The sequence below is a fragment of the Aquila chrysaetos genome, chromosome 10 (genome assembly GCF_900496995.4).
Source record: "Aquila chrysaetos chrysaetos chromosome 10, bAquChr1.4, whole genome shotgun sequence".
In the NCBI taxonomy this organism is placed as follows: domain Eukaryota; kingdom Metazoa; phylum Chordata; class Aves; order Accipitriformes; family Accipitridae; genus Aquila; species Aquila chrysaetos.
In genome coordinates, this window is record NC_044013.1 from 37,645,063 (window position 1) to 38,089,778 (window position 444,716).

At 52.1% G+C, this 444,716-nt stretch overlaps 30 protein-coding genes, 1 long non-coding RNA gene and 4 other non-coding genes across 60 annotated transcripts; 14 read left to right on the plus strand and 21 right to left on the minus strand.

Moving 5' to 3' along the window:
- The first annotated feature begins 2,902 nt into the window (after positions 1–2,902).
- Positions 2,903–7,916, plus strand: HIC1 (HIC ZBTB transcriptional repressor 1). The gene is made up of 2 exons (XM_030028815.1): positions 2,903–3,301; positions 4,177–7,916. The coding sequence occupies exons 1-2, from the start codon at positions 3,250–3,252 to the stop codon at positions 6,120–6,122; spliced, it is 1,998 nt and encodes a 665-aa protein (XP_029884675.1). The 5' UTR covers positions 2,903–3,249; the 3' UTR covers positions 6,123–7,916.
- Positions 7,917–8,253: 337 nt separating this feature from the next.
- On the minus strand, positions 8,254–127,657 carry SMG6 (SMG6 nonsense mediated mRNA decay factor). 5 transcript variants are annotated; one of them, XM_030028809.2, is made up of 19 exons: positions 127,463–127,657; positions 121,697–123,467; positions 119,412–119,604; positions 118,001–118,111; positions 117,154–117,260; positions 115,923–116,001; positions 114,474–114,584; positions 113,596–113,808; positions 97,841–97,902; positions 93,789–93,934; positions 68,134–68,250; positions 67,442–67,610; positions 58,462–58,663; positions 26,738–26,914; positions 23,437–23,586; positions 16,221–16,374; positions 12,558–12,769; positions 12,197–12,278; positions 8,254–10,587 (listed from the first exon to the last, which is right to left on the minus strand). In XM_030028809.2, the coding sequence occupies exons 1-19, from the start codon at positions 127,524–127,526 to the stop codon at positions 10,457–10,459; spliced, it is 4,251 nt and encodes a 1,416-aa protein (XP_029884669.1). In that variant the 5' UTR covers positions 127,527–127,657; the 3' UTR covers positions 8,254–10,456. The 5 variants fall into 5 exon arrangements, with proteins under 5 accessions (XP_029884669.1, XP_029884668.1, XP_029884667.1 ...); XM_030028808.2 differs by lacking the exon at positions 127,463–127,657 and adding an exon at positions 124,483–124,592 and having other exon boundaries at positions 23,437–23,583; XM_030028807.2 differs by lacking the exon at positions 127,463–127,657 and adding an exon at positions 124,483–124,592.
- SRR (serine racemase) lies at positions 124,685–127,017 on the plus strand. Of its 2 annotated transcripts, XM_030028828.2 has the most exons (7): positions 124,685–124,890; positions 125,150–125,285; positions 125,538–125,641; positions 125,716–125,835; positions 125,950–126,024; positions 126,232–126,441; positions 126,729–127,017. In XM_030028828.2, the coding sequence occupies exons 1-7, from the start codon at positions 124,723–124,725 to the stop codon at positions 126,924–126,926; spliced, it is 1,011 nt and encodes a 336-aa protein (XP_029884688.1). In that variant the 5' UTR covers positions 124,685–124,722; the 3' UTR covers positions 126,927–127,017. The 2 variants fall into 2 exon arrangements, with proteins under 2 accessions (XP_029884688.1, XP_029884687.1); XM_030028827.2 differs by having other exon boundaries at positions 125,716–126,024.
- Positions 127,416–136,120, minus strand: TSR1 (TSR1 ribosome maturation factor). Of its 2 annotated transcripts, none has more exons than XM_030028812.2 (15): positions 133,884–136,120; positions 133,703–133,806; positions 133,149–133,365; positions 132,935–133,069; positions 131,970–132,391; positions 131,515–131,677; positions 131,015–131,178; positions 130,512–130,714; positions 129,893–130,055; positions 129,555–129,665; positions 129,067–129,199; positions 128,527–128,643; positions 128,086–128,226; positions 127,884–127,958; positions 127,416–127,785 (listed from the first exon to the last, which is right to left on the minus strand). In XM_030028812.2, exons 1-15 carry the CDS (start codon positions 133,981–133,983, stop codon positions 127,607–127,609), a joined length of 2,427 nt encoding a protein of 808 aa, XP_029884672.1. In that variant the 5' UTR covers positions 133,984–136,120; the 3' UTR covers positions 127,416–127,606. The 2 variants fall into 2 exon arrangements, with proteins under 2 accessions (XP_029884672.1, XP_029884670.1); XM_030028810.2 differs by having other exon boundaries at positions 131,964–132,391.
- Positions 128,912–129,004, minus strand: LOC115347829. Its single transcript, XR_003925639.1, has one exon. It is a non-coding gene; the product is annotated as a small nucleolar RNA SNORD91 family (small nucleolar RNA).
- LOC115347830 lies at positions 130,350–130,442 on the minus strand. The gene has a single exon (XR_003925640.1). It is a non-coding gene; the product is annotated as a small nucleolar RNA SNORD91 family (small nucleolar RNA).
- A 230-nt stretch (positions 136,121–136,350) lies between the features above and the next one.
- POLDIP2 (DNA polymerase delta interacting protein 2) lies at positions 136,351–144,435 on the minus strand. Its single transcript, XM_030028830.2, is given in 12 exon segments — positions 136,351–136,733; positions 136,735–136,825; positions 138,404–138,483; positions 138,889–139,014; positions 139,200–139,226; positions 140,252–140,388; positions 140,622–140,729; positions 141,331–141,406; positions 141,879–141,975; positions 142,820–142,917; positions 143,613–143,694; positions 144,212–144,435. Coding segments are annotated over 12 exon segments (1,116 nt in total). The 5' UTR covers positions 144,382–144,435; the 3' UTR covers positions 136,351–136,709.
- A 60-nt stretch (positions 144,436–144,495) lies between these two features.
- Positions 144,496–147,246, plus strand: TMEM199 (transmembrane protein 199). 3 transcript variants are annotated; one of them, XM_030028834.2, is made up of 6 exons: positions 144,496–144,719; positions 144,796–144,869; positions 144,947–145,036; positions 146,206–146,289; positions 146,583–146,695; positions 146,810–147,246. In XM_030028834.2, exons 1-6 carry the CDS (start codon positions 144,548–144,550, stop codon positions 146,826–146,828), a joined length of 552 nt encoding a protein of 183 aa, XP_029884694.1. In that variant the 5' UTR covers positions 144,496–144,547; the 3' UTR covers positions 146,829–147,246. The 3 variants fall into 3 exon arrangements, with proteins under 3 accessions (XP_029884694.1, XP_029884692.1, XP_029884693.1); XM_030028833.2 differs by having other exon boundaries at positions 144,508–144,719; positions 146,206–146,242; XM_030028832.2 differs by having other exon boundaries at positions 146,206–146,242; positions 146,583–147,246.
- Positions 147,247–148,257: 1,011 nt separating this feature from the next.
- Positions 148,258–149,039, minus strand: SEBOX (SEBOX homeobox). The gene is made up of 2 exons (XM_030028836.2): positions 148,731–149,039; positions 148,258–148,565 (listed from the first exon to the last, which is right to left on the minus strand). The coding sequence occupies exons 1-2, from the start codon at positions 149,007–149,009 to the stop codon at positions 148,317–148,319; spliced, it is 528 nt and encodes a 175-aa protein (XP_029884696.1). The 5' UTR covers positions 149,010–149,039; the 3' UTR covers positions 148,258–148,316.
- A 461-nt stretch (positions 149,040–149,500) lies between these two features.
- KIF12 (kinesin family member 12) lies at positions 149,501–155,143 on the plus strand. The gene is given in 19 exon segments (XM_030028813.2): positions 149,501–149,710; positions 150,040–150,105; positions 150,241–150,319; positions 150,402–150,523; positions 150,698–150,773; positions 150,911–151,045; positions 151,134–151,269; positions 151,485–151,576; positions 151,816–151,951; positions 152,042–152,160; positions 152,285–152,389; positions 152,469–152,749; positions 152,936–153,119; positions 153,226–153,309; positions 153,387–153,523; positions 153,643–153,779; positions 153,960–154,048; positions 154,050–154,130; positions 154,132–155,143. Coding segments are annotated over 19 exon segments (2,211 nt in total). The 5' UTR covers positions 149,501–149,630; the 3' UTR covers positions 154,204–155,143.
- Positions 154,173–159,733, minus strand: VTN (vitronectin). The gene is made up of 9 exons (XM_030028824.2): positions 159,542–159,733; positions 157,578–157,727; positions 156,981–157,100; positions 156,361–156,678; positions 156,115–156,254; positions 155,686–155,842; positions 155,413–155,562; positions 154,551–154,823; positions 154,173–154,361 (listed from the first exon to the last, which is right to left on the minus strand). The coding sequence occupies exons 2-9, from the start codon at positions 157,636–157,638 to the stop codon at positions 154,243–154,245; spliced, it is 1,338 nt and encodes a 445-aa protein (XP_029884684.1). The 5' UTR covers positions 157,639–157,727; positions 159,542–159,733; the 3' UTR covers positions 154,173–154,242.
- Positions 159,734–160,300: 567 nt separating this feature from the next.
- SARM1 (sterile alpha and TIR motif containing 1) lies at positions 160,301–169,978 on the plus strand. 4 transcript variants are annotated; one of them, XR_003925484.2, is made up of 10 exons: positions 160,301–161,001; positions 163,725–164,343; positions 164,524–164,736; positions 164,862–164,953; positions 165,465–165,700; positions 165,816–165,909; positions 166,404–166,593; positions 166,697–166,818; positions 167,394–169,158; positions 169,706–169,978. XR_003925484.2 is itself a non-coding variant. In XM_030028814.2 (9 exons), the coding sequence occupies exons 1-9, from the start codon at positions 160,541–160,543 to the stop codon at positions 167,521–167,523; spliced, it is 2,157 nt and encodes a 718-aa protein (XP_029884674.1). In that variant the 5' UTR covers positions 160,301–160,540; the 3' UTR covers positions 167,524–169,978. The 4 variants fall into 4 exon arrangements, 1 of the variants encoding a protein (XP_029884674.1); XR_003925483.2 differs by having other exon boundaries at positions 167,394–168,810; positions 168,978–169,978; XR_003925485.2 differs by having other exon boundaries at positions 167,394–168,810; positions 169,015–169,978.
- Positions 169,979–170,683: 705 nt separating this feature from the next.
- Positions 170,684–176,685, minus strand: SLC46A1 (solute carrier family 46 member 1). Of its 2 annotated transcripts, none has more exons than XM_030028822.2 (5): positions 176,458–176,685; positions 174,615–175,467; positions 174,136–174,219; positions 172,929–173,085; positions 170,684–172,382 (listed from the first exon to the last, which is right to left on the minus strand). In XM_030028822.2, the coding sequence occupies exons 1-5, from the start codon at positions 176,464–176,466 to the stop codon at positions 172,307–172,309; spliced, it is 1,179 nt and encodes a 392-aa protein (XP_029884682.1). In that variant the 5' UTR covers positions 176,467–176,685; the 3' UTR covers positions 170,684–172,306. The 2 variants fall into 2 exon arrangements, with proteins under 2 accessions (XP_029884682.1, XP_029884681.1); XM_030028821.2 differs by lacking the exon at positions 176,458–176,685 and adding an exon at positions 175,581–176,371.
- Positions 176,686–178,269: 1,584 nt separating this feature from the next.
- SLC13A2 (solute carrier family 13 member 2) lies at positions 178,270–191,974 on the plus strand. Of its 2 annotated transcripts, XM_030028817.2 has the most exons (12): positions 178,270–178,380; positions 181,590–181,718; positions 182,066–182,202; positions 183,294–183,520; positions 184,419–184,599; positions 184,822–184,944; positions 185,888–186,109; positions 186,212–186,309; positions 186,898–187,019; positions 189,011–189,172; positions 190,141–190,278; positions 191,033–191,974. In XM_030028817.2, the coding sequence occupies exons 1-12, from the start codon at positions 178,279–178,281 to the stop codon at positions 191,162–191,164; spliced, it is 1,773 nt and encodes a 590-aa protein (XP_029884677.1). In that variant the 5' UTR covers positions 178,270–178,278; the 3' UTR covers positions 191,165–191,974. The 2 variants fall into 2 exon arrangements, with proteins under 2 accessions (XP_029884677.1, XP_029884679.1); XM_030028819.1 differs by lacking the exon at positions 189,011–189,172.
- On the minus strand, positions 181,119–244,394 carry LOC115347433. Its single transcript, XR_005933309.1, has 7 exons — positions 243,807–244,394; positions 239,882–239,948; positions 232,845–232,967; positions 187,039–187,183; positions 184,069–184,240; positions 183,281–183,442; positions 181,119–181,918 (listed from the first exon to the last, which is right to left on the minus strand). It is a non-coding gene; the product is annotated as an uncharacterized LOC115347433 (long non-coding RNA).
- Positions 206,656–248,837, plus strand: FOXN1 (forkhead box N1). Its single transcript, XM_030028816.2, is given in 10 exon segments — positions 206,656–206,837; positions 226,836–226,981; positions 228,766–229,269; positions 231,503–231,613; positions 237,655–237,782; positions 238,595–238,691; positions 244,738–244,945; positions 245,499–245,899; positions 245,901–246,027; positions 247,904–248,837. Coding segments are annotated over 9 exon segments (1,965 nt in total). The 5' UTR covers positions 206,656–206,837; positions 226,836–226,861; the 3' UTR covers positions 248,173–248,837.
- Positions 248,838–258,047: 9,210 nt separating this feature from the next.
- Positions 258,048–278,479, minus strand: UNC119 (unc-119 lipid binding chaperone). Its single transcript, XM_030028837.2, is given in 6 exon segments — positions 258,048–264,013; positions 264,900–265,072; positions 266,917–267,019; positions 267,946–268,059; positions 278,331–278,424; positions 278,426–278,479. Coding segments are annotated over 6 exon segments (636 nt in total). The 5' UTR covers positions 278,465–278,479; the 3' UTR covers positions 258,048–263,900.
- Positions 278,480–278,958: 479 nt separating this feature from the next.
- Positions 278,959–283,399, minus strand: PIGS (phosphatidylinositol glycan anchor biosynthesis class S). Its single transcript, XM_030028820.2, is given in 13 exon segments — positions 278,959–279,557; positions 279,697–279,907; positions 280,278–280,378; positions 280,503–280,648; positions 280,935–281,049; positions 281,152–281,294; positions 281,634–281,784; positions 281,786–281,833; positions 282,009–282,100; positions 282,263–282,352; positions 282,844–282,955; positions 283,030–283,169; positions 283,274–283,399. Coding segments are annotated over 13 exon segments (1,710 nt in total). The 5' UTR covers positions 283,359–283,399; the 3' UTR covers positions 278,959–279,281.
- Positions 283,400–283,845: 446 nt separating this feature from the next.
- Positions 283,846–287,906, minus strand: ALDOC (aldolase, fructose-bisphosphate C). Its single transcript, XM_030028838.1, has 9 exons — positions 287,781–287,906; positions 286,827–286,949; positions 286,533–286,744; positions 286,386–286,440; positions 286,154–286,314; positions 285,560–285,643; positions 285,297–285,471; positions 285,017–285,216; positions 283,846–284,377 (listed from the first exon to the last, which is right to left on the minus strand). The coding sequence occupies exons 2-9, from the start codon at positions 286,936–286,938 to the stop codon at positions 284,282–284,284; spliced, it is 1,095 nt and encodes a 364-aa protein (XP_029884698.1). The 5' UTR covers positions 286,939–286,949; positions 287,781–287,906; the 3' UTR covers positions 283,846–284,281.
- Positions 287,907–289,711: 1,805 nt separating this feature from the next.
- Positions 289,712–299,222, minus strand: SPAG5 (sperm associated antigen 5). Its single transcript, XM_030029427.1, is given in 25 exon segments — positions 289,712–289,894; positions 289,995–290,075; positions 290,182–290,256; positions 290,436–290,579; positions 290,665–290,745; positions 290,974–291,085; positions 291,361–291,484; positions 291,640–291,711; positions 292,031–292,202; positions 292,371–292,536; positions 292,845–292,978; positions 293,428–293,509; positions 293,622–293,715; positions 293,807–293,900; positions 294,048–294,182; positions 294,437–294,529; positions 294,775–294,894; positions 295,200–295,334; positions 295,451–295,543; positions 295,675–295,794; positions 296,124–296,316; positions 296,399–296,626; positions 296,628–298,222; positions 298,460–298,568; positions 298,840–299,222. Coding segments are annotated over 23 exon segments (3,795 nt in total). The 5' UTR covers positions 297,761–298,222; positions 298,460–298,568; positions 298,840–299,222; the 3' UTR covers positions 289,712–289,780.
- A 142-nt stretch (positions 299,223–299,364) lies between these two features.
- Positions 299,365–303,253, minus strand: RSKR (ribosomal protein S6 kinase related). The gene is made up of 12 exons (XM_030029428.1): positions 303,111–303,253; positions 302,817–303,014; positions 301,999–302,082; positions 301,846–301,914; positions 301,594–301,663; positions 300,713–300,820; positions 300,498–300,538; positions 300,373–300,400; positions 300,179–300,268; positions 300,021–300,109; positions 299,837–299,947; positions 299,365–299,744 (listed from the first exon to the last, which is right to left on the minus strand). The coding sequence occupies exons 1-12, from the start codon at positions 303,165–303,167 to the stop codon at positions 299,523–299,525; spliced, it is 1,167 nt and encodes a 388-aa protein (XP_029885288.1). The 5' UTR covers positions 303,168–303,253; the 3' UTR covers positions 299,365–299,522.
- A 569-nt stretch (positions 303,254–303,822) lies between these two features.
- On the minus strand, positions 303,823–318,029 carry KIAA0100 (KIAA0100 ortholog). 2 transcript variants are annotated; one of them, XM_030029424.2, is made up of 39 exons: positions 317,879–318,023; positions 316,983–317,112; positions 316,665–316,711; positions 316,219–316,381; positions 316,021–316,139; positions 315,585–315,645; positions 315,177–315,375; positions 314,890–315,013; positions 314,401–314,525; positions 314,248–314,315; positions 314,005–314,153; positions 313,633–313,751; positions 313,227–313,390; positions 312,820–313,084; positions 312,494–312,699; positions 311,233–312,328; positions 310,792–310,983; positions 310,496–310,698; positions 310,298–310,416; positions 310,004–310,224; positions 309,670–309,860; positions 309,485–309,584; positions 309,209–309,411; positions 308,567–308,861; positions 308,271–308,428; positions 307,941–308,147; positions 307,724–307,823; positions 307,350–307,532; positions 306,934–307,055; positions 306,700–306,855; positions 306,496–306,617; positions 306,231–306,411; positions 306,065–306,151; positions 305,865–305,975; positions 305,643–305,778; positions 305,276–305,400; positions 304,833–304,934; positions 304,593–304,727; positions 303,823–304,380 (listed from the first exon to the last, which is right to left on the minus strand). In XM_030029424.2, the coding sequence occupies exons 1-39, from the start codon at positions 317,947–317,949 to the stop codon at positions 304,198–304,200; spliced, it is 6,738 nt and encodes a 2,245-aa protein (XP_029885284.1). In that variant the 5' UTR covers positions 317,950–318,023; the 3' UTR covers positions 303,823–304,197. The 2 variants fall into 2 exon arrangements, 1 of the variants encoding a protein (XP_029885284.1); XR_005933294.1 differs by lacking the exons at positions 303,823–304,380; positions 304,593–304,727; positions 304,833–304,934; ... (11 more) ...; positions 308,271–308,428; positions 308,567–308,861 and having other exon boundaries at positions 309,276–309,411; positions 309,670–309,888; positions 317,879–318,029.
- Positions 318,030–318,214: 185 nt separating this feature from the next.
- Positions 318,215–320,205, minus strand: SDF2 (stromal cell derived factor 2). The gene is made up of 3 exons (XM_030029430.2): positions 319,999–320,205; positions 319,688–319,884; positions 318,215–319,166 (listed from the first exon to the last, which is right to left on the minus strand). Exons 1-3 carry the CDS (start codon positions 320,174–320,176, stop codon positions 318,879–318,881), a joined length of 663 nt encoding a protein of 220 aa, XP_029885290.1. The 5' UTR covers positions 320,177–320,205; the 3' UTR covers positions 318,215–318,878.
- A 4-nt stretch (positions 320,206–320,209) lies between these two features.
- SUPT6H (SPT6 homolog, histone chaperone and transcription elongation factor) lies at positions 320,210–350,860 on the plus strand. 2 transcript variants are annotated; one of them, XM_030029425.2, is made up of 37 exons: positions 320,210–320,300; positions 326,812–326,953; positions 327,442–327,600; positions 327,788–327,858; positions 328,525–328,720; positions 329,413–329,497; positions 329,889–330,162; positions 331,460–331,561; positions 332,066–332,182; positions 332,725–332,814; positions 333,300–333,442; positions 333,708–333,859; positions 334,344–334,442; positions 334,643–334,772; positions 334,879–335,029; positions 335,451–335,605; positions 336,195–336,390; positions 336,731–336,870; positions 336,949–337,066; positions 337,707–337,783; positions 337,960–338,095; positions 338,502–338,639; positions 338,961–339,128; positions 339,658–339,785; positions 340,889–341,096; positions 341,557–341,704; positions 341,962–342,104; positions 342,878–343,018; positions 344,107–344,302; positions 344,437–344,675; positions 344,981–345,094; positions 345,593–345,717; positions 346,211–346,323; positions 346,734–346,811; positions 346,900–347,066; positions 348,464–348,651; positions 348,833–350,860. In XM_030029425.2, the coding sequence occupies exons 2-37, from the start codon at positions 326,845–326,847 to the stop codon at positions 349,017–349,019; spliced, it is 5,181 nt and encodes a 1,726-aa protein (XP_029885285.1). In that variant the 5' UTR covers positions 320,210–320,300; positions 326,812–326,844; the 3' UTR covers positions 349,020–350,860. The 2 variants fall into 2 exon arrangements, with proteins under 2 accessions (XP_029885285.1, XP_029885286.1); XM_030029426.2 differs by lacking the exon at positions 320,210–320,300 and adding an exon at positions 321,026–321,177.
- A 1,089-nt stretch (positions 350,861–351,949) lies between these two features.
- Positions 351,950–354,300, minus strand: PROCA1 (protein interacting with cyclin A1; the record flags this gene model as incomplete). Its single annotated transcript, XM_030029226.1, has 4 exons — positions 351,950–352,542; positions 352,618–352,752; positions 352,870–353,002; positions 354,048–354,300. Coding segments are annotated over 4 exons (750 nt in total), but the record flags the coding sequence as incomplete, so codon positions are not given.
- Positions 354,301–354,335: 35 nt separating this feature from the next.
- LOC115347660 (adenine phosphoribosyltransferase-like) lies at positions 354,336–356,644 on the plus strand. The gene is given in 7 exon segments (XM_030029223.2): positions 354,336–355,137; positions 355,277–355,426; positions 355,590–355,683; positions 355,762–355,908; positions 355,994–356,089; positions 356,201–356,277; positions 356,279–356,644. Coding segments are annotated over 7 exon segments (852 nt in total). The 5' UTR covers positions 354,336–354,900; the 3' UTR covers positions 356,330–356,644.
- RAB34 (RAB34, member RAS oncogene family) lies at positions 356,576–359,787 on the minus strand. Of its 2 annotated transcripts, none has more exons than XM_030029224.1 (11): positions 359,681–359,787; positions 358,840–358,972; positions 358,650–358,741; positions 358,205–358,270; positions 357,886–357,987; positions 357,747–357,811; positions 357,621–357,672; positions 357,364–357,445; positions 357,181–357,271; positions 356,985–357,092; positions 356,576–356,894 (listed from the first exon to the last, which is right to left on the minus strand). In XM_030029224.1, the coding sequence occupies exons 2-11, from the start codon at positions 358,891–358,893 to the stop codon at positions 356,827–356,829; spliced, it is 780 nt and encodes a 259-aa protein (XP_029885084.1). In that variant the 5' UTR covers positions 358,894–358,972; positions 359,681–359,787; the 3' UTR covers positions 356,576–356,826. The 2 variants fall into 2 exon arrangements, with proteins under 2 accessions (XP_029885084.1, XP_029885085.1); XM_030029225.2 differs by having other exon boundaries at positions 359,616–359,729.
- Positions 359,788–360,052: 265 nt separating this feature from the next.
- On the plus strand, positions 360,053–362,653 carry RPL23A (ribosomal protein L23a). Its single transcript, XM_030029118.2, has 5 exons — positions 360,053–360,185; positions 360,708–360,888; positions 361,153–361,329; positions 361,738–361,807; positions 362,588–362,653. The coding sequence occupies exons 1-5, from the start codon at positions 360,161–360,163 to the stop codon at positions 362,600–362,602; spliced, it is 468 nt and encodes a 155-aa protein (XP_029884978.1). The 5' UTR covers positions 360,053–360,160; the 3' UTR covers positions 362,603–362,653.
- LOC115347818 lies at positions 361,007–361,079 on the plus strand. Its single transcript, XR_003925629.1, has one exon. It is a non-coding gene; the product is annotated as a small nucleolar RNA Z17 (small nucleolar RNA).
- Positions 361,596–361,662, plus strand: LOC115347814. Its single transcript, XR_003925625.1, has one exon. It is a non-coding gene; the product is annotated as a small nucleolar RNA SNORD42 (small nucleolar RNA).
- Positions 362,654–366,304: 3,651 nt separating the features above from the next.
- TLCD1 (TLC domain containing 1) lies at positions 366,305–368,473 on the minus strand. Its single transcript, XM_030029301.1, has 4 exons — positions 368,223–368,473; positions 367,934–368,016; positions 367,537–367,619; positions 366,305–367,068 (listed from the first exon to the last, which is right to left on the minus strand). The coding sequence occupies exons 1-4, from the start codon at positions 368,417–368,419 to the stop codon at positions 366,673–366,675; spliced, it is 759 nt and encodes a 252-aa protein (XP_029885161.1). The 5' UTR covers positions 368,420–368,473; the 3' UTR covers positions 366,305–366,672.
- Positions 368,474–369,693: 1,220 nt separating this feature from the next.
- On the plus strand, positions 369,694–389,066 carry NEK8 (NIMA related kinase 8). 3 transcript variants are annotated; one of them, XR_005933447.1, is made up of 18 exons: positions 369,694–369,923; positions 370,373–370,578; positions 371,634–371,866; positions 372,622–372,753; positions 372,951–373,159; positions 373,574–373,653; positions 374,212–374,393; positions 374,630–374,780; positions 375,810–375,886; positions 377,046–377,163; positions 377,460–377,610; positions 377,843–378,006; positions 378,235–378,393; positions 378,566–378,724; positions 380,378–380,776; positions 381,630–381,683; positions 388,609–388,660; positions 389,015–389,066. XR_005933447.1 is itself a non-coding variant. In XM_030029069.2 (15 exons), the coding sequence occupies exons 1-15, from the start codon at positions 369,877–369,879 to the stop codon at positions 380,404–380,406; spliced, it is 2,097 nt and encodes a 698-aa protein (XP_029884929.1). In that variant the 5' UTR covers positions 369,694–369,876; the 3' UTR covers positions 380,407–381,571. The 3 variants fall into 3 exon arrangements, 1 of the variants encoding a protein (XP_029884929.1); XR_005933448.1 differs by having other exon boundaries at positions 381,635–381,683; XM_030029069.2 differs by lacking the exons at positions 381,630–381,683; positions 388,609–388,660; positions 389,015–389,066 and having other exon boundaries at positions 380,378–381,571.
- On the plus strand, positions 385,717–391,620 carry TRAF4 (TNF receptor associated factor 4). The gene is made up of 7 exons (XM_030029070.1): positions 385,717–385,924; positions 388,609–388,660; positions 389,015–389,119; positions 389,206–389,367; positions 389,708–389,869; positions 389,947–390,102; positions 390,493–391,620. The coding sequence occupies exons 1-7, from the start codon at positions 385,782–385,784 to the stop codon at positions 391,123–391,125; spliced, it is 1,413 nt and encodes a 470-aa protein (XP_029884930.1). The 5' UTR covers positions 385,717–385,781; the 3' UTR covers positions 391,126–391,620.
- Positions 391,621–395,267: 3,647 nt separating this feature from the next.
- On the minus strand, positions 395,268–436,089 carry FAM222B (family with sequence similarity 222 member B). Of its 6 annotated transcripts, none has more exons than XM_030028217.2 (3): positions 435,963–436,089; positions 408,976–409,103; positions 395,268–402,098 (listed from the first exon to the last, which is right to left on the minus strand). In XM_030028217.2, the coding sequence occupies exons 2-3, from the start codon at positions 409,055–409,057 to the stop codon at positions 400,513–400,515; spliced, it is 1,668 nt and encodes a 555-aa protein (XP_029884077.1). In that variant the 5' UTR covers positions 409,058–409,103; positions 435,963–436,089; the 3' UTR covers positions 395,268–400,512. The 6 variants fall into 6 exon arrangements, with proteins under 6 accessions (XP_029884077.1, XP_029884078.1, XP_029884080.1 ...); XM_030028218.2 differs by lacking the exon at positions 435,963–436,089 and adding an exon at positions 413,465–413,607; XM_030028220.2 differs by lacking the exon at positions 435,963–436,089 and adding an exon at positions 412,687–412,800.
- Positions 436,090–436,845: 756 nt separating this feature from the next.
- On the minus strand, positions 436,846–444,287 carry ERAL1 (Era like 12S mitochondrial rRNA chaperone 1). Of its 3 annotated transcripts, none has more exons than XM_041126897.1 (11): positions 444,173–444,287; positions 442,858–443,010; positions 442,628–442,755; positions 442,462–442,539; positions 442,247–442,293; positions 441,818–441,879; positions 441,250–441,362; positions 440,342–440,734; positions 439,672–439,821; positions 439,301–439,381; positions 436,846–438,828 (listed from the first exon to the last, which is right to left on the minus strand). In XM_041126897.1, the coding sequence occupies exons 1-11, from the start codon at positions 444,195–444,197 to the stop codon at positions 438,721–438,723; spliced, it is 1,338 nt and encodes a 445-aa protein (XP_040982831.1). In that variant the 5' UTR covers positions 444,198–444,287; the 3' UTR covers positions 436,846–438,720. The 3 variants fall into 3 exon arrangements, with proteins under 3 accessions (XP_040982831.1, XP_040982830.1, XP_029884832.1); XM_041126896.1 differs by having other exon boundaries at positions 436,846–438,974; positions 444,173–444,275; XM_030028972.2 differs by lacking the exon at positions 444,173–444,287 and adding an exon at positions 443,292–443,426 and having other exon boundaries at positions 436,846–438,974.
- Positions 444,288–444,716: the final 429 nt, after the last annotated feature.

A 444,716-nucleotide genomic window follows, 5' to 3' on the forward strand; every position in this document is an offset into this window, starting at 1 on the left:
CAGCATCAACCCACAAGGAAAGGGTCCCCCACCACCACCCCAGCATCACCCCACAAGGAAGGGGTCCCCTCGCCCACCCCAGCATTGCCCCGCAGCTGGTGCACCAGCCACGGGCTGGTGGGGGACTGCGTCATACCAGGGGGCTTTACCCTTCCCACCACCCCGCAGGGGTCCTGTCATGTTGGGGGGCACCGGGCACCCCGGGAACACCCGGCAGGGTCCTGTGGCTGCCCCCAGCCTCGTTTCACAGCAGGCAGGGCTCAGCGCAGGCATCGCCACGGCCCTGCTTAACTCCAGGAGGTGGGCAGCACCGATTCGCACCCAACCCGGAGCAGCTCAGCGCTGTCATGAGTTTCACGGCCTCAGCCCACCACAGGCAGAGGGAACACGCGTCCTCCTGCAAGCGCAGGGGCCACGGCGGCGGGGCACGGGGGGGCTGCCGTACCCCAGCACCGCCGGGAAAATGAAGTGCGAGCTGCCAGCGGGGGCTGCAGGCTCCTGGCGGTGCCGGATGCGGCCCGGCTGGCCAACGCGCCGTAATCGAAGACATGTGTGTGGGCTTTGGGGAGAGGCTGCGCTGGGAAACAGGGCCCTGCGGAGACCGGGGGGCTGTATCCTGTCCAAAAGCCCAGGTCCCACATGAAGCCAGGCATGCGAACGCGATCCAAACCACAGCTGGATTTGAACTGAATCTCCCAGCATCTGGGCTAATTTGCTGCAACTTTGATTGATCGTGGGGAGGGGGCACAGGCGGGAGACGCTCCAGCTCAGACCTCCCAACAGAGCCAATGACTTAACCAGAGCTGGTTCCAATCTGCTCAGCACATTGAGGCGAAAATGCCCCTTTCCCTGAGTGCTCCCGTTCGCCGACGCTGGCTCTGCCCGCGGCCCCGCAGCCCGGCTGTCCCCGTCCCTCGGGGCTGAGCGTGTCCCGCAGGTCCCCAGGGAGTCCTGGTGGGTTTCGGGCTTTCTGGGTGAAAGATGCCGGGTCAGGCCGTTTGGGGTTGGGGCTCACCTGGGATCCCTCCAGAAGGCAGACTGGGGCGGGAGGGAGGATATTAGTGGATCTCACCCCCCTCCACCTGCCCCAAACCTCTGCGGGCACCAATCCGCGCCTCTGCTCCTGGGAGAAACTGGGAACAGGAGAGGAGCTGCAAAAAAGGGTGGAAAAGGTAAAGGATTTTCCATTCCCCCCCCCCTTCTCGGTCACTGCCCCAAGGGCTCGGCGTCACTCAGCAGGTAGCTGGGGCAGCCCGGGGTCCCGGCCGGCCCCGGGGGAGGCAGCTGTCTGGGAGCCACTCGCTGCTGTGATTTATACAGCTCAGCCCCATAAATTACCCGGACGGAGCCCGCGGGAGCCATCGCTCACAGCGACGTCCAGAGCTCGCTGCCAGAACCTGAAACACTTCCAGCCGTTAATTGAAGAGGAAAAAAAAAAAAATTAAAAAAAAAAAAATAAGGGGGTGGGGGGGAATTAGTGCCCGGGGAGTTGGGATTAAACCACGGCTCTGTAATGAGGGTCGCCCACATCCCGCTCCCAGGATCCCGATGCTTCCCGTGGGCAAGAACCCAGGACGGGGAGCAGGGAGGGGGATTTCTGAGCCGGTGCCTGGGATGTGCCTGGTACAGGGTCCCCACGGACAGCGTCCCCGTAGTGAGCTGGGATGCCCCTGGATCCGATGGGAATCTGAGGATGAGGTCGAGCCGAGTGATGCTGAGCTGGGAGGGCCGCGGCTACCACCACCATGCACCCTCCCTGCCAGCACCCGTCCTCTTTTCCCCAAATTCAGGGTAGGGCAGACCCTGTCCCGGGGGCTGGGGACAGCGGCCGGGACCCCCGCAGCGCTGTCCCGGCCACCATCCCCAGTTGCCCAGGCCCCCACGCTGGCTCCCACTCACCGGGTTATGGGGTGAAACCCTAAGAGCATCCAAGGTGACCCCAGCCGGGAGGGATGGCCAACATTTGGGGTGACCTGGTCAGGTCGGGTGGGGGGGGGGCCAGCAGGCCCCCCCAGGATTAGCGGCTAGCCCGGAGGTGCCCGTCATGATGCTTTTCTGTACAAGGAGGTTGTGCAAGAGGCTGCGGCCGTGAGAAAGGAGAAGCGAAAGTGCGAAGCGAGAGGCGGCTCCCCCTGCGCCAAGGGGGGGACCCCAAGCTACACCCCCGACCCAGCAGCCTTTACGAGGGGGGGGGGGGCAGCTGGAGGGATGAAGCGAGGGGGAAACGTGGCGCTGCCTCCCCCTCCTCCTCCTCATCCCAAACCACCACAAGCCCCCAGCCCACCCTGAGCCGCCGCCACACATCTGGGCGCCAGGGCTGCACACCCCCCCCCCCCCCCCCCCGCTTTCAGCCCTCCCCCACCAGCAACAAATTAAGGCCGGCTGCCTCCCCCCCCCAAAAAAACCCCAAAAACCCTTCCCCACATCACCTGCACCCATTAGGGCCCCCCCCCCCCCCCATATAGCGCACCCTCTCCAGCTCTCCCACCCACTGGGTGCTCCCCCCCCCCCCCCCCTCCGCGTATATCAGCACCCATCCTTTCACAAGACCCCCTTCATTTTAACCTTCCCCACCGGCCGCCCCGTCGGGTCCCCACCGCGCACCTGCGCCCGGGGAGGAGCCGCCGCCTCCGGTAACGGGCGGGGGGGGGGGGGGGGGTCACCGGGAGCCGCTAGATGGCGCCCTGCGAGCGGTACCGAGCGCCGGGGGGGGGGGCACAAAAGCTTCTGCCCGGAGTCACCGAGGGGGGCCGGGAGCCCCTCCGGGGCTCCCGGCCCCCCTCGGTGACTCCGGGCAAAGGCTGATGTCCTGAGGATGGAGCCCCCCCCCCCCTTCAAGGGGCCGGCGGGGGGGGGGGGAAAAAAAAACCCCCACGAACTCGGAGAAGGAGGAGGAGACCGGGATGAAGGGGTGGGGGGGGCCCGGCTTTGTCGGTGCCCCGCCCGGGGATGGGAGGAGGAAAACCTCCCGCCGTCCCTTTAACAGCCAGCGGCGCTGCTCGGAGTTCAGGCCGGGGTCAGGGGGAGTTCGCAGCCCGGGTTTCACCTCCGAGCTGGCGGCGTTGGGAACCCCGAGGAACCGCTGCTGCTTCTTCCAGCTCTTCTTCCTCCTTTTCCTCCTCCTCCTCCTCCTCCTCCCGTTCCGTAGGACCGGCCGGGAGAGCGGGGTATGGAGGAACAGCAGCAGCAGAGGAGGAGGAGGGTGGAGGGGAATAGCAACCGGCGGCGGCCCCCCCCCGGGGCTGAGCCATGAGAGTTCACCGAGACCTCGGCTGGTTGGCGGAGGCCACCGGGCGCCCAGGTAAAGAGGGAGCCGGGGGGGGGGGGGGGGGGGGCAACCCCCAAAAGATTTAAAAAGAGGGAAAAAAAACCACCCAAAAAAAGCAGCTCCGCGGGAGCTTGGCTTTACCCACCTGGGCGGGGGGGGGGGGACGGGGACACCGGCACCGGGGCGGAGGCGGGGAGGGGAGGTCCCGCTCCCCCCCCCCCCCCCCCGGGCTGTCCCCCCGCTTACCTCGCAGGGAGGGGGTGTGGGGAGAGGAAACGGGGGCGGGGGGGCGCCCGGGGGTTGGGGGGGGGGGGGCACGGCCGGCCGCCTCCCGGGATCGGGACGCATAAGAGCCGGGAAGGCGCCGCGGGGAGCCGGGGCAGCGGCTCTGGGCAGGTAACGGCGGGCGGCGGCCCCGGGGGGGGGGTGTGAGCGGATGGGTAGGGGGGGACACCGGCCTCGGTTCTTCCCCCCCCCCTCCCCTTTATCCTCCGGCAGGTGGGCGCGGGGGTGCCGGGGCGCTGGCGGGGCCGGGGCGCGGCGCTGGCGGCGGCGGCGGCGGGTGATGTCACTTTCTCCAAAAGCCTCCGGGGGTTTTCACCCCCCCAACCTCCCGCCCCCCCCCCCCCCCCCCCCCCCCGGCCCGCCGAGAAGCGAGCCCCCATATAAACGGTGGCACCGGCCAGGCGGCCGAGCAGAGCGGCCGGGACGCGGCGGCGTGCGGGGCTGGGGGCTGAGCCCCGAACCGGCCCCCCCCCCCCCCCAGACCCCTCCCCGCGTGGGCTGAGCCCCCCCCCCCCCCCCTCCCCGACGTGTGGGGTCGAGCCCCCCACGCGTGGGCCGAGTGCCCGGGCCCGGGGGGGGGTACGCGGGGCCGGTTGCGTCGCTGACGGGGCGGTGTGTTGCAGGGCGGCGGGCGAGGAGCGGGATGCTGGACGCCATGGAGGTGCCGAGCCACTCGCGGCAGCTGCTGCTGCAGCTGAACACGCAGCGCACCAAGGGCTTCCTGTGCGACGTGATCATCGTGGTGCAGAACGCGCTCTTCCGCGCGCACAAGAACATCCTGGCGGCCAGCAGCGCCTACCTCAAGTCGCTGGTGGTGCACGACAACCTGCTCAACCTGGACCACGAGATGGTGAGCCCCGGCATCTTTCGCCTCATCCTCGACTTCATCTACACCGGCCGCCTGGCCGAGTGCGAGCCGGGCGGCGAGCAGAGCCTGGGCGCCGTGCTGGCCGCCGCCAGCTACCTCCAGATCCCCGGCTTGGTGGCCCTTTGCAAGAAGAAGCTGAAACGCAGCGGCAAGTACTGCCACCTGCGCGGGGGCTACGCGCCCTACAAGCTGGGCCGGGGACTGCGCGCCGCCACGCCGGTCATCCAGGCCTGCTACTCGGGGACGCCGCGGCCCGTGGACTTGCCGCCCGTGGAGCCGGCGGCGCCGCTCAACACGCAGTGCGGGGAGCTCTACGCCTCGGCCGCCCAGGGCGCCCCGCTGCACCCCCACGGGCTGTGCCCGCCCGAGCGCCATTGCTCGCCGCCCTGCGGCCTCGACCTCTCCAAGAAGAGCCCCACCGGCCCCTCCGCCCAGCTCCTGCCCACCGACCGCCTGCTGCCCGGCGAGCCCCGCGAGCCCTCGCTGCCCCCGCGGCACGACAGCCCCCCCGTCAGCGCCGGCCTCTTGGCCGGCCACGCCGCCGCCTACAAGGACTCCCCGCCGGGCGGCGAGCCGGGGGGGCACCCCCACGCCCCCGACCCCTTCCGCAGCACGCCGCCCTGCGCCGAGCCCCCGCTGCCCCGCGCCGACGGGCGCGAGCTGATGTACCGCTGGATGAAGCACGAGCCCCTGGGCCCCTACCTGGACGAGGGCGAGGCGGAGAAGGAGCTGGAGCGGGAGGAAAAGGCCGAGTCGCCGCCCGCGGCGCCGCAGCCCCGCTACCCCAGCGTGGAGAGCAACGACCTGGAGCCCGATAACAGCACGAGCGAGGAGACGGGCAGCAGCGAGGGCCCCTCGCCCGGCGACGCGCTGGACCGCTACTGCAACCACCTGGGCTACGAGCCGGAGAGCCTGGGCGACAACCTGTACGTCTGCATCCCCTGCGGCAAGGGCTTCCCCAGCTCCGAGCAGCTCAACGCCCACGTGGAGGCCCACAACGAAGAGGAGCTCTATCACAAGGCGGCGGCCGAGCAGGCCGTGCCCTTCCTGGACAAGGGCGGCCCGGGGCTGGGTGACATCCTGCGGCCCTACCGCTGCTCCTCCTGCGACAAGTCCTACAAGGACCCGGCCACGCTGCGGCAGCACGAGAAGACGCACTGGCTGACGCGCCCCTACCCCTGCACCATCTGCGGCAAGAAGTTCACGCAGCGCGGCACCATGACCCGCCACATGCGCAGCCACCTCGGCCTCAAGCCCTTCGCCTGCGACGCCTGCGGGATGCGCTTCACCCGCCAGTACCGCCTGACCGAGCACATGCGCATCCACTCGGGCGAGAAGCCCTACGAGTGCCAGGTGTGCGGCGGGAAGTTCGCCCAGCAGCGCAACCTCATCAGCCACATGAAGATGCACGCGGCCGGCCCCGACGGCAAAGCCAAGCTGGACTTCCCCGACAGCGTCTACGCCATGGCCCGCCTCACCGCCGACCAGCTGGGGCTCAAGCAGGAGAAGGCGGCCGAGCTGCTCTCCCACACCTCGCACTTCCTCAGCGACCCCAAGGCCATGGAGAGCCTCTACCCGCTGGCCAAGTTCACGGCCGAGCACCTGGGGCTGAGCCAGGACAAGGCGGCCGAGGTGCTAGCGCAGGCTCCGCACCTCCACGCCGAGGCCGCCCGGACCATAGAGCGATACTCGCCCCCCTAGCGCCGGCCCGGCCGGGGGGCTGGGGGGGCCGCGGGGCTCCCCTCGCTGCCCCGCGTGGAGCTCGGGGGGGAGGCGGGGGGGCGCGACAGGCGGCGGGCGCTCGTCCCCCGGCGCTGCCGACGGTCCCGGAGAACTCGCTCGTGGCGGAAGGTCCCATGAGAGCTGCCCCGGGACGGCTGGACGGCGCGTCCCGCGACGAGCGCCCCGGCTTGCCCGGGAGAAGCCGATAATTCAGGGACTGACCTCGTGGCGTGGGCCCTCCTTGCCTTGGGGGGAGCTGCCGGGGCCCCCCCCCCCGGCACCGTGGCGGGAGCGAAGCACGAGCCGTGAGGCCGGGCTGCGCCCCGAGGCTTTGGAGGACATGAGCCAGCTCCTTACCTCAGGGCCGTTCCCCGGTGCTGCCCCCCCCCGCCCCCGGGGCGAGGGGACACCCTCGGCAGATGCCCGCATCGCCCCGGCCCCGCGGCGGGACCCCGCCACGCTCGGCTCTGCCACGATGGGACCCGGACTGTGCCGCCTCGACCGCCGCCGGCCCGTGAGTAGTTCGTCCGTCGTGGCCGGAGCGACGCCTCCGAGCAGCCGTCCTGACCGGGAGCGGCGAGCGTGGCCGTGCTGGGGCTGGGTTGGGGGGGGGGGGGGGGGGAATGCGTGTGTGTGCCGGCCAATTCCCCCCCCCCCCCCCCCGCCCCAACTGGGGCCACGCTGGGAGCTTGGGGACAGACTGACGGAGGGGGACGGTGGGGTCTGGGCAGCGGGTGCCGGGCAGGGGGACGGCGGTCGGGTCCGTGCCGAGGCCGGGGGGGGGGGGGGGGGGGCCAGGGAATGGCGATGCTCCTTGCCCAGGAGCAAGCACTGACCTCCTGGCCCGAAGCCGGTGGCTCGGCCGCTGGCCCCCGCCGTGTTTTCGGGAGGTGGGGCAGGGCCTGTCACAGACTGAGCCCCTGGGCCCTGCCCCAGCAGGAGCCTCGCCATCAGGGATGCCCGGGGGGGGGGTCCCGGGGGGCCCAGGGACCCCCGGGGATTTTGCCCTTGGGTGGCCACTGGCCTCGAATATTTTTTTTTTTTTTTTTGCCAAAGATGCCCGTCCCCAGCGCGGCCGGGCCGGGCCGGGGAGTTCATGACAAAGACAAAGCGGTCTGGTTTGTCAGCTACGGGGAGGTGGGCAGGGGCTGCGGGGAGGGGGGGGAAAGAGCCGAGGGAGGTGAGGAGCCGCCCCAGGCTGGGCTGCGGTGACCTGGGGCCAAGCTCCCCCCTTTCCCCGTTGGGGCACCCCCTGCCACCACCGTACCCCGTTTTCTGCCTTCTGCTCGGTGTGGGCAAAGCCCCCCCTCCCGCCTCGGGCCTGGACCCCCCCCCCCCGGCCCGTGCCCTGACCCCTCTGCCTGGGGTTAATGTGAAGCTTCTCCCCCCCCCCACCCCCAGCCCCCTCCTCTCCTTTGCACATGAGGCCCCGGGGTGGCCGCCAGCAGCGACTGTCCCCGACCTCACAGCCACTGTGCCTTAGCCTGAGCTGGCTGCTCCTGCCCAGGTGCCCCCCCCACCTCCTTCCCTGGGCTGCCCGGGTCGTCGTCCCCCCCCCCCGGGGCTCCCCAGGACCGGCAGCATCCCCCCAAAGCTGCCGTGGGGCAAGCGGCGGCAGCAGCAGCACCCAAAGCACAGCTGGCAGCACCCAGCGGGGCCGCCGGCCCCCTCTGTATCACGTCCGATTTGTACACGGGCTCCTCGCCCCCCCCACCCCCTTTTTTTTTTTTTTTCTATAGTCGAAACCGAATGAGCAATAAAATGACATTAATATGCGTGGCCTTGCGTCCTTCTCTGGGGGCGGGCCTGGCCGGTGCGGGGTTGGTGCTGAGAGGTGACCCCGAGGGGTGAAGGCTGCGCCGAGGGGGGGGGGAACGCGACCGGGGGTGCGGAGCTGCAGGGAGAGGAGGCGAGGGGCTTTGCTGTGCGTCTGGTTTGCCCGGAGTCCCCCCGGTTAGCAGGGGCCAGCTGCGGGGTGGGGACAGAGCCGCCGTCATCCTTGCAAGCACAGATGTGTCCCACTGCCGTCCCTCCCCGGTGCCCCCCCGCGCCCACCTCTCCCCCAACCCCGACAGCAACTTGCCCGCCAACGGCAAATGAAACAACATGCTGCACAGACAAGTGTTTAATACTAAAAATTATTAAAACCATCTTAACAAAATAGCCCGAATGCGCCTGCCTCCCCGAGAGATGGGCTCCTTGCGGGGGCTCGGGGCAGCAACTTGGTAGAGATGGCCCCACGCACGGGGCACTCAAGCCAGCGAGACCCCGCTCCGCTCGTCGTCGTGCCGGCTGGTCTGGTGGCAGCAAGACCTCTGTCCCACGGCCGAGCCTGTGGCACAGTGCGAGGGGTCGGCGTCCGGCAGAGCCGCAGGTCCCTCCGAGCTGGTACCCCGGGAAGGGCCTTGCAAAGCAGCCCTGGGGGCAGCTCTGTTAGAAAAACAAATATTTAAACACACCCGGTGTGGAGGAGAAGGCAAAGTCTACGCGCTGCTTACAGCCAGCGCGGCGCTTCACACGACTGTGGGCACCGAACCGGGCCGTGGGTGCCGTGGCCCCGGGTGGGCTCAGCCACGGTGACGGCTCCATGCACCCTCCAGCAGGCGTGGGTGCCCCAAAGTCTCTGTCGAACAGGCTCTGTCCCGCAGCACAGACCCTCCTCCGCCGGCAGCCGCTCTCGCACAGCGTCCCGAGGCTGGGGCATTTGTATGGCACAGGTTAGCGAGCGCAACCCCTGCCCGAGTCCGTCGCTGTGCCGTGCAGCCCCGCCGCAGCCGGGCGCTGCCGAAGCTCGGACCCCAGCGTTGGTCCTCGCCGTGAGGCCGGGCAGCTGGCGCGGGGGTAACATTGGGCTTCCTGATGCAGACACCGCGTCCGAGCCACCCACGCAGGAAAGGAAAATGCCGGGCTCCATCCTACCGCTTCCTCTGCCACCTTTGACGCTTCCCTCCCACGGCCGCGGTGCCCCAGCAGGGATCGGGGATAGCCTCGGGGTCACTCCCACCCTCTGCTCATGGGACTGGGACTTGACAGAGCTCCAGGGGCTCTGGTTCACGGGTTAATGCTCCCTCTTAGCTTCTGTATCTAGCGTCTAACTGGGCCGGGGATGGGACGCTCACTGATGGGGCAATGTCATGGGGCGGGGGGGGGGGGCTCAGCAACACCCCAACCCTGCACCGGCTCCCGGTGCAGTATGACCCAGTGACAAGGGGTCCCTTCATGGCTCCCTCTACGGTGAAGGGGCAACTCGAGAGGGGACCCTCCCAGCTGGGCAAGCAGTGGGGGGGGGGGGGCCGGGCGCTGCCCTGGCTCCCTCCAGCCCTGCCTGGCCCTGCAGCCACGGGCAGAAGCCGGATCCCACATGCAACAGGAGCCCGTGGCAATATGAGGACACACGGGACCTGTGGGACAGCCAGTCCTGGGGTCCTTGGGAGAATTTTGTTAGCCTCACGCTGAGTCTTAGATCAAAAACATGTCTAAAGGTAGCGGGGTGGGACTAAGGGGTTTGGGGAAGGAGGGAAGGGGCAGGTAATGGCTGGGGTGGGCAGGGGAGCAGGACAGAAAGCAGCTGTGGGGGGACTGGGGGGTGTTCAAAGCTTCCCCCCGCCCCACCCCAGCAAAGCAGGCAGGGCACACACCTGAAAACTAACTTATACTGAAGTCTGAAATGAAACTCAACAAGCAAATCCTGCACCAGGGAGAAGACGAGCGCCTCCGCAAGCAGCACCCCCGGCGTGAGATGGGCATGGGGTGGGGAAGGGGCCGGCGGCCTGGGGCTGCCTGTGCCACGCAGGACGAACAGGCTGGGGCAGGAGGGAAGCTGCCCTTGAAGTCCACAGCCTCTTCGAGGGGCACGAGCTAGACTACGCAATCCCAAAGTCTGCGCCGGCGTGTCCCCGGACTCTGCCCTACGCAGCCTACAAACCCGAAGAGCCACCGACTCGTGACTCGAGCTCTCTGCAACCAAGCAAACCAAGCAAAAGGCTGGCGATCTGGCACGGGCTCACCCAAAGCTTCCCTAGCCAAGGGGGCTCACCAGCTCCGCTCTGGCACTGCCCAAAGGCTGGTGGGACCCTCAACGGCCCAGCCTCCACGTGAACCATCCACAGCAATGACCTTCCCAGCTGGTCTGCCCTCAGGGGGGGGCCCTTCGCAGCACGGCCATTCTGGGGTGGGTTGAAGACGTGGCGTTTATTGTTCGTGGTGGGCTGGAAGGCGGTGGCGGCGCGTGGTGAGGGCTGCCGCTGAAGCCGGTCTCCCACCGTAACGGGCTGCGTGACTAGCTCAGGGGCTGTCGGCCCCGCTCGGCCCCCTCAGCCCTCCTGGGCCCACTTGAGGAAGGTGGGGATGTCCCGCACTGGCACGTTGCGGGTCAGCGCTTTGACTCGCAGGTTCCTGTCGTCCGTCAGCAAAACCACTTCCCTGAGCAAACGGATGGGATCATCTGCAGTGACAGAGAGCGAGAGAGCGGCGTGAACCTCAGACCTCCCCGCTCTGCCCCAGCCCTCGCACCCGTCCCACACTGTGCCTTCCCCATGCTGTGCCCCCCCTCCCAGCTCCCCGCTCCCCGCCAAGGCTTCCCGGCGTGGCTCGGAGACAGCACTTCATCTCGAAGGCCTCCTTCTCCCCACCCTGCGCTGGCTGGGGGATGATTTGTGATCTCTGCCCGCAGCCCTGGGGTCGGGAAGGCCGGCGAGCAGCACCAGGGCCGCAGGCTGCCCGCATGCGGTGGTGCAGCGTGCCGCAGGCAGGGAAGAGGAGGTCCCTCTGCCTGACCCCGGCCAGGAAGACGGCCCGCGACCCTGGCTCCAGCAGGAAGCTGGTGCTATTATTCTGGTGATCTCATTATAAGATCTAAAACCACCCCTTATTTTTTTTGCGAAGTTTTTTGGAGTCGCCACTGACACCGAGGCGTTTCTGGCTGGGGCTCAGACAGCCAGAGAGAGTTGAAGCCTGAGAAATAACCGAAGGGATCTTGCCCCCAGATGGATGAGCTGCCCCGCACGCAAGGCGCCGGGCTGGGATGTGGGAGCCACGCTTACGTGTGTGCGAAGCAGGGGAAGCATATGGGGTATGTGTAAGCAGCTGGGTCCTGTGACCAGAGTACTGTTCCTATGAGCACAGGAAACACAGTGCCTCCGAGCCAGGACGGGAATGGAAAAAACAGAGTTTATGGGAGCCCAACATGGGCCCAGATTGGCTGCGCGGGGAGCAGCAGGACGAGGGGAAGGGGAGGGTGGCCAGGAATGCGGGCTACGGTCACGGTGTCGGGGCTGAGGATGGCGAGGCGAGCGCCCCGGCCGGCCCGTGCCGGGTGGAAGGGGAGCAGGGGCTCGGCGGGAGGGCAGGCCCAGGGCCGAGGGCTGCCGAAAGCGGGATGGGGAGGTTTTGCGCGGACACTTTAAGAAATGTGTAACAATAAACATCCTCTGCTCCGCGCTGGTGACGCGCCTCCTTGTTACAAACCAGAGGCTGTCAGCTTGTCAGGCCCCATTCCCCATAATCCACATGATTTCAAAATTCAGCATCATTTGCACATAAACATTTGGTGACGGTTTCTCTGTGAATCTGACAAGTTAAGCTGCTAAGAATTCGCACTGACAAATGCGGGTTGATTTCTTGGGCAGCTGCTGATGTGATTTCCATCCCCACTGCCCTGGCAACAGCCTGGGGGCTGTCTGGTCCCAGCATGCGTGGCCGATACCAACTGGGCATTGGGAGGGAAAAGGGCCCTGGACAGGAGGCACCAGGGCTCGCAGGGAGAAGGCTCTTTCTGGCCCTTCCTCATCGCTGCCAGCACCACAAAATGGCTCTGTGGACATTTATGATGGGCTTCTCACAGGCTGGGGCATCCTCAAAGCACAGTGAGGTGCACATTTGGCAACGCGGTGGGAGGGCCACAGCCTGGGGCTGACCGGAGGCAGGCGGTGGCACCTTGGTGTTGAAAGAGCCAAAATGCGGGAGAGATCGGCTCCAAGGGCCGTGAAAGAGAAACAAGAAGAGTCTGTGGAATGCAACAGAGAAGGGACAAAGAGGATGTGAGGATGTTCTACCTTTGTTGGAGGGCATGAAATCCTTGGCCTTGTCATTGCAATAGTGGAGGCAGCAGGACAAAATCAGGTCGTCATTGTTTCCCTGGAAGAAAAGGGCAACGTTACCCTTGGCAGGAAAAAAACCTACAATCCCACCACCCCGACCTCTGCATTGCCTCGAGACGCAGCAGAGAGCAGGGCTGCTCCGAGCCGAAACACACAGAGCCTGCAGGAGCCTGCTCAGCCGCCTGCAAAGGTGGAGACAGAGCTACCCCCTGCCCAGAGCTCACGGACCCAGGGTCCCTGGTTTCCCCCAAGGAGTTGGGGGCAAAGAGCCTCCAGCCCTCGGCAGCACTGCCTCTGTGTCCGAGATGCCCCTTACCTGCTGGCCAGTGGTGTCTTCGCTGCGGAAGGAGATGGACTCCAGCTCGTTGCCTCGGCTGGTCAGAGCCCTCAAGCAGTTGTCCCGGCTCTCAAATCGCTCCTCCAGGAATTCGATGGACTTCCTGGCTCTCTCCTGCACTTGGCGGGCATAGCCTGCAGCCCGGTGCTCCATCTCTGGGCCCTTGGCCAGGCCATCCAGCTCGTTTATCACTTCAAACAGGAAGAGGAGGTACAGTTACTATGGGACAAGGTGCTCCCGTGACCTGCTGCTGGAGCACGCAAGTTGCCAAGGCCTCAGGGCCGGGGCACTGGGAGCTGGCTCAGGAAATCTGGGTTCAGCTGCCGCAGCGTCCCTGGGCTCCTGGACTTGGCTGCGGGTCTGGAAAAGCTTTGCTGCCTTCCACCTCCATGGGTCACCTGGCTCGGCCCCGAGAGCGCAGGCACCTCGCCCCTGCAGCGTGGGTTAACGCTCCCTAAGGGCACCTTGCTCTGCTCTGCGAAACGCTGGGAGCATCACTGTGCCCCCCCCACCCCACGCTCCTGCGTCACGACCAACAGCACTTCCGTGTGTGCCCGAGGCTGTCGGAAAACCACGGCCTCCTGCGGCCCGCTCCTCCGCCTCCGAGCACAGCGATGGCCAGCAGCACCATGCCTCCTGCTCCGCAATCGCGCCGCCTGGCTCTGCACCTCTCGGCTCCCTGTACTTACTTTCAGACACAGAAAGCCGCTGCCCTCCCGCTGCAGGGCTGGACGTGGGAAGAGGGTCACGTGCGGGAGCAGGCAGTTCCCACTCTGGCACTGTTTCCCGCACAAATCCTGGCCCCGTTTTCCCACCTGAAGCCGCTGTCCCAGGCTCCCGGCAGGGGACATGCTCTCTCCAACACCTCACCCATCTGGGTTTGCGCATCTGTCCTGACATATGCTGCTTGAGACGAGCCTCAGCCTGGGATCAGGCGGATTCCCAGCCCATTCGCTTTCACCGGAGCCCATCAAGCCTTAGAGCCTCCCGTACCGCTGCCAAGCGGCCGGGAACCCCAGCCGTTGCGGCCCCCCGAGCCCAGCAGAAGCCCGAGGGACCCCAGCAGAGCTCCAGGAGGGACCCACCCTCCGGCGCCGGGGCTGCTGGAAGAGCCGCTCCGCGGCGGCGGAGCGCGCGTGCGTGTGAGCAAGATGCCGCCGAGGCGGCTAGCGGCGAGGCCGGGCACACAAGCGTGCGGCCAGATGTGCGCACGAGCGTCCTGCCTTGCCTGCGATCGTACACAGGGGCTGCGTGTGCGCGAGGCCGGGCGCGCGAGAGAGCTGGTGTGCACGTGTGCGCGAGGGAGCCTCTGTGCGCACAGTGTGTGTTTTAGCCATGGCTTCATTTCTGAAGATTGTTTCCGAGCCTAGAGCCAAGTCCTGAGTTCAAGTGGGAACTATGCATTCCTTGGGGGTTCGGGGAGAGAGCTCGGGGTCTGAGGCCTCTCCCCAGTGCTGTGAATCACTGCCCGGGGAGCCTGCGTGATCGCTCTGTTCCATGGTGAGACTGGCACTCACTGTCTGGGTATTCAAATTAAAGCTGCATGGAGCTGCTTTGCTCTTCGCTGGCCGGCGACTCTTCTTGCTACCGACCTGATGCTGCCATTTCCACACAATGCACGGCTGGGCCCGGGGTGGGGGGAGCCGTGCAAGAACGGAACATCAAACAGGAAAAGCTGGTATTCCCTCCCGAAATCCGCCTTCCTGCTTCCAAGCTAAACAGGCTTCAAAGGGGAGGCTTGTTTGTGCTTCTGCACCAGGCCTGGCTTCTCCATGGCGGGGTCAGCCTCAAGGAGCACGGAGCAGGTTAAAGAGCAAGAGAAACAAACCCAACGCGAAGCCGCGTGCTTAACCCCTTGCTGCATCCCCAGGAAAAGCGGGGAGGAGTGCCCCGTGCTGGGGGAAGGGCACCGCGCATTATCTCTGGGCTGGTGATGGGGCACGGCATCAAGGACTCTGCTCCCAGCAGCCACAGGCCCCCGGCTTACCCCGTGGGATGGGTTCCTCCTGCCTGCACCTGGGTCTCAGCACTGACGGCTTTCCTGGGGACGATGGGGAATTTGTCCACTGTCCCGGAGTGGACAGGGAGTTGCCAGCTTTGGGGTGCTTCAGCAGCGGCAGGGAAGGCTCATGGCAGGCAGTGGGAGATGAGTTACTCTGTTCCCCGCTACGATGGGCTGTGCAGGGAGGCAGCAGGACAGGAGAGCACTGAAGGTGCTCGGTCGCTGCTGCTCCTCCTGCCTGTGGTAGGGCAGGCCAGGCCAGGCTCCTTTTGCAGGTTGAGGGCAGCAGCATCTTGGACAGGGACAGGACCAGGTTTTTCAGCTCTCCTGTAACGGCTGCCCCTGGCTGGGGTTTGGATGGAGAAACCTCACGCCAACCACAGGAGTGCACCAGGAGGCAGGGCAATGGCTCCAGGGCAGGTCCCAGCTCTCTCAGGTATTAATGCTCCACAGCCCCAAGGGCTGCCTAGGCTCTGCCGGTGCTGCAGGCTTCCTTCCCTTCGCTTCCACACAAAGCCCTGGCACTGCAGTGCCAAGCCACGGAGCTCCTTGGCAGCTTCCGTGCTGAGCTGGGCAGTTGGCCAGCCCCTGCTCCCCCCCACCCAGGGGTCCCATCCCCAACCCCAGGAATCCCTCCTGAGCCAGGCTTGTTGACCCCGCTGGGAAGGGCGGCAGCTGGATGTTGGCTCTGGGGCAGGCAGAGCTGTCTGCCGGACACCAGGGGTTGAGAAGGAAGCCCCATAACGGCTTGGAGGGCAGGCAGCCCTGTGTGCCGCAGCCCAGGAGATCGCCACGAGCGTACACCTCACTGCCTGGACGCTGGAGATGCCCACGGGGCAGAGCTGGCCCCCGGCCTCCCAGGGCTGCGGCTGGGATGGGGCAGCCTGTGGGCTCTGCGAGGCTTGGCCCCGCTCCTGCCCTGGCCTCTCCTGCTGCCCTTGGGGATCCTCTGAATGCCAGGTTGGCACTGGGACGTGCTGGGCGCCGGCGTGACACTGGCCGGAGGAACGCTACCTCTAGCCCAGAGCGCGATCAAACAATCAGAGCAAAGGCATCTAACCAAATCCTCCCGCCACCCTGGGAGACCACCCAGCAGCACAGCCGTTATCTGCCAGGGTGAGTGTTTACCAATAACGGGAACCAGCTTGCTGTTTTACTGCGAGCTTTATAAGGATAAAAAGAAGGGCTGGGCTTGAGCAGCTCTGAGACGCTGGGACACAGGCCGGCCATTTGCTCAGGCTGCCTAAGCCCCAGCTCAGCTGGGATAAGCTATCTGCTCTGATTGTTTAACAATTCCTCCTCCTCGCTCCCTCCAAAATTCCCTCCAAATCCCATTTAACACCCGCCTGCCTCTCCCAGCCCCTGGCACCCCCAAATGCACCAAGAGGACAGGAGTTAGCTGAGCAGCGCGGGCAGAAAGCTGGTAGGAAGGGAGAAGGGCGACACGGGCCGAAGGAACGCCAGCCGTGCCTGGGACGAGACAGAGCAGGACAGAGGCCAGCCCCACGGCACGAGCCAACCGGCTCCAGACCACACAGGCACTGCGGGCACGTGGGGCATGGAGAGACGGAGCCGGTATGGAGGGACAGCCCGCGCTGGCGGGGAGGGGAAGCCCCCGCCATAGCACTGGCCCGACTCACCGATCAGGGGCACCACCAGGATGAACTTCCTGCAGTCCAGCAGCGTTATCAAGCTGCCGAGGTGGTCGATGAAACCGTTGGTGTCCGGGACCAGGAAGACAGGTCTGATCTCCAGCTCCATCTGCCTCATTTGACTCTGATCTTTCAGCACGGCCTGGAGGAGAAGGACATATGATGAGTAAGTAGGACGTCAGCCCTACGACCCGTGGACCCTGAGAGCAGGAGATAAGCCTGGCTGGCACGCACGCCTCCCACAGCAAGGGCAGCGTGTGAAGGAGACTGGCAGGAGGCTGCATCCATCCCACCAGCACACCTCAAACACCAGCTCTTGCAGGTCCACGGCGCACACGTGAGTGGGATGGTGAAAGTCTCCAAGAGAGCACTCTCCTAGGAGAACAGTCCTGTCCAGGCTCTGGGGAGAACAACTGAGACCAGCCTTGAAAATGGAGGTGTTTTGGGAATTGTCCCATTTACAGGACTGGCAGTTGCCAGGACTATCTGCACTGGTGCCAAAAGACCGACCCCAATACAAAACAGAGGGGAGAAAAGGGCTGGAGGAAGCAGGTCCTGGGACTCCAGATGGAAAAAACATCAAGGTGACGACAGCCAAAAAGAACCAGTTTGGGACACGCAAGTCCTGCCAACTGCATCCTAACACAGGGACCCCAAGCAGGCAGCAGGAGGGGAGGTCTGTGGGGTGGGGATGCTTGGCTGAGTGTCTCACTCACTGTCTCACCAGTTCCAGCACATGCCTTGCCTTTTCTGACTCCATCCAGCTGGGAAACCAGGTGGGTTCCAGCCCTGGAAACCCACAGCACTGTCGCTGGCTGAGCCCTTTGCACCCACTGGAGACCAGAGGTGCTCACACATACGTGGGAAGGGTCTGCTGGGTCTTACTAGCAACACTGCAGGGTTGCACCTGGATCTCTGGACAATGCCAGTTGCCAAAATGGGGCCCAAGAGCTCACATATTACTTTCAATGCTATCGAAGGACTTGGGCTCTTTAGTAAGTCACAGGCTTAAAAAACTCAGGATGCTATTCTAGTGCTTCCTCTGCTTAAAAATAGCTTCCCTGGACTCGCTGATGTTTGTTGCCTCTAATAGGAACCGGTCACCCATGGAGCACAACAGCACTGCTGTGGAACACATCCACCATGCAAAACCTTACGACAGCGAGCTCGCACCCACAAGACGCACCCCGGGGACAGGAGGCGACCGCCGACCCTGTCCTGCCCAACGTTACGGGGAGCTCCCCCTGCCCCGGGGTGAGGATCCGAACCCTCCCACGGTCATGCCAAAGCCTCGGAGGCACCCTGGAACAACGAGCTGCACGGGCCAGCGGTGGCCATGGAAAGAAGTGGTTTTTAATCCATTTCCAAGTGTTGTCATCTGGCTTTAAATCAAGGCGACTTGACGCTGCTACCTCCCACAAGTGTCTCCAGGCAAGGCAGCAACCATAACCTCACCACGTGCCTCTCACCCTCCTTCTGGCAGCACCGGTCCCGGGGCCGCAGCTCCCATCGACCCTGAGGGGCGACGGGCAGAGGGGGGAGCGCGCCAGGTCCCCTCTGCTGCGTGGCAGCACTGAGGTGGCATGACAGCGGGAGGATTTGCCTCCCTCGTCAGGCAGGGGCAGCTACAATGGCACCAGCGTCCCAGTACAGATGCTGCCACGGCCGGCCGCATGCCAGGTGCCATCCCTGCCTGTGCTCTGCCTTCACCCAGGGAAGTGTTGGCACTCCCTGGCGGCACGGGAACCCCGTGTTGGCAACTCCGGCACGCCGCTGCCTCCTCACCGTGAGGAGGCGGCAGGTGGGGTTTCTCCCTGGGGTTTGGGGGTGCGGGAGGAGACGCTTGTCCCTGGGAGGCACCAGGCCCTGCTGAGCTCCACCTGCTATGGGGAGATGGAGAAGGGCCCCCTCGGCCAACGCAGAGACCCAGACTGAAGCGGCACGTCCCTTGTGCGGCGGCCAAAGAGGTCGATGGCCCCGAACTTGCAGGACGGCGGGGGGGGTCAAAACCACGCGGAGTCCGATGGGCGACGACTGTCCTACGCGAGCAAGGGCTGGTGGCGGGAGGGGACCCCCGCCTGCACCCCGACATGGCTCCTCGACCCCGGGACTCGCCCCGGCCCACGCAGGCAACGTTGCGAGCATGGTGCGAGCGGGGAGCTCACCTACCCGTCCGGCCAGAGGCGCGGGGGTGACAGCAGTGGGGGGCAGTACCCTCGTGTGTGGCATTTGCCCCGGCGGCTTTTGCAGGCCGTACCCGGCCGATTCCTGGCAGCCGTGAGCAACGCCTGTGCCGGCCGTCACGTCCCATTCCGCTCGCCGGGCCGCCCGGTGAGAGAAGGACACAGGATGCGCCGGGAGTGAAAGAGCGAGGTCGGCGGGGAGCGTGCCAAGTCCCCGCGCACAGCTCCGGGCCGCTCGGGGAGCCAGAGGGAAACTCGCCTTTGCAGAGTTCAGAGGCCGGCAGCGAGATTTATTTTTGTTTGTGTGAGTAAAAGGCTGCAGAAGCCTCCGGCCAAGGGGTTTCGGGGGGAGAGGAGTGGCCTGTGATTCATGCGGACGCTGGCTGGCCCTGTGCCAGAGATGAAAGGGAGCCCATGTGCGGGGAACAGGGGAGGCAAGAGCCGCATTAACCCTTCTGCTGGTCCGTGGGGCATGGTCCCGTGCGGAGGAAGGAGAGCGCGGGGATGCGGATCGGGATGCCTGCGTCTGGGGCCCAGCTTCTGTGCCGCCACCAGTGCCAGAAACGAGCCGCCGGTCCCGCTGTGCCTCAGTTTCCCCGATGCAAGGACAGGGAGACAGTGGCCCGCACGTCCTGCTGGGAGGTGGGCTTTGGAGAAGACCCTGGGGAGAGCAGCACGGTTAAAACAGCAGAGGTACAGCCTCCCCCCAGCCCAAGTGTTTTAGGACGGTCGGGTTTTAGCCTCGTCTTACTGGGGTTAAACACACTGCGCGGCTCGATGGCAGAGCGACCCCGCAGTGCTGGACGTGGCAGGGGACCTCTGAGGCTGGGGGCTCCCTGCTCCCCCTCAGGGCCAGGCAGCTCCCCTTCTCCCACCTCCTGCATCCGCACGCTGCGGCCGTCAGAGCTGCTCCCACCCGCAGCCCCCTGCCCGTCCTGCTGCTCCGGCCATGGGGGCTTCTCCCAGGAGCTGGGCCAGAGCCAGAGGTGGCTCCCCCGGCTGCCCCAGCTGGTGGCAGCACTGAGATCAGACACTCCTGCGCACACAGTCCCAAATTCCCAGCTCATCCATCAGCTGGGATCACCTGGAGGATTCCCCGGAAACCGATGTCCGGGCTGAGGGCTTCCAGTGTGGACAAGGGGACCAGTTCCCAGAGAGCCAGGCCACCAGGTGGTACTTTCTGCAGAGTGTCAGGGGGGAGACCTGAGGGTCTCCGCCACCAAGCACAGAATAGGAAGGGGCTCCACGTCGACCCCTGGGGTCCCGCAAACAGACCCCAGAGCTCCTCCGCCCGTGGTGCCGGGCTGGCGGAGAGGCCTGGAGCCGAAGCTCGGCAGAGACGGGTGCCCCGCTGCCTTCGGGACGGGTTGTACGGGGTCACGCCGCTCTGCCAGGACGGATGGGCCGTTACCATCCTGCCACCGCCTCTCCTGCCCCGACCCACTCTCCGACTGCGGGGAAACCCAGCGCCGCTGCCCCTTCCAGCCCCGCGTGCTCTGCGGGGATCGGAGGCGGATTTTCCAGGGCCGAGAACAATGCCTCTCTAGTCTCTGCTCGAGGGCTTCCTCCTCCTAAGGTTCGTCTCCAGCGTCTTCCTCAGGAGTAAACGTGCCCCGTGCCTGGTAGCAAACCGGGGCCGCCGCCGTGGCGGAGCCGCCGTGGGTGGGTGTGCGTCTTCCGCAGCCAGCAGGCACCCGCTCCCAGGCAGGTGCGTGTCGGCGCGTGTGCACCCGCGGCATTGTTCCTGCGCGCCGAGGAGAGCGTGAATGGGATACGGCTATATTTAGCCACTTACTCACACTACCGCCACAAAGGAGCGGCTGCATCTTAAGGGGGCGGCCGTTCCGTGGGCTCAGAAGGGACAGGAGAGCGGCTATTTTGGGAAGACATGTCATAATTGGCCGCCCCGGTTAAGCTGCTTCTGTAATGCTGAGCAAAACAATAGCAGCATCCAGAGGAAGAGCCTGTTATGTTTCAGGTGGGATGTTTTCAACCGGTCAGGAAACTCGACCGCTCCCAGCGCACAGCGGCGGCACAAAGGACAGGGGACGCTGAACAGCATGGACCAAGGGCCTGGCCAAGCAGCGGGGGCGGCTGGGAGCGCGCGGCAGGACCCGGAGCTGGCTGGGGACACAGCCCTGCCGGAGAACGCCGCCTGCCCCGGCAGCGCCACTGCCGCCTCCTCTTGCCCACTCGCCTGCCTGGTCTCTCACCCCTCCAAATATCTGGGCAGCGCCCAGGTATGTGCCTGGTCTTTCACCTCACCCCGACGCATCGCTGCTGTCGCCAGCCTGTGACATGGGGCTGGCTGGCAGCTCCGTCCCAGCCTGGGCAAGCGGTGAGGGCAGAGGCAGGCTGGCGGCAGAGCCAGGGAGCAGCAGCCAGTTCATAACCCAGGGCCAGGCAGCAAAGGACGGCTTCCTCGCAACCAGGGCTGCCCAGGGACGCAAGAGGCTATGACCTAACCCCGCTCTGGCCTATGTGCCCCCTCTCAGAGTGATGGTTTTGGGGTCCAAGCTCGTGTAGGAGAACAGAGCTGAGCTCTCCTGTTCCCTCTGCAGCTGGTGCTGGCCGAGGGCCACCCCTGTTTGCCATTTACCCTGCCTGGACCTGTACTTCGCCGGCAGCTCGAGCCGCCGTCCTACGAAGGAGCGCGGTGAAGCCCAAATCCCCCTCGAGGTGTAAACGTGACCCCAGCATGGATTGTGGTTGAGAGCTACAACAAGGACCTGCAGGGCTGTCCTGCCAGCTGATGCGGGGCAGGTAGAGCAGCAGCAGTGAACCTGGGGACAAGCGTCGGGTGGATGATCTCCATCAGCCGCAGACCTGGGCTGCAAGAGGCAGGGAGCATGGCAAAGATGGGGAGATAGTGGCCATGCTGAGACAGGAGCTGCATCTGCTGGACTTGGATGAATACGTGGAGCTGTGGCTTGTCCCCAGGACAGTGAAAGGGGGACTCGGAGGGCAGCCGATGCGTGAACTCCGTGGGTGAGCAGTGAACAAGAGAAATGGGCTGTAACAGGGAAGGCAGAAGATCCCCAGGTCCCAGGAAAACAAAATCTCTTGAGAAGATCAGAAAGGTCAAGGACCACAGGCCAAGAGAGGGACAGCGGAGGGGCTGGAGGCTGAGCTGGCTCCGACCTGGCCTCCCCAGGCAGCGCTTTCCACCCGAGCTCCTCTGCTCCTCCGTCTCCGGCCGCGTGGTCAGTACCAGGGCAGGGAGAGGACCAGGGCAAGCACACATGTTCTACTCCGGGCTGTTCCCAGCTAGCTATGGGCTGGATGACTTTACCGAAGCCCCAAGGACCTCTCCTCCACCCCGCGCCTTCAGACTCCAACTGCACCTCAGCTCTCAGCTGTGCAGCCCCTGAAGCTGCCCACACCCTCGTTTTGACCTCTCTCCGCCTGCAAGCATCGGCCCCAGCACGGCTGGGGAGGAAGGGAGGAGCATGCCGGGGGGAGAAAGCCCCTGACAACATCAGGCAGCCCCCACTCTCCCTGCAGAATGGGCAGCGGCCATCCCAGGGGGCCCTGCTGCAGCTGGGCTAGTCGCCGGGGCCGGGATCTGCTGTACGCTGCCCTCCCCGAACATGTGCAGTTCCTGTTTGCTGTGTCTGTACAAGGCAGTGGGAAGTGGGGAATTTACTTACACCTCCCGCTTAACAACCCTGGGAGGCTGGAAGGCTTCAGGCCGCTTTAATTTACAGCCCATCTCTCCAATCTCTCACTCGTTCGCTGCTGCTTTCTTCCTCCTTGTATTAATGTGACCCAGGTACCTGCCAACAATAATGGACTCGCTTGCGGGGGCGGCCCCTCCCTCCCGGCGCAACTTCTACCTTCGCCTTGATATGAATTGCTCCAAATTCAAATGAAAAAGAAAAAAGGCGAAATCTTAAAGGTTGGGGTGGGTTTGGAAAAGCGAAGCGCAGTGGTTCTGGGCCCGGCGCCAGTAGCCGGAGGGTACACATGTGCACGCTCTCCCAGTAGGGCCTTCAGCAGCCCTGTTTTACAACCACCTCGGCACACACTGCAGAGTTCACGCATATGGCCAGACAGATGTGTCTGGCTTACGTTCAAGGCTGGAAAATGAAGAATTATGGAAGTGAAGGGCCCTGGGCATTAGAGAGGGCGGAGGTGAGGGGGAGGGGAGCCAGGGAGAATTTTTCCTCTGCTGAGAAATCCTCATCTGGGCTGCGAGGCTGGAGGAAGAGGGGTTGCGAGCGGCGAGGCAGCCAACAGCCATGCATGTGAGACCGCTCTTAAAGCGACAGTGTGCACTGCCAGGCGTCTGCTCCCAGTCCAACCAGTTTACTTCACCAGCTCCCACTGGGAAACACGCTCAGATCAGGCCAGGGCCAGGACGGGATCACCTGTATCCCGTCTGTTTGTCCCCATAACGATGGCAACGCTTTGCAAGCGGCGCTCTGGCTGCAGCAGCCGTTCGCAGACTATTTTTCCTGCCGCTGGCTCCCACATGAACTCTGCCGTTCACGTCCCACCCTCTCCCCCCCGTCTGCCTGTGCCCCACTGCACAGAAAAGCTGCTTTCTCACCGAGCCTCGCTGCCACGGAGCCTCTGCCCCAGGCAGGGGGACAGCTCGCTGCCTGGCACACACTGCACTACAGCCATCAGCTAAAGCACTTCCCTGCCAGGGCTCCTGGGTGTGCTGGCAGCTCCATGGAGACGCTGCGTCTGGCTTCACGAGAGTCCCAGGAGTCCCCGCAACATTCATCTCAGGGCCTGGGAGGGCAGATCTTACCCTGGGTGGGGACAGCAACACCGATTTGGCCCTTCCAAAGGGCCAAAGCTAAGCTTGCTGCTGGGTTTCACAGAGGCAGCGCAAGGCACCTACGCGCGGGAAGCCCAGTGTGCTATGGGACATCCCGAGAGGCCACTGGTCCTGAAGCATGCCAGGGAAACGGCTGCGCATCACCGGCACGGTGAGGCAGGATCAGCCCATGTTCCAAAGGAAAGCAACTCCTCAGCCAGCTTGGGCGCTGCAGCCGCACAGCCCATCCTACCTGAATCTTGTCTTGACGACGCTGCTGCTCAGCTACTTTCCTGGCCAGGGCTTGCTTCTTGGCTCTGAGCTCCTTGATGTCCATCTCTCCTCCACTGCCTTCAGCCTCAGAATCATCTTCAAATGCCTCAATCCTCACATCATCTTCCTTCTTCCAGGAAATGCAGAAAGACAGAAAAACAGAGGAGAAGTCATTGTAAGGGATGCTGGTGGCAGGGGCCGTGCTCGTTCTGCTCTCCCCCTTCCAGGAGATAAATCCCTGCCAGGCACGGTCCATCACCGCTTGCTGATGGGCAACTGACTATTTCTAAACATCCAAGAGAAGCAAGCAAAATAAAAAAATAGTAAACATCCAGGAAATGACAAAGGTAATGGGGCAGGGAAGACAGCGACCAGGGAGGACAGGGGCAGCCCTGCTTAAAGCTCTGTTCTAAAATCAAATCCTCTTCCTTGCCTTGGAAAACTCTTCCCACAGCCTTGGGTGAGTCACTGATGTTTTATAGGCGTCAGTTCTGTAAAACCATGCTATTTCCCTGTCTCTCCACTTTGCCCTGCTGTTTAGGCTGCACATCCCTTGGAGCAAACGCTGCTTCTCCCCACCTGCCTGCACTGGGGCTGTACAACACTGCTCTCACACTGCTGCCTCATCTGAGCCTAGGCACGCAAGCTGATCATCTTGACAGGAAACTCAGATCCATGAACCCAGGACACCAAAGAGCCCGTTCCCCTTCTCCGTTTTGATCTCTGAATAGACCAGAGATATTCCTGCACCCACCCCAAAACTTCCAGCTGGGCTGGAACAGATGTTTTAGAAAGAGACGCTCAATCTTGATTTTAAAGCTCCGCATGATGGAGAATCCACTGCGTCTCGAGGTCAGTCATTTCAACTGTTAATTACTTCCTCTGTTAACATTTGCATCCTACTTCTAGTCTGCCTTTGCCACGCTCCTGTTGGCCAGGAACCTTGTGTTTGCTGAACTGAGGGTTCCCTGGTTCTCCAACCTCCTGCCCGCCCAGGCACTTCTGGACCATGTTGCATCTTCACCCTCTCCTAGAGGCACTTCCCTGGGTCTCCCCACCAGGAGGTCTGCAGACCCTTTCCAGTATGCCTGCCCTGCCTGAACTGGAGATCCCAGGATGAGCCATACTGTTCCTACCCCAGGTGAAGGCCACGCTGGCCTTTCCCTATGCACCCAAATCTTCGGGACACAGGAGGGAGGGAGGTGGTGGCTGGTGTCCAGCTGGGGATCAGCCACAACCCAGTTCCACTCCCAGCTTTGCTGCTCTCCCCAGTGGCTCCCTGTCCAAAGGGGAGACTGTTCCTCAACACGTGTCCCACCAGCAGCTGCCTGCACACACGTGCTGCCCAGGAACCCAGCTCTGCCGCTGCTGCTGACAGTCCCCTTGCCTCGCCCAGACCCTCTTGCTCCCCAGTGCAGCAACCACGGGCCTTCCCAAGCCTTGCCATTACCGATGTCCCCTTCTCTGCACAAAAGCCAAGGGTTGTGATGGGGCTGCGAAGAGTTCCCAGGTGGTACCCAGGCAGAAAGACCTGCTCTGAGCCCCCAGAAGGCTGCAGGAGGCGGATCCTGCACAAGAGGTATCCCCCAGAGGGATAAGAGCAGGGACAAGAGCATTGCTACACTCCCTGCCCTGTGCAGGCTGCCATGGCATGTGTCAGCAGGGGGGACTCGGGCAGAAGCTCGCAAGCCTTAATTTAGAACAACTCCAGAACCGCACAGTCGCATACTCAATCGTTTCACCCAGACTGCACACCCGCCCGGCCACAGAACCACGTACTCTTCTCTCCTTGTGACTTTTTAGCCATGGGAAGGAGGAAGATGGAGCCCTCAGGCTCAGTTCCCTCTGCCAGGACAGCCTGGACCACAAGGGATGGGGGGATGCTGCCAGAGGGACGACGTCACGCAAGGGCCTTGGGAAAAAAGCGTGTGTCAGATGCAGATCTGCTGCGGTGGGTTGGGATCTGCTGGCGACAAGGGCTGGGATCTGGTGGTCATGCTGGCGAGCTGGAAGCTCCCTTGTGAACAGAGCCCAAGGAGGAAGCCCCAGGGTTGTGCAATGAGCTCACGCGGAGGTTCCCACAGCCAAGCAGAGCTGTGGGGATGGGGCAGGAGGGAGCTATCCTCCGTACCGTGTTTGTTCATAGCAGAAATGGAGGGACTGACCCAACAAAAGGAGTGCTCCAGAGGACAGAACCGTCCCTGTCATGACACTGGGTAGAACCTGAAGATTCCCCCATATCACATGCTTTTAGTGGTGTCAGCTTGAAAACCTCCTGCACTTTCTCCAGAAGAGGACAAGGGTCCAGGTCTTCCACCTTACAGAGACATCTCTTGCTACCTGGGGTTTTGCTCTGAGACCCAGTGCAAAAAAATCACCTAAAATCTGTCCCCTGCTCAGCTGGAGCCGGCTGCTGGGACAAGGAGGGTGCCGAGCACATTCTCGCTGTGGGCTTCTCTGGCTGTCAGCTCCCTGGGGTGCACGGGGCCACGGGCCACCCAGTGCCAGCAGAGGCAAGGTGCTGTCCCCTGCACGGGGCGATATCCCCTCTGGCTCTGCAGCGCCCAGCCCTGGCGCAGGGAGGGGACCCGGAGAGAGCCTGGGCAGCGCCGGGCCACCCAGCTCCCCGCTCCCAACGCCTCTGCCCCTCTCTCCTGTTTCCCTGGCCTTTCCAACTGCAAGATTAAACAGAAGAAAAGAGTCAACCTGCAGAGCGGCTGGCAGGGCCCTTAAACACACACACGGAGCCTGGAGTGAAGCAAGGCCTACAGGAACAAGCAAGGGCAGAAAAACAAGAGTTGAATTCCTTAATCACATCAGGATGTGAGAGGCAGGGGAGGGACGGGGCGCCAATGTCAGCTCTTCCTGTACGTGTGCTGGAGGCTGGAGCTCAGGCCTCCGCCGCAACGAGCTCCACGGCTATAAACTTGATCCTGAAGCTGAACCCTGACACCCCCTCGCCCACCTCCTCTCCCGGGGCCGCGGCGCTGCACGTTATTAAAGCTCCCCCCGCTTCGGGTATGAAAAAGCAGCATCTGGAACTCATAGCAGCGTGCGAGATAGAGGCACGCGGGTTGGACTGGCAGGAAAGGGCACGAGCGAAGTACACTCGGGAGACAAGGGCTGTGCACCATTTGCCCCCCCCCCCCCCCCCGCCTCCCCCCATAAAATGCACACGCAGCTACGCCAGCTATAAATAGCGGGAGCTGCAGGGCAGGCAGAGGCTGGGCCCCACAGGGGTGATTCTTCCTTCACCGAGGCGCGCTCTTCCCGCACGGTACCTGATCTTCCAGTTGTTTTCCCTCTTGGCTTCCCATTTCCTTTCCCATGGCGTCTGGGACGGGTGCCACTGACACATATTTTCCACCCTTGAATGCCAGCAAAGGCTCTTCTTGTCCACAAAGGGCTTCCAGGAAATACTTCAGAACTGTGACCCTCTTGCAGTCGGCTGCAATAACCTACAGGGTGAGGACGAGGGGGTTGGGGAGAGGGAAAGGAAAACAAAGTCAGTGCAAAGGGGAGGCAGATGGGCAATGGCCAGGGGAAAATGTCCGGGGCTAGAAGGCCCAGTGGGATGCAGGCAGCACTGCACAGCACCGCGAGGATGTGCAGGGTGCCCCTCTTCTTCTAAACAGGGATGGAAGGGGTTTGCCCAAGTCTCATAGCCCACTGTCCCCAGGGAAAAGGAGGCAGGCGAAGTCAGGACACCCAGCACCAATCCGTGTCCTGTCCTGCGCCCCCTGTGCACCCCAGGGCCGCAGGGCTGCCAGGGGGCAGCCAGCCCCCTGCCCAGCCCCACCAAATGGGGGAAAGTCCTGCTGAAGCGTGAGAGATGAATGATGTGGCCTATCCTTACTGTTTTGTTTTGGCTCCATTGCCAGATTCCCCCTCACAAAAGCTGGGGAGGGATGCAGGTGTGAGAGCGGGCGGGTGGGGGCATTTGAGAAAAGCTGAGCCCCTCCTCGTCTCCAGCCCGACCCCGTCCCACGGGCCCATCTCACGGACCAACTGGGGAGCCCCGTCAGGGAGGCTGGGACGGATCTGGCCAGAAGGAAACTCAATAGCTTGGGTAATTATCCAATTTACGAGGCTCTCAAATGGAGTTTCCAGAGCACAGGAGCCCGGTGCCTCCACGGCCCCATCCTGCGCGGCACAGCCTCTGCCGGCGCCTCCACCATGACCAGCCTCGGCTCAGACCTCATCCCCTCACAGCGGGGCTCTGCACCTGCAGAGACCTCTCCCCTGGTGCTTCCTGCTGACCGGCATCTCCCCGGGGAGCAGCAGATTTACGGGGAGAAAGTCAGCAAACAGGGGCTAGAAGTGCTACGCGCTACGGAGACAAAGCCCACGTTGATGCCCGAGTTCCTCCTGCCCCCGCAAACCACTCTGGTTTTGCTCTGTACGGAGACCCCCATCCCAAAAGGGTTCCTGCAGGCTCCCGGGACTGGGATCCCAAAGCTGAGGAGAAGGCCAGACCCCATACAGGCGACTTAACCAGGCGCCTTGCAGCCAGAGACGCTGCCTACTCTCCCCCCCTGCATCCTTATGCCGTGCGATACCATTGCCATGCGTCCCGGCCCCAGCTTGGCGGAGACCGGCTCGTCACCCTGCCGTGCCGGCGGCGGTGCGTGCCCTGGATGGGGCCGTGCCGCGGTGAGCGGAGGGCTGGCAGCGGCACGCAGCCCCGCTGCACCAGGCTGCCGTGAGAGGAAACTTCTGCTCTTCCACAAAGCTGCCAGTTTCCTCTCTGCGGGCTAATTTTAACCACCGTGTCGCTGTAGTGCGTGTCAAAAACCTGACCCTCCTCTGACCTCCAACCTCCCACCCTGGCTACTGCCTGAGCGAGGCACCCTCATGCACCAGCAGCCCGGGCTGTCTCCGTTTGAAGCTGCCACTCTGGGACCCTGCGTCCCTCCGTACCTGCAGGGACAGGCGGAGGGGGAGGAGAAGCCCCTTCCTCCCCATGGGAGGCAGTTGCTGCTGCGGAGCGGTGGTGCCAGCAGGGTGATCGCAAGAATGTAATATTTCAGGGAGCAAGGGACCCATAACCACTGATTCTGCTCCTAAAAAACGTGTCCTACGGGACAGAGGTGAGCAAAGGACAAGGTGATGCAGGCTCAGCAGCCTCAGGAGCAGGGCAGGCTGTGGGGGACCCTCTTTCCCAGGAAAGCCCTTTGCTGCTTGGGATATCCAGCCAGGAGCAATCCCGGCAAGTGTCACTGCAGGAACATTTCCATCCTCCTGGCTCTCCTTTAGGAACCATTCCGCAGGGGAAAGTCAGAAGGAAAAAGAACAAGAGCAAAGTGGGAATGGCTGTCATGGGAAACATCCCTCCTGAGAGCTCCGGGCTGCAGTGGCCTCAGGGGAAGTGGTGGAAACCTCACCGCCTGCTTCATCCCCAGCTCGACGGGTTAACACTGCGGAGACCTGGCCTGACTCACACAGGGTGACTTCAGCCCAGGGATTTTCCAGTCCTGGTATCTGCAGTTCCCTTGTGTCCAGGCTGCTGGGTGAGTAAAGCGCCCACCACCACCGGCACAGCTGCGGGGATGTGTCTGTGGCAGCACCGGGGGTTGAGCCCTGCTGCCAGCAGCCACGTGCTGTGGGATGCCAGGATGCGGCTGACAGCAGCAGTGTTGGGGTTGGGGACGCAGGAACTGTCTGGCTAGGTGGGGAAGAGATGGGCAAGCCATCCTGACACCATTCCCGAGGGATTTGTCAAGACACCTCTAGAAATAAAAGCCATCGCATCTAGTTTAGGATCCATGAGGTTTTCATGTATGCATGGAGGGCTGGGCGCTGACACAGCTGCAGCGCAGCCATCTCTGCATAGCAAAGGCTTAAACCTTGCTGTCAGAGCCTCCTGGATTGGGAATGATCAGGTATATTGCAGAAGAGCTCCCTTGAACTGGGGCTGGGGCTGGGGACAAGGGCAGGTGGGTTCGCTCCTTCCTCCCCCGAAGAAGAAACAAGTAGGAAACACCAGATTTCCTGCCAAGCCAGCACAGCCCGATGCTTAAATTCAGCTCATCTGCTGGGGAGAAAAGAGCGCAAACTGAAGGCCCATGACATAATGCCACAGCAACTCGTCTCATGAACACATTTTTCCAGCCCACATGAATGAAAAACAGGGAAGGAGCAAATGCTCTGCACATCCCCATCACGTGCAGCCCTGCTCGGGGAAGACACGGCAGAGCCCCGGGCTGCCGGCAGCCAGGCTGGCCCCGCCACGGGGCAGCCCAGCCTCTGAGATGCTGGGAAAGAAGTGACCTGCGACTGGCACCCAGGTCTCTCTCGAACGGCGGAGCGAGACCTTGCGTGCCGCAGAGCAACCCGCTTTTGTCAGAAACTTCCTGTTTCAGAGTGGAAACGCGAGTGCCCGCGGCAGCGCCGGGATGCCCAGGGCAGCCGGGGATGGCCACGAAGGTGCTTGCCGGCAATTCCTCACTGCCGGAGTGGAGCGCGGCGAGGACGCCGGGAGCTGTGCCCAGCCTTCCCAAAGGAATGGTCAAGTACGATATAACACCGTGTCGATGTATTTGGTGATGTGGCAGCAGACGCCCCGGCCCCGGCGGGGAATACAGCCGCCCCGCGTGCCCTTCCCCCTCCGACCGTGCAGTGAGACAGCAGGAACTGAAAGCCTGGCTTCAAGTCATCGCTGGGTATTAAAATAGGCCTGACATGCACACAGCCGCTCTCAAAGGAAAACTGAAACTGAGAATTGCTGAAGTGGTCTGGTGCCCCCGTCCGTGACCCGGGCTCAGTTCCCCAGAGGTGCGAGCAACCGAGGCATCGCTGAGCCCCTCGCCACCGTGGTGCCTCTCGGGGACACGTGGCTGGGGACCAGGCGTGGGGCAGAGGTGGCTTTGACTGCAGCAGCCCCGATCGCCAGCCTGATTTCATCAGGACCGGAGACGAGAGGTTTCTAATCTCCTGCTGCATCAGACGGCTAACCACCAGCTCCCAGCATCAGCCACCCACCGGCGGGCTGGCGGCTGCTAGGGCACACTGACGAGGCTCATTAGCGCTCCGACTGCTAATTCATGGGTCATACATTAACATACTAATCATTGAGTAAGACACAGCAGGACACACATTAACACACACTAACTGCCTGTAGAGACCCACTGGGCTGCGCATTAACTGTACCAGCTGTTGTATTTTCAAAGCCACTTTGCAGTGCCAGTGCCACCAGGACCCTGCGTGTGTCATCTCCTGCCAGCGGCGAGCAGGGTCCCCACGTCTAACGAGGCGTCCCCAGATCTAACGAAGCTGATCCCCGCTATGGCCTTGGCTGTATTTTCCCCTGCAGATGACACAGGCTGAAGGGAAAAGCTTCCCCGAGTGCTGCGTGCTGCTCTTTAACAGGAGGAAGGCAGAGGACTCCCACATGGGATGGCCAGCACCTGGCCTGAAGGAGACGCAGCCCCAATGCCAGCACGTGTCCTCCAGGAGATTTAAGGGGAGGGAAGGGACTCCCTCCGAGAGCTGCGAGCGCTGTGCCCGGGCGGACACGTGCACCTGGTGCTGGTGGGGTGACACCACCAGAAACCAGCCACGGTCTCGCTTTGGGTCAGAGGCGCGCCTGGAGCTGGGGGGGCAGCCCCTCTGCCCCCCACCCCGGCCGCGCCGGCCCTTCTACTCCACACACGGCTCTCCCACAGCTAAGCAAATCTCTGTCACACCCACCGCCGCCTTCAATCAACTTTTACAACTTGTTAATTTTACGCAGCGTCCTAAAGAGCAAATAACCGGGAGGCAGGAATGCAGACTCCTTCAGCTAGTCCAAAGAGCCTCTGGCAGCCAAGCCAGCTGGCCTGGGGAGCTCCGCTCAGCCGCGGGGACCCGCCACATTCCGGGGGGGAAACTTGGCCTGGAGAGGGCTGCCCCGCACCCGTGGCAGCCCCTGGCAACGCCACGCTGCTGCCGGCAGTGTGCGGAGGGACACCGGCAGCTTCTCTCTCGGCAAAACCTTAAGACTCTGCAAGCAAACAGGAGGCAGCGGCTTTGGAGAAGGGTTTGCTTGGAGGACGGGCTGCCATTGCCGGCTCTGCATTCCTATGTGCGAGGGGGAGACACGAGCACATCCTGACAGCTGGATTCAGAAGGGGAAAAGGACATGAGAAGTTTGAGTCATAGCACGGAGAGATCCCATCCCAGATTTGGAGATGGGAATGGGATAGGACCGGGACTCAGAGCCAAGCTCCAGCACGATCCAGCGTGGGGATAACACTGTTTTTTGCCACATTGGTTTAAACATGGCTTAGCTGAAGTAGCTGAACGATGCTGAAACCAAGTGAGCCCCAAACAACCATGCAGCGTCTACATGGCCCGGCTGAAACGTTTGCACTGACCCCGCTAAAACATCCATGCAGGCCGTGGTTAAATGCCTCCCAGTGCCCTGTGCTGCCTCCTCCCATCCCCAGGGAGCCAGAGGGCAGCCCAGGCCGCTGGAGGAGGAGGGCAGAGGAAAGCGCCTGGTTTGGTCTCATCCCTTCTGGGTTTTCATCGCGCAGGCTCGCACAAAAGCTGGACTGGGTTTAACCCTGGACTTACAGCCCAGCCTCTCTGGGCTCGTTCCCCAGCCAGGATGTGGCCCGAGGAGCTCCTCGCCCTGCCCAGCCCCAAATACAGTTTGGAGGGGTTTGGCCACCTGGGTAGGGAGAACCAAAGTGTCTGTCACGGCTGGGCAGCAGCGCTTGCAGCTGGATTGCAACCCTGGTTTCTGCAGCTGAGAGCTGACTTCAGCCACAGCTTCTCTCAGAGAAACTTCTGATTTCGACTAATCCCACGAGCAGGCTCGGTGGACGTGGCTCCCACATGCCTGCAACTCTGTACGTGACCCGACAGAGCAACTGTGGATACAACTGGGCCTGGACCAAGGCACCATTGGCTCTCATGTGTCTTGCTACTGCCCTGGCTCTGTAGGACCCAGTGCCAGGATGGACAGTGCCTAGCACCAACAAGAGAACACCCATGGGGTAAGGGTCCACCACATCCATATCTGATGCTCCATCACAGCAGGGAAGTACATCAGAAAACACCCAGGGAAGACAGAGAAGCTCCGAAGAATCACTCCAGTTGCTCTTCCCCATTGCCACTGCTGGAGAACCACTTTCTCTGCAAAGCAGTGGCTCCCCAAAGAGAAAGTGTAGCCACGTCTTAGCCAAACCTCTCTCCCAGCACCCTGAGCCTTGCAGAGGCACAGCTCCAGCCTCTGCACTGGGGCACACGGTCTCAGACGAGTCATCGGAGCAGATGTGCTCTTGGCCTGGCAAACGCCTCCATCTTTCCAACCTCGGCCACGTAGCTCACCCACGACTGGCCTTTAAAACTGGAAAGCAGCACGGAAAGGGAGCCAACTGCCCACCATCACTAGGGTTTGCTGGGGTAAGACCAGCCTCGCTTGTCCCACGCAGTGATGCAGAGGAGACACACAGATGACATAAAGGTGCAAAGTGATAGATCTGAGCTGAGTCATCCAATTTTTAGTGTCAGGAGATCAGAAGAAGCGCCGAGTAGCCTGCACAGATTCCTACCATGAAGGTCCTCAAACTGCACCCAAGGCACCTGTCACCGCTGGCAGCTGTAGGACATGAGGGCGAGATCCAGCGGTGTGTGGGAAGCTGTGAGCAATTCTGGGTCTTGGAGCCTGCTCTCAGCAAGCCCTCCCCAGAGGAGTGGATCCCTGCACAGGCACGCCAAGGGAGCAGGCCTCCCCAGAGCTGTCTGTCTGCCAGGGGCCAGTTCTCTCTCCCTGACTGGCACCTAGTGGCTGTGGGGCAGGAATACAGACTGAATTTTTACTGATCTAGGTCAGAAGACACTTAAAACTCCATATGGAAACCCCACGCTGCCACAGGTCCCAGCCTACGTCCCTGAAACCCTTTGTGCGGCAGCACAGCCTGGCACTGCCCTACAAAACATCTCACAGCTCCTCCAGACTCTCAATGCAGCCAGCTCCTCTCAACTCTTCCCTTCCGTGGTGATGGCTTACCACGGGGTTGGGAAAAGCTGTTTGTCCACCCCAAAATACATCTGAGGGTGCTGCAGTAACCTTTCCTAACTTGTGAGGAAGAGCCAACACCAAAGTCAGCTGAAGCAGATGCTCTGGATGGAAAGTCATCCTCCAGACCACTCTCAAGCTCCAGCCCAGCCCAGGACCAACTGCTCCTCTGGAGCATGAGGAGCTACACAGCCCAGAGAGGAAAGTTTCTGATGGTTTCCAAACCAAGCTTTTGGCTTTTGCTGATGCTTGGAAAGACTTGCCCTGATGTCTTATTCACCTGTTAAATGTGCTAAAGAACCTTTTTGTCAGTTTGTCTCTCCAGTGAGCAGCAGTGTTTACAGCAGGGAGCAGTTGGCTCCAGGCTGCATCCGACACGTTGTAGGCAGGAGTCGGGTGGTCGGTTTAGTTAATTTTACCCCCACCAGCCCATGCCTACTGGGCAGGAGCAAAACAAGAGAAAAGCATGACTTTAGCCTGGGTGAGAAGTCCCAGAGAAGATGATGGGGTACAGGAGGTCTCCACAGAGTGATGGAGATGTTTAATCTGGTTTGTGAGTGTGGCTCCTGCCTGGTTCTCATTGTGTCCTCAGGCATCGCTGCCAACAGCTCAGCGAGAACTACGAGCTTCCCATTGCAAAACGTTGCCTCCAGTAAGACGCTGCAGGAATTTCTGCAGGAATTTCCATTGGAGAAAGCATTTGCTGCCACCCCCTGCGGCCATGTGCCCCAGCGCTGGGCAAACCGATCCCTGCAGCTGTGAAATATCTAGGGCATTTCTGCTCTCCGAGGTGAAGCCTTGAGCACAGGACCACACATTTCAATTGTTTGTCAGGAGAACAAGGGGCTAAAAAATCACAGCTTTGAAAGAGGCCTGTGAAAGAGGCAGACGACTCCAGGAGAAGCAGCGAGTCACAGCCAGCGACTCCCTGTTATAGCCATCTCGATCTCCTCCTCCCTCCCACCCCAGCTCCCAGCACATCCCCAAACTTCCTAGGGGAAAAAAGAGAAAAATTTAGGCCAGAGAGTAAAGCCAAGATAAGTCTGAAGGAGCCCGCTCTGCTCCTCCCTTGCAGATCCTACTCGAACACAGACCAGGGAAGACACTTAAGTCCCTGAAAGCCTGCCCCAAGCCCGTGGTCCCAGGCTGGGGAAGGAAGGCAAGATCCAAAGCCAATATGACACCACCATCAGCTTTCACAGGGCATGGGCTGTTCTCCCTGCTGCAAGAGTCTCCAGTCTTTTCCTTTTCAGGGACTGGGGGAATTTATTTCCTCTGCCATTTCGGAGGATGCCTGCCTTGCCAGAGATTGTTTTGCAGAGTTAAGAAAGATAAGAAAGTGGTTAGCAGGCTCTTTGGTGGAGGAAGAGAGGATTGCTTAGTAAGGGAAAGGGGACTGCTCTGTTCTCGGCAGAGGCACGTTGCCCTTCCTCTGAGGCCACCGCTCCAGGAGACGCTGGCATTGGGGACGAGGTTGGTCCATCCCTGCAGCTCTCCACCCCCGGCGTTTCTCGGGTACATCTGCTCGTGGGGCCACACTGTGCTGGTGATCAGAGAAGCTGTTCTTGTGCCAGGGCTAGGATCTGTCTCTCCTGGAATTTGGGAAATGCGGCTGATGAATGTTCAATCCAACATCTCGACTGCAAATCTCAATGTGCTTTTGCAACAGCAAGAGCCCTTTTTGCAGGGTACGTGGAAAAAAATAAGGCAGGAGCCAAGTCCAGGCTGCCCACGCCATGGGGAAAACGCTGTGGTTATCTGGCAACCTCCCCGTTTCAGAAAGCACCTCCTGAGCGGCGGCAGGAGGGAGCTGGCCTCGTCGGGGCGGTCACACGGAGGAAACCCTGAAGATGCACAGCTCCTGCTGAGCGTGTCCGTCACTGGCACTCCAACGCGTGGGGAGGTTCGGCTCAGCCCCTCTGGACCCTACACCCACCCCTCACCCAGGCACCCTCCAAGCACATAAAGACGTCGTGCACAGCAGCGGGGCAGAGCAAGCGTTTTGCTCTCGCCGATAGCATAAGCTGTTTCGCAAGGACTTCCCCATGGAGACGACTGCCCTGTGATTTGACCCACAGAGTAACTCGGTGATTCTTGTCCTATGGGACAAGACACCAGTGTCTGGGGTAGCAAGGGCTGAGACGGTGGGAATTTGGGTGGTGGAAGGGAAAGAGTTACAACATAGGAACGGGGGAGCGGGCATGAGGTTCTACCATACAAAAATAGCAAAAAACCGGTGCAAACCAAAGCTCACCCTTACAGCATCCACCTGCCCTGCCCACACCGTCCACCTCTCAACCTTCCAGCGTGACCTCTGCTACAGGCAGCGAGGAAACCATGGCATTAGCCGGTAACACCCATGGCACAGTGGACTTCCACCCCCGGAGGTGTTAACAGGCCACCGCGTCCCTTGCAAACCTGACTTCTGACCTCGGCAGCGGGAGGGAGAGGAGAGGTAAGAGCTGCAATATTCTGCGGGGTCCTGGCAGAGCCAGTTGGGAAGCTGTTTCTCTGAGTTTACACAGCTTATACGTTCTCCATGCAGTTCCTGGACGCCTTCCATCGCAGATGAGAGTTTTATGTCGAATTTTAAGTTTGACCACAAATATTTAAACTTCCTTGGACCACAAATGCTGTATCTTCTTTGTGGTTTAGTTGGCACCAAATGAGTATTTACAGATCCCTATATGTCTGTCTGTCATTTAAATATCTCGCGGAGGTGCCAAAGGCTTCAAAAGTGGAGGGGCTCCTCAGGCAGGCCCCCTGATTCCCCCTCTCTGCCCTTCATTACTCAGCACAGGCAAGGGAGAGGTGCAGACACTGGCCAAGCCCTTGCAGAGGGCACAGCTGCTGCTGGTCTGAGCATTTCATACTTGCACTCTATTTAGCTTGCTTTTCAGAGAATGTCATCTGAGATCCCACCGTAACTTCCACAGCTCCTTGCCCTGGTGGATATTTGAACTGGCATGAAAGTCTTCGGAATTTTCTCCTTGTCTTTTAGGAAACTGAGTCTACAGGAGACTGTTTTAATGAGAACCACTAAAACCTCCTAAAGCAGCACAGCTCCCACCTGGCCACCGCTCGCAGCCTCCCCATGGGCGTTTTCACTTCCTCAAACACAAGCAATTCTCAGAGGGTGACAGTCCAGACCTGCTGAACTGGGATTCCGCACTAGGGAAACTGGTTAGAGTGGTTAGTCTCAGTGGCAGAATGATACCAAATTCAGGAAAGGCCGTTCGGCCAGGAAAACGCAATCAAATAAACACCGTAAAAGGTCCCTCTTAAGCACCCCATGCCAAGGGAATTCAGCGTTGCCATTGCATGGAGCTGGATGGGGGGCAGAGAGCTGAGGGTCCCTGAGCTGACACCCAGCCGGGTGGGCGAGTTACAGGGAGCGGCAGCCCAAAATCTGAGTTAACGCACGCACGTCGGCTCAAGTCAGGTTGTGTGTGTTTCATTTCCTTCAGACTTTTTAGTCTAGGACGCAAATTGGACGTTTGCCCCACCGATTTTAGGGGAACTTTTGAACACGTAGCGGTGTAGTAGATGCTGCTCCTGCAACACTGCTTTTACCACCCCAGGGACCCAAGCCACCGGCCGGTTGTGGCAGCACTCGGGGAGCTCTCCCGCACGTCCCACCATCCCTTGGGAGCCACAGAGCAATTGCGTGCCCGGGGAAAAAGCTCCAGCAACGGCTGCCCACATCAGAGGAAACAGATACCTGAGTCAGAGCAATGCGATGAGAAACCTCCGCTCCGCAAACCAGAAGCCAGACTGAGCAATGTCAGTGCCAAGCTGCCCCACCGCTGCTTCGCACGCTTCGCCGGCCCCGGACACTGCTGGGGAGCTCGGGGCACTGCGGCTCCCCTCAACTTTGGAAGTTGAAAGAGAAGCAGCTTTGCTTTGAACTAACAAGCAGACAAAGCCCAGGTGAAAGGGCAGCTAGCGGGGCCGGGCCTGAGGCTGCCGCGTGCAGGGAGGAGTTCCTCCGACCGTCGGCTCCTCCGTCGGGGCCGCCGCTAAATTCCCTTGAAAACAGAGGGTGGGGATACAGAAGGCAATGTAGTAACACCAGAAAAATGCCACCACAGCTCAGTCGGCTGCAACACCACAGCTCCAGAGATATTAGCAATACTGGCATTTCCACCCACCGCAAGAACCACACTGGCAGCGCGCTCCCGGCGGCTCAGGGCAGGGCGGGAAGCAGCTCACACCACTTCCAGCAGCAACTTCAGGGAGGGACAAACGCTGTATTTTGCTTTACAGAGAAATGCTGCCACTTAGGGGACTCCCGATGACGTTCCTGTGCCTGAGAGCCCATGACCTCTTCGAGGAGGGGCTGCTCCGAGCAAGACACGCTCTATTAGCCTACCAGAGAGGTAACTTTATGCACTGGATGTGAGCTCCAGCCCGCGCGGATCCTGCTCTGCCTCTTAAGGCAGCAGCGAGCACAGCTCTGCTACTTATACCCAATACTCAGCTCTTTTGGCAGATGATTAATGGCCTGAGTCTTGCAGTCACTTGCTTCCAGCCGGGCCAAGAGCTGCAAACACACCTAGGGAAGGGAAGGGAAGGGAAGGAGGAATTGGAACGGCGGCTGGTCGGGGAGAGGAAAACTATTCGCTGTGTCTTTGTTTTCTGCAGAGCTCCTCCTCCCGGGAGCGGGATGCTGAGCGCAGAGCAGGGCCCCTGCCCCGAAACGGAGGAGCTGAACCAGAACAATAGGGTGGGGATTCTGGATGGGCCCCGACAAGTGGGGTGGGCTGGAGCGGGGGCACCGATCCATCCTTTTGACTTCATTCACACTTACAGCTGCATTAGTGACATTTCCTGAAAGCACAGTAGGAAGAGAGGGGTATTCACTCACTCCACCCTCCATCTAACACTGTCCTTGCGATCCAGCCATGCACCGAGAGCCAATTTTGGCCTCTGGCAGAGCTGCAGGCCAGACATTACAAGCGCTGGTGTGAGCAGCACAGGTCCCCACCCGATGAGCAGCACGCAGACTTGGAGCGGAGAGGAGGGGTGCTGCAGCCAGCAAAAAAAAAAAAAAAAAAAAAAAAAAAATTAATGTAGGGAAATGCCGAGCATTTGAGCGTGTCCAAGGTGGCCCTGAAGTTGACAAGGAGGTGTTTGACTTTGGGACAAAGAAAGGTGCAGCCACCAGCTGATGCCACGTGAAACGAGGTAGAGCTCCTCCCGCAAAAGAAAGGAGGGGAGTGACAGCCGCGTTGCACAGGGGCCTTGAGGCAGGATTTGTGCCACAATGCTCACACCCCAAGGCGACTGTACCGCCGTGTCTACAGCATGTCATCTCCCAATGATGCCATGACCTGCAACGCAGAGCAGAGGATTGAAAACAGCGCGGCGAGCCCTGTGGCTGACTCACCGGAGCCCGCTCGTCCCCGGCGCATCGTGATCCTGCATGTGGAGCCTGAAAAACAACTTTTTTTTTTTTTTTTTGTAAAAAACAAAAAACCAGCTGCCCTCCTCCAAATCTGGAGTTACTCAGCCTGACTCACACCAAGGCTCTCCTGGCTCTGCCGGCAGAGCCTGCACGTACCTGGAGCGGGCTGTGCAGGCTGCGCCGGTGATACCCGCTGCACTGCACACCTGGAGCTGCGGCACTTCCCCGAGTGCCTGCAACATGAGCTTGCTGCAGCCAAGCTAATTATTTTCAGCTTCAAACTTCAACCATTTTTGGTGAATCCCCGAATTAAAAAAAAATAAATAAATGGAGACTATAATTTTTTTTTTTTAAATGGGAAAAGTATTTCTTTCATTCTCCCATAACACAAATCCAGCAAACATGAAAAACATGAACCCAAACCAAAGCTCAGACATCACATCTGGGGAGAGACCAAGCATGGAAAATTTTAATCCAAAGGTTAATGTTTGGGAAGCTCCGAGTGTGTGAAAAAAGGGGTTAGATGGGTGCTGCTCCACGGCTCGAACAGTTGTTGCCGCCAAGTGGCGGCTTTCAAACGGTGCCTGCCTGCCCCAGCCCAGGCACTCGGGGTCAGATGCTAAAATAGAAAACAACTGAAATCATTGCAAGCAAACAGTCAGATCAGATGCTGGAAAAGCCAAGCAAGGAAGGAGCCAGCAGCATAAAATGCAGCTCGAGCCCTGTGACTGGAAACAGCCTCCTGACTTGCCCTGGGTGAATTGCACCAAACCACATGGCAGCGGCGGCCCTCACCACCCTCTCCTGCCCCCCCCCCCGAGCTCTCCTGTGCCACCTCCGCAGCTTCAAGATCACTTGACAGCCCCATGCCACTCCTGTCCCAAATGTCACCTCCATCTCCTTTGCTCGCTGCTCTGCAGGATCACACTCCAGTGGTTATCACGGCTTGGGGTTTTTTCCATGCAGCAGCCTGAAACTTCACCCTTTTCACCCAGAATAAGCATCTCCTGCCCAAGCACAGAACACCTTGCTCTTCACCTTCACGCCAGCCCCAGGTGATACACCTCCCTGTACCTGCCCAGAGCAGCGTGTCTCTGCTGCTCTCCGGCTCACTCCTGCCTTGCACCCTGAGCTGCTGGGCTCCCGTAGCCCCACTCCCACTGCAGATCTGCCCTCTGAGCTCGTCATGCCCCCGTTTTCCCCACATCCTGCCTTCAAAATGCCTTTGTCTTCATCTTCTGCATTAGATTATGCCCTTTGCAGACTGCTCCTTCCAGACACTAGAAATCTCTCTCCCCCCAGCTATAACAGAATAGCATCCTAATTGCCTTTGTTAGGGACGGGGCCATGCTTGTAAAATTGCCACGTCTGCTTGCAGGGCCATATCAGCAATAACAATAGCTTAAAAGCTACAGGAGTTATAGCGTCGAGTCCTCCCACACTTAACTAAACACAAAGAGAGGGGACCATATGTCTGCAAAGGCAGCCGTGTCAGGTGGGTCGGAGCCCGGCTCCCCAGGCTCCCCGGGGGTGGGAAGGGAAGGCACAGCACCAGCAGGCGTGAGAGCATCCGGCAGAGCAGCACTGCTCGCTGCGGCTTATTTACAGCATCCAGAGGGATGCCGGACGGGATGCTTCCTGGGATCAGCCAGGGCAGAGCTGCTCCCTAAGGTAGCAGAGACGGGCTTCAAAGAGCTGCAGCATCCCTGCCCACGGGCTGGGCTCTTCTCCCAAGCACACGCTTGCCAGGAGAAGAGCTGGGCTGCTTCTCCCCTTGCACAGCCAGCAGCCTTGCCTCGCTGCCCGCTGCGCCCTGCCTGGCCTGGAAGCAGCCCCAGCTCCCGGCCCTTGCTGCATTTGCCCACCCAGGGGTGCTCGGGAGGAGCAGAAAGCTGGAGTCTCTCCCAGACACAAGGATACAAAGCAAGCTCCGTCTTGGGCTGAGATGGACTGCTTTGCCTCAGTGGAGAGGTCCACTCACGCCAGCGTACCTGGGTCACTATGGCTGGCAGCCATCGCCACCTCCTGCAGGTCTCCAGAGTGCCACTCAGCTCCTTCCCAGACAAGTGCTTCCTGGAGCCATGGGAAGGTTTGATTTTCAGTACATTGCTGAGGGATGCAACAGAAAACGACTGTGTCCTGCTGCAGAGGGAGGAGGAGAGTGACATCTCCCTAATAGTTGGGATGTCATACGCTGCTCCCCCCCAGAATGGCGGTGCTTCTCTAACCAGAGAAGCACAATAAGGAGGAGAGTTTGGATGAGTGATGGGGTTCAGCTCCAGAAATGCCCATTTTGAATGGGCACAAAGCTGCTCACGATGTCAGACACAACAAGGCTGGGGGACACACAGACACTGGCCAGAGAAGAGGGGGAATCGTCAGTCGTTAGCAGAGAATCTCTGCAAAAAGATGGGAAAAAGATAAAATAATGCACAAAAATGTAAATGGTCCTTTCACAAATCATTGGATAACCCACTCCAGACCAGTTTTTTGTGTATAGTGCCTTGCTTGGCTGAGACAGGACCCCAAAATCCAGACACCTCTCATGTAGCTCCCCAACCACACTCCTTTCTCTGCAAGAAGAAACCTGAATCTGCTCACGACTAACTGCAGAAGCATGGATATAAAGACGAAAACAAGAAAACAGAAGTGAGATTGAGAGAAACACTAGGAATCTCTGTAGACACCGAAAATTTCTCTAAGCTTAGTCCAGAAAAAGGGCTCTACAAAGAAAACATGCAAAGCACCTCTGTCCGGGCTGGGGAGGGGGCTGCAGGGGAAGGGCCGACAGGAGCGATGATGCCTAGAGAAGACCCCGCGGAGGAGCTGAAGGAAAATCGTGGCAGGGCTCACCTGCAAATGCAGGGGAAGTGTGTGATGAGAAACACGAGCAGAACTGGCTGGCAAAGACAGGGCTCGGGACTGGGCTCCCTCAGGGTTCGTGCTCATGGAAGCGTGTGCTAGCACGCTCAGAGGAGTCCCAACAAAGGACAGGCAGGCGTGCTCCAGCTGCCCATGGACCATAGCTCCTGCTCTGCACTCTTCAGCCCTCCAGCCAAGGGGGAAAATGTAATCAGAGCAATTTCTATTAGCAAGAATATAAAGACTTGGAACCTCTGGGCTGTCTCTTGACAACTAATTAATTACCAGGTAGCATCCCCTTGAAGCTGCCAACACAGCATGCACAAGTTCCAGCACGATTTAGGGAGAGAGATGAACTTTACAATAAACTCTAGAATTTTACTTCATCTTCCGCCACCATCTGAGATCCTGGGGGAACAGGAAGGGGTGGCAAGAGGCAAACTCTGAAGCCATCTGGGATCATCATTAACTCATTCACTCGTGGCCTCTGAAACAAAACGCCGACTGCGCTGTGAGCAGCAGCTTCGAGCCAGATGAGAGCTTCTCTTGTTCTCAGTTTCTTAAATGCTCTTCTGCCAGTTTCTGCAATAGGGTGCCCATCCCCTTGCAGCCCCCTTGCCTGTTCCCCGAGGCTTTGGCCGTCAGGGCAGCCAGTCTTTGAAACTCTTAAGAGCAGAAACTATTTCAAATGGCTTTAGGTGATACATTCTTCACTAATGGCAACAAAAAGGAGTAAGTGAAGAAGTATGTCAAGAAAGCAGAGAAAAGAAAAGGAGAAGGACAAGAGGAGACAGAGTGACTGCTGCTGACATAGCTTTTATGGGAAAACACAGAAAAAAACCACAGTGGCAGAAGGTGCCATATCTTAACCCCAGGGACCAAAAGGCCTGGGCTTGAGGTTATTGACCTGGCTGGTGTGGCTGTGCCATGCCCGGCTGGTCCCTCACCTCCGACGACATCCCACTTCTCGCTGTCCTCAACAGAGCACCCCTCTCCAGTTGATCAGTTGCTAATTACTATGGGACTGGCACATCGGGGTAGTCACAGAGCTACGCAGCGTGTCCCCACACAACAACTACACTGTGCTGAAGGAAAGGAGTCTCCCTGCTTCAGGCAACCAAACACTGCTGCCATAAGCCTCTCCTCTCCCTCTCTCTCCGAGCCTGGGACTAAGGGACCAAAACCTCAGACCAGCCCAGGATCATTCCCAGAAGGAGGACACAAAGGGGCAAAGGCTATCTGGGCTGCAGAGGTCACCGAGGACAGCAGCGGACGGACAGCACCACTAACCACTGCAATGTGCCAAGCTTTGTCCGGACATCTCATACAAAAAAAAGGTAATGACAAACTACAGTTGAAGATCAGGATGTGTGACCTGTTGGAGAGCGCTGGGCTTGGGCAGCCAGACCAGAAGATTATTAAATGCAAGCCCTGTGGCAGCACTGTGAGGTCTGAACTAGGAGACAATGCATGAAATACGAGGACATTTGGGGACGGTCATCCCAACATAAGATTTTGTCAGGCTGTAGAGACGCAGGGAGATGGCAAATGCTGTTCAGCTTGGCGCACATGAACCGAACTACACAGTACACCAGGTAGCATCACTGAGGACTGGTTTTGTCTGCACTCAGGGTGGTATGAGATTAACCATCATCAGCATACTGAAGAGCATGTGGGGATGGTGCTAAGCTTTAGGACTGCCTTGAGGAGACATTTTACATGTGACAACTCTCCCACCTCACCACCCGAGACAACCCTGGGAGCCAGCCTGTCTGGGTGGGCAACTTTTGGGACCAGAAGCCTCCATCTCCCTGCTCCAGGCCACAGCTCTACCGGTGGCTGTGGATTTCTTCCTTAGACACCAGGACAGCCACAGGTCACCTTGCTCAGGTGCAAATGTTCCAGGCTAAGCCAAAACATTTCTTTTCTTTTTTAGACTTACTTGATGTAAGTCCAAAACCTGAGATGACATCAAAGACCCCATTGAGTAGATCCCCTCCAGAAAGACACAGGGACTTTACCTCGTTAGTACAAACACAGTTCCCCTGCAGACTTCCTGGGAACAGCTGAAGCAGCTTCGCACTTCAAAAACCAGCCTGCACATCACAGGGATGGGGAGGAGCTCAGTTCTGGCCCAGGATTGTTGACAACCATTTCAAAGCCCATGCAGGATCACACACAAAAATTGTCACAGCCCTGGGGGGAACAAAATTATCTTTGTCCCCAGGAGATGGGCTGTAAAGGCAATGGCAGGGCAGGAGCTGTCACATGAAGCAGTCAAGGAGGGCATGCATTCTGATTTAAAGGAGAGAAAGAGAGGAAGATTTAGATGATGGAGCGATTTAGCCCTCCTGGAACTGGTCAGTGATTGTTTCCCATGAGCTACAAAGAGGGATGTCCCTTCAGGATTTCAACCCGCGCCAAAAGAGTTCGTCTTCTTCCGAGGGATGGCAACTGCCAGCAGTTCTGTCCCTGCTGCAGTCCCCAGCTTGGGTCTGCCACTGGCTGGGGTCTGAGGTCACTTCCAGAGGGATGGAGGAGACCTGCAGGAGCCCAGGCTCAGCCATGGCATGGAGTGACAATCAGGAGATATGCTGCTTCCTGGAAGAACTGGAACTGATGTGCAAATAATGAGAGAAAAATGTGGGGCGAGGGAGGGTTAAGGAGAGATTAGTCTGGGGCACACTCTGGGAGATACACAATGTTAAGTATGAGGGCAAAGGAAATGAAAACTGGAAACTCAAACATAGTCAAGAATCCAATCCCAGCCTGGGCAGGAAGTTTACACTCTGCTTCTAAATATACATGTTTTTAAATCAACAAGCTTTCTTGTTCCTCAGCATTAGCGTACAACTACACAGGAGAACTAACCGGATAAAGGCACTGCCAAGCTCTGCCTGGCGAGGCTTACTGTCCACAAGTGACAAGGTACGGATGATGGAAAACCCTGCCATGCCCCAGCAGGAAAGCAAAGGCAGGATCCTGAAGAAGCTCTGGGAGAGCAGGATTCCCGGCTCCAAGCACCCTGCTCAGCGCGTCAGCGCCCAGTCCCTCGCAGACAGACTCTCCTGTGGTCTCCAAGTGCCATGCCTGCGGACCACGAGAAGGAGAGGAAGCGATAACCTGTGAGCATGAGTCAGATGTGGTGCCTCTTTCCTTCCTGCTCTCTGGCCACTGCATTCATGCTCAGCAGTCGGATAGTCACATATTTTTTTAATTTGATATAATTATCTCCTAGAAATTACTGTACACAGCCTCTTGGGATCTAAAGCAATTAAGTGAAGATAAATTTCTTTCATGGAGCAAGCTGTCAAAGGATGAAGCAATTTCATTCCCCATTTGAAGTGGAAGCTTTGGGTCATGCATGGTTTATTTGAAACAATGCCATCACCTAAAGCTGCTGATCTTATCTGTCTCTCTCTGTCTCTCCATTTCAAACTGCTGAAGATGTGCAGCGTGGCACTGCCTGAAGTGATGACATCTGGCATCAGGCCAGCTACAGAAACAAGCTGCTCCTCCCCGAGTCTGAGTGCAAGAGGCCAAGCATTCCTATTAAAAAGGGGGAAACCGAGGTGAAATCTGGGAAGAGCTGAAAAGTGGGAATCCTGCCCAAGGGAACAGGAGACCCATGAGCTACAGGAGGAGCGAGGTGCCTGCAGGAAGGGGCGGCACTGCCCAACACAGGATGAGAGAACACAGTGCATCTCTGAGGGGTTAACAGTCTACCAGGCTTCCTCTTCATCACGAGACTGCCCTGAAGCCATCTAAACCAGGCTTTGAGGATTTCATCATGACAAGGAACAGCCCATGCACTTCAGTCTGTATGAGGAGAGACATGGCAGGACAGAAATTATATCCCATTAGCACATACAGGCTAAGTCTCTCAGAAGTTCCAGCAAATTCTCTCCTGTCCTCACATTCCACCATGCCAAGATGTTTCATTTTAGACAAAAAACCCCACAGAAAACATTAAGTAACTCATTTAAATAAACCGTTCTCCACAGTGGTGTTTTTTATCCTGAAAAGGGGAGGATGGCCAGAGATGCTGGGGAGCAAAGAGTGGCCATGGTAAGGGCTCTGCTACCTCCACAGGTTAAGCACTGAAGATGCTGAGATCCTTCTAGGGGAGGAAGGCATGCTCCACGTCCCACAGAATACAGGCATCAGCCAAGCCAAGCTTTGTATGCTTAAGCAACCTGAAGGTGCCACCCTGCCAGCTGAACAACGTTCACCTAACTATTGGAAACAAAAAGGCAGAGGACATCAAGAAGAACAAGCATGAATGGATCCCGAAGTCCTCCTGCGCATTGCTGACAGCAAACCAGTCCCACTCGTGCCACAAAAAGCCAACACCCCTCCCGAGCATGCCATGGGCAGGGAACGCGGAGAGCAGCAGCTGCTCACACTGACTGCATTTCTGTCATCTCATCCCGATCATTCATGCAACCTTCAGAAATGCTGCCCTTGGGCGTTCAGTCTCTAAACCAGCCAAGAGCTACACAAGACTTTCACTGACACAGAATTAGGCAGGTAATGGCCTGGAAATCAGGCTCCAACTTTCCCGCAGCGATGGCCAGCTATTGCACGGGAGACGGTTCCTTGTCGCAGAGGTCAGCAGCACACCGTGACTTGCTGGTACGTTCGAAGCTGCGAGCCCCTTGCTGTCCCCAGCCAGCAATTCCACCTCTTTGCCCAGTTTTCTGTTTAGCAACTGCTCCATCTACACACTTGCAATGATACAATCAACCAATGCATCCATACAGATATTTGATCCCATTCCCACCTAGCCAAATCCATCCACACAACTCCCTTCCAGCTCTCTAGCCTACAAGGATTTATCTTTATAACCCCAGCATTTCCCATGTGATTAAGCCTCTCGTACATTTAGCAGGTACTACGTACTTCCAAAACATGAGGTGTCCCTCCATGCTGATAGCTGGACGATCACTCCTTTCCCATGTCAGGGCAGTCACTAGCGAGCAACTCCCAAGTCACAGGGAAGTAGGTGAGGATGCTCATGTCTAAAGGAGGTTGCAGCTATGGGTGTGAAAACAGCCAACTGCTGAGCAAACTCAGCGCCCATGGCCCGGACGGATTAGAGCATTTCATCCATCAGGTTTCTGCAAAGCTCAGATCAGTGTTGATCAAATCTTTGTTCATTAGGACAGACGCTGTACTAAAAAAAGTTGCTGGTCCTTGAGGGAGCTAACAATATAAGCTGGCAATGGGTACAAGTTCAAGAAGCACCTGGATGACTTAAGAGTGCAAGCATGATCTTCAAAAGTGACTTCTGCACCAGAAATGCGGTATGTCACTGGCAGCTGGTAGGTCACTGTATCAAATCCGAAAATGCACATCAGCAGGCATGTCCCTGATGCACTCTGGAAGCGCTGCTCTGTGGCTACTTCTCTATGGGAAACATGCACAGAGCAGGTATCAGGTGAACTGATATAGCATTAGAAGGACATAGCAAACTCCATCATCTTCTGTGTATAGACATAAATCTCTTTCCTTCAATAATAATGGATGCTATAATAAACATTACATCATTTATGCTTAAGATAAATATGGAACCAAAATGTAAATCTGTTCTGTTGTTCACAAACTGAGCAGACCAGGTAGGCAGTAGCTTCTCAGACCTCAGAGAACACATCTGTCTTCATGCTAAGAATTTGTGTTTATATATGCAACTACCTATCCCAAGTACAGTGAAGTTTTGGGAAAGTTTAAAAAAATAAATCAACAAAATGACTAGAAATAAATACTATTATTGTCGCTATTCATAATATATACACTTATAGACAAATATTTGTTACATATGGTGGAGAAAATGCTTTATGTGAAATGCTGGTATGCAAAATGTTATGGCAAATTTTGTTAATTTAAATAAATTATGGGTTTTACCTTGTGTTTAAGGAAATATATGCAAATATGTTATGGGGAAAATTTTGATTAAAGTATCTGGATTAAATATCCAGCATTTTTAGTGTCCCACCACAGATACAGTCAGACCAGCAGCGGTAACGTTGCTCATGCGAGGCCTATGTTTGGGAAGAATTTTAACGCTTCCCAGTGAACCTTCACTTAGTACCCCCTCATCTTCCTAAGGGACGCGGGTGGCCTGGGGCTGAGGCACTAGCCTGAAATCCTGGGTATCAGGGGTTTGTTCTCATCCTGAAGCTAAGGTTTCCTGTGGGACCTGGGTCAGTCCCTCAGCCTCGCGTACCTCTGTTGCCAATCTCTAACAAGGAAATTGCTTTTCCTTCTGTCATAGCGTGTTGTGGAGATACGTTCATTAATGCCTGGGAAGCGCTTTGACTTCAATGACGGTGAGAAAAGAAAACAATAAATAAGACCGTGGTGGTGTCTTCTCTTTCCGATTTGGGATGTGACAGCATGAGGACACCGAGGGTTACAGCTTCAGCCTGCCGCAGAAGCTGGGCTCTCCATCCTCGCCCAGACTCAGCCCAGCGCTGGCAGACGGATTTGGCATCCACAAAAACAACGCGAGGTCCGGCTGGGAGCAGAAACGTGGGGAGCAGACTCCAAGCTCAATGACAGAGGTCACCTTCCGTCTCCCGTAGAGACAGAGTAGATCCCCATCTGTTATTTGGGCTGACCACTCCCTGCATTCCACCCCGTCCACTTCTCTGGCAAGCTTCCCAGGACGTGGATCTTTCTTATTCAGGATAACAATGAGGAGTTATTAATTGGGTCTTTTTTCAGGTTTCCTGAGGTCCTTCCAATAGCTGCGTTGGTGGATACCACAGCCGTCGTCGTCTTCAGCAGGGATGTTTTAAGCATTTCACTTAGTCAAAGACAAAATAGTGCTGTGAAACAGGGTCACCCCCGAAGCTAAGCCACAGGCAGAGACGAAGAGTCAGGTCAAGGACTGAGTTTAGTACCAGTGTGCAGAGTCTGAGCGGTGGCGGCATATCCAGCTGGCAAAGCATGAGGCAAAGAGGCAAAACCGAGTCCCAGAGACCCCACACACAATCAGAAGCACCACATTAACTCTTGAGCACCACAAAGACTGTCCGAGGCAAGGCCACGCTTCATGCCCAGGGACAGGGTCGGCCAGCCAGAGCAGCCTCTCCATTTCCTCAAAGTTTCTCTGGATAGCAATAAGAGATGGCTCATTGCGAGGGGATCCAGCATTAATGGTGTTTTAATGAGGCCTTTCAATACACTTACAGACTAATCAGCAAATTCCACAAGGTCTGGACTCTAATATGTCATTCTGAGTACACTAAAGTCATGGTGAATACCTCTTTTATAGCCAGCGCCATGCACTATCTGGGCCTGATGTCCAGCCAAGACATGGCAGGTTTTGTGCCATTAGGGTGCCAGTGCAGCAGAAGCGAGGCAATTACCTGCTGAAAAACCCCAAGGGAAGCGAAAGGTGCATGCAGCATATGCCAAGGAGGTGCTGCACAGGAGACTTCATGGTTTGACTCTCCTCTCCTAGGCCACTCCACCGATGCCAACTCCGGGAACACGAGGTCAGCGAGTTTCTTGAATAGGACATTTCCTGTTTCCCAAGAGTCTGTGCTGAACCTCTGGAGGCAGCTTTTAGGACAAAAGGACTGAACGCAAATAAGTTTTCCACCTCATTACATAAACCTGGCCTGACGATGACAGAAGCAAGGATGTTTGACAACGAGCATCATCTGATCCGCACGAAAAGATCCAGCACCGCCTGAAACCAGGCATGGGACAAGGCTGATGTATCCTGTCAGTCTCTGCCTTGAGCTGATGATCACATCACACTTCCAGAAAACATTTTAAAAGAGCCTTTTGCTGACACCAGAGCCAAACTGTGCAGCGCTGGCTGAGGAACCGCACACGTGCTGGTACATGTGCACAGCTCACGCCCAGGCTGCCTGATTCACTTGGAGCCGATGCAATGGCTAAAGCGCCCTGTCCAAGGCGAGCCTGGAGGAGAGGCAGAGGTGGATCCAAGGCTGGGGGAAGGCAGTGGAGGAAGGGATGGAAACGTCACGAGCCACTTGAGCAAATCCCCCACAGCTTCCCCATGCACCGGGGTATTGCTCGCTCGCTCCACATGCCAGGAAAGAGGCATCTCAGGGGTAGGGAAGGTTGTTTCCACCAACTGCTTGCTCTTCCCTCCCCACTTCCCCTCCAAGAGATGGGGCTGCCTGGAAGGCAGCACCTCGTACTTCCCTGCAAGCCGCGTCCAGACCACAAAGCCACTCTCGTGCTCACTAACAGGAGCATTAAGAGAACATGTGTAACTGGATCTTAACACGTTGGCAGGTGGTTCCTCACCTCGTAGTGAGACTGCAGTTCTCACACACCAGCCCTCAGCTTCCGGACAGAGGCAAAGCAGCAGGACCCCAGCTCTCCAGAGGGGTGCTGGACTGGAGGTACTGTTAAATCTGCACCTCCTCACCATCATGCCTGCCTGGCCAGGGCTATGGATCTGTTAACGCTTGGCTGTGGCAAAGTAGCTGCACAGCTTTGAACCCCTGCTGCCTTCAACACTGTTTCTGCAGCTCGATGCCACGGCTGTGCGTCATCAGGCAGGTGGTTGTCCTCAGCCTGAGCACTCTGCATGGCTGGGACGAGAGGACGTGAAAAGCTAGTATGCCCCAGAGACTGCAGTGCACAGGATACGGACTGGATTAAAATCTGGTCAACGAGGTCTTAAAATGTCAGCGTAAACAGGAGGGCAGTCCTGGCGGGGCCGTGGGGAAGCTTGCTTGGGCTTATGCTACTTAACAATAGGTTCAGTGACCTGGACAAAGAAAACTTTTACCGATAAAGCCTGCAGATTAGACACTGTCTCCTACCCTCCCAATCTTAGAAGAGAGCAATTCACCAACGGACGAAAAACTCAAAATTGCTCAGTTGCCTACTCACGAGCAAACACCACGCTGTGTAATACAGCTAAATGCAAAGTTGTGCCTCTAGCAGCAAAGGCTGCAGGACGCTGGTCACGTCTGGTGGGTGTGGAGGAGAGCAGCAGAGCACAGCAGTCACCTCCTCCTTACAAGCTGGTACAGCAGCTCACAGAGCAACACACCGAGCCTGGACAGCCACAGCTCAGAAGCACCATGAGAATGGCTCCGGGGATCCAAACCATGCCCAAGAGACCGTCACGTCTCTCACTCCGTCTATTTGACTTCTCGAAAGAGGATGGGGATGGAGGGACTTGGGACACATTTATATATCGGGGTCAGGGCAGCAACAGATGGCTTCCCGACCTACAGCAAAATTCAACTAGTGGAAATCGAAACAAAACAAATTTAGTCTGGAAATAACATATGTTTTTAACAGCGATTGAAATTGGCTCCTGCGGCAATTTGCTGAAGATCCCGATGGGTTCTCAGCCTTTCAAAATCAAGGCTTGGTGCTTTCTACAAGACCTGCTCTTGTTCCCTTGGAAATTTCCCTGTAGTTTCCCAAGGGAGAAGAGACCAGAGGAGATGGCCACAGCTCCCCCACCTTGCCAGCATCCAGGGCTCTCCCAGGCTGGATTCCCCACTTCCAGAACTGACGCACACCACCGTGGGCTCCTCTTTGAAGAGGAGGTTTCTGACCCGTACATTCTTCCCAGAAGCTCCCCGATGTTCAAAGCACCTTGCTGACAGACAGGCAGGTGTGCCTGTGACAGTGGCCACCTCCCCAAACCCAGCACAGCAGGGGGAGAGCAGCCCCCCCAAACAGAGCCCTAGGCAAGGCACGGGGGAGTACTCCAAGCCCAGCTGTGACATTTCCTTTCACCTATACCTGTACAGCTGTTTCCTACAGGGCTGCAGCCTCAAGTGAGATGTGTGAGGCTTCTGTAGGTGCTTGGGAACAAGATGGAACAGAAATGCTTCACACCTGGCCCCAAAATTACAGCACGCTGGAAGGTCGCCAACATAAACTGGCAGAGTACCAGTTGCAATGGACATCAATTAAGAAGCCTGTCATCCTCAGACTGCAGGGTTTTCTTTTTGCGATCTGCATCGCTCCTTAAGCCTTCAGCAGTACCAGCACTGGAGTTTTCCAGATGGGATCATTTCCCTCAGATTCCACTCGCTAGATTTATTGCAGTATTTTTTTTTTTTTTCAAACCCACCTCCCCCTTTTAAGAGCCTGAACTATTATTCCACATTGCGGATTTCTCCAGGGCTGTATTCAGTGTCCTCGTGCAGCGCTAGTGCTTGTTTGCCATGAGTTCCCTTTACCTTCAGCTGGGGAAACGCAGTTTTAAGAATATGCTCAAAACTCTCTTAGCTTAAAGAGTGATTAAAAATTGAAACCAAATGATAAATGAAGAGAATATCTCTCTGGAAGATGCCTTGCACAGCCCTAGGAGATGCAGCAGCGGTCACTAGGACAGCACTCATGCCCATTTCTACGAAGGTACGTTTAAAGCAGCACAACAGACACCAGTGTACCCTCCCACCCACACCCGGAGACACGGACTCGGCTTGACACTTCCCACTGCTCTAATGACACCTGGCAAACGCAGAGGGAGGTTCCCGTGGTGTTCACGCAGTCCCTGGCACTTGTAGTTCAAGGAAATGCCAAGGACGGATGAGGAGTTCAAAGCAGGTGATGTTCTGCGCGCTACCTTTGTGGTGGCATAAAATCCAGCCTCTCCTCCATCACCCAATGACATCATCTTCCAACATGGCCCATAATTTAGCCTAATTGCCTTTTACAATCCAAAGGCACCACATGAAAGGGAAGGTCGAGGCTGGGATGGAGTTCAGATACTGGTCAGAAAATGTAAACATTTCTAACTCTGCCGCCTCGGGGCTGCCAGCTCCTGCCAAGTCACCGCTCCGAGCAGGGCTGCCTGTGGCAGGGATCTTTCACTGCTTGTTTGGAAACCGAGGGAGGCAGGAATGGAAGGAGTTTTTCAAGGATGACTCCTCCTTGGACTCTCCTACTTGGGGCTCCGATCTCTGCTCACAGTTTCCCTTTTCCTCTCTGGACCAAACTCCAAGCTGGAAGCTCTCGCTCTCATGGGCTGAGTGCATTTGCCTGCCAGCTGGAGGGAGATGCTCCAAGGCTATGGAATGGGAATGTGGAAAGGATGCTGAGAAAACAGTTACATTTACTCACTGGGGTTTTCTCTCTGCTTACAAAGAGTTTGTGCTCTCAGAGTTCTGGTCTTGCTACCCTTCCTCTGATGCCTTGCAAGAAGCCCTCCCAAAATCACTGTAGTGCAGCCACTCTAACGTGGATTTCATCCCTGACATCCCAGGAGTCATTAGGTCTTGGAAAGGACAAAATATCTGGTGTTTAGAGGCATGACAGAGCCTGGTCACTCCGACAGCTATTCCTCCTGCGCTTTTAAACCTGGGGCTTCCTTTCCAAGAAGCATCAGACATGACTACACATTGCCAAGAGATATCTACAAGTCTTAAGAAGACTGAAATACCATAAATAAGTAAAGTGAATAACAAGACAGGACTAATTTTAGCCCAAGCCTAAATCATAATTAGCTCCTACATAGCTAATTCAAAGGTTACTAGCTCTGCACATCTACAGTATGTTGGGGCAACTAGAGAGAGGGTCAAATTTGGACCGTCCACCTGGGCTGGACAGTAGAGAGGAAAAAGATTTCTGTTTTCTAAGGAGAACCAAGCTTGGATTTTAGGCTATCTGCACTGACAGGTGAGTAGTGCAAATAGCAGGAAGCAAGTACTTGTGAAACAAGAACGGCACCAAGTGCAGGAAGCTAACTGGCCACCCTAGAGCTGGAGGAGCCATGCAGTACCCAGTTTGTAGGTCTGGGGCAGTAAAATATTGCTAGTTATTTTTCAGAGCCTGGCATTTTAGGGCTTTCATTTGCCTGGTGAGGTGAGACAGGGTTGAGACTAGCTGAGTGGTGAGTATCTGAGACAGTCCACTCCACACATCAGCATGCACACGAGGGGAAAAAAAGTGCCTTTCTGTTTGAGAGGAGGGAACCACAGTGACTAGCCCTATAAGCATATGTATTAATCATGCACCGTCTGGTTTTAATCCACACACTGCTGATCCTGCGTCTCACTGTATTGTTATCAGGGGAAGGAGTATTTCTCCTCAATCTTATTCACCAGCCAAAAGCCTGAAAATGCAAAAAACACATTTGTGAAGTGCCTTCCCAAGGACCCTGGGCCCCGGACCTGGTGAGCTGGGGCTGCTGCCTTTTTATTGGCGTTTAAAAACCTTTTATTAACGTGTGTCAGGGCTGGGGGAGGAGAGAGAGGCTCAGGTTTCAGGACCCCCCATGCAGAGAGGTTTATTGTGGGAAGGGACATTAACACTTTCTCCTCCACGTCTCCCTGGCTGGGGCGTGTGGCAGAGTGCGTGCTGCAGGCACAGGCTTGGGTGATGCAGAGCTTGCAGGGGTGCGGGCAATCAGTGATGCCATGTGCCTGCATAGATGAGAAGGACCTCCCTGCTCTGCTCTGTGCCAGGCGATCTGCGGCCCTCTTCCAGCCTTGCCGCCAGCTCCACGGGGCCACTGAAGAGCAGGATGCTCTTGAGACAACAGGATTCAGTGAGAGCTGAGGAAACCAAGACATACCCCAGGTTCCCAGGGCTGCACAAGAACAGACCCACGCACAGCTCAGATGCACCATCACTAGGACTTGCTTTAACCTCAACACAACCCAAGTGTTTTCCATTACAAGTCCCCCACGGCAGCACCACGCACCACCTGATGAATCCCCAGTTGTTGCTTTTCTTCTTCCTGAACCTTAACTCAGCCGTGCTGCCGTTCCCTGCTCTTGCCTTGGGTACAACGCTGGGTGAGTGAGGTCCTGGCAGCGTCTCCTTCAGCTGCAAACGCTGCAGACACAGTCTGACAGCTCAGGCACCAGGCTGCATAGTTTGCTGTTGACTGGTACATTCGATGGTGTTCCATCACACAAGCTGCAATGGATATCTGCCCAACATACGCCCAGGAAAACATCACCAAGTTATGCTCACCCTGGAGCCAGCTTTTGTTGGTTACAGCTTCAATGACAGTGCAAGAGACGATGGGAAGCTCTAAGTGTCACACTGGCTCCAGCAGGAATCCGAACGCACAGCTTCATGGCAACAAACAGAGTCAGAACATTTTCACTCAAAATAAGAGCCAGGCCAAATGCTCAAAAACTTGCTGAGAAACTCTGGCTGAATACTGCACTCCATCTGCTAAATGGGACGTGGGGAACAAAAAGTGGGAAGCACAGTGTTTGTCCTATATAGCTTACAAAACAACCATCCTCTTGGTGGAGCCAATAACCTAACACCATTTTAAGCCCAATACTCTCCAGTCTTGCCTTTCAACAGATTCCTTTCCTCCGAAATTTTACAAATTCATTAAAAAACTATGGTGCAAGAGCATCGGGTAAGGATTTGGAGCATCAGCAAGCAAGGAGAGATATTATCCTTGCAGTAGAAAGCCAACTGCCTCTTCCTAGCCATGCAAGTGATAGGAAAGGTACCACAGCGAGCTTCCCAGAGCCACTTTGGCATACCAGAACCCTCCTCCTAGCCCTCAAGACATTCTCAGGGTGCCATATAAAGAACCATACATCTTCTTTGCCTCTCCAGCAAAGGACTGTCAGGAACTTGGGCTGAAAACTGGGCCAAGACTGAGAACACAAGAGAAAGAAATTGAGTGCAGAAAAATAACTCCTGCTAAAAAGCAATGAAAAGCCAGTACAGGAAAGACAGTTCTCACTGCACAGAAAAACCATTTCTCACCTGCTCGCAGCTCAGTCAATTGTCAGCCAACAAGGAGCACGCAAATGGGAAAGTTCCTGCAACGCGGCTAGATGTGGTACATGCCAGAGCTGCTCTGCTGCAGTGCCTGCTGCCATCGCCTGATTGAGGCTCAGGGACACAGATCCCTTCGTGCCACCATACTCAGCACGGACACGGCACCCTTCCACTGCAAACAGCCCAGAGATGCATCTGCTGAGGAGTCAGATTCAGCTGGGCTCTGCGCGCTAAAAGGAGGGCAGGGAGCAGATGGTGGACTGGGGACCGCACACAAGGATCCCCCGGTTAAGTCAGATTGGGGACTTCTTTGCAGGGAAGTGTCTTTTTGTATTTTGCTCACAGTCACTTGTGAAAGGCATATGGGTTCATGCCTCTCAGTTTTACCTTCCTGACTTGGTCTGCACTGCCTTCTCCAACACTCCACTTCTGGAGAGTCAAATAATTCACGTCATTAATACTGCAGGAGGAGAAGATTTGCGGAACAAGGTAGTCATTTGACTGTAATGACGCAGCTGCCACTCCAGTCCCTTTCTACAGTATTACCGAACCACAGAAAATGCAGTAGGACTGTCCAAAGAGGTCACTTTGCCTCCTTTTCCAAGGCATTCACCTCTACCCAAGTTGTACCTCAGAGAGCCACCCAGCCTGCTTTTAAAAATCTCCAAGGCTGAAGAGATTCTGCAGAATCGCTAAGGAGGCTGCTTTGAAGCGCTTAACTACCCAAAGGTATGAAGCCTTTCCTAAAGTCTAGTCTTAATCTATTTTGCTGCAATTTATGCCCATTCCTTCCTGTGCTTTTCATCATGGACCTGGAGGACAGCTTGTTCTGCTCCTCTCTGCAACAGCTTATTGCATTTTCCCCGAATTTCCTCTAGACTAAAAAGCCCCAGCTCTTCCAGTCCCTTCTTGGAAGTCAGGCTTTTGAGATTTCTGCTCTGTCTCACTGGCCTCCCCTTAACCCTCTTGAGTGTCCTCTGCAAAGTGAATATGCACACCTGCTGTTTCACCAGTCTGACCATTAACGAAAACACTGATCAATACTGGACCGAGAAGAGACCTTGCAGAAACCGTTGTTTCTGCTCAGCGCGTCCCAGGTAGTGCTGGTACCAGCAGATTCCTCTGTCTACCTCCGTGCGATGTGTTTGGTGTGTAAGGCAGAGACCAGAAGACGGCACAACACAACCAGCACACAACAGGGGCTCAGACCTGCACAAGCACAAGCGAACACGCCAGCCTGCTGGGTGGGATCACGGTTCCAAAGTCAGCTACTTTCAAACCAAACAAGACCCACAGAGGCGGAAAAAAAAAAAAAAAATCAGAAAGAAAGCGGGGAAAGACACAGCCAGGCCTGGCTCTCTCTGGGATCTGTGTTGCCTTTTCAGCAGAGCTGAGCTGGTACCACTGTGCCTGATAATCCTGGATGCTTGGGTGGCTGCTGCTGAGCTGCAAAGGGCACCAGCTCCTGCCAGTGGTGTTGTACAGTTTCTTTATAAAGCACCAGAACCAAAGGGAGCCAGGACAGTGAGAAAACTCAGCTCGGAAGCTCAGGCGTAGCTATGGGACAAAGATACGTCTCTTCTTTTACACACATGAGTGCAAGTGCCTGGCAGGGCAGGTAGATGGCACTCCGAATAAACCGGTCTGTGGTTAGCAGAGGCAGAGTTTAGGGAATACCGAGCGCGTCCCACACGTTATGGGGTACCAGACCGAGCTGCCCAGCCACCTCACCTGCCTGATGGGGGCTCTGGTTGGTGGCTGCTGGGGAAAGAGTCCCTGCGTAGAGAGTGAGGCACTGGGACTGTCCCCAGCAGAACGCCAGTGAGGCCACAACACACACTGGGCGAACGGGCTACCTTAGGGCAGCAATGCAACAGCATGCTTGTAATTTTAAGCCCTTCAGATAGAGCCTTGAAAATCCATTTTTCCACAGTGACTTCCTAGACTAAGGTGCTTCCCCAAACCGTGAGAGCTCTCAGTTTTACTGGGACCCTGTGCTCCTCTGCCATGGGCAGTACTGCGAACACAGGCTGGCCAGACAGAGAAGTGAAACAGAAATTCACACCTCTTGGGTCCCTCTCTGACAAAGGTCCTAAATTTCTCACCATCACTTCAGGAAAATGTCAAGAAGAATTGGCACATGGGAAGGCATGTTGCCACCGTCACATGCAGGCTCTCCACAGAAACCAGCCTCTGCATCTCCACTTCCCTCGTAGCACCAACCGCTCGGGGAGGCAACGCCGCAGCTTCCCAGATGAGCAGCATTTCTGGTGCTGCGATTCTGCCTCCAAGCAGGAAACTGTTGAGAGCCACTCTTATCCTGCCGTGCCTCCAAGGGCGTGCAAAACAAATGCCATTGTGCCTCTTCCATCCCCCATCAGGTTCAGACACGTTATCCAAGTGCAGCCCCCAGGTCCCTTCTGGCCAGGTGGTGGCAGAGAGCAGACCCAAAACCCCACATCAACAAGGGAACTGATTTCATTATTCTAAAAACAAACAGCCAAAGGAAAGTTCAGGCTAGAATGGGCTCCTAGAGCAAAGAAAGGAAAATAGAGAGCGGGCAGTGGGGAATGCTTCATATTCCTAAAAGCCTTTTGTACGTTAACACATGGTGTCTGCTTCTCTCTAGTCACCTATTTATCACTCTCCTCTTTAGAGAAGGAAAAAAGTCCTGGCTGCCTTCCTAAGGCAGAGTTTTGTGGCCGGGGGGAGGGGGAGGGTGCTTTAAGCATGATGCAAACCATTTGGAGTGCACTGAGAGCACTGCCAACACAAGCTGCACTATTTAAACAAGTGAGGAAATGATCGTATATACAACATGCCAGCGAGCACACACACACCAGAGGAAGTCGAGAGGGGTTTTCATGACACAGAGCTGGATGTCAGCGGCTGAAAGGTCGATATTTTCCCTTAACACCCTTCTCAATGACTTAATCGTGTTCCGTTTGCACAGAAAACTTCCCAAGAATAAAAGTCTGGAGGAATCGAGGGGGGATGTTTGGCCTACTGCTGACCTTGTCCGAGGTCCTCTCCACGTAGCAGGGCTCCTGGGGGGCGACCAGCAGGGGAACGAAGCCCGAGAGCAGCCGATCCTCTTCCAGGCTAAGCAGGGTAAGGTCGTCATCTGGGTCCTTGTACAAGGGCACCTCCGACTGATTCACTGTGGTCAGTATGTTACAGAAGTCAGCCAGCGTCGCCCACACATCTACTGAGACCCTGGGAGAACGAGGAGAGACGTGAGCAATTCGGGGCTGGAATGCGTTGGGAGTTGCCTGCAATGCTGCAGCGAATACCAGAGAGGTGAGGCGAGGCGAGGCACGCCACCACCGCTGCTAACCTACCCCACCGGGAGGGCTCCAGGCACAGCTGCGCTGGCACGGAACCCAGGAGGGCTTGTAACCCTCGCCCGCGAGCGCCGACACCAACCACCCCATCCCCCTGGATGGGGACGGCTCCCGGGATCTCGCCCTTCCCGCTGCTCTGCCCACCTCTGCCCGCTCCCAAGCTGGCACATGCGTGGGAATCAGCTTCCCCGTGCAGTGCCGGCAGCAGCCCAGCTCGTTCCAGATGGGAGAAATGATGCTTGTTACTCAATTTTAAAGCCTGCTGGGAGGACAGACCGAACACCCGCACTGCTGTCGGGGCAAAAGAGGCACCTGGGGGACTCCAGCCCAGCCCTGGGCACCCTCTCCTTCGCACAGCTGTTATCTGCTGTGACCACGTGCTGCGGCCATGCTCTAAAGCACAGAGGTTTTTTTTTAGTTAAACCCCAGCCACAGGGGGTTAAGCCGTGTTTTGCTTCTGGCCACGGTTTCAACACTTGCAAGTGACCTGCAAAGCTGCCTCTGCGGTGTCTCACCTTCCCAGAGCGACAGTGACGTGCGGGGAACCCGGTGCAAACACAAGGCCACCGGCAGCCCTGGACCGCTCTCTGTGCATCCCCATCACGGAGCACACCCTGGGGAGGACCCAGCACCCCCGATAGGGCCAGCGCGGGGGAAGCAGGCAACAAGTACAGGGGCACTGCAGCCGACCAGGCTGCCTCATACTGCATTTCTTCCTCTTGGTTCTAAAAGCACTCAGATAGGGGATTTTTAGTGCATAAACTAGAATGAAAGCAGGGGATAGGGGAAACCGGGGCTGATCTGCTTCTGGTGGCAGTAAGGAGGGCTGCTCCTCCACCCCACACCTCTGGCGCACCGAAAAGCGCAGGGAAGCCGGTATCACCAGGGGTGCAGCGGTGACCGGTGTGGCCCGAGGCAGCCCAGGGCTGGAGGGAGGCCCCCTGCTCTTTGAACTGCTCCAGGTGGACAGAGTCTGCACTCGGTTATTTACGGGAATCAATGTACCAGGAAAGCACACTGAAATGAAACATCTTGTTTTCAAGAGCGTCCTGGGAGCCAGGCAGAATGAGCAGCCATTAATCAAAGCCCGGCACGTAATCAGCACACATGTAACGCAGAGTCGCCCACGTCCCTAAGCCAGCCCCAGCCCGAACGCTGCAGAAGAAAAGAGGTCCTTCAAAGCCCTCTGGGCACAGACACCAGGAGCTGGGTTCATTCACAAAGCTCCATCGCTTGGCTCAGCCAGGTCTGGCTGTCAGAAATGTTTAAATATGGAAAAAAATAAACAGTTGCAACACGTTTTTCGGAGGGATCTGTCCGAGGCCCTTTGTGATGTAATGGGAAACGCTGCGTTTGTGCTACCAGCTGGAAAATAAACAGAGCTGCGAGGGTTAAAAGGAACTGAACTTTCCACGACCCCTATCTGCAAAAGAAGAAAATAATAAGAGGAATGATCCACTGCCCCACAGCCCTGATAGTTTATCCTCCGGCCCAGGCTGCAGAGACAAGCACCGGATGTGATAGGGCTGCTCTGGGCCACCTCCAAGGCGAGCTCTGCCCATGGGAGATGCACAGGGCTTGGGAGGCTCAGCCCTCCCCCAGTGCCCTGCTGGCAACTGGGCTCGGCTGCCTGAGTCCGGTCACATAGCACTGGTGGGGCCCTGCCAGAGCGGGCTGCGACGAGGGCTCAGCTTGGACGAAGGAGGTGCAGAAGCTGCAGGCATCAGCAGGGGAGAGGAACTGGGAGAGCGCCTGCAACCGCCGGGGAACGAGCGCGCTGGGGTGTTGGGGGCAGGTACTGATGCAGAGGACGTTCCCAGGGGGCTGAGACAACCGGGTGGATGGGGCCAGGGTGGAGGAGAAGGCAAAGAAACACACTGCAGAGACCTCGCCTGTATTCCCCAAGAAACAGATCTGCAGGCAGGGGATGGAGATGACCAGCGAGGGTGGGAGGGAGGCAAGGGGCAGCGGTAGGATGCTGGGCAGGACTGGGATCTGCAGCAGGGCAGGGGTGGCAGCGGGGTGAAGGAGCAGCACAGATGAAGTACAGGGAGCCATCTCCCTCCACGGGGCTTGGCACCCAAAGTCAGAAAAATGCCACGTGAACAGTCACCGAGCTGACGCTGCTAACACCCTTGCAGCCACCCAGCCCAGCGGTCCCCTCTCCTCTCCCGCTGTGGCTGCCTGCCCCCAGCCCGCAGCCCCTCTGGCAGCGCTGCCAGGCAGGGCAGCCCCTCACCACCCCCTGAGCGCGAGAACAGTCCCTGTCACTTTATCCCCTTCATCCTCAGCTCCCTACAGCTTCTCAGTGCCTTGCCACATCTGTCATTTGCACTGGATGTGTTAGGTTTCCACCCTGGGCTTCCTTCAGTCAAACCACAGACTGTGCTGGCTCCCCAGGTATCAAGATCTCACTGCAATGCAACCCCGAGCAGCTCTGCGGCAGTGGCCGGCAGCTGGGCAGCACCCTCTCGCACGCAGCACCTTGCAGAGCCTTCAAAAAACCAACAAAGAAGGTGGTGTTGGCGTTTCTGCTTTAGTTTTTTCCTGCAACACAGAGGTGGCACCACAGGGAGCAGGTCTGACAATTTTCTGCCTTCCCCTCGGGTGCAGTTCCTCCTCTGCAACGCATCGCCCAGCACTGGCACCACCAAGGTCATTTACCGGCTGCTACCCACCGGCAAAGCCGGCGAGGGCTAACAGCTCATGCCGACACCATACGGCCCCGTGGATCTCCTGCTGGGACACGCACTCGCCCTAGAAGGTCACACAACACTCGGGAGTCCTGTCAGGCGCCTTCTCCCCACTGCCTCTTCCCAGGACGACACCGTGGCCACCTCCAGGCGTTTCTGGCTTATGTCACCCAACATCGCTGTGGAGCCGGAGCCTCTCCGCAAAGCCGAGGCAGGCCCAGGTGCCTGGAAGTGCTGCGTATGCACAGTGCCACGGCTTCGGCATCCCTCTGCGGAGGGAGGCCCCGAATTACTGACACCGAGCCCAGGCACGCAGCTCCCAGGTACAGGGACGAGGCTCCCAGAGCTTTTAACCGAGGAAGCGAGAAGGGGGTTAGCACGAGGTCTTTCCTCAGAACGGGGGTTCATTCACTTCCCCACAGACACATTTACATTTGCTTATTCCACTAGGACAGGAAAAAAAAATAAGAGTTAATTTCTTTTTTATTGCCTCAGGATTCCAGGTTTAATGTAGCTGTCAGTGTGAGCGCAGCCCAGCTGCACGCCGACAGGACGCAGCCCGGCCAGGCAGCGGTGAAAGCGCCGCACAAGTGCGCAGCCGAGCGCTCGGGCTGGAGCACGGCCCCGGGGCAGAACGTGGCGCTTCGTGGGGACGTCTCCTTGCAAAGACGGATGCCCCTGACGGGCACGCATCACCGCAAGGCAAAAGGCACGCGCCGAAGCCCGGGAAGAGCAGAGGGTGCCGGGGCGAGCCTGACACTCGCCAAATCCCCGCCAGCCGCGGTGCTGCGCGGCGCTCTGGCGTAAGCCACCATCTTCACCGGGGGCGCGGGCTGCCTGGTGATTAATATCAAGCACAATGACCCCATGTTACAAGCCTGCGGGGGCCTGTGGAGGTGGCCATTTCCTGTGTAATACCAGCTTGTTTAAACACTAACATTCAAACTCCACAGCTGCAGAACAAACCCGGAAAGCGCGGCGCAGAAGAAGCCCTGCATTGTGTTCCCCAGCCGCCAAGAGCCGCGCTGCCGTGCAGATGGCAAACGCCTCGGGCTCACGTGCTCCCGGGGCCGGGCGACGCGCGCCCGCCGGCTCCCGGTGCAAGACGGCGCCGGTGCCCACCCCAGCTCCCGCACCGCCGTACAAAGTGCTCCGCATCCCCCTCCTGGATTTCCTCTCTCGCGGCCCGGGGAAAGCCGAACTAAAAGCAGCTCCTCTGCAAGGAACAAACGGGGTTGGCGGTGGGAGCTCTTCCCAAAAGGCGTTCACCAACGTTGCCCTGGACTCAGACACAGCTGCCCAGAGCGGGGACAAGGTGCTCACGGCCCCTCTGCCCCGTGGCACCAATGATTTCTCCCACACTGCCCTGCACATGGTCCCAGCTGGGCATCCATAAACCCATTCCTCTCCTGGGAACCTGCCTTCGGAGTTAGAGGGTCGCTCTCCTCCCTGGGAGAGGTGCAGTCTCCTCCCAGCCAGCCTCTGCTGCACCACAGCCCCCTTCTCCACGGAGACTTTTGGCTTCTGCTTCGCTCAACTTTACCTTCATTCTCAGCCAGGTTTACACTACCGAGACACCTCTGAATCCTCGCTTTGATGTCTCGATAAGGAAACTCTGGTGGCCAGCATTACTAGCTAAGGCTGAGATCTGCAAAAGGGATTTTCCATTTAGTCTCCAGCAAACTCCAGCAATGTCTTGGCACCCCTGTCCAAGACTCTGTCCATCTCTCCCAGTGGGAGCTGCCATCTCAGTGACACTTCTCCGCAAGAGCGATGTGATGAGAGCGATCTGGCAGATCTCTCTGGGAAGGTAAGCTCTAGAATGTGCTCAGAGCTTTTGGATTTAATTTAATACTTGGTTTAAATTAACCATTTTTAAATGCTTGCAGACAGTCTCCACAAACCGAGAGGCCCTTCGCTCCAGTGTGGAAGGAGCGCAGATTCACCAGGGTCAGCCCTGCGGCAGTTTGTCTGTCTAGCCAGCGGCTTCCCCATCGATTCTTGCGCTTCATTTAGCAACGGATTCATTGCAGCAAGAAAGTAGAGCAAAGAGAAGCTTTGCTCTCCCCTGCCCAGCCCTCTTCACCCTCTTCACAGCCATATGTCCCAAAAGGAGATGGATTCACTTGAACGACTGCAGCTTCCTTGGAGATCTGCCTTTTGCCCCATCTGCTGCTAATATCTCTGCCTCAGGAGATCCACCCTGCTCCTCTCTCCCCAGGACTCCCTGCTTTTACACCCTAATCTCTGCAAATTACTCCTGGGTACAGTTGGTCTGAAAGACGCTTTGCCAACCCAGTTGCATGGCAGTGCAACCGCTTTAAACGACCGTCTGCTCAGACGTCAACGCAGTGTTTGCCATGAAACATGCAGATATAAATTAATTTTAAGATACAGAAATGACTGTGGCTTGCTGCTAGAAGACCTAGGAACACCCGGTCCAGACACACAATGCCCAAGCCACAGGACACTGCTGCTCTGAAGCAGAGATGCCCGCGGTGAAGTTTAGTTCCTATTCTGGGAACACCTGAGAAAAAAGCCACAGAAAGCTCGCTGACCCCCTCCCCCAAATATGTAGAGGGGAAGGACACCCTCCATCTCTCAAATACACACAGCACCCCCAGGAGAGGGATTCAGGCAGCCTGTTGCCTCTCTATGGCCTTCTGGCCTGAAAACACATCCCAGTGCATCCCTGAGCCATGGTGACCGTGCAGGTGTGGCTAAGAGCTGGATGAGTGCAGCACACCAAGGAGGGGGTGGTTTTGTGGAAAGCTGTAGCTTCTCATTCAGGTGGAATTCGGGACCACTGAACTCCCAGCTAGGGAAAGGATGCCTGCCAGGAGCCGGGGTCCATTCCCAAGCCCCTGCCAAGAAAAGGACCCCAAAGATACAGCCCCCTCAAGCCTCCCATCCCACTTCACAGAGCCCACTCCTCCGTGGCTCGCGGCAGCGCTCACCCCTCACACCTTTCCCTCCGCCTCTGTCCAAGGGGGAAAGCAGCGAGCTGAGGAATTCGGTGTGGGGTGTTTTTTTTTTTTATTGTAAGGACTCAAATCCAGCAGTGTGATAAATGCATCCGAGCTACAATTAGGAAGATATATAGCATCAGAACGCGAAGGTCTGGGCAGCGTGGTGAAACGCGGGCTCTCCAGAGCCCCAGCTATGTTTCCCATTATGTAACCCTGGTCATGGGCAGACAGCCAGACTCCAAATGAAAAAGAGACTCTGGCTTGGCACCGTTTCTATTTTCCTATCCTCATTCGGGGTCAGCGCAGTGTCATACAGCTGCAGAGAAAGCTCCGGGGATTAAACCTGGGAAAGACTCCAAGACCAGGACCCGGGTTCAAGTACCAGCTGAAAGCAATAAACCAACTGCCACAGCTGGGCTGAGTTTAGACGTTCTCAAAGTCCCCCAGCTCTCTCCCCTACTAAGAACGAGCAATCGTGAACATGGTGAACGTAGCGTGAGCGCAGGCCTCGGGATGTATAGCCCCGGCAGCCCAGGCCCTAGGCTCTGGCAGAGTCTTGACAAGCTGCCTCGCTGGCCCCGAGCCCAGGCCGTCATTCTGGCAGCAGTGCTGGCCCTGGATGAGCTGCACTTTGATGCAAGCTCTGGGCCAGGCCTTTGCTCCTAGTGGGCTGCCAGGTGGGTACGGGGCCTGGTTTTTCCAGAAGCTTTAGCACATTCATGGCATCCTTGCAGGGTGCTTCTGTGCTTCAGGGCTTTTTTACTGTCCCTTTTCTGTGCCCACGCCACCATGAGGGGTGATGAAAGCCATAGCTGCAGAGAGCTGGGAGGCAGTTTCAGCATGTCCAGCCAGCTTCTCCACTGGCACTGTTGAGGACCTCGCAGCACGTCCCACTGCCGTGAGGCACAGAGCACGCATGAAATGGCACAGGCCCCTTACTCAGTTCTGCAACTTGGCATCTGCACTTGCTCCTCGCATGCTCTCCCTGCTCCTGAGCTCACCCTGCCCATAAACCTTGGCTTACTCCAACACGCCTGCTGCTCTGACCCATGTTTTACTTCTAGACTTCTTTGAAGCTGCTCCTGTCTAAACCCCTGGACTCGGTGACTTTACCTGGTTACTGAACAGCCCCAGGGCAGACAGCAGGCTTGTGTCAATAGAGAGCTGAAACAGTAACCCAGTGCTCCCCTTTTCCTTTCCCACCTCCAGGGAAAACGTTGCAGGTCCCAGGTCATGCCCGAGAGCGGAGCTGGCTCCCTGCTACTCGTCACTACCTGCACCTCCAGGGAAGCTCAGCTGCTGCTGTCCCAGAGTCCCGGACCACCAAAACCCAGCCACGCAACGCTGGGTCAACACAACAGGTCTGGGCTGAAAGAGCAGCCTGTCTCCTCGCCATGGGTAAGACAGATGCTCCTGGTGAGCCAAAGAGCACCAGGGTGGAGGAGCTGGGAGCCAACATGAGGAAGGCTGCCCACGCCCCAGAGTAAGGGCACGGATGGGACAAGAGGGGCTGCTCAGCCACCCTCCGTGGAGGCATCAAGGTGGGGAAGCGGTTGGGCCTCTGCTACAAGATGAAGACCCTCGTTCCATGGCTGAGCAGACCAGGAACGTGCGGAGTAGAGCCCCCCAACCCATAGCCAAAGAGCCACCCACCGCCACGCCATGGGGTGGGCTGCCATCGCTGCCTTCTCCCGCCTCGACGGGCAAGCGGGAGCCCGCACCTGCTCCGGCAGCCCGGGGGGACGCAGCCCCGCGCCCCGCAGGAGGGGGAGGCGGCTCGTCCCGGGGAAGGCGCCGAGCGCTGGCTGCGCGAACCCGATCAGAAATTCCATCTCGAGGCTGCCCGTCGCCAAGGGCTCGGCGGCTCCCTGCGCAGGCAGCGCGAGGGGAAGGGGGGATTGGTGCAGGCGGGCTCACGTGACAGATCCCAGTTTGAGTTCCTGCCCAAAGATGGGCAGCAGTTCACATGAGCAGGCAGCGGTCCCACACCGAGCAGCCGACAAACAGAAAACAGACTCCATCTCCACAAAATGAGGCCCAGAACTTCCTGTGTGAGATTTCCATTTCCTCAGCCAAATGAAAAAGAACTGGAGTAAGAGGCAATAAACTAGGAGAGCAGGACTGGACCTGACGCACGGAGCAGGGACCCATTAATGGTTAAGCCACTTTGCTGGATTACTCTTAATGCGCCTTCCCATCACCCTGGGTTCTGGCTCCTTTGGATTAACAATAAGACGTGATTTCAGGCTCTGGATCCGGAGTACCGGAGGCAGATGGAAAATCCTGCGGGAAAGCAGCTACGGAGCATGCTCAGACACTGTTTCGCATACTCCATACTTGGCCCCTTCGCTCGATTTTCTGTCCAAAAATATGCAAATTGCCTAGTCCGCATTATGGACTAATGGGCTGGAATCGGCCAGTTTAGAAAATTAACCCTTTTGGGCGTTGCAGGGGTAGAGACAAACTGTTTCTGAAGCAGAGGGGAGGTGACTTTTGGAGCTCCAGGAACAGGCAAGCTGCTCCAGGCCAGCCCAGCCTGACCAAGGTTGCCCTGATTCAGTCAAAAAAAGGCAACAAAATGTTTATGCTGGAAATGGACTTCCCTCCTGCAGAGAGGAAGGCCCTGCCTGTTCAGCTGGCTGGGCCAGCAGAGCACATGAAGGAGACGTATCCCAACAACAGCAGATGCACATCCTAAGCAGAAGGTAAAAATCCAGCTCATGGGCTGTCTTCTAACACACGGAAGCAAAGGGCACCTGTCAGGCCCCCTCAGAGACACTTCAGCCCACCCACGCATCCATGAAAAAAGTCACTGTGTCACCAAGGGCAACAAGCCCCCCCCCCAGATATCCCCTGCGCAGTGAGCCCCTCCTGGGTGCTCAGGTCAGAGTGCCACAGCCAGGAATAAGCATGAGCGAGGGGGAAAGGTGGCACAAGGAGCCCAGGGAGGGAGCAGACACCAGAAGACAGACCGGAGGATGCACGTACTGTTTGGGGAGCTCAAGAGAGGTCGGAGGAGGATTCCAGGTGTCCGGGTGGCCGAGCATCCAGTCCGACCAGACCTTCACACTGGGAAGCAGCTCCTTCAGGTCCTGGGGCAAGGCAGAGACCTTGATGTCATCCTCCTCATCCTCCTGCTCCAGCTCTTGTGGCTGAACTGCAAATACAAGATGTGAGAGCTGAGGAAGCTCACCGCAGCCAGGAGCCAGACTCAGGCAGGGACAGGGGATGCACAACACGGATCCCAACATCCCAGCCTCGGACGCACAAGGGAACAGCCACAAACCACAGCAAGTGCAAAGACAGATCTGTTCTCCCTACATCAACTGGCCTGGGGGGCATGCCGGGACATCTGTGATCCCTTTTATTGAGAGCAGTGGGGTGCCAGTGCACCAGTCAGAGATACGATCCCGAGGTTCCAGTTTAGGGAAGTTTCACAATAGCTGGCAGAAAGCATGTCCTGCGTTCATCCCTTTGTTCCGAATGTTTCTGTCTGCACACATCAGGGGCTTTCCTGCCAGGTGATCCAGCCATAACCTGGGCAGAGCTTGAGATGCTGGGGGACAATCCAAGGGCCCCAGCAGAGGGGAAGGGGTATACAAAATAGCAGGCAACAAGGGGCTGAACGCCACCAGGCTGCCTCGTGGGCAGCTGCGTGGATCCTGCCGGTAACCCCTTACCTTGCACGCATTCCCTCAGCAGGCTGGTGCACCTCCTCACCAAGAGTGCAAACATGGAGAGCCCCAGGGCCGTGGCCTGTTCCTGGATGACAGAGCGGCAGTCTTCAGAGATGCACTCTAGGAGACAGAAAGAGGGTTCAGCAGGGAGCAGGTCAGATGCTCCATCTTGCTTCGCCTTCGCAGCCTCCCTTTCTGCATCCTCCCTGGGGCAGGGATCTCTGCAGGGGTGGGCAATTCCCCAGCTCACACCTGTCCTGGACCCAATTGCTCCACGTGGTGAGTAAAAAAAAAGAAGGTGGTGAGTAGCCACTCTGGAGTGGGAAGAAGCTGCAGTCACACTGCCCACGTCATGCCCGACCCCACCTCGTGTGCTGAGCCAGCCCAGCCTGAGCCAGCACTCGAGGCTCTCAGCACAGAAGCTGCTGCTTGGAGCTGATGCCTTCCCCTGAAGGAGGGGGGTATGTTTAAGTGTTAAAAGGGTAATTAGCTGCATGTTTGATCTTTGTCCCTGCTGGAGTTTTAACCTCAGCAGCTGAGGAGGGGGCTCCTCCCATTAGTTCACCAGTCACACAACAGCTTGTCAAGAGAGCTTAATTGAAGCTGTTACTCAAGTAGATGCCACACGACCACAGCTCTTCCAAACAGAGCCGGCTCAGAGTGAGAGCAAATCCCCCCGGCACATCTACACCCAGCCAGAAACCACTTCTGAGGCTGCTGAGAGCAGTGGGGAGCTGGCTCGAGGGAACTGCCTGGAGCTGGGTGTGGGTTACATTTAGTGAGGCCGAGGGCACCATGGGGCACGCCAGGCTGCCCGCGCTCGCTCAGGCACCGCACTGCCTGCTCGCAGAAGATTTTTAAGCCTTAGGGGCAGCCTCTGCCCTCCAAATCCCCTCTGCCCCCCGTATCCCCTCTGCCCCCAAGTCATATACTCCCTTGAGATGTGGGGGGAGTGGCTGGTTGGGGGCTTGCCCGGAGGGAGACGGGGAAGCGCTGCGGTGTGTGGGAGCGGAGCTGCTGCCCAGTGGGATGAGATGCACCCGCACCACTCGGGGGTTTCCTACCAGCCTGTGCTGTTTGCTCTGTGCAGGCTGCTCCTCGCCGGCTTCTGCATCACCCGCTGCAGGACCAGGGCTTCCAGCCCTCACCCTGCAGACAGGCAGCCACCGTGAGAAAAGCTGCCGCAAGCCAGGCAAAGGATTTGCACGGTGAATGCAAACATGTAGGTAGTGACTCCAAACCGGTGCCCGTGCAAGCAAAGCCCCAGCATCGGGATGGAGAGGGAGAGCCCCCGCAGAGCCCTGGCTCCCAGGCACCTCCGCCGCAGACATGAGCATCAGCTGCGTGCGGGCAAGGGGAAGGTGTTGGAAGCTGAACTTCCCTGATGTGGCAGACGAGGGATTTTGAGCAAAGGGCAAGAGGATTAAAGCAAGACATTGAGACCCTGTTTCAGTCGAGGCTAGCAAAACGCCTGAGGTGCAGAGAACAAACATTGGGTTTTAAGTGCAAATTATTTCAGCGCAATGGGGTGGGAGGTTAAAAACAACCAGAAAAAGACTAAAACACACCTAGAAAATACAGGAAAAAATGGAAGGAAGATCTGTAGGCTTGATTTGGCCAGCTCTTACAGCTGCCAATGAGTTCAGCAGCCAGTGGGGAGACCCCTGAGGGTAACCCGGGGTGGCAGAAGAGGCGCCTGGCAGCCGAATGAGGGTGCTCTGCTCCCAGAGCCGGGGCTGAGCCAGTGCCGCAGAGCAATGGTAGGAAGTGCTGTACTGCAGGGGCTGTCAACTTTTGGAGGAAACATAAAACTAAAGATGTGACCACTCTGGGACAGTAAATCTCTTTCATGAAGCCTTTCCCACAATTAAGAGTGTTAGTCCCAGTGCTCTGGCCACAGTCCAGTTCAAGAAATCACAGTCGTCTTCCCCGTGCTCCCTCCTCCCGCACTCGGGTGAGATGCTGGACTCTTCTCTTCTTGTCTTAAACGGGCACACAACAAGACCATGGCTGTCATGCTGCTGCACCTGAGTCTGGCGAGTCCCCAGGGTGGGTGAAAAGCTCTGGGCATTTCAGCAAGCACCCCTGCACTTTGCGTGGGCAGCCCCACTGGGACTCTGGGCACTGCGCTCAAGCCAGACTCACCCCCAAACTGGGCTGGTACAAAAGTTAAGTCCTCCCCCTCCAAAAAAGGCAAAGCTTAAAGGCTTTCGTAATGCTGAGGGTCAGAAGCACTGCACAGCCCTGATGTATTTCAGAGATTGGCTCCAAGCGCTGGAGCAATGCTCTGCAGTGGCCACGGCCAGGCTTTGTACCAGGGGCTCAGCCCTTCCCACTGCCACCAGCAGCTCTTGTTGCAGGCTACCAGTTCCTCATACAACATTGAACAACCAAAAGAGAGTAAAAATGTTTCTTGCACGTGAGCTGTCACAGGTACAGCCATCTGTGACCTGCTCACTCAAGCTGAGCACTACAGCCACAGCTCCATCAAACATCTTGTATTGCTACAGACGTGAACCATGTGCCCATCGGCTCACACCCAGTTTACAGAAAGCCACGGTGCTTCGATGTACCGCAACGATGCCCAGCCTGCGAAGCTGTCCACTGTGCAGGTAAGAGCAACAGTCGTTTCCCCACAGCTCCAGCTCAGCTACCGTGGGTGTTGTCATCTCATCATTAAATTACACAAAACTCCCCTGGTCCTGAAAGTTCATTCCCCGGCCAAGTTTGTCAGCCTCATTTCAAAGAGGCTCCCCCAGCCCAACAACCTTGCAGGGAAGAACAAGCGTCCAGGTGGGTGCTTGTTCAAGACCCCTGAACATACACCAGCACTCCAGCTCCCAGCCCTGCCAGCAAGGGCTCTTAAGAGCTTAATTGTAGGACAAAAGAGGAAAGCACCATAAATCAGGAGAAACTTTCTGTCTGTGACTTTTCACCACTTTCCTCGGAAGGCAGGGAGCCTCGGCTTTTGCTGAGCTGGGAGCTTGGAGTCAGCAGTCACAACTGCGTGACACAGAGGCTGTGGGGTGGCAGACCCCAGGCTACCCCCGGCTGCCCATGTCACAGAAGACAGTCAAGGTGAGGGTACAATCAAAGGGCAGAGCGATCACGAAACGGAGGTGTCTAGATAGAAACTTGTGGAGTGTTTTGAGAGATGGGCAGTAAGGAAACTAGCTCTCTGCACCCACAGCAAGGTCTCTCACCCCCAGCACTAAGAGAAAAATACCTCGCAGAAGATACGCTGAAAGGGGGGTTGGGGCAACAAATGGAGCCCGCAGGTCGTCATTACCTCTGAGCTGAGCAATTATCTGTGCTGCTGATAATGCACGATGCATTAAGAAACAAACTCCATAGAAAGAGATGTTCTTGGAGGCTGGAGTGACGCTTAGATGATTCGTGTCCCTGCAGCTGAACAGCAGTAGTATCACCTGGGGACACCAGCTGCCACAGACCAACAAGAGCAGGCAGAGAGATCTTGACTGCCCAGGTCAGGGCAAACCCTGTAATTCCCAGATCTGTTTCCTAAGATCCACAGCAGGTGCAGGAGAAGCAGAACTACAGCATTAGGTCCACAGGCAATCCAGCATCCTATCCCCGCAGGCGGTCATCAAAAGCTTGGTGCCAGAGACATTTTCAGGTGGCATCGATGGCATCCCATCAGCTAAAGCTGCCACAAACCCACACTCCACTTCCTCCCCTGAAACCCCAAATTAGGCTGTAATCAGATAACCCTCCTGTACTCACACCCAGCCATGCCACGCAGCTGGGGCACAGCGGAGGTGGTCAGGCAGACTACAGACAGAAATCACACGAAAAAGAAGCTGCTACGAGGTCGCAGGCCCCAAGGTGGTCAGAGGTGTGGCTCCTCTGTGCCACCAGCAGCCACAACGGTGACGCTCCGCAGGAAATCATCCAGCACAAGACCAGGTTATATGCACCAACAACCACAACACATTCCCCCTCCATCTTCTTCCCCTGCAACCAGACAAACATCCCTGTTAATGCTGGCATCAGTTAAACAGCTCCTGTCACCGTGTCACCTCTCAGCTCTCGCCTGCGCAGCCACCCTGTGAACCAGATCACGCAGCTCACTGGGGTTAGAAATGTGACCTTTCAGCTGTGCCATCGCCATCAAAGGTGCTATGTGGGGGGGAGCGGAGGGTGGGTAAAGCTGGCACTGCTACCTAAATAACTGCTTGTGAAACCACAGCCTAAGGTCAGGGCTTCAGGACTCGTAGCATTTGCAGCTAAGACTGACTCAGGGTAACCCTGTAGCCTCGCTGCATGCTGCACCACCACCCGCTGTACCGACACATGGCCCATGGAGCCACGCTGCAGACACAGCAGGGAGCTGAGCCGGCCTAAAAACCCATCCTCTACGAGCTTTCTCAAGCTGGATCTGTTTCTTGGTCACTTGTAGCCCCACACCAGCTGTACCAGCAAAACTCTAAGGTACATGCAACGCTGCACAGGGCTAGAAATGAGCAGGCCTGAGTATTTTAAACCAGGAATGTCATCAAACACTTTGCAGTCTGAACCAACAGCCTGGGTAATTTGCATTACTCCACACTTCATAGGCTGAATTTGCCTCGAAGATCTGTCTTTCTGCATCCGAAAAATAAGCGAGAGCCTTGCAGCCCTCTGCAAACCCATCGCGGAGTTTAGGGCTCCAGATGCTGGACGGGCCAGCGGGACACGAGCTCTGACAGTCTTTTTTGCAGGCAGGGTTTTGAGCACCGTGTTATTAAGCCTGCCTGACACTAGCCACTCATAAGACCCTTTTTCCAGTTGGCTCAGTGTTTAACTATCGGAGCTGAAGTTTCCATGCTGGGTGCCTGTCTCAGCCCGAATTCTTCCGGAAATCTTTAGCCAAAACAGTTCGGCTACTTGTGAGAATGAGGCTAGGAAACAAGATAGTGGCTTACCCTTGTTAGAAAAAACACTTACAACCTTTTCCTTGAGCTAATCTAGCAACTGCAAATCCTGGAAAGGGGATCTGAGATTTTGCTGCAGAATAACCTTTTTAACAGAGAGTTTTCCTGTCCTACTAGAAATCTGTCCACACTTGGCCAAGCTATAAACATCTGAAATACAGCAGTTTTTCCATATTCAATAGGAATTCATTTCAGCAGCTAAAACCTTCTAAGATTTCACCTCCCTGAGCATGCTCCATCTTCCCACCTCCCTTACATCTAACCGCCCTTACACCTAACCTGCATTACCCTCAGCAGAGCAACTGCCCTGCTCCCATCCAGCACGCAGGGACCTCCAAAAAAATGTCCTTGTACTAGTCACTGGTGCTTGCGGCAAGCTGGAGATTGGACCCAGACTCCTCCAACTGGTGCCCAGGCTATCTGCTCTGAAGCAAAGCCCAAGAGCGAGAGGAGGGAGAGGGGATGGGATGGGAAAAATGGGAGCTGATAAGCATCAGACTGCAAGCACAGAGAAAAAGCAACTGGGAACCAGGGTCAGGCGGTTTTTCTGAAGATCACAAAAACGCTCTGAGCTGCAGAAGAGTCCTCCTATTTCTTCGCATGTAGGAAAGAGGGTTTTTTCCTCCAGCTGGGTACTGGTCTGCACGAAGAGTGCTGTTTTTCTACCAGGAGGCAGCTTGCTTTGCAGAGAGCCTGGGGAACGGGGCGGGTTGGCCAGCACGGCTGCCGTAGCGCCCTCTGCAAGCATCTACCTGGGCTCTCCACTGCATCCACGCAGGGGCTGTGAGCTTTGCTCCAACCCAGCTGGCAGCAGGATCCGACCCAGGCTTTCTGCAGTCATAAATCTACCTGCTTTGCAGGGGAAAGGGTGCGTGGGGAGGGGGAAGAGAGAGAGATGGAGAGAAAGGGGACGTAATTTTAACGGGGAGAAATTTGTGTTTCTCTGAGAACATTATATTCATGGAAAACATAAACCAACTGTCGTCAAAGTCGTCTGAGCTCAGGAAATGGAGCGGCCGGGAGAAGGCTGCCATGTGGCCGGATGTTATGTATTTCTAATTAGTGCTATACATCTTTCAGCAGCGAGTGTCCTTTTGCTGGGAAACACAACGCGCTGCCCTTGTTATTGTAACTGTCAGAGAGTGCTTAAACAGATAATCTCCAGGAAAAGTGATAAACACATCCCCTCTCCCACTAGGGTGTGCAAAACAGCAATGCCAAACCTCTATTAGGGCAACGCAACCAGCCACAGGAAATGGGAATGGGAAAAGAGCAAGCGATGCAAGGGACAGCCGCCTCAGAGGAGAAGGATTTGCTGGAGGAAGCTTCTTGTGGCCGCTCCAGTGCCATGTGCCGAAGGAAATCCTGCGAGGGACAATCAGGGCAGAGCGAGCGCAGGCCACGTGGCCTCGGCCAGGGAGGCACTCGCAGGGATGGAGCAGGGGGGCTGGAAGTGAGGGCTCCCAGCTGCTCCGCTCCGAGCGTGCTCTAGGCAGCGGTGGAAGCGAGTCACAGCAACCCCCGAGCTTGCAAGCAAGCAGCAGACATGCTCCTACATCCATCCCAGCTAACATAACACAAGGAGTGCTGAATCTTTCACAGTTAAAACAACACCAGCCAACAAGCGTTAGAGTCTCGAAGGAGACCTGATTCCTTTGATTCAGGCAACCGGACTGCTCTAGCCAAGGGTCGGGAAGACTCCAGCAAGACAGTTTCCATGCTGGCCTCCCCGTCCTAACCTGAGCTGTGGCTCCGGGCCGGGGAGCCTGGACCGGCGCCGGCAGCAGGTGGCCCCAGCGCAGGCAGAGAGAGCAGCAGGGATGTGCTTTGCTCCCAGGGAGCAACAGCTGAACCCACCTTCCCTGGCGACATGGTAAAGGACCATACGTGAAGGCAATCAAACGAACGAACGGGTCTCCGTACACAATCCCAAGGATGACATAATGGGCTGGCCAGGGGATGCAGGAGGTGGAGGAGCTCGGTGAGCACGGGGCTGCGGGCGAGCCGTGCCTAAGGCACCCGGCTGATGTGTCAGCAGCTCGGCGGCACAGACAACTGATTCACCAGCCGGCTGCTGCCCTGCAGGGAAGAAGACAGAGGCTGGTCACCTCCAAGCTGACACCACCTGAAGGCAATTTGTTTGCTCTCTTACTGCTCAGACACAAAAGTATTTTCCCCGTGAGTCACCCTCTGCCAGACACAGCATTGGCAGGGCTACGGGGCAGCCCAACGGGATGGGGCTGTCTGCAGGAAACGGGTACGGAGAGCCGCGCTGCCGGTCCAGGCAGCTGGTCCCACTGCTGCGGGAATATAAAGCAGCAAAGCAAGAGGGATGCTTACAGCTGCGGCGCATTTCCCCGACACCCCCTCGCAGAGGACCTGTGAGTCACGGGCACTCCCCGCTCTCCACTGGGAACCAGCGAGTCACACATGCACTCATGTGCCCCCGAAAGAGCCTGAGAACCTGGAGGCACTCGCTCAGCCCTGGCTTATACCCTGCAAAGAGCCTGGGAACGATAGGCAGCTTTCCTGGAAAGATGCTCCCTGACTCTGAATTTGCAGGCAGCAGACACGACGGCAGCCCCAGCCCTCCTGGCACAGCCCTGCGGCTGAGCCGAACGCCACCACCTGCAGCACACAGGGCTGAAACCCCCCCAAAGCGACCTTCGGATTGTAGTAATAACCTGGATGCCCCCAGTTCACCTCCTCGTACAGACCTCTCCCCACGGAGAGGCAGGAAGGCCCCGGGGGAGACGGGTCTCAGCCGCAGCACCCAGACATGCAGCAGTACCGGGGAACTCGCTGTACGTGTTCCCAAAGCAGCTGGGGCCGCCCAGGAGCCTGCAGCTCCCTCTGCTCCATGCTGAAGCCCCGTCTTGTTCGAGGGAGGGAGGGAGGGAGGCCTAGGAGGTGAGGAATGCCGGGGGCCTGGGGAGGATGGAGCAGCTCTCCCTGTGGAAGCCATTAGATATTCAACACTTCATTTGTTTCCAGCCGTTCTGGACTGCAGCGCTGGGCTCTAGGACGGGAGGCTCTTCTCTGACGTAACCAGGAAGCAGCTGCAAAATTAAGGAATCCCTCATGACATCATAAAAAGGGTCGATGGTTTACAGGGGAAGGTATAAAAATTAATGACATATTCCCACCCGAAGCAGCAAGCCTGCCCGAGAGCCACAGGGGAAGCGGTGCTCTGCCCGACACGAAGGGGCTGCCTGCCCAGGACAGCTCTGTGCTGCCAGCTCCCTCCAGCTGATCCGGGAACTCACCTCTGGCTCTGACCATCCCCAAGCCCAAGATGCATGCACAGGGCTGGATCCTTGCACCTGGGGTGCGATAACCAGCTTGGTATATCCTTCCTGACCCCGGCGAACAGAGTTTTAGGCTGGGCAAGGGAATGACTTTAGAGACAGCTTTCCTGTCTGCTCAGGACGGGCCAGGAGTCACCAACAGAGAACATCATTGTGAAGTGACTCAGGGAGATACGGTTATTCATTTCCACAGGGAAAGCAGACACATGCACAGAGTGCCCCCAACACCCCAATTTCTGCAGCTCTGGAAGACCAACAGGTCTTGCAAGAGGAGGCCAGGGCAGTGCCACACTGTCCCTCCCCACCACACAACCCAGGCTAGGACAGAAAGAATGACATTAGCCTTGAGGACAAGCACAGAGCCATTTCCACTTGAAAAGGGAAAAGGATAGTGGTTTAAAATTAACTGCAGCCTTTTCCAGGAAATATCAGTGGAAAGAAGCAGCCATTTTTAGAAATGTTATTCTCAGAAATTTCCTGAAAAGACCCATCAGTCAAAACACAGATTGAAGCCATTTCCACTTGCACTAAGCAGCACTTCGGAGCTCTCCCTCCGCGCTTGGGGTGCCTGACCCAGCTGGCAGGGTCAGGATCCTGCTCTGCATCCCTGGCCCCAGCAAGGTTGCAGGAGTCAATTTTGGATATGCAACACCCCACGCAGTGTCAGAAACACTCCTGCCCATGGAGGCACGTACGTCCCAGTTTTTACTAGCCACATTCACGCTGAGACACGCCAGTCCCAGACCGTCACAGCTGGGGCAGTCTCACCCACACTGGCAAAGGCTGGAGAACCACCAGCTAAACCATTATTTCTCAGCACTGCCTTCACCAGAGCCACTCCAAGCGGGTGAGCTGATGCTAGGACTTATGACACAGGCATAGCAAAATCTTCACTAGCCTCAAGGCTCTGCGCAATCCCTGGAGCCACTCATTCTGCTGCCAACAACTGACAGCTACACGAATTTGACCTGTCTGGCAGCTAAAAGGCTGGCAAAACCAAATGTACATAACTCCTGGCTAGCTCGTAAGAAAGTATGTCCCTCCAAGCTGGCAAGCCAGCTCATCAGCATGTATATAGCTCCAGACCAGCCTGGCACCAGCTGTCTCTTGCTGCGGAGGGAATATTTGCTGTAAGATGCACAAGCAGGATGGGACTGAAGTGGCTGCAAGGGTGAAAGGGGCCAAAGGCAAGCAGGGCTCGGTACGTGCAGAGGGCATCCGGATAAAACAGGGAATGCTGCACCAAAAGAAGAAAAAATGTGGATGGAAATGTAAAAAGGCGTTAGAGGCATGGCAGTGAGGCAAGACGATGCACCCTGATACAAGAAAACCCCTGATGGCCTATCCTCTGTCTGCACAGATCTGTCAGCCCTTCTTGAAGAAGCCGGCTGCACAGCCAGAGCCCTGAACCTCACCCTGCAAGGGCCGGGGAGGAAAGCACGCTCCTCAGCGCACTGCCATGGGAGCCCGGCTCGGTGCTACGCAGCAGGCATGGCAAGCTGCTACTAGCATCCCACCCAGGAGCTGTATGCGCCCAACCATAATTGTGTCAGATGTTATTTACAATGGGGGAGGAGGTGTGAACAGGGCTTCCCAAGAGATTTACTCCAGCCCCGAGTGAAGTTTTACCAGGACAATCGCAGCAAATAAAAGGCAGCCTTTTCCACCGCTCCCCCCTCCCGTGCTGGAGGTGGGCATGTCTTTGGCAGCAAATGCAAACAGACAGCCTGGAACATGCCTCCTCTGGTGTGAACCTTGGTGAGCGCTTCAAGCCTGGAGTAAAAGTTAATGAGAGAAAGCGCCTGCAGACAGGCGCATTCGGAGAAAGCAGCCTTTGATGGGGCAGGAACAGCAAAGTGCGGAGCTTCCGTTTCAACACATTCACTCGTTTGCTGCTCTTCTTTTTACAGCTTCCTGAGCGACGAGAGCGCCAGTGTGTCAGTTTGCAAAGCAAATGCCAAAATGTAAAGTGAAACCCATGCCCCCCCAGCTCCAGGGAGGCAGTAAATCCCAGGGTCCTCATCAGATGCCTGCAGGCCTGAACTGCCTCCTCACCTCCTGCTCCAGCCCCTGGCCACCTCCAGCGCCTGCTCAGTCCCTCCAGCCTCCCTGGCCGGTGCCAGTGGCACTCCCAGCATCAGGACATCCCTCCGAGAGGGGCACAGCCCAGCCGCTGTGCCAACAGTGAAGCTTACCTAACACTTTCCATTATGAGACCCTGGTTTTAGTTCCTAACAACTTTGCCAAACTTTAACCATTTAGGCTGCGATCCTTCATGCCAAAAGCTTTCTTCAAGCTAAATTTATTGGGAAAATTTCATCTACAAAGGTTGAGCCATTTGCCAGAATGAGGTTAGGGAAAATATATTGTTCTTCTCAAGTTAAAAATTCTTCGACCATTTCAGCGAAATCCCTAGCACCTTCACACTTTGGAGCAGGAACCAGAAGTTTGGCAGGGGACAGCAGCAGGGTCTGGGAGCGCCTTCTGCCACCTCTGTCCACTCCTGCTTTGCCAAGGTGGGGGCCTTTGGAAATCTGGGTACTCATTATCAGACAGCTCTCACGTGTCACTCCAACCGAAGCAGCAGCTTGTTCATCTGCTTGGATAGGCAAGGGAAGAAGAAACCAAGCCAGGTGAGACAGTGGAGAGGCAAAGGCAGGTAAAAAAGGGGCCCAAAGCAGCACAAGCTAGGTGATAGCATAGCAGTCTGTTCTCCAGGGCCCCACGCTGCTTTGCTGGCACCACCAGCGGCTGCTCATCCCCAGTGCCTGGTGCACAGGAAGGATAACAGCCCCGCTTCCAGCGTTCCTGCCGTGGCAGAGGCTTGTGTGGTGAATCTAGATTTACGTGCCAGCCAAGGATCCCAGATGAGGTCAGTCCCGTTCCACGGGGGAGCTCGCTTTTCTAAAAACAATGGGAATTACACATACAAAAACCGTTACGTGACCACAGAGTTGAGTGCTCAAAGGTCAGAACACCAGACTTAGAGCCGTCTATGCAACTTCAAGTCAACTCCATCACACTTACGCATTATAAGGTAGTCCTAATGACATATCGCTTTTTCTCCCCTCAGGTTACCATTTTCAGTCAACACAGAAAATTAACAGTCAGTAGAGACCCTCCTGCAGAGCTTTCTGATGTGCTGAAATGTGCACGTATTCAGTAAGGCTGAGGGCTGCAGGACACGGTAATGTTTTGGGGATTAAGATGGCTCAGCGCTATGCTGGAGAACTAGATTCTGTCTTTGCCTTGGTCATGAACTTCCAGGGGGATCCAGAAGTCACCATAACCACTCTCAACACATGTGGTCAGTATTTGCGTCTCTCTCATTTGTTGGCTGGCCATGGTGACACAGAGAGGATGAAATTTGCAGACACTGGGCAACTCTGCTTTGAATACTAATAAATGCAGCTCCTGAAGGACTCTGTTTTCAGGAGAACTCCATCTCCTGCATTTCAAGGTGAGCAGTCAAAAAACTAGAAAACCTGTTATTTTCCTTAAGCTCAGTTCCCCATCTGTACACGTTAGAGATACCATGCAGAAAAACATCCAAACCCGAGATGCTTTAAGACAGAAGCCAGTGAGTTTATGCTATCCGATTATTTGGAACCTGAACCTTCTAGCTCTTCCTATGCTCCATGCGGCACCGAGCATGATGATAACACTTAATCAGTGACTTCTCTGGAAAACTCCCATGTGAAGGGAAAGGAATTTTACAAGCAAAAGGACAACAAGAAAATTAAGACCAGGATCTCTGCCACGTCATCATCTCGTCCATCACAGGAGGCCTTATCTGCATTACACCACATCTCAAGTGCACAGAAGCGCTGATGAGGACAGGCTTCAAGGCTCGCTGTTTGGAAACAACCCCTCACAACGGTACTCACAAGGATATGGCCAGATTCACCCACCTGACCTCTCGTGGTGAATGGGGGCCGTGGTCTTCTGTGGAAATTCAGAAAAAATCTGCTCTGAGCAGTGCCATGCAAAGGGAGGTTCTCAGGTGTCAAGTGAACAATTCCCTACGGGAAGGGCTGAGACCACAGGCACAAACCCACAGCATGCAGAGAAACCATTCCAGGAAGTTTAACATCCGAGCCCCCATATTAGAAAATATGATCTCGGTGCTCCAACAACTTACATGTAGCCAGAGCCTCAGGTCCCAAACCCCTGTGCAGACTGCAGCACGCACACACTCACACCAGCTATTGAGCCCCCCCCGCCACAGGACTCAGTAACCAAAAAGCCTTAACCTTCTATGTTCATTAACAAGCATAAGACATAACGGTTTTATGCCAAATTCCTCTTTTCCCCAGTGATTTGAGATAGGATTGGCACGACTGCGAAGTTCCCCGCAGCTACCGTTGCTGCACCGCTCCCAGCAGGGCCATCCGCAGGGAAAGGCGGCACTCGAGGGTGGTGGGCTCAGCCCCGGGGTGCCCCAGCACCCCTTTCGTTTGCTGCTACGTCTCCTGCCGGGAGGGCGTGAGGGAGCTGCGGGCTCCCATACAGCCAGCGCCGCTACGTTTCCTGCAGAGATTTGAAAACCTGTTGTAGTTCCAAAGCGAGCTTCGATTTCACTGTGACCAGCAGCTCAGAGACTTATAGTTACTATACAGCCGAATAAAATATTTTTTCATAAATTTAACGCCAGCATGTCTGTGTTTGGAAACTTTGAAAATCCATGTTGTATGGTTTACTGCACTGGAAAAGGTGCCAACAGAGTTTCAAAGGAAGGGAAGTGTATAACTGTTTCCTTTCAAATGCATTTTCCAATGGGATCCATTGAGGGAAAAGGCTGGAACTAACTAAAACATTATTAAAAACTGTTATGAAAAGAGACAGAGAGATGGAAAAAGATAGACAAAAACTCCAATACACAGCCGAAAGGGAGGGAGGGAGACAGGCGGCAAGAAAGGGGATATGGGCAGAAAGACACTTTGGGTGGGGAAAATGGGGCGAGACGGGGAGTTTTAACTGGCAGTCGCCCTTCGTGGTTTCATATTGTTGCAGATCAATTGATCAGAATTTCAAGTGCTGCTGGCCCGGTGGCACAAGGCGAACCACAGAGTTGGCTGCAAGTGCAGCACTTGCGAACTGCTGACCTTCAGTTTTAAAACCAAAAATATTCTTTGGGAAACAGTTACACCAGGTTCCAGCCTGGGCTGCCAAGCAAAAAACAAGCACTACTAACCTGAAGTAACACCCCCATCCCTTACACCAAAGCAACAACCAGGACTAGTAACCTGAAGTAACTCCCTGGTCTGATTCAACCAGCAGTAACTGAGCGTGACATGTGTGCAGGGGCTTGGCTCTTCCTTACTCCCTGAGTGGAGCGGTTAATTCTCCAATCGCTGACACCAGCCGTCGTGATGAGCGTGCAGGATGCAGGCGTCGGCCGTCAGATCGCTCCCGCTCCAACGTGTTGGCCACGTTCAAGCTATTCTAACGAAGTCTATAAATACCAAAGCAATCGGGTCCGTATAGCGCGGTCACAGCCCGGGTCCAAAACCACTGCTCCAGCTCCAGGCAGAGCCCTGGGTTTGCTGCCCTGCGAGCGAAGGGGGAACCGAAAGGGGCTGAAAACATACATTTTGTCAAATACTTCAGTGCCCTGGACATCAGGAGGCTGCCAGGGTCGGGGCCCAACTGGGGACGGAGCCAAATCTCCGCTGCTCTGCCAGGCTTCAAAGAGCCAGGCTGGGGGTGGGCAGAGCTCAGCGCACGCCTGCAGAGCTCCAGGCCTGTGGTTCTGCGGGGTGTAGTAACCCTGGGCTGTAGCACACATGTCGAGGGATGAGGGGAAAAAAATAAACAGACAGACAAAAGAATGAGGATGCTCTGCCAATTCCAATTGTGCAGCTTTTATTTTAAATGCTTATCAAGCTGAGAAAGAGCAGAGTTCTTGGAAAACAAGGTTTCCTTTCTTCCCATGCCAGTGTCAAACACCCTCAAGGACGGGTACAGCACAGGCGCTCGCTGCCGGCCGCCCTCTCCGCAGCAGCCGCCGTCCCGTCCCGTTCCACCCGCCTGGGGAAGGGTTTGCGAGTAACAGCCCTGGCGTTTCTGGTAAAAAGATCTCTGTGATTTTTTTTTTTTTTTTTTTTTTTTTATTAATCTCCAATCTGGCTGGGTTCAAATTATGGCCAATTACCCACCAACACTTCTCGCTAATAAAATAAATTTTTACGGGCCCTAATTACTGCTTTCGCTGAACTGCTCTACAGGAAGCTGAAAGGCTGCAGCTCTCCAGACGGCAGCAGACAGTAAAGCGAGGCACCCGCGAGTAAAACGGCGAGTGACTCAGAGGAGACAAGCCGACGGAGGGGCGGGCGGACGGGGAACGCTCGCGCCTGGCTGGAGCGTGAGACACATCAGTTCATAAAACGCTGCGTGCCGTGCGCACGGCGCTCCGAGGCCGGCCGTCAGGTCCCCCGTCAGTCGCAGCACCCGCTACCTGTGACGCAAGGCTGTTCCCGAGGGCCAGAGCAATGGCTGCAGCGCTCCGCCGGGTATCTGCGGACGCGAACCAGCGAGCAAATTATATTTGGAAACGGCTGCATCGATCGCGCGCGGCAGAGAGACGGAGCCGCTTCCCATCGCAGCTCGGGGGACTGGCCCTCAGAGCGGGGGTCCCCCCGCGCTGGCTGCGGGGGACGGAGAGGAGGCGGCTTCTCAGCCCAGCTCCCGCCTTTGGTTCCCTCCATTACAAACACAACTAATTGAAGGAGACAGAAATAGCAGAAAGGTAGAAAATTCCTCTGAAACCGTGAAGTATCCAGCCTGCTCCCAGCTACACACACGCTCCCGCCAGCACGGCGCGGCCCCGAAGGGCTTCCCGAGCGTGAAAAAAGAGCAGGAACCCACTAGGTGACTGCAACCCACAGCCAGGCCCTCCTGGCTAGCGAGCTCGCCCTTAACCCCGCTGCTCTGCGCGGCGGCAAGGAAAGCGGAGCCGCTGCTCTCAGCCCGGCGCACGCCGGCGGCAGGGAACACCCTCCGTGGCAGGAACGCAGCGGCAAAAGCACCGGCCCACGGCGCGCTGCCGGCCCACGCGAGCCCGGGCTGCTGGAGTCTTTCAGAGCGGGGCTGCCACGCAGGTATCCAGGCTCAGCTGGGGAAACGCGGCTCTGCGAGATTGATCAATTTTTTTTTTCTTTCTTAACCAGGATTACTTTAATTTTCAAGGCCTAATGGAGTCCAGCTGCGATGGGGAGGCAACGCTGCAGTAGTACAAAGACAGACCTTTACACACTGGTGCAAACTTGTACAACATTCAGCACACACACACGCACACACACACAAAGCCCTATAAAAAGGATGCACTGCAGCGGGATATTTTTAGTCTTGACAATACAGCACTAAAAATACGACTTTGCTAATACATCACTACAGAAATATTCCCAGTGTCCATTCAGGAATGGTTTAAAACATTTATTTTTGTTTCCTTTTGCAATGGTCAGAGAGGAGGGAGAAAATAGAAACTCATTGATAAGAGGAAACGAGAGAGACATGAAAAATTGAAAACTACCTAAAAGCTCATGGAGAGGTTTATTTTATTAGTTCTTAATAAATATCTTGCAGATTTCCTCAGGAAATACACCAGATCACATGTAAAATAGTTTGGTACTGATGTCAACTGTGTCAGCATATGAAATCTATTAGGGTGAAGCCACAGCAGGGTGATCAGCGTGCTGAAAAACTGCACGGCACTGAGGCGAGGGGGGGGCGGGGGGAATCTCACGGCCCTTCCAAATTCTTCGAGAGGTAAAAAAGTCAGCCAAGACGCAGAGAGAGAGAAAAAAAGATCCCACATCCTGCTTTGCGCTGCCAGCAATGTGAAGTGCCCAGAGATTAATTCTATGTCTGGCCTGGAAATGTGACTTTAAAGCATTGGAGGGAGCGGGGAGGAGGAGGAGGAGAGAAGAACGAGAAGGCCAGGCGAACCGGGACTGGCACCGTGCCACCAACTCCCCCCCCCCCCCCAACCCCCCCTTTCCCCGCTTCCCAAGCCGTGTTTCAACGTAGACAGCAGTAAACCCCAACAGACGGCAGCTCCCGGGGCTGCCAGGGCCTCGCACCAGCTGGGGCGCGTCTCCCGCTCCCCGTGCAGCCTCGCGCAGATGTGCCCGAGAGCATCACTTCCGCTTCGCCTGCTTTTAAAGACACACGAGCCCATGTGGCAGCGTTTCGCCGCTCCCCGCCACGGCCCCCGCGCACGGTTTGGGGCCCCCCGGGTGGGACGAACCCTGCTCCCCAGCACCAGGCATGAGGTCTTGTCAGACCTTGGCTCCTCGGGCTCTGCTCTGAAGGGTTTATGCTGTTCCCAACCCGCGTTTGGCAGCTGGCGCCTCCTTCTCCGTCTCCGTGCCATTACCCGGAGAGCAGGCGCTGCTTACGCAAGACTCCCCTGCTCCGCTCCTGGGTCCGGCGGAGAAGCACCAGGAGTTCACCGAGGCAGGGTCGGGAGACCGCACGCTCCCAGGAGGGATGGGAGAAGGAGGAATGAAGAAAACCCACAGCCGAAGCTGTCCCTACTCGAAGATCCCGAAGGCATCTCCTTCCCAGCCCATGGCGACGTGCTCCTGTCTGCCTCTCGTCCCACTCCGCAGGCTGGGGGGACCTGAGAGCGCACGTCAGAGACCCGTGCCAACCTAACGGACAGACAAATCACTCGTGCCCTCTCCGTGTCGCCTATGAGCCAGCCCTACGGTCACATTAACCACAGCCATCGCAAGCCACATCAATCAGCGTTAAAAATGACCCTTCAATTAGAGAAGGGCCACGTACCTTCAGTGCTGTCACCCGGCGAGGGTTAAACTGCCCTAGTCCGTACTGGCTGTGAAGCCGGACTGAGCATCACGTTAGCCAGGGTGACCCCTGAAGGTCACCCTCAACAAGTCCTCACCTTCCTCCTGACCATCAATTAGCACAGGCAGAGCCAGTAGCATGTCGCCAAGATCCTGCTGCACAGGCACACGCAGCCTCGGGCAGACCCTAATCAGGGAAAATAAAAGGTCTCCGTATGTAAACCTGCAAGGGGTCACCTCCTAGCTGCAGATGCACTTGAGAGTAGAAACACAGCCTTAGCTATGCTGCCATTCCTGATCTCAGCATTAAGGCAAGAAGAGATCCCAACAAGCCTCTAAGTGTGCTCGCTCCCAGCTGAAGCCCCCCCAGCACCAGGCACCCGATTCACCGAGGGACTGCAGCCTGCGAATAGATGGAGGCAGAATGGAGCTGGCACGGGACGAGCCTGTGGTGCCCGTGGGGCAGCCCCCAAGAAGAAAGCTACCCTCACCGAGCTGGCAGGCTGCACCCGAACCTGCACAGGGCACGGGCACGGGGCAGGCAGCCCGCCCTGCCTACACCTGGCAGACTATAAAACAGCCCCGCAAGCTCAATCAAGAGTTTTACAACTTCACAAAGCACCATAATTAGCCTAATTATACAATGTTCTCTCAGAGAATTAAACAGAAATACAGTAATTGACTTGGTGCTGCTTAGAAGCACGAGGAAATCAAAGGCGCAACGCACATTAAAGAGTCAGAAACATCTCTTTAAAAGCAAGAGGATTTCCTGTCATGCTGCAAACATCTAAAGCTTCACCAAAGCTGCTGCACCTGGTGCAACCCCACTCCGGCTCCCTGGCACCCCTCTTTCTCCACCACCAAAGCAGGGGTGAAGCAGAGCCCTGGGAAAGCTGCCTCAGGCACCTCCTTTCTCATTTTACAGCAGGACAGATGGACACTGCGTGCCAGCGCTCCATTTCCTGCCTTTCATTTTATACAGCGACGCTGCTACTTTGCCGAAATAGTGGTTTTGTTTCAGTGTTCGCAGAGCTGGCCCATGCCTTGGTGGCACCGCAGCATGAAAGCCCCTCCAACCTGACCTCGCCTGTCACCGGCTCTGTCCTGACTTGTTGCTTGGGCTGCCGAAGCTTGGCTGTAAAGCAGACTCGAGCTTTGTGATTACAAATCATTTCCCCTCTATTTGTTGCCCTGAAATGAGATCTCAGTATCACCCTGCGTTTGATGGAACAGCTTCAAGGGCAGACGTAAGGATGTGCTCTGTGACAGGCGGACTGGGCAGAAGCCCCCAGCGAGCTCATCTGACGCTACTCAACGGGGACTTTTGCCGCACTTTGGTTGGAGGGCAGGACTGGAGAGTCTGACACACCAGCAAGCACTTGGTTTCACTGGAAACGTTTCCCTTCCTTGCCACAAAGCCCTACTCGATCTTTTGCCTCCAAAGCCAACGTCTAGATTTCAGAAACCTGAACTGCAAGTGGAAATTCCCTGCAGCGCGTTGATTATTGCATCTCCTGCTGGCACTTGTGGCAAGGGGAAAAAAAGTCACATGGCTTTCTGGACACACGTTTTGCTAAGGAGCCTTGCATCAGAGGGCAGAAGCCAGCAGCCAGGAAAATAACTCCAATTACGGTAAATAAATCCCCAAATATGTGACAATCTCCCTTTTAAACAGGAAACAGAGGGGAATAAGCAAAGGAAGACTTTGGTCTAAACATTGCTGCCACCAGCCTCAAGAGCCCGAGAGCGAGACTCTGAAGACGTGTCTGGGCCAAAAGTATTTTACCTGAACTTTGCTGATGTGTCTCAAGTCCGAGACAGCTTCCTTCCCTGAAAGGAAAGGCGCCGACAGTTCCCGGCAACTGTGCCAACCTCCAGCACTCCCAACTGCTCAGAGGAGAAACTCCGGAGGGTCAGCTGCCACCTCCGGACACGTACGTGTCCCTCAGGACGCTCAACATGAGCAAGCAGCTCAACACAGGAAGCCACACAGCTCCCAAGATGAGCAATGAGGGTATTGCCCCCTGTGCCATTCCAACCCTTCGTCCTGCTTACACGGCCAAGGTCTGGACTGTGCCTGGACACAGCGAGTAGCAGACATCACTCGACAACGGGTTAAGTATAAAAAGCCTTTGCCCAGGCAGTGACATCTCAGCACCCGCTCGCTCTAGAGCCTCTGTGCAAGCCAGGCAGCATGGGGAAGGATGGACATCAGTCCCAGCCAGCCATCCTCTGGGTTTCCTCTCCCGATTACAACTCAAACCTGAAGCGAATAAGAGCAGCAACATGAAGGGAGGGGAAGGATGAATTTAATGCCTATTTCCTCCAAACTTAAGGCCTTGGGAAGTGTTATGTCTTAACACCACCTTGCTAAAGACAGCACTACCCAGTCTCACAGAGAAACAGCACACAGTGACTGCCAGGTGCAAGCTGGTGATCTCAGTATAGACACTTCGGTCGTCATATAGCAAGTGTGGACTGAAGACCCTAGCACCCCAGATAAAGCCAGTTACGCAACTGCTCAACTCAGTCCTCCTTGTATCAAGTGAGCTGTGTTTGCGTTACAAAACCGAGTCCCCTGGGCAGGTGGAGAGACCTCTAGCTCTGCTCTCAACAGGGCACAGGACTGCAGATAATCAGCCTCCCCAAGACACAGCCCTGCAATACAACATATTCATCGACCTCCCAGGTGTTATGCCCAAAGCTGTCATAGCCCACAGAGCTGCCTGCTCGAAGGTGCCAGCTGGACGCTGGTGAAGCACATATTTACCACACAAAGAGGGGAATTAGGAGAAAAGGACTTGGTTCTGCTCCCCAGACAGGGGAAGATCAAGTTGCTGCTTCTGCTATCTACAGCCTGAGGTTTATTAAGTTTTGGTTTGTGCCTAATTTTAAAACTCCACCAAACCAAGGCAGCAGTCCACAGCACTGCTTTATTTTTAAACTCAGTCAAATGCACTGAACCCCCTTGCGTTCGACTCCCAGCACCTTTTGTCTGCTCCAATATGCAACATGTGGTTAGAGCTTCATGAGAAGCCACTGAGATGTGGCTGCAGCAGAAGAGTGGTACCTGCTTCTCTGAAGTCTTTTTTCTGATGCTGCAGTTAGCTCTTTCAGCAAAGCTGGGTCCGAGCATCAGAAACCAAGCAAGAACCGTGGAGATGGTCAGAGCTGAGGTTCTGCTGAGGGCAGACACCACCAACCTCTGCAGCATCTCTGGGGATATTTTAAGGGTTCACACTTTAGCTTTGCAAGCCAGAGCAGCTGTGGTCAGCAAAGCGAAACACGCTCCATCCAGCACAGGGCCGTGCACAGTGGCAGGATGGCAGCAGAGCAGGCTGCTGGTTACAAAAGCACAGGCTGATTTCAGGGGGTCCTTTGGGTACAATGCATGCTCTCCAGCCAAGCTGGGGTGCTGAATACACATGCAAAAGGGGAAGTCCTGTACCTGCTTAGACATTGCAGTTGATTTGCACTAACCTATGGATCCTTTGTCGTGTCTGTCAAGAAGACGTGGGCAAGATTGACATCTCAGGAAGCTGGTGCAGGCCTCCAAGGAGCAAGCAGGACTGTGCACATTAGCAAACCCTTGCAAAGGCTGTAGTTAGTGGACACTCGCTGTGTAAGAGCAGTTCTCTCTGAGCCAGGCAGAGTACCTCTACACCCAGCGGCCTGCGCAGTATTGACCTGCTCTACACTGCTCTGAGGACACTGGTGTGGCAGCACAAAGGGGACAGACGCTGCTCTGAATTTGCTGCAGGGAGTGGGATGCAAATCCTCCCTTTCTGCATGAGCCTTCAAGGTTTCCCAGCCAACTCTGTCTCGCACAGAAAACCCAACCACGTTCCACTCGAGAAGACAGATCCGGGAGGGCTGCGAACCAAAGCCCAGCCTGACCCTGCCACACTGACTGCCTTCTTGAACCCTCCTCCCACCCCACACGCGCTTTTGTTAGTGGGACCGCCGCTGAAATAGCAGGTCTTCCTCCTCATCCGTTGGCCCTGGCAGAGCAGCCACCTTACAGCCTGGTCACCCTGCCCTGCCGTAACTCTCCTCTGGTTGAAACGCAAGCCACTTTCCCAATCCTCAGCTAAAGCCGCACACTTGGCCAGAACCTCCCCGTGCCTCTGTGCCCCGACTCTGCTCAGCCCCGGGGGATGCAACTTCATTCCCTACATGTGCTGAGGATGCACATATGGCAGCCCCCTCCCCTCTCCACTTCCACCTAAGCCCGACCTCCTAACAACCTCCACACGGCACAACGCGACCGGCCCGAGAGTGCCAGAAGGCATCCAGGTGCTGCAGCCTGATGCTTCACACCCGCAGCCAGGCAAATTTGCTGGGATTTCCGGGAAGTGTCTCTAGGGTGCCCCGCGCTGCTGCACCCCCACTTTGGGGCGCGCTTGTTTGGAATGCGGGGCCATCGGGGGGGGGAGAGGGGAAGTTATTCTGGTGGTGGCCTATGAATAACATCCAGTGATTTATAGGAAGTATAATCCAATAATACAGTAAAATAAAACAGTGTGTCTGAGATGGGTTTGATTCCAGGAATTATAAAACAAATTATTAAAGAGAGAGAGAAAGAAAAAAAGCCTCAGAGAGGCCAGATCGGAGTAAATTGGGCACAGATGGGCTGGGAGGGGGTTTCTCTCTCTCTCCCCTCACCGAGATGCCCCTGCCGCAAGCACGGCTTCAATTAGTCTTTTCAGAAACCAGAGTTTTATTTCCCCAAATTACAGAATTAAAAAAAAATTAAAATTCTTGGAGTGTTTGTGGTTGGGATAAAGGGATCCAAGGTTTTCTGTAAGTTGGTTGTGCAGATGGCTACCAAACTGTTAAACAGGCCACCCCACAAAGGTCCCGCCTCAGCCGGAGCCCAGGATGGCCCAAAATGTTGGTAGTCACCTACATCCCGTGGTGGAAAGCTCCAGTAACTGCACGTCTCTGCCATGTAGAGTGCCCGCCCCTCTCTGCCTCCCTCCCCTGGGTGGGCCCTCCTTGTTCCATGCGTTTGAGGTGCGTAAGAAGCTTTTTCACACCTTGAATGCTCCTGAAAGGAGGCAGCCAGTAGGTCAGAGGCACCCTTGCTGGCTGCACGCCTCCCTGGGCAATGGGGAGAGTGGCTCACTCGGAGGAATAAGCCGTTCGATGCCGAACAGCGGGGGAAGCACTTCATGTGGGAATTCTTTGGCTTCCTCTGTCAGAGAAAACAACAGACCCAATCCATCTCCCAGGGTCTTCCCAGTGCTGCCCGGCTGCACAGGCAGCTGAGACCAGCTCCGACGCGCCTGGTGCTGCCCCTGGGGGACAAGCACAGCTCAGCTGCCCGCACCGGGCACAGACCGTGGGGCTCTCTGCCCACACCAGGCACAGACAGCAGACTCTGCCTGCACTCACCCGAGCCCTGCCTTGGGCACACGCTGCAGAGCCTGGGTAGCTGGGGGCCGCAGCAGCGACCTGCGTGGGAGGAGGCTGTGAAACGCCACGTGCCACTCACAGCTGGCTGGCTCTGAAACCAGTTTAAACACTCCACTGCACCCCAAAAAGTCAGCCTGTCAGAAGAGCACATGGTGACCTCGCACAGATTGATTTAAAAAAAGAGTGGCAGCCGCTAGGAGCCAGAGATGTGCAGGAGGACACATCACAACTGCCATATGGGGGACACACGCTGGGGCAGGGACACCCCAGAGGGACCATGGCCAACCCACACCACAGCAAAAGAAAATGAGTAAAAAGCAAAGAGCAGCAGATATAAACCATTACACACGAGTGCTGTACTGCCTGTTGCCTTACTGAAGGAATGGGAGAGACCGGGCATAATCTGCAATGAAAACAGGGGAAGCTGAGGCTTAGATGAGGCAGGATAGGTGTTTGGTGCAAGCCGGAGGAAGAGGGAGGAAAGGTGTTTATTTAAGCATTTGATTGTTAATGTTTCCTTTTGCTCAATACCTGAATCTGTGATTCAAAGTTTGTGTTTATGGGTATTAAACTGTGTAAAAATTCCCCACATCGAGACTGTTTTGCCAGTGACACTGCCCCACAACTGCTCGCACCACGGGAGCCCAGCACAAGGGATTCATTAAACACCAGACATGGGGCAAGCAAGCAATTTTACAAGTTTGTCAGGAGTAGCTGGGGCTCCAGAGACCTGGAAATACACGGCAGGGGAGGGAGGGAACAGCTATCCCCAGAGAGAACTACCCTTGGACAGCAGGGAAAAGAGGCTCTCAGACAGACCTCCCTCCCCGGCCCCAAACCCACAGATCTCCTCCTGCTACTGAGAGCTCGCAGCTGAAGGTCAGACAGGCCCATGTGATGGGAAGGACACAGACACGCTCTGATCCCAGATTTGCAGAAGGATTTCAGTAGGAGGAGATCTCTGGAGGTCGTTCGGTCCAACTGCAAAGTTAGATCCAGCTCTACAGAGCTGACGCAGCCAAGCTCTAACTACGGCAAGCCCGGCTCGCAGCTCCCCAGTAACGCTTCCTGGCAATTGGGATGCAGGCAGGGTGGGACTGTTCCCTGCGCTCCCCCAGCCTCCCACACGCCCACAGGGGCAGACCGGTCCCCGCACACCCACTCCTGCCGCTGCCCATGCTACGGCAACCCAGCGAGGTGACTCATGTGCTGGGAAATGGAAATCCGCACCTTCCCGACAGCCGTTTCTGCCGTACGCTCCAGCCAGTCCTCTGCCCACAGCAACCCACATGCCGGGGAATGAGCCAACACCCTCGCTCCGTGCTGGGCACTTGGTAATAATTCAGCAAAGACTCTTGCTTGCCTTTTAAACTGCAGGCCCTTTGCTTTTTTTGGTTTTTTTTTTTTTTTTTTTTTCCTTCTGCACCCAGCTCTTCTCAATATCACAGTGTCGGCACCGAGCCCAACCGGGGTTGTGCCAGCACTCAGCACACGAGCACTCAGAGACCACCAGGGCATTTGCGCTGACAACAGGATTTACTTTGCCAACAATATTCTCAGTGGTACTTTAGGGTCACCAGAGCAAGGAGCCCTCAGGGAAATCCCTGAAGGGTGCTAGGCATCAGATGGCAGCCACAGTGCCATCCGACCTGCGGGCATTTCATGAACACTGCCACCTGCTCTGCGCACAGCTTGCAGTCCCCAGCAGGAATGGGTTCGCTTTCTCCAGAGATCCGAAAGCTGGGAGCAGCTGGCAGCTACCCACACAGGAGGCAGAAAACTCTGAGAATACTTATTTTTCACATGAGATAAAAAGTGCTCCCTTTCTGTCACTCACACACATCCACAACTCGGCTACGGATGGAAGAGCAGAGTCCAGTGGTCTGAGAGCTGGGATCGCTTCCAGCTCTGCCACAGGGGCTTGCTGTATAGGCCAGACAAATCTCTTCCTCTCTTTACCACCCGCTCCTGTCTGCAGCACAGACACTGCTATTAATATACCTACCGGGGGGGCCGTGCAGAGGCATTTGGTCATAATTGTAAAGTACTTTGCAGCGCAAAGATAAACACACTGTCGCTGGTTGGCATCTAGCAGGCGGGAGGGCAAGGCTGCCTCGCCACAAGGACTGACAGCTCCCCCAGGGCTTCCCCCAGGACAGGAAGGTGCCTGCGAGGCTGGCTTGGCGGCTGGCTCGGCAGCAGGCACAGCGCACAGGAGCCACTTCCCAGCCCTCCGGCCGATGCCGGTTCGCTCCATCAGCTGACCTTGGCCACTAACCACCAGTCTGACAAGTGGCCAACTGGCTCACGAGGGAGAAATCTTCCAGCAGCAGCTCCTTGGGGCTTAGCCTGATCGCCCACATGGTGGCTTTAACTGAAATCCATCAGCTGGAGTCCTCCATCTTTGCGATCTAAATCCCAAGCCATCGGCATGAGAAACGCCACTTCCTCCCACTCAGGAAGCGCAGCCCCATCCCTGTTCCCAAACACGTGGCTCAGGCAGACCTGGATACCTGCCACTGCGTGCGTGTTGGGGGGCCACAGGGAAAAACACGTTCCCTGGAAACACCATTTCAAAATCAGTGGAAGAGACTCTGGTTTGGTGGCATCTCTGCTGACCAAGACATTAAACTCGGCAATGGTAGAGACTACATACAGCCTCCTGGGTGGGTGGAGGAGGATGAGTAATACTAGATCTGCTTTGTTCTCTAGGTGGCTTAATACAGGGCATAGCCTCCAGCCTGGCCTTTCAGAGAACAGCATCACATCACCCAGCCACCTGCACAGACACAAGCAGTCACAGGCACTGCCATTCTCCCAACAGCCAAGGCCGCCGAGATCCTCTGAGCCCTTCTGGTGCCAGCACAGGCACTGAGCAGGGCCCAGGCCAAGCGATGGGAAGGCAGAGCCATAAAGCAGTGCCTTCCCTCCGTGCTTGATGACTCAGGCTCCAGGGAGATGCGATGCCTCCTCACTCCTCAGACACCTCAACCAGCTCCACCGAGGCCCAGCCAAGGTCCCTTTGTTGTCCCTACGCATGCCGACAACCCCCAGGCATCCAACCACTGCTCCGCTTCCCCATCGATCTTCAGCTGGTGAGTCCCCCCCCACCTTCTCCGCATGAGCAACTTGGCCGTACAAAGAGCAGCTGATCCCCAGCCCAGTTCCCCTAAAGCAGCAGGTGGTACCTTTGGGCTGGGAGTTGTACACTGCAAACATGTTGATTGCCACAAGCTGGAGCATGCGGGTGCTTCCGATGGGAGGGGGGCTGTGCTGCAGCAGGACCTGGAACTCCCTCAGGACCTCCTCGGCCACCGCAGGGAAAGTCTCCATCCTGCAGACAGAGAGAGAGTCTGTAGAGCGCAGGCTATGCCCCGGGGTGCAGGGCGGTCAGTCGGCACAGCTCGCTCAGTGTCACGTCTCCTGGGCAAGGGGGACCCCCGGGGTGCTGTCTCCCATCCAGGAGCCGTGGGGAATGAAGGTGCAGGCTGCAACAGAGGCAGCTGAAAGCCTTCCTTAGAGAGGGTAGTGAGGGATTGCTCTGTGACCGACAGGCAGCATTCCTTTGGCAGGAAAACACGGCCTTTATGAGTCATTTCTGACCAACCATTTTTTTCTACTGACTTCTACCAATCTGGGAGGGGTGCCAAGAGGCCAGCAGCTCACTTGGACCAGGAGCAGCCCATGGGACTCCCGAGAAACCCAGGCTGCAGCAAACTGCACACACTGGTGCCACATTGCGGATGTGGCAATTCCAGTGCATTGAACGTTGGCCAGAGCGTGTTTCCTCCAGAAGAACGGTGCCTGTCCCTGGACTCCTCGCTGCAGGATCGGATCCCATGGCACCGAGCCCCGTCCCCCCAGGCTACACACTCCCCAGCACTGTGATTGAGCCCCTAAACTTCATCACTTAGAGCCCCACAGGGCAGGGACTTGCAGACTAACGACTGGCCTCATCTAGCTGCTGGAAACGTCAAAGCTGGAGCTGGTCCCTGCGGCACACAGCGCTGCTGTCACTCATCAGGACACAGCAGCCAGCGGCTGCAGTGCCACGGCCGGGGATGGGGTGTGCTTTCAACACCGCTCACAAGCGCCCACGGAAATCTGACACATTTATCCTACTCTTCATCTGGCATCTCTAAGGGAATTAGCTGAGGTTACTTATCAGAGCTGTTGGATCCTCAGCGAACTCCCAGCTGAAGCGGGGTCAAAAACTGAACTGATTGCAAAGAAGAGCACAGTCGATTCACGACAATGACTGAGACATGGTTGCCCATAACAGCCCTACCAAAGAGGGTCCTCACCTGGTATCCCGTGAAGACAATTTTATAACCAAGAAGCTGCCAAAAACCTTGGAAACTACTAGAGAGGAAGGGAAGGTCCTCCTGTTCTATTGCCTCTTATGCTGAGCTTGCTGTGTTACTTCTTGCTCCTACACTAGAAAAAGCCACAGCTAGACCCAGCAAGAATGACTATCTGTCTCGCAGCAAGTGTCCGCTCCAGTTATCAGTGACATTGTACTAGTGTGCCCACATGGGAGTGAGGGAGCCAAAATCCACAGTGGGTAAGGCATCTGGAGCCAGGGCAGGCAACCTCAGGGGCCTCCATAGCAATTTCCTCTATCTTCCCCTGAGAGATTCAGATCTTGTGATATCAGCACGCTACAGGCTGGATTAGCAAGCCACTTCTGGTAACCCACATGGGCAATTCTGCTGGGCTTCCCCAACAGACTTTCAAGACAGTAATAGGCTCTATTTTTAAAGCCAGAAATGGCTTTCTTCTTAACCATATTTCACAGATGCCTTTCAACAACCAGTTCTGCCTAGCAGCAGGGGTACCCTCTCCCCGGGCACTGTTTGCTGGAACAGTTCAAAGTCTCTATTACCTTCCCACAAACATGGGCTGTAACAAACAGACCCCTTGTACTTTATAGCTGTGTAGAACGGAGCAGCTCCGCCAATACAAAAGCACTGCTCCCCCTGGAAGAGGCAACTTCCCTGGATTTGGGGCGCAGCCAGGGAATTAGAGCAAACTAATTGCTTCTAAAGACTTCCTAATTTTGAGAAATCTCGGACCAGCAACATCCTCCTAGGGCAGATAGGACACTGGGGATGGAGGAGCCCTTTGCAGGATGCATTGTTAGTGAGGCGATGAAGATTATTGCCATGGAGTAACAAGGAGTGAGGGCTTCCTCAGCCCCACCAGCTGTGCTTTGATACCACAGCACATCTGGAACGGCATGCAGTAACCCCACTGAGCTCAGAACCAGCAGGTCAGGAGCAGAGCGGAAGCTTTTAATAAATTGCTTACCTGTGGTTTTAGGAGCAAAAGAGTCCAATTAGGGCAACATCATCTCCTCTGTACCTTTTACAGATAAATCACTGAAGATCCTGCCCAAAGAGGACTCAACTATTCCTCACCTTTTACCTATTTTAAGCGCAGAAGCTGTTTAGCAGGGCTGGATGGTTTTCTCTTCCTGTGTCATAGTATTACTTTCTAGTTCCCTTCTAAGTACTTCAGGGGGTAGTCTACCATTAAACATACTTGGGTTTTCTAAATGACTGCCCTGGGAAGCAACCGCCTCAAATACTGCATCTTAATTTCACAAAAGTCTCAGGAGCCAAATGTGCAAGAATTCTCTGCAACATCCCCATTAATCCCCCTGCTGGCATGCATCCAGCCAGAGCTCGGCCGCGAACACGGCCCCACAGAGCCGAGGACCAGCAGCTCCCCGGATGCTCTGCCCTCCGTCACAGACACGCTGCAGTTACCAAACCTTTCGTGGGCTCTTGCAGCTTTTCTCCTCTTTTTCTGTGGGCAGGAGGACAACCAGTTCTGCCTCCTCACTGCAGGCCAGCCTGCTACCCGCAAGCAGATAATCAGTGCCTTGTGACTCAAGGAGAGATCAACAGCACCGGCAGCTAGCAGATTGCTCTCCCCCTCGTCCTCAGACACTAGGATCTCCAACAAATTGGTCAGCACAGCTCCTACTTCCCATTGCTTTATGAAGGGTCCAAAGTCAAGCACGTGCCACTCCTGACTGGCCACCCCAGAAAGTGCGCTGGATGGAGCAAGCACCGAGGTTTCAGGCTGCGTGGCAGGATCAGTGCTGGGTCCTGCACTGCTATGTCCTGCACTGCTGTGCTTCCTCACTCCAGGAAGGAAAATGGACGGGCCCAGAGGCAGGGAACTGCACATCTGAGTCAAAAAAACAACAGTAGGGACAAAATGCCGCTTTGCATCCACACTACCTTTACCTAAGTGGCCTGGAAGAGGTCTCTCAGCCCTGTAACTTGTAGCCAACAGCTCCACAAGAGATTGAAGGAGCCAACAGAGCTCCTGAGACTACATCTGGTTACGAGGCACTGGCAAGCTCAAGCAGAGACCACCGTTGCCAGAGACTGTCTGGACCCACACGAAGTCCCTCCACAACAGCCGCCCCCATACAGCCGCCCCATCACTTGACAGCAAGGGCCAGGCCGGACCCGGAGCAGGGACAGCTCCATGGGAAACCCATTGGCTGCGAGTGTGAGTTCCGCTCTTTGGGTTGTAAGGGTGTCCCCCAGGCTGGAATCTCAGCCCAGACCTGAATCAGGCTTGCTTTGCTTCAGCGGTAGCTGTTCAATTACTTGAAACCAGTTTCTGACAGACATTGCCAAGGGCACTTTGTATAAACCAGTTCCCACAGCCAGGGCAGCTCTCAGCTATGAGGCTTTCACTGAAATGGCAGCGAGAAGATGAAGGGCAAGGCTTGTCTTGACATGCTCCGGACGGCGGCTTGCAGCCACCGCATGGTTCTGCCTTGATGGCTTTGTGCTCCTCACAGGCAGCAGCCACTGAGAGCCCCCCAGAGCCACCTCTCCACTGGCTGAGAGGGGGAAGGGATGGAAGAGAGGGCGTAAAACCAGAAATTAAAGAGGAGGGAGCATGGTTAGGTGACGGGAGAGAGAGAAAACAGCTTCTAGTCCCTCCTGCGTGCGTATCAGCCATCAGAGCTCAGCCTCTGCCAGAGGGTCCCAGTGCACGGGCAGGACCGGGCCTTGAGGTGGGGAAAGAAAAAGCCCAAACAATAACCAGTGTGGATCAGAGGGCGGGTAAGGAGAATAAGAACCAGGAGGCTAGGCCTGCAAGAATTCACACCCTGTGCCCTCAGCTCCAAACACAGCTTAGTTGCTAACAATATTAAATTCCAAAAAGACTTGTAATGTAGGAAAATAAAATAAACATCCTGCACACTTACCCAATCCTGGTAAACAGCTTCCCATGGGCATGGAGAAAACTGAGGATGAACCTTTTGTTCAGCTGCATGGGAAAAAAAAAAAAAAAAAAAAAAAAAAAAGAGAGAGGAGAAAACAATTAAACTCTCTCCGATTTCCTGTGAATTAAGAATGTCCCCAGTGACAGAAGAACCTGGCCTGGATGCTGGGGGTGGCACTAGAGATGGGAACCAAATGGACATGCCCGAACTCTTACAAACATCATGCACACAGGCACGGGCAAGTGCCAAACAGCTGGAGCTGGAGCGGGGAGAGGCGGTGGAGACACAGCACCCTCTGCCGGGTCCTGCGCTCCCTCGCAGGGCCACCCGCCCGCTGGGCACCGGCCCCGGGGTGCCAGCACCCCGGGGAGCCACGGCTGCCTGCACGGCAGCTCTCGGCTGGAGGACTCCTCCTCTGCGCCCCGTAAGATCGAAGCACAAGGCAGCCTAAGGGGTTATGCAAAAAGAATCCCCGAAGACAGCCTTTCCCACTAACGTTTCCCACCAATGGGAAACAAAAAAGAAAAAAAAATAAACAACCAACAGAAGCAACTTGTTCGGCGCTCCGCAACTGCAGCAGAGGCTGAGCAGCATCTGGTCAGTGCGGAGAGGGAGCGCGACGCCCTCACCAATGCTCTTCTCCGGAGAAGCCAACGCTGCGAGTTCAGCGGCAAAGCTAGCAGCGCTTGTTTGTGCCCTGCCAGGAGCAGCTTTCAGAAGCAAGAAGGCATTGGGGTGATGCTGCACCCCTTCATTTAATTCCAGCCTTAAGCAATTCCAGAGAGGGAGACAGTGTTCAGATGTATCAGAAGAGCCTCTGAAACCCTGCGCAGAGCAGCAGTGCTGCTATTGAACTACCAGGGCACCATGGAGCTAAGGGGAAACAGGGGGAGCTGGCTGTAGCACATGGCATGAAGGCAGCTTCCTGCCCTGCTTAGGTCCAGTAACACCAAAACCTGACTTGAATAATTACTTACTACTGCTCTAAGCCGCCTCTGCTAGCTCAGCAGAGCTCTGGGCTTTCCAGTCCTTATTCAAACGGCTTTGAAGAAGGCTGTGGGTGGGCAAGTAGTCACTCTGCCCGGCTCTGGAGACGGCTGTGTCACACTAGGAGTGGACTGGCCTTGCTTTTACCTTCTCCACAGCAAGAGGCTTTCCTCTCACACCCGCGCGCCTGCATAGCCTCAGTGCAGTGAAAAAAGCCAGGCTCCGAGCACCGCGCGGGGAGATGCTGACCAGGACCAACCCAGAGCACCACCGCTCTGCTCCCATTCGCGCAAGATTCTTCTATCTTGAACTCCTCTGTAGAGGTCAGTGACACCACTTCCATTTACAGTGGGAAATCAGAGGCACAGAGAGAGGATGAGATTACCAGGCAGGGCTGTGGCAATGTCCGGCCAAGAGCCAGGCACACGTGAGAGGGTGCAAGATGGGCACCGACCGGTGGCCCCCGGCAGCACCGAGCTCCCCGCCAGGCCTAGCTGCAGGGGACAATTATCACAGGCAGTCCTAGCTCTGGCGCTACCTCCCACCCTCATTTGCTGAACCCCTCGGCTCACGCCATGACTTATGCCAGCTGCTCCGCGAGGTGCGATTGCTCAGTTAGGTGTAATTAACCTGGGCTGCATTCCCAGAGGACCCATGCAGGAGAATGATGCCCTGCTGCAGAGTCGCTCCTGGGCCATGTGCGAGTTTAAACATAAAACCTGTCTCATAAAACAAGCCAGACCAATTAAACTGGCCCCCGCAGCAAGGGGTTCTTGCTTACTCACTATTTTACTGCTGCCCTAAAGAGCCCTTTCCACTGGAACTCGACTTTATTTGCCACCATTTTATTAACTCTGCAGATGAAACCCAGAAGAGACTGGGGAGTACTGAGACAGCACAGCAAAGCCCTTATTCACTCTGCCAGTGAAGCTTGGACATAGCTGCTTCTCCACCAACCTCCTCAGGACACCAAGGCAGCTCAGAGCTTGAAACCTTTAACACGTACTTTTTTCCAGACAACAGCTTGTGGAGGTAGAAAGCTGGTTTGTGACCAGCTCTGTGGCTCCGGCTGCAATCACATACCCTGACAGAGACACAGCCTAACAAGTCTGAGCCCCTAGCTCAGGTGCAATAGCCTTGGTGGGGCAGTGGACAGTGCTCTGCACACAGCAAGCCCACGTGCTGCCTGCAAGAGCTGGAGGAGGGGGTCCAGGCTCTACATTCTTTGATGGAGGGTATGGAAAAGAGCAGGAGCTCATGGCGTGACCCACCTCTACCGGAAAGCCTGTTGCAATGCTGATCGGCAGGCTGCACGTGGGGGAAAGAAGAAAATGGGGCCGAAGTTTTTCTCCAAGGCCCACATTCACCTACAGCCCTGGGAGCGCTCACCCTGCAATCCCCGCACCACTTTACTGGCAGCAGGGGAGTACCAAAACTCCCCACCTTGAATGGAAAGTGACGCCTGCGCCCAGCAGGGACGTGCCCAGAATGTTCCCACAGAGACGCCCAGCTCTGAGGGCTCACCAGGACCTCAGCTTCACCCCCATCTTCTCAGAGCAAGTTTCACACTCAGCCTTTTCACTTGCAATCCCAAGGACTAACCAGTCACGCTCCACTGGAACCAGTGCTGAACTGGGACGCAGATATGCGCATATATATGTTTTTTAAAAGGAAGCCGGTTACCTGCCTCTAGGAAAGAAGCATGTTTCATACCTCTTGCCAACTTAAGCACGAACCCAGCAAGCCCAGGCAGAGACGTGTGTGCCCCAGCACTGTGGCATCTCAAGCAGGCACCTCTCACACTTTTTTCATCACTTTTTTCTCCCACAGCCTCAAGGTTTTGATGAGCTCATCACTTAACTTTGGACCTTTCATCTCCAAGTTCACACTAAGGCCATGGGCTGCTTTGACTGGGCTTTTCTCTGAATGACTCTCTCTAGTGACTCACCTGTCCCTCAGTCTCTGAGAGCCCTCCCTGCTCCTCCCATCAAGCGCCGCTTCTCACAGAGAGAGGGAAACAGTGACTTCCACCGTCACCTGCTGTTCTGCATTCACATGGCGAAGAACACTTCCCCAAAGCCCTGCTAGCACGCTCGCTACCCTGATGGTGCTAGCATGAGACCTGCAACAACTCCTTGCCTTCATCTCACTCGCTGTGCAGTCCAAGGGTGGCCACCTCCAAAGGTTTCCTGAAAATGGTCCTTGTACCAGTGTCAGGATGCCAGGGGAAGACGGGGCTCCCTGCACGCTAACATCGCTGCCCTTTGCAGACAGCTTTGCTCCTTGGGACAGGGAAGCAAATCTGGCTGGTCCCAGTTGGTCGCTTGGGAAGAGCACACCAAGTAAGGCTTATACAACAACAAAACTATGTCGAAAAATTGATTTTGGCCCTTCTAGTTGAAAAGCGGGCATCACAGATATGGAAGTTATGAGCGTATAGTGAAGGCATTAGTTATAAAAACAAACCAGCTGTCAAGAAGAAGAAGGGGTCCCTGCACACAGTAGTGCCTGAAGCTGAAAACAGCTGTTTCGGCTGTCATGAGTCAGCATGTGCAGACAGACTAAATCCACCTGGGAAGAGGCAACCTCACCAGAGGAAGCAGCCCACTGCTGCTTGGGGAGCATTCACACACCGCACCGCCAACCAAACTGGATTTGTTACCATGGAAGAAATCAACAGTGACTAACAACTTCTCGTGGAGCAACTAAGTGCAGAGATAGCAACGGTCCTGGAACAGCCAGCTCAAATCACCGAGAGGCCATGAAGAGTACGTCCTGACAACACACAGAACAGAGGCAGTCAGACAGCTTCAGGAAAGGTTTGTCATGTCTTGAGCCAGAAAAGAATAAAGCAAGAACCAACCTCAAGAGACCATGCACTGACCAAAAAGGGTTGAAAACGGTGTCTCCCACCCCAGCACAGAAACACTGGAAATGCCACCAGGCTGCACAGGAAAAGGAGTGCCACGATCCAGGCTGGGAAGCAGAGCTGCTGCGCTCGAACCCAGTGCGGACCCATCTGGCTCACGGCAAGGAGTCCACAGAGCTTTGGCACCTGAGCATCAGTCCCAGCTGTGAAGGAGGCACCAAATAAGGGAAGGATTCTGGAGCAGTGACTCCTGGGGAAAAAGCATTTCAAGTTAAAAATTGTTACTTCAGGTTTGGAAGTAAATTTCAGGATCTGGTCTTTATCAAGTGAGGCAAACTTTCTTCAACATCAGCAAAGCATCTGTGGAGCAGAAAGTGGTGTCAGAGTCAAAATAGGCTGCAAAAGACAAGTCCATTAATCAAGAGACCAGATGCAAAACTGCCTGTAACAAATGCGCTGCCTCCACCGGAGTGGAAGGGACTGGAGCACAGCGGGACGTTCTCCTGAGTCTAGGGGTCTCCTCAGTGACAAGGGGTTGGGATACAGACCACAGAGCCACACAGCTCCGCTCCAAAACACGTACCACACTCATCCCAAATATTTTCAGGGTTTCTTGGGCAGCCAGGCTTTTCCAGGCACAGCTTCCTTGCTGAGAACTGTGTGAAATAACATCCAGGCACCCAAACCATGCCATATTCTCACTTCCAGCTCAAGGGCTAGATATACCATGTTAACTATTAAGATTATGCCTCTCCTCCGCAGGCAGCTCCTCCAGAGCTTTATACCACCCAGTCCAACAGCAGCAGTGAGCCTGCTACCTCCTCTGCAGATGGACTTACAACTATGAGCCTGAGCCTTTATCCCACACCATCCCAAAGTTGCAAGGCACAGCTTTGGCTGGTGTTTTCCATGGCGGTATCTCACTGAAATAACACCGAGCACTGATACAGAGCTTCCTGAAAAGCCCAAGATGCTGTAGCGGGCTTGACTGGCAAGATACCAGGACGAAGTTTTTACTGTTACAGGTGCTGTTGCAACAAAGTGCTGGTGGAAAGTGTTTTGTGCAAATGGCTACCTACATAAAGGAGATGAGACAAAAGGGCTATTAAGATTGTCTGGCATTTTTGCAGTATTTACAAGGTACCCACAGAGCTGTGGGCAAATTCCAGCCTGGCTAATTACCATAATCATTCCTTTTCAGATACCACCTGCAACCACAAAGGGATACAGAGCTTGCCTTGGCTTCTTCTTGCCACGTGTTCTAGTGCAGGTTTCTGTTTAGCAGGCGCAATGTCCTGCCCTGAGACGGATTAATTTCTGTAGCATTAGAAGCAACTCCAGTGAGAATCCTGATACTTAACATCAGACACTGCACAAACGTAAAATCCAATTTGCTATGACATGGAAGAAAGAGGGAACCCTGATGTATTGTGGCCTTGAGGCATACAAAATTCATTTCTAGGTAAAGAGACCTTGAGACACTCCTGCAGCTTCCTGATCTTTTGGACTGCAGCAGCTACAGCTCCAGGACACATCTCGTGGCCATAAGAGCTGCATGTCAGCAACCCAGCAAGAGAAGAGAAGGCATTTAGGAAGCCCCCGAGCAAAACCAATCAGCTTTTGATTTTTCCCTTCATCACTGCAGGGAGCAGGTGAGATGAGAAACATAAGCAAGAAAATTGTGCACTTTAGTAATGTAAAAATCAAGCAGTGGTAACTTCACTGGGTCCGAAACAAACACCTGACCTATAAATACATTTAACCTTATTTAATAACGGATTTACTAGTAGAACTTTCAATTTAAGGAAAACAGGTTGAAGAGAATATTTATATGCATGTTATTTCCTTTTCAACCAAACCTGTATCTAAGTTTGGTTTCTATAAATTAGTAATATGCAACATTCTTGAAAAAATATTACCATTAAATAGATTGAAAACTGATTAAGTAACCTCTTAAAAAGCAGTGGTCTTCAGGGACCCTTACTGAACTGGATGGAAAGAGGTTGGCAGAGACTTACTAGCAACGTTTTTAATCAATGAACTGAAAGCAAATTCTCCTGTCAAACTGCCTGTGACACAAAGGCGAATGGAGCAGTAAGTAACGACGGCTACAGCACATTCACACAAGGTTATTATAATCGCTTCAAAATCTGGGGTTTTCCAGCATCAAATGTCATGTTATGCATCTGGGATTGTGTAAAATTAAGTCTCCAGGAGACCGTGCCCAAGGCAGCTTCTCCAGAAAGGCTCTAGGGACTACAGCGGCAAAGTTCCCAATGCAGTGTCCAGTAAAAAGGGTTAACGTGTCCCTTAGATGCACAAGCAGACAGCAGGCACTGGACAGCACATCTACATCTATATATGGCACTGGCGAGGCTGACACTGAAATACTGCATCCAGGTCTAGTGCCCTTATTTTTAAAAGGATGCTGAAAAATTGGAAAGGGTCCAAAAAATGGCCATAGAAGTGATTCAAAGACTAGAAATTATATCTTGCAGTGAAAAAACTTAAGCAGCTCAATCTGTTTAGTGTATCAAAAAGACTAGGAGGTGATTTGATTGCAGGGTGCGAAGTGCCTCCGTGGTACTTAAGGGCTCTTTACACTCGCAGAATAGCAAAGCACAAGAACAAACTGGAAACATTCACTCTGGAAATCAGGTGTAAGTGTTTCAGAACCAGTGCAATTATCACTGGAACGAACTCCCCAGGAAAAGGGTGGATTCTCAAGACTGGATGTCTTTCTGGAAGTTTTGCTTTAGCCAAACACAAGTTATTTGGCTTCATATAGGAGTAGCAGGGTGAAATTTAAGGACCTGTGATATACAGGAGATCAGGCTAGATGATCTAATGGTCCCTGCTGGCCATAAACTCCATGAATCTATGCAAACATGCCAGAGTCCTCAGCTGAGATATCAAGTTAACCTTCAACACAAAACTTTTCACAAATTGGCTCTGGTGCTGCAGGTCGTTTAGGATACAAGCTCAGCTCTTCAAGGCTGCATCTGGTTAAGCACTGAAAGCAAGATGACCCAGGCAGAGCCGTTCTTTGTCCAGCAGGTAAGGGGGAGGCCACATGCTGTGCACTGAAGCAGCCCCACCCAACAAAAAGCACCTTATACTCAAACACATTCTGTTTGCCAGGAGTAAACAGCATCCCCTTCCTGCGATAGAAAACTGACACTGAGAAATGCGTGACGAGTTCTGGTCATAAGAGATCTCCTGCTAATATAGCTTAGGGTGTTGTCAGCCTTCTTCACTACTCCAGAGTAGATTATTTGTGGGGTTAAAGCATGAAGGAAGGCGATAATACGAGAAATTAAGAAGGGTGAAGACTGAAGAGATCTAACCCTGAAAGGCTTAGGATGGAGTTAGGCCAACAGAGAAGACATTTGGACAACAGGCTGAGCAGAGGCAGAGCCTTCCAGAAGGATGACAGCATTATCGCACGCAATCTTCAAGCTCCCGCTCTCCCAGCCACGCTCACCGGCAGGGATAACGGGATCTACTCACAGCCAGCCTGTACCCCAGGCTCCCACAACCTGGAGGTAGTTGTCCACCCTGCTGCATTCCTGGAGTACTTCTGGAGCCTTTGCGTCTACCTGGGCAGTGTAACACAGGGCATGAAGGCATCTCCCTCTCCACTTTGAATTACGCAGCAATGAAATCTGCTGGGAAGGAAGAGTAGAGCCAAGGACAGAGGAAATGACACAGATTCCAGCAGGTTCCACTCCCTGATCCTCCGGAAGGAAGTTTCTTTCCTAATACCCACCTCCACAGTGGATATGAAGCCTGTCTGGAAATGGCTCATTCAACACTGAAGAGAAATAAACATTCCCCATGGCAGAATTAAGAGGTTTGGCTGTGGAATATGAGGTGCCCATCCCAAAAAGTGTACAACACAGCAGAAAAAGTTGTCCTGAGCCAACTTCAGACAAAGATCAAGGTTAGACTAACAAAAAAAAAAAAAAAGCTCAAGAGAAATCACTGTCTACAGCCTTCACCCTGCTCTGGGAAATTTCCCAACCCTGCTATTAGGCATTTTACTTCCTTTATCAGTACCGCCAATTCTGGCGGTATTCTTGTCTGAAGTGCACTCTCCCTCCCAACACCACTCTGCAGTGCCTGGATCATCAAATCCGCTGCCACGAGAAAGGACTAATGTGCAGCAGCAGGAGGGGGTTTGGTTACACACAAATCCCTGGCTGATCAGCACCAGCAGGAGAGGAAATGAGGAAAGAGTGACTGACAGGGAAAGGCGGTTTCTGGATGATTGTACTTGGTTTTAGAGTATGAGAAGCTTGTTGGAACTTGAAGTCTCGCTCCCCTCACCACAGCCTCTCTGAGCACTGGGATATAGCAGAGCCCCTCACACAGGCATAACTCATTGATGTCCTTGTAGAGCTCCCACCTCTGATCCACCACGATACTTCTACACACATTAGCACCAGATGCCTGTTACCGGAAGAACAACATGTCGGTGTCTCTCCCATTCAAGTAACATTAGTCCCTGCCTTGTTCTTCACAGTTAAATAAAACCACCAACATAGTGTAAAAAGAAAAGGAAAAGGAAAGAAAAAAAAAAAAAAAAAAAAGATCAACACCAACTTCTGGAAACTCTTACCGATAGCTTAGTCTTCACTTTCTGGGTAGTGACTAAAGGTCAAGTTGCACTGGAAAGCAACATGTGGGTTCTACACGACACACACATACAGGCTAAATCGGTAACCAGGCTCTGCGAGCTCTGCCGAGCTGTGGGAGCTTTAGCGGAGCAGGACTGAGCATCCACGGAAGATCACGAGCCTGGGCAAGGTGCAACAGCGTTTCTGCTAATGCAGGAACTTCAGCCAAGAAGGTTTTTTTACCAGCATTTTGAAGTAAAAACCAGGGTTTATAAATAAAGTTAAGTGCAAGCAGGGAGGGTGCACAACTGGCGGGCAAAAAAAGCCAGTGCTAAGCTGCATGGCTGAATGTCACGTCTCAAACCCAGAGAGGCTAGGAGTGTGGTTTTCGTGTTTAACCAGTTTCAACTGCAGCCTGGCACTCTTTTACTTCCTCCGCAGAGAAGTCTTCTCACTGCTAGGGGAAAGAAACCAACCTTACCATGCGAAACAAAACGGCTAGAGTAAAAATAAAGCCCCAAAGTGGTTTGGTGACCGAGGTCATATTAGGAGGTGGAGGGGTTGCAGGCTGGGGAAAGCACTCAGAAATACTCACATTGCCAACCAAGAAAGAGATTACAGAAAATGCGGCAGGGCAGAGAATTAATGCAAGTCCAGCAGGAAAGAGGCTGAGAAGCCTCTTTCACACGCCACCAGCTCCCCCATGCTCAAAACAGTTTGTAAACTGTTTCCTAAACACAAAGGAAAAAACCCCAGACCTAGTCCTGACCTCCACAAATGAGTAACCAAACCCAACAGCTTCCTGCAAGCTTGTGTGGGTGAGGAAAGGAGGCTGCCTGGGCAGGACAGAGGGAACTCCAGGTTTCTCCCTCTCAAGTCCCGCTTTGGGCACAAAAATGAAGGATGCAACATCTCTTGCTGCTTTTTCGCGTGGGTGGTGGATAAAGGACAGAAATAAGGAAGGGCAGCCTATTAGCTGATTGCTAGTGCCTAGCATTCCCGCCCCAGAGAGCTGCTCTGCTCGTTTTTTGTGCCGCAGGGGAGGCTCAGCAGAGGCTCACAGCACTGCAGAGGTGTGGATCAAATACAGCAACAAGCAGCAGGCTGGAGGGGAAGCACTGCCTTCCCTTGACAGCGAGGGCAGACCATAATGCAACAGACCACAGACGGGATCACTCACGTCAAATACTAGAGAGCATCTAACCGTAGAGGAGACAAACTTCCTGACTTAACAGAAGCCACCCTCCTGTGACAAGGCACCAATGGCTCCCTGACCCAAGGCCTTGCTGTAAGATCTTGTGTATAACATGCTACCAGCTCCTGCACCGCGAAAAACCAAGGGGATGCTTCCTCGTGTGTCCCCTCCCTTTGGGGACACACCTACGCCACTACTCTGGTGTGGCTCAGATGTTTAACAGGTGTGAGAAATGGCTTAAGCAGAAAGCCCGCTGGGCATCTCCAGGCACTGCTGGTCTAGTGGTTTCCATTCTCTCCACTCTCTGCACAGGCATATAGCGTTAGGTAAAAAAGCCCTGAAAGCATGCAAGAGTAAGCACAGGCTTCCAGGGCATTGTGTGCAGCCTGCAGTGTTACCCTTTTGGGCAGTCTTGTCCCAGCAGCAGGGGGTGCGCAGGCATGCCTGTGCTTTCACGCTGCCCATCTAAACCAGAGGCACAGCCCCAGCCACCTGGATTTATTTTCCAGATCAGAGGCTCCTAAAAAAGGACCATTCTGAGAGCTTGGCCCACCTGATGTCATGTAGGTAGCAAATGAGGGAGCCCTGTACTTCGGTCAGCAGGGATTATTTGTAAGAGTCTGCATGGAAGAGCAAAGATCAATCTCTCACTGTCCTGAAACCCGCCCCCCCCAGCCATGCTGGCAGTGCAGAGAAACGCTCCCACCAGCCTGACAGCAGACTCAGGGGCAGACACCCCAGAAACAACAAGTTCCCCAAGAAGCCTCTTATTCATGCTTCTATACGGAAGAACAACCGTCATTATAGCAATATATCATTTCCATTTTTGCTTGTCACTTATTTCTAGTCATGTGTAATGGAAAAGAGTTACAAGGTGAGAAAGGAGCTGAGAGTTAAGGGAGCTGCTCTCAGGAAACAGGGGTGCCTCTGTGGTATATTTGCGCGAGCAAAGTTGGGCCATGCTCACAGACACCCAGCTCACACCACAACAGCCTTTTAACAAACCAGACGCTCCTATGGACCACAGGTAGTGACATCAAGGCAACCCCAACTCTGAACACAGGTCCCTACCACTCCCATGTGTGACTGGTCCAAGCAAATGACAGGCTGATGGAGCAAAATGGCCAAGAAACCCCCAACAAAACTGCTACCAGACTTACACGAGGTTTTATCCCACTGCTCCCTAGAAGCACCCCTCTCCAGATGCAGAGCCCAAGAGACAGCTCCCCTAGACAAAAAATTGCACCGACTGAAACCAGCCAGGAGAAGGAGCCAGCCCAGTCACCCGAGCAGCTGCTATCCAAGAGGAACAAGCACACAGAGCAGAAACAACAAACACTGCCAAGGAAAAACGGATGTGAAACATGCAGGAGCTGACTAGGACAGTGACCCTTTTCACTAAGGACACATGGCGTCTGTTGAGACAGTGACATGAGCAGCCCTGAGGACTCCCCAGTGGCTCCTGGATGCACAGGCATTCCCAAAAGTGTCTTCTCCAGCCTTGGACTGCAACTGGGCTGCAGAAGTGTAAGTGGACGCAGCATCATGGTGCACAGGTAAGGCAGGCAAAGTCAGAAGTAAAACTAAGCAGGCAAGAACTGAGAAAGAGAGAAGGTGAGAATCCTCAGAGATGTCTCATCTCAGAAGAACAAATCACAGTAAGTTGCAAAGATAGTTCCAATCAGGCATTGCTGGATTCCAGTTAGCTGAATCCTGACCTAGAGGGAAAAAAGCGGGACAGCTCTCACAACTTCTGCTGCTTTGAGAAGACAGTGCCCTCATCCAGCTTCAGAGGACCACTTCCCTGTGTGCTTGGCACTCATCTGATTTTCTAGGACTTGGGAGATGGAAGGAGATGAAGGGGTCCAAAAGAGACCAGCACTACTCATCTGAAAGAAAATACAAACAATCACCCAAAGATATGCACTGCTTACAGCTCCAACTTCGCCGCTGTGTCTCATGGTACTCGCACCCATTACCAGCACAGAGTGTACGTATAATAAGCTTCCAAAACAAGCACAGTAGGTAACAAAGAAGAAACACAAAAGTTAAAAACTCTCCATATTCAGCCTCTTGAGAGAACTTTGACGTCTTTTTTTTTTTTTTTTTTTTTTTTGGTAGACCTCCTGGTGGTATTTACTGCTCACTTGAGGAAACCCTGATGCACTGTCCATACTCCCTGCTGTTGAGAAGAAAGCTTACGTAAAGAAATGGAGGTTAAAACATGCTCTGAACTTCAGAGTTAATGATTCCACCACAATTTCTCTGCTACTGCAAAGGGGTTGCTCCATGGGCACCCAGCACCAGGCAAATGCAACACCGCTGTCCCTAACCAGCAGGCTGGGGGAAAATGGGAAGGTTCCTGCAGCCGACGCACAGGGCTGAGCCAGCAGATCTTGACTCTGTCCTTAGCTTTCCTAAGAGCTTTTTGGGTGGCCCTACCAAACTTTTGATGGCTCTACAAGATTGACCTCTCACAAAGAGGCTAGGAGACTTAATTCTTTAATGATGCTAAAGTATTCAGACATCTGGAGAGAAGCATTATTCAATTACTGTCTTGCCAAGGGAAAACCTCTCTTCCCTCATCTTAGCTGCAGCTATGGAGTAATCTTTATTAGTGCATGCATGCTGCGTGATAACACAAGGAAGTATCTACTGCAGAGCACAGGCAGCAGGCAATAGCAACTGTGGGAACCTTAACTCAGCATTTCCTGACAGGAGTGATTAAAATCTCAAACTCAGTGTAATATTAACACTTTCTCAAGAGACTGACAGCACGTTTGCCCTGTTTACTTTACCAATTCACAGTCTGCGCAGTAAGCTGCATACAGTACTATCAGATTTAAGATTGATACAGACCCATGGCAAATGAAACCAGTGGCAGAGAAGAAACAGCAGAGACTCTGCTCTTCAGCTCACTTTGCCCTATCCAGCTGTTTTTAAAAAAGCAACACAACTGCTCATTGGTTCTGCCTCCTTTTTTGCATTTCTTATAGGAATCCCACATGAAGCGACCTGATATTGTCAGGCAAGCAAGGCACTGGGTCAGCCTGGACTCTCCTGCCACTGCGCACCTAGAAACATGCAACATAGAGGAGACCACAGAGAACAGCCATTCACAGAATGAAACCCCAAAAGGCTGCAGGCATAACGGACAAAACCCTAAGCACAAAACAGCCAGGCTGCAACCCAAATACTTCTTCAGCTCGCTTTGATACTGTCCCATGCCCTCTGTGCCAGCAGTGCCAAATCCAGTTACTGAGGAAGGGGCCAAATGGAGATGTACGCCCCTTGGTGCGGACAGATGGTACGTTCTTCCAGTTCTGCATCTTCCTAGAAAAGATGATGTAGCAAACTGTGAAAGAAGCAGCTATGCCAAGCCTCTACCTAAACACACAGTGCCAAGGCAAATTGCCAGCTCTGCACGCCACCTTCTCTTGTCACAGCAATGGCTGCAGTGCGAGGTGGCCTTCTGCAGACTTGCCGTCACGCTTTACTAACTCCATTCAGTTGACTTCTAACCCTGAAATAAAGTAATGATGTTTGTGTCTTTGTATACAGCTGCATAAGGAAAAATAGTCAGCACTGAGAACAGACATGCAAGCATGTACTGAGCAGACTCTCTGCTTGCTGATGGGGACAGCACACACATCAGCAGGTCCTGGGAGAGTAATCGTTCAGCATCTCCCTGACAAGCGTGCCACATCACAGGACTGGCAGCTAACCGCCTGCACAATGAAGAAAGCAACCACCGAAGACAGAAAACATCCCAAATCAATTTCTTGTCACCTGTGAAACGGCCAGCATCTCCACAGTAAAAACACCGGTCACGTTTGGCTTGGGCTGGGTTTGAAGCAACGACCTCCATCCAAAGGGTGCAAGAAGCCTTTCTCCCACACTTCTGTCCAGTACTCATCCGGAGCTGTTAGGGTCTGTACTTGCAGTGTTATATCTGCTTCTGGAAGCTGAATACTCTCCCATTCTACCCTGTAAAATTCCCTTCTCTGGCCCAGAAACAGCTGCCATAAAGCCTGATGCCTGAGGAGCTACCTGCAGAGCACAGCTGTCAGTACAAACGAAAGAACACGGCTTGCCTCAGCCTTTTCAAGGGCTAAAGTTGGCAAGGAAGGGACCAAGGAGGCGATGACACATTTAGACCCATTTCCCCAAAATGACACGTAAGCACTGGCACACATCCCCTGGGAGAAGAGCTGTTCCCTTCCGCCCGGCTGGGGGATGTGGGGCAGAGGTGCTGCCAGGATGAGGGCTGCTGCCTGTCCCTGGCGCAGGCAGGGCCCTTCCAAGGCCAAACAGTGCCACACAGTGGCAACACAAGGACTGCTCTGCTCCTTTCCAGAGAAGGTGCTGCAAAAACACCGAGAGACGCAGTGAGGAAGAGGGTAAGAGGCTATCGCTTCAAGGAGCAAGGAGTCCAGAGCGTCCCAAAGAGCTGCTGTCTTTATCCAGCCCACAGCTTCACAGCTCGGAAGCTTTGGCAGCGACACAGATTTAAGGTTTCCTTTTCACCTGGTTATTTTCAATCCAGATCAGTTTGGTGACATGGCCATGGCACAGCCCCATAAGCAGTTGTGCCAACACGAGTGGAGTGCTGCACTGCAGCAGGCACAGGCAGCCTGAGTACTAATATCTTGGCTGCCAAAACCAGCAGTGCCCAGACCTGGGCCCTCAACTGCCCCTGCCCTTTTGCCATTTTATTTCTGATCGTGCAGCCTCTCCATGATCAGAAAGCTCATGCTTTCCACGAGCCAACATTTCAAACAGATGAAGAAATCAAGACTAATGGTAGTAATCAGACACACAATCTGTACAGGCATTGCCAGCAACCTGCACTTCAGAGAGCACATCCCCCCTTGAACAGACCAAGGGCAAGCTCTAGCAAACAAGGCTGCACTATAAACAAGACGACATCACTGCCCCCCGCCTTGCTAGTGGTTACACTACCTCACATGGGAGCGCTGCAAAAGAGAAACCCTTAGTGCCTCAAAACCACTCACAGCATCTTATGTCAAAGCGTCTTCATCAATGATTTATGGAGAGGCTAAAGCTTGGCACGTTCCTTTCAGTGATGCTGAGGAAGCAAAGGTCTCCAGAAGAGAAGCTGAAGAGAGGGAAAACAACCAAGGGCAGTAACGTCTTAAAAATGCTGCAGCAATGTGCCAGAGCTTATCTTTCAAAGCTCCAAGACTTCACCCCAGTTCCACCCAGCTGAAGTCACAAACTAGTTATAAAAGTGCAACTGTATCTGAGAAGCTTTGGGCCCCGCAGTATGCAGAGAAGGTCTTCCCAGTTCTGCTAAACTCACATCCTTAACAGCCATTTTAGGACAGGCAGCCCAGAGCTCCCTGGCAAGTTCTCTTGCAAGCCGCATGTGCCAAAGCAGTGCGAGGATTCCTAGAGGATGAGCTCCCAACCACCACTGCCTTCGCCTGCATTCCTGTGCCTGACAAACAGAGTTCACTCGGGCTCCTCTTGCAAGGTACACAGCTTGAACAGATTGACGAGACACACCGTTAGTCAATTATTTTTTTATCATTGCAAAAGAAAGGCACTAGTCTGGCCTCTCAGCAGCACAAGTAATGCAAATATAACACCTACACTGGAAATTAAAGCCACAGTTTTCACATTCACAGTGCAAACCTCTGATCATCTGGCACTGGGACAAGTGACCCACTTCCAGAACAAGCCTCAGAACTTACAGGATCACTGTTAACCCTGGTCTTCAGCATCTGACCTCATTTCCCACCGGCAACCTCACCCAAGATAGAGCCCTCAGCAGAGGCATTTTACAGCATCTTCTGTTTGTGCCTCTCCCATTCCGTATCAGCCACGCCAGCACATGCTGCCAAGAAATGGATGGTAACAACATGCCTTAAACATGAGAGGCACGAGGTCACCAGCTCCTCAGCCTGACCGAGGCACAGCTCCCATAGGGGAAGCCAAAACACTGGAAAATTTAGCAACAGGAAAGCAAAACAGATCCAGTGTCATTCCACTGCATTCCAAACACATGACACCGAAGCCAACTGCCGCCTCCTGCAGTACTCACGTCGCTGGGGCTGAGATTCCCAAGACCGTTGTCCTGCTCAGAATCCCTGCCGGACTCGTGGCCCTGGGAGGAGCGGGGGTGGGAGGGATGGATCCAGATCTCCAGCCGTGTGGCATCATCTCCAACTTGTCGCAATGTGGACTTCTTGCCCTTCCCCCGGCGGCTGGGGCTCAGATCCAGCACCTGATGTTTCCTCTGCTCCATCTGCTCAGCCTGGGCAGACAGGAGAGATTCAGATCACCCAGAGATCAAAGTTCAGGAAAAGTACATAATTTCATTTACATGGAGAAATTAGTCTTTCCCCCTGCTTCAGAACCACAGTAACTCATTGACAGGTTGACAGTTTGGTTTCTGACACTATAGGACAGTGCAGGTGAGAGGTTTTCAACTCCAACCTTGTCCCGGGGCAAGAGCAGCTGTGTCCAGTCCTAGGAGTGTGTGACAACCGACGTGCTGTATCTTTGACTTGGGGCTACCCTCTGGGGCACAAATGGAGTGCAGCCTCTCTTGTTCAACCCCATAGGTGTGGGGCACCCGTGGAATAAGGCAATGATCGTGCTGCATGCCAAGGCCATGCTGCAAACCACAGCAACCTACAGCCCTTGCTGAGCTTGGCTGTTTTAGTCTGTGACCCAGAAACAAGAGATTCAGCTGCCCAAACAACCCCAAAAGCAGTCTGAGGAGAGGCAGAAAGGACACCATCGTTCTGAAGGTTGCCTCTCTCATCTGACTCCCAACACGGAATTTCTCAGAAGTAGATAAGTGGTGACTCCAAGTCCAAAAGTCACCATCACCCTACACTCCGGATCACAGCACTCCAGCACAGGACAGTTAGCACAGGCAGCTGCAGCATCCTGCAGCCCAGCTCCAAGACTCACCTTGCGTTTTGTCTCTTCAAACAGACTCATGAGGCTCTCCTTGGCTGTGAGGATGGGGTTGCTGGCAGCCAGGCTGCGCATGTAATAGTAGACAGCATCCAGCTTTCTCCTCTGCAAAAACACAACCAGATTCAGAGCTGCCACTCATTCTGGGGCATTCAGAGCCAAGCTCCCACATACTTTGCCTTCCCTGTCCCTCAATACACATGCCCTGTCCCTCAATACTGTCTGGGTGGGACAGACATGCCAACAAACACTATGACAAGTAGGACCTTGAACTCTCCATCCACACTTACAGCTACCTACAACCACCAGCACAAAGCACAAGCCCTTTGCCAGGGTTAGGGAGTGCAGGTGACACTACAGCCTGCAGACTTGCTTACTCTAGCCCTGAGGCTTCTACATCAACCGAGAGGCTCACATAAAACAGTCTGTCACCAGGCATCATGGTAAAGGGCAAAAGCATAAATACTAAATTCCTGACAGTTCAGGAAATAACTCTTTTCAACATTACTACGAATATGGAAATGATTCTGCATGAGTTTTACGAAGAGCAGGAGGCCCAGGAAGACTGGAGGGTTTGCCAGACTCCTGCCAGTGGGGGGGCAGGATGCCCCCCTCATTTCAGCCTGGTGCTGGGCTAATCCCCTCACGCTCGAGCAACTTCTCAGCATCTTTTCTCCCACAGGCTGGCCAAAGGGAATATCACGAGAAGGTACCCCCCCACATCTTCATGCTAGCAAGATACACAGCCATTTAGGGTTTTGCCCATATACTGCTGGCCTTACAAACACAGAGGGCGGGACACTTTGCCACTCCGAGCCCTACACCAGGAGTCAGAAAGGTCATTCCCAGCCATGAAGGCAATGTGCTTCTGAACCCTGCAGTTCTGAACTGCTCTGCTTTAAATCAGCATCTTTCAGTATTGCGAACGGGCAGTTCCCTACCAACCCCTGTGTCCCAGCCTGATGCTTCTATTATCTGCTGTCACATCTTCCTTGAAGTAAGTTTTCCTGCATGGCTGAAGTAGCCAGCAAAACTGAAACCCAAGAAAGTCACATGTGGATGTCGCTTAGACCAGTACCCAAGTCCAATGAAGACATGGCAAAAAGAAACAGCATCCTCACAACAGCATGGCCTTGAGCACAAAAATTTCATGCAGAACTTTAAACACAACCCACTTTTAAAACATTTGCACTCTTAACAGCCCACAGAACAGTCCCCAAAACGCTGATAGCCTGAGGGAGTAGCGTGTATCTAACAAAGCTGCCTGAAGCCACAGCAGCTGGAATCCACACAGTACATCCTGCCATCAGCTTTTTTCTTTTTAAAAAAAGAAAAAACATCTGGGACCACTGCCCTAAACAATGCCTTTCTCCACCAGATGGAATCTCACAGCCATCCCAGAGGCTCTCCCTACACTTGCTACATCCTTGATGAGCATCTTACCGTGTAGATGGCCAGAAGCGCCAGCTGGTTGTATGGGCGGCCATTTTTGGGAGCAATTTGCTGAGCCTTCAGGTACCAGCTGAGGAAGGGAAGAACCAGAGAGAAAGGTTTACTGAAAGGACATAAGGTTGCTTTCCTTGCTGTTAAGGGTGCAGAATTCCCCTCGCAGCGCAGTGTTGGCAGTCCTGGAGGAAACAGACCCTTTGCACAAGTGCCCTCTGCCTGCAAGAGCGTGCACAGGCAGCGAGCCTGCACCTGGCCTGGAGAGGCAGCTGGGGCACAGGACTAGAGAGAGGGAAGATAGAGCTGCAGAAGGAAATGTTCTTGGCTCAGCCTGAAGAAGAGTATTTAGCCAGACCCAGCAAGCGCTGTCCCCCGTGCAGCCTCAGGCACAGAGAAGAGGCTATTTGGGGAACATTTCTCTCTCAGTCCCCTTTTTAGCTCCACAGCAGCTGGGACCAGACCATCCATGTTCCTTAGCTTGTTCCCCATATTTTCAAGATACTTAATCATTCCAAGAGAAGAGGCATCCGTTCAGTGGCAGTCCATCCATCCCTCCATTCTCCTCTCTATTTTCCCTCAATTGTATTATCCACTATCCAGCTTATATCATGCCACACGGATCCATCAACACTCTTCAGACATATCATGAGCCTGCTAATGTTCTCCCAAGCCTTCCTGAGATATCAGCATACTCCATGATGTCCACAGACCCCCAAATCGGCAGATCCCCCTGTCCTGTTCTCCAAACCTCCACAGTTTTCAGGACTCCATCCCCCATGCTGGGCTCACTTGCCCCCCCCCCCCCCCCCCCAAGTCTTTGCTCCAGAAGAAACATCAGAAAAACAAGAGTGACAGGAAGCAACAAGTGCCAGTAACTCCTGATGCAGTCAGAACATATGGACACATATGGGAACCTCTTCTAGCTGAAAAGCTACCAGAAAATACAACAGCCATTCTGCCAGCCTCAACAGCATAAAGCCTCCCTGCTGCAGGATCAGCACAGGTCAACTTCCACACTAGATGGCTGCAGGATGACTGGATCTGCTGGCTTGCTCTCTGGGACAGCAAAACAGCCTAGACTACATCTTTCAGCTTCACAGGACTGCAATACAATAAAGAGGTGTGGAAAGACTTCTTTGGCTAGAGGCAAGTTTAAGTGTGAAATGAGACACATCCCTTCTAGATAGAGGAAGAGCTGCGCTCAGCGCTACAGTGAAGAACACAATACCTGCGTGCCTTTCCGTAGTTTGCGGTGTCATTTGCTTGTTCTCTGTATCGGCAAATGTCCCCTTGACAAATCATACACCTCTGAGCACTGATCAGCGCGTACTTCACCTGGAAAGAAGCATTCAGTACATCATGTGGGACCTGCACAGCCCTGGCTCACCTGCAGACCCAGTGAGCACAGAGGGACTGTAGAGAGCCAAGAGGAGCTCTCTGACACACTGAAGGTCTCACAAAAGGGCAGCAGAATGAAATGACAAGGCTTCCTGGCAATGGTTCAGCATTTGTAGGGGCAAGCCAATCCCCTAAACACCTCCTCTCTTACAACAACGTCCCATCTCTCTCCAGAAGAGAGTTGTTCAGCCCATGAGCAATTTGAGGACAGCTGTTAGACAAACGCATCTCTCTGGGAATGGAGCTGGACTAAAATATCATTTCCCAGCTGTCCCTTGCACCTGCACTCACAGCTCAGGGCAACATGCTGTCAAGTGTCAGGGAAGCAGCACAACTGTTAGCTTTCCTTGTTCATTATTCTGGATTCCACAGACAGACATAAGAGATGTTCAATATCTAAGGCGAAGCCAGGTTACCTTTGGACACTTCTTTCCCTTTATTAGCCCTGGTCACAGAGCTGATACAAAAAAAATTCTTCTTTGCAAAGGAAGCTAAGAAATGTTAATGCACCAGAGTCGGTTCAACAAGTTCTCCAGCAGCTGAGAAAGATTCCCTGCAAACATACTGACATCTGTTCAGGGTACAGCTGCCTACCTCTTGGCAAGGGCAGCACATTGAGTTCAGCATGTTGCATACAGTTAACAGGATGAGGAGTCTCCAGGAGGAAGCCAACCTACCATTTTCCTCAGAGGCTTACTGCGGATGGCCATCCCATCCATATAGTCCTCTAGCTTGAACTGGTATGACACCTGCAGCTTTTGGAGTAGGCCATCAAAAAAAGAAGTGCCCTGCAAAACACACGCATGCTTGGATGTTACAATCCTTCTGACGTTGAGCACAAAATCACCACACCATCCCTGCCACATTGTCCTGGTTTTGGCTGGGATAGAGATTTTCTTTCTAGTACTGGTACAGTATTATGTTTTGGATTTAGTATGTGAATAATGTTGATAACACACTGATGTTTTCAGTTGTTGCTAAGTAGTGTTTAGACTAAGTCAAGGATTTTTCAGCTTCTCATGCCCACCCAGCAAGAAGGCTGGAGGGGCACAAGAAGCTGGGAGGGGACACAGCTGGGACGGCTGACCCAAACCGGCCAAAGGGGTATTCCATACCATGGGATGTTACGCCCAATATAAACCGGGGGGGAGTTGGCCTGGGGAGGGGATCACCACTCAGGAACTAACTGGACATCGGTCAGCAAGCGGTGAGCAATTACATTGTGCATCACTTGTTTTGTATATTTCATTCCTTCTATTATTGTCATTTTATTATTGTTGTTATTATCATTATTACTGTTTTCTTCCTTTCTGTCCTACTAAACTGTTCTTATCTCAACCCACAAGTTTTGCTTTCCCCCCCCGCCCCCTGATTCTCTCCCCCATCCCACTGGCTGGGGGGGAAGTGAGTGAGTGGCTGCGTGGCACTTAGTTGCTGGCTAGGGTTAAACCACGACACATGCAAGAAAGAAGGTCCCTCTCCCTGAGGTTTGGGCTGTTTCTCTTCAGAAAACAACAAGGAGGCTGGGGGATTTCCAGTCTCAGAGGTTTTCAAGACTGAGCTAGACAAAATCAAGACTCACCTCATCTAGTGTTTGAGGAGTCTTGCTTTGAGCAGGAGGTTGGACTAAAGCCCTCCAGCAGTCCCTTCCCACCAACTTAATTCTATAAAACACATCCTCTCAGATCTGTCACCCTACCTTCTACAAAGAGTAAGCTGAGCTGCACAGCCTAATGGAATGACTTCTAAGCAAATTTGATAAAGATGGCACAAACACCTCCAGGAATGCTTCTGTTTATTTCCACTTCAGGACATTCATTTCATTTTAGCGTAAATCAATTTCTAATTAACATAAACCACACCAAAACAGGCCCAGTTTAAATTATAACAGATGTCCACCTGGACCTACACCTGCCACACTAAACCATAATCTGTCTGAGCATTCTCCTTGCACAAGATGGCCTAAGGCACACAGAGATATGAATAGGATCAAGAAGGCTAGTTTCCCAGTTGCACCATCTCATTCTAAATACCAGCCAATCCCACCCAAAGCTTTAGTGGAGTTTGGGGATGTTTCTCTCTTCTTACCTCATCTAGAAGCTGGAGCAGTTTGTTCCGAATTTCTTGGGCATTTTCTCCCTGAGGGTCCTTGAGGAGCTGCCGGAATTTCTCAATCACCTGGTAAAACGCGTTCTTCCACAGCAGCTGGTCCACATTCTGGGTATCAGAGAACTCGATATCCATCAGGATGCACCGCTCGTACAGCTGCAGCATCTCCACCCTACAGCGAAACACAATCAGTGGTCAATACAACAGCAACTGCCCAGCCCGAGCCTGAGCTGCCAGGCAACATGTGCTGAGCCACCTGCTGCTTTTCATCCAGCAAACACGAGATGTCAGCAGTTCAGCCAGCTTGCACGCTACGGCAAATCGATGCTTCCACACTTGTCCAAGAGGGAGATGGGAGCTGTTGCAATCAAACACCCTTCCTGCTCCAAGGCGGCAAATCGGAAAGGACCACCTCCCTTGCACATATGCATCAGAACAGATCAGGGTCTGGCAAAGAGCAAGGAGCTCTGCTACAGTTCTGCCACTGGGAACAAAAAGGCACAAGCGTCTCCTGATACTAACAGGGAGAAAGTGCACACTGCCAGGCTCTGCTCCTTCTGAGCACAAAGTCTGGCTACTACGGGCCAGAAACAAACACACAAAGAACCAGACGGCAAGAGAGGTCTTGCCATTAAAATGATCCCCACCTCCCGTCCATCCAGCCAAAATACACAGCAGAAACAGAGACCCTACTTCCTCAAAAATGACTTGAGAGCCGAGAACATCACACTTGAAGGAAACAAAGCCTCGGAGTCCCAGAAATCACATTCCCCTCGCCAGCTACCTACAGCGTTGTCCGGACACTGGAGCAGAATTGTTCCCCTGAATTTAATAAAATAGTTGCAGCTCTGCAATATGTGGGACAAGTTTACGGTAAAGGGTATCCTCAGCTGTTACTGCCTTGGCAGCCTTATGCCTTGTAATGCTTTGAGCCCTACAGAAAACAGTACAACAGCATAGATGGTAAAGCCTAGAGCAAAGCCAGATGGCAATGCCTGGAAGAGCCTGGCAAAATAAGGGAAGGATGCTGGTGGGTTCCTGTGCAAAGCACAGAGCATGGTTCTGCTGCCCTGCCACACACAGTCCCCAAACCCTGCACACACACGCTTGGACAGTGCAAACACCAACCAAGAGAATTAGACATTTCTGCAGATGGACATCTGATAAGCAGCACTTGCATCCAAGAGCCCCAACACAGCTCCGCAGAGAGGCTGGCAGCACACACTCAGACACAGGCAGGAGACACACCGAGATGGAGGGACACTGCCGGCAGGAACAGGGCCAACCATGCCTATGCTCCCAGGGCAGAGTGGGCTTCATACAGGCCACAGCAGCACTGCACAGTCTTTCCTCTCCCTCCAGACAACAGCTCTGGGTGACCCTGACACCCTGAGGAAGACCTGAAACCTCCAGTACTGCTTGAAGCTCAGACGTATCCTACCCTGTAGTCTATAGGGCAAGTCCCCAAAACACAGAACAAGCCCTGAAATGAGCTCACCTGCTAGATTTTCTGCCAGTCAGCTCTGAAAAATAAGCCTCCAGAGAAGCCCTGGAGACACAGAGGTCACAAGTAAATGTGAAAGATGCCAAGTAGAAACTTGCTACAGCCATGTTAACTATGCTCCAGAGCACCAGTGTCATTTCCCTCTAACTAGCTGGCATCACCAGGCTACTCCCACTGGACCGCCATATGTCACAGCATTGAGTGGTGTCAAGAGCAAAACTACCCAGTGCTTGAAAGGCACTGTCACACAGCGTCAGGAACCCACAAAACACTTCACAAGCACAAGCTGAAAGTAGCTGCCCCTGAAGCCCACAATGCAAATCAGACAGCAGATAACCAAGGACAGGTAAGAAAGCAGAAGTCCGCCAGCAAATACTGAAAGCACTGGACTGAGAAAGATCAGCTCCAGCAAGAGCAAGAAGAACCCTAGAACCGCAGCGGGTGTTTGTCCTGCTCCTCTGTGTCCCTGCAACGCGGACAAGGCATTCTACAACCACAAGAAGCCACAGCTTAGCTCCCAGCCCAGGCAAACGATATCTTCACCCACAGTTTCCTTCCAAAACCCACACACCACTGGCACACGACAAAGAGACCCAGCACGTCAAAAGCTAGCCAGCCACTGCCCCATCTCCCAGTCTCTGAGACATTGACGTCTCCAGCGTACCAGATCCCTAAGGAGACACCATTTTCTAGATAACAGTTCTGGTAGTTCACCCTAGAAATTACTTGGTCACACATCCCTCACAGCACAACCACAAACCTCAGCTGGGCCATCTTCTCCAGCCCCTCTGGACTGATGCGGTCTCTGGAAAGCAGATTACTGAGCTGCTGCTCCTGGTTCCCAGCCTCACGGAGGAGTTTGCTGAGCTCCTGCTGCTGCATGTTCCGCATCTGCTGCTCCATCTCAGGACTCAGAGGAGTTGGGGGGAGTGGGCCACACATGTACTGTCCCGCCTGGCCAGGGTACCCGGGGTAATAGGCTCCTGGGTACACACCATTGCTTGGACCCATAGGATACTGCAGGGAGTACCCGCCATAAGGATACTGGGGGCCTTGACCGGAAGCCCGAGGGTAATAGTAGGGGTTGTCAGAGTTTTGGAACTTATAGTAGGATGTCTGGGCCTGGCGGGCTTCTCCCCAGGATGTGGGGCTCACTTCATCGTCTGTGTCTAGAAAGTGAAGCTGAGCGGTCTGGCTCTTCAGGGCGGGTTTTTGGTCCGGGTTATTTGGGTCCCACAACCTGCGAGCAGTGCCACCTCGGCCCCTGTTTCGGGGACCTTTACTGCCAGCCCCACCGAGCAGGAGCCTGGGCCCAGGGTGACTGGGTTCAGGGGAGCCCACAGCGCTGGCAGAGAGGTCTGTGTTGGCAGGCAGGAACAGAATCCCACGGCCCCTCCCTTGGGGCTCTCTGCTCTGGCTCCTTGCCTCCGAAGCCTCTGAGTCATTGCAACTAACAAACGCCTTCAGGGGCTTTTTTTTATCTGTATCTGCCAGACTGATATCCCTGTTCATAGTCTTGCTGTCAAATGTGACTCGAAAGGGTCCCTTGACTTCCCGGCCGTTGCTGCTCCATTCGCTCTCGCTCCTAGAAGCTCGACTCTGCTCTGTACGCTTCTTCTTGTCTGAATTCCTGCTGGAGACATACGTTTCTGCCTCATCGATTCTGTCGTCATCCAAGGAGTCAGTGGAGGATGCAGAGAGCTGCTTCCTAGGACGCATTCTTTCTCTGGCACGCTCCTGCCGCCTCCCCACCCCGTCCACGAGCGGGGCTCCGTCTACACTGTTGTTGCTTCCAGCTGAACTTGTGCTGCAGGTGCGGTACCGGCTCCGCCGCTTGTCAGAGCGAGAATACCGTTTGGTAGAGCCCAGCTTCCCCTGCATCACCTCGTCGCTTGTTCTCCTTATCCTGTCACTTCGCTCTATTCGTCTTCCTTTTTCTCCCCTTGAGGCTTTAATTCCTTCCCCTGCCTGGCTCCCCTCTCTGTCCTCCTTGCTTGATTTGGTTTTCCTGTTATTGTCTTTTCCAGTACCTTTCTCAATCTCTTCATCTCTCTCTACTTTCAGCTGCTCCATCTTACTGGTGACTTCCTCAGTCGCTGGCCGCAGGGATGGTTCTTTAGCAGCTGAATGCAGGCGTTTCCCAGGCTGGTAGATCTGCTGGTCCGGCTTCTTGGTTCTCCTGGTGGTCTTGGGACACCACTCATCTGGAGCAGGCTGCTTGGACAAGTTCTCTTGGCTCTGAAGACCACCTTTAGTCTCCATCTCTTCATTTTCCTGCGAAGGACCATTCTGCTTGGGGCCATCACCTTTGCCGAAATCCTCCATGACTGGAGCCCCTCCTCCCAAAGAGCCCTTATCACTGGCACTCTCCTCCTTGCCCTCCTCAGCTCTGCTCCTCTCCTTCTCTGACGTCTCATGCTTTGGTGGCACAAGTTTGCTCCTCAGTCGGGAGAGGCCAGGCTTGTAAATCTCCAGGTCTGGGCGCCTGTTGTCTTTGCGATGCCTTGGCTCCTTCACTTCCTTCATGTTTTCTGGTGAAAAATAAACAGAAGAAAGTTATTTCCACCACACACCAACCAGGAACAAAAAAAAAAAAATCATGACAAATATTCAGGGAGAAATATTAAGTAAAGGCAAGGAGCCTACCACCCTCAGGGCAGGTCCAAGAGAACAGTTCTGAAAATCCACGTCACGGTTTACAGGAAATCACAGAGTAATAGTAGAAAATGAGAAAGTATAACAAAGATGACCAAGTCCTTGGCCTGATTCACTTACAAACCACATCCCACAACAGGTTTTGCCTCAAAGCACGAACAAGCGGAAAAATGGACAGCTAAAGCACAACGCAAGATGCATGTGCAAGTACCGGGAATAAACTTTTGGCGTGACAGGTTTCAGCAGCAGTTGCCTGCCTGCTGCTGGGGCAGGAGCCCTTCTGTCTGCAGGTGCTGCCTTCTCCAACAGCCCCCCTGCTGTGCCAACGGATCGTTTTGAGTCAAAGATGCGTCCTCCCCCCCCCCACTTGCTCACAACTCGGTAACGTTTCTCTCCTCCTCTCTGCAACTGTATTCACACAAAACCCCATCAGAGAACACAGCCCGGACACCGCATAATCAAACATTTCACCAAAGCCGGGCTGTTACGCTCTGCGTTTCCTCAACTTTTTCCTCCTACCAGTAACTCGCACCAGCCCGCACCACCGAACCTCAGCCACGCCAAAGCCACCGCTACCGAGGGGCTCGGCCCCGGAGGCGGCAGAGAGGTCCCCGAGGGGGCAGGGACCGACCCGACTGCCCCCAGCGGCCCCTGTCCTCTGCGCCTCGGCGTTCGTGTGCTCTCATCCCGGCGACAACCGTGTCCGGGCCGACGCGGGCCCGGCGGGGCGGCGGCCCTGCTCCGGCCCCTACCCCAGCCCCAGCCGGGCGGTGCGGCCGAGGGGGCCCGGCCCGCCCCCGGGCAGGTGCCGCTGAGGGGAGGAGGGAAAGGCCCAAGCAACGTCTCCCGGCTCGCTTACCGCCGCCCCGCCGATCCCTGCCACCCCCTCACCTCGTCCGCCGCCGGCCGCGGCGCGGGCCTCCGCCGCCACCATGTCCCGCAGCTCGGCGGCCGAGACGCGGACGCGCTCCAGCCCCTCCGCCATCTTCCCCTCCGCCGGAGGCGGGACGGACGGCGGCCGCGCAGGGCCAAAAAAAAAAAAAAAAAAAAAAAAAGGGGGGGGGGGGGCCGCCGCGCGCATGCGCGATCGCCCCGGGGACGGGTGGTCGCGGCCCGCGCAGCGCCGAGCACATGGCCGGGCCGCCCCGCCTGGCGCTGGCCGAGGTCCGGGCGGCGGAGGAACGGCTCCGGGGCCGGCTGCACCGCACGCCGCTGCTCACCAGCGGCAGCCTGGACCGCCTGGCCGGCCGACGGCTGCTCTTCAAGTGCGAGCTCTTCCAGAGGACCGGCTCCTTCAAGGTGCGCGGGGACGGCGGCACTGAGCGTCCCTCGGCCAGCCTCGGGGCAAAGGTCGCTTCTCGCACCGGAGAAACTCGCTTTCCGCCGACACCTTCCAGCCTTCGAAGCAGACGTGGCTCCTGCCAACCCGCATGGGGGCTGAAGCGCTTCCCAGGGCACAGGGGAGGCTGCAAGGAAGGAGATTCCCCACCTGCCCGCAGAGCCCAGCACGCCGGCTCCCGGGCACGGCGGCACTGAGGGTGCTGTGCTCTCCTTCCAGATCCGCGGTGCCCTGAACGCAGTCAGGAGCCTCGTTGAGGAGAGCAAACGCGCTGGAGGGGGGCTGCCTCGGGCCGTCGTGACGCACAGCAGTGGGAATCACGGGCAGGCGCTCGCCTGTGCTGCCCAGGCAGAAGGTAATGCATATGCCGACCTCCAGCCCCAGCTCAGAGAGCAGCCGGGCAGCAGGCAGAGAGCCAGGGGTAAACGCAGAGCTGGTAAATGCAGCTCCAAGCACCCAGCTCTGACACCCCTGGAGACAGCAGCAGTATCCCTCTCCTGAACGGATGCAGGAGCTACCATAGGCAAGGCATGGCTGGCTCCTGCACCACTAACTGGCTGCTTGCAGCTTTTTGGCTGTCAGATTTGCTTCCTCTTTCATCACACAGGGATTCCCGCCTATATCGTGGTGCCCCGGACAGCCCCACACTGTAAGCAAGCTGCCATCCGCACCTATGGTGCAACACTGGTGCCATGCGAGCCCAATGACAAGGTATGTCACAGGGAAGACTGGCTCGGGACACGGCACAGCTGGACTGAGAGGCGACCATCTGCGCTTTCCCTTAGGCCAGAGCAGAGACAGCGTCTTGCGTAGTCCAGGAGACAGGAGGAGTCATGGTGCACCCCAACCAGGAGCCGGCGGTGATTGCAGGGCAAGGCACAATCGCCCTGGAGGTACTGGAGCAGGTGAGGGAAACGTACAGCCCGGACCCGGCCCGGGGCTCTGCTCCTCGTAGGCAGGGGCACAGCAAAAATGGGTACCCGAGGTGCCAGAAGCAGTTACGCTTCCTTTCTGCACAGGCACCTGAGGTAAATGCAATAGTGGCTCCCGTTGGAGGTGGAGGAATGATTGCAGGAATAGCAGTTGCCATCAAGGTAGGCAACAGCTCATCTGGGAAGTGCAGGGCTCCCAAGACAGACAGCAGCTTTTCTCTTTAGAAACGGAGACACCCTGTTATGAAAATCTCTGGGTACCCGGGGTTTGCATGGCAGCAGCATGGCCTACTCGGCCCCCTGCGCGCGCAGCAACAGCAGACAGGCACACACTAGTTTCAACTGAGCAGCTCCTCCCGCTCTCCGCAGGCTTTGAGACCAGATGTGAAAGTGTTTGCTGCTGAGCCACGCAACGCAGATGACTGTTACCAGTCCAAGGTAAGAGGGGAACTGACCCCCAACCTTCACCCGCCGGATACCATCGCAGATGCAGTTAAAACCAGCATCGGACCAAACACGTGGCCCATCATCAGGGATTTGGTTGATGATGTCCTGACAGTCTCAGAGGAAGAAATCAAGGTAAACGCTCCCGGCTCCCTTCTCACGGTAGCTGCCAGCAGACAGCTGCCTCCATCCGTGCTCTGCCCCTCCACTCTCACCCCTCCACTCTCCCAGGGCAGCACAAGCTCCTGCACACCACCGCAGCTGTTCAACACCCACATTGTCTCCAGCTGGAGAGGGCTGGCGGAAGCTCTGCTCTCCCTTCCCAGAGCGCTGCAGAGAGATGTGCACATGCAGTGCCCTCCGCAGCCCTGGAGCAGCCTGTACTTGCTGCTGGGATGACAGCTGCTTCTCTGTCCCGACAGCAAGCCACGCGGCTGGTGTGGGAAAGGATGAAGCTGCTGATTGAGCCAACAGCAGGCGTGGGAGTGGCAGCCGTGCTCTCGGAGCAGTTCCAGGCAGTCCCCCGGGATGCGGAGAACGTTTGCATCGTGCTGTGCGGGGGAAACGTGGACCTGAGCTCCCTGACCTGGCTCACAGACCTCCCTGGGAAAGTGGAATGAGAACGGAGCGGTGTCTCAAGTGACGGAAACCTCACTCTGAATTTGTACAGTCTGGTTTGTGCGCTACTAAAAAACAGATAAACAACCCCAATCATTTGAAAGTTTTTGTGGAGGGATAAGGGAAGCTGGCCTCGGTCTCTACAGCACAGAGTTGCTTGGTTCCACAGTAAAGGGTTGCTACTGGGGGGCCTGGAAACAAAGCACTGCCTGTTCTCTCCTCCTCAGCTGCCCTGCTCTGGGACAGGCTTCCAGTGAGCTGGGGTCAGTCACTCTCCCCAGCTGCTACTTCACCTTTCTTTCTCAGCGTCACAATAACTTCCAGCAAACTCCTGTCGTTGATACAGCAAAATCCCTGCACACACCACTGTGGCAGGGCACAAGGGAAAGACAACAGCCCCAGTGGGCCAAGAGGTTCACCAGACAAAGGGTGCACACAGCCTCCCCATTTGGCCGCCTCAGCTGGCCTCCACCAAGACACAGGCACTTAGATGTTTTTTAAAACATTTTCCATTAAAATAAATAGCTGTAGCTGGTACCTGAGCAGCAGCTGGTGAGACAGCCGCCCCTGTACAGACCCCAGCAGTAATACGTCCAAGACATCAGTGCTGTCCTTGATGTGCACGGGCTGAGAACAGCATCCGGGGAGCTAAGGCACAAACTGCATTAGCCATGCTGGAGACTTATTCCATTTCCACCTCCTGCACCAGCAGTGCACTCTCACTCCTCACCCACGGCACAGGCTCTGGAACATGGGGATCGTAAGTCCATTTAGGAAAAACGCGCTTGTAGAGGTTCAGCAGCACAGTATCCTGGGACTTCAGCTGTCCATCAAAGTGGCACTTCATGTGACCATGGGTACCTAAGCAGAGAGCAGAAGAGGCCATTAGCTGTCCCTCCTGCCCAGGATGACCACATCCTGCCCAGCATCACAGAGATAAATAACCAAATCAAACCTACCTAATGGCTCCTTAATGTGTCCTCTACGACCCCATTTTGTCCTCAGCTCCACTGGCTTAAACCACATCACATCCTCTGGAGATCAAAACACAAAAGGCAGGTAAGAAACAAGCTTCGCTGCACCAACACAACTGCTCCCGCAAGGGCGCGAGTTCTGCTTCCGCATCCCCTCTTCCCACCACAGAGATGAGCCGAGCCATACCTCTGTTAAAGAACATGTATCGCACGACAGCCGTCTTGGTAAAGATCTTGAAAGGATGGCCACTGAGCACCAGCCGCTTGACAACAATTCTGTCTGGGTCCACAGAAAGCAGAGAACCCGTGGCGATGAGGTCGTGCATTCCTGCAAGGCAGAGTCACTTAAAGTACCAGGGCAGCACCACAGAAGGCACCTCCATCACCTCCTCCCCCACCACAACCCCCTTCTCCAAATGGTTTCTGGCCCAGAGGTACCCCACAGCAGGGACAGACAAAGGTGCCAGTGATATTGGGGATGGAAATGCATTAATCTTCTCAAACAGCACGAAGGGGACAGCTTTTTCAAGTCATACTTTCTGGACAGATGCACTTGTAAGTGGGGTATGGGAACAGCCTCCTAACATTTGTTTCCCAGACACCACCTCCTCAGCACTTACCAACTTACCGTTACTTCTCTGTTTAAAAAGAAGCACTGAGGCAGGAGGGAAAGTGATGGGAGCGTAAACAGTCACCACCAGGGCAGCATCCGGGCGCAGGAAACGCTCCAGCTTATGCTTATCAGCTAGGACAGAACAACAACAACAATCAAGTTCAGGCCAACAGCAGTCCTCAGAGCTCCGGGAAACCCCATTGAGCCCATTCTTCCCTGGCAAACAGGCTCTGCGCTTTAGGAAAACAGGTGACAAACACCCCTCCTCTGCTGGCGCAGAGCATCTGGGAACAACGGTGATCCTCTGAGCTACCAGCTCACTGCATGGAGCCTGCCACCACCTTGCCTGGACCAGTGAGCCACCTTGCCCAAGCCCTTCCACTCCTCACTGTTTAGTGCCTCCCCTGGAAGCCTCAGAGCCTAGGAGTGAGTCTTCAGAAGAGTCCTTCAGCCAGGTTCAGACACCATGGCTAAGACATCACAGGCTTCCTGCCCTAGAAACCCCAGCCCCACCTCCTGGCATACCCGTGCCCACCCCACCGGTCCCTCACAAACCTGAGGTGTGCTGGGAGAACAGGGGGGATGCTCGGAAGCGTCTGAACCCACAGTGAAAGATCAGTTCCTCCTTTGCCCTCACTGGCTCGCTGTTGCTTGGATGCCGACGCACCAGGAAATTCAACACAGACATCTGCAAGAGGCAGCACTGTGAGGGGCTGACAGCGGGGCTGGCCAGCGATGGTAGACAGAGCAGAAAGCAACAGGACATTGCAGCAGAGCAATAACGACCTTGCTAATGGCTTCACAAAGGACTGCCAGTCACCAATGCAGACACCTCAGCTAGGCTCAGACACTCTAGCCTAAACACCTCTGGCACCTTCAGCCTGCTCTGACCAAAGGTAAGGTCCTACTTTGAAACACAAGCAATGAAGGGAGATTTCAGCCCAAACCCTCTGCAGGCAGAACCTCTCCAACCCATGCAGCCTGAGGGAATCGGACAAGGAGCTGCACACCTACAAGATATCAGCGGGGACATACTTAGTCACCTTTTGTTCATGGGGAAGTAGCGAGAACAGGATTAGGGGCTTCCCTTCTTTGAAGCTCTCCATCACTGAGACAGGGACATTGCAGACATGAAGTGTAACATACCAGCCAACCTGCCAAGAGAGGACCAGTTGTGAATACTTCTCTCAACATAAAAGTGTCAGAAGTAACACGTGCCTGAGTTAGAGAGGGAATCCAGAACACTATCATCTGAACTCATGGCTTCATGCTAAGAACCAGCTGGCTGAAAGATCACCCAGCCACCTCCCTGACAAGTCTTTCCTATTAGGAGTAAAGGAACACAGCAGGGGAAGAGATCAGCAAGAGAAAAGGGAGCTACCGAGGCTCCTTCAGTGTCCTCTTTCTCTATTTGCCGGAAGAGGTGCTTTCTGGTTCGGGAGAAGTCCTGGAACTGGAAAATCCTGGCATAATCCCTTGGGAGATTCTCTTTGGGGTCCCATGGAGAAGTCCGGAAGCTCTTCAGCCCCCTGTACTTCTGGAACCTAGAGAACAGGTAACAGAAAAGACAAAACTACTTCACCAATCGAGGTGTGTGCCCAGCACTTTCTGTGGTCTGCAAGGACTCACACCTTCAGAGAGGGCAAAGCGAACAAAGCAAATGTTAGCTCTCAGAAAAGATCTTAGTGCAGAGAGAGCTAGAAACAGCAGCCAAGTCTCCAGACAACCCACCCTTGCGTGAGGGCTCTGCCAATCCCCCTCCCTCTCCCAGGTCAGGGGCCAGCTCTCCCTGCCGCAGGGAGCTGCCCAGGCCCACCCACCACTCCCCAACTAGTGCCTCCCCTGGAAGCCTCAGAGCCTAGGAATGAGTCTTCAGAAGAGTCCTTCAGCCAGGTTCAGACACCACGGCTAAGACATCACAGGCTTCCTGCCCTATCTCGCCAAACTAGACAGAAAGGCGCCTTCCAGCTGCTCTCCCAGCAAAGCATTCTGTTTCTTACCGGACTCTGGCAGGCACATCACGTGGCGTGTCCACTTCATCTGGAAACATTTCATCCATTCTCTCCTGTTTGTATCTCTCCAGCATCTGTTCATCTTCCTCCACCTTCTCATCATACCGGTCATCCCGCAAGCACTCAGAAACAGTCATAGTCTCGCACTCCTCCTCTGCAGGTTCCTCTTCCTCCTCACTGCTTTCCCCCTCCTGACACACAGGACAGCACAGAGCCTGTGAGCACACGTGCTCTGTTGATGTCCATGCAGCACTGCAAATCCTGCGTGTACTCACACAGCGTGAATTGTGACCCAAGTTACACCACAGTCCCTCATTTCAGTATCTAACAGCCCAAAGAAGCAACATGATACACGAGAGATTTAACAATGGAAATCCAGGCAAGTCCTGGCTCTGTGTTGTGCCCTTGCATAGAGCAAGCCAGGACAGGATTGTCCTAGAATAGGCAATAATGCCCTGGAGATCACTTGCAATATCAGCTCTTGGAGGTACCTGGGAAACTGCCTCTTCCATCATATCATCATCAATATCATCCTCTTCGTCATCATCATCATCTTTCTCACTGCCTTCTTCTCCATCATCCACAATCCAGGCAGCCTGGTACTTGGATGTGCCTTTGGGGACCTTCACCAGTCTCCTGTTTGCCTTCAGAGAAGCTGTAGATTCCCACCGATGGTTAATACAGGAACAATTCTCTTTTCCCTCAGCATCATTTACACCAGGACAGCCAAGATCAGCTCTAGACCAGAATTGCTGTTTCCCAGCACAGAATTTGCCAGGGCCCAGAAAAGGCAGCTAAAATGTAACCCTGCTAAACTGCCAGGCAAACCACGCAGGCTGCTACTCAGGTAATGGGACTAGGAATGGAAGCCCTGGGCTCCCAACTAGCGTGTTTCTTCACAGCCACCCTCAGCCATCCTGGTGATGGAGGGTTTCTAAAAACTATCTTAACAGGGACAAGGAAAACATCCAGAAGTATTGCTGCTACTCACCCTCTGCTTCTTGCAGTTCTTCTTCAGTAGGCCACGTCTGCTCCCCTTCCATAGGATCAGGAACCACTTCTGACTGCAAAGATTCCTGCTTGTTTGGATCTGCCTTCATCAGGACCTTAACATCTTCCTCCATCTCATCAGTACCATTTACAGAGTCGTCATCCTGAGGGGCAAGAGCAGAGTCCCCAGCTGTGAATACATCTAACTCAAGCCAGCAATCGGTCCAAAGTGAAACTCCCTTCAGTATCACATTTATTATGTTGTAACGTAACGTTTGTTATATGCTGTGGGCAAGGAATCTCAGCTCAGTGGCAGAACACAGGCTTACTGACTCTGATGCAGCTTCCTTTCCCCCTCATTGATCACGTATACCCAGTTGTATTTTCCTGATTAAAGTTTACAAACATCGTGTTCTAATGGGCCCAGCAAAGCCCTGACCTCCCACACACCTGTACCTCCATGTCCTGACTCCTCTTCTGTCCTTTAATCACTCGGGGGTTCAAAGAGAGGGGGTCGGGGGGGGCATCCACCTGGCTCATCTGGAAGTCTCCATGCCCCACAATATGCACCAGGCTGTTCACGTCGAGGGTCTGTCCCCGGACAAAGCCAGACACCTTCAAGGTCCCAACTAGGTCACTCTCCTGACCGGGCACAAACTCAGCAGCATAGGCGAGCAGGTGAGCCCGCCTGTCCCGAAAAGCGAGATGCCGCTGCTTCTGGGTGGCAAGGTGCCTCAGCAGCAGCGAGGACTCCTGCTCCGTGTTCAGGGGGAAGAGCTTGGCCTCGGGAAAGCGCTTCTCAATCGCTTTGGCAAGTTTCTTCCTAGCATCTATCCGCTTCTTAGGTGGCAAGTCAGTGCCCCCTGGGACAGCAAGAGCTACCAAACAGTGCATAGAACAGAGTTCAGGATCAGATTGTAAACCTTGTTATACCCCTTTTACCAAGCACTGACAAACACTCAGATATCAGCATCCCAAGTAACCAAACAGATTCACACAAGATGCAAAGACAGTTTCACACATTCAAAAGAACCCTCGGGACACAAAACGTGTCTTCAGAGATAAGATTTTGAGACTAAATGAGACCATGGAGATAAGAGCCCAGGAACTGAACTTAGCAAGGAAGTGTCTGAATCCCTTTCGTTCTGCATGCCTAGATAGCCATACAGTACTGACACCAACATGCACCCAGAGGCCTAAACCTAGAAAACCCCTTTTATCTCCAGTGCTCCCGCACCAGGGTAGTAACACAACAAGGCAGCACGAGAATGGCATTCATCCGACTGATCTATGCTCAGAAACTGAGCAATCAAAGACCTATTAACATACAGAGCTTCTAATTACTGCAACAGTAAACCCCCATCAAGCACCCCCTCGACCTATATACCACTATAAGCACTTAATGTTTCTCACTTGCTCACCATAACTGGGGAGCCCCTGTGCAAAGAGGCAGGAGAGGCAGTGCTCCCCGACGCTGTCCCAGCCATCTGCAGGATCCAGGATGAACAGGAGGGAGTCAGCAACCTTTGCTAGGTCTAAGACAGCGTGAAGGTCCCCTGCACGCAAAACACCTCCATTACTGAGACTGCCAGAGGTACGGAGCCAAGAACCACACCAACAACAGCGTTTCCTCACCTGCCTGTGCTGTCACAAAATGCCAGCGCTGCTTGAGTCGGGGGCAAAGGAGTGCAAAGCCACCAGTTCTCCCCTCATCCACATGGACAACAGCCGAGTCCTGGCTCTGCAGCAAGCAGAGGGTGTCGTGGGCTGCAGCCCTGCTGTGCAGCGGCACCAGAACCACAAGGTGGGGGGGCCCATCCCTGCTGCCCAAGCTCCGCTTCTCCGCCAGCACCTGTGGGCACAACTGCAGAGCATGAACCCCAGCCCGGTTCCTATTCCACCCCCCCTAGATCAAGACTGGATCCCTCCGCAGCTCAGCCCAAAACCACTCGGTCCAGTAACGCTCCGCTTGCCCCAAACTGAACTGACTCAGGCACCCATTCCTCTGCCTAGCCCAGCTCCTCATCCACTCGCAAAAAACCCAAACTGGCTCGGTCTCCACGGACACACACCCACACCGAGACCCGCACCGGCCCCACTCCCGCTCCCCACCACCCCCTCGCAAAGACCCGACCCGTTTCCCTCTTCCACCGCATCCGGCCCGGCTCCGGTTCCCCCGCAGCCCTCACCGCCTCCTTGCGCTGCCGGCGGAGCTGCAGCGCCTGGTGCCGCCGGTCCACCCTGCTGAGATCGCGGAGCCGCCGGCGGGGCTGGGCCTTGACAGAGACGCGGCCTGCGGGGAGAGAACGGTCAGACGGGCCGCCGCTCGCAGGGCCGGCGAGGAACCCGGCCGGGCCCGCACCGCCTCACCTCCAGCGCGGCGCTGCGACGACCCGCTGTGCTTCCCGCCCTTGTGCGCCTTGTTCTGCTGCTTCAGCGGCCCGGGCCGGTGGGCGCCCGCCGCCACCATGCTGCCTCCTCGCTGCCTCCTCGGCGCTTCCGCCCGCGCCGCTCGCGTCACTTCCGGCGCCGCGGGGCACGCCGGGAGCGCGCAGCGCCTCGCCCACACGAAGATGGCGGCGTGAGGGACGGGGGTGAGGGGAGCTCCGGCCCTGCCCGCTGAGAGGGAGGAGTGGCGGACCCGGCCCCCGGGGAGAGCACCGCTGCGGGGCAGGGGCGAGCCCCAGAGCCGGTGCAGGGAGGGAGGGAGGCTGGTGCCCGTCAGCGCCGCGGCGAAGGGAGGGGTGCGGAATGAGAGGCAGGAGCGACAGCCCTTCCTTCAGCGCTTTATTGATTAGTTCTTTGTACAGGTATTTACACAAGAGGAAAGCTGCCCACCCGCAGGGAGAGGGCTTGCCCGCGCTCTGGAAACAGTCCTGTGGGAAGCAGCAGTTAAGGAAGGCCCTCCCCGAGCCCCAGGGCAGGCATGGCCCCCCCACACCCCACGCCCCGCTCTCCTCCACAAAGACTGATCGAGTGAAAACATTCCTACACTCCCCGTGCCGCTTCGTCCCAGCCCTGTTTGGTACCGGCAGCGCTGGTCACCTTGGTTCTTGGCAATCATTATCCAGCCAAGACTGTTCCCGGACCCCAGGCCTCGGCCGTACCCTGCCCCGGCAGCATGTCACACCAAACACGCCTCGCAGCTGCAACAGCCGCTCTGCCTGGTGCTGGCAGAGCCCCTGTCCCCAGGACCACACCGTCACTCAGGAATACAACATGCTGCTTGTTACTGGAAGCATTAGGTCCACAGCACCCCAGAAACACAGGCAGGTGAGCAATAGGGTTAAACATTTACAGCGGTGTTGCAATTGCCAGTAAAGCTGAAGTCGGTAACCCAAGGGAGAGGCAGGGCAGCTGCTATTCCGATCTTGATTAAGCAACTGCCTGGGAGGGAAAAAACAGGTTCCTACAGGCCCCTGCTTCCTCTGAACTTGGAGTCATCCCCCCCTTTTCCTCCTGCGAAGAAATCAGCGTGACAGCAGCAACATGGGGTTGTTAGCCATGGGCTGTTCTTTACAGATCCTTTTCTACCCCTAAAAGCAGGCTGGGTGTCTAAACCTTTCAACTCTAAAAGCAATGTAGATAGCATGTCCTACCTGATAGGAAGGAAGACACAAAATTAAGAGACCGGTGACAGAAAAACACTGTTTAAGCAGTAGTAATTAAGTCTCTCTATACAGGTATCCACTGGCTGCGGGACAGCATGCAAGTCTCTCCCGCTGTCATTTCCAAAGGCTGTTTGTCCATCAGCCGAGATGGCCCATAGCACTGCCACAGCACTGCCTTGCAGAGCCAAATGTGAAGTGGCTGCTCAGAGAGGACTCAGAGGAAGAGGGAATAACTAGGATACTTCTAAATCAAGAAAAACAAGTCCTGTGAGTTAGTTATACCTTGTCATTTAAGCAAGACCAGGGAAAGGAGCAAGGTTTGAAACTTTCTGCCTAGGGTTCCTATCACAAAGTCAACTATGTCTGCCCCCACGAGTCACCCAGAAGTCTGGAAACCCAGAGACAGCCAGAAGGGTCCCACCACGGGGGCTTGACATCTCTCCAGATCTCTGCAATCCTCAGAGCTGCCGAGAGCCGCTCTGGCTTGTAAAAAGAGCTAACACCTGATTTGCACTGCGGACCAGGCCCTTCGCATGTAAAAGCAAAATTCCCACAAATCCATACATCCTAAGCTTACAGGTATTTCGCTGACCTGTGCGGTTCTGCAGGGCCCTCCACACAGACTACCAAAAAAATCACAACCCATCAAGCTGAGCAAGCAGGAGCAGAAAGAAAGCCAAGCACCACCTCTCTGTGGCTGACAGCACTGCAGGTTAAAACAAGCTCTTCCTGCCAAAGCAGAAACTACCAGGGAAATACGGTTACAGCCGCAGCGAGCGGGGAAGTATCCTCCGGCAGTTGGGATGCAGATCTCTGTAGTAAGGCAAGCCCTTGCAGGGGGAGGGCCCCCTTCAGCTCTCCTGTACCATCACAACACGAAGCCGAGTGCTTTACACACACAAGACACCATGGCAGCCTGCTCAGCACCACCTGCCAACCCACCTTCCCCCCTCTGCGCTCTCTGAGAAAACAGGCTTCGCATCACTCCAGCACACAGCCCAGACAAGCTGTGCAATGAGGAGTGAAGCTCACTGGCTAAATCCCAGAAAGCAGCTGCATTGCAGGAAGGCTGAGCTCACATTCCTGCTCCCTAAACCAGCATCACTGCTGCCTTCTGAAGCAGCAAGAAATCCGGACTGACTCCACTTCGCATGTGGACAAGGGGGAGCACAAGCCGGGGCAGGCTGGATGCAAAGCCTAGGCCTTGGTTTATAAAGGAAGACTGGTTGCAACTGGAAGGGCCAGTTTATTAGAGAAACCTCACATTGCAGAGAATTCACAACACATTGGAAAGGGTCCAGGCCTGCTGAGGGAGCCAGTCTTCTGCAGCAGCACAGATCTACATCCCCCAGCTCCAACCCCAGCAGGTGCCACAAAGGGAAGGGTTAACTAGAACACAGCTTATGTTTACAAGCAGCCTGAGAGAGCCAGTATTAAAGTTCAAAAAAGCCTCCCCATTAGACAACAGTTAAAACAAAAATGGTTTAAGATGTTTAAAAGCTCCATGTTCTTGGCTGCAGCATAATGGGGAGGCAAAGGTCTACAACACACACAGGTCTCTGTGGGTCTCAGCACTCGGTCTGCTCTACCAGTGAAGGCCGGAGGGGGGGGGTCTTCTCATCTTTGTTGCTTTCCAGAGAAAAGGGTGGGATTCGGACATCAAAGTGGGAGCCATCAGGCCTCTCAAATCGAAAAGTACCCCTGCAAAATAATGGCAGAGATCACGCAGAGGCCAGGGACGAACACAGCTAGGAATCATCAGCTAGAAGGTAAGACACGAGCTCTTCCATATCCTGCACAGGGACTCCAGGGCTGCATTTGCAAGGCCCATCCAGCAGCAAGTACATCTGCCTGCCAAGATGACTCATTTATTGGAAGACTCCTGGGCAGTTTACATCACATCTCTAATATACATTTCCTGAATAAAGATGTCATGATGGGAGCCTCCAGGAGGTAAGCGCCCTCCACGCATCTGCGGCAGTGTTTACCTAACTCCCACCCCACAGGAGACAGAACCATCCGAGCTATTTTTACAAACCGATTACACTAAACTCAGATTCGTATTTCTTGGCAGAAGCTCCACTGGTTAAGAAGTCTACAACAACACAAAATCCCATCACAGATGTAATTTGGAATAGCTTCTGCTTTGCATTTCAGAAAGGGTATTTCGGAACTGAATCTGCCTGTCCCTGTACAAACAAATAATTTGTTTACTGCCCTGAACTACAGACAAATGTACTGCAGAACACGACACGGGCAAGAGGATCATGGAGATAAACTAACAGGTTCTCATGATGGAGACGACACAATCAAACACCAGAAGTAGAACTGAGCAGCTTCTGAGCTGCAGAACCTTTGTCTCTTTCTCTTCAGGAGGCAGACAGAAAGTGAAAAACTACTAAACGAGCTGGTTTTATTCCCCAGGACATGCATTCAGGCAATTCAAAATGCATTAACGTGGAAAACAAGGGTATGTCCTACGGGCAGAGCTGCTCTCTTGCTTTTCCCAACTCAAAGGCAGTTCCAATGCAGCTTAACTCCAAAACAGATTTACTCAAAAAATGCAAGCTAGAAAGACCTGTCATAGAGAAGGCAAGAGGTGCCTGTGCATTTCTTGTTCACACAGAGATGACAGTAAGTGTGCTAACCCATCTGAAATGCAAACAGAGGGAAACTGCTTGAACCCTGCAGCACAGCAAAACAACAACTCAGCTGAGCACTTTCCTAGCTGCAGTTATGGAAGGGGGGACTTGCAACACCAATTAGGCTGAAGGCCTTATCTGGCCTAAACTGGGAATAACCCCACGTGCCAATTCCTCGTGGAAACAGAACCGTACAGCTTCACGCAGGGATAGAATCAAAGCCCAGACCTCTCCAAAGAGAGGATACCAGTTCACGCATCCCTGCTGCCTAGGGAAACACCAGCATGAAGCCTTGCCTCTTGCACCAAGGACTGAAAGGGACAGAAACTGAGTACAGCAGAACATGACAAGAGAACCGCTTCATGTCTTTGCAAATCCAGTCTAGCATAGACCACAGAAGAAGGATAAATTAGCCTGGAACCTCTCTTGGTGCAGAGAATCAATAGATCATCTTCTCGCTCACTGCAATACTGCTATAGAGAAGCTCATAAAAATTTTAACTATCAAGTATGTCCTGTCCTGTCCAGTCCAATTCCACCCACCTTTCAGCCATAACTCCAGACTGCAAACTGCGTCCCAGCTCAGCACTGTGGGGTCCTACATCTAAATCACTACTGCAGTAATAAGTGCTTCTTACCACATGTGACCACTGGATGCCTGCAGGGAGACGTGACTGCTGTACTGAAATGCCGGCTGTTCTTTGGATAAAACTGGCTCCTGAGAAGACAAGAAGAGACCACTCTGCATCAGCAACGGATCTTAACATTCCTTACAGACAGGCGTCAACAGGAAATTCATATTTTGTATTCACATAGCAAGAAGAAAATCAGAGAAATCCACACCTGAGCATCGCTACCAATTACACAGCAAACAACTCACCCAGCAAGTAATGCCAGAATCACGTATTATTCCAGTTTTTCCATTACCAGTCATTTAGGATCATTCTCTAATACTCCGTGTGAAGTTTCAGTTCAGATGAAAAGCTTATGTGATTTTTTTCATTACCAGTTTCCTATTCCATCTACTTCTACTGCCCACTAAGCAATTTACTGGCAAATCAACCCAAGCAAGAAGACTCCAGCAAAGGGCTGCACTTCCCAAGAGAAGCTACACGATACTTACCCTCCCTACAACACCACGGCCCCTGACCGTTTCCAAGGTGCCAGACAAGCTAAATATCCTCCAGTGCCGTTCTCGGAGTTGCACCACTTCGCTGTCGAGGTTCTCCAAGCGAATACAGTAGCGCCACTGGACAGAAGAAAGACTGTTATCACAAACTGGAATCGGCTGCAAACAGTTGATAACCCATAGCCGATACTGGGAAACAGTTGCCAGGCAAGGGCTACTCTCCCTCAGAGCTTATCACACAGCAATGATGCCACAGCAAATAAACTCCTTCCCTTTAGCTGCTTCGTGAAACAAAAGGCACTTACCCAGTAGACATGGGAATTCTGGGCTTCCTGTCAAGAGAAACAAAAGACTTTAGCAGCTGCCCTTCAACGCTCAGCGCCAAAACCTCTTCAGCTGTCAGCACAGCACAAGCACAGGGGCTCTCGCTCCATGCCAGATTGACGCAGACAACTCACATGAGCACAAAGACAGCTGCTCTCCGAAGCAGTCCATCAGTTACCGCCTGGCACTGGTTCTGCTCTAGACATGTAATCATGAGGTGGGAGATTTGCAAGGATCTTGTGACTACGGAGGGTTGATCTCCATGTTAATTACGCACTTTCTACAGATCTAGAAACACCCGTTTCATTGCCTTCGGGCACCTGTTTTTCTGACAAGGTTAGGACAAGCATCAGTTGGGCTCCACAGAAGTTGCAATTCCACACCAAAACGTCCACCTGCCACGGCGCAGACTCCCCAGCAGCTGTGCTCGTCTGGACTTGGAAATCAAACTGCTGCGGTAATTCCCAGCCCTCCCACTCAGAAGTCTATCGGAGCCTCATTATTTTGGATGGTCCACATGAAGTTCTTACACTATAAAGAGCAAATCGTTATCAGCTAAATCCAGAAGGCTTTAGCCAAACCCTCTAACCCACATTAGAGCCAGGAAACAGGGGTAGATACCCACAGCACCTCATCACTGGGCAGGATAACAGACATGTCTGTTATTACAGGGCAGATGGCCTTGGTGCCCCCTTACGCACACACCCATCTGTGACTGAGGCAGTAAAGAATCAATTCACAAGCCTTCCTAAATATCTTGCTAACAGAGTTCTGCAGAACAGCAGAGGGTATTTCCCATCCTACAAACAACAAGCAAAAGCCAATGTGCAGGAGCTGTTCTGCAAAAACATATGACAAAACAGTTTCATGTTCATACCTCTGCTGGATATCGTGACAATGAAATCGCAACTGTGATTAAAAAGTCTTTTCTCCAGTAAGCAGAAAGTACCTTCAGTCAGTAAAGTGGTCTTAGAAAAACATGCAAGTTAAGCAGATCGCAGAACTAACACAACGACATGCAACACAGACCTACCCTCATGCCCATATAGAAAGGGATGACTGTGACACGGATGTTCTCTGTGGTTTCTCGGTGTACATCAGAAAGCTCTAGCCAGGGGTGGTTCTTCTCCTGCCATGCACACAGTGTATCCCTTGCTACAAAAGGTGGAACTGTGGGGAGGGAAAGATGAGAGTTTATGAGGAGACTGTATCCAGAGTGCTCTCCTCTCAAAGCAACTCCTTTCACATAGTTACAAAAATCATTTAAAGGAGGCTTTCCTGTAACAAAACCCAAACAAGACCACAATTTTTACGCCGTATCTAAGACAATGGGTTCTGGGTACTTGTTATACAGTACCTCAAGCATCTGGCTCTGAAGAGTTCCCTCTGAAGCCAGAAATTACCTTTTGTTTGGTCGTACATGAGAAACCTCTCAAAGAGCTCATGCTGGATGGGCACTTGATCAGTGGAGCTGTAGGGAAGGATATCTTCATGGCTTACATAGTCTAAACCTGAAAAAGAAACCCCAAAAGCCACTGAACTTCCCCAGTGAAGAGCAGCTCAGAAGTGTCCTGACGGAGAAATGGATCACACTACTGAGACGTCAAGAAAAGGATTTTGGCAGCAGCAGCCAAGAATGCAAGCATGGAGGAAAACAGGCCAGTTATAACCTTTGGCAGTGTTCTTCAGTGAGATTCTTCCATAGAATGATTTCTCTGATAAAGTCACACTGCCTGGGAAGTGACTGCACTGCCACAAAAGGACTTTGGGCAGGAAATGCAAAGGACAAGAAGAGATCTAGCTGTCCTGGTAATAAAGTAGAATAGCCCATATGCAACAGGGTATGCGTATGGGATCTATGTCTCAAGAGCACAAAGTAGGCATGCTTATGTCTGATCAGAGTCTGCCCAACTTCCATCCATCCAAAAGGGCTTCATGTACTTTAGTCATTCTGTTGTTTCTAGCACAGCCCTAAACCACAGACAGATCCACTACAGTAATGTCCTGTAGGAACTGCTGCTTCACTGGCAGAAGCTGACTGTTGGTGACTCTTCTGACCTCACCTCGTGACAACCCACACCTCCACAGAGGGTACAGGCGCATTTTACTCACCTGGTATGGCATAGAGGGCTCTGCTGTCATCGTGATTTGCCAGGAACGTCACTGCTTCCGTCTGTGATCTCTGGGACTGAGAAAAAGGAAGGTTTATGTTTTTCTGTGTGGATTGTTGTGGGCCAGTTTCCAGCCATATTTCAGTTTACTATTGTGGTTTCTAAAGTGTGTAACTTTTATTTTATTTAACCAATTCACTTCAGAACATCTCTCCTTTTAACTCCTCTAGACTAATTCTGCACTCAAACAAGTGAAGACCATTTTCAGTGCTGCAACCCACATTCATAAGGACCCGCGTGCAACAGAACAGGAATGCCAACAGGATAAGGAAGTGAGGTTGGAAAGGGGAAACATGATCCAGAAAATAGTCATATGACATTCCAGATTATCTTTCTCAGGGAAAATACGACTTGAAGAACAAATTTGTCCTAAAATTCTAAACAATCAAGTTAGCCATCAGAGCCATTTTCTTTCAGTGCCTGTCCATCTGAACCATTCATAGAGAAGAAGATATGTGAGCTTCAATACCAAGATTATTGGTTACTTACTATATGTGGACAATCCCGGGCATCTATTAGCACCTGATAGTAAGTGTGCGTTTTGCCCTTGACCTCTTTGGAACCATGGCCTGCCGCGTTCTCGCTTCTAAAAAGAAAAGCAGAACACTGAGCTCAAGCACAGGATGGCAGCAAACTGTTGTTACCAGGACCAAGCACATGCACAAACAATGATTTTTTTTTTCAAATACATTTCGCAGTCTGTAATCATTCAGTTCCATCCAAATTAAACTCATGTCAGCCACCCACACAACGACAGATGAGCCAAGATGACAATCAACGGTGTTTGTCACAGGCACAACAGCCCTGTTTTCAGACAACTCAGAAGTTCCTTCTGCTCAGTCCAGTCTCCCGTTTGGAGTGGGTATTTCTACTGCCCTCTGATTCTCTCTCTGCTTACTCCTCATTACTTCCCGACTCCTCATGCACACTCACCCAGCACACCTCCAACATAGGCCGGGGGAAAATGGATGGAAGAGGGGAAAGAAGTGAACAGTGACTCAGTCCACAAGAAGGATGAACTTGGCCTAGTGGGTTGAACCTGTCAGCTGCCAGCTGACAAATCCAACTCACTGGCAATCTACAGAAGCAACAGCCTGCAATTTTAACACAGGAGCCTAGACCTAACTCAAAAAGGAAAACACAAAGGTGTTTTTTTATAATTAAAAAAAAAAAAAATCATGCTGCTGGCATGTTTTTATTTCCTTCATGTACACTCTCACCCTTCATAATTCCATCCTGTCTCTAATTAACACAAAATTAATACTCGTGCAATGTCTCTTCTTTAAGCACCTCTCTTCTAGTTTACATTCAAGCAAAACAGACCCATACCATTGTCCTCCTTAAAAAGACTTGTTTACCCCAACCAGGAAACTCGATACAAAATGTAAATGTAACAGTACAACAGCATATACACCAGAATATATCCTTACTTTTCTGCAACAGGAGAAGCCACATCTCGATCATAAAGCCTGGCTTGCCAGGGAAACAGGACTATTCCTCGATAGCCAAACACACTGTGAAGAAATAGCTGAAAGGAACAAGTAATTGCATTTGAATACACAGCAAGCTTTAATCAACTTAGACACAACAGAAAACATGAAGCCAAAAGCCCTTTTCTGATAGTATTTAAAAAACCTGTGAACTGAGGTAAAACTAGAAACATTTACAAAGTGTATCAATGCATGGGATGGGAATACAGGGAGAACCACCACTGTGCAAACCCAGAGCAGAAACAAAGAGGGAACACGAACAGTCTGGGATGAGAGAAGAAATTCATGTCATCTCTACCCATAAAAGTGAATGACTAAACCAGTAATAAAGTAATAGAACAGCAGAAGTGCAGAAAGGAGACCAGCACAGGAGACACCGCTCAGGAACGCGGAAACAGATCTCCGAGGCACAAGCACAGAAATGACAACTTTTGTTCTTATTTCTCAAATTCAGTGATTGTGTCTTCTGTTCCTAGAGGGAGAAAACCCTTAAATAAGGCCAGAGGAGCAAATGCCATTGTAGGAACAGTTGTGTCATGCTGCAGATTCTTATCAACTTGCTACTGTCAGATGACTGACAAACTGCAGACACAGCAGAGACAAGGAGCACTGAACTGTGAAACTTCTGGCCCTCTACTACAATGCAGCAGCCTCCTTACGGGTAAATCACTCGGCTACCTGATCTCTGCGGAATAAGCCTGCAGGGTCAGCTCCGCTCCCCAGAACCGCTTACCTGTCCCGTCTCGTATTTGCCGTGCTGCTTCGGTGCCTCAAACACCCCCACGGTCTCCAGCACTTTGCCCTCCGGACGGTTTCTAGGAGCAGAGAGGTAGCTTGGTGAGTGTGCAGGGGCTGAACCAGCCCCCGGGCCAGGTGGCACACAGCACCCGAGCCCCAGGCGCTGGCCACGCTGGAAGCCTCGCACCTCCCTTGGATACCACGCAGCCCCCCCGGGGACCCCGCTATGCACTACGGTGCCCAGTCCCCCAAAACCTTCCCTGCCCCCCACTCCTTTGCCAATCTCCCCTTTCCCAACCGCCCTGGACACCCCCCTGCCCAGCTGCCCCTTTAGCCCAATCCCCCCCTCCCCATCCCTACCCCAGCCACCCCGACAGCCCCCCAACCCCTTCCCAGTCCCCCCCCAATGACCAACAGCCCCCCCCCACACCCACCCCAAACACCCCCTCAGAGCCCCTAACCCCACCTCCCCACCCCAAACAACCCCCTCGCAGCCCCCAACCCCCCGACAGCCCCTCCACACCCCCTTACCCCCCCCCCAACACCCCTAAACCGCCCCCCGGGCCCAGCCCCCCCCCTCCCCGCAGGCCTCACCGCGACGAGAGGTGCCGCTTCGGCGGCAGCAGCAACGGGACGGCCGCGGCTCCCCCCGCGCCCAAGGGCCGCAGCCCACGGACCGGGGACGGTTCCCAGAGCGGCAGCCCACGGGCCCGGCACCGGCTCAGGGCCGCCGCCACGTACCGCCGCGCCGCGCAGCCCGACATCCCGCGGCCGGGCCCGACCCCGCCGCCCAGCCCACAATGCACCGCGCCTTACCCTTCCGCCCAACCTCCGCTTCCCGGCGGCCCCCGCAGGGCGGGCGGCGCCGCTCTAGCCCGCCGTGGCGCTCTATGGCACTCCGCGTCGCCTAGGCGACGGCGGCCGGGCAAGATGGCGTCGGCGGTGCGGGCCGGGCGGCGGCTGCGGCAGGCGGTGGAAGGCGGCGAGCTGGCGGGGCTGCCCGCCGGTCTGCGGGCCGAGCTGGAGGCGGCGCTGGCCTCCGAAGGCGCCCTGGTGGCCTTCAGCCTGCTGCGGAGGCTGCACGCCGCGCTGCGGGAGGCAGGTAGGCCGCGCCGCCCCTGGCGCGACGGGCCGCGACCGGCCGCACCGCCGTTAACCGTCGCGTCCCCCACCCGTAGGGTCCCCGTTGTACCTACACGAGCTCCTGGAAGGCAGCGAGATCGACCTGCCCGAGGTGCCGGTGCCGCCGCGGGTAGGTGAGGGCCGGGCGTGGGCCGCGGGGGACGGTGGCGGCCGCCGGCCCTCACGGTGGCTCTGCTCTTCCCCCAGAACCCCGAGCTGGTGGCCCGGCTGGAGCGGATAAAAGCCAAGCTGGCCAACGAGGAGTACCGGCGAATGACCCGCAACATCACCGGCCAGGTGAGGGGCCTACTGCATCGCCTGCTGTCAGGATACGTTCCTCAAAAGCGCGGCCGTTAGCAAGCTGACAGATAGCAAAGGAAATTTGCCCCGTAGAGTGAGTGCAGTACAGAGGGAATGTGGGCAGGGACTTGAGGAGTGCATGCTGTAAATGCACGGGGACAACAGGTACGGTGTTGAGGGCAGAGGTAGGACAGGGCTATCAGGATGGTGAAGTAGAAGAGATGCTGACTTATAGAACAGCTCACCGTGCCAAAGATCTCGGGTTTTGATCTGGGAGACTGAGCACCTACGGTAAATGTTTTACTGGGAGTATCTGTGCTGCCTTTTTCTGAATGGCTAGATTTTCCTCATAGTTTTAAAATGAGATCATTCCTGCCAAGGTAAAAGCTGAAAAAACAGGGTAGTGTTTGGGCACTCGTTCTTTCCCAGGAATAGCTGAGATCTTTTGGCAGTGACCGTTTGAACAAGCCAGCATCCCTTCCTGCTGGCATTCCTTGTGATCCCATCCTGCTACCCCTCCCCCACACGGTATCCGGCTTCCCTGTGCACCCCTGTGCGTTTAAGACCCTGCACATATCCTCTTGTTGCGATAACTCTTGTGGGAAGATCTGCTTTTCTCTCTGTCAAGCTTAGCCACTTCATCTGTGAAACAGAGTGGTTTTAGCAGAGCTGGGTAGTGACAGCAATGCTCCTTTCAAACAGTGGAGAAGTAGAGGAGTATTCCCATATCTGTGTGCTCATCACGTTCTTCCCTGCCTCCCCCTGCCTAGTATCTGGTGTTTGAAATTGTGTAACCACGTCCGATTTGACAAAGAGCGTGCAGAGCTTTACAACGTTTAGTTCTTGCCAGCTGCCTGAACACGGATGACAAGGTGAGACCCTTTAGTGTCTCTACTAAAGACAAACCTGCAGCAGAGAACCCACATGCAAGGAAACGCTCACACGCTGGGAAGTGCTTTGATAAGAAATGATCCCCTCTCAACATCCTTGAATCAGAACACAAGCAAAAACCCGGAGAAATGCCCGCAGCCCACCCGACCGCTGCCAGGGCCCCCCCCCCAGAACTTCTGAGTCTTGGGGACAGGATAGGGCATTGGCATTGCTTTTATTATGCAGTTAATATTAAAATACAACCAATCACAAGTTGTTCTAATCCCTTCTTTTAGGAGATGAATGGGACGTTGGCTGAATTTGGGAGGCAAGGTGAGTGGCTGCCTGTCCTGCTGACACCTGGCAGTGTGTACTTACAGGTCAGTCACGGAAACTGTCGCATCACTAGCTGTTGATATCAGGCAGCCCTTCCCTCTCCAAATATCTCACTGGAAGGTTTTAATGCACAAAAGTGTTCCTCGAGTAAAGGAGCAGCCTGTTGGTCCTTCTTATAAATATTTCTGGAGGCATAAAGCATGTGAATCCTCGAATATTCCTGTAGCCCAGCTGAGGCAGCCACAGGCAGGCTCCATTAGCAGGATTACAGCTTGTCCCCAGCGCTACTCTCCAAGCCTTACCTAAAAGCACAATCATCTTTCCCCTTTCTCTCCAGTTCGCTCTGTTAAAGCCGTTGTCATCACCATATTCAACTTCATTGTCACCGTGGTGGCCGCCTTTGCCTGCACGTACCTGGGCAGCCAGTACGTCTTCGTGGAGACCGCGGCGGTGAGTGAGCCCGCAGCCTTGGAGCACACTTGTGGCACGCTCTGGGCTGGCCAGGCAGGAGCGGCAGCTCGACCGCACGCGCAGCGTCACTTATCTCTCTTTTTGTGTCCCCAGCGTGTCCTGTCAGCGGTAATTGTGGCCTCGGTGGTTGGCTTGGCCGAGCTGTATGTAATGGTGCGGACCCTTGAAGGGGACCTTGGGAAACTATAATCGCACGCGTCCCTGTGAACTGCGGCCCTCGTGCTGGAGGCTTTTGCCCTCCCGAGGAGTCATTAATTTGGGGCAGGTTTATCTTCTACCATCTGTTTGTACCTGCTCCTGCTAGCGGGAAGGCTGCTGCGTTCGTCAGGCCTTGTCCTTTGCTCCCCGCTCCTTAACGTTCCTGAAATGAATCGTGGATTAAAAATCCTGCAGCTGCAGAACAGAAGAGGGAACAGCTGTGGACTCTCACCACCCCAACACAGAGAGGGGCGTTAGCTCCCACCATTCCCGTTCTCCTGCGAAGTTGCTGTCCTTTTATTCTGGAAATAAATAACATTGTGTGTTTGCAACCTTCTTCCTTCCTGACGGGAGATGTCTGTTGCTATGCGGAATGCCGACCTGGCATCTAAAAGACACTGCCGAGAGCTGTGAATCTTCCCTCTCCCTCTGCATCCCGCATCCTGCTCCTGCCAAAACCTCCCTTTGCCTGCCCTCGCTGCTCCTGCCTGCTCCCTCACGTGCTTCTGGGAGAGTGTTATTCCCTTGTGACTCGGATGGCAGCACCCGACCCAGCTCGTGTTTGGGGGCGAGCGCTTTCCGCCTCCAGTTTAGGAAGATGATGGCATCCGGCACAGCTATGTTGCGGTTGGCACCCAGTTCGGCTTTGTCTGCAGCAGCTCAGCTCCACGTAGCTCGTACGGCGTCCTCACGCAGGGGCTGCCACATCTCCTGACCCGCAGCCCTGTGGCTGTCGGTGCCTGGGTGAGGAGCGCGAGCCGAAGCTGCCTGCCCGTGCCGTGGGATGCGGCAGGGCCCCCGCCGGCAGACGGAGCAGCGAGGGCTGCGTGGCTCTCTACCTCCCCTGCCAAAGGGTGCCCAGCTTCCCCCCCCAGGGGAGGGGAAGCACCTCAACGCAGAGCCCCGGGGGCTTCTTGGGTGCCACGGAGCAGAGCGCGGAGCCAGCTCGGTGCATCCGCGGTGGGGAGGGGATGCCGAGGCTGGCACCGTCGGGCCCTGTGGACCGGGACACCTGCCGGGTGGGCACCCTGCCAGGGCCGGACACGGTGATTAATGCTCTGATGGCAGCTAAGCCCCTCTGCAAACACGCTTTAATATCCGATACAGGGGGGATCTGCCGGCACCTGCGAACGTGCCTGCGGATTAGGGGCGGCCGCGCCACAATCATCTGCGGATACGGCCTCAGATTAAGGTATTTTTTTCCGAAAGATTAGTCGGTATTAGGGGGCTGATGGGGAGCTGGCCCCGCCACGGCCGCACCGGCATTTAGGATATTGGATGACATCCTCGGGACCTTCGGGACCGGCAGTAATTCCACACCCTAATGAAATCGTGGCGCTAAGCCGGGGGGGTCCTCGGTGCCGGGGGGGGGTCCCTGGTGCCGGGGAGGTCCCCGCCACGGCTACGGCTCGCCCAGGTTGGTGATGGCCGCGCTGTAGATGAGGTCGGAGATGGAGCCCAGCGATGTGGGGAGGCCCCGAGTGGGGCTGCGGGCTCCCGGCGGAGGCAGGGCAGGGGCCGGTCCCGGGGCGGTGCCGTCGGGGGGTGCAGCGGGGGAGCCCCGTTCCCCGGGCGGTGGCAGCGACGGTAGCGGCGGCGGCTCCGGTTTGGCGCTGCGGATCCTGCGGGCGCGACGGTTCTGGAACCAGACCTGAGCCGGGCAGGGTCGGGGAGCGGGGTGGGGACGACACGAGTGTCAGACAGACACCGGTGGCGACCAGACCGGGCAGCCCCGCGGAAGAGGTGGGGGGGGTCCCGGCCCCGGGAGGAAGGGACGGAGGAGGAGGGGGGGGGGGGATGCCCTTTCGGCGCTCACCTGGATCTTGGCCTCGGGCAGCTGGGTGAGCTCGGCCAGGCGCTCCCGGGTGGCGATGTCCGGGTAAGGGACGGCGGCGAAGGCCCGCTCCAGCTCCGACAGCTGCCCCCGGCTGAAGGTGGTCCTCCGCCTCTTCCGCGGCCCCCCCGGGCAGGGGCAGGGGCACGGCCCCGGGGCACGGACCCCCCCCACCGCCCGCCCGCCGCCCGGCCCGCCCGCCCCGTCGGGGAAGCGGAGCAACGGCTGGGGGGTGCGGGAGGTGCCCGGGGCCGCGCTCATCCTGCCCGGCTCCCCCGGTCTAGCTGCCGCAGCCCCGGCTTTTATTCCCCAGCCCCCCCCGACCTCGGCGGGCTGGGACCGCCCCGAGCGGGCGGTGCTGCCCCCCCCCCCCGTCCTTCCCCGGCGGCTCCCGGGGCCGGTCCCCGCTCCGCGACCCCCCGATGGCAGCACCCCGAAAGCCCCGGCCGCTCTGGCGACGGTCTCCCCCAGCATCCCCGGGGACCAGTAATCCCACCAGCTGCCCGTACTGGTCTCCCCCCACCCCATCCCACCCCCACCGTCGAGGCACGGTGGGCCCCGTGAGGATCCAAGGGTTCAGGAGGGGGCGCCGGGGGCCAGTGGGTCGGGGACCCCCAGCAAGTGCAGGAGCCCGGGGGTCCCTGCACCCCCTCCCCGGTTCCCAGGGCCGAGGTGTCACCGCCTGCCCCCCCCCCCCCCCGCCCCGCCTCGTCCCCCACCGTGCGGTGGCCGCTCTCCCACGGGGCTGGCACCGGTCAATGTTTAACCGGAGCGGTGGTACCTGTTGTGCGGGGCAGCCCAGGCTGGCTGGCGGTGGCTCCCGCCGGGACCGGCCGGGTGCTGCGGGCACCCTGAGCGAGGGGTGCTGGGGGGGGGGGGCGAATGGAGCCGGAGGGAGAGCAGGAGTGGGAACCCCAGTCGGGCACACGGCCTAAAACGCTCCCATGGGGCCACGAGAGACCGTAAGTCGGCGGGGAGCCGGAGGGGACGGAGGCCACCCCAGGACTGCGGCAGGCAGGGCCTCGGCAGCGACCACCCGGCCGATACAGCCGGCGGGGGGCTGGCACCCCAGAAAGGCTGGGGGGGGGCGGGGATCAGGACGGTCCCTCTGCGGGGACATGGGGGGGAAGTTGCGCTCTGTTCCCTGCCAGGCCCCAGGGCACAGCGGGGAGTGGAGGATGGCACGAGCACGGCGCGACCGTGGGCCCCTCTACCCAGCCCTTGGGGTGCCCGTGGGCAGGTCCCCCAGCTGGGGGACACCCACCACCCCACTGCCCTCTGTTCCCCAAAGGAGCCCCGGAGAGAAGCAAGAGGGCCCCGTGGTGGGCAGAGACACACGCCTGAGAGTGGTGCTGAGGTAAGGGAGGGGACGCAAAGGGCTCGGGGACGCGCTGGGGACCCTCCTGCCCCGGGCAGGGGCATAGCAGGGCTTCCCGGGGCTCCCCATGCAGCGATACCTTTGTGTCCCCATCCACTCCCCCTCCGCCATTAGGGTCCGGCCACTTACCTGCACAGAGACGCGGCGAGGAGACCGGCGGGTTGTGCACAGCCTCGGTGACGGCACCGTCCACGTGAGTGCCACCTCCCCACTGGGGGGATCGGGGTGGGGGGGGGCTGCGGCACCCCCTGAGCCACCGTCATCCCTGTTCCCAGGTGAGCGCAGCCAGGCACGATGCCACCTTCGGGTTCAGCGCCGTGTTCGACGCGGGAGCCTCGCAGGAGGCCGTGTTCGAAGGCAGCGGGATGAGGCAGCTGGTGGAGCTGGCGATAGACGGGTGAGTCCCGGCGAGACCCCCCCCGTGGACCCCAGCCCTCTGGCTCACCCCGTGCCCGCTGCGCTGCACCAGTCCAGGCCTTACTGGCAGGTCTGCATTGCCGGGGCCGTGCCGGGAGGTGGCATCCCTGTGTCACCACCTGGGGCCATGCCTGAGGCTCAGCATCTTCCCCAGCTTCTCCTGCACCGTCTTTGCCTTTGGGCAGACCGGCTCGGGAAAGACCTACACCCTGATGGGACCCCTCACCCAGGTACAAAGCCATCCCCACCGCCTGACCTGGTCCAGCTGGTGGGACAGGTTCTTCTCACCTGGTCGTGGGTGCTGGGGCGGTGGGAGGAGGTGGGTGCCAAAGCAGCGTGACTGCTCATCCTCCCTGCATCTCTGCAGAGCGAGAGCCGCCCGGCGGCCCCGGGGCTGCTGGGGCTGATGCAGAGGTCCTTCGCCTGCCTTCTGGAGCAGAGCCGGAGCCGTGGCTCTGATCTGGCTCTCAGTGCCTCCTACCTGGAGATCTACAACGAGCAGGTAAGTGCCTGCCCGGCCATGCAGCCCGACCCCGCTGGCACCCTGTGCCCCCGCTCCCCAGTGCCTCCCCTCCGCCGTACCCCCCCAGGTCCGGGACCTGCTGAGCCCTGGGCCACCACGTGCCCTGCCTCTGCGGTGGAGCAAAACCTGCGGCTTCTATGTGGAGAACCAGCTCAGCGTGGACTTCGAAAGCCTGGAGGCCATCGCTGACCTGCTCCTGCAAGGTGCTGAGCCACGGGTGCGGGGCTGGGGCCATGGAGGGGCATGTTTGGGGGGGTGCCGGACCTGGTGTGGGGCTCCGATGGCAGCCAAGAGGGGCAGCTCCCCATCCTGCCGCAGAGCCCAGGCAGGCTCGTGTCTGGCGGGGGGTGGGCAGTGGGTGCTGTGCCGGGGCACGGGCCGTCGTGCCCCCCTGCAGTTCTCGATCCTCCCTTGGCAGGATCTCAGAGACGACGGACCTCGGCACATGCCCTCAACAGGCACTCGAGCCGCAGCCACGCTCTTCTGACCATCCACGTCCGCAGCCGGGCTGTGAGCACGTGTCCTGCGCTGGGCACAGGGGGGAGGGCTTGGGGGGGGACCGGGGCTCTTCTTGGGGGTGCAGACAGCCCCAGGGTGGGGGGATCACATCCTCCTCCCCAAGAATGCGTTGGTGGGGTGAGCAGCAGGGAGCCAGATCCCAGACGGAGGGGTTGGGACACTGCGGTGGGCCACAGGGAAGGTGTGGGGGGGGGGGCCAGAGCATCACTCCCCCAATACTGGTCCCCCAGCCCAGCGCCTGCCCCAGCAAGCAGGGCACACTGTGCTTCGTGGACCTGGCTGGCAGCGAGAGGGTAAAGGAGACCGGTTCCAGTGGGGAGCTCTCCGTGGAGGCCAACAACATCAACCGCAGCCTCCTGGCACTGGGTAAGAGTCGGGGGACCCCCTCCATGGGAGCACAAGCTGCTGGTCCCCATCAGAACCCTGTTGCACCCTCTGTGGCTCATCTTCCCGCAGGACACTGCATCTCTCTTTTGGCCAAACCCCGAGGGAAGCGGATGCACATCCCTTACCGGGACAGCAAGCTCACCCGGCTGCTGGCCCGCTCCCTGGGCGGCTCAGGCATCACCCTGATGGTACGCGCATGGAGGAGGCTGGGCAGGGGTGCACGAAGCTGCAGGGGGCCAGGGTCTTGCCCCGTGGAGGGGAACGGGTGACCCCTTGGCTGGCAGCTCACCTGCGGCTCTTCCTCGTCGGCAGGTCGCCTGCATCTCCCCATCCTCACGCTGCCTCTCAGAGACGCTGAGCACCCTGCACTACGCCAGCCGTGCCCGGAGGGTCACCACCAGGCCCCTGGCCAACAGGGTATAGCAGGCAGGGGCTGCGGGCAGGGTGCTTTGCCCCGCTGCTGGGACCCCCCTGAACCACCCCCTTGCGCTCCCAGGTGTCCCGGGAGAAGCTGCTGCAAACCTTGGAGGAAGAAATCCACGCCCTGCAGCTGGAAAACCTCTCCCTGCGCCAGCAGCTGTGCCTGCCGAGGGTGCCGACAAGGAGCATGGAGGTCCCTGGGACACCCACAAGGACAGGGGCACGGCCAGGCTGGGGAGGCAGGTACGGCCCCGCAGGGCTGCATCGCTCCCCTCTTGAAGGGCAGGAGGGAGCCCCAGCCTGGCCCAGCCTCTACGGCCTCCTGCGGGACTTTGTGGTGGAGAACGAGCAGCTGAGGTATGGGGGGGGCATGCACAGGACCCATAAGCAGGGGCTCAAGGGACCGGTGCGGCAGCCAGAGCCCCCGGCCGGGCAGCACCCTGTGTCAGCCAGCCTCTCCTAGGGACTCCCTGGGGCCGGGCAGGGCTCGGAGGTTCCTCGGAGGCTGCCAGCGCCCTGCCCTGCTCCCTCGCTGCTCCCCAGGCAGCCCCGGCTGTCCCCAGACCCCAGCGGTGACATCCCAGCTGGCCCATCCTGCAGAACCACCCGCAGCTCCTGTGACAGCCAGCCCCCGCTCCGGAGTGCCCGCACCCCCCGTGTCCCCCCTGGCCGCCCTGCGAGGCTCCGGCAGCCTGACGCGACACCCGCCTCCGGCCCCCGGCTGCCGGTGAGCGTGGGGGTCCCCGGGCTCCACGGGCATCCTCATGCGAGGCTGTGCCCACGGCAGGGTGAGGATGCACAAACCACCCACCCGCTGCTATCCCTTCTTCCAGAAGCTGCCTCCAGCCTCCGGCCGCCCCAGCTGCTCGGGGTGCCCTCACTGCTGCCCTGGGCCGGCCGATGCCATCGTGTCCCAGGTATGGCCCCAGGGGTCTCTTCGGAGCGGGGTGGCACAGCGCGGCACAGCAGCCTGACTGCTCTGCTCACCCCCCAGGTGCTGCCAGGGCCCCCCGTGCCGCAACCAGTCCCCCCCGAGGGAAGCGCTGGCATCCTGCCGCCCGGCCAGGAGGACACGGTTTTTCCCAGCTCCCATCAGCTCCCCGGGCACCCGAAGCCGCACCAGGGGAAGCGGTGAGAGCCGGGGCCTGAGGCCACCCGCCCTGGGCATCAGCTGCAGCTCAGGAAGCCCCTGGGGTTACGGGGGGTGGTGGGGCAGCGGGTCGGGGTTTATTCACGTGTCCTCACGGCAGGAGCCGGGGCAGGAGCAGGAGCTCATCTCAGCGGCACCCACTCCCCCGGGAGCTGCCAGGTCCCGAGCGCCGTCCCAGCCCTGAGGGAAGGGTCATTCCTTCAGCACCGCCGTGGCCGGGATCGCCAGAGCCGAGAGGTGAGCAGGGCAGCGGGGGGGGGGGCCAGGCAGTGCCTCAGATGGGGTCCCTCGGGGACGGGCACCCAGCCGGAGCCCAACTGCTCATGCATGGGGCTGTGGACCTGATCCCGGGGACGCTGGAGACCTGACCCTGGTGGCTCCCGGCTGGCAGCCGCCGGCACCGTCCCTCTCCTCCAGTGGGAAGAGGCACCGGACTGGCTGGCGGAGCAGATCTGAGGAGCCGCAGCTGCGCCGTGAACCGGACCAGCAGCAGGGATCTGGCACAGCCCACGCACAGTTGTTATACCTGGGGGGACGACCACAGCTCTCGGGGGCACGGGGATCTCGGACTACAAGGACCGCGCAGACCGCGGGACGGATGGATGGAGGGACAGACGGGGCTCTCCAGCCTGCGCGGCACTCGCAGTTTATTTCTGTCTAGCTAGGGTCTGTGCTGCTGGGCGGCTCTGGCGGAGCCCTCTCAGGTGCTCTCCTCCCCGGGCTGCGGGCAGTCCAGCCAGTACTGGGCGATGGAGCGGGGGTAGCGGGGCTGCACCAGGTCCACACGCTTGGTGCGCAGGTTGACGCGGTAGTACTTGTCTGGGAGGAAGGGGAGATGGCTGTCAGGACTGCCCGCGGGGCAGAGCTGCGGGGAGCTGCCAGCCCTCGGCTGGGAAGGTTCCCACTGCATCCCGGAGCTCAGGGACATCACGGAACGAGAGGAGACCTCCCCCTGCCCCGGCAGCCCTGGTTCTGCATCTCTCCCGGATCCCGCTGCCCCACACTCACCTCCTACAAAGAAGTAGACGCTCTGGAGGGTCTCACACTGGGAGCCCGACAGCCAGTCGCTTTCGACACCTGCAGAGTCGGAGTCGTTTTGCAGCCAGCCCCAGAAACCCAAATTCAGTGACCGGTGGCTCTTGTACCTCTTGCGCTGGCGGCGAGACTTCCTCCTCCGCGGCTGCTGGGAGGCCACGTAGATCCTGCCGGCCATGGCAGCGTCCAGCCGGCTGGGCACCCCCCGCCAGTCTTTGCTGATGTACCGTGGGCTGCTCGCCCCGGCTGGCAAAGAGGCAGAGGGTGAGTGAGAGGGGCAGCAATGTCTGGGGGTGAGCTGAGCCCAGCCCCACAGGCAGCCCCCCCAGCACCCGCTCCGAGACCCACAGGGATGCTCCAAAGGATCCCAGCCCGGCTGGGATGCGTGACGGGGACATGGGCCAGGCAGAGCTGGGAGCAGCCCCTTGGCCGACCCGTGTCTGGGATCAGCCCTGTGCTGCTCAGGCCCCTTTTCCTCCTCTCCATCTTTCATTTCTCTTTCCTGGGGCTGGGGTTTTCCTATGGCATCTCCAGCTCCAGTGGGAATAAACGCTCCCCAGCAGCGACGCTGTGGTGCGAGGTGGCTGGTGATGGGCTCGGTAGCGCGGGGCATAAGGGCTGCAGAAGGTGGGATTTGGGATGCTGTGGGAGATGCAGCTGTGGCCTGGGGGGGTGGTTCCTGTGCAAAGCCTGGGCTCCTGCCCAGCATGGCCCATCATCCAGCCTGCCTGCACTCCCAGGCATCGCTCCCTCCTCCCTGGGTGTCTGCACCCCTCGCACCCCATCAATGTGGGCACCCGCCAGCCCTTTCCCCCGGGGCTGGCCCAGCCCTTACTCATCCTGCCGCCAAAGAGGATCTGGAAGATGTCCTCCCAGCTGTCCCGGTTCATGAAGGCATAGTGGTTGAACACGGCGGAGGGGGAGGACTTCTCGCAGTCAGCCTGCGTGGGCTGGTGGGCAAAGTCGTAGGACCAGTAGTACTTGTCTAGGAGAAGATGCGCGGGGCATTACTGGGGGACGCGTACTCGAGGGGGAGCAGTAGTTAGAGGGGTGTCGTGCCCACGGTCGCCGATGCCAGGCTCTGCCCGGGATGCGCAGCTGCCCTTACCCTTGAAGAAATAGACTCTCTCATTGCCGTGGTAGCTGTGCGCGGGGAGGGCGAAGGCCGCGTCGATGTTGTTCGGGATGCCTTCAAAGCCCTCGGAGATGTCGCGTGGGTACCCGGAGTCCAGGGCTCCGTCATCAAAGCGCCAGTACTGACTGCCCTGGGGGGGTGCAGGACAGAGGGGGGGTCAGGGGGCTGGGTGCAGCATTCTCCAGGCACGGGTCTGCCCAGGGGAGCGAGTAGATGCTGGGAAGCCCTGTGGTGAGGCTGTGGCTGCCTGGGGCCCGGGACAGCCGCGGGGATTTGGAGATATCTGGCAGCCACCGTGTGTGTGCATGCATGGAGGGTGCCAGGGTGAGGCCAGGGTGGGTTGGGGGGCTGTACCGGCCACCCCAGGAGCACCCCGAGCCCTGCAGTCAGGCTCCTGCCCACCTTGAACAGGTAAGTCTTGCCCTGGCAGTTGATGCGTGTGAAGGCTGCATCGATGGGGCCCTCGATGCCCCAGACGTCGCTGATGAGCTTGGGGTAGCCGGGCCGCACGCTTTTCTCGTCCAGCTCATAGAAGTACTTCCCTGGGGAGAGAGGGGAGGTGAGAGCAGCAGGAGGGACCGCAACCGCCGGCACAGGGTGACGGTGCGGCAGCATGTCCCATGTGCCCAGGAAAGGTCCCCGAGGTACCTCGGAAAGCATAAAGGGAACCGTTCTTCAGGTCGGTGAAGGCATCAAAAGGTTTCTTGCTGCACAGCTCCTCAGGCTCCTCCACGGGGTCGTGCTCCCCAAGCCCATCCAGCGTGGTGCTGGGCACCACCTGCACAGGCACCTCCGTCAGCGTCTCCTCGGGGTCCGGCTTGCTCTCCAGCGTGGCCTGCGCCGGCAACAGGGAGGTGGGCAGTTCTGTGGGGGCCACCTCGTTACCCGCTACAGTGCCAAAGTCGACGGTGAGGTTGTAGTCGAGGTAGTCATCCTCCGGCAAGGCAAACACGTCTCCCCGGGTCACTGTGGGAGGGAGCAGGTTGGTCCGGGGGAGCCCTGAGCGTCTCCCACGGGGTCTGGGTGCAGGAGCCGCTTGCTCCCAGGCAATACGGATTTGCACGGACCCCATGCCGCAAGCAGCAGCGAGCCAGCTGCCAAAAATCCCTGGTGCTGCAGCACCCTGAGCACCAAATCCTGGCTCTGTGGACACAGGTGGGTGCAGACCTGACCCAGCACGGACCCTTCCGAGCCCCTGCAGTGTCAGGCACCCACGGCCAGCCCGGCAGCCCCTGCCCCAGCTGGGAGGGCGGCTGCAGGACCAGTACCTTTGGCTTTGCAGACGGTGGAGTAGTCGCTGCAGCAGCTCTGGTAGTACACGCAGAGGGTGTCACACTGGCACTTACGCTGAGCGTCGAAGCCATCCTCGCAGCGGCCCGCACAGGAATCTGCAAAAGCCGCCCGCCAGCGCAGGAGGAGTAACGTGGGTGGGCAGTGGGGCCAGTGCCTCCCCCCCCAGCCCAGCTCCAGGGGTGAAAGCAAACACGGGCACGTCCCGGCTGGGGGGACCCCACCTCTCCATGGTCAACCCCATCACCAGGGGCTACAGCAGGACCTCTCCCCGCTCCCACCCAGGTCCTGCTGGGATGGGAGCCATGGACCAGGCTGTGCCGGGGTCCCAGCTCCACGCTGGCAGTCCAGCTGTAGGACGGCCAGGGATTTGCCCAGGCACCACTTATACCCCTGTGCTGCCTGTTTGCCTTCTCCCCACGCTGCAAGGTGTAGCCAATGTGGCCACAGCCACCACCTGGTCCCCTCCTCACCCTCCCCAGCCCCTCCGTTAGCCCCGGAGCCGCACTCACTCCATCCCCACCCTGGCTGCAAGCGGGAGGCAGCCAGTGCAGGGCTGGCCGGCTCCGGCTCACCTTCAGCAGCACGGGCAGCGGCGAGCAGGGCCAGCACAAGGGCAGGGAAGAGCAGCCTCATCCTGGGCGGCCGGGAGCGCAGCCCTCCTGCGACTGTGCGGGCTGGAGCGCAGCTGCGGCCGGGGCCCCGGCATCCACTGTTTGCTCAGCCTGCCCCAGCGGGAGAAAACAAACAGGCCAAGGTCAGAGCAGGGGAAAAGGGGCAGAGACGTTCTTCCACCCAGCATCCCCCGCAGTCCGTATCGAGCCGGGTGTGTTTGGGGGGGACGGGGCTCCCCACACGTGCAGGCAGCTCTGAGAGCCACTGGCTGTGCCTTTGCTACCAGAGCCTTCCCAGTCCGGGTGCAGGTTGGGCACTGGTTCAGAGAGCTGGAAGGCACAGCGGGCCAGAGCCAGGAACCAGTTTTGAGGTCCTGCCACACTTATTTCATAGCAAACCTCATGGTATTAAAGCTCCCAGCCTCCATCTCAAGGGCAGGCCCTTTCCCAGCCTGGTCTTGGCAAGACAAAAACCCTAACGAGAGGGGATGGGGGAGCGATGCTCAGAGGGCAAAGGGAAAAGCCCTGGGCTTCTGCTTGCCCAAAATGTCACCGTTTTGGAGGGCTTGTTCTTGGGATTTCGGCTTTCTCAATGTCAGCAAGGCTGGGAGCAGACCTGGGGAGCCCGAAGGCAGGGTGGCTGTGGATGGGGCAGATGCCACCTCTGTGCATGGGGGACCAGGGGCCAGAGGTGAGCAGCCGGGAGGGAAGGAGAGCAGGAGCCCTCTGCACTTTCACTGCTGTAGACAAACAACAGCCTGTGTATTTTGCTCCCATCATTCCCTTTTTGACCAATCTTTTTGGTTACTAATTAATGTTGATTCAGCTCTTTTGGCAGCTCTTGATAACTCCGGGATGTTTATTTAATGAGGGGCAAGGAGCAAACGCACACGAGGCTACAGAGCTACTGCCTCTGGCTGCCTCCACTGCCGTGGCACTGCTGGGGCAGGAAATCCATGAGGTCTGTCCCAGCCCCGGGGCAGGAGCGGCGCAGCTCTGGGCTTTAATAAGTGATGGAATAGTCAGGGAGAGAACAGGAGCAGGGTGCCCGCTTCTCCAGAGGCCTCGCCTCTGCCAGCTCGGACGCAGGCAGTTCCCGGCATTGGCCGCTCCCACCCTTGCTGGAAAGAGCTTTGATTTGGTGGTGAGAAAGGCATTTCCACTTGGAAAGCCCTGGTGAGCCGAGGGCAGCCACCAGACATGGACTGTTGGGGCAGGACTTCTCCTGCAGCCCTGTCACCCCCCTCCTTCCCCCCTGGCCTCAGCTATAGTGGGGCTGGCGGCGTCCCCGGGTGCAAGCACCAGCCCAGCGTTGCACTAAAGCTTCATCCTGTCCCTGTTGAATCAAACATGGGGGACAAGTGCCCTGAGAGGGTGCAGGCTTGTGGGGAGGCTGGGGGGAGAAGGGCTGGGCAGTGTCTGAGCCGCTTTTGCTGATCGGCTGAGACAAAGCTCCCTCCTGCTGCTCCAGGGTCCTGACCACTGGCAACCGCAGACCCACGAAGGCTCGGTGAGCCCTTCCCGGGCTGCTGTGCTCAAAGCATGGCAGGAGGAGACGCCGGGAGAGGGGCTGGTTGGGGTAACAGGGCCCTGGGGAGACCTTGCAGCCAAGGGCTGAGCAGAGCCAGCGAGGAGGAGAGCTCAGGCGATGGGGCTGATCCCCCGGGGCAAGGCTGGGAATCCCTGCCATTCCCAGAGGTCAGGCTGCTAGTGCTGGAAACCCCTCTCAAAAAGCAAAGCAAAGCAAAACTAAAAGCAAAGCGCAGCTCTCTGGGCTTGTCAGGACAAGCCTAAGGGAATGGTTTGAATCCTGCCCTCCCCAGGCAGCAGCCTCCTCCGAGGTAGCAAACCGCTCTGCTGTGCTGCACTGCTATAGCCCATATCATTACCCCTGCTTAATAATAATTTATCAGGAAAATCCTTACCGGTTCTATGCTGAGCCTCTCCTGCCGTCCTGTGCCGCTCGGGATGCCTTGTTTACTGTCCTTTGCTGTGAGCTAATGTCCCTTTCCTCTGTCTGTCCCTGCGTAGTGGATTCAGAGAGGATTAAAAGCGACTCTGTCGCATCAAAACATCAACTTGAATTTAAGTCTCAGTCTGAGCTGGCAACAACCTGGCTTTGGAGCCAAGGATTTAAGCTGCTCCTCCCAACACAGGCGAGAAGCGTCCAAAGCATTTCTGCCCTGAGCACGTCTGGCCTGGAAAAAAAGAAAATAAAAGGGGCCCAGGCTGCCTCTGCTCTTTCTTTTATCATGCAAATCCTGAGCCCACCCAGAAGAGCTGCTCTGAATTTCCCTCACACAAAGGGAGCCCTTTCCCCCCCTGCACTGATACCAAACGGGTTCAAAATGCAGTGCCAGGACGGCCACAACCTCACCGTGACCACAGCCATGGCCACCACCCATCCCAGAGGGTCCTGGGGAGACCTGCTGCAAAAGCAGCGCGGGGGTCCCTGCCTGCTGTGGAGGTGACCACAGACTCCGCGGCGGCTCGGGCAAGGAGGGGACACGGGCCATGGGGACAGCAGGACGAGCCCCAGCTGAGGCTGGGCAGGCAGAGGGCTGTGGCAGGAGGGGTCCAGGGGGATGCCAGAGCATCTGCAGCGAGGAGGGGGATGCTGCTGCCCAGACATGAGCCCCTCCTTGGAGAGGCGGCGCCTGCGCAGGGTGACATCAGCCCCTGAGGACCCGAGATGCTGAGCCTGGCTCTGGGAAGGCGGCTTGTGCCACAGCTTCCAGCTCTGCATCCCAGCAGGGTAGGGAGGGGAGAGGGAGCCAGCAGCCCAGCCCTGCGGCTGGACCCTGGGCCAGCTCCGTCCCCTCTCCTGCACCTCCCCTCTGGCCACCTTGGGTCTCGCCAAGGAGCGTGGCGGCCTTGGCTGGGTGTTCCCGGCGAGCGGGTGACCAAGGATGCTGCGCTAGGAGATGCCGATGGTGCTCACCCTGCTCGTCTCCCTCTATAAACTGTGTCGGTTCTTTGCCATGTCGACCGCGGAGAGGCTGGCGGTGCCCGAGTGCGTGAGCCAGGCGGGCAGCTGGGCAGGCGGGGGTAGCTCCAGGGAGCACCGGGAGGTTTCCCCCGGGGTGAATACGGATGTGCGGGCAGCCCTGGACCGCATTCTGCCCGCCCTGCACCGGGCCATCGCCTGCGCCAAGCAGGCGGCCGGCCCTGCGGAGCTGAGGAGGGCCATCGCCGAGGTCTTCCAGCTGGTGGAGGAAGCCTGGGGGATGCCCACGCTGGGCAGGGACGTGGCCAAAGTGCTGTGCGACGTGATCCGCCTGGAGGGGGGCCTGGACCTGCTGCTGAACCTGCTGTACACGGCGGAGCTGGAGACCAAGTGCCAGGCAGGAAAACTCCTGGAGCAGATCCTGGTGGCAGAAAACAGGTGAGTCTGCAAAGAGCCCCCCCCACACCCCCAGCCAGGCACAGCCCTCCCCTCCGCAGGCTCGCCTGCCTCCCCGAACACAGCAAGGATTTCCTCCGCCCATCCCACCCACACCCCCCAAATTTCCATGCTCCGGGTGCACCGAACCCCCTCGGCTCCACGCCACGTCCCCCCCACGCCCAGCACTTGCACAGAGGGGTCACTGACTTGCTGGTCACGCCCAGGCAATGGCATCAGCCTCCACGGCTGGAAGGAGAAGGACCAGCCCCAGCTCAGGGATGCCGGTGAGGATCGGGGTGTCCTCATGAGCCACCCGCAGCCTGGGACCACCCAGACAAGACACCTTTCGTGGCCGAGCTGGGTCGGTTTGGCTGGCCCAGAGTATCAGACCCCAAGGACGAGACACGACTCCCCCTTAGCCATAACCGCAGAAGGAGGAGGAGGAGGACAAAGCCGGTTCCCAGAGACTTTCTGCTGCTGACCAGGGCAGGAGCGAGGCCATAAGGAGGGGGGCCAGCTGGTCAGCGGCCCTCAGAGCCCCCCCCCAGCCCATGGCCCCTAGCTCAGAGGCTGGAGATGCGTGTGCTGCTCCCCAGGACAGGTGAGAGGCGTTGGGCTGGCTCTGCCAAAGCATCGGCACAGGCACGGTGGGAGCGTGGGTGTGCGTGTGGGGATATATACCAGCACGCGTATGAGGGTGCATGTGCGCACGTGGCACCCAACACATCTAAACGCACAGGAGTGCTGATGCAGCACCTGCACGCAGCTCGCCCTTCAGACACCAGGAACGCGCTCCCGCAAGGTCCCCTGACAGGCGAACTCTCCGCTCTGCCCCGTGTCTGGTTCGGCATGTCCCGACGGCACCGTCTGCGGTGTGCTGGTCCCAGAGAGGAGCCATATACCTGCCACGAGCTGGGTCAGGATCAGGCCTTTCTCTCCTGGGACCCCGCAGGCAAACACAAGGCTCCGCCAGCTCCGCTCTCCCTTGGTTCGCCCAAGCCCAGCGGGTCCCAGCCAGGGCTTTAGGCACTTGTGGAGGAAGCCTGCCCAAAGTTTACCATCTCGCTCCAGCTTCATGGGCGATGTGTTTTGCTGTGAGGTTGTGGACTTGAAGCCTGGGCCTCGCCGCATGCACTGCCAGGCAAAAAGAAGCAACAGCTAAATCAGGAAAGTCCATTAGAGTGGAATTAATCCCAGGAAACATCCCTGGCATGGTCTGAATTCAGCACTTAGCTTCCTGGCAAAAGAAAGCAGCTGCTGGAGTCGCCATCTCTGGTCCAGGAACGGTTCATGGGCCAGGGTCTTGGAGCAGCCGTGGGCCCCCAGCCCCTCGCTCCCTGCAGCCTAACCCACCGTCAACCTCCGAGCGATGGCAGGGAGGTGTAGGGTCCCCCCTGGGTCCAAGCCTCTGGCTTAGAGACCTCTCCCAGCATCTGTGTGCAGCAGCAGCGGTGCTTAGCCGGGAGCTGGACCAGTCCTGGCTCCATCCCATGGCTGCGGGGAGTCGGGAACCTGGCGGGGCTGTGTCATCCAGCTCCGTGGCCGAGTCTGGGCTTGGAGCCAGTCCCAGGCTGAGGGTATTTTTTCCAGAGCTCTCCACAGGATTTGCTGCCAAACCAACCCCAAGGTCAGCGCAAGCCATGTGGGCCATCAGACTTCCCAGAAATGCTCTTCCCGCCTGCCAGCGCAGAGAGGCTGGCGTGTCTTCACCCCCACCATCACTGGGGGCCAAACACACCGCTGCCCTCATGAGCAGCAGGACATGGAGCATCCGCACCCGTGCCTGTGCCTTGTGAACGGAGCAGCTCCATCCCAGCACCAAACGGGTCATTTCTAAGGCCAGGGATGGAGCTGCCCCCTCGCCCCAGGCAAGCTCATGGGACGTCAGCCAAAGGCCCATCATTTCCCCTTTCCTCACTCTATGCTTTTAGGGCACAGCCCCATTCAGGTGCCATTTTAAGACCATCCTCGCAGCACAGGGCTCCCAAGGCCAGCCATGGCCGAGCAGCAGCTGGTGGCCTTTGGCCACCTGCCCCCAGACTTGCTGTCCTCTTCTAGGAGAGCGCAGGATTGAGGAAATAAACGGCTTTCCTCCAAGCTGCCTCCACACTGCCATCCCAGGACAGGCAGATCCCTGTCTCTCGCACGCCCCCGCGGCCAGTTCTGCGTGGTTGCTCAGCCAGATGTGAAACCCCTGTCCGGGGCTTGGCACCGATCTGGAGAGCAGCCAGAGGACAGCATCGGTTAAGGACAAACAACTTTTCACCCCCGAACACGAAGCAGCTCACACACGCCCCGCAAAGCTGACTAAGCAGATCTATTTCTAGCCTGGCATTAGCCTACCTTGCACTGTTAATTGCTACATATGTCTTAACTGAAGCACAAGAGTCTCTGGCGTGGTGGTCCTGGGCTATGCACCCCATGTCCTGTGCCATCACAAGCTCTTCCATCAGACCCAGACAGGTTCTTCCAACACCAGCCTGTTGCATCTCGATGCATTGCAGCCTGGCAGCATATCTGGCTGCCTTCTTCCAACACCAGCCTGTCGCATCTCGATGCATTGCAGCCTGGCAGCATATCTGGCTGCCATGTCCCACAGGGAAACATCTGGCTGTCATGGGGCAAACACCACCAAAGCATGGGGGAGTTCACACACCAGTCCCTGTTCTCACTCCCTGCACGGCCGTCTGCTCCTCACCTGCCTGGGCCTCTCCTTCCTGCAGGGATCGGATCGCTCGGATTGGTCTGGGAGTGATTCTGAACTTAGCCAAGGAGCGAGATGTTCCCCAGCTGGCGCAGAGCGTGTCCGGTATCCTGGAGCATATGTTCAAACACACCGAGGAGACCTGTTTCCAGCTCATCTCTGATGGAGGCCTGGATGCTATCCTCTACTGGTGCCGCTGGACGGACCCCATCGTGCTGCGGCACTGCGCCATGGCCTTGGCCAACTGTGCCATGTACGGAGGGCAGGCCAACCAGCGCCTGATGATCGAGAAGAGGACGGCGGAATGGCTTTTCCCACTGGTATTCTCAAGGGACGATGACCTAATCCGTCTGCACGCGTGCCTGGCCATCACAGTGCTGGCCACCAACAAAGAAATCGAGAAGGAGGTGGAGCGCTCGGGGACGCTGGCGCTGGTGGAGCCGTTCATCGCCTCGCTGGATCCGGAGCAGTTCGCCTGTGAGATGTTGGGCAGCAGTGACAACAGCCAGGGGAGGACAGCGGACGACCTGCAGCGGCTGGTACCCTTGTTGGACAGCTCGCGGCTGGAAGCACAGTGCATCGCTGCCTTCTACCTCTGCACGGAGGCTGCCATCAAAACCAGGCAGAAGAAAACAAAGGTAAAGGGTAGGTTGGCCTGAAGGAAGGAGATGCAACAGGGAAGGGTTGCCACAACTGCACCTTGGTGTCTTTTGCTCCCCTATGAGCTCACCAAGTACCCTGGTCCTTGGCTCGCCCGGCACAGGTTGCGGGGAGGAGGAGGGAAAGCAAAGTGATGTCTCCTCCCTTTGTGTCCCCAGATTTTCAGTGAGATTGGGGCGACCCAGAGCCTGAAGAGGGTAGTGTGCTACTCCACCAGCAGCACCATCTCCTCCCTGGCCAAAAAGGTGCTGCGCGTGATAGGGGAGGAGGTTCCTCGGCGCATCTTGCCCACGGTTCCCAACTGGAAGCCCTGTGAGGTGCAGACGTGGCTGCAGCAGATCGGATTCAACAAATACTGCCAGAGCTTCCTGGTAGGGCTGCGTGCGGGGGGAGGGACACCTGGATGGGTCCTTTTGCCCCATCCTGCAGCAGAGGTGTGGGCATCTGACCCAACAGCTTTTCCTGGGACCTTTCCAGCCTGGATTTCTCTTGGCAGGACCACCAGGTGGACGGGGACATTCTCCTGAGGCTGACGGAGGAGGAGCTGCAGGAGGATTTGGGGATGGACTCCAGCATCACTCGGAAGAGGTAGGACCACCACCAGCGCATGCTGGCCTCTCTCATGGTCATCACTATGGTGGCAGAGCCAGGGGAAAGGTCTGGGCCTTTCCCTTCTTGCAAAGACAGGAACAGAGATCCTCAAAATGCAAGACCTGGACTGCCAGGGCTTTTCCAGCACAGTATGCAGCCCCAGAGGGTTTCCTGCAGTGGGGCCAATGCACGGGAGAAGTGTGGGATGGGAAGAGACCACCTATGGCACAGGGGAGGTGGGATCCTGCAAGTTACCCACAAAGATGGGAACTTACTCGAGCTTCTCCTCCCTCAGCTGAGCTCCTCATACCTCCATGTCCTGAGGACCAACATTCCCGCAGTTACGCAGCTGTTCTCTTTTTCTATTCCTTTAGCTCATTCTTCACCGCAGCATGTAGCTGCACTCTCTCCTGTGCAGATAAAAGATGTGGTACCAAACGTCTCCAGGTCCTGCCTTGTCCAGCAGCCTCCCCTCCCTGCTCCACGCTTTCATTTGTTTCTCTGCCAGGTTTTTCCGGGAGTTGATAGAGCTGAAGACCTTTGCAAATTATTCCACCTGCGACCGCAGCAACCTGGCCGACTGGCTGGGCAGCATCGACCCCAAGTTTCGTCAGTACACGTACAATCTGCTGACGTGTGGCATCAACCGCAACTTCTTGCACCGGGTGACGGAGCAGCAGCTGCAGGAGGACTGCCACATCAACATGGGTTTCCACCGCGTCCGCATCCTCACTGCTGCACGGGGTGCGGGTCCCGCTGCTGCTCTCTGTGCCGGATCAGGCGGGTGGGGGCGAGTATCGAGGGCTTGGGACAAGCCGTTGGGTATTTTTAACTTTTGGTTGCTGTTTGCTCTGCCTAGAAATGCTTCACTCCCCTATAACGCTGCAAACTGCGTCCGATGGGACCGATGTATTTATCAGCTACCGGAGGAGCACTGGGTCGCAGCTGGCCAGGTGAGTCCTGCAGGCAACGTTATGGTGCTGGGCTGAAGCCCAGAGCGAAGGCTGGTGATCGGTTGTGGGAAGACCGTGGAGCCAGAAGAGCTGCAGGCTGCAGCTGGAAGGAGGGAGAGGCTGCCAAAAGCTGCAGTGCAAATGGGGACAGCACGTGCCATAAGCTGCGCAGTGGACAGGCTAATTCCAGTCCTGTCACTGCCATCCTGTCCCTCTTTGATACTGACTTACCCTTTTCTCACGCTGTACTCGTAGGGCTGTAGGGGATCTCAGCAGGGAGTTAATATCCAGCTCCCTGTGTTTTCCGCGTGGGCCCAGACACCTGCAAGCAGGCTGGGCTGGCAGCTGGCATCTCAAGGACCGTGCCGTTCTCTGCGGGAGCTTGTTTGCTGCTCCTCTGTCTCACCACGTCTTGGCCGACATGGTGGGAGAGCACGTGAAAGCCAGGCGCTGGTAGTAGCTCTCCTCATGGTGCTGTCCCCTCTTGCCACCAGCCTGCTGAAGGTCCACCTGCAGCTGCACGGCTTCAGCGTCTTCATTGATGTGGAAAAGCTGGAGGCAGGGAAGTTTGAGGACAAGCTAGTCCAGAGCGTCATGAGCGCCCGCAATTTTGTGCTGGTCCTCTCGCCAAACGCGCTGGATAAATGCATGGGAGACCCCGAGTGCAAGGACTGGGTGCACAAGGTAGGAGATGCCACCAGGTGGGATCTTGGTGGATGTTGGAGCAGAAAGGGGCTGGCGACGGGCTGACACGGGCCAGAGCCTGAGCACCTGCATGTTCCTGCAGGAGATTGTGACAGCCCTGAACTCTGGAAAAAACATTGTACCTGTTACAGACCATTTTGAGTGGCCGGACCCCGAAACACTTCCCAAGGACATGAGGGCTGTCCTGAAATTTAATGGTATCAAGTAAGTAAAAGGAACCTCTGTCAAGGGGTTCCTTGAAACCTGGAGAGAACGGCTTGCATAAGCAGTAGGAAAGAGCACAAGGAAATTGGGAGAAACAGATGAGGGAGGCAGAACAGGCCAAAGGGGAGCTGAGTCACTTCAGGTACTCCAGAGCACAAAGGGAGCAAAGGTCCCCACCATAACCCTGCTGCTGGTTTTGTGCTCGGGGCTCCGCTGGGTAACAGAGCTCCCGATGGGAGGACGCCCATCCTCCTGCCCCAACCCTCCGGGCAGGAGCGATGCTGGCAGGTTTCGCAGCTCACCTGGGTTCCTCTCGCCCTCCTGCTTCCCCTTCGTGCAGCAGTGCCCCGGGCTGGCATCCCAGCCTGCTCGTAGCCCTCCCGCCTGGCAGGGCACAGGGGAAGGGGCTTTCCCTCAGCATCCAGCATTCCTCCATTTTCTGCGGGGAAAAGGGGTGCTCCTAGAGAGCTGGGGTGGAGGAAGGGCGTCTCTGGCTCCTGGCTCAAATGAACTGAGCTATCTTGTGGCATCTTGCACAACAGAAAAATTAAATCAAATTTTCCCCTCGAACACAGGTGGTCCCACGAGTACCAGGAGGCCACAATCGACAAAATCATCCGCTTTCTCCAGGGCCGTTCCTCCCGGGACTCCTCAGCTGGGTCGGAGAACGGCCTGGACTGCTTGCCGTCCCTGGGGCAGACCTAGAACTCAAGCGCAGCTGCCTCATCCCCTCCAGAGACTTCCCAGGTGACCCCTTTTTGTGTGGGGCCAAATTTCTCCCTCTAGATTTTTCCCCATCTTAGTACCCTGGCTTGAGACAAGGCCTGTGTCTCGTTAGCCCCCCCTTCACCCTCCAAACGCAAACCCCTGGAGCTAAAATGCCAGGACTTACTTATATGGTGCCTGGTGATCCAAGCCAGGGTGGACTCTGGGATGGAGCAGTTGTCTTCCACATCCTCCCTTGGGGTGGCAGGACATGCAGGCTATGCCTCCTGCAGTGCAGGGGGTCCGAGGAAGACCGACACTGTCCAGACCCTCGCAAATGGCTGCAGCTTCCCCCAGAAACACGTCCGAAGAGGAGGGATCTTCCGAGGACCGAAAACTGGGGAATCGGTGAGGGGTACATCGCAAGAGGATACATGAGAGGGAAGACCAGTTGAGAGGGAAAGGTCCAGAAGCATCGTACGGCCTCTGCTGTGTGCTGCGGGAATATCGTTGCGGTCAGAAGCTGAGAGCAGGAAAGGGCAAATAAAAGATAAGCCCTAACAAAATCCTCATGTTTGGGAAAGATAACACACAGAGGCCTTCTAAACTGCTCAGCAGAAGCTTTCTCTTTCCCAGTAATGTCCCTTTATCACATGAGCTCACTTCCTCCTTGAGGGCCTTTCACCTCCTAATGCTGCAAAACCACTCTGTGCTCTTAAATCTGGTGATGGAAGTTTGAATTTAGATCACGTGAAGTTTCCGCAGGGTCTTTGCAAAAAGTGCTTTTAAAACAACCTCGTTCCCTCCAACTGATGTCTTAGTTTTACCACTTTATCAGGGCTATACCTATAGGGCATAGGATGCTGGATTGTGACTCTAGAAAACATATATCCATGCAGATACGGAAGATGCTAATTGCTGTACTGTACTTGCGGAGTTATTATACACTGGCTGCATTTTATCCTGTTGTTGGTGCTCCACAGATCTCCCATGGTCTGTTCCTTCAAACAGGAGCTGGCGTTATCTCTTTGCTGACTACCACTCACCCCTGACAGCCCTGGCTAAGCACCTCAGGCTCAGGGTTATCCCTACTCTCTGCTGGATGCAATACCAAGTAGCATTTGTTTCTTTCTACCAACCTCTTCTCAACACCCACCAGGTCTTTTTGCAGCTACTCACCTTGAAATATCAGGAAAGAGCAAAGTCGATGCAAAGGGCAGGTGGAAGCTGCGAGGTGTGAGCAGCAGCTGGGAGCAGGACTGGCAGCACCTGCTGCTAACGCTGCAGGTGAGGAACCACAGGCACCCTGACACACGTCCCCTGAATTCTGCACTCCTGGCCTTGTCCTGCTTCTCATACCTGCTTGGAGGGTGAGCAGGCTCTCAACAACATGCCATTTTGCAATTAGGACCAGAAATTGCAGCTCCTACCTGAGTTTGTCTTTTTTGATGCAGAGCAAAGTGAATAATGCAAAAAGACCTCCTTGTTCAGAGCACACACAGGAGGAAGAGCAAGCCGTGCCCAGGGAACACCAGGTTGCTCTGACGCTCTGGAGACCAGGCTGATGCACCACCCTGCAGAAGCAGCAAGCTCTTCTGTCTGTTCCTGCTCAAGATAACTCAACTCTTTCAGGAGGTAATGAGGAGTCTCAGCTACCTTGTCCTTCTCCTGGCTCTCCCCGAAGCCTTGCTGCCTGCCTTAACCGGCAGGAACACAAACACATTTCCTTTCGGCTTAGATCCATGAACATTTGAGGGGGAAAAAAAAATAATGTTAAATTCAGGTGCTTAATCACAGCTTTATGGATAGTTCTTATCAGCTCACAGTTAATGGCATCTTTGCTCTCCAGTGAAAGGTTAATAGCTATATCTGCCCGGCATTCATCAGAAATAGAATCTATCTAATCTCCAGATTAAATACAAGGAAGCCAGCAGGTGAGCCCAAAGGTGAATCTGCCAAAGGATAAAAGCCACTTGTGAGCTGCTTCAGGGAAAAGTCTTGAGTAACTGCTTGAATGTCAAGGCCTCCGTGGCCACTGAAGGAGTCCCACACAAACAGCCCTGAGGATTTTACTCCCTACAATAACTCACAGCAAGATTATTGTGTCTTGTTTCCCAGGAGCTCTCTAGCAATTAACCTCCTCACCCGCCATTCAATGCAGAGATTTACTTGTTCTCTACAGCTGAGGTGTCTCACCTGCAATGAGATCCCACCTCATGCTCCAGCTGCCCAGACTGTGACTCCTCCTGTTTCCCCATCATTCAGTTATCTTAACCTTAATGAACTCGCCCTGCTCTTGACAAAACACCCCATACCCAGCCCTTCCAGTTGGAGCCGTCTCAAGGAAATGAATCCTTCTGTTCTCACCCTTCCTTATTCCTTTGCTATGTCATTTCAGAAAGTGTTGAAAGTTGTTCTATCAGACGTTATTAATAAATCCGGTTTATACTCTAAATCCCCACCTCTTTTCTGTTTGTGTCACATACTTCTCTTCCTGCAGCCTTCTCACACTTGCTCTCTCTTGCTGCCATGCTTTCTCATCCTCTGAAGGGGCAGCAGAACTGACATTCTCCAGGTAGCATTCTCTGTGGGGACCCACGCTTCATGCTCATCTTTGCATGGACTGATGCAGCTCACTGCACCCCCAGGGACTCTCTACCTGCTGTCCACACTCACAATGCATGGATCATGTATTTACTTCACAGTTGTAGTTCTTGGAGGACAGCCTAGAAAAACGTTATTTTAATTTTTTTAATAGAGCATAATAGTTCCTATTGAATTTCTCCTTTGCAAGCACACTGACACAAACAGGAAGGCAGAGCCAGTACACAAGTTTCACTTCACTGCACGACATTGAGCAGTCGCTAGCATTGGCGTCCACGGAGTCTGTTGGTAGAGAAGACTAACTTCGCAATCAGTTCAGCTACAAACATCTAATGCAACACTCACGGCATGCCCTGTTCCTCAGGGAGGCTAATTCTGGGCTTAGTTCCTCAATCAGACATGTAACTCCTGCCTATGTCCACTGGCGTAACTACACGGATCAAGTGGCATAACACCAAGTTCTTAAAGCCTCCCTACTTCTCCACCTCCTGCTTCTCTACTCCCCAGTTCTCCTGCTTTTATCACAAACTCCTAATGAACAGGGAACAAAGCTGCATATAAGCATTTCACATTTACTGTGTACTGAAGGACAGGTTACAGACTAGGCACTCCCACAAGCTTTACTCCGGTGTTCAGGAAAAGCAAGCTTTGGCTGCTTGCAAGTCCCAAACCTGCATTTTTTCCTGACTCAGGACTCTCACACGCTCATTCTCTACAGGGCAGATAACCTCCTGCTGCTTCTTTACTGCAGAGTCTTCAATAAAGGAAGAAACATGAAAATAACGGAGAGGAGCACAGAACGAGGCAAGGACAAATGACATCAACAGCTGTACGAGAAAAGCTATCTTTTTATGAACCATAAAAGGGAACGGTGGTTTTATACGTTCTGAAAGTAACGTGTTTGCTAAGCAATTTCAGAGTTAAGGACATTATTGCATGCATCTGAACAGTCTGTGCAATGCAATGTACACAGAACTGCTGGTTTATGGCAGTTTGAAGGAAATAGGATTGAGGCAATACAGTTAATGCTCTGAAAAGAACAATTACGAGTATCATGAACACGGGGTTTGCTTGCTGGCATCAACATATCCTGAGAAGGGCAGCAGAAGTGAGATCACTGACAAAAAATTTTGGGGCATAATTTTATCTCCAAAGACACTAGTCCTGTCCCCAACCAGCTCATCCCAACAGTGCTGTGTATTGATGACGAAGGACTGCTTCCGGCTCTGCCATAAGCACACCAGTGATTTCACATGATACTAGGGCACACATATCACAGTTGGGGCCTCAAATTTATAATGTAAGGGACTTCAGTTAGGGAGGCCCAATTTTGCCAATTTTAGCATTAACTTCATCAGTTTGGGCAACTGTCAATTAAGGCACCTACGTATTCCCACACGAGCTATTACTTCTCAAAAGTACCTTTGAAATCCTGGGCTGAGCTGCAGACAGGCAGGCGGGACGTCCCACTGGCACTCCTCACTACGAGCACTTCACGCATTAGATTCTCTCCCTCGGACACGTCTAACTTGCTAAGCTAAAGCTAGTTTAGTCAGTAAGGACGGCAATAGCGCTCCCGTGGTAAACTACCACTCATCACAAGGATTTCTGCAGGAGCCTAGTCTGGCACGTGACATTTGTATGACTTTTATTGACAACACACTGATTCGGAGCACAGATCTTTCTCCTCAGTAGCATGCTGTTGGGTACCTCTGCTTCGGTCTTGCTCTGCAGGCTTTGGTCTGGGCCTCACCCACAGCAACAACTCATTTGCTGCACACTGTAGTACTCAGAGGGGAACATGTTTGCCAATTAAACCAGAATTCAGTCCTCTCTCATCACTCAAAGCATGCTGTAGAACCTTCCCTCCCCACCAAACCCCAAACCACTAACCGGCCTTGCAAATGGCCAACAACAGCTTTCACTCTTGATTGGCTTTTCGGTCCCTTGGGTTTTCTCTGACAGATGAGCCAACACAACGGCGAGGAGGCATTCGCATCTGCAAATCAAGTTACTGCTGGTAGTCAGAGCCACAATTTCCAACTATTTGGCATTTAAAAATTAGTAAGGACAAGCAGGGTGTCCTTCCCACACTGATCTGTCCTTCAAGGGAAGAATAAAGAGCAGTCTTCAGATGGACACTGCTGAGCTGGCCAATTCCTTGTTGCTAAGTGGCTGCTCAGTCATCTGCAGGGGACAGGGAAGCATCTGAGAAGTGACTGTAGTCCCGGTTTGAGTCCCAGATTTCCATCCACCTAAGAAAGAAAGAACAGTTAGAGCCTACGAAGGCACACTAGGATGTCACTGAATGAAGTGACTTTTAAAGTTTCAAAGGAACAGAACAAAATGACCCTGCCAAGAGCTGTTGCACTTCTACTGCAAACCCCAACACATTCTCTCTCCCAAGACTTACCAGGGGATTTGTTTTCTATCATGACACAACTTCTGCTTTAACTACTAGAGAAACAGGAAGAGAGACTGCTAAAAGAGCTCCATCTCTTGCATAAAGGAGGATCTTCAACTCCAGATTTTGGATTCCACTCTGAGGGTGGAGTGAGACTTTGAAGCACTTTGAATATCAGCAGCTATGTTACTTGGGCTGCAGGTTTATCACTAGGATTCAGATGCCAGAAGAAATAGACCTGCACCTATGCTTACTGGGCACTAAACACCCTCTCATAAGCATAACTGAAAATACGCCTTAAAAAGTGTAAGCTTCTATCCTAAGCAGAGTAAATAGTATTTTTCATATTACACTTCACACATCCTATGGCAAAGTTGAGAAATCTGAAGTAAATTACCCAATAATAGCTGCTGGAATAAGAAGAATTACAGCCCCGAAGAGAAATGGGAATCCCCTCATGAAGTGCAAGCTGGCAGGGTAGAGAGAGTTGAACACTCCTGTAGCCACAAGTGAACACAGCCCTTCCACACAGGCAATAGAAGCAAAGAGAGCACCTGGAAAAGATATATAAGAGGTTAATGGTGAGACAGCCCTGCCTGCAAACGTCTTTAACACATCACCTTCAGCGGGATTCTGTGAATCTTTCTAAGGGTTTACACTTCCCATCAGAAAACTGGTGGCTGGTTATCAAGTGTGATACGCAAGAGCTGGGAGCAGAGATCAGGCACACTCTCCTGGCCTCGCAGGCCAAACCTGTGAAACTCAGCTTCTCTGGAGCCAGGACCACCTCCTTGACCCCCAGAATTTGTATCACCGGAGCTGGCTAGGGATATTACATATCAGCTGGATTGTAAATGCTTTAGACAGGGCTATACAGATCTGTTTACTGCCAAGCACATCTTATCGCTTGTTAAACATTAAGTACAGTAGAAGACTTCGCTTTACAGATTTAGCATCATAAATCTGTTATCAAGTGTGTGCCACCTTCATTCTAATATAAGAAACACGAATTGTGCAGAGTCACCTTTCAACCTTTCCCACCTCGATTCCCTCCTCCCCTCTGTCTGCCCATAGAGGCATTCCTATGCAGTGTTTAACAGCAAGTGCAAGCTCTCCAAACAAATTACTGGCAGAAAGGTAAATACGCTCCTCCTATGGATTATCCATGATCTTTCACCATGGTCAATGATACAACCCTCTAACAACACTGGGTTTCTTCCCACTGTTACTGATCTACAGAAAAAAAGTCACCGTCAGGGAAATCACTATTTTCTGCTCATTATATAATCCATTTTAACTCTTACTCCTTGTCAAAGTTTTGGAAACGAACAGATGGATGAATGAACTATTCCAGAGCTTGAATGTAATACTTTTCATCCTGCTTTTCTTCTCTTGTCCTCATCTTCAAAATATAGCAAGTCTAAACGGATGACTGACAATTATTCTGAAAAAATAAAATGTTACCCTGGGCCTGAGGATGAGTGCATGGGCACAGGAGTCCAAACGAGCCAGGGAAGCCCTAACCTCCCAAAGCAGTTTGGTTTCAATGTTCCAAGAAGACAGTGTTTCAGAACCTAGCTTAAGCGCATTGGCCAACTCCTTACCCTGTTCCATCTCACTGACCAGCTTGGAGAGCTTGGCTCTGATGACAGGAGTGGCTGCCATGGAAAGGAACAGAATCCCATAACCTGTGAGCAAGATACAGCACATTAGGGAAGCTCAGCTGAAAAATAAAGTCTCCAAAGTCAATCCCAGAAATCTGTAGCTCGAAGCAGTTTCTCCCTGCTATATTTAGACCGAATTCACCCTCCTGCATCTCATAATGCACTTTAGTCTGTGTCTGCAGTGTAATACAGCTTCTGGGAAACCTAATATTCTAGGAAATATACAGTTGCACTTTCAACTTTAGTGTTTGGCCACCTTTGCCGTTAGCAAGTCGCAGTTCTGTTGGTACATGGGGCTGAAACGGAGGCCGAACTTCCTCCACGTGCTTGAACTCCCAGAAGCACACTGCCCTCCTATGTCTACTGGCATCTCTTAAGCTAAGAGCCTGAGATAGGGGGATTTAAGAACTCAGCATCACCTGTAAACATCAGTGGTGTTGTAGTAGCAAGCGAAATCACAACCAGTCCAGAAATGTTGGAGATCAATCCTATCTCTGCCACCCAGGTGTCTTGAAGGCAGAGCTGCAGCAGCCGCAGCCCTCCCAGGCTGCTCAGGTAAGCCAGGTAACTGGCGGCTGAGCCGTACCCAATGAGGTCAGCAGACCAGCAGAGAGGGGACCCAAGCTCATACAAAACAAAGAGGTCCCTGGATCCAAAATGTACAGTGACAAGAAGAAAGAAAGCCAGGGAGTAAAGGGCAAGCTTCCTCCTGGAGCTCAGGCGTTCTGGGGCCACGTACAGCCTGTAGACAGCCTTGTAATGACTAAGCGTGAACAGCTTGGCTGGTTTCTGCTGCTTCACCGATTCCTGAAGACAGAAAGCAGCGTAGAGAGCGGCAGCAAGACTAGTAGCAAGCACGAGCCAAAATGGGTTGATGTACCCCTGAGCCTTGCGCCACTGGCCGCCGCCGATGCTGGCCAGCATGCCCGCGATGCCGAGGCACGCCTCGAGGATGGCGACGCGAAATGTGCGCGCGCGTCTGTCGCTGGTGTCGGCCACGTAGGCGAAGCAGCTGGCCAGGATCAAGTTGTAGTCTCCCATGAGGCCACTCAAAATGCGTCCGAGGAGAAAGTAGGCAACGTGCAGCTGCCGGTACATGACGAGAAGATAGATGGCCGCTTGCACGGCCATACCCACTGCCGGCAGGATGAGCGCCGGCCGGCGGCCTACGCTGTCGCTCCACGGTCCGAAGAGAGTCACGGAGAAGAGACCAACGAAGAAACCTCCCAGGTTGATACAGAGGTTCCAGTGGGAGACCAGCGCTTCCACCTCCTGCAAAGCAAAACAGGCACCTGTAGGCCCGGGACCAGCAGCACCCAACACCACCCCGGGAAGGCATCAGCACCCCCCCCAAGCCCCCCAACCCCGGCCTCCCGTTCTCCCACCTGCCGCAGGGGATCGTCGTGGGTGCTGCCGTTCCCGCAGCCGGCGGGGCTGCTGCCGTTGGGACCGCTGTAACCGCGCTCGGCCCCCAGCCTGTCCCAGAGGTACTGGGTGGCCAGGGGACCCTGCAGGCCGAGGGACAGGGTGGCCAGGAAGAGGAGAGGCTCGACGGCGGGCAGCGGCGGGCAGCGGCGGCGGGGCGGCGGGAGCGGCTGCTGCTGCTGCTGCTCCGGTACCGGCGGCGGCGGAGCGGCCATGGCGGCGGCGGAGACGGAGCGAGGGGGGGGGGCGGAGGAGCGGCGTGCCCCGCCCGGGCCAGGCTGCCCCCGCCGTCCGGCCCCGCCGCGCTCCGCCCCGGGGAACCGGCAGCAGGGAAGCGGGGAAGGGAAGGGGAAAAGGAAGAGGGGGGAGGGTTGTCCGGTTGTGGCTTTTCTTCCTGCGAAAGGAGGAAGGGATGGGCGCCGGGTTTGAGTTGCAGTAGGATCTGGGAAATGGTGGAGCGAAGCGATGCGCCGTCGCGTCTGTTAATGAGCAGCGCGTGAGAAAATACTGCTTTTTCTAAAGGACAAAGTAACTGGAACGCGCCAGAGGGTTTGGCTGTGCTGTTAGGTTTCCTGTTAGGTTTGGTCCGCCTCGAAGAGCAGATCAGTAAGCAAAGACCGAGTCATTCTTTAAATTCAAAGAACACAATTCAGAGTATTAGATTAACCCATGTATACAAACTGGAGTAGCTCCAGATGAATGTAAATTGACATCCCTCCTTTGACATCACTGAGGGAGTGTTAATGGGCTGCAGGTGAAGCTCTGACAAATCCCCCCCCCCCCCCCCCCCCCCCCCCCCGCAGGCGTAAACTGTTCACTTTGCCGTAACACACTTACAGAGCTCATTTATAGCATCCTTGAAAGTAACAGGACTCTCGTGGCAGTGGAAACAATCGCTGTGGATGTGCTGCTTCTAAAGAACAGGCACAATTCCTTAGCTGAGGCCCTTCTGCATTGTTACTTACACCCCATAGGCAAGGCTGCAGCTGGAGGCCAACCTCCGTGTTACAGAGATGTAAAAACAAGGTTTCCTTTCAGATTTTCATTGCAACCTTAGGACATAAGAGTAGGAAGTAGAAAAATTACTTTGTCGTTGGCTAATTTTGTCACTGCACCTTTTCAGACACTAATTCAACATTAAGTGGATGCAAAAATGTGGTGGAATAGAATTCATTTGAAAGCTCTTTCTCATTCTTTTTGTACCAAGGGTGAAATGCTGAAGCTCAGGATTGGCAGTTATGGACCGTGATGCTGTTTCTTGTAAGCAATATGCCTAAGTCAAGCTTGCAAAAGAGCTGTGAGTTTGCAGCTCTGGCAACCGAAACCCCGCTGTTTTTCAATCATAAGCACATTATTGAAAGAAAACAAGCCCCGGCAGAAAAGGGACGAGAGAGAGAAACAGCAGAAGCTCTTTGTGGAGCTGACATCAGATGACCTAATGTCTGTGCTTCTCTTTCTCTCTCTCTGCTTGAGTAAGCTATAAACAGAGCTGAGACAATTTATACCAATAAAATGGAAATGTTATCATCATTATCTGAAGTATGCGCTTCCATGATCTACCAAATAAGGACATCAAAGTGACATTAGCAAGACACTCCCTTTGGAATTAAAAAGTTTAGTTCCGTTCCTGCATATTTACAGAACCAAGTAATTCACTGCTTGTATTTCGGAAGTTTCTTGCAACCAGGAAAAGAATTGCTGGTAATTTCCCAGTAGCACTATTTTTTGCTCTCCCCCCAATACACCCTGCAAGCTACCAAAGCTGTGCCTATAAACCTGCAAGATCAGAAACGTGAAAAAAAATATCCCAATGTCTGCAAAGTAGCACTATAGCCAAGTCTTTCCCAATCCACTGAGATACAACAGACTATGTCAGAAAGAGTTACTAGGTTCCCTCTTTCACCCTAAGCCTTTCTTATAACATACTGGGCTGCCCTGTGGGAGGAACTGAGTTCTGACCAGACCTTAACATTTCCCCTATTGCTCTTTGAGTAGAAGAAAATGGAATCGTCATGAGGGTCATCCTTGGACCACACAGAGACAGGTGCCCCTGCTCTCAGGTGGCAAGGACTGTAAGTCCCTTTCTGTATGGGGACTTGATGTGGCATCTGGTGACAGGAGCTCTGCTCTAGTGGATTTTGCTACCCAAAGAATTTCTCAGCGAATACAATGATGTTTATGTAACATTTTGTGTAGATGTTTCTAATCTCTATATTTGAGTATTACAGATGCAGATGTGTTTTTCAGTACTCTGCATATTTTTAAAACAATTTTCAACCTATTATAGAGGGAGCAGTTTCTCTTTTTTTTATGGGGGGAATAACAGTACCCATGCACAGAAGGCATTATTAAAGACCAAAATATTAATATTCTTTTAAAAAAGCATAGGTCATCTCAGGATGCTTTTAATAAACCTACTTGGTCCACAAGGAGTTAATTCTCTCCTGGATTTACCCGTTATCAGGAAGATTGTCTTAAGAAAGTTCCTGGTCTGACACTCTTTTGCTGTCCCCTCCCTTCTTTGTTCTCTTCTTTCTCCGATTACAGTTCCAAAAACAACACCCAACCCCCTGAGGTCAATGGTTAATATTCCCGAGTGTTTATATAGTCGCCAGCAGCAGAACTCAGGCCTTTCAGCACTGGGCTAGCTCCAGCACCATGGCTGGCTTCTTGCAGATGACCCTAGCCTTCAGGAAATACCTGATCATAGTGTTTGTACCCCTTTTGTTTCTTCCTCTTCCTCTGGCTGTTCCTACCAAGGTAAGCACTTTTTAAATTGAATTTGAGAACCAAATCTCCAAATCTCTCCTTAAAGTTGTTCCTTTGAATTGACAGAGCTGAAGAGAACATACAGATTCTTTCTCAGAGGCATTTACTTCATTTATTGCTTGAGGATCTTTTTTTTTTTCTGAGCAGACCCCTTTGACTACCGATAGTAGGGGAATATAAAAGCAATAGGACATAGATGGATGAACAGAGACATCTGTGATTGCGTATCCTAGAAGAATGCTTGGTGACATGCCATTTTATAACTTTTGCTTTGCATCTAACTGATTTAGCAAAGATATTTCTATGCTGAAAGCTCGTATGTGTGAACCTAAGTTACAGTGTAAGGCTCAATTTTAATCCCCCTTCTGATTTTCTAAAAGTATCCAGTCCACATCTTGATTTAATTTTTTCCTTGCTGTCATTGCCAGATAGAAGAGGCATTTTTCTTGGTCAGGTGGACAAAGCATTCTGATACATAAGGATAAATAATATGTATTTCACTCTTCTTTTAGCGTATTTCTGTAAGAATCTTTCCAAACAATGATTTAAAATTTAAAATGTCGAGTTTTGGAAGACACCTAGCTTAGGATTCCTTCAGAAAAAGTTAACTACAAAAACCTGTAGTAGTGGGGCAGGTATCTCTGAGACATTGATCATTTAAATACAGCACTGTGAGCAGGCAGACTGCCAGTGTTCTGCTTCTTCTTCACTTTGGCTTATTTCTCCCACTCCCAATCTCTTCATGCAGACATCTAATCTCTGGTCTTCAGGTCTCTTATTAGAGTCCCAGCACCATTAAATAGCTAGTCCCAATCTACCTCTCCTGTCACTGCTCTTTGGATGTCAAGTCCTAGCTCTTCCCTCTGGTCTCTGCCTGCCTGCTTGTCTCCTGATCCCTGCTGACTCCCAGTTTCTAGTCTCCTTTGCCAAGCTTCATTCTTCGCTCCACTAGCTCTTCCTTGTCTTTTTGTGCAGCCTGTCCCAAAGTTCTTTCTTCCTCACAGCTCTTTTTCTGAGTGTTATCAGAGACTTTGGAGCTATGACCAGAGGACTGTAAGCAAGAATGATAGAGTGGCACTGGCTTGAGGTGAAATGTGGTAACTGATCAGGCGTGTCCTCCTATTCCCTTGCTATGCAAATAAAATAGCTTAAACTATCACTGAAAAGCTTACTAAGAAGAAAAACAGAAAAAGTACTTTTTTGCTAGTTAACTTTCCATAGGCAAAAGAGTTACTGAAGTTAAAAGAGATCTGGATCAGAAAAGTTCTAAGTAGCCAGAAAGAGAGAGAATTTTTTTTTTTTTTTCCTTCCCCTGAGGCCACGAGTTCAAACTTACTTGCTAGAGTCATTGTTACCATACAGTAAGCAGTAAGTCCTTGGTATTGCTTGTGAAATGATTTGGCAGTCTTGGTTCAGTTCCTCTTTGAAAATGACTCTCTCTGGTTTCTATGTATTCAGCTACAACACAAAAATTTAAAATGCCCTGGACTTTTCCCTTTGCAATCTGTAAGAAGATTTCTTGTGTTAGAATTGTGCATCGTGGTACTGCTAAGCAGGAAAAGCAGGTACCTCAGCATGCAGAGTTGCAAGTGTACAACTTACAGGATGGAATTTCACATTTTTCTGTTCTGTTGAGCTAATAACCTGTCCCATAATGACATAGCACTGGACACTAAACTATTACAAATAGAGCAGACAATGCTAAAGATTTTGTCTAAAGACAGAGGAATGTCCTTACAGGACAACTGACTTTGTGAAAAGCCTTATTTCAGCTTTTACGGAGAGCCTGTTCACAGCAGGCTGGAAGAGAATAGCACCGTGCCTATGATATGTGTTCCAAAGCCCTGCTAGGGTCTCTCAAAAGGCACCCACTGGCATCTCTTAATAACAAAATGGGAGAAAAAGGATCATCAAAATGGAAAATGGCTTTCACTGCTTGATGGGATGTGTAATTAAGGTTGTTACTGCTCTCATTCAAAAATAAGGCTCAAAAAGGCATCTTTTCACCTCTTCATGAATCTCTATCAGCTTTACTTCTCCAGCCCTGCTGCTTTGGTAATTTACCACCTAGATTGCTATCTTCTTCTTTCCTCCAGACTAATCAGCTCCCCTGTTCATCCTTTCCCTTCACCAGCTCTGTAACTTCCATGCCATGTTCAGAAGCATGTTCTAAAGCATCACAAGTTTGAACCTGCCAGCCATTTTTCCATCTCCTTGGTTTAAAATCTCTGTAATCTAGCCATTACAATTTCCATCACTTCATTGCTTCCTCAAGAAGAATACATTTTCATTCATACTGTCCAGTATATTTTAGTGGACATCCTTGATCCAAGACCACACAACCACTTTTTTCTTCCTTTTGATTTTCTGGTGCCCATTATTGTGCTAGTTCCAAAATGAGGAAGACACTGTAGCCTTCAATGTTACTTTTCCTTGCTTTCTTCAGCCCAGACATATGAAAATCTGCTGTGACATGTTATTTTGAATATTTTTAGTGTATAGGGACTGAGTTAAATATTTCTACATAAAATTTGGAGTGGTTGTCCAAAGCAGAACTAAATTAATGTTTTCTCAGAAAAAGAGTAACATGAAATAGGGGATCATACCCTCTTCAAAGAAACAAGACAAAGTCAGTGGAAGCTGAACCTGATCTGCGACCAGTTTGTCAGTGAGCCTTACAAAGTCTGTACTAAGCTAAAAATCCAATGAAAAATAGATAGAAGTACTTACAGTACAAGCAATCCAGGCTGTTGAAATTAGTTGGGGTTCACCTGGGCCATGTCCTGAAGCATAAAGGTGGAGAAACCTTGACTGGATCAGTAACTATTTCTGCAACTCAAAGACAGAAATATATAAAAAGAAAATACCATCACCAGCAAAATCAAGAAGTCTTTGCAGGGACTGCCAATCCCTTATCATGAAGGGTTCAAAGTAATCAATTTGTTTCTTTTCCTAAGTTTCTTTTTTTTTCCCCATTGGAGGCCCTCATCTTTTCCTCACAGTTCTGACAAGGTTGTTGAAGAGTTTGTCATTTGATTAGGATCTGCATAGGTAGGAGGGTAGACGGGAGAGAAAGATAGAAAATAACCTTTTCTCAAATCCTTTTATCAGGCAATGAATATAATTATGGGCTGTTGCCTTCTCAAAGTCTAAGTGAGATGTACAGTCTGTTCTGATTGCATGTACTCTTCTTCTGTCAGGAGGCCCGATGTGGTTATGTTATCATAGTGATGGCACTGTTTTGGTGCACAGAAGCCTTGCCGTTGGCTGTCACAGCTCTCTTTCCTGTCTTGCTGTTCCCACTAATGAATATCATGGATTCAACAACAGTAAGAGATCTTACTCTATCCATATTTGCCTATGTATTTATTGGTCTGCTTCTCTTATGCTGGGATTATTTCCAGGGTGATTTCTAGAGTGTGGTGCAAAGAAAAGAAAATTGTACTATTGTTGCACAGGGAATCAGCTGTCCTCCCCATGGAACAGAACTTGCATGAGCCTAGAGTGAACTCCGGGTGGGGCTGGTAATCTGAAATCAAAGCAAATTCACTGTTTAGATGCAAACCATAGTTACTGTGTGCTAATGTCTTTGGGACAAGACCGTCCCTCAGAAAGTGCCTTCTCTCTAAACATTGACTTCTTGTCACTATTTTCTCTGCCTTGTTCCATATTACAGGTCTGCCGGGAGTACTTGAAGGACACCAATATGCTTTTTATTGGGGGACTGCTGATGGCCATTGCGATTGAGAATTGGCACCTACACAAGCGTGTTGCTCTGCGCGTCTTGCTTATCACTGGTGTCAGACCAGCCCTGTGAGTAACAGTTGTGAAAACACTGTGGAATCAAGGACTTTATGGTATTAGTTCCTATCTCAGAGTTGCCTGTAGTCTCCTATGTAAATCTGTAAATCATATCCTACAAATGGTTTTCTACAGTCCAAGTGAGTTAGTGCCTGAGCAAACCTTGCAAATGGGGATCCTTTGATGTGTTACAGACCTGGTGCCTCTTTTTCGAATTCCAAATGGCTTTAGGTGGAGAAATAGCAACAAGAGAGTCAATGCTGAAAAGACAAGGGTGCTGCTAGGCTTGGCCAGAAGCACAGCTTTAGACAATCAGGAAAGAATACAGTTGAAACACAGAAAACATATACTCTCTAACTGTTATACTGATTGCAAAGAGAAGAGAAAATATGGGGATGCTTATTTTGAAAGTTTACCAGACTAGAACTTTAAGCTATGCAGAGGCTACGCGGCCCTATTTAATTTGTCTCAGATCTTAAGAAGATGGAATACTGAAGGAAATTACAAAGCAATAGAATAAAAATGCATACAAGATAAAACCCTTTTCATCTAATATATAATCTACATCTCATCTAAAGAATAATTTTGAGACAAATAACAGAGTTAATACTGAAACAAGGATTAGAATTTTATATGAGTAAGAAGAGAATCTTAAATAATAGAGGTGGAATAAAATGACAAAAAAAAGAGATCATCTTCCTTATGGCTTAAACTGATTGCCATTTGGGATCAAATTCAGCTTGCAATTCCTCTTCAAAATATATTATAATACATTAACATGTTATTGAGATGGTATGTCTTCCTCGGAAGCATGCAGAATAAGCAGGATACTGACTAGATAAACTGTTTGCTCCAAGATACTAGTTTCCGCTTTACTAGTCATAAGAATGTAAAAGCACAATTGGCTGAAACTGCAAAAAGAAAAATTTATGTTAAATCTTACCCATGTCATTCACAAAGCAGACTAGGGTAAGAAGAAGTGCTACGTGTGAATTGCTAAGCATTTTCCAAACCCAGCATTTGTAACCAAAGCTTTGTAACAAAAAAAAAGGGCATTGCAGCACTGAGTTCTGAACCGACTTTTTCAAACCTTTTCATTTCAGACTCCTCATGGGTTTCATGATTGTGACCGCCTTCCTGTCGATGTGGATCAGCAATACCGCCACCACTGCCATGATGGTGCCAATAGCACAAGCAGTGTTGGAACAGTTGCACAAGTCAGAAATGGAGTCTAGCACAGCTAGCCAAGCATCTGAAAACATCAACGAAGCCTTTGAACTGCAGGAAAAGTCAACTAAACCAGATAGCTCCAAAGAAACAGAGGAAAAAGGTGAGTGGGTTATGGGTGTCTTTGCGGTAATGGAGGATGACCTGATGCCTTCTTCACTGTCAAAGTTACTAGTAAATTCAAAAAGAAAAATGTGCCTAAAGCATCCTGACTGTATCAGACAGCATTTATGAGGCTCTTCCATGAACCAGACAAAAGCACAGTAAGATCTACTGACTTGGATGAAGTGAGAAATAGATTGAAAATATGAAACAATGATAACTAACCAATAAAACAACAAAATGTATAAATTCTCTATTAGCTGAAGCCTTTACATTTGGCTTGATATTTCCCTATATATTTATGTTAGTTCAATTATTATCTACTGTGTAGCTTATCAGATAATAGGGAATTCCCAAGTGAAAATTTCTGGCCTACTTCATGCCAGAAGCTTAGGGATTAAAATGATCTTTCTAATCCCAAAATACACAATCATTGAACAATCTCTCTTTATCAGCTGTCTTGCCCTCTTCCCACCTTTGAGACAACTCAATTGTTTCTGATTGTAAATCTCAGCACCAGCAGTCAGGTGCTGGTACAGAATGAGTTACCTTCAGTCCAACTCCTCTGACTCTGTTGTGCCTCCCTGAATTCTTGCCTCTCTGCCCTCCGTGTGCAGTTCAGACATTGCCCTAGTTCACCGAAAAGGGTCAGCAGTATGTTCGGACTTTATCACACATTTCAACTTTTCTTCTGAAAAACCACTCAGCATCAGGACAACCACTGAAAGTGGACAGAAGATAAAAGAATTAATAATGCCAGCCTTAAAATGAGGAAATTTGGCTCCTTCAGCTGTTAGTCCATTGTGTCCTAAGCTTGAAATACTGAATTACACAGGCACAAGATCTTTTCCTATCCAATCTAGCTTCTGTAACTCTTTTGTTCCTGTCTTGGGACCTAGGTAGTAGTCATGTCCTGACAGTCGAGGAAGACAGAAAGAGAAATGAAAATCTGCGAGAGGAGAAACACAAGAAATTCTGCAAGGGAATGTCTCTCTGTATTTGTTACTCCGCCAGTATTGGAGGGATTGCAACTCTGACTGGGACAACACCAAATCTGGTACTGCAAGGACAAGTTGATGAGTAAGTCTGGTTGAATTTGGGATTTCATACCCACTAAACTGCATCATTCTGCTACAGCTGACTTCCAGCCAACACAGAGAAGGAAAATATCAATTTGGTAACTTTGTCAGGAAGTTAGTTTCTCTTCCTTAGTGGGCCTCACGGTACCTCCTCTTTTCTGAATCATTAATTACAGAAGAGAGTGCAGAATTTTGGACGCTAACAGCCATCTACATTTTACAGGCTCTTTCCTAACAATGGCAATATCATCAACTTTGCCTCTTGGTTCTCCTTTGCCTTCCCCACCATGATTGTGTTACTGGTTTTGGCGTGGATTTGGCTGCAGATACTGTACTTGGGCTTTAAGTAAGTACCCTCTACACACTGTAATACAGCTGACAGGCCTGTTAGCAAGTACTCACTACATGTTGTAATGCAAGTGATATTTTCATTGATAAGCCTAGGCTTGAAAGTCAGACAGCAGGTGACAAAGTCCTCACATAAAAGAGACCAGCAGAACAGCATACTAAGTATCTGTTAAAATACTGCAACTTTTTCTCTGAAGAACCTGATCAAATCCCAGCTAAATATACTCTGTAGATGAAAATATGAAGTTATAACTGCATATAACCTGTTCTGCAGCATTGCTTTCATGTCCTGAAAGATTGTTGTGCTTCAAACCAGGAAACTGATCTGTACATACAGCTGGTCAATACCTTTGTGACGAGAGTTGCTACATGCTTAAGGGAATTAGTGTCATGCCAGTTCCCAAGGCTAATCACCCCATACAAGCGGCTTGCGTTACCTACCTGTTTAACACTTAGCCTACCACTTTTGTATTAGGCCCAACCTCCTTTCTTTTAAATGGAAAGAATTCTGTAATGCCCGCAATGGTACTTTTGTCTTCAAATTCCTCTTTTAAAATTCTCCTTTTCTGTAATTTTAAAAAGCTTGGCAACTGTTTACTTCCTGGTGATCATATAGCCTTCTCAATCACACTAACATTGTCATTATTTCCCCATGTGTCCAGATAGCATGCCTGTTTATATTTAGATCATGAGCTTTCAGAGATGATGAGCTTTCAGGGATAGGAAGCTTCTTTCTGATCGTCTTGGCAGTACACAGTACAATGACGTTACTATCAACACCTATGGCTGCTGATGCTATGACAATAATATATATATAATTTCTATATGCATATATAAATATATATATCTAAAAGACACTATGACCGAGTATAAAATTTGGATTCTTAACTCCGAGGATATCTGGCAAATGTCTCTGATATTTCTTGTCCATTTTTTTCTAGTTTTCAGAAGAATTTCGGTTGTGCTGCAAATGCCTCTGCAAAGGCTAAGGCGAAACAGGCCTATGACATTATCAAGGAAGAGAGCAAGAAATTGGGCTCAATGAAATTTGCAGAGATAGCAGTTTTGATCCTCTTCATACTACTGGTACTGCTCTGGTTTACAAGAGACCCTGGTTTCATACCAGGTTGGGCAACAGTTCTTTTCAACAAAAATGATACAAGGTATCATCACTTCTCCTCCTCACTTTGAATAAAAATTAAGTAGGCTAGATTTTATAAAAATGAAAACAGGGCTAGACTAAATATCTGACTGATCTATTGCAGCTATGTCACTGATGCTACAGTTGCCATCTTCATTTCAATTTTGTTGTTCATCATCCCTTCTGGCATTTCTAACAACGACAGAGACAAACACCAAACAGGTAAGATGACTGAAGGCATCAAAAATCAACTGTCAGAATAGGTACATGGGAAGTTCTACATTTTAGATTTACAAAGGAAATTTCAAACATTAAACAAGATTTCAAACTGCTCTTCCTGCATAGCTACAGCTGTATGCTTTAGGCTAGGCAAGTCATACATCCCATATAAGTTCTCTGTTTCTTGTAATTTAACTAAGTAGGAAACTCTTATCTCAGCAGTGTTCCAGACACTAGTATTATACATATGTAAAAGCTTCTGAAGCTGGAGCCTTCAAGAGACAATACATGACTTAACAGAAACACATACAGTTCTGCAGATACGTTGCCATACTTTTAACTCACTCTTACCTGTGTTCTACTATGCCTCTTGGAGCAGCTACAAATCATTCATTAGTATTTTTGCAAGCCGAGTTTTAAAATCTTTGTTGATGAGGGTCTCATCATTTGCTTTAGGAGACAATTCCACAGTCTCCTTGATCTTGCTGACAGAAGTGTTTCCTGATGTTCAGACTAAACTCACCTCCCACCAAGAAGTCCTCCTTTCTTTGGAGAATGTAACATGGCTTACAAAATCTTTTTGGATTTTAGGCAGCAAGTCAAAGATCCGAGCACCTCCAGCTCTCTTGAACTGGAAAGTAGTTCACCAGAAAATGCCATGGAACATTGTGCTTCTGCTGGGAGGTGGCTTTGCCTTAGCCAAAGGCAGTGAGGTAACATTCTTCTGCTTACCTGGTATTTGTGTCCTCCTGGGTGTTTTCCATCTTGTTTTTCAAGCGTGCTCTCCCAGAACGCAAGAGGGCATGCTGGTAGCACCAAACGTGCATTTCCTCAGCTAGTGGCAGTAGGACAGACTTCACCATCCGTAGGAGGAGTCCTGTGATTAGAACAAATCTTTACTGTTGCCTATGCAACTGGGATGGTACTACCAATCAAGGCAGCATGATCAACTGTGTTTCTAGAAAAGTGAGTGCTTAAGAAACTACCCCAACACATTAAAGGTCCTATTAAATAAAAGTTAAATCGATGTGGCAAGCACAAGGAGATAATGTGCCCTGGATGGGTCTCCAAATTATTTCAAACAAACTACTTATGGAAATATGATTTAAATTAAACTACTAGAAGACAAATGTAGAGCTAGCTAGAGAACTTTGAGGAGAAGTTAAAAACGTCTGGCTGTCAGACTGAAGGATGTACTGATGTACTTCTGTAGGCATCTGCCAGGAGTCCAGTGCTACAAATTATTTTTCAGTAATAACTTAGATGATGGACCAGACAATACATTTATTAAATCTATAGACAATAAGCAAATTAGAAAAGGCTTCAAGTGCCTGGAAGTACTGGTTTAGAATTCAAAGATCTGTAAAATTGTTTCTAGAAAACAAGGATGCAACTCAATATGGGAAATAGGAAGAAATAACCAAGTATCACAAATACAAGATGTGGAAATGACTGGATAAGTTTTAAAGCTGCTCATGCACCTTATTCTAGTCAATATTTTTATATTGCTACTGAGAAAAAAGCAAACAACTGGAAACATAGGTAGCACCATCATACATAAAACATGTAAATTATAATCCTTCCACTCAGGACTGGTAAGTCCTGAGCTACAGCACTGTATTCAGTTTGGGGTATCAGTCTTCAACAACATGTGGGCTATATGAAGAAAGTTTAGAGGAAGGTAGTAAGAATGATTGGATCTCTGGGAAACATGTTTGGAAAAGGAAAGATTCAAAAAATTATGCTAATTCATTCTAGAATAAGTCATCAAATACATAAAAGCTGCTGCAGAAAGAAAGATGGTATACTTTTTTATATTCTGGTGGTGCTAAAGGGCTTAAATTGCAGCAAAGGAGATTTAGGTTAAGCACTAGGAAAATGTTCCAACTGTAAAGATAGTTAAGAACTTGAAAAAATTATCTGGGGAGATTTTGGAAACTTCATTGCTAGAGATTTTTAACAAGTTTGAAAAACATCTATCAGTAACAATATAGGTAGAGCCAATCCTGCCCTAGAACAGGGAATTAGACTAGTGCTTTCAAGACAGATTCCAACCCTCCTGTGAGAAAGCACTTTTCAAGGTCAGAAGAGACAGGCTGAAGTAACCAAGATATGAAATACGGAGGACATGAAGAATGGTGGTTGCAAAACCAGTGAGAAAGCTAGGCTATAATGCATGAAGCAGCAAGACAGGCACAGTTAGGATATGTTCTCTTAAGAACAGCTGAATAATAATGATGCCTAAACTACAGCCCAGAATAATAGGGGAGATGTTGGTATTTTCTAGTGACTGAGAAGGATGAAAGGTATGAAAAGCTTCAGACAGTTGATCAAGATCTCAGACAGTGTGATGAAATTACATTAAATTGCTAGAATATCTGCTAAGATATATGAAAAATATTGGTCATGTACAACTAATGGCCTGAACAGAGAAATAATTATTTGCTGTCAATAACGTACTGTAAATGTAGTATCTTCTTCTTTTAGATACTTTGGAAGGGAAAGTGCATTTATTTTTATTTAACCTACCGAATTATCATGTCTATGAGCATTGCCTCTTACATGTTTTTCTATAGAAAGCAGTTTGTATGGGAACTCCTATAAGAAGGGAAGGTAGAATCGGTATGAGAAATGTAATTGGACTGTGGTGGGGCTATTTCTTCTCCAGCCTACTATCTTGACAGACCTCTTTCCCCTGTTACAGGAATCTGGTCTGTCTTCATGGTTAGGTAGCAAACTGACTCCTCTGCAGCACATCCCTCATCCAGCTATTGCTCTCCTGTTGTGTCTCCTTATTGCCACTTTTACTGAGTGCACCAGCAATGTAGCCACTACTACCCTCTTTCTCCCTATTCTGGCTTCAATGGTAAGTTCCAGCATTTCAAAATACTCTTATGAGAACAGCTTTCAACTCTTCTGCAAGCATACACCTGCCTAATTATAAAAACTAACTGGCTGACATAGCCAAGCACTGGTTCATGTAGCCGATCAGGAATACAGGACTTAAAATATACATATAAATATGTGCATGCATATATATTCACACACACTGTGCTCGGTTCATCCTTTCTAAAATCATTGCTGGTGAAAAGTAAAGGGATTAAATTCATTGGCATATTAGACTTTGCCTTCTGGCCTAAACAACCTCATGAGGTCACTGCCAGCTGTACTTGTTTTTTCCTATTTGTTCTGCATAGAGACAGCAACAGCAGCAGCATTTGCTTCTCTGCAACATTCCATTACTGTATTTCACTCCGACCACTAGCCTTCCAGAAGTCTCTGAAGATGATAGCATTAGTCAAGCTCTATGACCTAATTCAGACTTTTGCATTTCCACAGGAGATTCCTGTTGCTGGAGTAGACATAGTTCTGCAGCATGAAAAGCTGGTTCCAGATAGAAACTGGAATAAGCTCCACCAAAATCTTTTTGCATAGGCCACAGACTCCAGCTAACCCCTAAACTGATCCACTCGTCTTCAGAGCTTGGGCTACCCTGTTTCCTCTGATAATTTAATTTTGTTCTTAACCAGTTTGAAGCCACTCTACATTTCTGCCTGGTTTTAGAGTTGAATACAAGCATTATTACTAATTTATACTGCAGCAGTGATCAGATTCCACCATCAGGAACACAAAGCACTGACCACAAAATCAATTCTTGCATTTGCTGCATAAAGACATTGGCTAGAGTTTCTAAAGCAGAACCAAAATATGAGTGGCTGCAGTGTTTGTGAAAGAATGAGGTTTCTGACATGGATAAATTAAGTCTTCCACCAGAAGATTTCTATGCATTTTTGTATATCGAAACCATCATCTTTGCTCTCCCTTCTTGCATAGGCTGAAGCGATCTGCCTCAATCCACTCTATGTCATGCTGCCCTGTACACTTTCTGCATCATTGGCATTCATGCTCCCAGTGGCCACTCCTCCTAACGCCATTGTCTTCTCATATGGACAACTCAAGGTTATAGATATGGTGAGCAAAAGCGCATTCTTTTCAGAATTTTCATCACTAGTTTTGATCTTCCCTTTTTCTAATATTGGTTCTTCTTGGAAGAGTTCTAGAAAACTCACTGTACTCAGCTTATGTCAAATGGAAAGAAGAACATACATGTGTGAATTAATAACGGGTCACGCTGACTCTGATATATATTCAGAGCCTTATAAAGAAGCTATTGAGCTTTTAAAGAACAGCCAAGGCCTCTTGAAGATGTTCCAACAAGAGCTTGCTGTCAATGAGAAATGGCAATGTCTAACTGTTCGAAAAGCCCAAATGTAGATCGTAGGGATGTCATAGTTCTGTCATCTGGATAGTCCTTCTGCAGGGACTAGGAAAAGCCTAGCACATCTCACTAGGCTGCCCTGATGCCTCTTCTCACTATGTTAAGGAAAGACGGACAAGGATGCCATGTCTCTTGATAACTTTTCTAATTTATAATTGATCCAAGAAGAAATCCGAAATAACATTAGAGACAGATGCCAGGTCAGAAGAGAAGGTCCTACATAAGTGAATTAAAAGGATTTCAGGACTTCTAGTTTAAGAGTTTTATTTTTCCCCTAATACAAATTATATTTGTGAAGAAAACCAGCTTAAATGTAATTTGATGGAGTTCTGATGGAGTTGTAAAAAAAGGCCAAAGAGAAAATCTAACCGTACAAACAATCCTAATAAGCAAGGAAGGAAAAGAGTATGCAGTTCAACTAATAACCCTTCTCTTTTGTAATTCTAGGCCAAAGCTGGGTTTGTACTCAACATCCTGGGAGTTCTGACCATAACTCTAGCCATCAACACCTGGGCTTCATCTTTGTTCCAACTGCAAACTTTCCCATCTTGGGCAAATAAGACAGGTACATGCCCATAATATGGAGAGGCAAGGGAACCAACAACTGTTTCTGTTAGAACTGCAGTGAGAGCAAGACTATAACCCACACAAGTTTTGCCGAGGCAGTGGTTACAGGCCTGTTCTGTGGAAAAGGACAAGCCACCTACAAGGAAAATCATTCAGTTGATAACAGCAATAAAATTGCCTAACAGTGCTGTTCAGTAGGCAATTTTGTTACCCCAGCAGTAAGACGAGGTAACCTTTGGCTTTTCAACTGTTCCAGGTATCTTTAGTTTTTCTGTCTCTGCAGGGGTAGATTTGCCCTGAGTGCTAGCTACATTGCTTTTCAAGCTCCACCTGTAAAGTCTGAAATCTGCAGTGAGAAAGAAGAGAGGTGTGTATATAAAAGGAAGGAGAGAGACTCTACATTCCTGATTTCATGCATATATCTGTGTATTGTCACAACTAATATGACTATTCACCTGTATATGAGTATACAGGCCTCTGTGTATATGTTCAAAATGTACATGATTGTTATATACCCCACGGGCATTCTCAGGAAGGCATGTGTTGTATGATTGCAGACAAATCACATACTGTCAGCCCATTCTATTACTTTGAAACATATTTATTTGCAGTCCATTTGTTGTGAATGTAAAAGACCATTTTTTTCTTACAACATCTGTCCCATTGTTATTTATGTAAGACTACAGCCTGCAAGGTCGTGATAAGAATAGCAATATTCTCTTGAGAAGGGGAGAATCCCTGTGTCCTAAAATATATATGATTGAATTAAAGATTTTTTTTTTTATGTACCCCCGTGTTATGGAGATTTTTCCTGTTATATATCACTGCTTCTACTTCTGTCTTCCATGTATCAACTGCTTGCCTGTGTGCTTACTTAAAGTATCTTGAAATAATCAGAAAAGTTAGCATATTGATTTTCTCTTATCGTTAAAGTAATGATTACTTTATTACTAAGAGTCCAATCTTGGAATCTCAAAACCAAGATCTTCCTTTTCAAAAGCCCCTAATACCGTTAAATATTTAATCCCTATTCTGCTGGAACTGACTTTCAGTAGCACATAGACTCCTAATGACCAAACTGACAAAGATACTGGAATATCCAAAGATGCTTTGCCAAATTAAGCACTTAGTACCATAAATGAGGTTGGGTTCAGACAGATCAGTTATGCAATATGTGCCCCTGAACTTTGCGCTAAATTCTTTGTTCAGTTGTTGTCTGCCTAAGTTTTGCACGAAGTCTGTTGCACTTCTGAAATCCTACTTGAACCATACTGGTGCAATGAGAGTGAATGTGAGTGAATTTCACTCTAAAATAGTATGCATGCTCTTGAAAATCTTTTTTCTTTCTTTCTCTGTCCTAATTATTAGGAGACAAGGACAATGTGCAGTGTACATTTGATTTATAAAATGTTAGAATTCACTGACCTGCAGTAGTTTCTTTCCAGGTCCAACTGTCAAGAAAATTGTGGTATCTGCTGATCACTGATTCCCTTTGCCCTGATAGCTTCATTGGCCTGACAAGCACAGTTGCTCTGGAAAATCACTGTCTCAGAAAGAACAGCCTGGTATTAACCCTTCAGTGGCTTTGAAAGATAGTGTTTTGATCTGATGTGTGATAGGGATCCAATAGAATATCCACAGCACAAGAAGGAAGGACATTTATTCTCTTTTGCTAATGAGGTCCTGGGTAATTGATTTCAATCACATAATGACTTGCTCAGGTCACTGCTAAACCACCCATCTTCTTTCCATTTGCATTTACCTCTATCAAATAACATCCAAATCTGTCTAAATATTTTCATTACACTGCTCACCCCGTGTCTGAGTACCTAACAAAATGACAAACCCAAGCAGATGATTTGCTGCAAACCTCTCCCTTCTTTGCTCTTTGTCTACAGCATCAGGGCAGTGTGCATAGCTTTTGTTTGCTTTTTGTTTTCTTTGAAATACTTGCACGTAGTTTACATGTCCCTCTAAATTACTGCTTAGCTAAGCAGGAAATGTTGAATTCTTATAACATTTCCCATCAGCCTCTCCTTCCAGCCCTTTAAAACTGTGTTATGATTCTTTGAAGTCTTTTCTATTAGTCTACATTATTCAGAGGCTGTGGTGTGCATAAGTACATGCAGGAGCACAGGTGCAATCTTTATGGCAATCTCAAGAAGAAAGAAGAGAGACATCAAGTAGCACAGAGTGTCATGGGGCCAATGCAATAATGCTGGGTGTTCCATGTTCATTAGCATGTATGAGTATATAGAGACTTCCCAGAAAATGGCTGCAGTGAAAGTTACTCAAGGGTTATACAAATGCCCAGCTTCCAGAAGAATACGGGTGAAAAGCTGTAATCTGTAGACAGAGAAGAGAAGCTAACAATAATACCAGGACATAAAGAGAACGGAAAATTTCATTAATAGTTTCCACCTTGAAGTGATGGTAGTAGCAAGTACGCACTGGGCAGTTTATTGCCTTGGGTGTGTCTCAGCGCAGGACGAGTTGAGGTACAGCTAAATATAGTGTGCTTGTGCAAAAACCAGTAACACTATTAAAAACGTTCATAATTTTCTAAGCAAAGCAGGTAGAAAGTGTTTCTAAGCCCCATTATTACACAGATCACCTTTGAAGGGTGGTTCCCCATTATGTTTCCAGATATTGCCCTCAAGGAGTGGCTCTATTTCCCATTGTGTGATCAAATTTCACAATCTTCTGTGAAACTGCCAGCTCAGCACCTGTTGTAGTTAGGTGTGATTTCCAATGCAGCTCTTCATTTCAGAGTTGACACTAAGTTTGTTTTACATAAGAGTTGTAAGTGATAAATTTGTTAATGAGAAGGGGATGTCTGCCTTCTTGCCTGTCTTGTCTAAAAAGCGAGTGCTCTACAAAACCACAAAACACAGGTTTCCCACAGTATATGCCAGTGAGTAAGTGGGTGACTCGCAGTCACCTCCTCCATTTTCCCTGGAGTTATGGTGCTGTCTTGCCTTGCCTTGCCCAGACACACGCGCATACACACGCACATACACAAGTTCTACAGGCACATACATGTATGTACACCTAAGAGAATATGACGGACTTACCCTGGTAAACATACACATTTCTACAACACATGACCACACCAGAAAACCAGATGAATTTTAAGCAGGCTATTACGGCAATGAAAATAGCTTACATTGAGAAAGGCACCTCATCATAAACATCTTGACAGAAATTTGTAAAGTGGCATGTAAGTGATGCAAGGGTCACTTCGTCAAGCACTGAAATCATAAACAGACTTAACAGAACACATGACAATTTTAAAGCCAAAGAAGGATAGCGCCATGTCTTTCTAATCCTCAAGTTGGTTTGGAGAAACCAAAAATTTGCTGTCAGTCACTTGAAAGGTATTAAAATGAACTTTAAGGAAGCCTTGTTGTATAGCACTGAAACCTTGGAATATATCTAGATCCTACAATTTAATTCCTAAGCTTTCATTAAAAAAACAAAACCAAAAACAAAACCTGCTTTGAAGGAAGCTTTATCATATAATGGCCATAAAATAATTCTCAAAAAGATGAAAAATATTTTCAGAAAACAAAATACAAACCAACAGAAACATGAAGGTCCTGTGTTTTATCCAACAGTCATCAGCATGTATGTAAATATGGACCTTTCTCCAGAAGCAGTAAGAGCAGTTCCACTCTTGTCCTTGGAGGTAATTCCTCCCTCAGATAACTATGGCATGTTGGCAGTAGTGTGCACCTTAGTGCAAAACTCCAACTCTTTCCATTTGGCATATTTGTTCTAAGAATTTCTTCTTTGCTCTCAATTAGCATGTTGGTTTTAGGGTTTGCAAAGGCAGAAACAGAGTTTAAAATTTCTGCAATGATGAATGACTAAATAAAGAACAGAAAATAGAAACACAAGGACTTAGGAAATATGTAACTTTAAATCATCAAGGAATTTCACAACCCTCAATTTTTTTCCAACACGGAACCAATAAAACTATTTACAACTTGATTCACTGAACTTTATGATTTGAGTTAGTAATGACCAAGGTGCCAAAGTCTGGAAATGAAGTGGTTTGAATGTACTAATCACCTGGTGTCCAAAATAACAACTGTTTAATAGGACTTAATCACTACTGTCAATGCTATGCATTTTCTCCTATTAAAGAAACATTTAATATTATTTATCCTTTAATCATACTAACAGACGTCAAGTTGCTATTCAGGATGTGCAGATTGCCTTGCAATGTGCCATCTACTGGCTGCAGACACTCCACCAGGGCATGCCCAAGGTTCCTAAATCCAGGCCAAGCACCTAGTCTGGTGTTGATCTTCCTTGGAAAACACCCTTAAATCGCTAGGGGGAAAGTAATGGAACAAGAGGAATACTTTTCAAAGGCAGTGCATGACAGCATAGCTGCAAAATTAATAAAATTGATTCAAATTGTCAGAAAAGGAAAAAAACAAAGCATAAACTAACTTGAAAATAGAGAAGGAACAGAACGGTTAATTCAAGGGTTCAACCCTTATATATTGTTATGCATGATTTAGATGCAACTGCTTCAAGGCTCAGACCTTGTATGCCTGTGTAAGGCATCTATCTTGATAAAGCATTAGTTGTGACTACTTTTAGATGGCACTGTACTTGAAATATTAACGTTAAGTATGATCAACTAAAACATCAGAACTTAACACTGCTTCAAGTTTATACTATTCAGCCGACTTAAGATTAGTATTAAGGTGTTCTTGCCAACCTAACAGCATTACAGGAATTTCCTCATTTCCCTTGATCCCTGTCCAGTCTACGAGAAGCAGAGCAATTTCAAGTTTTCCCAATACCTGCCACTGGGACCTAGGGCCTTCCACTCTTTGGAAGGGAACGGAAAGCCCTAGGACACCAAATTTCATTAATTCTTCTGATTATAGAACTTCTCATTTCTTTCTATAAAACAAAAGGAAAAGTGGTCAGAATTGTCCGTGAAACTAATGTCCATATTAATATGGAATTGCACAATGTCAGAAAAGCAAGTTGTGTGCAAAAGCAGAAGGGGAATACAGTCTCAGTACAGTTAGCTGTTATGGTACCAGTTTTCCTGGTTGCCTATCAAGGGGATCTTAGACAGTGAGTAGTGGTTATTCTGGGGCAGTTGTAGTGACTGCAAAGGGAAAGTCACATTTTCCTTTTTGCTGTAGGACTATCCTGATGAGACTTGCCAGAAAATTCAAAAGGATCCTCTTTATTTTTAAGATGTCTGTCACCCGAAGGGAGTTTGAATTTTCCTCCTTATTCTTACCTCTGGCAATATCATTCCTGCTACATGAAACATGCAATCATAAATCATTTGTCTGCATTGCAGATAACACAGTTGTACAATGCAAGCTTCCTCACACCTGTGCTTTTTCTTTTCTCCTTAGACCTAAGCAAGTGGTGTTGTGGTATCAAGAGCTACAACCGGTACTGAAGAAATAGTAGCCTCAGAAGATACTACCTAGCCAATCTGAAATAATCTTTGTAATTCCTTTAGTGTTACATCTTTATCATCCAGGCTACACAGAAAGTAGTAACATCATCAGAATTTGTTCAGATGACTTTTAGAGACTTGCAAGCTTAGGGATGAAGACAGAACAGTTTTTCCTCTAATTAGTGGTGAAAGCCAATGACCACAGCTAGCGCTACAGTCCTTCTGGATAGTCACAACAGAAAGATCAGTGAATGGCACAGAAAAAACAAACTCTACTTTCATGCTCATACATTATCTCTTAATTTAAGATGCTCTGACATTTGATAGAAAGCATGGTGTATGGACAAGACAAAAAAAAAAATTCTGAAATATATTCAGAAAAGACTGAAGTGTAGCTGCCAGAGGGGCAGGTTCTGTCTGCAATCCTGGCTCCAGAAACAGAAGTCTTTCTCCCCAGTGTGCACAGGGTGTGTGGAAGTGCAGGAGTTCATACTGTATGTTTCTATATTTTGGCAGAGGTACTCTAAGAAAAAAACCATGCAGCTTATTAGCCTAGAAGAAAAATCTTTGGTCTGTTTACACTGTAACCACACACCTGTATCTCAGAAATATGAGACAATTGATGGGGAAAGGGGAGGGGACTGACATCTTTAGTTTCCTCTGCACCAGGTGCAGTCAAGTATGTAATATCTTTCTAGCCACTATTTTGAATCAGTGCCACTTTTGGCCTACTGTACCTGCTGAACAGCCCCTGCAGGGAATGACTCCAAAACATGCCCATGCTCTCTGCTCCAGCAAGATCAGTTTTTACCTGGAGCCCTGGCGGGTGCATACGTAAGTCAGCCAAATCCTGAAACCATTCTAGCACAGCTGCAGTTCCTCCAAGTCACAGAAAGACAAAAACACTAAATCTTGTACTAAACCATTGTATCAATTCATTTTCCTTACAGGACACACCACTTTATTTCCTGTTGCTGCCAGTTTACGTTCCATTTTTACAGGACATAAATGTGGCATTAAGGAAACTCATTGTCTTGTCAAAATGCAGCCCTATCACAAAACATCCAGGTAGGGGACAGAGACAGAGCTGGACAAGAAGACTGTCCCGTCTCCTTAGTTCCTCAAAGTAAAGTATAATACAGTAAAATCCAGTTGGATTAACTGTAACAAATCTAAGTGTCTGGTTGTCCTGAATATGATTGTTTGATATTCCTGGGCAAATAAGGAAGAAGCAAAGAGGGTTATATATAAAAAGAATAAATTGATTTTATTTTTTTTACAAGAACATCTTTCTTTGTATCATGAGAATAACAGACAAACATGCTTCATGTTTGTTGAGATAGTAACCGCATGACTAAGAACAAAGCAGCTGCTATTGCAATAGCAATTACTTGAGACCAACATACCGCTGGCCATGAAAATAGCAAATTTATTTCCTAGCTCTATTCCTTTTGAATTAATTTCTTCTCTTCAGTAATAGTGTGATGTGAAATCATTCAGTATTTACTGGAGCAGAATAAGTAACGTGAAACTGTTTGAGAAAGTATGTTTTGCCACACAATACATGACAAAGCAAAAGGCATGACATGCTTTATCAACTGTTCTGTACAGATAGAGGAGGGTGGAACTGGACTGTGCTGTTCAAAAGGGATGGTATTGCATTAGCCCATACCAAAATGCACACACGGTATTTCTATCATTTTTTTTTCCCTTGTATCTGACTACATGCAACCCTACAAACCAGACAAAGCAAAGTCTCTATGTTTAGGAACTTAGAACTGCAATGGGAAAGAATATTTAGCATTCTTAGCTGCTGATTAACGTGAACTCGAGTTAGTTTATAAATATGATGAGTCTTTAATTTACACAACAAGTAGAGTAATAAAGATTAGAGGAAAGAGCTTGAGAGGGAGGGAGAGATACCTTCGTATCTAACTTAGGCTGCTAACACACTCTAATTACAATTGGTCTCACAACAAAATCTTTCAAGAATCAGTATGTTTCAGCTTAAGATTTAAAAACAGCCAGGTGCCATATACACTATGTTAGCACAAAGAATTATCAAACACATACTACAGCAGAATGCCTGTTTTTTCTTTAAATCTTACTCAGGTTATTTTCTGTCATGAAAGAAGTACCTGCAACTTTGGCAGTTGTAAAAATATCATGCATGGCACCACCTGCTAGACTAATAACAATAATTAGAAATGTAATAAACTGTTCATTGGCAAGGTAACAAATTGTCTTATCCTTTGAAAGTCACACTGGCCTGAGGCAATTCCTCACAGACATTCGCCACTGATGTCACAAGAGCCTGAGTGAAAAGCATACTGTGCAAAAAAACAAGAGAGAAAAAAAATTAAAATAAAAAAACCACACTGGCAAAGAGACATTCAAACAATGTAGAGTAGCTGCAGTGTATTCTCATTTTACTGAGCAAACCATTAAAACTAAGGACTTACAAAGAGTTGACAGTGAAGGTGAACAAATCCTGTTGCTTCCTATGAAACCTTACAGACTGGAGCATTTGGAAAATCACATGAACTCATAATACTTGCTTGAGAAGATGAAACATTTTTAACTGAATTTAGAATGAAAACTTCATTTGCAATTACTTCTTTATATGCTCCTTAATTCTTTTCATCTTTTGTACAATGATCTTTCATAAAATAATTTGCACTGAATACTCTTTACAGTGGGTTACTCTGACTCTTTTATCTCATACATTTCATTTTAAACCTGGCAATCTGAGATCAATATTTCGTTCTCACTGAAGTTCCTCTAAGTGCTAAAGCGATCTCAATTTGTCTGCCAGATAGGAATTAATGGCCTGTTCAGGATTTTTACCTCCCATTATAACTTTCCATTCGAACAGACCACACAATTTCACATTACTTGTTTTCTAAGAGAGTGTTTAATATCATCCTCAGCAATGAAAATGTGGTTTCATATTTTCATGACCTTATAGTGTTTATGCCCCTCTTCCACGCAATATGTTTTATCTCTACAGATCCATTTTCAGTTTCTGAAATGTAAAAGCCACCCAGAAATCTGTGAACATAAAATATTTGCTTCAGTCCATGCCCTTTCTCATCCACCTTCTAGAATATATGCAGGCATTCAAGAGAACACAGCTACCGGTTCCATGCTTACAGTGAACTGAAGAGAAGAAAATCAAGCCATAAACGCTGCATAAGCACTTCTTTCTGAGGCTTCTGATGATTTCACAGTCCCAGTAAGTCATCTAGGAGGGGCCCATGCCAGGCAGCAGCCTGCTTTTGTTCTTTGCTTTGTACTAAGAAGGGAGGGACATTGCTGAGGTACAACACTTTGAGTATTTATATGATTCATTCCTTCTTTCATTGAATCATTTTCTAGTTTCTAAGATAATACCTCTGGGATGATTTCAACTGCTGTTTGCGGAAGCACAAGGTTTTATGTTTTCCACTACTGTGTGTGAAGATAAAGATGAAGGAAGGATTGCCCAAGCAAGACGTGAAAAGGTTTTGGACAGGATGGGGGAAACCTCTCTTGCACAGTTCTGATTACTGACCTAATGGCTCTAAAGTCTTGCATACAGGAGCTAGGAAGGCCAGCTCAGAACCCTACCTGACTACCAGCCAGGTATAGCTCCATACCCTTCCTGCTGAACGTGCTGTGTAACTCCCCAAATCCAAGCAATGTCCTAGACTGTGTCAAATAATTCATCCCAGGCTGTGTTTGCATGATAATTGGTTAGGAAAACCCAAGTATGGTAGTCCTTTTGAATGTCCCAGGTAAACTCTTCTCACTTTTTCTTTCTGTTTCAAATCAATACAATAATAGCTGGCAGAATTTGAGATAACACCTTGATGATATTAAGCACCTGTCGGCTTTGCCTATAGATACTGCAGATATAACTATGTTCTCTTAATGAGCTCATAAGAAACTCACGTTTCAAGAACTAAATTTGAGTTGTATTCCCAAAACAGTTTTTCTGCAATACAAGTCTACTAATCCTGTTTATACATCTGTATTTCTCACATTAATATTATCGGTGCATTTTGGGAAGCTTAGGACAAATGTCCCCCCAAAGTCTATGGAAGAGGAGAAACGCTAAAAGGGTGTGCATGTATTGGCACTAGCTGCTTATGGAGCACTGTAGTTAGGAACATGTAAGCACACTCCAAGAAAGGAAGAAGACAGACCAGTTGTACTGGTTATTAGACATGGTTAAGGGGCTAAAAAAAAAAAAAAACAACACCAAACCAACACACACACACTTCTACCAAGCCAGTTATAAGAAGATAATCATGTGCTAGCCTAAGCCTCTGGCAGGAGTAAAACACTGTTAGCTGTCTTCTAGTTAGCTAAATATTAATCATCCTGTTTAGAACCAATCATGTCACTAACTGGTTAGAAACTTGGTTAAAGGTTGTGGTACAGAGAAGGTGTACTGTTTTATCTCTAGCTTCAGTATTCCTAGACTTCTACAGAAAATATGTTGAGCAAGGCAAATACAAAAGCAATATTTCAGTTGTGAGCAAATTCGTAAGTTTTTTGAAAGGGATACAGCAGTTTCTGCAAGCGGGGAAGTACAGCAGGTTCTGAGCACACTCCACTGTTCTGAGTGCTACACGAGAGATCCTCAAACAATTCAAAACAGATTCTCTTCAGCTGCTGTAAAGGAATGGTGCAAGAATAGAATCGGTTTCATCTTGGGTTGCAGAGTAAGTACAGTAAATTGCTAACATGCTCCATCTGTACCACAAAGCAACATCGCATGTCATTCACAAACAAATGTTGTTTCTAAGCTCTGTCACAGCTCCAGAAAGGATGCTGCGTGTTCATGATAGAATGTCAGCAAGGAGGAACAGACCAGAAAATAGCCTGAGAACTAAAAGATGCACACTATTTGGGGTAGGTGTGGGTTATTCAACACCTTTGAAATCATCTTGCAGCTTAAAATAAATGGAAAATAAAAAGAGCAGGCAGCAAGCCTTAGAAGCAATAATATGAAGTAATGTATGAGTGATCATTTCATTGCTTATGCCTTAGCGCTAAGTGGCCAAACCTGCATAACTTATTCAGAATCCTGAATGTGACAGGATTGGGTTTGGAAGACTCATACAGTTCAAAGGCCTCGCTTGTAGCTCCGCATGTTCTTGAAACTCCCACAGTCCCTCAGGGCCTTAAAACCAGAATGCAATAGCATTCTTCTTTGAATCTTACGTGGTCTGACCTTTAGAAAGTTCTATTTAGATAGAGGAGTTAGAGGTGACTAAACAGAGGACCAGCCAACTGTTCTTTTCACTCCAATATCAGTACCAAAGTTTCCAGTGTCATTGTCAGGTGGCTTAATGAAACACTGCTAGGAGTCAGTCATTTGTCTTCTGACATTGGCCACACTCTTCTACATTCTTGACTTTGACAGAGAATGCATTCATCAAATTACTGTGCTCTGGAAACTGACGTAAAGTAGACTTTCTCCTTATTATTGTCATGTCACCAAAACTTCCCCAATAGCCTCGCTCTGCACAACTCTGTGATGTTAGAAAAAGCCTGGCAGCCAAAAATGAAGAAGCCATAAGACCAAACAAACAAAGACAGCCTGCCAACCTACCACTTATCCAGCAGCTTCAGGCTAGGAAAGCTTTCTCTCTTTCTGTTAACCTTGTAACAAAAAAAGGGAAGAAAATCACAAGAGACTCTTTCTGAAGTGCAATGTCAATAAAAAAGGGAAAGTTGACAGAATGTTGCCAACTCTTCACAAATTACATTCTGTGAGAAGAGAAGAAAGTTTATGATACACTACAGGACATTTTAACCTGATTCTGAAGTCTGAAACTTTACATATATACAGCAATCAGCTCCAAGGAGGAATGAGCATTCCTTCCTGAGGACAGGAAAAAGATCCAGCTGCTGTGGCACAATACAGGGTCCTGAACATGTCATATGATACTGAATAGTTATAAGGAACAAATAACTAAGCACAAGACAAAATAAACCTGTGAGCAGAACAAGAGATTATTACCCCATTAGCCCAATATCTCTGTCTTAAATTAATTATCTCACTTCTGTATTGAAAGTTGCATACTAATAGCAGTCATGTCAAAAAAGCAAAACAAAACATATTGCTAGATGACACAATGACTATAACACGTGTCTAGATCACCTACCTGAATTTCACCTAGAGCAGAAAGGCACAGAGTCAAGTCTAACACCACGTCTTGAGCTCATCCTCATTTCTAAAATAACAATAATAGCTTATAGTGGCTGTCACATTGCTACAGATGCTATGCTTTATAGGCAACACTAAATCACTGGTCAGGAAACAATATTTCATATATAATAATGGTTCTTTATATTTTAATTTAAGATTAAACAATTAACAAACAGAAAGTTCTGCAAATGCCAACAAAAGAGCATCTTATGGGCGTGCCAGATTTAGAGACTATAATTCAGATCTCCCTGGTGAATTCAGATCTCCCCAGAGAAGACGCCCCTTCAATCTTCCAACTGAACACTGCATCTCACAGCTCCTCTAAGCTATAACAACAATAGGGCAGAAGATATATTTTGTCAAAAGAAGGGGCTCGGAAGGGAATGAGAATGATACTCTTAAATACATCGAATGCTGACATTGGTAAGTTCAGTTTACCAATGCGTTTTTCTAGACACATTAAACTACCAGATAAATGCACTTGGGATTATTTCTTAGGGACAAAAATGGGCTGAAGTGTATGTAGGTTAAACCAAGGTGTGTATTCCCTAGGGATATCTCAGAAGATAAAAAGCAAGCCCTGACTACTATTTAAAGGCAGCACAGCAGACGGTTAAGTTACACCCAGGTGTGTCTTCCCTCAGGTGATCCCAAGGGAGAGATGCTAGGCCACTTTTCCTATTTAATGGTGGCAGAATAGCTGGTTAGATTACGTCTTAAGTAATTTTGTAAGCTTATCATCCAAATGTTAGGATACAAAAATTGTAAGCCTACAAAGCTATTTATGATAACAAATACTGCTGCCATCACTGCATAATAAAATATAAACAATGTATTAAAAATAAGCAATTATCCCACTACTAAATTAAATAAGAATATTTTATCAAAGGAATGAATTTATGCTCTGGTTGGGCACAAAATGAAGTAAGTTCATAGGGAGTGCTCCTCACTCACAAATTTCCAGATCAACAAGACAGTTCTTGCCAATTTTAAATAGCAAGAGGGGTTTATAATGAGGTCAACAGTGGTTTTCTGTGCAAGGGAGTCCAAGAACATTTTACGTTAACATCGATCAAACATTCTGAATTAGACACATAGTGTCATGCATGCCGTTGAGCTCAGCTTATCCATTTCCAGTGCTTTGCTTTGAAAAGCACTAGCTAGTCCAGGAAAAAATTTTGAGACAAGGATCAAACGGTAGAACATAAGAAGATAATAATATTTTTCCAGCTTCTATTACAAAATAACCTCATATACCAAGATGCCAAAATGTAACACTACAGGAAGCAGATCATGCAGGATGACTCCCCCTAAGCAAGGGAAACAAATACGGAAGCAGGCTCTTGAGCCACTCATTGTGGACATATTATAAAGACATCATGCCATGTCAGTTATGCAGACTGCCATTTCTTTTCCCTCTGCACTACTGCCTGTATGGAAGTACCAAACAGCACTGCCACTTTCATAATCTTCAATGGGAAGCTGAGCCCTCATGAAAGTAGATAGGAGCCATTTCCACCTGCTGACATTATTACTTCAAACTATAGTCTCAGTCAGACATCACTGAATTGGTTCCACTGACTCACATTTTGAATATTTATTTTGCAACTTTGATGGCTGCAATTTTTTCCCCCCCCAAAAATGAAAGATCAGACCTGGGAACAGAATTTAACAGTTTAGAACAGCTGCCAGTACACCAACTAAACACCTCAGTCTTTCAATAAAAGCTCAGACCAAGAAGAGATACAAAGCTATCTCATTACAATAGTCTAGTCTGGATCTGACAAAACTAAGTCTGTTCTGATGTAAGCCTCTTGATCTCTTCTGTTCTTTGCTTGTGCCATATGGCTTCAGCTCCTGAAGACCAAGCTGGTTTGGTTTGACAAAACTCTTCAAGTTGACTATAAGACAGCTGTGATTAAAAAAAAGAAAAAAAAAAAAAAGTACTGACCTTAAATTCTACAAAACTATTTTGCCAGTCAAAAGGAGAAATGCTACAAAGCAGTACGGCTAGATGGGCTGTGCTCTTTATGACCACAAAAGTGGATGTTGATGTAAGGCTGTGATACACATTGGTAAGAAACAGAAAAAGTCTGCAGCAAATACTGACACCCCCCTTTCCTCTAGGTATTTCCTCCTGATAGTTATCCCAGGAAAGAGGAGATAATGGTTGCCAGTCAGTGGTTCACTTTCATTCAGGATTTTATCTCTGCACTGCAATCGACCTGTGACGCCAGCTGAAGTAAACACACCCAACAAGTTAATGTTAAACTAGCTAACTTAGGTACCAGTAACTACATAGCTGCAGCAGTCTGGATTTCAAGGCAGGCTGCAAAGCTCACTACAGAGACTGGGTTAATAATCAGGCCATTAGTCTACTTTGGTTCTGGGCCATTGCAGTTAGTACCCAAGTTACTAACATCAAACTATCTCAAATTTGTCTGTCTCAGCCATCAGAGTAAGAATTGTAAATTAAGGGTAGTGCAGAATTTGGGAATATTTAAGTAAAGATGTCGAATGTAGCCCAAACCATCTCAGAATCTTCCCTGCCAGCTTTAGACATGTAACCCTGAGGAACATCAAATGTGAAAGCCCTTGGAAAGGACAAGTAATTATCCAGCACTATCTCTGAGATCTTCCAGACAGGAAAGAGCATATCCACCAACACTCCATGCCTACTATCTCTACAAGATCCAGCAGATAAATTGACAGTCTTCATTTCTGGTATCAGAAGTTCCTGATAGATCTAAGAAAATCAAACCGGCAAACTCTTGATAGGAAATAATTTATCACAGGTAAAAACATGGCTTTTCTTCCACCGGTTCTATTATTATGACATGTGGATGCCGTGGTAGATCTTTTCTATCACAAATCTGTGTGAAGTATTCTGCAACAAGAATCACAAAAACACTTCATGAATAGCATGAACTTAACATGAATATAAATATGTCCTCCAAAGCAGAGAGCATGTTTTTATCAAAGTTTCAAGACCTTATTCAGTATCTTACCATAATCGTGGGAGATAAACATGGGTGTACCTATACAATAACCTGGGGGCCGCAAAGATGTTTCTACTGTTTTGTGGAATGACGATAATTATATTTAGCACTCATTCAAGGCTTTTCATCTTCAAAGCACTTTACAAACATTAATTAATCCTCACAACACCCTATGAGGTAGGTAAGTATTATTACAGTAGGTGTGATCAGGTTTGTGTAGGGGACTGTAGAGTGTGCACAAAGCCAGGTAAGGGCAGCAGAAATACATATTCCTGCAATTGCACACTTAAACTCATATTCCTCTCTACATACCTGCACACAAAAAACAAACCTCTCCACATAAATATATATACATACATGCCCACACAAATGCATACGCTTCTCCAATGTAGTTATATTTTTATGACTGTGCTAAAGCATTCTGGTTTGGGAAAGGAATATTACCTTGAGTATACTGGTCTTGTAGTGTTCCTCTTACACTTAAATGCTGCAACATGTTTTGACATTCTATGATGGAGCCACAGTTCCTTTCCATGATGAGAGTTCAGACTGAACAAATGCAAGAAAGATGCCTATTTCTGGTAGCTGAATGCTTTCTGATAATATGGCAAAATGCATGCCAGGAAAGAGTTTTTTTAACAACCACAGGTGGATAATAGGTTTGCAAAACACAGCAACAGATGGGTATTTTAAATCAAAAGAAAAACAGAGAGGTTGAGAGGGAGCACGCTCTTTCTAGACAGTTAGAGCTCAATACCTGCCCAACTTCTCTGAAGAATTACCAAGAGAACAAGGAAAAAAAACCTGCAGCTTAGTCATATTTGTATTCTTATTAAATGCAGGACTGCCCGAGGCGAACAAGAGCTGATATCATAATTATTGGCTTGCCTAGCCAGCTGCCTTCTCTCACCTGATGTAAAATCAGATCTTTCCAGCCTTTGGAGACTCTGTACCGCTGAGCCTCCACTCTCTCTGCAGGGCTGTTTGAATGACCTAATCCTGTCCTGGAGCAGCAGCACGCCGTTTTGCTTCAGTAAAAAGGTAAGAGGAAACCTCTGACAACTTCATATAGCTTTTTAGAATTCAGCCGTGAAAGCCAAACGGAAGGGGGAGCAGAACTCTTTTGCCTTGGCTCATCTATTTAATCTGAAGTCCCTGAGGCTGACTTTGAAGAACTTCAGGCTGAGGGAAGGGGAAGGTCAGCACCTACATCCCATTCCTCAGCAACTCCTATAGGTATTTATCAGCCGCGAGTGAAGAGTAGCAAGAGAAGAAGTCAAGAAAACACCAGGTAAGTTAATAGATCCATTGGTCTAGTACTGGGAGAAATGAAGACTGTAGGTGATTTCCCAAAGCAAAAAAAAAAAAGCTCCTCTTGTCTCGGGTGTATACTAGCTTAAACTAAGCTACTATCTGTTCCATAGTTACAAAGAAAGCTGGAAGTGTTTACCATTACCTGGAAAAAAAAAGATTAAATAACAGAAAGACAAACCAGGAGAAGTATTTCTAAAAAAAAGTGGGAAGTCTCATGTCTCACAGATTCATAATAGATTTCTTTCAAATTTTTCCAATGGTGAATCAAAAAACTTGCGAAGTTATATGTTTTGAAATCCAGCTTGCTTTTACTACGGCCTCCGTTTTAAATGTTACTTTTGCCTCGTGTGTTTTGTAGTAGTAGATGAAAACTTTTTTTTAGACTTACTCCTATATTGAAATGTGACTGAAGTGACATCCAGAAGCTAGGATGTGTTAACTGCAGAAATTACTAAATCTGAGTACTGCAAATGGAAACTTGTTTCTTATTTCTTTATATGCACAGGAAGTATATCGCTTTCTTTTCACTTCTTGGTTTCAGACTGTTAGATTTCCAGCAAGAAGGGAACTGTTTGTGTTGCAAACACAATAATTATCAAACCTATAAATAACAACTAGCCATCATTCACTCTTGGCCCACCTGCAAATTTACTGGACATCAGATTAAATCTTGGGGAATTAGACTTTGTTCTATAAATGTTTCACTTTGGTTTACCTGAATCATATGTTTCTAACTTGAATACTGATATGATCTAGGTTGAACTGGATGAGTTTTAGACTGAAAATGTATGTATTTTGTTTATAACTAATTATGAGCATAGAAGAACAAAAAATATTAAATACCTACAGTGCATCTTTCTTAAGGAGTAAAGGATTGTGTAGTTTGCTTTCAGCCAGGTGATACCTTGTATTATATATGCAGCCAAGAAAATACACAACTAAAGCACATTGTTTACCCTTCATCCCGGTGAGGGGGGGAGATGAACATGGGTAATAGTATTAATATAAATGAAATAAGTGACTACGTGCTGGTAATTTGAGCATCAACACTCGCCTCAAAAGGTAAAGTATAGTGTGAGAAAGTACTACCTTGTATGTGAGCACAGATACTTGTATAATATTGCTGTGTTCCTAGATATAACTGGAGCCATGTGTCAGTTACTGAGATAGGAGTCAGTGGAGTACTTCGGGGAGTAAATGGAAATATGTGTATGCCACTGTGACAGATATAATACAGGAACCTGCCAGGAACACATGAAGACACTTGCCATTACTGCAAAACACTGAGCGGAAAGAGAAAAGCGTAGAAAGAGGGTCATCTACATGAAGTAATGTCTTTCTGATCCATTCCTTGTAATAACTGGCTTTTTCTTTTTTAGAAGAATAGCTTGCTGCTCAAATACAGTTTTTGAAGGGAATAATGAGAAAGACACATAAAATAAACCAGAAAATGCACTATGTCCTTTTAGAGCATCTGTTATGTAAAAACAGAAGTAGAAAGAAAATATAATTGTTTAGGATTTCTGGAAACTAAACATTAACCACAACAACAACAGTCAAACCTTTTTGGCTGCAAACTCCAGAAATTTAACACAAGAAGTGGTGTCATGCAGAACTACTTTCAATCATGAAATCAATCCCATAGCCTAGTTTCATAGGCTGTAAAATGACCAAGGACAGGGAGACAGTGATATGGCCTCCAAAAAATCTGAAACAGAAATTTCCAAGTCCTGCAAAAAATATTGATAATTGATTCACATTAGAACCAAAAGGAGCCTTTGATTACAGCCCAGAGTGACCACAGCTAGATCTGAAGTCAGAAGTTCTGCAGTAATCCATGCAATGAAATTTAAAAGGCATAAAGTTGAAAAACAAAACAAACAAACAAAAAAACCCACCATGTATTTAGCCTTTAAAAGGTAGGGACTCAAAGCACTGAAGAGTGCATAGTGAAACATTTTTACATGTACTACTCTGTCCTGCTTATAAACCAAACAATTACAGATGCAAAATATTCTAGCAGCTTACACCTCACTCATGCAGAAACTTTGGAAGCTGGCTCTTTCTGACTGTGTCTATTGGAAAGTAAGGAAAAGTGTTGTTTTGGATGTGGCATAAGCGAAACAGTATTTGGGAGGTCGGTGTCTACAAGCCATAGAAACAGTAAATGGAGATAACTTCCAAGTAGATAGGATTTACTGTTTGTGGCCATGTCCTCTATTGTTACTCAGAAAGCCTGAGCTTTATGATTTGGGTCAAACACACCTCTCTGCTATCCTGCACCTCACAAATCATTAGCTTGAAATACGAAGAGATTAATTATGGAGATAATGCAGACTAAGTGAGAGGTACAAGTAAAATCCTCCTCTCATACACCTGTGAGTATGGCCAGTGCCACATCTTTCCAAGGCAATTCTTCAGTTAGTTAAGATTTGAAAGCAAGGTGGCAGTTCTCAGAAGCTATGCAAGGTTGAAAGAGGCTGGAATACCCTGAGTAGGAGCCCACTAATAAATCACCACAGAATGGCATCATTCTGTCTGCCTTAGGAAGCAGAGCTGTGAGCTGCTGCTCTTTCTTCTGAGTCACTACTGAATCAATGCCCTAACATGGTGCTAACGACAGGATGCTGCTTACATTAAGGACTTGGCCGATTCTATTTATCAAAGACACTATGCCACTTTTAATAAGATTAGGGAAATAATTAACCCTTTTGCCACATTTCAAACATAAATTCAAGTCATGCCCTCATAATCGTAGCCAGCTCCTCTGCTATTTCCCTAACTGGCTCCTCACCCCATAGACAAACATCCTGGTTTTTTGTTCTTTTCTTTTAAATCAATTAAGTCCTGTACAATACAGCCCATTTTTTGCACCCCTCTTGTGCAGCTAAGTCCCCTGGTCATACATGAGATACTACCAGTGGTTTCTTCCACAATGCCGAGAAAGCTGAGACCCCTCGCTATAATCCAGCATGCCATACTTGCTAGCTTCTTGCAAACACCTTCTTCCCAAGTGTCCTATATGCCACTATTCTTCCTTCAGATCAACACTTAAAAGAGCCACGTATTCAAAAAAACTACAATAGAATATATTATTCTTGATTTTATTCAGGATGCAAGACCTTTAGAGTTGTCCACAGAACAACAATGTTACTTTCTGCATTATATAAACAAAATAATAATACATAAGATTATTATACATATTTTACCTAAATTCCCTAACATTTTCAAATGAAACCTGCATTCTTTGTGCCTTGTTAAATGTTGCCAAGTATTGAAGGGAGCTGCTAAACATGTGGTTAGTAAAGTGATCCCTGTATAGCCTTTACAAATCTCAACAGTGTCTTTTGAGGCTTAGTAAATATATGTAAAATCTTTTTAAGATGTTTGGATGAGACAGGGCTACTGCAATCCAGAGCATTATTATCTTTCTGTTGGTGAAGTGCTCAGAAATGAATGAAGCATATAGGGTGAGGTTCCATCAGTCATGTAATGAAGCTAAACATGCTGTCATTTTAACCCAATTTGTTTCCCTCTGTACTGCTGCCTCACCAGTTTGTTAGAGCCTCTCAAAGGAGCTCATCTAGTGTCAGCTTACAACTTCCACACCTAGCCCGTACTTTACTCCTGGAATGGGTAGGTATCCCTGCCCTGCAAACTCTTAACTGCTGGTTCAACAGACCTGCCAGGACAGGTCCCTGCAACATTCCCCTCTGTGGGCAAATGGTAGGATGCCAGAAATATTAGACAGGAACCTGTTCTCCCAGGAATGTAAGTAATTCATAGAAGGAAATAATTTACTATTTTCCCAGCTGGAATAATTAAACAGCTAGGCACTGTCCTCCCAAGCTGCAGAAAAGAAGAGCAAATGAGAGGGGAAAAAAGAGCCGGAATGTCCTTCAATATAATTTCTCTTCCAGACAAAACAAACTTAGTTCTGTAAATCTTTCCTCATAAGCCACACTTTCTAGGCCTCTGACCACGCACACTCCTCTCCTATGGACTCCAAACTGGAGTCCGTTGTTTCAAAATGCAGTGACCAAAACTGGACACAAAACTCCAGCTGAAACTTTACCAAGACCAAAAGGAGTTAACTTCACAAGTCTCACAGAATACACTTCTGTAAGCATCTTATACCTGCTAGCATGTCTGCCTTTTTTATTACGGCACAATGTGGCTGATATAGGTTCAGCTTGTAACCCATTAAAACCTCAAGATGTTTTTATGCAGCACTGCTACCTAGTCACTTGTTCTCATTCACTATCTGCAGGGTTTATTATTCCTGCCTAGATGTTGAACTTGGTTATTATTGAACTGCATTTTACTTTCTTCAGATCATTTTTCCTGACTCCTTTTGAATATTAATCCTGTCCTCTAAATACATATGCAAAGCCTTCCATCTTCACCCTGTCTCCAAATTTGATTAGTGTTCCTCTCTAGTCTATCACGCAAGTCATTAGTGAAAATACCAAGTAGTATTAGGCTCTTTAAGAAATCCACTCAAAATACCCTTTCATTCTAACAACAAACAGTCAGTAACTACTCTTAATGCTCTGTTCCACCCAGCTTTACCTCCTCTCTACTAGAGTTTTATCTAAAATAAATTTTCTTAGTTTGCTTAGGAGAACATCATGGGAAAGTGCATAGAAGCCTCACTAAAGTCAAGCTGTATTACCTGTACACCTTCTCCTCTTCTTGCAAGGCCAGTATACAGGGAAACTCCACTATGACAATTTATTCTTAGCAAATTCATAATGGCTTTTACTTTTGCCTTTTTTTCCTTAGTTTGGTGTTTTGGTGTACTTTTAATTTTGTACTTTTCTGAGAATTGAAGTTAAATCCGCCATCTGTAGTTCCCTCATACTTTCTAGTTTCAAGACAAGCACTATATCTACCTCCTTTCAGCCTTGTATATGGCACTCATACTCAGCAAATTCTCAGAGACAAAGACCTGCAGCTCTGCAGTAATTTCAGCTGATTCTCTAAATTCACTAGAATGAAATTAATTGGGGCCACTGAACTTGAAGACGTCAAAAAGCCTCAGCCCTGTCCTCTGGGATGTGAGAACACACGTATTCTTCAATGTATGAGATCAGAGGCAAACATCATTAATATTCCAGAATTTCTCATACTCTGACTTGGCATTGCCCCGTTAGTTTTCCATTTTGCTTTAAGGTCACTAATTAATGTATGCCCTACTTTTCCACCCAGGAATAGATTTGGGCTGGTTTTTTTTTTTTTTTTCTTTGAAATGCAGAGTGTCTAGAGAGCACCTGATCTACCATATGGGCTTGGGGTCAGCTTTGTGATACCTGAATTCTGTTTTGGCAACATGCAAGAAATACTATTGTCTAACATGTTTTATAAGAACCTTTCAAAGCACTGAAAAATTACATACTAGGACCAACATTTTCAAGATTAGCCATTAATGCAAGGTACTCTGTTTGGGATAGTCTGTACACAGTCTTCAGAGGTGTTGAGCAATAATACCACTTATTTAAACCTATGGAAATTTACTGTCCCTAAGTATATATCAGTTCAGTACACAGCATAAAATACCTGTACTCATATGGAAAAATTCTTTGCCTCACAAAATTTTCATTCACTGGTTAAGACTTACTAGAAATCTAGTAATGGCTTCTTAGATTTCTGTCCATCCTCACACAGGTGAGAGTACCCTGCAGCCTAGTGTGACATGCCTTGGCTAGCAGTAGTTTTCAGCAGACAAACTTAACAGCTAAAAAGTAAATGGGGCACAGCATAATTCAGTCACACCTGTTCTTTTTCCCTCTCTGACTCTATAAAAATACAACAGGGGACAGTTTTCAACAGGCACATTAAGACATATTTATCTATGCATCTATGTGCAAAGTGGCTCAAGAGGACTGCAAAGGGGACTGCAAAATTTGGCTAAAAGTGATGGTGTTCCTCATTGTTGAAAGCCTCCACAGAAAAAGTCATTTTTAAAAAGACATTCAACAAAAATAGGAAAAGATCAGGTATACATGAATAGAAGATTTTCCCACATATAAAGACACTGCTAAGCTAAAAGATTTGAGAAGGAATGACAAAGTAAAATTTAAGAGAGAATGAAAATGTGGAAACTAGGAATAGGCATATACTGAAACTGAAGGTAGGATGTACCGGGAGTGAACTCCTTGAATATAACAATATGGATAATCAAATCTTATCATCATGGAATTCTGAAAAATAAGCACATGATAGATCTATGATACTTGCTTATGGTTTTAGACACTGTAAGAATCAAGTTTCCACCTTTATTTCATAACTACTAATGCAAAAATATGCATTCTTGACAAAATAAAAATTGTGGTTCTTGCATACTCAACTATTCCAGCAGCACTGAGTTTCTCAAAAAATATAAGATATGCCAAGAATCACAATAAAAGTGATAACTGGCAGTATTTAACTTGGAAAGGAGAAGGAAAGGAATACTTTATGGAAAACCAAATAAAGAGAACCCATAAGAAGAATTCCTTTGCCCTAGTTTAGCGAGTCAGATTTGATGATGCGTTCGTTAGTGATGTTTAATGTTCAAACAAACATGCATGGTTTTTGTAACAGATATAGGGCCTAGATTTCCCTGACAGAAGAAACTAGGCACGTGCTTTTTATTTTTTAGCTGTTTTCTTGCTGATACTCTTCTCTCTACTTTAATCTAGCTGAGCTGGCATTGAGCAAGGTGAGTTGGACTACATGACCTGTTGGGGTCCGTTCCAGCCTCAGCTTTCCTGTGACTCTGAATCTTTCCAACGGTATTCCTGCTATACAGATCTTGTTATGAATTGGAAACAATAGCTGTGAAAACCAGGCGCCTTATAGCTCTGCCCTACAGACTCCCAGCCACGGAGAAAAATGGTCTTCAACCATAGCATGAGATCTGCCGTAGGAAGCTACCGTCACCACAAAACAGTTGACAAAGAAAGCAAAGTACAAGGTTGCTTCCAGTAGCTGGCTGGCCTCTTCAGCAGCAAACAATAACTAAAGCTGACAAAAGCTTCTCATATAGACATTCACTTCACACAGCCTCAGATAAAACTAATCCCAAACACAAATCTTCTCCTTGACTATAAAACGTGTTCCACACGTCATAACTGATAGCTACCACAATATAAAATGCTGGGTTCAACAGGAAAAAATATTAAATCAGAGGGCATAAATGTATGAATGCAAAAAAGTCTAAAATGAAACACATTCTTTAATTTCAAGACATTACTTCATGAATAAACATCTAAAAAGTCTCCAAGCAACATGCTCTTTGTTCAGGGCTCTACTTTCCCTTGCTGACATCTTTTTTTGTTCTACTGAATCTGTAACACTATGTTCTGGTTTTGCATTAGAGTCTATAGTCCCCCAAAATGCTTTAATATTACAAATTTAGTCCTATACTTGTTTAGTCAATCTGAAAAAGCTAAAACACTAGAACAAGTGAAAAACTGTATTACACATAGAGGTCTTTAAGAGGAAGTAAAAAGTTGAGCTGTTGCTGTTATGGATGCTGATATAGATCTGTGGGGGTTTTATAAAATATAAATATATTTTAATGTATCAATTCTCTTTTTTCTCCTGAAAGTACTATTCTGAGGACAGAGTTAGCAATAATATAAAACCGTACTTCTAGTCCCTTAATGAATATTCTTTATCAGCTGTGCTTTAAGCATTGGAAACAAACACCTATAAAAAATTTAATTTGCATCATTTTTTATGTATAAGAAAACAGAATGGGTTTTGTAATATGTTTAGTTTTACATCTCTTTCTTTAATGTGGTAATCCCCTTAGATTAGTTAATTATGTTTTATGTATCACTGAAATGTAATATTTTAAGAGAAGAAATGAGCATAATTTCAACGTCTTTATAGCTAGCTGCTCCCCCCAAAATGTAAGATTCCATTTCAATAAAGGAGTTAATTTTTCACACGAAGGAGAGAATGGACAAAATCCCTGTTAGAGGGGGCATGAGTCTCCCAGGAAGAATCTATTGTGCTTCATAAGCTGCATGATGTATGTGTGTGAAATGCAGCATGAGTACAGGGAAAAAGGCAGGACTTATATGATTCCTATTTAATTTCAGCCTTTTTCTTGTTTCTAATTTTCATCTCTATTAAGAGTTTTGTAACAACATCAAGGATGTGTATATAATTCAATATACTTGTTTCAATGATGCTTCCTCAATGAAACAGAGACTGTTTATTCAGACTGTTTATTGCAAAACTGTTTCTGTACACACAGTTTTTGGATGTTTGCTGTTTCTGTGAAACTCCTACCCTTTATTTCAAGGGTGTTATTGCCTCATGTTTTGTGGTGAAAGAAATCTCTATTTTCTAAAGTCATTGGGGCCTTCCTATAAGCGATAGGTGGGGAAGGCTACTCATGTAATAGAACTGAATTTCTCCTAAAAAAGCTGTGAACTTCACATTTTCTAGTTTTTGTAGTTTATTTAATCTAGTTTTAGGGTTTGGGGTTTTTTTATACTTTGCCATAAGATATTTTAATTAACCATAATTTGGGACAGAAAGAATTAAAAGCATATTTGTTGTCTCAGTTATCAATACAGTAGACATGCTTACCCTGAAGGGATCAACTCAATAGATGGAGAGGCACACAAACAGATAGAATTCAGAATTTGTTAAGAAACAGTGGAAAGTAGATATGCTGTTTTGAATACATATATATCTCTTGAAGGAGATTCTCTATTGCTTCAGATATTCATAAAAAAGTTGAAATATTTAAGCATGGAAAAGACTACTATCATGGTCTCCATTTCTTAGATACTCTATTGATAGAATATTTTTCAGATTTAAGCCCTGAAGAGGTGCACTTAAGCCCCTGAAGAGGGGTATGCATGTCACAAATATCTGCATTTTCTTTTCAGTGGTTTTTTCTGAGCACAGGGACCATTAATTACTTAGTACTGCTCTCCTGTTCAGTCAGATAATGGCCAAATAAAAAATGAATATAAAAGCAACTCATGTTTCACAAGACAGATGGACCTGGCTGAAAAGTTTATCCTAGATGAACAAATCACATTATTTTGCCAAAATTTTGCATCAAGCATTTAAGTCATGCTGGCTTGAACAATGTACTTTTAAACAACCAGGAATGAAGAGAACTGGGGAAAGAAACTTAGCTTTGTTTTGCTCTTCTTTTAGAAGAAACAGTTTTCACAAAGCTTGAAGAATTTTCCTGAACGAGTTAAAATAGCATAAGATGAAGAATTAAATAAAATTAACTTAAAAATCAAATAGCTGTTCTTGATACTTTTGCTTTTAACAGTAAGGAAGCAGTGTTTATGAAACAGAATTAGACTCTAGGAATAAATTAGGCATTGGGAAAACAGGTGGGTGTAGCAGAGGAGCAAGTACTTGGAAAGTGGGGAGGGTAAAGGGGAAGAACAACCATTGGTCACTCTGCAGTGAAGCAAAGAGAAGGTTAACTGGGTGAATGAACTTTGGTGCAACTTAGTCTGTCAGATATGGCCATATTTACAGTTTTTAGAGACTCTTATGCTGGTCTCGTATCTCATAACTGTAAATAGAGATGGTTTTAGCTGTGCGTATTCCCTCACAACTTCCTTCATTTTCAGATCTTTTTTCTCCCCGGGAACTTCCTTTGTACTTATATTAACAGCAGACATTAAGTTTTCCAAGGCTTACAAAGAATGGACATAATCCTTCCTGGGAAGTTTAATGCCTTCATGCGCGACTTCTTGTTTTGTTCATCACATTAGATTTGCTTTTCCTTTCCCTCTTCTTTTAGTCTTCCTAATTTCAAGTCACTTGTATCTCATCTTGTTCTCAGCAGTTATTCCTTCCTAAAGGATTAGCGTATTTGTATGTTATTCATTTTGCAAAACAATGTCAGGCCATATTTTCCCATAAGGTTCTTTAATCTCCAAACTGCCCCTCATTTATTCTTCAGTCTGTCTGTCTCTTGCTCCTCCTAGTATTCCAAAGAAGATGCTTTAAATTACAAAACTAAGGTCTCAACTTGATGCTGGGGTGTGAATGACTTCGTAATTTTGGGGGCAGGGAGAGAAGACTGTTGGGATAATCAGGCATTTGCCTTTTTATTTCCTCACCTAAATTTTTCTCTCTCTCCCTTTTCCCTAACTACAGCATTTGCTTCTGCAGGTAGGTAGCTATATGTCTCTGGAAAGATGTTACCTTTTACACTGCAGAGAATTCATGGCATTGAAACATGAAACATTCTCTGGTTTTATGTGTTTAAAACTGTGCAACGCAGTGCACATGATACTGAAATACTTCCATCCTGGCTGAAACCAAAGGCCCATCTAGCCCAGTATCCTACTTCCAGCAATGGACAAGACTAAATGCTTGGGGAAAAGCATAGAAACAGCATAGTTTGCAAGTCACGTACCTCTTAAGTCGCAGCTGGTGTCCATCTATTTAATAAGCCACAATGGATTTTCCTTTCCATGAACTTATCCAGCTATCCCTTGAATCCATGCAAGTTTTTACATCTACAGCACCCTGTGGTAGGGACTTGCACAGCTCAGATACATGCTGTGTAAAGAACCACCTCATTTTGCTAGTTTTGAATCTCCTTCATATTAGGATTATTTAATGGTCTGCAGCTGTTAAATTAGAAGGAGACTGCCTTCAAAGCCTGTTCACCCTCTCCATGCCACCTGTGATTTAATACATCTCTTCCATTCTTTCACCATCATCAATCACCTTTTTTCCAGGCCAAAGCCCACTTACTCATTCCTCATATGGAACCCGGTCCAGACCTTTGATCAGACTTGCAGCCCTTTCCTCAACCTATCCTCTACAACTGTCTCCTTTTCAAGATAGGGAGAACCAGAACTGCATGCTGTTCAAGATGGCAATGTATCAAGGTTTTATACTGTGGAAAAAACGTGTATCTGTTTGTTCTGGTTTGCCCTCACAATTCTTACCATTTGACTTCGCCTTTGTGCTTGCTATTATCATTGAGCTGTCATTTTCATGGATGCATCCATCATTACTCTTCCCTGAGTTTTAATGGTCAGCTAAATGCTTTTTCTTTTTTCATCATAACTATTCAGAATAACAGTATCATCTGCAAATTTTGTCATGGTGCTTTTCACCCTTTTTTCTGGTTTTTTTGTGAATACATTAAGAAACACAAAGTCTCAGCAGACCCCTAAAGATCACCCCCAGCAGTGGTGACCTCCTTCCTTGTGAAAACTGATCGCTCACCTTTACTTTTCATTTTCTATCTCTTAACCAAGTATTTATCCATGCAAAGAGCTTTTGTGTGGATATTCAGGATTTCAGTGGATATTTAATTCCCTTAAAACCTCGTGATGAAGCACCTTGTCAAAAGCTCTTTCTGGTAACCTAAGCAAATTATTAGCCCAATTTCCCCAGTATACCTGTTTGAAATGTTTGAAATACTTTTACATGCTAGCCAGTATTGACCGCTGCACATATAGAAACAACACTTAAGTTTTGTGGACAGAAAGGCTATTGCTAGGACTGGAGGGTGGGTTCCCTCCAGAGAAATAAATATCATTCTCCATTACCTGTTCCTCCATCTTTACTACTTTATATGCAACATTTTTCATGCATGCCTAGGAATAGGTGTCAGCAGAATACATCACTCCAAATCAGCTGTGCTTCTATGAGCTAGCTGAATTAGTTACTAGTTGCTAGGTGGATGCTCAAAGACCTTTGATCTTAAGAAGCCAAAGTAGGAGCTTGAGTCTTGGGGGTTTTTTGGTTTTCCTTTTCAAAGGTTTCCCCAGAAACTAAATGCTTGAACTAGTGCTGCATTACTTCTGACTGCATACAATTTATTTTCTTCACTGAGAGTCTTAGAGGCCTGTGTAAATTACACTGCATAACCCAGACTAAACATGTAAAACAAGTACAACTGTAGTTTGCACTGATTCAGTTTAATTCAAAGAAAAACTAACAGAAACTTTTCCAGTGAAAACTGCAACTTACAGCAGCTTTGCCTGTTAACATTAAGAACTCAAAACAGGTCGTAAAAGGTGAAATTCCCCTTTGTATACATGTATTGTAGTCAGACATTTCCAAAGCAAAAACTCCAAAACCACTTCAGTTAAAAAGCCCCTGAACTTGGTTATCTGTGCCTCTGCTGTTTTTCTACTTAACACATCACTGCTCAGTGAATCAGTCATTCAAAGTTTTTTGTTTTTTGTTTTAACATACTCAGCTTACGACTGTGCAAATAAGATTCCCAAATCCATTCCTCAGATCAAATAAAGGTAATTACAGAGCTTACTGTGGGCGATTCCCAGTGGGAGGGTGGGAGTGGCCACGGGTGGGGCTGCAAGGTGAATACTGTACATGCACAACAGAGAAAATGGGAATGTACCACACCCATCATAAAACATGCTGCCACAGCCAGCAACAGAAACCATTAGGGTGGATCATCATACACACCTTCTCATAAAGACAGAAAGATGGCATGAGATCCCAAGATGAACTCTCAAGTCACAGGGAGATGAACATGACTCACTGAGAGAGAAAAGGAACGTAAAACAAATTATTAGACTACTGAAGGATCTATGCCATGTGTCCCCCATGTTCCCCCTACATGATGTTCCCCAAAGAGCATTAATAGGGTACACCGCATTGCATACAGCCCTTAAGCTATCAATAGGTAATTCAGGGGAACAGCTTACTATTAATCACATTTATTACACCAGCACATAAGAAGCAAGGAACAGGGACACAACATGTTATCTGTCGGATACAGAGTAGCTGACAATTCCGGACCCATGTTACTTACTATATCATTCAGTGGTTCTCACATTTTTTGAAACATTAACCAATCTCATCTCTTAGCATTTGTCTTCAAAACTGACTGACATTTGCCTTTCAGTTAAAAGTTAATGATGAACTCTAAAAAAAGGGATCTTACAGAAAATATTGTGGATAGCCCATAGACCACTTTGGAAACCGGGAACTAGAATAGCCATAGTAGAAGGGAAAGGGGTATGTTGGAATGTATCAAAAGAACTAATAAAGTGATAGAAGAAAGTAAAGTGACATGGACTTTCATTGCAGGGAGAGGAAAGGAAAGAGGATGGATAAAGGAATACTTAGAAGGAGATAACCTACATAGTGATAGGAGAAAGGGACACTGAAGGGAACAAAAGATTATGGATAAACAGGGCTATAAAAATTGTAAGAGTGAAGCACGGATGCAGGCACTGTGAGGCATAGCTGGAGAAGAGCAGAGTGATAATTCCCTAGTATATTGTCCTAGCTTTCAGCAATCTGCAGTTCATGAATTTTTGAGCCAAAGAAGGTATATCTTTATCTATGGTTCAATTAATGGCTATAGCTGCTTTATCTTTGCTTCTTCCTACGATTTTTTTATACGTCACATGATTGTACTGATAGCTCTGCTATATTTGTTGCATCTATACATTGCCCCCCCCAGACCCGCTGCAGAGGAAAACTTTGCTCTGAATTCAGCGCAAAGAATTCAGTTACATACTTGCTATGATCAGCCCGTGAACACGCTACGCCGTTATCTCTTGTGCTGGTTTGACCTGCCAACCAAGTTGGTTATTCATGAAAGAATCACACAGTTTCTGTATCATATTAACTACTTCAACTCTTGGAACTGTATCTGACTTCATGCTTAGATGTCTAGTATAAAGCAATGAAATTTCATACTCCTCATTCAGGAAACAGCACAATCATTCATCCAGAAAACAGGACAGAGTATGCAAAGAATAGGGTTTTGAAAATACCATCAGAGTTGCAAAGCTGGTAGGGAGAGCTAACATCTTTTTTCATTAGTTAACTGGTGTAGTTGGAAAGATGTATTAGTGTTTATTATGACAAGGAAAAAGGTGCGGGGAAAACCAGGTCCAAATGACAAGCTCATTCACTTTCTTAGCTAATTTTTTCCATGCTTGGTTTCTGTCCAATGCCGAGTTTCCTTTCTGCTGAGCTAATTATATTGGTTCAACACCTGTGAGGGACTTTTCTCTATCAAGGGCTTCCCAAATGATGGGTCTGCCCAGTCTACAAGAAATATATAAGTTCTTAATAGTGTTATCTCACCCATACTGCATGAATTTCTGCCATGTCTTCTATTTCTGCATAAATGAATACTTTTAGCATTAGAGATAAAATACATACCCAGAACGAATAGGATATGCAATGCAGCTGAGGAGAAACCCTATGATCTGGTTTTCTCTATTTTGAGTGAATTGCTACGTACTTGGAGAATATCTGCTGTGTAAACACCACGGCATGCCTACATCTTGAACACTACATGTAATTTTGGTCCTCCCATCCCAGAAAGGTGTTAGCAGAACTAGAAGCTGTTCAAAGAAGCAGGTATAACCAAAAGTCTGGAATGGCTTCAGAATGAGAAATTACTAAGTAAGTTTCAGCCCAGAAAAGAGGAAAATATAACAACAATGTAATAAATCACAATCACAAAAGTCTTCTGCAGGGACAGACATGCCCCTCCTTCCTCACAGTTAGTGTCAGAAGTAACAGATGCAGGATAAAATATAAAAAAAAAAGATAAGTTAAAATGTCGATGTAAGGATCAGAACCTGGACTAAAGACCACAGTGATAGTAACATTGCCTGTATATTTTACTATGTTGCCCTGTGCAGAGAAATGTCCTGGATCTGCTTCTTAACATGTTTTTTTCCATACAATAGATTTAGGACAAATGCCTGCTTTTTTTTTTTTTTTTTTTTTTTTTTTTTAAGTTTGCTTATACAGATAGTTGTAGTATTTTATAAATGTGTTCCTATAGCAGATTAAAAACCTGCTGCAAACACTCCACTTTTCTCTCTACTTACCAGGAAGGACCTGGATGTTGTAGAGCTCCTAACCACTCCTGCTTGAGAGCGCATCTGGACATGGTGGCAATTACCCTAACTCTCTACATAGTACACAGTGATCACCTGGTATTCAGCCTTGCCTACAGGTAGCCCTTAATGAAAAGAAATAAACCCTGATAATTCAGGAATGATCTCTTAAAAAATGGCATCCTTCTCTTACATTAATTCAGTCCCTTGATGTAGGTGACCCAAAATTTTGGTAGACTGCTTAATGGCCTATGATACTGCAGACCACAATCTGTCCATCACTCTTAAATTTCTCAGAGAATTGCTAGATCCAGGCTTCTACATCTTTTGCTATTTTATAATGTCACCATGCTTCTAGCACCCAATTCCCTTTAGTAATATTTGTCTTAACGCACAATCTTAATTTACTACTACATGTGGATGTCATCAATCAATTTACTTTCTCTCAAATCTCTAATGAAAATAATAAATGACATTAGAGTTAATCCTAAACCCTGAAGTACCCCACTAGACAACTTGCCCTGTCTAGATTTATCAAATTAAGTTCACCATTATTCCACTCAAGTGTCAGTTCACATAACAAGTCTCAAATCCAAACTCACATGGAATTATTCCACAACCAGGTCTACTTGAGTAGAATCTACACTTCCATGGGGTTCTGAAAACCAACTACCTACATGTAAACTCATTCAATGTTGTAACATTCAGGTTATTTACATCACTCTCAGAATAACTATTCCATAGGAATTGATTCACATGGAGAGATATAACATCAGGCAAGTGGTAATGCAGCTGTAGCCAAACTTCTTTCCTTCCCGGCAGTTACTATTAAGAAGGTAGCAAACCCATCCCATGTAATATGATGCAGAAAGGGTCTCATGGTTGCAAACTTTCTTCACCCATACTTGAGATTATCACTGTTCTGGCCCTGATGAATTAAGCTTATTTTCCACGTGCTCCCACTAAATATGCAAAAGTTATTTCCAGAGATAGCTAAATGTAGGCAGTAACCACTAGCTACCCATGAGAGAATTGAGCTCAGAACCCTTGAATAAAAAAGCAAAAATAGCATAGTTATATTAAACAAAGACTCACAAACAGATCCAAATTCAGAAAAGAAGAAAATACAGTTCTTAGAAGCTCCCTAAAAGCTATTCAAGTATCCTATGCATACTATAAAGAGAAGCAAGAAAGCAGTAAGAAATCGATGTGGCTAAACCAGAGTTTAGTGCTGTGCTGTGCAGATTAAAATCCTTCTCCTGAAAACATCTTCTGAAAATAGGGCAAGCCTTCGTGACAAGAATGTTAGAGATCAACAAAGCAACCATAGCTATCACCAACCATGATCCAGCACAACCTTCAGTGTCAATCTGTCAGGAATAAGCTTAGAAAGCAGGTCTTGTATTCATTGTAAGCCACAGAAGTTTCTGATTCTCATTAATAAAATCCTTTTCTTCTGTAAGTTTCCAATATAAATAATTACACATAGAAATATTCCTGTATACATGGCAAGTGTTAGTTACAAAATTTTGGTCACTTCCACAATATTTGGAACTTGACATTATTGTGGGGCAGATTTTTAACTATAAACTGAGAAGTGGAATTCTAAAACCTCATGGCTTCTCTGACTCCTTTCTCATAAAAGACTCAGGAAAAAAATCCCAAATAGTTACTTCTTTCTCGCTCTGGAAAACATCAGTGTGATTTGGAGAGGAAAAAGATGATTTAGTGTTTTGGGGTGAGGGCAGAGAAGACAGTAGATCACACAAGCCAGTGTCAAGCAAGGATCAGTAAGCTGCCTAAGGCATGCATGCAGAATGAATTATGAATTGGGGAACATCCAAACACACCTTCCTCTCATGAAAACTGATCTCAGCCCCAAGGGATGGAGAGGGCATTTACAGTAACATACAGCGTTTAGAGCAGTTCAGATTGCTTAGGCGGCCCAGTGCCGAGCTCTGGTGAAGTGTATCACCGGCAAAATGCCCTTCAATATCCAGAAAAGACACAAACCCAAGAATTGTTTAAACTATGGATTGCTGCCACAGGACTCCAGTCATGCAGAGCTAATAGATCAGCTGCTGCTACCTTGCTTATCCAAACGCTCAGCTGAGGTTACAGTTTCTCACTATTTTCTTTTTTTAAAGATAGTTATCTTATCATAGGAGCCTAGGATTGTCACGCAACATTTACAAAAGTAAAAATTACATGGGCTGGAGAGAAACGGTTCCAGCTACATCTAGGATAATCAGATACCTTTTTCCAAATCAAAGCATCATTGTTTTCTTTAACACGTCCTACATCTAGGCAACCCACAATTTCCTTAAGCTCTCTGTCTCCCAGGAACAGTTTACTGTAAATGATTTATTGTAATCCTGATTATTGACAACCTCCACTGACCGTAATTTCTTCTCTCAAAGAAGATTTGTCAGTAAGTGGTCTGATTTCTCTTTGCTAAAAATCTATATTAACAATGCAAAGTGGTGTGGTTTGGGGTTTTTTTTTGTTATATATTCTTTCTACAAAATAAAGTTAGTGTCTCTAAGGGACATTTTAAAAACAAAAAATGAGATTTAAAGAACAGTAACAGCAAAGATTTTTCAGTTTGTTAATTTGGCAGTTTCTACTTACCTGTAGTCATAGCCTGCTGTGATACATATCAGTGAAAGTAAAGTTGCAAATGGCTTTTGGAGCGAGAAGTCTGGATTCCAAGAAAAAATGAGAAAGTCAGAAGTACATGGCCAGAGGTTTTTCTTTCACAGCAAGCTATGTCCACAGCATGCCATTTCTAGGATAAGAGGCAGTTATTACTGAGCTGCTGAAGAATGGTGCTGATCTTAATGTAAACACTGAAAACAGCACTGTGACCGTAGACTTGGGATTTTTCCCCATATGGGAGATCCCTCTGAAATGCATCCTCGACAAAGGCATTAAGTAACCGCCATTAAACACAGATTATCAGCTCGACATTGTTTTAGTACAAGGCTGTTTCTCATTTAATATTCAGTAAAACACTTTGTCGCTATGCAGGGGGGAATTTTTATAGTACTAAAATGGCAGTAAGACTCCTCCTTTCCTACCAGCCTCCATGAGACAGCAAAATGAAATTCATAAGCAGAACCTGGCAAAAGTCTTGGAGAGCAGGGACAATAACAACTGGGTTTTCCTGGACCTTTTGTATTGACTGTCCAAATAACCATGATATATTCACTTTGTTTTCAGAAAGGAAGTCTGATTGCCTTCAGTAAGCAGAGCCAGACCTTACTGACCTGTTGAATTAACCCTTTAGATAATGCTTCTTTTTATCTGTCATAGATCCTAATGTTAAACATAACAAGAACAGAAAAGCTTCAGGCATTATTATACTCTGCAATCAGAGCTTTTTTACTTAGCTATTTTCTTATTTTCATTAATCTGATTTTCTTGAAATCAAGCTCCTCCTTTTTCTTTATTTGTGACCATTTGTCAAATGTCTCTTGCAATGCAAAAGCCATTAGGCAAGAATCCTAACTGTACAAAAGCTTTTAATAAAATTCTAATGCTTAAGACCACAAATTAGGCAGCTGGGTTGAAACATTGCATTATAAAAGAGAGGTCAGATGCTGCTTTGTATAACCTGAAGATAAGTGGGAAACCAGCTCTAAGAGGGCAGACAGTGTGGAACGCTTACAAATCTACACACACATATATTTCCTAGTTGTTTGTTTTCCCACGTGTTTCTTTCAAGATGAGCATCAGTTAGAAGTATATCTCATCATCAGACTCCAGTTAAGCTACTGGGAGAAGAGTCTGCACCTAAGACATTTCTGAACTTTATCTAACATCATTTTTTCCTGACATACTACTATAGCTCTCATACTTGATTTCCAGTCCCCATTGTGCTTTATCTCCTCAGGCAGCGCAGTCTAACTCATCATAAATATAGATTTCTCTTTGAACTATAAGGGCAGAAAAGGTTTTCCACATTTTTAGGTGATAGATCTTTGTTAACCGAACCTAATAAACCCCTCAGTTATTTACCTAACAGCCATTTAAACACGTGGTAAATTAACTCTGGAATTAAAGTGGCTTTTTTTCCCCCGACTTGTACACCTGAAATCTAAACTGAACACAAGACATCTTTACATAGGTGCATGACATAAGAAGAGGAAGCAAGTTCTTCTTTTGTATTTTTACTGTACGGTTACAGTGAACAAGGACTGGGAAAAAAACATGGTAGAAAACAAAATACTAGAAGATTAAATTTATTCCTCTTGATCTGAAGAACACCATCAGATATCTCTCATATATCCAAAGATCAAAGATTGGGAACTTGAGAGGAGATACAACTAACAAAAATAGGTATGGAATGATGAAGTTATTTACATATCTCAGATACATTTAATCATGCAAAACAGAATGAAAAGGCTAAAGGGATTGGTATTAATAAAAAAGCAAAAGCGAAAATACAAGTCTGTAGTAACCATCAGTCTAAGTAATGTTAGCAAAAAGCCCTTTTATTTTATATAGTCCCACTGAAAGCAATTGGGGTGCATTTATATTACAATCTCTCAATAAAGCAATATTGCTAAATTTGCATAACCACAAAGCAATAGTTCATTAACTTATGAACCTATAGAAAACAAAGTAATTACTTATTTTTATAAAAATTGTGTGGTAAATCCATATAAACTCTGTATCACATCTTCATTGTAATTGCACCTACAGAACATTTCTTTAACAGCTAAAAAAAAATAAAAATTCAACTGTATTAGGAATTCTTCAGGATGGGTTATTGTCCAGCTGCATATCTAACACTGTCTAGTCATCTGCACGTAACAAGATGGTTTCTTTTACAGTTTACGTTTTAGAAAATATTTATTGTAATTTGATTTTGTCATAACAGGATTTCTATCTGACGTGGATTTGGTAATGGTTTCATTACTCCAAGATCAATCTACTATTAAATTTTCTTCTTCGGACACTCTGGAAAGGGATCAACAAGACCTCATGAAGACACAGGGGGATTCAGTATCCCCAGTTCAGCAAACTGTGAGTAAGACAGCCCAGTTCTGTTCTATTTCTTCAGAGGCACAAGTTCAGATACAATACTCAGCAATTTCTATACTAAATCTCAGCGTACTTAACTGGTAACAAAGTAAGCACTGAAAGTTTTATTCTTGAAGAGTAGAAACCTGAGTTACTCTTCTGAGTTAGTCTTAAGCTCCACGCTAAATTTCTTATTCGATTGCTTAAAAATCCTATTACTTTAAAAACAAAACAGGCAATCCATCTAGCTACTAATCCAGTAAAAATGCTACATTTAAAGTAATTATCATCCTGTTTCTAAAATAAATAAATAAAAAAGCAGACAGACAGGGAGACATCAGAACCTTTTTGTCTACTCCCTGCCACTAGACGATACCTTCAAGCACTTCAGAATTCCTTGGTACTTTTTTGGAATACAAAGATCTCTCTCCTGTTGCCTGTATATTCATCATGTTTACCTTTCATAACAAAAGTACAACTGAGAATAGTGTTCTTCATCAAACAACAGCAAAATAACCATTGTCATACTTTTATTATGAAAATTTCAGGTGGAGAATTGACAGCACTGCCATTCATACAGCTTTACATCACGAAATACAGGGTTTTTTTAAAATGCTTATTTAACAAAAGATATCATCAACACATGTATTAGGACTATAGAGGAGACCGAAGAAGTAAGAATCAAGAAGTTACGAACTGAGCAGGTTCGTGTTCATGTGAGAAGCCAAAAGTGTCATGAGGTCAGATTTGCTTTCTGCAGGAATCCACGACAGAACAAAACATTAATAGCTTTGACACATAGACCCTTGTGCAAATGAATGAAAAAGCTGTGCCATGTTCCACTCTGCACAAAGCACTGGGGTTTATGCTAACTTCCCTTTGGGACTTGAAATCTGGTTCTTCCATGAAGCCATATATTCCTTTACCTGTTCTCCTAAAATACTGTAAGACCAAGTTGGATTTGGAGGAGGAAGGAGGAAAGGGACCACTTGATAATCTGGTGTGACTTTTTGTGTAACACAGAACATTACGTTTTCCCCTTCACTGAACACAATAACCTGCTCTTGACTTAAGCACGTCTTCTCAAAAGGCATCCAAGTTGTTACTCATCCTTGATGTCAGGGAAAATATGCGTAATTTCTAAGCTGAATGTGTTCGGCTTCATGATCCAGACACTAGTTCTTGTTAAGCTTTTCTCTTCTAGATTAAAGAGCACTTTAGTAGCTGCTATTTTCTTTTTGCTAAAGTGCAAAAGGGAAGGGAGGAGATGAGACAGGAAGAAGGTTAAAATGTCTGCCTAGAGCCTACCTGTCTCACAGAATGAGTGTGGCTATGTTAATGAAAGGAAGTGATGTAACTAGCAACATATCTGGCAGCTTGTAACACCATCAGAGAATGAGATCAAGCTTATTTGACTAAACTTGTATATGACAAGACTTGCACTTATCATATTCCTGTCATTTAATCTTTCATCACTTGATCATACATCATCTTCTCCCTGAAATTGTCAGACCAACTAGTCAATAGTCACCTAAGACGTCCTGTTTTTCCAAGATAGTTCAGTCTTCTCAAAGCTTTTACTAATTTACTTTTGAACAGTTTTGGATACAGAGTAACCAGAAAACCCTTTAGATCTTTTAGGGCTTCTTTGCATGAAGGTGGCTAGGACTAGTAATTTTATACTTCACACCAATAATATATTTTTAACGTACTTTTTTTGTAAATAATGAAAATAATAAAATATTTGCTCGTACTAATCCTAAATAAATGCCGATAAATCATTGCAGGATAATCCCAGCTATAACTGCCAAGCATACGAGTCAGACAGCAGGACAGAAAGGAAGAGTTCAGAGTCTTCTCACAGCCCCAGCCCTGCTTCTCCAGCCCAGGATCAAATTCATGGGAGATATCCTACAAGCCAAGGAATCCACTGTGGCAAGAACAAATTTAAAGCGTCTTTCAGTACTGAAAAATTCAGACGGTACAGTTACGAGGAAAGTACTGTAGGAAATTATGACAGGTTTCTCAAGAGCAGCAGAAACCCCTTTCACCCTTACAAGAGGCAGATCAGCGAAGATGTCTTCCAGGAAGCACATCAAGCCCTCCCACCAGAAAGTTCACCCTTCAAAAATGCTAGAAGCATCGACGGTTTTGAGGGTCTACCAGGATCTACAGGTCCTGATGAGTCAGAGTCATTTCCTACACACATTCCAAACATCTCCACAGAACAACCATGGTGTAACAGCATCCAATACGGCACCACAGGCCAAGATCACGGTTCACAAGTCATGGTCAGTATTTTTTCTAGTTTTTTCCTGTTTTCAATGGCAATAATATACTTTTGGAGTTATTTTCTTATCTCTCAATGTGATTACATGGCCATTTAGTCTCCTGTCAAGTTGCAGGGTAGAGCTCAGGATAGACATCCGAATTGACTTGTCAAAGTTCTCCATTTTATGGCCTTTCCCTACTGAAAAACAGTCATCAGAAAGGTGCACAAGGACAAATTATTTTCCACTAGACACAATACATGAATCCTAAATATCCAAATTCTTCCTGACAACAGGTTTTATATCAGTAGCTGTCATCAACTAGTATTTTCAAGGGACAACAGTTCACAAAACTGTATTTTTCAAACATGAGGACATGTGCACCAGATTTGTTACAACACCTCAGCTGACCTGCATTTTTCTCGATGCAAATAGAAGAGCAACTCTAAGACATCAGTACTACTTAAAATTAAATATAAGATCTGTTTATGGTATGTGCACTGTAAAGGTACCTGGGCTAATTCACATACTGGATAGAGGTGACTGCCTATTTAGGGCAGCACAGAGATCCCTGAAAAGCAAGGTAAATTACACTCCAGTATCTCCACAAGATATCTCTGCTGTGATCCAAAGTGTAAAGCATATCTTCACAATCTAGTACAGACAAAAACAATTACTACATCTGCCAGGAGAGGGCCCTAACCACTGGTTCTAAATTGCTGTGAGGCAAAGAATTCAAGGGTTACCAAAAGAAAGAGGGGTTAAAAAAAAAAAAAAGTCTTAATTGGATTAAGACAATTTACCAGGGAATGGAGGGATGTTGTCAGGGTACATACCTGGGGATTGAAGCCATTCAGGTTAAGGAGGAAATTGATCTAAATCTCTTATTTCCTGGATAAATACTCATCTAGGTCAGATGAGTTTAATGTAAAACCTATAAGCAGTTGATGAAAAAAATTCCCATTTTCTTCCCAAATCCCTGGGCTGCGAGATGTAGAGAATGTAAAGCTAGCACTGCAGGAACCCTTTACCAAGTACGTGTGACTACTCAGGAAAAGGCTGGCTACTTGTTAATGTCTCCACTGGTTCAGTCAGCATGCAACTTCAAAGCTCTTACATAGCTTACATGCTGCTGACAAGTTGACATTTCCAAAAAACTTCATCTTATGGTCATCAAAATAGCATGGACATTTATTAATACTGGACGTGGCATTTGCTTCGTGCCAGGATATCAAATCAAGTCTAATATGTACCCCTACATTAATCTATACCATAAAAGATAGTCATTATGGCCTTGCTTTAAAGCAGAAGGATAAGTGCTACTAGTTCCTTGAAATAATAAGATGTCTATCACATCAGCTCTCAGAAAAGAAATCCTGGCCATCAATGTTAAGTGGGGGAAGGAACCTGAAGTCAGTCACCAGACCTATGGATAAGGATGCTGCTTAAGACACATCATTCCCTGAACTGTTTATTACCAGCTAGAGCTCTATCTAGCTCTCTGCTTAGCATGCAGTTTGTTTGAATTGCTCTTCTAAAGCAGACAGAGTTACCACACACACTGCCTGGCACACTCAGCATTCTAACTAAACGACAGCAATAGTTAACATCCAGGAGTCTGAGCCCTTAACAGAATCAAGCCCTACGTGGAATCCAGGACTAGCAGCTGGGCAGATCTGTGAGAAATTAAGACTTGATCACCTTCTCTATGTTTATTTCCACAGTTGCAGAAATAAATCACATCCTTGTTATATTTCCTATCTCTTGATCAAATGCAGTAGTCAGCCTAGTTTGATTCTTCCCTGCCACCTCCTTCCTGTGCATTTTAGACCTCACCCTCTATGTAATGACAAAACATCAGTGTCAGCTTGAGGTACTGACAGTCTGCAAGATAAAAATCAAGGAGTATGAAAAAGAGAGAGAGACAGAGACACATGTGCACACTCAGGAATGAAAGCTGGAGTATGCAGTTTGTGTATGTAGGGAAAAAAGATAAACAGAAACTGACATTTTCTGAATTGCTCTTTGCTGGAATTTGGACTGGGATTTTCTTTTTTAAAGTAGTAATTATACAAATGCAGGAAACAATGTTTCTTCTTGTACCACTAGAATATAAAACAAATTCTATGTAACTTACAGAATCAAGTGTAAAAAAGTAGTAAGTATAGTGAAAAACAAATCGGAACTAACAGAATTTACTCTATTTTAAATTGAGGTGTTTTCTCCAATAACTCTTTCCTTATACATTTTCTAGCAGGATTCAGACATCAAGCTTAGGACATCCCCACTGGAAGGGCAGCCTGGTTTGTATTGCTATCAGCCTCAAGTGCAGCAGATGTATTGCCCCTCACATCCTTTCCATCAGGTCAGTATAATATGCAGACCAAAATCCCCTGTATTTCTAGCACTATAATGGTATAGTAGTTATGGTAATAATACAAAAAGACAGATGAAACAATACCTGCTAAATTTGTGTTTGTGGGGCCACATTTGTGTACATACATTTTGTTTATGACAATGAGATCTTAAAAGAACCACATCCAAATGCATTTTAAAATGGTCATCCAGGAAAAAAAAAGAAAAAAAAAATTATAAAAATGGAATCTTGGTACTGCTTATTTATATTTTCACCATTATGCTCAAGAAAATTGGTTTTGAAACCAGATAAATTATTAACATAACTGTTGGCATTTCAGGATCCCAGGGAATTAACTGTGTTTTAAATTCAGAATAAAAAATTAAATAGATGTGACTGTATACTTAAAATTCAGACCTAACATAGAAAAACACTTTTAAAGCAAAATTTTAACAGCAAGATGATGCTTGCTTTCCTTGTGCTTGATGGCACACACCTCTTTTGCAATCTTTTGACTGTTACATCATCCCCAGTGAAAGATTATTCAGCTGAAGCATAATTGACAATAATGCTGATGATGCATGAGAATGCACAATATTAAGGTTGTTCTTCCGTAATGTAACCATATTATTAATACTAAAAATGCACAAGAGTAACTGACACCTTGTTTTTCTTGTGTTTAGATAGATGTCATTTGAACACATGTCAGTTCATATTTTCAAAGCAGTATACACACAGTATCTTTGTAAAAACATACATATATTCCTGAATCTTACATGTGATCCTAGTACATATTTATAGAGGTTAGCGAGTGTGGTCTACTGAGCTTTGAAAACTTGGCATAGAGGGAGGGTGTGTATTACAGAAGTAATTTTCATGACTCTGAAATGTCTTTAAATAATTTCCTTTACATATAAATGGTGGTGCTGTTCAATGCATTGAAATTTTCCTCTTTTATGCTCAATTATCTGCAATGTACAAAATTTTCAGTAAGAAAGACATTTGAGGAGATAAAAATATGCTTGAAACACCCTATCTAAAAAACAAACAAACAAACAAACAAACGAAACCCCAGAACTTATTTAAGGTGAGATTAAGACAACGAGGATTTTTCAGATATATAGGCAGAAATCCAAACACAAAAATAGCACAACTACGAGAACTCCCAAGCATTAGAACTGAATTAAGTTAAACTTACAGGAAATTCATATATATAAAATATTTGAACATAAAAGCTCACACTTGAGTTACGACTCCTTTGACTGCAGTGACTGATGACTGATATTGTAGAATCAACTGTACCATCCCATTCAACTTGCTCAAGAAGTACAAAAAATGTGACTAACAGAGCAGTGATCTAAAACTGTGCAAAGAAAACAAAAAACAGGTTGCCATATATTTCATTGAGATTGTTAATTCATATGGTGTTACCAGTCTGAGTCATTGAAATAGTAATCATACCATTCATCATCAAGATTTAGTCCCTCATGAAGAAAAAGAAAGGTTATTTTTGGCATTGCTTCCTTTAATAGGAAATTTAAGTAACTTCTGAAAACAGATGGTGAATGACCATAAAGAACAAGAATAGACATATGTCTAATTTTACGATCATTGATGAAATGAAATCATCCATCACAGATGACTTTTTAGGAATTTCATTTGTTAGAGTTTTGTAAAACATTACTAAGGAAGAATGAAAGTATTCCATACCGCAGTAGTGGATTTTCATATTTTAAGTGTGTATTTCTTATACTTATAAATCCCCCACCCATCTACTGAAACTTAAAGGAAGATGTCTCGTTATTACAGTACATAACTCCTCAGATATAGAGAGGAATAAAATAAGGACTAACTGTATCAAGCATTTGGAGAGCTTCAGGGACTTCTACAGCCTTTCTGAACTTCTAGCGTCTGGGACAGTTAAAATGATCAACAGAATGGTGTGGCAAGGCAGCTCAATAAGCACCCTCAAGTATCAACACTTGCATGAAGTAAACTTCTACAATCAATTTCCTATTACTGTCATCTTTCTCTTCCTGCTCCCTCAGCTGCGGCCAGCCCCTGACAACTAACTGGACTTTGTATTTAAAACAGCTTAGGAACTCAGGGGCACAGAGGTTCTTCTCCAACTAGGTGTTGTGCAAGGACAGACCAATTTGCTTACGGCATCCAGGTACTACTGAAGTTCACATAGTTTCAATATCACAGGCTTTTTGTATCCACTGTCCTCAGTGCATAGCCTTGTAAAGCTTAAAAAGTGTACAGATGCTAAATAGATGTGAGAAGGCATAGATAACATAATGAAGCAGTTCTCTTACATCAAGTAAGGAAATATGGCTAAAGAATAATCTCACTCCTGGCTTTTTCTTTTACCTATCACTCTGGCATTCCACTAGCCAGAATTTACTGAACCTTTTTTTTTCCCCACTATAATGTGGCAAAAAGGTAACTATCTTTTAAGTTCTTATCAACACCATCAAAATTAATTTACTTGTTTTTTCTTGTTAGCCTAAAACTCAATAGAAGTGATAAAAGGTAATAATAAAATTAAACTAGAATAAAAAGAAGGGTGATATTACACTACAATCCTAATTTACAAATTGATTGATTTTATTATTGTTATTTTAGAAGAAAAGGGTTCCAGATGAAGGATTAACTTGCCGCAAAAGCTCTGCTGCAAATATAAACTAGTTCCCCACTGGGACTGCAGTACAGACATTGTGGATGTGCCATACATCTCACACACAGTATAAATGTCAGGTTTGTGTGTTGCTTTAGCAGAAACTCCAGTTAGCTTGTTAATTCATTTCAGTATTTTTTAATTTCTTTATTCATTCTGAAGCAGGCACCCTCCCCCTGTCACTGCTGATTTGATACCAGTACTATTACTATACATTGCCATTAACCACATTCAAAAAACCTACAAAATCAAAGCTGAAATACACCTTCTGGGAGCTGCTAGGCAAGATACAACAAGCACTAAGAGGAAAGTCTTCCATCCACCTGCAGGCTGGCACTGTGACAGATCTCACATGCAGCAGGTTTCTGTTAGACTTTTCAATATTGTGCTTCTTAATGTTACTACAGTAAAAATATGGCAACATGTTCTACTACTCAGAGGAAAAAAACAATGGGTATAAGCAGCCAAAGTCGTAACAGGTAGAATTGCTGCCTGTGTGCCATAATCAGATACTGGGAAATAAAAGAACATGTGATACAAGACTGAGAAGTGGAATAACATCTTTTGCATGAAGCAGCTCCGGTATTAATACTTAGCATTTCAAACTTGAATGGAGCAGTGCAATTTAAATCACTAGGAAGTTACACTCAAGAGAACGGGCCCTTTAGCCTGAAGTGAAGGATGTTCAAGCTACGCCTCACTTTTCATTAGAGGGATGAGAGAGATCAACTCCTTCGTTAATTTTGTCCAGATGATAAAATGGCCTCACCTTCCCCTTTGCTGGACACAACAGAAATGATGACTCATAAGAAAAATTACTTCTTATTGACCTGAAAGAAATAGGAGACACTTACTGAAGTCACCTACCCACCCACCATAAAACACGGACACCTTTCATGCCAGTTGTGCGACTGTAAAACCAGCTCAAGCCTGTCATACCAGACCATTCCCCAGCCTCTGTTCCCTCAAAAAGGAGTAATGAAACCAATAAAACAGAAATAATCCTTCAAACACCCAGTTCTTGCCTTTGGTGATGACATCACAACCAGTCCCATCTTAGTATTCTTTCCTTTCAAAGAGCCACTAAAACCAATAAAATCAAAATTATTGCATGAACTGCCCAGTTTTCTACTCTGGTGAAAAATCTACACACAATACAACAAAGCAGACGGCACAGAACTGCACACGGAAATGAGTTCATGGCTGCTCTGGAGACTGTAGTTCTGCCCAGTATTTAGTTTAACAAGGCAGGACATGATTAATTATGTACATCTCATTTCTTTCACCCTGCTTACTGTAGCAAACAAATTAGTGTACTCAGTATGTTTTTCCACATTCCATTTCAGGCAGTTCAATGTTAGAAAGATAAAAGCAAACAGGCAAAAACTCAAGCAACAACAATAAAATTACTGAGAAACTGAAATAAATTATTCAGAATCCAGAATAAATAAATAGACTATAAACATTTTGCAAGCACGTGATAACCTCTCACAGGCATTTTAAGGGGACAAAGACCAAGAGCAACAGAAGCTATTGGTCCAAAAATAGGAATGACAGTAAGAAACGAAGAAGATGTATAAACTAATTACCAAGGAAATTTTCCCAACAAGTCTCGAAAGCTACACTATAATCTTTCAGAGGAACCATAGAAACCTCATGACATAAGACTTCTAGAGCTAAGCAGTAAAACACTAGAACAGGGCTCAGCAACCTTTGAGTACTAAGGAAGGCACGCAGGTAGATTTTTTAATAGCATATGACATGATTCCTAATTTTGGTCATGCCCTAGCACTGGCATCTGGAAAGATTCATCTGTAAGAGGCAGAAATTCCTCTCACACTGAGCTCTGAGTTCAGTGGGAGCCTTTGCCTCACAGAGAGCCAACTGATGGTATCTAACCTTAGCAGGGTAGTGTTTCTTTGTTCTTGAAAGTTGCTTGCCAGCAGGTTTAAACTGTAATTTGGAAAAGAAAAATATGTGACCAACTGCTGTGTTAAAAAATCAAGAGCAAACCTACAGAAACTCTGATGTAATCAAGGCTATCTATATGTATTATCTTCCCTCTTTCACCTAATTTTTGCATTGGCATATTTCTATCTTGGTGATCGCATGATAGACCAGCCACTTATTTAGTGTGTCTTGAGAGCTGGGCAGGCTTAGAGAGCTCTTCAAGGGATACCTTAGCATTTCAGTCTCAGGTAGCATTCTGCTGCTTGTCCCTAGGGGTGGGGTGAGGGTAACATAAATGCTATCTGATTTTAGGTGTCCTGGCTATTCTGTTTAGCTTTCTGATGTAGAAAATGGGGAAAAAAAGAAGCTGCTTGAGGTGGTGGTTAACAGCACTTAAACTCCCAGCCTCTTGGAGAAGCCTGTTTCTTGTCATTGACTACGAGGGAACCTACACAGAGTAGCCTCACAGCTTCAGCACAAGTCAGGCAATATGAAAACCACCTATGAGAAATGTCTCATATGCCACTCTCCTGATCCCTGGAATGACATGACTAATTTATTCTAAAATAATACATTCACTTTATATATATTCTGATGCCATTTGTCCACTAAAGCTTTTGTTGTTGTTGTTTGGTTTTTTAACTGCCTTGCCTGATAACAGCATATCGAATGGTTGCTTTGGGATGCTATTGTCTTGGGAGTAGATTTTATACACTTTGAATTCTTGCTTTGTTGTATCCCTCTCCACCTAAAAAACAAAAAAACATCACACAAAACCAAACAAGGCTTAGTCAAAACTTCCCTGTTTCTTCCTGTATTTTTAGCGGCTTTACTTAATAGGCTTATTTTTCTGTGGTGCACATTGTTTGAAGTACTGTATTGGGGGGGGTGTTATTATTTATATAAATAAAATTACACCATTCATTTACTTGTCTGCATAGTGCAATGTTCAGGGGAGGCTGAGCAGGCTAAGATACTTCAACTGCAAAAGAGATGGCTGAAGGGAGGTATGCTTTAGGTCTATAAAATTATGAATTATCTGGAGACAATTAATAGGGTACAGTTACTCCCATTTTTCACAAGAACTCAGTAGCATAGCAGGCAATAATAAAAGAAAGCACTTTTTTTACATACTTCAGTTTGGAACACACTACAACAGGATCTGGTAACAGCCAACACATCAGTAAGTTCCTCCTCATACATGCCCCATTTCTTCTACTTCTTAAGCATTAGCTAGTAATATTAATGTTTTCCAATGCCATCCTAGAAAGACTTTAGGTCTGACCTGGCATAACAGCTATTACATGTAGGCAGAGGACAATATTCTCAGAACTTAATAGTTTAATACTGTTACTAAGAAAGAAATATTTTTGAGAGCTTGTTGCTACGTCAAGTAACATCTCTTTTATTGTATCATCAGTATCCCTCAGGAGGCAGCTATCCTGTGACTTATATTACTTCTTCACACTACCCTTACCAAAGAATTGCTCCTCAAAGCAGTCAAGAATCCCAGCAGCCTCTATTTCCCAAACCCATCTACTCCTACAGGTAATAAAATATTTTTTCAAGTCCTAATGTTACAGGAAATACACTGTTTACCCATGGCCTATTTCCAGCATCATTTGCAATAACATGCTTACTCTTATTTGTCTTGTTCTGAGTGTGCTCTGTCCTGTTTGTATGAATCACAAGATGTTCCAGACTCTGGGGCCAAGGCAGAGGGAAATGAAATGTTGTAAAGCATGTGAACAGTCTTGATCACCCCCACAAAAGCTAGACATTTCTCTAATACAAAATCTTAGGTGTTGCAAATTTCATCAGCACAAGACTAATCACACTTAGTTGTCTTTCCAGGACCTGTATTAAAACTAATTTTTTCTCCAGTTACTAGGGCAAGGAAATGCCTAGAAAACATATCAGATATGCCAGTCACCACACAGGTTTAGCCCCCAAATAGCAGTCTAACAAAGTAGATCAGACAATTAAATTTTAATTATACCTTCTGTCACTGTCAGTTTGGTATTCTCTTTGTGGCCTTTATCAGTCTAAGCATTCAAACACAACCTTAAATAAATACACACTAGCAGGATTTGAAGGCTGTGGTCTTGATTACACTTTCTATTACTTTATTTTAAACCCAGGTTGGACCTTCTATATGCGCTTTGAGAACTACCTCTAGAAGTTAAGCAGTGTAAGGAGCTTGCTTATAAACAACTGAGTGGAAACTTTAAGCATAATTGGTATTTATGCTATGACAGTGAAAGCCAGAGTAATTACATGCACTGTGAAAAATAGTCTTTGTTTCTGCTTCTGAGGAGTGAAGCAGAACAGGCTAAAATACTTTCTTTCTCTCCCTACAGCATCCTGATCTTCATGGCACTCAAAAACAGCAAGACAGGGAGTTTGCCAGTCAGTGAGATCTACAATTTCATGACGGAACACTTTCCTTACTTTAAGGTGAGTTCCACAGGGAGGGGGGGAATCTCTCTCGAAGCTTATCTGGCAGCAGAGGGAATAAGGGAGGGGGATTCAATCTATGAAAAAGGATAATTTCTTAGTAGATTAATATCAAATCAATTAAATGCTATATACCTTCATGATCACAAACTACCCAGCATTTTAGGCCTAGGCAGAAATGTGAACATGATATGTGGTAATATTTAACGCAAAAAAGATATTAAGAACTGTTCCAAGTTTGAGTTGGTGCAGCTAACAGTGGCCATTCCTCACTAAGAACTCATAAAAAGGATAAATATTTTTAAAAACACATCCATTCCCTCCTCTCAGATCTCAAATACAGGCAGAACTGGTCTTGTGGCTTCCTCTGACATCAATAGCACCTCCAGACTCAAGTGGAAGCAGAGGTTCGAGGTTATCTTGCTCTGTTCTGGAGCTGGGATATCCGTCTTAGGCAACTCCATCAGTTGCATGCACTCTACAAAGGAAAGTATAATATGTGATAAATGGTACTAAGCTCATAATTACCCAGTAATGTTGGTGAAGGTAAGGGTGTATGGTTTGCAGCAGATACTATTGAAATTTAAATCCATGTTGTTAGAGAAAGGTTTCTTGCACTTGGAATGCAAGTGGAAAGAGATTAGTCAGCACATGATCCAAGAGCAGAAGGATTACAGTTAAGATTTTAAAAAGAGCTATAATAGAATCATCGACTGCTGCTCAACACAGAGCTTTGTTATTGCTGATTCTTCAAAAACATCTCACTGAAAGTCCAGATGAGGTGACTGCAGCTGTTAGTAAGGCCCAAAAATGAAAATAAAGCAATATGAGTCTGTCCTGTTTCTTATTGCAAATAAACATGCAGCAATTAAACCAAATTTAAAGCAGCTACAGGAAGGCAATTTGAACATTTGTATTAAGAAAAGAACACTAAGAATAACTAAAAATAAATGTTCCAGTACAATTTGGCAATGGTTTCGGACACTAACTGAGGATAAATAATGGCCGCCAAAAAAAAAAAAAAAAAAACCAGAACGTGTCAGTAATCAGAGAAAAAGAATACACATCACGAAGGAAGAATGTTAGCATCCATTATACTTCTGTATTCCCAGATTTCATCCCAAAGGAATCACTAGCTACTCTATTATTTGTTACAAGCAAGAGAAGGGACAAAAAATAAAGAAACCTACCATCATAATTCAAGAAGTATCCCATCACAACATGACTGGTCGTAATCCACCAAACAAATCTGAAGCACTCCAACTTTGTTAAGTCACAGAGACACAACTGATTTTTAGGCTAAACACACATGACATTAAGTAATGATAGTAATCTAAATAGGGAAAGGAAGAAGGGTAGAATGGCACATGACAAGAACATAGTAGCTGTAAATTTTTTTTCATTTTCAAAACAAGAATAAATTTCAAGATTTGTATTTTGTCCCTAACAGAAGATCAGCTCTATTTTCCACGCATTTACCACTAATTGCAAGAAATATTAATAATTCAAAGGAAAATAGTTTGAGGATTGTGAAAAAGGTCCTGGGTCACAACATCTTGAAATTGATATTTTGCAGAACTATGCTTCTTAGCATAATGCACAAATCATGTGATCTACAGCAAAGTAATACATTCTTACTGTTTTCTGGAAAAATAGCACGAGTTTCAAGCAGAGGTGAGAATATAAAAAATAAGTTTTACAGGCATGCCCACGTTTATTCATCAGACCAAACTGAAATTAATTCTCCTTCGTCTTACAACACAATTGATTATAAAATTAATCGGCAGCTTGCAAACCAAATGCTGCTGCTGCCAACACGCACAGAATTCCTCAGACGCAAGACTGTGGCTCTATCAGGTGTCACCTTCCTGGTCCTGAAGTTAAAGTTATTCTGACACAGCAGAAACATTAGGCAGATATACATCATTTCCTCAACTATATATTGTGTGTAAATATTGTGTATTGTGTATATTGTGATATTTTGCATGTAAATGTGTTTAGATAGGTGTGTGTTCCTGTGTCTGTCTGTGTGTATACATACAGACGTGTGTATACATATGCTCATCTGTACAGTAGGTACATTTCTACCACAGCTTTAAATAACTGTTTTATACCTAATCTAAACTTTTCCCTTCTTACTTATCAAAACTTGCCTGTTCCACAGGTAGGGGGTTTTGGTGGTGTGGTTTTGTTTGGGTTTTTTTCTGCAGATCGTCATGTCTTTTTCTTAATTCATTTAAAATTTGATAAAAATAAGGTTACTGCCATCATATGCATTATAGGAAAAGAATGGTACAGGGCATACTACCGGAACATTCACTATTTTGTGATGGGTTTATTTTTTGCATTTTACTTACAAATACAGTCAAATGATTGACTAGTTTCATCCCAAACATTCTTAAAATAAGTAGGGGAGAATAAGCAAGCAAATATTATGCTTACGGCACTAAGCCCTGTCTACCTCTGGTTTTTACAGCAGCCCACAGAATTATCAATATATGGCAAAAGCTAATATCCTCTATCCTCCCTTTTCTGAAGAGTCTTCAGCAAGATAAAGTAACATAAAAATCAGCAAAGAACATTTTGTTGTTGCTACCAGAACTCACTAAATAGCAGGATACAACAGGGGGAGGGGAAGCAATTTAAGTTGGAGAGAAACAGAGTACAAGTGTACACAGAATCTTGCTGGGAGACATTGGATGATACAAGCCTAGTCAAATTAACCTGTATTCGCTGCCACAGCAAATTTAGTTTCTATGATGCAACAATCTCATTTCTAGTTGAAACAGAGCAATCCAACTCCTACGTCCTAAAAAAAACATCTACGCAGCTAAAGTTGAATTACTCTTTGATGTACCTCTCCCTTCTTTTGAGACCTAGATTTAAAGAGAAAGGGTTTTGCAAGATCACTGAACTCTTTAAACTTCAAGAGGCGGTCAGGATCAATGGGTCTGTACAATAATATTTTTTGCTTGTCATCCTTTTTCTTCTTTGTAGTGATTAGTGAGTCTAACAGAAAGCTTTAATCTTGTTAATTGGAGTTATTGCCAGTGGTCCAAGAGGTTAGAAAGGTCTGTGGTCTGACGGAACTCATACCAGCAAGCATTCTCTTGCAGTGTCCGACTCCACACAGCTTCATTCACACTACGCGGAATGCAGCAATGGCAGAAACGAGCCACAGCAAGGAGATTCCAACTACACGAGAACAACTTCAGTAGCCAAAGCTCAGTTCATTAACAGACAATCAAATGCTAACTTAAAAAAATGGTGACAGTTGTAACATGAACATACTGCTGGAGTGTTCCTTCAGGGCCTACCTAGGTAAACGACTATTTTTCCGCTGCTCAGCAATACCAAGTGTAATGCAAGAACCTGTTCAACTCTTGGCAGCAGTCTCCAGAATAAATCCATGTACTTTTTGCTCTTACGTTTCTAAAACTACCTCATAGTTTACACCCCCACACATTCTGAAAACCTCTGAGAAACATATGCCACTCCCATCTTCTCTGGTGCTTAGCAGAAACACTAATTATCCTGTCTAGATACAGACAGAGGTATATGTAGCCTCATGTGCAGGGCAAGAACCATGAATATTCTTTCAGGTCAGCTTATTCAGTAGCTAAGTACACATCTTACCTAGGAGGAACAGTTTTATTTACTTTTGGAACTGCCAGAAAGAAACTTGAATATGATCTGCAAGGGAGAAAAACTGATTCATCATCTTTAGTATTACCCTATGGCAGAAAGAGTTTTAAAGGGGTTGTTTGTTTTTAAAATAGAAATGCACATTGTCTCACCTATGGGACTGGCCAACAGAATAGTGAAATGCTGACATCAGGTGGGCCAAAAGGGTAGAAACTGTGCTGCTATGAAAGGAAAATAGTTTCTTTTTTAGTAAATACCATGTATTTAATTTCCACAACTAATTAATTTTTTAATGAAGAAAGCAAGTATTAAATTCGACCCTCAAATTCTTCAGTAAGGCTTTTAACACCTTAACCCACAAGACAGGCCTTCACAAGCTAGGAAATAAGAGATTTTACATTCCTGATAAAAGTAGAATTTCTGTCAAAGTATGTTCAAAAATTAATGGTGTATCATGTGAAAGCAAAAATGGAGAAAAGTCCATTTATAAAAGGTGGTCTTAGAGGAAATCTGTTACACTAGGCAACAATTAGAGAAACTATCAAAAAGCTGGCTTTCTATGAGAGAAGGATCCCTATTAATAACACATAAAAATGGAAAGGAAACTTAATGCGCATAAAAGGGAAATTTTAATTTTTAAGCTTTAAAAAGACTATGGAAAATCATATTTATTTCTTGTGCTCTCTGTTCAATAATTCTCTGTGGTTGTTATAAACAATTGTGATGACAAATATTTTGCATCCATGAATATGAATCAATAGTGGCACATCGACAACTTCACGTACCTTTCAGAGAGTTGCTTAATTTCTTTTAATTCTTATGACACACAGATGAGGATTTTTTGGAAACAAGAAAAGAAAAAGCATCCAAAATTGATTTAATAAAAAAGAAAAAAGGCCTCACATACACTAGTACTGAAGATCATTCATTGTAATCTGATGAGCTCTAAAGTCTCTCTCTCTCTTGAGATTTCTCATCTCTGCAAATGCAGACCTTTTGGAAAGAATATCATTTGACTGACACAGGTAAAGCTACAATTTTTTTTTTTTTTTTTTTTTTAACTGGTCTTATAATGACAGGGCAAGTCTAGCTGGACTAGCAGTTACATCTATTACAATGAAGTTGGGTTTCTCCAATTGATTCCTGCCATTATGTAGCAAGTCATGTTTCCTGCTCCTTTTTTTTTTTTTTTTTTTTTTTTTTTTTTAAGATTATAGTGCAGTGGCAATGAGCTAAGACAGTTCTACTCAGATATGTAAGAAACAGCATTGTACAGTGCTTACCAAAAGAAAAGCAAGGAGGCGACACATCAGGAATTTACTATAGGAATCTTCTGATATGAACGCGCATACTAATTTACAAAGCCTTAATGTGATGGGCAGTATCTTCTGGCTACATGACTAAGTAAGCAGAAATGAGTGAAATCAAATAAAGAAACACCAGAAAGACTTATATGCAATGAAAGGATACAGTGCCATTTCTTCAAGATCAGTACTTCAGACTGGCAAGCAAACAGGCATATCCCATCAGAATCTGAGCATGACTGTTTTGCTGGGTATTTCCCTCTTCATCCTCTACAGCAATATTCATTTTCAAAGTTCTTTTACAAGCAATCAGGAAAAAAAAATTGTAAAAATTAAATTGTATAAAGAGAGAGTTTGCACTAGGTTTTCTTCTCTTTCCATTCTTGCAGTTGGATGCAAAACTGTCCTCAGGGGAAGGAGGGAATTTTGTTTCCCTCATTGATCAAAAACAGCCTAAATAAAATAGAGGAATCATTTTAAAGAAGCTTATATGTATTGTTCAGTTTGAAAGAACCTGCCAGCTTCCACTACTGAGTTAAAAATAAATGCAAAGCAAAAAGATGCAGTGATCAGATGTAGAAACCTGTATCTCATCTGTAGGGTTTGTGATTAAACCATTTGGTTATATAATTGGCTAGCATACAAAGTTACACCTACAGTAGCATGCTAAAATTCTTTTGAAGTCTGCCTGGACACTTAATTTGAGTCCAAGTAGCACGTAGTCCTTCAATCAAGTGTTTGAAATTTTTCTAGGTGTTCCAAAATAGATAGATTTCCTGTTAGTTCACAGTTCTAGAATATAAGTCTTTACACACTTAATTCTTGTGATTTGCAAACTCAGTCTTAAAAATTCAGCAGCACCTCTGACAAGGCCAACCTTCTTGCTTAGAAGATCGGTTACTATTTTATCTGATTCCTCTCTTCCTGCACAACATGACTGTAACATTTTTGTGGCTTCCTTCTAACATACAAGTTTCATATTTTAGAAAGTATAATCTAAACAGCATTTCTTATAATCTCACCAGTCAAAACAGAGAAATATATTTGTATTTTTTTTTCCTTGAAGTGCCATTCTTAGACTGGATTTGTTTTTCCAGACAGCTCCAGATGGCTGGAAGAATTCTGTACGCCACAACTTATCTTTGAACAAATGCTTTGAGAAAGTTGAGAACAAGTCAGGCAATTCTTCTCGGAAAGGCTGTTTGTGGGCTCTGAATCCAGCCAAAATTGATAAGATGCAGGAGGAGCTTCAGAAATGGAAGAGGAAAGACCCAGTTGCTGTAAGGAAGAGTATGGCAAAGCCAGGTCAGTAATATGTTAGTGCATTAGATCTCAGACAGCAGTCCCCAGAACTTTTCTTTGCAATAGGCACCAAGTTGTATAAGAGAATTTATACATGATTTAGGAAAGCATTTAAGAATTTTTACTGGTTATAAAGGTATTGGCAAAACAATTTAAAAAGATCAATAAAAAGCAGAATTAAATAAGACCTGGTTTTGCAGGAGTGTTTTCAAATAGGTACAAAGAAGCTCCATCAAGAAAACATTCTCTCTTGACAGCTCACTAAACTTTAAGATAAAACCAACACTGAATAAGTACTACAGAATAAAATCTGAAATTAACTGATAAATATCCAACCATTAAACACAAAAATGAAATTTATTAAGTACTCACTTGGCACTGATAATTTAGAAAAACATTTCAGGCTTTTGGAGTTCTTATCGTATATGGGCTAGCACTTTTGTTTGCCATTCCACTCACCCATTTCCTGAGGAACACTAAAATTCTAGCTGCAAGCTATGAAGATTAAGGCTCTGTTAGGAATAAGTAAGTCATGGACTTTTTTCTTGTTTTGTAGAAGAACTTGACACACTGATAGGCGACAAAAGTGAAAAGCTGAGATCTTCAATCATGTCCTGCAGTCCGACTGGTGTTGCAAGTGCATCCCTTTCCAGACAGATGGCAGTCCAATCCCATTCCTTATGCGAGCCCTCTCTTTCCTCCGGTATACCACAGCCATTACATAGTATCCACGCATCAGGAGCTCTACATGTCAAGAACCCATTACCAAATTTGCTCGGGGGCCAGCAAACTGCGTGCTATACATCACCACAGGGTTTTCCTCAAATCTCAAGTACATTAATGCAACAGTCACCTGATCCTCAGACCCTATTTCCTTCTGGGGAGGCTCAAAGTGAACTCAGAACTCAGCCCAGCATCACCCAGGATTCTCCACTGCCGGCTCAGACCCCCCCCCATCTGTGGTGTGAAGATGCTGACAGAGCACTCCACAGCGAGGACAATGCAGGACACGCTCATGCAGGAAGGAGATCTCAGCAATGATATCGATGCTCTTAATCCATCCCTGACTGATTTTGATCTCCAAGGTAGGTATTGAAGGCATTTTTATTTTGTAGACTCAGGCTTATTACATCACATCCCAAACGGCATAAGACGCATTTATGTCCTTTTTTTAACTACTTGTCCTTGCCACTGCTACAAAGACCAGCTTACTAGGTTACATTATTTTGCACAACATGGAATTTTGCATTGTATCTTTAAAAAGTTTCCCAAGAAAACTAAAGATTTACATCCAGAGTTTAAAAAAAACCCTGCTTACTCTTGACTACGACTGCTGATATTAAATACTGCAAGACAGTATTTAGAATGTATTTTTTAAACTTCAACATATTTTCCACTGAAAACTGCTCAAGCACAACTATTTGGTGCATAGCAAGGGAATTGTCATATAAGGAGCACAAAAAGAAACAATTTTGATTGAATTAACATGTTAACATTTTTCTTTACCAATATTTATTCAAACACGTTCCACATCTTTGCTCAAAAGAATACTATTTACTCCTTCACAAGGCATTCATATGATCTACAAACAATTATATTTTCTAGGGTGTGTTCTTAAATACTTAGTCATGTAATTCTGACAGTAAAGTTCCTGATATTAAATAACTTAATCATCTTGAACTGACAGGATTTTGAACACAGTTTTCCATGCAAAAATAAGAAAAAAAAACCCACCAAGTTTAAGAGTGCGTGTGTGTGTGCATGTATATTTATATATGTATACATATAAAACAAAACCTGTGGGTTCCAAATGATAAAGCTCTTGCTGCACCAAATAATATGCAAGAATTGCCTTCCTGCACATACAAAAAGTGGTGCACAAGGCAACCTAAAAGATAGAGAAAAAAATGCAGTCTTAATAATCTACACAACTCGATGAATGCAATTGCTTTGCCATTGTACTATCACAAATAATCAGCAATCCTGCCATGCCCAGATTGTTTTACTAATATAAACAACACAGTTTCTTGAATCCTCAGCTTCTTTCTCTTTCAGGCAGCCAGAGCTCACATTCCATTCATTTCTCTTAACCTCTTTCCATTTTATTCAGTTAATCTGGAGCATGCTCATTTGTACTGTGAATACTCTGTATACTTCACCAATATGGTACGATTCCAGTTTCACTCTGTCCTTGCCCTTTACCTTAAATTATTTAACCTTATCTAGGCTTTTTACTTTCTTTATTTCTAAAATTACCAAATCTCAAATCAGAGGTCCTAGAACTTAAGACAAGGCCTGCATACTTGGAGCAAAATCATTATATACACACATACATTAAAACAAATTTTTTTTAAAATTAGAAAAATCAAAAGGGCTAAGTATTATCCCATTAGATAGTCTGCAGATGGTGGGTATAGCATTGGAGCAACAGTCTCCCTGCCACCAAACTTTTTGGTACACATCAGAAAAAAGTAACATTTCAGATCTTTTGATTTGTCAGGTCAATCACATATCCAGTAATTTAGTTTGCAATTCAGACAACACTACACCATAAGAATACGAGAAGTCCAGTTGTGCAGCAATATTTGCAGATTTGTCTCATGGAAGAGCTAATGGCATTTTACATCTTATAAAGATAACAGCGGCAATTTCCCCTGTCAAAATTAGTGGGGTTTTTTTTCAAATAGAAATTATGCTTCATAAGGATACATTTGCAACAGAATCTTGCCAATTATCAAGGAAAATAATTTTGTTAAATTAATGCTGCTTTCTTCCAGATTTTAATTTATTATGCAGACAGACAAATAATAACTATCTAAACAATCTTTTTCCTTTCTCAATCACAAGTGATTAAGAGTATCTACACATACACTACTGTATAATTATGACTTCTCCTGTAAAACAATGTTTCAAAAAGCATATATAAAGAAAGTTGAATCAATCCATTTTGTTTTGTTATAGGAAATCTTTGGGAGGAGCTGAAAGATGACAGCCTAGCTGTGGATCCCTTAGTTCTCATTTCATCATCCCCAACGTCTTCCCAGTGTTTCCCTTCTCATTGCCAGATGGATAACAGCAGCAGCAACAACGTCAACATCCAAAACGGAACTCCACACAGCAACTTACCCGACCTACAGCTCACTACTCTTTACTCTGCCTTTATGGAATTGGATACAGTGTCTCCTGCCTACCTAAGTAATTCTGGATCCAAACCTATAGCACTAATGTGAACGACGCACCAACCTAATTATTATTATTATTTTGTCAAAGTACAGTCCTAACCATCACACACACTTACCTATCTGATTTATGTCAGCTGAAACTGTGTCCATCGGAATAAGAATAACCTTTTTCCAGAGCTCGCCTGCAGGATATGTAGCTTTACTATGATAATTTTCTACAGACAGATACTAAAAAAAAATTTAAAACTATTTAAAGATAATATTGTTAACGGCTGAACTGGTCAACACTGTTTTATCAAGCCACTCATCTTCTGCATCTTCCAGAAACAAATGACTATAACAGGAAAACAAATTATTTACTTTTTTCTTCTTCTTTTTTTTTTTTTTTTTAAATGAAAGCTGCTTGCAAACACAGAAGTCAAAACACACAATAATCTAACTTATTTCTTGGAGCCAATGATGGCAACAACATCTGCCACAGACCACTCAAAAAAAAAAATCCACATATTAAAACATTTATAGTTCCCTTGAAAGAAGTTCTGGGTTTTGGTAAACAAGAACATAAACTGAAAATTCTGCAAGTATTAGAAGAGAGAGGACTAGCTGCTGACAGACTAAACCAAAGCAACAAACATACTTCAGTGAAAAATCTAAGTTTTACTGTGTTTAAAAAGAAATTTAAAACCCTGCTTTTTTAATAAAAAAGAACAAAACAATTTAGTAGAATTTTTACTTGGCTGGAAATTATTCACATTCATTCCTCTATATTTATCCACATAAGCCAAACAGTAAGATGAATTATTCAACAATTAAATCAAGATTTTGAAAAATGTTAATAAAAAAGAGAACAATAATTGTTGCAGTTAGCCAAATCCAGAGAGCATCTCTCTTTTAACATCCAGCTGGCATCTGAAACATCCAACATGGTTTATTATGATGCTGAACTAGCCCTTGCATTAGGATAGCATATGATTCCAAACATGAACTAAACTAAGGAATTTCAGTAGCCAATTTCTCAGGAACACACTTCTCTCTCTGATTTACCATAAAGGTGCTGCTTGTGACATGACAGAACAGTATTTTATTCCAAGTGAAGCAATCTAAAGACAAAGCAATTTGGAGCAGGAACCTTTAACAACACTAAAGAATATAGTCTATAAACCAAAAAAATATCAAAGTACACTTTCTTGGTTGACATGTCTATTCACATATTATGGAAACTCAGAAGAAACTAAGCAGGTTACAATTTGAGTCAGACTGAGCCACTTACACTACAAAAAAGCAGCAAGGAATTACAAAGAAAAGTACAGACCGGGTAGAACAGCGAGATAGTATTGTTAAAATGCATGCATGCAGGTTTGATTAGCCTGCTTTCTTACAGCAAGGTGGGAGTATTGCCAGTTAAGACTGAAGCCAAACCCACGTTCCAATCTACACCCTCAACCATGCCTACTAGCCCAGACTTAAAATCAGATTAGGGGCAGACGGATAGAGAAGACTTAGGAAGAATACATGTGATGCAACTTTGTAATAATCCCTTATGCAGCTGTCAAGAAATCCTCACTTGACTTGAGCCCCTCATCCTCTGCGTTCCTGCAAACAGAATATGCAGAGTGAGAAATGCAGTCAAGTTCACCAAGCTGGTCTACGCGAAAAGACAGCAGGAAGACAGTTATGCAAACATACTAGAGCTAAGTGAATCAATTCTTGACCATCCTAACATCCAGATAAAGAAATAAGGAAAAAATTAAGTATGCCACATTACTGGAAATATGCATATTAAATGATAAGCCTGAAGCATATAGTAAGTATAAAGCTGCTAAACATTATATTCAGCATAATTTAAGAGTTACCAAGTTACAAATAAATACCTACCAAGTACAAACTTTAAGAGCAATAATATTATCCTAGATACGTTTATTGGAAAAAATCAAACAAATATATATCCTAATATAACCATACACTGAGGAAAAGCAAAACCAAGCCGATCCCCTGCCCTGCACTCAGGCAGCATGTTTTTGTACTCCTGCTGGCTCTGCAACACATAGCTACTATTATTCCTTAAAATATGTCAACATCACTCTTAAGCCAAAAATAATAATATTTGGTAAATAATGTTATCTACAAATGTTAGACTGTTTACAGCAGATCGGGCTTGCACTTAGAGATTGGTTTCCACAGCTCTGTGCGTTTGTATGCTCTCTCTCTGACTTCAACCAAAGACAACACAACTGTGCCGGCACCCCCCACCGCTGGGGTAGGACCATCTGTCCAGGAGTCTCAAACTCCTCAAATACACTTACTTAACTTCAGTGAACAGCCCCTCGACGTCAGCAGGACTTTTGCATACAGCTACCTATATCGTTAAGGACTTTTCAGGATAAGATTCTTTCTGTTTTGAAGTCCTTCACTGCAAACACCAAAGAGTTGGTACACAGCCCAAAATTTTCACAGGCCTGAGCGAGTGAGATACTCAGTTCTCAATTACTTTCAATCACCATTTGCATCAAATCCTTGTTAGCCCTTTTTAAAATCCTTAAAATGATACATACTGAGTAACATACAGTGAACCACATTATGGCCAGTATACAGAATGATACAGACCTTTGCAAGATTATTACCCTACAGAATTAACAAGCTTCCCAATATTTTATACTTGGCAGAGGGAGAGGTAACAAGAAAATGCATGAGAACATACCAGATGAAGGGCATCAGGAAGGCCCATCACCCTAAAAACAAAGCAAAATTGTAATAAAATATTTGTGATTAAAGCAATTCCATGGCACATGAAAAAATCCATTAAAATTGACAGTATGATTCTGGACAACACTTTACTAAGATGAGCTAAGTATCTGCTACAGAAACTCCAAATGCACAGATTTTAAATCAAGAAAAGCTAAGCTTCTTTTTCTGTGTTAAAGACTTATAATTTATGGGCATAGCAACTCATTCATGATTTGTAAATTCATATACTCTGTGATCTGTGTTTAATAGGCTAGGGCATTCTCTCAGATGCACCAATATATTCCATGCTTGTGACCATACACATGATCCCAAGGTGGAGGGGGAGGAAGAAATAGAGAAAGAAATCTAAGTGTCGTACTGTATCCTATATTTTTCTTGGTAATAAGTCTTTGAAGAATGATCAGATATAAAGAACAAAAGGGAAAAGAACACTCTAACATGTTTTTTCTTGTGTTTTGCTTGACTTTCTTGACATACTGTATCTACACAAGAGAGGTTTGTCGTCCCTATATAAAGTTATTTATTCTAAGCACCTTAAAGTATTTTCTCCAATGCATTCCATATTTAACATGGTTGGACATTTCACAGAAGTTAAAAGTCATTACATGATTTTTCTTACATTAAAAAAGTCATGTTAAAAAAAAAATAAAAAGACTGCAAGTTATTAACTAATATAAATTGTCTGGGTTCCACCACCACCACCACCCCCCTTCAGGCTCTTACATCTAGAATTTTATTGTCTTGCTTCAGTTTAGCATTAGTGATTCCCATACACGCGAAAAAATCCCACTGAAATACAGCTGCATGAGGAAAGAGTCATACCATAAATTACAATTCTGGAACAATTATTTTTTAAAAAGTAAAAACCTATATTTATTTAACTACTTTTATTTAAATTTATATAGAAGAATAATCCTTATCTTGTGCAATACTTATCTTGTACTTTTAAAATAATTTTTGACACAGTCATTGATAGCACAGTAAACATTCTCTTAGAACTTGTAGAGCTGGTGACACCTTACTTTGTACCTACCATAAAATAAGTATTTTGCACACATTGCAAACCTATTTAAGATACATTTGCATTAAACACCATTTTAAGTAGTACTCTGAAAAGAGGGGGGGAAAGGGGGAAAAGAATGAAGTTTTCCCAGTCCAAGGCTAATGATGTTTGCTTAATCAGCCTAAACCAAACACATTATGCAAACAACTATTTCTGTCTAGGAAAAAAAAAAAATCTTAAATGTAATTACCATAAAAATATCTTATTACCAAACAGAAGAAAGTGTTCACTGTTGCCCTCTCCAACATATGATTAGGAAAAATTTGCATTCTAAAGTTTAGGATTTCTTAGTTTAACCTTTTTCTATTGTATGCTTCATCTAAACTTCAGAAAATTCAAATAATAGTGATTTATATTGGAACTATGTTTTCAAGCTCTTTTTTCTTGACATGAGCCCAAATTTACTGTCACAAGACTTCTGGCTAAAGTAGGCTGCCTCCCATATGTTTTCCTGTACTTGGTATAAAACCATCACCCCTGAAGATTAATTTGCTTTTGTCGATAGAGTTCTTTTCAGATACTTCCATACCTTTGCACAATCTTTCAAAACCCTGGCACAGCACTGAGCTACTTAAAAACGACAGTGATTAATAGGTATTATGGAACAGATAAAGTATTAAATAGCACATCAGTGTTACTTTACATCTCTAACTTTGTACACAAAGCTTGAGAAGACAAGCGCAACTGACTTACTGGCACTTTCAAATAAGTTTAAACTACTGGCTGAAACACATATCCCGATTCCAGAACTTAGTTTATAAGTGCTGATGCTCCGTTTTTATACTTCAGTCAGACTTCCAGATCTGTGTGTAAATGCTTGTGTTTAGACTACTAAGTATCAAAAATGGTAAACACTTTTCCATAAGCTTTTTCTGACCTCTTAATCCATTTCTAGTCTAATGCAAACAAAACTGAAACATTCACTAGCTGAAGAAAACTATATGGCTCGCCATGCATCCCATCACTGCAATAATGTAAATGGAAGCTTTAAAGTAGCATTTCCCATGTATGGCCATAGCAAAAATTTAATTGAGAACTACTGATTTGTTCCTCACTAAAATAATGAATGATAGAGTTAGTTCATAAAATAAAATTTAAATTCAGTCCTTTTGAGAAGCAGAAAAGGGCAAATTTTTTTTGTCCATACAAAGAAACAAACACACACAAACAATACTTGTTTACACTGAAAACAAACAGCAGTAGGAACACCATTAATGCATATTGGATTTATTTCCCCTGGCTGCTTCTCAGTCAGCTAGCACATTGATGAAAAATCTTAGATACTAGATATCAATATAACGAACGATGAATGGATTACAAACTGCCAGATCTCAGCAAACATGCATCATTGTGAACCCATCACCAAATAACAGCCCTCCCTGGTGGGAAGCTGGTAGCCAGTGCTGTTCAGCATTTTGTAATAATGATTTTTTGTCTTTTGTTATCTCTGTGTCAAGACTGGATACCTTTCTAGTACCCTTTAGTTACAGATTCCTAAGTTTGGGCTCAGTACAGTGAGGGACACAGAGCTAAGTAGGAAGCCAGACAGCCTAGCAGCCTTTTCTAGGATTAATCTCTCTGAATCATGAAGGGGCACGAGATGCCAGCAAGTGCTGGAATTAGTTTCCAAAACTCCTGAGTTCACACCAACTTTGCTGCAAATTATTTTTACGCATAGAAAGCGCGCTACAGGCCTCAAGGGCAATAAATACTGATGAGCAGACTGCAGTTGCTATTAAACCTCTAATAATTCAGCCATCTGAATAACAAAGTGCTGAAACACTTTGCTGCTTAGATGAATTGAAGAATTCCTATTCTGAATGTATCGATTTTTGACCTGGGCACAGAAGAGGCGACTAAAGCCATTAAACATTTATTCCTGACAAAACCAACGAGGCCCGGCTGCACAACGAAGACCGTCATTAGCCGCATTACTCAAATTTCTTATTCACACAATCGTCACCGGAAAAATTAATTACGTCAACTAACGAGCAGCAGGCACAGGCGGGGTGGATGACAGCCTTCCAAGCCAGCCCTGAGGCGATTTACCGAGACCCACCTCGCCGGCGGCGATCCGCCCCCGCCCGACAGAGGAGCGTCCGAGCCGCCGCTCCGCCGGGCGCCGTGCCCGCGGAGCCGCCCCTTCCTCGTCTCCGGTGTGCCGCCTGCCTTGCGACAGCGACCGGCCCGGTGACCGGGCGCCCTTGAGCGGCTGCCGACAGCAGGGACGAGGCGGGCGGGCGGGCGGCCGCCTCACCGCGCGCGAGCGTGGACCGTCGGCGACGGGGGGGGGGGGGGGGGCGCCCGGCCCCGCCGATTGGCCGCGCCGCCGCGGCCGTTGGGATTTGAAGGGGAAGGCGGGAAGGGCCGTTGGGTGGGAACGGGGTTCGCCGCCACCACAGCCCCGGGCGAGGAGGGCCGCGTCTCGTGGTATCGGAACGGCGCGTTTCGTGGGCTGAAAGTAAAGGTGAAAGGCCTGGCAGCGGGGCGGGGATGAGTAATAAGCTAAAAACAAGGCAGGTGTGGCTCTGCGTTTCCTACAGGCTTTGCTTTCCTCTCTAGAAACCTCCAGGGAGGCAGTTGACCAGAGGATTTGTGCTGTTGAAGTGAGTGACTGCAAGTGGCCACGCACCGAGCTCTTGGGTAGAAGCAAATCCATAACAAAAAACACGAGAGAAGGGAATTTATGTGATTTGAATGAACAAAGAATTTAAGATCTCACTCATCAGGCAGCTCCTGAAGAATTTAATTTCAGCCACATGAATAAGCCCAGCGTGTTTGTGCCTGTCTGAGGCACCAGGCTTAAATGATTACTTAAGGCATTTAGTATACTTACCTTTAACTCCATTACTTTAGAACATCAAAAAAAAAAAAAAAAAAACAAAACCAGCCAACAAAACCTACAGAAAAATATTTTATACCAAATACCCAGTTAATCTAAGGAGATAAACCGTAATGCTTTTAGTGCAAGCTTTTGCTTTGGCTAGAAATTATCTTTCTCATTTTAACTTCTCTTACAGAAATTTAAATGTTAGCTGAAGTAATAGTCTTCAAAGTTATCTAAGTGGTGACACTTGTGCTCGTGTTTCCTGCAAATGTCTCTTGCCAGATAGCCACAGGAAGTGTATGCATGTATTTGTCAGCTGCAAAGAACACGGCTAGACTGTTATTTCAGATTTAGCTTATGACGAATGCCAGCTGATGAACTCTAGTGGGGGAACGTCTTTGAAAGGTACATGACATCTCAGTGCTAAAGAGGCTTGGCATGTCTGGGGCAGAAATTTTATTTCCTCTGAGCTTACATTCCGGTCTCTGTGCACACTTTAATTTTAGGGGACATAGTGTACCCTCTGTTCTCCTGACTTACGAAACTGTACAGACATCAAAGCAGTCAGCAGGTTTAATTAGACACTTAATTATATATAAGGGTGGTAAAGTATGCATTTGGGAAATAAAAACATGGTTTTCAAAACTAGTTGAATGCCAGTAAACAGAGTAACATTTGCATAACTGTGGTACACCATACCTTTCACAACATCATTCATAGAGAAAATGTTTTGGGGTTGAGTTTTGGTGGGTTTTTTTCACTAAAATAGGTTCTAGATATTTCTAGGTTTCTGGTCTGGTGCATGTAGCACCTTTCATAGCTGACACAGGGTCTCTGTACACGTGCTCAGAGGATGCTTTGTACACCCGTTTCTTTGCTTGGCTGCATGCGCAGGGAAATAGGCTTTACAGCATACACAGGACTAGCAAGTGATACATAAATATATCTGTTTGATATTTTACTGAAAGCTTTACGAATAACTGCTAGACCTTTGCCTTTGCCCAAACTTTGCTACTCCAGTTTTCGTCTTGCCTTTCTTGAAAAAACAAAAGCTACATACACATCGATAGCCAAGCAAGTCCAAGAAGTACAACTGTGTGCATAACTGTTCAGTAAATATGGTAAAACTGGCAAATGTTTTACTCTTTATAGCTAAACTATAAAGATTATCAAATACCCAGTTTGCTATTCCCCTCTTCTGACTCATTCTGTCATTCAGTAGGAAAGGAAGAACTGAAAGTGTTTAAAACTCTTCTCTCTGGTATGTGTTAACTTCCTTTCATAAAGTAAATTTCATTATGTCTTTTCTATATTGCTGTTTGTAACTTCCCTGCCTGTTTTTATTTCTTGCTACAAATTACTTTCATATGCAAGCATCATTAACATGGTTTACGCCCTCCACCAGAATAATTAAATTATTATTAAATAAAACAGGCCTTTGTTTTTTAAAGTCCCATGTCAGTTTTCAAAATAATGGCTGGGAATCATCCAACTGCAATTATGCTCTACCTACCTAAATACTCTTTGTAGTTTTAATTAAAATACATTATCCAGCATGATTTCACCTCCTATTTTAAGTTCTTCTATAGCACCGGTTAAGGAAAAAAATGTCTGTAAAACAATTACTCCTTTTTGTGGACTTAAATAGGTAGAATAAATACCTTTGTTTTATCCCAGCATGCAATGATAGACTTCTGTAATCTCTAAAATGTTCTTTAAAAATAAGATACATTGTCTTAAAAGTATACTATGGGAAACTTGGAATAGTATATCACTGAGAGTTGTTCTTACTATAGTTAAGAAATGTTAAGGGAATGCAAGTCAGATAGATGAATGCCCCTGAACAATGACAAAAGAATTAGAAGCATGTGCGAACACGTAAGATTTGCCACAATAGCTAAGCAGCTGACGAATGCCGTAAGAAATAAGAATCTGAGGAGAGGTACAGAACATCTCCAGGATGATGAGGCATATTTATTAATAAATGAGACTGACATACTAGCTAAGGAAGAAAAAATGAAAAAGCATTGGTAATACAGCATATTTCTGGCAGAAATTTAACACTGGGAAACTTTCTCTTGAATAAAATTTGGATTTTTTTTTTTTAAAGGTTCTCTTCAACCTCAGAAGTTTTTCAACCAGTCTAGGTAATTGTACTAAAGCATCAAAATCCGAGAGGCTGTTTAACCCGCCTTATTAGAGTTATTAGTACTGATTTTGCTATTGCTTCTGTTTAGGTATTCGGTGAAATCAGCACCTAGTCCTTTCAAGAATTCTGAGAAAATAGACCTGTTGCTTCCAGTTGTTCGGGTAATTCCGAGAGTAAGCTTAATCAGGAGAGAACATCTAACCACAGAGAACCTGTACAGGCAAAACCAGAAACTATACTCGGATTTAGAAGAGCCTGTAAAAGAACTGATGTGAAACTTTGAGTATATCTTCATTGCAGATTTCAGATCAGTGATAGCTGAACAATAGTCACATTACAAACCTGTGCTCAGGTCATCACCTTATTGCAGAACTCAGTGCAGGTATTTCATGCAGCTCCAAGTAATAGTCCAAAAGTTAAAGCCTTGTATTAATAAATTTCTTCCGCAAGTTCCAGTACACAATAATTGTTCTGCTGGATACTGTGTTACTAAGGCATCCCCAGTAATTCTGAGGAATCAAAATGAGTTACAGCAGATATTTTCAAGCAAAAACATTATACTTCTTCCCTTCCTACTCTGAGAGTAGGTAAGTTGTTCTGCTTCACAGAAAAATACAGAGATATTCCCAGGAATTTTTGACTAAAATATCAAAAACATCAAGAGGGAATTACCCCAATACAACTCCAGTCTGAGCAGATGTTTCAGTTTTACTCAATATGGCAGAGACAGCAATTGCAGGTGTCATTAAGTTTCAAAAACTGATTCTCCATAGTGCAGCCGGCAGATTTTTCAAAAGCACAACCTGCTGCGTAACTGTGATCTGTGGATCTCTGAAATTCTGTTAATGTACTTTGAAAATAATTTATTTTAATTATGCCCCAAGATATTTTCACCAATCAGAAAGCTGAATCCCATTTAAACACTTTTAATGTAATTGTTTTACTCATGTAACTACGCAAACCACTGCAGAGTTTTTACATGTGCATTGCTTAGTTTATAATCATCAGAAAGTGAAGCCAGTTACATAAATTTGCACAAAACTGGAGTTCAAATATTGATGGAAGACATCTGAAATGAACATCTGAATGTTTTTCATGTGCTAATATAAGTATTTAAATAAAATAGACAATCACCCTTATTTCTAGGATCAATAATTTATTTAGTTTTATTACATTTTGCAATTTGTTACAGGAGAAGAAACACTTGCTAATGAAAGTGACATGTTTTTTAACCATTTTCCAAGGTAATGGAAAAAGTTAAGCATATTCCCTAGTATGCACACTTATGACTAAGCTGCCAATATTAAATAATTTTAAGCAAGTGTACTCCCTATTTAATCCTTGTATAAATTAATTTTAGTACTCTCCTTCTCCTACAGGAAGACTAAATTGTAACATCTAATTTTCTTTATCCTGAAGTCTCAATCTTTGCTCTCGCTACTTATCTGCAAACAAGTCAAACAGACTAGTTACTGAAGCCAAAGCCACAGAAGTGGATTCGGTGCCAAGGTTCCTTTTCCTCCTGGCAACCTACTCCATTTCCTACTGTCCCAAAAGGAAACAAAAGACTCCCAGTTTTCTGAAAACCAGATTCTCTGCATGACAGTGCATTGCGTTGCCACTAAATGGGCCACAGTGGATGTTCTTATAGGAAACAAATCAGGTAACTAACAAGATACAAAGAATTATAAATGAACTTGGTAAAAATGTTTCTAACATTTTCCCAATGGTATATTAACTAGAATCCTACTTTCCTTCCACAAAAAATATATATTTTTTATAAATACATTTTAATACAGACAATTCTGATTCTATGCAAAAAAGTCAATGTCACATTCAAACAGGTTTTCTCAGTGTAGCATTAAGATACAAGCGGACATCACAGTAGGCATTAACACAGTGATTCTAGGGAGGCAGTTAACTACAGCTTGTGAACAGATACACAAACACACAATTTCACCCGCTTAGTCAGACTGTCCTGTGATTTAGAAAGCAACTGAGCTGCAGCTTGAGGCCTAGAGTATCACAGTCTCCAAATATATTTCCATGGTTAGAAAATTATATGAACTCTCAATGATACTTAAGATCTGATTAATATTGAAACATTTGTATAAACTTAGGTAGTGCTTATGCTGGGGATATAGAAAAGAACTGCTAACAGAAGCTACCAGCTATCTCAAGCTCAAGAGAAAAAGCATTTACACTTACCATGGCCTTAAAGCTCTTGGTTCCAATTAGCTGAAATTAACTGTTTTCCTGTCCTTGTCCCTCTCCCTCATTTTTTCCCAAAGATAACTTTTACCACTGGAGTCAGTGCATGTAAACCTGTCTAGCTTTTGTGCAATACATACAGTTCTAGTCACCCTCCCTTGCCCCCCCCATAAAGGATAGCAATAATCTCTATAGTTTCATTCCTAACCAGATCTAATTAAAATTGAGCTGTTAACCATATTTTTTCAGGTTATGAATAATTAATAGAACACTTTTATAATACTTATTAAGTATGAGAGCTGGATGTTAGCATTTCCTTACCTTAAATAGCCCCCAAATAATCTTTACATGATTAAGAGTTCCCTTTAATTTTTGTCATGAAGATTGGAATTTAGTTTTTATGGGTCAACATGTAGCACTATTTCTCAATATACTTTAATAGTCTGTCTGCTCAAAATGAAGGAATTTGGAACTTGGTAACCTGCAATGTTTCACACACACACAGCCACTGCTTTAACACTCTACACACGTTTTTGAAGTGAAACTCAAATGGAGGACAGAGGTGGTAAATAGAGCTATCTTACTGACCTGCTCAAAAACAACACGTAGAGAGAGATTATGAGGAGACTTTCTACATTTAAAAATTTAAAAAAAAAAGAAATTCTTATGAGTCAGGGAGAGTGGATTATTCAGTTATTTCATAAATGTCACCACATAAAGGATACATTCACAGAAACAATTTTGGCTTTTGTCACTGATCTGAGAACAAAGTTCCTACAATTTAAACCATACTTATACTTGGTGTGTTAATTTTAAAAATATATTGTTCTCTTGCTGCCACTAAAGTCTGTGAATTATTAGACCATGCAGCATGGCAGTTAACCACAAATGTATTACTGTTGCTTTTCTTTAAAAAAACTGAAGTTTAGGGGAATCCAAGACTGATAAAGTGAAAGAATGTGTTGAGTTATAATTTCCTTGTCTCTCAGAAAAATTATGTCACTGTTAGCACTCACAGAGACTTAGTTTCTTTTTCCAAGATTAATTCACTCTGTAAAGTACACATATAATCCTGTCTTATGACAGGAAACAGCTAGTCATTACTAGCAGATAATCTTGCTTAGCTTTTAGATGTTTTCTTTCACTTTCAAAAAGTCAGATCCCGAATTTCCAGACTGGCTCATTAAAACAGAGCTGTAGTGCTCATTAAAATAATTTTTAAAATTAAACTAAAGAACAAATACAATAATGCTTTTTTCCAGAGCCAATATTTGGTGATTTTGTAGATGAACTTCCCAAGTAAACCCAATAATGATTAATATTAAAATACAAAATAGTAACTAGTCAAGGAGACTAACAAATTCTGTGAACAATGCTGTTAAGATTTGACTTTCAACTGGTTTATAATAAGAATCAGCTGCCAGTTTAAGGGAGAAAAACGTGGTTTCATTTTACAACTGACCTGAGAGCTCTTGGCTCCCTTTCAGATGAAAGCTGAAGTTGTTCAGTGCTGTACAAAGCACTGTGGTCTTTAACATTAAACTTTGTATGTAGTTTTAATGCAAAACAAGGACAGAAGTGGCATTAGAACAGCAACTGTACTGCAAAAGTTTTTGAAGGTACACTCTTCTAGTGCTGTTTATGTGCAACAGTATAATGTCTGATGTCAACACTACACATTATACTGCTGCATAAACGGGTAGAAAAGGAATGGAACCTCTCCCTTGGACAGTGATTCCCATGTGTTTCTAAACATTGTGGATGTAGATGACCTTAAAGAAATGCAAACAACCTGTTTGAAGTGAAACAGGGAGATAACAGTGATAACTGTTGCAGTGGAATACAGAAAAAAGCACCTTCATTACACTTCCCACAGCAAGTTTTGTTATTTGCCTTGGTTTAAGAATCAGAACGTGTTATTTGTAGCCAACTGTGGGGGCTTTTAAAAAAAAAAGGTAAAATTCCTGAAACTGAAACACTAAATCTAAAAAAAGTTGAAATTTATTTTATTGAATATGTCCAATATTTGTTTCTGCTTTAAAGTCTTCCTAATAATAGAACACAACAAATTCACTCAGTAAAATATCTCCTGTATGATTCACACTAAATTTTCTGTTAGCCTGAAGTTATTACCCATAGAATCTGAATTATCAGAACAGTTAGCAGAATTCAGGAGATCAGTAGCGGATAGTTCATCCTCTTATGTTTAACGTCAAACCTACCACAAAATGCAGAGTGTCATAAAGTCCATTCAACAACATACTACGCTATTGGGAACAAGGTAACTTCCTCTAGGTTCTTTTTTAAAGGGGCACATCTACCGCTCAAGTTTTCATTGATTACAGTAATATTTTTATGGAATTACTTTTGGTTTTGAAGTCCAAAGTCCTAAAAGGAGGTAGCATAAAAAAGGAGCAGAACAGGACTATTTCAGATCAGCTGACAGTGATATGCTATACAGAGAGGATACTCAGTACGATAACCCAAGAGTATGCACCAAAGGACAACAACTGCTCTCACCAAAATATACCGAGATGTATATTTCTGTCTGAAATGTACAACTGGCAATTCTGGGCAAGCACCATTGCTAGAAGTCTTTTAAAAATCTTATGCACAGAAGGGATTATTATGAACAGCAGGTGAGAGTTGAAAGATACCCAAAAAACCCCCTGTATAAGGTACTACTTATAAACACACATACTCTCTTCTGTCTTCAAATGGGTATATTTTCTTCTCCAAGAGTTGGAACAAAATTAATAAAAACTTAAACTTACAAAATGTCATTGAATATATAGATAGTTTAACAGCCCTGATGCAAAAAAAAAAAAAAAAGGGAGGGGGGAACCCTAGACTTTTTGAAACTATTTTCACCTTTAGTAATTATTGTGCTATAAAACTTAATGATCAGTAGCTCCAAGCATTGTACAAACAATGAGGAAATTCTTTGTAACTCTCAAACAGATAAGTCAGCTGTAGGCTAATTATATGATTTAATACACTAGAGACAAAAAATAGTGATAAATACAAGTCTCGTTGTGATAATTACTACAAGATACTAGTTGTGTAAAATCAATGAACTTTACATACTTCCTTAGCTGTCAATCTTAATACAAAAATTCTGTGCTGTAGCCTAAACTCACTGCATTTTCTCTAGAAAATTGAATCTCTTTCAGAAGTAAAGAAAGCCAAGCCAAATACAAATGGTAACACATTTAATAGTGATCACAACCCCAATAAGAGCACAAAAAACCTCCCTGTTCTTAGGCAGATGGCTACATTTGGAACCATTTGTAGTTCTGTTTGACTTAGGCTGTGACTAGAAAGATGCTAATCACGACTGGAAATGGTATTTTATAAAAATTATTACAATCATACCTATCTGAGGCTAACATATAATGTTCCACTTAAACTCACAGAATTAGATATGGAGACATCAAGTATTTATAGAAATATCTACAAACTGCAACTGCCTTTTATTTTTTTAAAGTGTCAGTGAACTGACCTTTAGAGTAAGGGTTTCATGACAACAGGCTACCCCACACAGCCTTCTCAGGTCTTGTTTTGCATACACTAGTTTACTCTCTTGATGTTGCTACTTCTTTGCACTTCTATCTTTCTAAGCACATACTTAGAAACTTGGGCAAAATTGGCCTTAAACTTCTTATAGAGTCTGAAGAGAGAGCTCTTGCTAAATTTTTGCTGTGCCTTGAAGTCCTACATTATTAGGCTTACTGTTTCACCTGTATTAACATCCGATGCAAAACATTTTTAACAAAGGGAAAACACTGTCATAACATTCTTCAAATTCAGATACAATGGAGAATTGGAAATTCCACACTCTCCAACTGCCCTAGACAAATGAAAGCGTTGCTCTAACAAGCAGTGCTGAAGCCCTTATCTTAGTACTGAGCAGAGATGAAACAAAATAGACATGGAAAATGTATAGCATGAATAGACTGAATGTTAGCTATGTAAAAATGCCAAATAAAGCTAAAATCCTTCAATTTCTCCTGATTATTCTGCGATCAGTTTGCAAAAACTGAAATTAATGGAAAATGCTTATGGAGGTTCATAGCCCCTCAATGCTATTTTGCCTTCATCTGAAATGTAAAAGGACAGTACTGAATTAAAAACAGCTCTGTCATTGAACTGCTGCTCTTCATTGTGACTTTCAGTGTTTCCAAGATTAAACAGAATATTACATAGAAGGAACAAAACTAAAGGATGAAATACTTATTTAGAGAACTAATCTAAAGATGAAACTTGCTTTTGTAAGATGTTATGCTCGACATTTTCAACTGGATGTACAAGTTAAATTGGCCATGCCTTTGAAGCATTCACAAAGAGAAACAAATAAACAAAACTCTGCATTTGCATCCATCCACTCACGTGGTTTCTCAGATTACATTCTTTGAGAAAGCAATCACGTCCTAAAAGATACTTGAGGGCAAGAACACAAATCCACAGAATTAGGGTAAAATCCCCCAGGTCCCACAAGGCCATTTCCAAAGCAGACACTTAAAGAACTTAGGGAAGTGGTATCCAAAGATCATTTACCATTGTAGAACCACTTAAAGTTCTGAAGAATTGGGTCTGCTTCAAAGCTCAAAAAAGACGAGACTGGCAAATTTAGTCATGAAACTCCTACTGTGGCAAAGAGTCCTTGGTTTGTGGATCCTTGTCCGGTTGACATTGTAGGCAACGGAACTGAAGGTGTTGGTATCCCTGACAACTTCGATAGGAAAGGGAAGGCCAGCGCAGGTTGGCTGTCCGTCCTGTGCTCAAGGTCCTCCACTGTATGAATAATCTGCCTTGTTGTGCATCACAAGCTTGTTGTCTACAAAGTAGAAACTGTCCGACTGTGTCTCATATGGATGAAGGATCATCTCTCGAACTGCAGGGGGAAAAAAGAAGAAAAAAAAAAAATGAATCATGTTACACGGAAGCCCTACTGAGGCAATGCTCTGCACTGGGTTTCGTTTACATTTAATAGCATTGCTCAGATAGCAGCAAACTCTCAAGTGAAAAACCAAAACCAAAATGGGAACCTACCCAAACCATTCGATGCCAGTATCTTTTAAAGAACTTGAACATAATCGAAATATGTTAAGGCACCATACAAAGTGTAAGTGCTCTACCTAATCTCAAAACAGTATCACACTAGAGTTTGCGGTTTTTTGGTTGGGTTTTTTTGTTTGTTTTAAAAAAGGTGATAAAACAGCGAACTCAAAAGAAATTTGTTCTGGTGTGAAAATAAGTAAGCAGCAGTGCATCACTGTATTTTCCACAAACTCTGTAATATTAGTGCTGACATACATGATTAGGGGTTGTAAAGAATATAAGATTACACAGATTTAGTACTCATGCTATTGTATCTTGGGAGAGAGGAGAGAAAATAAAAGTTATGTTCATACTAAAACTAAAACCTCTCCAGCTATCAATATAGCACATCAAACATTAAAACAGAACATGACATTTAAGTCATCCATTTATTGGATGTCTTTTTAATCCTATTTTTTTGGTTGTTTTATAACACAGTTATCTTTTTTCTCCCTGACACTGAAGCTTCCCTTTTAAGAATTAAAAAAAAAAACCAAAACAACTGTCTGGTGGGTGACAAGATACACGCTACTAGAAAACAAAATCTGTGTTAATACAGACACAAACTACCTGGAAGCTACCCTACCCACTTTCTACAGACAGCTTTTAAGAAAGGGCTTCCTCAAAACACCTTAGATTAACATCGCTGTGTGGTAACCCAGTAATTAAAGAGAGCTTACTGAGATCCTCAGAGAGCTGTGGGAATTCATAGATGTGCTCACACGTATTTTTACTGCTGGGGATGCAGAACCCAAATTCAAAATCAAAACTCTTAAGCAATTGATCCCGGAAGTAGTGCCTCTCAATCATGCGGAAGTTATTAATGGGTTTGTCCCCTACTGTGAATTCCACCCTGAAAAAGAAGGATAAGATTGAAGTGAGCTTTCTTCCTGAAGGAGGATTTTCAACCATTCCTGAAAGGTAGAAGAGAGCTCTTCTAAAAAAAGCCAAAAATCTAAAGCAATGGTACTAACCAAATTATCGTTTCCTCTTTTTCTTAAAGCATGCTATAGAGACACAACATAGCATTACAAATCATAGATTACACTATACTTTGATTCATTTCACTCAAAAAAAAAAAAAAAAAAAAAAGACATGCAAGACAATTTTACAATCTTAAACTCCTCTTCAGTGAAGAAAAGATCCCTCCAACTATTCTGGATAGGCACTTCACTAGATCACTCACTAGACGTTCCTTATTGCTTTGGGGTTTTATACAAGTTACTTTAATTCTTCTGGTGGGTACTAAAAAAAATGCCAGATCTACAGAAAATGGTCTTTCTTCTGTTCCTGCTTTGTAAGTGGTAAAGGGGGACAAGTTTCAGTCAGCACTATATTCAAGTTTCTCTTACCAAGAAGCATGACCTCTTGGAGAAAGATAGGTATTAGTTACCTATGATACACTATGAGTAAGCCAGGAAGACACCGTTACTAGTCTGGCACAAATCAAAAGTTGGGTATTTACCATTTTAACCAAACAGTGGCCAAAGAGGTGCTAATTGATCCATAACTCTAATTTTTCTTCCAAAACAAAATCGAAATGGTGCACATCTTTAAGATTAGCAGGAAACAGTAATGTGCAACCTTGCTCTAAATATATTCTCTGACAACAAATTTTAATCCTTTTGCATCATAACCAAATGCTGGATTTTAATCAAGCTCTTGAAAATACTCTTTTTTTTTTTTTCAAGCGAGGGTACTGTACATCAGTTCTTGTGAAATACACATTTGCTGCTGAAGGCATCTATCAAACTGCACTCCAATATATATCCAAACTAATGATTTCTGTATACCTGAAACAAATAGGTTTGTGCTGGAAACTGTAACTGATGCTCGATTATAGTATTATGGACTTAATGACATAATAGCAATGGGTATAAAGCTCTTCATTACATATACTAATTTAAACTTAAGTGAATGTAAAGAAAAACAAAGACAACAAAGAACCTGTCATGCTATGACCCAATACCCTTCTAAAATCTCCAGTAGAGACAAAGCAGCCCACCAGCCTGCTCTTTGGAGGGCCAGAAGAGGAAACACGAGCCAAAAATTGCATCTTCCCGTGCATGCTATTTAACTGCAGATAAATCTGTAGTTAAGCTAGTAGTAATAGCATAGTTAGTAGTAATTACTACTAACTTTTACTAAAGAAACAATACACTCTGTCACCTGTATTACAGTAACAATAACTTTGGCCTAAAGCTTTACAGAAAGATACTTTAGGTGTCATGTTTTTGGTGTGGTTTATTGATAGATGCAAGCAGTACTACCAGACATGCCAAAGATCATTCTAGTACTTAAAGTGACAAACTTTACTTCAACATTTCACATGCATCTATGGATTAATATTTTGGGGAGAATGCAACGTGGAGGACTGCAGACACACCTTCCAAAACTGGCAGAGCCTCTGACAAGCAAACTATAATGCGCAGAAGAGCTGGAATACCTGCGTAGTCTGTCCACCTTATTTTGCCCCTTTTAGCTTTCATCTCTTCAACCCCATGCCTATTCCTGAGGTAAATAAGCTAAAGGGATGGAGAAAGCAAGGCACCCAGCAAAGATGTTTGGAGATCCTTTTAATAACAAAAGATCCCTATTAAATCAACTTCCTGACAGGATCAACAAGCAAGAGCCATTTTTTATAAGATTTCAGTTGTTTCCTGCGCTAGAAAAAGTAGCACAGGAGCAATTACTTACGTGGCTCCCACTTGCCGAAGTCTAAGAAAAGCTGGGGTAAACTGATAGCGTACAAACCGTCCGGCATTGGGGTCAATGTCCTTCTTGTCATTGTGTTCACGTTCTGGAAAAGCGCAAAGTAAAGCTCCGTCACAATCGTCTGAGAAACAGAAACTCGGTGAAAACACTTGCAGTCGTACATTATTGAGTCATGTAAGCCAGGGAACTATTCTGAGAAAGCCCGATGATGTGCTTACCCTCCTCCTGTCCTCTCTGAGGCATCCGCTACTGGTCACTCAGAGACAGAGTATTGCAAGATGGCCCTTTGGTTTGATACACTTCTTATTTTCTGAAGCGACTTACTGCTCCTACCTCTGATTCAGGATTGCAGTGTGACTCTGAACAAGGCATTTCACCTTAGCGTGTCTGCTTTGCTATCTATAAGCTACAGAAAACTTCCTCTCACCTGCAGGGAGATGGGGAAGACTTAAAAGAGCCCTTGATCAGGAAAAGAACAGTTGCACCGGGTTTTTATTACCACTGGCAACAGGTAACATTTTGATGGTTACAAGTAACACCTAAAAATTACGAAGAGGGGAAAAAAAAAAGCAGCAAATTTTCAGTTTGTCTAATTTGCACAATTGACTAAGTTTCTCCCTTTTGGAAATACCATTTTCCTGACTCCTGAGTGAAAGATGTTAGACTAGCAGTTAAACTATGTACAGGGGGACTAGCTGATGAACAGCCAAGAAGCGAACACACGGTGATCTCCTCCTCCTCCTCTGCTTCTGTTTACAACATCCATCTGTCCTTTCTCATCACAGATGGCAATCATCAGAATACAGCAGCAACGAGTTCTGTTCAGTGTGTTGGTACAGAGGGACACCCGAATAGTATTTCTGCTGCAAGCTTGGACTCTAGCCCTCTTGCAGTTGAGAGCATCTCCTATTTTGGGGAAATGTATCGAGTAAAAGGAGTGGGAGAAGGCAAAAGGAAGCAGACACTAGCAGTTGTTTGTTCATTAAAACAGTATTTTGTGTGTGCACTCACCTGAAGCTGCTGGTTTGGTGATTTCAAACAAGACTGTGCCAGATTCCATGTCCCGGATTTTGAACCTGGTGAAGTCTATCTTGTAAACATTTTCCTCTGGAGTGCACAAATAATCTGCAGAGGAAAACAAGTTTAAATGAAGGCTGCCCAGAACTACCAGGTATTTCTGGCTATTCTTTGGAGGTCACAACCCCAAATGCATCTCCACTACTACCTTGTTTCTAATCCAAACCTGATGTCTAGGAAGACAATCTGGGTTCTGAATGCTCACACCGCCTTGCTTGGGACAGGACAGGGACAAGGCTTCTCTCCCCCAGCGCTAGGAGGTCATCACCTTTTTCCAACCCTGTGCCAGCATCTTCTGCATCCATTTCCCCTCAGGGTATCGAGAATAGTCAGCACCCTCCATCAAATCCTAGCCTTTTCAGTGTAAGAGGCTTTGCCTGTTTTAAAAACTGCCCTCTGGCAGAATGCAAGTGCTAAGCAGCTTTGTGAGCACTAAGCTGACTGCGCTTAACTGGAACAGGAGTGTCCCCCCTTGTGCCACCTCCCCTATCTCCAGCCCTCCGCAGACAAAGGATGGCCACCGATGCTTGTCCCATGCAAAGACTTTTTTAACTCGGCACTGAAAACAGCGTTGAAGCCTTTCCCTTTATTAGGAAACCAGTCTGCCCTTCCCTGCTTCCACCAGAGTCGGTATCTTTGGGAGAAAGTCCTTGTTTCTGGCTTCAGCCTTGTTGCACCCCAAGACAGCTTCCCAGCCTGCGTATCAGCCTCCTCTCTGGGGAAAGAGCAGTGGTACTTCATTTTCACCACACATATAAGCACAGATTGACAGCAGCTCCAATAACTTACTTTATCCTGACAAATCTAAATAAATGTTGTATGTATACAGGCTGTGTTAGCTTTTGAAAGACTGTGCATGTGCATGTTTTAAAAGACTTGTTTTGGAGGTTCTAAGGTGAAAGTAATACTTTAACATTCTAATTCTAAGCCCTTTCTCAGCTACTAATTCCTGCTGTTAGTCTGGGTTAATCACTTCTGTCTGCTTTCCTATTTCTAAAATTCAAATATACCCATCCACCTAAGGCTTATTCATTGACTATATGAAAACAAGTTGCAGTGTACTCAGAGATCATACCTGCCCATTACAACCCCTCCTTCAGCACCGGTATAACAAATCGGGTACCTACATTATGGTCAGGGGTTACAGTTCATGGGCGGTGGTTAGCACATCCCATAGATAAGGAGTTAATAAAAGATTGCTGTGACGTAGTAAAACATCCCAAATGCCAGGCATTGCGACAACCAGACAGCAAGGCCCTCATGCTGGGATCTGTAATTACAGAAATCAGGCCCCTGTGTAGTGAGAGACAAAGCTAGCTGGAGTCAGCACTATGGAAGATTGTTCCTAGACGCTGCTGAGCATGAACTGCACATCTAGCACCTGTACTTTCCTAGAAGCCTTCTAGTCTTTGCAAATCTCCTTAACTTGGAGAACTGTCCGAGTGCTCACTGGTACAAGGAACTGAGGTGTTTAACGTACTCTCTGGAGTACTGGTTTTACTGCTCTCCTTCATCACCACCATATGGTGAATGCTCAAAGGAATGGGCTTTAAGAGAGAGGACTGTGTTCGGAGCATCTCTGGCATTTGGCAGGGAGGTTTCCCTTTCCTATCAACCCAGCACAAAGAAAAACTAACACCAGTACCCACGCTATCAGGAAGAACAAGATGAAAGCTCAACGTTCTTACTACCACAAGAAAATGCAAGCCTACTGTTAGACAAAATAGCCGAAGAACTGCACAAAATCTTCTCTTCTGTCTTTAACAGCAGCCAAGGAGATGGGACAGAAATTTAAATCAACCCCTTGCCTTAAGCCCCAAGGTTTAGCAATCCTCAGGTAGACGTCCTGCAATTACACGATGATTTTAGGTTCTAACACATCAGCCAGCCCAAATTCTTAACCCGTCCCACAACTTCCCCGCTCCAAGCCGCCGCATGCAAAACACAAATTGCCAGAAGCAGGCACAGCTTCCCACAGTCCCGGCTTCGCCTCCCTCGGCCGCGCTCGGACCAGCTGCTCTCCACGAAGGCAAGGGGCTGTACCAGAACAGGCTGGCGGTCGCCTGGGAGCCCGGGACACCTTCCCTAGAGCACGCAGGCAAAGTCTGAAGCCTCGTTTGTCTGCAAGTTAATAATTAAGTGTTTTTCCTCCTGCAGAATTCCTGCCCATCCAGCACCATGGCAACAGCTTTATCCCCCTCCTTGGCAGTAGCGTTGCTGCAGTAACAGTGTCCATGACTCATCTGGAAGAGAGGAGAGCCAAGCAGAGCCATCGAAGAGGAGTAAACCCCGGGCAGAATCCCTACCAGGCTCCTGCTCACTGATGTTTGCACCCCTGCGCTATATTTTCCAACTCTTTTTTGCACTGAAAATATTTTAAACCTTTTTTTTTTTTAAATCAACATGCCAGTATGTAACTGGATGACATCTAGGAAGATTAGCTGCCAGAGTACTGCAATCAAGTGGTTTTTTCCTCCTCTGGCAGCGCCCAGTCTCCTAGCAGGAAAAAAAAAAAAAAAAAGAGGTATATATATTCCTCTCAGTCTGTATTAAATTTGCTTGCTGCAATTCCTGTTCAAAAGTCAATCAAAGTAGCCACGTGCTATTTTTTTTCCCCATACGTAACAGAAGCCTGCAGCTACATTGGAAGGTCTTATTGGGAATGGGCTGCTTGCAATTGGCAGATACTTCTGCTTAGCTGAGCGCTGTCAAATTTGCTAATCTCATCCCATACACACTTATTTTTAAATTACTGTAGGGCCCAGTTGCCCACACTTCCATGACACACTTAAATGTATCATCTGCTTTTATTATCCTAATTCACCGTCAGCACAATTTGGGGAATGGAGGCAGCATCCGTGTCTATTTTAGTTAGACATAAGGCAGCTCAAACCTCCATCGAGTGAAGTGGATCATTACAGGAAAGGTAGGATTGGTCTCTCAGGACAGAACATTTTCTCGTTGCTTCCACTTCCCCTGAAGCAGGTTGCATTGTTTCCTCGTTAATAACCAAATAATCACGGTATCTCCTGAACAAACCTTCAGTACTCACCTGATTCAGGGCTGACAGAGAGCACACTCTGAACAAAGGATGAAGGGATGGACACATCATCACTGTCTTAGGAAACCCAGCAGATTGGCTTTTGTCCTGAAGTACCCACATTAAGTAGTGCAAAAACAGGTCACAAAAGAGGAGCATTTCCTACTCCTTCCTAAAGCCCAGTGAATTGCCGTATCCCAGACCTCCACACCCAAACTCTTCCTGGAAGGAGTTCACCAACTGAGTTGGACTTGTTCTTAAAGAAAAGAGCAAACTCTTGCAACTTGGCCAAGCCTGGTATTAGCAGCTACTTTTCACTCACATATCACTATTCCTGCTCGTGCCTCTGCAGCTTCTTTCCCGTAATCTCTGTATCATGCCCAAAGATCTGCAACTCCCCACTATTAGAGACATTTTTCTATCTTAAGTTCTACCATGGTTTTGAAGTGTTTGGAAGCACAACTAGCAACACTGCGGTGGTCTGAGGAAGCAGCAGAGGTGATGGACTTCCTGAGCCAGACACAATGGATTCCTTCCTGAATTCTCCTATTCCCTTTGTATGAAAAGGTGATTCCAAAAAAACTCCAAAGAGCAATCTGTAGCAAGGCATTCGTTAAGAGGTGTCTAGCTTTGTTATCAGAAACAGTGGATGCTCATTCCCTGTTTACAGTTCCGAGGTGGTACCTTGGCTGTCCAATCCAGAGAAGAGCGGGTTCTCACCCAGGAAACCTTCCTCCCCTCCCAAGAACAACCAAGATTGCAAAAGAAACCGGCAAATCAGCCTCGAAAATGACAGCAAGCACTGCCTATTCTCTTGTGAACAATGGTACACTGTGAACCCTGGTGCGCATTTCCAGCCTTGTATTTTTGCAAGCTGGTGTTACAAAGGAGCACAAAAGGTGAGGGAAATACAGTGCTAGATAATAGAAGAAAGCTAATGAAGGCACTTTCTCCTCTTGCCCCTCTCCCTGTTATTTCAGTTATCCAATGGATGAGATTAGGTGTTTGATCCTCATCAGAGAAAGCTAAAAGTCGATCCTATATTTTCAGGTTTCCTTTGCAACCACCCCACCAGGCACATTTTATCAAGAGGAGTTCATGGGCAATAGGGTTAGCACTCCTTGTTGTACTCCTTTCCCCCTTCTCCTTCTCTGCAACCAGGAGAAAGCACAAAGAAAGATATTTCTGCAATGCTCATCAGAGCATCTAAGCTCAGATTGGGCAGCTCCTACTTTAAGGCTTTAATAGCCCACAACAGAAAGCAGAGTGTACCTGGGGTAAGAAAGAACTCAAAATCTGGTCATGAAAATGGGTGTAAATCAGGAGGATGCTGTACAAGAAACTGATGCAACAGCAGTGACCTGTAATAGGGACGTCTCCCCCAGCACAGGCAATAACAAGAATTTGGGGAATGAGAAGGCTCCTGTAGCTATGCAGGCCTATTTCTTAACACGCATTAGCCAACAAGGTCAGAAGCTATTTTGAAGACAACTCCTAAGACATTAGCCAGGTATAAAGCAAAGACAACTGCAGATGAATTACTAGGAGCTGGAGATTAGGAGATTATCAGATTGAAGAGTCTCAGGAGGAAGCGAACAAAAATAGCACGAACCCCACGAAGATGCAGAGCAGTGACGCAGGACAGAGTGCAAGACCTCGAGGGGAAGGCAGGGCAAGTTTCAAGCAGTACTGATATGCCTGCTCAGACAACCGGGGTTCAATTAAAGAAAAAACTAAACCATTTCCCCTGCCCTCTGCCTCAGGAGTTCATGTCCCATAAAGAGAGGGGCAGAGAAACAAGCTTAAGCTAGCCAGGATCCACTCAATTTCTAAAGCCGTGGGGTTTGGATAAGCGAAGACAGTGGGGGTAAATGGGGAGGGAGGTACCTGCAGCCCTCCCGCCTAGCTCAGTAATTAGGCTGCTGTGAATGCCCCAGAGGAAAAATCTCACACCAGGAGGATCCCACGAGAGTTTTTCTGCGGCGGCACATTTACTGACCGACATTGTGAATGAAGCAGAGGGGTGCATCCCAGCGGGCTCCGAGCTGGGGCATTTACAAAGGTCCCCATAGCCCGTAAGGTGTACCCACCTGGCAGTGTGCCTTGCACCACATCCTACTGCGTGGCTCACCAGGCTCTGCTTTTTGCGGCAGCCTGCTTGTCTTTCTTTTTTTTTTTTTTTTTTTTTTTTTTTTGCTAGAGCTTTCCCAGACTTCACCCTCTTGCAATTAATTTGATCACAGCCCTCCAGGCCTTGTTAAGGAAAGATGGAGCTGCTCTTCCCCCATCCCCAAGGCATCCAAACACTCTTTCCTGCCCTCTCGTTCATGCTGATTGCACTCAAAGTCTGAAAACACGTGCGCAACATTAACAAAATCAGCTCACTTTGCCCTTACACAAAGCTAAGCCAGAGCAATTGGGCCCTGCCCAAACCCCCAGGCTGACTCCCCCAGGGTATACCACAGTTTTGCTCTTTGCCATTTCCACCAGGGATGGCCCAAACCCACAACACTGGCAGAAGGAGGAACCCACTCAGCTGCCAGCCCGGCGCCCTGTGCTACGCACAGGCCATGTGAGCTGCCCTGGAAATCTTAACAGTCCATATTGTACTGCGAGACTACTAAAAATACCCTTCATCTACACAACACTTCGAGTTGCACGTTATCACAAAGCCTTGAAAAGGTTCATAACGTATGTGGTGTTGCCGAGGAAAGGAGTAAAGGAGTCACGGTGAGAGCAGCTTGATGCAGCTCTGGGATATTGCTCTGTGACAAGAAATCAGCATATCAAAACGCTTTTACACATCACAGCCCTGGAGAACTCAGAACAGTGATTCATTAACCTCCTCACAAACAACCCCAGCTAATCAGAGCTCCTCATACAATAAATTTTCCTAATTAATTGGGGAAGGAAAGGAAAGTCATGGTCCAGGAGCAGCTTTGAAGATTGATTTGCGCACCTCAGCTTCCCATTAACGCTACAGGGAAACTGGTACGAAAGTCACCCACGAAGGGTCTGCCCTGACCGACCTGTCGAGGCAGCCCTCTGCCAAGCTGGCCTTCAGCTAAAGCTGCCAAGAGAAGTCTCACAGAAATCCTAAATGACAGGTCAGGGAAGAGATTAGTTTCAGAAATGATTAAGTGTGTGTGCGTTCCTTATTTTTAGGTTTCGTTTTGTAATTGTTTCCAAGTATGTAATCAATTATTTAACCCGTTGGTTTGCTAAAATAAAATAAGCTTTAGAATAAAGCTTAAAATATAAGCTTTAATCTAGTCTTACAAACCGTATAGGTGCCTGAAGCTGTGACAAGCAGGGCCGCCTCAGAGGCTGAAGCTTGCTTTTCGTTACGTATCTGTTTGAAGCCTGGTATTGCACACTGGCAAAAAGGGATGGCATTACCGGGGCTGTAACATCATCTTCCTGCTGACCACCGATGACTCTAACACCAAAGATGGAGGAAGAAATTAAAGCTCTGCTTGAATTAACCTTGCCCTGCAGCTAACGTGGGAGTAGCACAGCGTGACCCAGCAAAGCTGCGAGATGCAGCATGGTCAACGATATGAGGAACAGTGCCCAGGGATGACAGGCCCCAGCTCCTCAGCTGGCTCCATGAGGCAGGACATGGCGTTTGCAGACAGCGATATCCCAATAACTGCAGACAGACTCCGATCGTCTGGCTGCTTCGGTAATTAATTGCAATTTGAACTGAGCTCTGCCCCGCTCCTTTGCTAATCCTAAATTAATCGCGTCATAAGGTTTTTCCTCTTTTTGTAACTGCAGTTGTGTGAGCAAGTAACAAATCTTGCTAATTGCAAAGAAAACGGTTCATTGGCCTTACATCTAATCCAGCTGGAGCAGCACCAGAGCCAGCCCAGCCAAAAGGCCCAGATATTCCAGGGCAGCACCCCAGGTCCGTCAGGCTGGAACCCTAGCGTGCCCGGAAGCGTTTTGGCCCGGAGCTGCTGGAGAATTTAACATTGAAAGGACGCAGCACATGCAGGACAGTTTGCACAACTCCCCCTTTAAGCCTATTAGATGCACATTAAGAGCAGAGCCCAGCTGGCTTTTCTGGCTGGTTACAGACGGGGTTTCTCTGGGTTAGCAGTAAGCGTGCTTTTGCCACAGAGCCACATCCTGCATCTCCACCCTCCCAGCCTGAGACTTTTAACGTTTGGTCATTTATCAGCTGTACCTATTGGAAGAGGAAAGCCCAGCTGTGTTTCCTGATGCAAAAGCAAAGGTTTTCCCTGGACCCAAACGCCACAGCAGGGCTAACAGCCTGCCTGTAGCCTGCCTGCACACTGCCTGGTCGACAGGTAGCAACCAAAACCAGCAGTTTGGCTCCGCAGAGACCCAACTCTTCCAGGGCTGAAGGGCGAGCAGATTCGCCCAGCGTATCAGGAAGCATCGAGGAGCTCCGCAGCAGGCAGAGCAAGCATAAGATGGCAAACCCCGGCTCCAAAAGAGCATCTGCAAAATCAGCACACCCCAGGCGCATGCAGGGCTGCAAGGGCCCTCCCGGGTGTGAGCATGGTGCCCTGCTGCCGCAGGCAGCCATGCTATGGAGTCCCTTTTGTAACTGGGTCCATACCGTGCTCCATACAGTAGCTAGGATTCTGCCTTTCCCCACGCAAGCTGGAAGGCCATTCAGAAGCACACAGGCTACTCGTAGTGTAAGCATTTCTAAAAGACACATTTCTGTAGTACCAAGCCCTTCTCCAACATGGTTTATCCTGGGCTCTGTCTGCTGAAGCAATGTTAAAAGGTGGCCAGACCGCTTCAGGTCCCTGGACAGCACACAGCTCAACCGCAGTCCCTCAACAGCGCGAGCTACCATGTTACTGGTCCGTGAGTTTGGATGAAGATGAATCATACTCCACCTGGAACAACAAAGGACATCCAGGGCACCAGGACATTTCTGCTGCAACCCCACCATCAATTCCCCCTTCAACTTCAAACTGCCTGGAGCACCACAACTTTGGGCATCAAAACCAGAATTGCTGAAATAGGGCGTTCATGTCTGCCTCGACTCAGCATCTCCAAGGGAGAGGTTGGAGCTGGGGTAGCCATGAACTTCTCTCCCACAGTCTGGTCCTTCCTCCTCCCTGCAGCACCCTCCACTCGGAGCAGAAGACTGGAACGGTTTCACGTTGGTATTTTTGGCAATCTGTTTTTAAGAGCTTGCTGTGGCACGTGGAAATGAGAAAAGGCCAGAGAATGCCCCAAGTAATCATTACACGTTAAGGAACAGAAAAATATTCGTGTATCTTTGCTCTTTGTGTTAAACCTACCAGGTGGAAAACCGAGCTTGAGAAGGGGTGCTGCAAAATACTCCTAGGTAATAAAATACAATATGCTCAACCTGTATCCCCAAGCACACACTGAGGATTTCAAGGTGCAGAGAGCATTTGCTGGCTCCCATGTTCCCAGCAGGACAGACAAGCGCTTCCCATGGGAAGGCATTACCCATGGCTCATCACAGTACCTGGTTCTTGTTCTGCACGACCCATCCACACCCCCTGCGCTACCAGCAAGTGTCATAGCAGGAGGGGAGCAAAACATTTTCATGCGTTTCACATCTTCCCTGTGCTCCAGAGAGCAATGCCCCACGGCTGGAAGAGGCGGGCGACAACCAGCTCCACTCCCAGCCTGGCTCTGACGCCAGGGTGACCAGCTCGGCCATCCCTGCGCCCTGGGAACGCGGGCGCTTACCAAGAGCCGTGCGCCATCCACCCTGGCCAGAGCGATGCCACGAGAGGTCTGCACGCCCCGGGAGCGAGGGTACGGGGTGGCCACGCGCCTGCAGCCCTTCCAGACAGCACCGCCGAAGGCAGGGACGTGCAGGCTACCCTAAAGCAAGCGTGCAAAGTGCTTAACGCGACCATCGCTTGGATTCACCGCCTAACTGCTGCTCCTCGGAGTATGCTGGCAGTACGCTTCGGTGCCTGCTGCACAGCTCTCCCTGCCACAGGCAGGGGATTTCTGGGCCTGGGCAGTGAATCACACCGCTGCAGCCCATCAGAGCATCTCAGCGAGGAGAAGGGGAGCCAAGGACTCCCCAGCATCAGCAGTCCCTCCTTCAGAGAAGCCTCCATAACCCCTTCCTGAGGGCTAACACCAAGTCCCCGCAGGGCTTTCCTTCCACCCTCCCTTCCACCCTGCTCACCGCACACGGGGCCCACGGGGCTGCCTGCACGCACCGATACTCACAGCCGCATCCTTCCTCTCCAGGGCTCGTCATGCCGCACGGCCTGGCCTGCGACACGAAACCTGCTTCTAACGCCACATCGCAGAGCGCTCCCAGGCAAAGAGGAGCATGGCCGGACACCCAGGCCAGCCCCCTCCTCCCTGCCAGAAATCTTCTCCCCCTGCCCCAACCTGCTGCCCGCAGAGAGACCACCCAAAGGTCCCAGGACACGAAAAAAAGACCTTTTTGGGGACAGCGGGGGCTCGGGCCACCCCTGGGCATTGCTGAGGCCAAGCTGGCCTGAAGCACATGCCTTCTCCCAGCCCAGCGTGCTGCAACCCCGACAGGTCCAACGCAGCCGCCCGGTCCCGACCGAGCTGTTCTGCCAAGCACAGCAAACCTTCCAGCCGGCACGCTCCCGCGCCCGCCATCCCCTGAGGATGCTCTCAAGACCAGCGGTGCTATACTGGGGAAGGAGAAACTGGGGGGGGGGGGGGGGGGGGGCTGCAGGATGGGGCTGCAGTGGAGCCCCCTCATATTGCAGCCATGCATCCAGTCTGCCCCCCCCCCCTCCAGCCCCATTGCTGTGGGCACAGGCTAGGGGCTCAGCTTGGGCCAGCCCTATGCACAGGGGCACAAATACAGGAGAGGGGCGATGCGGGGGGAGCACAGATGGACATCTTACCACCGACCTTCAGCCCCGGGGACGGGGGCTGCTCCACAGCCTGTGCATCCCTGGGGCTGGGGGGGGGGGGGGGTTGGGGGGCAGCATCCCCAGCCCTGAGCCTCAGGCCCGGGCATCCCCTGGGGGAGGACAGGTCCCTGATCCTTAGATAGCACCCAGACCCCAGGGGTACCCCATCCCCGGGGAGGACCCTGTCCCCTGCGGTACTGCACCCCCACTCCTCGTCCCCCCGGGGAGGGGGGGACCGGCTCCCCCTGCCGCCTTCCTCTCCCCCCCCCCAGCGGATAACCCCAAGGGGAACGCAGTCCCCATCCCCTACCCCGGGCCCTCGACCTCCCCCCCGTCCCATATCTCCTCTTCTTTCCCCCCCCAAAACCCCCCGGGGCAGCCCCCTCCCCAGCACGTACCGCTGGTGACCCGCTGCAGCCCCAGCACATCGTCGGGCCCGATGAGCGTCTTGCGGCCCAGCTCCTCCTCGGTACGCGCTGCCGCCGCCGCCGCCGCTCCCCCCCCCGGCCCCACCGCTCTTCTTCACCTTCATGGCCCCACCGACGTCGCCGTCACCGCCGGTGTGAGCGGTCCCGGCCCCGCTGCGCGCCGCCGCCCGCCCCGCCGCACCGGGAGGGGCATCGCCACCCTGCCCGCCCCGCGGACCGCCCCCCGCCCGGCCCAGCACCGCCCGGCCACTGGGGGGGGGGGAGGCTATAACCACCCCCCAACAGCCTGAGGCTAACACACTGAATGGAGGAGCTGGACCCCATTAAGTTGTAAGTGCCCCCCCCCCCCCAGGCTCTGCCCCAATACCCATCAATAAGACACCCCATTAAGAACTGCCCCCCCCCCCCCAACAGCTGAACCTCCTAACTGGCCCCCACAATAAACGTTTTGGGCTAAATCCCTAAAAGGCAGGAGCCAGACCCCATAAAAGCAGGGGCGGGGGGGGGGGGGGGGGGGGCCAGGCAAGCCAGGCCGGGGGAAGGTAGGGCAACCGGCACCCACACGGAGGGCTAACGAGAGGAGGGTCACACAGCCCCACACCAGCCCCCCCGCAAAACTGGGGTTTTTCTTTATTTATACAGCAGCATGTTCTGAACACAGTGCAGGACCGGGGGTGCACACAGGGAGGTCCCCCCCACCCTCCTCTATGATCTCTCTGCCTTTCAGGATGGAGGGCTCAGGACCTGGATTGAGAGCATCTCCCACCCCTCAAAGCAGCCTCTCTTCCCACTTCTCCATCTTGGCCGCAGCCTGGCCTTAACACCGTTCTGGGGTGCCGCCTTTGGCCATGGGTCCGCAACAACACACTCCACAAAGCGGGGACACCCCCAGCCCCAAGACGGGGAACCATCGCCATGGGCTCAGTCCATCTTGCTGGGCTCCTTCTTACGCTGCCTGGCCTCCCGGACGATCTTGGCCAGGGAGAGGAGAATGGGGACGGCCATAGGCAGGAAGAGCGGGATGTAGATGGCAAATTTCTGGTCGTCAGGAAAGTAGAGGAGATGGAGGAGAGATGGGTCAAAGAAGGCCCGCTCCGAGGAGGTGACTGCCTCCTTGCTGGCCTGGAAAGCCAAGTGCAGGTGGCCCGCGGCCAGCTCGGCCATGGCACTCTGCGCTGAGGCCACCGCTTGGTACACCTGTGTGGGAACAACGCCAACGGTCAGTCCCCGGCCAGGGAGGACCACAGGAACAGCCTGGGGGCTTCGCTCCCAGCACCACACCAGCGAGAGCTCATGGTCCCCCTCCGCTCCCCACCTCAGGGTGCCCCAGCCCTACCTCAGAGGCGACATCATCTTTGATGACAATGTTCCCGATCTTGTCCAAGAGCTGGGCCAGTGAGGTCAAGGTGGTGGACACAGTGGCGATGTTCTCCACAGTGTGGGCCCAGAGGAGGCGGTCCAGCTCCCAGTCGGCCAGCCCCTCGTTCCCTGGGCTCTCCAGCAGGAACTCTGGGGGCAGCTCCTCCCGAGATAACCCAAAGAGTAACCTGGGAGTAGAGGGGAAGGTCCCAGCCCACATCGCAAACCTGCAGTCCCACGTGCACTCCCTGCTCTTCCCCTTCCCTGCTGCATTCAGTCCTCGCAGGGCTCAACCATGCCTAATGGCCCCGTGGACGCAGGGCAGGACAAGACAAGCCGCCTACCTCAGGAGATGGGAGATGCGCCAACACCCCTGGCCAGAGAGCAGTGCTGGCCAGTGGTCAGCATCTCGAAAGCCACAAAAAGCCCCCCTCAGCCTCCCAGAGCCCACAGGGAAGCGAACGAGCTGCATGGGTACAGCCTGCTCTGATCCCCCACGATTTCCACGTGTGCCAGGAGAGCACACAGAGGCCCGGGGAGGAAAGAGAGCATCCTCACCGGAGCTGGGCCAGGAAAACCTCCATCACTCGCACCATGTCCACGTCCACGTGCAGCGGGAGGGAGACTTGGGGGGAAGCAGGGGCTTCAACGTTGTAAACCTGCAGGAGAGCGTGTCAGCCAGGCACAGCCGGAGCCCCAGGGCTGGCAAGGCCACCAGCGCTCGCTGGGGATATGAAGCCACCGCCTTGTCTTGGCACTGCCAGCACCCCCATGGCCCCCTACCATGATGCCGCCCCAGCGGGGGCTGTGGAAGGCGTTGGTGCTCACTGCGGCTCCATCCTTGTCCTGGATGTACAGAGGGGAGTGGGAGCGCTCCGGCACGTACAGCAGGAAGTTCAGCACGGGGTAGAGTGAGGCAGCGCTGGAGCCTGCAGCGGGACAGAGTCAAAGAACTCCCCTGGCTGGCAGGGACAGCGAGAGCAGACCACCCATGCGCAGCGCTGAGGCAGACCCCAGCCCAGCTCCTCCTTCCACAGCAAGCCCTGAGCAGAACTGCCAGCCCAGCGGGTCTCGGTCACCCTCACTCCCACCCCGGGGCTGGCAGGGCATGGGTGCTGCAGGGAGGGAAGGGGCACAGGCCACAGGCACAGCTGTCCCCTCCTCCCTCAGCAAAGCCCGGTCCCACAAAAGCCAGGTCAGGAGCGCAGCGCTCACCCAGCCGGGCCTCCACAGGGTTGATGACGTGCGGGAGGCTGTGAGCGCTCAAGAGGAAGCTGGAGGACTCCTTGTCAAAGCGTGGTGTCACTCCTAGGACGGCGTAGTACAGGATCTGCAGGCGCACAACAAAGACGTTGCTGGCAGAAAAGCGCGTCTCGGGGCACCTGGCAAGGCCCAGGGCTGGGCTCTCCCCATCGCCTCTCCCAGTCCTCACCTGCGAGTCAACAGAGAAGTTGGCCACCAAGCTCAGTTTGTCCAGGACGGGCTGCACGTAGCGGTTCACGGCATCCTCAATGTCCCAGTCCACAGCGTGGGACTTGGGGTCGGGGTTCAGCAGGCTGAAGGTGATCTCGTACCCTGCCGAGGACACACAGTCTGTGAGGCACTGGCACGGCTACTGCCTGTTGATGCCGAGGCCGGGCACGTGGCCGTGACGGAGCTCCCAAGAGCGGCAGGACCTGACCCCCTCCTCCCTGGCCCTCCCCAGCATGGGGCCACGCACCAGTGCCCCAACGCGCAGCGACTGCAGCACGGATCTTGGCCCAGAGCAACTGCCAAGGGCAAAGGGAAGACCCCGGGGTCTGTCACCCCAGAAGACATCCAGGGATGCTAAAAGCACAGCAGGAACGGGATCTCCCCCCAGAGACAGGGGGCTTTCCCCAGGTCAGAGAATGGGGCTGGGGTGCACATCCATACCCAGGCTGGATTTCAAGTGCCGCCGGGCATCAGGGCCCAGCTGGCCGTTGGGCACGCGGTCCGAGAGGGCGGCGGAGATGGAGCTGGCCGTGAAGGACATCACCTGCGTGAGCTGCTGGAGGCGGGTGCGGAGGGCAGCCAGGCCCCCCCCCAGCCCTCACCAAGGCGCTGCGGTGCTTCCCCACGTAGACGCTGATGCCCTGGGGAAGGGGCAGGGGTGAGGGCCAGGAGCAAGGCTGGCTCCTGTCAACGCGCCAGAGAACAGCACGGTGCCACCTGCGACAACCTGGGGACCCAACGTCTGGTGCCTCCTCCCAGGGCACCTTCGAGGGGTGAAGCGTGCAGAGGCTGGCACAGCAGGGTGCTGCTCCCTACCTGAGGCAGGAGAGAGGAGGTTTCGGGGACCACGTACATGGTCATAGAGCCCAACGAGGCGTCCTGCAGCGGGTGCAGAGCAGCGTCAGCCTCTAGGGAAAATGAAGCCATTAGCAGGGTTGGGAATTTCACTCCAATCCCCGTCCCACCCTGAGATGCAGCGAAGCCGAGTCCTTTGCTCAAGCAGCCTCAGAAAGAGGAGCCTGCTCTGCCACAGAGCTCCCCCAGCTAACCGCAATCCCTCGTCCCGGTACCTCGTGCAGTAGCCACATCCAGCGCTGCCTCCTCCTGAGCCGTGGTCCTGCGATAGACCGTCTCGTAGCGGGATGTGATGCTGGGTCTCACTGTCGGGAGAGAAAGCCTGAGTGAATCTGCTAATCCCGGCCCTCGCACCCTTTGTAAGAGCCAGGTGCTAAGAGAGACAAGGGACAGCCCCAGGGAGACACATGCCACAAGGTCCTTTGGGCACCAGCTCTAACCTCAGCTGAGTGACCCACCACGACACGTGGCCTCAGCTGGTCCACGCTGGCGGGCAGGACAGCCCCACGCCACCCAGGGCACATCCCACCCTCCGAGGGCTGCCATCACCCCCATCCCCAGGGAGGGGAGCCGGTTTCTTCCCTGCAGCACCCCTGGGAACTTGTTGATCCCAATGTACCGCCAGCTCAGGAAAGGATGATACTGGCAAACGTGGGGTGGGGGTCCGGGGAGCTCCGGGCTGACAGCCAGGGAGAAAAGCCGTGGGGACGTAGGGACCCCCCCCCCCTGGTGGAGGAGGCCACCCAGGAGGGACGGACAGACGGACAGGGCAGTGACAGCCAGAGATGTCTCTCACGGTTCACGGAAATCTCCATCTCCTGCACGTCCCTGAACGGCAGCGGCCTCGGCAGGTCCCCGGGCACCGACCCCGGGGCGAAGACCACGGCGACGGGGACGGCCAGCTGGAACTGAGCGGAGACAGCGTCAGCGCGGTGTCCCCCCCCGAGGACCCAGGGCCCCCGTCCCCCGTCCCGGTACTCACCGGCAGCTGTCCCAGCCCCTCGATGTCCCCATAGGGCAGGGCGGCGCGGTAGGTCTCGGTCGTCCTCCACCACAGCGGCAGCCCCAACACCACAGCGATGGCCGCGAAGGACAGGGCGGCCCGCCGGCCCCGCGCCCGCTCTGCGGGGACAGCGCTCAGCACCGACCCGGCTCCCCGGGGACGGGGCGGGGACCGGGGCTGGAGGAAAGCGAGCGAGCCCCGGGCACCCGGGTGCCGCCGGTACCTGCTTCATCCGCCGCTATCGCCGCTGCCGCCGCCATCTTCGCTTCCCGTCCCAGCCGAGAGGGCGGGGCCTGCGCCCAGTCCATCCATTCAGAGCGCCCAGTCCTCAGAACAGCCAATCGAAGCCGAGGTCGGAGAACGACGGCGCAGACGGGCTGGAAGGGGCACCAATCAAAGCGCGGCACCGCCCCTGAGGAGGCGGGCTTTGGCCGCACGGCCTCTACGAGTGCCGCCGAGGGACAGGCGGTGCCCCTGCGCGGGCGGGAGGGGGCCCGGCGGGCGCCAGCGCAGCGCCGAGCACCGCGGCCGGGAAATGTCCGGGCGGGAGGGAAACAGGGACTTCACGGGAGCTCCTCACCCGCCCCACGGCCCGTAGGGAGAGCCCAGCCTCCCCCCCACCGGCTCCCAGAGCCTCACGATGGGTGTGGGTGAGCTGAGACCAGGCACAGCTCATTGCATGGGTGAGCACAACAGGCTGCGGGTGGTGCCCAGAGCCGGAGGAGGGACGGGGCAGCCCGGGATGGGGAAGGGCACGGTCCCAGGGTGCCCGGCAGCGAGGGAGGAGGCGGCACAGCGATGTCTCTACCGTTTATTTGTTGTTAGGCTATTTGGTACACGGGGTGCACACGGCGAACACGACACAGGCGCCCCAAGGGCGGCAGCGACCGGGACTGCGAAGCTACGGCAGGGCAGGGGCACCCCCCAGGCCTCCCCTCCTGCCCCCCACACGGCCGGGCCTCGACCCACACACACACACACACACACAAGGGCCTGGCCGGAGCCCCCCACCAAAGGGGCACCCGGGTGGCTCCCTCCGGAGGCCGGGTAACCCGGGCCCCCCACTTCATCTGCGGACGCGGCGGTGTGGGGCCAGCCGGCGGGACGCGCTCCCCTTTCCCCTCCCCGCGTGGCTGCTCCCCTGGGTGGCTGGGGTGGAAGCGGGGTGTGAGCAGTGGCGGGGAGGGGGCCGGGGCGGGGGCCGGGGGCCGGTGGGGCACCCGGCCGGGGCTCAGTAGGCATGGTTGGCCACGTAGAGGGACTGCCCGGCGGCCCCCGAGTCGTCCCCGCTGCCCTCGTACTTGCCCAGCGCCGCCAGCCCGTTCACCTGCGGGAAAAGGAAATGTCAGCGGCCCCCCATGGGGTGTAACCCCCCCCACCCCACCACTGTGGGGTATGGCCCTTGGGGTCCCCCAGTCCCTGGGGACAAAGCCTTCAGGGTCCCCCAGCTCGTGGGGACACGGTCCTTGGCATCCCCCGTGCCCCTGCAACAGCGCAGCCCTTGGCATCCCCCTCCCATGGGGACAGAGCCCTCGCCGTCCCCCATCTCACTGGGCGCAACCCTTGGTGTGTCCCCGTCACCCCACGGGACACGGCTTTTGGCATCCCTCTTCCCACAGGGACAGAGCTCTCGGTGTCCCGTGTCACCCTAGGAGGTATGGCCCATCCCACATGGCCCTTGGCATCCCCCATTCCCCCGTGGGGACGCAGCCCTCGCTGTCCCCCATGGAGACAGTACTGTGTCCCCTCCCTGGGGACCATGGTCCTCGGCATCCCTTGTCCTGTGGGGCACAGCCCTTGGTGTCTCCTGTCACCCCGTGGGACACGGCCCTCGCCATCCCCTATCCCAAGGGGCACAGCCACCGGGCGTACCCCCTCCCATGGGGACACAGCCCTCGGTGTCCCCACCACCCCGGGGGACGCAGCCCTCGGCACCCCTCTCCTGCAGGGGGGCCGTCCCCATCACCTCTGCGCGCTTGACGAACTCCTCGGTAGCGGCGGTGGCATTGTCCCGCTGCCCGCGCCAGGCGCTGAGCGCCGACGCCTGCAGCGCCCGCCCGTAGGAGAAGGTGAGGGCCCATGGCCGCACCAGCGGGCACGTGTTGATGGCGTTGAGGTTGATGGAAGCCTCCTCCTCGCTCTGACCCCCGGACAGGAAGGTGACACCTGCAGAGAGCGGGGTTATGGCACCGGGACGTCCACAGGGCATCCCCCTCCTCGTCCCCGCCACGTGCCGGTGCTGGTACCTGGCACGGCTGGGGGTACAGTGCGGCGCAGGGCGGTGACGGTGGCCATGGCGATCTCCTCGGGGCCGTACTTCTTGGTGCAGGCGTGGCCCGGTGTCACCATGTTGGGCTTGAGCAGCGTCCCCTCCAGGTAGACGTGGTGGTCGCTCAGCGCCTTGTAGACGGCTGCCAGCACCTGGGAAGGATGGGCAGCGTGGTGTCTCCCGGCACGGCGTGGCACAGCGCGGCACGGTGCCCACCCTGCTGCCTGCCCCACCGCTCACCTTCTCCGTCACATACTGGCACCGCTTGAGGTCGTGGTCACCATCAGGCAGGATCTCCGGCTCCACGATGGGCACGATGCCGTTCTGCAAACACCAGGGAGATGCCATCATGGGGATGTCCCTGGGCATCACCCTGGCCCCATGGCAATGTGGGCCAATGCCTGGACCTGGGGGGTGATGCTCAACCTCCAGGTTCAATGTCCACCCTTGTCAGTGATGCCCATCCCAGTGGGGCGATGCCCGGCCCCACGGGGTGATGCCCAACCTGGGAAGGTCTATTCTTGGCCCCATAGAGCAATGCCCATGTTTGTGGGGTGATGCCCAGCTCCATGGATTGACGCCTGGTCCCATGGGTGATGCCCACCCCATGGGGCAATGCCCGGTCCTGAGGGTCAATGCCCATCCACGTGAGGTGTTACCAAGCCCACAGGTTGACGCCCAACCCCGTGGGGTGATAACCAGGCATGGGGCCAACGCTGAGCCCCGTGGATCTGTGCCCATCCTTGTGGGGCAATACGTGGCCCCTTAAGTCAACAACCATCCCTATGGGTCAATGCCCAACCCGTGGGGCGATGCCCGGCCACAGACACGTACCTGCTGGCAGATGCTGGCGTAGCGGGCGAGGACGTTGGCGTTCTCCATGATGGCGAGCGCGGAGGGGGTGTTGTCGCTGATCTTCAGCACGCAGCGCCACTTGGCGAAGTCGGCCCCATCCTTCTTATACTGGGCACAGCGCTCCGACAGCCCGTCCAGACCTGCCGGGCAGTGCGTCAGCCCCGCAGCCCCAAACCTCAAGGCCCCCCACCCCGCTACCCGCTCCACCTACCCTGCGTGGTGGTCTCGCCGTCCGTCCCGGCCAGCGGCACGACGCCCTTGTCCACCTGCGGAGAGAAGAGGAAGGCAGCGCTGAGCCCCACCAGCACCCCCCCAAGCACCCTCAGCGCCCCGCAAACCCACCGGACACCCCCCACACCTTAATGCCCACGACGATGCCCTTGTCCTTGATCATCTGGACGAAGGGGGTGCCGTCGTCAGCCTTCTGGTACATGGTCTCGTGGAAGAAGATGACGCCCCCGATACATTTCTTGACCCGGCTGTCGGCGCTGAAGAGGATCTGGCGGTACAGCCGGCGGTTCTCCTCCGTGTTCTCCACCCCGATCTGGTTGAGGCGCTTCGCCATGCTCCCTGCGGGCACCCGGCACCCTCATCAGCCTCGGGCGTGGGGGAAAAGGGGTGACGGGACAGATTCCCCCCTCCTTCCACTGACCTACGGACTCATCGGCGGCCAAGATGCCCTTGCCGGGGGCCACGATACGCAACGCGATGTCCGACAGCTCCTTCTTCTGCTCGGCCGTCAGCGCGGGGTATTGGTGCGTCATGGTGGCGGTGGCTGCGAGCGGATGGGGCTTGAGTCACGCGCAGGCAGGTTGGGCCCCCCCCCCCATCTGCCACGCACCCTCGTCCTGCGGGGACCGGGGACCCCCACGGGGCTGGGATCCCGGTCCTGCCGGTCAGTGGGGAGGATGAGTTGAATAAAAGCAGGCAGCTGCCCTCACCCCGGGACGGGCAGGGCCTCGTGGAGGATGCCGGGGAGCTCCCAGCCATTTTGCTGCCTGCTCGCCCGCCCCCAGCCCAGCCATCTTGAGGGAAAGCAGCTCCCCGGGGGGGGGGGGGGGGGGGCCGGGGCAGGACCCGGGGATGGAGATAAACCGGGGTGGGGGATACCCCGAGCGGGAGGTACGCGGGGGGATGGCGATAGCCCGGGGCTGGGGATACTGAGGGCGTGGAAATAACCCGGGAATGGCGCTACCTGGGGAGGGAGAGACCCCGCGGGCGGCGCTACCCGGGGCCGGGGGTACCCGGGGTTTGGGGTACCCCGGGGCTGGCGATCCCCCCCGGGGCTGCCGCCGTCGCGGGGAGGGGGCTGCCCCAGAAAGCCGGTGCTCCCCCCGGGCCGGCGATTCCCCCCCCCGGCCCCGCCTGGGTATCTCCGGGCCTCCCCCCCCCCCCCCCAAAAAAACACCCCCATACCCGGGGCTCCCTCTACCCCGGAGCCCCCCCCCCCCCCCAGCCCTACCCGACCCCCGGGATACCGGCGGCGCCGCACGGAGACACCTCGGCGGAGCTGCCGGCTCCCACCGCCGGGTTCCTTCGGCTGCACCCCCGGTTGCCCCCCCCCCCCCCCATCCCACCTCACCCCGGTCTCCCGGTTCCCTCTTACCGTGCAGGGCGGGCGGCGGCGGGCGCGGACTGCGGGCTGTGCGCTCCGGCCCCGCGGTAAATGGGGCTGCGGTGCCGCAGAGCTACGTGACCGGCGGGGCGGCACCCGGTAGGACCGGCCCCCCCCCCCCCCACCTCCCACGGCCCGCTCCGCCCCCCCCACACCCCCCCCCGCCGCCGCCGCCGCCGCCGCCGCCCGCCTTGCCGCCGGTGGGGAGCTCAGGGCGACAACCCCGGGCTGGGGACCCCGCTGTGTTACCCCTTTGTAACCCTCTGCTGCTGGTGGGGACCCCTCCGTGCCCCCCCACCCCGGTCAGGGACTTAGCTGAGTGACCCCCCCCTCCCTGTCATGGGTAGGGACCCCCACGCCACACGGGCACCCCACTGTTGCTGCTGGAGACCCCTCTGGGCCACCGACCCTGCTGGGGCCGTTCTTGGTTATGGGGAGGGTCTTCCCCTGCCACCCCCTTGCCGCTGCTGGGGACCCCCACTGTGCCCCCCCCCCATTGCCACTGTCAACTACGGGCAGGGGACCTTCCCCTCATCGCCTCCGGGCCAGGGACACCCCCCCCCCGTGCCACCCCCAAGCTGGGGCTCACCGTGCCACCCCACTGTTGCCGTGCCAGGGACCCCAGCTGCGTCACTTCTGCTACCAGGGCCCAAGCCCCAGCACTGCCCCTGGGACAGGGTGGGGGCTCCCAGGGGAGACCAGCCCTCCCCCCCCCAAAAAAAAGCTGCCCGCAGCCGGCACAGGGACAATAGCGGTGTCCCCGCTCACCCCACGGGGCCGGCTGCCAGGGCCTTGCTCTGCTGAATCCCCGCCGTAAAAGGAGGGCTCGGCTGCCCCGCATGGCCCTAATCCAGGGAAGGGAGCACATCTGCCCCCGCATCCCAGAGCCGGGCACAACCCGGGGCCCCCACTGCCAGCCTCGCATCTCGGGGGGGGGCCATATGTGACCCCCTGCCAGCAGGGTCACAGCCGTAGCAGGGAAGGAGGCGATGCCGGGGCTGCTTCCCCATGAGCCACCCACGCACCCGGTAAATAGAGGCACAACCCTAAACATCTCCATTTCCTGGGTGCGGGGGCAAATAAATGTGCCAGCACCCAGTATGTTGCAGCACTCGCCCGGCCCAGGGCAGCAGGGCCGCGGCAGAGGGCAGAGGAAGGTGAACCCCCCCCCCCCCTCCACCCCCGGGCAGGAGAAACAGGCCATTAAAAACCAGAGCACTTGTTTGAACAGTGCTATTTTGGGCTGTGCCAGGGGAGGGAGGTGCCGCATAGCCCCCATGGCGGCGGGGAGCATCCTTGGGGTCGGGAACACCGGGAGGGGGGATCCCGCAGGAGATGCCTTAGCAGGGAAGGAGGGACGTAAGGCTGGAGCTGTACTGGGAGCAGGGGAGCCCCTGAGGGAGCCCCCTCCATGCAGCAGCGGGGGCCAAGGCGGAGGTGGGGGGGGCTGGGAACAGGAGCTGGCAGAGCTCCCAGCGCCTGGCAGGCAGCGCTCGCCTCGACCCAAGGGATGCTGCATGCCGGAGCCACGCAACAGGCGTGTGGCCCACAGCCCCGTGATGGGGGTGCAGGATCCAGCCTCCGATACCCTCTGCGGGGAGGGGAGGGGGGGGGCACAGAGGGAATCTAGGGCAGGAGGAGGAGCGGGGGCCCAGGGAGGGAAGCTAGGTCAGCCTGGGCATGCTGGAGCCGCAGGGTGGGAGCCTGGGGAATGCAGTGCCTTAATGAGAGCAAACGCCAGCGGAGGTGGTGGGGGGGGGGGGGTGCATGTCCCCCCGCCAAGAAGGAGAGGCCCTGGGGTGGCAGGGAGTTGTGCTCATAGTCCCGTGACAGGGACGGAGCGGGAGCAGCCGGTGCAGGCTGGACAAGTTGTCCCCACCCAGGGCACCAGGAGCTTCCTGCATCCGTGGCACCAGGCAGGGTGAAAGCCAACAAAACTTTATTCAATAAATAATTACAGCATTAAGAAGAGGAAGGTTTCACGCTACAGGCTATAGCGGCTCAGCAACTTCCTTGCTGCCACTGCCTGGCTTCAGGCCCAAGTACCGCAGCAGGCTGTGGAGCTCCTGGCAGCCGGCTGCCACGTCAGGGACGGCCGACAGGACCTGGGGACAGCAGCAGTGTTAGTGACAGTGTTTGGGATGAGGGTTTTGTGTTGCTGCAGTCACAGCAAGGGTGGGAGTGAGGAACCACAACAAACCTCACCTCTTTCATCTTCTCCTGCATCTCCTCGTGGGTCCTCAGCACTTTCTGGGCGTGATGGAGCCTCAGCTCCAACCCTCGGACCTGCAGCGAGAGATACCTGTCAGGAGCCTGCCCCAAAATTGGGCAGGGACCGGCCCAGGAGGGAGAGGGCACAAGAGCCAGGGCAGCCCCTTGGGGGTCCCCATACCTGCTCCAGGTACTTGTCGGAGAGCAGCAGATTCTCATCCTCTTTCTCCAGGAGCAGCAGCCGCAGTTTGTCCACCTGCAAAAAAAGCAAGCGCCGCTGAGACATCGCTGTGGGGCAAGAGCCCTGGCGTGGGGGGGCCCTCCCCTGCCATCCCGCTGGTCGCCTGCTCGAGGACCGAGGGCTGGAGAGGTCCCCTGTCCACAGAGGGGTGGTGACACGAGGAGCTTTCAGCCCCGGCAGCCCCCCGGCCTCACCTCCTGCCGCAGCAGGACTCGCTCCTGGACGTAGGCAGCGTCCACCTTGGGCTCCTGCCCCCGCATCTCCTCCCACAGCACCTTGGCCTCCGTCTCTGCACGCTGGAGCGAGCGCTTCAGCTGGGAGACCTCTCCCTTCAGCCTCTGCGGGGGGGAAAGGAGACGCTGAGTGGGGTCCCGCAGCCGGCACCCCCCAGGCGTGCAGCTCGGCCAGGCCCCCGTCACACACCGTGACTTCCCCACTCTTGTCGATGAGTTGCAGCATCTTCTCTTCCTGCTGTTTCACCACGTCCTGCAGCTCCTTCTCGTTCTGCGGGAGGGGGAAGAAGCAGTGTCAGGCAGTGCCCGGCCCTGGCCACCCACATCACCCCAGGTGGGAGCAGGTTTTCTCATGTTTGAGAAGGTCAGACGAGCCAGGAGCACCCATGGGGCATCACCGGAGCCGGTCACCCAGATTTCTCTGTGTCCTAGATCAGCGCCCGTCCCAGTTCGGCTCTGCCCTGGGGTGAGTGCTGGCCCACTTCTGGCACCAGCTCACCTCTAGCTTGCCCCTCAGCGCCTTGTTCAGCTTGACGATGGTGGCAGCCTGGGCATCCATCTTCTCCTGGCTCTCGGCTGTCACCGTCTCCAGACGGAGCTGCAGGTCGGAGCTGGGAGAGGACAGCGGTGCTGAGTGGGTGGGTATCGCAGCCGAGCGTGGTGCTGGCTACCAAACCCCGTCCTGGGCATCCACCAGCCCCATGGTGGGAGAGGCCAACCCGCCAGTGCGGCCAGCTGGAAAAAGCCCTTCTAGCCATGGCAGGAGAGGTCTAATCCGGGGCTGGGGCGAGAGGCAGAGCCCAGACAGGCTGCCCGCAGGAGAGGCCATGCCCAGGAGAATGGTACCCGTGGCCTGGCCCTCGACACGAGCCCCCGCTGAACTCACATCTCCGTCTGCAGCGCCTTGAACTCGCTCTGCTCCAGCTCCTGGATGCGGGAGCTCAGCATGGTGAGGTCAGAGACCATGGCTCTCAGCTCCTTCACGCTTTCCAGCAGACCGTCCTCGGGCTCTGCGGGCAGGGCAGAGGCTCGTGAGTCGCGTAGAAGAAACTGTCAGCCCCAGGGGACACGGAGCCGAGCGGGAAGGCATGCCTGCTCATCCCCCCCATGCAGGCAGCCCTGCAGCTTCGGAGCAGGGTTCAGGGCAGGGTGACAGCCCCAGTACCTATCGGCTTTGGTGTAGAGGCAGGTTTGTCCTTGGTAAATACGCTCCCACCTCCGGTGGCTTCATCGACATCTGAGAGAGGAGAGTGCAGAGGCGCTGTGCCCAGCCCTGCGTGCTGCAGGGAGCACGACCAGAGCTCACTCATACACCCATCCGCCCCTGGGAGCTCCGAGAAGACCCCAGACACTCGCAGAAGCAGTGACCCCCCCAATCCATGGCTGCCACAAGGGACCAACCGGGGAATCCGCAGGGAAAGGCACAGGGATGGCACTGGGATATCCTCCACAGCCAGCACCAGTGCACATCCCCAGCATAGGAGGGAGGGATCCCCATCCCCATACAGGGACCCCCCCCCCCCCCCCCAGCACCCAGATAGCGGGTGTCAGCTCACCTTTCCCCGACACCGCTTTCAGGACACTGCCTACAAAAGAGGGCCTGGCATGGTACGGGGTGCGGCACGCCGGCGTGCGGCAGGCGGGGGTCCAGGCACGCCGGGGCGTCTGCCAGCCCGGCGTCCGCGGAGCCGGGGTCCAGGCTCTGCTTCTCAGTGGGGCATCGTCATCCTTCAGAGGGGAGAGAGAACACAGTGCCAGAGTGCAGCTTGCGACAGCTCTGTACTGCCCCGGCGAGCCGGGGGGGGGGGCTCAAAGCCACGCCATGGAGAGCCACGGGTGTCTGACCCCCCCCCCCCGGCCACCTCCTTGTCCTTGTCCCCAGGGCAGGGCTCCTACCTCGTCTTGCAGAGCAGCTCTGAGGCAGTCAGCGAGCTCCTGCAGCCGTATCTTGCTCTCGGTGATGTCCGCGGAGCACCACGAGACTTTGTCCCTCTTGAGCTGCAAGTCGAGGAGCTCGGCCTTGGTGGTCTCCAGCTCCTTGCCGAGGGCAGCCTGCTCTTCCCTGCGGGATGGCATCGGCCTCAGCGGGAGCAGCGTTCTCCCTCCTCAGTGGAGGATGGGGACGTTTCTCATGCCTGCCTCCTGCCATGACCCAGGGGTGCTGCGAACTCTACAGATTTAGGCAGTTTCCCCCAAGATGGGGTCTTGCTGGGCTTCCCCACAGCCTCTTCCACCCACCTGGGCAATCACACTTGGCTGGGGCAGCAGTGACCAGAACCACGTCCCCCTGTGTGTCCCCCACCCCCCAGGAGGGGCTCGATTTCCCAAAAATAGAGGGGTTCAAGTGGAGGTGGTGAGCGGGGTCGGTACCGCAAGCGCTGGTGGGAATCCATCAGCTCCTCGTACTGCAGGCTGCGCTGCTGCAGGGTGGCCAACGTGGACTTCAGCCTGGCCTCTACCTCCAGCAGCTGCGTGCGGGACATGCAGTTCTCCTGATCGAGGAACTAGAAGAGGGTGGGGGGACACGGCTGTGAGTGCCCAGGAAACCTGAGGGGGCCCCTTGGGACCCTCAACACAGTCCCTCCCACGCCTCAGGGTGCCGTTTCTAATTAGGTGCAGCTTTACCCCAGCAGACCAACCCCTGGAGACCAACAGTTTATGACGGACATAGGAGAGGCTGGGGGACGGCACCACGCCTGCAGCCGGGGGAAAATTATCCCAGAGAGCTGCCCACCCCCCTCCCCGGGAATCACCGCCGGGCAGGATAGAGATCTGCCGGGCAGGATAGAGATCTGCGCTACGTGCGGGATGTCAACCACCCTCGAAGCGCTCATCCCCCCCCCGCCCCCGCAGGAGGGCTAATCCCGCTCCTGGCCGGCCGCCAGCGTTCCCGCGAGGCCGTGACGGGGGCCGGCAGCGCGTGACGGCGCGGGCAGGGTCAGGCAGCTCCTACCTCCCGGCACTCGGTTGACTCCCGCAGCTCCTGGCACAGCCCGTTGCACTCTCGCTGCAGGGTGTCCCTCTCCCGCGCCAGCCTGCGAGGATGGGATGGGGTCAGGGGGTGCCACGTTTTGGGGGCGAGGGGTGGCAATTTGGCGACTATAGAAAAGGGGGGGAGGAATGCCCTGCCCCAGGGTTCAGACCCACCAGGCCATCTCCTCCCACTGCTCCTCGTTCTCCTGCTGCAGCGCGTCCCGCTCCTGCTCCAGGCTGGCCAAATTCGTCATCAGGTTGCTCAGGTCTGCAAGGGGCAGAGCCGTCAGCGTGGTCGGGGGGGACGACGGGGGCGGCAGGGACAGAGCAGCTCCAACCCCCGCGTCGCCCACCCCTACCTGCGCTGAGGCGTGAGTTGGCCACCGTCAGCTGCTCCAGCTGAGCCACCGTGTCCTGCAGGGCCACCGAGGTCTCCTCCAGCTGGCAGGACACCTGCAGAGACACGGTGCCCTCCGGGCTCGCTTTGGGCTCCTCTTCCCCATGGGGTGTTCCCACACCAACGGGCACCCCAAGTCACCCCACGCCTGCCGTCAGCCAGGCTGCGAGGGAGCATCTCATACACCCCCAGGCACCACTCACCTCCTCCTTGGCTTGAAGAGCTTCGTCCGCTCGTTGCCTCATGGCATCCCGCTCCTCCAGGCAGCTCCGTAGCTTGCCGGGCACGCTCTCCAGCATAGCCCGGCACCGGGACACCAGGGCCCTCGCCTGCTCCCGCTGCGTCGGGGGAGAGATGGCATCGGGCAAAGCTTAGCACGGCACTGCCAGCCTCGGAGCCGGGGCAGCGCAGCCATGCCGGCCGGTGGCACCGCTCCACGGCGCGACCAGGGACGGGTCTGGCAGCCGGGCTGCCCGCGGTACCCAGGGCACAAAGCGCTCCGAGACAGAGCGAAGCGGCACCAGCCTGCACCGCGCCGGCAGGGAGGCGAGGGGCTGGGCCCGCCGCCAGCCCCCACCGGGACAGCCCTCACCTCCGCGTCCAGGGCTCTCCTTTCCTCCTCCAGATTTTCAAAGGTGATATCTACGAATTCCCGGAAAGGCTGAGCCTCGGCAGCCAGGGATGCCTGGGGGGTAGGAGAGACGGGTCAGCGCTGCTGTGGTTGAAGAGCCACGTTCAATTGCCGCGGAGGGAGGCAAGCGCCAGCCCCGAGGCCGGATCTGCGGCAGCGGTGCCAAGAAACCTCTGGTGGACCCAAGCCCATGGCAGACCATTGCTCAGAGCATCACCCAAGCTCAGGATGTGGGGATGCCCTTCCAGCCCCCAGGGACCCGGGTGGGAGGCAGCTGGAGGTGCCCACCCGTTCAGTACCTGCTGGTCGATGGCATCCGCCAGCAGCGTGCCCAGCTCTCGCTGGGACGCCAGGCTCTGGTCGCGGGCACCGATCTGGGCGCTGGCGTGGGCGCGGAATTTCTCCAGGAATCGATCTCCCTGCCGAGGGAATGATGCTGCTCTGGGCACGGTGTCGCACGAGGGGCAATTTCCAGGAGCCGTCCCCGCATGCTGCTGCAGCCCAGGGCTCCTGCTCCCAGCAGGACACAGCCCGAGCCAAAAAACCATCCAGAGAGCTCCAGCCGCTCTGGGCAGCCCCAAGCATTTCTGGCCTTCCAGGGCCACATTGGGCTTTCCCTAGGGATGCCAGGGAGACCTTCACCCCCCAGAGATGCAGGACACCCCATCAAAGGCATGGGGACAGCAGAGCCTGCCCCGACCCCCCCACAGGCTGCCCCCCCTACCTCCTCTTTGGCTCGGAGGGCTTCGTCCGCTCGCTGCCTCATGGCACCCCGCTCCTCCAGGCAGCTCCGCAGCTTGCCGGGCACGCTCTCCAGCATGGCCCGACACCGGGACACCAGGGCCCTCGCCTGCTCCTGCTGTGAGAGGAGACGGCACCGGGTATAGCCGACAGCTGCCGTGTGTGCCAGCAGCACCAGCATCTCCCAAAACCCAGGGGCAAGGGGGGGCCAGCCCGGCCGCATTGGGCGCTCACCTCCTGGGCAAGGGCTCCCTGCTCATCCTGCAAGCTCTGAAAGGCGGCATCTACGAGGCCCCGAAACAGGAGGCACTGCCTGCTCCAGGCGCTCTGGGGAAGGGACAAAGGCACCGGCGCTCAGGCAGCGCTCCCAGAGCTGGCACAGGCAGCATCGGGCACGCACGTGCCCTGCCCGGCTGAGACCTGGCGCACTCATCACACGCCAGGCAGCCGAGACGCACCGTCCCCGCGGCAGCCAGCTCCAGCTCCCGCTGCAGGTCCCGTTCTGCTCCCCGCTGCCGCTGCAGAGCCTCCGTTTTCCTCCGCAGCTCAAGGTAGAGGTTGCGGTAGATCTCTTCCTCCTAAGGGCATCCCGGCAGAGGGGAGGGGGCTTCGCACCAGCCCGGTTCCACCCCGGGGTCCAGCGAGAGCCGGTTAGCCATGACACCTCCCATCCTCCCCCCACGCGTGCCAGGGATGTTTCCCCGCACAAAGGGTTCAAATCCAGCAAACTCAGCGGGTTGAGCCAGGCGCGTGATGCCGTGCCACGCCGCAGCAGCCCCGCTTTACTTCTGCTCCACCGGCTCGCGGTCCAGCCGGGGGCCACCATCCCGCCGGCGGCACGTGGGCACTGTCACGGCACCGAGGCCGCAGGGAACAAGGGTGGCATCGCCCCCGCGAGGACTCTTACCCCTTTGGGGTGGGTGATGTCAGTCTGCGTGAGTGCGTCCCTCTGCTCGGCCGGCCCCACGCCGGGCAGCGGCCGCTGGCTCTCCTGCCAGTCGCGCAGCTGGAGCGAGAGGGCTTCGATGATGATGAGGGTGCTCTCCAGCCGCCCCTCCAGCTCTGCCCGTGGCAGGGACTTCAGCTGCTCCCGGGGACAGCTGGGGACAGAGAGAGGGCTTGGGGCAGGGACAGCCCACGGGTGACACAGCCCCGTCTGGGTGGGCACGTCCCCACACTTACTGCCAGAGCAGGGAGTCTGTTTCGGCAGCGCTGTCCTTGGCGCAAGGGAGGCCGCCCGCAGATGTGTTCATGCTCTTATCCCGCAGGTCTGGGGGGGTCATGAAGGTGCCGGCGACCGCCGTGGGCACGGGGGTGACGCTGGTGCCGGCGACCGCCGTGGGCACGGGGGTGACGCTGGTGCCGGCGACCGCCGTGGGCACGGGGGTGACGCTGGTGCCGGCGACCTGCCGTGGGCACGGGCAGGGGCAGGCTGTGCCGCAGGGAATCCAGCAGGGACGAGGCGTTGAGGCTCTTCTCCAGCCACACCAGCGGCAACATCCAGGACACGGCGCCCTGGGCCACCTCAGGCAAGGGGACAGGGGTGGCCGTTGCCTCTGACCCGGCAGGGTCCGACCTACCTGCCTCGGTGGGAGGGAGTCCGGGGGGGCCAGGGGACTCGGCTCCCTCAGGAGTGCCTTGGCAAGGTAGGGAACCAGCACCCCCATCTCCAGCCGGGGGCTCGGCGGCCACAGGGCTGCAGGAGAGGTCGGCGGGCGCCGCTCGCCACCCGTGGAAGGGAGCTTCTTGCGGGGTGGAGCTGGTGCCGGGGGGTCCTGGGGTGCAGGAGGCCAGGCTGGCACTACCAGGGGACCTGGGGTTGCAGGGTGCTAGAGGGGTGCTGCCTGGGGAGTTTGGAGTGCAAGGCACTGAGCCGATGATGTCGGGGGGTCCTGGGGTGCAGGGTGCTGGGCTGGTGCTGTCAGGGTGCTCTGGGGTACACATCCCTGGGACGGGGCTGCACGGGGGGGCTGGTACGGTGCTGCTGGGGGGCTCCAGGGTGCTGGGACCTGGGACAGGGCTGCACAGGGGGGCTGGCACAGTGCTGCTGGGGGGCTCCGAAGTGCAGGACCCCGGCATGGGGCTGCACAGGGGGGCTGGCACGGTGCTGCTGGGGGGCTCCGAAGTGCAGGACCCCAGCATGGGGCTGCACAGGGGGGCTGGCACGGTGCTCCCAGAGGGCTCCGGGGTGCTGCACCCTGGGACGGAGCTGCACAAGGGGGCTGGCACGGTGCTGCTGGGGGGCTCCGGGGTGCTGCGCCCTGGGACGGAGCTGCACAGGGGGGCTGGCATGGTGCTGCTGGGGGGCTCCGGGGTGCTGGGACCTGGGACAGGGCTGCACAGGGGGGCTGGCATGGTGCTGCTGGGGGGCTCCGGGGTGCTGGGACCTGGGACAGGGCTGCACAGGGGGGCTGGCACGGTGCTGCTGGGGGGCTCCGAAGTGCAGGACCCTGGCATGGGGCTGCACATGGGGGCTGGCACGGTGCTCCCGGAGGGCTCTGGGGTGCTGGGCCCTGGGACGGAGCTGCACAAGGGGGCTGGCATGGTGCTGCCGGGGGGCTCTGGGGTGCTGGGACCTGGGACAGGACTGCACAGGGGGGCTGTCACAGTGCTGCCAGAGGCATCTGGGGTGCTGGGTGCTGGCACAGGGCTGCACAGGGGGGCCGGCACAGTGCTGCTGGGGGGCTCCGGGGTGCTGGGGTCTGGGGTGGGACTACCAGGCGGCTCTGGGCTGGTCCTGCTGGGAGGCTCCAGGGCACTGGGCGCCAGGGTGGGATTGCTGGGGGTCTCAGGGGCACCAGGCTTCAGAGTGGGAGTTCCGAGGGGCTCCAAGGTGCTGGAGCCTAGGGTGGGAGTCCCTGGGGGCCCCGGGGTGCAAGGCACTAGGGTGGTGCTGCTGGGGGGGAGCAGGATAGCACTTCTGGGGCGTCCTGGGATGCAGGGCACTGAGGTGATGCTGCTGGGGGGGCCCCGGGTGCAGGACACTGGGGTGGCGCAGTCATGGTCCTACAGGACATTTGGGGGGGGTAGAGGGGGTCAGGGCTGCCCTGCCCTTCCCCCCAACACCCCATAGCCTTTTGCCCCAGTCTCCCCATTTCCCCCAGCCCAGTAGATACACTTATCCTCCCACTACCCTGGTACCCCCCCCCAGTATCCCCAGTTCCGGTACACCCCAGCACCCTTTCCTGTTCCCTTCCCCGCTCCCCCCAGTCCCGTCCCGGTTTCCCCCCCCCCAGCACCGACCTTGAGCCGCAGGCGGCGGAGCAGCGGGGTGAGGGTGGTGCGCTCGGCGCCCGGCTGCGGCTGCAGCCGCAGCTCCTGCAGGGGGGGGGCGCCGGGGCCGCTGCTGCGTCTGCGGGGGGGTTGGCGAGAGGCACCGGGGGTCACCGGCGGCACCACCGGCGGCACCACCGGCGGCACACCCCCCCCCCCCCCCCACGCCGTGTACATATATACACCGGGAGCGCTCCGGCCCGCACCGGACCCACCGTCTCCCAGCCAACCCCGCACGGTCGCAGCCGCCACGCCGGGACCCTCACCCCCCCCCACCGGGACGCCCAAACCGGTATCCCCCCTCCCCGCCCGCCCCGTGCTGAGCCCCCCCGGTCCCGGACCGCACTCACGGTGGGGGTCTGGGCGGCCCGCATGGCCCCGGTCCCGCTCTCCGGTCCCGGTCTCGGTCCCGGTCCCGGCTCCGGTCCAGGTCCCGGCGCTCCCCGCGCGCCGCCCGTTTGAAAACCACGCACCGCTCTGATTGGCTGCTCCGCGCACGCGTCACTCCGCCGGAGAGGTTGTTAAAGGCGGGGCTACGCCAAGGCGGTGGGTGGGGAGTGGGCGTGTCTGAGGGCGAGGCCCCGCCCCCACGGCGCTGTACAGCGCCGAGCACGGGGCGCGTCGGGAGCGCGCAGCCCTTCGGGGACGCGCAGCCCTTGGAGGTGGAGGGGGGGGGGACACACGGACGGACAGGCCCAGCTCCCCCCTCCCGATCCCGGGGCCTTCCCAGCGCCTACCCCGGGGGAACCAGCCCTGCACGGCCCCCCAGACCTGCCCCGACCCCTACCCGAGGGAGGAGGGGGGGAAACCAGCCCCGCACACCCCCCTGGGGGTCCCGCTCTCCCCCGCAGGAGTCAGGGCAGCACCCACAGCAGTGCCCGCGGCTCTCGGGTTTATTGCTCCCGCGGGGAGAGGTACAGCGTTGGGGTAAGAGGGACCCGGCCCAGCAGGGTCCGACCCGCTGCCGGGGTAAGGGGTGGTGGTGGTGGGGGGGGTGTCCCTGAGCGATGTCGGGGGTCCCAGCCACGGTGGCTCAGCCAGGCCAAGGCCGGCCCGGGGAGACGGCGAGGTCACAGTCGAAGTCAGCGAAGGCGGCAGGATCGGGTGGGGGCTGCTCGAGGGGGCGCGGGGCCACCGCCATCGCCACCGGGTCCTTCTGCAGCAGGTCGGCGTCGAAGGCCACCCCGCGGAAGAAGGGGTGGCCCTGGAAATGGTGGAGGTAGCGCAGGCGGCGCAGGGGGTTGTGGCACAGCAGCTGGGGACGGAGGGAGGACAGTGAGCGGTGAGGACCCCGACATCCAGTCCGGGGGGCCAGCAGGGACCCCAAAATCCAGGTGGGAGGGTTACCTCGGCAAGCAGCCGGGCCAGTGCGGGACTGAACGCGGGTGGGATCTCGTAGCTGCTCTCCTTGACGCGCTCCAGCATGGCCACATGGTCCCCCGCCGGCGCCACAGGGAACTGGGGGGGCAGGGAGCGGATTTAGGGGCTCCATGGGGTGCCCGTATTCCCCCCCCCCCGCCGTGGTCCTCACCTCCCCGCTGGCCAGGGCGAAGAGCAGGACTCCCAGGGACCACCAGTCGGCTGTGTGGCTGTAGGGCCCCCCGCTCAGCACCTCCGGGGCTGCGGGGATGAGCGGGTGAGTGCCTGGGGGGTCCGTGCCCCCCCCCCAGCCCCCCGCTGCCCCCTTACCCATGTACTGCAGGGTACCGCAGATGGTGTGGGCTCGCTCGCCCCACCGCAGGTGCCGGGAGAGGCCGAAGTCGGTGAGCTTGAGGTGCCCTGTGGGGCGAGACACCGCGTGGGGACCCATGGACGGGGTGTCCCAATGGACGGGGTGTCTCCACGAATGGGGCGTCCCCAAGCCAGTGCCACCAGACTCTTACCTCTCTCATCCAGGAGGATGTTCTCCATCTGAAACGAGACAGGCGCTGGGGTGGCCTCTCCATGTTGGGGGGTTCAGAGACCCCCCCACCCCATCCTCCGGCCCCCCGGTCCCGCTGCCACCCACCTTCACATCTCTGTGCATGATGCCCAGGTCATGGAGGTACACTGGGGACAAGACGGAGCCGTCAGAGTGGCGGGTCCCCTCCCGGCACGGTGCCCACTGCCACCCCCACGGCACCCGGCAGGCAGCTGCCCACCCCCGGGAATGGCTGACCCTGCCTGCTGGTCTCCATCAGTGGGGGACAGTGGTGGCTGTCCCCGGCATGGCGGGCCACTTACCCAGCACCAGCACCAGCTCGGCTGCAAACAGGCGGACGGTGGCTTCGGCAAAGTGCCCGGCGGCACGCCACAGCGCGTGCAGGTCTCCGGTGCTGCAGTAGGTGCACACTGCCGGGACGGGCGATGTGCCTTACCGACGGGCTGCCCTGCGGGGCCGGGCTGGCACGAGGGGCAAGGGCACCGGGGTGGCATGGGCACCGGGGTGGCATGGGCACGGGGAGCCTGGTGGGTCACTGGGGTCATGCACCAAGGTGATGCAAGCACTGGGGCCATAAGGGCAGCGAGGTGGCACAAGCACCAGGACCACGCTGGCACCAAGGCGGCACAAGCACCAGGACCACACTGGCACCAGGACCACGGACTGAGGTGACACGGGCATGACTAAGGCTGGCACAGGAGCATGCAAGTACCAGGGTCACGTACCATGGTGACATGGGCACCAGAGCCATGTGGGCACTGGGAACACGCAAGCACCAGGGCCACACGAACTACGGGCACCATGGCCACACGGGTACCAAAGTGACACGGTCCCTGGGATCACACAGGCACTGGGAACACGCAAGCTACATGGGCACCGAGGTGGCACAGCCACCAGGGCCACCGGGGCCAGGCAGGGACCAGGGCTGGGGTGCCTTATTCACCCCCATGCTGGTCCCTGCCCCACTGTGGCTCGTCCCCATCCCTGTCCCCCCTGTCCCTGTCCCCGTGCCGGGTGTGGGGTGGGAGCCAGCAGCCGAGCGCCTGGATCCCCACGGGGCAGCGGGCAGCACGGGGGGAGCGTGCGCGTGTGCGGGGACACGTGTGCGGGCGGCGGGGACACGTGCGCTGGCGGGGGGGGGGGGGGGGGACTGGGGCGAGCCCGCGGGCAGATGGTCACTCACTGATGAAGAGGTGGCGCTGGCCCTGCCAGCTGTCCCCCAGCCCGTGGACAAACGGGTGCCTGACCTGTCTCTGGGGACACAAAGCAGAGAGGGTGAGCGGCCCCCCGGGGTGGGGGGGCCAGGGGGGGGCCGGGGACCCCCGCTCCTGCCACCCTCCCTCCACAGCTCTGGCGGCCTCCTGCCATCCCCACGGCCACCCTGACCCCCTCCCGCCATGGGCTGGGGTCCCCCCTGGACCCCCCCCCCCCTAACCTGGATGCTGACTTCTTCCTTGCACTGCTTGAGGGTGTCACGGCGCAGCACCTCCACTTTGGGGACGACCTGGGGGGGGGGGGGCGAGGGGCCGTCGGGGAGGGGGGCCGAGGGCAGGCAGGAGCACCCACGGGCCCCAGGGGCAGCACCCACCTTCACGGCGCAGACCTTCTCCCGCCCGCAGTCCAGCACTTTGAGGATGGTCCCGAAGGAGCCTTTGGCCACGAAACCCAGGATCTGGGGGGGGGGGGGGCAGGGGCTGAGCACCCCACAGAGATGGGTCCGGGGTGCTCAGGGTGGGACAGGGTGTGGGGTCCTGCGTGGGGTGAGGTGGCACAGGGCACCCAAGGCAGGCGGTGGGGACACATGGGGACCAGGAGGACCCAATAGGGACCCCAGTGGGATGCATGGGGACCCAGTATGGGGCACATAGGGACGGGGGACAGGGACACGGGGACCCCAGCAGGGCGGTTGTGGATGCTGGCGGGAGGCACAGGACCCCGGTAGGACACACGGGACCCCGGTAAGACACCTGGGGACCCCATTAGGGTGCAGAGGGACCCCATTAGGGTGCAGAGGGACTCGACACGGGGCACGGGGACCCCCCCCCGGGGGTAGAAGGGGACCGGGTGGGACGGTCGGGGGACGCCGGTAGAATACACAGGGACCCGGCACGGCGTGCGAGGAGAGCCGGTAAGACGGTCGGCGATCCCGGTAGGGCGGCACGGGATGCACGGACGGCGCGGGAGGACGCTCGGGAAGGATGCACGGGGCGCTGGGGAACCCCGGTAGGACGTGCAGGGACCCCGGTAGGACGTGCAGGGACCCCGGTACGAGGTGCGAAGGGGACCCGTTAGGGCGCTCGGGGCTGCCAGGGCGGGGATGCGCTGGCGTCCCGGTAGGACGGTCGGGAACCCCGTTAGGATACACCGGGACCCCGGTAGGAGGGTGGGGGGGCCCCGGGACGGCACCTTGAGCTGCTGCTGGCGGGCGGAGGGGCGGACGGGGAACTCCGGCAGGAAAAGCGAGACGAGCTGCGGCAACGGCCACCCGGGCAGCGGCGGCTCCTCGGCGGGGCCCCGCGGGGCCAGGGCGAGTACCGAGCCCGGTACCGGTACCGGCCCGGCGCGGCTCAGCAGCGCCCGCACCCAGGACCCCACGGCGCGGCCCTACGGAACCGGGGGCAGAGTCAGCGGGGGGACACCGGGACCGGAGGGGGGGGGGGGACGGACACACGACACCCCCGGGGCCACCGCCGCACGCACCTGGGGGGGCCGCACCGGGGCAGGGGCCGGCCCGGGGCCGCTGCTCGTTGCTCCCATCGCGGCGCCGCCGCCACGGCCGCGCCCCGGGCCCGGGCCCCGGTAATCCGTCGCCCTTACATAATCCCGCCGCCCCGCCCCGCCCCGCCCCGCCCCGCCCGGGCGCGACCCCCCCCCCCCCCCCCCCCCCCGCACCGGGGTCGAGCGCCGGGGCTGCCCCCTTGCACCGGGAGCGCACCCCGGGACAAGCTTCTGCACCGGGGGGTCCCCCTTGCACCCGGGTGCGCACCCCACCCGTGACTGATCCCCCCCCCCACTTCTGGGCAGGGCACACCCTCCGGGACCCCCCCTTTGCACACTTTGGGGTTCCCCCTTCAACCACTCATTCTCCCCTTGCACCCCACTTTTGCCGCAGCCCCCCTGCCCCGGGGCAGCCGGTGGGGTACCTGCAGCCCCCACCGAGCCCCGGGCACCGACGGGGCTCACAGAGGAGATGGGAGACGGACGAGCGCAAGGGCTGAGCCCGGGGCGATGCAGGTGCTGCAAGGGACCCCCGAGCCCCCAAAAGCGGGTGCCCCGAGCAACCCCCCGGGAAGGGCAGGGGGTGAAGCCATAGCAGGTGGGGTGCTGCTGAGCTGAGAGGGCAGTGACGGCGCTGAGCCTGGCACTGCGGCATGAACGGGGAGGCGAGTAACGAGCCACTGGCCCAAGACTCTTCCAAATTAAAAACTCTTTATTTAAACTCTCTCCAGTTTCCCTTTCTCCCAGCCTGGAGCGATCCTGCTGCTTCACCAGGCCCAGGGGCTGGGCCCAGCACCCGCACAGCAGGGAGGGGGGAAGCTCGCGGGAGCCCTTGGCACGGAGGTCTGCGCCCCACAAAGCGGCCCCGGAGCACGCTGCGCCCCACATCCCCGTGCTGCTGCGCCCCTGCCCCGCAGCGACAGGGCTGCCGAGGGCCTGCGCGTGGCTAACCCCCGCCTTGGGCATCGCCGCTCCCAGCAGCGTGGGCCCCCCCTGCCATAGGGGTGCCCCTCCAGAGGGGGGGAGCGCGGGACACCCCAGTCCCTTCCCGGCCTGCCGGGTGCTGCCGTCATTTGCGCCTGCCGAAGATCGACTTCTTGCTGGGGTTCTTCTCGCCCACGCTCAGCCCGATGAGCAGACGCGCCTTCTCGTCCTCCTCCTGCTGCTGGATGGTCCCGTCTGATTTGTTCTCCAGCTTCCCCCGCGTTTCCGCGCCTGCCGCTGGCTTCAGGCGTAGCTTCTCTTTGATCACCTGCCCCGGGATTTAGGGGGTTCAGCACCCCAGGGCCGCACCCAGGCTCCTCGGCACGGGTGAGAGCCTGAGCTGCTGAGCCAGCGCGGCTGCTTCCCGCTCTGGAGAACGTGCCGCCCACCGTGGGGTTTCCACCCACGTCCTAGGCAGAACGGCTCCGGCAGCCTCCCTGCGAGCGGGAAGGAGGCACCACGGGATGGGGTCCCACATACCTGCGCCACCAAGGCTTTGCGGCTGTCCCTCTTCACCGCCATGGCGAAGTCCAGCCACGTCCACGTGTTGTTGTGGTACTCCAGGCACGGCAGCACCAGGTTCAGGTCGCCCCAGTCCACGCTGTTCTTCTCGCCCTGGGTGACAGGGGTGTCAGGCAGGGTGGGACGATGCCCCAGGCCACCCCCAGCCAGAGGGGCTGTGCCCCCTCCCCAGCACGCCCCGTCCCACCGGCCCCGCACCTTGTAGCTGACGCAGAGTGGCACCTGCGGGATCTTGATGTAGATGAAGGAATTGTTCATGGCCGCGCGCTCCTTCATCTTGTCGATGTCATCCACGGGATGCTGGGGACAGAGCAGGAGCCATGAGCAGAAGGGAAGGAGAGGGGACACAGCCAGGAACCAGCGGGGAAGAGACAGCTGGGCACTAGGCCATGGCATTGCTTCACCGGGGAGAGGCGAGAGCTGCTCTGGCATGGTGTTAGGAAAATGAGATGCTGCAGGGATCACATCAAGTGTGCAGGTGCTTGGTTGTAAAGGATGCAAATCCTCACGGTGGGAGGGAGCAGGAGAAAACGGGCAGGCAAGCGGGTAGGACATGGCTGCCCAGCCCTGCGGCCGAGGGAAAACAGACTGGCTGCACAGCAGGACTCTCCCCCATCTCCCCTCAAGGCAGCGTCAGGTACCTCGGGTGCTTTTCGGAATGATCTTCTGACCCCTGACGTCCGATTCAGTCCCTGAGCGACCCCCTTCCCTGGGCCCAGCGAGTCATCAGCCACGATCAGCTGCCGCGGCTTCACCACGGGGATCCCTGGGACAAACAAGGTGGGAGGTGGTGGCTGGTGTCTGGCTGGGGGTTAGCCATGACCCAGACTCCTTCCAGCTTCGCTGCTCTCCCCACCGGCTCCCTGCCCACAAGGGAGACCACAAGTCCCTGTTCCTCGACGTGTGGTCCACCAGCAGCTGCCCACAAACATATCCTGGACACGCAGCCAGAGCCACTCAAGGACACGGCTCGGGTGCCAGGGAGCAGGGTGACCATGAGCCTCTCACCTGTCGTCACCAGCTTGGACTTATCTTCCTCATCCCCCACCTCCTCCTCCTCCACATTGCGGCCGGGGAAGAAGAAACCCATCATCCTGTGGAAGAACTGGTGGGTGAGCTGGATCGTGAGGGGCACCACGTTCACCTGCGGGGAGAGAGGCACGTCAAAGCCAGGCACACGCTGCCTGTGCCCCACGGGGACCCTGCCACCTCCCGGCCTGGCGCCGGCACCTCGAAGTGCTCCTTGATGGAGATGCCTCCCACGGGTGGCCGGACCTTGCTGAAAATCCTCAGTGCCAGCTGCCGTCCGGACTGGCAGGAGCTCTGGGGACGCAGCACCACCTGCAGGGAAGAGGATGGGTGGCTGGGGTGAGGATAGGCCACCCGTGGGTCCCCAGGGTGCAGGGCTGCTCCCGGAGGCTGCCGCTTGCCTTGTACACAGCGTTGGGCAGGAGGTTGTTCATCGTGACCCAACCCAGTTCCAGCAGATGCTCGGCCGTGTCATCAGACTTGTTGACCTGCGCACACAGACCCATCAGCCCCGCAGGTCCCGGGCACTGGCTCGGGGGCTGTGGGTGCCACCGGCTGGCTCGGTACCTTGCTGTAGAGGAAGCGCTGGAGCTCCAGCTCGGCTATGCCCAGCTGCCCGTCCTCCTCAGTCAAGCGCCAACGTGCCTGGGCGAAGTAGAACTCAGTCCGCCGTGCCACGCTCACGTCCTCCGGCTGCTTTCGCAGCTCCATCTTGTTGGCTCGCTGCAGCTGGAAGTCCTTGAAGCACCTGCAGCAGAGAGGGGAGCGCTGGGATGTGGGAGCCCTGGAGTAAGGGGGACACAACGCTGGGGAAGCCAGAGGTAGTCCCTACCTGATCAGTATGTTCAGCTCCTCACTCTCTAGCTGCAGGTCAGCTTTCTCCTGGCTCAGCTGCTGCTGCAGCCTGTGGTTGAGGTCGAGCAGGCTCTCGTTTTTGCTGTCATCCTGCAGGGACTGAAGGACAGACAATCCTCAGCACCCTCTGCCCCAGAGCAGGGACCCCACGGAGCCAGGCCCTCCCTGGAAGCGGGCTCACCTTCACGTTGGAGTACATCTGCTTCTCCAGCTGCCGGATCTGGGCGACGTGCTGCCTCACGGCCTCTTGCAGGTGTAGGATACTGCTGCGCTGCTCCTCAGGATTGCTGGAGATTTCCAGCTGGAAGCGCACCCGCTGTTTCTTCTCACTGTGCTCCTGGACGTGGGGATAGGGGAAGGTTAGGATTGTGCTGGGTGCATTGAGTGACACGGTGACCTGAAGCCTTGCGAGTACCTTGCGTTTGGGCTCCACGTGCAGCAGCAAGTTGTTGACTATGTCAAGGATCATAGCATACTGCGCAGGGTTGGTGGAGATCTCCAGGTCGTGGTGGATCAGCGTGAACGTATCCACAGCTCCTGCAGGGACACACAAAGGGCAAGTTGGGCCTCAACATGGCCAGAAATGGGATGCATGTGGGGGCCAGCCGGAGATGGAGAGGGATGGGGAATAAGCCAAGGTGGTTACACTGGCTCCAGCAGGCACAGCATGTCCAGCATCATTTGGTGCACTGCCATGTGGCTGGGGACCCCTGCTGTATGCACCCCTCTGATCTCAGCAGGGCCAAGACAGACCATCCTTGAGCTTAGCTGGCACCTGTGGATCAACCCAGAGCTCTACCCCCGTGAGACACACTGCTTGGATGCACCCACCCTCCTGCTTCTTCAGCAGATCCTCCTTCTCCTGGTTGGCGGGAGTCTCGGGGGGCTTTATCTGCGTGGCCAGCTCGGGGTCAATGTCATGGCTGTAGCTGATATAGTACATGCGGCAGCTGCAGCGAGAGATGATCCTCTGCACCTGCTGGGTCTGCTGGGCTTCTGAGGGCTGGTTCCAGTCTGGGGACGGGGAGGGGGACCACGGTCAGAGGACCATGGCCCGGCACATCGGGAACCTTACGGCACAGGGCTCAGAGCATCAGCCAGCTCCTGGAGCCATCCGGCGACAGGCCAGGCGCTCTCAGCTTCACCAGGGGGTCACACGCAAGTGGGATTGGGGTAGGCACAGCAGCCAGCTCTGCGGGCAGTACCTGTGGTGGTGCTGACCATGCCCCCCACCGCCTGCCCGCTCTCCATCAGCTCCTGCACCGAATCCAGGCTCCGTTGCCGATGCTCCTCAATATTTTTCACCTGGGGAGGCAAGAAGGCACCAATGGCTGTCCGTGCTCTCCCTGCCTTGGCCAGGGCACTGACAGCGCTGCTTGCCCCCCACGCAGCTCACGCATCACAGCCCCCCCAGCCGCTCACCTCCAGCCAGAGCTGCCCGTGCTCCCTCTCGGTGGGGCTGCTCTCCGTCGTGGCGAAGTACTGCATGCCGTCCAGCAAGCAGGTCCAGGACGTCTTCTGCTTCAGCGTGTCCCCGTACCAGGCGGGGTGGTGCTGGCACTGCAGCAGCTGGGCCTTCGCAGCGGACACGATCACGCAGCCCTCTGTCTCCGCACCACGCAGCACCATCTGCGGGGGGAGAGACCCTGGGGGTCAGACGAGCCCTTCTGGGGCAGGCACAGCCCCTCTCTAACAGCAAGGCCATGGGGAGCGGAGAGCGTGGGGACAGGCAGGCTGGCCAAGGGCAGGTACCTGGCAGTTGACCAGTTCGATGAGGCAGTTGCGGTTGTAGATGTCATCGGTTTGGCAGGCGGCAATGCCGCACAGCTGCTCGCTAGCCCCCGACTCCTCCTCCGTGAAGACCACGAACTTGTCCGTCTCCTCAATGAGCTTCTGCAGCATGTAGGCCCCTGGGGGAGGAGAAAGGGTCAGTGCAAGGCTACGGGGGGCTGGCTGGGGGTGACAGGGTGAAGGCAGGCATGGCTTTGGGCTAGCATGCCCATTGCTGGCTGTGGGTTTCCCCTTGCTCCCCTCCCTGCCGTGCTCACCCCCTGAGGAGGCTCTCTCAGGACGGCCGCTGGTGATGGGAGCGGTCACTCTGGCAGGGACGGAGTGAGCAGAGAGCGGGCCCCGCTTCAGCTTCTTGGCTTGCAGCTGCGTGTCGATCTTCAGCCCCTTCAGGGCCTCGGTGGAGAGGTTGCGCTTGAGCACAGCCGCTTTCTTGTAGCCGTCGTAGAGGCCGAAGGCGATGTCCCGGTTGGTGGTGGTCCAGGACGCCCGCAGGTCCACCAAGTGCAGCTGGTGCGTGTGGAAACCATCGTCCCCATCCCGCAGGGGCAGCTCCTGGGCACAGAGGGTCAGAGCCTCAGCATGGCAAAGCCACTCCCAGCCCCTGCCCATGGGCTTCACACACTGGGGCTGGGAGCCCTGCCGGTCCCTGCAGGCAGAGCGTGGGGACCAGAGCCCAGGGGACCACCCCAGAGCCCTCAGCACGGACCCGTACCAGGGATGCTGTGGCTGGAACAAGGCATCCCTTTGGCCAGGCGCCGGCGAGATCAGAGGCCTTGCAGGTCTGTCTCCTCTCTGGCCAAATCCCTCCCCCATTGCACCCAAAGACCAAGGTCCCCTTGTCCCAGGGGGATGCCATCAGGCCAGCACAGGCTGCATGTCCTACGTCTTTGCAGCGGTACCTCCTCAGCCGTGCGGTTGCTGTGCCGCTGGTAGGTGAGGGAGGACAGGCTCAGCAGATGGGTTTTCTTCACCAGGGTGTCGAGCCGGTGGTCGGCATTCTCGTCACAAGTGGAGGCCATGAGGTGCACGGTGACCTGGCTCAGGTCGCTCACCATCTGTGTGATGCTCCACTCCGAAATGAGGCGTCGCATCACTGTGCCGGCTGGGGGACAGGGAGAGGGGTCAGCCGGGGCCCTGCCCTGCCTGGAAGCGTGGCCGGCAGGGCCCCCACTCACCTTGCGGGATAAGCCGCTGGGTGCCGCGAGTGAAGATGTGCCCCTGGCAGCACTCCACCTGGATCCCCCGCTGTTGGGCAAAGGAGGCCCAGTAATGCACCTGCGAGGGAGCAGAGAGCAGGGGCTGAGAGCCCAGCGCAGGCAGAGCGGGGAGGTAACACCGGACCCCCACCCCCAGGACTTGCCTGCAGCCGGGGGAAGAGCGCGGTATAAGACAACTGCTTGTAATGCTGCCCCAGCTTCTTCTTACTGGGTTTCATGTTGTTGAAGAGCTTCCCGCGACAGATGGGGCGCGTCACGCTGGTCCACGTGGCCCAAAAGTTCTGCATCCAGCGGAGGGTGCTGCTGTAGAGCAGGATCCGGGGCTGGGAGTGCTCTGAGAATACACCCGCCGTCAGCCAGCACTGCGGGGCAGGGACACAGCAGCACCCAACCCAGGACTGATAAGGATCGCTAAAACCAGCATGCCTCGCCCCATCCCCCTCGGCCCCGAGGGATCCCCGGGGCGCCGTCACCCACCCTCACTGGGCCGTGTCAGGTCCATCCGGATGGAGAGGTTGAGGTTCTCGGAGCGGAAGGCACGGTAGGAGTCGTACTGCTGCCCCACCGGCACCTCGGGCAGGAACTCGGGGGAGCGCAGCACCACGCCGTGGTGGTCGTGGGGGTTCCCGTGGCACAGCCACTGCAGGTCCAGCGTCATGCAGAGATCGGGCAGGTGCAGGAAGCAGCAGTCGTCGTACCTGAACGGGGAAAGAGAACCCAGTTACCCCCCAGCACTGGTGGCAGCCCCCGCACTCCTGGGCCCACGCTCACTTGGAGGCTGTCCGGACGTTGATGTCCAGGTTGCCCTTGAAGACGAACTGCCCAGGCTTCCAGTGGAAGGAGAGGTGGCTCCATTCCCAGTGCATGTTCTCCGTGGTGTTGTAGGGGTCCTGCAAGGACAAGCGTGGGGAGAGGCAGGTGTGAGCCGAGCCCGGGCCACGCTCTGCTCCCTACCCCGGCAGTACCCACCTCGGTGGCCAGCTGGTGCAGGTTGGCCTGTTCAATGTCCATGTGCCAGTCCCCGTGGAAGAGAAGGCGGCTCTTGTCCCACCAGGGCAATGGGGCGCTGGGGTCCTCTGAGGGCTTGGTGAGGAGATCCACGCACTGGCCGATCAGGGTCCAGGCCGGGTCCCAGCAGGGCCCCCAGACGATGGTGTACTGGGAGATCTCAGCTGGGGACATAGAGGTTGGCTCAGCCCTTTGCATGTCCCACGCAGCCCCGTCCCCACCGTGGCACAGAGCCCCCCTATCCCTCCAGCTCTTACAGTGAAAGTCGTGGTAGAACTTCAAGGGTGGCATGTTCCTCTCCACTGTCGCATCTCCCCAGGGCAGTCCCAGCTTCAGGACCTGGCGGCGCCGGGAACAGGCCTGGCCACACTGCTCGGCTCCGATCAGCCGGCCGGAGAGCTGCCAATTCCGGATCTCAAAGAGGTAGCGAGGGTAGTCACGGATCCGCACTGCAGGGCAGAGGATGGGCTGAGAGACGGGGCAGTGAAGGGACGCTGCCCCAGTCCCCTACTCTGGGCCACGGCAGGAGCCGCTGTCCTGTCCCATCTCGGCTCCCTCCCCACTCCCTTGAACCTCCAAAAATCATCACCCCTGTTTGGTTACACATCACGTGGTGCCAGCAGGTGCCTGTCCTGGGAGCCCAGGCCACGCAGCCACCATGCTGTCCTCCAAGGTCACCCTCACGCAAAGCAACTCACCGAAGAAGCTGCCAACTCTGCCCTTCATCATGCGGCACCACTGGGTGACCATCTCCAGACCCTCAGGGGGGAACGGGCTGACGCCGTCCACGTCCCTCATCTGTTCCAACACACGCTCCGTGCCGTGGAAGGACTCGTCAGCCATGGCCACCAGCTCCAAGTGGGCCAGGGTCCAGGTGAGGAGGGCCCTCCGCATGGGCGTGTTGGCATAGAGGCGCCGCGAGCGCTGGATGTAGATCTCGATGTTCTTCTTCTCCAGCGAGGCGTAGAGCTCCTCGATCTTACGGGCAGGCAGCAGCTCGCCGTGCTGCTTGCGCAGCGCAGCCACCTTGGTGTCCAGCAGCTGCAACCGCTTGGCACTCTCCTTGCTCTCGTCCTTCATCAGCTCGTAGTTGTCTCGTAACTTGACCTCAAAGACGTCGTCCAGGAAGACCCAGGAGAAGTGCGTCACTTTGAGCAGGAGGTCGGGGGGCAGCGCCGTGCTGGCAGGGTGGCCATGCCGGTGCAGGCCTTTCAGCCACTTCTGCACGCCCACAGCAGCGTCCAGCGTGCGGGAGAAGTCGTACTGGTAGGGGAACTCGATGGTCACGCTGGCAAAGGAGAAGGCCCAGCCACGGTTGCGGAGGGTGCGCAGGGTGGGGAAGGCGCAGCGGTGCAAGATGACCTCCTCCAGCTCTGGCAGCAGCTTCACCTCCACCTCCTTGAAGCTGAAGATGCTGTGTCCGTCAAAGCCAGCGGCCAGCTCGGGGCAGTAGCCGTGCAGGGCACCGCCGTGCCAGCTCACGGAGGTCTGTTCGGCAGCCAGGCTGATGTAGTTGGCCTCAGAGACAAAGGCTGTGAGCTTGGCAGAGCTCAGCTCCAGTGACAGGGACAGGAGTCTTTTGGGAGAGGTCCCATCTGGCTGGAGGGGCCCTGGTGTCTCAGTAGGGGTGACTGGGTGGGATGCTGGGCTCTCTGGGAGCGGGGAATGAGGCGTCCTGTGGCCGAGGGCGCTCCGCAAGGCTTCGTGGCACTGCAGGGTGGCCAGGGTGTGATGGTACAAGTGCATGTGGTCGGGTGGGCTCCACAGCACCGCCAGCCCCTCGCCGCACTGCACCTACACCGGAGAGAGCGAGCAGGCACCAAGTCACCGCCGGGTCCAGCACAGCCCAGCCCCATTCTCCTCTCCAGCACCTTTCGGTGCCAGCCAATCCTCCCCCTGCCCCATCCATCCCAGTCCCACCAGTACAGGATAAAGCAGAGACCTGACACCCAAACCAACCTCCAGGGAGCGGATGCTGCTGTGGTAGGTGACAGAGAGCATGGAGAGGTTGGCCACCGGATTGGGGATGGCAGGAGCTTTGCAGCATGGCTGCATCTTCTCCGTGATGCTCTTCACCAAGGCCAGCACCATGCCTTGGACGCTGACCGTGCAGCTCTCGGCACTCCCCAGGATGGTCAACGTGTCCAGCCGCAGCTCCAGGGCACCTAGAGAGATGGCACGTCAGTGCTGGAGGCACGGAGGAGGCACACCACGACATGCCACGTTCCTCTGACCGCGGGGCTGTTCCAGGACAGCCATCTGGGATCAGTCTGGATGCTACTTACCCACCAGGGCTGAGAGTGTGAAAAGGTTCACGTCCTCCACCTTCAGATCCACCTTCCAGAGCAGCCCCCAGGGCTCAGCTGAGGCAGAGGGCGGCTGCTTGGCAAGCCCAGCTCCACTGGGCCTTGGGCAGAACAGGGGCAGGACCCTCGCCAGGCACTCTGTGCAGGTGTCCGACGACTCCACTTGCAACCCCCGGATAGTGCAGTCCAGGAAAAGCGTGTCCGACTGGGCGCTGGACATGCCCAGGGGCTGGTTATAGCTGCCCTGCAGGACAAACATGACGATCGCTCTCAGGCTGCAGGATGTCCCCATGCCACCACGTGTCCCCATGCCACCCACATGGAGTTGCAAACAGGCAATCCCCCCTTCCAAGAGCCACCCCTCGCCCCCTCAGCTCGCCCCTCACCTGCAGGTTGAAGGAGTCGAGGATGAGGGCTTCTCCCCACACATGCATGTTGGGGGGATGTGGGGCACGCTGGATGTGTGAGTCGTTGCCCACGCGCCAGCAGAGGTGGTCCACGGCCAGCACCGCTCGCTGGTGCACGCTCTGCGGCCGCAGGTGCTGGTAGTCTGCAGGCAGAGAGGAGGGGGTGAGTGCAGGCAGGGCTCGCTGCTGCCTGCTCAGCTGCCCCCGAACAGGGGCAACCCAGACACAACCAGGCAGGGGTCCACAGCCCCTAGCCAGACACGGACACGGGCAAGCACAGAGATAGCATGGCCCTCCCCATTTTCATCCTGGTGCCTCTCTGGCAGAGCCACCAACCCCCAAGAAGAGCCCAGCAGCCACCCTGGTGCCAGCTGCCAGCCCGTACCTGCAGAGATGGAGTTGAAGCCCAAGGCGAAGGGTGGCGTGTCCCCCAGCTGCACTGACACATTGACATTGGACAGCGAGGCACACAGGATGATGGGCGCTATGATTTGGGGATAGCTCCTGCACGGGGCAAGCAGGGATGGGCTGTTACCGGGGCGCTGCGTGCCCCAGAGCCTGGCGGGGAGCAGGCCCAGAGGGACGCCCTCGCCACAGGGGCCCCCCCGACCGCCTGCCACCCTTCGTACCAGCCTCCCCGTCCCACAGGCCGTGCACAGGGCAGAGAAGGTGCTGGGTGCCTGGGCACCCTGCCAGAGCGTAGCAGGCGAGAGGAAACAAGCTGTGATACCAGCAGCTGCCCTGAGGCTGAGTTTACCTTCCCTTGTGCCCTTCGCTGGGGACAGGCACCGCCCGGCACCTGTATTCCTGTGCCAACAGGCCCAGCCAGTGTGAAAACTCTTGGTGACGGTAGTGGATGATGCAGGTGTTGAGCAGCACGGCAGCCGAGAGGTCAATGGCTGTGACCTAGAGAAGGGAGAGGGCCAGGTGGCAAAAAACTCATGCCAGGAGCCGAATCAGCTACCCCCGGGGGACAGGAGCATGCCCAGCGCTCACTCACCTGCACGCTGGTCTTCAGGGAGTTGAGGCACACGATGCGCTGGCGGCTCTGGGACAGGAGAAGGCCGTCTGGGGAGAGAAAGGAGCAGAAGTGAGGGGTGGCAGAGGGCAGCGACAGCAGCCCTGTCCCGCAGGCGACCTCCTGGCTACTTGCCCTCCAGCTGGAGGTCTACACTCATTTGGTCCAGGTCTGAGGTGGGAGTGAAGTTGCGCAGCGGGATCTGCTCCTCTTCGCGCTGATATAGAAACTGCAGCAGCTTCAGGCTCCAGGTGAGGTGCCTGTAAGAAGCAGGGAGTTACTGCCAGAAGGGAACTGCACTGTCATGTCCTCCATCTCCCCGTCTCTCATTCCCAGCTGACCAGCATGCTGGCACAGAAAAAGAGCAGCCAGTGCCCAGCCCAGCGCTCTCATCAGCAGAGGAACCCAGCAGGCTGTCCTACTGGAGAACCAGCTAATGTGCCTTCCTCCTTCCCCAAGAGCCCAGCCCCAGGCCAAGCTCAGTCCTTCCCTAGAGCCCTAGGACTCGCTCTCTGCGGTCTGGCAGAGCAGGGGACGAGCAGGGAATGGCGCAGTTGTCCATAGGTCTGTGTCCCCAGCGCTAATCAGGGCTAGGACGGCCTCCCCCTCCACCTGCCTCCTTACCTCTTCTGGCTGTTCATAGACAGCACCATGCTGGTGCTCTCCAGCTTCACCTCCACCCTCCTGGGGATGAGCTGCAGCGTGTCCCTGCTCAGCAGAGACAGGGACTTCAGGGGCTCCCCCGAGCCTGGAGAGGAACACACAGAATCACGGGAAGGCTCTGGCCCAAAACCCCACACCCTGCAGCGGGAGGGAGCGACGGCACAGCAAAATCACTCTGGCTCCAGGGTAAGCGTGGGGGCTGCCAGCCCCTGCCCTGCCCAGAGCTTGTCCCCGTCCCCGTCCCTGACCTGCGCTGGGCCGTTCCCCCCCACTGCTGCGCTGGGCCCTGGCAGTGATGCGGTGCAGCAGCGGGCTGCAGAAGAGCCCTTCGTGTAGCTCTGCCTGCAGGGTCCGGACGCGCAGCCTGACGCCCACCAGCCGCCGCTTGCTGCCGATCTCCAGTGAGAGGGAGAGTGCCAGGGCCAGCTCCGCCAGGCAGGTGTCATCCTGTACGGGGACACGGGCAAGGAGTGCACAAAGAGTCACCCAACTCCATGCCGGTGGACGCTGCAGGTGAAGCACTGGGCACAGCACGGAGCCCAGAGCGTTGCAGCATTGCCCAGCCTCAGGGACATGCTGGAACAGGTCCTCAGGGTGTCCCAGAGAGCCAGTGCCCAGGCTCGAAATGTTGAATTTCTCCCTTTCCCAGCACTCACCAGCTGGCTGCTCCGGAGGACTTTGCTGTTCACCTTTGTCAGGCTCACCTCACAGGTCAGGCTGGGGACAGCAGAGAACAGATAGAGGATGCGGGTCCTGCTGCCTGTGAACCAAGCCCCTGCCTTCTCTTTTCTGTGGGACACAGGGACTCCAAGTCCCTGCTCCAAGTCCTCCCAAAAGCAGAGCACACCCTAACTCTGTGCACAGTGCAGCAACTCATAATTTGGAGAACACACAACTTGAGCTTCCCATGAAGGGAAAAGGGACCGGACCAGCCTCAGAGGAGGTTAATGTGTCACATCACAGGTGACATGGGATGCTGCTGAGCAGGACAGAGAGAGACGAGACACCAGATTGGGGTTGGAAGAGCCTTCCTACCCCCTGAGACCCAGGGCCAGGCTAGGGAAGCAGAGCGGGGCGCGAACACAGCGTTACCTCTTCCCATCACCGTTCAGGAGGAGACGTGTCTTGCTGGCCTGGATGTGCCAGAGAGACTCTGAGGTGGCCACGTGCAGAACCATGATGTTGATGGAGTCCATGTGGATGGAAAAGAGCTGGGGGGAAGGTGCTGCTGTGAGGGATGTCCGACAGCAGCACAGCCCACAACAGCCTCTCACCGAGCCAGTGTCTCACCTGGCTAAGGAGCCTCAGCAGGGAGGGTTTAAGAGTCAGGTCTGCTCTGCTTTCATCTCCATCGGCTTCTCTGGGAGCCTCCAGGACGGACGGCTGGAACCCAGGGCCCTTCTGGAGATCTGTGCGGATTCGCACCTCGCCAAAACACAGCTCAAAGTAGCGCCTGCGGAAGAACAGCATGGGCAACTCTTACAAGAGCTCACATATGGCACACCCGGCCCCATCGCCAGGGATGCCCCCCGCCCTGGGGATGTGCAGGACCAGGACAAGGGCATCCACAAGACACTGCCACCTCAAAGAAGAGTGATCCACTCCCACACAGAGCAGACCATGGGGAAATAGGGACTGCAGAAAGGTGTAAAGGCAGGAGAACCGCAGTCAGTGGGGCCAGGGATGAGCCAGACCCCCCAAGACAGCAGGGAGGGAGCTGGGGTGGGGGTACGTACGGCAGCTCCCGGCTCAGTTTACTGGAGATCCAGACGTTGTCGATCTCCTGCAAGGATGCACAGGTAGGTCAGAGAAGAAACAACCTGGCTCTGCCTTGTGATGCTCATCCCTACATTCCCACTCCGCTCCCAATGCTTGGCATCATGCAGGGAGCAGCCAAAAACCCCAAGTTTGGCCATGGGACGAAGGGCCTGGCACTAGCTATGGAGCTGTGCAACAGCAGCTTGGCTGCAGGGATTTGCTGCCAGCCTGGAAGTAACCGCAGCCATCCCGCCTGCCCTCATCTGCTGGTGACTGCCCCTCGCCTGGGTACCCACCACAGTCTGCTGCTCCTGCTGGAACTTCAGGCTGATGTTCTGCGCCCAGAAGAAGCCGAAGGACCCAATCTTCAGCTCCGCATGAAGCTTCTGCCGGCACCAGGTGACAGCCAGGCGACATGCCAGCCACCTGTGGGGACAGGAGGAAGGCCAGGGTCAGCCTCCCCACTGGGAACCCTCTTTCCCCTTTGAGCAGCAGCACCAGCTCCAGCACCCACAGCTGGATGGGAGCTCCCAGGGCCCGGCCCTGCCATCACAGGTGCCCCAAGCTGGGGCAGGGACCCTGCAGGGTCACCCCCCCCCCCAGCCCTAAAGGACCCCCTTTCACCACCACCCCCTGACACCCCATGCCACCCCTGTGGGCTCCCCTGGACTCCTGTAAGCCCCCAAGCCCCTGACACCCTCCCACCCAGCCCTGTGAGCCCTCCCAACCCTCCCCAGCACCCCCCATGCCCTGCACAGCACCCCTCCAGCCCTAGGACCCCCCCCCAAACCCCTGCAAGCTCCCACCCCCCCGACACCTCTCCCCCAGCCCCGTGAGTCACCCCAAACTCCTGACACCCCCTCCCGAGCCCTCTTTGTCCCCCTTAACACCTGCTGCCCCCCCCCCCCAGACCCCCAACACCTCACTCTCAGCCCCGTGGGTCCCTTCCCACCCCTGCCAGCCCCCACGCAGCCCTGTGGGCCCCTTCCACCAGCCCTGTCACCCCCCCCCCAAAACCCCTACAGGCCCCCAAAACCTCCTGCCACCCCACTGCCAGCCCCGTGAACCCCCCCCATCCCTGTCACACCCCCCCCCCCCAAATCCCTGCGGGCCCCCCTATACCCCTTGTCACCCCACTACCAGCTCCGTGGGCCCCCCCCACGCCCCCACACCCGCTCCCCCAGGCCCTGACCGCGCCAGCAGCCCGGCGAGCAGCGCGACGACGACGAGGCCGAGCAGCACGGCGGGCAGCGGCGGCGGCATGGCGACCCCCGGTCCCGGTATATTTCCCACCGCCGCCGCCGCCGCCGCCCGTGGGGCCGACCGCCCGCGCACCCGGAGTGGCCGCTGGGAGGGGCGGGGCGGGGGCGGGGCCGGCGGCAAGGGCCGAGCGATGTTTTCCCGGAGTGAGCGGGAGCGGCAGCGCCCCGCCGGGGTTAGCACCGGGATGGGGATGTACCGGGTCCGCCCCCCCCCCCGGTCCCGTTCGTTCCCTCTACCCCCCGCACAAACCAGCCACACGACAGGGGAGGATTCAGCTCTTTTATGGCCTCAGGCTCCCGCCGGGGACAGGGAGCAGTTTGGGGTACAGCAGGGGGGGGGGGGACCGGAGCACAGGTCCCGGGGGGGGGACAGCAGCCCTTCAGGGGGGGGTCCTCGGCCGGAGGGGACCAGACAGAGGAGGGTAGTCCTCCAAAGAGAGTTGGGGAGTCCAGGAATCTGCTCCGGGTCGGGTCTGGATGTTGGGCTTAGCTTTGGGTCAGGTCTGGATGTCAGGTTCAGTTTTGGGTCAGGTCCGGACACTGGGCTCGGCTTTGTGCTGGATTTGGGACACGGGGACCTGCTTTGTGCTGGATCTCGAATGTTGGGATCTGCTTTGGGTCAGGTCTGGACAGGAAGATCTGCTTTGGGTTAGATTCAGGACGTGGGGACCTGCTTCATGTTGGATCTCAACTGTTGGGCTCTGCTTTGGGTCAGGTCTGGACATTGGGATCCACTTTGTCTCAGATTTGGGGCACCGGGATCTGCTCCACATCAAATTCAGGACACTGGGATCTGCTTCGTGTTGGATTTGGGGTTCTGCATCCCGGCATGCGTCAGACCCGGGTGGGGACAGGGGCCGTCCCGCGGGTCGAGCAGCCCCGAACACCGCAGGGCAGCGCCCAGAGGCTCGGCGGCAGTCCGTCTGTCCATCACAACTCAGCGTGGTACCGCTCTGCTTTGAAGACCTCGCTAGGCTGCATGAAGATGCCCTCCATCACCTTCCAGTAGTTATTCTGGCTGGAGGCAGCCATGCCGTGCACCTCCTTCTGCCCATGGATGGGTCGCCCGTACTGCTCCCCCGTCACCGAGAGGAAGACGTCGGTGGAGGCGTGTTGGAAGCGCACCTCGCCGTCCCGCACCCAGTAGGTCCCACTGCACACCACTGTCCAGTCATCCAGGTAGTCGCCCTCACCGGCCTCCCCGAACGCGCTCACCTCCTGCGGGTGAAAAAGAGCTCGTGTGGGGGCTGGGAGGAAAGGGGGGGCACGACTCAGGGGTGCTCAGCTGGGCCCAGAGGGCAAGGAGGGGGGGCAGGGGAAGGGGCTGGGGGGTGAGGAGGCACCTGGTTGGGACTGGGGCTCTGCTGGGACTTGGGGGGTCTGGCTGGGACTTGGGTGCTGAGGGGGTCAAGGGGGAGCCGGTAGGGATAGTGAAGCAAGGTGGGACTGGTAGGGATCCAGTTGGCACCAGGGAACAAGGCAGGGCTGGTAGGGACATGGGGGACAAGAGGGACCCAGTCTGAACGGGGGAACAAGGTGGGACTGGTAGGGACATGGGGGGCCCGGTCGGGACCAGGGAACAAGTCAGTGCCGGTAGGGACAAGGCAGACCCGGTTGGGACCGGTAGGAACCAAGCAGGGGACCCGGTAGGGCCCGGGAAAAGGGACTGGGCCCGGGGGACAAGAAGCGGAGGGGGGCGATCCCGGTCCGGCCAGTGTCCCGGGGGTCCCGGCGGGTACCTGGTTTCCGGAGAGCGGGGAGGCGAAGCGGTGGCTGTGGAGGTTGCGGCCGGTGCCCAGGTGGGTGAGGCGGATGGCCTGCCCGCAGCGCACCGGCGTGCCCCGCTCGCAGACAGCCGCCGTACGGCCCCGGACCCGCCAGTAGCTGTTCCCGTCATCCGCCGCCGACACCCCGGTCACCGACTGCTGCCCGCTGCCTGCGGAGGGGGAAAAAAAAACCGCGTTCAGGTCCGGCCCGGTCCGGCAGACGCGGTGCCGGTACCGGCGGGGGCGGAGAAAGGGGGGGGGGGGGGGGCGACGTGTTCCGTTACCGGAGCCGTAGCGAACGTCGTGCGAGTGCAGGCGGACATTGTGCCGCACGTTGAGCAGCTTCACCACGGAGCCGCAGGTGACGGGCCCGGGACCACCGCGCACCGCCGCGCCCAACGCCAGCACCAGAACCGGCACCAGAACCGGCGGTACCCGCCGGCCCGCCACCTCCGTCCCCATCCCGCCGCCGGCGGAAGCGGAAGTAGCGCCGCTCCGCCCGCCCGGAGGTCGCCGCTCGTCTGCTCCGCCCCCCCTCGCTCGCCGCCGCCGCCGCGGAGGCCTCCATTTTCCCTCGGCGCTTCGGGTAAGGCCGCACCGGGTGGGACGGGGGACCGCGACGGGCCGGGTGGGGGCGAGCGGCGGCGGGGGGCGGTGTCGGTGCCGGTAAGGCACGCGTCGCCCTGGTACTGGGCTGGGGAGAGGGGGGGGGGGGCGGCCCGTTGCCACGGGAACGGCGGGGCCGCGACGGGCCCGGGGCGGTTACGAGGCCTCCCGGGCTGGGCGTCTCCGGCGGGCCTGGGTCTCGGTGAGGGCGGCAGGGACGTTTCGGTGCTTGGCGTGAGACTGGGCCGCGGGGCCCGGGTGGGTGGGCGGTGAAGGCAGCGGTGGTCCCCTCCGTTCCCGGTTGCCGGCGGCGGGTGGGGCTGGCGGTAGCAGGAGCTTCCCGGGACGAGGACCCCGTTTAGGGGGCCGTGCCGCAGCGGGGTGAGCCGGGCTGGGACGGGCAGCACCCGGGGCTGGGGTGGGGGGAAGGTGAGGCGGTTGGTAGGGGGGGGCCCAAGGCCGGGGTGGGGGGCTGCTCCCCCGGGAACGGGAGAGTGCCGCAGCCCCCCACACCCCCCCACTCACCGGAGCGACCCGGCTCCCCCGTAGCAGAGACGGCAGCGGAGCCCGGGGCTGGGGAATATCGCTGACACGGCAGGAAAAGCCGGTAGGTGTGAGGTGATGGATAGGGAAAGCGTCGGCTTGTTTTCCTGGAGGGAGGGGGGGGAAAGGATCTGACCTTTGTTTCTCAGGTACGCTGGCAGTCCGGATCGGCTCCCGCTCCGCGGGTGTAATTCCCGGAGCGCTGCGTTTGGTTTTGAAAACTTCTGACAAGGTCTTCTGTGAAAAGCTGAGGGGCAGCAGCCTGGGAAGGCCCTTTTGGGGATTAATAATTGATTAAAGGGTGGCAAAAAAAGGTAGGGACGAATGATTGGTGTTCACGGTGGAGTAAGGTTATTGTGGAGTTTCACAGCCATCTCTGCTGCTTTTTTTTTTTTTAATATGGTGATGTGGAGAAGGAAAATGTAATCCTAAGTTATTTAGGATCGCTAAACCGGACTGTGGGAAGTTGCAAAGACCAGATCATACTGAGTGGCTGAGTGCTAGTGTGGTAAACAAGATACGATGGCAACGGGTGTAATGAAGGTGACAAACACCGCAGTGATTGACTCTACATCAGCTTTTACTATTCAGGAAAGAGCTGTTGGTGTCTCAGCAATTGTTTCTTTTAAAACATTGCTTCAACGCCCCGCCGTAGCCTAAAAAGGATATTTTGGAATTACTTTAAAGGAGCAGAGAACAAAACAGAAAACATCATTATGCTGCTGCATAAACGGTTGGCAGTTTGTGCCCTGGCTGTTGCCAGCAGTTCTGGTTAGCCCGTCTCTAAAGGGGAGCACTGGAAAAGTAGGGGCAGGAGCAGTGCGGACAAGCAGGTTTCTGGGCAAGCGAAGCCTTCCTTTCCTCACCTTAGGGGAGAAGCTTGCTGACAGGAGATACGATGCAGGTGCATGAAGTCATAGGCAGGTCAGAGAAAGCGAGGAGGGAACATCAGTTTACTGTTTCTTACAGGAAATTACAATGCAGCAGGTCTAAAATAAACAGGCGGAAGTGCTTTTTTCACACAACATGCTATTAAACTGTGGCACTCTGCTACAGGATGTTCCACCGCCTGGTAGCATCGGGGGCGGTGGGACCAATGGGGAGCATTAAAACTAGCGAAGCAGGTATGGGAAGTTCCTGAGCTGCAGTGGCTGGCTGGCTGGACTTCCCCTGTCACAGCATCATCGGTCTCCAGTTGTCATTTTGCCCCTGCGCTCCTTCGCACATCTACCACCGAGGAGGGTGGGAATGTCTGGTTTGGGTCCCGACTTCAGAAATTTATAAAACAGCTATAAAAGCTAAGCACAAAACTATATATTGCTGATGCTGTATCAGGGCTGGCAGGCCCCGGGGGAGATCGGCCCTACAGAAGTCCCTGCCTGTACCAAGGAGTGGCTCTGAGGAAGAGCTCAGCACCGACGAGGTGCCCATGAGGGTAGTTTGTTGTGGTGCGAATGCCTTACAGTGCTTCATGGGGATGTTTTTGTTAGGCTCATAAGCTTCAAATTAAAAGATACCAATATGATCTCGTCTGAATTCTGTGGTGGGATGCAGCCTGGAGATCATTGCTTAGTCATTAGTGTTAAGTTAATGCATTCCGGCTCAACTGTGACTTTTTTTTTTTTTTTTTTCCTCCAAGAAAACCAAAATTGATTTCATTGTGAGAGCTTCAGGGAGTGGAATGGTGGCATTACCTTTGCAGTTCATTTAGGTTTTTCCTAACGAGCCATTTCTTGTCACAGTCTTTTATTCCTGTGGATGTACTAGGGCCATGCTTAAATTAATTTAATGAGCATTTCATTGACAAAATGAAGAGATTGGGCTTCCTTAGGCTTTACGTTTTAGTTGAGTCAAGTTTCCCAGCCTTCTTATTCTCACAGTGCTTTCTGAATCCTCTCCAATTTAACTTTTCTCTTCGAAGTGTAGACACGAGAACTGAGTGAAACTGTTCAGTGGTGGCTTTGGCAATGTGCTTCCATGGACCTACATGATCTTAAGTGGACTGTGAGTTGAACCGTGAAATGGCAGAGGTTAAAACATTCCCCGTCCAAACCCTCTCCCCCGCTCCCAAAAAACCCCACAAAACCAGAATTAGTGCACGTCAGGGCCTTGATGTAGTTTCTCCCACGAAGGACAGGGAGAAGTCAAGGACTTGCTTCTCTTCAGCACCCATGCTGTAGTAAAGCCTAGATTAGCACTTGTTTTTGCTGTTTTGTGCAGACACTGATATCCTGAGGTTGATTGCTGAATAATAAATGTATCTCACTGTGAGGACACTCCTTGGTTATTCTGTGAGCACCGCTGAGGTCTCATGCCTTAGTTGGCATCCCTGTGCCTGGAGAGCATGAGATGCTTCTAGTTTCCCTCACCCCACACCTGCTCAGGCTGTGAAGCTCCTGCGGGGCATTGCTCTTCCTGATGCCATCCTGCATGGGGATGTGTCTGTCCCTTGCCAAAGTGCCACCGTAACTGGCAAGGTGCAGGAGCTTTTCCTGTAACATATTCTGATATTTTGCAGGTGCTTGCAGCTTATCTCTATTTCTAAACCGAATTAGTTAAATTTTGCTGGTGTGTGATGTACAAAGCTGCGTCTGCCTCCAGCACTGTGATGTTTTGCGGTCCTCAGCAGCCAGCAGGTATCTGGATGTGTGGCCAAGGCTTTACAGTATTTGAATGTATGGTTTCCAGAATTCTCAGGTCCATCACAAACCAGCACTTGTTCTAAAGGAGCTGCCCCACCTAACCAGGGTGGGGGCAGCCCACAGTGCCTGCAGCCGATGTCCAGCCTGGTCCTGCTGACCTGATGAGAGCTCTACAGAGTCTCGGTATTGACAGCAGAGAGAGCTATCTTCTCAGGGTCATCTCAGTTAAAAGGAGCTGTGGACTCTGGACAATTGCCACTGTGCCCTTGAGCTGAGCAAAGTGCAGATGCCCCTGGTAGAAAGCAGAGGTTGTGTAGTTGCTCAGCCCTGAGCTGCTCCGGCATGCTGCCGAGCAGGAGAGGCCATGCTCAATGTGAAGGCACCCATGCTTCCCTAACCTGCTGCCGTGCTGCTGTCGCAGCACTGCTTGCTGCATTGCCGTTGTCTTTGGTCCATCTTGGTTGGTGTCTAGTGGCTGTCGGGCATCTTTGGGGTGAAGCTATATATATATCACCTATAGGAGCCTGTCTGATTGTGTACAGGTAAGCATGCAGGATTAGGCACAGTCTGCCTGCCTTTTTGGTGCTCTAGTGCAATTTAGTACTTGCTCCCGTGCTGCAGCAATCTCTGACCTTCTCCCGGGAGTGTTACAGGAGCAGGGATGCTGCTGTGCCGCGCCGAGGAAAGGCCTGTAGCGTGATACAGCTGGGCTGGCCCAACGCTTCTCAGTCTGGAGACTCTTAAACCCTCCCCAAGCCAGACAAACTGTGCTGCTGGAGCAGGGCTTTCCCTGTGTGACCGACAGCTCGAGGGACTCCTGCCAGGCAGCAGCGCTGGTCTGAACTCTGCCTCTGCACCTCCATGCGCACTGTCTGCAATCTCTGCCTGCTTCCCTGTCCTGTTTTATTTCAAATGAAAGCCTCTCTGGCGCTGAGGGTGGGAGAGGCACCTTTAGTCCATATCTGATTCAACATCTCCATGGTAATAGCTATCCTTGCTTCCATTTACCATGCTAAGTGACATTCCTGCTGTCCTGAGGTGGATTTCACTGGAGCTGAGAACACCCAGTTTCGTAGATGGTTGGCTTGCGTGGAACCTGCTCGGCTGGATCATTAAATGAGATGGCTTTCTGAAGTCCTAGCTGTTCCCTGTGTCCAGACAAATTTGATTTGACATGAACTGAAATTGCTAGGAAATGCTAGAACAAGTGAAGAGGAAGAAAGTTGGAAGTGTGAGTGAAACGCTTCACTGGCAGAGAATAGTAAAATTGTGTGTGGTGCTATGACAAGGGGTTTTCTTTCTTGCTTGATTTGTGTGTTGATCATGGACAGGAGAGAAATGAGATAATTAGACTTGGAAATGCTCTATGAAAAGCCACTTAGCCTGCAGTTTTGTGTATGTTAGTACACCCTGATGGATATGTGTAGAAGAAGAATTGGTGAGAAAGTGTGAAGTTGACATAATATTCATACGCAGGCTGGTAAACATAATAATTCCTGTTCCTCTGCTGTATGTAGTTACACAATTCATCAGTGGCATTTGTTTCAGGAACGCATATTTAACTAGCATCTGTACCGCCCTCTGAACTGTTATTTCTGAGAGGGAAGCTTAAATACATGTGTGCAACTCGTACAGTGTCCTCTCGAGGATGGAGATCGCCCTGTGCCCACACACCAAGCCAGAGCAGCCGTGTCCTGTCCAGGTGCAGAGCAGTAGCCTTGGCCCGCTGCGATTTCTGCCTGTCTGGAGCGTCATAGATAGATGTTGGTCACAGCCATGTAATCTGCAGCCAAGGAGTATGAGCTGCTATCTGCTTGTGTATGAAATCTGGCAGAGGTCTTGCCCTTGTCTTTGTTGTGCGTTTTCTTTAATGAGGCACGGCCGACACATTCCTTTGGAACTATTAGTATTTTAAGACTTAAAAGGTTATCCAAGATTGGCCTCGCATGTTTTGTTTGGGTTTTTTTCTTTAAGGGAGAAGTAAGTCTCTGGTTTTCTCTAAGTTGTTGTGTTTGTGCACCAGATGTATGGATCTCAGGGCAGAACAAGAAGTCCTGCACACAAGAAGCGTCATGGCAAAGCCTTGATCAGGTTGTCCCGTATGGGACTGATTTCCTTCCTTCAGCTGTTTTGTTTGCAGTGGGGAAATCATTATGGGAACATTTTGAAGAGTGTTTGTTTAGGTATCGTTCCCTGGCATATGGAATTATTTTCTCATCTTTTTCTCCTTTTTTTTTTTTTTTGTGTGTGTGTGTATTAAATTACATCAGATGTAATTTAACATGGAGGTTTTGGCTTTAGATCTGACACCCCCTCTGAGCTGCTTTTTGTGCCTTCCCAAAGGCTGGTACTTCTTCCTGGACTGGCGTTTTCATCTTCACAGCCATTTGAGGAATTGGTTTGTTTTTTCCTATAGCTGACTTTTGTAAGCTTCTGTTGTTTTGGTGTATGTAAAAAGGAACTAAAAAAAAAAATCCTTTGAAAATTTTAAAAACAACAGCAAGTTTTGTAACCACAAGAAGTGGAAGGCTCAGAGAGACAGAACTTGAGCTGTGTCTTTATGGGGACACGCTTTTCTTTGTGCCAAGCTTGATTTATACTGCTTCCAGAAACCCCAGTTGGGGGAAAAACGTCAAACAAAAGGTTCTGGATATAGAAAGCACCCTGTTTCTTAGTCTCTTGTTACTTCCTAATCTCTGGACAGAGGCTCGGCTGTGGCTCTGGCTGTGTGGGGCAGGCAGTAGAGCTGGGCAGCCAGCAGCCCCCAGCCCCGACCCTGCAGCACTCCCCAGGGCTCTCCTGTTTGCTCCGTGGGGCTCCGCAGAGTCTTGCTAACAGCCTGCAATTGCAACTCAGTCAAGGGCCTTTTCAGGATCACCCTGGCTTCATTAACTGAGTAAGGATTAATCATATTAAGATCCTAATTGGTTGGACTGTGTGCCTAACACTGCAGTGTTGGTGGCAGCGTGGGGTTGCTTTCCTGGCCTCGTGGGAGGGTATGGACAGGATGAAGGGCTTTGGCTGCATGCGCCGTTTCAGCCGCAGCCAGGAGCTCGGCTGCGTAACAAATGCTGCTGTGACAGATCCTGTCCTGCTTGCTGAGACACAGGTTGACAGGAGCTAGCAGCACTTGGCTGCTGGCTTCGCTTGCCTAATCTCTGACGACAGGGATGTCCAGGCAAGGTGGACATGGGTAATTCAGGGCCTTGATATATAATTTGAAACCCTCTTGCCTTAGCTGTCTTATCTCCAAAACCCAGTAGGGGGAAGTGCTTGTGATGTGATGGATGTCTCCTCTTTCCCTAGTTCCTGTGGAGCCGTGTGTGAGACGCTGCAGCCATGTCTGACTTTGTAGAAAGTGAAGCAGAGGAGTCTGAGGAGGAGTACAACCAGGATGGGGAGGTTGTGCCCAGAGTAACCAAGAAGTTCGTAGAAGAAGATGAGGATGGTGAGTCTGCCTGTCTGTTCAGAGTTTGCTAAATTGTCTTTGTGCCTTGCAGCTCTGTTTTACATCCCATGACTCTGCAGATGGAGCAATAACTGTGCTATAATAGCATGGCCATCTGTAGTTTATAATCTCAGCTGTTTAAGTGCTTCCCTTCCTCAGAGTGCTTAGGTGGTTTTTATATTTGGCAATAGAATATACACTACTTCACCCCCGTGGGACTTGCAGTCACACAAATTGATAGTAAACAGTAAAAGCAGAGGAATTCTCCCAGTGTGGTCACTCCACCTGTTCCCTCTGCAGAGAGAGCATGAGACCACAAGTGGGGTTCTGGCACAAGCAGCTTGCTGGGTTCTGTGTCAGTAAAAGTGTTCAGTTAAAACTCTCTGTGTGGATAGCGTGAAGGAAGATGCTGTTTGTACAGAGCTGAGAAGGAGTCTCAGCAGATAATCAATGAGTAAATGTCTAACACTTGCTGCTCTCCACCCCAGATGAGGAAGAGGAGGAGGAGAATCTCGATGATCAAGATGAGCAGGGGAACCTGAAAGGATTCATTAACGATGACGATGATGAGGAGGAGGAAGAGGAGGAAGAAGCTAGTGACTCTGGAGACTCTGAGGACGATGTTGGCCACAAAAAGAGAAAGCGCAGTAAGTTTTGTGATGAATGTTCATAGCAGGCCACAGCGTAATGCTCTCAGTGCCCTGCCGGAGAGCAGAGCTCTCCCTCTGCCCTGGGTGTCTGCATTGGCTGGGTAAGCTAGACCCTTCTCACTGGTTGGTCTATTCCCAGATTAGTAAAGGGAGAGTGTAACTCATCTCTACTTTCTTCTCTTAGCTTTTGATGACCGCCTGGAAGATGATGATTTTGACCTGATTGAAGAGAACTTGGGCGTTAAAGTCAAAAGAGTGAGTTGTGTTCCCATGCTGCTGTTAATGGTGTGGTGTGTCTTGGCACGAAAGAGGGTGGGCTCCTGCCTGGAGTGAGCGAGTGGTGCCTCCCATCTGCTCCTGCCCTCTTGGAAAGGGAGAACTGAGTGCTTGAAGGAAGCAGGATCTCTCCCTGCCCAGGCAACTGGGAACTGGCTTCCTAGAGTTTGCAAAACACTTTCTTCCGATTCCTAAAGTTTGCTGTACTCTTCCCTTCCCACCTCTGCAAGACAGCCTCAGAGGAGCCCATCTTCCAATAACTTTCTCCTGCATGGTACTAACCTCAAAGTCAGCGCAAGCTCTAAAGTTCCTATGAGCCCTAAAGCTCGTTCCGTAACGCTTGCTAGAGAGGTATCAAGCCAGGTTAACACTGGTGGTGACAACATGCAAGTGACACAGGCCTGGACACGGTGCAGTCCTCAGCAGACAGTTATGTTGTATACACGCTGTGCCCAATGAGCACCTGCAGCGTGGCTGCTGAGGGGGTGGCTCTTCTCCCCTGTGTGCCTGTGCTGTGCTGGGCTCCATCCTGCTCCCACTCAGGTGCCTGTAGAAGAAGTGCAGTTCTGGCTTGGCAGAGACCACACTGAGCTTTCGATGTCTGTGCCAGGAATTACGTGCACTAACAAGCCGTTTCACTTGCAGCAAAAATTCAGGCGTGTGAGAAAAATGTCGGATGATGAGGATGACGAAGAGGAAGACTATGGAAAAGAAGAACATGAGAAGGAAGCCATTGCTGAAGAAATCTTTCAGGATGGTGAAGGCGAGGAGGGAGGGGAAGCTGTTGAAGCTCCTGTTGCTCCACCAGAAGAGGAAGAGGAGGAGGAGGAAGATGAATCTGGTGAGTATGGATGGTCAGTTACATCCAAAGTTTGTCCTAGGATTAAAGCACAGGAACCAAGTGAAGACTTTCGCTGAGCTGTAAGTAGCTAAAGGCTGTAGCCCTGTTGTGGTCAAGCTCTTGCTGGTCTGATTAGTACAATCTTTAGAATTAAACGTTTCTGGGTGGCAGGTTTAGTTTGTCTGTCTAAACCACTATGTCCAGAAGCACATTACATGTGCTGAGGTGTTGAACATCTCCTCTAAGCTGCCTCCAAAATGGAAATGCTTCAAAGGAAGGAAGTCAAGGTGCTGTTTAGTACCTCGTAGCACAGTGCATGCCTGCCTTACTTCAGCATCAACCCGTCACCACTGCTAGTACCATACTGAAAGAGTTTGAAGAATTCTTTCTGTCTACTGTCCAAAGCAACAATGCCTTTTCTGACTGCATTTTCAGTGCACTGGGCTGCAGATAGTTGCCAGATGGCTTTGCCTGTGTCTGGAAGTTCATTCTAGCTTGTTATTGTGGTTCAGGCTCCTGGAATGTCTGAGGTTGATGTAGGAGATGCTGTGGGTAGCTGGGCAGACTGACAGCCAGCGGCAGCCTAAGTCTGTGCTGGAGGCTCATAGTTGCACTGGCTGAGCTGAGCTTTGTCAGAGGTACCAGTTGAATATGCAAGTGTCCTGACCACTAAATTGTTTCTCAATGTCCAGACATTGATGACTTCATTGTGGATGACGATGGACAACCTCTGAAGAAGCCAAAATGGCGAAAGAAGCTCCCTGGATACACAGATGCGTAAGTATTGATTGGAAATTGGCCTGGAGCCTCGAAAACAGTGCTCAGCTTGATTCTTGCAACTGCAGAGTGATTCAGCTTGTGGTTGGATACCACTGGTCTCTTTCCCCAAAGGAACCTGGTAAATTTAAACATGGGGCTTTTAGTCTGTGATTTCTTAAATGTCTGACTCTGTCCTTTCTCCCCTGGATTTTTTACAGGGATACCAAAACCAGTCCCTTAAGAGAAGTATTTGCATGTAAAGCTCAGAGTTGTGTACCTATCCCTGATTTTTTTTTAGCCTAGGTGCAAAACTAAAGCTTAGACTGAGGTACTCTGGCCACCTCTGTGTGGCTAGAAGGATGTTCTGTGAATTGCACCATGGGGCTGAACAATAGTTTTTGCCTTCTAGTGCTTTGCAGGAAGCCCAGGAAATCTTTGGTGTGGACTTTGACTATGATGAGTTTGAGAAGTACAACGAGTATGATGAGGAGATGGAGGAGGAATATGAGTATGAGGATGAAGAAGCTGAAGGGGAGACCCGTGTGCGGCCCAAAAAGACTGCCAAGAAGCGCGTCAGTCGGCGTAGCATCTTTGAGATGTACGAGCCCAGTGAGCTGGAGAGCAGTCATCTAACGGACCAGGACAACGAGATCCGCATGACAGACATGCCCGAGAGGTTCCAGGTGAGGGAGGAGGGGCAGGTGTGCAGGCAGAAAGCATTTCAGCTCCCACCAAGTACAGCAGGCCTGGGACCTGCAGGCCAGCTTTTTCACCTCGCTGCTGGCTGGATTTTGGCATTTCTTTCCCTCTTTGAAGATCCCACCTGTCAAATGCATGGGCTAAAACTCTGCATTCAAACCTGTCAGTGACATTGTGAACTATGTGGACTGTGTTCTAGCTGTGCAAGCCTGGTTTTAGCATTGGTCATACTTTCTCTTTGGCCACTGGGTGCCAGTGTTGCACTCCTGGGGCTGGTGCAGAGCTTGCGCTCTGCTGAGATGTCCTTTATGCTGGATGCTGTTAGTAATCACATCAGTTGTATCTCTGGATAGCAAGAGTGAAGCTGCAGTGCTGGAGAAGGTTTGCTAGGGTTTTCTAGCCTACCGATGTGCCAGCCAACGTGTAAACGTGCCGTACAAGGTGTCTCTGTAACACACTTTAACCAAGCGATTGAGACTTATACTGCTCTCAATCTGGAGATCTGTTTGTGCTGCTAGGAATCATTGTGGTATCTCATATTTTTGTCCTAATTTTGCCCTGTAATCAGGTTTTCCCTGAACAGTCCATGTTCTTCGATCTCCCTTAAGTGTATGTTAATGTAATTCTGTGCAGAGGCTTGTTACCCTCCTTTATAAAATGGGACATCTGAAGCTGTCAGCTTTTCAGAAGGACCTTTTTTCCCATGCCAGCGTGCACAGCACAAGGGAAAGCTGTGTGTAATGTCTTCTGGCCATATGTGGCCTGTTCAGACATTTTGTCATCTTCACGGATGTCAGTGATGATTAGAGCAGGCCTTGTGAAAGAGAATTGGCTGGGACTAAATGCCCAGAGAGGGTTTGGAGCTGCTTTATGTTCTGTTATTCTATGGCTGCAGCAAGAAAAGTGATAACAAGACTAGAACAGGCACAGATAGATTGGAACAGAGCATGTAGCTGCAGAGCGTTTGGGAGTCTGGTAGGAAGTGGGGGTACCCCGACTCGATCATCACAGAAGATTTTGCACCATTGCAGGCCTTTCCATAGGCCTTTGACAGAATTGTTAACTGCCTCTACCTAGTGTAAAGCTGATGTCTGCATCTTCTGAGCACACAGGAAACACGTGTTGAAGTGGTATCCTCAGCAAAGCCCTGTGGTGTGGAAGGTGCTGACACCCCATAAGCAACCTGCAGCTCAAAACAATAATTTCCAGGCTTCTTGAAGACATGGTAGCACAAGCCCTGGTGTTGCACATGCCTCTACTCATCCTGTTGTCTTGTCACAGTTGCGATCCATCCCGGTGAAGAATGCTGAAGATGATGAGCTGGAGGAAGAAGCTGACTGGATTTACAGGAATGCATTTGCAACACCCACCATCTCCTTGCAGGTAAAGGACTATGTCTGTGTCTTCTGTCCTAAGAGGACTTGAAGGTGCTGCAGATTTCCAGCCTGGAGACGTTGTTCCAGGAGTCTGCTCAGAGGAATGTGGTGCCCAATATATCTTCCTTTCTGGTTTTGAGCAAGTCACTTAACATGCACATGTCTTTGCTTTCACATCCATAAAACAGTACAAAAAGGAATGCAGAGAAGTTGCAAAAATAATTGTCAAGAATGATTGAAAGATTTCTGAGCCACTGTGCACGTAGGGCTAAACTAGTATTAGCCAGGATCTGCTTTTAACCGTCAGTTACTTTGGCCAGATGCTGCTTCTCTGTTTTCCTTTAAGCCAGTCAGGGCTAGGATGCTTCTCTGTGGTCTCTAAAATCACAGTGTGCAGCTAAGCCTGCATTGCCAGCTAAAAAGGGACCATCGTTTTCCAGCCTTAGCCTGGGCTGGTCTTTTAGGGAGTCAGTTAGGGAATATGATCAACACGGTGTGTTTCTCCTTTTAGGAAAGTTCTGACTACCTCGACCGTGGACAAGCCAGCAGCAGCTTCAGCCGCAAGGGGCCCAGCACCATCCAGAAGATTAAAGAAGCCCTGAACTTCATGAGAAATCAACATTTTGAGGTAATTTGCAACTTGGCTTCATTGTCAAAATAAGGTCTGAGTTCCTGTCTCCTTATCCAGACAAGATCAGCAGAGGGGCTGCTGGAAGCATTTAAGGCAGCAAACTAGAAGGGACTGAGATGCCATACCTGGTTGCCTCTCCTTTGACAAAATGGTGCTTCATTGGAAAGTGCAGCTCATCTTATGTGAGCTGTGGCAATGCAGGTTTTTAAGGCCTATTTGGTGCTATCGTCATCTTTCCCTGATCCTGAACAAATTGATACTAAAGGAGGTGGAGGAATTTCAGAGTCTCTTGAGCCTTGCTTGGTCCATTCAACCTATTTTCTGAGGTGTTGCCTGATGTTGCAGAAGATTTTTGGTTTATGTGGTGTATTCTTTTGTGGCACGGTCTTAAGAGCTGGGGGCATGGCTTGGTACATCTCCCACACTGCTGCCTCATTAGCTTGTTCTCCCACATGGAACTTCAGCTTTCTCTGGACTCCTGGCTGCCAGCAGCAGCCTGGTCTCCTGCATGGTGGTGATGAGTCTCATTTCTGACCCAGGTCCCATTCATCGCTTTCTACAGAAAGGAGTATGTGGAGCCAGAGCTGCACATCAACGACCTGTGGAGGGTCTGGCAGTGGGATGAGAAGGTGAGGAGTGTTTTCACTGTTTGTTATCCCATCAACATTTAACATGTCTTTCTACCTAGCCTGATACTTTCAGCAGATTTTGTTTTGGCCATGGAGACCTTGTGTGCTTTTTTTTACCCACGTTTTTTTGCATGTTTGCTATCATGTGATGGTAAAGGGTTATCTGACAAAAGAGGATTCAAAACAGTCCTTCCCCTTCACCAAGTTTCTTTTGTCTAGTGACCTCTCCTGGAAGGATTGCAGGTTCCTTCTTTACTATCAGGTAGATCCAAACCTCGGTTTATTTTTTTTCTGTTAATATAATCCATCTCTGAGATGAGACCTGCCATGTGTGTCACATCTGGGCTTGGCTGTGGATGACGATTTTGATGATTATTTTTGACAAATATCCCAAGATCCTGGGAGCCCCTGTTTGGGAAGGGAGGAGACAGATGTGACACACTGCGATGGTGCGTTTCACTGGAAGTCTTTTGTTCTCGTTTTAGTGGACCCAGCTGAAGATCCGCAAGCAGAACCTGACACGTCTGTTTGAGAAGATGCAGGCCTATCAGTACGAACAAATCTCTGCTGACCCAGACAAGCCCTTGGCTGATGGAATAAGAGCCCTGGATACTACTGACATGGAGAGGTATGGTGCCATGACTTTCTTATATTCGTTCCAAAATGACTTAAAATGTGCGTTAACTTGCCCAAACAGCCCAGGCTTTCTGGCCACTGCAGGGCATTGACTTTAGCCTCCCCACAAAGCCAGTAATGAGAAATATTTAAAACTCTTTTGGAAGATGAGCCCAAGCGCTCCTTCTGCCTGACCTGTACCAGGGCAGGTTCCTTAAGCGCTCTGACCACGGCTCTGCTGCAAGCAGGGTGTAACATGCTGGCTTTGCGTGCCGTAGGCTGAAGGACGTGCAGTCCATGGACGAGCTGAAGGACGTGTATAATCACTTCCTGCTGTACTATGGGCGAGACATCCCCAAGATGCAGAATGCTGCCAAGGCTGCTCGAAAGAAGCAAAAGCGTATCCGAGAGGATGGTGAAGAGGAGGAAGGTTTGTCCCCAGATTTGATAGTCTCCTAATTGTGGGCTGTTTGAAAATCCTGGTTCAAAAGAATAGTAAGAAAGTTTCTTGAAAAGCCCATGTGTTTGCACAGAGCATCTCTGCTGTTCACTCTATCTCAAGTTAGTCCCAGGTCTTCCAGGCATCTCTGAAAATTTTTAAAGTTTGCCACACAAGGTGCTGCTTTCTGATGGACTGAATACCACACCTCATGGCAGAGGCCAAAGCAAGGATCAGCCACCTTGATGTGTGTTTTGACGTGCAACCCAGCAACTGAAGAGAAGATAGTGTTTTCAGGGTGTTTTTCTAACCCTGAATAATTTTAAGGGTACTGTGACCTTTGAGGTGTGGTTGTGGAATTTAGGGACTCTGTTGCACAACGTAGGTTGCGTTTAATCCCTTTGCTGTGCTTCTGACACACTGCAGCTGTCTGGGTGCCTCTAAAGAGGCCTTGCTAAACATATCCTTCCCATAGGTGAAGGGGAGGATGCAGAAGACGACGAGCAGAAAGGGCCTGAGCTGAAGCAGGCTTCCCGTCGGGATATGTACACCATCTGTCAAACAGCTGGGCTGGGTAAGGGCTGTGTTCTGTCGTGCTGAGCTTGCAGTGGCCTAGCCTGCATGCTCTTCTGGGTGCTGTGGCTTACACCTGTAGAAGAAGGACTGATAGTTTTGCTCAGTATAAGCTACAATACCCTTGTCCTCATCATTTTTGTGGTTTGGTTTTGGTTTTTTTTGTTTGTTTTTTTTTTTTTTTTTTTTTTTTTTAATCAGATGGCCTGGCTAAGAAGTTTGGTCTGACACCTGAGCAGTTTGGAGAGAATCTCCGAGACAGTTACCAGCGTCACGAGACAGAGCAGTTTCCTGCAGAGCCCCTGGAGCTGGCCAAGGATTATGTGTGTAGGTCAGTGTGGGGGGATCTTTGTGGAGGTCCTGCAGCTGTGACACAAGGGAGGACATCTGGGGGCATTCTCAAGTCCTAAGCCTTCATGTTGCCTTTTTGCTTTTAGTCAATTCCCAAGCCCTGAAGCTGTGCTGGAAGGAGCCCGGTACATGGTGGCTTTGCAGATAGCCAGGGAGCCTTTGGTCAGGCAGGTCCTGAGACAGACTTTCCAAGAAAGAGCTAAAATCAACATTTCACCAACCAAAAAGGGGAAGAAGGTAAGGAAGGGAGCTCTGACTCTGTGGGTCAATTCAGGGAAGGCTCTAAATAACACACAAATGTTCATTTTTGCATCTGAAAACTTGTCCCATGTCAGTGGCAGCTCTGAATAAATCTCAGAGCAGCATGTGAGCTGGGCTGTTACAGAGGCCAGCTCAGCAGCGTGCTGCATTTTTAGTCTCAGCGTTTCATCAGACCTGATTCTTACTGTTGAGATGTTGCCTTCCATTATTGGAATAGTCTCTGTTTCTCTGGGACTGGGAACGAATTCTGCTGTGTCCTGCTGGGGAAGGAAATGTAGACTGGCAGGCATAGGGGTGAGAGGGTATTGAATAAAAACCATTGTCTGCCTCGGTATACAGAAGGGTCTTTCTTCATGAATGCCCTGCATGCATGGTGACTGTCTCTCCTCTCTCCCAGGACATTGATGAAGCCCACTATGCCTATTCCTTTAAATACTTGAAGAATAAGCCTGTGAAGGAGCTGCGAGATGACCAGTTCCTGAAAATGAGCCTGGCGGAGGATGAAGCGCTGCTCACTATAGATATCAGCATTGACATGAAAGGAGTGGAGGGGTGAGTCCTCACTGGCCGTGCCTTGGCAGAGTTTGTTCATCCAGTGCTGCCGTGCTGTTAGAGCTCCTCTGTAACCCAAGCTGCTCCTGGAAGTCATGGCCTTAAGTCCCTGCACCTTAAAGTCAAGCAGCCTCTCAGGGTCTTGCTTTTATTCTTCATCTTAGTGAAAACTTTAGCAGACATCTGTCTTATTCATTTGAAGGCAAACTCTGAAGCCTTTAGGATTTTTGTGAAAGATGATGCTTGTTTCCCAACCACCCTCACTGCGTGGTCCTTGGTTCATTCCCTGCACGTCTGAGTAGCCACACTGTGCAATGTGGATATGCTGGAGTGGCTGTGGGCTGCCCCATGTTGCACTGATCGGGCCTGTCTGTGCTGCCAGCATGGCATTCAGCTGCAATCTGTCTAGCAATGTCGCTTTTGCAGCTGAAGGAGTGTTTGATGGGAGGATTGGATCTTGACTAAATTTTCCAGGCAGCTCCCTGAGTCTGAGGTGCTGCTATTGCATCCCTGTGCAGGAATCTGCCAGTGATGGTGTCAATGCAGTTGTTTGGAGCCCTTCTGTATCTCCTCCTCTCATTTCTTGCAGTTACGGTAGTGACCAGACATACTTTGAGGAAATCAAACAGTTCTATTATCGGGATGAGTTCAGCCACCAGGTGCAAGAGTGGAATCGGCAGCGTACGATGGCCATTGAGCGGTCCCTCAACCAGTTCCTTTACGTGCAGATGGCTAAAGAGTTGAAGAACAAGCTGTTGGTGGAGGCCAAGGAGTATGTCCTCAAGGTGAGATGGTGAACAGGTGGGTTTGAGTCAGAGCTGGGTTACAAATGCTAACAGTCCTGCAGCACGCTGGGGATAGCTGCTGACAGGCCGTACACAGGCTCTTGGGAAGGAGGAGGAGGCAGGCAGGGGTTTGAATCTTTTTCTTTCCCAAGGATGGAGAGAAAAGCAAGTATCTCGGTGGGAGGGAAGATGGGCTCCATGGTACTGGAGAGCTCGTCCCAGTCCTGGCAGAATATACTGTCTTGCTGCCTTGAGCATGACCTTCCCTCTGGAGAAGGGCTATGCCAAAGCACCTGCAGTGGATTTTCTCACTCCTCTCTCCCCTTCTCTGTTCTACCAGGCTTGCAGCCGGAAACTGTACAACTGGTTAAAAGTAGCTTCATACCGTCCTGATCAGCAAGTGGAGGAAGACGATGATTTCATGGATGAGAACCAAGGGAAGGGGATTCGGGTGCTAGGCATTGCATTTTCCTCAGCCAGGTAGGAGGAAAGGAATTGCCTCTGGATCCATGTACAGCTTTAGCAGTCCCCCATGTCTGAGCGATCTCTGTTTTGCAGGGACCACCCCGTGTTTTGTGCCCTTGTTAATGGAGAGGGTGAGGTTACAGACTTCCTCCGACTGCCACATTTCACAAAGAGAAGGAACGCCTGGCGTGAGGAAGAGAGGGAAAAGAAGGTAAACCTTGGTGCAGCTATTGTCGAGATGAACGTCTGCACATTGCTTTTGGTACCGTGTGATCCACTGCGGGCTGGAGAGGAATAGTCATCCTGAAGGCAGCTCAGGCCTTGTCATTCTTGCATGCAAGAATACTGCCTTTTTCCCACCCTGTAACTATTCTGGCAGAACAGTTGCTTCCAGTTAGATTCCAATTCATCTCTTCTGCTCCTCTTACGGGGAGTGGCAGGGCCTTGCCATTCCTGAGTTCTGCTGGTTGGGGGTTTGTGAGCTTCAGTGGTCGCAGCTACAGAATTTTTCTCCCCTTTCCCTGATCACATTATAATAGCGAGAGGCTGTGGGACCTACTAGAGCTTGGGGCAGGCTTTTGACTTCCACTGCCTACTTGTACTGATTTTCTGTACACCGGAGCGTGATGCCATCAGTCTTTCCTCTGCAGAGCTTTCCTGTTTGTCCTTACAGTGGTGAGGAACTGCAAACCTGGCCTGTGGAAAAGATGTTTAGCCATGTTCGTGTCATGGTGGCAGATCAGGGTGACAGTGGGGGAGGATTTGCCCTGTGAAATAGGAACCCAGGACTGGTAGCTAGCTCCGTACAGAAACCATCTAGCTTTTCTGACCTGTCTCACTTTTCTTTCCAGGCTCAGGATATTGAAACCTTGAAAAAATTTCTCCTGAACAAGAAGCCTCACGTGGTGACAATTGCAGGCGAGAACAGGTCAGTCTTTGTGTTCCTTCCATTTCCCAGTCTCTTTGCAGTCCTTTCCTCATGCCTGTCCACATTTCACTGTTTCTGTCTGTGGTATGAGGTAACCCGCTGAGGTTATCTCCCTAAGTGATTCCAGGACCCAGCTTTGCGCTCTCCCCTCAATCCCCTTGGCCATCTGTCCCTAGGGATGCTCAGATGCTGATGGAGGATGTAAAGAGAATTGTTCATGAGCTGGATCAAGGGCAGCAGCTGTCCTCTATCGGAGTGGAGCTGGTGGACAATGAACTGGCTATCCTCTACATGAACAGCAAGAAGTCTGAGGTGAACCTTCTGTTATTCCAGCTTAGTCTGTCACTCATTCATGCTGTGTCATCCTCCATTTGTTGTGCTGGCCCTGCCTTGCGTCATTGGCTGCCTCATGTGATCCATCTAGACAGTGACGTACTGATCTTTGGATCAAGGCAAAACATCTTATTTAGGCTTCCCTGAAGAGATCAGCACCAGCGGAGGTACAAAGTAGATATTGATGTAGTCTGAAATCAATCTTGCTCAGCTGAGTGAGTGAGGTTGTTTCACTCCTAGTTGCAGCAGAGCTCCTGGGAGCCTTTAACCTTAGCTCTCTTTGCCCCAAGCACCAAATGCTTCCCTTGTTCCAGTCCCTGTCTGATGTGTGTTTGCTACTTGAAAACACCATCAGGCTTTTCCCTGATTCTCTGGCCTCTTGCAGAATGAGTTCCGGGATTACCCACCTCTGCTGCGTCAAGCCGTCTCCCTTGCTCGCCGTATTCAGGACCCCCTCATAGAGTTTGCCCAGGTCTGCAGCTCCGATGAGGATATTCTCTGCCTGAAACTCCACCCTCTGCAGGTAACTTTTCCTTGTGAGATCCTCGGGCAAGGAAGATCCTTCTCTGCAAGAGAAAGTGGCCTGGGACAGTTTGCTGTCAAAGAAAAGTATTCCAAATTGAACTGGTGCAAGTTCTGCCTGTTCTATGCCATATTCAGGCTATGCAGCACCTTTTTTTGCCTCCTTTAGCTCACCTGCCTGCTACCTTTAGGCTGCTGTCAGGGGTAACTCTGAGGTGCAGTACAGCTCCTGAGAGCCAGTGTGTTGGGTTTGGCTCAGCTTGCTTATGGCAAAGTGTTGCACGCATCTCCGTGCGAGGCTAACGCCTCTCCTTTCTGTCAGGAGCACGTGGTGAAGGAGGAACTGCTGAATGCCCTCTACTGCGAATTCATAAACCGTGTGAACGAGGTGGGAGTGGATGTCAATCGGGCGATTGCTCACCCTCACAGCCAGGCTTTGCTGCAGTATGTGTGTGGCCTGGGACCACGCAAAGGCACTCATCTGCTAAAGGTAAGAAGGCTTCTGTCCCTGCCTACAAAAACTGTGCATCACCAATAATGTGCGAGTTGGCCTGATGGCAGTGCTGTCACGAGATGAGTCAGGGTCCCGTGTGCCAGATGCAGCTGACAGCTTCGTTGACGTGTGTTTTAGTATGTATTATCTCACTGCACCTAACCCCAAAGCTGTGCATGGACTTACGTCCTTGATAGGCCCAAGCAACTCAGCAGATCTGTCAATCCTAGCTAGCTTCTGAACCCACAGGAACGGATGCGCTGTTACAGTATCAAGACGCCTCCGTACTGTAGAAAACACAGGGCAAAAAGCCAATGCGTTTCCTGAGAGTTGGAGCCGTTCCATGTGGAGTCATCTCCTTTCATACAACATTGAGACACAGGCAGGGGGCAACAATTTATGAGTTGTGATGGGCTCGATTGTGTCAAGACGCTTTGAACACTGCTGTGTCCAGTGTGAGTCCTCTGCTTTTCCTGGAGAACCCTTGTGTTTGAATAGCAAGGCTTATACTATTACCTTTCTGCAGATCTTAAAACAAAACAACACACGTCTGGAGAACAGGACCCAGCTGGTTACAATGTGTCACATGGGACCCAAGGTGTTTATCAACTGTGCTGGCTTCATCAAAATTGACACAGCATCGCTGGGCGATAGGTGGGTATTGGGTTGCATTCAATGTTGTACAGGGCGCGGAGTTAGCATGAGCGACAGGCTGAAGCAATCGTATTCTGTGGAGTCCACGTTCCCAGAAGTTTATGTGTGGCCCCTCTGATCACTGGCCAAGTTCAGGTATTGCTGGTTATTAATCTGATTCTTAAGGGCAGCTAAACTCACACAGCAGTGCAAGCTGCAGAACATTAATTATATAGCTTGCTATGGCTTGAAAGACCCTTTGTGGTCAAAAGGAACTAAACTGAAAACAGTTGTTCCCCAACATAGTCGTCGTGCATGTCCATTAGTAACCTCTGTGCACTTTTGCTTAGTTTCTGCCTAGTCCCACCATCAATATTTTATTTTTCTAAAGTTTCAAACTTGAGGCATAACTTGGCAATTTAGCTTCCTCTTAAACTAGTAGCAATACTGGGAAGTTTGTAGACTGTTAGGTTACTGGTAACTAAACAAGAGAGAGGTGTTTGGAAGACAGCGGTAAAGTTTCTAAAGTTTCTAGTTTCTAAATCTCTGACTGCATTGCACAGAAAGGTCATTTGTTGGAAACGTCCTTTCTCTAGGGTTGGCACAGTATCCTTTTTGCCTTTGAAAAGCATGTCTGAGAAAGGACACCCGGCTGAATCCTTACGCTGAGTGATCCAACCCCACTAGGTCCCTGGTTCTTGCAGGATACAAGTCCCAGAGATGCAGGGGGCAAAGTGTAGACTCATCCAAAGAGCTAGATGCAGATGGCTGCACTGCCAGTTGGCAACACTTAATTTGTATGAGGAGAGAAACTGTGGAGAGCTGTGTGCTCATAGAGCAGCTATAGTACATAGAGTGATCAAATCTACCTAGCATCCAAAATGCCTGGCTGTATCTTTGCAGTGCAGGAGCTGCAGGCTGGAATTTGTCATGTCTTGCCCTGGCTCCTGTTGATTTAGCGCTGAAGAATTCACTGTGTCCTTTTTTAGAGTAGTTTGTTCCATGGAGGTCAACTGTGGCAAAGCAGCCACACAGCCAACAGTGTGCTTTATTTACTGAGCTGGAGGAGGTGATTTTGAACCCTGCAGAGTCCTTATCTGAACATTGCTTTGGTTTTATTTCAGTACTGATTCCTACATCGAAGTCCTAGATGGGTCTAGGGTCCATCCTGAAACCTATGAATGGGCAAGAAAAATGGCAGTGGATGCCTTAGAATACGATGAGTCGGCAGAGGACGCTAATCCCGCAGGAGCTCTAGAGGAGATCTTGGAAAACCCTGAGCGTCTGAAAGACCTGGATCTCGATGCCTTTGCTGAAGAACTGGAAAGACAGGTGCACTGGGGGTTCCTGGTGCTGAAAAACAGAAGCTTTGCTGTCCAGCTCAGTTTCTTAAGTTTTATAGCTGGTGACCCTTATCCTTTTTAGGAGCTGAGCATTTAGCTGTTGCCGTTGTAAAATGTATAAACAGCCATGATGAGTATTCAGTGTCTGACAATGGCACGTAGTAAATGCTTACAGAATGTACACTTGGGGCAGAGGGAGGAAGGAGGCAGGAGACAGCAATTAGACCGTTTAAGCCGTTCTCCCTGAAATTATCTAACTTTTTTCTGAATGTATTGGTACTTTTGACCTCTTCAACATCCTGTGACTGAGTTCTACGGTTTGATGGTACCCTGTACATTCCTCTCTTAAATATGCTGTTTGATAAGTTCCTTGAGTTTTTTCTTAACTGGATTCCCTACTCACCTCCTTCCTGCTGCTCATGACTTTATAACCTTTGAATACCACACAGGGCTACGGTGACAAGCATATCACTTTATATGACATTCGAGCTGAGCTAAGCTGCAGGTACAAGGACCTGAGAACCCCATACCGTTCTCCAAACACAGAAGAGGTCTTCAATATGCTGACCAAAGAAACTCCAGAGACTTTTTATATAGGTACATCCCTGTTTACATCCCTGGTTTCTGTCATCCTAAGTTGACTTAGGATGTGTAAAGGTGGGGCAGAGGGGGATCTTGGTGAGCGTGATGTTGGGATGGTGCTACAGTTGCATGTTTGTGAAGCAGCTTTTCAAGTACCTGGGTAGTATCCTAACATTTTCATGCACAACTACCTTAGGTCAAGGGAACTGCCCAGCCTGGCAGTTGGCTTTAAGATTTTCATTCTTTCCTTCTCCTCTCCCATCACACCACAGGTAAAATGATCATCTGCAATGTGACTGGGATAGCCCACAGGCGGCCACAAGGAGAAAGCTATGACCAGGCAATACGGAACGATGAAACTGGCCTTTGGCAGTGTCCTTTCTGTCAGCAGGATAACTTTCCAGAGCTCAGCGAGGTGGGGCTGCTTCTCCTAATGGGCCTGCCTTTGTCAGGAGTCTGCTGTCAGCAGGCTTGAGCGTTTTGTAGGTTCTTGGGAGACAAGGTATCAGAGCACATCAGATTGTGCCTGCAGTGCCCCAGGATCCCAACCTGAATGTGGCCTTTGGCTGCAAATATAATCTGTTCCGCTTTTGACTAATTGCTTCAGTATTGATTTGACGGGTCCTTTATGACTACGTTATGGATGTTAGTGAACTGGGCTAGGAGTGAAATGGACCTGGAGCTAAGCTGACCAGTTCTTTGCAAATACATAAAGCAGGCTTGTTTGTGGTCTAGGATTGTGTTTTATGCAGAGAAACTGCCCGTGACACTGAGAACAGAAGGTTGTTCTGCCACCTTCTCAATTTTAAAAACTTATCTGGACTCCCTGCTGCTTAATGCAGCTGTACTTTAGGTCTCTTCTAAACACTGCTGAATTCCAGCCTTGGTAATCCATGACTTTAAAACCCTATAGCGTTCATTAGAAACCAGCCCTAGCTGCAGGCTTGTGTTCAGGATCTAAAAATGTTCTGACCTTCCTGGTTGCAAAGCCCCATAAGTTGAGCAGAACTGAAGTAGGAAGATTGCGTTACTGGGTAGCATTCACTGAAGTCCTCTGTCCCCTGCCCTTCCACATGTTTCTGCTGGCAGCACCAGTTTGCTGACACAGCTTTTAGACTGGTTTGAGTGTGAGCTGCCGGGGCTATTTTGTTTCCATGCTGAATGACTTTTACTTTTGCCTTGCTCAAGGTTTGGAACCACTTTGACAGCGGTTCCTGCCCAGGTCAGGCCATCGGAGTGAAGACACGTCTGGATAATGGTGTCGCTGGCTTCATCCCAACAAAATTTCTTAGTGATAAGGTGGTCAAGCGGCCAGAAGAAAGAGTGAAGGTATGAAAGCAGTGAATTTCCACATAACCAGCAAGAACTGGAAGAGCATGGAGCCGATACCAAAGATTCAGAGTTTGGTTAACACTGTTGCCTAAATGACTTTTCAAACCTTATTTTTATTTAAGGACTTTAAATCAGCAGCGAGTTCAGGTTCTGGTTAGTGTCGTTCTCCCACAGTGCAAATCTCTCTTGGCAGCTGGTGGGAACCATGTTAATCAGTTAACATGTTGCACTGCGGGAGGATTTATTATAGTCTGGCTAAAGTCTGGGTTTAGGAGACCAGAAGGCATTCTAATGCAGAGCTGCCCTTTGTTTCTGGCTTTCTAAAGAGTTCATGGAACTGCTGTTAGATATGCAAGGGTCACTTTCCCCTCTCACAGCTTTTTCTTCTGTCTCAGTTCATTTGTGGAGGTCATCAGTTACTGGTCTTGCTCAGGAGAGGGATTGGTGTTCTGAAAGAAACAGAATCTCATATTTTTATCACATGATAAGATAGAGGTTTACATCATTTCTGTCTTTTGGGGTTGCCCAGACAGCCCATGCAGGTGATTGATAATCCTGTAAGCTCAGAGGTTTTTCAGCATTTCTTTAAAGAGTCATTAACTTCAGCACGGTTAACTGGACTAAGACATTGCATTTTTTGTGGTGGAATTTTCTGTTTCCCATTTTATTAGGGCAGTCCTTTGGGTGTCTTCCACTCTGTTTCTGAACAGACTTAACTGCTTTCTTGCACATCTTGAAGTCCAGTTTTGCTGCTCCCGTTGTTAAAGATATGTAAAATAGCAAACTTAATTGTCCTCAGCCTCCAGACATGCAGTTTTCTGTGTGTTATGGGGCATAGGTAGTAGACATGCTGGAGAACTGCCTGTTTTTCCTTTAATCTCTTTTGATTTTAGTCAACTTGGGGATCAGTTGTTTTTTGTTTCGTATGGAAGGATCGCTTTTAAAGGTTGTATTAGTCTGAAGTAGGTGAGGTAATTTGTACTTCCTTATTGTCAGCGTGATCCCCCACAGATTGCTCTGTAGTGCAGGGAGGTTGGCGTATCAGCCAAACCCACTGATCAGCTTTTCCTGCCCCTTTCTTGTAGGTGGGAATGACTGTTCACTGCAGGATTATGAAGATCGACATTGAGAAGTTCAGCGCAGACCTGACCTGCAGGACCTCAGACCTGATGGATAAGAACAATGAGTGGAAACTGCCTAAAGACACCTACTACGACTTTGACTCTGAGGCAGCAGATCACAAACAGGAAGAAGACCTGAAAAGAAAGCAGCAGCGGACAAGTGAGTCTCTAATTTTTCTCTCCCTTGTAATGCCAGCCTTCCCAGGGCACTTCAGGAGAATAAGCACAATTAGACATATAATTGCAATAAAGCAGTTCCTCTTGGAAGCCTAAACACTCCTCTTTGTCCCCTAGCGTACATCAAGAGAGTGATTGCTCACCCATCATTCCACAACATTAGCTTCAAGCAAGCCGAGAAGATGATGGAGACCATGGACCAAGGGGATGTGATTATTCGGCCAAGTAGCAAAGGGGAGAACCACCTGACTGTCACCTGGAAGGTGAACGATGGGATTTACCAGCATGTGGATGTCCGAGAAGAGGGCAAGGAGAATGCCTTTAGCCTGGGCTCCACGCTTTGGATTAACACAGAGGTAAGAGCCCTGCAGAGCATGCCTGGAAAGGAGTTTGTGGGGAAGGAGAAGCACCTATTTGGCAGGGACAGGCTGGCACATCCTTTCTGTCCTTGCAGCTGCTTTCAGACTGTTGGAGAGTTACTTCCGTTGCAGTTCTCCAGATTCTTAGACAATACTCAGCTCTTTTTTTTTTTTTTTTTTTTTTTTTTCTTTTCAAAGCATCCAGCCTTGCTGTGCAGACTGTATGACTGAGAGCTGTATACTAGAATAAGAGTTCCTCATCATGCACCCTAAATACCTCTTTAAATGTGTTTTGTTCAAAGGAATTTGAAGACCTGGATGAAATTGTTGCACGCTATGTCCAGCCAATGGCTTCTTTTGCCAGAGACCTGTTGAATCACAAATACTATCAGGACTGCAACGGTGGAGACAAGAAGGTAAGCCTGTCCTGCGATGTGGTAGCTTCTGTAGGAGATGTAGGAGCATTATATAAATTTCTTTGCTGCAGGACAGGTCTTGAACTCTTTCTGTCTGGCATGAGCTGCTGCTGGGGTGAGCTCTCTGATCTTCTTGTCTCTTGGTGCTTTGCAGTCACTTTCCAGCTGTAGGTCTCACGGGGATTTTGTCTGGGAGCAGTGGAGTTAGGAGAGCAATGGGAGTATCGTGTGCTAGAGTGGTGTGCCAGAGCAGCAAAGGGTTGCCCTGTCAGCAAATATCACTGAAAGGAGAGTAACTGGCTTTTTGTGACCTGGTGACATTTGTGCACCAGCCCTGTGTAGAAATGGTGCGGTTGGTGGTCCTTGTTGAATTGCTAACATCAGGGCTCGGGGGGAAAAGGGCTGACCACAGCATGGAGGGAGATAGCCATAGGCTCTGTGTGTTGCTGAAAATGTAGGCTCTCCTTGAGCATTTCTCCTCTTTCTCTCTCTAATTAGAAGCTGGAAGAGCTGCTGATAAAGACCAAGAAAGAGAAGCCGACATTTATTCCCTACTTTATCAGTGCCTGTAAAGATCTACCTGGCAAATTCCTCTTGGGATATCAGCCTCGAGGCAAACCAAGGTAAGTGAGAGGGAAGCCCAGCATCTGCAGCTGAGTACTGCCAGTACCACACCTCAGCTTATTGCTGCCAGTTTTGATTCTAGCTCTGTCAGTATCCCCATAAGTCATCCCTCCCTTTACCCAGGGTTTGGCCTCGTGACAGTAGAGGACCCACGTCTAGCAGTAAATCTCACTCAGGAGACTCCTGTGTTTCTAACTAGCTGGCTGCTACAAGCGGTACTGCCCTGTGCTGGGGATGTCACAGGAGTATAGGCAGTGACTGATAGATTTTGCGTGGAATGGCATGGTATTTTGGAGCAATTGTTTGAAAATTAAAATGAAAGTGTCTTGGGTAGGTCTATCTGTTCATTATCAGTACGGCCATTGCCAGAGTTTGTAGGCCATGCCTGTTCTGACTGTGACCTGTTAGTGTGAGGGTGCTGTACAGCGGCAGCTATGGCTCTGAAGCAGCCTGTGATCTCTTGTGCTTTCCTGCATTGACTGCTCCTCACAGGATAGAGTACGTGACAGTGACGCCAGAAGGATTCCGCTACCGGGGCCAGGTCTTCCCTACCGTGAATGGACTCTTCCGATGGTTTAAGGATCATTATCAGGACCCTGTTCCAGGTGAGTACCCCAAAACCTGAGTGCCTCAGCTGTTTGTTTCCTGGGTGTCGCACAATAGGGACAGTTATTAAAGGACAATGTCATGTTCTTTGTCCCTGAAATGTGTCCTAGGATTTTCTATATGTAGGAAGTTTCAAAGCAACACTCAAGTGTTTGGCTTCCATGGACCTACTGAGAGCTCTCCTGAGAGTTAATCTTTCAGCCAAGTAGGCCACGCAGCAAAGGCTGGGCTTGTCCCTTTCCTCTCCCTTAGCTTACCCCACCATACAAGCCTGCACACACCATTCCCTGGTAACATAGCATCTTGCCAGTACAAGTGTTGCCTGCATTTTTTCAAATCCTGAGTTTCAGGCCAATAGCTGCTCTTTTAGGAGAACTAATCTACCTCTCTTGGTTTGTGTGTTATACAGGTATCACCCCCAGCAGTAGCAGTCGGACCAGGACTCCAGCCTCCATTAATGCTACTCCAGCTAACATTAACCTGGCAGGTCAGTGCAGGCCTTTCCTGGTTGGAATCAGGATGAAAGCTCCTTCTCCAGGCTCCGCTTTGTCTAACATGACGGGTCTTCCTTGCAGACCTGACCCGTGCAGTGAACGCTCTACCGCAGAACATGACCTCCCAGATGTTCAGTGCCATCGCTGCCGTGACAGGACAGGGACAGAACCCAAATGCCACCCCTGCTCAGTGGGCATCCAGTCAGTACGGCTATGGAGGCAGCGGAGGCGGCAGCAGCGCGTACCATGTAGGTGTCACTTAAGTTTCTGACAGGAGGTGCTGTGTGGCTTTTCCTTGCTGCTAGAATCCATCCCATGGGGGCTTTAAGTAACCCTAAGGACTTACTCATTGCCTGGGACCATCCAGTCCTAGCTGCGTACCCATGGTGCTGCACAGGGGAGCCTGGCTGGATTCTTGGACTGCGTTTCTTCTTGCCTCCTGTGGCTGAGGAAATGAGGCATGTAATACAGCCCTGCTCTGGGGAGAGTTGAAGCAAGTAGCAAATTGGTCTGGCCCCCAAGGAATGTGGCAGGGTGGAGAGGCGGGATCCAGCGGTGAGGGCACACAGCCTTCTGATTGTGCCCCTGAATTGGCAACGTGAGCTGCCAGTGGAAGAGATTAGCTGTGAAACTATGCGCTGAGTTTGCAGGGCTTTTCAGCTCAGCGTGCTAATCTCTGAGCTGCACCGGCAGGCGAACACCTCAGCCTGACCGAACACCCAGAGGCTTTGCAGGGAATGAGATGGAATTGGACAGTTTTGGCTCACACTGAAGCCTTTCCTCATGTGTGCTGGTGCCTACCTCTTCCCAGCCCACGCTGCCAGTTCACCAGCTGACACCGAGGCTAAATCCAGCTGCAGAAGGACTGAGATGCCTGGGTACAAAAACCACACCCAGCCGTTAGAGAGACCTAATGAAGAGGTGCTGCAAGACAAGGCTTGCAGGGAGGAGTGATCCTCTTTTAGACCACCTTGGGAGGCTTTCACAGAGTTTGGCACAGTAAATGCTGAGCTGGGGATAGGCAGGGACTGTGGATAACCCAGTGTATTAATCATCAAGACAATCTGAAGGAAAAGGGAGGTGAACACTGGGAGGCAAAGAGACTAAGCACTGCACTGGACAAATAGTGAGCCAGCCAGCTTCGGATGGGGGAAGGAGCCATCTTGGGAGCTGCTGCGCCTTCTCTGCAGCCCACAGGGGAGGAATTCATCTGTTCTTCATGCCTGCTGCAGGACATCATTTCTGCTAGCTTGCCCGAAGTGTCTCTTGTCCCTGTCTTTTGCAGCCCTTACCTTTGCTTGGCTTAAGCATCTCCCTGGTACCCTGTGGGGTGTGAACAAGGAAGGCAGGCTGTGGTGGCCCTGCTGACCCAGGTCGGGTGGGCGATCAGGGCCTCTCAGGGGAACAAATGTGCTGTGCTCAGCAGGGTGTTGCTCCTTCTGCCCTGCAGCCTCCCATTCCCTGGGCAATGGTCACTGCAAACATCTCCTTGCCCATATGAGGGGCTCCAGCAGGGCTGGGAGTGTGCAGCAAGGATGTGCACCAGCCTCCTGGGCGAGTAGCGCAATGCAGAGCACACCAGAACTCTTCCCCACAGCCTAGCAGGGTTTGTCCTCTGTCCCCTAACAGTATCTGCTCTCTGCAGGTCTTCACGACTCCAGCACAGCAACCGGTGGCCACCCCTCTGATGACCCCCAGTTACTCCTACACTACCCCCAGCCAGCCAATTACAACGCCCCAGTACCAGCTCCAGGCCAACACCACACCCCAGTCCACCCAGTCCCAGACACAGTCGCAGCCATCGTCCAGCTCCAGGCAGAGGCAGCAGCCAAAGTGAGTGTCTCCGGTGCTGGGTACATGGATCCATCTGTGTCCCGTCTTGATTGCTTTTGTTGATTTTTGTGGAACCAGCATGGTGGGGTTACCTTGCACCTTCCTGCATGGGACCCTTGCGGAGGGAGGGCAGGGAAGCTCTCCCGCTAGCGCGTCTCACTTTCCGCCTGTGTTGTTTCAGGACCAACAGTCACGCTGCGATCGACTGGGGAAAGATGGCCGAGCAGTGGCTCCAGGAGAAGGAGGCCGAAAGGCGGAAACAGAAGCAGAGGTTGACTCCTCGCCCATCTCCCAGCCCCATGATCGAAAGCACGCCCATGTCCATCGCTGGGGACGCCACGCCGCTGCTGGATGAGATGGATCGATAGGCTGTGCTGGACCTGACCCATAACCTCCGTACCCTTCTCTAGGAAGGGGAAGGGAGAGTGAACAGTTGAAAACAACTTCCCTTCCCTTAGCCGCATTAACTCCTGTTTTATACGTCGTGAGATGGTGGGAAATGACTCTTGGTGACATGCACCTGAGCAGATGAATAGACTTGGCAGGGCTGGTCTAAACACATATACTATATATATAAATATATCATAGGAAGGGAAGCTGCAGCGGCCTCCGCGTTCCAGGCCCTGGTTCACCACTTTGGAAGCTCGGCAAAGTAATTATGAGGTCAAACGAGTCTGTCCTTGTACATGTACAGCAGTCTGCTTTCACCGCAAAGACTAGGAAGCAAACGTAGCTGAAAGTGCAGACCATTGGCCTGGAGTGAGCCTGTTTCATTTGGATTCTCCCAAACCCTGACTGTCACCTCTTCTTGTCCTGAGAGCACAAAGTCATGGGGGTTGTGACAAGCAAACCGGAGTTCTCAAAAGCTTCTGTTGTTGTTTGCTCCATGTTTTCGTGCGTAACAGGCTCTGCGGAGTCTGTGCCAACCCCCAGCTGTGTTCGTAGGGGTGTAGCACAGCAGCTCTGGGGCTTGGGGTCTTGCTGGAGAGAAGTGCAGCTGTCGTACCAAAGGCTTGCTCTCTCCTCTGGCTTATTTTGGAACAATATTTATTTAGTTTTGATTATTATTTTTTTTAATCAGACTGCGAAGCAAAACACCAGCCAACGGCAGCTTTCCTGAGCGCGGGACAGACGTGGGCTAAAACGCTGCAAAAGCAGCCACTCCTGTGGTGGAGAACGCGAAGCAGCTGGGAGTGCATGGCATCCTCCTCCGTATCCGCTTAACCCTGCCCAGTTGTAACCAAGAGGGGTGAATAAATAGTTTCTACTGAACGCTAGTTGAGAGGTTTTCTGCCTGCACCCTGTGCTGCCTGCCTGCCCTCTCCTCTTAGCAGTGGATTTGCTTAGAAGCAGAGTTCAGTGGTGAAAGTCGATGCTCCTTCTTCCTTTGTTGCTTGGAGTTGCCCTCTGTGTGCTGAAACTTTCACAGAGAAGCTGATTTCTGTTGAGCTGATAAAGAATAATGTTTTGTTCTGAATGCATTGTATAGAGACATCGCACCGACATCCGGGGCACCTCTCGGAGGCCCACGTCTCTCTGGCTGGGAGAGGTACTGGGGGGCCGGGGAGGAGGGCAGGTAGCGCAGATAGCTTCAGTCATGTCAGAAACAGCCCACTGCAGTATTGCAAAGCCACTGCCAGCGCTGAGAGCCATTTCTGAACTGGAAAGTTCCTGCTGCACACACTTTCCTCTCTCCTGCTTTGTTAGCGGGGATTTTCTATGGAAGCAGAGTCTTTGTTCCTTCCAAGTGCTCCTGGTTAGCCTCCCCTCGCTAGGAAATGAGCAAGAACAGCAAATCTTAAGAAACAAAGGTCTTCTTTGCATGTAAATGCTCCTGAAGAATGGCAGCAACCCGGGAGACAAAGCAAAGCTGTTTCCACAGAGAAATGCAGGTCCTGGCTTCCTTGCCATCTCCTCAGCAGTACTGGGGGGCTGACAGTCGTGTTCCTCCCCTGCAACTGCGCGGGCCAGGCCAGAGGACCGTGTGCCGGGGCCCATGGCTGCTGTAGGTTGCAGGTGTACTAACCTTACGCTATTTTTTTATTTTATCAAAATCTGTATGACAGGAATTTGACTGGGAGCAGCTCCTTACCAGGGATGTGTCGGACCTGTACAGGGAGGGGCTAGTTGTGTGTTGTCAGCTCTCCTTTTTGGCTGTCTTTGTTTTTAGTTTTCCCTTACCGTCAATAAAAATTCTACTTTTGGGAAACTGCCTGCATGCCACATGTCTGTGCTTCCTGCTATGACGCTGTGGTTGCCGCAAGGACTTTGCGCCCATTAGCAGTGCTCAAGAGTGTGCGATGCCTCCCTACAACCTTGGTATTTCCCCCCTGGGCTCTTGTGGTCCGCTTATTTCTTATTTTGCGGATTTGGGATTGCGCCACATGATCCTCTGGGAACAGTGGGGGTTGCATGGGGCAGCTCTGCTCTCCGGGCCTCGGTGCTGCCTGGTCTCCCGAGTCTGCGTCGTGGCAAAATGGGAGACAGCACTCAGCTCCCGTCGCTCCAGCTTTTTCCGGTTCTGGAATTTGGTGCTGGTGCTTTCTACTGGCCTCACTGGGTAGGAGAGGGGCCACCGTGCCCAGCCGCATTTCTCACTCAGAAGCACGTTCCTGGAGTTGGTGGCAATGCCCTGTCTCTGGGCTCTGCCCTCAAACTCTTCACTACAGGAGCCCAGTTATGGGCAAGGGGAACAAGTCGGGCTGTGATCACCATCCGCCAGGCAGGGACACAGGCAGCTCGCCCTGCCCCTGCCTCTTCCCAGGGCAGCATCTGCCTTTGTCCCAGGGCTGGAAAAGCTTCTATTGTCCCACTCCAAAGAGCTCTTGTATGGCATTTGAGGAGCCTCTGGGGAGGGATGAGGCCCCAGTTCCTCCCAGCGCAACCCTCGCTGCCATTGCTGGAGGCTGGAGAAGGAGTCAGTGCTGGCGTGGGAGCACTGGGAAAAGGCAGCGGGTTAAGTGGAGGAGAGAGCTGGGGTGGTGTGATTCATTAACTGGTCCTCCAGAGAAATACAACCCTGGGGAGCTGGAGCTCAACCCCTCTGCAGCAGGGGAGAGAAAATCAGGGCTCTGCCCTGTGCCAGCATGGGGACAGGAGCAGTGTCCCCAATGCCCAGGAAGATGACACGAGCCGGTGGGAGCGGTGAGGAACAGCTCAAACCCGCTCGCTACCCCACCCGGTTCCGGGTGCTTCCCCTCCCGCAGCCCCGCAAGCGGGATCAGCCCCGGGATCGCCCCTGGATCCCGCACCCGGTGCGATCCTTTCTCCCCACGGAGACGGGGCCGAGGCTGCACCATCTGCTCGAGCGACCAACTTTATTACACAGCCAAGACCTGCGAGGGGGGAGTCAGGGCCGCAGCTCTCATGCAGGCTCTGCCTCAGCTTTGCTTTTCAGCCTCTTCTTTCTGTTTCTTTCCTTCCTCCTCTTCTTCCCGCTGGCGGTGGGGACCGAGGATGGGGTGGCCGGCGCTGGGTCCCTGCCCAAGCCCTCCCAGGCCGGGGCATCGCTCAGGATGGCGTTGGCCGCTTCCCCCAAGTCCGGCAGCGGGGCCCATGGGTCCTGCCCCACAGTGGGATGAGCGGGGGCAGCGGCTGCAGGATGGCTCGGCTCCCTGTATTTGGAAGGGCCTTTCTTTTTCCGACCTTTCCCCTTCTTTTTCTTATCTTTCTTCCTCCCCTTCCTCTCTTTCTTGGCTGCTTTGGGGCGGGACAGCGGGCGGGGCGGGCAGGTGATGCTCCACGGGGACGGCTCCTCCACCCACGCTGCTCCACGGGGGACTCAGAGGGACCCCCCGGGGCCTCGCCGCCCGGTCGATCAGCTCCCCGCCAAACTCATACAGCACCGGCTCCTTGGGCACCGCGACGGCCACCGTGTTGTACGCCTTGCACCTGCAGAGAGCGGGGTGAGGCGAGCCCCGGCGGCGCCGGGGAGAGGTGCCGGTCCCCGCAGCGGGGAGCACTCACCAGACGTAGAGGTAGGGCTCCACGCACTCCTCCTTGTAGGCGAACTCGAAGCAGGGCACCTGGATGACGTTGAAGAAGGCCTGGCCCACCACCCGCGAGGCCGTGTCGTTCACCTGCCGCAGGCACTCCTTCAACCTGCCGTGGGGCAGAGCCGGGGTGAGGAGGAGCGGGGAGGGGGCTGCTAGAGGGGCTGGGACCCCCACCCAAGATGTAGGGATGCTGCGGGGCACGGTCGGGTGCTGGGACGCTCACCTGCGGTCACAGTCGCAGTGGCTGATGGTGTGCCAGCGCAGGTTGCGGTACCCATAGCGGGCGGTGAAGGGGTGGATGACGTGCTGGCAGTGGTCGTGGTCCCGGCAGCACCGGTCCGTGTCCCGGTGTTCCCCTGCAGGGAAGGCACGGGGTGCAGGCAGGGCTGGGGGGGGCCCGCACGCGTGCGCTGGGGCTAGAGGGGGTTGGGATCAGGGCTGGACTGGGGCTGCGCTGGGCTAAGACTGGGATCAGAGCTGGATCGGACTGAGACAGGACTGGGATCAGGCTGGGATGGGTAGGGGCTGGGACTGGACCGGCACTGGGATGGGGACAAGGCTGGCACTGGGATGGGGACTGGGGCTGCACCAGCACCACAGTGGGGATGAGACTGGGACTAGGCTGGGATCAGGATGGGGACCAGGACTGGACCAGGGCCAAGAGAGGGACTCGGCTGGGATCAGGACAGGGACTGGGAGTGAACCAGGTTGGACGAGCAGTGGGATGGAGACCAGAATGGGAGGAGGATGGACCAGGGGTCAGGCTGGGGACAGAGGGTGGATCAGGACTGGACCAGCACCAGGATGGGAACAATGACAGGACCAGTGTGGGGACCAGGATGGGCCAGCTCTGTGATGGGGAGTAGACAGAGGCGAACTGGGACTGGACTGGCACTGGGGTGGAGACTGAACTGGGACAGACAGGGACTGAACTAGCGTGGGGATGGGACTGGGGACTGGGCTGGGGTGGAGCAGCACCGGGCTGGGGATAGGAAGAGATGGGATGGGGTGGGATAGGATGTGATGGGATGGGGTGGGAAGGGACGGGAAGGGAAAGGAAGGGATGGGGTGGGATGGAATGGGATGGGATGGGAAGGGAAAGGAAGGGAAGGGATGGGAAGGGAAAGGATGGGATGGGATGGGAAGAGATGGGATGGGAAAGGATGGGATGGGAAGGGGTGGGATGGGAAGTGAAGGGAAGGGAAGGGAAGATGGGATGGGAAGGGATGGGAAGGGAAAGGATGGGATGGGATGGGAAGAGATGGGATGGGAAAGGATGGGATGGGAAGGGGTGGGATGGGAAGGGAAGGGAAGGGAAGGGAAGGGAAGGGAAGGGAAGGGAAGGGAAGGGATGGGAAGGAGTGGGGGGGAGACAGGTAGCAGCGGCCCCGCCGCCCTTACCCAGCTGCTCGTAGGCATCGGCGTTGCTGCCCGCGCCGCACCACAGCGTCCCGGGGTAGGTGAGCCCGCGGCGGGCGCGGGGCCGTCCCGGCGGGGCCGCTCCGGGGCCGGCTGCCAGCAGGAGGAGGAGGAGGAGGAGGAGGGAGGAGGCGGCAGAGCAGCCCCGGGACTCCCATGGCACCGCCGGCCACCGTGGGGCTGCCACGGCACGGAGGGGCCCGACGAGCCGGGCTGCCGGAGCCGCTGCCCGGAGGGGTTACCCCTCCCGGTGGGGCCGGGCCCCGTTGCTGTGGCAGCCGGTGGGGTGATGTGCCGGGGGCCGGTAACGAGCCGGCCCCGAGGCTCCCGCCCCGTGACGTGCCGGCCCCCCCGCACGGCCCCCGGCCCCGCAGCGGCCCCCGACGGGACGAGGATGCTCCCCGCCGCCCCGTGTCCCTGCCCCACGGATGCTCCCCGCGGCCCCACGTTCCCGCCCCACGGTGTCTTTCCCAGGGGCAGCCCCGGGTGCTTCGTGCCCAGCCGGGGCTGGCAGCCCCCCCCCCAGGGTCCCAGCGGCTCCCAGCACGGCTGCCAGGGCTCACCCCCCCCCCCGCCATGCCTCGCCTTGGCCGGCTCCCCTGCCACGGAGCCCCTTGGCGATCCGGATCCGGATCTGGCACGCTGGGCGGCCGTGGGAGCCAACGCTCGGCGAGACAAGACGACGGTGCCCGGACACCCCAACGGGGACGCGTGCCACCTCGGCACGTCCCTGCGCTGCCCGAGCCCCCGCGGTGGGGCTGCACCCTGAGCGTCACCCTGGTTCGCTGACCACCAAGGGGTGCCTCGGGCGCCGGGCCACCCACGCGGGGTGCGAATGCCCCAGCCTCGGTGCTCCCCACCGCGCAACGGCCCGGCTGGGACAGCAGAGCCCGGTGGGGGCACATCGCTTACCCACGGGCAAGGCTCCCGCCCTGGCACCGGCCCAGGGCCGAGCTGGCCGAGGGTGCTGGCGGGGGCCCAGCGCCACAGGGGCTGCCCCCGCTCAGCTGTCGCTGTCTGTGACGCTCCCCGTGACGGTCCCGCTCGCCTCAGCCTCACCGCCGGCACCCAGGTACGGAGCCGACTCGGGCGCGTTGGACCCCCGGGGTGCCCGCGTGTGGGTGCGGATGGGGAGGGTGGGTGGCACCGAGCCATGGGGAGCCCTGTGGGGACTGTAGGGGGGGGGGGGTTCACCCCCATTTCATGCTCAGTGCTTGCAGAGCCGGCGGTCCCCACGCATGGACTTGTGCCACGTTCCCGCCACCCGGGAGAAGGGCTGGTACCTGGCGCTGATGGCCCCCAACGTCAAGGGTCCCAACTACGCCTGGCTGGACCCCTCCCGGCTCTACTGTCACCCGCAAGTACCCAGTGCCTGGGGCGGATGGCACCCGTAGGGGTGCCAGGGTGGGCTGCACCTCCACGGGGCTGCCGGGGCACCCGGCCATGCCCACAGGCACCAGCATACGGGCTGCGGGTGCCCACGGTGGGCTGCGGGCACCCAGCACCTCCGCTCTCTCTCCCCAGGGCTTGCAGGACTGCGTGGCCGACCTGCTGCAGCCCTTCCAGGGAGACCCCATTGACATGGTGGCCGGCATCGATGCCATGGGCTTCATCCTGGGTGAGCGGGGAACGCGGGTGAGCGCTGGGTCCCCATCCCGCGTCCCTGTGGGCCTGACAACGCCATGCCCGCCCCCAGGCGCTGCCGCCGCCGCCATACTACGGAAAGGTTTCCTGGCCATCCGCAAAGCCGGGCACCTCTGCGTGCAGACGCTGACGCAGCCCTACACCGACTACTCGGGCCGAGAGAAGGTGATGGAGGTCCGCACCGACGCCATCTCGCCGGGTGAGCCAGTGGGGTGCTCCCATCGCGGGGTGCGGCTGCTGGCACGGGTACCGGGCACTCAGCCGCAGCCTTTGTCCCCTCCCAGGTCTGCGCATCCTCCTCGTGGACCAGTGGGTTGAAACTGGGGGCACCATGCGAGCGGCCATCCGGCTGGTAGAGCGGCTGGGGGGGGTCGTGGCAGGTAGGAGGGGGGGAGGCCAGGGCACCCCGGGGGTGCACCCGTGGGTGCAGCGGGACCACCATCCCCGTACCCCACGGTGGCCAACGCCGAGCCCCCTCCGTGTCCCCGCAGGCGTCGCCGCCATCTGCATCGAGGACAGCGAGGGCGGGCGGTGGATCCAGGAGCGCTACAAGTGCGCCCACTGCGTCCCCCCCCCGCCTGCAGCCCCGCTTCGACCGCCACCAGTTCGGCTGGGACTGACGGTGGGGCTGGCACCTCACGTGTCCCCTGTATCCCTCCGTGGGGTGCAGGGCTGCTGGCTTTTCAGGGCAGGGATGTCCAGGGCATCCACTGCCCGGTTTGGCTTTCACCGTACCCAAGATGGTAACCCCTCCTCGGTGGCAGCCAAACTCCCCTGGCTCCATCTTCCCACCTGCCCACGAGCCTGGGGGCCGTGCCCGGGAGCAGACCCCAACTGCTCCCCACCCCCCCAGCTCCACACCTTCCTTAAAAAGCATAAAAAAGATTTTATTAAGACAAACGGGAGCCCGGGGGCATCTCCCGCTGCGAGCAGTACCTGGGTTTGCATAGCTAAAGGAGCCGCATGGGCACTCCTGCCCGCCCCGGCCGTGGGTGCCCGGGCAGGCGGGGGGCCGGGGGGGGCCGGGGGGCGGCAGGGACGGCTCCTCGGGGCCGGCCGGGGCCACCCTTCTTTGGTCCAGAGGTGTGAGCGTGGGGGGGAGCCGGGGGCCGCCCCCTCACTGGCAGCACTTGGGTTTCTTGCGGGGTGCCGACAGGTACAGGTCACTCTCGTTGCTGCTGATCCCTGGAGGGGCAGAGGGAGGGAAGGGGGGTGAGCGGGTGGGTGGGGGATTAAGGGGGGGGCACCCACGCAGGGCCGGCCGGGGGTACTCACGCACGGTGTCGCCGATCTTGCGGGCACTGCTGCGCTCCAGCTCGGCCAGCACGCTGCTCTCGAAGGTCAGTGCCGCCACGCGGAAGAAGAAATCCCGCACGTTCTCCCCTGCCCCGTGGGATGAGACCCCTTGAGTGTCCCCTCACCCGGCTGGACGCTGGGGTCCACATCCCCCCCCACCCAGCCAGGGACCCACCGGTGAGTGAGGAGACAGCCCAGTATTCCGCCTGCATCTCCTGGGCCACCTTGAGAGCATCCTTCTCCATCAGGCTGTACTGCGCCGGCGTCTGCCAACCGAGCCGGAGGGGGTGGGTGGGTTATGGGGACGGCCCCGCCGCGCTGGGGCACAGGGAGCCCGTGAGAAGGGGGGGGCACTCACGCTCAGGTCCTTCTTGGAGCCCACCAAGAAGAGGATCACGTTGGATGGGTCGTTCTCCTTCAGGGCGTCAGCCAGCCACTGCCTGCGGGGGGCCACCGTCACCGGCCGGTGGCCAAGCGCTACCCTCTTGCTCGCACGCCGCAGCGTTGCCAGCGGCCCGGTGCCCTCCTGCCCGGCTCTCACCTCTCCATCCAGCCCCACTGCCCCCCACACTCGTCCCCAGTCCCCCCTCGGCCCCTTGACCATGTGTCACCTACCGCGTGTGCTCCAGGGACGCCACGTCGTTGACGTCGAAGACGATCACGATGGCTGGCGAGGGGGGGAAGGAAGGGTGAGATGGGGACGGGGACAACTGGTGTGGTGGGACGCGGTGGGGACCTCACCTTGCGCTCCCCGGTAGTAGGTGGAGGCGATGCACTTGAAGCGTTCCTGGCCGGCCGTGTCCCACCTGGGGAGGGGGGGTATGGGAGGTGAGGGGGGGGGCCGCAGGGGTGCGCAGGGAGGGGGCTGGCACCTACTCACAGCTGCAGGCTGAAGGGCACCCCCAGCACCTCAAAGCGCTCCATCTCGAAATCCACTCCAATGGTCGCCTTGTAGTTCTTGTCGAAGGTGTCTTTGCAAAAGCTGGGGGGGGGGGGGGGGGGCTGTCAGCAGCCCCTGGCCCCCCAAAATCCCACCCATGGGGGGTTCAGTGCCTCCCACCCCGGGGGGTGCCCAGCACCAGAGTCCGGCTGGAGTCGAGCTTAGCCCAAGGTGCTGCTGCTCTTTGGGGGGGGGGGTGTCTCCCTGCCCGTCCCCCCCCCCCCGCAGACCCTTTTTGGGGCGGGGGACATCCCGTTACCGGTTGATCAGGCAGGTCTTTCCCACCGAGAGGTCCCCCACCACGATGATCTTGGAGATCTTGAACCTGCAGGGCAGGGAGACGCACGGCCGCTCAGCGGCGTGGGGGGCTCCCCGCCTGCCTCCCCCCAGCCGGCCCCCCAGGCAGGCGGGTTCACGGGGTGGGGGGGAATCGTCCCGTAGCCCCCCGTGTCCGGCAGCACCCTGCAAACCCGGCTTTCCCACCCCGCCGTCAGCCACAGCCCAACCCGGACCCCCATGTCGTCGTCCCCCCCCCCCCCCGCGCCGCATTCTTGCGCCGTGACGCAGGGCTCGGCACACGGGCAGCGCCGGCAGCCACGAGGCGCCTGTGCCGGGGACCCCCACCCGGGGCTGGCGGGACGGTGGGCCCCTTGTCACCCCCCCCCCAACCCTGGATTGGGGACCCCAAATCACCCCGGACTCACCCCACGGTGCCCGTCCGCTGTTCCTGGCAGGCGCTGGCCACCGTGGGGTGGAAGGCGGAGCGGGCGTGCAGGGCGGCCTCCTTCCGAAAACACTGTTTGGGGGGGGGGACAAAAGGGGACACCGGTGTGACCACGGGGCTCGGCGAGGCCACCCCCGGGCCGGTGTGCATGTCCCCCCGCTGCCGCTCACCGAGGGCAGGTCAGCGATGACCCTGTCCCTGCGGACCGGAGCCAGAACGTTCATGGTCCCACGGGGCCGCCTGGGTGGGCCGGGTGGCCGGGGGGGCGGGGGAGCGGGGACAAGCTGAGGGCCACCGCGAGACCTGGGGACAGAAGGAGCAGGGAGCGGCGATGTCGCCGTGTCCCAGCTGTCCCCACGTCCTCATGCGCAGCATCCCAGAATACGGCTGTCCCTGTGTCCCCAAGAGGGGCTGTCCCCTCATCCCAATTGTCTCCACGTCGTCGCCGGGACGTGGCCGTCCCCATGTCCTGCCTGTCCCCACATCCCCAAGGATGGCTGTCCCCGTGTCCCAGCCACCTTGAGATCCCTGAGCGGGGCTGTCCCCACGCCCTGGGGTGCAGCTGTCCCCATGTCCCAGCTGTCCCCATGTCCCAGCCATCCCCACATTCCGAGTGGGCCATCCCAGGGTACGGCTGTCCCCATGTCCCCAAGCGTGGCTTGTCCCCACACCCCGGGATACATCTGTCCCCATGTCCCTGCGCACCGGGGTACCACTGTCCCCGTGTCCCCAACTGTCCCCCACATCCCAAGCGTGGCATCCCACTGCGCGGCCATCCCCGTATCCCACCGGTCCCCGACTGTGACTGTCCCCACGTCCCACCCGTCCCCAGCTCCCCGACCGTGACCGTCTCTGCGTCCCACCGGTCCCCGTGTCCCTCCCCACTCCGTGTCCCCCAAGCGCGTCCCCTCGACGCATTCCCGGTCCACGACCAAGCCCTCCCCACCCTATCCTGGTCCCTTCCGCGGGAGAATGGGGGGGTGTGTGTGTAGGGGGGGGGGTCCCCGTTACCGCGAAACGCCCGGCTCCGGTAGCGGTGCTCGGCGCTGCACGCCCAGCCCCGGAGGAACCGGCGTCCTGGCCCCTCCCCCGCCCCTTTCGGGGCGGGGGAGGGGCCAGGACGCCGGTTCCTCCGGGGCTGGGCCACCGCGGTGCTGCCCAGGCGACGGGACCTCGGTAATCCCTCCCCAAACCGGGGTTCGTCCCGGTTCTCCGCCGTCGGGGCGGCGGCGAGGGGGGGGGGGGGGGGGGCTGCAGTCGACTACGTGGTAGAACTACAACTCCCATGAGGCCCCGCGGGGCGGGGCAGCGCCTGCGCATGCGCGAATGAGGCGGGCAGTGGGTAGTACTACTACCATTCCCGGCGGGCTCCTGAAGTATCGCGAGAGTTGGGTGGGCAAAGGGAGAGCGGGGGAAGGTCTCGCGAGATTTGGGGCTATAAGCCCGTGCGGTGCGGGGCGGGAAGCCCCTTTCGGCTTCCGCCTGGCCAAGATGGCGCCCAAGGCGAAGAAGGAGGGTGAGGGCTGGGGGCGGCGGCGGGGTCTAGGGGTTGTAGAGGGGGTCGTGCTGAGGCATCCTCCGGGGTGCGGGTGTACGCGGAGGGGGGGGGGGAGCCGGCCTGAGGGAGGCGGTGGGGTGGTGGAGGGCTTCAGCCTGGTGCTGGGCCGCGGGCACGTGGAGGGGGGGCGGGAGAGGCCTGCACCGGCGGGTGCAATCCCGTTATCTGAGGGAGGGTTGGCCGCGATGTCGGTGCTGGGACTCTTGGGGTCTGTGGGGGTTTGAGGGAGCTGGGGATGGAATGAGTGGCCCTGTCCGTTGGTGAGGTGGGAGACTGGTTGGTTTGGGGGGGGGAATGGGGAGCTTCAGCCCTCTTGGGCGTTTTGGGATTGGTCTTGGTTGGATGAGGGAGCGTGGACCGCTTGGAGAGGTCGTGTTCATTGAGTTGTGTGACAGGGGAAGCCGTGGTCCGTTAGGACAGGCAGGGGAGCATATACTGGTCGTGCAGATCCTGGCTGTGCTGACTGAGCTGTTGTCATAGCTGTGCCTCCGAAGACAGAGGCAAAGGCTAAGGCGCTGAAGGCCAAGAAGGCCGTTCTGAAGGGGGTCCACAGTCACAAGAAGAAGAAGATCCGCACGTCGCCCACATTCCGCAGGCCCAAGACACTGCGACTGCGGCGGCAGCCCAAGTACCCCCGGAAGAGTGCCCCACGGAGAAACAAGTACGTGTGGGCTGTTGGGCCCTGCCCTGCTGCAGGTCCCAGGGTGAGACCTTGCCAGCGTGCCACCCTGGGAGCTGAGCCACACCTTGGTGTCAGAGGGCTGGGGGGGGGTGTTTGGGGTGCAGGTGATGATTTCAAGCGACCAAAGCCTGAGAGTTTGTGATTAGAACTTTTTTGGTAGCTGATGCACCCCAAAGAAAGTTCCTGAAGTGCAGAGACAGTGTCTGCCAGCCTTCTGTTAACCACAGGGTCTCTCTCCTGCAGGCTGGACCATTATGCCATTATCAAGTTCCCTTTGACCACAGAGTCTGCAATGAAGAAGATAGAGGATAACAATACTCTGGTTTTCATCGTTGATGTCAAGGCAAACAAGCACCAGATCAAACAGGCTGTCAAGAAGCTGTACGATATCGATGTGGCCAAGGTCAACACACTGATTAGGTGAGAAGAGGGGGAGAATAGGTCACTGGTGAGTGTGAGATGCTTCAAGAGCCCAGAGTGGCTTTTAGCAGAAAATGGGAACACGTGTGAGTTTCAGCAGTTGTGGGTGCTCTCAGGAGGTGTGGGATTAAGCTCCGTAGTGTTTTCAGTGTTAAGGTTTTGAGAAATGCAACTTGTGACTAAGCGCATCTTGGTGAAAGCGGGCAATGTTGGCAGATCAGGGGGTTGGCTTCACCAGGGAGCTCTTCTAACACCCAGGGAGTCTTGTGCAAATGATGTGAACATTCTTTACCACTGAGTAAAGTGATGTTTCCAAAGGAACCACTGATGCACATCGGTGTAGTGCGGATGTGGAACAGGTGGGAGGAGTTCTGTGCCTCTGTTCTGATGCCTCCTGTTCCACTCCAGGCCTGATGGGGAGAAGAAGGCTTATGTCCGACTGGCTCCAGATTACGATGCGCTGGATGTAGCCAACAAGGTGAGAAATCTTTGAAACTTCGCAGCTCCTGTTAGCTATCTTGTATCTCCTCCCCCTGATTGTTCCTCCTGGCATACAGGTGAGGTGCTTGTACTTCAAGTACGGTAGCACTTCTCTGGAGCGTCCTTGTAGTTAGACAGGATCTGAGTGTTCAGAAGCAAGACCACATTGTCTAGCAAAACACAGTTCTGCCTGGAAGATCCTGAGGTTAGGTGGGAAAAGTTATGGAGAGAGAATTGCTGCTGTTCTTCAACTCCTCCAGGCAGGGGCTCCACTCCACAGGAGTACAAGAGCTCCAGAGTATTAGCGTGGAGGATGTGGAAACTGCCCTGCAGCTTCCGGGTTGACACAGCATTTGTCTTAACAGCGTTCTTGGCCAGCACTGTTGGCAGGTGATTCGAACAGGGGAAATGATGGCAGAGGCACCCTTAGGGCAGGGGCACCGCTGTACTGCTGACCTAGGTGAAGGAGGGGTTTCTACCGTGCAGGTAGCTGTGTCACTGGAAGTGGCAGACAGTTTAGTCCTCGAGGTGGCTGACATAGGCAGGAGGCAGTGGTGGTACAAACTGGAGTAGGGGACCGTGGCTTAGCACAAGGGTCACTGTGGAATAAACATATAAAGCGGTTGTGTGAGGCTCTTGGGCAGGTCTGGGAGGAAGAAGCCTGTCCTCGGAGGACAGGAATCCTGGGGAGATGCAGCCATGGCAACAATGTCTGTGGTGCAGGCTCTGCCTTTCTGTCACCGTAACATCTGTTTTAACATGCTTTGCTTCTTTCTAGATTGGAATCATCTAAACTGCATCTACCGAGGACTGTACAGACAGGATAATAAACCCTGTGACACCACTGAGGGGCTCTTGTGTTTTGTGACAGCATAGCCTGTGTGAAAGAGAGCGCCCAGCAAACTTTTGGGGCTTCATTTCAGTAAAGGGGGTGGGTTCCTCTCTCCCTTCCTGGCACTAGGTGGGCAGAACTGACTGCTCTGTGAGAGGATTGCATGGAGGTGCAATGCTGTCCTGCTGATGGGGTCTTCTGGATCACTGACCTTTCTGCTGTTGGTAAACATGAGGTGACACTCCCCCAAATCTCAAATATCTCTGTATTTACCCAAGACCTCTGGTAGCCTCTTGCATTTTCTTGCACCATGTACTTAGCATGTGTTTGTGATCTGTGTCCTACATAGCTTTCTTGTGGAGCATACTGCAGGCTGATGAGTACCCAGGAGGGAGGTAGTAACCGCAACAAAAACGTCTTAATGGTTCAGATCTGGCACAAGTGGAGTGTTGCACCATTTTCTGAGCGTATCAGCTATTTGCTTATGCTGCAAGCTTCACTTGACGAAGCCCTCGAGCTAATCCAATAGCAGAGGCTTTGTGGTTGGCTTTTTTTCTGGTATGATCCCTACTCCCCATGCTGCAGCGTGTGAATCGCAGCCTGGTTTCCCCAACGCTGTTCCTGTTGCCTGTAACCTCACAGGGTTCATGGCCCTCATCAGGGCTGTTTCCAAAGTAGCTGGTATTGCTGCCTCGACAGTATTTTGCTTCCTCAAATTTGTGGATGAAACCAGCTTTTCAGAATGCTTTGAGAGTTGCAAGAGTGGAGCCCTGGGTGAGGAGGGAATGGAGATGAAGTACAGATAAGCCTTTAGGGCTGTTTGATCTTAAGTATGTAGTTACACTTGACTGAGATGGTGAAAGCTGTGACCAAATATTGATTGGGTAATTAAGCTCTTGGGCAGTGGGACACAGAGTTCCTTCGAGCCTCTTGCAGGGCTTGGCAGAGTCCCGGGGTGGTGGTTTGCACATGTGTGAAGGATGATGGTGGACAGAAGGGGTGAGCTGTCCCAATTGCTGCTTTAGGGACTGTGGGGTAAAGATCTGTGCTGGGTTGCGTGGCCCTTGGCTTGAGACTTCACCTGGTGCTCGGAGCTCCAGGTGCTGGGGAAGCGCAGCTGGATCTGCTAGGTACACCACAAGCTGCCTGGGATGGAAGAGCGATGTGGAGGGACTGGGACAGCCTGCAGAGCAGCTGAATGTGTCCGCTGGGGAGACTGGGGGGCTGTGGTGGTGGTGGTGGTGGTATGGGAGAGGCCAGCTGCCATCACACCCTTGCCCTGTCCGAGGAGCGAGGCTCTGGGAATCGCAAAGCCTGCATGCTTGCCTTTGTGCAGGCAGACCTTGGCAGCTGTCAATCGGCTTCTCAAAGCTGGGATTAGAATTGGGGGCTGCCTGGAAGCACCCCCCCCTTCTTGCTGGGCCCCATGGGATGTTCAGCTGGTAGGGGAGGCAAGAGATGCTGCTTCCCTGCTGTAAGGGATGAGAAATTGCCTGGAGAAACTGCTGCTTTCCTGGATGCTGGTCCCTCCTGACCTATGGGTGCTGTGCAGGGCTCTGCTGGCACCCTGGGCGCAGGACAGAACCCAGGCTCTCACCCCTCGCCCTCCCCAAGCCCAGGTCAGGGGCTTGAAACTTGGAGAGCAAGGGCTGTTGGCAGGCTGTGGCAGGGTCCGATAAGGCTGAACAACAGGCAGCCTTCCTTGCTGGTGACGCAGCCCCGCTGCTGGGAGTACGATGGGGCGAGGACCTGGGACAGCCCTGCTCCCTCCTGGGGTCGGCTCTGATGTTCTCCTGGCCTGGGGGGTTGAGGGCACCAACCCAAACTCCTGCCCGTGACCTGAGTGCAGCCTGGGGAGGGGACAAGCAGCAGCAGGGGCTCTGGGGGTCTGCCTGAGCTCTGTGCTGCCTTCTTAGCTGTAGTCACCCCAAGAAAGATGGGGGGGGGGGGAGAAGTGCCCCTCTTGTAGCAAAGCTGGTATCGCTGCTGGGGTGAGGAGCGGCTATGTGCTGCAGCATGGAGACTGGGGAGGGATTTCACATCAGCATGACTTGCAGTCTGCCCTGACCCTGCCTCAACTTAGCCCAGTGGCTGCTGCCGTCTGGCACTTCGCTTCCCCGCGCTTGCCTCTCGCTCTGGGCTGGCAGCTGGCCTGATCCACAGCTGCCCCAGCCTGGCCAGTGCTGCGCTGCTGGGAGATGCTCCAGCTGGAAGCCAGGAGGGGAACGGGGTGCTGGGCTCCCTGTTTTGGGAAGCTTTGTCATGCCCAGCCCTTCGATGCTGCTGTAAGGGTGGTAGGAGCGTGGGCTGGTCTGCCTGAGCCTGTGACCTGCTGGGGCAGAGCTGTGTCTGCTCCGTGCAGAGAGACAAGGGGAAAGGTGCAGCGATCAGGGTGAGGGGAAACTAAGATTTGGGCTTGATTGTGTCGGGTATTTGCAGATGGAGTCGGTGCACAGAGGCCACAGGGCTTAAGCTGCAGTTGGGAAGATGCAAAGCTGTTGGGATGTGCTGATGAGGGTAAGGCTGTGCCCTGCCGGGGCTCCTCACAGCTCAGCGTGGGGCTGCTGAGCTCCGCTTTGAGCGAGGAGGGGGTGAGGTGGCGGGTTTGAAGCTGGTGTAGGTCCCTGCCCACACAGCATCCCGACTATCACATCTCCTCCGCTCTGGCTGCCAGGCTATTCCCGGCATGTACCCCCTGTACCTGCTGCCGCATCGGTGCATGCCGGGGAGCTCCGGAAAGATCCCGGCCCTGTGGGGTGTTTCCCGGCTCTCTGGAGGGAAGGTGATCTCCCACTGCTTCCACTTAATCACCAGCTTATTTCAAGTGCAGCACCGGTCTCTGCCTGAGCTGGGCTGGCGGTGGGGTTGGTAGGACGGATCCTGCCCTGGAGCAGGGGCTGGGCAGGAGTCCCTCTAAGCCCCACTGCTTCTGCCAGTCCGGTGCTGTCACGTCAGCAGGATTTGCCTTCCCAATGCTCTGGTACTCCACAGGACCGGCTGGGCCGGTTCTGGCCCTGCTCCCCTGGGCAGCTGAACCCCCTTTCTCCTCCCACCGCTCTGGAGGGGGCTGCTGGAAGCAGCCTGGTCCTGCTGCTGCAGGAAAGGACCCAGCGCGCTTGCAGGGGGCCGGCGCTGCGCTGTGCTGGTGAGAACCGCTCCAGGGGGGATGCGACCATGCAGCAGTCTTCCAGGAAGAGCCCATGGCCTCAGAGGGCTTTTCCATGCCAGCTCCACTTCACGTGGCTGCAGGGTGAGTCATGCAGCCCAGCCAGGCTCCTCAGCCTGGGCCGGAGACAGGCAGGTCAGGGACTGCAGCAAGGGCTTGGTACCTCTCCTGGCTTCCTTCCCCTGCTCCCTGCACAGCCCTGGGTTTCTGGAAGAGCAGATGAATAAGAAGGAGGGGAGGGACCCATCCGTGGGAGGGATGGGGCCTTGCAATTTCAGGCTCAGCACGGTGCAGCTGGGCTGGTAGGACCCAGCAGGCTTGAGTGCATCCCCGGAGGGTCCCTAGAACAAAGTGAGCAGCAGAAATATGCCCTCTCCCTCCCTGAGGACTGCCAGCCCTCCGCTGGGAATGGGGGCACATCCTTTCCCATGGCCCTGTCCCTGCCATCCTCTCCCTGACCCCGCTCTGCCCCACAGAAAAAGCCAGCCCAGACGTGCTGCGGCAGCAGTAAACAGACCGATTTTAATGCACATAACACCCAACATCACCACGGGAGGGACTCGTCCCTTCCCTCGCAACCCTCTCAGGCCATCAGCTCCGAAACGCAGCCACCCCTGGCCCTCCGGCTGCCTGCACAGAAGCCGGCTTGGGCTGCTTCTCCATCAGCCGTGCCCCTGGCTTCGGCAGCGTCCCTATGGCTGGGCGAGGCTGTCGGGCTGGTCCAGCAGGGAAGCGCTTTTAGGCAGCAGAGCAGGTGAAGGCAGGGCCCGGGGCCAGGGAGCGAGCCCTAAGGCACATCAGAGCAGGTTTGGAGAGGCCAAGACCTCCAGGAGCTGGAGCCCGGGTCCTCCTCGGCACACACGTCTCAGTCTATCAGAAACTTCTCACCATCCACGTCTCTCCTCGCAGAGCCCTTGTGCAGGGAGGGGAAAAAATCGGAGCGGAGGAGGCGGGAGAAGTACATGAGGATCATGGCGTCGAGCAGCAGGAGGTTGGCGGTGAGGAAGGCACCCTGGCCCTGCACCTCCACGTAGCGGAGGAAGTACCAGGTGAGGTAAGCCTGGGGCGCCAGGCGGAAGGCGAAGTACATCACCAGGTTGATGTACTTGTTGGCCTCGTAGAGCGCCGGGGAAGGCACGTTGCTCATCTTCAGCAGCATGCGGACGGTGAGGAAGATGTTGCTCACCTCCACCAGCAGCAGCAGCATTGCCGCCACCAGGAAACGGCCCGTGATGATGAGCGAGACGAAGGCAGAGATGGCCTGGGAGTGGAGGGGGGGACACGGTAGGGTCAGCTTTCCTCGCCCTGGGGGAGGCAAGTCCTTCCCCACCAAGGTTTGGGCATACACGGTGCTGCTCCCCCACCATCCAGAGATCCCAGCAGCCCCCGCCAGGCGCCTGAGCCAAGAGAAAACCAGTCTGGAGAGCCAGTTCCCCCGGGACCAGTTACACCTCCCTGCGCTGGGGAGCTGGGACCAGCCTCCAGCTCTTCCCTCGCCCGGCGCGGCAGCCTGTCTGGCTCCCGGCGCTCGGAGCCGACGCTGGCAGGCGTCCTGCCCTGCCGGGCGCCCTTGCCTTGTTGATACGCAGCCTACCTGGCGGTCAGGGCGAGGTGGAGGGAAGGGCTCCGGCTTGCCCCGCCGTAGCACACGAAAACTGCATGGGCTGAGCCCTGGGGTGCGTGGTAGCCCCCCCACGCTGGCCCCTCGCCTCCCCGGGGCCGTACTCACCATGGCGTGGTGCACCAGGTACTCCCAAGACGAGCGGGACTGATGGTTGAAGATGATGTCAAGGCTGTCGTGGATGAAGTAGCCTGTGGGATGAAGGAGAGCATTGAGGGGGTCTGGCTTGTGCACCGTCACCTGCTAGGGTAAGGGGGAGCAGCAAGGAGGAAGAGGGTGGCGTGACCGTGCTCCAGGCGTCGGAAACGCCTTCGCTCCGGTTGAGCGTGGGGAGACGGCCGGGCCCTGGCAGCCTGCGGGCTCGTGATTAAGGCAGGCGGCACGGAGAGTCGCCCGGCCCTTGAGCCGGGGGCTCATCCCGGGCCAGCGTGCCGGGAGAGGCCGAAGAGGGAGCGGGCAGAGCCCGGTGGGGTGGCCAAGGCCATCGCCCTGCCTGGCTCCTTACCCGAGGAGAAGCAGACCAGCAGGTGCCCTGAGACGCTGTAGCCATCCTGGATGTCGGAGAGCAGCTCCGGGGAATGCCAGAGGCTGGAGGCGAGGAGAGGAGGACGGGGGTCAGCCAGGGCGCTGGGACGGGAGACACGGGGACCCCGAGCATCCCGCCCCGTGCCTCCTCCCTCGGGGGGCAGCGCCCGGGCTCGTCCTCCCGTGGGGTCCCGGAGCCCCGATTCCGGTTCTCAGGGGTGTGCACCGTGCCCCCCCCCCCCCCCCCCCCCCTCCGCGGTGCCCGGTACCTGAAGAGGGCCCATAGCCCGGCCAGCACGGAGTGTGCGAAAGAGACGAGGAGGTTCCGCCAGCGCCAAACGCGGCCGGGGCGGCTCCGTACGGCGGCGGGCCGGGGCAGAGCCAGGGCAGCACGCCGCAGCACCCCGAAGAGAGCCACGCTGCCGCCCACCAGCGCCGCCGAGGGCGCCCGCCACCCCGGGCCCATCGCCCCCCCCCACCCGCCCCGGCTCCGGTGGCGCGGGGCGCACGGCGGCGCGGGCGGGGCGGGGCGGAGATAGCCACACCTCCCTTGTCTCGCTGACCACGCCTCCCGCCTCGCTGACCACGCCCCCCAAAGCGCAGGCCACGCCTCCGGGTTCTGGCCACGCCTCTCCCCGCAGCGACGCCTGCGCGGGAGCGGGCGGGCGAGGGCGGGCTGGTGCGTGGGGCGTTACACGCGCGTGTGCAAATCGCGGCGCGCGCCGCGGCCAGGTGTGCGCGGGGCGTTGCGCGCATCCCTGCTGAGCGCGTATTCCCGCGCGTATTCCCGCTGAGCGCCGCTTGTTGTGCGCGCGAGGTGCCGCACGCGAGCGTGCGAGGCGTTGCACGCGTGGGTGTCGGGTATCGCACACGTGCAGGGCGCTGCACGCCCGCACTGGGCAGCAGAGGAAGGTGGGCGCAGCACGTCCGTGGCAGGCGTTGAACGTCTACGCTGGGCCCTGCACATCTGTCCCAGTACTGCACAGCTGGTGTGCGTGTCCCGGGCACCGTGTGCGTGTCCCGGGCGTGGCGTGGCCGTCCGGGAAAACCACGGTGCCGTGGAAAAATAGTCACCAAAATGGCTGGGTGTGCGTCAGCGAGCACCCCCACACAGCCCCCACGAAGACATGGCGGGGGGAGGGTGGGTGCCCCCTACTATCAGGATGGCAGCAGGGCGAGGCCGGCTCTGTGGGCACCGAGACACGGCTGGGTGCTGGTTCCTGCGTGGGGGTCCTGCCCCATGGCCTCCCCCCCCCCCGCCCGGTGCAGGACACTGGGCGGTGGCAGGCACAGGGGGGGCTGACACCACCCCCCCCCCCCCACTTTGGGCCCTGCTCGGTGTCGCTAGATGGCAGCATGGCCCCGTGGCGTGGCGTGGCGTGGCGTGGGGGTGGCACTGCCACCGCTGTCCCTGTCCCCGCTCCAGGACAAGGGGCAGTCACCCCTGGGTGCGGGGCAGGACACCCCCCCCCCTCTCCTCTTTTCCGTGCTCTAGGTGCCACCACGGCCGGCCCCAGGGGTGCTGGTGGTCCTGGGGGTCTAAAGCAGGTTTGGGGGGACAGGGAGGGGACCCGGCCCCCCCTTGTCCCTGGTCCTACAGCAGCACAGCCCACTCCCACGCCCCGGACTCGGGGCTGTGGGGCAGGAGGCTGCTGCGGCCACCGCCGCTGTCTGGGGGTGGGGGGGTCCTGCTGGCACCCCCCAGCCTGGGGAGCGGCAGGCTGGGGGCACCCCAAACCCCTCTCCCAGGGTGCTGCCCTTGGGGTGGTCTTACCCTCTGCCGGCCCCCCCCCCGCAAGGCCCTACACGCGTGGTGGTGGAACGGGCGCGGCCTGAGGTCTTTCGTCATCCCTCGGCCGCCGTAGCGACACCCGGAAGTGTCTCCATGGAGACGGGAGGAGCCCCGGCCGGGCCGGGGCAGTGATGGAGAAATACGAACGGATCCGGGTGGTGGGGAGAGGGGCCTTCGGGTGAGGGCGGCCTCGGGGGCGCCGGAGGGGGGGCACCGGGACTCCGGGGGGGGGCTCTCCAGGCCTTTTTAGCGTGGCAACGCGTGTGGGGAGAGCGCCGGGCGTATGGCACCGCGGGGTGGAGTGGGAGGCCGCAGGCCGCGTTACCACGGCAACGAGGCGCACGGGCCCTGTCGCCATGGCAACGCGGGGGGTCAGCCGGCGTGTGGCACCCTGGGGGGGGGGGGGGGGGGGGGTCCGGGCCTTGGCTGTTGCCATGGCGATGGGGTGACACGGTGTGTGACACCCCGGGGAGGGGGATTGCAGGCCCTGTTACCACGGCAACGGGGGGGGGCAGGGGCCATGTGTCACCCCAGGGTGGTGGCCAGGCCCTGTCCCCATCGTGTGTGTCCCCCCCCCCCCCCCCGCCACCCCACGCTGAGGCCCTGTCCCCGTCCCCGTCCCCGCAGCATCGTGCACCTCTGCCTGCGCAAGGCCGACCAGAAGCTGGTGATCCTGAAGCAGATCCCGGTGGAGCAGATGAGCAAGGACGAGCGGCTGGCGGCGCAGAACGAGTGCCAGGTCCTCAAGCTGCTCAGCCACCCCAACGTCATCGAGTACTACGAGAACTTCTTGGAGGACAAGGCGCTCATGATCGCCATGGAGTACGCCCCAGGTGGGCCCTGATCTCCCCCAGCGCCCGCGGCTGGTTCCTCCGCTGGTCCAGGGGATGCTAAGCCTTCAGCTCTCCTTGGGTTGAGCTGGCGTGGCCCCGTGTTCTGCTCCTTGTAAAGATCCTGTGCTTTGGACCCCCAAAGAGTCCAAACGCCTCTCTCTTGAACAGACATTCCTGCAGAAAAGGATCTGGGGGTCCTGGTGGACACCAAGTTGACTTTGAGCCAAGCGACTGAGCACTGGCACAGGTTGCTCAGAGAGGTTGTGGAGTCACCATCCTTGGAGATATTTCAAAAGACAGGTCATGGTCCTGGGCAACCAGCTGTCGGTGGCCCTGCTTGAGCAGGGGATTGGACCGGGTGACCTCCCGAGGTCCCTTCCAACCTCAACCATTCTGCGATTCTGTGATTCTATGCCTTACGCCTGCTAGTCATATCCAAAACAAAGACATTTCTAACACCTCTGTTGCTGATACGTGTGCTACCATCTGCCCTTGGCTTAGGTTTCACATACGTTTCCCTGTGTCAGCTCTCGGCCACGCTGTTGGTCCCACACCTCTGTGTGGAAAGGTGTGATTTCTAATGAGATTTGCTGCGGAGTTTAAGATTAAATCAACATTTGCATGAGGGTTTGTTAAAAGTTGTATGTGAGCCCTGAATCTGGACCTCCCCTTCTCGACAGGGGCCTCTCTGTGCCACGTGGCCTCTTGGACTGCAAGAATTCTCTTTTGCAGAACAGGCTTATCTTGTTCTGCCATCGAGGTTTATGTCCTCCTCCAAGAGCTGTAATTTTAGCGTTTCTTTTCCTGCTGCTTTTGACAATATGTCAACAGTAATTTTTCTCTCGCTGTTTCTTCATCCCACCAACTGTGCTGCCATTGTTCTCCGCATGGTCTCCGGAGCACTGGAGGACGTGCTGCGTGTCCCACCAGGATGTGCTTTTTCCCATGCGCTTGACTTGTTAAGATGCCGTGGCTAAATCCCCTCGGCTTTTAGGCCGGGTTTGCGCTGCCCTGTGCAGCCACCCTTGCCAATAGCCCTTTGTTGTTCTTTGCAGGGGGCACGCTAGCGGAGTTTATTCATAAGCGCTGTAACTCCTTGCTGGATGAGGATACCATCCTGCACTTCTTTGTGCAGATCCTCCTGGCTCTCCACCACGTGCACACCAAGCAGATCCTGCACCGTGACCTGAAGACTCAGAACATCCTCTTGGACAAACATCGCATGATTGTCAAGATCGGAGACTTTGGCATCTCCAAAATCTTGAGCAGCAAGAGTAAAGCCTACACGGTGAGTGGCCTGGCTTTGCAGGGGAACTACTTACCACCATGGCAGCAGGCTAGAAACTCTGGACTTGGTTCACGATAGTCTCTTGGAAGCTGCTGTAGGCAGCGAGGTTGGATGTAGCATACTTGCAGTAGGCCACATCCACGTGCCACAATGCTGCTTTGCTCCTTGGAGTTTACACAGGCTGATGTCTTCATGCCCAAGTTTGCTGCAGCTCTGCGGGCTGCAGAAAGGTGAGAAAGACCTGCCTGCCCAAGCCTGGGAGAGGATGGGGTGTCTGGGCCCACTGGTGAGGGTAGACAGGGTTCCTCCCACTGTCACAGTGGGAGGTGTGGTGTTTGCAGGCTTGTCTGACACATACTTGGCAACTGAATTCCCGCCTGTGCCCCGCCACCCTGCCTTGTCTTAATCTCCTCTCTCTGCTTGAGACTTGAGTATCATTCCCCACCTGGTCTAATCTGACTAGACGTTTATATCACGCTCATTGCTCTGGGCTCTGATTCCCTTAAGTGGATAGGAGCAAAACTGGAGGTAATCTGTGTATGTGCAAGGGAGGTCGCTGGAAAGGCAAATGCTCGTGTTTTTTACTGAGATTGTCAGGCAGATGTTGACACCAGGGAACAAAAGCCCCGCTCCGCTCAGCTTTGCCTGGTGGTGCTCTAGCCAGCCAGCGCACTGGGCTCTAAACTGAGCCTTTCTCTTTCCACCTCGCTGCCCCAGTTTCACAGCATCATGGTAAAATCCTTTGTCTCTTCTAGGTTGTGGGAACTCCGTGCTACATCTCCCCAGAGCTCTGTGAAGGGAAGCCTTACAACCAGAAGAGTGATATCTGGGCTTTGGGCTGTGTGCTGTACGAACTCGCCAGCCTCAAGAGGGCTTTTGAAGCTGCGGTAAGAGGGTTATGATTTACATGTAGCGCAGGGAGCCGTGGCCTCGTACAGAGGTGAAAATTTATGCTCGGATCACTCTTGTCACTGAGCCTGGAGGTGTGAAGGCAGAGGGCAGTGCTGAGAACTTCTTGCTGCTTGGTCTCACCTCTGACCGCCCAGCCACTGCATGTCTCTCTCTTGTTTTGTTTTCTCTCCAGAATCTTCCTGCCTTAGTATTGAAGATCATGAGCGGGACGTTTGCCCCAATATCGGATAGATACAGCCCTGACCTGCGCCAGCTCATCCTTAGCATGCTGAACCTGGATCCTTCCAAGCGGCCCCAGCTGAATGAGATCATGGCCCAGGCCATCTGCATTCGGCCCCTTCTGAACCTCTACACTGATGTGGGCAGTGTCAAAATGAGAAGGCAAGTGATACTGCCACCTTAGTGTCCCTTGGGAGGGGCTGCCACAGCCCAAAACGTGTGTGACTGGCTCACTGTCTCTGTTACGAGCTCCGAAGAGAGTGTTGTCCCCATGCAGCTCCCCTGTGTTACCCAACATGCAGCTGCTGCAGGCCAGGCCTGGCCCAGTGGCTTGGGGCCATGGCAGGTGCGGGCTTGTCATCGCAGTAACAGTGAATAGAGAGTTGTGTGCTCAGGGGGAAGCGAACTGATGCCAACTCCCCTCTCTCAGGTGGTTTAAAGCACCTACTGTGGCAATTCTGTGAGCTATTCAGCCGTGGCTTATGCTGTAGCTCTGCCCAGACCTTCTGTGATCCAGGGCTCTGCAGGACCTCTGGGGCCAAGCTGACATTAAGGACTGGATTTTTGGTTTGGCAGGCCTGAAAAACCCTTGGCTCCGGTGCCGACAGTAACCCACAGCCGGACGGGGGGACGAGTGAGCAGTGCCAGGCCAAGAGGTGAGTCCTGGCACAGTGTGTTCAACACAGCTCGATTTGGAAGGACCCCTTCCTTTGGATGACAGAGGGTCAGAGAGGCACTTGAGCTTCTGCAGAGAGAAAATTAAGAGACATCCCCTTCCCTGAGGCCTGGAGGAGCCCACGGGCACCTTGGCTCTGGAGACCAAGCAGCGCTCTTTCTCCAGCTGCCTCTTCTAGGTTTTGAACCCTTGAATCAAGTTTCTGCTGTTCCCAGCAAAGGCTGGGAACCAGCCAGGGGTGCTGAGGGGGGATGTCCTGGTGCAGCGCAATGCAGCTGGCACTGGTAACAATTAGCTAGAGCTGCCGTGGTGCCTCTTCCCTCAGTTCTGGGATAAAATACAAGGAGCTGTTCCCATGTGTTTCTCTCAGCCCTGGCTGGGAGCTCCCCAGCAGCCCCTTGCCAGCCTTGGACTGGTGCTGGTCTGGCCCTGCTAGCTGGCAGGCAGCTCCGCTGGCACCCAGACTAGCTGGTGTCATTTCTTTTCTTGTGGGAGAAGAGTCAGGGATCTACGTTGATGATTTCTCTTTTACCCATAGGTGTTCGAGGTGGTTCAGCCAGGATGGGAATCCCTCCTCCACTGTCATCCATCTACACCTGGGGGAGTGGGATCACCACCCCCCTCCGCCTGCCCATGCTTAACACCGAAGTGGTGCAGGTGTCTGCCGGCAGGACGCAGAAGGCCGGGGTCACCAAATCGGGGCGGCTCATCATGTGGGAGGTGAGTGACGGGGAACCTGGGGCGGGCAGTGGCTGTGGAAGCCTCGGATGTGCGATTTCTGAGGAGGAGACCTTTCTGCTCAATGCATAGGCCCTGGCACTGCGTCCCCCAGGACCGCTGTCCCATCCAGGGTGCGGGTAACACTGCTAAGCCTGTGGGAAGGGGCTCTTCTGAGTTCTCCAACCCAGCTCTTGCTGCACAGAGGTGCAGCAGCTGACATGGCTTGTCTCCGCCAGGCTCCCCCGATGGGTGCTGCGGGAGGCCCTTCTCTCCCAGGAGCCACCGAGCAGCTCCAGCCTCAGTTTGTGTCCCGCTTTCTGGAGGGCCAGTCTGGCGTGACCATCAAACACGTGTCCTGCGGTGATCTCTTCACAGCCTGTCTCACAGGTGAGCTGCTGCCTCCTGCCTTCGCCTGGCTGAGTCCCAGACCTCTCTGCCTGGCAGCTGGCTTGCAAATGCAGCGTGACTGCCCAGGGAGCCTGCTCAGAGAGGAACTCAGGAGATACAGTAGGCTGGGGTGACACAAAGGCCTCTGTGGCCTCTCGTGTGACATCAGGTGGGAGTCAGAAATGGCAGGCACGGTCCTCCTATGATGCCACACTGGTCAACTTGGTCCCAAAGGTCTGTCTGTTGTGGGGAGGGCCACAAATTTGTTGGCCTGGCTGCAGTGGTGACACCTGAAGCCAGAACTGGCCTGTACAGTGGGGACTGTAGTGTGAGGAGTGTCTGGGAAGTTCAGCCTTTCTCTGTCACCTACTCTGTGAGTGTGATGCAGACACAAGCAGTGACCAGCAGTGACTGGCGTTGCAGTGAGAAGTCAGTGTGAGCTCCTGCAGGGCTGGTTGCCCTCAGCCGCAGGAAGGCAGGGTCTGAAGCCCCCTTAGAGTGGGCCAGGAGGCATTCTGGCTGGAAGGGGAGCACCCACACCAGCCCGAGGCCATGTTTGTGGAGCAAAGGCCTCCCAATGGTCCTCTGGGAGCCCTGTTTGCACTTCTGCTGGGGATCAGGGCAGCAAACAACAGATATGCAACTGGCAAACTTCATAGGCATGGGTTTGTCCTACCTCTCCATGGCGTTTCCTGCCACCCCTCTGCTGGGCGGCTGCTCAGTGAGTGTCTCTGTGTATTTTAACACCTTGACAGACTGTGGAGTTAACAGCTCCTGCGTACACAGCTGCAATAATGTTATCTCAGCGCTCTCCTATCATCTGCTGTTTGTTTGGCGAGTTGTCGCAGCACATCGAGGCTGCTGCTCTCTGGCACCTCGCTGAAGGCTTCTGGCCCCCGCGGCAAATTATGAGTCAGAGTGGGTCCAAGCAGAGCCGCTATCCTGGGAGCCACGGCCAGCTCCACGGGCTGTGTGTGCCTTGCAGGGCCTCACGTGTGCCAGTAACACGACTTCTTTCTGCTTTACCAGACAGGGGGATAATCATGACTTTCGGCAGCGGCAGCAATGGCTGTTTGGGGCACGGAAACTTCACGGACGTAAGCCAGGTTTGTCGTGAGGGTGCTGGGTGTGCTGCTCCCCCAGGGTAGAGGATGGATCGTGCCCTCTGTGCCACGTGAAAGGGCTCATCCCAGCTCCAGGGATGTGCATCCCAGGCATGCTCTGGCATCCGACCCCCTCCCCCTCCTCTCCCTGTCACTGTGGGTTTTAAAAGACCCAACCTGCCTCTCTCTTTCTCTCTCCCCCCCCTACACAATGATCCCTTTGAGCGTGGGGGAAGTCAAGAGCTGCCTTGTGGTTGCCGTTGGCAGGCTCCCAGCTTGGAGGCTGCCTCCAATCACACACCTGCCTGCTTCACTCTTGGCCTGCAGCTGCCAGGGTTCACTGAGAAAAGTTATTTTTCAAAAGAGCCAGTATTTAAAGAAGAGCTGTGTGTTTCCGATTGGCTCGGAACACTAGGGCTGAGGGCCCGTCGCTCCCTTCCAGCTTCTTCCTCGCCTGCCCTCGGATGCGGCAGCAGCCGATGGCTTCCAGCCGAGCCCAGGGACTGGTGCCATTTGTCACTGTGGTCAGCTGGCTCGTTTGTTCTTGCTCCGTCCAGAGCTGAGCTGCTCAATGCTTATTGCTGGGGAGGGGAGACCAGTTGGGAGCAGCAGCCAGATCCCAACAAATGGTGCTTTTCACTTGAAGAAGATAATGAGAATGAGGCTCGCTGTGGCGAGGTGTCAGATCTAACAGCAGGTCACAGCAGGGGCTGGGCGAAATGCGGAGATCCTGGTCTCTCCACACCCTAACGAATATGTAGCTGATAGCTCACAGCTCCTCTGCACAAGAGCCTTTCAGCCAACGCATCCTGCACCAAGCCCCTGCCTGCTCAGAGCGTGCGTTAACAGCCCCTGGCACTCCCCACATGGGCAGGGGGGCGAATCCCAACCCTTCGGCTGAACCTATTCCCTCTCCAAACCGTTGTGCTGGCTGCTTTCTTCCGCCCCAGAGATGTTTGCATTATCTTCTGTGCTGTGTGCACGTAGTTTCTAAACCCTTTGAAGACTGTTTGGAACAAAAAAATTCTCTGGTGTTTGTGTTGGATGAAAACTGGGATGCTGCCAGCACTGTGTTGAGGCTGGGGGGGACGGGTGGGAGGGATGGGAGCAGCCGGGCAGGCTGGGAGGTCTCGGCTGACGGCTGCTGCTCTTCCCCTGCCAGCCCAAGATCGTGGAGGCCCTGCTGGGCTATGAGATGGTGCAGGTGGCCTGTGGTGCGTCTCACGTCCTAGCGGTTTCCAACGAACGGGAAGTGTTTGCCTGGGGCAGGGGGGATAATGGTAAGAGATGTCTGCTTTGCAAAACAGGGCTTGTGCTTTCCATTGCCTGTTCCTACTCCCCTCGCTGGCCCTGCTTGCCTGCAGTCCTCTCCAGATGTGCCAGGCTAGGTGGGTGTGGAAGAGTTGCAGCTGCTTCACTGCATACCAGGGCCCCCGTGCTTTGGGTTTCGCTGCCTTCTCTGGCGATAGGTCCCAGGCTGGGCTCTCGCAGAAGCTACGTGCATGCTGTTGTTCATGGGGCTGTGCTCGGGTTGTGTGTTGCCATCAGCCGTGCCCTGCTCTGTTTCTCCTGCCAGGTCGCCTTGGGCTGGGTACCCTGGAGTGCCACAACTCCCCCCAGCAGGTCACAGTCCCGCCGGAGCATGAGGCCCAGAGGGTCATCTGTGGCATCGATTCCTCCATGGTCCTCACAGTGAAGAACCAGGTTCTTGCTTGTGGGAGCAACAGGTAAGAGGGGTGAGGGTCTGTGCTCCAGAGCTTGCCTACAGCCTCCTGGGTCTGTCCATTTGTGTCCAGCCCAGGAAAAGGGAGCAAGGGGCTCTAGAAGACATCTCTGTGTGATTCTACTCCCCAGCATCACGCTGCTGGTGGTGCAGTTCTGCTAGGGCAAGGGTTGTCTCCGGGTTGTCTGCGCCTGGCTGCATTCGGCCGACTCTGAACTGTGCTTTTTCCTATGCAGGTGTAACAAACTGGGCCTAGATCGGATCAGCTCAGCAGAGGAGCCTTCCCCAGAGGACCAGGTGGAAGAGGCCACCGTGTTCATGTGTGCCCAGTCGGCCCCCTTGAACCAAGAGCCGATTGTGTGCGCTGACATAGGTACAGCACACTCGGCTGCAGTCACAGGTGAGGGGTGTGTGCCCAAATCCCTGAGGGGGAACCTGCATTTTCTCTGTCTTCCCCCTGCCTCTGTTTCCCGTGGGCAGAGGCCTCAGAGAGGCTCGGGAGGCACCCTGCTCCCGATGCTGGAGCTCTGTGGAGCGGAATGCTCAGCATGGTAGAGAGCAAAGAGCTTCAGGGGCTTCAGTGCATCCTTGGGTGACACCCAGTTGTTTCTCTCATCTCTGTTGTCAGCTTCTGGCCAGTGTTACACCTTTGGGAGCAACCAGCACGGGCAGCTGGGCACCAACTCCTCCCGCAACAGCCGCGTACCCCACCTGGTTGTGGGACTCCAGGCAATGAAGGTCACCGTGGTGGCTTGTGGGGATGCCTTCACTGTGGCCATCGGAGCAGGTGAGGCTGAAGCCCCTGTGTCCTGGGCTGCAGCAGGCCCTAGCTTTCTTGCCTGCAGTCCATGCTGTGGCCAAGGCAGGCCTTGGAGATAGCCCAGGGCGGTACTGGGGAGATGGGAGGCCTGTTTGCTGGTGAGCTCTGTGTGCAGCAAGGTGTATATATCCCTCTGCAGACGGCGAGGTGTGCACATGGGGGAAAGGAGCCAGGGGACGCCTGGGCAGGAAGGACGAGGAAACGGGAGTGCCAAGGCCGGTGCAGCTGGAGGAGACGCATCCGTACCTGGTGACCTCCGTAGCCTGCTGCCACGGGAACACGCTGCTGGCAGTAAAGCGTGAGTAGAAGCTTCGTTACTGTGATTCCTGCCATGAGGGCCCAGCCAGACACAACGCCTTGTGACCGGAGCTGTACCGAGTAACCCTGGCACATAAGCTCTGTGTTATTCTAGTCCCTCTAGAGCTGGAGATGAATAGAAATAACTTGAAGCCCATAAAAATTCCCCTTCTGCTGTGCAGCAGTGTGACGCTGCCGCTTCCGCTGGGCTAGGGGAGCAAAGGGACAGCAGAGGCGGTCTCGTGCACTCCCAGACAGGTGGGCTGGCCAAGCTGTGGCCAGTGGGGAGCTGGTGTGCTGGCGGTCCACCGAGTATCCAAAAAGAGCAGCTCTCTAATTGATGCTGCTGAAATAGAAGCTGAGATTTGAGGCGTCATTTTGGCTGCTGGCTTTCCATTGTGGTTTGGAAAAGATAGCGATGGTTTTGTGGTTCTTCTCTGCTCGGGCCAAAGGCAGCATCGTTGCACGGTTAAAACGTGCCCATGGTGTGACCTGCCCTTCCGTTGCCTGGATGTACGATGGGAGCCTGGCCCAGACTGCTGGAGGGGCCTTTCTTCCTCCTCTGCCGGGCTGATTATGGCCTCAGCGCTGGGCTGATGGATTCCAGTCTCAGCCCACTTCAAGGAAGCTAATTACACCCTGGAGGGGAGGAGGCCCAGCTGACTGCCCCAGCGCAGCGGAATTGGCCATGGCTCTCATTCCTCCCCTGCAAGTGCCGAGCTTTCACGTGATGCCTGCTGCCACGTGAAGGGGACAGGGAACGGCTGAGTCCCTGGGCTCGGGAACAAGTAGGGCATTTGTCATGGGAGTAAAAGGGTTTTGTCTCTGCAGGAAGGCTGCAGGCTGCTCTCCCCTTCCGCTGCTGGAGTTGCCCCGCACTCTGCGGCAGCTGGTTTGGGGGCTCCCACCTGCAGCACCATAAGAGCAGGAACTGAGCATGCAGCCCCACTGCTGTCCGTCTGCACTGCCCAGTCCGAAGCCTCGACCCGCCTGTCCCAGTACTGGAAGTACAAACTCAGCAGCAGCGGTGTCAGGGCAGCAGCCTCGCCTGCTCCAGCATCCCTCAGTAACCAGGGTGCAAAAAGCATCGAGGGCTCTGTAAAAAGCTGAGATCTAACTTTGGGCTTTCATGCAGCTCAATCTGCCTGGAAACCTCTCCAGAGAGAACACGAGAACCAGTGACACGTGTGATGTCATTGCTGCTGTCAGCTCTAGCTGTGATCTGGCCCAGAGAGGGTGCTGGCACAGGCGAGCAGCGTTCCACCTTTGGGGCGGCAGTTCTGCACCGCTCTGCGGTTTCCCTCCCATGTGGCCAACACTGTTTTTGACTGGCTTGGGCTTCTGCCCACTTTATCGTGAGGCCGCTGCTGCGCCCTTCTCTCAATCCCACTGCAAACACGGGAGTAACTGGGAGAAGCCAGGTGTGCTGGAGAAGAGGAGGAGGAGGGCGCAAGCCTTAAGAGACTGTATTTCCTCCTGCCTCCTGCTTGTGCCACTACTGAGGCCTCGCAGTGGCTTCCTGGGGTAGCGGGACAGGCATTGCGGTGCCCATCTGTTGGGTATCTGGCCTGTGTGGGGCAGGGCACTGCTCCCTGTAGCTTCATCGAGATGGCGGCTTATGGCTTACTCTTGGTTCTTGCCCTTTGTGTTTCAGCTGCCGTGGAAGAGTCGCCTTCCCAGTGAGTTTGAGTTGAGAGGGGCCGCATCCAGCCTCGTCATATAGATGCTGGGGCTCCCCCCAGCCGCTCGGCATGCCTGTCCTCTCGCTGCTGCCCGCTACAGCCTGGCTCGGACCTGCATCCCCAGGCTCAGGAGCTCCTCGCCCGCGCTCCGAAGGCAGCGGTCTGGAAACAGGGAGCTCGTAACGATGGTTCCCATGGAACCGGAGCTGGTCTCACTTATCGAATCAACGAGGGTCGCTGTGAACCTCCAGTGCCCGAGAGCTGCTGCCCTGGCCATGCTGTGGGGCAGACGGCCCCAGAGCTCCGGCGCTGCATTCAGAGGGTCACGCTGGGGCTCTGCCCCTCCCTGCTGGAAGTGCCTGTGTAGAAGGGTGAGGAGCACAGAGGTGGTTTTCTCCTGTGGAAAGTGTCTCTGGTTACAAAGCCCAGGCTGACAGCTTGGTGTCTGAGAGAGCTGTCAGCCTTTGCACAGCAGTGTCTGGAGTTAAGGCCCCAGGCGCTACACTGGGTGACTAAGTGCAAACCTCTTTTCTAATTACAGAAGTCTGTCCTTTCCCATCCCCCCCCTAAAACGTTTCACCCGTTTGTTGAGCTGTTCATCACGCTTTCGAGGGTCCTGGCCTGCACGGCTGGCCGAACCCGTCGCGAGCAGCCTCTCTGTGTGGCACAGCCTGGCTCGCTCTCCTGAAATGTTGCCTGGAGCTTTCCAATTACAGCCTCCCCTGGCCCCGGGAGCTCACTGGAGGATCCTCCAGCTGACATTTGTCCTCAGGCCCCTAAATCCTGCTGCTGACCAGCTCACTGGCTCCCAGCTGAGCTAGCGGAAGGCAGCAAAACACAGTGAGCGATTGTCAGTAATTGAAGTTTTTTAACCCAGATCTCTCCAGGGAGGTGATGAGTTTTCACCAGGGATTCTTTCTGCAGGCAGGAGGGGGCATATCGCCATGTCACAGACAGGAGTTATGTTTTTATCTCCAGAAGGGTCGTTTCCTTTCGTTTCCTTTTTTTTTTTCCTCCTCTTTTCTTTTTTTAACTTACATCTGCCCTGGGCCATTTTTTGATGAGCTTCTGTCTCTGATCTGCCTGACATTGCAAATGCTCTTGCCTTTCACATCCGTCTTTGTGCTGTTGCCAATCTGTTGTGTATAAAGTCAGTGCTTTCATAAGCTGGCTGAGATGAAATCTCTCTAATTATTTTTGTGATTCTTTCCTGTTTTCAATGAGGGAAGCCTCGCCGGGCTCTGGTAGAAGCCGACTGATCCCTCTGTCATGTGAAAGGTAATGAATTTCTCCAGGTCTCCTGCTCTTTCCTCCCTTGCCTCCCAGGCTCCGGCTGGGGAAGGGAGCAGGTCCCGTCCAGCCGGGAGAGGCGTGTGCAGCCCTGACTGCAGACACGGCCTCCCTCTTTGGCTCCTGGCAGGGTGGGTGCATGGGTTTTCCCCTGCCGTTTTGGTTTCTCGTGGAGCTGCCTTTTCAGGCGGTTACACCCTGCTATCCCAGGAAGCTGACTCGCATTCAAAGGCTCTGCCAGTCCCTTGGCACTCGCCTTGTGCTGCAGGTTAGAGGGACGGCTCCGGCAGCCTGGTGTCGGCGGAGGGGAAGGTGTTCGCTCCCAGTCCGACCTGGGCACCAGAATAATTGCTGGGCTGGGTTAAATTGCCTCAAAGCCCCTCTGGGCTGCTGCCTCTCCTCCCTGCGCTGAGCTGGCGGCAGCACCGGCTCCTACAGCAACAGATTTCTTTTGGCTGTGTTGTGCTCCGCTCTAGCGGCTCCCCTTGCCCCACACCACGTGCAAACACATCCCATAAGAAGGGGCTGGTGTTCTGCTACAGCCTCGCCAGAGCTGAGGGCTGGCTAGAAAGGCAGGCAGGCGGGACAGAGGTCTCTGCCACCCTTTGTCTTGGCGGTGGTGGGACCAAAATGCCACGGCTCCAGGGGGAAGGGCTCTCCCTGCTCCAGCTGGGCTGCCAAATCCAGGGGTGAGCCCCCTGGCAGCCCCCCTGTTCCCACTGATGTGCTGGTGTTAGGTGGGTTGTTTTATGGCTTAATGAGGCCTTTGCACGGCAGTGCTGGGGCTGGAGGTGTCACCAGCTCGAATATCGGGACCCTTCGCTCCGGGCAGGGGGAACCAGTACGGACCAGCGTGCTTTGTGCTGGGCCAGGGGCTTGCGGCGAGGGCTGGAGCCCTCGGGATTTCGCAGCCTGTGCGCTCTGTGCAGGAGTTCAGCTGTGAAGCCCAGCGAGATGATTTGAATAATTTAATACCAGGCTGTGACCAAGCCTGGCGAAAGGGTAAAGGAAACAAAGAGGCCCCCAGCCCCGAGCAACAATAGCTCTTGAAACGACAAGCCGAGGCATGTCCGCGCTGCCAGAGGCAGAGAGCAGCCCGGGCAAATAGGCCAGTTGCATTCCTCACGTCTGCTGCTTTGTTTCCCTGCAGAAGCTCCCGGTGAAAACTGCAGGTCTCAGGGCTTCTCCCTTTATCCTTGTTTTGTTCCCGCGTTCTGCAGAACTGGTGGTGGATCGGCCGCGTCCCCGTGGCTCTTCCTGCTAAGGAAGGCAAGGCCAGAAGGGAGCGGGGATGAGGCTGCCCGGTCCCGTCTTCTGTATCCCGGCCGGTGCGGGTCCTCTCTGGTCCTTGTCACCCAGGGAAATCCCATCCCCGTTCCCGTGCTCGCTAAGATCCCACTGACCCGGGGCCATTGTTGTCAGCAGGAAACAGGCCGAACCGCCTGCTGATCCCAGAGCTGATTTGATTTGATTCCACCACCTCTGACGTGGTCATATCCCCGTTCCCACGAGGCTTGGCAGAAGGTGCGGCTGCCGTCCGTCTGTCCAGCCACCTCCCTCCCCTTACCCCTACCTTCCCTGGGCACCAGTCCCCAGAAGCAGGGAGAGGACTCTCCCCGCTCCTTTCCCTGGGGCAAAATGCTCCACCTTAACTTCTTTAGAAACCGGAGCGGAGGTTTTCTTTCCCTCCAGTTGAAGTTAAATACAAGGCGGAGGGATGGAGCAGGGGTGCGGGGCAGGGAGAGGCTGGGGGAAGAAGGCAGGAGGCCTCCCCGAGCCCAGATGGGTTCAAGGACCGACCCATCACGGGGGTCCGGAGAACATATCGCATCCACAAAGGGAATTGCCCTGCCCGGAGGTTGAGTGTCGCCTTTGTGTGAGACAAACGCCTGGCTGTGATGTTGAGTGCGGGGAGGGCTTTCCGTAGGGAGAGGGGAAAAGGAGGGGATCTTTGTTTGCAGGGTCTGACACCTCCCAGCCGTCCTGCCGCCACAGCCAGCGCCTTCTGATGGCTTTGTCAGCTCCTGGCTAATTAGCAGAGATGCTCTTCAGTGAGGTTAGGAAAGAAAAATTTTTAGAACATCAAAGAGAAGCAGTAAATAGTGATAAAACTTGGCTCCGTTTCATTCCTATCATCGGAGACGCAGGCTTTCTGAGCTTGCAGGAGTGGTGTGTCCCATGCCTTCTGCGCGGGAGGCACGGGGAGTCCCATTGCCCTGCAGGATGCTGACACACGGGGCCGAGGGTCCATCCTTTTGGCCCGAACCTGGTCCCGTAGCGGTGTCCAGGGATGGTTTTTAGACAGGCCCAGCTCGCAGCGTGTTGGGGCGGCTGTCTGGGGTAGTGCTTTTCTCCCGTTGGGAGGCGAGCCTGGCTCCAGGGCGTGCTGTGACTTAGTGCCAGAACCAAATGGACCCGAGGGGCTGCTTCTAGATCCTGCCCTGAGGGGATCACAGATCTGAGCAAACCTGGCCGGGGAGCATCTCAACCCCAGGCTGCCACCCCTGTGACAGCTCGGAGGTGCCCGGGGTGCACCCTGCTGCTCTCTGTACGGTTGCCCGCTGTCATTTGTTTTTACGCGTTGGGTTTCCAGGCTCTCTGGGAGCTGGTTAAAGTTTAGCTCGGTGCTCTCTGCCATCCGAGCAGGCTGCCAGGTAGTCACGTCCCTCAGAAAAGACCCTGCGGTGGCTGTTCACGCTCGATGTACAAGCTTCCCCGCTATTTGGGTATTGGGAGCTAAAGTCCTGTTGCAGCTCGGGCCGTGGCAGGGTAACCTGTTTGTTATCCCTCAGGGTAACCCCAGAAATCAGCCACCCATCCCCTTCTTGGCTGCTCCGGCAGCGAGAGCAGGCAGGCTGCCCGCCTGCCTTCCCCCGGGCTGCTGGAGGATTTTATTTTAAGCCGAGCCTCTCGGGGAGAAGGGTAACGTGAGCTCCTTGAGTGACAAGTGATAGAGCTTGACTTGCTTAGCGTGTCCCCCAGGAATCCCTCTCCTCTGCCATTTGCTAATTGAAAACTGCTAACATTTGGGTCTGGAGCAACTGCCGCCCTTAATGGGAAGCTGGCTGGAGCGTGCGTTGGTGGGACTAACACATGCTTGCAGCCTGTCATCTGCTCGTCTCCATCTCTAGGGAAAGGGGCAAATACTCCCATATGCTGCTCTGGTTTCTGAAAGAGTGAAGTGGGGGCTGGAGCCAGACAGATTTGCTTTTATTCTCCCTCCTCCAAACCCTTGCTAGGAGGTTAGGAACCACGGGCTGGAGGGCGGCTGTTGGCTGCAGCCTGGGACATGAGCTTCCAGCTCATGAAGCCACGGGAGCATATGTGTGTGTCCCCCACTCCCCGTGCCTGTAGTGTGGGGGGGGGGGGCTCGGGGCAGCCCCTCCATGTCCTGCTCTGCCGTTGCCCAGCTCAGACCCTGCTGCGGGTGATGGCTGGGACACGGGTCGCTCTCTGCGGCAGTGAGGGGGTAAGGGAGCCATGTGTGTGTGTGTGTGTCCCCACTTTAGGCCTCGCTCAGGGGCTCAGCGGCAGCTCCGGGCTGCGTGCAGGAGTGGGGTCCCCCCCCGGGGAACCCCGGCTTGAGCCAGCGCTTGCCAAGGACGGGACGCGGGCTCAGCGAGGAGAGCACGGTGCCTGTCCTCACCCCGGAGCCCTGGCCCTGGCGGGGGGGGGAAGCTGAGGCCGGGGGGGTGTGTGTCCAAGCCCCCCGGGACGGCTGGGTGGGATGCGATGCTCCCCAAACTCCCGGAGTGGCTGTCCCCGGGGGCTGTGGGTGTCCCATCCCGTGTCCCCCCACCCGGTGGGACCCTTCCCGAGGGGCTGCTCCCCGGGTACCTCCCCCCCCCCTTCCCCTTTTCCCTCCGGGGTACCGGCACCGCTCCAAGCCCCGGTGCCGAGAGGCGGAGCCCGATCGGGAGGCGGCGGCGGTGCCCGGCCCCCAGCCCCGGGGCGCTGGGCGGTGTCAGGCCGGTTCCACCGCCCCCCCCGTCCCCGTCCGGCCCCCGGGCGGAGCCGGGCTCGGAGCTCGGAGGAGGAGGAGGAGGTGGCGAGCAAGGCGGTGGAGGAGGCGAGCGGGGCTACGGGATGCCGGGCTACGATTACAAACTGCTGGAACGGCCGCGGCGGCGGGTGCTGTGCCCGCTCTGCGGGAAACCCATGCGGGAACCGGTCCGCGTCTCTACCTGCGGTCACCGGTTCTGCGATACGTGCCTGCAGGAGTTTCTCAGGTGAGCTTCGCCGCGACGTCACGGCCGCCCCGGCGTGACGTCACGCCGCGCACCCCCTTTTTTTTTCCCAGGGAGCGTTCCGGTCACCCCCCCCCCCCCTCCTCCTCCCCACCGATCCGGGGTTTCGCACCTTGGGGGGGGGGGCAGTGGGTGCTTTCTTCTCCCCCCCCCCCCCCCCACTTCAACGGCGGCCCCGGGGGGGGTTCGGGGTGCTCCGGGGGTGCGGGGTGCCCCGGGTCGGGGAGCGGGGTGCGGGGAGCGCCCAGCCCGTGACAGTCGCCCCGTGGGGTGCAGCGGCCCGTGGCCAGTCTCGGTGAGGAGGAGGAGGAGGAAGAGGAGGGCTGGGTGAAGCCCGGAGCGGTGAGTTTCGAGCCCTTGCAAAGATTTGTGCTTAACTCCTTCCCGCCCCGGCTCCGCCGGAGGAAGCGACTGGGGGGCTGGGGGGGGGGGGGGTCCAGTCCCACGGGTGAGCGCGACCCGGCCGTGGGGGCTCGCTGGGAGCGAGGGGACGGGGCCCTTTCTCACCCCCCCAGCGGTTTGGCAGCCCACGTACCGGCAGCCCACACGGGGGCTGCCCGTGGGGACACATGCCGGGGCCGGTGCTGCCCGCTTGTTGACCGTCGTGCCCGGTGCGGGGACCGGGGGTCCCAGGGTAGCAAGGCAAAAGGGGGTGTCGGTGCCCCCCCCCACCCCCGTGGGCATGTGGCGGTGCGAAGCGTCACCCCGGGCCCCGGTTTCCGCTGCCGCCTCCGGCTGCGCCTCGCCCGGCCGAAGCGACCTTTGCCCAGGCCGGGGGCCCCCGCGGGCACGGCCGCCACGGGCCGGTTTCTACGAAACCGGGCGTTCACCGGGGTCGGTGCCAGGCAGCACCTCCGCTCCCCTCCCGCGGCCGCCCCAAGGGCACTTCGGCTTTACTGGGGTGACTGGACGGGGAGGGTCCCCCCCACCGAGCCCCCCACCCTGTTTGTACCGGATCAGGTTTGGGGATCTCACGGGCTGAGCCGTACAGCCCCGCCACGGTGCCGGGACGGGTGCCGGGACGGGTGCCAGGATGGGTGCCGGGGGGTACCCCAACCTGTGACCTCGCTGCGCCCCGGCACGCCGCGAAGGTCAGAGGCAAGGACGGTCCCCCCCGGGCGCTGCCTCAGCACATTCCCTGCCCGGCCGAGCGTGAGGAATGGGGGAGGCTTTGTTGGGGATTAGGCGCTGGCTTCGGGTCGCCGGCCCCCTTCCCCGCCAGCCCCGGCACCCCGACACCGTGTCCGGGGTGCAGGCAGGGCCAGTTGCCCCCAGAAAGGCGGCAGGCCGATGCCAGCCGTGGGGCGATGCCAGCCGTGGGGCGATGCCAGCCGTGGGTTCCCCGGAAAGCGCCGGGTGCCCAGCCCTCGTTGGGAGCAGCTTATCTCGGCGGGTGCCCGGTGACTCCCACGGAAACACCCACTGCAAACAGACCGGGCACGTGGCAGGGCTGGATGAAGCCGTGCCCCACGGAGCTCGCGCCCCACAGCGCTGGGCTGGTTTTCTTGGGGGTCTCTTGGCCCCCCCCCCACCGCCCCAGCACAGGGATGGTGGCTGCAGGGGATGTCACCGCGCCGTGCCCGGACATCCCAGGGCAGCACGTGCCGGGCGGCACCGCTGGCTCTGCCGCGCCGTCTCGCGTCCGCTTGGCAGCCCCGGTCGAGGCCGTGCCGGCGCCTGCCAAGGACGCACGCCGATGAGACGTGCAGGGGCTGTGCTCCGGCGAGGCGACCTGGCGGCCTCGTCCAGAGCCGCCTCGGGGACGCCAGAGCCCCGGGGGTCCCTGCGTGTCCCCGCTGTGCGTCCCTGTGGGCAGCACCCACGGCCTCCCGCCCCACTGCCCCTCAGGGATGGGCGCGCGGGGCGCCGTCTTCGTCCGTCCCCAGGCGCGGTGTCGTGGGTGATGGTGGCTCCCGGCCAACTGTGTCGCAGGCCAGGCTACCTGTTCGGCTCCGTCCCTGTCCCTCCACCCCACACTGCCCTTCCGCGGGTCAGGGCTGAGCAGGGTCGGTCCCACCTCGGGGACGGCTCTCGGGAGGAGCACCCGGTCCTGGGGCCCCAGTGGCACGGGGACCCCTCCAGGACGGCTGTTTGTCCCCTGTCCCGGTTCACCGCGGTGGCTGGTGGGGCCGTTTCCTGCGGAACAGGAGCCCCGGGGCCACGCATCCGGGCTGCACATCTGGCGCCCAGCTGTTGCCCCCACCACCCACCCTGGGCCCCAGCACCTGGGGCTGTGGGTGCCCGCGGCCCCCCGCCGGCACCGCTCCTGCCCAGCTGCCGGCACCCTGCCTTAATCCCTGGGGGGCCGGGGCGGGCGAGGGGGCTGTCGGGGCTCCAGATGGTGCCACGCTCGTAGCGGCTGGCCCAGGCCCCCAGGGACCACGGCGGCCGTGCCTGGCTCGGGTGGGGGATGACTGCCCGGGGGGGGGGGGGGGGGGGGGTGTTTGTCTGGCGGGGGCATTTCCCAGCTCAAACAGATGGAGCAGGATTAGAGTTGCGGCTCCCCGAGGGCCGCGGCTAGATTTGGCGTGGGGCGAGCGCTCGGCGGCAGCGCCGACGTCCTGGGGTGGGATGGCGGGGACCCCGGGGGACATCGTGGCCGTGTCACCGGTGACACGCCGTTCCCCAGCCCCGAGCGAGCCTGACCCCTCTCTTCTGTCTTGCAGCGAAGGCGTCTTCAAGTGCCCCGAGGACCAGCTGCCCCTGGACTACGCCAAGGTGAGCCTGGCACGTGGACGTGGTACCCCGCTCCGAGGGGACGTCTCCGTCACCTGTGCCCCCTCGCCCGAGGCGCCGTCCCCGGGCTCCGCGCACCCGCCTGGCACAGCCGCGCCGGCCTGGCACGGGCGCCCGTGCGGAAGCAAGAGCCCTTTGTGCCGCGGGGCCAGGGGAACGGAAACCCGCTCCCGACAAAGGGCGCTTGTTCGCTTGCCCGTGGGGGGGATCCGGCCCCGGGCAGCGTGCCTGTGGCTCCCGGCCAGGCTGGGGGGGGGGGGGGGGGGGTGTGTGTCCGTGTGCCCCCCCCACCTGAGCCCGGTGTGGGATGCTGATGCCCCGGCGCTGCCTCCCCAGATCTACCCCGACCCGGAGCTGGAGGCGCAGGTGCTGAGCCTGGCCATCCGCTGCATCCACAGCGAGGAGGGCTGCCGCTGGAGCGGGCTCATCAAGCACCTCCAGGTAGGGTCCGGCAGGATGGAGGAGAGGGGAGAGGCTGTGCCCCACGGCCGTGTCGTCCCCCCCCTCACCGTCCCTGTGCTCCCCAGGCCCATCTTGGCACCTGCGGCTTCAACGTCATCCCCTGCCCCAACCGGTGCAGCGCCAAGCTGAGCCGCCGCGACCTGCCCGAGCACGTCCAGCACGGCTGCCCCAAGCGCCGGGTCAAGTGCGAGTTCTGCGCCAGTGACTTCACCGGGGAGGCCTTCGAGGTGGGTGACGGGAGCGGGGCGGTGGGGGGGGGGGGGGGGGGGGTCACCGTGCCGGGGGGCATGGCCGTGGTGGGGACACTGGGGGTGACACAGCTGGCAGGGGTGTCGTGGGGGGGCATGGCCTGGATGGAGGACACCATGGGGGACACGGCTTGGCCGTGGGGACGGTGCATGACACTACGGGGGGAGAGCACAACCTGGGCGTGGGGATAGAGCCTGGGTGGCAGACACTATGGGGGGGGGCACAGCCTGGCCATGGGGGGCACCGCGCGGCCCCATCCCTTGACAGGGCTGGCCGGTGAGGGCAGCCGGAGGGTGACGATGCCGCCGCCGTCCCCAGGGCCACCAGGGCACGTGTCCCCAGGAGAGCGTGTACTGCGAGAACAAGTGCGGGGCCCGCATGATGCGGCGCCTGCTGTCCCAGCACACCCTGGCCGAGTGCCCCAAGCGCACCCAGCCCTGCACCTACTGCGCCAAGGAGTTCGTCTTCGACACCATCCAGGTGAGACGGGGCCCGCGGGGACCCTCGCTCCGCCGGCTCCCGGCCCCGGCTGACAGCTGGCCGCTCTCTATCCCCAGAACCACCAGTACCAGTGTCCCCGCTACCCTGTGCCCTGCCCCAACCAGTGCGGGACACCCAGCATCGCCCGGGAGGACGTGCCCACCCACCTTAAGGAGAGCTGCAACACTGCCATGCTGCTGTGCCCCTTCAAGGAAGCTGGCTGCAAGCACCGGGTGAGCGTGACCCTGGCCCTGTGCCCATCCCGCCCCGGGCATCCTTGCGCCATCGCCACCGTGGCGTGCCTGTGCCCCACAGCATCCCCACGCCTCTCCTGCCCCGCCATCTCTCCCACCCCCGTGGTGTCCCCGTTCTGCTCTGTCCCATCCCTGGGTCTCCGTGGCGTCCCCACCCTCGTCCTGCCTCACCCCTGCGTCGCTTTGCCGCCCAGGTGTCCCTGTGCCACCCCTGCGTCCCCGCGGCATCTCTGCGCCGTCCCGCTCCGCTACCGCCGTGCTCCAAGGACATCCCCGAGGCATCCTTCTCCTGTCCCGTCCCACCCCGCGTCCCCGCGCCGTCCCGTGCCCCCCGGCACCCCTCCGCTGACGGTTCCGCTGTCCCCGCAGTGCCCCAAGCTGGCCATGGGCCGGCACCTGGAGGAAAGCACCAAGGCACACCTGGGCATGGTGTGCGCCCTGGTGAGCCGGCAGCGGCAGGAGATCCTGGAGCTGCGGCGGGACGTGGAGGAGCTGTCGGTGAGCAGCGACGGGACCCTCATCTGGAAGATCGCCGACTACGCCCGCAAGCTGCAGGAGGCCAAAGCCCGCAGCAACTACGAGTTCTTCAGCCCCCCTTTCTACACCCACAAGTACGGCTACAAGCTCCAGGTCTCGGCTTTCCTCAACGGCAACGGGAGCGGGGAGAGCAGCCACCTCTCCGTCTACATCCGCGTGCTGCCGGGCGAGTACGACAACCTGCTGGAGTGGCCCTTCTCCTACCGCGTCACCTTCTCCTTGCTGGACCAGAGCGACCCTTCGCTCTCCAAGCCCCAGCACATCACCGAGACCTTCCACCCCGATCCCAACTGGAAAAACTTCCAGAAGCCGGGAGCCTCGCGCAGCTCCCTGGACGAGAGCACCCTGGGCTTCGGCTACCCCAAGTTCATCTCTCACGAGGACATCAAGAAGCGGAACTACGTGCGGGACAACGCCATTTTCATCAAAGCCTCGGTGGAGATCCCCCAGAAGATCCTGGCCTGAGCCCCGGTGCCCGACGGGGGGGGGGGGGGGGGGGGGGGTGTCCAGACGCGAGCCGGGCGCCCACCCAGGGGTGCCCCAGATGGTGCTGAGCCCCTGCCCGCAGCCGGTGCCCCCCGGCTTGAGGACGCTGCCGTGGCCGACGGCTCTCAGGTAGGCCGGGATGGGGCTGCTCCCCCACGTCCCTCCCGGGGCTGGGACCCCGCTGCAGCCCCAGCTGCCCCCCCAGGGCAGCCCCTTCTCAGGTGCCGGGGGGGGGGGGGGGGGGGGGCTGGGCCCCTCGAGCCCCTCACCGGGGCGCCCGGCAGCCCCCCACCAGCCTCGCTGGGGACCCCGCGGGACCCCACTGCCCAGAGCCATATTTTGTAAGCTGGTGCCCCCCCCCCACCCCAGGAGCACGGTTGTTATTTATTACCCCTGGCCGGGGCCCGCTGCCCCCTCCCCGCCTCTTTTTTTTTTTTTTTTTTTTTTTTCAATAAACTTTTCTTGTATTTATTACGGCCGTCTGAACCTCCTTCCTTCACCCGGCCGGGGACGGAATGGGGGGGACAGGGACACCCCTGCCCCCCCCCCAGCGCCTGCTGGCACGGGGTGCTCACGGTGCAGCCGTGGGTGCTGGGGACGGGGAGAGCCGGGGCTGCGCTGGGGGGCACGGGGGGGGGGGGGTAATCCCTGACCCACATCCCGGCGGCAGACGGGCTCAGATGGAGACGGTTAATTCGGTAATCGCCGGCAGTGGGGACGTGCCATGGGGGGGGGGAAGGTTGTTGCCAGTCCCGGGGTGCTGTTGTCCTGCAGCCCCCCCCCCCCATTCCCCGCTGGCCCCTCGTTAGTGTTGGGGCAATTACAGCCGCGGGGGGAGGCAGGGATTTAGACCAGACAAGGGGGGGTGGGCAACGGTGGGGGGCAGGAGGGGCACTGGGGCAGTTTGGGGGGGCCCGGCTGTATCAGGCCCCAGGTGTGTTGTCGCCTGTGTCCCCCCCCCCCGCAATCACCCCAGCAGCAATGGGGGGGTCGCCATCTCTGCAGGCTAATCCCGCAATTGCATTAGTGCTGCCCGGGCTTAACACAATTAGCTCCTAATTAGCTGCACCCCGCGGCCCTGGCTGGGCTGGGGGGGGGGCAGCGCTGCCAGGGTGTCCCCGTCCCCCCCAGGAACGTGTCCCCCCCGGGTGGGTTCCAGCCCAGCATGGGGGGGGTGGCCTGGTGCTGCCCACGGTCGTGGCACATGCCCCGGGCTGGGGGTGGCACTGGGGGGCCCTGGGGAATGGGGCGAGCTGCCAGCCCGTACTGGTGCCCAGTGCCAGCCTGTACTGGTGCCCAGTGCCAGCCCCTAATGATGGCCAGTTCTTGCCCATACTGGTGTCCAGTGCCATTCCTACACTGGAGCCAAATGCAAGTCCATACTGGTGCACAGTGCCTGCCTAAACTGGTGGCTGATGCCAGCTCAGTATCAGCCTTTTCTGGTGCCCAGTGCCAACCTGTACTGGTGGCAATTGCCAGTCTTTCTTACACTGGAGCCAAACGCAAGTCCATACTGGTGCCTGATGGCCTTCAGTTTTGGTGTCCAGTGCCATCCTGGTCTCGTGCCCTTTGCCAGCTTGTACTGGTGCCCAGTGCCAGCCTGTACTGGTGCTGAATGCCAGCCCCACCTGATGCCCAGTTGTTGCGTGTACTGGTGCTCAGTGCCAGCCTGTACTGGTGTTCATACTGGCACCCAGTGCCACCCTATACTGGTGCTCAACGGCAGGCTGTACTGATGTCCAATGCAAGGCTGTACTGGTGCCCAGTGCCAGCCCCTACTGGTGCCCAGTTCTTGCCCATACTGCTGCCTAGTGTAAGCCTGTCCTGGTGCCTAATGCCATTCCTACACTGGAGCTAAATGCAAGTCCATACTGGTTCCCAGTACCAGCCCTAAACTAGTGCCCTGTGCCAGCCTATACTGGTGGCCGTTGCCATTCCCACACTGGAGCCAAATGCAAGTCCAAACTGGTGCCTGATGCTCTTCAGTTCCGTGACCGGTGTCAGCCTGTACTGGTGCTGAATGCCAGCCTGTACTGGCGCCCACTGCCAGCCTGTACTGATGCCCAGTGCCGGCCCCAGCTGGTGCCCAGTTTTTGCCCATACTGGTACCCAACACGAGCCCTACACCGCTGCCCGGCGTCAGCCCACGCTGCTGCCTGGGGCCACCCGGTGCCGGTGCCGGTGCCCGGCGCTGCGCTCGGCTCGGGGGCACCCAGCCCCGGGATGGGGCGGACGGGGGGTTCACGGCCCGGCGGCTGCTCCAGCCCCCACAGACGGCACCCGCCACTGCCAACCCCCGCTGCCCTACCCCACGTTTTCCCCTTTTCTTATTTCTTCTCCGCCTACAGAGCCGTAACCCGCTTTTTCGCTGCGTTAGGACTGACGTGGCCTGAGCTAGCTACGGGTAAGCGCATCAGCCAATGCCTGTCCTGCATACTTTTTATTTATATGTATTTTATGTTTTTTATATTTATGTATGTTTATATACAGAGGCGTGTATATACACATGCACACACAGTCTGCATGGGACCTCTCCTGTTCCTACAGCCGGGTGTCAGCAGCCTCTTGTTGCACACCAGTTGCCTTAAAAAAAAAAAAAAAAAAATCCATAGATTATTTATGACCTAAAAGCTTCAGCTATTGTGGTGAAGTGATGCTGGTGAAAGCCTGCACGGCAGCTCCCGGCTGTGCTCAGCGAAAGCCCAGCGCCAGGAAGCTGAGAAGAAAAACAAACCCCAGGAGCCAGGGCTGGTGACCCTGCACTGCTTCATCCCCTGCCCAGGGACCTATTGCCAACCCTCTGCTTTCTCTGCTTGGTGGGGTTTTTTGTTTTTTTTTTTTTTTTTTTTCCTTTTTTCTTTTTCCCTCTCCAATCATAAATGTGAAATTTGCCATCGGGTGCCGCTCTCCAGTAGCTCCCAGCGCCGGCACGCCAGCCCAGACCCACCCTGCGTCGATGAACGCCGCACGACAGCTCCATTTACCGGAGCCACACGTCGCCGTGTGGTGCCTGGCTGGAAATGTCAGTCGGAGCGTCAAGCACCTCTTAACCTTCACGTGTTTACATAAAAAGGGGGAGCAAACCCCTTGCTAGACTTGGATTGCGAAGCAGGAGGTGATGCTCTTAATATTCATGGGGGAGAAGGAGAAAAATCGATTTGCTACTAAATTTAGCTTCAAATATCTAGTATAAAAATAAACTTCCTGGGAACTTGTTGGTTTTGAAGATTTATTCTAAAGGCTCAGAACCTGCCAGCTTTCTCCTGGCTCCATCGGCCCAACAGGGCTCAGACACTGGCCGGGTATTTCACGAGATGCTCAAGCCATAGGGGAAAGTGTTATCAAATTCCCTATAACAGGAGGGAGAGGAGCCCCCCCCCAGGCTGGAGGGCAGGGGCTGGACTTTGCTTGTTTAAGATCCCCAACCACATTGGCGATGCCCTTATCTAATTAAACACCAAATCCTTTTAACATCTTACAAAACCTTTGGGATGTAGACAGGGAGAATTTTTGGCAAAACCATTTCATCTACTGCTCAGGCGGTAAGAGCCCCGATTTGTGCTGATTATTTATTGACGCTTCTTAGCCAAGACGGCTAAACCAGGCATTAGTATTTCATCAGGAGAAAAATGCAAGACAAATTTGCTTTGCACATCCTTTATTAAAAACCCGGCCAGGCTCCCCTCCCTCCCCCCAGCCCTTTGCCTCCCCAGGACCGAGGGGGTTTGAGGGGGGTGAAGGAGAAGGTTTTTACAGTGGGACCACTTAAATCTTGGTGCGATTTCACCGCTTCAATTTTAGTGCATCTCTTAGGCTAGCAGCCATCCCAGCTGAATTAATGGTTTGTACCCAATTGCCTTGAAATTAACTTAAACTAATTAGATAAAATACTCCAGTAACTTTATTGCAATTTGGCCTTGCTGAGCATTGGAAGAGCATCTGAACGGCGGCTGTTGCTAGAGGATGTCCAACACGAGCCCTCCCCCCAGCTAAGACCCGAGGACCTGACTTCAACGTGCCCCTTTCCTTTGGCTCCTCCACGCCCCGTGGACCCTCCAGGACCCCCCCATCAAGCAGGACTTCTTTCAGCTCTGATTTTTTTTTGCTCCTCTCCAAACGGCCTCCATCACGAGACGACGTGCTGCTGGCTTTCAGCAGAGAACACCTTGGCACGTTGCCTACTTTGGGTCAAATTCAACGTTCGCATCCTCCCACCCTCTACCAGGGTACGGTTAGCTCAGTGTAGGGGGAAAAGTCCAAGCACAGAAATTAAATTTTTGGAAGAAACCCCTATTTGGCCCTGAAGAAGTTTTAAAAGGTTGGATCTTACTCTGCCAGCTGCCAGAAGCCTTCAGCGTGAGTTAGCTGTGGCTGCAGGTAACTCCTCGGCGGTGGCAGCAGCTACTTACGCTGAAGTCCCCGCTGGCTCATTATCGCACCAGATCTTCGCCCCAGTAAACAGGTCTAACTAGCTGCAAAGATGACGTAAAAGTCTCCTGAAGAAGCTTTGCAGAAGGGATTCCTCCTGTTGCGGGGGGGACAGATGAAGAAACCAGATACGAAGGAGCTCCAGCGGTGCCAAGTCAAAGGAGAGGAGGATCCTGAAGCTCCGTCTCCCCAGGGCGGATGGACGGAGCGGCTGCTGTCGGGACGGCGTTTCTGGATGCTGGAACCGGGACGCGGCAGTGCCTGTGGGCAAACAGAGCTCTTCCCAGCTAAGCTTAGCTGGGCTAAGCTGCCCGGTTTAGCCCAAATTCCTGGAAAAGCATGTGGGAACCAAATATGTTTCTAAGTATCTGGGGAACACTGGAAACAGTATGAAAGGTATTAGTTTGCCATCGGAGGGATTTTGACACTCAGATGTTTGCAGCGAGCGCAGAGGAGATGGGTTTTGAGTTGTGTCGTTCTTAGAGATGAAAGCACGCAGATTAAATTAGATGTGTGATCACCCTCACAGCTCCTATCTTCCAGAAGGGGGGTCTACAAATATTATGAATCCCCTTTAAAATTTTGTATTTAGTATTATGTTAATAAGCAAAACTCAGAGTTTATTACGCACTATTAGGTCAGCAATTTGCAGGGCAGTCAGTACTTTCTAGGGAACCTTCCAGGACCAGCTTTTGGAGCAGCCCTACGTCTCCCCAAGATGTTTCTGTCCCGGCCAGGCAAAGCAGACCTTTAGGGCGCAGGACAGCCCTAACCCTCACAGACGTCGTCAAAAATCTCTCCAAGTTCACCTTGACAGGACTCAAACCACCTCCTCGACTCCTCCTTTTTTTAATAATTATTTCAGCACCTTTCTGGCTCTGAGATTTTGTCTCTCTTTTGTTTTCCCAGACCTTCTGGGTGCTCTTATTGGACAAGGGCAGCCAGGCTGTGCCCGACACCTTCATACCTCAGAAGTCCAAGGAGATCCTTCCCCAAATTCCGTTTGGAAAAAGCACCCACCCCATGCTGCCTGTGGCTCCCCGTGCTGCCGACTACGGCCACACAAGCTACACACTCGCACTGCATAAAACCATCAGAAGGGGCAGAGGGACCAGGTCGCTCTTTCACTCTTTTTTTTTGCTTTTTATTTTTCCTGCGGACAAAAAAAAAAAATTAAAAAAAAAAAAAATTCTAGTTCATACCCGTAGCACATAAGCAGCAGTGTTTATCATCAGTCTGTGGTTTAATGAAATACAGCAGCAATTCCCAGTTCTCTCCCCAGTGAGCCCCAGCAAACATTTCTGTTTGGTTTCTACGGGAGCGGCCAAGTCCCACTGAGACATCTTTCATATCATAAGCTTAAAGAAAATTCAAAAGTGTCTTTATAAAATGTTAACTTTGGGCTGTAACAAACTGGGCTTGCGATTTAACAGCTTCAAAGCTTCTGCTGGAATGACAAGACACGTCAGAGATGGAAACTTCCTCGTGGAAGGGTTTACATCACTTTTCATGTTTCTCTCTCCTAGGATCTATCTCATGTCCACCTCCAGCTGGCAAGGGAGTTGCCAGGAACCATCAGAATAACGATATTCTGCTAAATCAGTGTGGTACTGTAAAGGGGACAGATTTCAGTGCTGATGAGGCAGCGTAAATAGTTCAGGAAAACATCTGAAAATACCTTACTCTTTCCTCAAGGAGCAGAACTGTCACCTGCAAGTACCCAGGCTCCATCAAGGGAACTGAAGCCTCGCGCTGGAGTCAGCGATCAGGAAGGCACTGACCCACAGACGGACAGACAGACAGAAAGGCAAGGCGAGCCCTGCGACAGGAGCAGCAGTGTGAACCCCAAAGGCAGGCAACCATCTGCTTTGGGGTCCCGGGGAGAGCTCAGGGCAAACGCGTGTCCCTGGCCTTTAGGTTACTCTTATTTCTGCACCGGACAGAAATAAAACTGCGTGGGGAAAAACAGTTCCAGGAGAGCACACCTCCTACCACGCACCGGAGCACCGGCCTCTGGCTTGCGCCTCGTCTGCTCTTCCCTTTGTCACCTTGGTGAGTGAGAGTGCCACATGTGGATCCCCACGCCGGGCGCCTACGCAGCTGGGAATGAGGCAGGCTAGTGTTTGCGTTTCTCCTTACAGAAGATGTAGTGGGGAAGGAGCCCGACAGCAACAGGCTGCTGCAGAAGTGAAAAGGGTTGGTTTAAAGAAAAATCTCACTCCTAGAACAAAAGGAAATATTTCAGTATATTTTAATAGTCAAATGATTCCTATTTTTCAAGCAATGTCCCACCCGGGTGAGTCTCGGGAGTGTTTTTGCTTCCCGGTCCTGCTGTACCGGGGCAAAGCCTCAGAGGTCATGGCTCTACCTGTGACTGCCCGTGCAGAACAATCCCCGACAACTCGCAGCGTGCTGCCGTCGCTAACGCAAACGCCTCCCAGGCATCGACACCACTTCCACAAACACCCCAACGCGGGACTCGACTCAGTCTCTCTCTCAGGAGAAGAGCAGGAGGGAAAAATTAGCTTTTAATAACAGTCTGGGTTGAGATTTGTAGCAGGCTACCAAACAGAGGAGATGCCAATATTTTATTTAGTAAAAAGGTATGTATTCAGGTAGCAGAACACCTTACAGTAACTAACTCGGCAGGAAAGGTTAAGTCATAGCACAGCCCTAGATCGATTTGGGGGAGTAGGACGGGGAAGACGGCGGGGAGACTGTAAGGGAAGCAGCTTCAGACTCGAACCTTGGCTTCCAATATAATGTATTCAGAAAAATATTGCATGAAAAGCCTCAGGATTTTAGTTCTTTCATAGATGTATATTTACCAGTTTTCACAAAGACTGCAGGAATACGATTATAAACAATAAATTAGGACTTCATGTTGCTATCATTTGGCATAACACAATCAGGCAATTTTTCCTTTTTAAATATAAGGCAACACAAGCCAACACATAATTTAATCCGTCTTTAGTCAAATTGCTTAACTTTGCTAAAGAGTTACCACTAAAGAACGGTTTATAGTACACTTAAAAGAATTTAAATAATGACATGATATAAGTGTACTAACTTACGCAAGGAGTCAGAAAACGTACTCTGCTAAGCTTTGAAACCTAAATATTTGTTACAGCCCAGGACTACACGTCTAAATTAAAAAAATACAAATAAATGTGTTCTAATTTTTCCATTTACGAAAAACTTTTAAGAATCTCTAGCCAACTATGACGTCACTTCAAAACTTGTTATTTTTTTTTTTTTTTAAATTTTGTATGATGTCTTAAGATTTTAAACCATGCTCGTTAAGGAAAGTTCAAGGAGCAAATACTTAAGGCTTTGTTTTTCAAAGGGCTGTGAGGGAGGCCAGTGGATGGCGGAGGCCAGTGGGTTCACCCATACACAATGCTACTCAAACCCACACTACCAGGCGACATTCATACAGAAATATTACACTTAAAAGTTACAGTGTAGAGCAATATTTTTAGCCAGTGTACATATAAAGAATCAATGCATTTATTTTTTTATTATTATTTTTTTAATTTCCAAACTTGATTGTGATCATTATGTTCAAGTATTAGTCTCATTAACAGAGATGAGAAATTTTCTACTTACAACAAATTTGGCTGTTAGAAAGGAAAGGTATGTTTCGGTACACTGAGGAGAACAAGATGCTGAGGTTACCCAGTAGTTAGTGTCCTATGGTCACTGACTCGACTAGCTGCTGGAAGTGACATGGGAAAGGAACAGGAGGAGTTAGGCACCGAGACCCTGGGAAAAAGGAATGTTATAAATAGCTTCGCTAATTCCCAGAGAGGAGGATTGTTCCGTTAAATCTGCCGTGGCGTTTTGATGCGAGAGGAATACAGGACCATCGGTCCCACAGCGGCTCACAAGCGGGAGCTTTGCTTCAGATCGACCGTCTCCCGTCTCAGCAGTACTGCTGCCGCAGTGGGACCGTGCCACGACGTCCCGTGCACCCGCTCACTGCACCGGAGACGAGCTCGAGTTACGTCTCCTCGCCCCGAAATTAATTCTAGCTACTGGAGAGGCGGCTGAACCCTTTTTGGAGTTGTCAGTGGGTCTGGATTCCTTTCACATCAGGACGGCCAGACTCCTAGCAGCAAGGGGTTCAGACAAACTTAGCTCTTACGCTGGCGAAAGGGGAGCGGGGAAGGGAAATAAGATGCAGAAAAAAGACAGCCACCTATGGCAGCTATGCTGCCTATGTCCTAAAACCGCCATTCCCCCCTCCTCCATACCCTGTCCGCAAAACAAAAGTGTCAGAAAAATCTGCCAGAGACTTTTGACTTTGGACAAAGTCTAAACAATAAATGCAGGCGTCTCAGCAAGAAACAGCTGGAAAGCTTCTTCCTATATTAATGCCTAAATACATACCCCTAGCTAGCTCTTTTCAAATGTAGGCTTCTTTTTCAATTAAATAGGCCTCTAGACAGTGCAAATGGTCAATGTTTAATGCATTAATGAAATGGGCTTTCGAGTTGAAAATAAGCCCTGCTTCCTGACAAATTCTGTTACTCTTAATCTTCAGAGGAAATTGAGATGGAAATTTAAGCAGCTACGCTACCTCGCTCTTGACGGAGCTAGGGAACAGATGCAACTGCAAAACCCTGCAGCAACTCAACATCAGTCCAGCAAGGAGCTACTAAGCAGAAGGCAAAAGCTGCACAAAGGGGATTCTGTGGCGAGGAAAACAGCTGTGGCGTGAAGTAGTGTAATGAAATTCTTTGACACAAAAGGCATGTTAAATATTTGATGCATAAAGGAGATAGATAACATGTAAGCAAAGCTTTTAAATATACAGTATGTCTTCTTCCAATGGTTACTATAATGATCACTCAAGTTTGCAAGTTAAAAATGCCTTGCTTATTAATTAAAATTAAGACTAAACCTATAATTTTTGTCTGTGAAAGTGACTGCAGCCTATCTATACCCTGGGTGTTGAATATGAAGATTTCGACTATCGGATGGTTCAGGTGCTCGGTTCATGGGAGGCCGATGGACTTTTCCCAGCACGGCCATGCTCTGATCTCTGAAGCAGGACTGCTGGAAGTCCCCGCTTAGGTAATCCATGGTCTGCATCACATTATTCTGGCTGGATGGGCCAGCTCCAGCTCTGTAATGAGTTCCTCCTGCACAATCTAGCGGTGCTCCTGCTGGCTGTCCCCCATGGAAAGGCATGGCGAGGTCCTGGGACCCAGAGCTGTCACTGTTGGGTGTGGGCAGAATGTTATTCCAGATGGGCTGGAAATAGTGCCCATTGGTATATGGCAAGGGTCCCTGCAACCCATTCACAGGTGGAGAAGGCGTGGGCTTCTCGATGGGGGGCTTCAAGCTGAACGACTGGCCCATGCACAGTTCTTGAGGGTAGTTTGAAGTTTTGCCAGGAAAACTCTGCCCTGCGATCTCTCTCTGAGGGTGCTTCCCTGCGAGTCCAGCAGGCCCAGCAGCATCCCCACACATTTGCTGCAGATGTGCAAGCTGGTGCTGGTTCCACGCAACCGATTTGATTTCGTTCTGGTACGCGGGCGGCACCCTGTTAATATTCACCATGGGCACATTAACAGAGGCAGGAGGAATAGCAGCAGCAGCATGATCTACAGGGTTTACTACACAGGAAGGCATGGGTGTAGGGACATTGTGAGTAGATACCCTGGTACTTGCATTGATAAGCAGGTTGCGACTTATAGGGCTGGGGTTTGCAATCTGTCCCTCACATACTGAGGTAGTGCTAATGCCAGCTCTGGCCTGGCAGAACTGGTTAATCTGGTGCACAATGCTGCTCAGGTCCGGTGGCTGGTTCTGCTGCAGGGTGGCAGCCATAGAGAGGGGAATGGTTGAGGTAGACACGGTCACATTCGGCGGCGCATCTGCATCCGGCATCTTTCTGCTTCCATGTAAACCTGGCTGCAGCAAAGGATTTGGGGGGTGCTGCAGAGTCTGGTGTGCCATGGTCTGAGGATGCTGCAAGCCCTGCGGCTGCTGCATATTCTGAGGGTGCGGCAGCGTCTGCGGCTGCGGTATCCCCTGAGGGTGCGGTAAGCTTTGTGGCTGTGGTATACCCTGAGGGTGCTGCAAAGTCTGTGGCTGCGGTATACTCTGGGGGTGCGGCAAAGTCTGTGCATGCTGGAGAGCCTGCTGGCGAGCAAGCGCCTGGGGGTGGGTTAAAGTGCTAGGTGCAACGTATGGTGTGGAAGGGGGATTCATCATCGCTTCCGGCAGCAGACGCGTGCGTGTCCCGTCAAAGTCTTTGATAATTCCTTTTGCTGGAGATTTGACTATCGCCAGGAGGCCTGTTTTTGTGGTGGCCTGAGACGGGTAGGGACTGTACCTCTGGCCCGAAGTATCAAGTCCGTTCACAGTACGGCGTATGTGTTTCCTCTGGGGAACCTTGACACTGTTTGGAAAAATTTTTATAGTCAGTGGATTGTTGGCGACCTTCTTAGCATAAGCATCCAATTCTGCTGGGGTAGGATACTGTGCAGATCTCATTTTCTGTGTAGTGTCCCCTGCGGAGAAAGGAAATTCGTCAATACTGATTCTGGTAAGCAAGGGATCAACCCCAGGGCAATACAGTTGCACAACAAGGGTAGAAAATCTCCAAGGAATCAAGAGGCAAGAACTTCATCTTCCTAGACCAGCAGACCGTGTACCAGATACCTCATTCCCTTTATTACCTGGTGACCAACACAACCCCCAGTTCAGCTTAAGGCAAGACCTGCCTAGGGGAGCAAAACAAAACCAGTGTTTTCATCAGAGTATGTTTACAGTTGGAGAAAAACAGGTAACATGCTATAAACATCGGACTGTCTCCAGCTTGAAATATTTCTTATGGCTTGCAGTGGTGGGCTAGTTTCTATTCTCTCAATTTGAGGCTGCCTCCCTATGGTTCTTCAATTCTCAGTATCTTTACCACGTAATTAAAAATCAGAAAGTTATGAATTAAACATTAAACCCATGTAAAGCTGAGGTGGGAACCATACTGTGATGGGTCGACCCTGGCTGGACACCAGGTGCCCACCAAAGCCACTCTATCACTCCCCCTCCTCAGAGGGACAGGAGAGAGACAATATAACGAAAGGCTCGTAGGTTGAGATAAGGACAGGGAGAGATCACTCACCAATTACTGTCACGGGCAAAACAGACTTGACTTTGGTAATACATTAAACTAATTTCCCCATCAAAATCAGAGTGGGATAATGAGAAATAAAACCAAATCTTAAAACATCTTCCCCACACCTTTCCCTTCTCCCTGGGCTCAACTTCAGTCCTGATTTTTCTCTACCCTCCTCCCCCCAAGCGGCGCAGGGGGATGGGGAATGGGGGTTGCGGTCAGTTTGTCACACGTTGTCTGTGCCGCTCCTTCCTCCTCAGGGGGAGGACTCCTCACTCTTCCCCTGCTCTGGCGTGGGGTCCCTCCCACGGGAGAGTCCTTCACGAACTTCTCCAACATGAGTCCTTTCCGTGGGCTGCAGTTCTTCATGAACTGCTCTAGCGTGTGTCCCTTCCACAGGCTGCAGTCCTTCAGGCGCAGACTGCTCCAGCATGGGTCCCCTGTGGGGTCACAAGTCCTGCCAGCAAACCTGCTCCAGCGTGGGCTCCTCTCTCCAGGGGGTCACAGGTCCTGCCAGAAGCCTGCTCCAGCACGGGCTTCCCACAGGGTCACAGCCTCCTTTGGGCATCCCCCTGCTCCGGCGTGGGGTCCTCCCCAGGCTGCAGGTGGAGATCTGCTCCCCTGTGGACCTCCCTGGGCTGCAGGGGGGACAGCCTGCCTCACCATGGTCTTCCCCACAGGCTGCAGGGGAATCTCTGCTCCGGCACCTGGAGCACCTCCTCCCCCTCCTTCTTCACTGACCTTAGTGTCTGCAGGGCTGTTTCTCTCACATATTCTTACTTCTCTCTCCAGCTGCAATTGTGCAGGTTTTTTTCCCCTTCTTAAATATGTTATTCCAGAGGCACTACAACCGTCGCTGATGGGCTTGGGCTTGGCCTTGGCCAGCAGTGGGTCCGTCTTGCAACCGGCTGGCATTGGCTCTGTCGGACACAGAGGAAGCTTCTAGCAGCTTCCCACAGAAGCCAGCCCTGTAGCAATGCCCCCCCCCCGCCAAAACCTTGCCACACAAACCCAATACACATACAAAGCACTTCAGCTCAAGCCTCCGTTTACATCTGAGTTCTTTTCTAGATGCTGACATCTGAAAGCACTTTGAGTGTCTTTTTGTCCATTAGGAAGCCCTTGTCAGTCCAAGTTCAGCAAATGGAAGGAGGCTACATGTGCATTATTTTACTGCTTGCAATTATTTCTTCAGCTGAATTTTCAGTGTGGCACCTTGCTAAGGACAGCATCCTTGTATCACACAGAAAAATTATGTGATTACCTCACAAGATTAAAAACATGTTACTCCCCAGACACAGACAAAAGACTTCTGGAGAGAGGAGTGTGGTTTCACTTACTCCAATTCACCAGATATCTACCTTGCCCACAAGCTCAAACTGCTTCTGGAAAGAACTTCAGAAATCTAGGGAAATGTTTGTGCCTCTCTCACTACAATCATATTCCAAGCAGAGAGTTGGGCCATTCCCCTACCACAGCTCTGCTGCTTACCTCCTATGGGACTACTGCTTTAGAAGTGATTTTATAATCTTCAAATAATGGCTTGCAGCTTTGACAATCCGATTTTGCTTTTGCTTAATTCCCCACCACCACCACCTTGCAAACAGTTTACTGGAAAAAAACACCCATCCTTTTCAATGAAATTTTCAGCATCCCCATGCCATCTGCTGCTGTGCTGAAAGACTGGGAAACGCGGCAGCCAGATCCTCCAGAGCCCAAGAGCACCCCAGCCCCACATCTGGTCCTCTGACCCAAGGAAATCTAATGCTCCAAAGAGCTTGATACTCCCAGGCAAACAGCCCTTCCTCTTGAAAATCCACCTCTGCTTCTTCTAAGCAAATTGCCTCCAAAAGACTCCTGAATACACGAGTACCAGCCTTCCCTCTCTCTTTGCATCCTGCAGCTTCCAGTCTTTACAGGTGAGGGACAGCAGCACTGCTCTAAGAGCACTCACTTTCAGAAAGTATGGGTCAGAAAATGGAAAATAGGATGGATACCAAAAGAAAGGATAATTATAGAAATATTAAAAATATCTTTTGTGAAATACGCAGCTTTGCAAGCAGGTTGTCTTGCATCTCTAGCACAGCATGTACCACGGCACTGCTTCTACTCTTACTCCCTGTGCTGTCCAAACACTGACACGTACCACCCTTTCTCTTAATCAAAGGAAATGCTCATTTGATATTAACCAGAAATATCCTCTGTTCACATCCCTGTACCTGCTGCAGCAGGCAGGTGGTTTGTATCTGTCCTTCTGAGTGAGCTGCTATGCTCCTAATGGAAAGAAGAGCCTCCGAATGGCATTTGCCAGTACTACCTTGCCTCAACAGCCAAGGCCTTCATGAAATCCCAACCTTTATTTTTAGCATTGCCCACACTCATTAAATTCTGTTTCTTCCCCAAGAGATGACCCTTGCAACTCACCATGAATCAGAGAAGAACCATCAACAATGGACAAAGGAACCCAGAGCTGTCTGTATTACCGTTTATGTTACGCTTACAGCCATTGTCACATAAAGCTTTTACTTTCAGATGGAAAATTAAGTAGATACTTTAAGACACCATTACCTTCAAAATTTCCCAAGCTGGTTTCCATTTCTATAAGTATATCAGCAAATTAGGTGGTAAATATAAACACTGAACAGATACACTAAATATTCTTTTACCCAAGCATCTATTTTTCTGTTACACAGGAACTGCGATGGAAGCTTTTAGAAAGCAGCTAAAACACCAATGTTTGAACAGGCTGCAGCTATCAGTTACAACACCTCTGTAATCCCAAATCTGGAAGAACTCCTTCCTCTGACGAGAGAAAATAACCCCTCAGTTAAACTTAAATGATGCACCAACAACATCAAGTTTGTCATCCTACAAAATGGTAAACCATCTTTTAAATCCCTTGGACAGGATCTTCTGAAATGAACCACCATTTCAAACAGCACCTGTTTTGCGTACAACTAAGATTACGCTCCTTTTACTATGGACTAACTCAGCCATTCTACTTAGGCCTGAAGGTGATATATTTCTGAGTGTCCCAATGTGCTGCTTAAAATGCACTTTGCTAGTAGTTCCATAGGCAAGATTCGATGACTGTAATAATTAAGGCACCAAAAAATTAGGAGAAAGGAGAAGGGCATTACGGGGCAAGCAAGAGTCTGAATATCCCATACAAATATCCTACAAACCAGTAAAGAACAATTAGGTCTGGTAAGTAAGTGAATGGAAAAGCGGCTAGAGTAGACCGAAAGAAAATGCTGGTATTGGAATATGCTCATCATTTGTGTGCAACTGCAAGAATTCTGGATCAGGCCATAAAATGATGAGGCAGATGAGCAAGCTACATTAAGAAAACAATGGGATGAGCTCCACAAAGCTACCTAATGGTAAATGCAAGGCTGAATACTTTTGTTGAAAAGTAATTATTTCATGTTTACTGTAAGGTAAAGCTGTGCATATGAGCAATTACCCCAATAAATTGGTGAGCTGCAAGTTCACACTCCCGCTAATCCCGTGGCAACCAATTCATCTGGTCACATTCCTGTGCGCGTCTCACCGCTGGAGCTATTTTTATCATGAAATGAGATATATTTCTCTGCCTCACCTCAGCACTAATGTAACATCTTTTAAGTGCATTTCACATTAAGGCTTTAAAACCCACTGCTTTTAAAACTGCCTACGGTTAAATCTTCATTAACATTAAACAAAATAAAAACAGGCCTTCAGGATTCCTAACCTAATGAGAGCATCTGCGTTGGGACAGGCGAAAAACAGCTGTGCCCATCTTCTGCATAAAAATCTCAATTGCAGCAGTTTCTCTACAGGCTTTACAGAAAGAGCCCTCACCCCTAGAAAGGACTCGATTTAGCTGATGACCCCATATTCAGTCCCAACCTGCTCTTTGCTCTTTTGTTCCCCCTGCCCCCCAACAAAAGCTCTCCAAGAAGCACCTTTCACCTTGACTTTGCACCACTGTCACGAAAAATCACCCTTTTTCTCCCAGGCCTTGCAGCACTGCTGCTATGTCCGACAGCAGCTACAGGCACTGCCTCAACAGTCTTGCCTCAAGTATCCCGACTGACTGGTCAGGTTTATACTGGAGTTACTGGGAGGAAGGAGAGAATATCAATACGGAGTCAGTGAGAAATCCCCTGCATGGATAGGGATGAATTTCAGGATTAGCCTTTCCTGTGATGCAGGCTGGAATTCAAAGAAAAATACTGAAATTGGAAGTCCTGTAGTGATTAGTTTCTAAAGGAAAAAATATGTGCATATTAATCCACAAAACTCCTACTTGCACAGACCACCTTTAAGAAAAAAGCCTCTTATTTGAAAGTGAAATAATAATAAAAAAAAAAAAGATAATTGAGCTAATGTGGATTTTTAAGCATTAATAAAAAGCCTGATCCAGAAAGCTACACTTAAAAAATTACTAATACAAACACTCTAAGTCTGAATAAAGGCTGTCATGTGGAGTTCTGTGCCTTTTATAAAAGCAAGAGCACTATTATTAAAGACTGCTTCCAACCCCCCATCAAAAGTCACAAGTCACCGTTCATTAAAAATGCTCATTAACTCAGCTTTCCTTTGGCCAGGGGCTAGACTACTTGTGCATATACAGTATGGAGAGAAATGCACCAATTAATCTTACACACATCTGCAGCAGGGGTGAGCAAGGTCTGTACGAGCAGTTTCATTTTCCATATAAATCAGAACAAACTGGAACAGCTGAGCACTACCACTGCCAGCCAGTGCCTGCCAGCTACTTTATGTCCCAAATTCTTTTAAACGCAGTACCCGGAGCTCTTCAGTAAGCAGGATACAGCAATTCTTTTCAGCACAGGGATAAGCAGTTCTAAGAAACAGCATCAGGTACTATCAGGTCAAGAAACTGCCCACATACCAGCACGTTGCCTCGTAAATATGTTATTAGCAAATACCTGATTTATGCACAGCTACCCTCACATGAACCTCAACAATTTGCTTTCAGAACTAAGCTTTTCAATCCACCAAAGAAACTTCACATAATGCAAGGACTCAGGCACGTTCTCACCACAACAACCTATCTTTTGAATAAGCATGTTTTGGTCAGCAAAGCTTGAACCGGAAATGGAAAAGAGAAAGGAGAGGAATGCCTGGTTTCATGCCATCTAAGGAAGTCCTTTTGTGAGAAAAGATTTCTACTATTGTCGAAAGTGTCATTACAATTACCAAGCCTGTGGAGTTAGCATAAATGCTATGCAAGTGCTGGGGGGGGAGCCCACGTGTGTACGTGAACAGCGTCATCCACTTCTGGCAGGACCAGGACTTTGAGCATGTCACCCTTAATTGCAAAATTCTCTTACCTATTTTCAGTAGCATCACAAGCCTTAATGTATTAACAAGTTAGCTACAACTGGACTGTAAATTACTTCGTTTTAAAGAGCAACGAGTCCATCAGCAAACTAAGGGTACGGAGATCTCCCAATGCACCTTTCAAATACAAGAGACAGGTCACAGCCCTAAGAACCAAGTACACAGATCTTACGTAGAAACCTTGGTATTTCTGAAATTTCAGCTGAACAATCAATGTGCAACTTCAGTGATAAAGAGGAGAGTCAGAGTAAGATTTAAAAAAATCTGTAGCCAGTAAACTTACATTCCCAAGCATAAGTTGTTCTTAAAAATACTAGCACAACTATCAAAAAAATGACTGAAGTTATCAAAAAAGAATTACCAGAGTACTCTGCAGACATATTTTCAGAGGCACCAAAGAGACATCAGAAGGAAGATGGAAACTTTGAACTTTAGTAATTTGGGCTAGATCACTAATATTTGCAGTATATGCCCCAGGTATGTAGAACAACAGAGATGCTGACCTCAAAAGGTTTGCATTAGCCTGATCCAACTTCTATTGGTGTCTAGGAGTAATTAAACAAATGGAAGTGAAAAGGAGTCAGGAAAAAGTTGTGTTAAGAAGCAAGTCAGCTGGCACACTTTTAGCACAAAATGTTTTCAGCAAAGAGGCACGAATCTCACAGAAACCTCACTTGCATTTCATCTTGCTGTGGTTAAAATTAACCTTTATAAAGCCAGGAAGGGGGGAGAGCTTGCTGCACACACGTGAACCTCCACAGCGATTTCTCAGAGCCATTATTGATGGATGCCTTGAAGGCATAACAAAAGAAAGACTAACATTAAATAGTTTTTCCACTGTATCCTAAACGTTTATGTCACAGCTGTACCAGAGCCAGATTTAACAGTTAACCACATCCTGCAGACAAAACGTCACTCACATTTCTGAAGTCCAGTGTTCATCTGCGTGTAAGAAAGAAGCTGAAAGGAGAGGTCACCTGGTCCTGGCAGACAGGCCAGCATGGCAGACAGGCACTAACACAACATGGGGCATTCACTCCTCTGCACACTGCAACAACAGAGAGACAATTCAAAGTTATAATACAAGGAGGAACAGAGAAAAGAAAGTGGCAAAGAGCCATCCCTTGGTGAAGGCCTGACCAAGCACAGATGCGCAACCGCTGCTCCAGCCCTTACTGCATCTCAGAACGGCAATGGAAATACTTCAAGAAGTGCGTCGTCTGCAGGGTTAAAACCAAAATAGCCATCTCGCTCTCCTCTGCTGCTTGACACACAGAGGATAATCCATAACTCTATCCTCAAATTTCAAAGGTGGTTGTTATGAATGGTAAAGAAACCACCATCATTCATTTTACTATATATTGAAATGCGCTGGCTATCTACCAGGTATAGCCAAAGCAAGTCCTCTGGAGAAATCCTGTCAACTGCTCTTTTACATTTAATAAAAAGGCACGGCATGCATAAATTGAAGGCAAAGTATGCAGCACTCTGCCTTGTGGCAAGATTAAGCTGCATGCTACAGCTTGTAATTTCTGTGGTCCATTAGGCTGAAAGATGAATGGCTACAACTTCCTTCATTTCATAGGAGACTCGCTGACCTGCATGGCTCTGGGTTAGACAAACGGCAAGACGTGCCTTCTGCACAAAGGAGCCGCAGAGGTGCCACCATCCTCTACTGCAGAGGTTCAACATTTAGGAAATCAAACCTCGAAATGAATGCACTGAGCACGAAAGCTCTTTATATATAAACACTGCACAGCTACCCTCAAATCCCATCACTGGCATACAAAGCGGCGGTTCCCAGCAACAAAGCTAACTCAGACTCAAAGTCTCCCAACGTTACTAGAATTATGGAGAGAAATTTAAGTTGGAACAAGGTCTCTAGAGACCACCTGGCCCCATCCCCTGCTCAAATACCCCCTGCTGCAGCTACTGGGGCAAGCCACAGCCAGCCACGAGCACTTTAGAAAGCTCTGGGAAACAGGCTGGGTGACCCAAGCTGGAGAAATCAGTTGACTTCTCCTCCTTGCCCAGATCTCCGAAAGCATCGGTACTGCTATACAGGGAGTGCTTTTGCCAAAACACCCAAGGAGCAGCTAGAAAGGCCTTGGGGCTTGTTATATGACCCCCAAAACATGGAAAGAGTTGAAGGCTTCAAAAGTTATAGGCTGATTTAATTTCAGTCATTGTTTCACAAACCCCAATTAAAGCAACTGGGGAGGCATTCAAAGATCAAAAGAGGCGAAGCGGAAAGCTCGAGACTGACACGAGAAGCCACGGCTGCAGAAACCCCGCAGAGGCTACTTCTGAAAGAGCCGTACTGCTGAGGACTGCGTAAGTGATGTGAATGAAACCTTTGGATGACACCCGACGTGGCAACGTCACCGCTGCGTCCTGGATAGCACCACTGCCTTCATGCTCCAGAAAGCTCTGAAAGCCAATTTCTCTGCAGGAACGTTTTAAAGACTTTAATTTGAAACCTAACCTCACGCCACCATCACAATCAGACCGCCCAAGGAGTACTTGCACCAATACAGCAAACAGCGTGGATTTAAAGCTTTCTCATAGCACAGCAATTACTCTCTGTGTAGAATTCATTAGCTCCATGTTTATATACACCTCCTCAGTTCAACATGCAAAAGCTGATTAAACCAGCGGCCAAGAAACCTCATACAAATATTAATTTACAAAAAATTCTGCATTTTCTCTGTGCGAGTGCTCTCAAAAGCTGACCGAGCGTTGCTGAGCGAGCCCGTTGGGTGGCACTGTGACTAACAATTAAAAATAGTTTTGGGCACTGAATGTCAGCTTGACAACTCCATGCTATTGCCCATTCACCCTGCCCACTCAGAGTAACAGTGACTCAGTGCCATGAGAAACAAACACACAACCTCACCAAGCTGCAGGGCCGACAGCACAACCACCAACAGAACAAGTTTACATCATTCTCCATTTCATCCCTAGGAGACAGTAATGATCTGCACTACCAGAAGTCCAAGATATGTACTTGTAAAATGCTGTAAAATAAATCTAAACCCGGATTTTCTTCCCACCCTCTGTAGGAGGTGGAGTTCTTGGAGTCTTTCAGAAGCTGTTCAGAAACGATGACTGAACACCTCTCACACATCGTTTCTGAACACCTCTCACACCCACAACTTAAAGGAATTGCTTTAGGAACTGAAAAGTTGCTCGACCTTTATAGATGAGATTCATTCATTACTATAAGTATGCAATGTTCAGTGAAACTTTGCAAACAGCCTGTGGGCAGCAGTTTCTTGCCCCAAATTATGCCCAGCAAGACCGAAAAGACAAAACAAGAATCCAGCTCCTTTTAATCAGAAGACAAAACCACTGTGAGTTGCCAGAGCTTTACCTGAGTAAGCAACAGAAACACTCACAGTCAGCAAGAAAAAATAATAATTGTGTTTTCCTTTTTTCCTCTTTTCATCAACTTCAGAAGACTGGCAAAAACAAGACCTATTTCACAGTGAAAAGCAGACAAACAAAATTAAGAGCCTTCACCATAGCCAGAAAACCATTAGATCACACCAGTCCCATATTCACCTAAGCATCTACCTTTTACTCCAGTAACATCTGATGTCAGCCCAGCATTACTTCCCAACCCTGCACGGCCAAAGGACCTTAACCGATGGCAAGTTTGTGTGCAGCCCCGAGAGAGAGAAAAGCGCTCTGCAGCGCAGCACTGCACTCAACGTGCTCTTAGAACAAGTAGCATTTCTGACAGCAAGATATGCAGAGGGTTTGCTCACCTGCTCCGTCATTAACGCTCATTATAGCCTGAACACTGTGACTCTTTGAGTAAGCCTCTCGCTGAAGTGCTACAGAGAGGCTCAGCGCCATGCACACAGCAATAAACAGCATAATGGCACATTAGGAGAGAGAACAAGTGATTAAGAGTGGTCACAGCATTCAACTCGGAATAGCCAGGCTTCTGCAGTAAGACAGCAGTATTTCCTTGAAGGTCAAAACATGTATTTACAGAAGCTTTAGCTCCAATACAGAGAGTAATGTTTCAGAGAGGGCTATAAAGGCAAGTTTTTCCCGCAGGCAGATAATCATTTTAGGCAATGCCAAAGGTTCATAAAAGACTGGGGTGGCAATAATAATTTTAAAGGAAATACTGGACTTACAAAAATCATTTGAAGTAGAAGCATAAAATCATTCTTTTAGCTTGATTTGCAATAACCAAATTGATGCCATCTAGGTCACTGCTGAGCATTAAAAAAAGAAATTCAGACTTATACAGAAGTGCTGACCATAACTCCATTACTGAATTCCGTATTATAATTAAAAATCCTGCTCCAATTTTTGTTCTCTATGAAATTAATATAGTTTTTCAAAACCCAGATCTCAGTATTTGAAAACAAAAGCATTTGAAATATCTTTACAAAAAAGCCCGGGTTTTTTTTTGTTAGAAATTAATTAACATTTATTCCCTTTGAGATACTCAGCACCTGACTACTACTTTCTGACCTGACTCTTCTTCAGCCCGAGCTAGCGCAGACAACTCCAACATACCACCCAGCTAAAATGAAGTGAAACCCCCCCTCACGGACTGTATTTGGGATTGAGGTGAGCACTAATGGCCGCCTCAAACTGTTGTTACGCACTGTCTCAGGTTGGCAGCGCAGGGTCTTGACACAAAGGCAGCTGGGCCCATCATCCCCTCCTGCGCTCAGCTTTATTGCTTCTAATTAGTCCAGAGCAGGAGGTAAACTGAACTTGGCACGTCAAGACTTCTCACTAGCAGACTTGGCTCCATGGCAGCAACTTGTGTGGGCACCAGCACCTGCAAAGGTCCCCGCAGGGCTGCTGCCCCAGCCCCTCCAAAGACAGCAGTGTGTTACTGGGGGAACCAGAATGGACACAGTGAATCAAGAACCAAGGGGTTTTTGCACTGTACCAGGCTCAGTAACGCTGTCATCTAAACCAGTCAGCTGCAAACTGCAGAGCAAGCTGACAAGTAGGCTTTGGCACCTGGCAATGGAGGGCAGCTGTAAAACCCTTAAAGTTTTAAAATTGTATTTTAAACTGATTCTGTATACTGCCAAACACAGCGTAACGAGCTTTGTCTTGAAAATATATATAAAAAGATAAAGTACATTCCTAGAGGAAAACAATCTTTAGATTGGAATAAATAAATAAATACCCCTCTTTGAAGTGATTTTAATCTAATCTGGCTGCAGGATATAATCTTAACAGCACACTTACTGCAGGACGGTCTATGAAACAGCAGGTTTAGACACATGAACAGATTTTTTTTTTTTTTCCCTCCTAAGAGTTATTAATAATTAAGTCAAAGCATGTTAAGCTTAAGAGAAATTTGCAGTGCTTGGGTTTTGGGGGTAGTTGTCACATCCCCACAAGGACTGTTATGTTCAGCCTTACCTGCACATCAGGGTGTTTTTTTGGTCCAGGCAGCACAGTGTCCCCTGCACTGATTTTCAGAGTAAGCCCTGTCACCATCAAGGCTCACTGGGTAGGACGGAAGAACTCACCTCCTCCCACTACCCAGGGACACCCTCCCTGTAGAGCTAAGAATCAGTTCCAGTAAAACTTACCATGATATTGCCTTTCTGGACAAAAAAAAAAGATATATTATTTTCTGGCTGATATTCAAAGTTTAGTATTGCCTCTGCCAGACCCAGTGCTCCTCAGGCCAGGGAGTACTTTTACAAGCTAGAGTAAAACCTAGGTGTAAAGCAACTTGGTACTACTAGGAAATTTCTAATACTCTAACACAGCTTTATCATTATATAAACAGACCACATATGCAGAGTTATTGCCAAGTTTTTAAATACGCCAGTCTCTGAAGCTCCCAAGAGGCCTTACAGGGTAAGCACACAAAGGAAACACTCCCCACAAACCATCCCCGGCCAGTGAAATATGGGAAACTGAGCTGGTTTAGACGAAAGCAAGCTGGTGAAGTCTAAAGTTAGGTTCCTGAAAGTAAACACGCATGTCTGAAATTCCATGATTAACTGTGGGCTTGTTCACAAAGCCTGGGGCCAGGAGGAAGCAGGAGCATCCACCCACACACAAAAGAAAAGCTCCAAACTATTCCAAGTTTCCAGCACCCTGGGGTCCTGTAAGCCGTGTGAGGGTTGTTAAGCGCTGATACACTTCGCTTCTCCTCGTTATTCACAAGGTAGTCCCATGAAGTTCCATAACCGCTGGTGGGATTTACGGCAACCCCCAAGCACACGCGGCACATTCCAAGTTCAGCATATATAAATGCTGCAAACAAAACCAAAAACTAACTCGGGTTGTGAAGTTTCTTTGGTACAAATGTCTGTAAGAGCTTGCCAGGAAATGTAATTGAATCCGGGCCAATTTTCATGCTCCAAGGGAAACTCAGTGTCTCATTTACCCCCCAACAAGATGCTCGAGACCAAATGACACTCATTCCTTTTCCCTCTCCCAAACTAACCTAAAATCTAGGGGTTTCAAAAATTTGTTTGTGTCAACTGCAGACGCTGAACCCCCCCCCCAACCTCAGTGTTCAATATGATTCCTTCCAGTCAGCCATGCCTCGCCTGACAGTGTCTAGACTGATCCTGCAGGCTTCCTGCCTTTCTCCAGCCCTAAAACTCCCCTTTATTCTTGGGCACTTACCAGAATGGCCCTTTCCCAGGACTGCTGAAGAGCCAGAGATAAATCTTACCGTTTCCTGGAACAAAATTACCAAACTAGCACTGTATTCATCGCCGGCCGGTATCACATCCTCTTAATGTTTTATAAATGGAAAACTGCAAAATAATGCGCAGAGAGGTAGTCTTTTGAAATGGCAATAAATCACAATAGCATCGAGTGTACTTGGGGATAAAAAAATAGGAAGACTGAACAATAGAAAGTCGCCTTTTGTAACAAGGGGAGTGCACTGTCAGCATCTGCCAGCACAGGACCTTTTGGCTTTCTGCATTCAGGTGGACCTTTTGTAGAGCCCTCCAACAGTTTCAATCAAAATCAATTTTTGCTTCTTGCAGTTTAATTAACTATGATTTTGCTTGTGAACCATTTCACCTTTTAAGGCTGACCTCAACTTATAATGTTACTCAGGCAACAAAATTAAACAGTTTGGAGGGGAAGGCAGAGAGAATTCAAATGTACGTGAGGTGCTTTGGGAGAGGGGAGGCACCTGCTGCAGCACAGCTCTGCTCCTCTCCCCGAGCTGAGATGGCAATGCTCAGCAAGGAAGAAAATGAAGAAGCTTTGGGGTAACAGCACTTAAATGGAATATTGTTCATATCACACTCCTCATGCCCAAGGGCTACCACTAAAGGCTTCTAGGTGAGCAATTTTGAACAGGATGTAGTGCAGTAAAAAAAGCCAAGGCAGTGGCTCTCAGCTCCAGGCGGGCAGGTACTGCCACATGTGACATCAGCTCCATCAAATTCACTCTTCGGATAAAGCAGCAGCGAGCTCAAGGTTATGATCTTAGAGTTTAAAAAGCCTTTTTTTAGGTCGGTCCCAAGAGATTATTTTAAAACACAGTACTACGCATCTGCTGAAGACTAGAACAGTTGGCTTTAATTGTAAGATGGATTTTTACATAGCTTCTGACCTTTCATCTAATTGAGGCCTAAAGAAGAAAAAAAAAGAGGAAAAGCTATACGTCACTTCAGTTATTAAAATCCATCAAGCTCAGACTTTAGCCTTGGGATAACCACAGCCAAAAAATTGACTTGCAAGTAATTATCACTGCTATCTGCAATAAAAGTTAATTGGACATAATTGAACTAAAGCCCTAATCTGAATGAAGCTGTTGCTGGCAAGAAGCCTGCTCCTGCCTGCACTTTGCAAATGAAACTCCTAGCAGTAAAATGGACAAACAGGAGGCTGCTTTTACAGTCTGCCCACTGCAAATCACAGCACAATTCTGCAAACAGCTCGTTAGCTGGGCCAAGATAAAGCCATTAGGAGGGCCTGTCCTCACCAAACACACCCTTCGACAATACCCAAACACGGCGAAGGCGTAGAGTTTCAAAAACAAGTTTCAGTTTTACTGACCTCTTAATTACATGGACTGAAACGTAAGATTCATGTCATGAGATGCTGGTTTCATCAGCCCTCGAACACTGTAAATACCGGTACAAATAATGTACTTTTTGAGCACGTAAAGATACCAACTGAAAAGGTTTTCAGTGCTGATAATTTACCACCTTCATGCAGTTCAATAGCCTTTCCTGTTGTAGGACCAGCTTCTTTCAACTCTGCAGCGGAGCAGACAATTAGCTGCTTTTTGTGCTCAACCCATGCAGGTGGCTGGGGGAAGGGAGCGTTAAACTAAATTCCTGCTGATTCGTCCATTTATATTTTGCATTTCTGTTAACTAACAGACCAGAAAGCAGTCGTCATCCTCCATACTACTTTAGAACTTCCTTCCAATTTTAATTATTAACACTCTGCCCTTCACCAAAGCGTATCAAAGCACTTAACAAACATTACTGAAGCCACATAACCACTCTGAAACCAACAAAAATTGCACACAACTCCTTTTACAGTGGCTTAAGGTTTTTTTGACCAGATTTATGTTAGAAGACTGGTGTTCTGATTATGGGCTAGCCTATGACAGAAGAGATCGAGGGAAGTATCTGGCTCATCACAGGTTCCTGATGTAATTTTGGATGAAGCATTTAATCACCCAATGCCATGGTTGCTCCTTGTTAAAAGGACAGCAGTGGGTGACAGTTTTCTACCACTGAAGAAGACAGTGAAGATAAATGAAACTGCAGAGCATTCAATACCACCTTGACTTCTCAAGTCAGGCTTACAGGGTCATGGTCCAGGCAGTCTCCTGGGGAGAACTGGAAGCAGATCACCCTTCCCTCTCCTGAGTACCATTTGCTCACCACTGCTCCTCCACATTTTCACAGCTCAGAACAGAACTTCTTAACTCAAGAAAGCTGCAATGGAGAACCAGTGACATCAATTCCCTTTCATGACCCAAATCAGTGGCTTATTTTACTTTGCTCAAAGCCCTCACCTCTTTTTAAGTCTATTTTTAGATTTAACTCTGTATTCTGCAATGTGGTAGGAGCTGACAGACAACACAGACGTAAGTAGGTCTTGCCAGGTGTTGCAGGCTGCTTCTAAGGCGAAGGAAAGATGTAGAAAAGACAAGTTGGGACGATTGTAGGGCCTGGCCAAAGCTTCAAAGAAGTATTTCTGGCTGTGCTTGAAACACATATGCTAGTGGTCAGTTATGAGACAGATGAGATACTACTTAACCATGGGAACACATGCAAGAAATAGGAAAATCGACCTGCCTGAAGTCAAAAGCGATTTGAATAACTTTGTATCTGTCTCCTCTTGAGTTTTCACTACACTAAAGCACTCTGACCTTTAATTAATTTTCTTTCTTCTTTTATATGGTAACCTCCAATTCCAAGTTTTTAATGCCATACTAGTGGGAAACAGGAATGAAGAAACCGTCTGGGATGTATCTTAGTTACATTTCACAGTGCATAAATCTGCACCGTCATTTAGGAGAGGGAGCAAAGGATGCTACAGTTGAACTGCAGCAGTTAAGAGCAGAAGCCAGGTACATACAGCATTGTCATCAAAATCATAACTTTCCCAGGACATTAGGCTTACATTTGCATTTTGAAAATGCAAAACAGACTCCCTACCCATCACTGTAACATTCGCAGAAGATACCATTTTCTTCAACAAGATACTGAGAGGTACAAACACTCCTTCCTCCAAAGCATCCATTATCCTCAAGGCAAACGAAACCGACCTTCTTACATGCTCAAGCAGCATCTATAATATCACAGCAGCTGCTATAAAATACAGAACAGGCTTACAGATAGGAGTGTGCATGTTTTCATGTGAACATGACAGTATTAAGGTTAGCTGAGATGACTTCTATCCAAAGCAAACCCATAACAGCCCAAATTACAGGATGCTGCTAACACATACCCCAATGAAGGCACCACAGATTCCCACCAACAGACATTCTCCATCCTCGTATGCAACCTCCTTCTGCCTTCAAACGATAAGAAACCAAAATACACATTGACCCCTTTGCCATAGCGGAGAGTCTGCAGTTATAACCTCAACATCATTAGCAAGAACGTGCACTGCGTCAGTATTATGTGAAGCTTTCCTACATGTTCAATGTCTGGGAGAAGCATAAGGTTGCAATTCTGGGGTTTACTTTACCACAACATGCAAGAGCTGTGAGCTTCCTCAAGCCACTCTCTGCCAGAATTCTTCCCTCTCAACTTTCTTGCCTTCCCAGATCTGAAAAGGAAGCTTTTCTTAAGTACAGCAAACAGCTGCCTAGGTGAAGGGGAAAGGAAACATGAAATAGCTCCCTCTCCAGTGGCTGCTTTGCACAGATCACCATTATCATTATCTTCTCTCATTCCACACTTACTCTGTAAAAGCCCAGAATTAAAGCCTTAATCATGACTTACAGAAATCCTTGTGGCTGCACATGACAGAAGGATGACAGTTTTTCCTTCTAAAATATCGTTAGAAGTTACAGATTATGACAGTTCCCCAAGTAGGAAAGTAGCTATCTTCCCCTGTTTATTACAAGCTGATTATTTCAAAAAAACATCTTTTCACAGCTAACTTTGAACAAATTTTACCTCTATGCAACACACAAACAACAAACCAGACATTTGTTAGATATTGAAAAATACGCTTCGAGTCCCGTTTTAAAAATATTCACTTGAAAATGAGAAGTTATTTGCAAATAAGATGAGGCAGAATGAGTTAGACTTCATGCAGAACAAAAAACTCAACTCACATATTAACTAAAAAAAATAAAAAGTGACTCACTTGTGGACCAGGTGTGCCTGTGGTATATGAACACAGGCGGGCAGGCTCACGGGGAGCCGGATTTCAGTTTGCATTGGTTATGCGTGTGTACCATTTTGACCTGTACAATTACATTGACAGTTGTTTGGTTTGGTATTTCGCTCTCTGGATACTGAATTAAGGTCCCACCCACAGCGAAATTTTAACAGCCCATTTACAAAGCAAGCGGAGAAATATATGGCAGATTTTTACTCGAGATGCAAAACTGGAGTACTCTGTGTAACTGCGCACAGTGCCAGAGCTTCCCGCTGGACCATGAACACACCAGCTCTTAGATACACATTTCACCATTTGTAAGGGCAAGATAAGACCTTCTTCTGTAGCTGGAGATATTGTGCAGCCTACTGTAAAGATGAAAAGCATTCTACAAACCTGAAACAAGCTGCAACACAAGTACAAAACACTCACCAGCAGAAAATACAAGCCATCAGGTGAATACCAAAGAGCTGGGCCAGACACTGGGATGGCATTTTCCCATCAACCTTCAGAATGAGGTGCTGGTGCCCCGCTGGCTTGTCCCGACACAGGCCTAGTGTCCTTATCAGTCTTCCAAGAAACTCAAAGGCCATCTCATAACAAGTCAATAGAAGAAAGGACAAGAAACACATTAATTGTGAGCTACTGCAAAACGTCTCTGCTATTCTCAGTGTTTTCCTGAGAAGCATGAAAACTGGCCAGTTGCATGGCTGGCAGTTCAGAAGAGCCACAGGGAAGGCAACACGAGCGTACAAGATGTTTTCAAAACCTCTGCACGCCACAAGCACCAGAGATTTTTGTCTGCAGGCCTGATAAAAAACTTCAGCATGATGTCACCCGATTCCTTCAGCAGCTGCCAATACATCGCCTTTATCCAAAGTTTACATTCACAAAAGATTTCTTTTTTCACGGTAAGTTTTACTGACTACAGGTGAGCAGGAGATTTTTGTTTGCTTTTGTGCATCCTTCCTCCTCTGCACTTGCCTTTTTCCCTTTAAAAAAAACCCAGTACACACACGGCAATAAATAAATTGTACGGACAGGACACAGAGGCAGTTGTAACGGTACTACAGTCAGTGAGACATCTTTTTGCATGGTAAACACAACCTGGCTGTGTGGGCGAGAAGAGAACAAATACTGCTACCACAGCCCGTACGACCGTACCTCAACGGCAAACACAGCACAAACCCACTTGCACAAATGCTGAGCTCCTGATAACCTGGGCTGTAACAGCCATGGGCAGCCCTGACCTCCACGATGCATCTTGCGCTGAAAGGCAGCACACCCCCTCTGAACACCGCGCGAGGGTCTGGTCAAGCGTGTACTCGAGACAGTTACTCAGGCAATCCCCAAAGTATCACCTGATTTTAATTTCCAGACAATTTGTCTTTCCAACCACGGAATTGCTACAGTCAACAAATTCAAAAGGTAAATTTTTCTACCTTCAATTAACTGCATTAGCACTGTTTATAACTATGTGATTGATAAATGCTCTACAGAAGCTGTAATTAATGTATTTTTTCCTTGGAACACATACTGAACCCCTTGGCGCTCAGACACTTAATGAAAAGCAATTTATCAACTTGCTTTGAACAGCTGAATCTGACTCCTTAATGCAGAGAGGAATGCACTTTACTTTAAGCACTACTACTCTGAAAAAGTAATGTGTACCACGACATTACAAATGCCATCAGACACGGTTCGGATTTTGATCGGGATGACAGTGACCAGAGTGCTCAACTCGCTGAGAAACTGGGTATGACTTAGTACGGCTTAGCTGGGATCCTCTCCCCCGGGATGCAGTCAAGCAGGAGATATGCAGATGTGCTCTTCCAGGACAGAGGTCAGGAGTGCCTTTTCAGGACACCAGACAAAGTTCCAAATTCTCCCGTGTCTGCGTGGCCAGGAGCCTTCTCACTGCTCCTCATGCCAAGCAGCACTGGCATGCTCGCCAGGAAGCAGCAGCTCAGCGTATTTCAGCCTGGACGTGTGTTCAGCTGCTCACAAAGCGGACAAAAATAAAGCGCTTACAGAGTGTTTGAATGCTAATTTCTCAAATTGAGCGTTGCTTTGTATAGTTGACATATGAAAAAAAAAAAATAGCATTTAGAAGGAAGGGCTTGACATCACAGAAAATTTTATGTTGGTATTAACTGCTGGGGGGATTAACCAACCTTCAAAGCCTAAAATCTAAACTCACATTTCTAGGACTACAGGCTACAGATTTCCAATATAGAAACTGGTTTGTACTCTATGTGGCAGACTGAACGTAACGATTACATATTTCCATTGCACATGTAAGTCTGTTTCCCATTCCTGCAGTGTCTTGCTCTCTTCCATTTGTCTTTTGATGCAGATAAAAGCCAATGCAGATAGCAACTGCTGATACAGAGAAAGGCGCAAGACACAGTATGCCTTTGGACTAAGTAAAAAAAAGGACTCGGGTCCAGACTGCTAGAGCATGTCAAGAGATTGTCTTTGAAACTACAAAACTAGAAATGAAAGCGTTGCATTTTTATTTGATTTGATCAAAGCGACTGGAGGGGAGGGGGAGAAATCACATCCTACAGATGCAGGCTAAAACTTAACTACTTCACACATAATGCGGGACCAGCTGATTCCATACAGACATAAATAAAGAGAAAACAAAGAGGTAAAGTCACTCTTGCTATGAATATGCCGCTTCCACAGATCGCTGCTTCAGGGTCTGTCAAAGAGCAACAGGAACCCATTTCAAAGCCAGAAGACAGAGGAAGCACGTACCCAGCACTCTCACCATGGGCACACATTTTCAGTCTCCAGTGAAGAGTAGAGAAGCGAGCTCCTGTCAAATCAGAGAAAACATACTCCAGATGTAATGGCTATTTGAATAAATAACCAATTACTCCCTATGTGACACTGTTCCACCTATTTGACTGCAGGATACCGGCAAACCGTGGCAATCGTCTGGAGGAGGGCTTTGTACTGCAAGCTGCAAAGGGACAAGACTGTAACTCTACTTGAATGGAGCATCCGCTCTGATACGTGCTCAGCACTGGAAGAACGCGGCTTTGCAGAAGTACAAATCACACTACAGGTAGCAGCCCTGCAGATCCCAAAGGGCAGCACACAAGAAACAGATACCTACCGCTGCCACGCTCCCCAAGAGAAAGGATTTTAAATATCTGTCGGATAGGCTGTGTGCTTGTGGAAATTTCTAACTGCAGAAGGTGAACCATTTCGATCGCCTGTGGGTTGAAATGATCTAGGTCTTTGCCTTTCACTAAAAATTAAGCAGAAGTCATTTTAACAAGTGAGGCAGACAACAGTCTTGCACAGGAGATCAAAAAGCTCTACAGATGTTTATTTTAAATGAAATTCAGAAGCCAGTATAAACCAGATTTTAAACACTGAATAATCCTTACCATAATCTGCATGAGAAAAACATGAAAAAGGTTCCGTCCTGCCACTCTGGAACCCTCCAAGAAAACACAGGGTTAGATTTTGTTCCTAGACTCTTCAGTGAGAATTTGAAATATGAACAGCTCCACAATGCAATCTGATGGCTGTTAAGCATGTTTCTCCCCTGTGCTATACACTTTGATGGATGCTCAACACACACATACGGGAGCATCCCATGTGAAGGAAGCCTTTGACCTTCCTCACCAAGACTATTCAAAATTATGGAATGAAAAGTGCCCAAAAATGTCAGTCCTAAATCTTAAACTTCTTGTCACCTTGCTACTTCATTGAATGCCTCCTGATTGTGCAAAAGCAGAATATTCAGGCGTCAATCTAAGTGGCTTGGGTGTTAGGCTGACAATGTCTCTGGAGAGAAGAAGAGAAGAGAGGACAGATTTCCAATAGCTCAGACGCTTTGCTGTAAGGAAAGCTGCCACACAGCAAGAGAGACAAATAAAGAGGGAAAGTAACACGCCAGAGAACTTTTACCAAGGTCACATCAGGATGCTGAACACTACCCATCTGCAGGGGAAGATTTAGAAGCCTATTCTACTACACATATCCATTTGCTTGTTGGCAACAACAGTCCTCATTAAACCAAACCGGTTCTAACCATGAAAGAAGGACATTGGGAAGACGATATTAGCTAATGTCAATATAAAAGGAAAACCAACAGAGCCAGTCCTGGATGGGTTCCCTCTGCAGCAACACACAGCTCCACAGCATGTGCAGGGCCCCCGCACGACTCTGAAACAGGCAACACAGGCTATCCCAGCCAAGAGGATGGACAACTCTGCTCTACCCAACGCTAACGGCTCCTAGCTTGCAGCAGAGAGGAGATTCTGTACCCATTCGGGCAAGAGGAGAACTGGGATCCCATCAGGAAGGGGAGCTTTTATGACTTTGCTGCTACGCAGGGTCACCTACTCAGTTCCTCACTGCTTTGAAATCAGGGCTGTAGACACATGGCAGATCACTGCAGACAGACCGTACCATGAGGAAAAAGTCCTGTCCTCAAAATATTATATCAGTTACTGCTGTGCCCTTAAAAAGAGTGTTTCTTGCCCGTTTCAGCAATCTGAAAGACATGCTGGGCAAAATTTCAAGCTATGACAAAGTGATCTTATCACTTCTGTGCTGTTCTCGCTACACAAGCCCCTGATTCAGCAGCATGTAATAAAATCTTCATTTGCATGAAAAGCACCCTCTGATCACAAAGTCTTCTGTTCAACAGTCCTCTTCCCATCTACAGCATAAAGATGCAAGCACCACCGTCATTTTGCTGGTGACTAAGGTGGAATATTTTATTTATGCTTTATTTGGAGAGGCTCTCAATGTTTTAATACAATCTTTTCCTAAAATTCTAACAGTATTTTTGAATAGCACAAAAGCTGCACACATCCAAACTACACAAGCACTGCAAAGTTCACATACTACGCTTTCACCCGCACTTTTAATAACCATGCCACATGAAGGACATTTCGTATTGGCACACGGTGACGATAAATGGTTCTAAAATGTCTTTAGCATTCAACAAGTCCAGTCTTTTCCAGTTTGCATTTACAGTGTTCGGTGTCATGACATACAGCACTCACACAGGATATATTTCAAAAGGAAAGGAAGGTGTAGCCATGCAAAGAACAATGCTCTCCCTGCAGTAAGATTCATCACTGTCATGGGAAACCAATAAAAACAAGTATCTTGTTATCTTTCTTTACAAAGAGACTGTTAAAGCTTAACTATGTTAGGAAACTTTTTCCTTTGGATTAAATCATGAGCCTAACGTATGTAGGCAACACATACACCAACATATGCAATTAATTGGCTCTCTCCTCATGCCGCGGGAGAAAGTCCATGGTTTCAGAGGCACGTTGAAGCCTTCATACGACCAGGCCGTGCCCTCTCCCAATTAGAGATCTCTCACCAAGACCAGCCCCAGCCCCCTGTCCCGTGCCAGGTAACACCACCTCCCACTTTCAGTTGTTTGCCAAAGTTAATCATGTCCCACCTATACACCACGAAATCACACCCAGCTCTGAGCAAACTCGGTCAAAACAGAAATACCTTTCATCATATCAGCAGTGCAGTCCCCATTTAGAAACATTTTCTTTCATGTTAATCCAGTGCCAAAACGTTATGATGTATGCTGTGCTGATCCAGAAACGGTGCTAATGATGCTGCTGCCTCCCGTCTATCACCGAACATCTAATCTAGCGCATGGCCGTGCGATGATGGCCCTGTGACAACAGGCACTTTAAATTGGGCAGCTCAGCAACACATGTACGCTGAATTTTTGAACAAGCTATTCTAAGCTGCTTTGCTAGCAATTTCTGGCCTGTACAGTTTGAAAGCACACGGTTCTGGCCCTCACAAAGAGCAGACCTGTAAATGACATCTTGAGGATTAAGCTGATTGAGATGCAATTTGCCTAGCAACCATTCATTAAGCAGAGTTCAGAAACAGGCCAGCAATCTATTCCACCTCCTTATCTGAGCAGTAAACAGATAACAGTCTCTACTGTGTCCTCTATCCTCCAGTTCAGACACATTGTAAACAGATTTTTCAGAAGTTTAAACTCCTACGGTAAATCTCTGAGAACAATCCTGCTCTCCAAACACAAGGGGTTCGGTTTCACCAAGTGCCTTACAAGCATGAAACAGCTCTAGAACGAGGATAATGCAAATCAAATTGTGAATGCGTTTGCAGTTCTGTGCCTCCAATATCTTCTCATGTCAAGCACTAAGAGCCCATCTTAGTTGTTAAAAAAACCCAACCTTAAATCACACAAGCATTTGGCATTGCTATTCTGATCACTGAAAAAAAACTCAATAAAAATCTTATTCCCTTCCTTCATCTTCTGGAAGGAATCGATTGGCACTTCCAAACTCTTTGATAGAGGTTCCCCCCTTCAGAGAAGAAAACAAAAGTCACGTCCTCCCTCCCATTAAGCATTTTTTCCTCATAAAAAAAGCAAGACAACGTAAACGTCATCAGTGAAAAATCAAACCAGCTATTTCAGCTTGAAGAATTTAGCTGAAAAGATTAAGTGAAATCATGATTTTGCATAATTGTTTCCCTGCAAGAAACATCTGATAATATCCCATTCTGCTCCAAAATTAAACAACAAAGATTAGCACGGACATATTTAAGACTATATACCTGAATGGTTTTCCTTTGGTGTACGGTTCTTCTGGGAAATCACTGTGACATACAGCATGCTATTACAATTAAATATGCAAGAAAGAAGAATTAAACTGACTATGAATAATTAATACCCTATAATACTACTTCATAAGGAAAGTCTGGCTGAATATTCCCGCAGATGAGATATACCTAAATACAAGGCACATCAGAGCTGGTAGCTTTACTTTTATGATGGAGTCTAACACACCAAGTAACTTTATGGCTGCTACTCAATCCAAGAGAAGGTGCCATCCATCCATGCCTCCCTTCTCCTGCTCGCTGCCTGTCGAGCTCCAGAAAAGCTGGGAGAACTGCAAGTGTTGCAATAGTCGCTGCACTGCTCATCTGCATCTTGGAGGTAACAGCCTTCCCAAACACTTCCCACTAAAAAGTATAAAGCAATTATCTGACTTCCCAGTAGAGAGAATAAAGCAAATATGATGCAACAATTACTTATGTGATAAGATCGAGCTAAGGTTGTGAGAAAAAACAATTAAAAAGGTTTGCAAGAGCTAAGGAATGCAGCTTAGTTTCCCAGAATCTACCTTAACGAGAAAGATACCATCAACTCACAGAGCAGGCCTTCTTGTTTCAAGTTTACTGTTTTGGAGGCTGCAGAATATCAACTGTAGCAAAGCCACAGTTGGGTGGCTGGGTACAAACTCCATCTCCGACACAACTCTCCTTTATTAGCTCCTAGTGAAAACCACCGTTAAAAATATGCGCTTTTTTTCCACCAATAGAAACCTTATATCACTTAAATTAATATTTACTGGAGTCCTCATAAAATTGTTAATTCAACTCTTGGCATTTTCCACTAGACACTGGTCAGGTCAGCTCTGTGCTAATTGACACACAATACACTTGTTGCACACATTTAGCTGGCAATCCCTTGTTCCCCTCAGTTTATCCAAGCAGCACAGCATACAAACAACACCCCGCCACAGAGCACTACTTTTAGAGATATACATTTGAAATCCAACCAATATTTGTGATCACTGAAGCGGAACAGGGCACTACTACTGTATTTGCTGAAGGTGACAGCCCTACAAAGATACGTCCCCCAGCAAAAAGCCCCACGCTGCTCTGTCTGCCGGCTCCACCACGAGGGTCTCACTCCTGCAGGATCCAACACTCTTCTCCTCCAAAGCAAACACAAACGGGGGGTCTTTCTGCGCACAGGCAAAGTCACCTTAGAAGTATGCTAGCTTAATATTAATTTTCTATTAAAAATTAATAGAATTAAATGAAGCTGGCGAGCCAGCAGGCACCAAGATAGTTATTTTGCTGACGCACTCGTTGCCCGGAGGAGCGGGATGCAAAGGATGGGCTGCAGTGCTTCTGCAGGATGGTGGCCAGCAGGTCCACGTGCCGGCCAGGAGGAGTAGCGGGGGGCTCTTCCCCACATCCCCAGCGGGCCCCCGTGTTCCACCAGTGCCATGCCACTCTGCTGGCAAGTGGCTCGTTCCCCCAGCTAGAAACTGATGGGGAAGGTGGAGCCCGTAGAGATCACCCTGGTGAAAACCCCAGTGTCTTCTCATGACACCCATCCAGCAGCGGGCTGGGCACCAGCTCTGATCCTCGCTCGTTTGCACGCTTGCCTCTTTCTCGCTGCCAGAATTAATCCCCTTGCCAATAAGCATCCTGCAAATACTCAGAGTTTACATAAGCCAAGTTTAACCTTCAGTCCCTATTAACGTTAACAGAATAGAAAAAATTAACCATGGTGCAACAAAAAAGTCTGTATCTGCATTTCTAATTATACAACAAAACCCACCATGTGGCAATATTTCCAAGCACCTTGCTGGGAATAAAACAGCCAACAGACTATGTCTTCCATTTTGAGCAGTGGACGCAAAAGCAACTGGCACCGAGGTTGTCGGTGTTAAGGGATGAGGACATGAGAATTAAGGAAACGAAATGACATACATAAACAATGATAACAAAAATGTTAATCATTAGGAAAAAAGCCACCTTAAAAATTTAAAATTTCATGATCTCTCCTACTTTTTAATGGCTTAGCCTACTTTTTCCAACCTAATTTGCATGATCAAAATAGGCCTCCTGCCAGGAAGCATTAAAATGGCAGCCCCCCATCGAGACAAAACTCTCTTCACCATACAAGACTGAAGGACTAATAACTATTCCTAAAAACATTTTAAATCCATTAATGTTGTTTAGTAAATATTTATTTAGACTTAGTGCAACTATCAGAATTTTCTTTATCACGCTCTACTAAAGCATTTTATAAAAGCCTTTGACGGAAGAGCAGGTACCCTCACAAACACTTGTACCATCTCCAATTCTCTCAAAAAAGCCAAGCGTCCTCACACTCCTGCTCTGCACCACTCTTAACGTTTTCCATCCAAAAACCCCAACGCATTCTCCAGTATCAACCAGACAATACCCAACAGCTCTTCTGGGTACCAGGCTGGGCAGCTGGAAGCACTCCACCAAGATGCACGGAGCAGACAGACTGGAGTACACCAACCCCACCGACCTCTACATGTGGCAATTAATTCTATCTGCTGAAAAAACCCAGGCTAGTACGATACTAGTATAAATCTCAATATTACTGATGTACTGAAGATTTGGATTCTGGTACAAATATACGGTGCTTTATACAGATTTTGTCTGAGCTATGTGTTATCCTTTCAGTGCCATCTGCACAAAAACAGGGTTTTATCTAAGTGTTGGAAACTAAAATAAATCATTTTCTCTATATCTGTGATCCTGTCAGAGACAGACGCCACAAACCTGAGAGCTGGCTAGTGCTAGTGCAGGCTTGCCTAGTTAGAAATAAAATTATATCCACATCAACATGACTTATTTTTAATAAAAAATAAGGCAAACCAGACCCTTAATATCAAAATAGGCTCAGCCAGCACCCTCCCAGCCCACAGAAGATACAATGTACAGTGTTAAATCGTCAAAATAAAACTGAGATTGGCACTGTCGTTTCCGCTAATAAGAAATGCCACAATCAAGAGATACATTTTAATTGCCACATGTAATGAAAAGTACCTGCTCATTCTCCACTTGCTGTATTTATTGCTAACACAACTCAGGACTGTAAGGCTTGGTAGGGTGTTTTCTGGTACCATTAGCTTTTCAGCATGTCCGCGCCCCACCAGATCGTTAAGAGTGAACTCGACTCCCCAACACCACACAACAAACGACGCATCTCTGTCCGTCCCGCGCAGACCACTTGAGGTTCTTGGGCTGTGTTTCTAAAAGCATCTCGTCCTGAGGAGCCCCTGTGAGCAGGGGACCTCACAGTAATTGGTACATTCTGATACTGGAAACTCAACTAATATAAATGCTGATCCCTCAAGACAGTACAGCCCATGATTTGAGAAACGCGAGTCCCAGAAGACCCACTGTTTCTACCTTTGAAAGTCACCAAAGGCTAGTAAATAAATTATATTCTCCAAGAGCGTTGCAAACAAGAGAAATTAATTTCTCTGGGTTGAATAAATTCTCCAACCAGCAGCCGCCGCTAAAGGTTCATATAGGATCACTGAAAACACCAAAACTGTTTTATTTTCTTATTTAGAGTAACTTCTAACATCTGAACTCACTGCTGTGAGATTGCAATGGATTGTATTTGGCAAGTCAAGCCGTCTAAAGCACAGATTATAAAAAATAAACACTAAACATTTTTAGATCTAACTTTCCTCCACAGACTGCGTTTTATGCACTTTCATTGGAACTGTTACATCAGAATAAAATCAGATTTAATTGGCTCTTAAATAACTGAACAGCCACTTTAATTTTATTTCAATAGCAGTAATTCATAAATCAAGCAGCTGAAATTCTAGCACAGAATGACAAGCAAATAGAGCGGAACACACTGAAGGAGAGTATGAACGCCACATGGTGAAAGGTGATTTTTCTTAAACTTCATGTGTCGCCATTTTATGGACATCGCAAAGCTACCGCCACATAAATACTTAGAGCTAAAATCTGTCAGCCCTGGGATGCTACACAGTTTATCAGCAGTAACTGCTTAACAAAGACCAACGGATGAGATGATCCTTGCCCAACTGGAACTGCTAGGACACTGGCTGGGATTTTAACCGGGGATGCAATTTCCCTCACGCACACTAGATGGAAGTATGTAAAATCTTAATTCTTTCCTGCCTCGACTTAAATTTAAGTGGTTGAAATGTTATGTCGTACTGTCACATTTTGAGAAGCCTTTTTTTGGTTCTACATCGGCAACTTCACTCATTGATAATCTGTAAGTAAGAAGACGCCCTGAAATATTAAACTAAGTTGTGTTGGAAATGAATAGTAAATACAAGAGAATACACATTAGAAATATTAAATATATTATTCTGGCTAATTTCTAAAGTACATGCATTCCATTTCTAGAGTATGTAAATAATAATCACTAATGAGATCCTTCAGAGAAACTGAAGCTTTATTTTTTAAACATTCAGGCTATTTTAACAAAATAACAATTCTAAAAATACCACCTTGTCAATGAATGGAAACAGGGAATAGAAAAAGTGTAAAAGGCTTCATAAATGCTGTTGCAGTTTTGACTGGTAAAAACCCCAAATTTCTAGAAAATACCGGGAGAGGTACAGGGAGAATGAGCAACCTGAAGTCTCGCATAACAAGCTAAACACAGATAAGAGCAGCAGAGGAGCAAACCTGAATGGGATTAAATTACACACAAATCTTCTGGAATTGATCTTAAAAGTGACTTGTTCCAAAACAAGCCATTTCTAAATTTAAACACTGAAGAGTTCACGGGCAGGAAAACTAAAAATGAGGCAATGGTGTGACCAGGAAAAAGGCGCTGGAAGAGCTGTTTTCCCTTGCCTGCTCTGGCCTTTTCACATATTGATTTTCCTCCACACTCATTCACAAATGCTCAGCATAGTTGTGAACAATTTAAAGTCAAAGGATGCATGAATTACCAGCTCTAGGAACACATTACCCATTCTAGGCAAAAGCTGAGAACTTTTCTGTAGCTGAAGAAAAAAATCCAACCCAGAATCAGAACAGACTCATGAGCTGGAAGAGAAGGGCAAGCAAATACCCAACTTTGCCTGTCCACAATGAAGGCAAAGCACGCGACATTCCTCTAGCTTAGAAGACAAAAAATTAAGAAAAACAGTGACAGAACAGAAGGATGAATGAAGAGCAATGCTGGATAGAAGAATAATAAAGTAGGTATGAAGGGCTCCCCTTTCCAGATGTTAAAAATATATGCTTTTTTCCATTCCAGATTTAAAAAAAGATTAGCAGAGGAGGAAGTTTACTTTGGAGAGTGGGAGCATCTGCGTAATTTTTTTTTAAAAGGCTCATACAATGCTATTTCCATCCAACAGAATTTAAACTATATATATATACATGGTATTGGCTCAAGACAGTAATCATACGACATTTTTCGAAGCGTTCTGCGTGCAGAAACTGCCTACAGAGAGGAACAAAACGAGCGGCAAGGCAACAGCCACAGGAAAGGGCAGGACTGTGATACGCAAGTCCTCTAAAATGCACGCTCGAAGTTTAACAACGTGAAGGCGAGAAGAGAGATAGCAGGATACAGCAAAGGATACGCTGGGGTCAGGAAATGAAAAAAAAATCCACACCACTGAACACTGACTTATGCAATATTTTACCAAATAAAAACACACACTATTTTTTTTTTTTCTTTTCCACTGCCCTGTGCTCTCCCTATAGCAGCAAATCATTTTTCTCTGCCAGGAACCCCACACCCACCACATAGGAAGAAGCCACCTGGGAAGGCTGCACATGGCTACCATCTTAGCTGCGAAGCACAGGACAGGAAGATTGCCCAAGTATGAGAAGTGAAATTACAGAAAACAACTACATGCTAGATCCACTCCAAAGAGCAAAGCATGTCGTTTCACCTATTTCCACTTGCTCTCGCATGGTTCCCAAATTAGAAACAATCAGAATCCTGCTGGAAACAATATACGGCACCTTAATTGGGTTGGCTGCACTACAGACGTCAGCAACGTATCACTCGGTAGATCATTTTTTGACTGTTTTTTTTTTTTTAAATACTAAAAATAGCTTCACTTTCACGGTTCACCTTTTCTGCATCACATTACTACAGACATCGTAAGAAATAAAAAAATCTTCTCACTCATTGCACACTGAAGATGTTACACTCCCGCTGGAGGCAGGGTCTGTCACCTAATTCAACAGAATTTTACTTAAAGGTTTGTCTCAGATGCATTGGATTTACAGAAAACCTGTTTTCTAACTCATTTCCCTATAGTACACCCATCAACGCATCTATTTAAAAGCCTGGACCAGTTCAGTTATCTTTACATACATCAATAACCCAGACATTCAACTCAACTGCTCCATGCACTCCACACACAACACCATCCAGCAGACCAGAATCGCAGCATGGGACTTGAAAACTTACATTAAAAATCTCTCCCAGTTTTCATCCCAGCACACCCTAAGTACTACACCCCTGCTATTCTGTACCAAAGCCAGACTGCAGCCAAACTATATTCTTGTGAAATTATTCCAATAACGAAATATCACCATTTTCTTCATGAACCCTGAAAACTTGGGAGTAATCTTCAAACACAGTATAAAGAAGTTAAGCAATAGGAATACTTAAACTATGCATAATTCCTGAGCACAATGGGAGAATAATTATAGCAACAATATACCAAACACAAAATGAGCAGGGAGGCATGAAGAGACACCCAGACAGAACATACTGAATTAAGGAAAAGGGGTCTATAGGGTCTATGAAGCCAGATCAGCCACGGGTCACAGTCGTCGTCATCTTTTTAAGTGCCCATTTAAATCAAATTACTAAAAACATGGAAACCAGCAGCCAATGAACACACCAGTCTCTGTCAGCTCCAGGTGTAGGCAAGACCGAGGCCAAACTATGCCTATTTCAGATAATAAGCTTAGCTTCTGAGGAATATAACCCGTTGGAAAAACATCTTTGGGCAAAGTTAAAAACAACTTTTCTGGATGCCAGTCAGCAGAAAGCCTTTTCAGGAGCTCTGTTCCTCAGCAGCTGAATCAGTATTTGGAAAGCAATTTTTTTTAGAAAGAAAAAAACGATGAATAGTGTGACAAACTCATTTTGGCATTCATATTCAAACTGATCATCTGCAATTAAAAGAAAAATTGCTCAAAGACCATTACGGTTAAGATTTTAATACGAGTCACAAAATACAATGGGGAAAATGGGAATATGGCATACCACACAAGGAATAAAAATTTAAATTATTCACTTAATTTCCCAGTTTGAAAACGTTTAAAATGCTGAAAATGGTGGGGTGATACACTCCATTACAGATGCAGAAAACTGTGAAACCTTTACTCATCTTCAGGAGCATCTCACCCCATAAACAGCCTTAGAGGAGTCAGCAGGCCCTGGTTACAGTCTACAGCGCGACAGAGTGACCTGCTACTCAACTGTTGGGTGTAGTATTTCAGGGAACTACATGTTCTTAAATAAATTCTTTAAAAGTTCTGATCATCTGTTAAATAAATCAAGCAAGTCAGGTTGTGGCTATGTTCTCAGTGGTGTATTTAATAATTCCATAAATCCCAGACTCCTAGAAGTTACCAAGCTTTAGAGAAATACAGAATGGACATTACTTCATCTCCCATCTTCATAAATCAGTAACTCCCCTCACTATTACCTTGCTGAAGATGAGCGAGCCAGCAATATACAGGACACAAAATGTTCCAGCGATGGAGGCTTTGGGGTGAGGGCAGCCAGGGCAACCACCTCCACCTCCTCCTCTCCCCATCTCCACGTGCTGGCCAGTAACAAGTAGAGGTCAAAAATGAAGAAGAATAAAGATGAATGGACAAATCAAAGTGAAAAAGAAAAGTATTGCACTGGGGAGGAGACACCTGTAGAAGTTTCAGGCATTTCAGCGAGCGCAGGTGAGGATACACTCTAAGGCTCCCTGTACATCATACAGTAGTCTGCATTTCTGGGAAATACAGATACTTCAGTCCTTGACAAAAAATCCTTACTTCGCCTCTTGATCTGGTAACAGTTCCCAGAAGCAAACGTAGATATAAGAGCTTATCTATCAGGGGACAACTTGAAAAAAATACAAATAAGACTTAAATGAAGGCAAATATCCAAAGTTACAGAGAACACAATTTTGCATTTGGAGAAAAAACAATACCATGTAGACATTCTCCAACATGTTTTTTAATGTTATTAACAGAAATAGCACCCCAGGCTGCGCTCAAGCAGAAAAAGTGTGAATTTGTTTGCAACGTGAAGTGAAAGGGGGATCAAAAATACCATCTTATTAAATGGTATTTATTTGGTGCTAAGCACATTATTTATTCCATTGAGAAATTCACAAAATGACAGAAGGGTAACTGTAAGTAAGGTCACTACTTAATGTCAGTATCAAAGCTGATCCTTAACAGAATTTAAGCACCTGCCTTTTCTTTTATCTCAGCACAAAATGAGATTTTTTTCTTTTCTTCTTTTTTTACACTTCAAAAGCCATGTAATGTAACAAAATATACACCAAGCATGAAGGAACAGAGAGCATGCCAGCATCTTTCAGCAATCATCTTTCCCTTGTCATCCATTGTGTCAGATTTATCTATTTTTGCTTAATTCTTGTTCCAGCAATACACATCCTTCCTCTCTCTAGACAATCAGGCTGGTTGGGCTTGAACTCAATATGGCTTCTTAAAATAGTTGAGAAATATTGAAAATACGTGAAGCGATGCTTGTAAATTACAGCCTATTCATGAACTCATCTTCTAGCTCCAGCTCGACCTGCGGCTCCCCCAGAAAAGGGTCAATCTCCGATTTCTTCACCTCAGAAATTCTACCCAACTGCACAGTATAAATATAATTTAAAAAATAAATAGCCTTTCTTTTATGGAAGTATTTTTCCCTGAAAGCTTAGATCCTGTATTTATTGCAAATCTTACCCTCTGTTTGTTCTGACTCTTACTTACTTTTGATCCAGACCTTCCTCTACTAAAAATTACCCATCAGTTAATTCACCACTGCTTGCTTTCTGTTGCCACTGCCGTTTTCCTCGGAGTTTTTGGACCCTCTGGACTGGCTTTACAGGACACCAGACCCACCTGAATGCTCTCCCTGCATCTGTCATCCTCCAGGCTGGCTGTGCGAGCCTGCTCTCTCCAACGCTGTTATCTGTAATATGCTTCAACAGTGTCTTTCCCCGTTGCTTTATGAATTTACTTAAACGAATGGACTCTAACAAATTCAAATTCTTTAAGTGAAAGAAGACCTGATCAGAAATACATGTGCTGAAAAGAAAAAGCAACTATCATCACTATGTTCCCTTACTGCCTACGTAGCGCCGATCACAGGATTTTCTCAGTCGGCTGCTGAATCAGATGAAGTTTCTACAACGCACACACACAAAATCACGAAGCCTGACACGTCCAGTAGGATTTATTCAATCACAAAGTCATCACCGTTGCTCCAGCACAAATGACATCACTCGGGAACCCAACCTTGTCTACTGAGAGCGTGCTCTCCTGCGGCTACCAGTGCAACAAAGAACTGGGTTTGTGCAATAAAGAGATAAAAGTACTGTTGCAAAAAGTTTTCCAAATAAACTTACGTTTTCTTGAGACGTTAGATGTGATTAAAGCAAGAAAAATTAAGGACTATGGTAAGAAGCGAGTACAACGAATTATTACTCAACTTACTAACCTGTATCTGCAATTAATCCTAAAACTTGTACCTAGCAATTAGAGGCAATACCAAGAGAAGGATAAAACACGTCCATAAGCCCTCGCAGGTGCTGCTCTGGGAAGATCATATGCTGCATAACCAAAAGCATTTAAGCACTTTGCTTGCACGAGTGGACTGAAAACAGATAAGTCAAGCTCTGCAGTTTTCTCCATGCTTGCCTTAAGACGCTTGAAAAATGGTTGGTAGGAAATAAAAACGACGAGTAATTTATTAACCATACCTCTCGCAAAAAGACACTTTTCTCGGGAAAGAATCACACAAAGGATTTGCACACATCGCAACCGCAATCCCCCCCCCCCCCTCCCTTTTTCCTGAAGGCATTTCTCTGTCGCGACGGCTGACGTATTATCGCGATTCCCGCTGTGTAGTTGCTATCAAGGGAAACGTATTTAAAGCTCCAGGGTGCCGGCGTTGCAGAGGAGCCTAGGCGGGCTGCCTGCTTCCCCACCCCCTCGTCTCCTCACAAGGACGAGCCGGGGAGCTCCGGACTGAGGGGAGGAGGCCCCCGGGGAGGCGGGTGGGCCGCCTCCCGGGAGCGGCCCCGCAGCGCTGTCGCGACAGGAGGAGGGTCACGACAGCGGGGGTACCTCACGCTGCCTCAGAAGATGGGGGGAGGGGACACCCGGGAAGGACAATGGGGGGGGGGGGGGGGGGGCCGCGCCGGTCCCGCCGCCTTGTGAGGTAAACGGCGGCCAGCCTCTCTCCCGTACTTACTCTCGGTGCCCCTGCCCGGGCCTCATGGCGCCGCCGCCGCTGTGCCCGTTGCCGGCCCCACCGTTCGCCGCCGCCACCGCCACCGCCGCCGCCGCCGCCCGCTCTCGCCGTGGTGGCTGCGCCAGCCGCTCCCGCGCACGCGCGCTGCCCGCCAACGGCCCCGCCGACCCCGCCCCCCCGCGCATGCGCCGGTTTCCCCTCCGGAGGGGGGGGGGGGAAGGGCGGGAAAAGCGCCGCGCCGCCCCGCCCCCTGGCGGCGCCCGGTGGCGCGTACAGCGCCGAGCACCGGGGCCGGTGGGGCGGAGGCTCAATCGCGGCCCCAGCCCGGCTCTTCTGCACCAAGGAGGCCTCGAGGAACAACATTCCCCCCCCCCCCCCCCCGCCGCCTTCCTAAAGTCAATTAAAGCAGCCGTTTCCACCGCTGCGATTGGCTCGCACCGGGCTAATTAGCCTAATTATCAAACCTCATTAACGAGCTGTAGGTCAGAAAGTCGAGAGACTTCACCTCTTCCCGCGCCTGGAGCGTTTCCATCGCCCCCAGGGGTTCGGCTCCATCCCTTCTCCCGCCCAGGACGGCGGCATCAGCCTGACCCTGACCTCCGGGTGCCATGGCCGCACAAAGGGAACGGTCTCCCCTCCTCGTACCCCCGACCGATGAAACGCCTCTGACCCCTCAAAATGCGCTTACCCGGCTTCCCCCCCCCCCCCCCCGCAAGGCGTAACCTTCAGAAACCACGGCTCAGCAAACGTACCTAAGCTCGGCTGGGAAGAAAAGGAGGAAAGACATAAAAGTGGCCTGGTTGGAGTTGGAATGAAGCGGATGGAAGGTTGCGGCTGGGAGGTCTGGCTGACGGGGAGGAAGAAAGGAGATGAGAACAATCGCTTGTGCTGGGACCTCATTTTATTGCAAAGAAAATACAAAAGTTGGATAGCAGCATTCAAGGGACCACGGTGTCCCCTGCTCCGGTGGAAACAAGGCAGGCCAGTCCGGAGGCTTTTCAACCTGGCTTTCAGACGATCGTGCGTTCCTGATGGCAGAATCCTTCAGCGGCTCAGATGCAGGCTTTTGCCGGTGCCGGTAAAGCTTCTCCTTGATGTTGCACCGGAGAAGGACGGCGGGCACAGGGTTTGCTCAACAGGTTTGGGTTCTGGGCAGGAGCAGGGAGTCCCCAGCAGACGCTACCACATCTCTTAATTGTGTGTCTCCTCACTCAGGGATGTTAATTTATTAACAGCACACAGGGATGATTTACCTGCATTTCTAGCAGGAAGCTCCCCAGGGCTCCAAACACCTGAGCACAGTGAAGATGAAACTCAAGCCCCCAAACACCAGGTCCACGTACAGACTGGCGGGGAGGCCAGAGCCCCGGGCACGCACACGTGGTGCCAGGCTCCACCGCGCTCCATGCCAAGGGCTCCGCAGAGCGGCACGCAGGGCCCCAGCCCTGCTCCTCCAGCCTCCAAGCCTTGCTTGCACCCTGACCTGTGCCAGTTGCTCTCCATCCCCAACATCCCGTTAAACCTGAGCTGCAGAACCCGCTGCTGTTCCTGTTTTGGGCTTTTCTTTAGCTGCGACGGCCTCTACGTTTGTATCTGCGATCTTGGTGCAAAGAGTAATGACTTTGAAGTAACTTTGGTGCAATAAACTATTAAGACTCCTAAGAAAAGGGGGTCCACTCTCGTTTTGTGTGACAAGCCATTCTGAAGAAGTGAGCATCTATAAGATGCTGCTAGCAGCAGACCTTCAGACTGAACCACTCGACGTTCATTCACTGGCCAATCTTCCAGAGGGGTGGACAGCGCACACCAGAAACAAGATGTACAGAGGCAGAAAGACGCCTATTCCCTGCTCTGTTTCCCTTTCTGATTAATATGCTCCACCAAATGCTCGCAAGCCCAGCGAGCCATTCTCTGACCTCCCTGCTCCTCTCACCAGTGGCCAGGGAAGCAGCTTGTACACACACGGAGAATGGATCACGATTCCATTTCTCTCTTCTCCAGGAATCCACTCAGATGAGTCTGTGACCAGACCCAGCCCTCTGGAGCGAGTACCACATGTCAGGAGCAGCAAACTACTTAGGAAGTTGGAGGAAAGGATGACAAGGGAAAGAAGGAACAAGCGTTTTTACAAACTACCGCACAGAAGAGGTCAAAATTAAAGCAGCAGCTGGCAGTCATCTAAGCGGATGGTACACGCAAGCCTGTGGGAAGGGCTCCCACACAGGAGTTGGAAACCACTGGCCTTTAGAGGATCTACAGAGAGTTTATGAGCTCCCTCTGTCACACCCAGTCATAACAGTGTTTCTGCTAGCCAGCAAAGCCTTCCACTCAGGCTGCCTGGGCAATACCGACTCCCTACACGGTCATACACTCACACCCATGAACTTCAACAGGGCAGGGAGGAAAGCCGATGTAAGACCACCGCGCGGGCAGCAGTAGCCTCTTCCTCCTGCATGACCACTGCTGGAGTCATTCAGCCTTCAGAAGAGATGGCAAACTTGTGCTGATAATCCTTCACTGCAACCCTTTGTCCGCTAAATACAGGAGATGCTCCTGAACTTCCAGGCACAAACACCTGACAGTAAGGACGCGAGACATTGCCCAAAAGTAGTGGATGACAGCTCTGTAAACACAGTACTAGAATCGTGCGTGCAGCCGGTTCTCCGATGTCCGTCCCCAGCTTCCACAAGATAAGGTGTCGTAGAAGGCCTGAAGATTTTATTTCAGTTTGGGCCATTCCCCCAAAGAATAATATATTCTACTTCAGCCCGCTATATTGATTCCATGATCCTCTGTTTCTGGATTGAACAAAAGTGCCAGGAGACCCGCAGGACCAGTTTCTCCACATGACCAGAGAGCTCAAGGGCTGTTAAAACATAGGCAAAGAGCTCAACTCTTCATATCCACCTTGAGCTTCAAGCGCACATCACACAGGAAAACGTTCATCAGGTCCTGGCCAGCCTCCTGAGCGATCCTGCTGATAACCTTACCTCCTCTTCCAATCAACATCATCTGTGTTAAAACCCAGAGAGAAGATCATCATACTCCTCCTTACATTGCTTAACTGCAAGGAGGAATCACCCAAGAAAACAACAGTGCAGCCACAGAAGCAATTAAAGGGGGTATAACAGTTCGACAAATCCCAAGATTAAATCACAGGCAACTTCAGAAAGGTGTAAGCTGTTACTGAACAGCCTGTGACTGTGTCAGGCACCTGGCTCTTCCCAACAGAGACCCCACAGCTGAGGGAGAGGGGGACACGGCTAGGATGCACATGGCTGGACCAAGGGAACCTCCTTTCACGCTCCCCAGCGCCCCATCTCTCTTCTGTTACTCACCATATGAGACTTCCTTGGGACCAAGAGGTTCTGCACGATGAGGAGCTCCCCACTCGGTCCTTCCTCCCACATCTCCGTCACCTGCAACAGCAAGCGCGCACTCAGCAGTTCTGCAAAGCGCCTTGGGAAGCGCAAACGCCACTCCCTCAGAGACACCAGCTCAGCTTCCCGACACGAGCACACAGGGGAGGACCCCCCTTCAAACACACAAAGGATCTCTCAGCACCCGACGTGCGAGTCCCAGGTCACCCCATGGGGCCTGTAAAGAGTCTGGCAGATTTCACAGATTCAGACAAAGGGATTCTCATCACATAGTCTGATATTTCCAATAAAACAGCTCAAAGGCAAGTCTGCTTGCACATGCTTCCCACCTGAACCACGCCGTAGGGCACTTCCAGTGGCAGGTACTCCAGTACCTTCTCCCTGATGATATTATCACAGATCTCTTGAGGTGACTGGCTGGTCAAGACACCACTGTGAAACTCCCAAGGGCCTGGCTTGGCTTGCATCAGGAGGTACCGCTGTCAGCACAAAACACACATCACACCCATCAGCTGTCACGTACCACTCTCGCGGTGCCACCAACCCCTGTGCTCATCTTGCAGTGAGTCGCTATGAGGACGCTGCTGCTAGTCAGGCATCAGGGCAGTAGTTTAGTCTCTTTGGCAGGGAAAGGAGAAAAGGGAAGCTTCTGAAATTCAAACCCTGCCAAAGGGTCACACCTCCCTAGAGCTGTTTGTATGAGTTACAAAAGCCCACGGTATCCCTTGCAGCTGAAAGATAATGATGAAGCCACCCAATGCATTATGAACAAGCTGCTGTTTGGAGAGCCCCAAATAAAAAGAGTTCTGTACAGAAAACTCTAGAGATACAGCATGGACATACTCCACATTGACAAACAACACCCCTCCCGCCCCAGGCCAAGAAGACCAGCTCTGCAACTTCCTCACTGGAGATGAAGCTCAGTATGAAGTACCGGAGTCCCACAAGGGTAAGAGCACACCAGTCTCAAAGCGTAACAGAAGTTCAGACTGCAGTTACCTTGAGCGTATCCACCTCCTCCCCATGGCGAGCTGCCAGCATGAAGATCTCCTGGAAGCACGGCCAGCCTTTCGTATTTTTTAGATCTCTGGGTCCAGAGCACTTTGGCCCTTCTGCTTCTTCTGTGACAAGACTGGACTCAGAAGCTCTCATATCACTGGTGTTGTCCAAGCTAGAGCCTTCCTGGGCTTGGTCTGTTTCCTGCAGACAGTGAGACTCAGGGTCCCTATTCTCAAGTGGAGAACCCTGAGTGATTTGAAGAGGAGACTTTGCTGAAGAACTGGAATTATGTTTAAACGCAGATCTCACTTCCAGTTTCTTTCCATTTACAATTCCCTCTGTTAGTTCAGTTACTAGTTCCAGCAGGATAAACTTGTTCTTTAGCAGATCCACCTAAAGTGAGAGAGAGAGAGGTGTCAGAAACTTGTCCTAAATGAGGTTAGCAGCTGGGCCCTGGATCTGAAGGAGCCAGAAGAAACCACTCAGGGGAGGCAGCTGCTGCAGGACAAGGATTCTGCAACAGAACTGGACAGTTTTACGACCACAGGCCAAACCAGAGCGTGTCACCAGTTCCAGCACAGCTTGTTCAAACACTGTCTGCGTGACAGCAACACCTTCTCTGTCAGCTCTGCTGAGATTCTTGCTGGCCAACCCCCCTGTGGTGCCAGCTCCTCTTCCTAGGCCGATTTAAACCCCAGTCTGCAGCACATAGCTTCAGGGATGCTTGCACATGCAGCGTATATATATATACACACACTTAAATATTCTGCAACAGAGGGGGAAACCGATGTCCTTTAACACACCCAGACTCAGTGACCTGAAAACACATCACTGCTGATGCCAGGTACTGTCTGAAGACGCCAGCCTAACATACTGTAGAAGGCAAAAAGAACAAGCTCCTCATTTACCTTGTTCAGAACCAGGACACTGGGGATTTGGGGAAACTGAGAAAGACACTTCAGCACCTCCTTGCTCAGAGAGTTTCGCGTCCAGTGATCCGACACATCCACCAAAACAAGAACTGCCAGAAAAGAGTGAGGGAAATAAAATGAACTTGCATTTTCCAAAATGTTCATTTTCAGCTTCCCTACAGTCTATGGTCACTTCCCTCCTGCTGCTACTTCTCTCTCTTCTACAGGAGAGCACATGGATGGAACCAAAGAGGAGCATTTTAATTGATAAAACAATAATATGCAGTTTATACCTGTCATCGTAATGACATTACACATGCTAAAACTTAACATCCAAGCCCAATTATTAACGCAAGCTGCCTCCCCTCAGCACCAGGCAATTCTTATCCCCTCCTCAGCTCAATATTTCAAATCTTTTCACTGCCCTTCCCTCCTCCCTCATAAGTTCACACTCCCAGGGCTGCCTTTGCTGCCCCATAAACATCCAGATACCACAGCTAGAGAGCTGTAAACTTCTGTGGCAGATAAAGGATTTGGCTTCATCCAAAAGGACTTGAGTACTCACCTAAATCTGCATGTTTCATGCTGTCCCATGGGTCTGTCAGCATGGCTTTATCTAATTTATGTCTGAAAAGACAAATGCAAATGAGTAAGCCAGACACACTTGACCACAATCGTCTTCCTTCCCCTCAAAGCGGGGGAAAACCAGTGTTTTCCATAATCCCAGCTGCCACAAGGCTGCCTTACGGGCTGTGACATCCTTCCTTACATGCACATATGCAGAATCAAATGTAACAGGGCTCAAGGGATGCCACAGGCTCTGTGTGCTACTGAAATTGCAACAATAATAAACTTGGAGACCAAAATAAGGCTGAAAATATACATTTCTGTCACTCTTATTTTACAAACTTTGTACAGTGGAAATCGCTCTCTGGTTTTATTGAACCACAATGGACAGGATGCCCTCCCGCTCTCCCCACAACAGCGGTGATACCTTTTGGCTTTAAAGGGACTAGTGAGGCCAGGTGTGTCCAGAATGATCTAGAAAGAGAAAAGACAGATCCTGTAAATTTGCTTGCAGTTAGTGGCCAAGCTAAAACTTATATTTGTGCAATTAGAAGGGACCCCATGGGATACAAATGAGAAAACCCTGCAATGTCTGCCTAACAGTCCCCACTGTCCCAGGGAGGAGCGGGTCTGAAAGCTTACCAGTTGCGTGTCCTCGTACGTGACAACACCCCGGGCTTTGCATCGGGTTGTGTGCACTTTCTTAGAGACGGGGAAAACCTGTAAGAAGTTAAACATGTTACACAGCCAGAATAGGTCAAAAAAAGCAATTTAGCAACCTGAACTTGTTGCTCCACCCCAGCTTTACCTTTCTGCCCAAGAGCTGATTAGAGAGCGTGGACTTCCCAGCATTGGGCGCTCCAATGATGGCAATTCTTAAAACCTTGGGGTTCTGGGGCTGGTCAGGCCGATCCTGTACCAGGCGGGCTTGTTCCTCTACCAGGGAAAAGAAAGAGCTTGAACATTGCTAAAACCCCACAGCGGATCAGGATCATCTGTCCCAGCGCTGGGACCGGGGCGGCAGCTGGTACCACTCACCTTTGCTGGTGGCAACGGGCGGTGGGTGCTGGCCCAGGGCATTGCTCGGCTTCTCAGCAGGGATGCCCAGGATGCTGCCCAGCCCGGAGCTGCTCCCACTCCAGCGGACAGGGAGCACGGTGGCCCGCGGGGCGCAGCTCTCCAGAAGACAGGCTGGAAGGACAGCAGCGGCAAACACCGCATATACCGAAAAATCCCCAAAATCGTGTCGTCCCCTTTCTCCCCACCCTGCAGCGCCCGGGCAGCCCTCCTCCCTCACCCAAGGCCTCCGGGGCCGGCCCCGCTCGGCCCGCCTCGGCCTCACACCCCCGCTCTGCAGCGGCCCCGCCACCAGGCTCGCCTCAGAAACGCGCCCGGCGGCGGCCCCCGCCTCACGACCCCGGCCGCCCCCCCACCCCGGTGCAAGGCCTCGGCCCCGGCCGCTCCCTCCCCACCTGGGCCCGGCAGGAGCGGCCCCGCCGCGGCGGCCCTCACGGCCCAGCGTACGGCCCGACGCACCGCCAGGGCGACGTGTGCCGCCATCTTGCCCCGCCGCGGGGCAGGCCGGGAGCGCGAGCGGCGCCCGCTCTCATTGGCCCAAAGCGGGGGAGCATAGAGGAGGCGGGCGGGCCCAGCGCGCCGCTCTCCGCCGCAGGGGGTTGTGGGGAGGAGGAGGAGGGCGGCGGGCGGTGTGCGGGCTGGCGTGGGCGGGGAGTGGGCGGGGCGATGGGCGGGGACGCCGCTGCGGGAGCGCCCCCTGCCGGCCACACCGCGCGGCGCAGTTCGGCGGCACCCTGGTACAGGGCGGGGTGCTCCCAGTGCTCCCAGTGCTCCCAGTGCCCCATCACACACCCCAGTGCCCCCCCGCAACACACCCCACTGCGCCCAGTGCACCCCAGTGCCCCCTGCGACACACCCCAGTGCTCCATCACACAACCCAGTGCACCCAGTGCACCCCAGTGCCCCATCACACAGCCCAGTGCACCCCAGTGCCCCCTGCGACACACCCCACTGCGCCCAGTGCACCCCAGTGCCCCCTGCGACACACCCCACTGCGCCCAGTGCACACCAGTGCCCCCTGCGACACACCCCACTGCGCCCAGTGCACTCCAGTGCACCCTGCAACACACCCCAGTGTGCCCAGTGCACCCCAGTGCCCCATCACACAGCCCAGTGCACCCCAGTGCACCCCGCAACACACCCCAGTGTGTCACAGTGCTTCCATCACACAGCCCAGTGCACCCCAGTGCCCCCCACATCACACCCCAGTGTCTCCCAGTGCTCCCTGCAACCCATCCCAGTGCACCCCAGGATGCCCAGTGCCCCCGGAACACACCCCATGCATCCGACTGCTCCTCCATGCTCCCCAGTGAGCCCCAATGCTCCCAGTTCTCTTCTCCAATGTAATCCTGGGCATCCCAGTGCACCCCCTGCAACACACCCCAATGCTCCCCAAGTCTCCCCAGTCTCCCCCGCAACACACCCCAGCACCTCCCAGTTCTTCCCAGTGCCCCCTGCAATATACCCCAATGCACTCCAGTGCTCCCTGCACCCCAAAGCCCTGCCCGCACCCCCTGGTCCCCCTGCACCCCAAGGCACCCGTGCACCCCCCCAACACCCAAAGGCACCCCAAGGTTCCCTGTCCCGCCCTGCACTCCCTGAGCCCCCCAGCACCCCAGTACACCCCAGTACACCCCAGTGACCCAGCCCCACCGCTGGGCCCGGAGCCCCCAGGGGACGCGGTGAGGAAGGAGAGCCAGAGCCATGGTGCCATAACCCCCTTTATTGCCCCATGCCCGACCCCTGGGCTCCATCGCTGTGTCCGTGCCGTGCCGTGCCGTGCCGTGCCGTGTCGTGCCGTGCCACGCCGCGTGCGCGAC

Coding starts and splice junctions, on each gene's coding strand:
- TMEM199 (XM_030028832.2), top strand. CDS start 144,548: ATGGCGTCGGCGGTGCGGGCCGGGCGGCGGCTGCGGCAGGCGGTGGAA. Junction 144,720..144,795: donor CGCCGCGCTGCGGGAGGCAG/GTAGGCCGCGCC, acceptor CCCCACCCGTAG/GGTCCCCGTTGTACCTACAC. Junction 145,037..146,205: donor CCCGCAACATCACCGGCCAG/GTGAGGGGCCTA, acceptor CCCTTCTTTTAG/GAGATGAATGGGACGTTGGC.
- RPL23A (XM_030029118.2), top strand. CDS start 360,161: ATGGCGCCCAAGGCGAAGAAGGAGG. Junction 360,186..360,707: donor GCCCAAGGCGAAGAAGGAGG/GTGAGGGCTGGG, acceptor CTGTTGTCATAG/CTGTGCCTCCGAAGACAGAG. Junction 360,889..361,152: donor AGTGCCCCACGGAGAAACAA/GTACGTGTGGGC, acceptor TCTCTCCTGCAG/GCTGGACCATTATGCCATTA.
- RAB34 (XM_030029224.1), bottom strand. CDS start 358,893: ATGAACGTTCTGGCTCCGGTCCGCAGGGACAGGGTCATCGCTGACCTG. Junction 357,812..357,885: donor GTGCCCTTCAGCCTGCAGCT/GTGAGTAGGTGC, acceptor CCCCCTCCCCAG/GTGGGACACGGCCGGCCAGG. Junction 356,895..356,984: donor CAAGATCGGCGACACCGTGC/GTGAGTACCCCC, acceptor CTGCCCCTCCAG/GGATCAGCAGCAACGAGAGT.
- SARM1 (XM_030028814.2), top strand. CDS start 160,541: ATGCCGATGGTGCTCACCCTGCTCGTCTCCCTCTATAAACTGTGTCGG. Junction 165,910..166,403: donor ACTGGGTCGCAGCTGGCCAG/GTGAGTCCTGCA, acceptor TCTTGCCACCAG/CCTGCTGAAGGTCCACCTGC. Junction 166,819..167,393: donor CTGAAATTTAATGGTATCAA/GTAAGTAAAAGG, acceptor CCTCGAACACAG/GTGGTCCCACGAGTACCAGG.
- RSKR (XM_030029428.1), bottom strand. CDS start 303,167: ATGGGAGCAACGAGCAGCGGCCCCGGGCCGGCCCCTGCCCCGGTGCGG. Junction 303,015..303,110: donor CCCCGGTGCGGCCCCCCCAG/GTGCGTGCGGCG, acceptor CCGGTTCCGTAG/GGCCGCGCCGTGGGGTCCTG. Junction 300,110..300,178: donor CGGTACCCTGCAGTACATGG/GTAAGGGGGCAG, acceptor TCATCCCCGCAG/CCCCGGAGGTGCTGAGCGGG.
- SLC13A2 (XM_030028817.2), top strand. CDS start 178,279: ATGGCTGGCTTCTTGCAGATGACCCTAGCCTTCAGGAAATACCTGATC. Junction 181,719..182,065: donor ATATCATGGATTCAACAACA/GTAAGAGATCTT, acceptor TCCATATTACAG/GTCTGCCGGGAGTACTTGAA. Junction 190,279..191,032: donor AACTCAAGGTTATAGATATG/GTGAGCAAAAGC, acceptor TTGTAATTCTAG/GCCAAAGCTGGGTTTGTACT.
- ERAL1 (XM_030028972.2), bottom strand. CDS start 443,379: ATGGCGGCACACGTCGCCCTGGCGGTGCGTCGGGCCGTACGCTGGGCC. Junction 442,756..442,857: donor GCCCGTTGCCACCAGCAAAG/GTGAGTGGTACC, acceptor TTTCCCTGGTAG/AGGAACAAGCCCGCCTGGTA. Junction 438,975..439,300: donor TCCCAAGGAAGTCTCATATG/GTGAGTAACAGA, acceptor GTTTTAACACAG/ATGATGTTGATTGGAAGAGG.
- SUPT6H (XM_030029425.2), top strand. CDS start 326,845: ATGTCTGACTTTGTAGAAAGTGAAGCAGAGGAGTCTGAGGAGGAGTAC. Junction 327,601..327,787: donor CCACAAAAAGAGAAAGCGCA/GTAAGTTTTGTG, acceptor TTCTTCTCTTAG/CTTTTGATGACCGCCTGGAA. Junction 336,391..336,730: donor CCAAGGAGTATGTCCTCAAG/GTGAGATGGTGA, acceptor CTGTTCTACCAG/GCTTGCAGCCGGAAACTGTA.
- SEBOX (XM_030028836.2), bottom strand. CDS start 149,009: ATGAGCGCGGCCCCGGGCACCTCCCGCACCCCCCAGCCGTTGCTCCGC. Junction 148,566..148,730: donor TGCCCGAGGCCAAGATCCAG/GTGAGCGCCGAA, acceptor TGCCCGGCTCAG/GTCTGGTTCCAGAACCGTCG.
- KIAA0100 (XM_030029424.2), bottom strand. CDS start 317,949: ATGCCGCCGCCGCTGCCCGCCGTGCTGCTCGGCCTCGTCGTCGTCGCG. Junction 316,712..316,982: donor AGCAGGAGCAGCAGACTGTG/GTGGGTACCCAG, acceptor GCATCCTTGCAG/GAGATCGACAACGTCTGGAT. Junction 314,316..314,400: donor TGTAGACCTCCAGCTGGAGG/GCAAGTAGCCAG, acceptor TTCTCTCCCCAG/ACGGCCTTCTCCTGTCCCAG.
- SRR (XM_030028827.2), top strand. CDS start 124,723: ATGGCCGGGCCGCCCCGCCTGGCGCTGGCCGAGGTCCGGGCGGCGGAG. Junction 124,891..125,149: donor AGAGGACCGGCTCCTTCAAG/GTGCGCGGGGAC, acceptor CTCTCCTTCCAG/ATCCGCGGTGCCCTGAACGC. Junction 125,642..125,715: donor CATGCGAGCCCAATGACAAG/GTATGTCACAGG, acceptor GCTTTCCCTTAG/GCCAGAGCAGAGACAGCGTC.
- ALDOC (XM_030028838.1), bottom strand. CDS start 286,938: ATGACGCACCAATACCCCGCGCTGACGGCCGAGCAGAAGAAGGAGCTG. Junction 286,441..286,532: donor GCATCGTCGTGGGCATTAAG/GTGTGGGGGGTG, acceptor TTCTCTCCGCAG/GTGGACAAGGGCGTCGTGCC. Junction 284,378..285,016: donor AGTTCGTCAAGCGCGCAGAG/GTGATGGGGACG, acceptor CTTTTCCCGCAG/GTGAACGGGCTGGCGGCGCT.
- VTN (XM_030028824.2), bottom strand. CDS start 157,638: ATGAGGCTGCTCTTCCCTGCCCTTGTGCTGGCCCTGCTCGCCGCTGCC. Junction 155,843..156,114: donor GCAAGACTTACCTGTTCAAG/GTGGGCAGGAGC, acceptor GCACCCCCCCAG/GGCAGTCAGTACTGGCGCTT. Junction 154,824..155,412: donor CCTCTTTGGCGGCAGGATGA/GTAAGGGCTGGG, acceptor CCTCTTTGCCAG/CCGGGGCGAGCAGCCCACGG.
- FAM222B (XM_030028217.2), bottom strand. CDS start 409,057: ATGCTGGCCTGTCTGCCAGGACCAGGTGACCTCTCCTTTCAGCTTCTT. Junction 402,099..408,975: donor GAACACTGGACTTCAGAAAT/GTGAGTGACGTT, acceptor CTTTCTCCGCAG/GGGACACTACACAGAAAATG.
- TRAF4 (XM_030029070.1), top strand. CDS start 385,782: ATGCCGGGCTACGATTACAAACTGCTGGAACGGCCGCGGCGGCGGGTG. Junction 385,925..388,608: donor TGCCTGCAGGAGTTTCTCAG/GTGAGCTTCGCC, acceptor TCTGTCTTGCAG/CGAAGGCGTCTTCAAGTGCC. Junction 389,870..389,946: donor TCGTCTTCGACACCATCCAG/GTGAGACGGGGC, acceptor CTCTATCCCCAG/AACCACCAGTACCAGTGTCC.
- HIC1 (XM_030028815.1), top strand. CDS start 3,250: ATGAGAGTTCACCGAGACCTCGGCTGGTTGGCGGAGGCCACCGGGCGC. Junction 3,302..4,176: donor GGAGGCCACCGGGCGCCCAG/GTAAAGAGGGAG, acceptor GGTGTGTTGCAG/GGCGGCGGGCGAGGAGCGGG.
- SLC46A1 (XM_030028821.2), bottom strand. CDS start 175,835: ATGGCCGCTCCGCCGCCGCCGGTACCGGAGCAGCAGCAGCAGCAGCCG. Junction 175,468..175,580: donor ACGACGATCCCCTGCGGCAG/GTGGGAGAACGG, acceptor TTTGCTTTGCAG/GAGGTGGAAGCGCTGGTCTC. Junction 172,383..172,928: donor ATTCCAGCAGCTATTATTGG/GTAATTTACTTC, acceptor TTTCTTTCTTAG/GTGGATGGAAATCTGGGACT.
- TLCD1 (XM_030029301.1), bottom strand. CDS start 368,419: ATGGGCCCGGGGTGGCGGGCGCCCTCGGCGGCGCTGGTGGGCGGCAGC. Junction 368,017..368,222: donor GGGCTATGGGCCCTCTTCAG/GTACCGGGCACC, acceptor CCTCGCCTCCAG/CCTCTGGCATTCCCCGGAGC. Junction 367,620..367,933: donor GCTGGTCTGCTTCTCCTCGG/GTAAGGAGCCAG, acceptor TTCATCCCACAG/GCTACTTCATCCACGACAGC.
- SDF2 (XM_030029430.2), bottom strand. CDS start 320,176: ATGGGGACGGAGGTGGCGGGCCGGCGGGTACCGCCGGTTCTGGTGCCG. Junction 319,885..319,998: donor CGACGTTCGCTACGGCTCCG/GTAACGGAACAC, acceptor CCCCCTCCGCAG/GCAGCGGGCAGCAGTCGGTG. Junction 319,167..319,687: donor CCCCGCTCTCCGGAAACCAG/GTACCCGCCGGG, acceptor TTTCACCCGCAG/GAGGTGAGCGCGTTCGGGGA.
- NEK8 (XM_030029069.2), top strand. CDS start 369,877: ATGGAGAAATACGAACGGATCCGGGTGGTGGGGAGAGGGGCCTTCGG. Junction 373,654..374,211: donor GAGCAGTGCCAGGCCAAGAG/GTGAGTCCTGGC, acceptor TTTTACCCATAG/GTGTTCGAGGTGGTTCAGCC. Junction 377,164..377,459: donor CTGGGGCAGGGGGGATAATG/GTAAGAGATGTC, acceptor TTCTCCTGCCAG/GTCGCCTTGGGCTGGGTACC.
- SMG6 (XM_030028805.2), bottom strand. CDS start 124,576: ATGGCGGAGGGGCTGGAGCGCGTCCGCGTCTCGGCCGCCGAGCTGCGG. Junction 68,251..93,788: donor GTACAACTCCCAGCCCAAAG/GTACCACCTGCT, acceptor TCTGTCTCCTAG/AGTGCATCTCTGAAGACTGC. Junction 12,770..16,220: donor CCTGGTGGTGCCCCTGATCG/GTGAGTCGGGCC, acceptor TCCTGTTTGAAG/TGATAAACGAGCTGGATGGC.
- TSR1 (XM_030028810.2), bottom strand. CDS start 133,983: ATGGTGGCGGCGGGCGCCCACCGGCCCGGGCCGCTGAAGCAGCAGAAC. Junction 129,200..129,554: donor TACTTCCCCATGAACAAAAG/GTGACTAAGTAT, acceptor TGCCTCTTGCAG/ATGTCTGTGTTGAATTTCCT. Junction 127,959..128,085: donor ATACATGTTCTTTAACAGAG/GTATGGCTCGGC, acceptor TTTGATCTCCAG/AGGATGTGATGTGGTTTAAG.